At 42.9% G+C, this 441,576-nt stretch overlaps 2 protein-coding genes, 1 long non-coding RNA gene and 1 pseudogene across 8 annotated transcripts; 2 read left to right on the top strand and 2 right to left on the bottom strand.

The window, feature by feature from the left end:
* Positions 1 to 63,671: 63,671 nt before the first annotated feature.
* Positions 63,672 to 77,825, top strand: LOC132596846 (uncharacterized). Its single transcript, XR_009562984.1, has 2 exons — positions 63,672 to 63,821; positions 71,072 to 77,825. It is a non-coding gene; the product is annotated as an uncharacterized lncRNA (long non-coding RNA).
* A 23,413-nt stretch (positions 77,826 to 101,238) lies between these two features.
* On the bottom strand, positions 101,239 to 225,535 carry FAM81A (family with sequence similarity 81 member A). 6 transcript variants are annotated; one of them, XM_060294183.2, is made up of 9 exons: positions 225,106 to 225,535; positions 154,431 to 154,498; positions 152,633 to 152,906; positions 133,101 to 133,219; positions 116,895 to 117,024; positions 114,924 to 115,030; positions 108,759 to 108,894; positions 107,008 to 107,203; positions 101,239 to 103,537 (listed from the first exon to the last, which is right to left on the bottom strand). In XM_060294183.2, exons 2-9 carry the CDS (start codon positions 154,475 to 154,477, stop codon positions 103,413 to 103,415), a joined length of 1,134 nt encoding a protein of 377 aa, XP_060150166.1. In that variant the 5' UTR covers positions 154,478 to 154,498; positions 225,106 to 225,535; the 3' UTR covers positions 101,239 to 103,412. The 6 variants fall into 6 exon arrangements, with proteins under 6 accessions (XP_060150166.1, XP_060150168.1, XP_060150165.1 ...); XM_060294185.2 differs by having other exon boundaries at positions 154,402 to 154,498; positions 225,106 to 225,161; XM_060294182.1 differs by lacking the exon at positions 225,106 to 225,535 and adding an exon at positions 180,050 to 180,148.
* LOC115864862 (vasculin-like protein 1 pseudogene) lies at positions 183,554 to 184,506 on the bottom strand (annotated as a pseudogene).
* On the top strand, positions 225,153 to 429,905 carry MYO1E (myosin IE). Its single transcript, XM_030878851.3, has 28 exons — positions 225,153 to 225,718; positions 312,243 to 312,386; positions 321,092 to 321,181; positions 324,226 to 324,320; positions 345,847 to 345,934; positions 349,889 to 349,978; positions 353,965 to 354,096; positions 357,005 to 357,139; positions 358,526 to 358,658; positions 363,971 to 364,167; positions 367,668 to 367,748; positions 368,037 to 368,123; positions 370,400 to 370,486; positions 371,497 to 371,664; positions 373,042 to 373,127; positions 375,288 to 375,369; positions 380,810 to 380,916; positions 386,126 to 386,224; positions 391,931 to 392,075; positions 396,285 to 396,399; positions 396,609 to 396,778; positions 398,379 to 398,524; positions 404,870 to 405,016; positions 406,541 to 406,698; positions 409,401 to 409,493; positions 412,127 to 412,328; positions 424,186 to 424,355; positions 428,817 to 429,905. The coding sequence occupies exons 1-28, from the start codon at positions 225,716 to 225,718 to the stop codon at positions 428,891 to 428,893; spliced, it is 3,327 nt and encodes a 1,108-aa protein (XP_030734711.1). The 5' UTR covers positions 225,153 to 225,715; the 3' UTR covers positions 428,894 to 429,905.
* The last annotated feature ends 11,671 nt before the right edge of the window (positions 429,906 to 441,576 follow it).

Raw genomic sequence — 441,576 nt, forward strand, 5'->3', positions numbered from 1 at the left:
CAAGGAACCGTGGAAACACACAGGTATGCCCCTATCTTCTTTTGGCCTGGAGTTCAAATATCTCTCCTCTTATGTTCCCTGAATACTCCCTGAATTTCACTGAAGAGTGAAGCAATAAAAATGACCTTCAAGGATTATTTTTTTTGTTCTTTTACTTTAAAGGAAAAGTCAGTGAAAAACAGACTTTGCTCTTCCATGGCAACCACTCAAAAAAAAATTAATTTGTCTGTCTTTCCATGACTGTTAATAATTTGTAAGTTGGAGAAATATCCTCGGGGCTCCAGACTGTAGATCTCCATCACTAATGTCTGTGAGTCTAGGGTTCCTGACAGTCTGAACAAGGCTAACACTAAGGGTGGTTGGACTTCAGTGAGCACCCCATGGGTGGTTTTGGCAATACAGTGTGAAAACTTACTTCTTCAAAACTGCTGCCATTGTTTGCCTCTCCCCATCAACCCCAAAGCACCCCTCCAAATATGCAGCATTCCTGGCCAAATATTTGAAATAACAAATTTAATAATTTTACATAAAGAACTTAACCAGGTATCAAGTTAAGTAGATAACGGAAAGCAGGGGGAGGGGTAGATGATGCTAAATTATTAAGGAAGTAACAACTGCTGTAAGTAGCTACCACCCCTAGGCTGGAAGAAGGAGGAAAATATTGGGGGATTATTGAGAATTTGGTAAGGGGATGCCAACAAGCGGAAACTCAGACCTCTGGTTGGTGCTGGGGTCTCTGAGCTCAGAGGAGGGCCTCCTAGGCTGAGATCCAGACCTCTCCTGAGGAGCCTGGTGTCTCTGTGCTCCGTTACTGTAAACTAGATTCAGTGCAGCTACATAGAGGGACCACAACTGCGAAGGAAAAGGGCGTTGACATAGTGACGCTCACAGAAGCAGGAAATATGTACGAAGCCAACAGGAAGTCCCGCCTCCAGTCTGTCTTCCTCCACCGCCCCCTATTGGCAGAGCCTAATAAGGGGCAGCTGGCAAAGCACAAACGTGATTTGCAGACTTCCCTCATCCAGCATCACAAAGCTGAGTCCAGGAGGGCAGGCTTCATCTGAAGACAACAGCTTAATAACGAAGATGAGTTAGCGTTGCCTTCCTCCTGCAAGAATTGTTTATGCAGCCCGCAATAAAGCACCAGGAATTTAAGTCTTTTCTTTTTTTGGACCTCCTCTGCCTGTTTCTGACTGTAGATGAAGACAGACCAATGGCACAGAGCCATATGGAGTCATGTGCGCCCGCTCTTTTATTGACCCCGCTCCACCGGCTCTGTCTTCTGTCAGCTTTGGTCACTCCGGGGCAAAAACGATTAAAGGATAAACACTTGCTCCAGTATCGGAATCTAGCAAAATCTTTCCAATTTGTTTATATCTTACTTCTCTTTGCTGGCCACCTCAAAGTCCCACCTTCTTTCTCATAAAAAAAATCAAAGAATCTCTCAATAGAGAGAAAATAATTTAAATATTTGATTTTTAAGGTAACCAAAACAGGTATCCACTTTTATTTGCTAAATATATGCTAATGTAACATTAACAAATTGTGGATATATTTTGTTAAGATAATCTACGTATGAGTAACACCAAATGCCTAGTAGTTATGGGCACACCTAGGCTTTGGCAGGAGAGAGCTAGGTCTGAATCCTAGCCCTGCTACTTTCTAGCTGTGTGACCATGGGAAAATTCTGTAATCCCTCTGTGCTTCAGTGATTTCCTTGGTATAACTGGGGCCAATACTAAATAGCTATTTTATAGGATTGCTGTGAAGATTAAACAAGATAACACATATTGGGGCTTCCCTCGTGGCGAAGTGGTTGAGAGTCCGCCTGCCGATGCAGGGGACACAGGTTCATGACCCGGTCCGGGAAGATCCCACATCCCGCGGAGCAGCTGGTCCCGTGAGCCGTGGCCGCTGAGCCTGCGCGTCCGGAGCCTGTGCTCCGCAACGGGAGAGGCCCGCATACCGCAAAAAAAAAAAAAAAGGTAACACATATGGGAGACTTAAAACCTGGCATATGCAGGCCCTGGCCCTTAACTACTGTTAAGTAGTCTCCAGTACCAGCCCACAGAGGCCATTTTGCTCACAGAATAGCTCAAGGAGGGTACAAATAGTGTTAATTCTGGATCAAGGAAAAGTATTGATGCTGGTGATGTGGGTAGATAAGGGAAGAGACCTGGAATTGTCCCCTTCTCTGTGCTCTGGAAAGAGGCTCAGTTTAAGTGGTCAGTGTTAGCAGTGCAGAGGGGAGAGGTGAGCTGCATCTGACCCCAGGGAAGTGCAAGAGAGGAAACAGAATAGCTGGAGAGAGGCACAGGAAGATCAGGAGCCAGGTAAGCCGCAGAGATCACAAAGCAGCAGATTCCACACCTTAACTCCATGCTGGCCATAAAGACAAGGTGGGGACCAGGCAAGTTTCAAGGTCTAGGAGCCCAGACCTAAGGAATGAATCCCTTCATGAGGGTTTCTTTTAGCCCTGCTGAGGCCCAACAGCGCCAGGTGAGCCTGGGGGCAAATGTGTCCAAGGGTCCAGGATTACATGAAGATACTTACAACTCCCAAGCACTGAAAATGATGAGGGCACTCAGCTCCCTCAAGTACTGAGAATAAAAGCAACATTAAACCCGATAATAAGTATAAGCCTAACACAGTCCAGAGTTCCCACAATGAGTACTGCTATGGTGTCGTTCCTGAAATAGCAGACTTTTCCCGCTCAGACCCCTCAATCCTTTTCTCCTAATCATGAGTTTAGTCTGATTATTGGGCAGATAGTTTTGCCTCCTTCTGCTATTTTGAACTGTAAATTCCTGTATGTCTGTGAAATGGTCTAAGCGTTCCAATAATGGGGAGACTAAGCCAGGCTCATCAGGGTGGATCTGAAAGAATCCAGTGGAGTTTGGTGTTAACATCGATGGAGGTACAGGGGACCCTGCAATCCCAACAAGAGGGTCAGAGGAAGGCCCAGGCAGCAGGGATCCGACCTTTTTTTTTTTTTTTTTTTGCGGTACGCGGGCCTCTCACTGTTGCGGCCTCTCCCGTTGCAGAGCACAGGCTCTGGACGCGCAGGCTCAGCAGCCATGGCTCACGGGCCCAGCCGCTCCACGGCATGTGGGATCTTCGGGGCATGGCCGCTGAGCCTGCGCGTCCGGAGCCTGTGCTACGCAGCGGGAGAGGCCACAGCAGTGAGAGGCCCGCGTACCACAAAAAAAAAACAAATCTCACTCATCCTCATTGTGGTGTCCTGATCCCAAGGGCAAAGGCCATTTCTAACTCAGCTCTGCCTCCTTAGAGCAGCTAGCATGAGAACTTCCAAGTGACAGATGCACCAGGAATGTTTCCTGAATGAACAGCTTCCCCAGGGTCCCTGAGAGGTCCTCTAAGTACTGGAGTCTTGAAACCCTGGCTTACTAATAGTTACTGGAATTGATGTATGGAGGTGCCCTCCAATTGTCCATAAAAGTACAATGCCACGGAGCTGAAACCAATTGAAATCCAAACAGCGTTAATGGGATTAATTTTGTTGAGGAAACTTCCTCAGAAGTAACCTCCCAAAAACGAGATTTAACTAAGAGATTAAGGTACCTCCTACTGAGTCATTAGAAAGTAACCTTTTAAAGGGAACTAGTAACAAATGGCATGTAACATGACACTCTTTCATTCGTTCAGTCAGTTTAACATTGATTGAGGAAGCTGCTAAATTTTCAATGTTAGAGATACCAAGTGGATTAAGACAGTCCCTACTCTCAAGGTGCTCACAGTCCTGTGTGGGAGAAATGTTTGCATATGGATTATAATGCCATGTATGAGTGCAAGAAAAGACACGTGTTGGATACAATGGAGGTCCAGAGGTTAAAACTAAAAAGGGAATGGTTTAGCAATACAAGTGCGAACAAATGAGTGTAGGTCTGAATGAAACCTAGGAGAAAAAGATTAAGAATTTGTCTGGGTGCCTCTTGTACTGTCTAGGGAAGGATCTTGGCTAATGGCTACAAGAGGAACAGATATTGTGGGTTAAAGAAAATGTCCCTTTATGGCAGCCATTTGGAAAAAGAATGTTAGATCTCTACCCCACGCTATAAACATAAATAAATTTCAGATTAAAAGTAAAAAGAAAAAACAGTTCTAAAATTCCAGAAAATGTACAGAATACTTTAATGATACTAGGTTGGGAAGATATTTTTACTATTACACCAAAACCTGAAAATTATAAACAAAAAAGAAATAGATTTGACTATGAAGAAACCATAAATAAAATTACAATTAAAAGTATAAAAAGGGGACTTCTGGGAAAGCTCCTTAAAAGGGAGAGGCTAAGCCCTTCTTCCCTTCCTTCTTTTACTATCATGAATGCAGATGTAATGGTTGGAGCTCCAGCAGCTATCTAGGACCTGGAGGCAACAATGAGAAAGGAAGTCATGAGCTGAAAGACAGTCATACCATACAGCCACTTCACCAGTTCTAGACTGCCTACTTCTGGGTTTCATTTATATAAGAAAGAAACAAATTTCTGCCTTATACAGCCACTACTTTTTCAGGTCTCTTACATGAGTCACAAATTCTTAACCCATGCAGAAGCTGTGTCCTAATTCAGGGACATTTAGACACATAGGTATGAAAAAGGCATAGGTTTCAGGGAAGTAAAAAGAAGTTAGTCTGACGCCTGCAGAGTACAGAAGAGGAGATCTAATTCCCATTCTCTCTACCACCACTTCTCCCATCCCCATACCACCACCACCACTGTTTGTGTCTTATTTAAAAACACATTTCAGGAAAAAGTCTGGAAAGGGATGCACTAAAATATTAAGCACGGTATTCTGGGTTGTGTGATTGCTACTGGTTTTCCGTTTCCTTTTTTTTGTCTCATCAGTTTCTAGAATGCACAGGTATTATATATTTTTTAATTTTTTTAAAAAAAGCTATTTTAGAATCATCTTAGGAAGCAAAACAAAATAATGCCTTCCACTATTTACAATAGCCAAGACATGGAAGCAACCTAAATGTCCATTGACAGAGGAATGGATAAAAAAGATGTGGTATATATTTATACAATGGAATACTACTCAGCCATAAAGAAAGGATGAAATAATGCCATTTGCAGCAACATGGATGGACCTAGAGATTATCATACCAAGTGAAGTCAGTCAGAAAGAGAAAGATAAATACTATATGATATCACTTATATGTGGAATCTACAATATGGTACAAGTGAACTTATTTACAAAACAGAAACAGACTCACAGACATAGAAAACAAACTTATGGTTACCAAAGGGCAAACGGGGTGGGGGAGAGATAAATTAGGAGTTTGGGATTAGCAGATACAAACAACTATATATAAAATAGATAAACAACAAGGTCCTACTGTATAGCAAAGGGAACTATATTCTGTATCCTATAATAAACCATAATTTAAAAATGAAAAAAATATATATATATACATATATGAATCATATTATATATATATGTGATATATCACATATATATATATACTGAATCACTGCTGTATACCAGAAACTAACGTAACATTGTAAATCAACTATTCTTCAATAAAAAAAAAATCATGCTGTCTTTGATTGCAGAAGTCAACCATGATTTTACCTCTTTTCAGGTCTATGTGAACAGATCTAGTCTTTATTTTGGGGGGGAAAGTAGGATCGTGTGCATGTGTATATGTATGTATGTGCATGTATTTATGTCTAGCTGGATACTAATAGAAGTACCTTTTTAATGAATGTAAAACTGGAAGTTTTTAAAATGAGAGCAACTTAAATAAGATAATTGAAATACTTGCACCACCTCACACTCACAGAATGCCACTTCACTTACTCATATGATCTTTTAAAGGAAAATGACCGCCATGCCAACTAATATGAAAATATAAAAATGTATTAAATGACAAAACAACACACGGTACATTTAGTTCTATTTTCTTGGTCTTAAAAAACAAAATAGGAATAAGGAAATTACCGGCTCTTCATGCCATCCTTTTGGATAGCACGTGAAGAAAGTATTTCTAGGGTAGGGCCCTCTCTAGGCTGTCTTAGCCCATAAGGTCCCATCATCTGTGTACACTCTGGACGCCTAGAAGGTTTCACGTGTGTGGTTATGGTCATTGCCATCTTTCAGGCATAGACCATGAGACAACATGCTGGGCCCCAGGCAGAGAGAATCTCCCTTCTTGGGTGGGGAGCAGATGGAAGGGTGAGGTGGGGAGTGCAGGCCTGTAGGAACCAGTGGCGTCTAGGACTTCTCTCCAACCCACACCTACCAGTCAGGAAGGCAGAATGGATTCCTGAGCAACTGACAGGCCAAAGAGACTGAACTTGGTCCTCGGTACCTCTCAAGCCCTCAAATACTGTAGTTCCAGCTCATCAGAGATGAGCTTTGTCTTTTTTTCTTTTTACCTTTTTTTTTTAATTGAAGTCTAGTTGATTTACAATATTGTGTTAATTTCAGGTGCACAGCACAGTGATTCGGTTTTATACATAGATGCATGTATGTGTACATATATGTCTATTCCTTTTCAGATTCTTTTCCCTTATAGGTTATTACAAAATATTGCATAACGAGCTTTGTCTTTGCCCTGACCAGCAAAGCTCGGCTGCAGCCCACATCTGGCCTGGGTATGTACCTGCTTCCCGTAGTTGGTAGTGGACGTGAGTCCATGGCGTAACGGTTGTGGAATTTAAGAACTCGAGCGAAAATTCTATCTCCTTTTATCCTTGGGAAGCTCCTGGACCCTCTCCTGGCCTCTGTTAGCTCATCCATACTAACAGGTATGCATTGGTAAACAAGTGCCATGCAAATATCACCATGGAGGAGCTCCCAGTTTGGTAGGAAGAGCAATCAACAAGCAAGGACAATAAAGTTTGCAAAGTACCAAGGGTACTCGTACCAAGTAGACATAAAGCTCTGTGGGAAAGTGGGATCCCTGGAAGACAACCTGGAGGAGGTGGCATTTAGGCTAATACTTGATGGGTAAAGAGCTCAGTCAGGCAAATAGTAGGGGTAGAGGAAACAGCCAGGCTGAAGGTCCACCTTAGTCGCCTTATCCTCAAAATCATGATACCTGTGCTCGGGGATTTCTCCTGCTTTACTTTCAATTCCTGGAAATAACAAGGCTCAATCTCAGCTCTGGACTTTGACCCCGGCTGTTCTGTCCACCCAGAGGGAATGACCACCTCTGCCTCCTCTAGGTCTCAGCTGGCTGTGGCTTCCCCTGGGCAGCCTCCCCTGACCCTCCAAGCCTGGGTTGGAGGGCCCCCTTCCTTGCTCTCTTAACATCCTGAAACATTACCTCATCATAGTATTTCCCACACTCTATTCTCCACTGTGTCATAAATGCCTTCAGTTACAAGGACTGTGCTTTCTGGTCCACCTTTTAATCCCTAGTACCTTGCAAATAATAATCATCAGCATAGACTGAGACATATTGTGTGCCGGGCACCGTCTTAAGCACTTTACATTTAACTCTCACAACAAATCCTGTAAGGCACAGAGACACTGAATAACTTACCCGAGACTACACAACTAGTAGGTGGCAGGGCCAGAATTTGTACCCTGATGTCTGGCCCGGCTCCCACCCCCTTATCACCTCTGCACGCCAGCTGCCCACACTAGGAATACAATTCCTAGCCAGGCTGCCTCTCCTGGGACAGTTCTAGCTCAGCCTCTGCCTCTCCCTAACTGGGAAGCCACCTAGGATGCAGCCTGTACCTTCACTGGGCCTCAGTTTCGCCACCCATGATGGAAGGTAGAGTGGATCATGTGTAAGGGAAGAAATTAACCTGCCCGAGAAGAGCGCCATGTGATGGGTTCACACTTAGGCAATCCCATTTCAGAGTCACTTTACTTAACCTCACTCACTGCCTCAGGTGCACAACGAAAATTTGTGCAATTAGTGAGTGAGCAGGTGATTGAGTGGCTGAACCCTGACCCTCTCTGAAGGGACGGAGGATCACTGAACCTATTAAGAGCTATTAATCCAGCAACCTAATTATTGACTCATGGTATCTTTGTAGGAATCTTCTAGAAGAATGCATATCAACAGCAGTCAAAATATATTATTCTAATGATGATGCAAAAAACTGGATTGTTTTACCTGCCCTTTTGAATCTTGCTTTTTCTCTTTACAATACACATTGAAAGTCATTCAATGTCAGTACATTTTTATCTATGTAAATGAAGTTATTTCCAACACATTTTCAATTATAAAAATTGCTGCATTAAAAATTATAGTTTTGTACATTTGTTATTTTTATAGAATAATTTATTCTATAAAAATAACTTCTAATAATGTATTAGAAGAATAATTTCTAGGTCAAAGATGCAGATTTAAAATTGTTTAATTGGCACTACCCAAAAGGTTTCACCCACTTTAACCATAAAAGTACCTGTTCCCCTCATCATCACCTGGTATTATCTTTCATTTTTTGGTCTTTTCCACAATCAATAGATGACAACTGATAGCCTACTATGATTTTCGTCTACTTTTCTTTGATTATTAGTAAGCTTGGGCTTCTTTTCATGTTTTTGGCCATTTGCATTTCTTTTTTTTTTTTTTTTGGCCATGCCTTGTGGCTTGCAGGGTCTTAGTTCCCCAACCAGGGATTGAACCCAGGTCCCAGCAGTGAAACCATCAAGTCCTAACCACTGGACCACCAAGGAATTCCCTACATTTCTTTTTAAATTTCTTTCCTGTTGATTTTTTCTAACCATTTTTCTATTGGATTGTTAGTTTTTCTTATTCATTTGTGAGAGCTCTTTGAATTTATCAGTTAATTATCCTTTGTTCTGGTTTTGGAGGTGTTTCACCCCAGTGTGTTGTTTGACTTTGATTATGTTTTATGGGGTTCTTTCCAAGGCAGAACATTTGATACGTAGAAGTTTTGCGGTTACTTTATGTAGTTAAATTTATCTATCTTTTCCCTTTGGCTTCCAAAATTCATATAATCCTTGGAAAGCCCAATTCCACTCCAGGGTCATACAAATGTTCACCCACACTTTCTTTTAAAAAATGTTCTGCGATTGGCTACAGTTAAACTTTGGATCCATCTGGAATATATTTTGATGTATGGAATGAAATAGTCAAGGCAATGATTATGCTAGGACCGAACAGCTATGCTTTGAAAACAAGCTATGAACCTTTTGGCTTGGCACTTCAGGAAAAAGCCAAACACCAATGAATGGAGGGAGGAGCGGGCATGGGGACCTAAGGACACAGTGCTGGCTTGAAGGGGAGGCGTCACTAAGTTCCAAAAATGCATTCTATTTTGATTATGTAAACACCAGTCAGTGATTTTGAAAAACCCACACAATGCTGGCGATTTTGGAGGGGAAATCAGAACCTGGCTAAAGAAAGAGAGAGCAAACAAACTAAATCGTAGCTGGTATTACACATGGGACTGTATTACCTCTATTAGGGACCATCTAATCTTGGCTACATCCTGAGTGGCAGAGCCCAGATAACTCAGGTGTTATTTAAATATTCTTGTGGGCTCTAATCATGACCCCGATTGCAAGAAAGTGGATATGATGTGTACTGCGATCTAGGCAATCGCGCAAAGATAAACAGCATGTAACACAAAGCTGACTCAATTATAGTTGTAGGGGAAAAGTTTAAGGGACTAACTCACTTACTGGTTCCCTGTGGGAGAACCACAAAAAGGAGAGGTTAGAAGGTGGTATTCGTGGAGGAAGAGAGAAGTAGCACTGGGAGGCCAGAGGGCTGGAAGAAAGCAGAAACAGACCGTGGGAGGCAAAAAAAACCAATTAATTATGGGAGTATCAAGATAAACCAGCCACATGATCCAATGAGTGGCGGAAGAAGGAAGCCAGCCCTTTCTGTTGTAAAAGTGGGCAAGATACTAAAGCCAAAGGAAACGGGTCAGGACGGCTCTGGGAGGTGCTGATTGAAGCCAGAAAAGCTTGGATTAATTGGCACTCCCTTCTCCATGCCCATTAATGGAAATACTTTCTGCCCTGTACTTTGCAATGGAAGTGACGGGGGAACAGGGAATAGCTGGGATTTATGCACAAAGCCAGTTTCCAGAGACTGTCCCAGCACGTTCAACCTGATTACTAACCTCTTCAAAATGATTCCCCTCCCTCCCTGTGTGACTTTAACTGGGTCTCTGTTTCCTCACTGTGTGGGAACCCTAACTCTAAACCTTAACCCTAACCCCTAACCCTGAATCTGAAAGACCAGCTTTTTCACAGCAGCACTATCTACAATATCCAAGACATGGAAACACAACCTAAATGTCCATGGACAGGTGAATTGATAAAGAAGATGTAGTACATATACATAATGGAATATCACTCAGCAATCAAAAAGAATGAAATAATCCTGTTTGCAGCAACATGGATGGACTTGGAGATTATCATACTAAGTGAAATCAGTCAGAAAGAGAAAGACAAATACCATATGACGTCACATATATGTGAAATCTAAAATACAATACAAATCAACATATCTGTGAAAAAAACAGACTCACGGACATAAAGAACAGACTGTGGTTGCCAAGGGGGAAGGGGAAGGGGGTGGGGGAGGGAAGGAGTGGGAGTTTGGGATTAGCAGATGCAAACTATTGTATACAGGATGGATAAACAAGGTCCACTGCATAGCACAGGGACCTATATTCAACATCCTATGACAAACCATAATGGAAAAGAATATGAAAAAAAATATATATGTATAAATGAGTCACTTTTCTGTACACCAGAAATTGACACAATATTGTAAATCAAGTATACTTCAATAAAATTTAAAAAAAGAAAAAGAAAAAAAGAAATTCTGTGTTCCTGCTGCCTGTTTGTCTTTGTCCTACAGACATCATGTCAGAGCCACAGTTCAAAAATCCTTATTTGGAGGTGGATCTTACCAGGGATGGAAGGAAGGGGCAAAAGACTGGCAGTGAGGAAGCCTGTGGGGGGCAGATATTACAGTGGTCAAGTGGATATGATGAGGGTCCAACCAGGTGGGTGGCTGGTCGATGTGGATAGCAAGAGGAGAGGGCTGTGAGGGACAGGAAGAACGTAAAAGCACCAGAGAGAGACATTTGAGAAGGCTTGGGAACCAAATCTGAAAGCTAGGAGCCTTCTGACCCAAAGTTCACAGTGGCAACCCCAGATCATAGGACTGCCAGGAAAAGTAACCATGCTAAAGCATAACTTTCCCTAAAGTTAAAAAACCACGCTCCCCAAATATACACTGAACGTGCCTCACATGCTCAGCTCACTACTTAATGGACGCAGTAAGATGGTAAATCTGGTTCCAAGAGCATTTTGCGAAACTGACTATTTGTACGCACTTATACAGGAAGGTTAGAGTCAAGTTTCTAGTGTAGATGTACTACTGGTTAACGCCCTACAAGATAATACAAAACCATACCATTTGGAATCTCCCTTCTACTGGGGAAAAATTATTTGCTTCTCAACAGAGTAAGATCTGCAAATTGAGAAGTAACTTGACTGAGTGTGAGCCCTTAACAGCAAACAGCAAATGTTCAATAGCAAATAACAAATGTTCATTCTTCTACATCTGTGGTTCTCAAACAGGGGCAATTTTGCCTCCCAGGGGACATTTGGCATTATCTGGAGACACTTTTGGCCACAACTCAGCCAGGAATAGGGAGTGGGGAGAGGGATGGCATCTAGTAAGAAGAGGCCAGTGATGCTGCTGGACACGCCACAGCACACAGGCCAAGCCCCACGCAAAGAAGTATCCTGCCCAAAAGGTCAGTAGAGTGAAGGTAAGAAGTCCTGCCCCAGATAATGAACGAGCCTGCAGGTAAGCTTCTCAAAGAATGCCCTTGTGTGGGACTTCCCTGGTGGTCCAGTGGTTAGGACTCTGTGCTTCCACCGCAGGGGGCACGGGTTCGATCCCTGGTCAGGAAACTAAGATCCCGCATGCCGTGCAGCATGGCCAAAAAAAAAAAAGAATACCTTTGTGCAAAGATATGCTGCCCCCCTCTTTTTCTTATTTCCAAGTTCTAAATAATCTTTCTTAATAGTAATCGTCAACCATCTGCCTTTAAAGGAAAGTAGACTTCTTTTTACGAATGTTTCACCTGAGTATGTTAAAAAGGTTTCTAATTTACCTGAATGACATCAGAAAAATTCAGTTAAACAGCACACCCCTTCCCAGTTACTGAGCCTTTTGTCTTATTAAGATCTTACTACAGTTGCTGTCCAAAGACCATGGGATTTTTCCAGGGAGCATGCAAACGCCTGGAAGTTTCTTCAAAACAAGAATATCCAACCCCCCAGAAAAGCAACAACCAAAAAGATGTGCTGATATCACCGGGAGAAGTTGGCAGCAGGGCAGAAGCATAGTCACAGGAAGTACAGCTGGGAAAAGACAGAGGCTGATGACCCCTCCGCTGTCCCAGCTGGGACACATCTCCTTCCTCCCTGTTCCTGCTCCAGCCTCATTGTTTCAAATCTTGGCCAACTCTACCGTCTACCCAGGTACCCAGGCCAGACTGTGCGATGACGCCTCAGCTTCCTCTTCTTTCCCTCCCATCTACAGGAATTCGCTCATTCAGTAAGACATTTATGGATGGAGCAATGACTCCCAGGCACCAAGTATATACAGAGCAGTAGGCACAACGGTCTTGCAGCAGATCGCCAAGGCCCTCGGATTCTTCCTTGATTAACTCTCCATTCTCACCACCTTCCTTTCTTGCCTTTAAGCTCTGTAGCTGCAGCCTCTTAAATTATTCCCCTGCCCGAGCCTAGCCTCTCCTGTTTTCAGATTATCACCTTGAAACACAGCTCTGCCCGTACAGCTCCCCTGCCAAAAACAACTTTGAACTTCCCTTTGCTCAGGGAATGGGCTCAAAGAATAAAATCCAGACACCTTTGCACAGCAACCAGGTTCCTTCATACTTAACCCACCTTGCTCAGACACTACTGCCAAAAGCAGCATTCATGGCTCCCAGGACAGATGGCAGGCTTTCCCACACCCATGCCTTTCTTTCTGCATCCTCATTTTTGTCAATTCCCTCATCCGCAGGTTATCAAAATGTACCAATTAACATATCTGTCATGCTAGATAAATACTTGCCGGCCCCCAAATAAATATTCCTAGTGTGAGAAGACAATTTATGATCATCTACAGCATGTCTGTAGGTTAACAACACATTTTAAAAGATTTTTCATTAAAAAAAATAAATGTTGCTACTTTAAAAGATTCAAAGGTAGAGTTTTAAAAACCTAAACATGAGGAGTAAATTCTCTGGAGAAAAGATTCATCAAGGGAAGCAAGTTGCTAAAATTCTCGTTAGGAAATTTTCACAAAGAACATTTATCATTTCAATATTGCATACAAGGGTGTTCTTGGTGGACCAAATGTGGGCTTATCTCAAGACATAACAGACTTCTAGAGAATACAGGCAGATATTAGACCATGAGTTAGGTGATCAGATAATGCGCTTTGGAAACAAGTATGTGGGTCAGAGAGGACTCGTGAAAGAGGTCACTTCTAGGCTGAGACCTAATGTTTGTTTCTTTTAATTTTTTTCATTTTGTTTTATAAGCAGAAAGCTAATTAAGACTGGATTGTCCAGTTCAAAACCTGAACCTCTTTTAGCACTTGTCACAATGCAGCACAGAGAGTCATTTAATCTCTGGCCTTGCACCCCACTACCTCACTCCTTTGGCCTGTCACCTTGTTGCAGATAAAGATTGCATCTTACTCATTTTGTATCCCCAGGACCTAGGATTGTGGCTAGTATTTGTGCCAAACAAATGTTGTTGGAACAGACTGGAATGGAAAATGAAATCATGTGGTTATATTGGTGAACAAATTCAATTAATAAGTGATTGATTCACCTATAATGGAAAAGAATCTGAAAAGGAACGCATGTGTGTGTATATATATGTGTGTGTGTGTGTGTATATATATATATATATATATAACTGAATCGCTTTGCTGTACACCGGAAACATCATAAATCTGCTATACTTCAATTAAAAAGAATGAGATCCATTCAGTCCAATCATTGCATTGACTTCCCTTTTCTCCACTGAAGTGAACTTACCAAGCCAACCCTTCCACAGGCAATTGCCACTTAAAACACTCTATAGCACAGCTGGCCCAGAATGGAGACTGGTTAAATAAACCTACATATCTACCTTCTCTTTCTCAAGTGCTACGTATGAATCCCAGAAATGAACAAGGAGGCAGTAAATATTTATTGGTGTGTGAGAGGCTGAACTCACACAGCAGTTGAAAGGTATGCAGGGCTGGGCATTTAACCATACCTCTCTCATTTCAGGGAAAACTAGCTGAGTTTGAAGTTATCCGGCTGACCTTTGAACAACACAGGTTTGAACTGCACAGGTCCGCTTCTCCGTGACTTTTTTTTTTCAGTAAATACAAACTACAGTACTCCACGATCTGTGGTTGGCTGAATCCATGGACGTGGAAGTGCAGATACGGAGGGCTGACTGTAAAGTTATATGTACTTGGATTTTTGACTGCATGGGGGTCAGCGCCTCTAACCCTTGTGTTGTCCAAGGGTCAACTGTAGTTTGAATGCATGTGAAATGTTTCAGATTGGACTAGTAATAATACATAAAAAGGACTGTCTAGGTGTGGTTGACCAGGTGAATCGTCAGACGAGGTGGGATCCCATCCTGTGCTGCTTGTACCCAAGCTGCCCCTAAGACCTAGGGTGGAGGACACAAAGGCATCTCAAGAAGGAAGTGACAAGCAGAAACGTCTCACGTGGAAGCTTGAAACTCCCTTTCATCTTTTCCTAAGCACCGCCTTTCTTCATATAAGATTCCGTTGATTAAAAGATACATCGTTTTTTTATGAGCCACTGAGGAAGAACAAATGCCACAACAAATAAAGCTGGACACGAAGCTTTTTGGTCATTTATTTATTTATTTTCATATCACATTTTAGTGATGTGAAAATAAAGGTAATTTTTAAATTTTAATTCATAACACAATCACAGAGCACTTAGCTCTCTTAATGAACATACTTCTCATACTCCAGGGAATTTTAAAAATCTCTCAGTTCAATTACAAAATGCTCAGTGAGATTCAGTCATACTGAGTGCTTGTTCTATATTCCAAGGGTAAATAATACATTAGTGCTAACATATATATATGGAATCTAAAGAAAAAAAATGGTTCTGAAGAACCTAGGGGCAAGACAGGAATAAAGACGCAGATGTGGAGAATGGACTTGAGGACACAAGGAGGGGGAAGGGTAAGCTGGGGCAAAGTGAGAGAGTGGCATAGACATATATACACTACCAAATGTAAAATAGATAGCTAGTGGGAAGCAGCTGCATAGTACGGGGAGATCAGCTCGGTGCTCTGTGATCACCTAGAGGGGTGGGATAGGGAGGGTGGGAGGGAGGGAGACGCAAGAGGGAAGAGATATGGGAACATATGTATATGTATAACTGATTCACTTTGTTATAAAGCAGAAACTAACACACCATTGTAAAGCAATTATACTCCAACAAAGATGTTAAAAAATAAAATAATCAGGATAAAGAATAATAGAAAAAATAATAATAGGACAAGCAACAGGTACAAGATGGGGAGTAGTTAATTAACATCCAATTCAAAATGCTTATATGTACATCAAAACAATGAACTGTTTTTTGTTTTGTTGTTTGTTTTCATAAATAATGCAAATATTCCAAGAATCAAGCAAATTTGTACAAAATACAATAAATGTGACTCGAAAAGACTGAGTAGTTGTACAGCCAACTAAATGAATAAATTATTTCAGGCAAGCTCTCCTTTTGTAATCAAAAAGGCTGTGCCTTGGTCAGTGATAGTTAAGAATCAAAATTCTCTCCATAATTTCACATAAATGTTTGAATTTCATATCAGGAAAACAAGACAACATTATTTCTGTAGGGAGACACTGGTGAGTAATGCTTACCATATATCATTAAAAAATAATTTAACTGTTGGAATTTGAGTATAAACTGAAAAATAAAAAGTGAGTTTGTTGTGTTTCTAGACTATTACTAGTTCAAAAAACTTAGAATCTTTTCAGCTATAGCCAGGTATTTTAACAAGTAACATATTTTAATTCAGCAGAAAACAATTCTTTTGAGTTACGCTAATAATAAACACAACACATTTTATTCAATGGGATAAGAAACAAAGAAGCAGCAATGTTGTACAAATTCACATTATTAATCTAACTCTTACATGACAAGGATTGTTATATTAAATAGAAACAGATAGCTTTGCCTTAGCTGGAATGCCCATCCTGGATGGACTACTTTACATGGTAAAGTAAATTTGGTCAATAGAAGGTTTGTTTGAATTTTAGAACCTGGAAGACTTTAGAGACAATCTACATATACCCTCTATTATGTTTTCTGTTTTGCTGTTCTCTCAATTTCTCTTTTCCTATCCAAACCCATTCTTTGATTGCTGTACACCTGAAACTGACACAACATTGTAAATCAACTATACTCCAATAAAAATTAAAACAAACAGAACAACAACACAAAACCCCATTGTTTGAATAGAGAAATAGCCTTTGGTAAGTCCACCTAGCACAGCAACACCAAAGTATCTTCCTCAATAATCTTCTTGATTCATTTCAACCTCTTTGAGGTCATATTGTTATTATTATTACCTATAAAGGTTTGGTAGAAATTCCTTGAATTAATTTTCCTCCTCTTTCCCTGCTTGTGATTTCTTGACAATCAGTGTGACCCTTAGACAAGCTTGTTTTCCACTCAGATTTGTTCATGCTGTTGAAAGAAATGTCTTGTAAACATGACTAGGGCTGTTGCTAGTAGAACCTTCCTATAAACACCTTACTTATTTTTATTTTTTTAATAAATTTATTTTTATTTATTTTTGGCTGCATTGGGTCTTCATTGCTGCACACGGGCTTTCTCTAGTTGCGGCAAGCAGGGGCTACTCTTCGTTGCAGTGTGCGGGCTTCTCATTGCGGTGGCTTCTTTTGTTGCGGAGCACGGGCTCTAAGCACACGGGCTTCAGTAGTTGTGGCACACAGGCTCAGTGGTTGTGGCTCGTGGGCTCTAGAGCGCAGGCTCAGTAGTTGTGGTGCTTTCTGGTCATTTAGAATGTTTACCTTATGCTTACAGAAAGAGCTCCTTCCTGTTTGAACATATTTGAACACAAATGACCTGTAACCTGTGCTCTAACTTTGAGCATTTACATTGTAATTTTGAGGATGAAGAGCCCTGGGGTTTAGTCAGCATTTTATATTTGGCTACATTTGTAGTTTGGGTTTTGGCTCCACTGAATCATCTGTCTCTGGATTTTGAGCAGTTTCTGTTCAAACTCAGCAGGAAGCTCCCAACGATTAACGATCAACTCCTTAATCATAGTTCACTGTGATGCACATCACGTTGACGTGTCATGGCTTTGAAATTTGTTTCAAGGAATGTGTCAATTCTTCCTAACTTCAGGTACAGTGCTTGGCCTAGTATCAGTAATAAAATACAAGTTTTTATGACCTTAGAGCTAAACTTCTTTGTTATCTCTCATAACATACTTTGCTGATGTTGGCAAGAAAATATTGGATTGTGATTATTCCTCCAACAATGAACATGTGCTTCTCTAATATATAATCTATGCCTCTTTTTTACTTTGACTTTTTGTTTTAATGCTGTAGCATAAAGTAATCTTTTTTTTATTGAGATGATGACTTTATGGAGATATATATATATATATATATATCCCTACAGATGTGCCTTGGAGATATTGCAGGTTTGGTTCCAGACTACCACAATAAACCAAATATCACAGTAAAGCAAGTCATGCAAAATTTTTGGTTTCCCAGTTCATGTAAAAGTTATGTTTACACTATACCGTGGTCTACTAAGTGTGCAATAGCATTGTGTCTGAAAAAAATGTATATACCATCATTATTACTTTATCACTAAAAAATGCTAACTATCATCTGAGCCTTCAGCATGTTGTCTTTTGGCTGGTGGAGGGTTTGAAATATCACGAGAATTAACAAAATGTGCCATAGAGACATGAAGTGAGCAAATACTGTTGGAAAAATGACGCCAACAGACTTACTTGATGTAGAGTTGCCACAAACCTTCAATTTTTTTTTTAAACATCTTTACTGGAGTATAATTGCTTTACAATGGTGTGTTAGTTTCTGCTTTATAACAAAGTGAATCAGTTATACATATACATATGTCACCATATCTCTTCCCTCTTGCGTCTCCCTCCCTCCCACCCTCCCTATCCCACCCCTCTAGGTGGTCACAAAGCACCGAGCTGATCTCCCTGTGCTATGCGGCTGCTTCCCACTAGCTATCTATTTTACGTTTGGTAGTGTATATATGTCCATGCCACTCTCTCACTTTGTCCCAGCTTACCCTTCCCCGTCCCCGTATCCTCAAGTCCATTCTCTAGTAGGTCTGTGTCTTTATTCCTGTCTTGCCCCTAAGTTCTTCATGACCTTGTTTTTTTTTTTTTTTTATTATTCCATATATGTGTTAGCATACGGTATTTGTTTTTCTCTTTCTGACTTACTTCACTCTGTATGACAGACTCTAGGTCCATCCACCTCATTACAAATAACTCAATTTCATTTCTTTTTATGGCTGAGTAATATTCCATTGTATATATGTGCCACATCTTCTTTATCCATTCATCTGTTGATGGACACTTAGGTTCAAACCTTCAATTCGTTAAAAAAAAAAAAGAAAAAAAATGCAGTATCTGCTGAGCACAATAAAGCAAAGCACAGTAAAATGAGGTCTGCCTGTATGAGAGAGAGAGAGTAGACTTGAAATATGTGCAGTTTACTGTATGTTGATTATACCTCAGTCAAGCTGTTTTTAAAAAGCATTGTAGGGCTTCCCTGGTGGCACAGTGGTTGAGAGTCTGCCTGCCGATGCAGGGGACACGGGTTCGTGCCCCGGTCCGGGAAGATCCCACGTGCCGCAGAGCGGCTGGGCCCGTGAGCCATGGCCGCTGAGCCTGCGCGTCCGGAGCCTGTGCTCCGCAACGGGAGAGGCCACAACAGTGAGAGGCCCACGTACCACAAAAAAAAAAAAAAAAAAAAAAGCATTGTAAATCATCAATAGGTGAATGGATAAAACAATACCTGATATATATATATATATAATATAATTTTATATATATATATAATATAATTTTATATATATATATATATATATATATAATTCAGCCTAAAAAAGGAAGGAAATTCTGATACATCTACAGCACGTAGTCAGCTCTTATACTCATCTGGCGCCGGGGTTTTACGTCTGCTGCCCAGGGGATGATTCTGGATCCCCTGGCTCTGGTGGCCAGGGAGGCTTGCATTCCTAGGTCCCTGGAAACTAACAATTCTGGGGACAGTCCTTGACAATTAACACCCCTAGGGCATGGCACAGAGCAGACTGAAACACACCCTTGTTTTTCTGTGAAAGAGGCCTATTTACTTGTCCTGGAGCTTTGGCCTAAGGGGCAGTTTCAGGTTTGACTCACAACTAGAGGCTGGTGGAAGTGCACTCAGAGAACACAGACTGGTGGACACCATCTCTGCATACTCCCTTTGCCTCACTACAGCATTTTGGTATCTCCCAGAAAGTAACTTATACACTTGTCTAGAGCCCTGATTTTTCAACTGCTTCCCACAGGACACCTCCAAATTGCCGGGCTCTGGTGGACAGGGAGGCTTACCCTTACAGTCCCACAGGACTCCATTTATTTGCCTACTTTAAAAACTGCTGCCTGAGGGTCTGGCTTCTAATCATCCTGAATCTAGGTGCTGACTGAGATCCTCCCCTTTGAGACACTGACAGGTCTGGGCATAGCCTCAACTACTGGCAGCGATTAAAAAAATAAAATAAGGGCTTCCCTGGTGACGCAGTGGTTGAGGGTCCACCTGACGGTGCAGGGGACACGGGTTTGTGCCCCGGTCAGGGAGGATCCCACGTGCCGCAGAGTGGCTGGGCCCATGAGCCATGGCCGCTGGGCCTGCGCGTCCAGAGCCTGTGCTCCGCGGCGGGAGAGGCCGTGGCAGTGAGAGGCCCACGTACCGCAATAAAAAATAAAATAAAATAAATAAAATAAGCTGCTTGGACAATCACAAAGGTTTGAGAGACAACCAAGAGCTAGGGCAGGGTTAAATAATAAGGCTTAATCTGCTACATGAGGCCCCTTATTTAAGAATGGGACAGATGGCTGCTTTATCTACTGCATAGAAACCAACACAGAGAGTCAAGCAAAATGAAGAAACAGAGGACTATGTTCCAAATGAAAGAAAAAGATAAACCTCAGGGGAAAAAACCCTTAATGTAACAGAGAAAAGTAATTTACCTGATAAAGGGTCCAAAGTAATGGTCATAAATATGCTCCCCGAACTTGGGAGAAAAATGGATGACACAGCGAGAACTTCAACAAAGAGACAGGAAATATAATAAAGTACCAAATAGAAGTCAGAGAGCTGAAGAATACAATAATTGTATCAAAAAATACACTAGAGGGATTCAACAGCAGACTAAATGAAACAGAACGATAAGTGAACTCAAAACAGGGCACTGGAACTCATCCAATGAGAGCAGCAAAAAGAGAAAAGAATGAAAATAAAAATGAAGATAGCTTAAGTGACTTATGTGAGAACATCAAGTGGACTGACATTTGCATTACAGGGCTCCCAGGAGGAAGAGAGGGGAAAAAAATAGCAGAGAACTTATTTGAAGAAATAATGGCTGAAAACTTCTCTAACCTGAAGAAGGAAACAGGCATTCAGATCCAGGAAGCCAGAAAATTCCAAATATTAGGAACCCAAAGAAACCCACACTGAGGCACATTATAATCAAAATGTCTAAAGTTAAAGACAAGGAATGAATCTTAAATGTGGCAAGAAAAAAAACAACAACTCATTACATACAAAGGATTCCCTGTGAGAATATTATCAGGAATTTTCCAACCGGAAAGGAATGGCACTATATATTTAAAGTGCTGAAAAGACAAAAAACAAGAATACACTACCTGGCAAAGTTATCATTCAGAATTGAAGGAGAAATAAAGAGCTTTCCAAACAAGCAAAAGCTAAAGATGTTCATAACCACTAAATTGGCTTTCCAAGAAATAGTAAAGGAAGTTGTTTAAGCAGAAAAGCAAAGGTGCTAATTAAGAACAAGGAAACATCTGAAAGCGTAAAGACAAATAAATAGTAAAGGTAGGGGATTAATCACTTTTAAAGTTAGCATGAAGATTAAAAACAACTAGCTACAATAATTAGTTAAGGAATAAACAAGATAAAAATATGTAAAACTGTGACATCAAAAATATAAAACATTGTGGGGGGAATAAAGATGTGGGTTTTTAAATGCGTTCAAACTTAAGTTGCTATCAACCTAAAATAGACTGTTATAAGTTGTTTTATATAAGCCTTATGGTAATCATAAAGCAAAATCCCATACTAGATAATCAAAAGGTAAAGAAAAAGGAATCTAAGCATATTACTACAGAAGGTCATCAAAACACAAAGGAAAAAAAAAAAACACAAAGGAAGAGGGCAAGAGAAGAAAGGAACAGAGAGAAACTAAAACAGCAAGAAAATAATTAACAAGATGGAATAAGTAAATACCTAAAAATAATTACTTTAAATGTAATTAAAGAGGCTTCGTCCTCTGCAATACAAGGCCCCCTCAGGCCATGTGGGTACTAGGGGTGTGGGAGGGAGAGAGGCGGGGGGGAAGAGGAGGAGAGGCAGACAGTGGTGGGGGGACTCTCAGGAACTGTCAGGGATTGGAGGATCAGGGGAGATGTGGCTAGTTTCCCCTGACCACTCAGGCCCCAGGAAGCCTGTTGGGTTTCCAGGCTTGGTCCCCAGCAAGCCTGTTGGGCTTCCAAGCCTGTTCCCCAGCCTTCCAGGGCCCCCTCTGACCAAGTGGGTCCTAGGGGCATAGGAGGGAGGGAGCAGGGAAGAAGAGGAGAGGTGAATGGGGAGGGACCCTCTAGGATCAGAGGATTGCAGGAACGCATGTAGCATTTCCCCCACCCACTTGGGCCCAGGGAGCCTGCTGGGCTCCCAGACCTGGTCCTCTGGCCTGAGGCCAAAGGCACTGCTGGGTCCCTCCAGTCTGCTCTGGGCCTAAGCCCCGCCCCCCAGAGCCTTTTTGACCCCACCCACTGTCTAAATCTCACCCCTGCCTAAGCCCAGCTCCCCATAGCCAAGGCCTTTTTCTGGGTTTTTTTTCCCTCTTTTTTGCTATTGTGGTTCTGTCTTAACTTTCAGTTGTTGTTTCATCTATGTTTTTATTTTTTCTAACATATCCATTAGTTTTCTAATCTTGTTTTATTTTTCACTCTTTGTTGTTGTTCTGCTCCTTTCTCTTTTTTTTTTTTGCGCCACCCCTGCATGGCTTGTGGGATCTTGGGTCACAAGCCAGTGGTCAGGCCTGAGCTCCTGTGGTGGGAGCTCTGAATTCGAACCACTGGACTAACAGAGAAACTGAGACCCGAGGGAGTATTCATCGGAGTGAGCTCTCCCGAAGGTCCTCATCTCAGCACCAAGACCCAGCTCTACCCAACAGCCTACAAACTCTAGTGCTGGAAGCCTCAGGCCAAACAACCAGTAAGACAGGAACACAATTCCATCAAAAAAAAATAATGAGATGACAAAAATATATGTTACAGATAGAGAAGCAAGGTAAAAACCTACAAGACCAAATAAATGAAGAGGAACTAGGCAACCTACCTGAAGAAGAATTCAGAGTAATGATAGTAAAGATGATCCAGAATCTCAGAAATAGAATGCAGGCGTGGATTGAGAAAATACAAGAAATCTTTAATGAAGATCTAGAAGAACTAAAGAACAGACAAACAGAGATGAACAACACAATAACTGAAATGAAAAATACACTACAAGGATTCAATAACAGAATAATGGAGGCAGAAGAACAAACAAGTGAGCTGGAAGACAGAATGGTGGAAATAACTGCCAAGGTACAGAATAAAGAAAAAAGAATGAAAAGAATTGAAAACAATCTCAGAGACCTCTGGGACAACACTAAATGCACCAACATTCGAATTATAGGGGTCCCAGAAGAAGAAGAGAAAAAGAAAGAGTCTGAGAAAATATTTGAAGAGATTATAGTCAAACATTTCCCTAACATGGGAAAGGAAATACCCACCCAAGACCAGGAAGCACAGAGAGTCCCATACAGGATAAACCCTAGGAGAAACACACCAAGACACATATCAATCAAACTAACAAAAATTAAATTCAAACAAAAAATATTAAAACCAGCAAGAGAAAAGAAAAAAATAACATATAAGGGAATCCCCATAAAGTTATCAGCTGATTTTTTCAGCAGAAACTCTGCAGGCAGGAAGGGAGCGGCAGGATATAGTTAAAGTGATGAAAGAGAAAAATGTACAATCAAGATTGCCCAGCAAGGATCTCATTCGGATTAGATGGAGAAATCAAAAGCCTTACAGACAAGCAAAAGCTAAGAGAATACAGCACCATGAAACCAACTCTACAACAAACGCTAAAGGAACTTCTCTAAGCGGGAAACACAAGAGAAGAAAATGACTCACAAAAACAAACCCAAAACAATTAAGAAAATGGTAATAGGAACATACATAAAGATAATTACCTTGAATGTAAATGGATTAAATGCTCCAACCAAAAGACAAAGTCTGGCTGAATGGATACAAAAACAAGACCCATATATATGCTGTCTACAAGAGACTCACTTCAGACCTAGGGACACATACAGACTGAAAGTGAAGGGTTGGAAAAAGATATTCCATGCAAATGGAAATCAGAAGAAAGCTGGAGTAGCAGTACTGGTATCAGATAAAATAGACTTTACAATAAAGACTGTTACAAGAGATAAGGAAGGACACTACATAATGATCAAGAGATCAATCCAAGAAGAAAACATGACAAGTATAAATATTTATGCACCCAACATAGGAGCACCTCAATACATAAGGCAAATGCTAACAACCATAAAAGGGGAAATTGACAGTAACACAATAACAGTAGGGGATCTTAACACCCCACTTACACCAATGGACAGATCATCCAAACAGAAAATAAATAAGGAAACACAAGCTTTAAGTGACACAATAGACCAGATAGATATAATTGATATTTATAGGACATTCCACCTGAAGGTGGCAGAACACACTTTCTTCTCAAGTGCACACGGAACATTCTCCAGGATAGATCACATCTTGGGTCACAAATCAAGACTCAGAAAACTAAAGAAAACTGAAATCATATCAAGCATGTTTTCTGACCACAATGCTATGAGGTTAGAGATCAATTACAGGAAAAAAACTGTAAAAAACACAAAAACATGGAGGCTAGATAGTGTACTACTAAATAACCAAAAGATCACTGAAGAAATCACAGAGGAAATAAAAAAAATACATAAAGACAACTGAAAATGAAAGCATGATGATCCAAAACCTATGGCATGCAGCAAAAGCAGTTCTAAGAGGGAAGTTTACAGCAATAAAATCTTACCTCAGGAAACAAGAAAAATCTCAAATAAACAACCTAACCTTACACCTAAAGCAACTAGAGAAAGAAGAACAAACAAAGCTCAAAGTCAGTAGAAGGAAAGAAATCATAAAGATCAGAGCATAAGTAAATGAAATAGAGAGGAAAAAACGACAGAAAAGATCAATGAAATTAAAGCTGGTTCTTTGAAAAGATACAGCTGATAAACCTTTAGCGAGATTCATCAAGAAAAAAAGGGAGAGGGCTCAAATCAATAAAATTAGAAATGAAAAACAAGAAGTTACAATGGACACCACAGAAAAACAAAGGATCATAGGAGACTACTATAAGCAACTATATGTCAAAAAATGGACAACCTAGAAGAAATGGACAAATTCTTAGAGAGGTAAAATCTCCCAAGACTGAACCAGGAAGAAACAGAAAATATGAACAGACCAATCACAAGTATTGAAATTGACACTGTGATTAAAAAAACTCCGAACAAACAAAAGTTCAGGACCAGATGACTTCACAGGTAAATTCTCAAACATTTAGAGAAGAGTTAACACCTATCCTTCTGAAACTACTCCAAAAAACTGCACAGGAATGAACACTCCCAAACTCATTCTATGAGGCCACCATCATGCGGATACCAAAACCAGATAAAGATAACACAAAATAAAATTACAGGCCAATATCACTGACGAATATAGATGCAAAAATCCTCAAGAAAATACTGGCAAAGAGAATCCAACAATAAAGTAAAAAGATCATACACCACGATCGAGTGGGATTTATCCCAGGAATGCAAGGATTTTTCAGTATCCACAAATAAATCAGTGTGATACATCACATCAACAAATTAAACAATAAAAACCATATGATCATCTCAATAGATGCAGAAAAAGCTTTTGACAAAATTCAACACCCATTTATGATAAAAACTCTCCAGATAGTGGGCATAGAAGGAACCTAGCTCGACAAAGGCCAGACGTGACAAACCCACAGCTAACATCATACTCAATGGTGAAAAGCTGAAAGCATTTCCTCTAAAATCAGGAACAAGAAAAGGATGTCCACTCTCACCATTTTTATTCAACATAGTTTTGGGAGTCCTAGCCACAGCAATGAGAGAAGAAAAACAAATAAAAGGAATCCAAATTGGAAAAGAAAAAGTAAAACTGTCACTGTTTGTAGATGACATGATACTACATATAGAAAGTACTAAAGATACTACCAGGAAACTATTAGAGCTCATCAATGAATTCGGTAAGGTTGCAGGATACAAAATTAATACACAGAACTCTGTTTACATTTCTATACACTAACAATGAAAGATCAGAAAGCAAAATTAAGGAAAAAACTCCATTTACCCTCAAATCAAAAAGAATAAAATACCTAGGAATAAACCTACCTAAGGAGGCAAAAGACCTGTACTCTGAAAACTATAAGACGCTGATGAAAGAATTCGAAAATGACACAAACAAGGGCTTCCCTGGTGGCACAGTGGTTAAGAATCCACCTGCAAATGGAAGGGACACGGGTTCGAACCCTGGACCACAAAGATCCCACATGCCACGGAGCAGCGAATCCCATGTGCCACAACTACTGAGCCTGTGCGCCACAGCTACTGAACCCACATACCTAGAGCCCATGCTCTGCAACAAGAGAAGCCACCACAATGAGAAGCCCTCTCACTGCAATGACAAGTAGCCCCCACTCTCCACAACTAGAGAAAGCCTGCACACAGCAATGAAGACCCAATGCAACCAAAAATAAAATAAATTTATATATATATATATATATATATATATATATGAAAATGATACAAACAGATGGAAAGATATACCATGTTCCTGGACTGGAAGAATCAATATCATCAAAATGACTATACTATCCAAAGAAATCAACAGATTCAATGCAATACCTATCAAATTACCAACGGCATTTTTCACAGAACTAGAACAAAAAATCTTAACATTTGTATGGAAACACAAAAGACTCCAAATAGCCAAAGCAATCCTGATAAAGAAAAATGAAGCTGAAGGAATAAGGCTACTTGACTTCAAACCATTGTACAAAGGTACAGTAATCAAAACAGTATGGTACTGGCACAGAAACAGAAATATAGATCAATGGCACAGGACAGAAAGCCCAGAAATAAACCCATGCACCTAAGGTCAATTAATCTATGACAAAGGAAGCAAGAATATACAATGGAGAAAAGACAGTCTCTTCAATAAGTGGTGCTGGGAAAACTGGACAGCTACATGTAAAATAATGAAATTAGAACATTCTCTAACACCACACACAAAAATAAACTCAAAATGGATTAAAGACCTAAATGTAAGACCAGATACTATAAAACTCTTAGAGGAAAACATAGGCAGGACACTCTTTGACATAAATCACAGCAATATCTTTTTGGATCCACCTCCTAGAGTAATGAAAAGGAAAACAAAACTAAATAAATGGAACTAATTAAACTCAAAACTTTTGCACAGCAAAGGAAACCATAAACAAAATGAAAAGACAACCCTCAGAATAGGAGAAAACATTTGCAAACCATGCGACTGATAAGGGATTAATCTCCAAAATATACAAAGAGGTCATGCAGCTCAATATCAAAAAACCAAACAACCAGGACTTCCCTGGTGGTGCAGTGATTAAGAATCTGCCTGCCAATGCATGGGACATGGGTTCAATCCCTGATCCAGGAAGATCTCACATGCCGCAGGGCAACTAAGCCCATGTGCCACAACTACTAAGCCTGTGCTCTAGAGCCTGCACAACTACTGAAGCCCACACACCTAGAGCCCATGCTTTGCAACAAGAGAAACCACCGCAATGAGAAGCCTGTGCAATGCAACGAAGAGTAGCCCCTGCTCGCCGCAACTAGAGAAAGTCCACGTGCAGCAACGAAGACCCAATGCAGCCAGAAATAAATAAATAATATATACATATATTTAAAAAAACAACCTAATCAAATAATGGGCAGAAGACCTAAATAGACATTTCTCCAAAGAAGACATACAGATGGCCAAGAGGCACATGAAAAGATGTTCAACACGGCTAATTATTAGAGAAACGCAAATCAAACCTACAATGAGAAATCACCTCATACCAGTCAGAACAACCATCAGCAAAAAGTCTACAAACAATAAATACTGGAGAGGGTGTGGAGAAAAGGGAACCCTCCTACACTGTTGGTGGGAATGTAAATTGGTACAGACACTATGGAGAACAGTATGGAGGTTCCTTAAAAAGCTAAAAATAGAACTACCATTTTATCCAGCAATCCCATTCCTGGGCATATATCCAGAGAAAACCATGGTTCGAAAGGATACAAGCATCACAATGTTCATTGCAGTGCTATTTACAGTAGCCAAGACGTGGAAGCAACCTAAATGTCCATTGACAGATGAATGGATAAAGAAGATGTGCTACATATATACAATGGAATATTACTCAGTCATAAAAAAAGAATGAAATAATGCTATTTGCAGCAACATGGATGGATCCAGAGATTATCATACTGAGTGAAGTAAGTCAGACAAAGAAAGACAAATATCATATGGTATCACTTATATTTCGAATCTAAAAGGATGATACAAATGAACTTATATACAAAACAGAATCAGACTCACAGACTTCGAAAACAAACTTATGGTTACCAAAGGGGAAAGGTTGGGGGGAGGGATAAATTAGGAGTTTGGGATTAACACCCACTACTATATAGAAAATAGATAATCAACAAGGACTTACTGTATAGCACAGGCAACTCTACTCAATATTCTGTAATAACCTATATGGAAAAAGAATCTGAAAAAGAATGGATATATGTATATGTATAAATGAACCCACTCTGCTATATACCTGAAACTAACACAACATGGTAAATCAACTATACCCCAATATAAAATAAAAAATAAATTAAAATAAAATAAAACAATCATACACCATGATCAAGCGGGATTAATTCCAGGGATGCAAGGATTGTTCAACATTCACAGGGTAATCAGGGTGATAAATCACATTAACAAATGAAAGATAAAAATCATACGATCATCTCAACAGACACAGAAAAGGCATTTGACAAAATTCAACATCCATTTATGACAAAAACTCTGAGAAGATGGCAGAGTAGAAGGACATGCTCTCACTCCCTCTTGTGGGAACACCAGAATCACAACTAGCTGCTGGACAATCATCAACAGGAAGACACTGGAACTCACCGAAAAAGATAAACCACATCCAAAGACAAAGGAGAAGCCACAATAAGACAGTAGGAGGGGCGCAATCACAGTAAAATCAAATCTCATAACTGTTGGGTGGGTGACTCACAGACTGGAGACCACTTATACCACAGAAGTCCACGCACTGGAGTGAAGATGCTGAGCCCATCAGGCTTCCCAACCTGGGGGTCCAGCAATGGGAGGAGGAATTCCTACAGAATCAGACTTTGAAGGCTAGTGGGATTTGATTGCAGGACTCTGACAGGACTGGGGGAAACCCAGACTCCACTCTTGGAAGGCACACACAAAGTAGTGTGTGCACTGGGACCCAGGGGAAGGAGCAGTGACCCCAGGGGAGACTGAACAAGACTTACCTGCTAGTGTTGGTGAGTCTCCTGCAGAGGCAGGGGGTGGCACTGGCTCACTGTGGGGACAAGGACACTGGCAGAAGTTCTGGGAAGTACTCCTTGGCTTGAGCCCTCCCAGAGTCTGCCACTAGCCCCACCAAAGAGCCCCAGTAGGCTCCAGTGTTGGGTTGCCTCAGGCCTAATAACCAACAGGGAGGGAACCCAGCTCCACCCATCAGCAGTCAAGCGGATTAAAGTTTTACTGAGCTCTGCCCACCAGAGCAACGGTCAGCTCTACCCACCACCAGTCCCTCCCATTAGGCAACTTGCACAAGCCTCTTAGATAGCCTCATCCACCAGAGGGCAGACAGCAGAAGCAAGAAGAACTACAATCCTGCAGCCTGTGGAACAAAAAACACATTCACAGAAAGATAGACAAGATAAAAAGGCAGAGGGCTATGTACCAGATGCGGGAACAAGGTAAAATCCCAGAAAAACAACTAAATGAAGTGGAGATAGGCAACCTTCCACAAAAAGAATTCAGAATAATGATAGTGAAGATGATCCAGGACCTCGGGAAAAGAATGGAGGCAAAGATCAAGAAGATGCAAGAAATGTTTAACAAAGACCTAGAAGAATTAAAGAACAAACAAACAGAGATGAACAATACAATAACTGAAATGAAAACTACACTAGAAGAAATCAATAGCAGAATAACTGAGGCAGAAGAACGGATAAATGACCTGGAAGACAGTATGGTGGAATTCACTGCTGTGGAATAGAATAAAGAAAAAAAGAATGAAAAGAAATGAAGACAGCCTAAGAGACCTCTGGGACAACATTAAATGCAACAACATTCGCATTAGAGGGGTCCCAGAAGGAGAAGAGAGAGAGAAGAGACCTGAGAAAATATTTGAAGAGAATATAGTCGAAAACTTCCCTAACATGGGAAAGGAAATAGCCACCCAAGTCCAGGAATTGCAGCAAATCCCATGCAAGATAAATTCAAGCAGAAACATGCCAAGACACATAATAATCAAATTGGCAAAAATTAAAAACAAAGAAAAATTATTGAAAGCAGCAGGGGAAAAACAACAAATAACATACAAGGGAACTCCCATAAGGTTAAAAGCTGATTTCTCAGCAGAAACTCTACAAGCCAGAAGGGAGTGGCATGATATACTTAAAGTGATAAAAGGGAAGAACCTACAACCAAGATTACTCTACCTGTCAAGGATCTCATTCAGATTCGATGGAGAAATCAAAAGCTTTACAGACAAGCAAAGGCTAAGAGAATTCAGCACCACCAAACCAGCTCTACAACAAATGCTAAAGGAACTTCTCTAAGTGGGAAAGACAAGAGAAGAAAAGAACCTACAAAAACAAACCCAAAACAATTAAGAAAATGGTCAGGGCTTCCCTGGTGGCGCAGTGGTTGAGAGTCCGCCTACCTATGCAGGGGACACGGGTTCGTGCCCTGGTCTAGGAAGATCCCACGTGCCACGGAGCGGCTAGGCCCGTGAGCCATGGCCACTGAGCCTGCACGTCCAGAGCCTGTGCTCCGCAACGGGAGAGGCCTGCGTACCACAAAAAAAAGAAAGAAAGAAATTGGTCATAGGAACATACATATTGATAATTACCTTAAAAGTGAATGGATTAAATGCTCCAACCAAAGGACACAGGCTTGCTCAATCGATACAAAAACAAGACCCATATATATGCTGTATACAAGAGACCCACTTCAGCCCCAGGGACACATACAGACTGAAAGTGAGGGGATGGAAAAAGATACTCCATGCAAATGGAAATCAAAAGAAAGCTGGAGTAGCAATACTCGTATCAGGTAAAATAGACTTTAAAATAAAGAATGTTACAGGAGACAAGGACACTACATAGTGATCAAGGGATCAATCCAAGAAGAAAATATAACAATTATAAATATATATGCACCCAACACAGGAGCACCTCAATATATATAAGGCAACTGCTAACAGCTATAAAACAGGAAATCAACAGTAACACAATTATAGTAGAGGACTTTAACACCTCACTTACACCAATGGACAGATCATCCAAAATGAAAATAAATAGGGAAACAGGAGCTTTAAATGACACAACAGACCAGATAAATTTAATTGATATTCATAGGACATTCCATCCAAAAACAGCAGATTACACTTTCTACTCAAGTGCGCACAGAACATTCTCCAGGATAGATCACATCTTAGGTCACAAATCAAGCCTCAGTAAATTTAAGAAAATTGAAATCATATCAAGCATCTTTTCGGACCACAATGCTATGAGAGTAGAAATGAATTACAGGGAAAAAAACGTTAGAAACACAAACACATGGAGGCTAAACAATACGTTACTAAATAACCAAGAAATCACTGAAGAAATCAAAGAGGAAATCAAAAAATACCTAGAGACACATGACAATGAAAACACAACAATCCAAAACCTATGGGATACAGCAAAAGCAGTTCTAAGAGGGAAGTTTACAGCTACACAAGCCTACCTCAAGAAACAAGAAAAATCTCAAACAATTTAACCTTTAACCTAAAGGAACTAGAGAAAGAAGAGCAAACAAAACCCAAAGTTAGCAAAAGGAAAGAAATCATAACGATCAGAGCAGAAATAAATGAAATAGAAACAAAGAAAACAATAACAAAGATCAATAAAACTAAAAGCTGGTTCTTTGACAAGATAAACAAAATTGATAAACCATTAACCAGACTCATCAAGAAAAAGAGGGAGAGGGCTCAAATCAATAAAATTAGAAATGAAAAAGGAGAAGTTACAACAGACGCTGCGGAAATACAAAACATCCTAAGAGACTACTACAAGCAACTCTATGCCAATAAAATGGACAACCTGGAAGAAATGGACAAATTTTTAGAAAGTTATAACCTTTCAAGACTGAACCAGGAAGAAATAGAAAATATGAACAGATCAATCACAAGTAGTGAAATTGAAACTGTGATTATATCTTCTAACAACCAAAAGTCCAGGATTAGATGGCTTCACAGATGAATTCTATCAAACATTTAGAGAAGAGCTAACACCCATCATTCTCAAACTCCCAAAAAATTGCAGAGAAAGGAACACTCCCAAACTCATTCTATGAGGCCACCATCACCCTGATACCAAAACCAGACAAAGATACTGCAAAAATAAAAAGAAAATTACAGACCAATATCACTGATGAATATAGATGCCAAAATCCTCAACAAAATTCTAGCAAACAGAATCCAACAACACATTAAAATGATCATACACCATGATCAAGTGGGATTTATGCCAGGGATGCAAGGATTCTTCAATACATGTGAATCAATCAATGTGATATACCATATTAACATATTGAAGAATAAAAACCATATGATCATCTCAATAGATGCAGAAAAAGCTTTTGACAAAATTCAACACCCATTTATGATAAAAACTCTCCAGATAGTGGGCACAGAGGGAACCGACCTCAACATAATAAAGGCCATATATGACAAACCCACAGCAAACATCATTCTCAATGATGAAAAACTGAAAGCATTTCCTCTAAGATCAGGAACGAGACAAGGATGTCTACTCCACCACTATTATTCAACATAGTTTTGGAAGTCCTAGCCCTGGCAATCAGAGAAGAAAAAGAAATAAAAGGAACACAAATTGGAAAAGAAGAAGTGAAACTGTCACTGTCTGCAGATGACCTGATACTATACATAGAGAATCCTAAAGATGCCACCAGAAAACTAATAGAGCTAATCAATAAATTTGGTAAAGTTGCAGGATACAAAATTAATGCACAGAAATCTCTTGAATTCCTATATACTAATGATGAAAAATCTGAGAGAGAAATTAAGGAAACACTCCCATTTACCACTGCAACAAAAAGAATAATATACCTAGGAATAAACCTACCTAGAGAGACAAAAGACCTGTATGCAGAAAACTATAAGACACTGATGAAAGAAATTAAAGATTATACCAACAGATGGAGAGATATACCATGTTCTTGGAGTGGAAGAATCAATATTGTGAAAATGACTATACTACCCAAAGCAATCTACAGATTCAATGCAACCCCTATCAAATTACCAATGGCATTTTTTACAAAACTAGAATAAAAAATCTTAAAATTTGTATGGAGACACAAAAGACTCCGAATAGCCAAAGCGGTCTTGAGGGAACAAAACGGAGCTGGAGGAATAAGACCCTGTGACTTCAGACTATACTACAATGCTACAGTAATCAAGACAATATGGTACTGGCACAGAAACAGAAACATAGAACAATGGAACAAGATAGAAAGCCCAGAGATAAACCCCACACACCTATGGCCAAGTAATCTATGACAAAGGAGGCAAGGATATACAATGGAGAAAAGACAGTCTCTTCAATAAGTGGTGCTGGGAAAACTGGACAGCTACCTGTAAAAGAATGAAATTAGAACACTCCCTAACACCATACACAAAAATAAACTCACAATGGATTAGAGACCTAAATGTAAGACCAGACACTATAAAACTGTTAAAGGAAAACATAGGCAGAACACTCTTTGACATAAACCACAGCAAGATCTTTTTTGATCCACCTCCTAGAGTAATAGAAATAAAAACAAAAATAAACAAATGGGACCTAAAGAAATGTCAAAGCTTTTGCACAGCAAAGGAAACCATCAACAAGATGAAAAGACAACCCTCAGAATGGGAAAAAATATTTGCAAATGAATCAATGTACAAAGGATTAATCTCCAAAATATATAAACAGCTCATGCTGCTCAATATTAAAAAAACAAACAACCTAATCCCCAAATGGGCAGAACCCCTAAATAGACATTTCTCCAAAGAAGACATACAGATGGCCAAGAAGCACATGAAAAGCTGCTCAACATCACTAATTATTAGAGAAATGAAAATCAAAAGTACAATGAGGTATCACCTCACATCAGTTAGAATGGGCATCCTCAGAAAATGTACCAACAACAAATGCTGGAGAGGGTGTGGAGAAAAGGGAACCCTCTTGCACTGTTGGTGGGAATGTAAATTGATACATCCACTATGGTGAACAGTATGGAGGTTCCTTAAAAAACTAAAAACAGAATTACCATATGATCCAGCAATCCCACTAGTGGGCATATACCCAGAGAAAACCATAATTCAAAAAGACACATGCACCCCAATGTTCATTGCAGCACTATTTACAGGAAGCAACCTAAATGCCCATCAACAGACAAATGGATAAAGAAGATGTGGTACATATATACAATGGAATATTACTCAGCCATAAAAGGATCGAAATTGGGTCATTTGTTGAGACGTGGATGGATCTAGAGACTGTCGTACAGAGTGAAGTAAGTCAGAAAGAGAAAAACAAATATCGTATGTTAACGCATATATGTGGAACCTAGAAAAATGGTACAGATGAACTGGTTTGCAGGGCAGAAATTGAGACACAGATACAGAGAACAAACATATGGACACCAAGGGGGGAAAGCTGCACGGGGGTGGTGGTGGTGGTGTTGTGCTGAATTGGGTGATTGGGATTGATGTGTATACACTGATGTGTATAAAATTGATGACTAATAAGAACCTGCTGTATAAAAATAAAATAAAATTCAAAAAAAAAAAGATTACTGAAACACAAAACCACCAAAAACAAAAAAAAACTCTCAACAAAGTGGGTATAGAGGGAACATAACTCGTATCAACTCATGATAAAAGCCATATATGACAAGCCCACAGCTGTCATCATACCTAAGGGTGAAAAGCTGAAAGCGTTTCCTCTAAGATCAGGAACAAGGCAAGTATGCCCACTTTGACTACCTATATTCAACACAGCATTGGATTTTCTAGACAGAGCAATTAGGCAAGAAAAAGAAATAAAATGCATTCCAATTGAAAAGGAAAATGTAAAATGATCAATATTTGCAGATGACACATTATAGCTGATTCACTTTGCTGTACAGCAGAAACTAACACAACATTGTAAAGCAACTATACTCCAATTAAAAAAAAAAGCAGAGGATCTGAACAGAAATTTTTCCATACATATGAAAAGACATACAGATGGCCAACAGGTACATGAAGAGATGTTCAACATCACTTATCATCAGGGAAGTGCAAATCAGAACCACACCTGTTAGAATAGCTATATCAAGAGGACAAGAAATAACAACTGTTGGCAACAATGTGGAAAAAAAGGGAACATTTGTGCACTGTTGGTGGGAATGTAAACTGCTACAGCCACTATGGAAAAAGAGTTTTTGAGGTTACTCAGAAAACTTAAAAATAGAACTGCCATATGATCTAGCAATTTCACTTCTGGGTATTTATCCAAAGGAAACAAAAACACTCAAAAAATACCTACACCGTCATGTTTTTTGCAGCATTATTTTAAAATAGTGAAGACATGGAAACCACCTCAGTGTTCATCGATGGACAAATGGATAAAGAAAATCTGGAATATTATTCAGCCATAAAAAGGAATGAAATCTTGCCATTTACAACAACATGGAGAGATCTTGAAAGCGTTATGCTAAATGAAATGTCAGACAAAGAAAAACAAATACCATATGAAAATATAATATGATCTCACTTTTATGTAGAATCTAAAAAACACCCCCCAAAAAACAAAAAACTGACCTCATAGATACAGAGAAGAGATTGGTGTTTGCCAGAGGCTGGAGATGGAGAGTGGGCAAAATGGATAAAGGAGGTTAAAAGGTACAAACTTCCAGATATGAACTAAATAAGTCATGTAATGTACAGCATGATGACTACAGTTAATAACATTGTATTGCATATTTGAAAGTTGCTGAAAGAGTAAACCTTGCAAGTTTTCATCACACATAAAATTTTTTTAAACTATGTATGGTGACAGATGTTAACTAGACTTATCATGGTGATTGCATATACAAATATGGAATCATTATGTTGTATACCTGAAAGTAACAATGTGTCAATTATACTTCAATAAAAATAAAAACAAAATGTGGTGTACTTATAATGTAATATTATTCAACCTTAAAAAGAAGAAAATGATGACACATGCTACAAGGATGAACCTTAAAGAACTAGGGTAGGGCTTCCCTGGTGGCACAGTGGTTGAGAGTCTGCCTGCCGATGCAAGGGACACGGGTTCGTGCCCCGGTCCGGGAGGATCCCACATGCCGCGGAGCGGCTGGGCCCGTGATCCATGGCCGCTGAGCCTGCGCGTCCGGAGCCTGTGCTCCGCAACGGGAGAGGCCACAACAGTGAGAGGCCCGCGTACCACAAAAAAAAAAAAAAAAAAAAAAAAAAAAAGAACTATGGTAAGTGAAATAAGTTAGTCAAAAAAGAGCAAATATTATATGATTCTATTTACATGAAGTCCCTAGAATACTCAAATTCACAGAGATGGACAGAACAGTGGCTACCAGAGGCTGGAAGGAGTAGAGAACGGGAGTATATTGTTTAATGGATAAAGTTTCAGTTTGGGATGATGAAAAGTTCTGAGATAGATGGTGATCATTTTTACACAATTTGAATGTACCTAATGCCACTGAACTGTACACTTAAAAATGGTTAAAATGGCCAATTTTTTCAACTCATTTCACTCTAACAATGTACCTAACTCAGTTGAAGGGATCGTTGGAATAGAGATGCCCATATTTGCAGGCATATGTAAGCAATGACAACTACATCAGGACTGCAGCCAGGCCAACGAGGATCAACAGACACTGCTGACGGTAAGAGATCTCAAACTGGGAATGAATGTGCATCTTAGAATGAATGAAATATGATTTTTTAAAGTTCACTGGTTAATATGTCTTGTGTGAAAGACCTATTAACCTCCAACTATTTCACATATTCCTGCAAGACCTGGCTCAGCCTCTTTCGTCCAGTGTGCATTTAATTCACATCAGTCAAATGAAAAAACTGACACTTTGTGAACATTGCAAGGACAAAATCTTATACTAACAGCTTCACTTTACCTAAAATTTTGATTAGTTTTTCAATTCAGTACCACAAAGAGTTACTGACAGCTTCAGGATATGTGTTTCTGCCTTTAATTTCTGATGCTTAATACTAGATAAATACAGTATACATTCTGTTATTTTTTTTTATTTATTTATTTATTTATTTTGCGGTACGCGGGCCTCTCACTGTTGCGGCCTCTGCCGTTGCGGAGCACAGGCTCCGGACGCGCAGGCCCAGCGGCCATGGCTCACGGGCCCAGCCGCTCCGCGGCATGTGGGATCTTCCCGGACGGGGGCACGAGCCCGTGTCCCCTGCATCGGCAGGCGGACTCTCAACCACTGCGCCACCAGGGAAGCCCCATTCTGTTATTTTTTGAAGAAATCAGCCTCTCTACAATAACACAGAGTGGTAAGTGGCTAGAGAAAGCAAGATAAACATTTAAAAACGTAATTGATTCTTAATGACGTATTTGGCTAACACTGGAATCTTTTTCAAATACACGTTAACTGCTTTTTCAAAGAGCCCTTATGAAGTTTCCGAAGTTAGACTTACAGGATCCACTTTTCCCTTCCTTAACGTGTATCACAAAGTCCCTTTGTCTTGCCTTGATGTCATGTGATCTTCTCTGCAGACACAAGACAACACTCAGAAGGGATCTTAGGTCATAATCGTCAATAAAATAAGTTCTGTCACTTTGATGTGGTAAGAAACCAGTCTGTGGTGGTTGCCCAAGTATATGATCACTCCTCTCCATTCTTCCCACCATGCAGTTCTTAGAAGCAATCTCAGAGTATTGTGACATTCTGAGTCTGTAGTTTTTCTGTCCCACAGCAAACCATGGAACAGGCTGACCTACTTTTTGTCACCCAAAGTCGTGCAGAGTACTACGGTCAAGAGTGCCGTTCTTGGGCTTCCCTGGTGGCGCAGTGGTTGAGAGCCTGCCTGCCGATGCAGGGGACGCGGGTTTGTGCCCCGGTCCGGGAGGATACTGCGTGTCGCGGAGCGGCTGGGCCCGTGAGCCATGGCCGCTGGGCCTGCGCGTCCGGAGCCTGTGCTCCGCAACGGGAGAGGCCACAACAGAGGCCCGCGTACCGCAAAAAAAAAAAAGAAAAGAGTGCCCTTCTTTTGCTCACACAGGCTCATGTGACTCATATGAGTGTTTCTGACCCTGTGGAGACCATTAATGTTGGCCTCCAGATTGGGTTCTCTTGTTTCCTGGTAAATATCAGAGTCAGAGTTTCCACCTGGTGTCTCTCATGAGCAGCGCCCCAACTGTGAGTGGTTCTTCAGCCCTGCTCCTGGCTCTGCTGTGGACAGTCCCCACAGCCACTGCCTAGAGCTTTACTTTCCATGAGAAGATGGCACTCCCCGTCCTCAGGCACCAGGAAGGAGGCTGACTTCACTGTCCCCCAAGAAACAACCACCACAGAATACTGTCCGAGTGTATCCAGCTTTCCTGAAAGATTTGGAAGAAGCTCAAAGGAATTCAATCTATAAGTGGTGTCATTCTAACTTTGCATCCGGGAAGTTAAAATTCTCTCAAAGCACTCCCCAAGTCCTAATTTGGATCTCTTGCACCTCATATTGCCTCTGCCTTTTGTCCAAAATAACCAGGCCCCCATCGGTACGGATTGGTTTTTACTCCAGTATCCCCTGCCCTCCACTTGCATTTTCCAGAGTCTCAATCTGGAATCACAAGTCAGTGTGTGTGATTCACGGGGTTCGTGGCTCAGCAGGACTTCAGTGAAGGCAATTATCACCCCCAACCCTTCAGAATAGACTCTCCAGTCTGCTCTCCTCTCTCAGCAGTCCAGCACAGAACAACATGGAGAAATAATAGTTCTGAGACAATATAGTATAAATCCCAAAGGAGGAAGAGAATCCATCTCCCAGCTGACTCATTCTTTGCAAGGTAACTTCCTCTCAAGATATAGCCAATAGCTCACGATTACACAAAGCAGCTTTAGTTCTTTTCCTTTGATCCTTGCTTTCCAAAATGGGCATAATTCATTTAGGATAATGTCCTCCACCTGAAAACCTCAAAGTCCAAACTTTCAGATTTTGACCATAAAAATGTGATTACATTTTTAGTGCAATATCTTTATGCTTTCTGAAGATGTGTTTGTGGGCAGAGATAAAGGAAGATTATTTTATTATTCTAGTTATACATGATTTGAACAGACCATATTACTGTACTTTGAAGTTTTTGATACTGTCCTGTTAGGATACAAAGAGAAAAAAGAGAAAAGGGATGTTTGTGAAACTTCTATAAAGATGTAATTGTATACTGTATACAGGGTGTATATTTTCTATGCAATTATGTAAATTATACATAAGTTACATATATAACCATTATATATATTTGTGTGTAAGTATTTATTTGTGTGTATATATATATATAATATTGCAGAGCTGTTCAAGAATGTAGGCCCTTTGTAAATCAAAGTATACAGACCTGGGGTAGATAGACCCTGAAGTCTGTATAATTCAATGATTCCTGAAAGAATAATGTAGGAACCCTAATTTCTAGGGAACACCAGCTTTCCTGAGCTTATGTTTCAAACTGTGTATGAGTGTGAGCCTTCCACTCAGTAGCCGAGCCCTCCGAGGTGGTTTCCGTGACTGGTATAAGATGACTGCTTTGTGTGTGGTCTCTGTGTGAGCTCTGGGCTGCTGCCCTGTTTGGGCTTGTCTAGAGGACAGGTGAGAAGGATGGGCCAGGATTCTGTCTGAATCATAGAAGAGACCACAGAAGGAAGATAATTACCCTCTTGGAGATTGGAGAGAGGGACAACTATGCTTTGGAAAGAAAGTACATGAAAAATGATATCGCCTCCAAGCCCTAGGGAGGGGAATTTTTTTTTTAAACATCTTTATTGGAGTATAATTGCTTTACAATGTTGTGTTAGTTTCTGCTTTATAACAGAGTGAATCAGCTATACGTATACATATATCCCCACATCCACTTAGGGAGGGGAAATTTTAAATACAGAAGAGAATCAACTGCTCAGTTTCAGGAACCTCAAAGTGTTGGTTCAGGTCCTTTGAGCTGCTGACACTAAAATGGAATTGTACATGCAAGACAATCATTATTGGGGAAGTTGCCTGTGAAGAATAAAGGGGACGGGGGTGCTTTCAAACAGCAATCTAGGTCCTATTGTCAAAGGGAGAGAGAAGGAAGGATTATGTAGGAAGAGCGTCAGCCCACAGTACGGTTCTGAGAAACTTTTGGCAAGGATGATGGGGAGTCAGAGTTGCCTGATGGAGGAGTCCCGTACTTGGAAGGAATTTGTGGGCACACACACCCCCACTGTGTGCAGCCCACAGGTTGGAGCAGCCTTGGAGAAGTGCAGCTTCGACATTCACGAGGCAGCATCTGGGGCTGCCGGCAACCATGCTTCCCGGCAGCTTCTCTTAACAGGTGATCTGAGTGGGGTGCTCCTTGGCCAATACATAGCCACTTCTCAAACTTGTTCAGGAAGCGAGCTTCCAAGGTTCCTATGGGCCTCTCTTCCTGAGAGGAAACTTAAAGGAGAAGATTGGCGGGATGAATTAGACCCCCTTTGGTCCATCTCAGCAATGGACCTTGTACTCACTCAGTCCTTTATCTACAGTCTACTCTAAATTTCCTTCACCTTCATCTATCTACCAAGGACCTCAGAGTCCTTGGTGTCTTATTGGTGATGTGACACAAACCTTCACTTTCTAGGGTCTGCACTTCTGGTAATCAGACCCTTCTTATGTTGGTTCATGTTACAATGAAGGAAGGGAAGCACCCAGAGTCTCTATACGTATTTCTACCTGCCCCTATGGTGTAAAAGCAGCCTTGACTCTTTCTAATGATCAGGGTCAATACTCCTGCTAAGATGATGACTCCTCTTCTCACCTAGTGTCCTTGAACTCGAGTAGTTCAGAGGGTCTTCAGAGGGTCTTGGTGACTGGTATAGATTATAGGCTTTTTCTCCCAAAAAGAGTCCATCCCTAATAGGAACCAGAACCTCCAGCCCCGCAGGACCCAGAGCTGTGAGGATGCAAGCACAAAGTCCCCCTTTGGGACTGGTCATTTCTGTCAGTGCAACTCCTCCAAGAAACAGAAACAATTCAAGATTAGATATCTATAAGCTTTGTTGGGGGAAATGCCTGTGATGGATAAAGGGGAAGGAAGCAGACTGGGTAGGGAGAGCCTTTGGACCACAAAGCAGGTCTGACATCTTTGAAGAGAGAGAGGGCAACGGAAGTGTTCTGTGCCTTGATATCCATTCATCAAACCTGACAGAATGATACATGTAAGAATGAGCAGTTTACTATATATCAATTATACCTCAATAAAAATATTTTAAAATATGAGATCTAATCGTAAAGAAACTTTTCAGATGGTAGAAGATAAATAAATTCCTATATAATCTGGGTATAGGGAAAGACTTTCTATGAATGACTCAAAACCCATGCGCCATAAAAGACTGATACATTTAACTACATAAATATAAAAAGCTTTGCATAGAAAAAGTAGACGAAAAGCAAGGTAAAAAGATAAATAAATTGGCAGGAAATAGTTGCAACAGATATCACAATTAAAGGACTAATATCCATAATATATAAGTTTTTAAATAGAAGGAAAAGAGACCAAACATTTTATAGAAAGATAAAAGACACAAACAGAAAAATCAAATGCTATAAAAATGGCCCTTAAATATGTGAAAAGATATTTGACTTCACTCATAAGAAGTATACTAGTTAACAACTCCAGACCTTGATAACACATATGTTGATGAGTCTATGGGGAAACAGACCCTCTCAAATATTTCTGGTGGGAATGTAAAATGGTGTAATCTGTTTGAGAGAGGAATTTGACAGTATCTAACAAAATTACATATACATTTATCTTTTGATGTAACAATTTTCACTATTAGGAATTTGCCCTGAAGTTATATACCCAATAATTTGAAAATACAAATGTACAAAGTTATTTAGTACAGTATTATTTATAATTGCAAATTACTATGTAAGTGGCCAAATATAGGAGATGTTTGTACTGTGGTACATCAACACAAGGAATATTCTGCAGCTGTAAAAAGGAATGAGGAAGACCTCCCTAAACTAATATAGAATGATTTCCAGGATATACAGTCAAGTGAAAAAAGCTATGTACAAAAAGCATATATTGAATACTACCTTTTCTTTGTAAGAAAAAAAGGGAAAGGGAAAAATATATGTATCTAATTTTTTTTTTAATATAGAAGAAGTAATGAATTGGCTAGCCTGAAAGGAAAGGCAGAAGAGGAAAAAGACGGAAAGTATATGGGAGAAAGGGACACTTCTCTGAGTGTCTATTTTTGAACAGTTTTGACTGTTGGAAGTATGATAATGTTCCATATGTTCAAAAAATAAAATTAAATAGATGAGGGTGGGGGGAATAAAATAAAGACAAATAGAAATAAATAAACCCCATTGTATTTCAAATGAGTAACATAACCAATGAAGATGGTGAGGAGAACTGATCCAAATGACTTTGAATGCAGTACTTTGACTATGTACCTTTAGGCTAAAGACAAAGGAACTACAAACAGATCTTGAATTATTTCTGGGAAGCTTGTTTTACACAGTGGTTGAGCGTGAAAATCTAAAATTATTTTATGCACACTGTAGGACTGAGCAAATAAGCAACATGAAAAATATGTTGACACTGTTGACAGCCAGCGTTCCCACTGTGGAAGAAGGGAAATATAAATGTGGAATGAAAAAAGGAAAAGAAGAACCCTCGTGGGGTAAAATTCAAAGTACCAAAGTGAACTCACGGTTTCTAGAATCTGTGTAATTTTAGAAATCATGAATCAAACATTATGTATATACATATTTTCCTTAGCTCAATCCACTGACAGAGTCTGGGAATAATGATACCCCCCAAACCATGAACACACCTAGTGCCCAGATCTTGGCTTCTAAACGTTACTCTCCCCTAAAAGGAATCAGGGCTCCTTGGAGAAGTGGATGAGTCTAGGGCTGGGTTAAGGAAGGCACAACATAAGACTGGAATATCTTATTGTGCCAGAAAGTAAGAGAGTGCGCAAAGCATAATGGAAGTGTGTTAAAAGGATACGGGAATCAACTTGAAGGGAGTTATCTCAAACAATTGAGCATTAAAATATATTAGAACAGGGATTTCCCTGGTGATCCAGTGGTTAAGAATTCGCCTTCCAATGCAGGGGATGCAGGTTCGATTCCGGGTCAGGGAACTAAGATCCCACATGCCACAGGGCAAGTAAGCCTACACGCCACAACTACTGAGCCTGCGTGCTGCAACTAGAGCGCCTCCACGCTCTAGAGCCCATGCCCCACAACAAGAGAGAAGCCCGCACGCCGCAACGAAAGATCCCACATGCTGCAACTAAAACCCATTGTAGCCAAATAATATTTTATATATATATATATATATATAAACGGTAAGAGTATAACAAATTGAATAAAATAGGAATCCATAGGTTCATATTCACAAAACAGATCAACAGATGATGGGTAGATGGATGGGTGGATGGACAGACACACAGGCAAGCAGGCAAATGAGAGAGGAGGGAGTACCCTTCCCTACAGTAGAATACCAGCTGATAAATGTGCAGGGAGTGGGAGAGTGGGAAAATCATCATTTTGCAACTATTATGTTAAAGGTTCGTCTATGCAGGGGTCATCAATGGATTCTAAATATAGGGCAGATTCTAAATACAGGGTAGAAAGTTTGAAGAGGAACTGGATATCTGCAGGATCTTAAAGTGCCCACACAGATTATTTATCGATTGCAAGGGGTAACATATTAACACGGCGGAGAAACCGGACAACACCTTGACACCCGGACCTGGTGATAATTATCACCACCAGTGAGGGGCAAATAGACATAACTTGCTTCCAGATGCAACATCCTGGGAAGGACACACACTCTCTTACATAATGTTCCAGTCAGACTTGACTATAGTGAGGAGGAAACATCAGGCATTCCCAAATTGAGAAACATTCTGTAATATAAATAGCCTGCATTTAAAAAAAAAAAAAGTCAATGTTTTGAAAGCTAAAGAAAGGCTGAGCAAGCATTCCAGACTAAAGGAGCCTAAAGAGATTGGATAGCAAAATGTAACACATGATCCTGCACTGGGACAGGAAAAATACTGCATAGAAAAATGCACTATAAATAAAAATGTGCTGTAAAGAACACTAATGGAAAAACTGACAAAATTAGAGTATGGACTATAGATTAGATAAAACTACAGTATGGAGGTCAGATTTCCTGAACTTGCTATCTGTGCTGTGGTCATGGAAGAGGATATTCTTATTACAAAATACACAGTGGGGCTTCCCTGGTGGCACAGTGGTTGAGAGTCCACCTGCTGATGCAGGGGACACGGGTTCGTGTCCCGGTCCGGGAGGATCCCACATACCGCGGAGCGGCTGGGCCCGTGAGCCATGGCCGCTGAGCCTGCGTGTCCGGAGCCTGTGCTCCGCAACGGGAGAGGCCACAGCAGTGAGAAGCCCACGTACAGCAAAAAAAAAAAAAAAAAAGAAAATCATAAGGAAGAGAAAATTCAGTATCAAAAATTACAGTACCATAATGTAAGTTTACATTGTCTGTTTACAAGATGAATCATCTGTTTGTCAGTACCTACGTCAATATTGCCTCATATGATACAAAATATGGTAGATGTTATACGTATTACTAACATGAGACCTCGAGAGTGAAAAGCTAATGTGAAAAAGAAATGCATATTTACTTACAGGTGCACTGATAACACAGCAGCAGCGGTATGGTTGCTTAATGGTAGCCTAGTAGAATCAGTACACTTGTTTCACGATAGCCTAGCCTACACCCTAATAAACAAATCATTATACAATTTTTATGGCACACTGCATTACCGTGATATTCATAAAACAGTATTGGAAAGAGTGTTACTTTTTTTTAAAAAACCATTTACCTTTGATGACAGGCTGACATACTGTTTCTCCAAGGGAAAGAGAAAGCTACACTATTCACCTGCTAGCTTTCTCAAATTGTTGCTCATCTCCAAAAAATTTTCCAATATACTTAGTGAAAAAATATAAGTGCAACCCCGCAGTTCAAACCCATGTTTTTCAAAGGTCAACTGTATTACTAGAGTAGTTCCCTTATACTACTCTAGTCTATCTCGTAAGTTAAGAAACTACAGATAAGTTCCTCTTTTTGTTTTGTTTTTTTCCTATTACCCTTATTATTACCTAAAAATTTAAAACAAAAATATTTAAATCAACATGACCACGTTTGATCATGTTACATACATATATAATGTGTATAGTTTCAAAATCAGATCCGTCTATTAGTAAATTTTTCCTAGGCAATGTTTTCTAATGACAGTGAGAGAAATATTTTCATGTTATGTCAACTGAAAGACATTTAGCTTTATCTGAGCCAACCTAGTATGTGATTATTTGAGATTTGATCTATTGACAAGCAATTTCAATAGAGGTAGCCCAAAACAACGACTCAAATAAGTAAACTGTGTCTTGCTTTTATGTCCTAATTTAAGAATATATTTACAGATAAGATGGTGTCATATCTGGGAATGCTTCAAATTAATAGTGAATGGAGGTACGAATAGGACAAGACTGGACAATGGGTTAACAAATACTGAAGTTGTATGATGGGTTCATGGAGGTTCATTTCACTATTCTGTCCACATTTTGTGTCCTCAAAATCCTTCATAATGAAGGTTTTTTAGAGTACATTTACTATCAAAAAATGATGAAATCCAATGTTATTGATGCAATGCTGATGTGATTACAATTCTCAACAACTATTTCTTGGAATTTATAATTATATGTACCAAAGAATAGAATAGTAATGGACAAGTCTGATACTTTTTTTTTTTTTTTTTTTTTTTTTTTGCTGTACACGGGCCTCTCACTGTTGTGGCCTCTCCCGTTGCGGAGCACAGGCTCCGGACGCGCAGGCTCAGCGGCCACGGCTCACGGGCCCAGCCGCTCCGCGGCATGTGGGATCCTCCTGGACCGGGGCACGAACCCGTGTCCCCCGCATCGGCAGGCAGACTCTCAACCACCGCGCCACCAGGGAAGCCCAAATCTGATACTTTTAAGGTAGTTGCATTTTAAAAAATCCAAAATATAAAAAAAATTCAAAATGTAAGTTAGTCCAAGTGAAATTTTAGTAATATGGGTTTGAACTATCAAAGTATAAATTTCAAGAAGTTTAGCCATGACATAAATTAATAGTGAGTACAGGTCAAAGACATACTTAACTCATTAATAAGGGAATCAGCAGGATATTACAGCTGGTTCCAAGGAGGACAGGATTGGTAAATATATAATTAAGGGAAAAAAGAACGCCAAAATAAACCTTCTGGTTATAACGTCGTACAAGATATATCAACTGGAAGCTTTCAGGTTATCTTTTCTAACAGACAAAATCATTTGCATCTAATCAAGACAAAACTCCACAAGTTAACGTTAATTTCATGGACTCTGGGCCCTCATCAGTCACAAATAACAGGTTAAACTCTCATCTCTTAGAATCAGATGACTTAGCAAGTGTGTTAGACAGTGCTTTAGTGACTCATATGATTTTGAAAGGGCGTGCAGCACTCTTTGCCTCATTTCTCAGTTTCACATAGTTTTTCTTAATAAGACCTCACTCCCCAACAACCAGGAAGCACTACAGTTCTTTGTATCAAGTCTCAACCAGAAAATTAGGGACTAGATTCCACACGTTATCATTTCACTTCAAGTTCAGTGAAATTGGCAAGGATTTACTCAATGTCTTCTTTGTACCCCAGTTTCTATTCCACGTTCCAGGTTGCCTGAATAAAGAAAGCACTTCCCTAGCCAGTCTGGAGAGGCGACAACACAGACTCACCCACATTCTACCTGCAGGGTCAGAGTGTGCACATCAGGTGTTTTCAGCCTCGGTGGGCATCACCTCTACCTGACGTGCCTCATAGGCTTGTTCTCTTGCTCATTTATGCCAAAGTTTATGAAAACACTTTGAAACAATAATGGCACGTGAGCATAAACTGATATTACTGTCATTACTCCTTCGTTTTGGCCTAGAGTCTGGAACTATGTTTATCCCCACTACAAATAGAGCAATGGGTCGGAGGTTTCCCCTTTTCTAGGGTCTGGTAAGGATCAGTTGCAGAATTTGGTGAACAGATCTATATTGGAATCTACACTTTTCATGTATCACACCAGTTTCCCCAGGCTGCACCAGTCTTGAGGTAAAAATGAAATTTTTAGACGTCTGTCTCTGGCTCCAAATCCCACAAGCTTTGGGGACCAGGACCACCACCCTTTGCCCTTTAAAGTCATCCCTGACAGTGTGTCCTGTGCTCACTGGGATGCCATATTCTCCTTTCTTCAACCGCTCTTTTGAACCGTACCCTGGCTGAAGAGCTACCTGCAAGAACCTCATGGCTTCCATTGTAGCTGGTGTCCCCTGTTAATGGCACTGTTGCCCATGCCAAGTTCCTGTCACTCACCGCCCCTAAAGCTACTTGCGCCTTGAAAGTCGCGGATGTCTTTAAGATAGTGCTGAGCTGACAATATGCTGAGCCAGGACTGCCAGGGGACCCTGTGGTGATGTCTGAGGCCAGGGCCTCCAACGTTCCACCAAGGCAGCTCATTTTAGCTACAGCTGGCAAATGGAGTGTAACGGTGCCGGCACCATCTCTCATCTTACTGACACCCAGGACTGGCTACATAATTTGCATGGCCTAGATAAGACAGAGCCCCTTGCCAAGAAAAAAAAAAGTATTAAGAATTTCAAAATAGTGACAGAGAGCATTAAACCAAAAGCACAGGGCCCTTCTCAGTGCAGGGCCCTGGGCGATGGCACAGGTCACAGAGCTGATCCTGTTGACACTCTGAGACGGTCTTGAAGATACAGCCCGAAGAATTCATTGCTTCCTTCACCCATGTGCCCCGCCGCATTAAACTGGGCTTAATACAAGCTCAGCCTCTTCGAGACTGTGTGCCTAACCAAAAGAATAAGCTCTTCTGGTTTGGTTGTTACCGTTGCTGTTGTTGTTTCTTTCCCTCATCCTCTGCACTGGACCCGGGCACAGCGTACCGCTGCTGTACTCTCAACTGCCACACTCCTCCTCTTACCCCATGCCCAGCCACAGCCCTGTACTTGAACTTCTCTCTCCTTGGGTGAACTCCCGTCAGCCCATCTCCTCAGCCTCATGCAAGTGAACTTACGGTGACCCCCTGCACCCTCCGCCAGAGGAATCCAGCTCCCGAGGCATCCACACGGTGACGGATGCACCCAACGATTCTGGCAGTCTGATAGGTAGAAGCCAGGGAGACCACTGTGCCGAAACTGCCGGGAGTCTTACGTTTAAAGGAGAGGCAGCATTCAAACTTTGGGGCTAAAGTTAATCGTTTATTCTGCAATACTTCGTGGCTATTTCGGAGCTGCAAAGGAAACAGCCAGACCCTGCCCAAGAATAGGAGGCTTGAATCTGAAGGGGTGTCATCCTTGAAGATAGAGCCACAAATCCAAAGGGGTGCTGAGGACAGAAGGGGAGGATTTCCTCCTTCCTGGGTGTGAGATTGTGATTTATAATAAGAAATATATACTTGGGTCTTTATCGCCTTTTCTGGCACTGGGCTCCTAAAACCCTTAGCATTTTCTAAGTTTTGAGAGCAGCAAAGGTGTCTTTTGTTATGTTAATGGAGTGACTTTTGGAAGGTTGGGGGCTGGGTGCCAGAAACACCAACCATAAGATTAGAGAGTTGGAACTTTCAGTCCCACAGCCATGACCTCTGGGGGAGGGGAGAGGAGGTGGAGGCTGAATTGGTTGTCAGTGGCCAGTGAGTTAATCAAATCATGCCCATGTAGTAAAGCCTCCATAAAATCCCAGCAGGACAGGGTTCGGAGAGCTTCTGGGTTGGTGAACACATGGAGACTTGGGGAAAATGGCACACCTGAAGAGGGCATGGAAGCTCGGAACCCTTTCCCCGTATCTTGCCCTATGCATCTCTTCCATCTCGCTCTTTCTGAGTTCCATCCTTATATAATAAACCAGTAATCTAGTAAGTAAGATGTTTGAGTTCTGTGAGCTACTCTAGAAAATTAATTAAACTCAAGAAGTGGGTCATTGGAATCTCCCATCTAAAGCCAGTTGGTCAGAAGCACAGGTGATAACCTAGACTTGCAATTGGTGTCTGAAGTGGAGGGGCGATGTAGGGGAGAAAATCTTGTAAGACTGAGTCCTTAACCTGTGGGATATGACTGTATCTCCGGGCAGATAGTGTCAAATTGAGTTAAATTGTAGGACACCCAGCTGGTGTTTGAAAACTTCTTGGTGGTGTGAGGGAAAACACACACATTGGAAATTGGTATCAGAACCATTACCGGGCAAAGGAAAGATAAGGGGCTGGATCAAAGAAAGCAAGTAGGCTCCTGCAGCCAGACAGCCAGTAGGAGTCAAGGGAGAGCATGAGCCTTCAAATGACCCTTCCTGTTATCCCCAAGGCTTTGTTTATCAGGGGAAAAGCCTATGTCCTTGCTTGGGGGCAGGGATGGCAACTGCTTGGAAAGGCTATTCAGTGATGGCTAGAGTATCCCAGGGAGTGTCTGAAGCAAGAATCATGGCTGACATAAGCACGACCTCAGGACAGAGAGGGAGAGAAGCTCGTAGCATCTGGGCAGTCTCTGCAATACTCATGGAGGAGAACCCAGGGGAAATTCTATCTCCGTTATGGAGGTGAGAAGTGTGTTATTTGGGTAAAAAGGGAAGGCGACCCCTACCAGCTGGAGAAGTTTGAGACATCTGGGTTACTTGTGTTTTACCCAACTCAGATATGCTGCTTTCGAGGCTGGCGCCTGTAATCTGTCTTGGGATTTCTGGCCCTACTGCCCTTGTTTTTCCCATGACATAAAATCTGCCAAACAAATTGAGGAGTGACCTCCAGAGCAATGGCAAGTAAGTCAAAGTTTCACAAGATTCTTTTTCTAGATATTCTGTTAAATTTTTCATGTCCATTTCCACCAAGATGAAATACTTCTGCCCACAGCATTGAAAGTAATAAAAGGATTACTGTGAGAGGAGACATTACAACTGACACCAGAGAAGTACAAAGGATCATAAAAGACTACTATATTATACACCAACAAATTGGACAACCTAGAACAAATGGATAAATTTCTAAAAACATACAAACTACCAAGACTAAATCATGAAGAAATAGAAAATCTGAACAGACCAATTACCAGTAAGGAGAGTGAATCAGTAATCCAAAACCTCCCAACAGTCATGTGATCCAGGACCACATGACTTCACTGGTGAACTCTACCAAACAGTCAAAGAAGAACTAACACCAGTTCTTCCCAAACTCTTCGAAAAATACATGAGGAAGGAACACTCCCAAACTCATTTTACGAGGCCAGCATTACCCGTATACCAAAATCTGATAAGGTCACTAGAAGAAAAGAAAATTACAGGCCAATATCCCTGATTAACACAGATGCAAAATCATCAACAAAATATTAATGAACCAAATTTCACAATACTTTAAAAGGATCATACACTGTAATCAAGTGGGATTTATTCCAGGGATGCAAGTATGGTTCAACATCCACAAAACAATCAATGTGATACACCACACTAACAAAAGGAAGGATAAAAATCACATGATCATCTCAACAGATGCAGGAAAGGCATTTGACAACATTCAGCATTCATTTATGATTTTAAAAAACTCTCAATAAATTGGGTATAGAAGGAATGTACTGCAACATAATAAAGGCCACATATGACAAGCCAATGGCTAACGTCACACTCAACAGGGAAAAGCTCAAAGCTTTTCCTCTAAGATCAGGAACAAGACAAGACAAGACAAGACAAGACAACAAGATGCCAACTCTCACCACTTATTTGATACGGTATTAGTAGTCCTAGCAAGAGCAATTAGACAAGAAAAAGAAATAAAAGGTACCAAATCAAAAAGAAAGTAAAACTTTCTCTCTTTGCAGGTGACATTATAATATATGAGAAAACTCTAAAGACACCACCAAAAAACTGTTAGAATAAACAAATTCAGTAAAGTTGCAGGATACAAAATCACTATACAACAAATCAGCTGCATTTCTATATACTAATAACGAACTATCGGAAAAAGAAATTTTTTTAAATCCCATTTACAATTGCATCAAAAGGAATGAAATACCTAAGAATAAATTTAACCAAGGAGGTGAAAAACTTGCACACTGAAAATTATAAGGTTGATGAAAGAAACTGAAGAAGAAGACATGACAACCAGCAGTAGGGTCAGCAGGACGCGAAGAAAAAGTGTGTAACTGTGTGTGGTAAGAGATGTCAACGAGATGACTGTGATGATCATTTTTCAGTATTACATATATTGAGATCAGGGTTGATGGGGACCTGTTGCCGGACCCCCAGGCACACAGCCTTGCTCCTGATCCTCCTGCGGTGCATCCCTCTCCTGGGGCCATGACTGAGACTGGGGACTGGAGATCGGGGACCAAGGACTGGGGACCAGGCAACTTTTTTCCCAAATGTCTCTGGGTGAGGTACAACTGCCAGGAAAGGGACAAGTTCCTCCCTCCCTAACACACCTCCTGGCCCATGGTGGGCCCATTCTGGGCACCAGAATTCAGGAATTCACTTCCAGGTTTCACCACAGACCACCCTCACCCAGAGTGAGCACATAGAGAAATTTCACCGTCACCTTTGGTTAATATCACACCCTTTGTACATGCATGAAGAAAGTTTCCATGTTTTCCCCCTGCTGCCGCTGGACCACTGTCTTACACCATACACAAAAATCAACTCAAAATGGATTAAAGACTTGACCATAAGACCTGAAACAATAAAACTTCTAGAAGAAAACATAGGGAGTAAGGTCCTTGACATTGATCTTGGCAGTGATGTTTTGGATTTAACACCAAAAGCAAAGGCAACAAGAGCAATCATTTAAAAGTAGGACTACATCAGACTAAAAAGCTTCTGCACATCAAGGGAAACCAAGAAAATGAAAAAGCAGCCTACAGAATGGGAGAAAATATTTACAAATCATATATCTGAAAAGTGTTAATATCCATTATTATAAAGAACTCATGCAACTTAATAGCAAAAAGTAAGTCTGATTAAAATCAGGCAGTAGTTCCAAATAGACATTTTTCTGAAGAAGAAATAAAGATGGCTAACAAGTACACAAAAAGATGCTCAACACTGCTAATTATTAGAGAAATGCAAATCAAAGCAACAGTGAGATATCAGCTCAAACCTGTGAGAATGACTATTATCAAAATATCCAGGGACTTCGCTGGTGGCGCAGTGGTTAAGAATCCGCCTGCCAGTGCAGGGGACACGGGTTCAAGCCCTGGTCCAGGAAGATCCCACATGCCGTGGAGCAACTAAGCCCATGCACCACAACTACTGAGCCTGCGCTCTAGAGCCCGCGAGCCACAACTACTGAGCCCGAGTGCCACAACTACTGAAGCCCATGCGCCTAGAGCCCTGCTCTGCAACAAGAGAAGCCACCACAATGAAAAGCCTGGGAACCGCAACGAAGAATAGCCCGTGTGCAGCAACGAACACCCAAGGCAGCCAAAAATATAAATAAAAATAAAAATTAAAAACAACATCTACAAATAACAAATACTGGGGAGGATGTAGAGAAAAGAGAACCCTTGTGCATTTGTTGGTGGGAATATAAATTGGTGCAGCCACTATGGAAAACAGTATGGAAGTTCCTCAAAAATTTAAAAATAGATCCACTATAGGATCCAGCAATTCCACTTCTGGGTATTCATCCAAAGGAAACACTAACTTTAAAAGACAACTTCAATCCCATGTTACTGCAGTATTTACAATAGACAAGACAGGCAAACAACCTAAACGTCCACTGATGGATGAACGGATATATACACACAATGGAATATTATTTAGCCATAAAAAGAAAATCTTGCATTTATGACAACACGGATGGACCTTGAAGGCATTTATGCTAACTGAAACTGGCAAACTGAGAAAGACAAATACTGTATGATCTCACTTACATGTGGAATCTAAAAACAAACAAAAACCAAACCCAAAGACACAGAGAACAGATTGGTGGTTATCAGAAACATGGAGTGGGGGGTGTGCAAAAAATGGATGAAGGGGCGCCAACTACGAAATAAATAAGGCCTGGGGATGCCATGTACAGCATAGTGACTATAGTTAATAATACTGAATTGTGTATTTGAAAGTCGCTAAGAGAATAAATCTTGTAAGTTCTCATCACAAGAAGAAAAATTGTATAACTATGTGTGGTAAGAGATGCCAACTAGATGACTGTGATGATCATTTTTCAATATTACATATATTGAATCCATGTTGTACACCTGAAACTAATATAATGTTATATGTCAATGATCTCTTGATTAAAAGAAAATTTCTACATGTCACTGGATCTGACAAGAACTTATGTTAAGTGTTCAGCTCCATAAAGCAGGATTAAGTAGCACCAATAGCTTTTCTAAGATTGGGGGGTGGGAAAAAGCAACAATAAAGCTGTTTGCTCTCTCTCTTCCTATTAAAAGAAGGGCATACCCATCAACATTACCAATAACTGAAGAGTTAATCTTTTGATAAACCAAATAGTTTGTAGCCACACCTTGAAAGTTAAACTCTTAAGCACTACGTGGCAATAGAGTAAATGGGGACACCTTTCTGCAAAGCAGTTAAGTTTTAAATTTTTACCTAATTTAGCTACTGGATTGAGGAGGGGCGTGGCAGTGAGATGGGCAGAGAGCATGGCTGGGCCCTGACTCTGGCTGCTCCTCCTTCCTTGGAAACATCTCTGAGACCTGTCCATAGTGCTTGCAGCTGCCAGCCCGAACCCCAGTGGGTACTGGCCCAACCCTCAGAAGGAATGGACCAGGCCAGGAGACGCCTACTTGCCCACTCTCTCTCTTTTTTTTATACATTTATTTATTTATTTTTGGCTGCATTGGGTCTTTGTTGCTGCGCACAGGCTTTCTCTAGTTGCAGCGAGCAGGGGCTACTCTTCGTTGCGGTGCGCAGGCTTCTCATTGCGGTGGCTTCTCTTGTTGCGGAGCATAGGCTCTAGGCACGTGGGCTTCAGTAGTTGTGGTGCGTGGGCTCAGTAGTTGTGGCTTGTGGGCTCTAGAGCTCAGGTTCAGTAGTTGTGGCGCACGGGTTTAGTTGCTCCACGGCATGTGGGATCTTCCCAGACCAGGGCTTGAACCCGTGTCCCCTGCATTGGTAGACGGATTCTTAACCACTGTGCCACCAGGGAAGTCCCAGCCCACTCTCTTTTTGCATCAGCAGATCCATGCTCTTGTCCTGTTTTCCACAGTGACTATCATAAACGTGCCTGCTCTGAGCTGGGAGTGCTGCCCTCAGAGCAAGCAGAGACTCAGGGACATTGCCAATGCTGCTTCCAGTGCCCAACGTTGCCTCCTAACCACGTCAGAGGCTGAGCACCTGCTTCAGGCCCTGTGGTTCTAGGGTACTCTGAAATAGAGTGGCATGGACCCCATTACAGCTCTTGGACTTGAAATCTACATTTGGCTGCCCTGAGTTTCCCCCTGCCTGGCCTCCATCAACTGAGCCAATGCACACAAACTCTAACTCAGGGATGGAAAAGGGAATCCACCTCAGCTGAGTAGATCTGCCCCAATACCTGGAAGGGCTAGACTAGGACGACCCCGAGGGCAAGCTGAGATTTGGGCTGAAGAAACTGACCGAAGAAAGAGACAACCCCAGGCTGTCTGAGCTTCAGCCCCGGACTTGACCACCAAGCCAGCTGGTGAATGGACCCTCTGCAGCAGCACAAGACCAAGAAATGGGCTGGGCTGCTGCATGTCTGCCTGGGAGGGAATCCCAAACAGCCTCTCCTAAAAGAGTGGGTCCCCAAGGAGTACCCAGTTAATTGCAAAGAAATAATCTGGCCCTGTTGAGAAGTTGTACAAAAAATGAAAAGACAACAAAAACAGAGCTAGAAGGTCAAAATCACCCCTAAAGTAGCTGTCCAGGACACATCTGTTCTATCCTCATCCTTTCAGGTGTAACATGGACCAGGGGTGAGATGGTGGCATTCCCTGGAGGGACAAGGAACCTGGTTCCCCATACGAGCTGTATAGGCCAGCTGACTTTCGCCTGGAAGAATGGGGAGGTCTGGGAAGCTTTCCCAGGGGAAATGACGTAGGTGAGACATTGGAAACCAAGCGTTGACCATGGAAAGGAGGAAAAGGTCTGCTAGACAGAGGGACAGCACATAGAAATCTCTGAAGGTGAGAAGACAGAGGGGAGCTTCGAAGAGGACAGATGGTAGGAGGCTGCGGATCTCAATTTGGGACAACAGCAGCAGATGAGGCTGACAATGTGAGTAAGTGGCTTGCTCGTGAAAAATCATTTAAGCTAAGGTAAGAATTTTACCTCCCCCCCCTCCGGCCCCCTCCCCCACTGTGGGGTGCAGCTAGGGGAGAGGGACACAGTACAAGCTGTAGAAACATCTACCTGTTGGTGCGGTGGGTATAAACCGGGGTAAGGCTAGAAGCAGGAGGACCAGGGAGGAGCATGTTAGCCCAGCTGGCAGTGAAATAAAACCGCCTGGGAAAGCAACACTATGAGAACTTGCCTAACACACTCGCAGAGCTGGGCATGGCGCCAAGCACGTTACACATTAAATCTATCACTTACCTCCGCAGCAAGCCCATGAGGAAAGCGCTATTACTAGTATTTCCATTTTCCATTTGAAACGAGGCAGAGAGCAGCTGAGCCATTTCCCCTGGGCTGCAGAGCAGCGAGGACAGAGCCAGAGTCCACCAATGCTCTCAACCATGACCTGTCCTCACCTGAAGGTGGGAAAAAATGGACAACAGATTCTAGAGATGCTTGTTAGGAGGCAGAATTGACAGGACTTTGTGGTCGATGAGGTATGAGAGGGGGAAGAGTCAAGAATGACTCCCAAGTTTCTAGCTTGGGTATCTGGATGGAAGGTAATGCCTCTTACTGAGCAAAGGTGCACAGAAGATGGTCCACATCTGTGGATATTTCAAGGAGGGCATTCCAAATGCTGCTGGAAAGTCACAAAAGTCTGAAAGGTTTATGGGCTATCTCAAGAAGAGCAGAAGCAGTGGATTAACTGGGAGTGGGTTAAGGGGTCCAAGCAAGGTAGAAAAATAGAGAGAGTGTGTGTAGACAACTCCGCAAAAAAGCTTGGCTAGGAAGTGGAGAGGGGAGCGAAATGTCCCTTGAGGAGGGATTTTGCTTTTGCTGTTTTTTTGACTCTGATGACCCGAGCAGCTCCTACCTCGTGACAGGAGGGAGTATGGAGGGGGTGACTCAGGTGGGTTCAGTACAGAGTGAAGGAATTTGCCATGTGGTGGTTCCTATTTTATCTGGAGGAGGGGGGTGGTAATAGAGCACTTCACAAATCTCTTTGATGTTCTGCCCAAGATTATGCAGGCTTCTCATGCTGTGTTGGTTTCTGTTCCACAACTTAAAAGGTTTCTTTTGCTTTTTTCTCAAGCAAGTAGCTTTGAAATGTTACCTTCCGTATAAAGTGGAATTATAATATTTAGCATGTAAGTTAATCTTGTTTCATAGATAGCTTTCTCTTTCAAGAGAGAACTTCAAACGGGTTTGTGGAGAAAGCGTCCTTCACATTATTCAAGATAAATGTTCTGCTCTGGAGATCGGGAGGCTGAGGGGTACGAGGAATCACTTATGAGTTTTAGGTTGCAACGCAGCCTTTAGAAATTCACTTACAAGTTGCACACCAAAACACTCCAGGAAAAATGAGCAGTTTCTCCAATTTGGATGGTATTAAATAAAAAGAGAAAAAAGACTAAACAGTCAAATTAAAGATCATGGAGGCTAGACTGGTTTGGATGACGTTCTTAAACTTTTACAGTGAGGGTTGGGGATAGACTCAATGTCCAAGAACTCCAGACTGTGTGGTAATATATCTAAATATAGATAGATGGGTTGTGGCAGGGGGAAAGGGGGAGGGAGAGAGCTACTCATTGTAACAACTTGGAAAGGTCAATTAAGGACAAAAATTTCCTCCTTCATCTCCCAACACAGAATCATACTGCTCTACCTCCAGTCTTCTTTTTAATGCAAAAAAGTCACTGTACGCATACAGTCATGGAGTCTGCTCTTTTCACTTAGTTTTTTATGCTAGGCAGTTACTCACGCCATGAAGACCTTTTTGTAAACATTATTTGAATGGTGGCATGAGTCCCAGCCCAAGGACATCCTGTAGCCCATTTCCTCAATCAAAGGGTCCCTATTGGGCAGAGAGTATTTGCCATCTGCTTGTCTGTATAGTCAGGTGGAGACCAGGGGCTTGTAGCTGAGAGGAATGGGGGCGTTGTCCTCTGAAATACAATTTTTCTTTGGCTGTTCTTGAATTTTATTGTGTTAAAGCAATAAAAAAAAAATCAACCAGCAGGGAAACGCTAAGTTTGATCATTCACAGATTACAATGTCTCTATTTTTTTCTATTTTCTAGGTTTCTGAGGCAATAATTATTTGTTTAAGCTCCCAAGGGCTTAGGCCTGGCTGAGAGTTTTGGACAAACTAAGGTGCTGCACTTCACAGCCTTGAGCAAATAGAGTAATAGGTCTAACATCCTTCTGTTGTCCAAGAGGAAAGAGTAAGACGTACAAGCATCTCCTGGCCAAATAATAAATTATAGAACACCCACCCAGATGCTACCCAAACACAACGCTGCAGGAATTCTTCCCCATCCCCGCCCTCCCACCCCCCAAAATAGACTAGACCATGCTAAGTCATTCAGCCTAACGACCCCAATACTCGGCCTTGGACCTGCTGGGCTACCCTTCCTGTCCACGTTGTAACCTTCCTCCAAAGTCCAAGTTCAAGCCCTGCCAATGCAATTTTTCCCCTGGCTAAAATGTCATAGGATTTAATCAATTGTTGGGGAGCAATTTATCTGAGCTTCAGCTTCTTAATCTATAAAACGGGAAGCATGTTACTTACTTGTATCGTTTCAGGTATCTGAAATTCCGTTTACTTCTGCCAAAAGAGTAAAGATGGTGATAAGGAAGTGTTCCCACATGGAAGTGATCTTGATATCCCCAAGTGAAGGAGATTGACATTTCTCGCCACATGTTAGTTTCAGTACGTGGCCTTACAAAGCTGAGATAAAGGCACTGGACCACTAAGAAGCCACTCCACACCATCTGAAGGTCTGGTATTAGGAGTAACTAAATCCAGTGAGGAAAGAGCCACTGCTTCTGATGCAGCAACTGTGGGAGTTTCAGAGACCTCGCCACACAGGGGCCACTGCAGTGCACGCCCTGCTTGCCCAATGCTGAATGACAGGCACCGATGCAGGAGCAGAATGCCTGGGTTCAAATCCCAATTTTGCTACTTCTTAGCACTATGACTTACTTGGAAGTGTCATATAACTTCTCTGTGCCTTGGTTTCCTCATCAAAAATGAGGTCTACTTCACAGAGTTACAATAAAAAATGAATATATGTAAAACCGTAAGAGCAGTACAACCAGTACCTGGACACAAAGAAATGCTCTATAGATGTTGGTTACTATTAATCAGATTCTTTTTTTGAGATCTAAGTCAACTCTTTCCTTCCCTTTGAAGAAAGGTCTGAGGCTAGAGAAGCAGCAGTGGGTAAAACGCGGTTCCAGAGGAACCACGGTTCATTTGGTCATTCCACAAATTATTGAGTGCCGAGCGCTCTCAGAATGTGAAAATATGGAGGGGTATTGCGGGGACTACTATCTTGCTAATAAAACCCGCTCTAAATGTTACCTACCTAACGCTTGTTTAGTGCTTTTTATGGCTTAGACATAGCTAAATGTTTTACTCATTTATTTCCATAGCAATCCTATGAACGTGCTTTTGTTGTTACTCCCATTTTACAGATGAGAAAATAGAGGCTTGGAGTTCTCAAGTAAATTGCCCCCATCAGCCAAGAAGGTGAGGAGGAAGGGGCACTTCAGTGTGTGTATCCCATCTTCAGCAGAGGGAAGCATGCCTTATCCCTGTTTGTACCATTCAGGGCCTTGCATTTAGCAAGCTCTCCAAAGTATCTCTGGAGTAATTAATTTATTAGTGTGCAGCGAGCTTGACCTTTAAGAAAACCTAGACTTCACTACTTTTCACTTATGAATAATACATGTCAATATATCCAGCAAGACACTTATTTAATAAATAGCTCTGGAGTAATTAGCCATCCATCTGGAAGACAAAGTTAGATCCATCCCTCATTCCATATACAAAATAAATCCAAATCGACTAAAACTTAGTTTCAATAGAAATATGTTAGAAAAACAAAGGATAATATTGGTATTGCTTAAAGGGAAAGGTGATTTTCTTTTTTAAAAGAAAAGACAGGTAACAGAAGCTGTAAATAAAATTTTAAATTCCTGAGTTTAACAGCCTAGAAGTTAAACATCTCAGTATGGCAAAAGACACCAAAGTCAAGCGACCAACAGTAGCTCAGGGAGAATATGTTCAATTAACATCCATAATAAATGACTTCTTCTACATGACAATTAGAGGTTGCCACGTCCTGCTGAAATTTGCCGGGGTGTGTCTTGTGACCAGCCCACAGTGGGTACACAGGGTGTGGGGCAATGGTCTTACTTCAGGGGATATGGAACATAAACAGAATAAATCAATTCTATTTTAATTAATTTATTAAACACTTCAGTAAGTTAATTCTACTTAAATCTTTTTAGCAGCAACCGGGACTTTTAAAGTGCTTTAACACACATGTTGTCCTTAGCCAGGTCGATAGGCACAGCTGGCCCATCTCTGGCTGTATCTGCAACATTTCTCCTCTTCCTCATTCTATTCCTCACTCACTAGCCTCCTTGCTATTCCGCAAACGTTCTAGCACCTCCTGTCTCAGGACCTTTGCACATACAATTCCTTCCTTTGGATACCCTTGTCCCACATACTCTCTTGCTACATCTGTCGTTCCATTTACGTCTCTCCTCAAATGCCCCCTCCTCACTCAGGCCTTCTCTGACCACAAGGGCAGGGACCCTGTTTTGCTTCTGCTGTGTCCCCAGTGCCTAAAGCAGTGCACTGCCTGTAACAGGAACTCAAATAAACATCTGTTGAACCAGGATTTTTTCATTTGATTTTCACAATAAAAAGATCTGTTTATCCAGGACATTTACATTTCCTGATTTGAATGTAATACATGCCCAGTTTTTCTTTTTTTTTCTTTTATATCCTTCCAGCTCAACACACCTGCCTCCCTGAAGCACGTAAAGGCCAAATATGCCAACGTGAATTATTCCCACTACAGAGATTCTGCTGTCTAAACAACTCTCGTGACGCCAACATTGTAACGAATACTACTACAATATGACTCATTCTTCTTTCCTCCAGTTGATGATAGAAAGCAGTCAGTATAGAAATTCCAACAGTTTGCCACCTGTTAGCAGGTCACCTCACAGCATTCCTGCCCTGTGATGATTCCAGGTTAAAGTGGCACTTGATTGCCATTTCCGGCAATAATTCCCACCAACACATGAAGCTATCCTGCCCCTATCCCTGTGCTTACCTGCTGTCACACCATGACCAGGTCTCACAACAAGCCCTAGCAGGTCCCAGCAGGGCACAGTGACCTGAGTGTTTTACATCAGGACCACACTTCATGGGCCAGTGATTCTTGGAGAAAGATAAATGCTACTTCCATCATCTAGTCCAGGGCAGGGGGTAAATATACAAAGTTGTTTAAAATACTTGTTCTTGAGAAATTAAAATAGGAGATTCAAGTTATGAAACCAGGAAGCAGCTTATTACAATGAAAGTCGGCATGAAATACATGCTAAAGAGAAGTCCAAGCGCCGTGCTGGGAAAAGGTACCCTGAGGGGGAAAGGAGAGAAAGAGAGGTTTTGTGTTTAAGGATGGGGGCGCTTGAGTTAAAGTTAGACTCAAGGGTGTGGGAGCACTTCCCTGGCGGTCCAGTGGTTAGGACTCCACGCTTCCACTGTTGGGGGAAGGGGGCTTAGACCCCTGGTCGGGGAACTAGGATTTAAGATACAATAAAGAAGGGATGATTATTGGTGAAGCAGATGATGATCATGAGTGCTCAGGTGGACAGGACGGTCTCGGGCAAGAGGAAGGATGATTTCCTCCTCTGAGACATGAAGGCATGAGTTGAAAAGAATGCATGGGGATGTGGGGACCTCTTACTGAAGGTCAGGAAGGTTCATGACACAGTCTTTTCAGAGAAGTAGAAGGCTAGGTCACTCAGTGAGTGACGGCACCAGGAAGAATGAGGCTGCAAGTGAGAATATTCCAAGCACCAGGGGAGAATGAGAGAGAGTAACTAAGGGTAAAGAAAAGAACCAAACAGCATTCGGGGGCCAGCTAAAGAGTGATCACCTGACTCTGTAGTGAAGTCAGGCAACATGGTTCTCTGTTTTTGGTTTTTTGTTTCGCCAGCACTCTCTCATCAGCTTGTGTGCACACATACAGGAAATTTGCAACTAGGCTTACCTGTGGTGAGAAATTGACTAGGTTCCCAAAAAGAAAGTTAAAGGGTGAGAAGAGGGACTTCCCTGGTGGCACAGTGGTTAAGAATCCACCTGCCAATGCAGGGGACACGGGTTCGAGCCCTGGTCCGGGAAGATCCCGCATGCTGCCGAGCAGCTAAGCCCGTGCACCACAACTACTGAGCCTGCGTGCCACAACTACTGAAGCCCGCACGCCTAGAGCCCGTGCTCTGCAACAAGAGAAGCCACTGCAATGAGAAGCACGTACACTGCAATGAAGAGTTGCCCCCGCTCGCCACAACTAGAGAAAGCCTGCACACAGCAACGAAGACCTAACGCAGCCAAAAATAAATAAAATAAAATAAATGTATTAAATAAAAAAGGTTAAGAAGAAAAGAGGAAGTTAATGAGAGCAGAAAAATGAACACTAGGTCCACCCTCGATAGGGAAATAAACTAAGCCAGCAGGGGCTCAGGCATTGGGAGAAAAAGGAAGCACTGAGGAGCCAGAAGTTGAAATGCTATTGCAGAGCAGGTCTAGGGGGAAGGAGGATGTAGAAAAGGTAAAAGGTCACCTTCAGAGAAAGCAGCTTCAGGGTTTGTGATTTGAGATTCTGCAAAGGGACCTGTCCGAGCAGGCTGCTAACATGGAGAGGAAGAAACACGTTGGGCCACACTCTGGATGAGTCACTCATCTGGACACTGGGGACACCCCGGATGGCCATCAGGGACTGAGTACCGGGCATGCCCGAGATCCAGGGGCCAAGATGCTCAAGGCATCTGGAGGCGACCTGGAAGTATGAGCAGCAGGCAATAACGGCTGACTGGTGGTGTCTTAAGAGGGGTGCTCAAATCACTGTCTGAAAGCAGAAATGGAGAGCACAGAGGTGGTGCTGTCCTCCTGGTTCCAGCAATGCAGGGACTATGAGGTTGTGGCGAAATTGATCTTTTTAAAATTAATTTATTTTTGGCTGCGTTGGGTCTTCATTGCTGCACGTGGGCTTTCTCTACTTGCGGTGAGCAGGGGCTACTCTTCATTGTGGTGCATGGGCTTCTCACTGCAGTGGCTTCTCTTGTTGAGGAGCACGAGCTCTAGGCGTGCGGGCTTCAGTAGTTGTGGCACGTGGGCTCAGTAGTTGTGGCTCGCAGGTTCTAGAGCACAGGCTCCGTAGTTGTGGTGCACGGGCTTAGTTGCTCCGCGGCATCTGGGATCTTCCCAGACCAGGGATCAAACCCATCTCCCCTGCATTGGCAGGCAGATTCTTAACCACTGCGCCACCAGGGAAGTTCCCTATTATTGACTTCTAGGTCAATTTCACTGTGCCCAGAAAACACACTTTGTAATACTTGAATTTTTATATTGAGAGCTGTTTTATGTGTGGTCCAGAATATGGTCTGTCTTACTAAATAATCCATGTGTACTTAAACAGTGTAGTATGCTGTCATTGGGAAGAGTATTCTATAATCACCTGTTAGATCAAGTTGATATTTCTGTGGCAGAGAAGGGAGAGCTGTAGGGTCCCACACCAGTTCATAAATGCTTCAACCACTACTTTATTAGTTCATTGGTCACAACCAGTTACATGGCACTACCTACCAAGATGGGGCTGGGAAATGTTGGGGAACACATCATGTAATATGGCCTTGCATGTTTCTTAGAATGGAAACAGGAACGACCTTTCTTAATAATGCACCCCCAGGAGATGAGATCTGGAATTACAATGCAAATGCATGATCTCCTGAAACCTCCAGGGGGGGGAAGTAAAACTTGGTTTGCTCTAAAGGATGACACCTGGGAGTGAGGAATACGTCAGCTCTTTTTCACTTTAGTTTTTGCTCTACTCATTTTTAGTTGTTTGATATTTAATCCAAATTAAGTAAAATATTTTTGATATTTCCTGTCTTCCATTGGGGGTGTGTGTATGCATCACAGTCCCATCTTCCCCTGGGAAATTCCAGGCTTAATTACCAAGTGTATTGACTGATTTATTAGAGGCACCAAGAATAAGAGATGAGAGCAGAGATCATTGCTGTTTATTGGTCTTAAGAGTCATAATCGTTTTGAGGATTTTAATCCTTTCCGATAAATCTTTCAGCAGTTCTTTACTATGGGACAATATTCAGTGACCTCTGTTTCTGATATAGACCAAGATCCTGCCGTGTATGACTCATAACTCCAGCATTCAAGGTCCAGAAAAATGGCAACGCTGGGAACTTGCTGAGCAGTAAGTCTTGCTCCTGGGGTCTCCCTTCAAGTCCCCCAAAGGTATTATACACCTCAGTACAGAGCCAAGGATGCAAGGTAAGCACACACAGCCACTCCAGAACCTCAGTCCTCGTGCCGAATCCCTGAAAACCCACATCATGTGGAACTGAAATTTACCAGGGTTTCTCATTCTTGTTTCATGACACACACCTATATCCAACCCAAAAGTTCTGTGACTGGGTGAGGGGCAAATTTCTTCAACTCCCAGCCCTCTCCTTTGGAATTCCAATCTGTGCATTCCTCTCCCCTCAGGTGTCTCACTGTACTCTAAAAATGTCTCAAATTAGCATCTTGATTTCCCCTCCATTTACAAGCTCCTCTCTCAACCAAAGCAGCCTCTCTTCCAGGTCTCCCATCAGTAAAGGGTACCGATGGCTTTTAAGAGAAACCCAAGAGTCATTCTTGGCATCCACTTTTTCCTCATACCAGTGTATCACCAGGTCCTCTCAATGCTACCCATGAGGAACACTGAGATAGTCCTAGAAGGAAGAACACTGAGATATTCCTAGAAGCAGAAGTGTCGTGAAGATTAAATGGAGTAACAGAGAAATTGCTTAACAAAAGTGTTCAGTATTTACTGTTTTCTCACAACCTACATCAAATAGGCATTAGGCAGGGGGGTGGGTTGTGTCACTGAGGTTGTGTCACTGATAACTGTCACTGCTCTGCACGTGTAGACTTGGCTGTGCAGCACAGCTGTTGCGACATGTCTCACCACATTTGTGGGACATCTCACAATAGAATTAATTGGATTCTTCATTCTGTCCTAAAATAACTTCCAAAGGCATTATACTGATATTATGCAGGTTTTCTTTTAACTTTTGACACAATTCACTTACAGAAAAACTGAAAAAATTTAGTACAAAGAACTCCCTTATACCCTTCATGAGATTCCCCAAATTTAATATTTTGTTTGCTTCCTGAACCATTTCAAAGTCAGTTATGTGACTGGTGAGATGGTGCCTTTTACCGCTAAAAAATAAGAACATTCTCTTAAAGTACCCCAATGCAATGACCAAAATCTGAGGATTAACACTGATCCAATGCTGTTACCTAATCTATAGGCCTGACTCACATTTTGCCAATAGTCCTAAGTCCTTAGCAAAAGAAAATCTGGATCATGCACCGACTTTTATTGTCACAGCTCTTTCATCTCCTTTCATCTTGAACATTTCCTCAGTCTTCGTATTTAACGACACTGATATGTTGGAAGAATGTGAGTCAGTTATTTTGCAGAATATCCCTCACCTTGTGTTTGTCTGATGTTTCTCATGGCTGGATTCACATTACCCGCTTGTGTTAGGAAAGCCACAAAGTGAGGCGTTCTTTATGGTCATGATAGTTTTAAAATAAAATTCTATTAAGTACACAGACGACTGCTTAGCAATGCAGACATTAAAAATTGCTTTTTTTTTTTTTTTTTTTTTTTGCGGTACGCGGGCCTCTCACTGTTGTGGCCTCTCCCATTGTGGAGCACAGGCTCCGGATGCGCAGGCTCAGCGGCCATGGCTCACGGGCCCAGCCGCTCCGCGGCATGTGGGATCTTCCTGGACCAGGGCACGAACCCGTGTCCCCTGCATTGGCAGGCAGACTCTCAACCACTGCGCCACCAGGGAAGCCCTAAAAATTGCCTGTTCTTTTCAGACTAGCTGAGTTGGAAAGATTTTGAAAGATGGTCAGTCAGGACTGAACATCCATGTAAAGGATCCAGGTGAGTTTCAAAAGAAGCCATTTAATTTCTAGCATTATATATAATTCAATTAATAAAACCGAAATCTATGAGTTTTTAAATAGAAAATGCGGGTAACCCCTCTCTCCATGCTTTTCACTATCCTTGAAAGTATACACATTTCAAGGAATATACCCTTAAAAGTATATTTTCAATTCACAAAGGTGCTAAAGAAATTGAGATTACAAACACGGGTGAGGGCTGGGCGTGACAACCTGAGTTCTTATCTTAGTAGCTGAAAGTGATTCAGAACTATCTTAAGGCTCCACCAGTTTCAACATCTTAGACTTTTTGATACTTAAAATAATTGTCATTAGGTGAATAATCATATGTGACTGTCAATTAATTTAGAATTAGTACGTTTGACATGCAAACACTTTTACCCACAAAAGAATACCAATGTACTTGTGTACACACGTCTAAAGAGTTAAAAAAAACAACAAAAAAACCCAGAACCATATAATGGCACAATGGCATGTGACATTAGAATGATTTTTATACATTAACAAATAGTATTAGATAAGGTTGGCACTTTTTCCTAAGTCAACTGACAACTGACAGAATCCTTAGAGGGAAAAAAAGTGGTAGAAAAAATCCCATGTCTGTCTTCATTGAATCAGGAAAAGTTACCACCCTAAGATATTCATTTAAAATGTTTCCAATACAGAAAACAATGGTTATTTTCCAAGTTACAGGAAATTGCTGAGTTCAAGGTTTATTATTATGAAATCTGGAGTTCATCTGGTATCAATGATGTGGGTATCATGGTGTATTTTCATTTATTGAAAATAAAAGGTGACATTCCTTCTCACACACCCCCCACCCAGCCAAACTATGTCCTCTGTTCTTGTAAGATACAACAAATGAGAAGGTGAAATAGGGACTTTTCTATAGTTTTTTTTTTTAATTCAGGCATCTCATTAGGTCAGAACTCATTCAGCCCAATCTCCCACACCATTTTCAGCTATAGGTTGTACAATAGCTGCTGTTAATCAGCATTATGAGGCAAAATCAAGCTCAAAGCAAAATAAATTATGTGCCATTAATTTTAGTATAATGTCATTCTGTAGTTCTGGGTTCACTGTTTAAAAACAGATTACCCATGTGTAGTAAGCATAGAAAGTCTCCATTACATAGAATTTTCAGGGCTTCCCTGGTGGCACAGTGGTTGAGTCTGCCTGCTGATGCAGGGGACACAGGTTCGAGCCCTGGTCTGGGAGGATCCCACATGCCACGGAGCAACTAGGCCCATGAGCCACAACTACTGAGCCTGCGCGTCTGGAGCCTGTGCTCTGCAACAAGAGGCCGCGATAGTGAGAGACCCGCATACTGCGATGAAGACTGGCCCCCGCTTGCCACAACTAGAGAAAGCCCTCGCACAGAAATGATGACCCAACACAGCAAAAATAAATAAACTCCTATCCCCAACATCTTCTAAAAAAAATTAAAAAATAAAAATAAATAGAATTTTCAGTAAACCAGGCCACATCTGATTTCCTGACCTTTTTGATAAACAGATTTGTGTACTAACAATGCTATGAAATCAAGTAGAACTTAATAAGGGAATACCTAATTTACAGTTTTTGCCAATTTCCATGGTATCAGTACACCTATCATGTCCCATTTCAAGTTATCAATAGTTTACCAACCAGTTCACAAAGTTCGTTCATACAAAATTTAACAATAGGTTCTTGTAAGCTGGTATATGCAGGTTCCAGACCACCACCCACATTCTGAAGAAAGTATCTAAATTGAAGCACAGAGTCAAAGGATAGAAAATGCAGGTGAGAGGTAAGAGAGATAAAGGATACAGTGTAAAGTTCTCAGGTTTAATTGTAGTTGCAGAAGGAGAGGGATAGAAATGATCTTCAACAAGGTATTACCTGAGAGTCCTCCAAACCTGATAGAAGACATTAATCCACAGACGTAAGAAGCCTTATTAACCATTAGAAGAGTAAAATTTAAAAACCCTTTTCTAGACGTGTGGTAGGAATACTGCTGAGAACCAAAGGCAAAGAGAAAATCCTAATATCTAGAAGCAGCCACAGACAAAAAGCTTATTGTTTTCCAAACCATTAGACTAAGAGCTAACACAATAGAACCTAAGTGATAGAAACCAGGAAATAATGGAAAGATATCACCAAGGTTCTGAAAGAAAATATTTGCCAACCTAAAATTCTATAACCAGTAAAATTATACTTCAAGAATGAAAGGAAGGGCTTCCCTGGTGATGCAGTGGTTAAGAATCTGCCTGCCAATGCAGGGGACACGAGTTCGAGCCCTGGCCCGGGAGGCTCCCACATGCCACAGAGCAACTAAGCCCATGCGCCACAACTACTGAGCCTGAGCTCTAGAGCCCGCAAGCCACAACTACTGAGGCCACGTGCCTAGAGCCCATGCTCCACAACAAGAGAAGCTGCCGCAATGAGAAGCCCACACACCGCACTGAAGAATAACCCCCACTCGCTGCAAATAGAGAAAGCCATGCACAGCAATAAAGAACCAAGCAGCCAAAAATAAATAAATTTATTTTTTTAAAAAAAAGAATGAAAGGAAAAAAGTTTTTAGACCAACACTAAGAATGTTACTGGCTCACTGCTCTAAAGGAAACATTAAAGAATCATCTTTTTTTGTTTTTGTTTTTGCGGTATGTGGGCCTCTCACTGTTGCAGCCTCTCCCGTTGCGGAGCACAGGCTGTGGACGCGCAGGCTCAGCGGCCATGGCTCACGGGCCCAGCCGCTCCGCGGCATGTGGGATCTTCCCGGACCGGGGCACGAACCCGCGTCCCCTGCATTGGCAGGTGGACTCTCAACCACTGCGCCACCAGGGAAGCCCTAAAGAATCATCTTGAGGCTGGAGAATTCAGCCCCAGGTAGAAGCAAAGAAATGAAGACTGGAGCAAGGAAAAACAAAAACAATAAACAAAATGAATATAAAATCTAAATGAATATAATCTATATATAAATGAATATAAAATGGTAACAGCTATGTCTTGTGGGGTCTTAAATGAATTAGAACTTAAATATTTGACAAAAATAGTATATAAGGGCTTCCCTGGTGGCGCAGTGGTTAAGAACCCGCCTGCCAATGCAGGGGACACGGCTTCGAGCCCTGGCCCAGGAAGAGCCCACATGCCGCAGAGCAACTAAGCCTGTGCACCACACCTACTGAGCCTGTGCTCTAGAGCTCACGAGCCACAACTCCTGAAGCCTGTGCACCTAGAGCGCATGCTCCGCAACAAGAGAAGCCACCACAGTGAGAGGCCCGTGCACCGCAACAAAGAGTAGCCCCCACTCGCCGCAACTAGAGAAAGCCCGCACGCAGCAATGAAGACCCAATGCAGTCATAAATAAATAAATAAATTTATTTTAAAAAGTAGCATATAAGTCAGATGGGATGTAAATGGACTCAAAGTATCTTAAAGGTCCTAAGATTATCAGCAATAAGGTAAAAGCACAATTAACACTAGCGTTCCAAATTGATATATAGATTTACTGCAATCAATCCCAATCTAAATCTCAGCCTTTTTGGTAGAAAGTATCAAGTTGATTCTAAAATTCATGCAAAGGACTCAAATTAGCCAAAACAACTTTGAAAAAGAACAAAATTGAAGAGCTTAACACTCTGATTTCAAGACTTATCATGAAGCTACAGTATTGAAAACAGCTTAATATTAGTATAAAGATAGAAAAATAGATCAATGGAACAGAATAGAAAAACCCATGTACATATGAACTGCTTTAAGACAACAACATATGCAAAGTCAGTGCATTGGGGAAGGATAGTCTTTCCAACAATTGAATATCCATATACAAAAAAAAAAAGAGGAAGGAGGGGGAGGAGGGGGGAGGAGGGGGGAGGAGGGGGGAGGAGGGGGGAGGAGGGGGGAGGAGGGGGGAGGAGGGGGGAGGAGGGGGAGGAGGGGGGAGGAGGGGGGAGGAGGGGGGAGGAGGGGGGAGGAGGGGGAGGAGTTTGGACACATACCTCTAACTCAAAATCATATAAAGTCTAGAACTATCCTGTCTAGAGGAAATCATAGGAAATCTTTGTGACCTTGGGTTAGGCAAAAATTTCTTCAGTAGGACACTGAAAGCACAATATATAAAAGAAAAATGATAAATTGGACTTCAAAATTAAATACTCCTGCTCCCTGCAAGACACTGTTAAGAGAATGAAAAGGCAAGCCATAGGCTGGAGAGAAATATTTACGAAGATATTTTGAAAGGACTTGTATTCAGAAAACATTAGAAAAAAATAATTCTCAGCTCAGCAATAAGAAAACCACCTACTTTAAAAATAGGCTAAAGATTCAGACACTTCACCAAAAAAGCACATTAAGATGCTTAATCATTAGGAAAATGTAGATTAAAACCACAAGATACCACTACATTCCTATTAAAGTGGCCAAAATTAAAAAGATTTGTCCTATCAAGTGTTGTTAAGAACGTGGAAAAACTGGAAGTCCCAACAGGAATGAAAAACAGTACAACTGGTGATAATGAAAAAATATTTAGTACAAGTACTTCAGAAAACAATTGGCAGCTTCTTTAAAGAGTTATACGCCTATGATGTAATCCACCTATTTCACTCCTATGTATTTACCCAGAAGAAAGGGAAATACATGTCCATACAATGACTTGTACACAAGTGCTTATGATATCGGGTTGGCCAAAAAGTTCCTTCGGGGTTTTCCGTACGATGTTTCGGAAAACCCTGAACAAACTTTTTGGCCAACCCAATAGTTTTTGTAATAATAAAAAAATAAACTGCAAACAACTCCTATGTCCAACAGGTAAATGGACAAATTAGAAAATGCCAGCCCATCTACAGCGACAGAAAACAGCTCTTTGATTGCTTAGGGAGGGGAGGAGTGGGGAGGGAAAGGGAAGGGTATACAAAAGGGACAGGAGACAAGTTTAGGGCATGATGGACATATTCATTCACTTGATTGTTGTGATGGTTTCACAAATGTTGGCAAAACTTAAATTGTACACTTTAAATATTTGCACCGTATTTTATGTCAGTCATAGCACAATAAAGTTTTTTTTAAAAACTACATTAAGGCACCATTTGTTCCCTATTAGATTTGAAAAACTTAAAATATGACAGAACCACACAGATAAGACTGTGCAGAAGCTAAGGAGTTCTCTCTACAGAGAGCCATGTGACACTAATTATCAACATAAAAAATGCAACGACTCTGACCTGCAGTGCTACTTCTAGGAACTTATCCTACAGAAGTACTTCAGCATGCATAAAGATATATTAGGATAAGACCTATTGAAGCATTTTTTGCAATAAATTGTTGCCAAGTAGTAGAAACACTTCTGTGTCCATCAATAGGGTCTAATTAAAGTTAACTGAAATCAACTATGGTAAATTACTGTAAGAACACACTATAGCTATAAAAAGCAGGGGGGAGTTTTTTATGTCCTGAGAATGGAAAGAGCCTCAGGGTACACAGTGACCCTTGGACAACATGAGTTTGAACTGCACAGGTCCACTGACAGGTGAATTTTTTTCAATAAATATAATACCTGTATTTTCTTTTTACAGATGAACACACAAGTCAACTGAGTGTGGGGCAAAGTTTGTTTGATTAGAGATCGCAGCATGTGGAATCACAAGAACTAGAGTTTGAATCCCGATTCTAACCAAACTGTTTCAGCTTCCTGCCCTTGAGTGAATCATTTATCAATTCCTTCGTTTTTGAGGCAGATAGCAGCACGGAGATTTTTGATTGGGGAGGGGGGAATCCCTAATCCCTGTGATGTTCAAGGGTCAACCGTATTTTTCAAGGGCAAGGTGTGGAACGATATGCATATGTTACCAAGTGAAAAAAGCAGGCTTGAGAGTGTAAAGACTTAGCCACAAAGGTGAAGATAACATTTGCAATGTAACAAAACATTTCTTTGCACCATGAGAAAAGACAAGAAACTAAGAGGAAGAAAATGGTAAGAGACCAGGTATTTACAAGCGAGGACATCCAAATGGCCAATAAGCAGGAAAACATGCTGAGCTTCACGAGTGATAGGAAAATACCAATTAAAACCACCATTAAATATAGCATTACAGACCTGCTGATTGGCTTTAAGTTTTAAAGACTCACAATACCCAGTGTCAGTGAGGATGTGAAGTAACAAACTTTCCTACACTGCTGGTTGGAGTATAAGCTGGTACAGCCACTATGAAGACAATTTGGTAGTATCTACTGAAGTTGAAGATATTCACACTCTGACTCAGCAATTCTACTCCTAAGTATATAACCATCAGAAATGTGTGTACCTGTTCACCAGATACAGATACAAAAATATTCTCAGGAGCCTTACCTTCAATAGCCCCTGTAAGTTCTGCACACTCAATTTCAATGCTTGGGGAGGGTTTTCCTCACACCAGCAAGCAATTCCCTGACCCCAGCTGGGTGTCCTACCATTCAACTCAATTCTGACACAGTCTACCCAGGGAGAGCAACTGATTCCACAGGTTAAGGACTGAGTGCCACAAGACAGCCCGCTACTGCAATTGACACTCACAAACCCAGGTTAGCTTCCGACCAACTGGCTATACATCAGAAGTTCCCACAACCCCTTCCTTGGGTTCAATTTATATACGGGCTCACTGAACTCAGGAAACCTGTTTACTCGCTAGATTACTGGTTTATTACCAAGGATATTAAAGGATACAAATCAACAGCCACATGAAGAGGTACATAGAGTGAAGTCCTGAACAAAGGAGTTTCTGTCCTCATGAAATTTTAAACCCTGCACGGTGGCACGTGGAAACTCTCTGGTTTCCTAACCTGGAAGCTCCAAACCCCCTCACTTTGTGTTTTTATGAAGGCTTCACTACGTTGTCACTGTTGACTAAGTCATTGGCCTTTAGTGACTGATTCAACCTTCAGCCTCTCACCCCTCCTTGGAGGTCATGGGACAGGGGAAGTGGAAGGGGGACTGAAGATTCCAACCCTCTCAATATATGATTAGTTGCCTGGCAACCAGCCCCTATTCTTAAGGTGCTTTCCAAAAGTCACCTCATTTACATAAAACCAGTTGTGGTAGAAAGGGGCTTGTTATGAATAACAAGACACCCATTCTGCCTTTGGGGAAGGTACTAAGGACAAGAGACCAATCATTAGAACAAAACATCGTTCCCATTGCTCTTATCGCTCAGGAAATTTCAAGGATTTGGGGAACAATGAGCCAGGAACCACAGACAAACACCAAAAATGTATTTCTTATATACCACAATATCACAGCCCTAAACAGGAAACAACCCAAATGTTCACCAAGAGTAGAATATATAAACTGTAGCATATTTACATAGTGGAATAGTGCACCCAGCAGTAAAAGTGAACGAACTATAGCTACGTACAACATGAACCTAACAAAACGGGCAAAGCAGCTCATTACAAAAAGATATGTAGGACTTCCCTGGTGGCGCAGTGGTTAAGAATCCGCCTGCCAGTGCAGGAGACATGGGTTTGAGCCCTGGTCCGGGAAGATCCCACATGCTGCAGAGCAACGAAGCCCATGCGCCACAACTACTGAGCCTGCGCTCCAGAACCCACAGGCCACAACTACTGAAGTCTACACGCTTAGAGCCCATGCTCCACAACAGGAGAAGACGCCACAATAAGAAGTCCGCACACCGCAATGAAGAGTAGCCCTTGCTCACCGCAACTAGAGAAAGCCTGTACGCAGCAACGAAGACCCAACGCCGCCAAAAATAAATAAATAAATAAATAATGTAAAAAGAGTTAAATAAGGTAATATGTACAAAAGGGCTTTTCAAAACACAGAATTATGATTTAGACTGTGTGGGTGGAGAAGAACAAGCTTTATGCCCTAATCCAATGATTCAATTTAACTATATATAAACTGCCGATCTAGGAGGGTCTACACAGCCAGGGCAGAGCTGGAACTGGAACCCTGAACTCCAGATGCCAAGCGCAGTGCTTTTTTCCAAGCCGTTATGTTACAAGCCTTTAGCAGGTTGACAGTGAGGCTGGAGCATCACTCAGTCACACAGCCCAGGTTTGTGTCCACACCTGCACCTGTCACTCACAGTGTACCCTGGAGCAAGACCCTCACACCCTCTGGGTCTTTGTTATCTTTTCACACCAAAGAGTTGGGCTACATGCCAATCTAGGAATTACATTCTAAGGTGTGATCCCAGGGCCAACACACACACACACACACACACACACACTCCTTTTACTTGGCCACAAAATGGGCTTTGCAATTGTATGAATTCCCAACACCGCCCCCCCTCACCTTCTAGGACTGCTCATTGCTTTAGATCAAGTCAAGTCCAAATACCTCTTCTTAACATCCAAAGCCCTACCATCACCAAACTGCCCTTCTAGTTCATCACTAAACCACCTGAAGTTCTCAGCCTACTGTGCTCCCCACTGTCCCCACATGTTCCTGCCACTTCCCCACCTCCGTGGTTTGGTTTATGCTATTCCTGAATCGCCACCCCTTCCCCATTGTTAGCAAGATCCTGCCTTTCTTTAATGTAGGAGGATGGTGGGAAGGATCCCGATTCACCTGACCCACCACATGCATGTGCCGTGTCACCAGGGTGTAATGCTGTGGGGGACTAGGTCCACGTTCTGTTCTTCTCAGTTTCCCCAGAGCGCTCAGTGATACGCCTCCACACACGTAGCAAGGGCTCCACAACAAACACTTTCTGCTTTTGAGTTTGAAATTTTTTGTGGAGTGGGGGGAGAAAAAAGGATCCAGAGAAGGGACGGGATTGGCCTAACATTACACAGCAGATCAAGGATACTTCCAAGATAGCGGAGCCAGAAAGGAAGCCTGGCTCACCTCACTTCTAGCCAACAAGCCTGATCTGTTTTTTCCCCTATTGATGAGGTGAATAACTGAGCATTTAAAATGTGTGTGTGTATGTGTATTGGGATTCTATTTGTAAGAGTAAAAAATTGAAAGCCACCAAACTAAGAATACTTTATGGTACTTCTTGACTATAAAAGCTTATGAAGTCATTAAACCATTTTAATAGAGTCATTTGGAATCTTTAAAAAATGGTTTAGAGCATAGAAGGAATGAGATACATGGGAAAAGAGCCAGGACAGGTTGTCAATGAAAACCAGTGTAGGGGAATATGAGTAACAATTCATCTGCATAAAAAGGAAGCATACACACTCACTTACACACATGTATGCAGGCACACACCAAACACCTGCATTAGAAACTGACCTAAATTATTAACGGTGTTTTGCTGCACTGGGAGAATTACATGGAAATTTTTCCTATTTTATGTTCATATGTAGTATGTGTGTGTTTTATAATGAACATTCACTAACTTTATAATCAGAAGAAATAAAGATCCATCCATTTTGAAAATATAAAATGTAAAAATCTTAAAATTTGTATGGAGACACAAATGACCCAAATAGGCAAAGCAATTTTGAGGGAAAAACAAACAAAGAAACAACAACAACAAAAACCAGCTGGAGGAATCAGGCTCCCTGACTTCAGACTATAGTCATCAAGACAGTATGGTACCGGCACAAAAACAGAAATATAGATCAATGAAACAGGATAGAAAGTCCAGAAATAAACCCACACACCTACAGTCACTTAATCTACGACAAAGGAGGCAACACTATACAATGGAGGAAAGACAGTCTCTTCAATAAATGCTGCTGGGAAAACTGGACAGCTACATGTAAAAAATGAAATTAGAGGACTTCCCTGGTGTTGCAGTGGTTAAGAATCCACCTGCCAATGCAGGGGACATGGGTTTGAGCCCTGGTCCAGGAAGATCCCACATGCCACAAAGCAACCAAGCCTGTGTGCCACAACTACTAGAGCCTGTGCTCTAGAGCCTGTGGGCCACAACTATTGAAGCCCACGTGCCTAGAGCCCATGCTCCACAACAAGACAAGCCACCCCAATAAGAAGCCTCTGCACCACAACGAAGAGTAGCCCCCGCTCATCGCAACTAGAGAAAGCCCGCACGCAGCAACAATTACCCAATGCAGCCAAAAATTAAAATAAATTTATTTAAAAAAGAATTAGAACATTCTCTAATACCATTAAACTCAAAATGGATTAAAGACCTAAATGCAAGACTGGGTACTATAAAATTCTTAGAGGAAAACACAGGCAGAACACTATTTGACATAAATCACAGCAATATCTTTCAATTTGTCTCTGAGAGGAATGGAAATAAAAACAAAATAAACAAATGGGACCCAGTTAAACTCAAAAACTTTTGCACAGCAAAGGAAACCACAAACCAAACAAACAAAAAGAACCCACAGAATCAGAGAAAATATTTGCAAACAATGCAACCGACAGGGATTAACCTTCAAAATATACAAACAACTCATGCAGCTCAATATCAAAAAAACAACCCAATCAAAAAATGGGCAGAAGACCTAAATAGACATTTCTCCAAAGAAGGCATACAGATGGCCAAGATGCACATGGAAACATGCTCAACATCGCTAATTATTAGAGAAATGCAAATCAAAACTACAATGAGGTATCACCTCACACCAGTCAGAATGGCCATCAGCAAAAAGTCTACAAACAATAAATGCTGGAGACGGTGTGAAGAGAAGGGAACTCTCCTACACTATTGGTGAGAATGTAAATTGGTACAACCACTATGGAGAACAGTATTGAGGTTCCTTAAAAGACTAAAAACAGAGCTATCATGTGATCCAGCAACCCCACCCCTGCGCATATATCTGGAGAAAACCATGGTTTGAAAGGATACACACACCCCAATGTTCACTGCAGCACTGTTTACAATAGCCAAGACATGGAAGCAGTGGAATATTACTCAGCCTTTAAAAAGAATGAAATGCCATTTGCAGCAACATGGATGGGCCTAGAGATTATCATACTAAGTGAAGTAAGTTAGACAAAGAAAGACAAATATCATGTAATATCACTTACATGCAGAATCTTTAAAAATGATACAAATGAACTTATTTACAGAAGAGAAACAGACTCACAGACTTAGAACAAACTTAGAATTACTGGGTGGGGAAGGGGGGCAGGGATAGATTGGAAGTTTGGGATTGACATGTACGCACTGCTACATTTAAAACAGATAACCAACAAGGACCAACTGTATAGCAAAGGGAGCTCTGCTCAATATTCTGTAATAAGCTAAATGGGAGAAGAATTTGAAGACTAAATACTTGTATATGTATATCTGAATCACTTCGGGTATACACCTGAAACTAACACAACACTGTGAATCAATGATACTCCAATATAAAATAAATTTAAGAAAATATAAAATGTATAAAAACAGGAGAGAACTTCTTTGACAGGCATACGTCCCACCCAGCAGAGGAAATGACACAGAGAGAAATGCAAACAGGCAAGCGGCTCAGCACTGAGACTGGCAATTACTCTACTAGGTGATCTCCCACCTGACAGCTTAATTGCTTCCCTGATTTAAGAGCTTCCCCATTAAGCCCTTTGCAGCTGCATCAAAGGATCAAAGCCATTCTTTACTGACAGGAACCTGAGGACAGGAGGAGGAGAGGGCTGCAGGAGATTGTCCTGTGTGGCTCCTGAACAGTCCAAGAGCTGTTGGACTGGTATGGGAGTCCAACACTCCCACACCATTTCTAACAGGCCAATTTGCTTTCTATTCCTCTCACTCCTGAGGACGCTTTCTCGGTGCCGGTGGGAATCACAAGGAACTGACCCAACACCTGAGGCTTAGTTCTGTCACTCATTGCAAAACAAGAGGCCAGTCATCTTCTCTCCCTGAACCAGAGTTTCCTGTTTTACGAAAAAACTCTGCTCATCTCTCAAGATTTTCCTGTCACGTTATTTAAAATAGAACTCCAAGGTCTGAACCTAACCTACGCAGACATTAAGACAGGGGATAGATCCCCTGTGTGAATGTGCAAAGGGCATGAAGATGGATTATTAAGTGAAAAAACTCAAGGCACAGAAAACTGTGCTGGGTTGATCTGGTTTGGGTGGGAGATATAAATTCCCTGCTTTTATGTGCTAGATGATTTCTCTCTAGGCTCTTGAAAAGCTGAGATGGTCTGAGGGAGACAGGGCTGACATGAGCAAGGAAGCCTTTATTTTTCATTTTCAAACCATCGGGCTCTGTCTGAATTTTATTTTATCTTGTACTAATTTTCTTATGATTTAAATTAAAATAGACAATGGTATCTAGTTTAAAAGGCGCATGAGCTAGTTAAAAAGACTAAATGAAGCTGTGTGTATAAAACTTTTCTGTAAAGTTTAAACAACTCACCACTATCTTTTTTTTTTTAATAAATTAATTTTATTTATTTTTATTTTTGGCTGCGTTGGGTCTTCAATGCAGTGCATGGGCTTCTCTTATTGCGGAGCACGGTGCACGGGTTTCAGTAGCTGTGGTTCACGGGCTCTAAAGCGCAGGCTCAGTAGTTGTGGCTCACGGGCTTAGCTGCTCCGCGGCATGTGGGATCTGCCCGGGCCAGGGCTCGAACCCGTGTCCCCTGCATTGGCAGGCAGATTCTTAACCACTGCACCACCAGGGAAGCCCTCCAATACCACTTTTATCCTTCTTAATAGAACCAAATATCCATTTATTGAACACTGGTCTATGATTAAATAGGAATCACCTGATTTAGAACTTTCATCTTTACTATTTTTGATGGTTTTAGACAGGAGATCAGTCACCATCTTAGGGTGCTATGTGAGCCGCTGAGGGTTTATCCACCCCCCCCCCCCGCCGGGTCACCATCCTGAGGCCATGACGCCATCTAACCAGGCTCCCTGCTTCCTTGACCCTTGCCCTTCTCCGCATAGCAGTTACAAGGAACAGCTAAAACTCAAGCCAGATTATGTCACGCTCTGCTCACGACCTTTTAATGGCTCTCACATCAGCCAAAGCCAGATTCCTCACTACGCCCTTCGTTATCGGCTGCACCCCTTCAGGTTTTCAGACCAGTCCTCCCACACCTCTGGCCACAGTTCCAGCCGTGGGTCTCTTCGCTGCTCCTGGCCTGCCAATACCTCCCTTCCTCAGGGGCTCCATTCTTCCTTGTATTCTAGTACCTGTACTCTTGTCCCTGGTTACCAGGACGGCTCACTCCTGCAAGTCATGACTCAAATGCCACCTTCCAAGGACAAGCTTCGCTGAACTCTCACTTCCAAGTTACGTCCCTCCACGTGGGCACACACATGCCCTGACCCCCTTTCCTGGTTTATTTACCTCCCTAACGCTTACCGTCACGTCTTTTACCTATTTCATTTACTGCCTCTCTCCCCTCACCGCGATGTTCGCTCCAGGAAGGAAGGAGAGTTTGTTTTGTTCACTGCTACCTCCCCGCTCCCTAGAACAGTATGTGACACGTAGAAGGTGCTTGATAAATCATGTTTTACTTAATTCTGGCCATGGGGAGATCAAATAATGAGTTGAGCTTCCTGCCAGAAGAAAAGAGGAACTTGAGTAGATAGGTGGGACACCCACCTTTGGGGAGTCTTTTAAAATTGGAAGGGGGTGTGTGTGTGTGTGTGATGAAAGCAGGAAGAAAACTGGCTAGAGGAGATAATAGAACCATTCTCTTAAACTGACAACAGCTGATGGGCAGCCATGAGTCATGCAGTTGCTAAGCATCATAAAGGGCTTCCAGATATCAGGCAATATTCAGAGCACAGTCCTCCTGGAGGAAAATGAGGAAACATTCTTGCAACATATGAACAGAATCAACACAATTATTAGAATAATGATACTAATGAGAAAACAGGCAGTTAAACACTTACTCTGCACTCACAGTAAACGCATTAGCGCATCAGAGGTTGGGAGATACTGGGGCATTTCCTGGATAAAGTCAGATAAAAAGCAATCATGACCTCTCCTCTGACCACGTCACGGGGGTAGTATCCCTAGTGTCAGGATTGCTGTCAGTTTCACAGCTGTGCTCACCCAGCTAGAGGCTCAGGCATGGGAGTTTTATTTGTCCTGATCACAAATATGAAGTTTCTGAGAAATGAACAAAGGGAGGACCTCTAAAAGTCAATGAGTGACAGTCTTCTTGGGATGGTATAGTCAGTCACAGCCGGGTGGGACCCCCACTCTTGTGAGTCATGAGGAAACCAGAGGGGTCCAGAACCTGAATGTGAGACAAGACCATTAGATATTCCCAAACCTCCCAATAGAAGAAGCTGCACTTCCTTCAATATACCTGTGCGAAGCACCTATGGCTGGCCAGGCCACTGTGGGAATGTTCTTTGTGTTTCACGAGGTCTGATCTTGTATAGTAAGAGGGACGATCTAATTCTTGGAGAAGAGCCATTTCATTCTGCTCCTCTCACCACTTATTTCCAACCTTCTCTGAAGCCTCTTCCATCTCCTGTCCTTCCCTCCCTCAGTTGTATTTCTCTCCCACTTTCCAGTGACTATCATAGCACATGACACCTTTGAGTTAGAGGGTATTAGTAAGAAAACAAAGGGAAACTGTTCTATTTATTCTGGATGTTGTTTATTCCTAGAAGCCTGAGCAAGTATTCAGTTCACTTCTTCTCTTATTGGATTAGGTTTGAGTAAGAAAGATGAGGCTGGGCTTCCCTGGTGGCGCAGTGGTTGAGAGTCCACCTGCCGACGCAGGGGACACGGGTTCGTGCCCCGGTCCGGGAAGATCCCACATGCTGCGGAGCGGCTGGGCCCGTGAGCCATGGCCGCTGAGCCTGCGCGTCCGGAGCCTGTGCTCCGCAACGGGAGAGGCCACAACAGTGAGAGGCCCGCGTACTGCAAAAAAAAAAAAAAAGAAAGAAAAAGATGAGGCAAAGGCACAAAAGGGACAGGACATAATATGGAATCAGGAACGTGGCTGATACAAAATGTATGCCAGGACGTCTCACACCTTTAAGAGGGTTACAGTTTCAATTCTAAATTTTCTACCTGGAAAAACAACTATCAGTAACATGAGTCCTAGGGTCTATCCGATTCAAAAATAAAATGGTTTGAGAAACACATACCTGACCTGATACCAATAGGAGAAAAAAAGTTCCTTCTACAGATACAATGTAATGAACAATGCATCATTATCTTTAGAATGTTCAAAATGACAGTTTCACAAAACTACTTCTTAGAAGATCCCTCAAGGAAAACCATGGGCACCTCTCCTCAGGGCTATTCACTGACAGCAATTCTAGGGAAGTCCAGCCCATCTGACATACTCAGTCACAAACTAGCAGCACACACATGGGCTTGGTGTAACTGGGACTGTTCTTTTGTTTTTTGTGGTTTTTTTTTTTTTTGCGGTCCGCAGGCCTCTCACTGTTGTGGCCTCTCCCATTGCAGAGCACAGGCTCCGGAAGCGCAGGCTCAGCGGCCACGGCTCACGGGCCCAGCCGCTCCGTGGCATGTGGGATCTTCCCGGACCAGGGCACGAACCTGTGTCCCCTGCATCGGCAGGCGGACTCTCAACCACTGCGCCACCAGGGAAGCCCGCTGGAGCTGTTTTGTGATTGTTACTGCTGTTGTTTAAGTTAATGCTGTTAGCAGGGATGTGCATGTCTCAACTCTCCACCCACCTTTGTTTTTATTCCAGTCGTTTCATACTTTTGTTACATAACTGGCCTCTAAAGGCATTGTGTTGGAGATGGTCATTCATCTACTCACTCAGGTATTTGAGCACCTTACTGCCTGATACTGTTCTCTGCAAGCAAGCAAGCACAAATAACATCCTGCCTCAGAAAGCTTAAATCCTAGAGTAAAGGAATGGGCAATACACAATAAAGTAAAAGTATACGGTATATCAGATGGGTATATCAAAGGGAGTGCTGGAGGGAGGAAGAGTCTAGGGAGTAGCCAGGAAAGGTCTCAGTGAGAAGGTCACATTTGAGTAATGACCTGCAAGAAGTGAGAAAGCTATGTGGATACCTAGGGGAACAGCAAGTGCAAAGGCCCTGAGGTAGGGAGGAAATAGTAGGATGAACAGCACACAAGGTAATGTGACCAGAGCAAAAAGTCAGGGTGAGTCAAGAAGCCCTCAAGGGAGGGAAGAAATGGTTGGTAGGCAGGCAAGACGAGTAACACAGGGCTTGGTAGATCACAGTAGGTACTTCAGAAAAAGCCACTGGAGGGTTGAGTGGAAAAATGACATTACCTAACTTAAGTATGAGAAGGACTGCTTTGTATGCTGGACGCAGTAGAAGATCAGACCATTGCAACCATCCCCTGAATTCGAAAAACTGAATAACTGTCTATTCAAGAAGTTTCTCATAAGTACAGTTTCTTGCAGACTTTATGGTGGTATCTCTGGCAAAGAGCCGACATGTTGCTAGCTCAGGACAAACCACGGGATTTAATAGTCAGCAGGGCTGAGAGCATGAACTTCAGAGCCCGACCAATATGGGTGCCTAAGGAGACAGCCACTCCTCCCCTCACAGAGGTGAGCTGACAAAGCCCACAGAAAATCTGATTCAGCTCAAGACAGGGTGACTAATACCCCCCTGGAGTGGGGCTCCAACTGTGGGGTGGAAACTATTCAAGCAGCAGATGCAACAAAACTTTCATCAACTTCCTCCTAAGACAGGGTGCCCAAGGAACACTCAGCTCTGAGCAAAGGTTACTTCCTGGTGGGCCCAAACAGGAAGGTAAATGAAATCTAACTCTGGCTTCCTGGAATCATAATAATCAGTTCAAATGTGATTAAAAGCGAGAGCTCCTGAAGGTAGGATAAGGGCCTGGAGAACAATAGCCCTTTCTTCTGGTCTGAAAGGGTTTCCACGTGTCCTAGCAGTTAAGACACCTGAGCAGGGAGAGCCCCTCCCCCGCTTGAGGTGGCCCAAGCCTCTGTGAGCACCTGTGTGCAATGGACAAGCACCCCAGGCGTCCCAGGGCTGCACCTCGTAGTGGGGAACCTCGGGCAAGGCACGTCTCTGAGAGGCAGTGTGTCATCTCCAGATGGAGAGTTTTAGGAGGATTCCACGAGATTCTAACTGGGAGGAACGGCACAGATCAGAATAGGGATTCACTCAGTTTGTAGGTTCCCTTTGCCTCCCCCTGATCCAGGATGACCAAGGCGGGGTCCCAAGCAGGGCCCCCAGCACCTGACTGCTTTTCCGTCTGACCTGCCTTTCCCAAGTGCTGGCTACAGAAGTCTGAAGCTCCCCCGTCTGAGAGGAAGGCCCGAGAAACCCACCAGAGGCTTGATGGGTTTGCTCCTAAGGAAGACCAAGCAGGTCCTTGGCACGTTCCTGCTGCGACCCTGGCCTTCACCACCCCCATCACCACACAGGATGTCCCCCAACCTGGCGCCCCACGCACTGCCCTTGCCCAGCATACCTGCAACCAAGGAGAAAGCCCTGAGGAAGGGCAGGAAAGCGCCACACACAGAACGCCCCGGGGCCTGCACACTTAGCCTAAGTGTTTCTCTGAATCTCACTCTCTACCAAATACAGACAAAATGCAAGCTTGCCTAAGAGGGCTCCGGGTTTCGAGAAAGATAAAGGAAGTTCCTCTGTGGGAGAGGAGAGTCTTCCTGGGTGTTTCACACGCAAGCAAAGTGCCCTCAAGTCTCGTCCAGGTGAGCGAAGAGCGAGGGCTCAGGCCACAAGCGCCTGGACACAGGATCCCCACCCTCTGTAGCCTCTGTCCTTTGGGGCTCTTGGCCTCTCTCCCAGCCACCTCCCGAGGTTGTGGAAACCACAGAGCGGCTGCGGATCCCACCGGCAGACACGAGGCACACACTGGGGCAGAGAGGGGAACCGAACCATTGGAAAGACAGAGCCCGAGAAATAAGATCCAGAAAGCCAAGTTGCCAACACCTGTGAAGCCGCCCGGGGCCCCAGACCTCTCCTTCCCAGGTCTCCCTGCGTGGCCCCCGCTCGGCTTCTCGTCCTCAATTCACAGGCACAGTGAACCCACACTGCTTGAAACCACGGGAGTCCGGTCCTTCCACCCGAGGACGTCATGGTTCCCCCTCTCCCTTCTAGAGCTGTTTCTACCTTAAGCACCAGGCCACCCCAATCTGAGATCCTCTTCTCTGGCTGGTGCAAGATAAACACCCCTCCAACGTGACCCCAACCCCTGGTCCCACCTCCCAGCCCATGTCTTCTGGTCACACGTCATGACCTCAGAGACCAGAGCACAGCAAGACGGGGCCTCAGGACTTTGGGGTCACCCCTGCTGGATTTGGAGGTGTCCAGAGTCTCCCCCCACATGCTCTTGTATAAAATACGTCTCCCCTGTAGGGGAGCAGAATTTGCCACCCTAAAATATGTCTCTTTGGCATATTGTTTTAAGCTGGTCATTTTCTGAAAAACAGCAGATATGGGAAGGGCTCTGAAAACCAAATAGGAGTTGCCCTCTTGCAAGAAACAGAGTCGTAAGGGAAATCCCCATTTTTACAGGCGACTCCCTCTCTGTACCAGGAAGATAAAGGATGACCTAATCTCTAGAAACTTATCAGTGGAGAGGCACTGACTTCAATCCACATAGTAACCTTACCCTGGTTTACTGTGCTTTTCCTGGTCACCGCCCATAACTGAGTCTCCCCAGCTTTAACATCCTCTTGTGTCTTTAGCTGAAGATAGTATTTAAGGTGAGGGTTTCAGCCATTTTGGCGAGCTACTCAATTTTCCTGAGTCTCTCCCACATACACACATTACTAAGCTTTTGTTTGATTTTTCTCCCGTTAATCTCTCCGATGTCAATTTAATTCTTAGACCAGCCTGAAGCACCCTGGGGGTAAAGGAAAATGTCTTCCTCCCTGACACCGTTTTGTAGGCATCTCCTCACAGTAGGTTGGTTTTTATCAGTTTCACCCCGAAATACTGCATTCACCCGGACCCCAAACTCAAGTTCTGACACATCTCACCTCACCTCCACAGGCACTAGGTCCCCAGGTGACCCGACAAATCCAACCACTTCAACTCCAGAGACACAATTTCAGAGTAGCAAGACAGCTTGGAAATCACCAAATCTTTACAACGCTTGAATTCCTTCTGCCATCATTAATCGAGTGCGACCTCCTTGACAAGAAGCGTAACCCCCAGAGCCCCAGGGGCAGCCAACCAACGAACCAACCAACCCCGCTGGACAGCATGAGTCCCCCTGACCTCCTAGGTCTTCCCCGGGATGACACATCCCTCAGTCCCCTCCTCCATCCTGAAACAGCCTCTACGAGGGTCAAAACACTTACCTGCCTCCTTCTCTTCTTTCTTCTCTCCTCCTGGCTACACATCCTCAATTCCGTTCACGCCTGCCCAGACGCCTCAGCTCTGAATCTCATCATTAGCCTCCTCGCTCTTCTTTAAATATACCCCGGGCCCAGCGTGCTTCTCACACCTTAATGTGCATGAAAATCACCTGGGCTCTCCCTGGCATTCCTGCTTGGGTTCCATAGGTCTGGGCGGGGCCCAGGAGTCTAAATTACTAAAAAGCTCCAGGTGGTGCTGTTGTTGCTGGTCACCACTTTGAGTATGAAGGCTTCCACCTGGGATGGCATTTCTACTGGGCATCACCTGGCCTTGTTACAGACATGACTCCTGGGTCCCATCCAGAATCAGAATCTGCATTTTAACAAGATCCACAGGTGTATAGTATGCCTTTCAAGTTTTGAAAAAATAGAAGCTGGCAACCATGGCTGCATATGAGAATCATCTGAGAAACTGGAAAACAATCCCATGGCCCAGCAGCCCCGCAGACCAATTACATCAAGAGAGTGGGATCCAGGCATCAGCGGTTTTAAACCTCCCTGGGTGGTTGTAATGTGCAGCGAGGGTTGATAACTCTGCCATCAAGTGTCTTAAAGCACAGGCCCTACCTTTGAGACCACTGACAGGGAAAGGCAGGATGTACTCTGTCACCTTGGACTTCTCAGGTCACAGCTGGAGGTTCCATTTGCTCAGGGCAACCCTCCACAGTGAAACAGAGCAGGACCCCTACGGTCCTCCCCACCGCCATATCCTCTGCCTGTCTTTTGTCTATACAAAAACTTCAGTGAAAAAATAAATTTAAGGGCTGCCCTGGTGGTGCAGTGGTTGAGGGTCCGCCTGCCGATGCAGGGGACACGGTTTCGTGCCCCGGTCCGGGAAGATCCCACATGCCGTGGAGCGGCTGGGCCCGTGAGCCATGGCCGCTGAGCCTGCGCATCCGGAGCCTGTGCTTCGCAACGGGAGAGGCCACAACAGTGAGAGGCCCGCGAACCGCAAAAAATAAATAAATAAATAAATTTAATCAGAGAAGTGAGAAAATGCAGAAGCAAAGGAAAACAGCCAAACAAGACCAAATAATAATAGTTTAATCATTCAGAAAAGTCAAGCGCCTTTAGTTCTGCTTCAAGCGCTATAGATAATATTCTGAGCCATATACTTTGAGCTGTTTTGTAGATACTGAAACCCACACCAGGTGGAAGAAGTTAACTACATGATAGCCAAATTGTAGCCATGACTTAAGCTGCCACAATTCCAAGAACTGGCTTCAAGGAAATGGGAACAAACTGACCCTGGAACTAAAGAGTAGCTGTACTTAAAACAATCAAGATGACGCTGATCAGACCACTGCATGACTAATTTCAAGATGGCTGTCAGAGCTGACTGTGCTGTTTCTGCATGGACCCCCTCCCTCCACCTATACACCCCTGAGACTCCCCTTTAAAAGCCCTTGCCCAATGATTGTCAGGGGGCAGTTGGCATTTGGACATGAGTCTGCCTTCCCCCCCATTTGCTGGCCTCTGAAATAAAGCAAACTTTTCTTTCCAGCAACCTTGCCTCTCGGGTATTGGCTTCTGAGCGGCGAGCAGCCGGACCCCACTTCCGGTAACAACAATGCCGATGCCTTTTGAGGCAGTACAGAGCAGCGGTTACGAGCACTATTCTGGAGTCAGGTAGAGCTGGATTCGAATCCAGAGTCCAACATTAATCAGCTGCGTGATCTCAGAAACTGTACCTAATTTCTCTGTGCCTCGTTCCCCCGTGGGTAAAATGGAGCCAAGACAGTACCTACCAAGTGAAGTCATTGAGAGGGTTGAAGTAAATGAAAAGCAGGCACAGTTCTTAGCACGGTGCCAGCTCCACCAAGTGACCGACCATGGTTAATTGCAGTTATTCACATTGAAGCTAAAACTCCTGATACTTCGCATGTGCAGCTGCTATGCCACATTGATTCAACGTATCTGCTGAGGTTTCCCTTCACAGGCAACTCCAGTTTAACCAATTCTGGCTAAGCTAGGCAGAAAAGAAGTGTCTCAGGAGACGTGCCCAAAACTAAGCACAGGAATGGAACCAGCCCCAGGGATCTCAGCGGGAAACTTTCAGGTGGCGTCCTGGGAAGGATTCAGTCCCAATAGCTTCCATGAGCCACTCGGCTCAGGGTTCAGACTTACAAGCCAGAGTCTCATCTGGTTCAGCCAGGGTTACTTGCTCCCTGCGTGGCAGGTCAGGGGCCCTGTAACTTATGCTCCCAACAGGACCATCAGGAGGAAGCTAATTCTCCAGAGAAATCAGAGACTGTCACCTAAAGAAGGTAGAGGCTGGCCAGACAAAAGGAGACGTCCACTTCAGCCCCTTTAATTCTTGGACCCAAAGGCAGGACCATGCGTTTATTCTTATTACTTTTTCAGATGGAAGTTTTTATTTCTTCTTTGAGTGTTTTTTTAATGACAGCTTTATTGAGATCTACTCTACCACTCTTTTATTTTTTAATTTTATTTTATTTTAACATTTTTATTGGAGTATAATTGCTTTACAATGGTGTGTTAGTTTCTGCTTTATAACAAAGTGAATCAGTTATACATATACATATATCCCCATATCTCTTCCCTCTTGTGTCTCCCTCCCTCCCGCCCTCCTTATCCCACCCCTCTAGGTGGTCACAAAGCACCGAGCTGATCTCCCTGTGCTATGCGGCTGCTTCCCACTAGCTATCTATTTTACATTTGGTAAAATATGTGTATATGTGTATATGTCCATATATATACTACCACTCTCTCACTTTGTTCCAGCTTACTCCACTCTTTTAAAGTGTACAATTCAGTTAAGTTTTTAAATATATTTACCGAGTATCACCAGCATCAAATTCCAGAACATTTCACCACCCCAAAAAGAAACCCCATTCCCATTGGCCGTCACACCTCATTCCTTCTCCCCACACCCAAGCCCCTGACAACCACCAATCTACTCGCTAGCTCTACAAATTTGCCTACTCTGGCCATTTCATATAAGTGGAATCATATTATTTGTCCTTTTGTGTGTCAAAATTCCATTCTTTTTTATGGCCAAACAATATTCCATTGTATGGATATCCATTCATCAGTGGATGGACATTTGGGCGGTTTCCACCTTTTGGCTATTATGAATAATCCTGCTATAAATATTCTTGTACACATTTTTGCGTGAACATGCGTTTTCAATATTTTTGGATCTATACCTAGAAGTAGAACTGCTGGGTCACGTGGTAACTCTACATTTAACCGTTTGAGGAACTGCCAGACTGTTTTCCACAGCAGCTGCACCATTTTACATTCCCACCAGCAGTGTAAAAGAGTTCCAAATTTCTTCACATCCTCACCAGCACTTGTTATTGTCTGTCATTTTTATTCTAGCCATATTAGTAGGATTGAAGTATTTCATTGTGGATTTTATAAACATTTTGATGACTAATGACGTTAACCATCTTTTTATGTGCTTCTTTTCTATTGCATATTATTCTGTTAAATTCAGCCCATCATCTCAACTGATCGCATATTTGGACCCTACTCCTATACTGCAATTCTTTCAGTGCCTGGTCAATTGCAAATGTCATGGGATAGCCTGTTCTCAAAAAAAAAAAAAAAAAATTATTGGCCATCTTGGGACAGATGGCAGGACCCTGTAGAATGACACAGGGAATTTCTTAGGTTGGCACTGAACCTCCTTTAGCCATCTCTGAGTGACAGTGAATTCTCTCCATAGCTCTAACCCTAACCAGCTCTCTGCTCAGGCTGTAGGGCTCTCTCATAGCCCTCTGCCCTGGGGCTGCTTCTCTGCCCCTCTGCACTTTCAGCAGATACTCCTTCGGACACCTGGGCCCCTTTTCCCCCACATTTGCCAGCTAAGCCCCCAAACTATAAAGTCTCCACACCACATCCATGGAGAGAAAACCATGTCTGGTTTCTGGAGAAATACCCAACTCCTTTCCTGTTTGGTTGGCTTATTCCTTCCTAGGTTCGTTCTCTCCCACCTAGACGCAATGCTCAGGAAGGCGAGAAGACCCTTCCCGATCTCAGTCTGGCGTTTGTGCCTTAAGTGACGGGGCTCTTAAATACACAGACGCTCCAGCACCCAGGCAGTGCGGCCACGGTCGACTGAGCAGCCAGAAGGAGGCTCACTGACTGAGATGGACTTGTCTCCTGCTTTTAGTTCCTTCATCCAGAGCAGGGCTTTTCAAGTTGTGGTCTGTGGACTGAGTCAGACACACCTGAGGGATGGGGGATAAGGCTCCACAACTACTAAAGCAGATTTTCTATGGGGTGGATTCTGAAAAAAACACATTTAGAATAAGCGCCTCGAGGATTCCTACCTACACTGAATGATGAAACCCAGACGTCTAGAGGTGTTGTTATTAATGTATTGTTCATCGACAGACCTGTATTCACAGGGCTCTTTAAAAATGTATATTTTTTATCCAAGGGCACACATCCTGTAATCAGTAGTGAGGATACAAACACAGACCTTCCAACTCCTTGCCTTTTGCTCCTTCCCCAGTGTATCAGCTGCCTCGCTTTTGTCTGCGGAAGCCTCGGGGCCAAAGCCTGAAGCACAGTCACCTGCTTGACATCAGAGAGCCTTGTCACTTTCCTAGAAGACGAGGGGCCTCTGTATCGCACTCCATCTCTGTAAGTGTCTCTCCCTGTCCCTTCCAAGATATAGAATGTACACTAAGCAGCTGTAGGATGAATATCCACATAACCCAGATATTAGCTAATTTATGTCAACCTTCCTTCACCACCTCATCCCCTAGCAAGCAGAAGGGATTGCATGCAAGTTTAAATAACTATAGACCCAACTCAGCCTTTTGCGCCAAACCATATTAGAAGTCAACAGCTCACCTCTGATTGGCTGTCTTTGATAGGGTGTCTACCTTGGTCCAATCAGCTGTGACCAGGGGCGTAAGCCATCTGGGCAAAAGATTGTGTGCAGAACCATTTCATTTAAAGAGTTGTGGGCAGTCACCCAAACCGACATTTCTAGAATAATTTAGAAGGTGGCCGAGTCACAGAAGGACTCCTGAATGTAAAGTCTATGATAATGAGTGTTCCATACATTCAGTGTTATTTGGTGACGCTTCAAACAGAAACAACACCATCCACTCTTACATTTCAATACGTGTTCAGTAATAATCATTCATTCAACCATACTTATTAACTACCTATTAGCTACTGGTCTATTTTCTAGGCATTAGAATACATTTATATTTCAAGAGGGATTCAGGGCTGTAGTGGGGAGGGGGATCACCATGTAAAGAAAGGACTTCTTACCACCACCAAGTATTTTCAATCTGAGACTAATGAACACCCACAAGGCTTTATTCAAAGGCCCAAGGCCAAGCTACCTACAACTACCTACAACTGGCAGTAGAAAACGACTAAAAGGATGTGTTATGAAAACACCTGAGAAAGGCAGAAGGAGGAGTGAGAAAGCGGAAGAGGGATTTTTTTTTTTCAGGCTGAAACGAATGAGTTTTACACACTGATGCTATAATGGTAACTCTTTCTCATGTTCCTTTCTCCCCCTCTGCAGCTTTACAGGTCTGTGAGATGCAGGCCTAAGTGGATCTGTGCAAAGGAAGGCTCTGACATAGGAATTCCTTTCCAGAAGCTTGAGGGATCTAATAGGTGGTAGTAGGAAATGCATTCGACTTGGTATCAAAGAATGGGGGTGCTCAGCCTTGCTTCGCTGGTTATATGACCTTGACCAAACTCCTCTGAGATTCAGTTTCCCTATTCGTAAGATTTAAAAGGTAATTTCTTACTCATTGTGTTGTTGTCTAAATTAAATGAGATATGCAATTTTGAAGTGTCTGGCACATAGGAGGTGTTCAATTAAAATTAGTAACTTTGGTTTCTTTATCTAAGAATGAGAATAATAATAGTAACTCAGGGGTGTTATGAGGGCTAAGTATTTTAGGCAAAAGTGTTTTGTAAATTACAAAGTCCTATACGTGTATCAGGTCATCATTATTTAAGAAATTTGAAAGTTGGGGTGGTGGTGGTGGGGTGTCGGGGGTTTTTTTGTTGCTTCTTAAAAATATACCTTATTGCTCCATCTAATGATAGACTTCATAGCTCTCTAGTTTCTATAGTTGAAAAAGAGCCAAAATGAGGCTAAGCTGAAATGATTTCTTCTTCCTGAGTCTTATAAAGCCAGAGAAATTTACCGTCTGGCTTTCGGAATGCCTGTTTAAGACAGGTCTGCCATAAAACTTATTTTTCACAGTGTCCAGAAATAACAGGTAAACGAGATAATGTGCAAAATGTCACTTTCCACAGAGCATGTGCTCAGTGAATGACTAATGCAATGGTCCCCAGTGTTTTTACCTTCCTTTTGGAATTTTACCCCAAGCACACACCCTTTAGAAAGATTAGTTTTTTAAACATGCATTAATTAAACAGTTCATTCATTTTACTTTTCATTCATCAAAGACCTTAGCCCATCTGGAACTATTTATTGGAGTTTCTAACTAGTCTGGGGCAGGAAGCTGCCCTACGAGGAGCTGTGATAATGGAAGACAACATAAGGAAACCTGAAACAGTAGTTAATGCATACATCTTTTCATGGTTAGCACCTGCCTTCTCTTAGACATTTTGAGATATTTGGGGAAACGTGACCATGCCTTTAAGTAGATCACAGTCTAGGAGGTGGATATTCAGGTATATGTAATGGGATAATATTTTGAAATAAACTAATTGACTAATTGTTTCATTTGCATACCTTGCCTTCCACCTGTCCCCTATTCTATGGAAGTATCTGTTTGCTGAAGAGGGAACTGGGATGGTGACAGCAGGAATGCCAAGAGAAAGTAGTCCACATTCAGTTTTGAAACCCAGAATAGCTATACGTGTCAACACCTAGACAAATCTCAAAAGCCAGGCTTTGTCACAAGGGAAAGAACCTTCTAAATTTCTTTTCCTAGTAGGAGCAACAGCTATGGACTTGGTCATAATCCAAACCTGCCTCCATGGTGCAGAAAGAACCCCCTTCTACCATCAGGGGCTTGGAATGAGGACAAGGCAGGGTGGGAGGCCAGTCCAGACAGGAAGTACAAATAGGACACCCAGCCTGCTCTTTCATCCAGTGGGGTATGAGGAGGAGAGAGGACAGCTGACAAACATGCCCTCCCTTTTCTCCCTCTTGGGGTGAAACCCAGAGGTGGAAAACTGGTCCAAATGTCCAGATGGGTTTGAGGATGCTGAGAACATTGTGCAGAGAGTGGACAAGCTGAGGTCTTACTTCAGAAACTCAGTGTGTGGCCCTGTCCATCCTGGTTTGGGCAGCAGCACAGCAGCTGTTGGACATATGAGTTCCTGGCCAGATTCTAGAGTGCGCGCCTGAGGGTCTGGGAGCTGCTAATAGACCAGCAGGGGCCTGGGGCAGGGGTAAAGGGGCTGCTCTGTCCAGACTTCTTGGCAGATACAGAGATCAGTGCCTAGCACAACGTGGGGCACACTCACAAAACCTTAGCTAATAGAGGTGCCGTTGGCTTATCAGCAAGCACAAACCTGGGAATTCCAAATGTCGGTGCAAATAATCAACAATCTATAACAGGAACAGAAGACAGCTGCGTCCAGCCAGACGGAGGATTACAGCCCGGGAGCGCAGCTTGCTTTCCAAGAAAGCAAGCCCTCTGGAGAAGCGTGGTTTTCAGTACAGTTTTGTATCTTGTCAGAATCAAAGAACGTCAAATATGACAGAGGTACATTCCATCAAGCTTTCAAATGAGGCAGATTAGCACATACATAGCGAGTCAGCAGGACCTCGGTATCTGGGAAGGGAAGCTTATCTTCGAAGGAGTACTAGCTGGGGGCTATGAAGGGGTGGGGAGAGGCATTTATCCCTATCTTCACAATGGACATACTTTACTTTGGGATAATGCATTCTTCTCTTAATGGCTAAAGCAGATGTACAATGCATGATAAACAGGCCATAAAGACAGGCCCCTCTCATGAACATGAATTCAAGCCAGATCACGTATAAGCCAGGATGACTTACCCATACCTCAATATGTGAACATTCCTTCCATCACAAAGATCTACATGGCACTGGAGGAAAAGCATGTGTGTGATGGGGCAGAGCAAGTGATAATCCCAGGTGCAATTTACTCATTGTGTCAGCCGCGGTCCATTCAGAAAGACAGAAACCTCCCTAGGTATTTCACACAGGGAATTTACTACAGAGAATTGGTCATCCAGGGTATGGAAACTGAGAAGCCAAATAGGGGACAATGAGGCATCCGGAGGTCATAAAAGCAGGGGGAGAAAAGCTGCTAACTGTTTAGCCAGAAGGACAACATATTAGCAGCTCCATGGATATGGAATGTCTGAATTATAAATAGGGTTATTTTATAAAAATAAGAAGATGTAGGTAAATTCTTCCCCCAGGTAGCTGCCTGGTTCCTCCCTTATCTCCATCAGGCCTTAACATCTCAGCAAGGCCTTCCCTGGCCATCCTCCTGCGACTGGCACCTCCCTTCCCCCAGCCCCTGCTTTATTTTCTTCCAAAGCACTTACCATCAACTGACAGGCTTGAGATTTACTTGTCTGTTGATCTTCTCTCCCTACCCCCACCTCACACTAGACTTGAAACTCTATAAAGGCAGCCAGGGGCTTCCCTGGTGGCGCAGTGGATAAGAATCCGCCTGCCAATGCAGGGGACACGGGTTCGAGCCCTGGTCCAGGAAGATCCCACATGCCGCGAAGCAACTAAGCCCGTGTGCCACAACTACTGAACCTCACACGTCTAGAGCCCGTGCTCCGCAACAAGAGAAGCCACCGCAATGAGATACCCGCGCACGCAACGAAGAGTAGCCCCCGCTGGCCACTACTAGAGAGAAGCCCGCGCTCAGCAACAAAGACCCAACGTAGCCAAAAATTATAAAGGCAGACATTTTGGTCTGTTTTGTTCATTGCCACGTCCCAGCCAGTGCAGAGCTGGTGCCGAGTCACTATTATGGGTACAGCTTGTCTATCATACTGTCACGCGTCATCACCTGCAAAGCCCACTTTTAATTTCTCTGGCTTCCTGTTCTAGAAAATGAGAGTGGAGTTCAAGGATCTCCAAGGGCTCTTCCACAGAGGCATTCCTTCGTTCTGGGTTCTTCCTATTGAAACATATTCCCTATATGTGGAATCTAAAAAATAAAACAAATTAGTGAATATAACAAAGCAGAAACAGACTCACAGATTTAGAGAACAAACTAGTGGTTATGGGGCAGGGGAGAAGGGCAGGATTCGGGTGGGGGATTAAGAAGTACAAACTATTATGTATAAAATAAATAAACTACAAGGATATATTGTACAGCATGGGGAATATAGCCAATATGTTATAACTATAAATGGAGTATAATCTTTAAAAATTGTGAATTACTATATTGTACACCTGAAACTACTATAATATTGTAAATCAACTGTACCACAATTTTTTTAAAAAGATTCCCTAGAAGTTTCTATTCCCTCCACATAGGGGCAGCAAAGGACAGTGAATCCCAAGGGCTGGCCAAGTGGCGCGGCAGAGCTCTCTCTATGATGACAGCAGCGAGTGACGAGACCATGCAAGCATTTTCACTCCTCTCCATCCCGCTCCCCTGCCATCCTCCTCTGAGTCTCAGAAAGGTCAGAGCTTTGTTTTCTTTGTGTCCCAACCTACCACCAAGAAACACTGGGTCACAAGTTTGAAGATTAAACAAAGCATGACAATTAGGGATAAAAACAGACCAGAAACCACCTAAAGCAATCAGACATGCCTGAGATAAGCTAATAACAATAATTGAGAACTGGATTTAGCTCCAAATTTCTAGATCTCTGGGCAGGGCCGAGATTAGAATGAGGTGAGTGAGCTCTCATCTCAAATGCTAAGTATAAAGAGAAGAGCAGCCAAAACCCTCAGCCGTCAAAATAAATAGTTTTTTTTTTTTTTTTTTTTGCGGTACGCGAGCCTCTCACTGTTGTGGCCTCTCCCGTTGCGGAGCACAGGCTCTGGACGCGCAGGCTCAGCGGCCATGGCTCATGGGCCCAGCCGCTCCGCGGCATGTGGGATCTTCCCGGACCGGGGCACGAACCCATGTCCCCTGCATCGGCAGGCAGACTCTCAACCACTGCGCCACCAGGGAAGCCCAATAAATAGTATTTTTGTGCAATATTTCTAAAAATCTAAATTAACAACCCAAAAAATCTCATGATGCACAAATGTCAAAAATTTAAATAAAATTACATAAAACATGTATATAGGGCACACATTTTTCTTTTTGCCTCAGGTCCAAAATAGCTCCACACAGCATGGTTTGTGGAGGTTTGGTATTTTGTTCATTGTGCATTTTGTGGCATTAATTTTGACTTTTAAAAAGTACTGCATTGACATACTATTTATCTTAATTACAGAGTATTTGGTGTCCCTTTATATTTTCCACTTGGGCTCACTCTAATCCAGGCCTGCTGGACCCGTCTCCCTAGGCGGCATCAGAATCACTCAAGTCATATATACGCTACCAAATGTGAAATAGACAGCTAGTGGGAAGCAGCCGCACAGCACAGGGAGATCAGCTCAGTGCTTTGTGACCACCTAGAGGGGTGGGATAAGGAGGGTGGGAGGGAGGGAGACGCGAGAGGGAGGAGATATGGGAACATACGTATATGTATAACTGATTCACTTTGTTATAAAGCAGAAACTAACACACCATTGTAAAGCAATTATACTCCAATAAAGATGTTAAAAAAAAAAAAGGATCTCTCAAGTCCCCTGGCTGGCAACCCCTTGCTGGGCATCCTCCACGCCTGGGATGTCCTGGTGAGAATCTGCAGCTGGCCCTTGGTTCACACACCTTGGCCCCTCCCCTTGGGCCTGGCACCAGCCTTCAGATCCTTCTCAACTCAGTCCAGGCAGCAATATCTACTGATCAGGACTGGCAGATGAGACAAAACCTTATAAGGACCTGGGAAATCATCTCTATTTGGGACAACTGACATAACATTGTAGGGGTGAGGCTGGAGGAAAGTTCCGGGTCCAAATCTCGTTCTAGGCTGACCGACGAAGGTACAGAGTTGTGGACAGAGCTGTCAGTTGAAAAGGTGAGGAAATTATTGCTGTAGATCAGGGCTGTCTAACAGAACTTTCTGTGACAACAGAAATGTTTTACATCTGCACAGGACAATACTGTAGCCACTAACCACATGTGGCTATTGGGCATGTGAAATATGGCTAGTGCAACTGAGCAACTGAATTTTTAAATTTATTTAATTTGGATTAATTTAAATTTAAATGGTCGACGTGACCAATGGCTATTGTATTATAGTGCAGCTCTAGCTCAGTGATTCTCAAATTCTACTTGCATTGGAATCATCTGCAGGACTTGTTAAAGTAGGTTGCTGAGCCCATCTCAGAGTTTCTGATCCAGTGGGTCTGGGGTGGGGCCCAAGAGTTTATAGTTCTAACAGCTTCCCAGGTGATGCCAATGTTGCTGGTCTGGGAACACGCCGAGACCACTGATCCAGAGAGGATTCTGATTCCAATCAGCTTTGGGATTATTAAACCAATCACGTTATGTCTTGGTGTTGGCTTATCTTGGAGCAAAACGTCAGCCTGGGCTTTAGAGAAGGATAGATATGGATTCACATCCCTGCTCCTCCACTAATTAGCTGTATGACCTTCCATAATCTGCTCCCTCACAAAATGGAAATAATAGTACATAACAAATAGGGTAATTACAAAGATTAAATGTGATAAGGTATATATGTCATTCGATATGTTTTTAAGGTCATTTCCTGCTCAGAAAGTGTATTAACTAGGATTATATATGTGGACAATGTAATTTGTAACATAACATCAGGCATTTCCACAAAAAAATTCTGTCAAGATTCCCCAGTGCTGGTGTGTTAATTACTGTATATAACAAATTACCCCCCAATGTAGTGATTTCAAACAACATGTATTTTATTACCTCACAGTTTCTGTGGGTCAAAAATGTGCATGTGGCTTAGCTGGGTATTTCTGGCTCACTATCTCTCATGAGATTGTAGTAAAACTGCCAGGGCTGCCGTCTCAACTGAAGTCTTGACTCGGGTGGGTGCAACTCCAAATAAAAGTAATAAACTTATTCTCCTCTTTCATGTTAGTCACACTCTTCATATTAACAATACCAATGATAATAACAAACACCAACATTTACAAAAGCCACAAATACCCACCATATGTAAAAACCCCTATCTCATATGCTTTTGTTACTAGCTTAATTCTAACAATAATATTCATTCATACAGGCCCAGAAATAATTATCTCAAACGGACGATGAATTACCATCCAAACCCTTAAATTATCACTTAGCTTCAAAACAGACTATTTCTCAATAATATTTGTACCAGTAGCATTATTTAGAAGATGGTTTATTATAGAATTTTCAATATGATATATACACTCTGATTCTAATGGTAACCGATTCTTTAAATATTTACTCCTCTTTCTTATCACAATATTCATTCTTGTCACTGTGAACAACTTTTTTTCAACGTTTTATTGGATGAGAGGGGTCGGAATTATATCTTTTCTTCTTATCGGATGATGGTATGGGTGAGCAGATGCAAATACAGCTGCTCTCCAAGCAATTCTGTGTAACCTTATCGGAGACATTGGATTTATGAGAGTAATAGCATGATTTCTATTTAACTCAAACGCATGAGATCTGCAACAAATCTTCATACTCGACCTAGGCCACTCAAACCTACCTCTAATAGGACTCGTGTTAGCCGAAACTGGAAAATCCGCCCAATTTGGTCTTCACCCACGACTTCCCTCAGCAGCAGAGGGGAGGGCCCTACCCCCGTTTCAGCCTTACTCCACTCAAGTGCAATGGTTGTAGCAGGTATTTTCCTACTTATCCGCTTTTACCCTTTAACAGAAAATAATAAATTCATCCAAACAATAGCATTATGCTTAGGGGCTGTTACTACACTATTTGCAGCAACATGCGCCCTTACCCAAGGTGATATTAAAAAAAACTGTCGGGGCTTCCCTGGTGGCACAGTGGTTGAGAGTCCGCCTGCCGAGGCAGGGGACACGGGTTCGTGCCCCGGTCCGGGAGGATCCCACATGCCGCAGAGCGGCTGGGCCCGTGAGCCATGGCTGCTGAGCCTGCGCGTCCGGAGCCTGTGCTCCACAACGGGAGAGGCCACAGCAGTGGGAGGCCCTGCGTACCACAAAAAAACCCCAAAAACAAACAAACAAAAACTGTCGCTTTTTCTCCTTCAAGCCAGTTAGCCCTTATAATGGCAACAATCGGTATTAATCAGCCTTATCTAGCATTCCTCCACATCTGCACACACGCCTTTTTTAAGGCCATATTGTTTTAGGTGCTCTATTATTCACAGCCTAAATGATGAACAAGACACTTGAAAAATAGAAGGCCTATTTAAAGCAGTACCTTCTACTGTAACAGCCCTCATTATTGGAAGCCTAGCACTGACAGGAATACCATTCCTCACTGGATTTTATTCTAAAGACCTAATTCTCAAAACCACTAACTTATACCAACGCCTGAGGCCCGCAAATAACTCTTAATTGCCACGTCCCTCCCAGCTGATAATAGGACTTGCATTATTTTCTTCGCACTGCTAGGACAACCCCGCTTTTCCACCTTAACTTTAATCAGTGAAAATAATCCACTCCTAATTAATTCCACTTCTTTGGTTCTTTTTTTCTACATTATTATTGCGGTAAGCTATATGTAAAATCTGCTATTTTAACCACTTTTAAATGTACAGTTCTGTGGCATTCAGTACATGCACATTGTTGTGCAACCGTCACCACCATCCATCTCCAGAACTTTTGCACCTTCCCCACTTGAAACTCCCTGTGGATTAGATATTAACTCCCTCTTCCCCACAGCACCCCTCAGCCCCTGGCAACTATCATGCTACTCTCTGTCCCTATGAATCTGACTTCTCTACCTACCTCATACAAGTGGGATCATAGAATATTTGTCCTTTTGTGACTGGTTTATTGCACTTAGCATAATGTCCATGTAGCAGCATGTGTCAGAAGTGCCTTCCTTTTCATGGCTGAATAGTATTCCACTGTATGCATACACAATGTTTTGCATATCTATTCAACCATCAGTGGACACTTGGGCTGCTTCCACCTTTTGACTGTTGTAAACAATGCTGCTATGAACACAGGTATACAACTGTCCAAGTTCCTGCTTTCGTTTCTTTGGGGTGAGGGGATTCACTGCAGTTACTCACATGATGGCTGGAAAGTGTCGGTTCATTTCAGGCTATCGGACTGAAGGCCTCAGTTCTTGACTATACCACACGGCCCTGTCCACGAGGCTACTTACAACAGGACAGCTTGCCTCCACAGCACAAGGGGTAAGACGGGGGTCGGGGGGAATCCTTTTTAACCTAATCTCAGGAGTGACAAGCCACCACGTCTGCCACATTCTATTCATGAGAAGTGCGTTAACAAGTCCAGGCCATACTCCAGGGGAGGGGATCGCACAAGGGGTGAATGCCAGCAGGTAGGGATCATTGGGAGACATGTTCCATACTGCCTACCACAGCCAGAATTTTGACTCTAATAGCTGGATCTGCAGTGCAAGTACCTATATAAAAGGATACCTAGAGAAGTCCTTTAACTCTGGATTTCTACGGATGACAAAAAATGTTTTTGACATTAACTGGACCCAAAATTCAGCATGAGAAACACAACCTTCTGCACATTATCCTACGTGTAATTCTACGGTACTGCCGCTATTCGAAGGGATACTGAATTCACCTGGCAGTTTTTCCTTAGCGCAGCGCCGACGATTGTCTGCTTCTGATGCACACCTTTTGTCATCCAGCCCAGCCACACACTGAGTCTTCCAGTCTCTATATAAAAAAGCCTCAAATGCCAGCCAGCCATTTGGGTTCAGCCCCCACAGTTCTGCATCTCAATTCCCAACTTGAGCTCCGGGCTCTGCATCCTCAACCTCCGTATCTATCTTTACCCTTCCTGATGTGGAGTCTGTCCTTCCCCAGCTCTGATCCCACCCATCACAACCCTCTCAATGCTCCTGGGGAAGCCACACCTGCTCCACAGATGAGACCAACTAGCTTGAGGACCTACCCAGCCCTTCCCCTCATTCAGGGATTATCTCCATGATGGTCCCATCTGCTTATTTTTCATACGGGCTCTACTGCTCTTCTCTGTCTCAGGCTGGGCTATCACTTTCTTCGGAGGTTAATCACTGCCCATACACAGTCCCCACAGATACTGGGACACTTTGGACCGAAACATGGACCCCCATATATTTTCTGCCCTCCCCAGGCCCCATTTTTCACCATCTGATACCTAATACGTATTGCATAAATTACTTCAGTATTTTGAAAACGATGAACCAGCTCCCTCTTTTAAATTATTTGAATCTCTATTCTGCAGATAAGAAAAATGAGACTCAGAGAGGTTAAGAACTACCCAAGGTCACACAGCAGTGACAGAAAAACTCCACAGAGTTACCATTGAGTTTCCAGGATGCCCTGAGTGGTTTGTGATTTTGTTTTTTTTCAGGCTGAAAGCCTAGTGGGATGACCACAATTCAGAGGGCGCTGTCTTTCTATTCTGCTCTGTACTCACCCAACACAACCCATCTCCCAATGCACAGAGCCACAGTCCACTACCTCAGACAGCCAAGGACAGGGGATGAAATGCCTATGATCCTACAGTCCTGTGGCATCAACTACCTCACCTTCACTGATCCAACCAGAGGAAGACATCTGACCCAAGCAAAGCTAATAAGATTGCCTCTCTTTGATATTTGGAATTGGGGCATTAAAATGCACAGGGACTCAGATGGCAGAACCGTAAGGTCATGCAGAGATGGGGCTGGACTCAGTGGCCTGGCAAGTCCGAGTTATGTGGGAAGCAAGGCTGGGGACTTCCCTGGTGGTCCAGTGGTTAGGACTCTGTGCTCCCAATGCAGGGGACTCGGGTTTGATCCCTGGTTGGGGAACTAAGATCCCGCATGCAGCATGGCGTGGCCAAAAAAAAAAAAAAAGTTAGGCAAGGCTGTTATCTTTAGAGGTAGGGTAGGGTAGGGTAGGTGCCCAGACTGTGGAAGTAAGCTGCCAGGTTTGATCATGCCTCCCACTTACCCGCTGCAGGATTTGGGGCAAGCTGCTTCACCTTTACATGACTCAGTTTTCTCATCTGTAAAATGGGGAAACAAACAGTATTTAACTCAACTCGTTGTTGTTATAATGAAATGAGTGAACATCCACCAAGGTCGTAGCATGGGCACACAGCACACGCTAGGAACTGCTAGCTGTGGTTATTCCAGAGCCGAGAAGACACCCGTAGCTGGAGACCCAAGGATGGAGCAGCTCCCCATGACTTTCCACTTACCAGCAGGTCTGCCAGGACTCAGAGCACTTTATTTCAACCACCAAAAGGTTTCCCCAGAAAAGTAAGAGGAGATTTCCTATGGTATTTTACCTAATTAAATTTCACCTCACACTAAAAGTCTAAAAGTTTAAAAATCATACGCCACACTGATTTGGAAGTTTTATTCTTTTTATTGCAAATTTCTGATAAAGGAAACTACAGGGAAGCTGATTCTCATTTAAACTTTGGTGATAAGAGGACGTTGGAGCTCGGGGCTCACAACACGTGAGGCACCCAGGGGCCTCTGACGTGTGCGGCCGCCTGCATTCCCTCCCAGAGGTTCTGACTTAGTTGGTCTGGGGGCGCAGTCTGGGCGCTGGTAGCTTTTTGAACTGCCCAGGTGATTCCAACTTGCAGCCAGGGTGGAGAACCCCCGCCAGAACTCGTGACGTGGTGGTGGCAGCATTAGAAGCATCACCCACTCACGTCACCCCTTGACCTGAGTCCAGCTGGTGTCCTCTGTCCCCCTCTTCCCAGGTGTGACACGTGCTGACTCTTCCTCCTCGGGGCCCGCAGAGGAGAGAGACGCTGGAGGGGCCGTGGCTCTCGGTGCTGTGGTTTGTGCTGAAGCCAGGAGAACTGTACTAAACACGGCTACTCTATCACAAAAAGAAACTCACTTTCTGATTGCGGAAGAGCATTAACCTTTTTGTTTTTTCACTAAGTGGACATAGTCTTCCTATATAGAGATGCAAAGATTGGTGACAAAATAAGGAAATATATGTTGGATGACATATTCCTTACGTGACTTCTCAGGTCCAAGTTAAAAAAAAAATTTGTCAAGCCATTGAGGGTAAACTATTATGTACTTCAGCAGCATAATTTCTATGGGTGAACAGTAATAGCCAGTTAGAGATTTCAGTTACGATTTCTTCTAAAATAGAAAATGCTTTAATTTTCCTGAGTCCTAGGCAAACAAAAAAAAAGTTTTTCAATTTTTCAAAGTATCCCTGTTTTCTTTTTCCTGGCCACCCTCGTAGTTTAGAATGGCGTGTGTCTCACTATTAGCTTTTACAGACACAGGTGAACGAATAGCACTGGTGCCCATTTTCAATGACTAATCAAATATAGCGATTGAAAATAAAACACCCATCATCTACGAAGTTGCTCAAAATGAACGTTTCTTAACATTGTTATAAATGCAATATCAATTTGATTCTCTGGCCATACAAAAGTATGAATATCTGTTCCGTTACTGATAGTGAATGATTAACATCTTAACAGTGATAAAATTCTTAAGAGCATTTAAAAAATACACAGGATCCCATTTTTACATCATTATTCTGATGTTTTATCGTGCCTTCTATTTTGTCCGCAAAACTGTTATAGGGTAGAGTGCACTGACGTGATAAAACCAAGGCACAAGAATATAGTTACAATAAGTGTATATAAACCCTAGCACTTTGTGTCAATTTTGGAAAAATTTAGAGAGGAGATCAAAGAGCCTGAAAAATTTTCACATCCCATTACGATTAATGAACAACTAATTGTGTAATAAACAGGCTATTAACCGCCATTCCGTTATTGAATATATGGCTATCATTATACAGGCGGTGGATAACTGAAAAAGGTTTTCAATATTAAAACCTGGTATAACTAGGCGGTCGATGTAGATAATTGTGCCTTGCATTATCTAGATAATTGTCTTAAGTTTCCATTTTAATTTGTAATCTATATGGCAGTTATCAATTTTTAAACTATTTTCACTGCATAAATGGTAGGGTTTTTTCCAAATGTTAAATCCCCTCCCCCTACAAAAGACAGATTTACAAGAAAATACCAATATAAGAAATGCACAGACAACAATAATAAAATCCAAATATGGACTCAAGGGTTGAATTCTAATCTATCAGGACATTCTCTTAATTTAGGGTGAGGAACAACACATTCCTGTGATAATTCATTATCTTCTTAATTTAAAAAAATCACCACGACATTTTTCAAGAGTAAAGTCTTGGCTAGAGCATCAAGCATCGAAGGAAAATTGTTAAGTCTTTTCTCATTCATAAAACGAAAGGGATAAAAGCCTTTCAAAATCCAGGGAGGGCAGGATATTCCATTGAATTTAGAGAAGTGGAATAAAGTGGTAAAAACTGTACGTAATACTTTTAAAGAGAGTGTTCTCAAGACTCCAGGTAAACATTTAGAACCATGAAAACACATTTCTCGGCACATGCACGCCATGAATAGAACAATCCTGAATGCAGGTACAGCCTGGCTACAGAGGTATCCAGTTCCCGGCCCCACTGGCAAAACCACCTTTGAGGTCCATGTCCCAAGTCCCTTCACATTGGAGCTTCCGGCTTCTGCATCTGTTGGATTTGCTTCTGTAGCTGGTCCTTGTCCAGCTTCATCTTGGCTTCGAGAACTTGCCTGAGGGATCCTATGCTTTCATAGATGGCTGTAAACCCTTCAAGAAGAGGTAAATTTCATAGGAGTCAATATTAAAAAACAAGCCTGTATCAAACCTACAGCAGATAGTAATAACTGATCTGGGCAAAAGATATCAATAGATACTAAAACTACTGGAATAATAGTTTGATGGGAAACAGGATAGTCACCTAGTTTCAGAGTATCTCCCTACAGATAGATACAAAGGGAAAAAGGAAATATTACAGCGGAGAAATCTGACAGACACCACTTTAACCAAGAGATCAAAGCTAACTTCACCAACACTGGGAGGAACCAACATCATGTATCCTCGATAAGAAAACCCTGGGAAGGACACATCACTTCTGTGGCATTTCTGTTCAAAATGCACACCCTGAATCTCATTAAAAGGAAGGAAACAGATCCAGACTGTGGGACACACAAAGTGCTGGCTTGTGCTCTTTAATGATGACAACACTACTGTGGAACTGACCTAGATTAAAGGAGACTAAATAAAGAAACATGGTAACTAAATATGATACGTGATTCTGGATTAGAACCTGGATTGGGGAAGGTCTGCTGTAAAGGAAACAATGGTGAAACTTGACAATTGAGTATTGAAAAATGTTTCATCAGGGCTTCCCTGGTGGCGTAGTGGTTGAGAATCTGCCTGCCGATGCAGGGGACACCGGTTCGAGCCCTGATCTGGGAAGATCCCACATGCCGCGGAGCAACTGGGCCCGTGAGCCACAATTACTGAGCCTGCGCGTCTGGAGCCTGTGCTCCGCAACAAGAGAGGCCGCGATAGTGAGAGGCCCGCGCACCGCAATGAGGAGTGGCCCCTGCTTGCCGCAACTAGAGAAAGCCCTTGCACAGAAACAAAGACCCAACGCAGCAAAAATAAATAAATAATTAAAATTTTTTTTAAAAAGGCAAAATTCCTTAAAAAAAAAAAAGAAAAATGTTTCATCAATATTGCACTGTACCATAGTTACTTAAGAGAATGTCCTTGTTCTTAGGGTATATACATTGAAATAATATAGGGGTAAAAAGATATTCTGGCTTCTGCAACTTACTCCCAAAAGATTTAGGGAAAAAACCTTATATTCATACACACACTCACACATTAAGCAAATTTCAAAAGTGTTAACAATTGGTGACTCTAAGTGAAAGATGTATAGTTTTTGGACTAGTCTTAATGGTTTTACTAAATTTGAAATTATTTCAAAATAAAAAGCTAAAAATAGAAAAAATTCCCAATCAAAAGGTCATTTTGTATTATTCTATATTCGTATTGGTTTTTTAAAAATTTATTTATTTATTTATTTTTGGCTTCTTTGGGTCTTCGTTGCTGCGCATGGGCTTTCTCTAGTTGCGGTGAGCAGGAGCTACTGTTCGTTGCGGTGCGCGGCTTCTCATTGCAATGGCTTCTCTTGTTGCAGAGCATGGGCTCTAGGTGCACGGGCTTCAGTTGTTGTGGTTAACGGGCTCAGTAGTTGTGGCTCACGGGCTCTAGAGTGCAGGCTCAGTAGTTGTGGCGCACGGGCTTAGCTGCTCCGCGGCATGTGGGATCTTCCTGGACCAGGGATCGAACCCATCCATGTCCCCTGCATTGGCAGGTGGATTCTTAACCACTGCTCCACCAGGGAAGTTCCCTATTGGTTTTTAAAATAAGTGTCAAAAACATCTTGTCTTCATTAGCATATTTAGAGTTTTCTCTCAGAAAATTTTCTTTATGTAACAATTCATGAAAAAGAAGTATAAAAACTCCTTATTAAAAATAATTTTGTTGGGAATTCCCTGGTGGTCCAGTGGTTAGGATTCAATACTTTTGCTGCCGAGGGCCTGGGCTGAATCCTGGTCAGGGAACTAAAGATCCCGCAAGCCACGTGGTGCAGCCAAAATAATAATAATAATAATATTAATAATAAAAAATGAGTGAGTTTTTAAAAAAATAATGTCCTTAACTGAATGAAAAGATACAACATATTACTAAATAAAAGAGTAGGTTACAATTCAGCATGTATTGCATGAGTCTGTATTTGGAAAAGCATATATATATATATATCCTGTATGTATAGAAAGATAATACACATAAAAAAGAACTCTGGGTAATAGGAGGGTTTATTTTTTTTGTGTGCTTTATGATTTTCCACTAAGAAGTTTGTTTTCGTAACAAGAAAAAGTCAATATTTTTAATTTTTAAAAGGCTCCTATGCATTTCTTATTAGGTACTAACTATTCACAACCTCAGTGATATGCTGGATAGCTGACAATAAATCCACTCAGCAAATGATGCAAAGTTAACCATCAATAAAATATTCATCTACCATATTCTACCCAAAAGACCAAGAAAGAAAATTCATTTTTATCTTCACAAGTTCTAAAATTCATAAATTTAATGGCAGCTTCTCCTTAAATAAAATAGTAACCTTGTGGTGGTTACAACAAAATTATTCTTGGGATAACTAACTACTTTTATTTCCATGTGGCCCAAATAGAACAATTCCATGAAGAAAATTCACAGAACCAGAAAACTGGAAGGAATCAGGAGATAATATAGTTCCCCTTCCCACACTACCCGTCTGTCTTCTCTTCCCTGACCATGGTCAACAAGTCTTCACTTAAATACTTTCAGTAAAGAGCTCTGAGACTCACAAAGCACCCGCGTCTTCCTAGGACCGTTAACTGTAGATACTTCTGCTTCATACTGAGTTAAAGTCTGTCTTCAGGTAACTTCCAGTTATTGGTCCCAGTTCTGTATTCCTGAGTTCAGAGGATAAATCGAATCCCTCCTTTACCTGGCAGCACTTCAGAACTTAAAATCATCTCTAACACTGTCTTCTAAACAAGTGTGGAGGCATGGGCCCTGTGGACTTTTGAGCAGAGGAAAATCATTCATTGCCACAGTGGGATATTGCCAGCAGTATAAAATAAGCCTTCAAAGGCCCCTCAAAGATATATGCTTTATATAGATACATATAAAATGCTTTTAACAGAGAAGAAAACAATGCATTTTAGTTTTAATAGTATTTAATCTTAAAGAATAAAAATATCCTCTTTAATTTTGTTAAGATTTCATTTTGTCTTACTCCTTATATATTGTCTAGTTCTTTGATGCTAGATTATATAATGGATCAAATAAGCATGGGAGACACATTTAGTAAATACAGAATAAAGTATTTAAGCCTAAAAAAAAAAGATATATGCTTATTTCTGAGGCATATTGACCTCGGCTTTGATCAGAAAAGAATCTGCAGGTGGCACTAAAGAAAATGTACATCAGTTCCAAGCTAAGCGATTTTAGGTTTGTTTGCCTGTCTCTCGAGGTCTGTCTTCACGTCCTTGGCTACGAAGCAACATTTTCGTTCAATATACCACAGCTACTTTAGAAAATCACCTAAGGACACTTCATCAGCCAGGTTGGTGGTAGTTGTAGGGTAATATTAATTCACTGGCTTTTAGATCAAACAGAAAATGACCCAGAGAACCGTTTTCTTTTTGGCCTACCCGCATCAACTTCTGCTTTCATTTCCTTCATGTCCTCGGTCATCTGTAACTCAAGCTTGCTGATTCGCCCGTGCACCTTCTCCTCTTCTTGTTTTGTCCTCTGCACCTCCAGATTCTTCTTTTGACTCTCTTCTATTCTGTCCAGTCTGGCTGACATCTGGCTGAGCTTCTTCTCCATGTCCCTTTCACTGGCTCCCTGAGATCCACGATAAGAATGGCACTCGATTACTCCAAAGAGTCCGATGCATTCGCATCAGTCATAATACCATTTAAGAACAATCTGCAGGGAACAGAATTGCAAAGGTTGCTTGGTGCTCACCCCAGTATCCATTCTCCCCCTCTTCCATAACAGAGCCCTGATTTTCAGCTGGCTATAAGGTCACCCAGAGTAAAGACTACCTTTTCTATTGTCTCCTGAGTTTGCTGTGGCCCTATGATTGAGTTCTGGCTAATGAGATATAAGTACAAACGTATGTGGCAACTTCCAGGAAAAGTTAAAAAATAGCTGAGGCATATCCTTGCCTCTTCATTCTTTCTTCTGTTCTTGGAACTAAGAGGTGATGGCTGGAGCTCTAGCGGCCATCTTGAACTATGAGTACAAGGGTCAATCTCTAGGACTGGCAGAGAGTTAAACCAGAAAGATCATGGGTCACTGAGGACTGACAAGCTACCACATTAGCCCTGTGATTCCTACACCCAGACTTCTTTTATGTGAAAGATAGATAAGCTTCTATCATATTAAAGTCACCATTATCCTGGAGTTTATTGTTAGTTATTAAGCCTATCTAGATGTAAAAATAGTGCTCCAAAGACCTAGAAGCCTACAGATGTATTATTATGAATCTAGGTAAATCAGGAGATCTGATAAAAATATGGAGACATGTAAAGAACTATTTGAAACAGAATATTTTCTTTCCTTTCCTCTCCACTATGCTTGGTTCTTATGAGAATCTGGGTCTGCAGGCAAGCTTTAGAGGCCAAGACTACAAACATCAAGCTGTAAGGGGGCTACAGCATAACAAAACTCTCTTGACGTGTTCAGTGCACAGTCTGCAATTCAACAGCTCAGCATCGAGAGAGAGCAGAGCCAGAGATGCAATCTACACCAGTCACTTATGCTCCGTCAAAGTCCAAGGGGAGGAAGCAGTGAAAGAAAAGAGAAGGGAGAGGGAGATGGTCAGGCTAGATAACCAAACCAAAAAACAACTGCTTGCCAAGTACTGATATTGAATACTATATATGCAAGGCTTCCTTGATATGATTTTTGAGTAGTTCTGCAAACCTTAGTTCTGCAGGAGAGTGGGGTAAAATGAGAAGGAACATGGAAAAGAAAACTGGATTGTTTAGATCTTGCACTGTGACACCTCATACTGGGTTTACAGTTTGATGGAGGGGCCTGGAGGGAGAAATCCAGTCAACACTGTTTCTACCAGATCGCAGAATTAAAACAAACTAAATGAAGTATGTAACTGTAAATGCAGCTGGACAATTTGGTTCATGAAGGTCTGGATTTGGCTTCGTCTTAGCTGAAAGCACTGAAAATTTCTACTTAGTCTTTGTTAACCAAAACAAGTCAAAGTGCTCTGTCTCTCTATAACAAACACAAAGAGTCAATATGAACCATGGAAGGAGATTCTAAGGCAAGAGACAACTGTAACAGCTTAATGTGGATAAGTTACGAGGTATTATTCAAACATTGCAGGTCCCACCGAATAACTTTACTATGTTTATGGCTGAACATCAACACCTACACTGTTTTCCTTAACAATAAAGGAAAGCTGATCGATTTTCTGTAAAAGTTCTTTTTCCATCCGTTCTTGTTCCTGTTGCAACCAATTCCGTGCAGATAAAATCTGGTTACTGAGTTCCTCAATTGTACCTTTAAATCTAAAATAAGGAAGTGAGCAAGTTAGTCATAAAACCATTTTAATATGACATCAAACAGTCTCAGTCTCTGACTATCAAATCTCTCAGAAATATATCAGCTTTAAATTCAGCTCACTCAGAATTACATGCTTACCTTTTTCTTAGAATTGCACTTAGCGCTACATTGGGAAGGGAGGAGAGAAGGAGGATATAACAGAAAAGCACCTACTAATACTCCCACCTGTGCAGAGCTGACAGTGTGGACACCAAGGTGTCACACAGTGACAGAGAGCCACGCTACGTACTAATCTGTGCAGTTCAGAGGGTCCAGGGTGCTCTTGGCTCAAAGGACACAGTAGCCTGGCTCCCCTCCAGGCTCCCCTCTTGCCCTGGACTCTTCCTGCTTCTCCCTCTTACCTTCCAGGACTGGAGCCTGGCTCCCTATCTCTCTAATGTTCTCCAAATTGCTCTTGTCCCATACAGATATATTTCTTAATTTAAACCAAACAGAAGATTAAAAAAAAAACAACCCCCAACTTCTATTCCTATATAACTCTCCCTTTCCACATACCTTAAAATAACACCACACACTTGCTGCCTCCCCTTTTATTTTTATTATGAAAGTAATAAAAGTACACAAGGATACATGTGACTTAATAATAATAATAAAATGAACACCCACTGTGGTAGAAGCCCCCAATTCTCTGCAGTATCTGTTCTCCTCTTCTTCCCTATTAAGAAACCCTCAAATGTGAACTGGATCCACGGCTACCTAGTCAAAACTACACTTCTCAGCCTCCCTGGCAGCTACGTGTGGCCCTATTGCTAAGCCAGGCAATGGGACACATGAGGAAGTGATAAGTAAACTTCCTGGTCATATCATCAAAAACAAAGCTTATCAGCCTTACCTGGGCAGGAAGCCAAGCCAGCAGTCCTGCCCAACTACGGAGCCCCACCTAACCTAGGAGACTGACCATGGAGCACAGCAGCTTTACTGAATTCATTTATTCTAATAGTTCTTTGATGGAGTCCTTAGAGTTCTCTCTATAAGATCATATCATCTGCAAGCAGGGATAATTTTGCTTCTTCTTTTCTGATTTGAATGCCTTTCATTTCTTTTTCTTGCCTAATTGCTCTGGCCAAGAGTTCCAGCACTATGTTGAACAGAACTGGTGAGAGTGGGCATCCTTGTCTTGTTTCTGATCTTAGAGAAAAAGCTTTCAAAATGTCATCGTTGAGTATTAGATTAGCTGTGGGCTTGTCACGTGTGGACTTTATTATGTTGAGATACATTCTATCTATACCCAAATTGTTGAGAGTCTTTATTATGATGTTGAATTTTGTCAAATGCTTTTTCCACATCTATTGAGATGATCGAATGATTTTTATCCTTCATTCTGTTAATGTGATGTATCACACTGATTGATTTGTGTACACTGAAACATCCTTGCATCCCAGGGATAAATCCCAGTTGATCATGGTGTATGATTCTTTTAATGTGCTGTTGAATTGGTTTCTTAGCATTCTGAGATTTTTGCATCTATGTTCATCAGGGATATTGGCCAGTAATTTTCTTTTCTTGTAATGTCTATCTGGTTTTGGTATCAGAGTAATGCTGGTCTCATACAATGAGTTTGGAAGGGTTCTCTCCAACTTTTTGGAAGAGTTTGAGGATGACTGGCATTAATTCTTCTTTAAATGTTTGTTAGAATTCACTCACAAAGCTATCTGGTCCTGGACTTTTCTTTGTTGAGAGGTTTTTGATTACTGATTTAATCTTCTTTCTCATCATTGGTCTGTTCAGATTTTCTATTTCTTCATGATTCAGTCTTAGTAGGTTGTTTCAGGAATTTATTCATGTCTTCTAAGTTATCCAATTTGTTGGCATATGACTGTGCATAGTAGTCTCTTATGATCCTCTGTATTTCTGTGTTATCAGTTAGAGCATCTCCTCTTTCACTTATAATTTTATTTATTTGAGTCCTCTTTCTTTTTGTCTGGGTTAGTCTAGCTAAAGTTGTGTCTATTTGGCTTAACAACTAGTTTTACTGATTTTCCCCCCAGTTGTTTTTCTGTTATTTCCTATTCTCTATTTCATTTATTTCTGGCCTAATCTTTATCATTTCCTTCCTTCTGCTATCTTTGGGCTTAGTTTATTCTTCTTTTTCTAATTCCTTGAGGTATAAAGGTAGGTTGTTTACTCAAGGTCTTTCTTTTTTCTTCATAGAACTGCCTTTGTGGCATCCCATAAGTTTTGGTATGTTGTGTTTCCATTTTCATTTGTTTCAAGATTTTTCGAATTTCCCTTTTGATCTTCTTTGACCCACTGGTTGTTCAGGGGTGTGTTAATTTTCACATATGTGTGAATTTTCCAAATTTACTCTTGTCATTAATTTTTAGTTTCATACCATTGTGGTTTGAAAAGGTACTTAACATGATTTCACTCTTCTTTAATTTGTTAAGACTTGTTTTGTCACCTAACGTATGATCTATCCTGAGAATGTTCTGTGTGCACCTAAGAAGAATGTATATTCTGCAGCTGTTGGATGGAGTGCTCTATATATGTCTGTTAGGTCTCTAGTTGGGAAGGGCTGAGGTGTGAGTGGTGGGGGACTGCTGGCTGGGCTCTATGGTCAGGTGATCCTACTGGCTGGGCTCCCAGGGAGCCCAGCGCTGCTAGCTGGGTCACACAGTCAAATGGAGCCACCAGCTGGACTCTGCAGTTCCCTCTGGTCCGGTGGGGTCACTGTGTTCCCTAGCATAGTGCTGGTGCTGGTTGATGACTCCATGATGGGGCCTGAGGCTCCACAACCGGGCAGGCTGCTGGTTGTGCACCCCTGATGAGTCAGGTCACTAGCCGGGATCCCTGGTCAGGCAGGGCCACCCGCTGTACCCTGCAGTCAGGTGGAGCTGCAGGCTGTGCTCTGTGGTTGAGTGGGGTTGCTCTCTGGTCTCCCTAGTCAGGTAAGGTCACTGGGTATGTTCTGCTTTTAGGAGGGGTCGTTGGTTGGGTTCCTTGCTTGGGCAAAGCCCAAGGCTCTGCCCGGCAGTCAAGTGGGGCCATGGGCTGGGCTCCACTTCTGGGGTTATAAGCTGGACTCCAAGGCCATCTGGGTCACTGTTCAGGCTCCCTGGTCAGGGGAGGCGAGAAGTTACATTTTATTTTCAATGATTATATTTTCTAGAAGCTCAATTTGGCTGTTGGGTTTTTTTCTGGCCACACCATGTCACTGGTGGGATTTTAGTTCCCCGACCAGGGCTTGAACCCAGGCCCTCAGCAGTGAGAGCACAGAGCCCTAACTACTGGACAGCCAGGGAATTCCCCTGACTGTTCATTTTTGGTAAGCTTTTATTCCTTAGTTGTACCTTCAAAATGTGTATGTGTGTGAATACCCACACGTACACATACATACGTATATACACACACATCACTTTATCCAAGAATTCCTATATATGCAGTATTTAGAAGTCTGATTCTGCTTATTGTTGTTTCTTCTCACTCTATTACTTATGTGATTTTTTTCCCTTGTGTTGGCCTACAATTTCTGATGTGGACCATTTTTAAAGTCTTCACTGAATTTGGCAATATTTTGGCTTCTGTTTTATGTTTTGGTTTTCTGGCCGCGAGACATGTGGGATCTTAGCTCCCCTGGCCTACAATTTCTGACTGTACATTCATGTTCCTTAGAGTTTCATGTCTGTGGGAAGACTTGAAGACTGAGTATTTGTATTTGTTTCTGCCAGGCATCTCGGGCCACTACCAAATCAAGATCATTCTAAGATAAATTACTTATTCTGGTTTCTTCAAGGTGCTTGGGTAACGTGAATTCTAACTCTAAATCTGAGTAAAAGTTGTACTGTGGTTCTGAATTTTCAAGGAATGCCTTTTACCCTTCTACCCAGAATCAAGATTTCGACAGGAAAGTTTCCTTGTGATGTCTCTGTGGAATTTTTTTTTTTTTTTCTCCTAGTTCATCCAACCAGGGTTTTACCTTTTGGGACTCTAATCTGTCCTTCTACCTTACACAGGCCCCAGGCTTGGTCCCCTTACCTCTGTGAACAGCCTTTGTGTCTAGACTTCTGGACTTTAAATTGTAGGAAGAAAAAGAAAGATGTTCATGACTGCTAATAATATCTACTAAGGAAGAAAAAATACTAAGATGTTTATTTTCTTCCTGTGCGATGGAAGGAAGGGGATGGGAGATCTTTCTGTACTTGGCAAGACTGCAGAATGTATGAGAAAGAGTGACATAACTCAGTAATGATATAAATACAGATAATTAGAGGAAAGGAAACATGGTTTTCACAAGAGAATTCCTGTTAAATCAGCCATAACCCTAAAATGGCATTAAGCATGGAGAGAATGAGATACAAGAACCAGGAGAATAATAAATTTAAAACTTCCACAAGCCTCTAACAAGTTCCATACTGAAGTCATCTTTAAAAAAATATAATAAGTCAAATACACAAACACACACACACATACACATCTATGGTCACTACTGGCTCTGCTTTGGCAGGAAAATGCCAAGCTCATGAATATTCATGACAGGGAAAAGTGTATGGTTCTGTGATTGAGCAGAAGAGCAGCAGATGAGTTTCAGTGGGGGCAAGTCCAGTTTAAAGTGTCACTAAAACACAATGCAAAGTATAACACATCAGACGGTCCTTAACTAGACAGCTCAGCAGCCCCTAGGTGCAGACCTCTCTCACCTAGACGCCTGCAACAATGCCCCCCCACAGCCGACATCCCCATCTCTGCTTCAGCCCCTGTGATCCATCTTCCAACTGCGATCAAGGCCATTTTAAAAAACTAACATATACATCTGACTATATCACCCTATCTGCTTAAAATCCTCCAACAGCTCCTTATTGCTCCAGGGAAAGAAACAAGATGTCCTGAACACGGTCTACAGGGCCCTGCATGCTGGCCCACCTCCTCTCCAGCCTCATTCCCCACCAGCACGCTCTGTTCAGCCCCCTCTGCACCCTGCAGTTTGCCTCATGTCACATTCCTCCTGCGACGGGCTATTCCATCTCCTGTGTCTTCACCTCACTCTTTTCCTCGTGAATGCCATTCGTGCTTCAGCTCTCACTCCCAACATCGCCTCCTCCGGAAGGTCCCACAACCAGGCTTCTGTTACTCATTCTCACAGCACCACCCTATTAGCTTCCCACGGCTACTGTGACACGTCACCACACACATGGTGGCTTAAAACAACACAGTCATTCCTTTTTGGTTCTGAAGGCCAGAAGTCTGAAATCAGTTTTCACTGCAGCAGAGGTGGTCCCTTCTGGAGGCTCTGAGGGGAGAACAGTTTCCTTCCCTTTTTAAGCCCCTAGTGGCCGCCTGTCTTCCATGGCTGATGGCCCCCTCCCCCACCTTCATAGCACATCACACTCCAATCTCCTCTTCTGTTGTCACATGGCCTTCTCTCCTGATTCCGACCCTCCTGCCTCCCTCTTATAGGGACTTTAGGGACTATTACATCGGGTTTACATAGATAACATTGTATCATCTACTCATCTTAAGATCTTTAATCTAATCACATTTGCAAAGTCCCTGTTTGCCATATAATATTCACAGGGATTAGAACGTGGCGATATTTGGAGGAACCATTATTCAGCGTACCACAAGCACGTATCTTTCCTTCAAAGCACTTATCACCATTAGTGATAATATAGCATGCACCATATTTAGTGTGCTATATTTAGGTCATTATTCGATTAATACTCATCAGCTCGCTAGACTATCAACTCCGCAAGGATAAGAACAGAGCCTGTTTTTCTTCATTACTGGATCCTCAGCACCTAGGCCATATTCAAGAAATATATGTTGGATGAACAGATGGGTTATTATCCAATCACTAAAAACAATAATTAGGAAGGTAAAGTGGCAACAGGCTACAAGGAAATTTTCCCGTGAACTTCCATTATGGTTTTCACTTTGCTTGTGCAATAAATAAAAACCAAAAGGGAAAAAATTACAGTATTGAGTAAGCTCATGAAGAGCTTCAACCAAAACAGATGTTTCTAAGTTGATTACTCACTTATTGTCCAAAAGCTGAAGCTGGTGGTTACTGTCTCTGTGGGACATCTTCAGTTTGGTGCTTTGCTCGGATATCGACAAGTCCACTCTGTTCAAAAGCTGAGAAATCTGGAAAAGAAACTTCGCTTGTAAATGTCATATCAAACCTTTTCAGAAGTAATTTCAGAAAACATTAGTGAGCTGTATTCTCGTCAATGGCATTAAATTCAATCTAATTTCATAAATTCATTTAGGAGATCACCTCATCTCTCCACTTCCATTTTCTTTTATACACACCCATCAAAAGTCAAGACCAGGGGCTTCCCTGGTGGCGCAGTGGTTGAGAGTCCGCCTGCCGATGCCGGGGACACGGGTTCGTGCCCCGGTCTGGGAAGATCCCGCATGCCGCGGAGTGGCTGGGCCCGTGAGCCATGGCCGCTGAGCCTGCGCATCCGGAGCCTGTGCTCCGCAATGGGAGAGGCCACAACAGTGAGAGGCCCGCATACCGAAAATAAATAAATAAATACATCAAGACCAGAGGAGTTCCCTGGTGGTCTAGTGGTTAGGATTCTGGGCTTTCACTGCCGTGGCCCAGTTTCATTCTCTGGTCAGGGAACTGAAATCCCACAAGCTGCGTGGCACAGCCAAAAAAAAAAAAAAAATCAGACCAGTAGCACTGCCAAAATATTCATCATGCACTGAGCACTTAACTACAGGTCTCTGATGAGCAAGCCCAGCTTCTGCCCAGGAGCACTACTTCGCCCTGCTGGCATAAAATGTAAGTCATTTTTACCTTGGAATTTCTACCATTAGTGTGGTTGCTAATCACAGAATGGAATTCTTATCACTTACAGATTCCATCAAGGTCCCAGATTTACCTCTGTATCAAGTTAAGTTACCAGAATATATAATTTTTAAACTATAACCCCTCTCACTCCTTTGTCCCACTACCTATCCATTTCCCTTGTCTTTTTACTAAAATGTATTGAATGATATAAAACTAGCCCTTTATGAAATGCCTTTATTTTCTGCAAAAATTCTGATGTTCAATGTTCCTTAATTCGAGATTCACAGAATAGGTATTCATCAGATCCGAAACAAAGAAAAATTATGTCTCTTCTTATGGATTTCTATATGTTTCTTACTCGGTTTGGCTACTAGAAAGCTTAGTATTTCCTTAGCATCTATTTTTTGATCTAATAATTCTGTCCTCACATTTCTTTAAGAAAATTATTGGACTCATTTCATTTTATTCTTTTTTTCAAGGTTTTATAATAACCATTTTTTACATAAGTAGCTTTAGATCCTTATCAGAGGTAGCTAGCACACAAGTATGTTTAACCCAGTAAATTGACTAGATACCCCATTTTACTGAACAGTCTCTCTTTAAATGAAGAATAGCAAGTAAGGCCGACACTGTAGGGAAAGTCCTAGAAGATAGGCCCCATTATGGCAAAGGGGAACTTCTAAGAAGCCAAAAAACAAACTGAAATGCCAAGAGTTTTGCTTTGAGAAATTAATCTGTGAATTGCAAGGTGGAATACTCTGAAATTTATTAGCCAGCCTACTCTCTAGCTTTGCTTTAATCTTTTCCCACATACAAACTATGTGATGAGGCAGTCCATAAGTCTCATGAATAAAGTATCTATTTCCTGAGCCCCAACTGGGATGAGTGCCCTGTAAAACAATGCTTTGATCACTTACCTGTGTAAGAGGTAGTTTTGGAGATATAATTTAGAAGTTTTGGAACATGTTAATTGTTTGAAGAAGGAGGGGAAAGAATCTTTAAAATTAGGACTGTACTGAAAAATCTTGGCATTTTGGTCGCATACTCACAAGGGGCCACTCCAGTGAAACAGAAGGAGGAAGAAGAAAAGGGATGCTTATGCTGGGTGCCCTACCTAGTTTCTCAGGCAGGAAATAATCAACACCACGTCATTCTTCGAGAAGAACAAATACTCACTTTCACAAAGGTACCTGAAACAGGTCATACCTGTCCCTCCGCATCTTTGATTTTCGTTTCCAAGATCAGCTTGGCAGCCTGCTGCTCTTTGTTCAAGTGCTGAAGCCCCTCGTAGGTCGTTTTGTGCTCAGCAGAGAGTCTGGCTATGCTGGCGTCACATCTATCCGGGCAAACGACAAAGATAATTCTTATCAAAGTCTTCAAACACGCGCTAAAGCATCCTTACACACTATAAAGTGCACGACCGCACTCGAAGAAACTGCACCATGAATCATGCCTTTTAACAGAGTTCTGAATGAATGCGGAGAGCTGCTCTCATTACGGTTTTTAAGTTAAACCACAGGGATGTTGCTTAATAAGACTAGAGATGTAACCATCAAAGCAGCAAAGCCTCTACAAGGCTCACGAGTACAAAACTGAATATGCAGTGAGAGCCCAATTACAAAAAGCTTACACAGTGAGCCAGATGTGGTCCGTCGCTCTGTAGTACCACTTCCGCCCTCTCAGGTTCGGGGCCTCTTTGGATTTTGGAGGCAACTTCTACCACATTTGAAAGTACTATTCCTAACCTTTTACCAAACCACCTGTAAGGCTGTATGCTTTAAGTGTGGTCCAGAGCAGAAGGCTCTACGGCTGGTCCCAGCTGCTCTGCCCTTGAGCCTTACAACTTGGCAGTTCCAAAGGTGCCCAAAGTATTTGCGGCAGATAAGCTGGGTTATGAAGCCTCTGTCAAACGCCAACAGCAGAGTCACAGAATGACCCCCTAGGAATTGAGAGCAAAGTCATGCCCTGTTCCAACACAATCATTCCTGCTTTGAGAAGGAGCAGCCAGCTTGCTACTGGGCTCCAGTAGAGACTGCATGCCTAAGCAGGGGTCACTGAGTGACCATGCAATCTGGGCAGCCCATCATGAACACCAAGCCATAGAAGTGGGCATATGGGCAGCACTCCGTCCTGGAGGGAAAGGGATATACAGACGTCAGGCTTAACCGTCCTAAAGGCATAAGTAAATTACAGGAGCCCAGACTCCTGTGGCCTCTACTCTTCCTACTGCCAGTTTCCTTCAACTCACATGTATGGCCTGGGATCAGATGAGCTTAAAATACAAATGTTTAAAGTACTCAACAATCAAAGATAGATTCACATCCATCAAGAGAACTCTAAACTATTTTTAAAAAGCAAAGATGAAAAAAGAATAAGGGGTTAAGAGAAAAAAATGAGAAATCCTAGAAATAAGCTAAACAGTTTTCTTAATAGAGCTGACAAACATGACTGGACATGACTGAAGATAAAATCAGTGAATTAGAAGATAGTAGCAAGGAGCTCACTCAGAATGCAGCAAAGACAGACAGAGATTCAAACATGAAAAAATAGTTAAGAAAGATGGAGGACAAATAAAGAGATGCTAACATAAGTCAAAGGGAGGTTGAGAAGTCCCCCAAAAAAAAATGGAGAGAATGGCAAAAAAGCAATATTTGAGGTGTGAGTGCTGACAACTTTCTAAAACTGAAAAAAGACATGTGTTTTAAAGTATTCAATGAATACAAAGTGGCATAAGTAAAAATAGAGCATGGTGAAATTCAGATAACCCATGATAAAGATAAAGATTTTAAAAGCTACCAGAGACTAAAGACAAAATGACTTTTTTGACTGACTGTAAGATTGACAGCACACAAGTGATATCAGAAGACAGAAGATATCAGAAGACAAAAAATATCATAAGATGTTGGAGAAACAGCTTCTAAGGATTGAGCGGAAACAACCTATCATGCAAGGATAAGTACAAAATAAAGACAGTTTTAGACATACAAAGATTAAGAAATGTATCACCCACACAGCCATACTGAAAAAGTCATTAAATAATAGACTTCAGTACGAAGAAAAGAACACCCAGAGAGAAGGAGTAGGATGTAAGAAACAACAGTGAGCAAACTGAGAAAATTTTTGGAAAATTTATTGTTTTGTAGACTCTGAAGAAAGTAAGCTACCAGTTCAATTATTCCAAACTTCTTGAGTCCTTACTTGGTATTGAATCACATTTTCTCTTGTTTAGCTTAATCATTTGGCTAAAATGCTATAGTCCTTTTTGGAAGTAACAGAAAAAAAAAGTATTAGGAAAAAAAATGTTTAATATTGACTAAAATATTTTTTAATATTTTAAAACACAATCTGACAAACTGCATATATGCACTTTCTAAATTTCAATGTTCATAATAAAACAGACACAAAGCAACAATTATGTCACTATCCTTCTATACTGGAAATCTTTTTTAATGTTTAATGTTCAATGCTGGCATTTGTACAATCATGCTATATCGCACACTGTAGGTGGAAAAGTATATTTTATAAGCTTTCTTGAGGGCGACTTGGCAGTATATACCCCAAATCTTGAAACATGAATATATTTCTATGTACCTTTCAATCTAGGAATAAACCCCAAAGAAACAAAAGTGTGAGCAAAGAAAAATCAAACTAATTAAATTCTGTATAAATTCCTTGAACAATTTCCTGTTTTAGGATAAAACAAAAATCCTTTAAAACGCTCAGAAAGAGTTGGTCCCAACCCACTTACCTCCCTGCTTCATCTCCTATATTCTGTCCCCGTTTTTCCTCTGCCCTCAGCCACACTGATTACACTTCAGGGCTTTGAACTTATGTCACTCCTTCCCACTTCAAGGCCTTGATGCAGGCTGTTCTCTCCGTCTGCAGTGTTCTTCCCTGACCTTTTCACCTGCTTAGTTACTATTCATCCCTCAAGCTAAGCACACAAGTCACTTCCTTATGGAAGCCTTCCTGGAGCCCCCAGAGTAGACCGGGTACAGCAAGTACACACTTTCAGGATGCCCCATATTTCTCTTTTACTGAACTTCTTATAATAAACATTTATTATTATTACTATTTATTATCATTAATCTCTTAATCCTTGTTTCATGACACGTTCTCATCATTAGTCCATGCATGGCTCACTTCATTCAGTTAATTATTATTATTATTATTATTTGCTGTATGCGGGCCTCTCACCGTTGTGGCCTCTCCCATCGCGGAGCACAGGCTCCGGACGCGCAGGCCCAGTGGCCATGGCTCACGGCCCAGCCGCTCCGCGGCATGTGGGATCTTCCCGGACCGGGGCACGAACCCGTGTCCCCTGCATCGGCAGGCGGACTCTCAACCACTGCGCCACCAGGGAAGCCCCAGTTAATTACTTTTTAATAACTGCTCCTATTCTGAATCCTGTCATCATTCCCTTGTTCTCCTTTTAAGACTATATTGCACACATACACACACATATGCATGTGTGTGTATATATACATATATACATACATATATATATATTTCTTGAAAGTATGTTATGTGTGCATTAGTTGAATTCAACTTTTAAAAAGCCATTACGTCATATGTAATATTTTGATACTTATTGTTTTCACTTATTGCTAAGATTCAACTATATTGTTACACGCCACTGTAGTTCTTCATTTTAACTACAGAATAACATTCTACTGTTTGTTACAATTTATTTGTCCATACTCCCCACTGCTGGGCACTTTGGGTTATTTTGGGATTTTGCTATTGTGAACAATGCTGCTATGAACATGCTCTCCTGTGGTACAAGTACAACCATGTATCTCAGGCAGAAATTGATGGATCACAGACTATGTGTATGTTCAACACTGGGAGGGAATATCAGACCCCACAAATTTATACTCCTACTAGCAATGGGTAAGAGATCCTAGGCACCTACACCCTCTCTAATGCTTGGCATTGTCAGATATTTCAGATGCCAATCAACTGGGTGTAAAAAAGCATATATTGTTATGTTTTTAAATTTTCATTTCAACATTAACCAGTGGGGCTTCCCTGGTGGCGCAGTGGTTGAGAGTCCGCCTGCCGATGCAGGGGACGTGGGTTCGTGCCCCGGTCCGGGAAGATCCCACATGCCGTGGAGCAGCTGGGCCCGTGAGCCATGGCCGCTGAGCCTGCGCGTCCGGAGCCTGTGCTCCGCAGCGGGAGAGGCCACAACAGTGAGAGGCCCGCGTACAGCAAAAAAAAAAAAAAAAAAAAAAAACATTAACCAGTGATGTTGAATCTCTTCACAGGTTTATTGGCCATATGTGTTTCTTCTTTGGTAAGGTATCAGTTCATGTCTCTTACCCACTGTTATATTGGGTTGTTGGCATTATTCTTATTAACTTGTATGAGGTCTTTATATATTCTTGACACTAACCTTTTACCATCCAATATCTTCCTCAATTTGTAACTTCTTATTTTCTTCTTTAAGAATGATGAGCAACGTTTTAAATTTTAAAATAATCAAATCCATCAATGCCTTTTATATCAAGAAGAAATCCTCTGCTACCTAAAGGTCTAAAACAGGGGTCCCCCAACCGCCGGGCCACAGACCAGTACTGGTCCATGGCCTGTTAGGAACAGGGCTGCACAGCAGAAGGTGAGCGGCAGGCGAGCTAGCGAAGCTTCATCTGTATTTACAGCCGCTCCCCATCGCTCACATTACCGCCTGAGCTCCGCCTCCTGTCAGATCAGCAGCGGCATTAGATTCTCACAGGAGCGCGAACCCTACTGTGAACTGCGCATGTGAGGGATCTAGGCTGCGCACTCCTTATGAGAATCTAATGCCTGATGATCTGAGATGGAGCTGAGGCGGTGATGCTAGCACTGGGGAGTGGCTGCAAATACAGATTATCATTAGCAGAGAGGTTTGACTGCACAGAGATCAGAATAAATCAAGTGCTTACAGACTCATATCAAAACCCTATTACTTGAGGTGGATAGACCTAGAGTCTGTCATACAGAGTGAAGTAAGACAGAGACAAATACCGTATGCTAACACATATATATGGAATTTAAGAAAAAAAAATGTCACGAAGAACCTAGGGGTAAGACAGGAATAAAGACACAGACCTACTAGAGAATGGACTTGAGGATATGGGGAGGGGAAAGGGTGAGCTGTGACAAAGTGAGAGAGAGGCGTGGACATATATACACTACCAAACATAAGGTAGATAGCTAGTGGGAAGCAGCCGCATAGCACAGGGAGATCAGCTCGGTGCTTTGTGACCACCTAGAGGGGTGGGATAGGGAGGGTGGGAGGGAGGGAGACGCAAGAGGGAAGAGATATGGGAACATATGTATATATATAACTGATTCATTTTGTTGTAAAGCAGAAACTAACACATCATTGTAAAGCAATTATACTCCAATAAAGATGTTAAAAAAAAAACCCTATTACTGGCTTCCCTGGTGGCGCAGCAGTTAGGAGTCCACCTGCTAATGCAGGTGACACGGGTTCGAGCCGTGGTCCGGGAAGATCCTACATGCCCCAGAGTAACTAAGCCCGTGCAGAGCAACTAAGCCCGTGGGCCACAACTACTGAGCCCGCGGGCCTAGAGCCTGTGCTCCGCAACAAGAAAAGCCACAGCAATGAGAAGCCCACGCACCCCAAATAAAGAGTAGCCCCCACTCGCCGCCAACTAGAGAAAGCCTGTGCGCATCAACCAAGACCCAACCCAGCCAAAAATAAATAAATAAATTTATGAAAAAAAAAACCCTATTACTGAATGGTAAGTGACGATTAAGCTGCATCTGGTGGCAGGCTTTACAGTGGCAAGTGAGTTGATGTACTTCAATTGTAGAGCTGCATCTGGTGGCAGGCTTTAAGTCAGAATCCAACACTTATTTTAGTCCACGCGTGGCCCGCCCATTATTTTATTTACCACTTCCATCCACGCCTCTTTCCCACACTGTGCACTTATCTCAGTCACAGTTTGGGTAAGCCCACAAGCTAACCCTAGCCAAAACGAGTAATAAACAAACGCTGCTGGAGAGCTTCTCTGAAAAGACCCAATGATGAGACAGCAGAAGCCTCTAAGACTGCCAACAAAAAGAAAGCTGCATTTAAAAGAAAATACCAAGAGTCCTACTTAAATTTTGGGTTCATCGCAACAGGTGATTCACATTCTCCAAGCCCACTTTGTATAATATGTGGCAACCGGCTACCCAACAAAGGCACGAAACCTTCAAAACTGCTTCTCCACGTGGAGACCAAGCACCCTGCATTAAAAGACAAGGCTTTGGAGTTTTTCAAAAGAAAAAAACATGAACACGAAGAACAGAAGCAAGTATTGAAGGCCACCACTTCATCAAATGTGTCTGCACTGAGAGCATGAAATGTGTCTGCATTGCTAAAGCTAAGAAGCCCTTTACTGTTGGTGAAGAGTTGATCCTGTCTGCTGCTACGGACATTTGTCGTGAAATTTTAGGAGAGGCTGCAGTTCAAAAGGTGGCACGTGTTCCTCTCTCGGCTAGCACCATAACTAGATGAATTGATGAAACAGCAGAGGATACTACGGCACAACTGTTAGAGAGGATTAATGAGTCACCATGGTATGCAATCCAGGTTGACGAGTCTACCAAAGTTGACAACAAGGCAACAGTGCTTGTTTTTGTGTGATACATCTTTCAGGAGGATGTGCACGAGGATATGTTATGTGCACTTTTGTTGCCAACCAACACCACAGCTGCAGAACTATTAGGGTCTTTGAATGACTACATATCAGGAAAACTGAATTGGTCATTTTGTGTCAGTATATGCACAGACAGAGCGGCTGCCATGACTGGACAGCTTTCTGGTTTCACTACTCAGGTCAAAGAGGTCGCTTCTGAATGTGAGTCTATGCACTGTGTCACCCATAGAGAAATGATGGCTACCCGAAAAATGTCGCCTGAACTTAACAACGTTTTGCAGGATGTGATTAAAATTATCAACCACGTTACAATACATGCCCTTAACTCACGTCTGTTCGCGCAGCTCCATGAGGAGATGGACGTAGAGCACAGACGTCTTCTCTTATACACAGAAGTGAGATGGCTTTCTAAAGGTAGGTCACTGGCCAGAGTTTTTGAGTTACAAGAGCCGCTCCAGAGATTTTAGAAAAACAGTCACCAGTGGCAGCACATTTCAGTGACACAGAATGGGTCACAAAACTTGCTTACTTGTGGGCTTCCCTGGTGGCACAGTGGTTGAGAGTCCGCCTCCCGATGCAGGGGACACGGGTTCGTGCCCCGGTCCGGGAAGATCCCACATGCCGCAGAGCGGCTGTGCCCGTGAGCCATGGCCGCTGAGCCTGCGCGTCCGGAGCCTGTGCTCCGCAACGGGAGAGGCCACAACAGTGAGAGGCCCACGTACCGCAAAAAAAACCCCCACAGAAAACAAAAAAAAAAAACTTGCTTACTTGTGAGAAATATTCAACCTGCTCAGCGAACTCAATCTGTCACTTCAGGGGAGAACCACAACTGTGTTCAAGTCGGCAGATAAGGTGGCTGCATTCAAAGCCAAACTGGAATTATGGGGGCGATGAGTGAATGTTAGGATTTTTGACATGTTTCAAACATTAGCAGAGATTTTGAAAGAGACTGAGCCAGGGCCTTCTTTCTCCCAGCTGGTGCATGATCACCTATCTCAGCTTTCAGAAGAGTGTGAGCATCACCTCTCAAGCACAAAAGACCCCCAAACTGGGAAGGAATGGATCCGCGACCCATTTGTGAATAAGCCAGGTGAAGCGACTTTGTCCATGCTAGAAGAGGATCAACTTCTTGAGACTGCAAATGACGGTGGCCTTAAAAGTATGTCTGAGACAACTTCATATGATCTGGATTAAGGTGAAAGTGGAATAGCCTGAGATTGCCACAAAAGCACTGAAAAGCCTGCTTCCATTTCCAACATCCTGCAGTTTACTGCAGTGACAGCAACCAAAACAAGATTACGGAGTAGACTAGACATAAGCAATACACTTCGGGTGTCACTTTCTCCCATCATCCCCAGATGGGACCATCTAGTTGCCGGAAAACAAACTCAGGCCTCCCACTGATTCCGCATTATGGTTGAGTTGTATAATTATTTCATTATACATTACAATGTAATAATAATAGAAATAAAGTGCACAATAAATGTAATGTGCTTGAATCATCCCCAAACTGCATCCCCTCTGCCCCGGTCCGTGGAAAAACTGTCTTCCACAAAACTGGTCCCTGGTGCCAAAAAGGTTGGGGACTGCTGGCCTAAAATATATCCATCTATATACTTCTATTAAAAGTTTTAAGTCTTATGTTTAGCATTTACTCATCTGGAGTGGATTTTGTATCTGGTGTGAGGCAGGAAACAAAGGATCTTTTTTGATAAGGATAATAAATTTTCTATCTCCATTTACAGAACAATCCCTCCTTTCTCCACTGATCTGCTGTGCCATCTGTCACATATACCAAAGTCCCAGACATGTGTGGTTCGATTTCTGGACTTTCTATCCTATTCCATTGTTCAGTTTCTCTATCCCTAAGCCAACAACATACCATCTTAATTACTGTAGTTTCATAACAAGTCTTGCTATCATCTGGTAGGGCAATTCTCCCCTCCTTGGTCATCTTCAGAAGTGTCCTGGATATTTTTTACTCTTAACCCTGACATATAAACATTAGGATCATCTTATCAAGTTTCTCTGTAAAACTCTGAATTCTAATTGGAATTCCATTGATTCTAAAGATTAATTGGTGAAAACTGATACTTTTAAAGATATTAAGATTTCCTACCCTTGAATATAATACCCATTTCTATTTACTAATGTTTTCTTATTTTTTTTTTCTTTAATAAATTTATTTATTTATTTTTGGCTGCGTTGGGTCTTTGTTGCTGCACACAGGCTTTCTCTAGTTGCGGCGTGCAGGGGCTACTCTTCATTGCGGTGTGCGGGCTTCTCACTGTGGTGGCTTCTCTTGTTGCGGAGCACGGGCTCTAGGCGCGTGGGCTTCAGTAGTTGTGCCACGCAGGTTCAGTAGCTGTGGCGCACGGGCTTAGTTGCTCCACAGCATGTGGGATCTTCCCAGACCAGGGATCGAACCTGTGTCCCCTGCATTGTCAGGCAGATTCTCAACCACTGTGCCACCAGGGAAGCCCCTCTTATTATTTCTTAATCAAATTTTAAAAATTTTTCAAGAAGTCTTGAATAATTTTTGTTAGACCTATGCCTAGTTATTACACATTCTCTGATTTTATTTTAAATGGTATCTTCATTTTAATTATGTTTTCTAGTTGTTTGCTATTGGTTTACAGTAAAGAAACTGACCTTTGTACATTAATATATATAGCCACCTTGCTAAATTTACATTAACAGATTAAGAGAGAAAAATTATCTGATGACTTGAACAGATGCAAAAAACATTTGAGAAAACTCAATGCAAATTATAAAGATTCTTAGTAAATTTGGAATGTAAGAAAACATCCTGAATCTGATAAATCCATGTTTGATTATCATCCAAAAATGGAAAACCTCTGGAGGTATTCTCATTAAATCTGAAAACCAGAGAAAGATGCCCACTACCACAATTTCTACTTAACTGTATTGAACATTTGAGCCTGTACAAGATGACAAGAAAAAGAGACTAAGGATATGAGGATCAGAAAAGAAGAAATTAAATTGTCATTATTTGTAGATGATATCATTTCTACAGAACCCCCCCCAAATCTACAAATCAGAATCATAAGTGAAATAAAATAATTATTTTGCAATAATTCATTTAATGTCTCTCTCTCCTGCTAGAAAGAATATAAGCTGCATTTAAGGAAGAAGGACAACCGCTTTTTTCATCACTAAAACCCTAGTGCCTAGCACAGTGCCTTGCTTGTAGTAGGGGCTCAATAAATATTTGCAGATGAATGACTCTAAGGAATAGTACTACATACCATGCACTGTACAAGATACATGACCTATATTAGTTCATTTACTCCTCACAAATCATCCCCACTCCACAAATGCTGGTTAAAAACACCACCAAATACCCTTCTTTTAAATTTTGAGTTCACAAGTTTTAAGCAAAACATTATTTAAATCGTATTTGGGGAAATCTGAGGTTTTAACACATTATAGAAAGGCATTATTTTCCAATCCAAATAGAAGACTATTGGCTAGAAACTGTCAGGTATCACTACATCAGACCAGTTCACCATCTTTACAAAGCTGTTCGAGGGACAGACTGTGTTTGAAGAAGTTACTTGAAAAGGTCTCAGAAGGATCCCGAAGCTCATGGCTCACACATGTGCACTAGCTATAGCTTGGCTTTCATATTTTGTCTCACTTGGAAACACAAATACTACTACATAAATTTCCATTAACACAGGAGTGGCTAAATACGTTCAAATATGGTACATACATATAGCAGAATACTCTCTATCCAATTAAAAAGTACGCCAGATTTGTGTGCACACTCGAAGGAAGCCCACAGTATATTGTTATGTACTAACAAGTGGCAGAATAGCATGTAGAATACTTCGTAAAATTAAAATCCCACTGTTAGGTGATTATTACACCGCAAATCATTACATTACTGTAGTGATAAATTATCTTATAATTATGTATGAGAAAAGTCTAAAAGGACAGATACCAAACTGTTAACATTAATTACCTCTAAGAAGTAAAACAGAGCTAGGAGCTGGTGAGCCTCCATTCTTCTACTTCATGTATTTCATAGTATTTCTGACTGTTTATCACAAGCATATACCATTTCTGTTCCTTTATAAGTACAAGGGCAGGGTAGGCAGCGAATGCAGGGAGGGACACAGGGTGTGATACCAAAGCCTCCCGTCAGGAAATATACACAGTGAAATCAACTGTAGTTTTCTTAGGTTAATAACAACGTATTCTCAAATGTTTCAGGAAAAAATTTCTTTTAAAAAGAATAATAGAGTAAGTTACTTGTAATAATGATAGAGTAAGTAAAATGCTAACAATTGGTAAATCTTGCAAGTTTTCTATAAGTTTAAAATTATTTCAAATATATATATATATATCTAAGAAAAAAGGATAAGCAATATTACTCTCTCAGCTAGTAGTGAATCAAAGACATCATTCTTCTCTTTTCTAGAAACACACTCATAAAAGGCAGCCTTGGGGCTCGAATATAGCTGCGTGTGTGACTCAGGTGCTTTAGTTAAACAAGAATTTGCAATGAATCTGACCAGTTGTCCTGTTTCATCCTGAAGTTATATTATAGATGAACCAATAATGCACTCATTGCAAATTTTCCCTTTTCGGGTCTTTGGGCAGCTGTTATCTCCCAGGTACAGTTCTTGGTTGTGGCCATCAGGTGGCAGAATGACTCTATCACTTGGCTATCTGATCAATAATGGCAGGGAGGTGGTCAGAAGTCCAGAACAGAGACCCGAAGGTCTAGCAATAGACATGACTTGGGCACCATGCTTAGGCAGATCTTCTCTTACAGCTTATGAGATGGTGGCGTATGGCACTGAAAAGGCAATGACACTTACATAATGCCTACGTCATTCACCTTACTTTATCTCTTCACATCGGCATTTTATAATCTTGCAACCTTACATAGGTGAATACAGTACAATAAGATATTTTGAGAGAGAGACCACATTCACATAACATTCGTTATAGTAAATTGTTATAATTTTCTATTTTATTATTAATTATTGTTAATCTCTTACTTTATAAATTAAACTTTATCATAGGGATGTATGTATAGGAAAAAACATAGTATATATAGGGTTCAGTGCTATCCTTGGTTTCAGGCATCCACTGGGAGTCTTGGAATGTATTCCCTTGGGACTACCGTATCATAAGCTAAGCCTCCAACATGGGTGTTATCCATGGCCTAACAAAATATTGGCATTATCAAGAAGTTCCATGATATAGAAACACATCTTACAACTATATCAACTTAAATTCCTAGGTGCCCATCCCTGCATAACCACTGATAGAGTGCTTTGGGTTTTGGGGGTTTCTTTGTTTTGCTTTCTGCTAGTTATTAAACTGTAGTGAATGACATTCGTAGGAAATATCTCTAGTTCCAGCTTGATCTCTTTCAAGCAACAGCAATAAAGCTAATGTAAATTGAAAAAAAAAATGGCAATGACACTTAAAACATTAAGTTGCTCATCTTCCATATAATAATAATTATTATATATATAATTATTGTATGTATACATCATGAAGCCCTTAAGTGCTGGCAATAATTTAATTGAATCAGACTACATAGAAATTTACATCCCAGGACATTGTCAAAAACAGCAGAACATGACATATACACACTACTATATATAAAAGAGATAACCAACAAGGACCTACTATATAGCACAGGGAATTATACTGAATATTTTGTAATAACCTATAAGGAAAAAGAATCTGAAAAAGAATATATATATATATATATATATATATCACTGTACTGTACACCTAAAAGTAGCATGATATTGTAAATCAGCTATTCGTCAATTTTTAAAAAAAGAATTATATTGGGGATACACAGACCTACTAGAGAACTCCATTCTCTAGTAGGTCTGTGTCTTTATTCCCATCTTGCCCCTAGGTTCTTCATGACCTTTTTTTTTTTCCTTAGATTCCATATATATGTGTTAGCATACGGTATTTGTTTTTCTCTTTCTGACTTACTTCACTCTGTATGACAGACTCTAGGTCCATCCACCTCACTACAAATAACTCAATTTCATTTATTTTTATGGCTGAGTAATATTCCATTGTATATATGTGCCACATCTTCTTTAACCATTCATCTGTTGATGGACACTTAGGTTGCTTCCATGTCCTGGCTATTGTAAATAGAGCTGGAATGAACATTTTGGTACATGACTCTTTTTGAATTACAGTTTTCTCAGGGTATATACCCAGTAGTGGGATTGCTGGGTCGTATGGTAGTTCTATTTTTAGTTTTTTAAGGAACCTCCATACTGTTCTCCATAGTGGCTGTATCAATTTACATTCCCACCAACAGTGCAAGAGGGTTCCCTTTTCTCCACACCCTCTCCAGCATTTATTGTTTGTAGATTTTTCAAACATCCAGTTTTCAACAAAAGTTGTAAGACATACAAAGATACAGGAAAATGTGAAATAAACATAGGGGAAAAGGCAGGCAAAAGAAACTGCCTGTGAGAGAGCACAGAGGTCAAATTTAAAAGACAAAAACTTCAAGGCAGCCATCATAAATATAGATGATTAAAGAAATGAAGGAAACTTGCTTTAAGAAGTAAAGGAAGAGGGGCTTCCCTGGTGGCGCAGTGGTTGAGAGTCCGCCTGCCGATGCAGGGAACACAGGTTCGTGCCCTGGTCCAGGAGGATCCCACATGCCGCGGAGCGGCTGGGCCCATGAGCCATGGCCGCTGAGCCTGCGCGTCCGGAGTCTGTGCTCCGCGACGGGAAAGGCCACAGCAGTGAGAGGCCCGCGTACCACAAAAAAAAAAAAAAAAAAAAGTAAAGGAAGAGATACTGACAATGTCTCATCAAGCAGAGAATACCAATAAAGAGACAGAATTTTTGTTTTTAAGGAACCAAGCAGACCCAATCACGAACATAAAAAGAAAACCCTTAGAATGGGGGAAATTTTTTTCAAATCAGCTATCTGACAAGAGAATTGTATCTAGACTATATAAAGAACTACTACAACTCAATAATTAAGGAAAAAAAACCCTCAATTTGAGAAGGGGCAAAGGATCTGAATAAACAGTTCTCCAAAGAAAATATACAGATGACCAATAAGTACATTAAATGATGTTCACCACCTTTAGTTATTAGGGAAATGCAAATCAAAACCACAGTAAGATGCCACTTCACACTCACTAGCTTGGCTATAATCAAAAAGACATATAACACGTGTGGAAGAGGATGTGTAGAAACCAGAGCCTCGTACGCTGCTGCTGGCAACATAAAATGGTGCAGCCACTTTGGAAAACAGTCTGGCTGTTCTGTTCCTCAAAGGGTAAAATACAGGGTTACCATATTACTCAACAACTATACTCCTAGGAATACACATCCAAGAGAAATGAAAACATATGACCATACAAACTCGTACGTGAATGTTCAAAACAGCATTATTTATCATGGCCAAAAACTTTTAACTTGACGATATCCAATGTACCTATTTTTTTCTTTACACCGGGACTTGCTTACCCTGAGGGAACTTGCACACCTGCCTCAGTACACAGGTATTTCTCCTCTAAGGCTCTGACACCATCCAAACAGACCTCATAGAGGAAAGTGGATGAAGCCACTGAGTCTTGGACAAATGAAGATGATAAGCCAAATAATGGACCAAATGTCTCGTTAGGCACAGGAAAGCTAAACTCTGAGCTCTGCGTTAGGGAGGCGTAGGAAACTCTCTGAGACAGTCCTGTTTAGGGTGTGTTCTGCTTAGAGGGGGAGGGGTGTCTGTCACCTCCATAGATAATTTGCCTTTGCCCTTTCCAGCTGGATCTCCACGGAGGAATCAGGACCTGTTTCCTATCAATTACTTCACCAATGGATCCATGAACACTATAAGATAAAACCTGAAATAACATTGCAGCCTACTCATTTCAGACTATCACTGTAAAAGTTCATACCCTTTCAACACCATGATATAATCAATGCAAGAAAACCGAAACTTTGCCAAGGAATTTTTATTTCACATGAGTTTGTTTCAACAAAGTCTCATTAGCGTTCCAGGAAAAAGATGAATATAGCCACAAAACAAAGCAAAAATATGTGGAGCTTCCAACATGTTTTTTTTAATTGTTTCGGAGTAAAAGCATTTGTTTACAGAGAAAGAACAAGCTGGGTAGAGAAGTTAGTAAGAAACTGCAGAAGAAAAATGTAAAATTCCTGAAAGTATTTCAAAATTTTGTAATTAGAACCAGTATTATGAGGATAATTTCACTGCAGCTGCTCCTGAGACAATAATAGGTCCCATTTGCTCTATATTCACTCCATCCCATGCACACACTAAGCCTCTTACATATATCGCCTCGCTTAATCTTCATCTGCAACTCAAGTGACTACGAAAATTTCCAAAGTTCTCCTGAAGTTCTTACTCTGCCTTGAAGCTCTGAAGCTCCTCAACTCCTCACAGTTCTGAGAGGTGTAACAGAGCTGGGGTTTCGTTTCAGCTGATCTCCACAGAAAAGATTCAAGTTTTCTCAGTCCAATTACAGTGATTTTCCAAATCATTAATTCATCCAAACAAACATTTATTGAGTACCTACTGTTTTCCAGAGACTGTTCTATGCACTGAAGGTACAAAAATAAAACATGCGGTACTCCACCCCAAGACAACAGAGAGACTCAATAGAACAGAGAGTGGGGTACCTGGGAAGACTTCCTGGAGGAGGCTGAATTTTAAAGGCTGACTAGAAGTTAGAAAAGAAAGGGAAAAGGCATGCTAGGTACAAGAACAGCATGTGCAAAGGCACAGATATAGGAGAGCATGGCCCATTCAGGGAACAGCAAGCAGTGGATTACTGCTGAAAGGTACAGTGCGAGGGTAGAGAGAGGTAAGGGGGTCAGTGGGGTATCTCTCACCAAGGGCCATACTGAGACTGGAGTTCACCCAGCTGAGGACAGAAAATCACACAAGCGTAGAACCAGGAGCCCTCTGCTGTGAGACAGATGTTCATCCAGTGGACCCAAATACACAGGCCAAATATTCAGGGCTCTTCATGTGTTGTCTGCACAAATACCCCCTAACATCCCAAAGAGGCCTTGGATACTGTGGGTCCCCTTTTCCCCCTCCCACCCTTTGCAGGCCACTTTCATTCTCGCCTCAGGATGATTTGAACCCCGTATTATCTCCACAGCTCCTGTGTACACTCCTGCTTGACCCTTGACGGCAAGAGAGGGCAGAAGAGGCCTGCAAACGCTTTGGAGATTGTGCACCTCCAGCAAGCTCCCAGGTGACAGGGACGCTACTGGTCCATGGGGCACCCTTTCAGTAGTGAGTGCCTAGAACAGCACTCTTCCTCCTACCTGAGGGGAAAGATCTGTTTTTCGAATGTACAATCTACCATGGACCAATACTTTCAGAAAATAAAATAAAAATGAATGACAAGAAAAGTGAAATTTTAAAAAGACACACAAACTATACGTCCCAACTGTGTATTATTGGGTTCAGTAAACATAACATTAACCTAGCAAATTACTCAGGTCAACTGAGCCCTCCCCTCATCGACTCCTGCACACACAGCTCCACCTACAGAAGCATAAGAAATCAGGGCTGCTCAAAACAAGGTCTAACTGCCACTGCTACATTTTATGGGCAAAGGAGAGGATGTACCAGAAGAAGCAAAGGATTTGCTTTGGGGCTCCATGAATATATTCCCCACTAAAATGGAGTTGATGAAAACTCGCTCCTGATACATAGAGGTGCAAACATCTGACCACCTACCTGGCCACTCGTCCCCGGAGATCTCCCAGGCCGGAGAGTTGCCGCATCTCCAGAGTCTTTAAGGCAGAATTTGTTCCATAGCTAATGTTGTCCCGGGCGCGGATCTGCTCCTGGAGTACCTGAGCAACACACAAAAACACTGACGGAGTCATCCGGGAATTCATATGCTGCCACAGAAGCATTTTACACTTTTGGTAAAAACAAGAATGTTCAACTCCTTTCAGAAGAGGCTCCTTTGTAAGAGTCACCTGATATACATGGAGAACCAGGGGCTTAGAAGAGAGACCTCAGAGATGACACTTGGACCAAGGCCCTGCATTTACCAGTAAAAACACTGAGACGCAGATGTCAGGTGACTTGACGGAGGTCCCGCTGCAGGAAGAGGCAAAGCTGAGACTAGAAGCCTGGACTTGTGGAGCACAGTTCAGAGGTCTTACCTCGTGCCAGGGTGCTTTTTAATAGTCATTGTTTTAGGCAAACGATCCCTAAATCTGGGAAATAATAAATCAAGAAAAAGGCGGGGAAGAGGGGCATCAGGCAAAGAGGTCCAAATTCCAGTCGCTCCAGCTGTGTGATCCTGGGAAAGTGTCTCAAGTTTTCTGAGCTTCCTTTTCCTCATCTGTTGATAGTAATGGTGATTATACTCCTAAGGCCACTTTATGGGAACATTACATAAGATAATGCATACAAAGCACTTAGCACAATGCCTAGTACATGGTAAATACAGCAAATGCTAATGATTCTTCCTAGTACCTATTCGTAACAACATTTATACAGCACTGGAATGGTAGAATGTGTCTCAGAGAAAAGACATTAAATGAAAGCAGAACTACTGGAAGATGGAATGACCCAACACAAAAGCATGAACTTGTGGAGCATCCATCCTGGGAAGTCTGCAAAGGAATGATGGAGATGAAGAGGGCATCCGTGGCGTTTATTGAGCATGTCCTGGGAGGAGCCCAGGGCTGCGATACACGCTGACATGCACAAATCCACACAGCGCCCTGTGAGGGAGGTACTCTCAGGAGACCTGTGCTATAGACCAGGAAGTGAGGCACCAACAGCTGAACTGATAAACCAACATCACCTGGGGAGCAAGTGGCTAGCTGGGACTGACCCAGGCAGCCTGGCTCGAGAATCCAAGCTCATAACCACGCTGCAATGCTGCCTGCCAAACCAGCAAAGAATCTGAGACAGAAGCACTAAGGACAGACAGACAGATATGAAAACCCAAGTCCTAGGTTACAGGAGACCCCTCAAAAGCAAAAGTTCGCATCAGACGTTTCTTTGAACATTTCCTTATCCTTTTGCTCAGCGTCTCCTTTCCCCCCTCCCTCCTCCTCTCCCTGTATTCTGTCCTCCACACTCCTGCCACCCCATTACCACACTCTCTCCTTCTTTTTTTTTTTTAATAAATGTATTTATTTATTTATCTGGCCGCATTGGGTCTTCGTTGCTGCTCACAGGCTTTCTCTAGTTGCAGCGAGCAGGGGCTACTCTTCGTTGTAGTACGCAGGCCACTGTGTGGTTGCTTCTCACCAACAGTGTGGTGGTTTCTCTTGTTGTGGAGCACGGGCTCTAGGTGTGCGGGCTTCAGTAGTTGTGGCACACAGGCTCAGCAGTTGTGGTGCACAGGCTTAGTTGCTCCACGGCATGTGGGATCTTCCCATACCAGGGCTTGAACCCATGTCCCCTGCACTGGCAGGTGGGTTCTTAACCACTGCGCCACCAGGGAAGTTCCTCCTTTTCAAAGAGAAAGCTTTTGATTTCTCGTATGGTTTCCCTTTCAGCCATTTTTTAAAAAATTTCCGATTTGCCTGATGTCAACTTGAGTATCTATTCTCTTTTGCTTTCTTTGTTTTGTTTTTTGTTGTTGTTATTTTAAAAGATGAGTACCAAGTTCCTTTACTTTAACTATTTCTTCCTTAATAATGAAGACATTTTCTCTTTTTTTTTTTTTTTTTTGCGGTACGCGGGCCTCTCACTGTTGGGGCCTCTCCCGTTGTGGAGCACAGGCTCCGGACGCGCAGGCTCAGCGGCCATGGCTCACGGGCCCAGCCGCTCCGCGGCATGTGGGATCTTCCCGGACCAGGGCACGAACCTTTGTCTCCTGCATCGGCAGGCGGACTCTCAACCACTGCGCCACCAGGGAAGCCCCGACATTTTCATTTTAGTACAGTATTTTCTGTGTCCACGGGTTGTGTGTGAAGTGTTTTCTTTTTTATTGTTTTAATTTCAGTTTTGAATTCCTCTTTGGTCTAAGGATATCTAGGTATCTAAAGATTACTTAGAATTGTATTTCTTCATTTTCAAGGAGATTTTTTTCTATCATTTTTACTATTTATTTCTAACTGTACTGGCTTATGATCGAAAATATGATCTGTAATATATTTAATTTTTTGAATGTATTGTGGTTTGCTCTGTGGCACATGACTGATTTTTCAAAAGTTTCAGGCAAAAAACTATTCAAGGAACAAAAGGTTCAATATTGCATATTAGATTGAGTTTGCTGACTTATTTATTTATTTTTGTCTACTGGATCACTCCAACGATGAAGAGGCGTTATGAATTCTTACACTGTCAGATACTTTCATCAAGGTCTGCTTACATTTTTAATGCTGTTTACTTTACATATTTACCTGCCATTTTATTTGGACATACAGATTTATGATCAAAGTGGCCATAGCCATTACATAATAACTTTTTAATCTGATTTAGTGCTTGTAATATTAAGTTTCATCTTACCTACTATTAACATTGCTACTATACTTTATAAATAATAAAGCAAATATCTGCTTGGTCTAACTATACACCAGACACTGTTCTAAGTGCTATAGGTATGATAACTGGTTTAAATCTCACAAAACGCTATGAAGGAGGGACTATTATTATCCCCATTTCACAGGTGGTGAAATCTCTATGTGATCAAGTAACTTGCCCAAAGCCACAGGCAATGCCTGAGGGAGCTGGGATTTGCACCAGGAGCTTGGCCCCACAGACTGTGCTCTCAATCATGACATTATGCTGCCTTATATTTTCATTCGTCCTTCCATCTCACTTTTTTTTTTTAATTTTATTGAAGTATTGTTGATTCACAATGTTGTGTTAATTTCTTCTGTGCAGCAAAGTGACTCAGCTATGCATTATATATATCTATATATGTATCTATAGATATATATATTCTTTATATATAGAAATATATATTCTTTTTCATATTCTTTCCCATTATGGTTTGTCACAGAATATTGAATATAGTTCCCTGTGCTACACAGTAGGACGCTGTTGTTACATCTCACTTTAGAGTTACAATTTACGGTGCTTTTTGTTGTTGTTTCCCTTCTCCTTTTCCCTATTTTGACTGGTTTAATCAGGTTACCGTTCATTGCCTTTTCTCCCCTTGTTAACTGGGGAATGTTCTGGCCATTGCTAGTCCATGAATGGCTACCTCCCCTTTCCCAACATTTATAACCATGTACGCACCTACTCCAGGCTCTATCCCTGCACAGCACCCCTCTCCTCCACAAGAGACACTTACTTAGCACGTTCACACCCACCCTCCTTCATCCTTCAACCCCAGATGATTTATGTGGAAGGATTTTTACTTTTCTCCCCGTCTTGCTTTTCCCCACACCAACTAGGCGTTGCTAAAATAACTCAATACTACTAGTTGGGATACAATTAGAATTTTGCTTGTAGAAGGGCCCTTCTTTTTCAATTATCTTTTTCTTCTTCTTCTTCTTTTTTAGCACTCTGTTTCCCAGTCCCAGGCATTTATCTCTATCCATTTACATGAAATGACAGGTCTTTTTCTAAGGATCACCAATTACCTTTGTGCTTCTCCTTTTCATTTTCCCCTATCTTAGGGTCTCTGTGTGTTGGTTAGAGTCCTTCCTCTAGCATTTTCCTCAGACTAGGCACTTGGATGAAAGACTCTCTGGATCCCTGCCGTGTCTAATATCGTCCTCCCTCGCTCTGAAGGGTGGGTTATAAACTGAAAGGGTATGAAATTCTTGACCTAAAGGCCTTCTCTCCCAGTGAACTTTGAAGCTGACAGGAAGTCTGATGCTTTTTCCTCTGAAAGCACCTTGGCTCCTTATGCCTAGATGCTTGTTTTCCATCTTTAGAGTTCAGGATTTTTATCAGAATGTACCTAATTGTGGATTTTTAAAAAAAAATTCGATTCTACCTAGAATTCATTGAACACTTCAAACTGTAGTCTCAGATTTATTTTCAACTTGGGTAAATTTTCTTCTTCTATGTAATCATTGGTTTTTCTTTTCCCTCTGTTTCTTTGTCTCCTTCTGGAATTCCTATTATTCACACGCTGGGTGTCCTGGATCTGTCCTCTAAGTCTTGTATCTTTTCCCCCATGGTTTCCCTCTCTTTGTATCTGGCACTGATGTTTCAGCACTTCTTCTACTTTGTCTTGTGGGTAACTAATTCAATTCATAAAAGTAACCATCCTTGCCTCTAGATCATCTACTGACTTTTAAAAATTTAAGTTCAAGGAAGAAATTTTACATTGTACCTGGATCTCCTTAAGCACTCTGTCTTATTACTCAGTTGGAGATACTGTAACAAAACACCACAGACTGAGTGACTCATAAACAAAAAACGTTTCTTTCTTGCAGTTCTGAAGGCTAGGAACTCTAAGATCCAGGTGCCAGCATCGTCGTGTCCTACGAGGGCTCTCTTCCTAGCTTGCAGACTGTTGCCTTCTCACCATGTCCTCACGTGCCAGAAAGAGGAAGTTCTGGTCTCTCTTTCTCTTCTTATAAGAGCCCTAATCCCATCATAAGGGCCCACCCCCATGACCTCATCCTAAACCTAGTCACCACCCAAAGGCCCCACCTCTAAATACTATCACATTGTGGGTTAGAGCTTCAAACATGAATTTGGGAGAGGGGACACAAACATTCAGGCCATAACATACCCTGATTATTTTTCATGCAAGGGCCACCTGTTTCCTATTTCATTTGGGTCTGTTCTAAGGGCTGTGCTTATTCTTCCTCCCTCTGGCTGCTGGGCCCACTTAAGTGTGATGTTTCTTTTTGTTCTCCGCTCATTGGAGTGAGATTAAGTAGGTAGTCCTAGGTGTAATGGAAGGAGCTTATGAGCTGGAGGTGCAGCCGATGAGAGCACAGAGCCAGGGTCCAGGTGAGGTGCCGGGAGGAAGCATCTCTGTGTCCTTCTCTCTGCAGCCCTCCCAGCCTGGAGCCAGCGGGGACACAGCCCATCTCTACAGCCCCTCCTCGCCTGCCTCCACCTCAGTAAGGACAGGAGACCAGCTCAGACACGTGGTGCACAAGGCCAGTGAGACCGGCCTTCCCTCTCTTACTCCTAAACCATGGCGTCAAGGACCTGTCTCCCAGGCTCTCCCCAGCCAGGTCTCTGCTGGCTCCTCCAGGCCTTCCTGCCTGCCCATCCCAGCTGTTCAGGAAGCTGGCACTGGAACTGGGAATAGGGAAGAAGGCACACCAAGCCACTACCTTCCTATCACCTCCTGCACCAATCTAGAGGTTTAAAGATACATTCACGTGTAGCTACTTGTTACCATTTCTAGAAGTTTGATGATTTCCGGTATACTGTCAATTTGCAGTCCAATTTGCAATTGAATGGGAAGCCCTATTAGACGATAGATTTATGCTTGCATAAATCGTTTTTGTGCTCCCTTCTATCAACTATATTTTTAAATTTTATTTATTTATTTATCGGCCACGCTGTGCAGCATGCAGGACCTTAGTTCCCCAACCAGGGATCGAACCCATGCCCCCTGCAGTGGAAGCGTGGAGTCTTAACCACTGGATGGCCAGGGAAGTTCCACTATCAACTATTTTTTTTAAGTATAACATATATGCAGAATAGTACACTTATATACAGTTTTTTAGGATTTTCAAACTTCCTTGTAAAAAGCAGAAATGAGGAATGTGAGGATTCTGTGTTTTCCTTATTGGAAACCTGGCTGGAGTCACCATTGACGGAGTGATACTGACAGTGACAGTAAAAAAATTTCACTGGAAGGAATTTGGAACTGCTAGACCTATCTGTTATTTGCTGTAGTTTCCAGCTTTTTCTGAATGAACCTGCTCAACAGAATAGAAGAATGCAAACCAGTTACAATCACCTGTGAATGATAAAACGTTAGTCATTGGAACACACTCTTGCAAGAAAACTTGAGATCTGACTAATCTGGTTCTGACACTCCCACTGATGAGAAGGCAAAGGGGAGCTCTTTCTCTTTTAATAGGAAATAACGCTTATTTGTCACAGTTAATAGAAAGTAATACTTATTTTTTTGTACATAATGCTTCAAATCTTTGTTTATAATAAGGCTTAAGACCGTGGGTTCTCATCCACCTTTGGGGTGTGTAAGGATCCCCAAGTGGCTTGTTAAACACACAGGTTCCTGGGCCCTACTCCCAGGGAATCAAAGTGAGGGAACGGGCCCAGAAATGCAGATGGTCATGGTCCACAGACCACTCCTGGAGAAACACTGCATTAGACACTGGAGAAATGACAAAGGCTCCAACCAATCATTTCATCTGAGTTGTTTCTCAGTCAAAAAAATCACTAAGCAAAGACCATGAAGAGCAATTCACCAAACAGGTGCTAAAAATAATTAAACAACACATTTTTTTGAAGGTTCAACCTTTCTGGGACTTCCCTGGTGGTTCAGTGGTTAAGACTTCGCCTTCTAATGCAGAGGTTGTGGGTTCGATCACCTGGTCAGGTTTGGCTAATATCCCACATGCCTCATGGCCAAAAAACCAAAACATAAAACAGAAGCAATAGGACTTCCCTGGTGGCGCAGTGGTTAAGAACCCGCCTGCCAATGCAGGGGACACAGGTTCGAGCCCTGGCCTGGGAAGATCCCACATGCCATGGAGCAACTAAGCCCGTGCGCCACAACTACTGAGCCTGCGCTCTAGAACCCTCGAGCCACAACTATTGAAGGCCGTGCGCCTAGAGCCTGTGCTCCGCAACAAAAGAAGCCACCACAATGAGAAGCCTGTGTACTGCAACAAAGAGTAGCCCCGCTCACCGCAACTAGAGAAAGCCTGCACGCAGCAACAAAGACCCAGTGCAGCCAAAAAAAAAAAAAAAAAGACATTAAAAACAGAAGCAATATTGTAACAAATTCAATAAAGACTTTAAAAATGGTCCACATCAGGGGCTTCCCTGGTGGCGCAGTGGTTGAGAGTCCGCCTGCCGATGCAGGAGACACGGGTTCGTGCCCCGGTCCGGGAGGATCCCACATGCCGCGGAGTGGCTAGGCCCGTGAGCCATGGCCGCTGAGCCTGTGCATCTGGAGCCTGTGCTCCGCAATGGGAAAGGCCACAACAGTGAGAGGCCCGTGTACCGCAAAAAAAAAAAAAAAAAAAAAAAGGTCCATATCAAAAAATACATAAATTAAAAAAATAAAACGATAAGTGGAAAATAACCATTGAAAAAAGATAAAATTTTAAAAAAAGTTCAACCTTTCTACAAGCAAAGAAACAGGAAATAAAAACCATACCATTATAATGCACCACTGTGCTGCAGATAAGGATAGTGGGAAAGGCTGTACCTTTGTGGGGACTGGGAGTATGTATATGGGAACCCTGCTCTTTCTGCTCAGTTTTGCTGTGAACCTTAAGAGGTTCTAAACAAATAAAGTCTATTATTAAAACTTTTAGTCCTTGCTGGCGGCGCAGTGGTTAAGAATCCACCTGCCAACGCAGGAGACACGGGTTCGAGCCCTGGTCCGGGAAGATCCCACATGCCGCAGAGCAACTAAGCCCGTGTGCCACAACTAATGAGTCTGCACTCTAGAGCCCGCAAGCCACAACTACTGAGCCCGTGTGCCACAACTACTGAAGCCCACACGCCTAGAGCCTGTGCTCCGCAACGAGAAGCCACCGCAATGAGAAGCCTGCGCATCACAATGAACAGTAGCCCCCACTCGCCGCAACTAGAGAAAGCCTGCACGCAGTAATGAAGACCCAACACAGCCAAAAATAAATAAAATAATTTTTAAAAAATTTAGACAAAAAAACTTTTAAAATCACACCATTTCCATGTATTAAAGAAGGAAATACTTTAAATTTATAATATTAAAATGCATATCAAAAATTGAAAATGCACAGCTGGCCCTTCACAATACAACTTTTCCAGAGTATGATCCTTCAAAATATATTCATAATGTTCATAACCTTTGACCCTGTAACTCTAGTTCTTGAAATTAATCATAAAGCAAATAATAAGATGAATGACAAAAATGAATGCACAAAGATGCCTTCATAGTATGATGCATATACCAAGTATTTTACAAGGTATCTGCATGGTACATTATTATGCACCAGTAAGAGGTTCATGGCGAGCTTTTAAAAACAAGAGAAAATATGTACAATTTAATAGTAAGCAAAAAGAAAGGGTACAAAATAAATACACAGCGTGATTCCAGTTCTGTATAAGGTACATAAAAAATAATACTAGAATATAATGACTTGCTTATCTCTAGGGTTAGATTATGGTTGATTCCTCTTTTTTGTATTTTCCACAATGGGCTTACACTATTTTTAAAGCCAGAAAAAAAAGTATGCATATGTATGTGTGTTTTACTGCTTAGAAACAAGAAAAGCCCATTTATCTTTCAGAATTCTTATGGAGATGAATAAGATATAAAATTAGAAGTGCTTTCTTTGAGTAATACAGAAAAGAATTGTGTCTGAACTTAACACAATATTCACATTACTGAAAAGTTATGTGAAAAGAGAAGGCATTAGAGAGGTTACTTATTTTTTTTTAATCTGAAGGATGTCACTTTATTTTATTTACTTATTTTTTAACATCTTTATTGGAGTACAACTGCTTTACAATGGTGTGTTAATTTCTACTTTATAACAAAGTGAATCAGCTATATATATACATATAGCACAGAGAGATCAGAGAGGTTACTAGTAAAGGAATTCTATGATGAAGCCTTAGAAAAACAATCCCTCTGTAAAGCCAGAAACATTTCCTAATTTGTCATTTTGGGACGATATATCATCATGATATGTTTACTTTAAAAAGGTTACAACCCAAAGTATATTATCAACTCCCCATTACTGCCAATTCAATTCAAGAAACTCTTTTCTGTAGGCCTACTATGTGCTGTGCACCAGGCCTGCCTTCAGGAAGCTCAGCTGCAGCAGTTGAGACTACAGGGTGGAAAGTGCGTGGCCTAAACCCACATGAGCAGAGAGAAGAGGCCGGCCCCCTTGAAAAAGTGATGTCCCGGGTCTTCATTTATTTTTTCTAATATAGGGCCTATCTTTAAGGAAGATTCCTTCCCAGAGGCAGCAGGAAATGGCACCATTGTGTGAGCCTCATAGCATTCTATCATGCCGTTTATGCAAAGGTGATGAGGACCCACACCCGGGGACCTCACCACCCAGACAGGCTAGGGGTGCCTAGGGATGACCAAGAAGAAACAGCCCTCCATGCTTCTCCTTCTTCAACTCTTCCTGGATTTGTGAGGATTTGAAAATGAAAGTGTGACTCCAATATCACATGGAGAAGGGCCCAATTACAGTAGGACAGGGGGCCTTATAAGACAGCATCTCCTTACATAGATTTTTAATCTTCACACTAGCACTTCAAACGCCCCAGAGTTCCAGCCTCATATATCAACTGCCTTCTTGGCATTTCCACCTGGATATTCAATGGGTCCCTAACACTTGCCAAGTCCTACACAGAAGTCTCTCTAACGCCAACATGCAGGAAGTCCTATCAGCTTGACCTCCAAGACAGATCCTGAATCCATCCACCTCTCCCCATCTCCACCCTGACGCCCTAATCCAAGCCGCTCTGGACACCCCCAGCCTGTCTCCCTGCCTCTGTTCTTGCTTCCCTACATTCCCTTCTCCAGGCAGCAGCCAGAGTGATCTTTCTGACACACAAATCAGTCCATAAGCAACACGAGGGCAAGGGTTTTTAATCTGTTGTATTCGCTAGTGTATCCTCAGCACCAAGCATATGAATGAATTCTCTAAATTCTTTTGCTTAAAATTAAATAATGGCTTCCCATCACCCCCCACCACCACCACCAATGACACTACAGTTCCATTGGTCCTCTTTCTGCTCCTCCAACATGCCGAGCTTCTTCCATCTTACGGCCTTGGAAGCTGCCAAGCCTTTTCTCTGGTATGTTCTCTTCTCCGTGTGTCTCCTGCCCCGACACCACCACCTCGGCTTGGCTGGTCCTTCTGTCACCCCAGTCTCAGTTCACATGTCACCTTAGACCCCCATCACCCTTCCTAAAATAGCCCCACAATCACTCTCCATCATATTATCTCATCAGAGCCCTGGACTTAGGCTGAGATTACCTCGGCTACTTAGGGTTTACTCCTATAAGTCCCACCAGCATGTACAGCAGGCCTGAAAGCAGGGGCCTTGCATGCCTGGGTCGCTACTTTAGCCCCAGTGCCTCTAACTAAGGCCTGGCTCCCAGCAGGTAGCTGAGTAATTTGTCAATTATTTTAGCTCCATGTTCCAGGATTTGATCATCTACACTGAAGGCTCAGAGACTCTTATCTAGCTGGTGGCTGGAGCTGCTCAGGCCCTCAAAGATGGAGTCAGACAAGCTAAAATGTATTAGAGACAGGGCAGACACCTAAACACCAACTTGTTAATTTACTTTGGAAAAACTTCTATCAAATATTCAGAAAACTCCATTCACTACCTTCTCCCCCTAGAGTCAAGCCACATGACAAGCCAAGTCTAGCAGGTAGAGTTAAAAGAAAAAAAAAAAAAAATTGGATCATTAATCGTAGTTAATGATATGTCAGCTTAACTGGGCCGTGGGATCCCCAGACAGCTGGATAAACATTATTCCTGGGTGTGTCTGTGAGGGTGTTTCCAGAAGAGATTAGCATTTGAATCGGTGAACTTAGTAAAAGCAGAAGGCCCTCCCCAATGTGGGGAGGCATCATCCAATACACTGAGTGTCATAATAGAAAAAAAATAAAAGGGGAAGCAAGGTGGAATTCACTTTCTGCCTGACTAAGCTGGGACACTGATCTTCTCCAGCCCTCAGCGCTCCTGGGTCTCGGGTCTTCAGACCTGGAGTGGAATCTACACTATTGGTTCTCTGGCTCTCAGGCCTTGGAATTACACCACCGGCTTTCCTGTTCTCCAGATGGCAGATGGCAGATGGTGGAACTCCTCAGTCTCCATAATCATGTGAGCCAATACCTTATAGTAAATATATCCTATTTATTGGTTCTATTTCTTTGGCGGTCTCAGACTAATACACACGATAATCATCGAAGTCCCTCTGCTAATATACCTGTTCCAATGGGACAAGATCATGCAGCTGCAGGCTGAAATTCCCTTTTTAGGTAACTATATGAGGTCCAATAGCTAAGATTCTCTCCTCGCTGACAGGGCTAGATTCACACTGAACCAAGGTCCCATCTGTCCGTCCAACTATACATTAACATTATGGTCCACACCTCTGCTGTGACTTGCCAATAAGGCCCAACTCTGCACATATCACTTGAGTTCAGCAAACTCTTCAGTAGCCCATTTGCAAATTATTAAGCTAGAAAATTATGTGTAATCTAGTCAATTAGATGAGGGTTTGATGCATTTTTCCCATTTCCCACCTAAGTCAAAGCCAACACCCCAAGCCGGCCGGACATCATGAAGCCTGAGCACATGGAAGCCAAGGGTAGGTCTGCAGATTCTAATCAGCTGGGTGGCAGACCCTGGCCAAAGACATGCTGAAAGCCCCAAGGGGACATGGGGGTCCCAACCACTTCCCTAAGCCATCAAACTGGCATGAAAGGGAAAGCTTACCCCACAAAAGAGCCATGGACTGCTTACCAGGATTCGGCTCCCAAGGGCTGATATGAGCTTAAATCAAAGGCAGTATGGATAATCCAGACGTGTATAATTCATAGTTGACTACATTACCTCTTTTGAACTTATGATGATAATTTGTGGCAAGTTTCTGAGGAATAAATAATTGATAACATACTCCACATAGCAAGGCAAACTGCCAATGGAGACAATGAGTCGGGATGTATTAAAACAATAGATTCTTTCATTCAACATTTATCAAGCACCTACTAGACACTAGCCCACAGAGTCATCTGTTTTGACACTGGAATCTGCTGACAGAATATGGGCAATAACTACAGGATTCTCGAAGAAGCAAGGACCCCAGAGCCTTTGATGATGAAAAACGTCTTGAGCTCCTACAAGGTGCTAGACACTGTACTGTGTAGGTGCTAAAAATGGAAAAATTAAGACTCAGCTCTAGTTCTTGAGGATCACATAGGCTAGTGGTTTGACAATGTATTTTACTTTTCTTCCTGTATATAACCGTGTACAGAGCCACGTGATAACCATAAAGACTTAATTGAGGCAAATCTACCAAGATATAGTATTAACATATCTCAATTCGACTAGCTCTATCAGGAGCCTCGACTGAGCTGTACCTGTCAAGAATGGTTTCAGCTTTAGTTTTCTAATACAAAATCACCTGCAGGGACAGATTTTTACAAAACAAATACCCAGTAAAATTTTACTGAGTGAACTGAAAAACCAGTGTAAACCAGTCATGAAAATGACCTAAAAACCAGGCAATTTACAGAAGAAATTCATTAAGAATCTATAGACAAAAAATACACCTTTCATATCATTTAAATACAATTTGAGTATCTTCACATCTCTTTGCTTTAAATATGCATATTGCCTTTGCATAACATCCACCCTCCTAATTTTATATTGCTTATATATAAAGACTTCCGTTTAGTACTTTTAATCTACACCATGATTTCATTTTAACAGTTTGGCTACAATGTGACAATTCTGATGTCTCATTAAGCATCCTAATTTTGGTTATGTTTGGGTAAACATGCTTAGGCTCACAATACATATAAAACTATGTAATTAGTGTTTCATAAAAAAGTCTATTAAATTTCCAAACTTTCTTCTGTTACTTTATAATGATATATAATTATTACCAGCTACAAAAAAGTAAATGCTCATATATGCAAAGTAAATTTTTTTCCAGAATTAGATTTTACTCAGACTTCCCTCTCTACAACGGAAATCATCTATTCATTTGCAAACTGCACACTCCAAAAATATATGTAAATGGAAGAGTGCTGTCTGGTTAAGGGAAGAATAATCATTACATAAAATGTGTTTCAGATGGAAAAACTCACTGCATTTTAAATTATTTAAAAATCGTCTTAAATACACATTACTGAAAAATCGTGTTAAAAACACATCTTAAAGAAAAATAATTAGCAAAAGCCTCAATGACTAATGACTTTGGATTCCTAGGTATGTTTGCTATTAACTGTAATTATCTAAGCAGTTCAATGAACTCACACCAAAGGAATGAGAGGGCAGGGGAGAACTCAGTGAGAACTAAAGCTTTAATTACCTAGTTTCATGAAGAAATTCTTCCTGAGGGAGTAGAAATACTCAGAAAGCAAAGAATGACTGAAAAGCACTGCCTGTCACATTTGAGAGTTGGTTACCTAAGATCGGGGTTCTAGAGGAGCTTCCAAGAGGCAAAGCAGAAAAGTGAAAGGAGCTTATCTCTGGAGTTTAACAGTCTGGGTTTCGTCTCAGCACTGCCACTTACTGGCCTTGAGATCTCAGAGAAGTCTCTTCACTTCCCTGGGCCTAGGATGCCTCATCTGAAAAGGATGCAGTTTGCACAAATGACCTCAGAGTCTCTTCTAGTTCTTTTTGCTACCATAAGATCTGCAATGGGCTTCAGTCTGAAATAGGCATTTATTCACTTAACAAGCATTCATGGCATTTTGCTCTAAACATTGTGCTGGACAATGTGAAGATGAGTAAGACAAAGCTCCTTTCTTTTTTTTTTAAACATCTTTATTAGAGTATAATTGCTTTACAATGTTGTGTTAGTTTCTGCTGTATAACAAAGTGTATCAGCTTATACGTATACCTATATCCCCATATCCCCTCCCTCTTGCGTCTCCCTCCCACCCTCCCTATCCCACCCTTTTCTTTTTTGAAGGGCTCCCATTCTATCAGGGGATACAGACTTGCAAAGAAACAATGTCAGTCCTATTCAGTAAATACTACGGTAACAGCATCAAGTGCTGGGTGCCCAGGATACATTAAGGGAAAAAGAACTGGGGCCAGGGAGGGAACTTGGTAGCGAGGGCTTCCTAGAATGAAGGAACTTTTCAACAGCTCTGAGGGCTCAGCTGAGGTTGTAAATTATATATTTGAAATGGTTCTGATGGTTGGATTAGTACAAAGGGAAAGTTATTCCCCAGGTCCCACAGCTGCAGCTAAAGCGCTATCCCCTCTTACGGGGACAGAAAAAATTCAGTCCAGAGCTTTCTAAGGGTAGAGTTACACTGTCTGCTTTGACCTGAGGACAGTAATGTGGAATAGACTGTCTCCAGTCTCTGGTCTGTCCGCCACCCACATAAACAAAGAGAACCCAGCAGAGTACCCATAGAGAAATGGGGAGGTCACACTACCTTCTAACATGGAACATAGGGGTGTTTGCATTTTTTTGTGACACATTTCTTGCCACTGGTGGAGGGAACAGGAATCTGAGAATCATTATTTATCCCCAATCACTTTGATTTTATCTATCGCCCTCTCTAGATTTGAGTGCAGCAGGGCTATCAGCCCCCTAATATATCTCTCTTTTCAAAACTGAAATGTTTAAGTTGGGTTTTTTTAATTTTGTGAAGGTGTCGACTTGGGGTTGCCAAGTTATTCAGCCTCTGGGATAAAATTGCTTTAGCACTCAAATATAAAACTGGAAAGATCATTCTAAATATAGACACCACCTTCCAAAAACAAGTAAATTATCTACAGCAATCTCTTAAGCGTTCTATGCCCCCTGGATACCATTAGAGTTCTTTGGCTGCCGGCAATTGAACCAGACTCTGGCTAACTTAGTTGGAAAATCTGGAATTTATTGGAAGGATATAGGGGAGAAGTGCACACAATCAACAGGGTAGCTGGGGATCCAGACTGAGAAAAAGACACGAAAGGTATTTCTGGGACTTCCCTGGCGGTCCAGTGGTTAAGACTTTGCCTTCCAATGCAGCGGGTATGGGTTTGATCCCTGGTTGGGGAGCTAAGATCCCACACGCCTCATGGCCAAAAAAAACAAAACATAAAATATTGTAACAAATTCAATAAAGACTTTGAAATTGGTCCACATCAAAAAAAAAAAAAACAGAGAAAAGAAAAGGTACTTCCTAGGGTCCAGGCAGCAGGAACCACTGCCCAGCATCCTACAGGTACAGCTGCAGGGATGGCACTCCTGTCATTGGAACACTCTGCACAGATTTCAAGCTCCAAAGGGAAATAAAATTGCTATGACCCAAAGAAATTGGAATGGATGCCATCAGTCACCAAAGCAACAAAGATCCATGACATCCCCTTATAACAAACATATGGTCCTTTTCTTTAAACATCAAAAGAAGGGTAGACCAGAAATTTTAGAACCCTGAAGACAAATGTACTTCAATTAGAGTACAACTCTAAGTAAATCTCTGTCCTTAGTAAAGTGTATGCGGTAATCTGAAAGGACAGTGAAAACTGTTAATCATGTGGTACACTAGGACCTCACTTAGGTATAAGGTGAGTGAGAAGCATCAAAAAAGGAAATCAACTATGCAAACAGCAGCCATAAAAGAGCCAGGATAGCTGTATTAATATTAGGCAAAATAGACTTTAAGACAAGAAATATTACTAGAGATAAAGAGAGACATCTTATAATGACAGGAGAATCACTACCTCAGGAAAATATACACATTATAAATGTATACACACGTAACAGCAAAGCCCCAAAATACATGAAGTGAAACTGACAGAACTGAAAGGAGCAATAGACAATTCAACAATAAAAACTGGATATTTCAATAACTGAAAAAGAGTCTCAATAAATTTAAAGAGATTAAAAATATACAAAGTATGTGCTCTGCCCACGTGAAATTAAATTAGAGATTCACAACAGAAATAAGTTTGGGGAAACCCCAAACATCTGGAAATTAAATAACACACTTCTAAGTAACACATGCACCAAAAAAGGAAACCACAAGGGAAACTTTAATATTTTGAACTGGATGAAAACAAAAACACAACATACCAAAACTCATGGAAGCAGCCAAAGCAGTGCTTAGAGGACACATTATGGCTTTAAACACCACTATCAGAAAAGAAGAAAGATCTCAAACCAATTCCCTAAGTTTCCACGTTAAGAAACTAGAAAAAGAAAAACAAACTAAAGCAAGCAGAGAAAAAGGAAACAATATAGAATTGAAAGCAATGAAATATAAAACAAAAAAGCAAATAGGAAAAGATAATAAAACCAAGAATTGATTCTTTGAAACAATCAAAGACTTAAAATTAAGATAGAAATTCTCCCCAAATTGATCTCATTCAAAGCAGTCTCTGTCAAAATCTCAGCAGGCTTTTTATAGAAACTGACGAGCTAATCCTAAAATCTATATGAAAATGCAAAGGACCTAGAATAGCTGAAACAATTTTGAAAAAAAGAGCAAAGTTGGAGGACTTACACTACATGATTTCAAAATGATTTGAAATCATGATTTCTCTAAAGCTAGAAATTAAGGCAATGTGGTATTACCATAGGAAAGCCATAAAGATCAAAGGAATTTAAAAATTAACCCTTAAATTTTATGATCCATTCTTTTTTAACAAAGGGACAAATGGGAAAATGATAATTTTTTCATATGATATTCAAGGAAAATCTAACTTAGATCTTTAATCTCACTTCATACATGAAAATTAACTCAAAATGGATCATAAACCTAAAGGTAAAAACTAAAATTAACTTTTGAAGTAAACAGAGCAGAAAAGCCTTGTGACCTTGGGTTAAGCAAACAGTTCTTAAGTCACAACACCAAAAATATAAACCATAAAAGAACCTGATAAGCTGGACTTCATTAAAATTTGTAAAATTTGTGCTTCAAAAGACACCATTGGAAGAATGAAAATACAAGCCAAAGAATGGGAGAAAATATTTTGCAAATCACATATCTGATAAGGGACCTGTATTTAGACTATATAAAGAAAATTTACAACTCAATAACAAGACAAATAACCTAATTTAAAAATGGATTCTGGGACTTCCCTGGTGGCACAGTGGTTAAGAATCCGCCTGCTAATGCAGGGAACACGGGTTCGAGTCCTGGTTTGGGAAGATCCCACATGCCGCGGAGCAACTAAGCTCGTGCGCCACAACTACTGAGCCTGCGCTCTAGAGCCCGTGAGCCACAACTACTGAGCCCATGTGCCACAACTACTGAAGCTCGTGCACCTAGAGCCCGTGCTCCGCAACAAGAGAAGCCACTACAATGAGAAGCCCGCGCACCGCAACGAAGAGTAGCCCCCGCTCACCACAACTAGAGAAAACCCGCGTGTAGCAATGAAGATCCAACGCAGCCAAAACTAAACAAATAAATTTGTAAAAAATAAATTACTAAAAAATGACCCGGACACAAAAGGGCAAATATTGTGTAATTGCACTTATGTGATAAACCTAGAATAGGGAAATTCATAGAGACAGAAAGTAGAACAGAGGTCACCTGGGGCTTGAGGTGAGAGTGGAATGGGGAATTATTGTTTAGTGGGAACAGAGTTTCTGTTTGGGACAATCGAAAAGTTTTGAAAACCGATAGTGGTGATGGTTGTATACAACACTGTGAATGTAATTAATGTCAATGAACTGCACACTTTAAAATGGTTAAAGTGATAAATATCTTACACACAATAAAGAAATAATTTTTAAAAATGGGCAGAAGACTCGAGTAGACACTTCACCAAAGAAGACACACAAATGACTGATAAGGACATGAAAAAGTGCTCAACATCATTAGTCATTAAGGAAATGCAAATTAATAGTGCAATGAAATACCACTACACATCCACTATAATGACTATAATCAAAAAGACAGATAACAGCAAGTGTTGGTGAGGATGTGGAGAAACTGGAACCCTCACACATTGCTGGTAGGATGGTAAAATGGTATAGCCACTTTGGAAAATTGTTTGGCTATGTTTTAAAAAGTTAAACACAAGCTTACTGCAAGACTCAGCAAGTCCATGCCTAGCAATTTACCCAAGAGAAATGAAAATATATCTCCACACAAAGACGTGTACACATGTTCACAGCAGCTTTATTCACAATAGCTAAAAACTGGAAACAACCCAAATGTCCATCAACTAATAAATGGATAAAAGGAATGCTGCATATCCACACAACAGGATACTACTGGGACATAGATATAAATGAAATGTTGATACATGCCAGAACATGGCTGAACCTCAAAAATATCATGCTAAGTGCAAGAAGCCGGATGCAAAGGACTTCAGATTGTAAGATTCCATTTATACAAAATGTTCGGAAAAGACAAATTACTTATAGAGACAGAAGGCGGATTAGTGGTTGCCTGGGTCTGGGGTGGAAGGAGGGATTATCGGCAAACAGGCTTATATAAATTTGCAGAGTGATTGAAAGGTTTTACAACTGAACTGTGTTGATGGTTGCACAAATTGTACGCTTACAATGGGTGGATTTTTGTGGCTTTTAAGTTATACCTCAATAAAGCTATTAAAATAAATAAATACAAATCTGACATTGGAAAAAAATGAGTCTTGATTTCAGGAAGCATAACTAAAATACAATATCCAGGGAATTCTCTGGTGGTCCAGTGGTTAGGACTCCACGCTTTCACTGCTGAGGGAGCAGGTTCAATCCCTGGATGGGGAACTAACATCCCACAAGCTGCGTGGCACAGTCAAAAAAAAAAAAAAAAAACACAATCTCCATGATGTGAAATAAAGATTTCCCTTAATCTAGTCATATATCTTTTATTCATACATTTTCAAACTACACATGTAGGATACTGACATTATTCAGTGATGTTAGCCCAGGCCCTAAATGATCTTAAGCTTTCTGAATTAAATTCTGTGGTCCCTGCGACTGCTCAATAAAAAGCAGTTTATTTACAAACTCTAAAAATAGACAATATTGGCTTTTTATTGGGTTCACTTTAGGGAAAAATAAAGCAATAAAAGGGAGTCCGAGAAGCGATTCACATCCCTAGATTGTCTGAGTAATAAACTGTATTATTTATAATCATTATGACCTAGAAACATTTACTCTGAAGCAGCAAAGGCTGACCTAGTAATTGATTTAATAGCTGTCTTCAGCTACATGAAGGGTATTACAGGGAAACTATTTGACTGGTTCTCTCTCTTTCCCTTGAGAGCCGAACAAAACAAAAGTGATTTAGTAATCAGCAAGGTACATTGAGATTAAACACAAATAACACTGACAGTAACCGCTATCCAATACTGGAATACATTTAATATATTTGTTCAAGCTGTTTCCTTGGCAATCCTTAAGACTAGACAAGACAGACAGCTTTGGTCTGAACACAGTACTGCTTGGGAGGGAGGCATCAGACATGGAACAGGTCTGTGGAAAGGAACGCAGCCCACCTGACTTCCACACGCCTTACCTCGATATCCCGATTCAGTTGCTTCACTATGGCAGTTATGTTTCTGATGTGCTCCTCCAAGAAAAGCCTGGCCAAGCGGTCGCCTCCCCCTTTGTTTTGCATTTTCTGCAAGCTGTTGACGATGTCGTCTTTGATCCGGAAGGCATGCTCCACGAGGGCGGCCGTGGTTTTCTCGTGGCAGAGGATCCTGTCTTCCAGTTGCTCCACTAGGCTTACGGATGAGTAGGGTGCCATGGTCAGGGACTGGCTGTGTCGGGGCATCGTTCTAACTCGCCTACGGAAGGGAGCCCCACATTATTAGGGTTGACAATTGGGAAACAGTCACTTTTCAAGCCAGATTCAAGACTTCCCAGAAAAGGAAAGGCAAATTATCTATCCCTACAAGCTAAAGGGGATTCGAGGCAGGGTTTCTACTCGCAACGAGTTTTCTTGGTGAGCCAGGCAGCAACTTTAAACAATGGTCCCCAGAGAGTTAAGTGCGCTGGTAGCGGGCTCCATGACCTCCCAAAGCAAGAGGCTGAAAGATCAAAGCTTATTAACAAAATTGCTGGACCTGCCCTTCTCCTCCCTCCCTCTAAAGCAATGGCTACCAACCCAAATGCTTACAAGGGTCAGGCAGGGGACATAAATGAGGGAAGCATACCACAGAGAATACACTAGGGAGTGGTGGGGACTTTGCAGAACTGACAGGGCGTTCCTCAACTAAACGGAGCCACGATTCTGCTCCACCCATGAGTGACCATCTGGGAATGCAGATCCATTTTTCCAGGTCATGTGATATTTCAACAAGAGGCAGGAAATGTAGGCTTGTATGTGAAGTCATCTGATTTCTTAAAATGTTAACAATTCATTAAAAAAGTATTTAAGATGATCCAGGCCAAACAATGTACTTCTATGAGCCAATTCTGGCCTATGGACACGCCACTTCTGATTTAAAAGGGTTAGCAGGGACTTCCCTGGTGGCACAGTGGTTAAGATTCCACCTGCCAATGCAGGGGACACAGGTGTGAGCCATGGTCCAGGAAGATCCCACCTGCCACGGAGCAACTAAGCCTGTGTCACACAACTACTGAGCCTGTGCTCTAGAGCCCACGAGCCACAACTACTGAGCCTGCGTGCCAGAGCTACTGAAGCTCGCGCGCCTGGAGCCTGTGCTCCACAACAAGAGAAGCCACCACAATGAGAAGCCCACGCGCTGCAACGAAGAGTAGCCCCTGCTCGCCGCAACTAGAGAAAGCCCATTAGCAGAACAAAGACTCAACACAGCCATAAATAAATAAATAAATAAATTTATTTTTAAAAATAAAAATAAATAAAAGGGTTAGCAGGGGGACTTCCCTAGTGGCGCAGTGGTTAAGACTCTGCGCTCCCAATGCAGGGGGCCCAAGTTCAATCCCTGGTCAGGGAACTCAATCCCACATGCATGCTGCAACTGAGTTCGTGTGCCTCAACTAACGAGCCCACCGGCCGCAACTGAGACCCAGTGTAACCAAACAAATAAAATTTTTTTTAATAAATAAATAAAAGGGTGAGCAGGGGTATCAGCCCCCAAACCTCCAGAGGTACGTTTCACTGTTGACCAGAAGTGCAACTGTACTGAAGGGCTACTGTGAAATCTCCACCTGTCAGGGTCACTGAATAGTCCACAGTATCCTACTCTTGCCCTCGAAAAAAGTCATTGTTGGATAATGTAACAGCCACAAGGCTTCTTTTATAATGATCACACCCACTAACAGCCCTCATGGAATTGGTGGAAAGAAAAAGTATACCTTAGATGCATATTTTCCATATATTATACCTTTCCTCGGTGACAAGAGAAGGAAATACAGTACTCCGTTGGGCCATTTTCTTTTTAATAGTTCACATCTGTTGAAAAAATAAGCATTAAATTATTTAACGGTTTATATCTACAACTTAAATGACCTCTAAAGCTTATTATTAATTTACTAAGGGGATCAAAAATTATGCTGCCATGCTGATCAATTATATTATTAAATACCTTATATCTTATATACAATAGAAACAGAAGATGTCTCTAGATAAGGAGAAAAGAGTCAAACATCAAAATGCTTCTGCTAGATAGATCAACAAGGACTGTCAAATGGAGTTTCCTTAAGTTTTCTCACCCCGTATCTGCATCTCAAGCTTGAGAAACCACTTTTAAAGAAACAACATAGTTTCTTCAATAGGCTTAGTCAGTCCTGTACTTCTCCACAGGAATGTACAGGAAACTACGTTAGGAAATTTGATCTCAGCAAATTTAGCAAATTCCGTAGCAAATGAAGAGCATTATTTAAACATTAATCTTAACAAAACAATGCATGATCAACGGGATCTGATTTGGGGGAACTTAGCTATCCACTAAGAGAATGAGAATGATACTCTTCATTAAAACCTTCAAAGTGAAAGCAATTATACTCCAATAAAGACATTAAAAAAAATAAATAAATAAAACCTTGAAACTGTATTATAAGATATAATCATTCATATTACATCAGGCATATATAAGGAAGAGTTGATCATCACAATGCATTAGAAATCTGAACAAAATCGGATGGTTTTAAAAATTTCTCATTACTGGAGATTGGTTCAAGATGGCGGAGTAGAAGGACGTGCGCTCACTCCCTCTTGCAAGAGCACCAGAATCACAACTAACTGCTGAACAGTCATCGACAGGAAGACACTGGAACTCACCAAAAAAGATATCCCACATCCAAAGACAAAGGAGAAGCCGCAGTGAGACAGTAGGAGAGGCGCAATCACAGTAAAATCAAATCCCATAACCGCTGGGTGGGTGACTCACAAACTGGAGAACACTTATACCACAGAAGTCCACCAACTGGAGTGAAGGTTCTGAGCCCCACGACAGGCTTCTCAAACTGGGAGTCCAGCAACAGGAGGAGGAATTACCAGAAAATCAGACTTTGAAGGCGACTGGGATTTGATTGCAGGGCTTTGACAGGACAGGGGGAAACAGACTCCACTCTTGAAGGTCACACACAAAGTAGTGTGCGCAACAGGACCCAGGGGGAAGGAGCAGTGACCCCACAGGAGACTGAACCAGACCTACCTGCTAGTGTTGGAGGGTCTCCTGCAGAGGCGGGGGGCGGCTGTGGCTCACCGCGGGGACAAGGACACTGGCAGCAGAAGTTCTGGGAAGTACTCCTTGGCGTGAGCCCTCCTGGAGTCCGCCATTAGCCCCAGCAAAGAGCCTGCAGGCTCCAGTGCTGGGTCGCCTCAGGCCAAACAACCAACAGGGAGGGAACTCAGCCCCACCCATCAGCAGACAAGTGGATTAAAGTTTTACTGAGCTCTGCCCATCAGAGCAACACCCAGCTCTACCCACCACCAGTCCCTCCCATCAGGAAGCTTGCACAGGCCTCTTAGATAGCCTCATCCACCAGAGGGCAGACAGCAGAAGCAAGAAGAACTACAGTCCTGCAGCCTGTGGAAAGAAAACCACATTCACAGAACAATAGACAAAATGAAAAGGCAGAGGACTATGTACCAGATGAAGGAGCAAGATAAAACCCCAGAAAAACAGCTAAATGAAGTGGAGATAGGAGACCTCCCAGAAAAAGAATTCAGAATAATGACAGTGAAGATGATCCAGGACCTCGGAAAAAGAATGGAGGCAAAGATCAAGAAGATGCAAGAAATGTTTAACAAACACCAAGAAAAATTAAAGAACAAACAAACAGAGATGAACAATACAATAACTGAAATGAAAAACACAGTAGAAGGAATCAACAGCAGAATAACTGAGGCAGAATAACAGATAAGTGACCTGGAAGACAGAATGACAGAATTCACTGCCGCAGAACAGAATAAGAAAAAAGAATGAAAAGAAATGCAGACACCAACATTCACATTATAGGGGTGCCAGAAGGAGAAGAGAGAGAGAAAGGACACGAAAAAATATCTGAAGAGATTATAGTTGAAAACTTGCCTAACATGGGAAAGGAAACAGCCACCCAAGTCCAGGAAGCACAGAGTCCCAGGCAGGATAAACCCAAGGAGAAACATGCCAAGACACATAGTAATCAAATTGACAAAAACTAAAGACAAAGAAAAATTATTAAAAGCAACAAAGGAAAAATGACAAATAACATACAAGGGAACTCCAATAAGGTTAACAGCTGATTTCTCAGCAGAAACTCTATAAGCCAGAAGGGAGTGGCACGATATACTTAAAGTGATAAAAGGGAAGAACCTACAACCAAGATTACTCTACCCGGCAAGGATCTCATTCAGATTCGACGGAGAAATCAAAAGCTTTACAGACAAGCAAAAGCTAAGAGAATTCAGCACCACCAAACCAGCTCTACAACAAATGCTAAAGGAACTTCTCTAAGTGGGAAACACAAGAGAAGAAAAGAACCTATAAAAACAAACCCAAAACAATTAAGAAAATGGTCATAGGAACATACATATCGATAATTACCTTAAACGTGAATGGATTAAAGGCTCCAACCAAAAGACACAGGCTTGCTCAATCAATACAAAAACAAGACCCATATATATGCTGTCTACAAGCGACCCACTTCAGACCTAGGGACACATACAGACTGAAAGTGAGGGGACAGAAAAAGATATTCCATGCAAATGGAAATCAAAAGAAAGCTGGAGTAGCAATACTCATACCAGATAAAATAGACTTTAAAATAAAGCATGTTACAAGAAACAAGGAAGGACACTACATAATGATCAAGGGATCAATCCAAGAAGAAAATATAACAATTATAAATATATATGCACCCAACACAGGAGCACCTCAACACATAAGGCAAATGCTAACAGCTATAAAAGAAGAAATTGACAGCAACACAATAACAGTGGGGGACATTAACACCACACTGGCACCAATGGACAGATCATCCAAACAGAAAATTAATAAGGAAACACAAGCTTTAAATGACACAATAGACCAGATACATTTAATTGACATTTATAGGACATTCCACCCAAAAACAGCAGATTACACTTTCTTCTCAAGTGCACACAGAACATTCTCCAGAACAGATCACATCTTGGGTCACAAATCAAGCCTTGGTAAATTTAAGAAAACTGAAATCATATCAATGACTTCCTTGATTTGATTGAAATCATATCAATCATATCTTTTCCAACCACAATGCAATGAGATTAGAAATAAATTACAGGGAAAAAATGTAAAAAACACAAACACATGGAGGCTAAACAATACGTTACTAAATAACCAAGAGATCACTGAAGAAATCAAAGAGGAAATCAAAAAATACCTAGAGGCAAATGACAATGAAAACACAACGATCTAAAACTGATGGGATTCAGCGAAAGCAGTTCTAAGAGGGGAGTGTGTAGCAATACAATCCTATCTCAAGAAACAAGAAAAATCTCAAATAAAAAATCTAACCTTACACCTAAAGGAACCAGAGAAAGAAGAACAAACAAAACCCAAAGTTAGCAGAAGAAAAGAAATCATAAAGATCAGAGCAGAAATAAATGAAATAGAAACAAAGAAAACAATAGCAAATATCAATAAGACTAAAAGCTGGTTCTTTGAGAAGATAAACAAAATTGATAAACCTTTAGTCAGACTCATCAAGAAAAAGAGGGAGAGGACTCAAATCAATAAAATTAGAAATGAAAAAGGAGAAGTTACAACAGACACCGCAGAAATACAAAGCATCAAAAGAGACTACTACAAGCAATTCTATGCCAATAAAATGGACAACCTGGAAGAAATGGACAAATTCGTAGAAAGGTATAACCTTCCAAGACTGAACCAGGAAGAAACAGAAAATATAAACAGACCAATCACAAACAAAGAAATTGAAATTGTGATTAAAAATCGTCCAACAGGGCTTCCCTCGTGGTGCAGTGGTTGACAGTCCGCCTGCTGATGCAGGGGACATGGGTTCGTGCCCCGGTCCGGGAAGATCCCACATGCCACGGAGCGGCTAGGCCCATGAGCCATGGCCGCTGAGCCTGCGCGTCTGGAGCCTATACTCCGCAACTGTAGAGGCCACAACAGTGACAGGCCCGCATACTACAAAAAAAAAAAAACAAAAACACACACACAAAAAAATCTTCCAACAAACAGAAGTCCAGGACCAGATAGCTTCAAAGGTGAATTGTATCAAACATTTAGAGAAGCGCTAACACCCATCCTTCTCAAACTCTTCCCAAAAACTGCACAGGAAGGAACACTCCCAAACTCATTCTACAGGGCCACCATCACCCTGATACCAAAACCAGACAAAGGTACTACAAAAAAAGAAAATTACAGACCAATATCACTGATGAATATAGATGCAAAAATCCTCAACAAAATACTAGCAAACAGAATCCAACAACACATTAAAAGGATCATACACCATGATCAAGTGGGATTTATCCCAGGGATGCAAGGATCCTTCAATATATGCAAATCAATCAATGTGATACACCATTTAACAAACTGAAGGATAAAAACCATATGGTCATCTCAATAGATGCAGAAAAAAACTTTTGACAAAATTCAACACCCATTTATGATAAAAACTCTCCAGAAAGTGGGCATAGAGGGAACCTACCTCAACATAACAAAGGCCACAGATGATAAACCCACAGGAAACATCATTCTCAATGGTGAAAAACTGAAACTATTTCCTCTAAGATCAGGAACAAGACAAGGATGTCCACTCTCACCACTGTTACTCAACATAGTTTTGGAAGTCCTAGCCACAGCAATCAGAGAAGAAAAAGAAATAAAAAGAATACAAATTGGAAAAGAAGAAGTAAAACTGTCACTGTTTGCAGACGACATGATACTATACATAGAGAATCCTAAAGATGCCACCAGAAAACTGCTAGAGTTAATCAATGAATTTGGTAAAGTTGTGGGACACAAAATTAATGCACAGAAATCTCTTGCATCCCTATACACTAACGATGAAAGATCAGAAAGAGAAATTAAGGAAACAATCCCATTCACCACTGCAACAAAAAGAATAAAATACCTAGGAATAAACATAATTAAGGAGGTAAAAGAGCTGTACTCAGAAAACCATAAGACACTGATGAAAGAAATCAAAGATGACACAAAACAGATGGAGAGAAATACCATGTTCTTGGATTGCAAGAATCAATATTGTGAAAATGACTATACTACCCAAAGCAATCTACAGATTCAATGCAATCCCTATCAAATTACCAATGGCATATTTTACAGAACTAGAACAAAAAATCATAAAATTTGTATGGAGACACAAAAGACCCCAAATAGCCAAAGCAATCTTGAGAGAAAACAACAGAGCTGGAGGAACCAGACTCCCTGACTTCAGACTATACTACAAAGCTACAGTAATCAAGACAATATGGTACTGGCACAAAAACAGAAATACAGATCAATGGAACAGTATAGAAAGCCCAGAGATAAACCCACGCACCTATGGTGAACTAATCTATGACAAAGAAGGCAAGGATATACAATAGAGAAAAGACAGTCTCTTCAACAAGTGGTGCTGGGAAAACTGGACAGCTACATGTAAAAGAATGAAATTAGAACACTCCCTAACACCATATACAAAAATAAACTCAAAATGGGTTAGAAATCTAAATGTAAGATGGGACACTATAAAACTCTCAGAGGAAAACATAGGAAGGACAATCTTTGACATAAATCACAGCAAGATCTTTTTTGACATACCTGCTAGAGTAATGGAAATAAAAACAAAAATAAACAAATGGGACCTAATGAAACTTAAAATCATTTGCACAGCAATGGAAACCATAAACAAAACGAAAAGACAACCCTCAAAATGGGAGAAAATATTTGCAAACAAATCAACGGACAAAGGATTAATCTCCAAAATATATAAATAACTCATGCAGCTCAATATTAAAAAAACAAACAACCCAATCCAAAAATGGGCAGAAGACCTAAGTAGACAATTCTCCAAAGAAGACATACAGATGGCCAAGAGGTACATGAAAAGACGCTGAACATCACTAATTATTAGAGAAGTGCAAATCAAAACTACAATGAGGTATCACCTCACACCGGTTAGAATGGGCATCATCAGAAAATTTACAGACAACAAACAAATGCTGGAGAGGGTGTGGAGAAAAGGGAACCCTCTTGCACTGTTAGTGGGAATGTAAATTGATACAGCCATTATGGAGAGCAGTATGGAGGTTCCTTAAAAAACTAAAAATAGAATTACCATATGACCCAGCAATCCCACTCCTGGGCATATACCCAGAAAAAACCATAATTCAAAAAGACACATGCACCCCAATGTTCACTGCAGCACTGTTTACAATAGCCAAGTCATGGAAGCAACCTAAATGCCCATCAACAGACGAATGGATAAAGAAGATATGGTACATATATACAATGAAATATTATTCAGCCATAAAAAGGAATGAAATTGGGTCATTTGTAGAGACGTGGATGGACCCAGAGACTGTCACACAGAGTGAAGTAAGTCAGAAAGAGAAAAACAAATACCGTATATTTAACACATCTATGTGGAATCTAGAAAAATGGTACAGATGAACCAGTTTGTAAGGCAGAAATAGAGACACAGATGTAGAGAACAAATGTATGGACACCAAGGGGGGAAAGCGGGGGCGATGGGGGGGTAGGATGAACTGGGAGATTCAGATTGACATGTATACACTGATGTGTATAAAATGGATAACTAATAAGAACCTGCTGTATAAAAATAAATAAAATAAAATTCAAAAAAATTTCATTACTTAGGTTTCTCAATACTGTTGTTAATTGCCTTAAAACAATGCCTAGTAACTGTGATCTGATTCAGTAATTAGTTCTCATTTAGATGTTGGATTCAAAAAGCATTTCTGATTGAAACCATTGTTTTGGCATCATCTAACCAGTATGTTATTTTTAGAGTTTCAAAATGTGAACATTTACTTTTCTAGACAAAGAAGTTTGAATTTAAACAAAATGCATTTAAGAAAAAAAGTGATTCAGGCCAAACAATCTACAATGCCAAAGGAGTTCTTCAGTATTAAAGATAATAATTTTTGCCATTTAGACTACAAAAATTAAGCCAGTGTGAAAGATGTTAATATTTAGAATCACAGAATCTTTACAATTCTGAAGTTGTAAAATAACTTAGCTGGAGTGTTAATCTATAGAATAACCCAACCTAAGAGACATTTTGCATCTATTATGTAGACAACCTAAACAGGTAAGATAAAAACCCCCTCCCTCAAGGGCTTCACAGCCTACAGAGAAAGGTAGACATCCCCACCAACCAGGAAACACTGGGATAACTGGCTAACTAATCATATGAACAGAAACGCATGGGGAGAAAACACTAACTCAAAAAGTTGTATTCACCCTTATGTCCACTGCAGCATTATTTAAAATAGCCAAGATATGGACACTACCTAAGTGTGATGAATAGATAATGTGAGATGTACACACAGATACACACCCACGCACACGCAAATACATACACACATGCACAGTGGAATACTATTCAGCCAGAAAAAAGAATAAAATCTTGTCATTTGCAACTGTATGATCTTACTTTAAATCTTAAAAAACAAAACAAACACACAAAAACCCCACCAAACTTATAGATACAGAAAATGGAATGATCGTTGCCAGAGCCAGGCACTGGGAAGTAGGCAAAATAGGTGAAGGGGGTCAAAGGAACAGACTTGCAGCTATAAAATAAATAAGCCATAGGAACGTAATGTCAGCATGATGTCTATAGTTAATAATACTGTATTGCATATTTCAAAGATCCTAAGAAAGTAAATATTAAAAGTTCTCATCATACACACAAAAAATTTTGTAACCATTGTGCTGACCGACGTCAACCAGACTTATGGTGGTGATCATTTTGTAATATATACAAATACAGAGTCGTTATGTTGTATACCTGAGACTAATATAATGCTATATGTCAATTATACCTCAATGTAGAAAAAAAAATTTTAACATTAAAAAAAAAAAATGGGGAGGAAAAAGGGAGAGGGCTTTGTTTTTTTCCTGGGTAGCAACTAGCTCAGGGAAGCACTGATGAGAATGAGTAGGAGTTCCCAAAGTAGAGAACAGAGAGGTTGTGCCATACTTTCTCTGTGCCACACTCCGGGATTCTCTCTACTTCCTTTACTCTCAACACACCCCAGCCTAACCCCTTCTTCAGCCTCATCCCTGGCCACTCCATACCAGAGCCCAGTTAACTCTAACCTTCCCCAAAGCCGCCCCACCTACCACCGTCCTGCAGCACGTTGCTGCCATCATACCTTTGCCTGTGTGCTCTAGCAGAAATGCTCTTCCCACCTCTGCCTGCCGAGAAAACTCGTACTAATCCTGTAAGGCCCCACCAGCCCTTCAATTCAATAAAATGGCTCCCTCGTGTGTATCCTTTAGCTCTTTATTCTGTGTGTTTTATACTACTTACTATGTCCTATTATTCTTAGGTGTTTAATAGTCTGTCTCCCCTACTAACTTATATGCTCCTTCAGGGCACGTTTCAAATCTTAACGGACACAGAGCTGACCTACGCGAATCCACACGATGGACTTCCCTGGTGGCGCAGTGGTTGAGAATCTGCCTGCTAATGCAGGGGACACGGGTTTGAGTCCTGGTCTGGGAAGATCCCACATGCCGCGGAGCAACTGGGCCCGTGAGCCACAACTACTGAGCCTCCGCGTCTGGAGCCTGTGCTCCGCAACAAGAGAGGCCGCGACAGTGAAAGGCCCGCGCACCGCGATGAAGAGTGGTCCCCGCTCACTGCAACTAGAGAAAGCCCTCACACAGAAACGAAGACCCAACACAGCCAAAAATAAATAAATAAATATTTTTTTTAGAAAAAGAATCCACACAATGAGAGCATGATTAGCGTTCCAGTATCAGAAATTGCAGCAATAAAGGCATCAGAGAATACGGTTTAGTTAAAAGTATAGTTCTCTACGGAGACCGAATCCCAAACATTAGTCACTCAATATAATACCTGGGAATGAATGGAGACCTTTGCAATGCCTTCTTCTGAAAGTCATTTCATCCACCTGGAATTATCCTGCCTGAGCTACAGAAGCCCAGCTACATCCCCTTTCTGAAAAAGGAGTCTACCCACCACTCATTGTCTGAGATTGCTTTTCAATAACACACCTCCCTGTAACAAACCAAGCACTATCCACTCTGCGAGAGAAAATGTCACATGGCATGAGTCCACAACACACACTGACGTCTGTCCAGAATTGGTGCCCTTTTCATGAGTGTGGTGGGTGGGCAAGTGTTTATCTGTTAGGTCTCTTGGTTGGTTAGTATCATGATTCTTTGCCAGAACAAAGGGATCTATATTCCTAATGAATAAGGATGAAAAATAAATGTCACTGGATTAAGTGACTTATCAAAAATTGTTTCCAGATCTTCCTATTAATTCTGGCTCCCTTGCCTGAGGGCATCAGCTCTTGCATGTTTATAAATCTCATCTCTAGCACCACAAGTGGGTCTGCAACACTATCAGGCAGGTCTGGGTCGTACACTGTTTTGATCGTGCCATATTTTGCTGTTATAATATCAATCTCCAGTTTGAGTTTAAAAACTTGGGGAAATCAGGGGAAGGGACAGGTAGGCAGAGCAAAGACAGAAGAATTGAAAGAAATAAGAGAAAGTAAAATTACAATGCCCAAAATATGCAATACATCAACAGAATTTGGAGGTTAAAAGAAGAGTAAAGGGAAATGCTATTATCTAAACCAAAACATTTATTTCTGATTATAAGGATTCTGAGATATTCTCAGATACGTATATAGTATTTAATGACAAAAGGAAACATTAATCCCAATAAATTGTTCTATTTTTGTAAGTAAGATGACACTGGATAGAAATACCTGTATATCATTTTAATGTAAAATGATACATGAACTTAACAAATTAAAATGACAATTTTTACGGAAACATTAAAATTTAGTTTTTCAGTTTACTATTACAATACAGCACTGATGTGTTCTGCTGAGTGTCAGAATTTAAAAAATAGGCAAAGCATTTATGAATTAAGTCGTTGTAATGTGGTGGTGGGGAAAAAAAAAAGCTGATTTCCTTATAGTTAAAAATAGAGTGAAAGGAGAGAGGGCGGAGAACAGTGGAAGGCGTGTCTAGGAAGACAGGTGGGAGTGTTCCTTAACTGATCTCTGAGGCCAGGCTCACGCTTGGACTCTGTCCTGGGGCAGCAAGGACTGATCAGGGTTGGGAAACTCAAGGGCAGTGAACAGCCAGCGGCGAGAGCATGTCAGAATAGGGGAAAGGTTGCAGTGGCAGATGCTGGACCAGGAATCCCTCCTGGGAGGGACAGGATGGGGCCCAGGAGGGAAGAGGGGCTGAGGGTTCCCTCAGAGCCTCTTTACTCCTTTCTCTCCATTGCTATTCAGCTCTTCTCCCTCCCCTCTCACTGCCTCCTCTCGCTTGATTTTCTCTTTTCCTCCCACTCACCCCTCTCCATTCATCTTCTTTTGCTCTTTCCCTCTTCTTAACTTTCTCTTTCCACAGTCCATTTTCCTTCCCCCTACCATCTCTCCTTTCCCTCCTTTGCGCTCTCCCTTCCCACAGCTACAGTCCAACATACTTTTCCATCGTGGGAGACATGGGTGGTGGGGTCAGGAAGGTCCTTATTTGAAGCCCGGCTTCCCCAATAACTAAGATCCTAGTGGGCTTGTCGGGTTGGGGACCACAGAACTAACAGCCGCTCCCTCTTTGGAGTGCTGACCCCATGACCCCATTCATGCAGCATGGTTGTGGGCATTAACGGAATTCATCCTCACGATCATTCGTGAAGGGTCTGATCTTATCACCTCCATTTAACCAGAGGAAACAGAGACCTAGAAATGTTCAGCAACTGGCCCGATGTCACAGGAAGGAAGAGATCAGGGATCTGAGCCTAGGGCCCCGGCCTTTTCATCAGCAGGCATCACCCACAGAGAGGTGGTGGGGTGTCCAGAACAGAGTCTGGCCTCGGGGCGCTGGATATGCTTCCAAAAAGGGCTGTTCCTTTCTCTTCCCTGCTTAATGTCCTTTCATCACATCTGACAGAAAATAGATCTGTTTTCTAAAGTAAAACTTTATGTAAAAGGTTCAGCAAATATAGTATTCATTTGTTTAAAGCCCTATTATATTGTTTACTGTGGTGGGTTAGTGGGGAAATCATTAGGTACTTGCTATTACCTTTTCATTTGGCCAAAGCTGTCCCTCCGGCACCGATGTGTGCTGAGGTTACAGCTGGACTGAAGCCATGTTACTGTAACTTGTGTTTTTGAAACCAGAGCCCATACATGAAAAAAACAATTTGTGGGAATACCCTGGCGGTCCACTGGTTAGGACTCTGCACTCTCACTGCCGAGGGCCCGAGTTTGATCCCTGGTCATGGAACTAAGACCTCACAAGCCTCGCAGCACAAGCCACACACACACACACACACACACACACACACACACACACACACACACACACACACACACACACACACACACACACACACACACACACATTGCAACACACATACTTTGTATGAAGAAATCTGGAACATTTTAAAAAACACCTTTCCTTAAACTGAAAAATGCTTTTTGTGATTAATAAAGTAATATAATTTAAAAATTTAGGCTCTACATAAAGGTATGAAGAATAAATTGAAAATCACCACTCAGAGAGTGTTGATATGTACATCAATTTACCTTGTTTTAAGATCTCTCTTCAGGATACATACAATTTTCCTTTATGAAAAAAAATGAAATCCTACTCTATATTACGTGTACCCTGCATTTCCTAAATAACACTATATCCTGAACATCTTTCTGTCAATGTGTAAAGATACATATCACAATTTTTAATGCCTGCATAATATTCCCTTAAATGGACCTATCATACTCGTTAGGCAGCCCCTGACTGATGGATATCTACACTGAAATACTATTTATAGTCCAGGTTTAGTTCAACTTTTTGGTCTCGTTTTCCTTTTCTTTCCTTTGTTCTACAAAATGACACAGGTGGTATAAAAAGTCAGTGGGGCAGATTGCAAGCTACTTTCAAAACTGAAGTTAAGGTGAGACACTGACAATGAAACCTAAAGAATCAAGGAGGGATGAAATCAGCAGATCTGTAAGAACAACCCAAGATACCGCCAATACTCCCAGCAGAAACAAGGCAGTCATCACGCCTGTGCTCACTGGCTCACTGTCAGTCTTCGGCTCTATACTGTGAGCTCCATGAGGAGTTGTACTGTCCACAGCACAGTCGCAAGCACCTGGCACATAGCTGATCAATAAGTGTTTGCTGGATGAATGAATCTCAAGGAGAGATGACTACAATGAAGTCATTTCAAAATGCTGAATTTAATCAACTGAATTATATTCCAACTAGAGACTTAATGGGCAACCAGAAAGGGAGATGGGACACACAGCATGTCTAGTAAAAGCAGAGTATGGAGAGGCAAAGTTGATCAGTGTTTCCAAGAACCTAAGAAACTGGGGTAGCAGGAAGAACCCTATTATGGACAGGGATGCATGAAGCTGTCAGGGCTCAATGACACTGGCCACTCAGATGATCCTGTCACTCCTCTTGCCTGAGCCCGCACTCACCAAGCACATCATTTAGCTTCCCATGTGGATGTGCACAAAAGGAGAAAACACAGGAATCAGCAAACTCGAGCCCCAGGCTACCTGCCAGCTTCCCTTCTCATCATGAATTAGTACTCTGACGTGACACCTCTGATGAGAACTGCACTTGGGTAAGTCAGTCTTCTGAAATCTGAATGTCTCTGACTGTCCTAACAGTGCTGAGTATTTAAACCATGACACTGAAACATGGGACCTATTGTGAAGGCCAGATTCCTGCAGAGGTGGCCCCCATGCTCCTAACCTCCGGGAATTCATACCTGGGTAAACCCCTCCCCTGAGTGTGGTGGGACCTGGGACTTGCTCCTAACCGACAGAATACAGCAGAGACCAGCCAAGGGGCAGTCACCTGGACCCCGTCGGTAGGTGCAGTCAGCTGGGACTCTGACACCAAATTATATAGGGTATACTTCTGATTACTGGGAAGAGAATATTTATTTCATAATCTAACTTTTAAGTCATTTAATAGATATCTAAATGGTTGTGTTAGAAAAATCTCAAAAGGATATTGTAGAAGGACTTCCCTGGTGGCACAGGGGTTAAGAATCTGCCTGCTAATGCAGGGGACACAGGTTGGAGCCCTGGTCCGGGAAGATCCCACATGCCGCAGAGCAACGAAGCCTGTGCACCACAACTACTGAGCCTGCTCTCTACAGCCCGCAAGCCACAACTACTGAGCCTGCATGCGACAATTACTGAAGCCCGCACGCCTAGAGCCCGTGCTCCACAACAAGAGAAGCCACCACAATGAGAAGCCCGCACAATGCAATGAAGAGTAACCCCTGCTCACCGCAACTAGAGAAAGCCCGCACGCAGCAACAAAGACCCAACGCAGCCAAAAATAAAATTTAAAAATAAAAAATTTTTAAAAAAGGATATTATAGAAAGAATAAGAACTTTAACAGTTTCTTTCCTAACACTGGCTCTGTTCTGGCCCGTGGAAGAAAATTATAAAATTAATCTAACTTGCTGCAAGAGATAAAAACACAAGAGATACCAATTTATCCCATCAGATTGGCAGACTGAGTATAGACGGGAGCACATGTGGGACAATGGGAACACCAGGTGGGAATGGGAAGTACCACCACTTTGGAAAGTAATCCTCAATATCTAGTAAAGCTGAAGATGAACAAACCTCATGACCCAATAATTCCACTGCTAAGAAATACCCAGAAAGCTTCTCACACATGTCCACAGCAGACCTTTAGAAGAGTACTTAAGGTAGCACTGTTTTCTAAGAGCAAAAAAGTGGGCAGAGAGGGGGTACTGAACACCCATCATTAGGCAAATGGATGGATAAACTGTGATATATTCATGCAGTGAAAGAACAAACAGTTGTGGAAATAACTGGATTAGAATGACAAGTCCCAACACGAACCACTCTCACAAATACATTAAGTAAAAAAGCAAGCTGAAGAAGGGTATGGACACTATGATGACATTTTCATAAAAGTTTAAAATATGCCAAATAATATGCCAAATCTATAACATCTAAAGACGAATGTAGAAATGACAAACACCAAATCAACGTCATATTCATCTCTGAGTGGGAGACAGAGGACTACAGGGGGCTTCAACTAAATGCATACTGTTTAACTTCTTCCATTTATTTTTCATTATATCATCAAAAAAGAAAGAAAATTACTTCTTCCTGCCCTCACTTAAAAAAACCCAAATCTGGCCTTTCCTGGTGGCCCAGTGGTTGAGAGTCCGCCTGCGGATGCAGGAGACAAAGGTTCGTGCCCTGGTCCGGGAAGATCCCACATGCCGCGGAGCGGCTGGGCCCGTGAGCCATGGCCGCTGAGCCTGCACGTCCGGAGCCTGTGCTCCGCAATGGGAGAGGCCACAGCAGTGAGAGGCCCGCGTACCGCAAAAAAAAAAAAAAACCCAAATCTGCAAAGACCATGAGCTTGAAGGGAGTCCAACTGTTAGTCCCTCAGGACATGCACAGAACTCAATCTTGCCCTGTACATTCTGAGGACCACCAAATTAGAATTACAGGGCAACAGTAACTAATGTCCATCAAATCTCTACCCTTCACGCCTTTTTCCATACTGAATATGTGACCTTATCTAGATGTCAACATTTTCTACAAATGGTTATTGGTTAAATGTCCAACAACAAAAGAGTAGTTAAAACATGGAACATCCACTCAAAAGGATACCAATAGCTCTTTAAAATAATGGTTACAAAGAGTATGAAGTAACATAGAAAATATTTACTAGCTATAATGTTATCTTTTTTTTTTTTTTTTTTTTAAGAACAAGATTTGAAACTGGATTTTCCGTACTATATAGAACCATAACCAGGGCCTGGGAACAGAGCTTTGCCCTGGGGCACAATTTAGGTGGTGCAAACATTTTATGAGCTTAGAGGACCCTTCAAATTTTTAAGTTCTACCCCTGCCATCTTCCTCTCCAAGGTGGGGAGCTTGCCCGACCCTGGGCCAGCAGAGATGGATGAGTTATCAAGGACAAGCCCCTCTGTGCGCATAGGCCACCCTCACCTGCCTTCACCCTTCTCCCATCTGACCACCAGGGGCCCCTCTCTGCAGGAACGCATGCTCCCTTGACTTGTGGCTACCTTCTATGCTACTTCCCTACCCCACCCTTGCGTCAAATCGCTAAGATTGTTTTATAGTGTGAAGAGCCGGTATCTGCGTAAATGATGTGTTTTCAGTACTAAGAGGAGGCAGAGGGCTGTGCAACTGAGGCCAGGGATGACGAATTCAAAAGCCAAAGCACTGATAAGAAGGTCAAAGAAGGACCACTGGTAATAGCAGGAACTTTCCATAAATTAATAACGGGGCTCAGACTGGGGGAGTGCCTCCTAACTATGTACAAAGAAAATGAAACAGCATAAATAAGCACACCCTGTCTCCTTCTTAAGAGGCAGTTCACCTCTCCCTATATCTGGCCGGAATTTTGGAGAAGGGATGAGCCATCTTTAGGAGGCAGGAGATAGATGGGCCCCTGGGCCAGACAGCTGGTGTCTGTCAAGTGGAGTAAAACTGAAGCTTTGTTCTCACCCAGACACTCCAAGGACAAAGCTTGTGGCAGAAGCTGAGTTCTGCTAAAGTAAAGAGATAAGGTGCCCACTCCTGAGGTCAAGGAAAACTTCCCTGTCTGCACATGCGCAGGAAGGCGCCTTGGGGGTCAAAAAGTGAGGGGGTGTCACTCCTTCGTAAGTGTGGAATGCACCCACAGGCGTCTGCGGAGGGATCCATCTTAGCAAAAAGTTGCACACACATCTTGGGGGGGGGGGTCCTAGGCCCAGTCAGGTGTGAAAAAAGAAACGAGATAATTGGCCAAATGTAAACAAAGACCGGAAGGGCTGTCCCCTGTAAGTGATTTAAATCCCCTCTTCACTGCACTCCTCATCCGGGACTCCCACACTCCCCTCCAGGTGTGTACTTCTGCCTTGCTTCTGTCTTAAATAAACAAACTGCTTCTCTGTGTGCTCTCCCATACGTTGTACTGTGTCTTTAATAATACACTTTGTACCTGTTTTTAGTTTTTTTGGTTTTTTTGGTTTTTTTTTTTTTTGCGGTACGCGGGCCTCTCACTGTTGTGGTCTCTCCCGCTGCGGAGCACAGGCTCCGGACGCGCAGGCTCAGCGGCCGTGGCTCACGGGCCCAGCCGCTCCGCGGCATGTGGGATCCTCCCGGACCGGGGCACAAACCCGTGTCCCCTGCATCGGCAGGCGAACCCCCAACCACTGCGCCACCAGGGAAACCCTGTTTTTACAGTTTTTGCCTCCTTGAAACATTCTTGCTTTCAAACGGGGTAAAGAGCTAGGGCCAATTTGCTTCTAGCCTCTAGCCCCTGGTGGACTCGCACCTAGGATTCCTGGTTTTCATCCAGGCTACCCAGGTTCAATTGCTGGGCAGGGAACTAAGATCTCTCCTCAGGACCGCTCACTGCTGTCCCTTCGAGATCACTTACTAGAAATATATTGGGCTAGCATACTTTGGGATGTAGATGGCATTATGGTTATGAGGTGGATCTGAGGGAAATCTTGGGTAAGTCTCCAAAGGAAGGAATGTTGTAAGGCCTTACACGGCCTCTACGACGTTGGGCATCTTCACAACAAAACGTCCCTCTCTGGACGCATTAGGTCAACGGCAAATGAAGCTTACCTGACACAGTCTGATATATATGTTTTTTCAATAGCACATTATCCCAGCAACCCAGAAATCCCTCAGCCATCCTGGAGACAGTGTGGCAGGGGTTCCTGTGCTAGAAGTACTATTATAATAATATTTTTTTAAACAGTGCAAAGAAATAAAACAATGGCCCTGGGTACATTTCTATTCTACTTTTCCTTCTTTTCAAAATACTTCAATGAGTATGCTATTTTCAAGACAAAAATTTAAGTGAAAACTTCTTGCATAAAAGAATGAACCAATGAGAAAAGACACACTAACAAACAGAAAATGCAGAAATTGCCCATTTCTAGCTCTCAAAACCAAAGAGACACGACTGATTCTGGGTGTAAAAGAGTCAATGGCTCAGTTAAAGTAAGTTTGCTGTTAAGTTTTGTTTTACCGTGGTTAAAAACATATAACATAAAATGGACCACCTTAAACATTTTTAAGTTTAGAGTATAGTATTAACTACATGCACACTGTGGTACAACAGATCTCCAGAACTTTTTCACCTTCCAAAACTGAAACTCTGTATCGACTGAACAACTCCCAGTTTGCTAATTTGTACCCATTCCCTGTGGGTACATAAGGAGGCTTGAGCCCAGGACCCGCGTGAAAGCCCCCGTGGAGCCCTGGATTGCCCTTCTATCAGGCTCGGGGCTGCCATCAGTGGGAACCACCAGCACAGCATTCCAAACAGCTTCGGCTCCAGGGAGAGTGAGTCCTTCCCCCACCCCGCCACCAACAGGGTCCCAAGGCAGTTATTTCCAATCATTTTTGTGGAAATGGCCTTCAATCCACCTTGCAAGACCTGTGTCCTTTCCGCTCCGCATGAGTGCATTCACCAGGGGAACTCTGTCGATGGTAGAAAGGGGAAGGGTGGCTGTATTTCTGACCCATACGAAAACGAACTTCAAAATGTTCAAATCATTTACGGTGGCCTTGCAGTCAGGGCAGGGACTGCTGCATCACTGATGGGATCCTGTAAATCTGCAACATACACGTGGCCTCCGACAGGTCCAGATGGATTCACGAGTGGACTGAAATCATCGGGACCCCTGGAACTCAAGGAGTGGCCACCGATGTTGCTCTAATCCACTCTGCACAGCTTGGAACGATGCTAACATTTTTAGGAGAATCCCTGCAAAAACAGATTGGTTTCTGTTCCCAGCTATTAATAACAGCTATTTTGAAATGCTATTTAAATCTTCTATTGTTAATTTGAACTTTTCGTGGGTTCTGTCTCCCCAGCTGAGCTGCGGTCGGGCAGCAGGGACTACACACCACGTGGATCTGGAACCCCCCTGAGACGGGTGCAGTGCCCCTTCACAGATGCTCGTAAACATTGGTTCATTTGCTTGTTCTACTTTGGTAAGGCCCATCATTTTAATTACTGACTGGCTCTGCCCAAATGACGTATCAATTGCTGACTCAAGGTGCCTTCCAGCCGTGAGCTCTGCTCCAGGCTGCCCTGCAGTGAGCACGGGCGCTCACCCATGCCCGCACCCATACCAGAAGTGTGTTCGTATTACCTTTAGGGTGTTTTATTATGATCCACAGCTATATTTGGCAACTTTTCTTTCTAGCATTAGAGAAGACACATTACCACATGTTAAAAAAGGAATCTGCCGAATGCACCAGCTAGAACAGAAAAAGTATTATGAAAAGCCTGCGTAAACTCTCTCCCTCCCAAACTACCTACACCCCCGATGCATCCAGGATAGTACAGAGGAGGGGAAGGCATGACTCTGTATACTCACGCGGACACAATGCTAGTCGTGACTTTTGGGTTCATACCCGACACCAGTCTTTGGCTGAAAAGCTAAGCATTTGGGCTGGAAAGAAAGATCCAGCCTCCTGTCTCTGCCCTTTTCCTCATACATGGCGGGAGGGGCCTGGACTTCCCCGTCGAACACAGGAGTCTGTGAGAGACTCTTTTATCTGGAGTAACGACTTGAGTTCAGCACATTAATATTATAACTATTTTAGAGAGGGCAGGGGAGGCCTCCTGAGCTCTTCTAGAGATAATTAAAAACGGGGGGAAAAAAAAGAAATCTGAAATAAACAAAAAACAAGCTGAAGGCACCAGGGGTTTCTGAATAACATCTTCCCGGTTAAACAATTTTAAGAATTCCATAATGCAAAAGCAACCCCCCTCATTCTCTCCCACGTAAACACGCTTGTTATTTCAGCCCCACTCAGCTGAGCAGCAGAATCTCCTGCCTTCACTTCTGCAGCTACTTTGTCCAGAGATGTTATTGGCACAAAAGCGTTCTCAGGAGAGAAAAAAGGCTGACCGTAGCCAGCAAGTGCAGGCACACCTCAAGGAGGAATACTCCTGTTCCAGTAACCTCAACAACTCACCACCCTGCGGTCGGATTGCTGACCTCGAGCACCAATTTTGCCTTAACAGACTGAAAACTTCAGCCCTTTTGATGTTTATCAGCACGTTCCCAGTAACTCTCTTGCTGTAGCAGAAAGGTAATCACATAAAGCATTTTATTATCACTGATGACTACGTTTCTACAATACCAAGATCTACTGACCCTCGGTGGCAGGGAGAGGCGGGGAATCAAAAAAAGCCCACCGAGTAGTACAAAGCCATTGTTTTATCCTTTTTTCACCTGCTTTTAGGTTAAAAACCTGTGGGACATGAAACCACATCCAAGAAGTCAAGAAAGAAAAGAATCAATCTAGGGAGAAGGAGGAAAATAGAAGAATTATTAAGAGAAAGGAACAGGCAGAAAGAGTGAAACAAGGAAGAGGAGAAACAGTGAAGGGAGCATGGAGGAAGGGCGGCAGCGCTGACGGGAGCAGAGAGAGAGTCGGGGTGACAATGGAGAGGAGAGAACAGGTGGCTCGAGGGCTCGAAGGGAGGATGTGAGCCTGAGAAACTGCTCCTCACACATTCAGCTGTTCACTTGGAGTGTGAAGAAATAGATGGGCCACTTTTTAATATGCTGTTAGGTTTCTCTCTCTTCTTTTTTTTAAAAAATCCAACCTGCCCTTTCTTTGTCTTGACACATATACACAAAGTTAAGATGTCATGGGGGGGAATCATTGATTCCACTTACAACATGGAAATACCTTTCTGAATTACGTATCGTTTTGCTAACAGGCCCTATTGTGAACCAACACCTACCTGACCCTCAGAGTAAAGCACGGGCCTCACGCCTACCACCACGTACGGCACGCTAGCCGACAACTCTAAGGTCAGCCTGCGCGTTCGCTTAATGATTCTAATCAAGTCATTTTGTCCAGTCGACAAATATACACTGAGCCTCTGCAGTGCTGAATAAGACACAGCTCCCGCACTCAGGAGCTTCGATTCAATAGGGAACTAGAACAGACGAGCCACCATGCAAGAGTGAAGAGGCTGGTAGGTGCCAAGTGGTGGCACAAGCCACGCAGGGCCTCCAGACAGGGGCAGGATCAGTCTGAACTGGGCCAGCAGGAAATGCATTTGAGAAGCAGCCATTCGAGTGGGCTATTCAAAGGGGTGGGTCAAGGAAATGCAGGATGGCTCAAGAAAGGGCGGAGGGGAGGACAGAGCAGAGGAAGTACTGACCAGTGAAAATTACCGCACACACGGATTCCTGCTGGTAAGCCATGATCAACAGTTGCCAGGACCATGCTCGGAGGCCTTGAATCCACAACAGGAGAGACAGGAGGAATGGAAAGGAAGGGACAAATTGAAGGAGGCTGCGCAGGGAGCGCCGCAACACTCAACAGCCAACTGGATGTAGGAGTGTGAAGAGGAGACAAGTCAGAATAACCCAAGAGAGCAAAAGCAGGTCACAGAGAGGATGATGACAGCACGAAAATCATGACAGATGCACCGACAGGGACGTGATGTCTCTCTCCCCGTGGGATGCTTTTCTGATGATGGATAACCTGGACCTACTCCGAGAAAACTCCAGACAAACCCAAGTTAAAGGGTATTCTACAAAATAAACAGCCTCGCCCTGCCAACGTGGCAAGGTTATGAAAGACAAAGAATGACTGAGGAACTGCCCAGAATAAAGGAAGTTAATGAGGCAAGACAACTAGCAGAGTACAAGACCCTGGACCTGGATCCTGGACCAGGAAGAGGCTTTTTTTTTAAGATTTTTTTTCCTTCTTTCGCTCTAAAGAACATTATTAGGACTCTTGGTGACACCTGAATAAGGTCTGTAGATTGGACAATAGTACAGAATCAATGTCAATGTTTTGATTTTGATGTTCGTTATGCAAGAAAATGCCCTTGTATTTTTTAGGAAATATACACTAAAGTATCTGAGGGTGGAGGTAAAGGGGCATCATGTCCATAACTTACTCTGAAGGTTCAAAAAAAATCACAACACATGTATGTGTGTGTGCGTGCTTGTGTATGTGTGTAGAAAAAGACAGCGAATGTGTGAGAGAGAAAAAGCAAGTGTGGTGAATAGTTATTATTTATAGAATTTGGATGAAAAGTATATAGAAATTATTTAAATGATTCTTGCAATTTTTCTGTAAATCTGAATTATTTCAAAATAAAAAGTTAACAGGGGAAAAAAGATTAAGGAAGCTAGGATGAAGAGCTGTTTAGAGACAAAAGAGCTGGGCTTCTGGGTATTAAATTCTGAATGGGATTCAGAAAGCTGGAAATGGAGGTTTGAAGGCGTCTGGGGGGGCTGAGTAAAACCTGGTTAAAAGCAGAGCTCGAAGGCAGATTGCCAGGGCTGCTCTCTCAGTTCGCTCCTTAACAACCAGCAGTAGTAACAATTGCTTAAGTTATTCTCATTTCTCTCTGCTTCAATTTCTTCACTCCATAACAGCAACGATAAGGCTATCTGCCTCACAGACGTGGAGCGAGGATTGAAGGACATGATAACAAGAGAACCACGGTGCCCCGTGAGGCACAAGGTAACTGTCCATTAGCGACTAATGTTGGCCCTGAGATGGGGTTGATGCTGGGAGAAGGGAGGAGGCCAGGTAAGAAAAAGGCCCAGGACAGGATCCCACTGAACCTCCCATTCAGAAGTCAGGAAGAGAAAGGAGATAAGTGAGGTCTGAGTTGCCCCTGAAGAGCCAGTGACAAGGAGACGCGGAAAGAGAGAGGCTGGGAAAAAGGGTACCCGCTGGCACCAGATGCGGGGCAGAGACCAAGGAGCAGGGAGACAGGGTACAGGCCTCAGCTCTGCAACCTGGACACCTCTGCTGGAGCCCTACGCAACAGCAGTTTCAACAGAAAGGTGGGGCTGAGGCCAGAAGGAGTAAGTGGGCAGTCCAAGGCGGGGAAACCTGAGGACAGTTCAACAGAGGAGCAGGGTGCAGCACTGCGCTGCCCAGTCCAGCAGCCATCAGCCCCAGGTGACTATTTCAACTGAATTTAATTGAAATGTTACAAAAATCAGAAATTTAGTTGCTCAGTCACACTTGCCACATTTCACGTGCTCAGCAGTCACATCTGACTACTGGTGACTATATGGCTACTAGTGACAATACGGCTAGTGACCACCACGTTGGACAGCACAGATACAAAACATTTCCATCACTGCAGACAGTTCTCTTGGATGGAGCTGGGACTCTAGCACAATTTCTTTTATTATGAGAAGATGATTTGAATATAGGGTGGAGTGAGGGCTGGGGCAGAGTAAGGAGGGACCAAAGAAATTAGAGAAAGGGAATAACAAATGGAGCAAGTTCCCAAAAGAGGCAAGGAGGAAGGGGAAAAGTCCAGACAAAGTGTGCAACACATGTGAGTTAATCTTGGGTAAGGGACTGATAGACATTTCTTTCCTCAGAGGGAGGAAATAAAGAAGGACAAAGATGGGTAAAAAAGAATGCTTGGGGTGGTGAGGAGGGTACAGTGGGAACTAACATTAAAGCAGAAGGCAGTAAACTCCAATATAAACATCCTTAATCTTGTGAATGAAAAAAGGCTGTCTCCAGAAAGGAAACTGACTGGAAGTTGAAGGAATGGAAAAGTCTGGCATAACCTCTAATGGAATGCAGCTGGGAGTTCATAAAAGATGGATTTCTTTTTTCACAGAAAAGTAAGACCTAGGTGAAATTAGAGCTAGCATAAGTTTACAGTGGAACCAGTGCAAAGGTCTTTGCGATAACTTGGCAGACTGGGAGAAGGAAAAGCAGATGATGAGGGTGATTTTGGATTGAGGACTGGAATATGAGAAGTCCAACATGTTAAGACAAAGGATTCTCGGATTCTGGACAAAACCGAAATGGCTGGAACGTATACACTCCAAATAGATTAACAGAGACATAAAGGGATTGGAACAGTAAGTGATTACGGGACCAGAGTCTTCAGTGACGGTTAGTCTGGTTCAGTTAAGTGGAAAGAATCGGCGAAGCAAACTGACATCCAAGTTCCAGATCTTGAAGGTGGAAAAACTTCCCATGACTAAACAAGTTCAAGAAGTGAGTGGCTGAAGTAAAGTAGAAACCAAGGCCATAAAAGTTGATGTTGAGGACCTTGATGAACTTCAAGATCAGTGAATTAATAGAGCCTCAACAGTGATGCCAAAGTCACCAGCAAGAGACAAGGTAGAGAACAGAACCAAGTTAGTTGTTCATGTTTGTTTCTTTGTTTGTTAATTTTTTTGTAGCATCAAGTGAAGTGATTCCCAAACCTGGGCGTACATCAGAATTACCTGGTGAACTCTCTTTTCCCTCCCCATCTTCCCTCCCCTTCTGTTTCCTTCTTTTTGGGTTTGTTTTTAAAATAAAAATGTTTAGGTCTTGCCCACCTGATGATTCTAATGTGGTATGTTTAGGAGAGTCTAAAGAGCTGCGTTTTTCAAAGTGCTCCAGGTGATTCTGAGGAGCCACCAGGTTTGGCAAGCGCTGATTCAGAAGATAAGGAGGGTATAGGGCACAAGCAGACAGCATGACGTGTTGCGCGAAGACTCTGTTAGGGATGGGTTAATGGTCTGGAGGCAGCACTGAGAAGCAAGGGGAAGCCCAGTCCCTGCACCGGTTGAGATGGGAGAGGGCTGTTCTGAGGGAAGTTGTTCACTCAGGCTCTGGAGCTAGGGGACGGACAGGTGATGGACTCAGCTACAGCAAAATGAAAACAAAGGCATGTGGCTGCAGGATGTAAGAAACAAGAGACTGCAAGGCAGGTTGGAGACACACAGGTTAGCAGCCTGCAGGACAGGAGGCTGAACAGTTTGTTATTAAGGGATCCAAGTGTAATGAGGTGTGATTCATTAAAGGGTCTGTAGGGCTTAGTGGCTGGATTCTTGGGCAGTAAGGATTTTTCTATCTGAACGCTATCAGATTTCTAATATGTAAACCATTACAGATTATTAAACCTTTGGGTAAACAAGCTTGCAGAAGCTTATTCATTAACACTGAAAAATCTGTCTTCCCAACCCACATTTTTATACAGATGAAATCAGACTGGAAGGAATATCAAGGTTTGCTTTGGAGCAGAAAGACAGATGGGGCAACCCCAAACCTGTGAGAGGGACAGGACATTCCCTCCCTTCGCTCTCCCAGGAAGAGGGGAATTTATGAACTGAGAATACAGAAAGGGGCCCCAGCCAATGTTAAGAACAGAAGAGGTGACACAGATGACTGAGTCTCAGGAGCACTGCTACCCTCACCCGCCCCCCACATCCCCCAATGGGTAAACGCTAGGGATGTTTCTCAGTAAAGAACATATTTACTTTCACAAACCCAACTCATTTAAAGAGCAAGCTGCAAGTGTTCGCCCCTGCTTCTGAGAGAGCTGCACTTCTGTAGGTTCAAATCTGCTTACTCCGATGAAATAATTTCTAACACTGACATACACAGACTTTAAGATGAGGGCGTGAGCGCAGCCAGGCACACACGCACGCGCGCGCACACACACAACCTCGTGCATATTGAAGAAATGACTCACTTCATTTGCTGCTGCCTCTGCCACTATTGGGTTTGGATTCTACCTGTTCAAATACAAAGTTTCCTATTAGATTAACTACAGGGAAGAACTCAGGAGTCTTAACCCTGATTTTGGGCATGACTTTAGAGCACTCAAGAGGCTTTAACCTGGGCATCAGGAGAAGCCACTCTCTCATCAGCCACTGCTTTCTCTCCATAATCTTTCACAAAACGGTAACATATCTTACCACTTTGAGAGCCAATTAATGGAAACCCCTGGTAGAAGAAACTAGGCTAAGCCTCGTATGTCCTGTACCTGCAGTACTTGGGGGCCCCTCCTCAGCTCACCGTAAGACGGCACAACAGCACCCTGGAACTTCAAAGAACCCGAGCCCCTCCTTTTAAAGATGAGAAAGGGGTGGGGAGGGGGCAGAGAGGTGAACCCGCCCAAGGTCACTCTGCTCTGAGTAACGGGACGGCTGACTTGGCACTGCCCCCTGGCAATCCGTGCTCCACCCCAGCTCCCCCAAACAGTCCCTCGGGGCTTCTGCTGGCTTGCTAGCATGCAACCTCCCCCGGCCCCCGCAAAAATGCAACGCCAGTCGCGCTCGGTGCCCAACTTCATCCCTTCGCGTCAGCATGCAGTTAAACCCTCCGGCCGGCAGCAGGTCACATGAGCGTCAGCTCTCTCTCCCCCGAGCCCGGCCCCCCGGCGGCCGCCCCAAGGTCACCGGCTGGCCCGGGGAGCTCCCGCCTCGGGCGACGGGAGACGGCAGGGCGGGGTCCCGGGGCGCGGCACTCACCGGCGCGGGGGGCGGGCGCGCCGCGGCTGCCCATGTCCTCGCCGGCGCGGCTGGGTGCGGCGGCCGCTGGCGCTGGCTGTGCTAGGCGCCCGGCTGCGGGCCCGCGCCGCGGGGAGCGCCGTCCAATCAGCGCGCGCCTGCCGCCTGGCCCGGCGCGCGGCCCGGCCGGGTTCGCGGCTCCCGGGGGGCGCGAGCAGCCGCGCGCCGCCCGAGCGGCTTCCGGGCGCGTTGCCTGGACGCGGTTGCCGTGGCAGCCCGAGCTGGAGGCTTTCCCCGCGCCCGCGCCCAGCCCCGCGGCGCCGCCCCTCCTCCCTCCGCTTTCCCACACCCAAAATAGCCTCTCCTCCCGCTGCTGTTTCCCACCCAGCTCGCAGCCCAGCCGCTCGGAGTCGGCGGGCGGGGATTTCGCTTATTGGGAAATAAGTCCTCTTGTAGGGCTGGTTGACTTGAAGAGAGGGGTGTTGAAATGGTGCCTGATTAAGATAATAGCCATGGTGCCTGCCCTGTAATTCTCTTCAGAGCCCTAACATCCGTTTTTTACCAAACCTCTTTCCCACAGAAAGCGTTATTATCTACCCCCATCCCCTTCCAAATCGAGGAGAAGTTATTTTATGAGGCCACCGTCTGGGAAACAGCTTGCGCGTTGACGCCCCACCTGTGCAGCGGAACTAACTAACCCTCGAGGCGGCCAAGTGTCATCTAATGAATCCCCTTGACACCGGCCACTGGGACCAAGGATCCGGTCTCATGGCAGCAGGCACGACGCAAGAAAGAAGTGCTACCACCCCTCTTCTTCACATCCCTTCCTCCTCCCTTCTGCCTCGCCCGCCTCCTAGGGCGTCCTAACTCTTCGCACCTTCCTCTCAATGTGCATTCTGAGCAGGATGCACACGCCGATCCACTCAGAAATTTGCTTCCTTTCTGTGGGCGGGATTTAAGCAGAGTTGGGGACCCCCACCTACGCCCACCTCCGATTCATACCTCTTTCGTGTCGCTAGTATTTACCCAGGAAGGGTGTTCCTATCCGTCTCCTCCACCAGCCACAGCCTCTCCGACCCAGGGAAAGGGGGAATTTGGTAGAAAGACCCTGGGCTGTGGAGTCAGGCTGAGTTGTTCTGGAGTCCTCTCTCCAGCAGTTACTTCTATGTGGTCTTGGATATTCTGTTTCCATACCTATAAAACGGGATACTATCCCCACAAAGGGCTAATGCATCCATAACATTCAGTGAACAATGCTTATTGGATGCTTGTCAAACTCTAGGAACTGCGCATACACAATGGTGAAAAAGAAAAAGAGACAGGAATCTCTGCTCTCATAGAGCTTACAGCCGGAAACACATCAATCAAATAACCACAGACAGCATGAAACTGACATTGTGATAAGGAGAGTGCATGACCTGGAGAACTATGGTGTGGAAATCTGACCTAGGAGCATCCCTTTAGCTCAGTGATTATTCTTTCCTTTTTTCCCTTTGATTCCCACTGCCTGGCACATGGTACGCACTCAGTAAACGTATATGGAATTGAATCCTACGTCATCCTGATAACAGTATCACTCAGTTTCCCACTGACTTTCTCCCACTGAAAATATATTTGAAACATACATAAGTCTCTGCTATGTCTGGAAAGACGTGCAGGTCTTACGGGAAAGTACTCATTCAAACCCAGAGCCCACCATCAAGAGTCCCAAGAAAGGTTCAGAATGCTTCTTGCCTGTCCCCATTGGGTTGCCTTCCAGAGTATAAGGTGTACATCTCAGATGGGCACATGAAAGTCCCCTCTGCCTCATTTCTTCCACCCCCCGCCCTTACTATCCCACTCTCTTCCCTGGTCCCAGCTCCATTCTGCCACTCCCCCTTGATTCAGAGCTGCAGGGCACCCATTCCTGGCTTCCTAGGAGAATGGCAGCAATCCTTATAATCCTCAGAGTGGAGCATCTGCAAAACAGAGGAAACTCCCTCCTGTACTTCTGCTGGCCTTCAAAGCATAACTTTATGCTGTAATTGCCACAAGACTCCATCACTCTCAAGGGTAGAGAAGAAGAGGACCTGGTAAATGAGGGCCCTTGCTACGTATACACACACCATTTTATTCTGGCTGACTTTAATTTCCTTTTAAAAAATCATATCAATTAGCATAAACAGAATCCAAAATTTTAAAAGATTCATTAGTAAGAAGACAAAGAATTGTAGCTCTTGCAAACTCTGAATTCCTCAGTAGGAATCCTGAAGTTTCACAGTATAGTAGAGCCACGGCTTCCCACTTCTGACCTTGTCTTCCCCCTGTTCAGGTGACATGTTTTGAATCCTGAGGAGACACAGTGCACAATGATTTAAGCCTACCTTAATTTTTTTCCAACTCAAACTATTTCTGTAGGATAAATTTCAAAGAACTATCTGTTTTTCCAGAATTGTTTGATTGTGACTCATTACAGGAAATGGATTTTTTTTTTTTTTTTTTTTTTTTTGCTGTACGTGGGCCTCTCACTGTTGTGGACTCTCCCATTGCGCAGCACAGGCTCTGGACACGCAGGCTCAGCGGCCATGGCTCACGGGCCCAGACGTTCCGCGGCATGTGGGATCTTCCCAGACCGGGGCACGAACCCGCGTCCCCTGCATCGGCAGGCGGACTCTCAACCACTGCGCCACCAGGGAAGTCCTTTCATGCGTATTTTTGAGTTATTGGACTGCTGGGGGTTAAGAAAAGACTGGCTGCCAGAGAAATGCAGGAGGAGGTGTGGGTCACTCTTTAGAGAAGTTTGGTAGTGCAGGGAAGGTGAGAAATAAGGTCAACAGAGAGGTTTTTAGTGCTAAGCAAACATTTTCAAGATAGGAGAAAATATGCTTTGCATTTATATGTGCTGTTGGAGTCATGAAGAACCAGAGAGCACAATACATCATTTTGCACTGACTAACTCAATCTAAATTCTGCCCCTAATTTCATCATCACCATATCCATTTCCTTTTAAAAAATCTTTCATCAAATAAGAGAAATCTTACATTGAACAAAGGTGGGGTTCAGACTGTGGGACATTATTCTCTTAATAATCAGTTCATAAAATATGTGTTATTCTTTATGACTTTTCTTTGGTGGTTTTCTTTGTTGATAATAGTAACATCTTAGAATTAAGGAAATCCCTTGTTTTCCTCTTTTATATGTAAAAATAGTGGATTTTTCACATGTTTTGAGTAAACTGTAATTGACTTATCTGTTTTTGCTAATAACTTCCCTTCATGTGTTAGCTAATTCAAATATTATGTTTTGCTTATGGATTTGTTGGTATCTATCCATCTCACAAGGTTTTTTTAAAGTAATTATAATTAGGGCACAACCAGCAGGGAAGCATAAAATATTGGAAGACTCTTCCTAGTAGTGTAGTAGTGCTAACTTAGGAGGTGTTATCTATGTCTTAACTTAGGTAATTGCTGGTGTACATAGCAGGGCGAAGGCAGCCTGAGTTGTGTTGAAACAGCAAACAACTGAGCCTTAACATAATACTACCCACTAGAGAGTGAAATCTGGAATAAAGGAGGATTTATCCAAAGAGTTTATGGCCAGAAGTTCTAGAATAACCTTATAATTAAGAACCAGGTTCTTATAGACACTTGGAACCACGGTTGACAATTTGTTTCCATTTGCATGGTGAGATCCTGGTGAGGTGAATGCAGCAGAGAAGGCAGCAGCAGGATCTTGTTTGGAAACTTTTTTGATGCCTAGCATTTTGGAGGGCTTCTTGGCACTAGGTGGGTTTTCCCACAGTCCAGAAGGGGTTCCCATAGGTCTACATGGCTGACTCTGTTTGTCAGGTTCTGGATTCAAAGAAGGAAAGTCGTCTTCTTCAAACTGCAACCCTTCCACCTTATCATCTTTCTTCTCTGCCCTAATCTCTGTAGCTGGCTTTTCCTGAAAGGCACAGCCTTTCCGGGAGTGGAAGCTGCCATTCCAGTGGTGATGGTTCCCTGTGCCACCCCACTATGCTGGCTCATGCCGTCGTGACCTCGGGAAGAGCCGTGCCAACCAGATAGGTTCCCTGTGATTCCAGCATATGCTCCCTTAGAGACACCAGAGTCCACGGAATCATGGCGGAATAGGGAGGGCTGGTGCCAGGAATCTCCTGTCGTTCGTAGAGGTCCATTGTTAAAAAAAGCCATCAGAGGAATTAGGTCGACGACGGCTTACTCCAAGTCTACCACCTCCTCAGGGTAGGTGCTCTCCGTGTTTTTCAAAGGTGGCTGTAGGTGACTTAGCTGACTGTGGTGCTGAGAAATTTAGTCAAGCAGGAACAAAGTCATGCTGCACCATTTAGGTCCAGTGTCTCTTTTCAACAAGGTGAGGCATCCAACCTCATGGCCAGGATCCCAGAGTGTAACCTCTGTGGTCCTGTTTCCTGAACTCCTTGAGTCTGCCAGCTGGATTTCCACGAGGTTCTCTTGTTAAAAGGGTACTTAAAATTAGGCTGGCCGGCAGCACACCTTATGATTGATGAAACACAAAGAAGCCAGGCTCTGTGTGGATCAATTTCTCAGTCCCCTCAGTTGCTCATCTTAAACTATCTAGATCCTGACATGTTTCCAAAAGGGGAAAGAGGAAAAGGGAAGGGGGAGGGGAACGTAAAAAGTATTTGTTACACTTAAAAAATAGGGGAAAGGGGAAAGAGCTATATTAATGTTCACCTCATTCAACTTCCTTGAGTGATGGCCCTATGATGTTGCTTAAATAGATAATACATGGACATTTGCACATTGAATGCAAACACTGTTCATAAAAAGTCGTAGCTTAGAAAGACAGATGGACTTTTGTTTGGACAAATAATGTCATTGAAGTGATAGATCAAAAATAAAACACTGAAGAGCTATAAAAGATCTTCTGAGCAGTCAACTCTAGTAGCAAAACATCCACATTACAAAGCCCTTAGTTTATAAATCTCATTATTCTTACATAGCTGCTAAAACTAGTGTGCAGGTATGTATTTATATATGACTTATCCTTCAAAATCTAAGGACATAAGAAATCTTGTTTAAAAAAAAAAATCAGACAGGAACTTGATATGCTTTTTCCCTCAAAAGAGTAGCAGCTCTCAAGGCAAATTTCTTGGTATAAAGCTCTCAAATGTTTCTTCTATTTCTTTGGTCTTCACTATTTATAAATTCACAGCAAAATCAAAACAAGTAGAAAGACAGGGCTTAAGGAACAGTCATGGAGAAAGTTCCAAAGTGAGGTTTTCTTCTCTTCAGTTTTCTGTATTTCACTCGCTCTGCCCCTTCCTGAAGACTAAACGGAGTTAATGGAAGGTAATAAGAATCTTCTGCTTCAGTAGAGAAGTCACTTTGCATCCATTTCCATCGTTATTCAATCATTTTAAAGGCCACAGCAATCTATCACTTTAGCTCCCTCCTTCCTTCACGTGCGTGCGCCGTTAAGACTCCTGCACACTGACTTTGGAAAAAATTTTCCTTACAGCAATTTTCAGAAAATAGGCCAAAAAAAATGTATATATATATACTGTATAGTCTTTAAGCTCTTCTGAAGTTTCATGCCACAATAGCTCAGTTCAGTATAGCTGAGAAAACAATCATGTTTATTTACCATGTATTAACCAGTCAGGACACCACAGTTTAGACAATGGAGCCCCACGTAAGCTGACACTCTTGTTTTAGCTTCTCTGCCAAGTAGTACATTATTGGACAGTGATCCTCACAGGTACGAGAATTAAGAGACAACTTTCACTTCTGTCAACAACAAAAAAGAAATGACAATACCCACTAAATAACGATACACACAACATACATGATACATTATACTGTGCCATTCCAAGCCACATTGACGTGAAGCAAAGGAAAAATCAGGACTATCAGTACTGTCCTTATTGAAATTTTTGATATTTTGTTCTTCATGGATTTTTGACACTAATTTCAATTTTTAAAGTATTGCATTAAAATATTATTTATCTTCATTACTGAGATTTTTGGGCACCCCCTTAAATTTTGCACTTACGTGCCTTACCTCACCTGGGCCCTGGCCGTGATGCTATAATAGCCAGTGTTTACGTGTCAGGCCCTGGGCTAAATGCTTTACCTATAGTATTTAATGCATTCCTTGCAAAAATCCTTGAGTAAAACTGAGGCTTAGAGACATTGCTATGGCTTGTCCAGGTCCTGAAGCTTTACGGCACTAGAAAGAATGAATACACAGATAAAGAATACGGAGGCTTTGTTTGCATGTAAGTTTCAGATAATTTATCTGTAGCTCACACCTTGACAGATATGCGTCACAGATGAAGAGGCAGTTACTGTGTCTGATGTATAGTGTATAGCTAGAAAGCCTCCTGTTGGGATTTGCAATATTAAGCAGATTTCTAAGAGGGAGTAGAAATTTCATCATGAGAAGATATTTGATAGGGCTGGTAGATCAATAAATGAATGGTTGATAATCTTGATTAGTGGGTGGGATTTTCAGATGTTGGTATTTGATATTCTTATATTTGAAATACAACATCGATCTTTCATGTTATTGGCCATAGTTAGATTTCATGTAAGAATAATAGTGACATGTAGTGTATAAATTTTAAGTGCTATTTTTGTGGTGTGGTGGACTTTGAACCTGGGCACTTCTGATGCCACTGCCTGTGTTTTAACCAGATGCTGGATGGCCTCCCAATGATCACATCAGACCAGGAAGGAAAAATGCATCATAGGGGCTTCCCTGGTGGCGCAGTGGTTGAGAGTCCGCCTGCCGATGCAGGGGACACGGGGTCCTGCCCCGGTCCGGTAAGATCCCACATGCCGCGGAGTGGCTGGGCCCGTGAGCCATGGCTGCTGAGCCTGCGCGTCCGGAGCCTGTGCTCCACAACGGGAGAGGCCACAACAGTGAGAGGCCCGCATACCGCAAAAAAAAAAAAAAAAAAATGCATCGTAAACTTCAGTACATAATATGCGTGGCATAGTGAGATGTGAATAAACGTTGCTTCAGTTCCCCTTTTGTTCCCCCAAGTATTGTACATATCAAAGAATATGAAGAGAGCTTCCTTGGTGGCGCAGTGGTTGGGCGTCCGCCTGCCGATGCAGGGGACACGGGTTCGTGCCCTGGTCTGGGAAGATCCCACATGCCGTGGAGCGGCTGGGCCCGTGAGCCATGGATGCTGGGCCTGCGCGTCTGGAGCCTGTTGCTCCGCAGCGGGAGAGGCCGCAGCGGTGAGAGGCCCGCATACCGCAAAAAAAAAAAAAAAAAGAATATGAAGAGTAACATACAAACAATTTTATTTTGGGGAGTACAAATTAATTTTAACACTCTATCTGATTTCTTACACCTTCACCCAAGTCTACATTGGCAAAGAGTGAAGATTTAGTATAATTTTCTAAACGAACCTGATAAAAGAATCTTTAGTTTGAAATACACAGAGCCAAAAATATTTTGGGATTTGAGCATCTTCTTAAATAATGAAACAGAAGCAAGTGCTTTATGAGTGCATGCTTGCTAGCAAAAGGTATACGGAGTGCTACTTTTTAAAGTCCTGATTAATAGACAATACATATTCTGCACTTAAAATTAATATCATGCAGTTGTTCTTACAGGAGAAATAGCAAGTGTAACCCTCTTTGTTTCCTCTCCAGCATTTGGATACACTTTAATTGTTTTCATGTACATATAGCAGATTTCCCAAGGTCATGTGAATGAGCTGTAGGACTTTCTACCAGGAGCTGTAGCCGCCTCCCACCCCCCCATAGTCATGTAATAGGTTTTCATCACGATAGACTCAGGAGGTAACTTTCTCTTCCCCTTAGAATCATAAATTGTAAATGTGACACATTCTTTTTTTCTTTTTAAGGAGGATTCACGCTGTGAAGTTCCTAAACACTACTGGTATGTGTTTAGGCTAGTTACTTAACGTCTCTTTGACTCAGTTGCATCACCTGTAAGATGGCAGTAATGTAGTGCCTACTTCACTGGATTCTAATGGAGATCAAAGGCACTAACTCATGTAAAAAAAAACTTTAGGGCACTTTAGTTACTATTTTAATATTATTTATTATATCTCATATCATATAAATTTTATTATTACTATTTTCTCCCAGGACCCAATCAGAAGAGTGAAGGTCTAATTAATATTGGCTCGACTATTTTATCTTACATATGCAGACAGAAGTTGGTAATTAATCTGGTTGACTTGCTCCTCACACAATTACTGATGTTGCTTGTCTTGGAACAATTCTGAGTATCCTTTTGGTGTCAGCCACACCCCAAACCATTTCTTTCCATTGCATGAAGTTATCAATGTCCTAGTCAAACGGATGTACAGCGCCTAATATCCCGATCATTTTTGGCTGCATCTAACACAAATTCCAAGTTCTCCTCTAAGAACAACGAGTGAGATTGTCACACTACTGCTTCTGCCTTATTTATCTGCATCCTTCCTGCTCCACCTATATGATTCAGCCAAATTAAGCACCCACCCAGGCCCTCGAAAAGCGAAAGAGGCCTGTGCATAATACTTGGTGCTGTGGCAAAGGTGCAGATGGCATCACTAGCCCATCGTCCTTCCTCCCACTGCCAGTTGAAGTCATTCTGCTCCCCATGGACATCTCTGAGGAGGAATATAGCCAGCGATGGCTGAGGAGTCAATGATTACCACTGCCACCACCAACACCAGACAGTCATCTGGCCCCTGCTTTCAGCTGTTTGGTTTATTCTTCTGAACCATAGGGTGGGATTTCAAAGCATCACCAGAACAAGGAAGACTTTTACTTCCCTACTCCTGCCACCACCTGACCTGGGTTCTGCCCTCTAAGATTCTTTCCTCCACCTGCCTACCCTGTTCTTAGCACCAGGAGTAGATGTGGCCCATTCCTGACTAGTATCTCTGCCCAAGTCTCTTACATCAGAAGTCAGGGCTGAGCTTTTCCCGGCTTATTTTCTCCCAAATCCAGTCAGAAGAGTGAGCAAATAATGAATATTGGTTTGACTATTTTGTTTTATTTCGGTAATTTCAGTACTCAAAAGTTGGATAGGTCTTTTTTGGATAGGTCTTAGTGACAAATACAAAAGTCTTGCTAATTCATTATAAATTTAAAACACAAGGGGCTTCCCTGGTGGCGCAATGGTTAAGAATCCGCCTGCCAATGCAGGGGACAGGGGATCGAGCCCTGGTCCGGGAAGATCCCACGTGCCGCGGAGCAACTAAGCCCGTGCGCCACAACTACTGAAGCCCGTGCGCCCAGAGCCTGTGCTCTGCAACAAGAGAAGCCACCACAGTGAGAAGCCTGCGCACCACAACGAAGAGTAGCCCCCATTTGCCGCAACTAGAGAAAGCCCTCTCACGGCAACGAAGACCCAATGCAGCCAAAAGTAAATAAATAAATAAACAAACAATAAATTTATTAAAAAAAATAAAACACAAGCATACACAGTATCTAATCTTAACACAATAAGTTTGACATTTCTTTTTCCAAGGAAGAGTCTACTCTTTTTTCAAGGGGAGAAAATAATAATATCTGTAGAAAATTTTTCACAAGAGATATCAGCTTGCCTTTTGTTATACTGAAAGAGAGAAAATTATAAATCAAGCTTTAAAAAAACTTCAACACAAGCATTTTTATGAGCAGTATTGGATGACACGCCAACCAATAAGACTGCCCATAGTAAGCCCTCTAACGTTGCAGAAACTACACAAGAAAATTTCTTATAACTGTAGGACATGATGATCTAGATTGAATAGAACCACCAAGTACCTGGCACAGTGAATTAAAAAAAACTCATACCAAGGCAGTTCTTTTTGAAATTTCTGAACACTAAAGATAAAGAGAAGATCCTAAAATCTTCCAGACTGTAAGTATATCACAGACAAAGAATCAGGAGTCAGAATGACATCAGACTTCTCAATAGTAATACTGGAAACAAGATCAGTACCTGTAAAATTCTGAGAGATTATTTCTATTATAGAATTCTACATCCAGCTAAACTATCCATTGAGTCTGAGGGAAAAATAAAGACATTTTTATATATTCTACTTCCCAAAAATGTACACTTTCTCAGGATTTTACTGAGAAATGTAAACTGCATAAGAAAGTAAGCTAAAAAGAAAGAGACATGGACCCAGGAAGTGGAAGATCTACTCCAAGATAACAGTAAAGAGAATTCTTAGGAATATGATAAAAGTAATACCAGGACTGATGTCCAACAAGTCTTATGGAGAGCAACCAGTACAGACTAAAGCAAGAAGTAGAGCACCACAGGAAGGATACTTCCAAGAAATTAGAGAGAAAAAAAGAGAGAGAGAAACGGATTATCTAATATGTTTGTACCACAGTGAAAGGAGTTATACTTCTATCAAAAAGTCTGTAGATGGGACTTCCCTGGTGTCACAGTGGTTAAGAATCCGCCTGCCAATGCAGGGGACACGGGTTCGAGTCCTAGTCCGGGAAAATCCCACATCCTGCGGAGCAACTAAGCCCATGTGCCACAATTACTGAGCCTGTGCTCTAGAGCCCATAAGCCACAACTACTGAGCCCCCGCTCGCCACAGCTAGAGAAAGCCTGTGCACAGCAACGAACACCCAATGTAGCCAAAAATTAATTAATTTTAAAGTGTTTTTTTAAAAAAATGTCTGTAGATGAATTAGTGAGAGGTACAAAAAGAACTAAACCAATGGCCAAAAAAGGCAATCGTTAATACTAAGAAAAGAAAAAAGTTGTCTGCAATCATACATAGCTCAGCTGTGAACAATAGACATAATGTAAACATTGATTATCAGCTTAATCAAAAATTGTTACCTCACCATATTGGTGAGATTGGAGGAAAAGTGTATGTGGCAGAAGGTAGACTGAGGCATTTAAGAAAGCTAAATTCTCATCTTCCATGGTAGAAAGTCAATAGATAATAATTAACAGTGAAAGATCAAGAAACATCAGTATAAACATCTTTGACTTTATATACTAAGTATTGATACATGTATTTCTCTGATGCAAAAAAAAATTAAAAGAAAACTCGAGTTATGAGGAGAAAATCATAGAGTATTTAAAAAATATATGTACCTATTATTTTGAAAATCCTCAGTTTATTTACTTAAGAGTCTTATTACTGCCTTTCTTCCTAGGACATAATTTCTGTATTTCTATTTCAGGTACTTTCAAGATGTGTTGTTAGCAAACCACAATTCTTCCCTTTGAGAATGGCATTATGAAACCTTTTATAGAGGATGTAAGACTCTAATTTAAAAACAAATTTTGTTCAAAAGAGCATAAACCCATTGACTGCATAGTAAATTGTTCCAAATTTATGTTAATAATTTTCTGACAAAAAAATCAGTATATGGCTTTTCCTATCAGTTTTAGCCCATTAAAAATAGAACAGTCGGGCTTCCCTGGTGGCGCAGTGGTTGAGAGTCCGCCTGCCGATGCAGGGGACACGGGTTCGTGCCCCAATCCGGTAGATCCCACATGCCGCAGAGCGGCTGGGCCCGTGAGCCATGGCCGCTGAGCCTGCGTGTCCGGAGCCTGTGCTCCGCAATGGGAGAGGCCACAACAGTGAGAGGGCCGCATACCACAAAAAAAAAAAAAAAAAAAAAAAATAGAACCGTCAAGATAAGGCATATTTGATTAATACAAAATCATTTTCCAGATACATAGAATATTCATTTAAGGTATGGGTGTGTGTGTGTGTGTGTAAATATAATAATGTTTCAGAGCAAGGAAAAAGAAAAAAATTATTTTAGTTAGCTTTTTATAAGCTTTACGAATAACAAAAAGCCAGGGGACTATTTTCCATTACTCAGATAATGAAAATCATTGCCTGCTGAACATATATTACATGCATTATCATGTAACAGAAGGACTTCAAGATTCAGAGCGAAATTTTCAGATTTGGGTTCAAATTTTGGCTTCATCTCTTACTAACAGGATGATTTTGGACACATCATTTAATTTTTTTCAGCCTCCATTTCCTCATCTATTGGGAACCTAGACTGTGAAAGGCACTATTTTGGGCATAGGGGATACAGTAGTCATGCATAATCGATGCCCTCATGAAGCTTATATTTTTTTTAACTTTTTTTTTTTTTTTCTTTGGCCATGCCACACGGCATGCTGGATCTTAGTTCCAGACCAGGGATCGAACCTGCACCCCATGCAGTGGAAGCACGGAGTCCTAACCACTGGACTGCCAGGGAATTCCCGAAGCTTATATATATATTTTTTAATTTTTATTATTTTTTTTAATTTTATTTATTTTTGGCTGTGTTGGGTCTTCGTTTCTGTGCGAGGGCTTTCTCTAGCTGTGGCAAGCGGGGGCCACTCTTCATCGTGGTGTGCGGGCCTCTCACTGTCGCGGCCTCTCTGGTTGCAGAGCACAAGCTCCAGACGCGCAGGCTCAGTAGTTGTGGCTCACGCGTCCAGTTGCCCCACGGCATGTGGGATCTTCCCAGACCAGGGCTCGAACCTGTGTCCCCTGCATTGGCAGGCAGATTCTCAACCGCTGCGCCACCAGGGAAGCCCCGGAAGCTTAAATTTTAAGTGGAGAGATAATGAGCAAGCAAAGCAATTTTAGATAGTGATGATCCTCATGGAGAAAATAAAAAGAGCCATGGGACAGTGATCAATGTGGAGCATGTTGGCTAGTTTAGAAAGGATGGCTACCATGGACTTCTATAAGAAGGTGGTGTTTGACTGACACCTAGATGATCTAAAGTCAGCTATGTAAAGATCTAGGGGAAGAGAATTTCAGGCAGAAGAAACAGCCAGTCGAGAAGGGGCTTGGCATACTTGGGGCTAAGAGGAGGCTGGTGTGGCTTAAGCTCAGAAAGAGAGGAAGAGAGTGGGGTACTAGATGGACTCAGAGGGCAGTGTGCATAGGAGCTTGAAAACTGCAGTAAAGAGCTTGGGTTCTATTTGAGATGAGACTCAAAAGACAGTTTTAAGCAGGGGAATAACCTGATCTGATTTGGTCTGGTGGCTGTCCTGAAAATGAGTTACAGGAGGGCATAAGAGAAAGCAGAGAAACTAGTTTTAAGCTATTGGGTGTATTGTAATGATGACGTAATTGGTATGATTATGGCTTGGATTACAATGGTTGCAGGGGAGATAGGGATAGAACTGGACTGATTTTGGATATAATGTAAAGGTAGAGTTAAGCAAACTTGTCATGAATTAGTTAGGGATGGAGGAGAGAAAAATCAAGGTGGTTGCTGTTTTTTCAACCTGAGCAACTGGGTAAATTATGATGCCATTTATAAGGTGGAGAATTCTTCGGGAGGATCAAGTTTAGGGGCAGAAATGAAGAGTTCAGTTTTAGACATGTTAAGTATGAGATGTCTATTAGACCTCTAAGAGGAACTATCAAGCTGGCAGCTGGAACTATGAGTTTGAACTCTGGGGGAGAGTTTGAGCAGAAGATATTGTTTGATTAGCATTAGCATATAGGAGGTACTTAAAGTCAAGGGACTGGATGAGATCATCTAGGGAAGACGGGCAGATGGGGAATTGCGTGCGTCCTGGAACCAAGCCCTGGGGCAGAGAAAAAGGAACCAGATTCCGGAATCAAGAATCAAGAACCCAGAAAGGGGGCTTCCCTGGTAACGCAGTGGTTGAGAGTCCGCCTGCCGATGCAGGGGACACGGGTTCGTGCCCCGGTCCGGGAGGATCCCGCGTGCCGCGGAGCGGCTGGGCCCGTGAGCCATGGCCGCTGAGCCTGCGCGTCAGGAGCCTGTGCTCCGCAACGGGAGAGGCCACAACAGTGAGAGGCCCGCGTACCGCAAAAAAACAAAAACAAACAAACAAACAAAAAGAACCCCCAAAGGGAGCCTATGCAGATGAACAAGAGTCAGGAGAGTATGGTGCGGCAGCAGGCAAAGAAGACTTTCAAGGAGGTCAGTGGGGTCAAAGGCTGCTGAAGTTTCAGAAGTTAAGGCCCCAAAAGAGAGCGATGGATTTGGCAACATGGAGGCCACTGGTGACCTTGATGAGGGCTGTTTCAGTGGAGTGGGGGGGATGGAATCTGTTTGAGCAGGTTGACGAAAAGATGGGAAATGAATGAAGAAGTGACGCCCGTAGACAATGCTTTCAAGGAGTCCTGCCATAAAGAGGAGGAGAAAAATGGGAAGGTAACCAGAAAGGTTTTTCAGTTTGTTTTTTAAAATAGAAGACGTTGGAACAAGTTTCCTTTCTGATGCAGTGATCCAGTAAATAGAGAGAAACCAGTGATGCAAGAGAATCATGATTTTAAAATCCTGACAGTTGAATAATTAAATACAAGTCACTTAAACTATATGAAAAACTTCCAGCAAAAACTCCCTAATTTTGAACAGTTCTATGAGATTTCTGTTGTTTCGTTAGCTTTTTCTCAGTCCTCGTTTCCAAGCATTTAATCTTGAGTTTACATGTATCTAGTTTTTTGCTTGCTGACACTTTAACTTTCTTCATAATCCACACTTGTCATAGATAATAAGTCTGTGTCCATATGAGGTATCATTTCATTGTGATTAAGAGATCAAGTCCTTGAGTCGGACTGGCTTGGATTAAGCCTCAGCTCTGCCACTTGGTAGCTGTATGGCCTTGGGCAAGTTAATTAAAATCTCTGAGCTTTACTGTTCTTTTCAATCAATATTATTAATAATAATACCTATTTCATTAAGTTGTTCTGAGGCTTAAATAAGAAAATATACGTAAAGTATCTGGCATGGAGTAGGCATTCCATAAATAATAGCTGATATTATCATTACCACATAGACGAATAGAAACCAAAATGAAAAAATATTAATGTAGTTAAGATATTCACAATTTTAAGAGTCAATAAATTGCCTAATGAATTCAATAAATGACAAATTTCTTCTGAATCACCCAAATAATCTTTGTTTTCATATAGCTTTCAAAAGGTATGCATTAAATGTTATGGGCACTAGATAGAGTTGGTGTTTGCACAAAGCATGAATGTAGATGTATACTGTATACTTTAATACATGAATTGTATACTTGAAAATGCTTAATTGTATTTTCATGAATTTTACAGGCATAAAAAGTATGCATTGAACATCTGCTATGTGCAAGGCATATACTGTGTGCCTCTACCTTATTTTGTTTATGAAACTATGGCCACAATGCACTTTCTTTTCCTTTCTTGGTCAAGAACATCAAATTTAAGCAAAGATAGATGATAGATCGATGGATGGATGGATAGATAGATAGATAGACAGATAGATAGAAAGGAGATAGATAATCAGGGTTTGGTGGTTTAGAAAATATGTCTTCAAGGAAAGAGCTTAAAGACCTCAATACTTTTTCCTAGGCAGGCCCAAAGGCTCCAGGTATTGGCCAGAAATAAATACGAGGGATAGTCAAGCATCAAAGTCCAAGAAGGGCACGTTTTCAAACAAGGATTTAGATTGATATTTTAGACAAAAGAGCTAAAATTCAGGAGGAGATCCTGTGAGGAAAGGAGACTTGGGAGAAGTCTCAAGCAGCACCAGGGAGAGCTCCCAGCCAGTAGCCGTTTCCTACTACATCCTAAGAAGAAGCTACCCATTTTCTTTTTTTTTTTTTTAAAAGATCTTCTTTTGATCTGGACCATTTTTTAAAGTCTCTATTGAATTTGTTACAATATTGTTTCTGTTTTATGTTTTGGTTTTTTGGCCGCGAGGCATGTGGGACCTTAGTTCCCTGAGCAGGGATGGAACCTGCACCTCCTGCATTGGAAAGCAAAGGCTTAACCACTGGACCCCCAGGGAAGTCCCGAATTTAACCATTTTCCTTCAGAAACTCAGGTTTTCCTCACCTTGTTCTTCTTTCAAAGTAGGATCACCTAAAACTTAAGGACTTTTCTGACCTCCAGTGATAGGGACCACATCTGCTTCCACACAAGAACCTTTGATCAAGTTTTCAAGAGACCCAGTTCTACCTAGAACATTGCTACCCAAAGTGTGGTCTGTCCTTCAGATTGTCATACTGAGTGAAGTAAGGCAGACAAATGAATAGAAATATCATATGACATCATGTATATGTAGAATCTAAAAAAAATAATAATACAAATGAACTTATTTACAAAACAAAAACAGATTCACTGACTTAGAGAACAAACTTATAGTTACTGGGGGGTAGGTGGTGGGGGAGGAATAGGGAGTTTGGGATTGACATGTACATACTGCTATATTTAAAATGGATAATCAACAAGGAACTACTATATAGCACAGGGAAGCTCAATATTATGTAACAACCTAAATGGGAAAAGAATTTGAAAAAGAACAGATACATGTATAACTGAATCACTTTGTTGAACACCTGAAACCAACACAACATTGTTAATCAGCTATACTCCAATATAAAATAAAAAGTGGGGCTTCCCTGGTGGCGCAGTGGTTGAGAGTCCACCTGCCGATGCAGGGGACATGGGTTCGTGCCCTGGTCCGGGAGGATCCCACATGCCGCGGAGCGGCCCGTGAGCCATGGCCGCTGAGCCTGCGCGTCCGGAGCCTGTGCTCCGCAACGGGAGACGCCACAACAGTGAGAGGCCCGCGTAACGCAAAAAAAAAAAAAAAAAAAAAAAGTGAAAAACAAAAGCAAACAAAAAAACCAAAGTGTGGTCTGTGGACCAGGCGCACTAGCATCACTTCTGTGTTCGAATGCAGATTCACAGGTCTCACAGCAGATCTATGAAACTGAATCTGCATTTTAACAAGATTTCCAGTTGATTCATATGAACCTTAAGTACCGAGAAGCATTTGCCTGGTGAACATGACCCCACCAGAATCCGGTAGACTTCAAGAGCCTGGTTCAGGAGGTAGGAAGGCTGGTCATTAGAACCATTGGGAAAAATCTGGAATTTTGTCTTCTAAAAGAACCCTAGTCATGTCTTGCCATTTGGAATTTATAAGGAATATCTATTTGATTATAAAACAACTCATAAACAAACAGGAAGACGTGATAAAAAGGAACAAACAAATGGGAAAATTCTCTCTAGGCTGACATTTAGCATGCAACAATATGCAACAGATATTCAGTACGACACTTGTTTATTTTTCCATTAAACTCAGCTGTCCTAATTTGAGAGTCTCCAAAAATATCAGTTGCTATTTAGCTTCCCTCAGTTAAGAGTTGTTTAATTTTTTTACTAGACAATGAAGTTGATTATCATCACTGCAGAAGGGAGAACAGAGTGTCATAAAGTCACAGAAGGACGACCCCACCTACACATGGTCACAGTGCCATGACTGGGGGACACTGTGACTAAAGGCACGTTCTGGTCATATAAACTTAGAGGGATATGAAGGGGATTGCTAGAATCAGCGCTAGAAGCTGCAGAGAAGTGATGTGTGTCCTGCGTGTATTTGCTTTTTGCATTTCAATTTCCCAGCAGAAACATTTTTGTCCTGCTTCTTAGATGGCAGTCCCCAAGGAGTGATTCTCCATTTTTCTCTTGCAATGGATTTTCTAGATCATCATTTCAGGTAAACTCTCTGTGAATCAATCGAGGATACATCAGGCACTTGCTCTGAGTCCAGCTCTGGGCTGGGGAGTGTGAAGGGGAAAGGGAACTGGGGAGTGAGACCCAAAGTATATTTAAGTTGCATGATTCCTAGCCTTGAGAGGTTTCTTGTCTTGCTGGCCAGAGTTAAAATAAAAAAGACATACCAAAACAAACAAACAAACCTACACACACACAAACAAACAAAAAACCCAAGAAGCCATTGGGAAGAAATGAAAGAGTATTATAGTGCTAAATTATATAGTTCACACTCTGAGCGCTAGAGAAGGTCAGGAAAGAATGAGTTCTTTTCCTCTGAAAAGAGGAAAGGAAAGCTTAAAATGGGCTCTGATGAATGTGTGGCATTTTAGTATATAGAAGTAGGATTAGAGTAGTTCCTAGAGAGGAAAAAAGGACAGTAAAGGTGAGTTATTTAATATCTCTTAATCTGACTTTTTACTTCCCTAAATGGGAAAAAGAATAACAGTATTCGTTTTGGTTGGCTCATAGGTTTTTAGGCAAATTATATGAGATGGTGTTTGTAAATGTTTTACATCCAAATAGTAATCCAACGGATGAAATGATTTCAGTAACCAAATTATCAGTAGTGATTTAAAATCAGAATATAAATTCCTGATTTTATAACTGAAGAAAAAATAGCCAAAAGGGTTGTATCAGTCTTCTACGTAAGGTTTTTTCCTGCAGTCAGTCTATCCAGAAGTCAAATTACAAATCGAAAGGAGAGTGATGATCCCGATAATACTGGCCACCGTTTACTGTACACCAGTGTCTTGGGCTCCTTGCCCATATGGCCTTGCTGATTCCTTGCCCCAGCCCTGTGAGGAGGAAACATCACTGCCACTCTGCACTAGTCAAGCTTCACAACTAATAAGTGATGGAGCCCAAATGTAAACTCATGCTCATCTGGCTTCAAAGCCCAAGCTCTTACCCCTACGTTACCAGGTTTAAAAAAGGAATCAGAGTAAGAAGTTATTCATTCAAGTTTTTCCTACCATGCCTATTGTTAGCACGAACAAGACTGAGAGGAAAAATAGCTGAAAAAGTGAACTGAACTGGTTGTTATACCGATCTTGAGCAGCACTTTTGGGTTATTGATCAGACTAAATTCTAACAACCTTTCTAAGCTTTCTTAACTCACTCTTGGAGAGACTAGATTCCAGAGAGACCATAGAACTACCGTGCTTATCCCTGTGAATTAGAGAATATTGTTTTCTGAAAGGGGAAACATTGAGTTACAGCTAATGAATTTGATTGGTTGTGAAAATCAGTTTGGGTAAGTTACAAGGCATCTCTTTCCTACATCAGGTAGGTTTTCTGTTGCCACTGTTCATTGCCTCACCTCTGAAGCTAGTCCATAAGCCCAGTCTTAGAACTACCTCCCAGCTCGTGTTGTATCTTCAGTGTACCATGAAGTTTACACTCGAATATTCATTTGGTTCCTAGAATAGAAAGGCTTAATGCCTTCCTAGTGAAGCAGAATGAGTCTTTTTTTTTTTTTTTTTCCTATTGCTATGTTGATCATAGAGTAAGTTTAACACTTAGAACTTGAGGAGGTGACATTAAGAAAATCAAGTCAATATGAAAGGGGAGATGACAGGTTGGGATGGCATTGGAGCCACTGACTCAGCATCCACAGACTCTGGGAGGGGAGGGGTACTGAATCAGGATGCTGGAGAGCTCAGCATTCATCCTTTGGATCTGCAGCGAGCTGAACTCACTTTTTATCTATAGTCTCCAGTTTTGATTTTCCTTTATTTCCCAGGATTCTTTAAGGGTAATGACAGAAGCTCCTCTAACTGCTTCACCACACACCCCCCCCCGCCCCTATTAACCATTTTAGTGGTTCTGTGCACATCACCTGGGAAGACACACCTGCAGAAGTCTAGGACAGTGATTTACAAACTCTTCAGCTGCTAACCCACAGAAAGAATTTTGAAAAACTACGCACCCCCATATACAGTTTAAAGTTAACATCTAAAAATTTTCACCATAAATTCAAATCGTTGCAAAAGATGTAATTTCTGGCACAATAACATTTTAAAATTGAACTGTTCCAACACACTTTGGAATGATTCCAATATCCTCTAAGCACTACAGCTCTTTGAAATGTACCTGACAGGGTCATTATGAAGACGGAGGACTTAATAGATGACAGTGCCCTGCACACGATAAACAGTATGTATTTGCTGTTTGTGTGTACGTATAGAAAGGTGGAAAGGGGTGGCAAGATGTTAGCAGTTAATCTTAGGAGGGGTTGTAGCAGGTGATATTGATGTCCCACACCGCATCTCCTCAGCCCATGTTTGAGTTCACACACCCCTGTGGGTCATAGTTTCTGCTGTGCTGAAGACCTTACATCTCAAATGGTGTACCGCTCTGCTTCCCTGCTGGAGAGCTCTCTCCAGCTCAAAGGAGTTTACTAACACTGATGCCTAGACACAGTCTGGAACTTGAAACCATTGACTTCCTTAGGGTCAACGCTCAACAAATGGGAGACAGGAGGCAGTGGGAAAAGCCCCAGTCACGCCCTGTCCTCTGGTGAGACAACTGTGAAACGTGTTATACAATTTCCCAGACGGTCCCCAGCAGGACTGAGCCCGGGTGGCCCACTGTCTTATTAGAGCACACATTATTGCTGTTTTTCCTGTACCTGTCTTTTCAAAGTAAATAAATAGATTTTTTTTTATAGCTCATGTGTTGGTTTACTTTGTTTTTAAGAAAACGTATGCTATATTTTTAAAAAAATCCTTCAGTTTGTCTGATTAGCTTTTTTTTTTTTTTTTTTTGCGGTACGCTGGCCTCTCACTGCTGTGGCCTCTCCTGCCGCTGAGCACAGGCTCCGGACGCGCAGGCTCAGCGGCCAAGGCTCACGGGCCCAGCCGCTCCGCAGCACATGGGATCCTCCCGGACCAGGGCACGATCCCGCTTCCCCGTACCGGCAGGCGGACTCTCAACCACTGCGCCACCAGGGGAAGCCCCTGTCTGATTAGCTTTTTACCTTGACCTTATATCAGAAAATTACGTTTCAGATTTAATGTATGGAATTCCAAAAGGCCACATCCATGTGTTCAAATTAACTTTTTTTTTAGACCTCTTTATTAGAGTATAATTCCTTTACAGTGGTGTGTTAGTTTCTGCTTTATAACAAAGTGAATCAGCTATATGTATACATATATCCTCATATCTCCTCCCTCTTGTCTTAGAGGGAGGAGATATGGGGATATATGTATACATATAGTCTCCCTCCCACCCTCCCTATCCTACACATCTAGGTGGTCACAAAGCACCGATCTGATCTCCCTGTGCCATGCGGCTGCTTCCCACTAGCTATCTATTTTACATTTGGTAGTGTATATATGTCCATGCCACTCTCTCACTTCGTCCCAGCTTACCCTTCCCCCTCCCCATGTCCTCAAGTCCATTCTCTACGTCTGCGTCTTTATTCCTGTCCTGCCCCTAGGTTCTTCAGAACGATTTTTTTTTGTTTTAGAGTCCATATATATGTGTTAGCATATGGTATTTGTTTTTCTCTCTCTGACTCAAAGTAAATAAATAGATTTTTAAAATATGTTTTAGAAAAGCAGCCCCATGGTATGGTTGGGCATTGTTCCTGGCTGTGCGCTCCAGAGCCTGTTCTGTGGCCCTCCTAGAGATTCTGTAAGCTATGGAATATCCCTTTATAAGTCTATTTCTGCTTAAAAACAAGGCTTTGGTATTGAGTGTGTTTAGTAACAAGAAGTACAGGAGAGTGGTTCTGAAGGGGTAGTCACTCTGTCAGTTAAGGACACCTAAACCCCTCTCAGTCTCTCTACTTTTCCTGTTGCTACCATTAAAAAATTACCATGAATTGGGTGGCTTATCATGGCATCGATTATTATCTTACAGTCCTAGGTCAGAGGTCCAATATAGATTTCACAAATCGAGGTGTTGGCAGGGCTGCATTCCTTTTTGGAGTCTTTAGAAAAATGGTCCCTTCCCTGACTTTTCCAGCTTCTAGGGGCAGCCCGCATCCCTTGGCTTGTGGCCCCTTCCTCCATCTTCAAAGCCAGCAACAATGGGTTGAGTCTTTTTCACATGGCATCTCTCTGGTCTTCTTTCTGCCTCCCTCTTTCACTTTTCAGGACTCATGTGATTAGATTGGCCCCATCTCAAGATTAGCTACCTTAACTGCACCTGCAACCTTCATTGTCCTTTGCCATGTAAGGCAACACATCCGCAAGTTCTGGGATCAAGATGTAGACGTCTTTGGAAGAGCCACTGTTCTACCTATCAGAGCCTCGGGACAGCTTGACTCCCGTCAACTGACTCTAAGGATGACAGGATCACCTGGGAGGAAGCTGTGGCTTCCCAAGCCAGTACGTTTCCAGGCCCTTTCCTGAGAAATGAAGATGGCCGTCTATCAGTGGCTTAAACAAGAACTCTTGAATGCACATAAGGAAGAGCAGGTAGTGGCTTAGAACTCTTCCAATTTAGGCTTAAGTAGAGAGACTTTTATATGTTCCCAGCTTTATATGTCCCCTAAAATAAGGAAATGACGTTTGCATTCCTAGGTTCACAGGATGTAATACAGTTTATTCACATGCTGACTTAACCCAGTTTTGAGGGCCTGCCTAGAGCCCAGTCACTTCCCCTTCCCGAGCTGTCAATTAAGCCCACACCCCAACCACATGCCCTATCAGGTTCTCATGCTCCAGGCTGCTGTATATCACACTGGTCACTACAGGACCGGGTACCTTACAACCAGGGACCACAGCCCCCATGGCCCAGAGCTTGCTGAAGTTACTCAAGTCAGCCAGTGCTAAGCCTTCCTACCCCATTTTGCCTGTTCCTTCGCACAGAATCCACACTAAGGTGCTTGCCCATGGTTCCACTTTCTCCTTTGCCTGTGACTGGCCCCAGTGTTTCCCCCAAGTGGCCCTGCACGGCTCACTGTTTCTCCCCAGGGAGCTGCGAGTATGACAAAACTCTAACACTCTTTCCGGTTGCTTTCACGATCCGCGTCTGGCCTCACTCAAGGTAACAGGGTTAAAACACAGGGTAAGTGTGTTCAATTGATTTTTCTCACTTTAAAATTTTTGATTGATTTTTCTCTCCACCAAAGGTTCAGGAAAGACCTTTCTCAAAGGGTTCAAGACTAATTTTAATGCAAGAAAGGGAAGTCCAGCAAGGCCTGAGGCAACTCTGCTGAGGATATCCCTCTATTCTCTCACCCCTAATGCCAAGAGACCTGCTCGGGCCGCTCCATAGCAGACGGCAGCAGAGAAAGTGCAGGGAAGGGTACTGACTGCAAAGCTGTTCCTTGGGAACTGTCTTTTGACTGGTCCGGAAACCAGCCTCCAGGGTAGGAACAGGAATTCTGACTGCAAGAGACAGCTTCCCCTTCACAAATAACCCATAACTTTCCCCTTGATTGATGAGAAGGAGGCCAGGCTCACTTCTATCTCAGGCAGGTCATGTTGAAGAAATGTTAATGATGTCATCAGGTGATGGATTTTCTCATACCTTCACTCACTGAACCGTGCCCGATCTATCAAGCCCCATGCAAGGTGGAGAGCAGAACACAGAGCTTGACTGCAGGAACCATCCCCTTATAATCAACTTGCAGAGTAAGTGTAATGTGGTGATGGGGACGCATGATGGGACAGAGCAAAAGTCTTGAAAGTGGTGCCCATGAGCCTGATCTAGCCTACAGGGGTATGTGTGTGTTAAGCTCACACATAGCTTCTTACTGGTTTTTTTTTTTGCTAATTTTTCCCAACATTTTATTATGAAAATTTTCAAATGCACAGCAACACTGATTCATTAACACTTTACTAAACTTGATGTATCACATATCTATCTTTCCATCCATCCCTCCATCCATCCATTAATCCATCTTATTCTTAATTCATCTCAAAGTAAGTTGCAGACATCCGTAAACTTCCTCCGAAACACTTCAGGATGATTGTCATTAACTAGAGTCCAATATTTGTTAATAGATTTCTGTATATAATTTACATACATTGAAATATATACTTTTTCAAGTGTACGTTCACTAGGTTTTGACAAATGCATGTATCAGTATAATTCAAACCCTATGAAGATATAGAATATTACTACCATGGCTGAAAGGGTACTCACTTCCTTCCCAGTCAATCCCTGCCCTCATCGTGGGTTAATTTTGCTTGTTCTAGAATTTCAAATAAATGGGCGTATGGCAATGTGAAAAAAAACAAAAAACAAAAACAAATGACCTCAAACTGCTTCTCAGACCCATGATGCGCCAGCAAGTCTTTCCGTTCCCAACAAAACTCCTGAATTTCCTTCACCATCGCAAATGCTACACCATCTGTCCCAAACTTCCAACCTTTCCTCTGCAGCTTACAAATCACAGTCCCCTTTCCACTCATGTGCCCTGACTCTCTCCAGCATCGTCTCCACACTCGGGGGGAGCAGAAAGCTGGATCCGTGTACACATCTGGGCAACCAGCCCATGAATGGGAAGCCCTTCCCCTCACCATTCCCCTCCTATCTCACTCTGTCCCATTCTCCCCCTTTCTCTTTCCCAGGATAGTCTCTTCTCCCTCATTTTTCTCCTACCCACTCAAGCAAGGGCAGCAGTAGATTCCACCCAGAGACATGGACCTAGGAGAAATACAGACAAAGCACTTTATTCTTCTGGTGGAGGGAAGTAGAGGGATGTAAACTTTGTCTACACCTGTGTCTCTGCCTGGCTCTGAAGGAGAAGTGGTGCAGCTGTGTTGAATCTGTTGTTTGAGGACTGCTATAGAAATTCTCATTAATACTCAGAGTGATTTCCTTCCCCTAGCCTTGCTTCCAGCTGAATTCTTAGTGGGAACGCCTGTGGTCTCTATGGGAAGATTCATACATAACACTTTGTTTCTGATGAGGTTCATCCTGCTTCTCCTTCCAGGTCTCCGAGTCCAGCTCTGGGATCCCCACAACTTCACATAGAAAGAACCACTCCCTCCCCATGTGTCCCCTGCCCCAGTGACTCTTCCCAAAGCAAATACCAGCCAGTGTTCTGTGCTCTGTCCACACCCTTCTCTGACCTGTGGGGCTGAGATCTGGGCTCACACATGCAGCAGAGCCCTAGAAGCCCCTATAATTCAACATAACCCAAAAGCAAAATGAAGAGCCCAGTGTAAGATCTACACTCAAGAGACACCTGTTGCTTCAGCTTAGTTTAAATGCAACGTTGTTCCAACTCATTTCTAACTTTCAAAATGGTTTCTTTCTTCCCAACACAAGATGTGGGAACATTTCTCAGGTTAATTAGTTACCCATTTCACAGCCGCTTCTGGGTTACCAGAAAGTACGTGGAGTTCTTTCTCCTTCAGTCACTGTGATTGTTTCTTGAAGTCCCAGCTCAGATCCTCCCCGCCCTCCCCACACTCACCCCCTTCCCTGGGCGGGGAGCTGGAAATGGGGGAGAGCATTGCTACGGTTAAGAGCTGAGTGCATTCAGGTAGCTCCACTGCCAACTCTGTAACCTTAGGTCAGTTTGCTTAACCTCTCCAAGCCTCAGTTACCTAAAACAATGGGGCTGATGATAATAGTACCTGATACTATTTTCTGCACTAATGATTTCTATACTAATAATAGTATGATATTATTTTTGCACTAATTTATGTCCACAGTAATAATTTTTTTTTTTTTTTTTTTTGCCGCACTGTGTGTCTTGTGGGATCTTAGTTCCCTGACCAGGGATTGAACCTGGGGCCACAGCAGTGAAAGCGCCGAGTCCTAACCACTGGACTGCCAGGGAATCCCCCACCTACAGTAACAATTAATGATTTCAGCACTATAATAATAGTACTGATACTATTTTCTGTACTAAGAATTTCTACACTTTAATGATTTCTGTACTAATAATACACATATAATAAGTCTGTGCTACTAATAATTTAATAATAATAATTCTGTATAATTTCTATGCTAATAATATCTACTAATCATACTAATAGTTTTCCATAAAATGGGGCAAATAATACTACTGATCTAAGAGACTTATTCTAAGCATTATATGAGAAAAAACAGGTGAGATATACAGAGCATGACACAGAGTGGTGCTTAATAAATGCTAGCTATTATTATTGTTATTGTTGTTGTTGTTAGGCTTCTAGCCAGTCTCCCCAGAGCTCCTGCACCAGGGAAGCCTATGAATAAAACTTAAAACTGTCTTGCTTATTTGCTGCACCATGGATGGACCTAGAGATTATCATACTAAGTGAGGTGAGTCAGACAGAGAAAGACGAACACCATCTATCACTTATATGTGGAATCTAAAAAAATGATACAACTGAACTTATTTACAAAACAGAAATCGACTCACAGACATAGAAGACAAACTTATGGTTACTGAAGGGGACAGGTGCGGGGGAGAGGGATAAATTAGGAGTTCAGGATTAACAGATACACCCTACTATATATAAAATAGATAAACAACAAGGACCTACTGTCTAGTGCAGGAAACTATATTCAATATCTTATAACATGTATATATACATATTCTTTTTCAGATTCTTTCCCATTATAGGTTATTATAAGATGTTGAATACCATATATATATGTGTCAGTATATATATACATATATATATATATGTATATATATATAGCCTTACCCCAGGGGCTTCATGAGCCCATGTGCTGCCTTTCCACCTGTGGAGAGAATTTGTTCCTAGTGAGAAGAGAAATGGGTATGAGAGGGGTTGGAACAGACCGCATGGTCGCGAAGCAGGGGCTTTGTTCTCTCTCTGGGTGGAATGGGAATTTCATTCAGAGGAACAGGAGGAAAGAAGGGGTTCAGCTCCCTCGTCTGTCTCTCCACCTTGGAGAGGAACTTAGGCCTTTGCCCCAGAGAAAGACATCTCAGGAGTGACGGAGGGTCCAGAAGCAGTAGAGCAAGATACCTAGAGAGACCCAGGGTCTGGAGCAAGAAGAAATATTGCAAGTTTTTATGGCCATAGTGGGTGGATTTGGGGTGGGAATGAAAGGGGTTAACTCTGCTATTGTCTTCCTCGCTTCCACTTTCAGGGAGGAGCTTCCTCACTGGGTAGGAGCCGGGCTGGTGCGCCGTCTGGATTACGTTTTTTCAATGAGATTTGTAGGGCTTCATTTCACTCTCTGTATTTTATTTAAAATAGAACCATTCCTGAAACTATTTTGAGTAGAAGTTCGTGAATGAATATCGATTCCCCATGTTTCTAGAAATAAAAGAACAGAAAAATCAACATGTGTGATTCCCCCACTTTGGTTTTCTGCTTCCAGCAGGTCTGTTTCCTCAGAAGCCAGGAACAGTTAACAAACACACTTTCCCTCCAGGCCTCCTGCAGAACTGGAGGTACAATACCTTCCTTCTTGTGTTCATCCACAACACACCTCTGAACTGAATGTTGAGAACTAATAAACAGTCTTCACAAAACAAATGCAGTTTTCCATAAAAGATAACGCAGGATGATTTCATTTATACAAAGTATCTAGAAAAGCAAGTTTGTAGAGACTGAAAATAGATCAGAAGCTGCCTAGGGCTGAGGGTAGGAGGGGTATTACCTGAAAATGGTCATGAGGAAATATCTGGGGCAGTGGAAATGTTCTGAAACTGGAGTGTGGTGACGGTTGCATTGAATCTCAAACTTACAACGGCAGAATTTTATGATATATAAATTATGCCTCAATAAAGCTGTTTAAAAAAAACGGTAGTGTAGGTAACTAACTGGTGTAAATTGGAGTGCCAAATAACACAGTGGTTAGTTAGTAACTACATTATAGTCCTGGCTATTTGCAAACCATGTGAGTTGGAGAAAATTACTTCCCATCCCTCAGCCACAATCTCCCCACGTGTAAAATGGGAGATGACAATGCATATCTCTAAAGCAGAACACCAATTAAATGGGATAACTCGCAGAAAGCATTCCGCTCCGCAGCTGGCACAAAGCCACTGCTTCTTGAATATTGTATTTTATTCCAGAACTAGGAATGTGGGGATAGCCTACAGGGAGGTGTGAGTGTTAATCGCTTCTTACTTTGGAGGGAAGTTCACCCTGGATATTTTAATGAGAGTGATCTGGAAAGATCTGCTGTAACACTGTTTCCAGCCTCTTAGGCACACCAATGCCTCTGTGTCCAATGGTTCCACAGTTCCACACTCCCTTTCCAGGCATCCCTGGACATTCTTTCACCTCGTCCTGGGTCAAGTTGTGAAAGGAAGAGGAATGAGATTTGTTACCAGGCACATAGATCAGATGCTCTGGGATCCTTGGTGACTGTCCCAAGCTGACTGCCCTGAGATGCTCTAAGGGAGACGTGATCTGGGCAACAAGATGTGCACAAGGGTCGTTATCTCCTGAGAGATGCCTAGATGACCCCAGAAAAGTCAAATCTGATTTGACTGCTGGGATCAAAATAGGATAACTGGGATTTGCTTCTAGAAAGAGGCAGTGTGGGAGGAAGGTGCGTGGTTCCAAGACCAGCTGGGAGGGCTTGTTCTTTCCTTGCATGTGGAGGACACTTTATTCTAAAAGTGTCCAGGGACAAGGATGACCAGAATGAAGTAGTCGTCATTCTTGCGTGAGAGGCATATAGTTGCACAACGCACACCTTCACATTTCCCATTCTCAGTCTGTTCTTGACAAGCTGACCTGCTCATTTGTTTATTCAACATACGTCTACCAAACTCCTGCTATATGCTCGGGGCTATGCTAGACAAGGTTCTTGCCCTCAGAGACCTTATCTTCTAGTGGGAGACACAGACGGTGAGCAGGAAATGAAATGATCTATACATGAGTGCTAACAAGGGTAGGGTAGGCAGGAGGCAAGGTGGCTGGTTTAGATCAGGTGATCAGGAAGACCTCTCTGAGGAAGTGACAATTTAGCAAAAGCTTGAGAGACCAAAAGAAGCAAAGATCTGGATGAAGGGCATTCCTGGCTGAAGAAAGAGAATGTGCAAAGGCCCTGGGGCAGGTGTGAGTTCTATGTGTTCAAGAAGCAGAAAGAAAGCAGTGTAGCTAGAGTGGAGTGAGAGGAAGTCACGGTGGTAGGAGATGAGTTCAGGGTGGTGGTCAGGGCCCACACCTGTTGGCCTCACTGGCCACAGGAAACATGGATTTTATTCTAGATGTGACGGGAAGCCGTTTGGAGTGTTTGGGGACAGGGGAGACAGGTGATGTGATGTGTAGAAGATTATTCTGGCTGTGTAGAGAACAGACTTCCAGGTGCAGGAAATTTCTCACTAAACTACTAGTACAAAATTCCACACCAGAGTGAACAGCCCCTTCTACCTGAGACACCAAGGCAAAAAGCACACACACAATGTCTTATAACTGGCATCTCCTACTCTCCATGTTCTGATGTTGTGGTACTTGGCAAATCAAAAGTAATTTAAAAAACTCTGACGGTTTGACATTTGGAATATTGAAAGCAATCTGGAAAATCCTGACAGCCAGCGTTTGTGTCTCCGTCACTAGCTGCAGAAACAGATTGTCAGGACGGATTTCAGTAAGATCAGCGGAGTGAGTGTATCTGCGTAGATCAGCTCATCTGTAGCACCATTAATAAGCATTTGGTGATATACTCTTTAGCAGACTCTAGCAGTGAGGCTATACTGATTAGCTCACCTTTTTCCCCCAGAGCATTACAGAGGTCAAATACAATGTGATGGTGTTTCATACCGTTACACCAAGGGTTTCTGCTTTAACTGGCTCACCTCTTACTGATAAAGGCTTTAAAGTATAAGCAAAAGTAACAATGGCCAAGAGCTAGGTAGAAGTACAAAACCTGGACACTATCTTAGAAATCTGAAATAAAAATAATCGCAGATTATCAGTAGAATAATGTCCAAATGTCTGGACCAATGTGATAATCTTATAGGTTGAGGTCCTAATTATGCTGTATTTTTGGACCTTCTTAAGCCAGCAGAAGCTTCAACAATAACTCTTATCAGAAGGCAAATGTTCATTAATTTAAATGACTAATTAATTTGCCATGTAACAGTCCATCTGATTCTCCTTTTCCAGCTCCAAAAGCACAGTCACATGCTCCAGCCTGGATCAAGAATCTCTTGTTCAGGGCTCCAGCCAAAGGACTCCACAAAGTAGCCTCACTCCCCAGAGTATGGCCACGAGGATTTATGCAAGTTTAGCCTCTAGCACAGGGGTCAGAGAGTCCAACTTGGCAATATCTATTTATGAACAGTCATCAGAAAATTCATGTAAAAAAAAAGAAAATCAAAATAATAATGCCGCAGGAACTCAAATAAAATGACTTCTCTCCCTTCCATTACATGAAACCTTCTTTCCCCCTGCAACTGATTGTGCTTGTATTACTCTGTTTAACAACCTTCCGCCTACCTGGCTCCAGGGATCACACTATAACCAATGTAGCAGGGTTCTCCTTTTCCCATAGCTGATAAGGAGAAAGGGAAAGGGTAGAAGTTTTGCACTCAACCTTGAGCTTGCACGGAGGCAATGTGGCTGGCACATCTGCCCAAGAGGATCTGTGGCACCAGCACCACTGGACAGAAACCAGATTTGCCATATTGGTGTGAGGCCAGACTTGCCTATTTGACTGGCTGGAAGTTTCTCTAAAACTATGCTCAGCAAAAAACAAGTGTTTCCTGGAGGTAAGATTGAGATAGTTTTTGCTGAAGCTGTTTTTCTGGTTATGTGTCAGCTCCTGGGAGTAATTTGGATGAAACTTGTAAGAAATATATTTTCAAGGGCTGAAAACACAAAATTTGCCAGATTTAAGGTAGGCTTCCTAATGATGGTATTATGAGAACCCGGTGCAAACCTGGCCTCCTGGGCTCCATTTTGGTCAACCCATAATATTCAGGAGTTATATCATTTCTCTTTCCAAACTCCCAATGGCATTTCCCAGTAACTGTACTTTTGAAATGAAAATGCAGGTGGCAGAGTAAGTGTCAAGTTAATGATATTTCGCTCAAAATCAGGATAGTGTACTGACTTCCAAGTATGGTTTTTGGTGGGGATGACCGGAATAAACTTCAGAGAAAGGTAAGATGTTATGGACTTTCCATCTCACCAACTGCCCTACCCTAAAATACTGTCTCCTGCAGAGTAGGTCTTGATATAATGCCTTATGTGTTTATGAACCCCTCTCTAGAATTTTTGTGTCCAGTCCTTACACCATTCCTGGATAAGATCACATGGAACTAGCCTTCATGGCAGAGTCTTTCAGAGCCTAGTAGCTAAACTGGGGGAAGAGAAGTTTAATACCTTCTGCAGTTTCATAGCACACCTGCCTCCCTCCAGCCTGCGTCAGGGGGATAGAAGGGACTACACAGCACATCCGGCTCCAGGGTATCAGCTCAGCTTCTAAGGCCCTCCCACATCCCTTCCAGATCCGAAGTTCTGAATTCCTGGCCTGCAGAGCTGCCCTGTCTCACAGTTGGGTCCACACCACTTGAGGAGGGTCAGAAGACTGCAGGGTGATACAGTTCATCCCCACGCCCCCAACAGGACTGACTGCACCTGAACCACAGGTGCAGCGCTAGAAGGCATGGTGGCCCTTCTCCAGTCCTTGGTCATCTTTAATTACCCTCCTCATATTCCCCCTCTGCCTCCCAGCCTAGGTATCAGGAAAGGTTATCTGTGACCAAACAGGGAAACTAACAATTCCTGCCGATAATGCTCTACCTTTAAAGGTCCTCCCCTTGGTGCTCATCCCAACAGTGCAGAAAGCTGCAGGGAACAGAGGGGCACTTTGCTTCATGTCAGAAGCTGGCCAAAGGGCACCAAGGGGTCAGGGTGGACCATGGTCCACTGAGCTCTCCCAATACCCTGTTCAGCAGAGGGGACTGCGGTGGCATAAATAACATTTAGAAGTCATGAAACCCACTCCCTACCCCCTAGCAGCACTAGCAGTTAATAGTGGCCCTGACCTTGAATTTCCCCAAACCATCTAGGGGAGGTCGTAAAAAGAGTATCAGTTACGAGTGGACTGTTCGGCAACCCCGTTTTCTGAAAAACACATGGAACCCCAGAATTCCGGCAAGGAACTCTAAGGAGTCCAAGAATTCTAAATTCAAACCTGGACTTCCAGGTTGCCTGAGGTATTTTTGTCAAGGTAGGAGGACAGAACATATTTTATTTAATGATTTGTTCGCTTGATTTATAATATTTAGACATATGGTTTGTGGGCCTCCATTTGTGCTCTTGTCTTGGGGCCTACCACACCCCACGCCCCAGCCGGCTACCTTCTGGGAGAGAAGCCTTCACAGCCCACACAGCTCAGTGGTCCAGCTGAACCCACATGCTAAACAGCCTCGCATCTGTCTTACTCTTCAAACTGCCCTATTTTAGCTCCTAAGAGCGGTTAGTGGTTAGATCATACAGGCCATTGAGTTAAGGATTCATCCTTATGGCCACATGTTTTGGACAAACCCTGTATTAGTTTCCATGTTTGTGTTGCTTAGGGCATTAAGAGTATATGTTTTATCTAGTTCTAGGGACCATTACATCAATCTAACTGAACCAGGAGCCTTGGAGACATGCCTGAAAAAGATGAGGTGTCCATATTTGGACGACAATCCTATTTTCTTTTTACCAGGCAGCGTGTGCCGGCTGAGAACAACGTCAGGCACAGCAGGCCCCAGGAGGCAACTTGGGGGGAAAAGGGGATGAAGCGACTGACTGCTGGAGAGAGACTTTTTTTTGTTTTTTGTTTTGGCCGTGCCACAAGGCATGAGGGATCTTAGTTCCCCGACCGGGGATCAAACCCGTGCCCCCTGCAGTGGAAGCTTGGAGTCTTAACCACTGTCCCCAGGAGAGAGATTCTGAAGAAAGATTAGAGGTATATATACAGGTATTTTTAGGGAAATTTTCTATATGTTCTGAGGAACGTGCCTAACTTTCCATAAGAAAAGTCAGTGAACTCTCCACTATTCGAGACTGTTTAGGGATTTGGATTTGTTTCTTTGTTTTGGAGAAGGGTGACCGAGGGAGGGGACCCAGTGCCGAGTCTGGCCTGAAGATGATCTTGGAGGGACAACAGGAGCTACAGAGGGCCCATTCGGGTTAACTAAGTAAAAGTTTCTCTTTCCCCAGAGCTGACTGTGTGAAGGCTTTAAAGGACCTATGTGACAACCATATAGCTGAGACTGAACCCGGGGCGGTGGCCACAGGCTCAGTCAGGGCTTCCTGGAAGATGAACTAAGAGAGGGCTGAGCAGTGTGCTTGGCCCTGGTCCACCACACTCTCTGCTTTTAAGGATGTGCTTTGGTTGTTTTCTTTTCTGTTTTCACTATACAAGTGAAAGTGAAAATGCTCCTGAAATAAAATTTGGGAAATATATAAAAAGTTAAAGGAAAAGAAAAATCATCCATGGTACTGCCATCTGAATCCCATCAATGTAAACGTTTGTTCTATTTCCTTCAAGGCTTTATTTTTTGTTCCTTGTATAGGTGGTGTGTGTGTGTGTGACAGAGAGAGAGAGGGAGGAAGGGGGGGGAGAGGGGGAGGGAGAGAGAGGGAGAGAGAAAGGGAGAGAGAAAGAGAGAGATAGAGAGAGATTGATTTTAACATAATTGGATCCAGTTCCCTAAAGCACTGTACTCAAGGCAACTGGATTAATGTGATTTTAAAGTACTAAAATGAGTCATTTTAGGATTACTGAGCAACTTTATGAGGTTTGGTGTAAACAAAGTTGATTTTCCTTTATCCTGTCATCAGGAATCATCTACTCTAATCTTCAGCTGCTCTTCCATGGTCCATGTTCAGTGGAAAGGATAGCAAGATACAAACAAAGAGATGTAAAGGTAAGAAACACAACTAAGGCACATGTTATTATGACTTCAACACTTAAATTATTACACAAACCTGAGTCCCTTAATCACAAGAGACCTATTTATGATTAAGGTTAAAGAGGTTAAAAATCACGTTTAATCATTTGAATTTTCTGTTAAGTCTCGCCATAAAATGGATTGGGATTCAATTTTTGCGGCATAAGTAACTTCATATTTACTTGGTGACTTTTCTCAAAGATGAGCAGTGGATGAGATCTGACAGATCTGAGGATGGGATATCAACGGTATATAAGAAGCATTGTAAGTTGCATTTTCCATTGAGCAAAGACTGGGAATCCAAATTCATTTTGCCCCAGTTCCAAAGAGACAAAAATGGACTCTCAGCTCATTATTTTCTCAATGAGTTTGAGACAATGTCCTGGGGAGAAACATTTCCAGTCAACTCTATAAACTTTCATACCCCTAGGCTTTTGCTTATGCAGATCCTAAAACCAAGAAGATCCTACGCTAATTCGCCATCTTTTGAAATCAATATTTAAGGGCAGCCAGCTGAAATGTCACCACTCCAGGAAGCCCTTCTATATTTTCAAAATATTTGTTTGCATGATCCCTATTTAGCCTTTGTATTATTCTGCCATATGGAACAATGTATTTTGCTTGATAATATTTTAAAACGTTTCCGAGTAACATGTTTACAGCGGTTCAAAAATCAAGCAATATAGGCCAGCATTAAAAGGTCCAGAAATAATAAATGTTAGCAAGGGTGTGAAGGAAAGGGAACCCTCTCACACTGTCAGTGGGAATGTAAATTGGTGCAGCCATTATGGAAAACAGTACGGAGATTCCTCAAAAAACTAAAAATAGAGTTGCCATACGATCCAGCAATCCCACTCCTGGGCATATATCCAGGCAAAACTATAATTCAAAAAGACACATGCACCCCTATGTTCATAGCAGCACTATTTACAACAGCCAAGATATGGAAAAAACCTAAATGTCCATTGACAGATGAATGAATAAAGAAGATGTGAGATATATATATATATATCTCCACACCCATGCATACACACACAATGGAATATTACTCAGCCATAAAAATGAATGAAATAATGCCGTTTGCAGCAACATGGATGGACCTAGAGATTATCATGCTAAGTGAAGTAAGTCAGATTGAGAAACACAAATACCATATGATATCACTGACGTGTGGAATCTAAAATATGACACAAATGAACATATCTATGAAAAAGAAAGAGACTCACAGACATAGAGAACACACTTGTGGTTACCAAGGGCAGGGGTGGAGGAAGGAAGCATTGGGAGTTTGGGATTAGCAGATGCAAACTAGTATATATAGGATGGATAAACAGCAAGGTTGTACTGTATAGCACAGGGAACTATATTCAATATCCTGTGATAAACTATCATGAAAAAGAAGATGAAAAAGATTGTATATATGAATAACTGAGTCATTTTGCTGTACAGCAGAAATAAACACAACTTTGTAATTCAACTATACTTCAATAAAATGTTTTAAAAATAAAAATAAAATAAAAACCAAAATGTACCCCTCCCCAAAAGAAACGAACAAATCAAGCAATATAAATCGTATCCAGCAGTCTTTTCCCTGCCCCTGCTCCCACATCTTACAAACACTTCTGTCAGTTTCTCATGCTTTTTCCACAGTTTCTTCATGCAGACATAAACACAAACCTATTATTTCCCCATCCCTGTTTTCTTACACAAAAGGTAGCTTGATATACATATGATTCTTGATATACATACTATTCTGTACTTTGCTCTTTTCATTGTAACTTATCAGTGCGTCTTGGAAATCATTCCATATCAGTTCAGAGAGAAATTCCTCATCCCGTTTTAAAAGCCTTTTAAAATTTTAAAAAATCTATTACATGTTGTCTCCTAATATATTTCACCAGCTCCACAAATGATGGCCATTTGGGTTGTTTCCAATCTTTTGCTACACCAAGGATGCTTTGTAGACATATGTTAATTTGCATTGGGTATGTACATCTTTGTATAAATTCCCAAAAGCAGAATGGCTGGGTCGGAGACTGGACAATTTTGTAATGTTCCTAGATAGTGCCAAGTTGCTCTCCATAGGGTTTCTAACTGTTTATACTCTCATCAAAAATATAGAAGAAACTTGTTTCCCCACAGCTGTGCCAACAGAGAGAGAAGGTTTAGGAAAGAATGGTTCGGTATGAAAAGCAACAAGAGGACAATTAGATGAAGACCGCAAAGGCACAGAAAATGTCAGACCCGACATCTCCCCTGAGGTTCAACCAGTCTCTCTCAGAGATACCTAGAGATCTCTCCCAGAGATCTCTGTTAGCTCCAACTGAACACGTCTAACTTGGAATTCACTGACACTGGAGCCTCCTCTCCACTACCAGTGGAATCACCATTTTCTGCAGCCTCATTTTCTACCAATGGAATCACCATTTTCTCACATTTAAAATCGTGTAGGAGAGAGTGTGGGTGAGTAGACTTTCACTTTTTATTTTACAAACTCTGAATTCACATGTTTTATTTTATAATATGAAGTGTATATTTCTTTTGTAATTTAAAACCAATGATCATGTACTGCAAAAAAAATTGGGAGTCTGGTTATTTTTCTTTTGGTTTTTATTTATCTATTCAACCACTTTTTATTCTGTTAGCTGCTCCCCCCCCGCTTTTTTTCTGCCGGGTGCTTACAGTTTAAATAACTTAGCTTTATAAGGAAATTAACCAAGAAAAAACCATTACTTTATAAATTATTCCTAAGCATCCCCTTCCCTGGCACCACTCTCATACCCACTCCCAGTTTTTAAACTGGAAAGAAATTAAGAAAGTACTCCTAATGAAATGTTTAAGTAATAGTTATTAGAGCTGGCATGCTATTTTAGGGCAAATTTATATAGCTAGAATTTATGATAGCTGCATGGTATTTTTATGTGCTATACTATGCTTTTCAATCCACTGAGGTCCTTTCTATAACAAAAGCGCACGTTTATATCCATTTTATACCATTTGGAGCAAAACTGTGCTAAAATTACACAGGCTTTATAATGGTCATAGCTGCTTTTAGAATCACATTCTCGGTCAAATATGTAATTCATTTGTTACCAATACCTTACTGAAGCATCCTTTTATGGGAAGCTATCATCAACTTTATCACATTTGGCTTTATTCTGGGATTTCCAGGAATTTAATAGAGTAAAAGGGAAAGGCCATCTCCTGGTGCCCTTGACCTCTGTCCATTCACTTCTGCACAAATAAGGACACTGTACATTAATGTACCTGACCCATCTTTCCTATATGGCACCAGGCAATAAGCCAGGCAACAAAGGAATATTTTGATGGCTCTCATGTGGTTGCTTCCTTCAGGCTCAGCTCCCAGTTCAGTTCCTTCCGTGCCAACATCTTTCTCAGTCTCACAGCATTTATTCAACTGTGTTCCTACTAAGTTGCATTTAGCCTTGTTGCTTTATCAAAATTAGTGAAATGCGGGGAAAATATCAATGCAAACACCAGTCAACAGAAGTATAGTTCTCATCAACTTAGAACAATTGAGACACAGAAGGAAATAATTAGCTGGTGAATCTTAAGCCTCAATAATGACGACTCATACTGAGAACTCTCTACAGGCCTTAGTCACCATTCTCATCACTTCACATGACTTAGTTGAAATAAATGGTGGAGGTGTCATTACTTCTGTTTTTACAGATAAAGAAAACTATTCCCGATCCATAGGGAGGTAAACAGCCTGACCCATATTGGAAAGCTGCCTTTAGACTTTAACTGGTCAACTCTGCTCAGCTGGGATGGAGAGCTCAAATTTAAAGAACATCTACCAAATTTTGGAATTGTAGCTTAAGAGTATATCTAAGAGAAAAGGCACAATTAGGAATTTTAGACTGTTTTAGCTCTCCGGAAATAGAACTCTCTCCTTAAAAAACACAAATCTGTTTTTGAATTTGAGACATCTAACGTGGTGTGTATTTTGGGGAGTATGTTGTGTGTTGAAGTAGGAAGCCCTTGTGTTGTTGTGTATGGCTTTTTTTGTTTGTTTTTTTTTTGGCCGTGCCATGCGACTTGCAGGATCTTAGTTCCTTGCCCAGGGATCGAACCTGTGCCCCCCGAGGTGGAAGCACAGAGTCCTAACCACTGGACCAGCAGGGAATTCCCATTGTTGTGTATGTTTTTGATGTACATGGAAAGATGTGAATCCCAGGGGGACAGGGGACTTGTCTTACAGTTCTCCAGCGCCTACAACAATGCTCAGCAAATGTTTGCTGTGGTGGTGAGTGAAAAGAATAGTGGTTTGGAAACCATGCTGCAACATGCAGACACCCACACCAAGAAGCACTCTATTCAAAGTAAACCCCCCTGTTGATAATGGGGGAGGCTATGCATGGTGGGGGCAGGTGTATGGGAAGTCTGTACTTTCCCCTCAATTTTGCTGTGACCCTAAAACCACTCTAAAAGATAAAGTCTATTAAGAAAAACAAATACCCCCAAGTTGTAACAATATCTTGAAAAATGTCATCTTAAATACACACTCATCTATGTGTATATACAAATAGTTATAAGCATGCATAAACACACATTTCTTTTTTTTTTTGCTGTACGCGGGCCTCTCACTGCTGTGGCCTCTCCCGTTGTGGAGCACAGGCTCCGGACGCACAGGCTCAGCGGCCATGGCTCACGGGCCCAGCTGCTCCGCGGCATGTGGGATCTTCCCGGACCGGGGCACGAACCCGCGTCCCCTGCATCGGCAGGCAGACCCTCAACCACTGCGCCACCAGGGAAGCCCATAAACACACATTTCTAAGGGCATGATAATAAATGCAAAACATATGTCACATCTTAAGTATATAAATACATTTATAGGTGTATGACAATAAAGTTGAAATGATGATGATTGTTGCAAAACCTATGCAATTTTTTCTGTTGAAGAGGTGAATGAAACCTCCCTCCTGGCCTCACCAAGACAACTGTGTATAAAATTAAAGTAGCAGACAGTCGCCATTGGCAAATGGCTGCGTACCCCTAAGTTGGAGTATCCCCTCCTCAGAGACTGTCCCCATTTACCATCTTCTGTTAATAGTGCAGTAGCTCTAGAACACTACCCTTGTGACAACATTTGCTTGGAATGTGACTATACAGATACCTTGTTCAAGCAGAGCCTTACATAGGCTTTCCACTGACCTATGACCTGGTGGCATAGTTTGAAAGGTTGAGCTGGTTGAGTCAGACTCTCTCTCTCTTCGTTTCCCTCCCTTTCTTTCTCTGGGACTTGAATCCAGAGACTAAGGGGGAAGTTTCCAGTAAGTTGTGGGCAGTACAGCTAAAAGGTGGTTTGGGGGCCTGAGTCAGGATCACGACAAACTAAAGACAATTTGCAAGCTGAAATTATGGAAGGAGGAGCAACTATGAGTAAGTGAGAGAAGCTTGAAGAGACAGAGAAGAACATCCATCCTTGCAGAGAAGCCAGGAAGCCAGAAAAGGACAGAGAGCGTATATAGCCCTATCTTCCTTTGTGTTGTTTTTTTCGCTGGGCTCTGGGGCATACATACCTTTAAAATATTTTTCTCACAAAACAACCCATGTGCGTTCTTTCTTTTTTCTTTTTTTTTTTCTCCTTGTTACTAAAGGAGTCTAGACTGGAATAGCAGGAGAAAAAAAGTCTCTAACAATGGAGGATATAAAATCTAAAGAAAAAAATAGTATAACTGTACAAGTACAGCAGTCCAGGGCCATAAAGTATAGTGGCAAATGGTGGTTCCATTCAATAGTCCCCAAGGACCTCAGTTCAGTATAACCCTGTGCGATAATTGATATTTATAGTGATGACTTTGAGTCTTCAAGCACAGGCTGCTTGATGTTCAGCATATTTTCAAAAGGCAATGAAGCATGGAGAAAAATTTTCCTCCAAGTTAAAAAAAAAGTTTCAGTGCTTAAACAAGGGAAGGCTCACACAGTTATGTGTTATTTTTTTAGTTTGTTAAATGTATATATTTATTCATACATGCCTTGCCTTGTTCCAGCAAAGATTAAAGATGACTTAAAGGAATACACAAAATCCAATAAGACAGCATAAGTTGACAGTAAGGGGGAAGAAGAAAGAAAACCAGGCTGTGGTCACATTATTGATCCAGGAGATTCAGTTATCAGCAAAGCTCCCTTCTGTAGATTGCCTCACTCCTCGATAGATCATGGGACACCATAACTAGTATTACTCATTATTTAATCATTTTTAAATCTGGAGAAAGGTCAGGGCTTATCTTCTGAATGTAAAAATCAAATTGACACTGGAAGAAAGAAAGAAACGATTGGTTGGGGCTTCCTGGGTGACGCAGTGGTTGAGAATCTGCCTGCTAATGCAGGGGCCACAGGTTCGAGCCCTGGTCTGGGAGGATCCCACATGCCGCGGAGCAACTAGGCCCGTGAGCCACAACTACTGAGCCTGCGTGTCTGGAGCGTGTGCTCCGCAACAAGAGAGGCCGCGATAGTGAGAGGCCCGCGCACCGCGATGAAGAGTGGCCCCCGCTTGCCACAACTAGAGAAAGCCCTCGCACAGAAACGAAGACCCAACACAGCAAAAATAAATAAATAAATTTTAAAAGAAAAAAAAAAAGATTGGCTTGTATCAGAGAAAATATAATCATAAGTTTATATAAACGTGCACTTAGTAAGCTGTCAATCTAAACATATGTTTAAGTGATTCCTATTCTTTTATTTTGGTAAAATAATTGTTATAGCAAAAACGTTATATTAATCAGAAGTAGCATCAGGGACTTCTCTGGTGGCGCAGTGGTTAAGAATCCACCTGCCAATGCAGGGGACACGGGTTCGAGCCCTGGTCTGGGAAGATCCCACATGCCGTGGAGCAACTGGGCCCGTGCGCCACAGCTACTAAGCCTGTGCTCTAGACCCTGCGAGCTACAACTACTGAGTCCACATTCCACAGCTAAGGAAGCCCGCGTGCCTAGAGCCCACGTTCCGCAACGTGAAGCTGCCGTAACTAGAGAAAGCCCGTGCGCAGCGACGAAGACCCAACGCAGCCAAAAAGAAAAAGATAAATAAATAAATTAATTTATATTAAAAAAGTAGCATCATATCACATTTTCCCACTGTTGAAATTCTCAGCAATATCCTTTTCACAAACGAATATTAACATATTAGAAGAACAAAGAATGTTTGAAGTTGACTTAAACTCTCTATACAAATTCATAATTTATCATCATAGTAATTCTTAAAAAGGCAAGAATTTTTTTAGAAAACAAACTCATAGTTACGAGAGGGGAAAGGAAGGGAGGGATGAATTAGGAGTTTGGGATGAACAGATACACACTACTATACATAAAATAGATAAACCACAAGGACATACTGTATAGCACAGGGAATTATATTCAGTATCTTATCATACCTATAATGGAAAAGGATCTGAAAAAGAATATATATATATATAACTGAATCACTTTGCCGTACACCAGAAACTAACACAACATTGTAAATCAACTATACACCAATTTTTTATAAAATTAAATAAATAGCAAGAATTTTTCCAGGATCCTGGTTTGGACAGGCTCCTAAGGTGTGCTCCCATTCATACTGGGCCTGCATAAGGGGAAATTTTTTCTAATGGGCATTCCTACTACAGAGTCACTGCTTAGAGGGTAAAAGCTTGGGCTTCAAGAGTCAGACAAATATATAGATTTGATGCATGGTAGCTGAGTGTTATCTTGGGCAAGTTACTTCAAACTCTCTCAACTTAGTTTCTTAACTGCAAACAAAGTTAATAGGGTTGTATGGAAGATGGAATAAGATATTGCACAGTAAGCACTTAGCTCAGTATCTGTTACCTACTGAACCTAATAAATGATGCCTGTTATGGTAGAAACAGCGATTACCCAGGACATCTCACATTGATGTGACGCCAGCCTCTCTTTCATTAGTGTCTCGTTAAAGATTTCTGCCCTCATTTTTCCATTAACAAATTTTTCTTTAATTGTACTGTGGTGAACGCATTCTGATGTTCTTTCATGGTACTGACGTGGAAACTCGTTTCATTGCCCTATATTATCTTCTTACTAATTATTTTCCAAAATACATGAGCAGTGATTTTTTTTTCACTGATGGATTCATATGGGGATTTGAGCTTTGTATTTATCTTGAGTTTTTCTTTCATTCCTTTTCATTCCGCCCCAGATAAAATGCAGTTAATCATGCCAACTTCTGTATAAAGTCTCATCTGACTAGCTCCATCATGTGTCTAGAATGAGTTTTACAATTTTGAAAGTTGCTTTCCCTTCATTGCTACTCTGATCTTGAGATCATAAGAATAAAGTTCTGGTAAGATATTGAGTCCTCTGCAAAACAGGTGAAGTCAAGAAAAGTGGAAAAACTTTCATTTTAAAAAGTGAGGATTTTTTTAGGGGGTGCAACTTGGCCAAAAATCTATGGTGACCATGGTTTATCATTCAAACTAGGCCTGTTGGGAATGCAAGAGGGGTGCACTTTATCGTTTCATTGAGATAAAGGCATAAACTGGGCTCCCCCAAGTAAACCAGGATGTATGGTCACCCCAGCGAAAACTGACAAGGTACCTTCCTAAGATGGGGATGGAGCAGGGGAGGGCTTGAAGGGATTCTTCATGAAATTGTAGGCTCTTCCACGTCATCACACACTGTATTCTATGCTCAAACTGTGAATTAGTGGGTTTTGCTTTGAGAATCCAAGAACTTCTGTGCTTTTAGTATCAGACTCAGTTCTAATCCCTATGACTCAAGAAAAACACAATAATAGACAAATATCCAGAGAGGCATAACTAATATGATCAAGAGCTGTGGGTCCGGGCTTCCCTGGTGGCGCAGTGGTTGAGGGTTCGCCTGCCAATGCAGGGGACACGGGTTTGTGCCCCGGTCCGGGAAGATCCCACATGCCGCGGAGCGGCTGGGCCTGTGAGCCATGGCCGCTGAGCCTGCGTGTCCGGAGCCTGTGCTCCGCAACAGGAGAGGCCACAGCAGTGAGAGGCCCGCATACTGCAAAAAAAAAAAAAAAAAAAAAAGAGCTGTGGGTCCTAATGTTCTGGCAGTTACCGAATCTTTGAGGATTTGATGAAAGCCATTAACTCTCCCTGAAGAAAAGGGCACACACAAACAGCCTCCAGGAGTTGGCATGCAATTCAGAGGGCCAAGGACCATCTGATCTCACCCAGGGATCTAGGTCTGAATCCCTAATCAGAAGGGAAAGGAAAAAGGAACCAAAATTTGTTGACCATCTTTGCACACATTTCATTTCAGACTTACATCAACCTATTTTATAGACAAGGGCACTGAAACTCAGAGAAATTAAGATCTTACAGCCAGTTAAGTGGAAAAGCCAGGCTACAAATTCAGGTTTATGTGCATGAAATCTCATATTTTAAGTACTGCCTAGACGTAGGCATTAATCTATATATTTATAGTTAATCTGGAAAGGAATATTACAAAATCATGAAAAATGAACACAAGCAGACATCTTCATCAAAGTCCCACCTACTAGAGCTGGGAATACTTCTGGAAACTGGAAAGAGATTATTAGGGCAAATAAAAGTAAGCACTTAAAAAAAAATCTCAAATGCTAATACAACTGACAGAGAGTGTCAAGGTAGTTTTAGATAAATCCAAGACTGATAGGTTGGTGATGGATTATTAAGAGATTTTCAGTGTTGCATATCCTTAGGTTAACCTTGGGGAAAACAGCTACATCTTTGCTTGTATCCCTCAAAGCCCATCTCAGTCTGATTACTAATCAGGGTTGCATGGACAGGATGGTGGTTGAAGCAACGTGTCAATTCCAACCTAAGCAGTGTTTTTCGTGTAACTGGTAAGCTCAGATTTCCCTTTTGGTAACATCTGTTCATTAGTTGTTTTTCTTTCACTGTGACCCTAGTTCCTCCACCAGGGCTTGAACCTGGTGCAGGCAGTGAAAGCACTAAGTCCTAACCATTGGACCGCCAGGGAATTCCCTGTTCCACTAGTTCTTAAAATGCCTGACTGAATTTTGAAGCTGACATACCTCTGAGACATGGAATCAGACTCACCTGAGAATAATGTATCACAGCTGAATGTATTTAGCCAATGATCACGCCTGTGTGGACGTAGTTCATAATGAGTGTTCAACAGATGTCTTATGGTTTCCTGTCCAGTCTGTGCTACAGAATGCTACCAGATGAATTACCTAACCTATAGCTCCAAATATGGCAGTTCCCTGCACAAAACTACTGTTACTTTTTATTGTATTTGTATCTTTCCTGTAATTATTTGTTTTAAAATCTATCTTTTGTTTCCCTCCTTCTAAAATTGTAAGCTTGGTGAAGGCAGAGACCACTGTATTCACAGTGGCCATGATGACCTATGGTAGGCAATCAATTACATTTATTTGCCTAACTGTGTGGATGATTACTACGAGAATTTGGTCAACATGTTTTTTTTAAAAAAAAGTTGGTCAACATGATTTTCTTTCAGTTTTTAAGTTGGAGATATAATTCACATACTGTAAGATTCACCCTTTTAAAATGTACAGTTCAGTGGTTTTTAGTATATTCACAAAGTTGTGCGACAATCACCACCATCTAATTCCAGACTATTTTCACCAATAAGAAAACACACACCTATTAGCAACTACTCCCATTCTCCCCTCCCCCAGCCCTTGGCAATCAATAATTTACCAATTTCTGTCTCTATGGATGTCCCCATTCTCTATTTTCATATAAATGGAATCATATAATATGGGATCTTTATTTCTGGATTCTTTCACTTAATATTTTCAAGGTTCATGTTGTAGCATGTGTTAGTACTTCCTTCCTTTTTAAAGGCCGAATAATATTCCATTCTATGAATACACTACATTTTGTTTACCCATTTTAGACAAGAACTTTTTTTTTTTTTCGGTAAGCGGACCGACCTCTCACTGTTGTGGCCTCTCGAGTTGCGGAGCACAGGCTCCGGACGCGCAGGCTCAGCGGCCATGGCTCACGGGCCCAGCCGCTCCGCGGCATGTTGGATCTTCCCGGACCGGGGCACAGAACCCGTGTCCCCTGCATCGGCAGGCAGATTCTCAACCACTGCGCCACTAGGGAAGCCCTAGACAAGAGCATTTTTAACATCCATTCCAACTCCAGGATCCTTTATTCAAGTGAAGGGCTACCACCAAAGTTCATAAAGCAAATCACAGTAAATCATTATGCTTCATAGTTTTTCTGTGCCCTGAAGTTTTCAAGTCTTACCTACCACAGATCCAGAGAGGACCATCCTGTTATAACCAACCAAGTTTACTTCCTGAACTCTGAAAACAATAATATCAGACCCTCTACCTTTATTTCAGGATTCTGCTTCCCCGCCCCCACTCCAATCTTCTCCTCACAGCCCACCTGATTTCTTGATTGTAATGCTAATTGCTCTCGACAGATTTGTGTTGACTGAGATTGGATGGCGCATTCTTCCCATGCCTCTCTCCCCCGTCCTTGGCCTCGCTGCACGTGCAACTTCTTCACCATCAAAATTCCCCCTTCCCGCCTCCCCCTCAAAAAGCCTTCCTTTGTTTTCCAAGGAAATTCAGGTAAAAGAAAGGGTGGGGGAAACGATATTTTTGACTTTCCTCACAATCCAGACGTTGGAAAGAAAAAGGATTTCCTTTGGGCTGCTGCCACGACTCTGATCTTTTATGCTGATAAAATATTTCCTTCTTTAAAAAAAAAAGTTATGGGAAAAATCATACCACTTCAGCTACACTTACTCTAACTTTCGCGTTTAAAAGAAAAAAGATTTAGAAGTTTACCTCTCTTTCACAGAGTGGTTCGTTCAAGTCATGCCACCGGGAGCTAGCTGGGTCAGCAGCGCTCTTTGGAGGCTGGCGTGGAGGAGGACTACAGGATCCAGAGGGCTTTGGAAACTCCAGCAGCTCCAAGCTTGTTGGCTACTACGGTTTCCCTGAGGAGTGACGCTATGAAAACAAACCCTGATTGGTCAGGCCTGAGCTGAATTCTCCATTTATGGACAGATTGCCCTACCCGAGCCGAGGCTCAGCCAGAGGAGAACGGAGAAGGTGCCCGAAGGAAGAGGAGCGAGGCAGGGCAGCTAGTCGGACGCGCGGAGAGCATTGCTCTCACCTAGGCGGGCGGCGAGCGCCCGGTCCGGGTGGACCCCTGCCCTCCGCAATATGCGCCCCGCCTGCTAAGCCGCCTCCTGCTCGCCCTCACCTACCGCCGCCGATCCCGCCTGGATGGAGTCCCCCCAGGGTTCCCATTGGTTCCTGTGAGTGCTTGGGTGTCCAGAGCCTGTTTTTGGCGAAGGGAACCAACTTTTGAAGTTCGCCCAGGAGACTGCGTTCCAGCCCCAGCTCCCCGGCAGCCGGACCCGGCAGAGGCGCGACCGCGGCGCGAGTCACCATGGTGAGTTGGCCGCGCGGCGTCCCGGGACGCCTGACCCAGGGATGGGGCGGGAAGCCCGGGCGCGGGGCACCCACCTTGGGCGCGCTGCCGAGGCCAGGGGTGGAGAAGCTGGACGCGGGAGTCGGCACGTCGCGAGCCCTTATTTCCTGCAGCTTTCGCTCAACCGGGGCTGGGGGAGACGGAGTGAGGGGCCAAGGAAAACTTTCTTTCAAGTCACTTTCGGCGTCGCCAAACTTTTCGTGGCCGGGGTGGCTATGGCTGCCAGCTGTCGGAAGCCGGAGTGCGGGGAGATCCGCGTTCAGGGGCACGGCCCGCCGGGGGGTATCAATTCCCTCCCGCTGGGAAGGTGGGAGCGGCCGCCTGCGCCCCTCAGTGCGCGCGCTCCCCGCCCGCTGCACCGGCGCCGCGGACCACTGCTCCTCCCCCGGCCGCCCGGCAGCGCCGCAGCTGTCCCGCTGGCATCCGCGCGCCGGCGGGGGCGGCGCGGCCGCACAAAGGCAGTGGGGCGCCAGGTAGGGCGAGCACCTGGCGGTGGACTGGCGGCTGCGGGCGAGGGTGTCGCAGGGCTGCCGGGAGCCGGGGCTGCCGGGAGCCAGGCCGGCCTGGGCTCCGCTGGGCGCCGGCCCGGAGGGTCTTTGCACCAAAAAGGCCGAGTAAACATCACCCTCCTCCACTTCCCCCAAGTGCGAGGTGGCTGGCACTTTTCGGGTGTACAGCGAACGGTACGCATGGGAGGAAGTCGAGTTTTTTGTTCTTTTTCCTTTGGCACTTTGGGTATTGATGGAAGTGTCTGGCTCTCTCTCTGACTCGTTTCTGACTTTTCCTCCACCCCGACCTCCCGGCCTCGGCTACCCCGCCCCCAATAACCTTAGCCGCATCCCTTGGGCTTTGGGGTGGTGTACTTTTCTTTCCTAAGCACAAAAGCAAGGGCTCTATTTTGAAGAGATTGGCAGTCCATCAGAGGGGGGAAAAAGTTCTACTACAAGGCTTCATAGTTTCCACACTTGCTTCTTTTCAAATAATCCGGCTTAGGTGGATGAACTGGTCCTCTTCTGATTGGTTTTTGTTGTTTTTTAGTGACTGTGAAAGGGGTGCTAAGTCACAGTGATAACCGGTACAGCACTAATTTAAAAATCTCTATCCTGCAGGAGTCTGAGGGAAATTAGGAAAGGCCCATAGGAACCTACACACAAAACTCAAAAGCAGCCCTTGATCCAGTGCTGTGTTTATTCAAAAGAATGATTAAAAACAAACAAGCCAAAATCTTTAAAAGGGCATCCTTGACCAAAGCTTTTTCTTTTCACCTAGTCCAAAGTTATGTCACCCTTGTGTCTACCGAAGAGGACACTTTATCTGTAAATAAAATTTCCCTTTCAGTTTTAGGGTTTAAGAAGTCAGTCCACCCCATATTATTTTTGGAACCCCTAAAGAAAACCATTCACTTACACTGTGTGTTTGGGTGGAGCTACCTAAATGGGGCCACTGCCTAACTGGCTACCTGGACTTAAGCAATGTGAATCTTAATACTTTATAATTGCTAGAATTATTTCCCATGGTTCAGTATTTCTAAAAAAAAAAAAAATGTGTTGTATGTCAAGAGTTTAAAAAATCTTGCTGAATTTAAATAGTTGAGTGGTACCTTGAGAAAATTAACTTTCCCTTAGTTCACTCATTTTTCATGCTGGAGAGACTAAAAAGTAGTGTAGCATGACTTTTCTGGGGACCTCAGAAACTGGACGCTCAATTCGGTCCATTGCTGTTGAAGTAGATGGTTTATGAAGTGGGTGCAGAAGAGGCATGTTCTAAGGAAGAGCTGTTTCCAGAGTGTGTAGGGTGTCTATTGAAGGACAGGGGTATGACTTACCTATCGATGTTCCCTGCCAACAGCACAGATGGCCGTATTGTGGGCCTCCAGGAGACTATCAGTGCATCAGATACAGTTGCTGAGGCCCCGATTCCCTGACAGAAAAGTTGAAACAGCTGGTTGTCCTGAAATAGGAGCTGCGCCATCACTCCATCTACTGGATCTAGAGTAATTTGGCAAAAATTAAATGAATCATTTCTTCGCTGGCTTGAAAAATTAAGTCTGTGCATTAGATGTGTGAAGTTGCCTTAGAACAGAGCATCAGCAGCTTAAATAGTCAGAAATCTCAGTTATTATAGTATTTACTATTTATGTAAGATCCCCTTCCAGCCAAATGAGGCTTCATTTTGTGTTTCACATCTGTCTGCGTCTGCCCAGCTGCATCCCTCAGCTGCTTAAAACAGGAAGAGAAGGGGCAATGCCTCCAGTGGGTGTGGCTCAGGGTTAGCCTGGAGAATATAATTCATCAGGCCCTTGGCACCTGTACTGTGGATTTCTCTGTCTCTCGCTCTCTGAGATATCTTAGGAAATCTGGTAGCAGGTTAGGAAGGCTCTCCACCTGTACTAAAGGCCCTACCAAGGCTCACTCATTTGTGATTCATAAGGAAGATTGCCATCTTCTGACTCATGAACAAAGTGTACAGCTTACAGTTTACCTTCTATTTCCTCCTGAAAACTCACTTTGGGACATTTTTCTCCGTCTTTGGAGAACCAAGAATACTACCAGGCAATAGCAATTTCTTTCTTTTTTTTCTTAGACTTGAAGGACCAAAAAAGAAAAAGAAAGGAAAACACCAAAAAAATCTCTGCCTGTCTCTATAATTTAGTATACATTGGTCAGGAGGGTACAACAATCTCCTTTGACTTTAATCAATAATAATACACATCTGAGGTTTCCTTTGTAGAACGTGGCTTTATCATCAGCCACAAAGGAAGTTCTACTTCTGTGGCCATGACCAGTTTGGACTGTCTAACGGACTGGAACCCATGTGTATAGCTCTGCTGTATACTTTGGAGCTAGAAACTGTGATTCATAAGGCTTTTGTGACTGATATATACTGACATATTTGAGTACATGTGACTTGACCATCACGTCAGAATATGTTCAAGATGTGTCCCCGTCTCCTTACTTGCATATTACTTGTGAGTAAATTGCAGATAGTACACAGGAATAGGCTTACGAACTTAGAAATCTGATGCAGCTGGCTACAAGGTAGGTAAGTTCCTTTGGGTGAAGGCATGGCATGTATTTAGAAAGTCTGGAATCCATTTCAAACATGTTTTCTGCGAAGGTAACCTAGTCCATTCCCGCTGATTAGTTTATCAGATTTCTAGTGAGTAGTCTCCTGGCCAAAACAACACAACACAGAACCAAAACAGAAAGGAATGGGATGAAGTCCAGAAAAGTTTTGATAGAGGTAGAGGGTTAGGGCAAGAGTGGAATCCAGGGCATTGTCTTGGGACCACTGTGGGTGGGCCTGCCTAGTAGGAAATGTTTGGCAGCCCAGGGCAAGGAGGGAAGCCCAGTGGGGCCATGGATGGAGGGGATGGAGAAGCAGAGGAAGCAGTTGCAGAAGCTGAAAGCCACTTCCTCCTCAGTTTTGCTGGGGATTTCAGCTTTGTTAGTGGTTGCAAACTCAAATGTCTACAGACACCAGGATACAATTTTTGATGGGGTGAGACTGGCCTCTGGAGAGTAAATATAGAACATGTGCCCATCAAAAGAGCCATCATTACTTGACCTTAGGCTGTGATGACATTGACCACATTACCAAATTGTCTGCTTTTTCAGGAGAAGCTGAAAATCTAGATTTTTAGGCCAGAGCTGCCAATTTTTAAAAGGGTGCTGATCACCGCTGAGAGGCCAAACAGGTCAGCTGTTTGCAGCGACCCTGTTGTAAATCTCAAAGTGGTGTCCTGCGAACCACTGTGCTTCCTTGCATTCGCTCGCCAGCAGGAAGTCTAAACTTTAGCCACATACCCAGTAAGGGCATTCGATTTTTACTGACACATGCACACCTTCCCACTGCGTTTCCCTTAAGAGAGGGAGTTGCCTGGTGTTTCCAGCCCATGGACTCGCTAAGCTATTAAACAGGGGCGGTATGCATCCAGCTGCCACCGTTTGGAGCTAGCTCAACACCTGTGCAGGTAGTGCTGTGAGTGGTGAGCCTGTAAATTGAACTTCTCTTTTTTTTTTTTTAACATCTTTATTGGAGTATAATTGCTTTACAATGGTGTGTTAGTTTCAGCTTGAACGTCTCTTTTTCTTAACCCTTTAACTCCCTCCAGTGGGAAGGTACTCCCCCTCTCCCCCAACCTCCATATTGTATGGTGGACCTCTTTGATTACTCCTTTCCCTGTTGCATCTCATGAATTTGAGGTCTGTTTCAGGGGTTCTCCTTGGGGCTAGATAATGAGCTTTTTTGTAAACATGACTTGGAATACAACCTTTCGCCCTTCAGTGTTAATGTTATGAGCTCATGTGAGACCTCTCTCCCATGAGGAGAGGACTGAGTCTCATTACTTGGTAAGAACTTGTGAAAGCTCTTTTCATCAGCTTCAAAAAAGCAGAAATATTTTGAAACCTCTATACACATGTAAAGCTTCATTATGGATCCTAGAGAAATTACGTACATTCGTAATTTTCCAAGTTTGAGTCATCTACTATTTTTTAAACAAAGATGCAGCAACTTGTGTTTTTATCAGTATGTGATTAAAATGGGTTTCTCCGTGGTGAGATTTTAATTTTTTTTTACCGTGCTGGGACTTAATATTTACAGAACAAATAAGGGGTTAAAGGTTAAATGCCAAAGGTATTAAAAATAAACAGCTTGGCCTTGTAAGCACATTCCGTAACAATGGTAAACAAATTGTGTTTTGAATTTCAACTTCAAAATTTATTTTGGCAGAGATGAAAGGTTTGGAGGCATATTAGTGAAGTCTTTTTTTTTTACATATCTTTACGACAGCTTTACTTCAGAGAAGTAAAACTATAAGAGTCGTCCCTAAAAATAGGGACAATGGCTTCGACACCGTATATGCAGGTGAAGTCAGCCCTCCTTTCTGAATTGCCACCATGGGAACACTGTCATTAATGTTGTTCAGGGCACTTACGAATGGCCATTTAAGAAAATTTTTTGACTTCCTTTATGACCTAAAATGCTAGTGTGCAGCTGATCACCCACCTTACTCACCAAACTTTGTATAAGGTCCCTCTCAGCTGTTTCCTGAAGTTACATTCTGCCTCAAAGGGGGAAGAAATTGGTCCTGAACATGGGCAGTATCGTGTAACCTAGGCCCTGGGGACCAAAAAGGAGGTGGTTCTTCCAGGAATCCGTCCTCTAAGAACTGCTCTGAAGGAGGCCACCCTGTCTTAGGTGTTTTGAGTTCTGATGTGTTTGTTAAAAATTCATTCATGGGACTTTGAAATCATACACTGCATTGTAGAAAGTAAAACATACACTACATTGTAGAAAGCCCAGAAGAGAATTTAAGAGTCTATCCTAAATCCTTTGGCTTGACTTCATAGAAAGATCTAGAGGGGTTAAATGGCTTCGAAAGTCTCAGAGCTAGGTTTTGACTGATCTGGTGCCAGAATCCAGGTTTTCTGATCCCAGTTTAATAAGGCTTTTCCCACCAGACCACAGTGGTGGGTTAGAGTCTAGGCACGACCCAGGTAGTTTTCTTTCTGGGGCCCTTCAGAAAAAGCCTGCTTGGAGATGGAAGGTTGTGAATTATTTTTGATGCGTTACTGTATCAACTTTAAAAGATTATAAACCATAAATTTAGGGGAATTCACCATAATACCATTACCGTAGTGCTAATTTTTTTCATGTCTTTGGGTTTCCTTCCAAACTATCGAAACGTACATCATTTTTATGTAGCTGTAATTATGGGGCTGTATTTCCCCATGTATTTTGTAAACTCTTTTCCTTGGTAAACATATTTATCGTATTTTGCTGGTGGTATGATCATCCCATGTAACCTGATTACCCAACTTGAGTCCTAACTGTATGGAGAACTGTCCTCCAGATGCACCAGTGACTGTTCCTTCCTGCCCCCGTTAGAACTGCCCTCAGCAGTGCTGGGCTGCTCAGCCTCCTGTCCTGCTGATACATGGAGCCCTGTCTTTGGTGTAAAGTCTGAAGCCAGGACCGGCTGGCTTGGTGTACACTCCACACTCCCCGGTCCTGACCTGAGGTGGGTACTGTTGGTGTTCTCCCAGGATCATGATACTGGAACTCAAATGTGTGACAACAGTGGGTGCTCAGGCCTCTGACTGCAGCTCGGCAACGATGAGTTCCCCTGTCAGAGGACCCAAGTGGTTGGAGACGAGGAGCTCTGAACCCCAAAGTGGAGAAGACACGGCAGTTGCCAAGGAGGTTAGCGTACATGCCTGATAGGTAGGAATTCTTACCAAATACAGTGGCAACCGCTAGAAAAGCAAAGATGAATTAAGCCCTGCCTCTGCTTATGAGGTGCTCACAGAAGAGGGAATAACAAAGGGCTTTCTTATAGGTGATTTCGTCTCATTCTTGTACAAATGATGGGTTTTGCTGCCATTTTATAGGTAAGAAAACCAAAGTGCAGTGAGGGCAAGAGAATTGTTCAGGGCCATACAACTTGTATGTAATGAACCAGGTCTGCTAACTTTATGCTCTTTCAAAAGCAATTGTGTACATTATTTCTGAATTTGAAATTTCTGGGTCCAGATAGCTGTATAACACTTCATTATTTTACATACCCCTGAGGGAAAACAAGGTTGATTTTTTTTTTAAATCTAGTTTAAAGTCTGGGCTTTTTAATTTCCTTGTTCGGGGATGTTTGCATGTCGCAACATTTGGGGACTAGATGATATCACACTGGGATCAAGCATAAAAGTAAAAGAAAGTCATGCTAGAAAGCTCTCTGATCTCAGTTAGTTTAAAAAGTAGAAAATAAGGGAAACAAGGTAACTACAAGAAATGTAGCCCTCGAGTCCTTATATACATGACAGAAAACAAACAAAAATTAGGATAGCGTATCATTAGTCTCTTAGTAATTTAATTGGTGTGACCAGCTTTTGATGTTGACGGCAAGTTAGCACAATATTACTTTGTAACAGAACGATTTGGACAGTATCGTTGTCTGATTCTAAAAAGTTTTCAATAACAAAAAAATTACGGTTGTTTTAGTGTCCCAGTTAGATATGGACCTTTGTTACAGGAAATTTTGGATTTAAATGTAGAAGCATCTATTAAGCTACTTCATAGTATGAGAAAGATGGCGCCTTCAAGATTTGGGAATGCTCAAATGCAGATATGTCTGCAAAATGATGGTAGTTCTCCTTTCTCCCATCAGATTGTCAGAGATTCCTAATATTTGGGGGTGCCCCAAGGCCCTCTGAAGCTATTGACCTGTTTCCTGACAGTGTTTGTAATAACAAGGAAAACAAGAAAACCAAACAGAAAGACAGGAACAATCTAAATGTCCATTAGGAAAGAAATGCATAAATGTCTGTGACTTATTGATAATAGGGAATCAATATGGATAGATCTCACAAAGGTAGTATGTGGTGAAGAAGTAAGTTGTAGAAAGATACATGTGAAGTCATTTAAGAAAAATGTCAAAACACAAAACAAGGCTATCTGTATTGTTCGGGGATATATATACTCATATATGTATATATTTATGTATATGTCCTTTTAAAAAAATGATGGACTAGAAAGATATCAAATTCAAGCTGCTGAAGGGGGAAGGAGGAAAGGAGAGGACTGAGGTCAGTGGACTAACTGTAACATTATTAAGAATGTTTTATTTGCTTTATTAAAATCTAAAGCAAATATAGAAAATAGTATCATTAATTCTGGGCAGTATGGGCATAAATATTTATATTATTCCCCCATAGTTTTAACATCTTTTTACAATTAAGAAGAAAAAAACCCCACATGAACACAATTCTTCATTTAATTTTAGGAGGTTCATAAACCTCCAAAGCCCACACAGTATCATTCGCAGAGTTGTAGCAAACCTTGTCTTGAGGTGAATATTAAGGAGTATGCAATTTTGGGTCTATGTCAGGTTTTTTTTTTTTTTTTTTAAGATTTAATTTTATTTCTGGTTGCGTTGCGTCTTTGTTGCTGCTCGTGGGCTTTCTCTAGTTGTGGCGAGCGGGGGCTACTCTTCATTGCGGTGCGCGGGCTTCTCCTTGAGGTGGCTTCTCTTGTTGCGGAGCACGGGCTCTAGGCACGTGGGCTTCAGGAGTTGTGGTGTGTGGGCTCAGTAGTTGTGGCTGGTGGGCTCTAGAGCACGGGCTCAGTAGTTGTGGTGCAAAGGCTTAGTTGCTCCGTGGTATGTGGGATCTTCCCAGTCCAGGGATCGAACCCGTGCCCCCTGCATTGGCAGGCGGATTCTTATCCACTGTGCCACAAGGGAAGTCCCTGTCAGGTTGTTTTAGTGACAGTTGACATACAATCAAATCCATAGTAAGTCCCACTGAGTTATGTAAAGTTCCGTTAGGGATTATGTCCCAGGATGTTCAGCATCTGTTAAGCATCTTTCTTACCTTTTCCTTTCTTACCTTTTCTTACCTTACTATTAAGTTTTGATATAATTAACCACCCCAAACTTGGTGGTTTAAATAGTAAAGATTTTATTATTTTTCATGATTTTGTGCATTGGCTGGGAAGTTCTGGGCTGGGCTGGCTCGTCAGGTCCTTGTGGTTGGCTGGTGGCTTGGCTGGGGATGGATGAGCTGAGACGGCCTCACTCACGTGCTGGTTAGTTGGCCCAGGTTCAGTTGGGGCAGTGGAGATGGCTTGGCCACCTATCGCTTTCACAATAGGCTAGTCCTGGTTTGTTAACACAGCAGTGGTCACAGGGTTCCCAAGAATAGCAAAAGAGAAAGCAAGCCATAGTGCACAAGCATTTTTTTAACCTCTGCTTGCATCCTGGTTGATACTGTCTCATTGGCCAAAGCAAGTCACATAGCTACCGTCAGGGTTAGTGTGGGCGAGGACTGCCCTGGGGCTCAGATACAGTTCCTACCCTCCACCTTTTCTTTCATCGTGTCTAGTTGGGTGAATACATTGAGGCAGGAATAGATTTAGTGCAAATCTACTTTTCCCGGATGACCCTCTGAACCCCTGTGTATGACGGAAGCCCCCATTGCTCCTGGTACATCTGCTGCTGTTTTCCCAAAGTACGAGGAATTAAAACTTGTAGTTCTTTTGTATTACGGAGCCTCAGTATGATTTTTAAATTGCTATTTTTGCTGGAAAAAAGTAAAAGCAGAAGCTAAAAACAAGAAGAAAAAACTCTTTTGTTTTCTGTTGAAGGGAGTTTGTAAAAATAAACATTTCACGATTAAGTCCAAGCTTCCAGAGCAGTGAATCATGCCAAACCAGACTGGACTGGATGGCCTGTTGGATATAACAGTGGAGCAATACTGTTTGGAACAGGTCAGGACAGTGCTGTTCACTGACTAATTCTGCCTTTCTGGCCAGCCCTGAGCTGTCCATGTGGAGAAGGACATTCTTCACACACACAAAAATACTTTTTTTGTCTTGAATGAAAGTCTTGTGTTGTGGATTGTATTATCGTTCCCAGAATAATCCATACTGGTGTCACTTCCGTATTCTGTGAGCCACAGGCTCCTCAACAATGATGTGAATAGAGTAGGATTAACCTAGATTTGGGCATAGGTCTCAAAAAAATTCATTCATCTGTGGATCTTTCCCTTTGATTTTCTCTTTCTCCTCTTTTTAAATGGAAAAATTTAAACTACACAAATGGGGAGAAAACTCATTGCTGGACTTCAGCAATTGATAACTCATGGCCAATCTTATTTTCTCCATTTTGTTAATGTGGTGTATCACATTGATTTACAGATGTTGAACCATCCTTGCATCCCTGGAATAAATCCCAGTTGATCGTGATGTATGATCTTTTCGTGCATTATTTATTTATTTGCTGTGCCGCACAGCTTGCAGAATCTTAGTTCCCAGAACGGTGAAAGTGTGGAGTCCTAACCACTGGACCGCCAGGGAATTCCCTTTTCATGTATTACTGAATTCAATTTGCTAGTATTTGTTGAGGATTCTTGTGTCTGTGTTCATCAGGGATATCGGCCTGTAATTTTCTTCTCATGTTGTGTCCTTGTCTGGTTTTGGTGCTAGGGTAATGCTAGCCTTATAAAATGAGTGTGGAAGTGTTCCTTCCTCTTCTATTTTTGGGAAGAATTTGAGAAAGTTTGGTATTAATTGTTCCTTAAATATTTGGTAGAATTCACCAGGAAAGCCATCTGGTCTTGGATTTTTCTTTGTTAGGAGGTTTTGGATTACAGATTTAATCTCTTTACTAGTAATTGGTCTGTTCAAATTTTGTTTCTTCATGATTCAATCTTGGTAGGTTGTATATTTATAGGAATTCATCTCTTTCTCCTAGGTTCTCCTAATTTTTTGGCATATAATTATTTCAATCTTGTTTCTTCTATTCTCACCTTCTCTTGGTTTATTTTGAAGCAAATCCTAGCTATCATTTCATTCTAACCATCTCTGTATTACATTGGTATTAATTTATTTTTATAAATTTTTTAAGATTTATTTATTTTATTTATTTTTGGCTACATTGGGTTTTCGTTTTGCTGCGCAGGCTTTCTCTAGTTGCGGCGAGCCGGGGCGACTCTTTACTGTGGTGCGCGGGCTTCTCCTTGCAGTGGCTTCTCCTTGCGGTGGCTTCCCTTGTTGCGGAGCATGGGCTCTAGGTGCACAGGCTTCAGTAGTTGTGGTGCAGCGGGCTCAGTAGTTGTGACTTGCGCGCTCTAGAGCGCAGGCTCAGTAGTTGTGGCTCACGGGCTTAGCTGCTCCGCGCATGTGGGATCTTCCCAGACCAGGGCTCGAACCTGTGTCCCCTGCCTTGGCAGGAGGATTCTTAACCACTGCACCACCAGGGAAGCCCTACACTGGCATTTAAATAAAGCAAAACTCAGCTCTCAGCTCTTGGTACTGTCTACTTCTTGGGTTGGAGGAAGGGGTGTATCTCAGAGAACCAAAGTAGGTAGCTTCCCTTTGATTTTTAATATTACAGGCTTTGTTTTTACAGAATAAGGTAGACATCTCCAGTAACTGGGGAGACTCCTTAAAGCTTGGCCTGATCTCATCCACAGGAGTATCTGGCAGTGATACCCAGGAGTATCTCGGCACCCATAGTTTTGGTGTGCAGGGCAGAGGTGGCTCCCCAGCCTACAGTCCTAGCTCTACTCAGGCACTCTCTTTAGGTATAATTGGCAGGGCCAGTTCATGCTTATTCATCTCTTCATTCCTTCTTCATACATACGTGTATCATGGTGATGGCTGTGCAAATAACACTTGTTTCTTTCAATGATCAGATACCTTTAAACGTAGAATGTCAAGATGAGAAATGTCTCAGAGACTACTTGGTGGGGGGGCGTGGCCTATGAAATTATATGCTGAAGTTTGTGTCTGTGTCCATGTGTGCATTTTTCCCTGGGGAGAAGAATCCTAACTCCCTGAAGTGGTCCATGGCCTCCCCAAATGACTCTAAGGCCCAGAGAATTTAAGTAGCCTGACCAAGGTCACCTGGCAAATTAGTAGGAGAAGTGGCCTTAGAGTACAAGTCTTTTGTCCAGGGATCCTAACCTGGTCCTAAACCTGATTTTACTGGAAATGTTTGAAAAGCAAATATAATAAAGCTTTAGAGAGAAGGGAAGTTGGAAGTACTGAGTTAAAATAATTCTTTGTAAGATTACCAGAGATACTAAACCAATACAAGTTACCATGAGGCAAGGGTCAGTATTAATTGTTGACAACTGACTTAATTTTTCAGAATGGTTATAAAGCATAAAACTAGAGTCACGAGCTTCCCTGGTGGCGCAGTGGTAGAGAGTCCGCCTGACGATGCAAGGGATACAGGTTCATGCCCCGGTCCGGGAGGATCCCACATGCCGCGGAGCGGCTGGGCCCGTGAGCCATGGCCGCTGAACCTGCGCGTCCGGAGCCTGTGCTCCGCAGCGGGAGAGGCCACAACAGTGAGAGGCCCGCGTACCGCCAAAAAAAAAAAAAAAAAAAACCTAGAGTCACAGCATTGGTCTCACATTTATTAGATTTTTATATTCTCCTGTGATCACGAAGAGAAATACGTCCAATGCAGACTTCAAATATAAGTCAAGGACATAATGGTTTGACGTTTATGTAAATAATTGAAAACTCATTTCTCTGATGAGGATTCATTATTATTCATTATAAAATTAATAACTAATTGAGGACACATAAGGAAATTGCTGGACTCTAATAACTGGACTCTGGATCACAGTTCTGTGCTCTGTTTCTATTCTGTAGGACTAGGGCTTGGAGTGTAGTGTAGTGGTAGCCTCTTCCTTCCAGCTCTTTTTCTCCCCTGCCCCCAAGCCCCAACCCCCAACCAGATTCTACATCTGTCCTGCCTCCTGCTCTCCCCTACAAGGCTCTTGCCCTTCTAGACTCGGGAGGGGTGAGGAGGAGGGTTGGAGAAGGCAGGAAATATATAGTTTGCACCTGCTTACAAGTGAGCACGCATAATTAAGGCTTCCTAAAAGAAGGGGAGCACTCTCCTCCCATCTTGGAACCCTCTTTCTCCTCCTCCAAGTAGCCCCGCTTGGCACCTCTGCAACCAGTGGGGAGTCGGGCAGTGTCCGCTCTACAGCAACAATAAGGCACTGTCATCTTTGTTTGGGGCTGTGAATCTGAGTCTTCAGTTTTTGCAGCAGTTGTATTTAAGCGTCCGTTGGCAAAGGTATATTTTATATACTCTAAATATAAGATGTAATGAATAGCAGGATCGCACCACCTGCTGAGTCCTGTGGATTCCACCTGTGCAGCGTGGCTTCAACCCGCTTCCTTTTGCCTTGTCTTTCGCCGAGGTCAGCTGGCCAAGTTCCACTACTTGCTGTGCCCCTTGCAGGCTTGGATAATCTCACCTTTCTTTGGCTGATGTCTGGCAGCCGTCAATTCCCTCCCCTTCCGCATCCGGATGATCCAATTCTCCTTTGAGGTCGGCCCCACTTCCACCCTCTTTTTTTTTTTTTTTTTTTTTTTTGCGCTACGCAGGCCTCTCACTGTTGTGGCCTCTCCCATTGTGGAGCACAGGCTCCAGACGCACAGGCTCAGCGGCCATGGCTCACAGGCCCAGCTGCTCCGTGGCATGTGGGATCTTGCCGGACCGGGGCACGAACCTGTGTCCCCTGCATCGGCAGGCGGACTCTCAACCACTGCGCCACCAGGGAAGCCCCACTTCCACCTTCTTGAGTCTCCTAGTTGGAAGTTAACTTCAAAACCTCGGAACTCTTGATCTGCAAAGATCTCTTGATTGTTTACGGGCCTTTTATCTTCCCTTCTGATCAGTTACTTTTCAGGTATAGTTGTTTCGTATTCATCTTTGTGTCCCACCCCCATTTTGGGACTTGCCATACTAGATGTATCCAGTACTATTTTTAAACGTAGTATGAGAGGAGAAATGCTTGCATTTCCTTCTGCTGTGAGTTATACATTCGTTAGTGCTCCCTAGGCCTTCATCTCGAGGGACAAAAGTAGAGTGCAGAGCTGCCAAGGCAGTGAAGCACTCTTAAAATGCATGCCAGTAAACAGGCTCTTAGTCGCTCAGCTAATGGAATGAAACAGGGGAAGAGCGAATCCGTGAAAGCGCCCTGTGATTCAGATGTCACTGGAGCTTTGATTTTAGTGGGAATACTGAAGTTGTCTGATGCAAGTGTCACTCCTCACTTCACTCAGCATGTCCTTTGGAAGATGGAACGGTGAAGAAAGAAAGGGGAAGAAGCATAGCGATGCTTCAAAGGGCACCTGAAAGCCGAGCCGCTCGTTCACAGAAGGCAGGGGAGTCATTTTGCCCATCATCATGCCTTTCTTCACTCGTCAACCAGCTATAACGTTGAAAACAGGGCAGACAGCCTTCCCCCGCAACTCTTTCAGAGTCTGTGAAAATAGTTCTCCCAGAAAATGGCATCTATTGTATAGGTTACCAGTGATTTTCCCAAGGGTGGATGTTTAAGGAATAGGCAGAGATAATAGATGGAAGAAAGAATTGAAATGGGATTTTGAAGCAGAGAGTATGCTTTTTTTAATTGCATGTGGTTTTGGAGGACAGGTTGAATTCATATGTTTTAAAACTCGCAGGGCAACCAAATACTGGTAAATTCAAACTGTCCTCATGAAATCTTTGTACTGGAACTCATCAGCTAACAAAATGGGCAGATTGGCATCTTTTGAGCTTTGTGGAGTGTATATGTTTTCTATGCTCAGCTCCAGGTGGATGGGTGAGGTATTGTAAGCTTTCCGGAGTATGGAAGAAGTGGCCTCTCAGGTGAGGCGGGAAAGAAGGGGAGAAGTCCAGGTAACTCATGGGGTCTGGGAAGATACGTAGTATGATCACCAGTTAGAGCATTTTGAGTGAGGAGATTTGAGTGGCTTGTAGACCAGGAACGCCAGAGATGAGACAGGCAAGGTAAGTCGGGGCCCTCATACCAACGGGATGTTTTAGAGTGATATTATTTCAATAAATATGTTTATTGTTCTGTCCTGCTGGGCCGTAAACTCCTTAAGGGGCCACTATGTCATGCTCATTTTTTGTATTTCCATCACCTGACATGACGTCTGGCACGTGGTAGAATCAGCAAATTTGTTGAATTGAACCAAACTTCCCACTAGACGGAAATTGTACAGAGGGCCGAATGGTTGTAGCAACGCAGCCGCCAATGAATTGATGAGAACCAGTGATTTAAAGTAGATGATTGATTAATTATAAACTGGAAACGTTTTCAAAGATAAAAATAGCCCCCCTCAGATAAAACCAGTAGGGCTTCCTTTTGTTAACTAGTTGGGCTCGGCTCCTGCAGAAGCCAGACTGAGCCGGAAGCTGGGTGGGCTGGGAGGGCTTCTATACCTGACTCTCTCTCCCTTTATTCCAGCCTTCCTTCCACTGAGATCGGAAGAGGCTAGGTGATTGCCTAAGGCCACACAACCAGTCCCAACTTGTCTCCTCAAGGGCTGGTGCAGCTCTTGGCAGGCAGAAATGGGAACAAGATGCACCAGGGTCCTTTCTGAGGAAAGATTCCCAACTCCAAATGGAACCGTCGCAAATGGGGTGTGACCTGTGACCTCTGTTTAGGACTTCTCTTCACTGTGGCAGGGGAGAGGTTGGGCAGGTTTTGGTGATGTAAAAAATCACTACTAGATCAGCAGATAGGATGAGAAGGTTTATCCTGTTCAGCTGTGTGGACCTTCAGAATGTAAAATTTCCTGACAAAGTTTTCATCTGTCCTGGTTGAAAGAGCCGTATATAATGCCTTCGTTTTTCCATAATCAAACTCACCACTCACCTGCCTAAGTGGGATCTGGTTTTGCTTTCCTCCAAAGGCCAGATTGTCTCCAAGGAGACATGCTAATGGCTTAATTGTTTTGTTTATTTTGCTCCTCACAAATTCCAGTAGCCTCATTTGCATCAGGAGTTAGAATGCCTTCATTCCAGGGCCTTGGCATTTCCTTGGGGTTAGAATGGCTCAATGTTTGCTCTCAATGTTTTTTTAAAAGGTTGGTCAGTCCCTAGCGATAGGTGTGGCTTTCTCTAAATAGGAGTTTCTCTGGGTGTGGGGTGGAGAAAGTGAGAAAAAGGGAGAGGATTAACAAAAAAAATTATACGCTATATATGTACAACAAACTGTAGATAATTTCGGAGCCTGGTATTTATGTAATTATGTTCCCTTGGCTCGCATACTTTAGTTTTGGGGTTAAAAGATTAATGCATGCAAGGGAATGTTGATATTTAGCTTGACAAAACTATGCATTTACAGAGCTGTGGTTTGCTTTCCAAAATGTAGAAATGTAGAGAAGGTTTGCCTCTTCACCTATGAAAAAAGAATTCCAAGTGTAAAACTATACTGGTTCATGTAGTAAATGCATTTTTCTAAGTTCGGTGTAAATGACATTTTGGATCAAACAGCTTTATAATGCGTTAGGGGAGTAATCGTCAATGCTGGGTGGAATCTGACTTTTGGAAAAGGGAAATTTGAATGTTGAAGAAGCTTAAATACACTGGTGTTGGTTAAATCTAGGTGTACTGGCCTCCATAGAAAAGAAATGCTTTCTTTCCCTGCAAACTGGAGTTTGGGAATTTCAGAGCTGGAAAATCGTGTAATAGATCTTAATGTTATAAATCACTCGGACAAATACAAAATAATGCTATTTGGAGACGTGTTTGTAATTATGCAGGATTATGTGATGATAAAGAATTTTCTAGGGACTTCCTTGGTGGTCCAGTGGCTAAGACTCTGCGCTCCCAATGCAGGGGACCCGGGTTCGATCCCTGGTCAGGGAACTAGATCCCACATGCCATAACTAAGAGTTCACATGCCACAACAAAAGATCCCACACGCGGCAATGAAGATCCTGCGTGCCACAACTAAGACCTGGTGCAGCCAAGTAAATAAATAAATAGATTTTTTTTTTTTTAAAGAATTTTCTATGGCTTCTCGAGTTTCTGAGGGTGTTTTGTGCTTTGCATTCTCAGTAATTCCCTCTGGAGACCTTAGCATTTGGGGGCGGGTAGGTATGCTTCTGTGAATTTAACAGTTATCCCCACCATTGAAGAGCAGGGAATCTGCTATTGGGATTAACAGTTGTTGAGGACCCCTTCTGGTCGTCCAGCATTTGTATCTCTTTTGAGGTAGGTATTATTTTTCTTGGTTTACAGAAGGGGAAACAATACATGAGTGAGGTAACCTGCTAAAGGTCATCCATCTGAAAAGTGTCAGAGGAGGGATTTAAATTCAAGATCACCTGAATCTAAGATCTGCTTTGGAGAGGAGCTGTCTATTCCTAGACACATACTCAAGTTGTGAGTCCATGAGCTGGCAGCATGGGCATCACCTGGGATATTATTAGCCCTGCAGAACTTCAGCACCTTCCGCCTCCCAACCTACTGATTCTGCATCTGTATTTTAGCAAGATTTCTAGGTGATTGCAAAGGACTAATGCACGGGAACACTGTAGCCCAAGCAAGGTAACATGACTCTAAACACGCCCCCCGGGAAATTCTGATGGTTTTCCTCCAGGATATCATTTTCCAAGGACAGGGATGCAGTTAAACGCCCTGAGCTTTCAGGAATGTAGTCAATCATCTCTAATTATCCTGCTGAAGCAAAAATGACAGGGCAATGCTCAGGGGTGGGATTGAGGGAAAGGTTTCTCCTAGACAGTTCCAGAGTCAGCTGTCCTTAAGTAGATGCATGGGGATGGTGGTTGTCTACTGCATGCCTGGAAAACTCTCCACCCAGAACGGTCTCCTCCGGAGCTGCTGTTGATGCTGAGGTTTCTACCCTTACTGATCCCTCTGACCTACTGCATTTGTCTGTGAATGACAAGTCACTGTGAACTAGACTACCCAGTCTTCTAAGGCTACGCTGATGTGCATAAAATTGATGACTAATAAGAACCTGCTGTATAAAAAAATAAATGAAATAAAATTCAAAAAAAATAAATAGAGCTGCTTGAGAGCAGATTTTATCAGGCTGGGGAAGAAAGAAAGAGATCCAGACTGGGGAGTATCAATAGCACGAAAAGAGAAACGTGTTGAAGAGAGCCCAGCCTCCAGAACATTCCAGTCCTGGGGCCGGAGAAAGTAACGCCTAACCTTTGCCTCCTAACTGGTTTTACTTTCAGAATTCCCCCAGACGTCTAGGCTGGAGGCATCAGGGTCCTTGTCTGTTGTCCTTCTGCCTCCCAGATTCCTGTTGGTTCCCAAGCCCCCAAGTACGTCTTCACACTGCTCTGCCTGCTTTTTCACAGCTGTCGCCCTAGTTTGAATCTGCATTGTCTTACTCTGGGCCCGTCACAAGAGTTTCTTAAGCGGTCTTCACCGTTCCCCCGTAATTCACATAAACAACATTGCCAGAATCACCCTCCTGGTAAACAGAGCTTTGCACCTGTCACTCTTACTCAAAAATTCTCAGCTCTTACTGAGAATAGGCTTTAGCCCAACATGCAGTGCTGTCCCAAATCTATTCCAGGCTGCCTCCGGCCAACTCGAATTTTCCAGTAGTCCTTCTGGAATATGTCAAGTCGATAAGGGCAGCCAGAATGCCTAGTCTGCACTATTAGCTCCTAGCAGAGTGCCTGCATACTATAGGTGCTCGTAAAGATTGATTGAATGAATGATGAGCTGATTCTCATGTCCATATTTTATAGCCTGGCTAGAATACACTCTTTGGTCAGGCCATCTGCCATGAATGGACTTCCCTTTCTTGTCATTTATCAAAATCCTTTGAGGCCCAAATAAAGTCTCATTTCCTGGAAAACCTTTGATTTAGCTCACTAAGATCATTCCTTCTTCACAACCTAGCCCATGTCTTGGAGTTATTTATTTGGTGCTTAATTATATGTAATCTTGCATTGCTATCTGTGTGTATGAGTCATACCGCCCAGAGAGATTATAAGCCCCTGGAGATCAGAAATGATTTCTATTGCTTTATACTCCTCAGAATTTACCATCTTTCCCTTTGGCCTCTCCATGTTCCTGTCTGCCCTCCTCATTCCCTGGTCATTCACAGCTTTTCCACAGCAGTTGTGTTGAGTATTATTGTTGCTTGTGGACCAGGCATTCCCTGCCCCCACCCAGAATGCCTATAGTCCCTGGGGGCAGGGACTGTATCTCACCTAGTTACAGATGCTATAAACTTTGTCCTTTTGAATTTTATCTCCCTTCTTTTCCTTCTGCTCAGTCCTTAGAACTCCAGTTTCCATTCTTCTACAAGTGTGATTCTACTTAATGCCACCTTGTCTCAGTGTGTCCTCCAGTGAGGGTGTGAAGGTGACCCAGGAGACACCTCGGGCAGCCAGCCGCAGTGGATTTGTTCCACCCTGAGAGGGAGGCAGGAGCCTGCCTGGCGATCAGGAAAGAGGTTTTTCTCCCCCCCACCCCCCGTTGTTTCCTGGCCCTGAGTAGAACAAATTATTTAACTCTTTGTACTTCAATTTAATTTTTTTAAAAAGGAAGTAAGAATAGTTTTCATTCTTCTTTTCTAGTGGTGATACATTGAGTATTAATAAGAACATTGCAGGGGGATAAACTGGGAGTATGGGATTAACAGATGCACACTACCATATATAAAATAAGGATGTTCTGTATAGTGCAGGGAACTATATTCAATATCTTGTAATAAACAATAATGAATTGGAAAAAAAGTGTAGATACACACGTATATATGTAACACCTGAAACTAACACAATATTGTAAATGAACTATACTTCAATTAAAAAAAAAACAAAAACCACCAACAACATTATAACATGCTTTGAGTCCAGTCACTGAGAGTAGGTAAAGTATCACAACCCTATCAAGGCTGCAGGTCTATACTAGATACCCCTCCTCCTGACTGTCCTGTCTCCCGCCAAAGTTGGAGACAACTGTCCCCAATACAGTTAGTACCTTAATATTTTTCTAACAAACTTGTTCAAGTCTTGGCTCACTAAAGTTTAGGGAAACCATACCATTTATCTCCAGTCTCTTAACAAATTGTCTTTGAGTTACACGTTGCCTTTAAGGAAATACATCCAAATTGGAATCAGTTAAGTAAGGTTAGAAATGTTTCAGGAAAACAGACACATCTCTACTTGCTCTGCCCAACTTCAAACTTTCACATCTACTGGTTTGGGGAGGGACGAATGGTAGAGAAGAGAGATCACAGAATGAAGTGAATTAATAACGTATTTGTTGAATTTGGACAGGGCAGCTTGCCTGTTTGAAAAATTCTTGGCAAAATGTCATCACCCTCCTCTGTAATTGGCTGGGTAATTTCAAGTAGGCTTACTGCATTTGAATTTCCTGAATAGAGTGAGTTCAGTTTACCCTTTTGTACATGGCGGTTTGTTGCATTACTGGGGTGGGGGAAAGACATCCTTTTCTGCCTTATCCCTGGGCTAGATGGAGGAAGCACAGCCTTGTCTAGAAGCATGGTGAACATACGATTATATCCATTTCGTACACATGACAAAATCTTCTTAGTTGGAAGATTATATCAATAATTGCAAGAAATAAGGGAGGCATATAGATGTATATACATGTGTGTATGTGTACATAAATGTATATATATATAGTATATATATTTAGATGTTCATATGAGAAGTTATGGGGGGAAAATGAAGTAATTAGTTACTAACCAAAATAAAGCTTCTAATGATCCTTTTTTTCCTCCTCTGCCTGGGTGCCCCCTCTCCATGCCCAGGTCTTAGATAACTTTCCAGGTCTAGTCTCAACAAAATCCCATCCCCTTAAACAAGCCTTCCCAGACAGACTCATCCCTCTGCCGTAAGTCCATGGCACCGTGTCTGGAATGCTCTTATCTCATACAGCGTGTTTTACCTTGTGTTAGAACAATCAGGATTCTGTGTCTCATTAAGGTGTGGAACTCCAGAGAGCAGGGGTTGTTTCTGGACTAGTGATCTCAGTTTAGTTTAGAAGCACCTGTGGAGCTTTTTAAAACATGTCAATCCTAGACCAGTTGAAATCGGGGTTCCTGGAGGTGGGACTCAAACACACTGTATTACTTTTCAAGGCTTCCTGGGTGACTCTAAAGCAGCCAGTGTTGAGAGCCACTGAGTGGATACTTAAGAATTGATGATTATGCCATAATTTGGTGCAACATCTAAAGCAAACTGACCAGGATGTATTTTTGCCATGCTGCAGCAAACGACTGAACTTACGAGATTTGGGTTTTTGTTTTTGTTTTTTTTTTTTTTTTGGTGGGGAAAGGGGGAGGGATGTATTTGTTTAATACAGCTGACTTCTGTAAAAAAAAAAAAAAAAAAAAAAAAGCTAGCCCCCAGGGGACTTTACAAAAGAGGAATGGCTGTGTGCACAGCACCTGGGGGCCTTCAGGGATGGCGAGGCTGTGGTAGCCTGGTGAATGCCTTGTAACCTGAGTCCTCCTCCCCCTCCCTGCTTTGGTGTTGTACCCTAGACCAGAGGTCTCAGACACATGATGGTGGGGGGTGGGTATCACATCCACCTGGGGAGATGATTCAGCAGGTTTGGGATGAGGGTTAGGAATCTAGTTTTCACAGGGGTTCCAGGTGATCACGCTTTCCCAGTGGCTGATCTACAGCTCTGTGAAAAATGCTGGGGGTCTGGTATCATAAGCACTGGGTCTTTTTTGTGGGGAGGGGGGAGTTCTTTACTAGATTGTCTTTCTTACCCCCAAATTATATAATCATGTGCATATTTTCTCTAGAATGTTTCTATATTTTCAAAGTTGAGCTCCTTTTATCGTCTGAAATTTATTTCTCTGGTGTGAGGGATGACACCAGTATAACTTTTTCCAAATGGGTATTTAATGGTTCTAAAAATTTGTTATGTAATGCTATCTTCACGCTCTGTTCCACAGTGCCACCTCTATCCTATGTTAAATTCACATGCGTGTTTTGTTTCTGGCATCTTCCGTTCCTTTGATGCTTTTCTCTATTCTTGAACCAGTTACCAATACTAGACTGTGTAATTACTCTAGTTTTAGAGTATGTTTTTATATTTGTTTGGGCAAGACTTCCCTAATTATATTCCTTCTTAAATGAGTTCTTGGCAATTCATCTTCAGTTACTCTTTCAGATAAAATTTAGGATCAACACGTCAAATTTCCAAAAGAGAATCTCTTTAGAACTTAGATAGCAGTTTTATAGGCTCTATGGAGCAATTTGGGAAGGTGAACATTTTTACAGCTATGTCTTTTTTTTTTTTTTGCGGTACGCGGGCCTGTCACTGTTGTGGCCTCTCCCGTTGCGGAGCACAGGCTCCGGACGCGCAGGCTCAGCGGCCATGGCTCACGGGCCCAGCTGCTCCGCGGCATGTGGGATCTTCCTGGACCGGGGCACGAACCTGCGCCCTCTGCATCAGCAGGTGGACTCTCAACCACTGCGCCACCAGGGAAGCCCACAGCCATGTCTTTTTATCTACAAACATAGTGACCATCTCCATCAGTTCTTCTTTTAGGACCTTCAATAAATCCTGCATTTTTTCATACATGGTTCTTTCACATTTTTTATTAAGCATATTACTGGTATTTTGTAACTTTTGCTCCTAATTTGAATGGTATCTTTTCTATAAACTTGTTTTTTGAAAATATTAATCATTTTTTTCATATTTTTTCTTATAATTTAATGGCTATCATGTCACAACCCACAGAATTAAAATAAGAATCTCATTTACTTGAGTATGTAGGGATTGTGGCATTTGGTTCATTCCATTTTTTAATAAATGTACATTTTCTTGGTTAAAAAAAAGTGAAAATACCCCCCACCAATGTCCTAGTATACTCTTTTCCTAGTTTCGTTTCTTCATGAATAGAGTGACTTGGACCCTGAGGTTATCATTCTGAAGACTCATGGCAGATGTGTGGCCCACGGGTGCAGAAGGGGCAGAAGAAGCTGGACCAGATGTATTGGTAGCAGGACACACCCTGCAGTGTACTTCTCAATAGATCCCTGAGAGTGGCCAGATGTTCAGTGATGCACCTTCTCTTCTTAAAGGTCTAGAAGGCACAGTTAAAAGTGAAAAGAGGAGAGAAGTGTTGTAACTCTGCTTAGCAGAATGAGGGATTCAGAGGTGGGAGCCAGGCTTTTGCTAAGAATCTCAGTAGGAAAAAAGAGTGACTCCAGGAATCAAATAATTCTAAGAACTAACTATATAAAAATGTTTTGCAGACTATAAAGTGATACTCAGATGTGTTAGGAGGTACTAACTCCATGTGTTTTAGCTACATTTGAGAGACTTCCAGAAAATAAACAGTGCCATTGTTGGAAAAAACCTGGTCCTTCTAACCCAAGATTGTTGTCTTGGCCTTAAAGGAAGTTTTATGTGAGAGCAGAGGAAGCTGTAAGATCAGTGTTTAATCCAGATATTTGTCTGAACCATGAATAACACATAGAAAGCCTTGGGATTTTGGTACTTGGTGAATGGCGCTATCTGTTCTTAGCATCCACAGGCAAAATACCCCTCCATTCCCCAAGTTAGGGCATGGGAAAATAGCGTCCCGTTATTAATAATTAATAATGTCCCATTCCTGGTACCTCTCTCTTTGCCGTTCCCTGTTTTTCCTTGATATCTTGTATCGCAGGGGATATAAAAAGTAGTTAACGACAATCCTGTTTTCTGATATTAAGAATAAAAGCTAAAGATTTATGCTTAAACAATTGCATTCTAACAACTGGTGGAATCAAGAGTTTCATGTACATGGAATAAGTATTCTGTGTACCTAAAATATTACTTTTTTAATCTTCGTATTTTTACGTTATATTCTGCTGCCATGAAATAAGTAGATGTGAGATTTTTTTGAACGTTGATTTTCTTTTTAAAGAAAAGTTTAGGAGAATATAATCTATAAAAATACTGAATCGCTATGTTGTGCACCTGAAGCTAATATAATATAATATTATAATATTGTAAGGGATAGAAAATATATTTTAAACATCATTGATTAAATGCTGGGATATATTTCAGGAATTTAAAAATAGAAAAGGAAAGGTTAGGAAATCATTACAAAAACTATGTATGTATTAAAAATAAAATTTGGTCCATGAAACACACAACCTGTTTGTTATTACTGGGAAAATTAACGGGAGGAGAAAATAACAGAGACTTCCTAAAATAGAAATGGCTAGGAATTGCTGGAACTTATATTTTATTTAGGATCTTTGGTTCTATCCTTGGGTATATTTCTATACTGTGGGTCTATACTGAAGTGAATTTAGATGTCAAGATGGTTTTACTGGTGAGTTCTGTAACACTTTTAAGGGATACACAGTTTTTCCAGGAAAGTTTCAGAGCAGAGAAAACGATTCTGAATTTTCTTCTGTGGGGTTAATACATCTCAATTAAAAACGCTGGACAAGGATGGCACTAAAGAAAACTAGAGACATTTTGCTCATGAATATAAATGCCATCCACTTTAGAATTTTTGAGGTGGAAGAGACTTTGGAGACATCTAGATCAGGCCTACCATCTTTTAGGTGAGAAAACAGGTAAGAGTGGCCTGATGCTTTACGTATTTAAGGGCACAGTTTGGTGCACCTGTAAGAAAGGTTGTTCTTGACTCTGCGAAGTCAGAATTGTGCCCCTCTCAGGAAGGGTGGGAATTAGCAGTAGGTGAGGGAGTGCCTGTGCCCACCAGGGGTTCTGTGTGGATTATCTTCTTTAACTTCACATTTTATGTGAGAAAAGAATCTGAAAAAGAATGAATATATGTATAATTGAATCACTTTGCTGTACGCCTGAAACTAACACAACATTGTTAATCAACTATAGTCCTGTAAAATTAAAAAAAAGCAAACCCTCACATCTGTCGTCTGAAGGAGATTCTATTGTTTCGGTTGTTCAGAAGAGAAAGCTGGGGCCCAGGGAGACTACATAGTGTGTGCTGAGGGTCAAATCTGGTTCTGTTTACTTTTGCTTTTTTATGTTACTTTTCTTTTGCAAAGTTCTATGCTTTGCTTAGGTTTTTTTTCAAGTCCAAATAAATACTGCACTTTTGATCAATGATTCCGTGCACCACTCCCTGACTGCTTTAGGGACAGCGCTTCCAATAGGCTAAAACACATTTAATAATACACTGTGGCTTCTAAACTCCCCTCTCTGTGGGGGAGAAGTGACTCTTCTGTCCACTTGATTAATTAAGCCTTTTAAAAAAAATTTATTTTTAATTTTTGAATTAAAAAAAATTAATTGAGGTATAGTTGATTTACAATATAATATTAGTTTCAGGTGTACAAAATTTTTATAAATCATACTCCATTTGAAGTTACTATAAAGTATTGGCTATAGTCCCTGTCTGTACAATGTATCCTGGTAGCTTGCTTATTTTATACATAGTTAATTTGTATCTCTTGGACCCCTACCCCTAACTTGCCCCTCCCCCTTCCCTCTCTCCACTGGTAACCACTAGTTTGTTCTCTGTGTCTGTTTTGTTATATTTATTCATTTCTTTTATTTTTTAGATTCTACATATAAGTGATAACACAGTATTTGTCTTTCTCTGATTTATCTGACTAAGGATGATACCCTCCAGGTCCATCTATGTTGTTGCAAATGAACACATTTTATTCTTTTTTTTTTTTTTTTACGGCTGAGCAGTATTCCATGTATATACCACATCTTCTTTGTCTTCTTTTTTTCTAAATTTATTTTATTTGTTTATTTTTGGCTGCGTTGGGTCTTCGTTGCTGCGCGCAGGCTTTCTCTAGTTGCGGCGAGTGGGGGCTACTCTTTGTTGCAGTGCGCCAGGCTTCTCATTGCAGTGTCTTCTCTTGTTGTGGAGCACGGGCTCCAGGTGCACAGGCTTCAGTACTTGTGGCATGTGGGCTCAGTAGTTGTGGTGCGTGGGCTCTAGAGTGCAGGCTCAGTAGTTGTGGCACACGGGCTTAGTTGCTCTGTGGCATGTGGGATCTTCCCGGACCAGGGCTCGAACCCGTGTCCCCTGCATTGGCAGGTGGATTCTTAACCACTGAGCCACCAGGGAAGTCCCTATTTATTTGTTGATGGACACTTAGGTTGCTTCCATATCTTGGCTATTGTAAATAATGCTGTCTGAACATCGGGGTGCATATATCTTTTTGAATTATGTGTTCATTTTCTTGGGATAAATACCCAGGAGTAGAATTACTGGATCATGTGGTAGTTCTGTTTTTTTGAGGACCCTCCATACTATTTTTTGTTTTTTGAGGACCCTCTATACTGTTTTCCATAGTGGCTGCACCAATTTACATTCCCACCAACAGTGTACTAGGGTTCCTTTTTCTCCACATCCTCTCTAACATTTGTTATTTGTGGTCTTTTTGGTGATAGCCATTCTGACAGGTGTGTGGTGATAGCTCATTGTGATTTTAATTTGCATTTCTCTGATAATTAGCAATGTTGAGCATCTTTTCATGTGCCTGTTGGACATCTGTATATCTTCTTTGGAAAAATGTCTATTCACGTCTTCCCATTTTTTAATCGGGTTGCTTGCTCTTTTGGTATTGAGTTGTATGAGCTGTTTATATTTTGGATATTAACCGCTTATTGATCATATCATTTGCAAATATTGGGTTGGCCAAAAAGTCCTTTTGGGTTTTTCTGTAAGATGTTACGGAAAAACCCGAAAGAACTTTTTGGACAACCCAATATTTTTTCCTCCTATTCAGTAGGATGTCTTTGCATTTTGTTGACAGTTTTTTTTTTTGCTGTGCAAAAGCTTTTAAGTTTAATTAGGTCCCATTTGTTTATTTTTTTAGTCTTTTTTTAACATCTTTATTGGAGTATAATTGCTTTAAAATGGTGTGTTAGTTTCTGCTGTATAACAAAGTGACTCAGCTATACATATACATATATCCCCATATCTCCTCCCTCTTGTGTCTCCCTCCCACCCTCCCTATCCCACCACTCTAGTTGGACACAAAGCACCAAGCTGATCTCCCTGTGCTATGCAGCTGCTTCCCACTAGCTGTCTATTTTACATTTGGTAGTGTATATATGTGCATGCTACTTACTCTCTCACTTCGTCCCAGCTTACCCTTCCCCTTTCCCATGTCCTCAAGTCCATTTGTTTATTTTTGCTTTTGTTTCCTTTGCCTTAGGAGACAGATCCAAAAAAAATTTTCTATGATTTATGTCAAAGAGTGTTCTGCCTGTAATTTCTTCTAGGAGTTTTATATTTTCTGTTCTTACATTTAAGCCTTTAATCAATTTTGAGTTTATGTTTGTATATGGTGTGAGAAAATGTTCTAATTTTATACTCTTACATGTCGCTGTCCAGTTTTCCCAGCACCACTTATTGAAGAGGCTGTCTTTTCTCCATTGTATATTCTTGCCTCCTTTATCAAAGATAAGGTGACCGTATGTGTGTGGGTTTATCTCTGGGCTTTCTATCCTGTTCCATTGATCTGTGTTTCTGTTTTTGTGCCAGTACTGTACTGTCTTGATTACTGTAGCTTTGTAATATAGTCTGAAGTCAGGGAGCATGATACCCCCAACTCTGCTCTTCTTTCTCAAGATTACTTTGGCTATTCAGAATCTTTTGGGTTTCCATACAAAGTTTAAGATTATTTGTTCTAGCTCTGTGAAAAATGCCAGTAGTATTTTGATAGGGATTGCATTGAATCTGTAGATTGCCTTGGTAGTACAGTCAGGCCTCTGTTTTCTTGATTTTCCTTCTTTTCGTCACAAAAAGTTAGGCACTTTAGAAATTTCTTTTTTCCCCCCAAATAAATTGCTTCAAATTATTTTGTAAGCTGTGGTCATAGCTCTTCAATATGAAAATAAATGAATTGATAGAAGTGACATTCTAGTTTGTGTTCTTGGTCCTTTAGTGTCCATTGATTCTTCTTGCCTATTAACTGGCTACTCTTAGGGCTGCTTGTATTTAGTGAATCTAAATATGTTCTTTTAAGACTTTTCTGAAATACCACCTTGATTTTTATCCCCAAATAAAAATTAAACATCATAAAGTTAGTTTTAATTTTAATTTAAAATATCGAAGTAAATTAGAAGAAGAAGTAGGAAAAGGACAGTTATTTGCAAAGATGATTTTAATATGATATTCACTCTGTCATTTGATGCAACACAGTAAAAAGGCATTGAGTTGAGGTCATAGAGACCCACCCCAAGCCTGACCTTTTCCCATCTTGGCAATTTTCCTCTTCCCTCCAAAGGTCCACAGAAATTAAACTATCTAGAGAAAATGTAATAAGAACATAGCATTTCAGGGAACACCTCACTGAAACAGGTTTCATATGAAAGGTTTGCTTTCCTTAATTTTAATGTTAGGCTAGATTTTTTAAAATTCTTAATAGAGAAAGCCTTTGATGAGTGAGGTGTGAAGGCAGGGAAAGCCTCCTTTTTCACCTTTCAGCTTTGCCCTGTCCATCTACCCCTGTACTTCCGCCTTGCACCTCAGGCTTTTGTGCTCACCTCTGTGTATCCTTGGGGCTGAGTTTGGAGCTCTCCTCATTCCGAAGAATACAGCAATGACCTCTTTTTCCTTTGAAGAAAGATACTTTGCAAGTCCAAGCATTTATTCCCACTCAACTAATGTAAGTTCCATACACTGAATTCCATTATGCATATTTTGATTTTGGTTGCTCTACATTCAAATTGCAGCTTTGTCCAGGTGAACATATTTAGGGGGGAAAAAAACCTCTGGACATTGACCAGGAAGTTGCCTGGAGAGCCGAAGAGAAAAATAGATGAATCAAAATAAGGAACGCCTGGGAAGGGAGCCTAAAGTCCCTAGACCCACCCTTCAGTGTCTGCTGGGAGAGGCGTTGGCCTGGAGGTCAAAGGAAGGCTGGACAACTTGAGAAATATCCACAGCACAGAATGGGTCTTGTCAAAGATTTTCCACCGCAAGCAACCAAGTTACTTTCTGTCTCTGGCTCCACTTGGGAACCAGAAAGTCAATTGAACATTTGGTTAGAGAATCAGTCACAGGGGAACAAATGTCTCTTATTACACATAAAATCTACTTTGGAGCACAGTTAATTCACAACCAATCATTAGGCCCACTGGAGAGGAAGACCTTGAAAGATTTCAGTCTAGCAAGAAGCGATAAAATGGAAGTTGAGTGTAATACTCATTATTGCTACTTCAAGATGTATATAATGTCATTGGCATTTTAAAAATAGGGTGCTGTCTTTATTATTTAAGTGTCTATTTTAAAATATGGTTGTTGACCTGAGGACCGCCGCCCCCCCCCCCCCCGGCCAATCATATCCCAGGGCTTTGCAGCCAGCTGGCCAGGGGCCAGCCCTGCCAACAGTGCACCCACAGTAGTTGCTCTGCTACAACAGAAGGACCCACACAGTCCAAGCAGGGAGCACTGCAAGTGCATATGGCTCTGGTGACCAGAGGAGAGTGTGCTGCTGGGCCCCAGAGAAGGTCTCCTACATAAGGCCACTTCTCCAAGATGAGGAAACACAGCTGACTGACCTACCACAGAGAAATAATACCGAGAACTGGGCAAAATGAGACAGCAATATGTTTCAGACAAGGAGACAAGATGACACCTCAGAAAAGGAACTGGACAGAAGTGGAGATAAGCAATCTATCTACCCAATTAAGAGTTCAAGGTGGGCTTCCCTGGTGGCGCAGTGGTTGGGAGTCTGCCTGCCGATGCAGGGGACACAGGTTCGTGCCCCAGTCTGGGAGGATCCCACATGCCGCGGAGCGGCTGGGCCCGTGAGCCATGGCCGCTGAGCCTGCGCTTCTGGAGCCTGTGCTCCGCAACGGGAGAGGCCACAGCAGTGAGAGGCCCGCGTACCGCAAAAAAAAAAAAAAAAAGAGTTCAAGGTACCGATCATAAAAGATGATCACCCCACAGAGGAGAACGGATGAACATAGTGACAGTTTCAACAGAGAGACAGTATAAAGGAGAACCGCACAGTGCTGAATAATAGGATAACTGGAAAAAAATGTTGATGAGATTTTCATAGCTTCACTCCTGGCTTTGGTCCTCTATGCATGGTTTTTCCCCTGGCATCCTAAATTTGTAGCCACAGGGTTTTGGGGGGGACCTTGCCCCTCCTACCAGTGGGAAGTGATTACAGGTTAGAGGGGGTTGAAACTCCCCTACTGTCTTTCCCCGGTCAGCAGGCCAGGTGGGAGCTGAGCACAACTTGGGGAGCAGAGTTGACTCAGCGTTTTATGGAATGAGCTTAGGGGGAGGGGTTGTGAAAACACAGAGGAAACAATTTTCTGTTTCCCAGTTCCCACTTCATAATTCAGCAGACAATGTGCCTTCATGGATTGATAATACAGTCCTCTCACTGATGGACAGGTTGGAAAAGTTTGCTTGGCCCAGATCTGGGAGTCAGGAATGTACTGTGTGCCGAGTACGTTTCAACTCCTCTTTGAAGAAAAAGGAAAGTTTCCACACTGACCTAGTTTACGTGGCTGCTGTTAAATATCCCTGTTAGTGAAAACAGAAATTCGGATGTAAATAGAAGGGGCTACCAAACTCCTAAATCATCTATTAATTTGTTTTTTCAAACTTCATTCCATTTGCTTTGTCTCACAATGCAATTGTTGCTATGAGGCTGCCTTAGCTACACCTAGTAGCTGAATCTGCAAGTACCGCAAAGCTGTACTTCTTTCAGAAGGATTTTGTTTGATTAATTTACACTCTTGGGTGACATTTCTCTGTTGAGTAGGAGGGAAAAAACTAGCGTAATCTAACCACATTACCCACATCACGGATGGGGAAATGGAAGGAGTGTGTTGTAAGTGATTTATTTGCCTCATTACTTAAGTGAAGATGTTTCTAAGCTTAGGTTTTACCTTGTTCTCTAAGAATTTTATGAGCAAGATATTTTAGATTATGGTAGTTTGATGTTCTTTTAAGTCTGGTACTGCAGGCTAAAGCTCTGTTTTCTGCCAAATGTGAAGTAGTAGAGCAGAATAAAACCATGTGCTTTATATTATAAAAATTGTATCTGATGGATGTTCATGTTTAGAAAAATCAAGCTTACCATTTGTAGGTATGGGTGACACAACCCTTTGCCGAATAAAGTTGGTTTCATCATAACTGCTTGCCTTCGTTTTATTTTTGTATCTCTAGTAAACTCGATTTGGTTACACTGAAAAACTATTCAGTGGAAATTTGTAGTATGGAGCCTGGCTCTTGTAATTTTAGAGGAATTTCCTCAGTTTTCACATCTGTAAAGTGGAAATGTTCATAATATTCATAATAATCATTTCCTAGAGTTATAACAATCAAATCAAAGTGTCTGGAAGTATATCATAAGCTGTAAAAAATTTAATAATTGTAAGGATTTTATAAGCATGGATTTGCTTTAAAACAATAGTGTTCTTAGGAATATGCTATATTAATTACTGGAGGTACCAGAGAATTTTCCAGAGGGTGCAAACTTGTGTCCAAAATTCAAGTCCTAGTAAAGACACATATTTTAATAATAAAAGGCACTTGTCATGACATTCCTACATCTAGATTTAAAAGGACATAAGTAGGGACTTCCCTGGTGCCTGCCAGTGCGGGGGACATGGGTTTGATCCCTGGTCTGGGAAGATCCCACATGCCGCGGAGCAACTAAGCCCATATGCCGCAACTACTGAGCCCATGCGCCACAACTACAGAAGCCTGCGAGCCACAACTACTGAAGCCCGTGTGCCTAGAGTCCGTGCTCCGCAACAAGAGAAGCCACTGCAATGAGAAGCCCGTGCACCGTAACGGAGAGTAGCCTCCACTCGCCACAACTAGAGAAAGTCCGCGTGCAGCAACGAAGACCCAACACAGCCAAAAATAAATAAAATTTTTAAAAAAGGACCTAAGTAAACATTGTTGTTTTTTTTTTTTAATCCAGGAAAAGCTTCAAGATTTTCTTTTGCTTTTGGTATTTGCTAGGTGTAGTTGGGAAGAGGAGTAGTAAATAGGAGTCACTGCAAGACTGATCCTTTTGTGTCCGCAGAGAGATTTACACACCACAGAACTAGGAGATTATCACCTGAGAAGACATTGGAAGCATGCGAGCAGACAGCACTGCATATATTCTGAATGGCCCTTGTAACATTCCTCCACATAAATTAAGGACACGCCCAGTTTCAAATGATGAAAGTTTTCTCCCACCATTCTCAAGGGGAGTTATTCAAATTTATTAGTTTTTTCCCCCATCGTACCTGCCAAAGTTTATGAGTAAATAAATACTCAGGTTGTTGAGCAGTGGTTGTTCCCTGGGGCATGGAGTGTAATACAGTTTTAAGTGCAAGTCCATCCTAGCCTCTAAGTAGCCAGGAAAAACAGGTGCTGGACTTCAAAGAGATTCGGAAGCAATCCTGGCCAGGTGTCGTCTACTTTTCCAGCCCTTATCATCATGTGGCATGTGCATGGGACTGCCGTAGAAAAGCAGCCCACTTGCAGAACCAAGTGGGTTTTTAATTATTCATATGCAATGCAGATCTGTTGATGCAAAAAACATGCTCTCCTGATGTGGCCATGGAATCATCACTTGCTTCTTTCACAATTCCTAAAATCTTGTATTCTGGTGGTATTTGGGCAGATCTCATCTCAACCTGCAGCAGCCTGTGCTGGCCAGTGAGGTGTCTGAAAATGGTTTCAAGTATCCATAATTTCAACAGACTCTTTGACAGTCTTCCCCCTTAGTACGTATCGAGAAGAGTACAAACAACCACCAAGTTGTGCCCCATCTTCTTCTTTCTTTTTTAATTTTAATATCAAATTTGTACTTTGTTTATTAACAGAAGTATAAAGCCATGAGCCATGCAAGGAATGAATAAAGATTATTCTGGGTAGGCTTGTGTCCCACGTGATTGCCTTTGTTTTTTTCCTTTCATATTTTGACCCGTTTGGGTGTGAATATTCTCTTTGACTGTATTACATTTTTCTTATAAGAGATATGAAAAATGGTTAAGTCTTTATACTAATAAATGTGTTAAGACATCCTCAGCAGCAATATTCACAGCAAGGAAGTGTTGGTGGATGTGTGTGTGTTTTGTGGTTTTTTTTTTTGTTTTTTTTTTTGCAAATAACCTTCCTTTGTCCACTTAGTAATTTCCTTCCAGGTTTCTGAAAGTGTCACCTGTAGATGATATGTATGGGTGGATGGAGCAAAGTGATGGAGATATTTGTGCCAACCTGATAAGTCAGTAATTCTAATAGTCAAAGAGTTGGCAAGTTTCTCTCAGATGCCCTACTGTTTTTGACCCTGCCAACTGGGCCGAAAGACCTGGCAGTGTGAGAAGGGCTGCTGCCTCTGCGAAGTGATTTCTGTGTAGTCAACTCACAGAGATGCGACGGGCTTTGGAGAATATTTGGATGAAGTTGGTGGCGGTTTTATTGCTACCATCTGATTCTGCTTTGGGCCTGAAGCAGCTTTGCCACTTTGTGACCAATGGAAAAAAAATGCCGTTACCGTAATGGAGAATGTTGACAGTTGGTAGCAGTTTCCTGTTGCATCTCAGAAATCATCTGAAACGTCATACTTTGAAGAACAAAGCATTCTATTGATGTTGGTTTGGCTCCGAGACATTGATTACTTATTCTAATTTGAAATGATATTGTCCATCAGGAGAATGGGCAAGAGGAACTAACAGAAGGGAGCAGTGTGAGGGTGTGTCGAGGTCCCCTTGCCCCCGGCGTCCATTTGGGTCTTACGGTCCTGCCACACTATGGGCCCGAGGGAGGCAGAGGGTCTGTCTTGTTTACTGCTTTTTTCTCCAGAACTTAGTGCAGCGCCTGGTGTAGAGTAGGAGCTGAGTTTGTTGACTGAATAAATGAATGAATGGCATAAATGGGGAAACCACATAGGAAAGACATTCTGGGAGCAGCTGCAAGAATAAGCAATTCACACAGTCAATTGCATTTCGTGTAGTTTTTTCTGATTCGTTGGTTTTCAAAGGCCGAAAAGTATAGGGAAAATCTCACCGGACTCCAGTTATTACATGGTTGTCATTTACTTACGATGTGGATGGACTGAGGGCATCCTTTCTCCATCCTAGCACCTCTTGTGTTGTGTCTTGGATGTCACCGTCAGCCACCACTTTGTCCCCTTGTTGATGCTGTTCTCTGCTCCTCAGAGATACCCAGTATTGGTGGACATTAGGATAATTTCCATTTTTGTTAAACACTTCTGCTAGTATTCCTGTCAAATAGATTCTATGAGGCAGGATTTGACACTTTTTGAGTCATGCCTATGACACTTTTTTTAGAAGCTCCATAATTGACTTCTAGAAAGGTTTTGCCAATTTACATGCTCACCATGGGCATAAACTAGTACAGAGTTATGAAAATAAGGTAACATTTTGGACTTATTGGAGGATAATTACAAGTAACTAAAAAGTAACTGCTCGTAAGCTCACAAAAATTTTGAGGACAAGAGAGTCCTTATATTTTGTATTTTCCACTATACAGAATTGATCTCTTGAGTCAGGAAGTCTCTTACCTTTTATACTTTTCCCCATTACCTTAGGCATATATCCAGGGGCTTTTGGAGGAAGAAAAAGTAACCCTTTCCTATGAGGATATACTGGTTCCAAAGTGTTTACTTAGATACACAGTGGAAGCTCAAAAGGTATTTACTGAACTCATTCTTGCGGTTCAGCTTTCAGCTACTAACATTATAGGAATAAAGAAAAAAAAAAGTAAGAAAACTAGAGGCTGACATTAAGGCAAGAAGAGAGTACCTCTAGAAGGAAGTGGGAGACCAGATTGCTCAGAGGAAGAAGGACACGCCACCAATGGGCAGTTGGTCTAATGTGTGTGGTGGGGTGGAGGTGGTAGCAGGAAGTCTTAGTGTAGAAAATTGGTACACGGATGCGCTATATTAGAAAGGAGATAGTGATGCAACTGGATCGTTAAAGCAGAAACTTGTAAGGCAAGGTGGAATAGGAAAAGAGGATTTCGGAATTTGAAAGAAATGTGACATTTCTTTGTAGATTTGTACTTAGGTTGTTGAGGTTAGTATGTATGGCCAGTCCAGATAAAGAAGACCACCAAGTCATCATGGAAAGGGAGGAAGAAATGGGGACTCATATCTCTGCCCAGCTTAGCTCCTTTTTAGGGTGTAACTGAGGTGGGTAGAGAGATATGGTTAGGTTTGTCTACATAATGGGAAATACCGGATTAAAAAATAATATGGAGCTATTCTTGACAATCAAATTGGCTGCATTCAGTAGAATGCCGACAAAGTCAATTCCTGAAATCTCTTCCATTCTGTGGTAAAACACAAGTGATGGGGAAGTTTAGTTTATGTGGCTTTATCATTAGACAGGATAATGACAGTTCTGCTGTGGATTTACAGGACAGGGACTACTACAACTAGAAATACCTGTAACTAGACTACTGGTGCCGTTCAGGTCCATCTGTATCCTAATGAGGATGAACATCACCTCCCCAGTGATGACCAAATAATGGCAGTCCTGGATCAATGTGCTCACTCACTCGGGTCTAACTGTGAGTCATAATGGGAAGATTGAGTTTACTTCCCCCCCCCCCAAATTTATTTATTTGGTTGTGCTGGATCTTAGTTGCAGCAGGGGGGCTCCTTAGTTGTGGCTTGCGGGCTCCTTAGTTGTGGCATGTGAACTCTTAGTTGCGGCATGAGTGTGGGATCTAGTTTCCTGACCGGGGATCGAACCCGGGCCCCCTGTATTGGGAGCGCGGAGTCTTAACCACTGCGCCACCAGGGAAACCCCTTGAGTTTACTTATAATTTTGAGAAGGTAAATGTGTTTGTAAGAGCTATAGAAAAGCCCAGAATTCCTTTCCACTAAATTAGCTGCATTCTTGGACATTGTAATCCTATCACACACTCTGTCTCACAGCAGAAGTAGAAGCAATTAGGAGACTTTGAATTCTTTACCCGTGACTTTGAGGCAGTTGATTTAACCTGTCTGAGAACACAGTTCCTCATCTGCAAAATGGAAATAATGTCTCCTTCCAGTCACAGGGTTGTTTGAGGGCTCAAAATGGTAAAGGAGGTAAAAGCTTAAGTACTGCAAAATTGCTGGGCACTTTTTAATTTTAAATTAATTTGTATTCATAAGTCAGTTTTTTATCAAGGGTTTAGATTCTAGGCTAAGAAAGAGAGCTTTTAGCTTCGTTCCATGTGAATTAGCCCTGTTTTATCCTTGCTTTAAAATTAGCCTTTGTGTTTCCTTCCACCTCTTTTGAGCATCACCCCTATCCTTCAGTAATAAAATGGAGCTGCAACTAGTGAAATCAGGCTGTAAAATTAGAGTTGTAAATCTGGAACTAGCTACATGTAAAGAGGAAAGCATTTGGATTAAAATAACTCATCAAGATGAAAATGACCACCAGGTATAGCTCTAACGGGATTATTTAAATTTTTTAGGGATGTGCTATTGACAATCTGAATTTCAAATTGTGAAAAATATGACGTGTTGATAATTCGGGACTCAAATTTCTTTTCAGTTCAGTGTTTAGGGGATAGGGGAATGATGTGTCTCTACAGTTTCCCATTAAGAAACAACTTGGTGCTGACATTGACAATCAAATTGATTGCGATCCAACGAAGAGGAAGTCTGTTCCATCTTTTTCTTGCCATTTGTGTATATTGTACCACCTCCTCCATCTCTTCCTAAAACATGGGGCGATTACTGGGTTCTAAAACGTTCTGACATGTTGCTGACCTCTAATTACGCATATCAGTGTTCTTCCTTTAGCTCAGGAATGTGCTTCTATTAGTTGTAGATTGGAGTATGAAAAGAAAGGTGGTTGTGATGTAAAAGGCTTGCCACTTCTCCAGATATTTCAGTCTCCTCACAGCGCTTCTCCAATATAGTGAACACAACGGTGGACTATGCAAGGATGCACTCATACCTTTTGGCATTTTCTTCAGTTTGTCCTTCTACATCAGTCAACAAACTTCTGTAAAGAGCCAGCTAGTAAATATCTTAGTGGACCATACGGCCTCTGTCACAGCTTCTCAGCTCTGCCATTGTAATGAAATCAGCCATAGGAATGTGTGTGGCTGTGTTCTAATAAAACTTTATTTACAAAAACAAGCAGTGGGCCATTTGACCCACAGGCTGTAGTTTGCTGACCCCTGTTCTACATCATTCCCATAAAGATAGGACAGATGCACTTATAGTATTAAATGAACGCATTTATTAATTTGGGGTATTAATTTGTAAATACCCTAAACTTGAAGATAGATTTTTTTTTTTGCGGTATGTGGGCCTCTCACCGTTGTGGCCTCTCCCCCCTGCGGAGCACAGGCTCCGGACGCGCAGGCTCAGCGGCCATGGCTCACGGGCCCAGCCGCTCCGTGGCATGTGGGATCTTCCCGGACCGGTACACGAACCCGTGTCCCCTGCATCGGCAGGCGGACTCTCAACCACTGTGCCACCAGGGAAGCCCAAAGATAGATTTTTCAAAGTTCGTTTAGGAATTTACCTACAAAAGACTGTGTTATCACAATATTTAGTTCTTTACACTGTATATTTGACCCTTGAACAACACAGGTTTGAACTGCATGGTTTCACTTATACGTGAAATACATATAGTTTCAATACATATACTGGCAAATTTTTTGGAGATTTTTGACATTTTGAAAAAATTTGCAGATTAGCCACACAGCCCACAAATATTGAAAAAATTAAGAAAAAGGTATGTCATGAAGGCATAAAATATATGTAAATACTAGTCTATTTTATCATTTATTTCAGTAAAATATACACAAATCTATTATAAAAAGTTAAAATTTATCAAAACTTATGCACACAGACACTTACAGACCATACATTGTGCCATTTGCACTTGAGAGAAAGGTAAAGACGCCTTATTCAATCATAACTGCACAAAATTAAATGTAGAACAAGCTGCACTACTGTAATAATTTTGTAGCCAATGTTAGTCCATTTATATTACAGGTAAGGCTTCCACTCAACCGTAGGCTATTCCCAGTTAAGTTTTGGGGGAGTCAGGAGTTATATGTGGATTCTCGACTGTGCAGGGGTCAGCACCCCTAACCCCTGAGTTGTTCAGGGGTCCACTGTAGATTGAAATGTCTAAGGCCTGGCCACAGACTTTAGGAATATTTACTTTTTTCAAGCATTTACTTTTTCTCAGATACTTTCTCAAGTATTTACTTTTCTACACGCTTAGTCTAGCAGATTTCACAGTGCATTGTCATTTTAAATTAATGCCATGGACCTAATGCCAACTATATGCTGTTCAGTGAGAAACTTGTAAAAGGGAGAGCAAGGAAGGGCTGCAAGAGGGAGGTTCACTTTAAATGATCCTTGGAGTCAACATCAGATACCTTGAGAAAGAAGCCACCGCTGCTTAATTTGTAAGATCTTCAATTACAGTACTTTGATTCTTAACCTTAAAAAAAAATTCTCCTTCAACCATTTCAAGCCATGTGGAATATCTATTACTGCTTAGGAATTTACTGTGGTTTTTCATTGATCGCAGCCCCAGACTCTGGCATATGTATTAATTTATTTGGGCAGAGAGTACAGGAATCCGCATGCAGAATAAAGTGAACTTTCTGCTGAAGCAGAACATTGAAGCTGGGAATGATTAATTCTTCAAAAACGAACCATCAGCATTAATAAATATTGAATTCTAAGACGGTTATTTTACAGTTTTCTTTTTAAAAGTACTGAGGTATTCTGACCAAGTTCCCGTTTAAATGGGAGGGTTTTTCCCCACCATGAACAATATTTGTTTAGAGTCATTAGTAAATTATTAATCTGCGTTCCAGTGTTACATGTTTGAAATGCCCGTCCTCCCTGTCTGTGCTGGATTTGATCTCGCGCTGTAATCAGTAGAGCGTTCTGGGAAGTAGGAATGGCCGTGGTTTGCTCTTTTAAAGACCTTAAGAGAGAATCAAAAAGCCTGGGTTATAAGGAAGGAGGCCTGCCTAGTGTTTGATAGCTGGCAGTTTCCATATTGAGTCATGTGAGGCCATGAACTTGGAAGGAACACGAAATTGTGGGAAAGTTTGGGTGGGCTTCCTCCTCCCTCTGATTTGCAGACATCCTAGAATGTCTTTCAAAGTGTTTCTGCAGCTCTTTTGAACAGATGTCAAAATCTCTTTTGGTTTGGAGTTACCCCAGATATTTATATTCTTTGGTCCATTTTCTTCCAATAGTGCACGTTTAGGTTTGCTGTTGGGACATCTAATAAACTGGGTTGGTCCTAAGATTCTAGGGAGTTCTGCCCCTGGCTCCACATCACTTTCTAGCTTTGGAACAGTGGGTAAGTCACTTAACCTCTCTGGTTCCCTCATTGTGAATGGAGGTTATGACAGTATGTACATCACAGTGTTGCTTGAGGATGAAAAGGAATAACTTGTGGGACCTGGCATGAGGTTTCCTCCACTAGAATGTGGAGGAAGCTCCTTGGGGAAGCTGTATTCCAGTGCCCATAGCAGTGCGTGGCACACAGTAGGAGCTCAATAAATATTTGATAAATAAATTAATACTGAGCACTCAGTAAATGTTAGTTATGACAGTCATTATTGATAGTATTCTCATACTTATTATTACTTACGTTAGCCTCAGACTCAGCATTTCATTTTGAGTCCCTCCTTACCATCTGCTGATGACAGGAACCTTTATGAAGCAGCTGTGGTGTCAGCAGAGTGCTGGGTTCAGATCCTGATCTGCCCTGGTTAATTATGTGCAAAGTTGCTTAATCTCTCTGAGGTAGTTTCTTCATCTGTAATAATAGTGCCCTCTTACAGAATTTAAGTGGGTACTATAGCTCTGCCTTTGTTTTGAGAATAGACAGTCATAAACAACCCCGGTATCTACTCCTTTCCCCATTTCTGGGATATTCACATACCCTAACTGCTTAACCCTGTAGGCGTTGTAAACTCCATACTGGAGTCCATTGTGGATTGCCCAATGTATGGAGGTCTAGCGAAGTCCTTTCGCCAGGGAACAGCCATGTTGAGAAGGTTTGTCAAGTGGTCAGATTTCCTCTCCACATGGTTCAAAACATCTGTGTTTTGATCAGGCTGATCTCTGGACAGCTGAAATGTGTGTGTGTCCTTTCAGTTCCCATGATCTGTCTTCATAAGATACTAACCATAATGCTACTTCATGTTCTGTGGATTGGAGAGATACCAAAAACAGCACCACATCTGGGGGTTCACAGAGGTTGTAAAATGAAGTTTCTGACACCCTTCCCGACACTCCTTTGGTTCAGTGTCTGGTCAGTCGCCAACCCAGTGCAGGTGCGTTCCAGAGCTTAAAGTCTTGACGGTTTGAGTCTGGGAATGGGATCAAGTTCTCTTGCCTCGCACAGAATCTCTCTTCCACGCCACACTCCGGGAAGTAGCCACGATCCAAGTTGAAGCCACTTCCCCAATGCAAGAAAATGCACCGCTCTGCTCCTACTTCTTATCTTTGGTTTGAGCAAAGGCCGAATTCCACAAGGCCTTTTAGTGTCTGGTTAACACCCATGGGTGAACTTTCTCTCACCCTGTCTGTTGCTACCTCTGTCACCTGGCCCTGTGCCCGCTGGGTGTAGTGCGTTAGAATTAGAACTGTCACCATCGCAGCTGCTCCTGCTGGTACCAGCCCACCAGCACCTGAGCCCCACCACCCCTCTCCATCTCCTTCAGAGGTAGGAACCTCCGGGAGGCTTTGCCTTCTCCTCTGTCTCCTTTCAGCAAGGGGTGAGCTCCCGCACTCCTACCCGTACTCTTGGGCCCCCCTCCTTCTCTGGCGAGACAGCTCCCATAGTGCTGGGGAGGGACGGGGAAGGGGCTGTCCCTGTGGCTAATATTCCTTTGCTCACTGGCCCAGGATGTATCTGGAAATGGCAGCCCAACCCAGCTTTTCCCTGACTTCACTCTTTCCCTCACCCCCGACATCCAGCCATCAACTCATCTTCTACTTATAAAGAGACAGCAAATCTGACAGCTCTGTATCACTCCATAGCTGCCACCCTAATTCATAGACCACCATTTCTCACCTAGAATGGTATAGAATATTCCTAATTGGTCTCTCTGCCTCCATACTTGCCCTCCTGAACTCTCCACAGAGTGTACTGTTCTTTGGGGGGTTTTAATAAATTTATTTATTTATTTTTGGCTGAGTTGGGTCTTTGTTGCTGCACGTGGGCTTTCTCTAGCTGCAGCGACGGGGGGCTACTCTTCATTGTGGTGCGCGGGCTTCTTCTCATTGCAGTGGCTTCTCTTGTTGTGGAGCACGGGCTCTAGGCGTGCGGGCTTCAGTAGTTGTGGCACACGGGCTGTGTAGTTGTGGCTCGCGGGCTCTAGAGCACAGGCTCAGTAGTTGTGGCGCACGGGCTTAGTTGCTCCGCGGCATGTGGGATCTTCCCGGACCAGGGCTCGAACCCATGTCCTCTGCATTGGCAGGCGGATTCTTAACCACTGCGCCACCAGGGAAGCCCTGTACTGTTTTTAAGGTAGATAAATGCAAGTATTTATATAATGCTTGCAATGTGCCAATATATAAAGTAGTATTTAGACTAGCTTTCCTTAAAAAAATGTACAAAATGGCATAGGTAAACAGGCATTGAGTTTAGCAGTGCCGAGTGGTGACCTGGGACTGCACTTGTATTGGGTGCCTGGGGACAAGTGGCAGAGCCTTGTCCCCTACAAGGTGGAGGACCAGAATGGGGATTCCTGCTTAGAGCGGTGTGCTCCATGATAAGAGTCAAGTGGGAAAATAGCTTCCCCCCAAAAGGGAGACGACACCATCATGGCCATGGTAGTTCCGGTTTTACAAACCGTTTTTACTTCTCTGGGTGGTGGATGGGATCTGGGCCACTCAACCAGTAAGAGTTGGACTCTGAACTGGATGCTTTTGAGTCATTTTCCAGTGTCCTTTCTACTTTATTGACAAAGGGAGGAGTTTATGTAGCGATCACATCTTTAATTAAAGCATAGCTATAAAGATTGCAAGTAGCAATGCATATTTTTCTTATTATTGATCAGTTTTTTTGTTTGTTTTTTTCTTGGCCACGCCATGTGGCTTGCAGGATCTTAGTTCCCTGACCAGGGATTGAACCCAAGTCCTCGGCAGTGAAAGAGCCGAGTCCTAACCACTGGACCACTAGGGAATTCCCAGCAGTGCATATTTTAACACAAAAGCAAGGTCCATAGACAAAAGCAGAAAGATAAAACCATAAAAATGTAAACCCATTGTGTAGGAGTCAGAGTATTATTTAAAAACCAACAGATATCACCAGTTGATGTGACATTGAAAAACATCTTGTGATTTTAAATTGGAAGGTGGGTTCAGGCTGACCACCCAACTAATCCTACTGTGCAATTTTCCAGAGGAAGTGAGAATTATTTGTGTATTGAGAGAAATACATAGCTGTCTGGGTTTTTCTTTTTTCCATATAAGCACTTGATAATGAAAAAAATGTACCCAGTAGAAGAGGAACCAAACCTTTGAGTTTGATTAGAGTTTGGTCTTTAAAGTATCCAAAACCATTTAGAATGTGTGATGACTCTTTTCTTCCCATTACTTTGAAAGTTCTGATTGTTGTGCTTTGAGAAGGTTCTTGATGCCTCCACATTCTGATTCGCTGGACAGCCCTGGTCACAGAGGTCAGAGCTGGAAAGGGCTGTGAGGGTCAATCCATGTCCCCCATTTGACAGACGAGAAGATCAAGGCCAGATACTCAGAGTCCAAAGACCTGCCTAAGCTAATATAGGGTCACGACAGATGCAGTGAAAACAGGCACCAAGCTTCCACACTCAGCAGCTTTTTCCCAGCCTTGATCTGTTTAAGAAGCAAATACTTGTTTAATTTTAACTAATTGAATTAATTTACCAAAAAATAAGGAGGAAATTCTAGATTACTTTTAAAAATGACTATTAATATGCTTTCATTTTAAAAAGCTTACAAAGTGATTGGACATGTACATTTTAGTGCTTTGTTTTGTTTTGGTTTTTTTGCCTGTGCCACATGGCATGTGGGATCTTAGTTCCCTGACCAGGGTTCGAACCCACGTCCCCTGCATTGGAAGTGCAGAGTCTTAACCACTGGACCGCCAGGGAGATCCCAGTTCTTACTTTCTAAAGGATGTATTATTAGATCGCACTATCATACTCTAGGAAATCCTGAGTTGAAATGGTAAATCATCTCCACTAACAATTTATCTCGGAGCTGTGTGCTGGTCAGCTGATCTCACACCCTGCTGACTGGGACTCACTACAGGAATTTAAGGCCTTCTGTCAAGCTTCGATCATTTCCACAAAATCCCTGGTTATGTAATTTGGAGATTTTTTTTCTCCCCTAATAGAAAAGAAAAATTGAATTAGTTTAGATTGTGAAACCCTGCTGAAGGGAAGATAGTTCCCCAGGTTAAAGTCATATCTTTGCAAAAAGCCTTAGAATGCTAAAACTAAAAACAAATTCAACTATTATTTTAAATTTGTAACTTGCAGTTGAGATTCTCCTCATGGCCTTCTTTACTCCCTGATAGAAGTAAGGCCCTTAGGAGTCTTTTAACATCTTTAGGACATAAGACTCCTTATTCCAAAAGTTTACTCAACAGTCTGACCAAAGTAGGTGTAGCACTTAGGCATTCATTCAACCAGTAATTCTGAGGCTCTGCTCTGTGTGAGGTACTCAGATAGGAATAAACAGGACACAGCTCTCTCCTACCTGGGATTCAGGGAGAAGAACATTCACCTTGAACTTGGGGAGCTCTGTGTATCAGCATCTCTGAGATGCTCCTTCCCCCACTTTTCTCACCTTGAACCAACCCAGATTCTCCAACTCTCCTGACCGCCCCCCCAAATCTGCCCAATTCCCCAAACAAGACAGCCTGATTTTCTAAAACAAACTATTCTGTCTTATACGACTCAGGATTTAACTGATTTGACCAACACTTGCCTTTTGTGTGTCCACAGACTAGGGACACTGCTTAGTAAAGACTGGGTTTTCTAGTAGTTCGATGTTAGATACTCTGCCTCGTTGTCCCCATAGATATATGTACTTGTCTGACTTTGTGCCATGTTCTTTGACCTCAGAAAATCTAGTTACCTCACCATCTCCCATCTAAGCCTTCTTCTATTTATAATTTGTGGCCAAAGTGGGTCCTGCCCTCTAGGACCGAGGCCACGTGGAAGGATGCCCCACTTCATGCAAATGTACAGGTGAGACAAGGGGAGATTCCCTCCCCCTCCCCTTTAGGTCTTGAACCTCAGATGTCTCTAGGATTCTGTTTTCATCCTGCTTTTGGAAGTTTCCTCTGTCTCCAGGCAGCAAGGAGGGGGTCCTGGGGTCAGAGAAGTCTCCGTGAGCACACAGAAGGCTCTTTGTAGCTCCGAACTCGGAACAGCAGAGTCCTGAAAGCTTTAGTAATAATAGAAGGTGACAACCCCCAGATGCTCTTGTGGGCCAGCCAGACCCCAAGTCTGCTACTTTCCCTTAACCTCAAGGCCCCCTCCCCACCTAGGGCCCACAGCCCACACCAGTGCTGCTGCAGTGCACACAGCCCTGCGTCATATCACCATTAATTCTTTTTTTTTTCTTTTTTCACCCTTAATTCTTCCGTAGGAATTTAAATTCTCAAATTGAAACTGTTTATGTATCGTGTTCAGAAATGAGCACATTTCATCAAAACTAAGTCTCCATCTGTTTATTTTTTTAAAAAACTGATGTTTCTTTTCTGTCAACCTTATTTCCATTTTCTGTTGCCGTTGATATTTTTTCTTTTTTTTAAACAACTATTTATTTTTTAGCCGTGTTGGGTCTTCGTTGTGGCGCGCGGGCTTCTCATTGCGGTGGCTTCTCTTGATGCGGAGCACGGGCTCTTGAAACGCGGGTTCAGTAGTTGTGGCTCACGGGCTCTAGAGCGCAGGCTCAGTAGTTGTGGCACACGGGCTTAGTTGCTTCGTGGCATGTGGGATCTTCCCGGACCAGGGCTCGAACCCGTGTCCCCTGCATTGGCAGGCGGATTCTTAACCACTGCGCCACCAGGGAAGCCCCTGTTGTCATTGATTTTTAAGACGCACCATTTAAAATGTATATCTAGGAAAGAAAAATGCTGTTAAGTAAAAAGAGACATGTCATCAGTTGTAAGATACAGTCTGATTTCAGCTGTGTTAAAATACAAAAACAAAACATTGTGCTTCCCCTGCTCCCCCCTCCCCACCAATGTGCTTCTTAGAATCAATAAAATCTGGGTCAGGACTTGATTAGATTTCACTTTTGTTCTGACAGAGCTACTTAGGTTGTTAAAATAGCCAGGTAAGCAGGACACTTTCCTTTCAGCCCATCACCGACTCTCTTGGCTTCCTTATAAACCATGCTAGGTAAGCACTTTGAACTTGAAAAACATTTGACTGTTCTCTCAAATGGTCGGGATTGTTTAACCACAAAAAGCTTGGGCTTTTATGTCTAAAAGTGCTGTGGGTTTCTTTTTTCTTTTAATTTCACTTTTCAAAACTAAAAAAGTAGCTCGTAAGGTCACAATTGTCAAAACCATTTGTAGGTATCGATATAGCTTCACTGGGACTTCCCTGGTGGTCCAGTGAGTAAGACACCACACTCCCAATGCAGGGGGCCTGGGTTCGATCCCTGATTGGGGAACTAGATCCCACATGCATGCCGCAACTGAAAGCCCACATGCTGCAACTGAGAGCCCACATGCCCCAACGAAGATCCAGTGTGCCGCAACTAAGACCCAGCACAGCCAGAATAAATAAATAAATATTTTTTAAGAAAAGATTTAAAGAAATACAGCTTCACTGTGACAGTTTCTTAAGCTATAAAGCTGGCATTAAGGCCACCTTTTCTCAGAGGAGTCCAGTAGCGTCATCCAGGGAGAAGGGTAACATTGAGAAGTGACCAGTGAAGGAAAAAAGGCAGGACGTTAAGAGAGATCTATCTTGGTGCTCTTATGTCCCAGCTTTCCCTTGTCCGGAAATCCTTCTGACAATTTCTGACTGTGTTCTTGAATATATGATGTCTCAGAAGGGAGCCTGCTTATTTCTGAACAGCTAAACTTATTAGAAATGTCAGGGCAATTGTGTTTCTTTTGTTTTTCTCTTTTAAAGGAATTTTACATAATCCATTTATTTTCTTTTGAAATGAGAATAAATACAGGTTACCACAGAAACTTGATGTTCAAGCTAAAATTTATTTTTTGTGTGTGACATTTATCCATTCATACTGGTTCTGCTTCTCTAGATTTACCCAGCCATGAAAGTCTTTCTAACCCATTATAATGTCTTCTAGCTCCTCTGAGGTTTATAGGAAGTATCCAGTTCCTGTCAGACATGAAGTTAATTTATGGGTTTATTTCAAGTTCAGTTGCAAGTTCAGCTCTACAGTTTACTGCGTGATCTTGGGTAGCTTACTAATTTTTCTCGTCTTTAAAATGGGGATAATAAACTAATTTACTTCTCACAGCACTTTATCTCAGAGTTTTGTGAGAAATTAGTTGGTGCGTGTAACTCCCGTTGTACAGTGCCTGGTAATTAGTAAGTGCTCAATAAGTGTTAGTATTCTCAGTCACTCTTCTGGTCAGCTCCTTCTTCTATCCCCTACCTCCCAAACTGGAGTAAAGCGGAAACATCTTACTACTTTGAATTCCTTCATTTCTGTGAATGGTACCACAAGTGTTCCAGTCTCAGAATCCTGAAATACTGATGTCATTTCCTTTTTTTTTTTCTTCAGTCTTTCCCTTGATTTCAGTGTCTAATTAGTTATTAAGTCTTCTACCCACCCCTTCCTGTAATTCTCACGACCACTCATTTTGACAATTATAAAAATCTACCACCTGGTTTCCTTGCCTCAGCTTTGTAGGACAGTGTGGTTGTAACCGCAGGGACTTTCATGGTAGCCTCACTTGAGTTCAAAATCTGATTCCACCACTATTGGAGTGAATGGGCATTTTGAGACTTAGGTCCAGTATCCGTGAAATGGGAATCTGTCTCTTCCAGAGTGATGGTTGGGTAATTCGATAATATTATAAGTCTGAGGAGGTCTGGGTACACCTGAGGCATTCATTAAATGCCAGCTACCCTCCCCCCCCCCAGTTCATTCCGTGTTCAGTGACTACATGAATTCCTGAATCAGTGCTTTAGTCACATAGTACCTTGCTTAAGAACCCTCTGTGACTTCCCAGTTCCTACTAAGGCATGTCTAAAGTCTTCAGCACACATGGAACATGGAACAGAGGTTCTCGGGCCAGGCTGGGTGTGCTTGAATGCTGGCTCCAGGACTTACTAACAACCTTGGGCAAATTTCGCGACCTCTGCCTCCGAGTTGCTTCATTTGTAGAATGGGAGTGATGATAACGTTACCTACCTCATAGGGTTATCATAAAGATTGCGTTAGTTACCCACGTACAGGACTTGGAAAGGTCCCTGACGCCAGTTGTCCCAGGCCTTCCCTGGTGTCCCGCCAGCTTTCTTTCCTGGTACTTCCTTAATGACTCTTCTTTTGCACTCCTGGACTCCTTACAAGCCAGACAATTTGTTTTCCCAAAGCTGTCCCTCACTTCCGTCTCCCCTTCTCTTGAAGGTCTGTGTGGCTGCTCTCTTCACAAATTATTTCCTCTGTTGGTTTACCTTGGAGATGGCGAGTTGAGAGTTCGCCCCAAGAACCTGGACTGTTTACATGATTCATATCAGATTAAATTCTCTCATCCCCCTCCTTCCAGGTTTCTTTAGGGAGGAAGATGAGAAGAATATGTCTTACCATACATGACTCTCATGAAACTATTAGAAGTGCTTGTTAGTCTGTCTTTATGCCTCATTGGACTGTAAGTCCCAAGAGGAAGAGAAAAGTACCTGTCGTGTCCATCTCCATCTCCCAACTCATAGCAAAGTGTCTGGCACATAATAGGAACTCAATAAATATTTATCGAATAGATGGATGGCGAGCAAGATTGGAAACTATAATGCCCCTTTTGACGTTTCCAAATTGCAAATATCAGATGCACTTTCTTCTCTGCCTGTGGAGGAAACCACTCCTAGCAAGAACGCAACTCAATGCTGTAGAATACTCTCGGGCTACTGAGGTTATCTGGGGGGTTTTGCTATTGACAAAGTCATGGAAGTTAGTTATTAGCATATATGAGTGATCTCTTAATATCAACTTTCACAAGTGCTTGAACTGAATCCAGATTTATTTCCCTAGTATAGTTTCAATTTTTTTTTTTTTTTCAGTACGCGGGCCTCTCAATGTTGTGGCCTCTCCCCCCTGCGGAGCACAGGCTGCGGACGCACAGGCTCAGCGGCTATGGCTCACGGGCCCAGCCGCTCCGCGGCATGTGGGATCCTCCCGGACCGGGGCACGAACCCGTGTCCCCTGCATCGGCAGGCGGACGCCCAACCGCTGCGCCACCAGGGAAGCCCATAGTTTCAATTTTTAATGTGCATTATTTGCTTTGTATGATACCTTACTTACATAGCACAGTGCTTTCATAGAAATAATGAACCCAGAAAAACTCATAAATCCTTTGTGAAATGTGCAATGGAAGGCAATAGAACCGGTATCCGATCTACACATGATGAAATGAACCTCGTCATTGAAAGACCAGTTTATTTGGTAGAAAGTGATCAGAAATAAAGTAGGACGGACAAGTGTGAAAAAGCATATGTAATCATTTGGTCTTAACATCAGAATTCTTTGTGGAGTTTATTCACTTCCATTCCATTTCTTTCTTTCTTTCTCTAATACTGCTGGAAAGAGAGAGTACTACCCACATTTTTTTTTTTTTTTTGGCAGACTCAGGTATAAGTTAATTAACATTTTGGCCACCAGTCTGGAGAGCAGACCCTGTTCTCTTTGTAATGGGTGCTGTCAAGGAAGTTTTTCACAGGCAGAGGGAAAAAATGGTACCCACTCCACTGTCAGGGATTTTTATGAGGGTCAAGTAGCCTTGGAAAGCATTCAGGCCGCAATGACTTGGCTGCTGCAAAGAATGCCACAGCCCTGTGACAGGTTAGATTTGCCATAAACCTGCATTCACTAAATTCTTCAGATAGTGAGAGATTGTTGCACTCTAGCCCAAGAATTTCTTGTATACTTTTGTTTTTCCTTTTTTTGCAAGTGCAGGTTAGATAGGTTGCTGCCCTCTCTTTACTCACTTTCCCTCTTGTGTTCTTGCCGCTTCTCAGAATCACCATGAGCCAAATCACCCTAGGACTTGTTGGCCCTCCATGCATCAACATAAAACATATTCTTTAGGGTCCACACAGTGTTCCAAGAATGTCTCAGTAACTGATGAGACATGGCTTATTTGTCCTGGGGAAGTCTGATTTCATGCTCAAGTTCCACCCTGTGTGAGTTTTTATGCTAAGCTTCAGACAAATGTAATCTTGACCTAAGGTGTGCTAGTTTTATTACTTTTATTAACAGCAGCAGTAGCATTGGAGCATTATTTCCACAGGCAAAGGATTCAAGGAGGCTGAGGCGATATATGAAGTCATTCAATCTTCCTAACAGCCAATGAAGTTTCATTATCATCTGCCTTTGACAGATGAGGAAACTGAGGCATGAAGAGGTTAAGTAACTGGCCAGATATTCTTCTTGGCAGGTCAGGACTAGATTTTTTCCTAAGGTTCCTTTCAACCCTGAGAGATGTAAATTCTTCTCTGGGTGGAAATGGCACATCAGGTCAAAAATGTAGCAGAAGTGAGGGAGGGAGAGAGAGGTGCAGGGGTGTGTACTAGTTAAAGCTTTGGGGGGATACGTGTAACATCCTGGGCTTCCTTACAACATCCAAGGAAGTAAGGGGAGGAGCTGTATAGCTTCAGGGAGTTGTGAGGGAGACTTTGGATCTTCCTTCAGATCAGAGGTTACAAACTGCTGACCCCCTAGCCTCCATGGGACCTGAAGATGTGTTTATTTGGCCCATACATTAAAAAAAAAAAAATTACACCAGAGTTTAAAAATCAGATTTCACATGGAAATCTGAATTTCCAGCTTCACTAGATACATCGGATCTGGCAACCTTGAGTCCTCATTTCCTGGGGTGACATTTGGCTGGAGTGGCATAGGGGCTGCCCTCTTCTTCAGACGCTCCAGTCAGCTCAGCTTCCCCACTGCCTGCATCAGCCCTTTATTATCTGCCTGGACCCTGTAGGCATTTGCCTTGCAGTCACCCCTCTGGTGCAGGGTTTCTCGTCCTTGATACTGCTGATATTTTGGACCAGATAATTCTTTGTTGTGAGGGGCTGTCCTGCATGTTGGGGAATGTTTAGCAGCATCCCCGGGCTCCATCCACTACATGGCAATAGTATCCCTTCCTCAGTGTGACAAGCAAAAACGAATCCAGAGGTTGCCCAGTGCCCGCTGGGGAGTGAAATGGCCTCATGAGAGCTACTGGGTTTGTGTAATGAGCCTGAGCCAATGGCAGCTCCACCCCTAAGCGTCTCTGTTATCAATTTCTGGGCATGGGAATCTGATTGGTCTCACTTGGCTCAGGGGTCTCTTCCTGTGGTCAGGTGGCAAGGTGGCATTGACCATCATGACTGCCACCTCCTGCAGAAAAGGGAGCAGGACAGGCAACCCAATAGGTGTCCATTGTAAGAAGAGGGTTGCAAAAGATGCTACGTGAAAACAAGAGAGTCCAGGCATATATACACTATCAAACGTAAGGTAGATAGCTAGTGAGAAGCAGCCGCATAGCACAGGGATATCAGCTCGGTGCTTTGTGACCACCTGGAGGGGTGGGATAGGGAGGGTGGGAGGGAGGGAGACAGACGCAAGAGGGAGGAGATATGGGAACATATGTATATGTGTAACTGATTCACTTTGTTATAGAGCAGAGACTGACACACCATTGTAAAGCAATTGTACCCCAATAAAGATTTTTAAAAAAAAAGTAAAAAAAAAAAAAAAGAGTCCAGGAGTAACTCTCAATAGCATAACAATCTTAACTTTCCAAAGGATGTTCTTTGTACCTATTCCCTCATTTTATTCTCTCCTCCAGCGTTCTATGAAAGAGCCAAGGCACATAGTTTGCCCTTCTAATTCAGCAAATGAGGAAACAGAGAGAAGTAAATGTAGTTGCCTCAGTGCACAAAGCCACTAGATAGAACCCAGGCTTTCTGGAGCCCGCTGCCCCTCCGGTTACCCCTGAAATAGCAGCCCTCTGTAACACAGCACCCTGTCTACTCCGGGGAGATTAAGGGAGAAGAGCAAAGCCAGCGGTCAGCAGACAGCTCAACCCTGAAAACATGAACGACTCAGTCACTCATGTCTGCAGAGCAGGTTTCGTTGGCAGGAGGCCACCCTGTCTAAGTCCTGTTCCAGTCCGTCTGGGTGTAACCCAGCCACTATGGTCTCTCTGGTTTCAAATGCACAGGAACAATTAAGTCATTCTCATAATTTCATGTGGTACAGAAAGTTCCAAGCCAAAAATACCATCCTTGCTTCCTACTTTTAGACTTCCAGGGAACTTCCCCCTCCTTCCCTCCCTACAATTCACTTTGATTCCTTCTATTTTTCTCTTCTTGAGTGCATTGCCCAGACACGGAGTCCTAGTTTACTTAACGAGGAGCTGTAGACCCAACACAAATCAAAACAAACCCAATCTCCATTTGGCAGGAGTGGTGAAAATAGGGAATTGACAGCGGCCCTCAAGTACAGAAGGTTAAAACACAAAAGAGTGTGCAGATCTCACCTCCAGTGTACGGAAATAAGAGAACTGATCACCAGACGATCACAGAAGGATGGTGGGATGACAAGGGAAGCAGTTGTATCTAGTATATTCCTATTATTATTTCTGGGTTCTAAGTAACCACGGTCAAATCACTTTCTTTATCTTCAGTATATAGAATTTCCTGTCCCATAGGACTGTCACGTCAGTCCTGTGTTGCTTCCTTAAATAATTAATTTTTTTAGATCTTTCTCAGATGTTATATTAACAGTAACTTCCCGACGGACAACTGATTTGGTCTGTGTGTACACACACACTCACGTGTGCACACACTGTCTCTGCCTTGGTGCTGGGTACGTGTTGCTGGACCATCATTGAGCTTATATCAAGAATGAAATGAATTCCAGTTAGAGATGATTTGAAAGTTTCTTCTGTAGGAACAGATATTATAAGCTTATTTGTAACATGTCTTCTCCTTACAGCAGTGGTTCTCAAAAACTTTACCCTGCATCAGCATCACTTGGAGAATTCATAAAAACACCAATTGCCGGTCCCACTCTCACCCCCAGAGCATCTCATTCAGTAGGTCTGGGGTGGCGCCAGGACTTTGATTTCTAATAAGTTTCCAGGTGTTGCCGATGTTGCTGTCTGGAGGCTCTTTCTGTGAACTAAACTAATCAAGAATGGTGCTTTGACTTTCTTTGGTCGTCCCGAATCCGGGTTCATCCGACACCAGCTGTCTCTACCGTGCCACCTAAGTTTGACCCCAATGAGATCAAAGTCGTGTAGCTGAGGTGCACTGGTGGGGAAGTTGGTGCCACGTCTACCCTGGCCCCCAAGATCGGCCCCCTGGGTCTGTCTCCAAACAACATTGGTGATGACATCGCCAAGGCAACTGGTGATTGGAAGGGTATGAGGATTACAGTGAAACTGACAATTCAGAACAGACAGGCCCAGATTGAGGTGGTATCTTCTGCCTCTGCCCTGATCATCAAAGCCCTCAAGGAACCGTCAGGAGACAAAAAGAAGCAGAAAAACATTAAACACAGTGGAAACATCACTTTTGATGAGATTATCAACATTGCCTGACAGATGCGGCATCGATCTTTAGCTAGAGAACTCTCACCATTAAAGAGATCCTGGGGACCACCCAGTCTGTGGGCTGCAGTGTCCATGGCCGCCACCCTCACGACATCATAGATGACATCAACAGTGGTGCAGTGGAATGCCCAGCTAGTTAAGAACTGCAAAGAAAAATAATAAAGGGTTACTTGACAGCCAGTGGGAGGAAAAATGGTGCTTTGGGGAATTCCTTGGTGGTCCAGTGGTTAGAACTTGGCCCTTTCACTGCCGAGGGCCTGGGTTCGATCCCTGGTTAGGGAACTAAGATCCCGCAAGCATCGCAGTACAGCCAAAAAAATACATAAATAAAAAAATTAAAAGCATCACAGTAGCATCCTACAGATCAATTAATAATTCCAAAGGTAAAATGTATCTTAAAAAAAAAAAAAAGAATGGTGCTTTGAGCACTAGCTGTCCCTAGCAGTAGTGATGACTTGCTTCTTCTGCTTCCGTACCTTATTTGTGTTGTCCCTGGAAAGCCCCCCTCCTCCGATTGGCCAACCAAGTCCTGTGCATCTGCCAGGCCCAGCCTAAGTTCCCATTCCTTCACCTACTCTTTCCTGACTACTCGCTTCACACTTGTCACTTCCCTTCTCTGAACTCTTCCAGTTTCTGGAATAAGCCATAGAATCGACTCTGCTGCCTGCATCACGAGCATGTTGCACGGTAGTCCTTTCCCCACCGAGACCGAACACATTTGATGAGTGAATGCGACTATGCCTCATATACTCTTCAGTGTGTCCTTGCACTTGCACAGGGCTAAGCACATTGTAGATGACTCAGTAACTTACTGATTGGTGAACGCTCAACGTGAATTCAGAGGAAATAGAATGCTGCATATACGGCCAACTGATACTGCCTGATAAACCCACCAAATTTTGCTTCTGATATGGTAACCCCTGTGATTTCTGTCCTCAAAGCCACAGATCCTTCCGCCTGATTCAGCACTGCGTGAACTTCGGTCTTCAGAGAAAGGATGTTATGGGCTGGTTCCGGCTGGTGGACACCCAGGACGGTTGTCATCACTGTGCCTGTTGTCAAGTGTGCATGAGAATCAGTCCCTGGACTCCAGGGCAGTGTGATGGCTGGAGGTCAGCGTGCTAGGAGGATTGTTGAGAGGAGGGGATGTTGGTGATGTGCTGGAGAAATGGGTTGGGACCAGATTCTGAAGCCTTTACGTGGCTATTAGGGGCTTGGAGTTTGTCATATAGAAAATAGAGGGGTGTTTTAACAAGAAAGGGAATGAGGTAATCAGGTTTGTTCTTTGTAACCATAATGTGGGGGCCCCTGGCTTCTTATGGAGAAGGTAAGAAACTAGCAGAGGCAAACTTGCGAAGTAGAGTTGTTCTGATTTGAAGGCTTCTTTCTTGATGGTCAACTCTTCCCACCTTTCTTTAGATACTGTTTTAGTTTCCTAGGGCTGCTGTAACAGATTATCAAAAACTGGGTGGCCTAAGACAACAGAAGCTTACTCTCCCACTTTCGGAGGCGAGAATCCAAATTTGGTCAGATCACGCTCTTCCTGAAGGCTCTAGGGGAGGATCTGTTCCATCACTCCAATCTCTGCCTCTGTCGTCACATGGCCTTCTCGCTGTGTCTCTGTCTCTTCTCCTCTTCTTATAAGGACATCAGTCATACTGGATTAAGTCCCCCCTAGTGACCTCCTTTTAACTTGATTACATCTACAAAACCCCTTTTTCCAAGTCAGGTCACATTACAAGTACTGGGGGTTTTAGGACTTGAACGTACCCTGTTTTCGGAGGAGGACGCAGTTCAACCCACAGCAGACACTTATTTGCTACACCTTATTGCTTTAGGGCTCAAGGAAGCAGTGGACTTGCTGCTGGAATGGGCCCACTAGTTAACTCACCTGTGTAATGTGCTCTCGGGGAGGGTTAGGAAACTGCTGTTATACCAACAGCTCACTTAAGTAATCATGCAGGGTGGGTGCACAGGACCAAGCAGCAGCAGGTGGGGAACTGACCGAAAAGAGCAGTTAGGGTGCTCTTGCAGGTGAGAAATAGTGAGACCTCGAGTAAGTTGTGGCTGTGAGAATAGACAGCAGTGGGCAGAGTGGAGGAACGGGTCTGAGGTAGAACCAGTAGGATTGGATGTCGGGGGAGGAGGGACTCAAGGCTTGTTACCAGCCTGTTGGAAGATGTGAGAGTCAGTGTGTGTGTACAGGGATGTAATATCTATCTGTGTATTATATATGTATGTGTTATTTTGGGGGGTAGGATAAACAAGGCCTTAGAGACAAGTTTTTCTTTCTTTGTCTCTCATCAGTTAACTCAAAAGATGCTTGATTGTGCTGGAAAGGAGAATAATAAACTGGAAATGATATGGAAGAAAGTGAAGAGCAACCTTGGAAATCCATGGGGATTAAAGATTTTTTAAGGAAAAATGGGGAAAAAAGAAAATTTTGGCCCACAGCCTTCTGAGAAGTTTCCTCTAAACGGTGTGTTGTTGTCTCAGGGCATGGCATCCACTCACCTAAGTGGACTTCTTTTTTTTTTTTTTTAATTCATTTATTTTTATTTTTGGCTGCATTGGGTCTTTGTTGCTGTGCGCGGGCTTTCTCCAGTTGTGCTGAGCAGGGGCTACTCTTTGTTGTGGTGTGCGGGCTTCTCATAGCAGTGGCTTCTCTTGTTGCTGAGCACGGGCTCTAGGTGTGTGGGCTTCAGTAGTTGTGGCACGCGGGCTCAATAGTTTTGGCTCGCGGGCTCTAGAGCGCAGGCTTGGTAGTTGTGGCACGCGGGCTTAGTCGCTCCGTGGCATGTGGGATCCTGCCAGACCAGGGCTCGAACCTGTGTCTCCTGCGTTGGCAGGCGGATTCTTAACCACTGCGCCATCAGGGAAGCCCTAAGTGGACTTCTGACACAGCCCTCCAGGCCCTTCATTCAGGTCCATTCCAGGCCCCGCCCCGCCCCCAGGCTGAGACTGGGCCACTGGCTGACCTCGAGGGAGACTCGCATGTTCTTTGTGAACATAAGCTGCCAGGTCCTGGCATCATCCTCATAATGTCCTCTTAACCCTTTAGTAGCTGGCTTTTGCATCTCTTACCTGATCTGGTTTTCACAACCTTGGAACAATGGAAAATCCCGTGACAGGGCAGAAGAACTGAATTTCAGTCCTTTTGGATTTTTTTCTGGGAGTGGGGGTTAGCGTTTGCACAAGACGCTCAATTTCTCAAAGCTCCGTTTTCTCATCAGCAGTGAACCAACAACCCCGTTCTTGTAGGATCATTGTGAGGATGAACATCAGACAATGTGTGTACAGTGCCTGGCTCAGCTGGTGCACAATACATATTCATTCCCTTTCCCCTCCTTTTCCATCTCCTTTCTTTTTCTTCTTCCAGGTTTTCTGACTCTTGGGGCCAGAGCTCTTTGCCATTCTATCCCACTGGAAATAAAACGTAAATAAATTAAAAAATAGAGAAATTATAAACAAATTCCTGTAGAGGGTTTGTTTAAACTCACTGGAATCAACGATAAATTGCATTGTCATCCGAAGGGCTAGATTAGGGGTTTGGGAGTAATCGAAGCAAACCCTGAGGGTGAAGGCGAGAAGGAAATGTCAGAATTATAATCGGGATGAACGTAGATCGAATTTGAGAGACAGAGTCTGCTGCTATCTCTGTCCCTTTCCCACTGTGGTCAGTCCCAGCTGCTGTTACCTGCTTGTTCTTCCAATAGAAAACAACTCCACAGAGCCTCATCCTTCTGGCACCCAAGGTATTAATGCAGTTGCTGGCGGATCTGGTTGGCTAACCAGGCTCAAGTGCTACCCAGGGTGCTGGAGCGCTGCCACCACCCAGGTCATCCCGGCAGCGCCCCTGGGCAACGTCCACTTGGACTTAGTTTCACTCTGCAGTTAGAAAGCAGTGGCCTACATTTCCAGCTACATAAAACTGGGAACGTTGATCTAGTCAGGGCTGCCCCTTCAGCCTTCTGTCTCTGTGCTCTCCTGTGTTTCCCTGACAGCATTGCTTCCCCAGTGCCCTTCTACTTGCTCACATCCCATCCCCAAATCCCTGATCAGAGGTTCCGTGTCAGAATCCCTCCCACAGAGGTGTTAGCTCAAGGTGCATAGATAACAGGTACCAGAAAGCTTACTGCCACCCAAAGGGCCATCCACAGGGATTTTTGGATGGATGGCTTCTTCAGCAAGTAACTCACCCTCTTAGAACTTCTAGCTCCTTGTTTGTTACATGTAAATTACTAATATCCAGCCTGCCTATGAGGACTGTGAGATGATGAGTATGAAATCACTTTCTAAATTGCAAATGGTCTTACAAATGTGAGGGATATGATGAATCAACAGTGAAAACAGTCCTTTGAGGCCTTTTACAAACAAAGGCATTTTTATATCTTTAAAATCTTGCCACTCACAAATTTAATATTTGAGGTTTTGCCAACCTGGGGAGAAGTTGCATAGCAGTTTGCAGTTTCACTGAGGTGTATGTATTTTCGTCCCTCCATAAATGTGAATATCTCCCAGGAGGATGAGAAGTGAATAGATGAAGTAGTAGAAGTTAAAATAAGATTACGTGACAGAGTCTTTAAAGATTCATTAAAACAGATATTTGGGGCTTCCCTGGTGGCGCAGTGGTTGAGAGTCCGCCTGCCGATGCAGGGGACACGGGTTCGTGCCCCGGTCCGGGAGGATCCCACATGCCGCGGAGCGGCTGGGCCCGTGAGCCATGGCCGCTGAGCCTGCGCGTCCGGAGCCTGTGCTCCGCAACGGGAGAGGCCACAACAGTGAGAGGCCCGCGTACCGCAAAACAAAACAAAACAAAAAACCCCAGATGTTTGTGCAGTATCTTTTATGCCCCTATCAAAGGGCTCTGGTTTATTGGGAGTGAGACAAAAAGGTAAAAATAAGAAATATACTGTGTAATTAGGTAAGCCATAAATACACTTATAAAATAATTAGTAAGCATAGCAACAACAAAAAACGCATACCAATATACACCATTATTATAAACAGATTCTGTAGCCTGGCGCTCTAGAAGAACTTCTGGAATTAAGTTTAATTTTATTACATTTAAATGGGGGAAAAACAGTCCCACCCGAGACTATGCAGATGCAGTTACAAGTGGGCTTTGTTGTTTGTTACAGGTGTGAGTGTTTATTGCTCTCCCATTTAACATTCTGGATGTAGACAGTGCAGGGTTGGTGTGGAGCCCTGCAGTTGTCTGGGTTGCAGGCTCCCTTCCATTTCTGCTCTGCCACCCCCAGGGTGTGGCACTGGTCCTTCTGGGCTATGGCTACCACCTGCCAATTTGGAGCAAGGCGGGTAAGGGGGTCACGCCCCCTCCCTTCTTTATGACGCATCCTAAGACTTGCACACACCCCTTCCACTTCCGTCACCCGGCCACACCTAGACGCACAAGAATCTGGGAATGAATTCTTTATTGTGAGTAGCTATGTGCCCAACTAAAAGCCAGAGACTGTGTCACTCAAGGAAGGGAAGCACAGACGCTGGGGAGCAATGCGCAGGTGCTCCCACCGTTCAGCTTCCTGTCTGCCCAGGAGCTGATGGTGAGGGAGGAAGAGAGACAAGTTAGTGCAAGAAGATTGTGACTCAAGGCTTATCCAATCTGTCAGGGAGTTCCTGGGGCAGTTTAGTGCTGATGATATTTTTGGTTTCACTAAGAAAAGGTTTCGTTTGAATTAAATTATTATTGAATGACCTTTTTGACTTTCTGTTCGATGTGAAGGCTGCTCAGAGGCAGCTGTTTGAGAATGAAGAAGCAAGTGCTGACCTCCTCTGTCCTGACACAACTAGACCTCGGTGCTGTTGGAGCCGGCCTGGTGCTCACACCCCTGGCCCCAAACAAGGCTCCTTCTGAAACCATGGTCAAGTGAGGCCAAGCAAGGCCGCAGCGGAATTTCATCTAAGCACAGACTAAAACAGTTCCCGTACAACCCACGATACCCACCAGACATCTTCTCCCATGCTAGTAGGAGTAGCCGCTGCTTCTTTACCATTTTATGGTCCTCTCTGTCCTCCAGTCAGCGCTCCCTGTAGATAACATTTATTGAGACACTCAATCATAGAATTGCCACGCTTTCTGACAGCGCCCAATCTAGAGCAAACCCTTGTTTCCTTAGACCTCCCTAAAAACCACCCAACCAAAGCGGATCCTGGAATAGGTTCTGTGGAAGGGGTGATACTGTCCTGTACATTTGGAAAATCTGTGTTCGTTTAAAGGAGACTTGACCGCAACCTGGGGCCAGTTTCTTAACCTCTGAAAACTTCAGTTTCCTGATCTATAAACTGAGGATAGTAATATCAACTTCACAAGGCTGTGAAGGTGCTTTGTAAAATTACAGAGCACATTACAAATCTAAGGAAGGCATTTAATGACGAATTCTATTTTTCTAAAATTCGATTTGACCCAAGGTCAGTGATTAGCTCAGTTTATAACTTAATTTACTTGAGTAAGTAATTTTGCATTCATAGTCGCCACTTATCTGTACTTACGGACTGGGAGCTGGATCCCTGGCCATTTCTACCCAAACCAGGGCAGTTTCAACAGAGCCCTCTTGAGAGGGCTTTTTCTGAAAAGAAGATAACAACTGTCATTTGAGTAGAGAAAAAGAAAAAGGCAAAAGTCACATTATGATTTATTTTGTGTCATACCTAAGTAGTTAGAAGAGAGCCCCTTTTTTAAAAAAATTTATTATTTATTTTTGGCTGCGTTGGGTCTTCGCTGCCGTGCGCGGGCTTTCTCTAGTTGCGGTGAGCGGGGGCTACTCTTCGTTGCAGTGTGCGGGCTTCTCATTGCGGTGGCTTCTCTTGTTGCGGAGCACGGGCTCTAAGGATGCAGGCTTCAGTAGTTGTGGCCTGTGGGCTCAGTAGTTGTGGCTCGCAGGCTCAGTAGTTGTGGCGCACAGCCTTAGTTGCTCCGTGGCATGTGGGATCTTCCCGGACCAGGGCTCAAATCCGCCTGCATTAGCAGGCGGATTCTTAACCACTGCGCCACCAGGGAAGTCCCAGCCCTTTCTCTTAACAGCCCTTGTAAAATTTTCACTGGGCTTCAGAAGTCTAAAGGAAAACTCTAGAACTAAGAAATATTTCAGCTCACTATTTCTCAGGGTCACTGTCACCCCAGTTTTGTGAAGAGATGAAAAGAGGCTACCTGAAGCAGTGGAGTAAGAATCCACTCTGCCTTTTGCTTTATATGTGACCTTGGACAAGTACCTGACCATTACTTTCCTCATTTAGAAAATGGAAATAGAGATGCTTGCCTTACAACTGCAGTTGTCTCTTGGGGGACTGGTTCCAGGACCTCTGCAGATACCAATATCCTCTGATGCTCAAGTTCCTTTATTTAAAATAGCATAGTATTTGCATATAACCTAGTACATCCTCCCTGTACTTTAAATCATCTTTAGATTACTTATAATACCTAGTACAGTGCAAATGCTATGTAAATAGAGGCCAGCATGTGGCAAATTCAGGTTTGCTTTTTGGGACTTTCTGGAATTTTTTTTCCCCAATATTTTTGGTCTGCAGCTGGTTGAATCTGTGGATGTGGAATCTGCGGATATGGAGGACTGACTGGACTTCAGCCATCACTCCAACAGGATAATGTATGTGAAAACTCTTAGCTGTGCAGTGCCATATATTCAGGAAGGGAACCATTATATTCCTGGTGGTCGTATTTTATTGGGAGAGAGCCTGCAGGGCTGCTTTCGTATAACAGGCTGCATTAGAGTGCTGACTTTGTGCCAGTTACGTGTATGATAAATTGGGCCACCACTCTTGCAAGGTCTGTAGAGGGCCAAATGAGAGGAGATGTTTGTGCCTCGGTGCCAGTACTTGGAGACATAACCCAGCTGTGGGTTACACTGCTTACTCCAAGGGGAAATCTAGAAGGCGCCATAGCCTCTCGCTTTTGTGTTTCGGACAATGGATTTCATCAAGGTGGCAGCTGATTCTACCAGTCAGATTTAGACTTGATTGGAATCTGAAATTGAAGGCTTTCTGTGCAGCACAGAGCTTACCTGTTAAGCTGGTTTCTAGAAAAACCAACCAGGGTGTCACATTTTCTTTTATGTGCGAATCAGTTAATATGGTAGGTAGCTTGGAGTGATGCTAAGGGCTAGTCTCACCAGACAACTGCTGAGAGCATTTCCTTTCTCCACCCTAGAGATGCTCTAGGGTAGCACACTAAAGTCATAGGTGCCCTGGCCACAGTGTCATTTTCTCTTGGGCAGAAGTGGAGATACCTTGACCGGTCCTTACCTTCCCACACCATTTTTATATTTGAATTGCCAAAAGTCTTATTTGCCTTCAATACCTTATCTTTACATATGTACAGACCTTGTATATGCAGTTTATAATGCACTTTACATCTCGTTGTTCTATTATAAATTTAATAAGATCAGTCAAGCCCAAGCCCTGAGGGGTGCCAAGCACTGTGCTAGGTGGACTCTGGGGATGCAGAGAAAAGGGGACATATTTCCCTGTCCACATGGCACTCACAGTCAAGTCAGAGAATCAGTTGTATTTACATCTAATTAATGTCAAGACAGCATGTCAAACCCAGCCCTCGAGATGGGTCCCAGGTTTAGCACATTTCTCTTAATGGTCCTTTGAGTTTGGTTGTGACGCTCTTTTCGTGGATGAGGAAAGTGAGACCAAGTGGCCTTAAGTGGCTTCTGTGGTCGCCCAGCTCAAGTGGTCCGACCTGTAAGCACTGGCCTTTTCTACCCCTACACACTACCCCGCTGCTCTTGCCTTGTCAGCGTGCTTTCGTAGCATGCTGCCATATCAAGGTGACAGATGCATGTCTCTGTTAATCATATAGAAGCTATATTTGGGGTTGACCGCTCTCTGCAGACATTTAGCAAAGCGCCTTAGCTATCTGGATACCTCCTAAATCTAACTTCACTAGCTAACTGATCTCCTCATTGGCCGATGGTTTCTGTTCACTTCAAGGTGTACTGTTTCTAACCTTTTTCTGCTTCACCTTTCCCCACATCGATGCTCATCCTGCCCGGGACCTGCCTGAGGTTTGAGCCAGATCCCATCCTCATTCCCTCCAGTGGAAGCATTACCCTTTTTTTTGGGTGTTCTTTGCACTATTTTAGAAACAGGTTTGAGGATGGGGGGAAGGTACATTTTGCAAAGTATTCATAATTAGTGTGAGGGTGTAAATTCGGGAGAAGTTAATCGATTAAATGGTACCCTTGATTCTCTCTTATCTCACTGATCCCTCACTAACAACCCTGAGAGGGTGGGAACAAGGATGTTTAAGTAAATCCCCCAGGCCACCCAGCCAGAAGTGGCCGAAGAGGAAATGTGAGTCCGTTCTTCCAGCTCCCAGTCCATATATATATGTGTGTGTATATATGCATATATATATATGTGTGTGTGTATATATATATATATTTGGCCGCGCTGCCCATGGCATGTAGAATCTCTTAGTTCCCCGACCAGGGATCAAACCTGCGCCCCCTGCATTGGAAGTGCAGAGTCTTAAGCACTGGACCTCCAGGGAAGTCCCAAGGAGACATTTTAAACAAATTCTGAGGATTTGTATGCTGTCACTGCTAAAATGTAAAGAGAAAAAAAAAGTATAAAATAAGACCTCTCAAAGAGTTTGTTATTTCTGTTACTCTTGTTATGATTGTGATTTTGTCATTTGAATTTCCCTTAGAGTTAGTCTATGAGCCCTTCAAAACAGCCTACCCACATTCTTCATAACCATACCTCCAACCCAAGGTGAGCATTTTTGGAATTTCTTTTTAAATTAGAACCTTGGAAGGCTTATAGCTAGTAAGCCATCATGGGTTTCTAGATCTGCCAGCTACCTTATTGTCTTCAACCAGCGTCAACTTCCTTTTACATCATGTGACCCACTTCCAGATTTTAAAAACTGTGACAGCATCAGAGATAGATTCACTTCCTCCTGTGATTAAGTCAGAGAGAGGGGTGGGTGGGAAGGATGGGTGAGTGAGAGTGGTGGTGGACACTGTTGAATGGTTTAAACTTTTGGTGGTGTCTTTTGCCCATAAAGAGTTAGGAAAGGGGATGGCCTTCGGTGTGGGCAGGGCGGACAGAGCCCTGAGAACAGGAAAGCCCAGTCCACCCTCAGCCTTCCTCCAAGGACTGGTCTTGTCAGACCTACTGGTTGGGAAGAGCTGCCCTAGATTATCTAGGAGAGATTCAAGGGGACCCAAAGCCCAGGCATTTAATGCCTGGGCTTTACTTGATGATAAATTATATTGTAGCTAATTGATCTGTAGGAAACAGTTGCTCAAATGCCTTTTCAGCTTCTCAGTGGCAACAAAGTATATGTGGCAAAGCTCTTACATTAAAGATTTAGAGATTCCAGTTAGGATATTTAAAACCTTATGCCAGGTGGGAGATAGTATCGTATACCTCACACCAAATTGCTGAGTCTTACCGCTGGGCATTAAGATTTTTTTATAAGCAGTGTTTGAGGTGGAAGAGAACAATTTTTAGAGCAAATGTAGTCAACTTCATTTAAATGGCATAAATGATGATTATAGCTGATTGTTGTCTGACAGAGTTTGGGCTGGTGTTTCTAAAACGAAATTAACTACAGAGTTCTGGAAATGGGGTCATCAGGTTAGAATTCAGTCGTCTGCGAAGATCAATGATTTCTGTCTTCTCAGCTTACCTGGCAGGCAGGGGTAATATATCACAACTAGGTGTGAAGTGCATTTGCATTCTTTTTTTTAGTAGTCACCAGCGCATTCAGTATTTTTACGTAATGAAAGAATTGAACATTATGGCAACAAAATTCATTCTTCACACTGGAACTACCACTGCATATTTAGGTAATTAATTGGTAAACCATTCTGTCTTAAAAAAATAATAAAATCAGTATATCCCCAGGGCCTGGCACAGTACCTAGCAGAGGTGTTTTTTGTTTGTTTTTTTTAATAGATCTTTATTGGAGTATAATTGCTTCACAATACTGTGTTAGTTTCTGTTGTACACCAAAGTGAATCAACCATATGCATACATATATCCCCATGTCCCCTCCCTCTTGAGCCTCCCTCCCACCCTCCCTATCCCACCCCTCTAGGTCGTCTTAGAGCATGAAGCTGATCTCCCTGTGCTATGCAGCTGCTTCCCACTAGCTAACTGTTTTACATTTGGTAGTGTATATATGTCAATGCTATTCTCACTTTGCCCCAGCACACGTGGGTTTTTTTTTTTTTTTTTTTTTTGCGGTACGCGGGCCTCTCACCGCTGTGGCCTCCCCCGTTGCAGAGCACAGGCTCCAGACGCGCAAGCTTAGAGGCCATGGCTCATGGGCCCAGCTGCTCCGCAGCACGCGGGATCCTCCCGGACCGGGGCACGAACCCACCCCTGAAATTACTATTATCGATGCCAATTCTCATTTATGTTTATGAATCTTTAGGAATTTTGGAGTATACTTTATAGCCCATTACTCTAGTTAAGAGAAGAAAATTCTTTTTTTAAAGATATTTATTTATGTATTTGGTTGCACTGGGTCTTAGTTGCAGCTCCAAGGCTCCTTAGTTGTGGCTCCAGGGCTCCTTAGTTGTGGCATGCAAACTCTTAGTTGCAGCATGCGTGTGGGATCTAGTTCCCTGACCAGGGATTGAACCTGGGCCCCCTGTGTTGGGAGCGTGGAGTCTTATTCACTGTGCCACCAGGGAAGTCCCAGAAAATTCTTAAATGTAAACTTTTTACCTAAAAACTTTAATTTTTCTAATGGTGTTTCAGCAGTCGTTATTAAAAATCACTAGCCTAGGGGCTTCCCTGGTGGCGCAGTGGTTGAGAGTCTGCCTGCCGATGCAGGGGACACGGGTTCGTGCACCGGTCCGGGAGGATCCCACGTGCCGCGGAGCGGGCTCACTGAGCCTGTGCGTCCGGAGCCTGTGCTCTGCAATGGGAGAAGCCACAACAGTGAGAGGCCCGCGTACCGCAAAAAAAAAAAAAAAAAAAAAATCACTAGCCTACAAATATATTTCAGGAAGGGGCTCCAGGCTTGTGTAATATTGACAGGGCAAGAGAATCTTCGGTTGCCGAATAAGCTCCCTGGTCTTCCTTTCTGTGCTAATTTGCTGTAGAGACAGTTCGGGCTTCTTTCTAAGGTTCTGTCCCAGCCACTCTGGTTGTGGAAGTGGCCATCTACTGGTAGCTCTTGTATAATAAAGTCCTATGAGGTAATATTTTTACACAATCATTTTTAGCCAAAAGAAAATGTTGGCGATCTCAGGTGGTGGCAGACTCCCTCGTGGGAACGAGAATGGCTGGAATGGAAGGTAGGGCATAAAGAAGGTCTTCCCTCTTTGTGGCTCAAGAACAATTGTGGGCAGCCTCTTTGAGCTGCTCAGTTGGATTTCATCCTCTTCACCACGTTGTTCTTTGCCCTTGATCCACTTGTCCCCACCTGGCTTTAAGCTCTCTGGTCCAAAAGGACCGACTTCATGTCCACCTTTTAAATAGATACTCATTCAGCAGCACTGCAGCTAAAGTAGAGAGGAGGGATGAGATTGGCGTGGGGAATGAGGCTCATAGGCACCTTGATGGAGGGAACCAGAGACAAACGTCCCACACATAACAGCTTTGCATACGGACAGACCTGATTTCCGTGTATGCATCTTTCTGCGGGGCTGTCTGGGCCATTAAGAATCACCCTGAAAAAAAAAAGAATCACCCTGACTCATACTTCTGGTTTTCAGTTCAACTTCTAGGAGTGCATTATTTCACACCCTGTGGAGGTGGAACTTGGTGTCACAGATGAGGAAGGCAGCCCCCTACCCGCTCAGCCTATCTGGAACCCAGCAGGTGTGAGGAAACCAGCTACCACATCTCTGAGAAGCCCACAGAGATGCTCCAAAGCCCTTGTCTGTCTGAAACACACAGCTCCTGAGAATAATGCATTCTCCCTGAGTGCCAAATAACTGGGCTTAAAATTTTAATTCTGTCACAGCTGGTTGTCAGAGTTTGATGAGGTGCAGAATAGGTACATAGTCTCAAATTTTTATCTCCCCACAAATTGCTTAGCAGTTACAATAGGAATAAAAAAACAGAAATTATGTAGTGGAGAAATGGGACAGTACTTAATGAAATGATAAAAATGAATACCACCCACAAACATGATGTACCTCCAGACGTGATACCCTGAGAAGGACACAAAATCACTTGACTCGAGTTCTAGCCCAACATGCAAAAGCTGAATCTATTATGAGGAAAACATCACACAAACCCAAAACTGAGAGAGATTCTATAAAATAACTGGCCCGAATTCTTTAAAATGCCAACATCGTAAAAGACAAAGGAAAGCTAAAAAGCTGTTAGAAATTAAAGGAAACTAAACAAATACAAAAACTAAATGCAATATGTGATCTTGCACCAGGAAAAAAAAAAATCTTGTCAAAGGACGTTATTGGGATAATTGATGAAATTGGAATATTTACTTGGATAAAAAGTATTAATGTGACATTTCCTGAAGTTGTTTACTCTGGTTATATAAGAAAATTCCCTTTTTAGGAAATACATACTGAAGTATTAAGGAATAAAAGGGCATGATGTATACAACCTATTTTTAAATGGTTTAGATTAAAAAAAACCTATATATACACACACACACACACACACAGAGAGGGACAGAGGGGAAGCGAATGTGACAAAATGTTACAAATTGGTAGAGTATAAGAATTTTTTAAAACTTTTCTGAAATGTTGAGATTATTTCAAACTAAAAGGTTTTTAAAAACCATCCTTTCATTATCCTACCATCAAAAACAAATTGAACAAAATGCCCAGTTGTTTCATCTACCCTGGGATGGGTCAGCAATCAGCTGAAAGGGCTGGAAAGAGACCTCTGGCCGCCTCCTGCCCCCTCACCCTTACTCCTAAGTCAAATGGCCGGATGTGGATGATTCCTGCAGAGACACCAACCAACAGGTCCAGACTCTTATTTCAAGGGCAGCAGGCCCAGGGAACTGCTAGGTGAGATTGTTCTTCTCCGCATCTCAGCCCCAGAGAGCCAAGAATTCTCTCAGCAGCAGTAATGGTGGCCGCAAATTGAGGTCAGTAGGAAAACAGATCTGTTTTGGGTTGTAAAGTCGCCCATAATGCGATGAGTGAACAGAAAAGAATGTACCCCAGTGAAGGGACGGCCTGTGAACTCCGCGTCTGGTTCTGAATATTCTTATGATGCCTAGCATAGAAAACAGGAAACATCAGTTAAAATGGGAAGTGGCTGTGGGCTGAATTACTGTAATTCCTCGTCTTACTTAGAAGTTGGCACGGAGTAGGCCTTCATCCGCAGCCTGACGTCTCCTGTTCTACTATGTCTTGATAATTTTGCCCTTTCTTAAGGGTGGTGCGTTACCAAGCAAAGAGGCTCTTAGGCTGGAATTTCTACCTTTAAGTATGCTTAGAAATTGTGTTTTTAAAGAGCTGTTTGTCCCTACCCCCGCTGTCTCCCAGTTAAAAGCAGCCTGGCTCTGCCTCTGCTTCTGGTTCCCTCCTCCTGCCCCCTCTTTCTTTCTAAGTAGGCGAGATCCAGCACACAGAGCGACTCACAGCCTGGCTTAATAATAACCCAGCAATAAATGACATAGCCATTATCATGCTAGACAGATAAACAGAGGGACATTCCCCAAAGCTGTGAGCGCAACCACAAATTAGCTTTTCAGTCCTCCCCGCATCTCCACCATTCCTTTGGGGTCCTCTAAAGTACCAGGGAAGTTCTGGCAGCCTGTCCACACTGTAAAATGGAGATAATTATTCCTGCTCACTGCCTGCCTTGCTGAGTCGCTTTAGGGCTCACATGGGATGATGAATGGCGAAGTAGCGAGACACTGGAAGCAATATACAAATAAGAGGTGGTGTTGGTTCTCTTACTGGATGAGGATCTGACTAAAGTAGTTTGGGCCCGTGCCCTTTGGAAGAAGGACAGTTTTTCTGTGTGACCTGGGCTGCGCCCTCTGATGGGCAGTCCATCTTGGCTGTCTGTTTCTTGTCCCAAGTGCTCAGCTTGCCCTTCTGGCTTTCCTGTGGCCGCCTCTCTTTTTCCTGTCTCTCTGTTCCATCTGTTGGTTTTCTGCCTCACCAATGAGAAAGTAAGCTTGATGAGAGCCAAAGTCTTGTCTGTATGGTCTGCAGGCATTATACCCCAGTGCTTAGAATAGCGCTTGACTCCTGGTAGGCACATAACTATTGGAATGAATGAATGAATGAACGAACAGATGAAATGCTTCCCATCCTCAGTTTTCTTACCTACCGTTGGCTCCCTGTTCTGCACAATCCTGCTCGTGCCCGTGATGAGAACTTGAAGTAGCCAATGGTGGACTCCTGGCCCATTTCTTGCTGCTAAGCTCCAGAACTCCAGATCCAAATGCCCAGTGCCTATGTGGAAAAAGCTCAATGAAGAAGGGATTACGGGGCTTCCCTGGTGGCGCAGTGGTTGAGAGTCCGCCTGCCGATGCAGGGGACACGGGTTTGTGCCCCGGTCCGGGAAGATCCCACATGCCACGGAGTGGCTGGGCCCCTGAGCCATGGCCGCTGAGCCTGCGCGTCCGGAGCCTGTGCTCCGCAACGGGAGAGGCCACAACAGTGAGAGGCCCGTGTACCACAAAAAACAAAAACAAACAACAACTACAAAAAAGAAGGGATTACGAGTGTAGATTCTGGAAGCAGAATATTTGTTCACTGGTGTTGATCTGGGGCAAAGGATGTAACTTCTTTCTGCCAGGGCTTCCTCGTCCTTAAAATGGGGATTAACAATAATGCTGGCCTTATAGGTTTGCTGACACCATTAAATGATTTAATACATGTAAAGACCTTAGAATGTTGCTTGGTACATAGTGAGCCCTCAGTAGAGCTCACTGGACAGGGATTTTCATTCTGGTTTAATGTTCCATCTAGGAAATTGGGGTGACTGCCTTTTCTTCATATAAAAGGGGCGCTCTTTATATGCCGAATCCTGAACTGTTTTCTCCCAACGGTGTGCGGGTTTATTCTTTGCTTGTGCTATTTGGACCATGGGTACCCGTGCAGCCCCTGCTCAGCTCTAGAAAAGTGCATTCTCAACTCAGCAAACATGGTGGCTGAAACAAGTCATGAACTGTGGGACCCCAAACTCCCCTTGGTCTGCAAACTCCCATTTTCCCACCCCCCCCCCCAGTCTAGGGGAAGATACTGTACAGGTTCACTCCTCAAGCTCTGGCTTCTAGAAATTCAGTCCCTTCTTTGGCTATGTGGATGATTTAAGCAGCAGGTAGTGGGTTATGTTCAGATAAAAAAAAGACCCCCTAAATGGGGAGGCCCCTGTTCATGTGCCGTCTTGTCTGTAACTGTAGTCCTGTCACAATTCAGTTGCGATTTTCATCACCCTGGTCAGGAAATTCATGGGGAAGGTTACTACAGCAACCTTCACTCTGCTCTGGAAAGCATATCACTTACAATGGGGCCTTTCAGTGGTGGGGCCCCGAAGCTGGGCAGTGATTTGGTCTGTTCAGAACACAATGGGGCAAAACAGAATAGAAGGGAACTATACATTGTTTCAGGCTCCCGCTGCCATCTGTAGCATTGCACATCGTTGTTCATCCTTGTGCCCAACTTAAGGTTTGTTTCTCCCGTAACACACTTTTAATTTCACGACGCACATGCCTGCCAGTTGAAGTGCATTTCATGGAAGTTTAAATAATAGTAACAATTCTATAGGGGTGTACAAACTCAGGCAGAAAGTGCTACAGAAATACCTTTGAGAAAAGGTGGTATGGGCTTTTGATTTAGAGACAAGGGAAACACAAACTGGGTTTGTTTAAAACTATTCAAACCACTCTTCGATCGATTTGCCTGTAAGACAGCCACAGTTTTTTTTTTTTTTTTTTTTAAGGGAGAAAATTTAAATGACAGGAAAAAAAAATAAAATCACCCTTGCCCTTATTCACAGCTACTCAAAACAAACCCACCCACTAAACAGAATTTATCCTCTGATAGTAAATGACTGGTTCACTTACATTTTTAAAAAAAAAAAACTAGAGAATGTTACAGAGGGTTTTCAAAGCTGAATTTAGCTGTTAAGCATGTGAGCAGTAGTTGTACCAAGCAAAAGAACTGTGGTTTCCTTAGAATGGAGGTTGGAAAGAAACTTTTTTCTTCTTTAATTTTTTTTTTCCTTTAGTGCATTTACGGTATTTTATTTATTCACACGGCTTACCCCATGATCAAACAACTTTTCTTTGTTGTATGTTTATATCTCTAGGGTTGTTTCATGCCCTTCCCTTCTTTAATGTTTCCCGTATGTTTAATTTAAATCATTTGCCTTTTATCTTTCTCAGGATCTCAAGCTCTTTGTCTCTTTTCTAACCTTGTACCCTTCTTGCTGCACCCAATTTAAAAAAAAAAGAAATTGAAATGAGCTTTTCTTCTAAGTGCAAAGCTAAGATACTTCTGTACCTTAAACCCAGCCAACCTCCATCAAGCAAATGGTGACTCCATTTTGCTTTTGATTCCAGTGAACCTTAATTGATGCGTGGTCACTCCCAGGTATCTTTGGGTGTTGGTTATTTGATCAGTAAGTAATACTGTGCTTTTGGCCCAACTCCCAGGAAGAGAAGGGGTCACAGCCAGGGAGAACATTAGAACTGCTGGCGCTACGTTTCCTCATATTTTGGGTCTCAGGGTTCGGGTAGAAAGGAACTTCTGTGCACTTGGGAGCAGACTGTAGCACGAATCCTTGCAGCATTTCTGCAACCAGAAGCCATGCAAATGTTTTTGCAAATCCACTTGTGGTCTTGCTGGCAGGTTTTGAGCACAGCCCTCTTTGTGAGGCGGTGATGTTGACATTGATTTTCTATTCACAGTCCTGCCCCAAAGTGAGCACGCTGTTTTCTATCTAACTGGGTGGGCACACTCTTCTCTACCTAACACTGAGAGCAGCCTCGGTTTGTCTCAGTTCTTGCATAAAGTGATTTCTGTTATTACTGCTTTGGGATCATTTGTGTGTCAATTCCAGCCCTCTTGACGCTCATTCCCGTCCCTAGTACAAGGAAGACCAGAGTTTGTTACCCGCTCTTTGCAGGGCTGGGAGCGGCTGTGGTTTGGCTTTGGAAGCTCTGTAACAGGTTCCTCCAGCGGATCCCTAGCTGGGATCTTTTTGGCTGAGCGAGAATTTCTGTGAGGTTATTATTTTTTATTTTGCAGTACGTGGGCCTCTCACTGTTGTGGCCTCTCCCATCGCAGAGCATAGGCTCAGCGAGCCCGCTCCGCGGCATGTGGGATCCTCCCTGACCGGGGTATGAACCCATGTCCCCTGCATCGGCAGGCAGACTCTCAACCACTGCGCCACCAGGGAAGCCCTGTGAGGTTATTTTTAACCTGAGTGTCTTTATTGTGTTGAGAGGCACCTTTGCCACAAAGGAAAACCATCATCTATTTGGTCCCAAAAGAATTTTGAATGAGAAGCCTGCCCTTACTGAAGACCAGGGTGTGGGGCTCTGGCCCTGAAATTGGCCGTTGAGTCCTTTGAAGGCAGAGGCCCAGTGTCACAGGGTGGCTCCAACCCTTTGGCCTCTCCACTTCACTGAGGCCTCTCACGACACCCATTATCTTTGCAGGAGTCAATCCTCCCTGTGCCTAAAACGCCCCTGTTGAGAGCAGCAATCTCTGTTGCCGAGCCGAGGTTAATACTTCATCCATCTTGCCACCTGGGACCTGAAAGGCAGTTCCAGGCACTGCATTTGGAACCTTGCTATCAGAGAACGGCTCCCTTGGCCCACTTTCACAGAGTGGGGAATCCATTTTGTTTGTCTTCCACCGCCTTCACGGAAGGTGCTGTGGGTTTCCAAACCCACCAGTACAGATCTGGACTCCATGACTCTCTTTGGCCAAGTTTTTCATCTGTTACACGGGGATCATGGTACCCCCCCCAATTCTACAACTCCTTTGAAAACAAATGAAACAAAGCACCTAACAGAGTGCTTGGCACATAGTAGGTGTCAGGAGAAGCAGTGCTCGTTCCTTGTTCCCTGACCACTGTGGACCACACCTCTAGATGACGTGGGTTGCCTTTCTGATGCTGTACTATATTTCACAGAACACAATGAGCAGTGGGTAACAATCACAGAAACTTTTCTTGGATTTTCTATGGAGTTGTGAACTTTAAGCTGGTGTGACCCACCCTGGCCTCATAATCACATCAGATATGGTTAACTTGTGTTTTGTTTTCAATTTTAGTGATTCTGGCAGACGAAAGTTACTACTGGAAGGAGCACATGGAATTCTACAGAGATCTCTAGTTAGATTACAGCTTTCCAATTTCTGTGGGCATTTCCCCACGTTTTCTGGAGATTGCCCTTCTCCTTTACCCACTTGTTTCCGATTTTTAAGCCAATGCTTTGACTTCTTTTTCCTCCTTAAACAGAGGCCTGTGTCTTGGGTAGAAGGCAAGGGGTATTAGGAAAGTGGTCCCCAAAGTGCCGACTCCATGCACCTTTGCATACAAGATAACCCACTAGAAAGCAGATATTAAAACTTCTATTTACATTTATCTTTTTTCTTTAAATGTAATTTATTTATTTATTTTTGGCTGTGTTGGATCTTAGTTTCTGTGCGAGGGCTTTCTCTAGTTGCGGCGAGCGGGGGCCACTCTTCATCGCGGTGCGCGAGCCTCTCACTGTCACGGCCTCCCTTGTTGCGGAGCACAGGCTCCAGACACGCAGGCTCAGTAGTTGTGGCTCACGGGCCTAGTTGCTCCGCGGCATGTGGGATCTTCCCAGACCAGGGCTCGAACCCGTGTCCCCTGCATTGGCAGGCAGATTCTCAACCACTGCGCCGCCAGGGAAGCCCTACATTTATCTTACTATTAAAACCTAGGAAGAAATTAAGCTCTTCAAATATTTACTATTTGGATGGACACCAGTGCCTTTATGCAGTCTGATTGCCAGAAGGTCGTGGTTCACAAATGATAATGTTTATTTGAATAATTTAAAATATTTAAATGCCTAGACTCATTTGATTGTTTTTCCCAGAACTTTTGTGGGTGATCAAAACCTTTGCTACATACAGGCTTGCTGGGGAGGGGCTGGCGGTAGAGAGCCACCCAGGGCTGGACTGGGAGCTGGAAAACTCGAGTTCTAGTCCTGGTTCTGCTGCCAAGTAGCTTGCACCATGGACACGTACAGCTTCTCTGGGCCTCAGACTCCGCATCTGTACAGTAAGAGCTTTGGACTGGTTGATGAATAGGCAAGGCCCCTTCCAGCTATAACATGTTCGGATTCAGAATGTAAACGTAGAAGTATTATGCCCCTTCCTTACCCCTCTTCCTTTGTAGTTTGTTTCAACCCCTTCCCTTTTTTGCCTGTAAGGCATCAGTCCGTGACTCAAGTGGCCCTTACTGTAGTTCATGACAGGCTTCCTTTTTATTTTATTTATTTATTTATTTACTTACTTACTTTACTTACTTACTTTACTTACTTACGGTACGCGGACCTCTCACTGCTGTGGGCTCTCCCGTTGCGGAGCACAGGCTCCAGAAGCACAGGCTCAGCGGCCATGGCTCACGGGCCCAGCCGCTCCACGGCACGTGGGATCTTCCCGGACCGGGGCATGAACACATGTCCCCTGCACCGGCAGGTGGACTCTCAACCACTGCGCCACCAGGGAAGCCTCAGGCTTCCTTTTTAGTTGGCACTGGCCTTCCGCAGTTCAGCTGTGGTTTCTGAGAGAGAAGCTGATAACAGGAGACATACTTGCTGAAGTGTGAAGGTTTGGGTCATGAGAAGAAATGGCTCGGTGGGTCCTGTGTCCTCCACCAGGTGATAAAAGGGGTGAGAGGTTGGACCCAGTGTTTATCTTCGCACGTGGAGCTGTCCTGAGCCTGCAGGACTCTTGGGGACACCGACCCGCAGTGCCATTTAGGGGTGCTCTGGTGGCTTCTCCCCCTGAGATGTGCCCACAGAACCCTCCTCTCTGCCTCCCTGACAGCCAGCCTCTCTGTGGCCCCAGATCTCTCTGGATCTGGTGAACATGTCTGGTTTGTACCCTAAAAGCTCCTGGACAAACGCCTTATGGCTGCATTTTGCCCCTAGAGGAATGTGGCGTCACTGTGCTGCAGCTCAGGCCAGATCAAGCAAGCAAAGGGTCTAGCTGTGCCCACGCCCAAACCAGGGGAAGGTGCTGAAGGCATTTCTCAGTTCTGTATTTCTTTGTTCGTTGTTGGCTAGTGACTGTGGTGCTTGGGGGACGCCCCTCGCCCCTGCGCTCGGCTTCTATCCTGGACTTAGTATCCCCCATGGCTAATCCACGACAAAGGCTGCCCGTTCCCCCAAGACACCCCTGATCAGACCCCTGATCACACTCCCTTCTCCCCACCTATCACATTCTGAAGCACACATCCTGAGTTTTCTCCTTCAGATATGCCCAAACAGTTCATTTTTCAGAAAAAGTAAATTAAACTTAAAAAAACATCAAATGAGTTGATTCTCTTGTGTTGTCATACCTCCAACATTTTGCGTGACATAAATAATACATGTTTTGTAATCAGTGCAGGAAGATGCTGTGAATGATAGTGAGTCCTGGAAGACTTTTTAATTAGGTTGATATCAATTCTGCTGCAGTCTGCTAAGTCTTTACATATTTTTCTTTTCCACAGAACGGTGTTTAAATTAGAATTTCTTCCATAGTACAGAGGAATAGTTCATTTTAAGTGACAAGGAATTGCTCTATTATCTCCCTGTTTCTCTTTCCATTTCAGTTAATAACATGAATAAGAACCGTCAGTCCCGGTGTTTCCAGCTGGTCTGCATCATTACTTTGGCTTCTTAATTCAATTAAAAAAATTTACTGAACAGCTACCATTGCTTCAGGGACTGTAATTTTCAAACCAAAAATTATGACACATAGTCTGATAGGATTTTGTTTTCTTGGTTTATGAATCTATTAATGAAAGTCCTGTCAGTAGAGGTGCAAAAACTAAATCACATTTACATATAAATTTAATAGACTACCTGAATTGTGAAGAATTAAATTCCATGAAACTGACCTTGCCAAGATCACAGAGCTTATACTTGAACCCAAGTCCGTTGATTGTAATAAACTGCTGGATTAGCAAGAAGAATGGTGTTCCCCAACCTTTGTACGTGAAAACAGGAGTGACGACAGGGAGGTCCCTGAAGGGACTGATAAATGCTTGACATGTTGTCAAACTAGCAGAGCTGCAGCTGAAAAGACAGAGGCTGACATCAGTGTGACTCTTCGTCATTTGTTTGATTAAAATATAAATAGAGGCAGAAGTAAAATGAGCATTTGTCATATAATGGGATTTCAACCATTTGATTCATTTTATCTTGTAGCTTGAAATGTCCTCACCCTGTGGTCAAAATTAGCCTGTTTTCCTTACCTGTCTGACAGTGGATCGTTAAGAGAAGGAGAGGTGTCTTTCAGGGCAGCATCTCTTCCGTTTGATCTTCTGGGCTGGGGGCATTAGGAAAGCTTTAGAAACTTCTTTCTTTCTTGGGGCAGACTCTGGGCCCAGGACCCCCGTTTACCCCACTGACAGCTGCCACAGTGACATACACCTGGTTCTGAGATGAGCCAAAGCCACTGGGAATTCATCGGCCCAACCAGTACTGATTGAGCCACGACCGTGTGGCAGACACGGCCCTGCAGGCTGGGGACTCGGCAGGGAGTAGATGTGCTCCCAAGGCCATGTAGGGCCAGACTGCTTGCTCTGTGGGCTCCTAGATGCTGGGCTTTGCACACGGTACCCTATGTACCAGTAATAAAAGTATCTGCTTCACGCTGTTGTGCGGATAAAAAAAGTTGATACGTGGCAATTACTAAACATGCAATAAAGCAATTACTATTATCTCTAGCATTATTGCTGTTTCCCACATCCACTTGCTTATCACAAGACGCAATGGGTATAATGATTAAGTGCAAAGATTTGAGAGCCAATCGGCCTCAATTTGAAGCCCAGCTTCTGGGGTTGGGCAAGTTAGTTAACTTCTCTGTGCTTCATTTTTCCTGCCTGGTAAGGTTGTGAGGACTAAATAAATTTTCATGTATAAAATGTTGCGAACAGGGCTTCCCTGGTGGCGCAGTGGTTGGGAGTCCGCCTGCCGATGCAGGGGACACGGGTTTGTGCCCCGGTCCGGGGAGATCCCACATGCTGCAGAGCGGCTGGACCCACGAGCCATGGCCGCTGAGCCTGCGCGTCCGGAGCCTGTGCTCCTCAAGGGGAGAGGCCACAGCAGTGAGAGGCCCGCGAACTGCAAAAAAAAAAAAAAAAAAAAAAAAACTGTTGCAAACAGTGCTGGTATGTAATGAGAATTAGCTGTTGTACAAGAAGAATATTCTCCCCTGGGGAGAGAGCCACTGCCCTAGATTTCCTAAAGATTGAGAGGAAGAACGATAGAACAGGGCTGATAATACTTGCAGAAAGTGCTTCCCTAGAGAGAAAGAATAAATTGCAGGTGCCCAAGAGAGAATTTCCTCGTCAGCCTCAGGACAAGCCCTCACCCAGGGGACCGATAAAATGTCCCACGTGTGGCTGTTTTCTGAGGCAAGAGGACTAGAGGGAGGGCCCTGGGAACCCCTGATGGAAAGTGCAGGGGATTTGGGACATGAATTCAGAGTAGTTTCTACTCGTGAAAACGAAACCTAGCCTCTCATCTGCTACCGAAAGGGGGATCTAGTCTTGCCAGGTGAGTTTTTTCCACGGCAGAGAAAAATACGTCTGGGAAATAGAAGCCATTTAAATTCTCTATGGCTAGACTTGAAATTGGCGGAAATGGGCCCAGTAGAGAGGGGTAGCGGGTCCCCACGTGTGGGATATGGCAGCAAGGTGCACGGTAAGGTCAGTGTGTCTGACCCCATGTCGTGTACTTAAAATCGTTTATCTTCATTATTATTATTTTTTTAAATAAATTTATTTATTTTATTTTTGGCTGCTTTGGGTCTTTGTTGCTGTGCTCGGGCTTTCTCTAGTTGCAGCGAGCCGGGGGCTACTCTTCGTTGCGGTGCACGGACCTGTCACTGCGGTGGCTTCTCTTGTTGCGGAGCACAGGCTCTAGGTGTATGGGCTTCAGTAGTTGTGGCTCGCGGGCTCTAGAGCTCAGGCTCAGTAGTTGTGGCGCATGGGCCTAGTTGCTCCGTGGCCTGTGGGATCTTCCCTGAACAGGGCTCAAACCCACGTCTCCTGCATTGGCAGGCAGATTCTTAACCACTGCGCCACCAGGGAAGCCCTATCTTCATTATTTAACACACTGAAGAAATAAAACTGGTGATTTTATGGAGATAGTTGTTTAGACTTTAGCCAAATTAAAAAGGACAGTTTATATAAAAATGTGACGCATAGGGGTGGTGCAACTTGGATATAGAAGAGTTGTAAAAGTTATTGAAAATGAGGTTTAGGAAACATGGGAGTATAGTATATGCAAGTGAAGGCCAGAGCTCAGTGTAATCCACTGGGGAGGACATATCACCTGTGGGGCAGCAGTGAGGGAAGGGGGTCTCCTGCTTCAATGGTCTTAATACTGAAGGAATTTTTAGATTGAAAGATGTCCAAATGGAACATGCCTTTACAGGTCGAAGAGGAGATTACCTTGCTTTGCAAACTTGTGGTCTGGTGTGGGCAGCTTGACGGGAGCTGCTTGTCAGCCAGGACACTCACCCTCATCCTGTTTGGGACGGGGGCGTGGAAGCAACAGCTACAAAAATGATCACAGCAAAGCCTCCAGAACTGGGCAATCATCAACCTCACCAGTAAAACCACTGTACAGTTCCTGAAGTGACATTAATACATGGTACAATGCTTCCAGAATAACTGAAGCTTTATAATATCTTGATGATATTCAGTGACTTCACATTTGTAAAGTGCGTGGAAGGGGGGCCTGGCTCTTTGGAAGTGTTTCATGCCACAATTTATCAAGCCTAAGATGCTACTGGTTATGAGTTGAGCTGTGACACAACATTGGTTGTAAGACATGTCCTAGTTTCACATTGTTAGAAGTATGAAAAAAATGCATCTTAGAATTGATGGAGTATGTTAACTGTTCATTTATAACATCTTAGCTTCGAACTGTTCATTGATATAAAAAATCCATCCTTTTGGGAGCCACATTTCAGTCAGAGTAAGTGAAAGAAAGGGAGTTTCTTTTCCTGCTAGGGGCCCATTGTTATTTAAAGAAGAGTTTACTATAGCTGCAAACTGGGGTGAACAAAGCTGACGTGGAATAACGAGAATATGGGGAAAATGTCATTTATACATATATTTCATTGTACAAAGTATTTGATCTAGTTTCTTTTTCACTGAAAAGAACTGTATATGTGCACATTTTATAAATATTTACTCAGCAGAGAAATAAAACCCTACAGAAAGTACACTTAGATAAATAACTGCATCATTTTAACAACTGTACTGTCACATAGAGATATCGTTTTATATAAATAATATCACATATGCAATTAAAACCAAATTTGGGCTCCTGACCATCTCTTGTTTTTTTTTTTTTTTCCCCCAAACCTTTTTTCCTTCCCCCAATCAATTAGTCCAGCCAGTGTTGCCAGCCTGGTGTGTACCATCCACACTTTGCCCCCAGATCATGTCATCATGTCATCATGTAAAACCAACTCTACCCCTAGAGGGATTGGGGGTTGGTATGATTGTCCCCTGGGGGCAATGTAATGTCAGGAACCTCCTCCTCCTGAGCAGGCTGCTGAGAAGCCCCGAGAGCCTCAGAGAAGCTGAGTGATTTGTGGGAGACCCTGAGGATCTTGCTGGGAGGGCTGGTCTTTGAGAGCTGCCCATAACTTTTCTGGGATCAAGCTGGTCACAGATACAACCATGTGGCCTGAGACAGTCCCAGTTGATGCCTCTTGTTCCAGCTTTATTATTCACAACATCCCCTTCTGCACACAGAGTGTCTCGGTTTAGATGATAAATTAGGTTTGCTCTAGTCACTTCCAGGAAGGGTGACTCTAGCCAACCCTGGCTTAGAAACCACTGGATCTAGTGATCCTGGAGCCAGTGTCTACACTTGGCCTTGATAATGGTATCGGAAGTGAGCTGTGCTGTAGCAGAAAGAGCAAAGAAAAGAAAGCCAGAAGTCCTGATGACAAGTCTCGGCGCTGGCCCTTTGTCCCAGGGATTAACTGAAGCCATGTATATGGAAATGCTACACAAATATTCAACTTTTGATCAGGTCACATGTACCTACGTGACTGAGACCAATAAACACATCCTCTACATTCACTGAGCCTCCTGTGCTCCTGCTTTGTGTGCCAGCCCCGCATGTACTTTTCCATCCCCAGCCCCTCCGAGCAGAGGCAACGTGGTACATTATAATCCCAGACCTCACTTTACCCATTTGTAAAATAGTGACAGTGCGATTGTAATATTCATGTCTTGCAGGTGTTGTGAGAATTCAATGAGCTGTAAAGCTTCGTTGTATATTTATGGTTTCAGTAAAAGTCAGTTCCATTTACCTTAAAGGTTGAGGGGAATAGGGGTGTTTGTGGGCTCCTGACTGCACACTCCCACTCCTACCCTCCACCTCTTCCAGAAACACCCCTTCCTTGCACTCTGTTCACTGCAGCTCAGCACCCACAAATGCTTGCTTCAGACATCCATCTTCATACCACCAAAATAGTGGGGGGTCTAAGTTCCATAAAGTTGAAACACATTGCAAGCCCAATGCTGGCTTACTATGCCCGGCACGTAGACAAACAAATATTTATGGTTGATTTTTTTTTTTTTTCCCCATCGTTTGCAATGGAAGTGTTTCATTCCAGGCAAACAGCAGAACTGCTAAAGGTAGAATACCCAGACTGTCGATTAAAAGATGAATGTCTAACAGATAGTTCCAAGCCTTTCCTGTTACGACTCACTGGGACAGAAAATCCCATTAAAAAACAAGCTCAGCTCGTCAGGCCAGAGCATTACCCATTGTCCATTGTTGACAATAAGAATATGGTCTATCTGCCTTTTGCGGTGATACGCTTACAACATTGGGGACATTTGAGTCCCCGGTTTTCCAGAAATCATCACCCCCAGAAAATGCTTGATAGTATTGGCATCATATTCAACATTTCTATTTATTTTTAAATTTTACTAACACATTCATATGGTTTAAAACAGCAATAAAAAAGTAAACTGTGCAGCAAAGTTTAAAATGGAGAGTAAAAGTCACCTTTCTCCCCAAACCCCAGGCCTTCTCCCCAATGGAACCTTGTGTATCTTTCAAGAAAACAATTATAACACGTCTTTTTTTTTTTAATTTTTTTAAAGATTTTTTTTTTTAAATAAAATTTATTTATTTATTTTTGGCTGCTTTGGGTCTTCGTTGCTGCACATGGCTTTCTCTAGTTGTGGCGAGCGGGGGCTACTCTCTGTTGCGGTGCTTGGGCTTCTCACGACGGTGGCTTCTCTTGCTGCGGAGCGTGAGCTCTAGGCGGGCGGGCTTCAGTAGTTGTGGCACGTGGGCTCAGTAGTTGCGGCTCGCGGGCTCTAGAGCACAGGCTCAGTAGTTGTGGTGCGCAGGCGTAGTTGCTCCATGGCATGTGGGATCTTCCTGGACCAGGGCTCAAACCCGTGTCCCCTGCATTGGCAGGCGGATTCTCAACCACTGTGCCACCAGGGAAGCCCTAAAGATTTTTTTTGATGTCCTTTATTTTTTTAAAGTCTTTTATTGAATTTGTTACAATATTGCTTCTGTTTTATGTTTTGTTTTTTTGGCCGCGAGGCATGTGGGATCTTAGCTCCCCAACCAGGGATCAAACCCGCACCCCCTGCATTGGAAGGCAAAGTCTTAACCACTGGACCGCCAGGGAAGTCCCAACACATATGTTTTAAAAAGTTTAGGCAAGAGCAGTCCTTGAATACTAAATCCACGTATTGACTGCTATTTTCATGAAACTGGGGATCTTGAAGATCTTCCAAGTCAGCACAGGCAGATTGCTTTCAATGGCCGTGTGGAACACCTGCAGGGAGTGCCATGTTCTAATCGGTCTCTAATCCATATGTCCAGTTTTCCTCATTACAGACTTTGTTACAGCGAGCAACCTTCTACTTACATCTTGGCATCCTTGGTAGATCTTGAGGTAAATTCCTAAAAATAAAATGGCTGGATCAAAGAGGGTATGCATTTTATTTTTATTTAGTTTAGTTAACAGTTTATATATTGGTCTGTGTGACTGAAGTTCTTTTTTTTTTTTAATATTTATTTATTTATTAATTTGGCTGTGCCGGTCTTAGTTGCAGCATGTGGGATCTAGTTCCCTGAGCAGGAATCAAACCTGGGCCCCCTGCCTTGGGAGCTCGGAGTCTTAACCACTGGACCACCAGGGAAGTCCCGTGACTGAAGTGTTTTTTTTTTTTTTTTTTTTTTTGCGGTACGCGGGCCTCTCACTTGTGGCCTCTCCTGTTGCGGAGCACAGGCTCCAGACGCGCAGGCTCAGTGGCCATGGCTCGTGGGTCCAGCCGCTCTGCAGCATGTGGGATCTTCCCGGACCGGGGCACGAACCCGTGTCCCCTGCATCGGCAGGCAGACTCTCAAGCACTGTGCCACCAGGGAAGCCCTGGTGACTGAAGTTTTGATCCCTATTTCCACATGACTGTCTAAAGATACTGTGCTGTGTATTCTTTCTACAAGAGGGTAAGGGCGTTTATGGCCACTCCTTCCCCAGGCCCTGCCCAACACTGAGCCTGTTGTGTTTACCCAGCACATTTGATGGCCTCCCTTTCCTGGGCGTCTGAAGGACGTATGAAGAAGTGTAGTTACCCAGTATATGGTCGTCTCCTCTCTCCGGGATGAACCAAGGAAGGAAAATGCTCAGAGACACTAGTGAGAGTATGTGCAGAGCCCTGGCTGTGGGCAGGACTGCCCTGGGGCCCTCTCCGTGGGAGTGGAGGTTGGCTTTCAGGAGACAGTGCCTGCTTTCGTGCGCTGACTCCCCTTTGCTCACCCTAGTCCCCACCCTGCTAAACACACACCAGTTCATGACACTTCTGCTTTTAAAATCAGTGACCGGGGGCTTCCCTGGTGGCGCAGTGGTTGAGAGTCTGCCTGCCGATGCAGGGGACACGGGTTTGTGCCCCGGTCCGGGAGGATCCCACATGCCGCGGAGCGGCTGGGCCCGTGAGCCATGGCCGCTGAGCCTGCGCGTCCGGAGCCTGTGCTCCGCAACGGGAGAGGCCACAACAGTGAGAGGCCCGCGAACCGCAAATAATAAATAAATAAATAAATAAAATCAGTGACCGGGTTCTTCCCCAGCGTGAGGTACCCCTGTGTCTTGGTGCCACCCCTTCATTGTGAGGGGTACACCGGGCCATTAAGTGGATGTGGGCATACCCGACGTTTTAGAACTTGCACGTGAATCCATGCTTTTTAATCAACTGTTTCATCATTAGGAAGTAACTGTGGACCAGAGAAAGTCTGCACTCAACGTTTACCTAGTGAGAAGTATCTCTTTCGTAATTTGTAATCATTGTCAGGGCTAAGAGTAACTTTTTTTTTTTTTTGGCAGTACACGGGCCTCTCACTGTTGTGGCCTCTCCCGTTGCGGAGCACAGGCTCCGGACGCGCAGGCTCAGTGGCCATGGCTCACGGGCCCAGCCGCTCCGCGGCATGTGGGATCCTCCCGGACCGGGGCACGAACCCGTGTCCCCTGCATCAGCAGGCGGACTCTCAACCACTGCGCCACCAAGGAAGCCCTAAGAGTAACTTTTTATCATCATCATCATTATCATTGTTATTATTATCATTTCTTAGCTGGCACATCAGCAGCCATTTTCCATCCTTTGTACGGCGTCGCTTCACTTACCAAGAACTGTTGGGAAATGAAATACCTCACTGAGTGCCCCTACTTGTTTAAAATGTTACCATTTTTTTGGTGGGGAAACTAAAAGGAGTTACCCCATCCAAAAAGCCCACAGAAGAGAAGGAAGTGGAGTCTCACTGAGGTGCTAGCCTGGTAAACTGGACTTCTGTCATCTGAGGAAAATGTACCTCCTCACACAGATGGGGAAGTCTCCGTCCCTCGGGTCGTCTTCCCAGCAGGCGTGGCAGCCCATCCTGCCCCTACCCTCCCAGTCAGGGGCAGGAGGAAGAAGCAAAGAAGTCCAGGTTATTTGCCCCAGGAACACCATTCTTGTCCACACAATTCTAGGACAGTAGTTTGTGGTCTGAAGGCAACTTTCAGCTTCTGAGGACATTGTCTAGGGCAGCGGTCCCCAACCTTTTTGGCACCAGGGACAGGTTTCCGTGCAAGACAATTTTTCCAACGGGGGAGGGGGAGGATGGGGGAAGGGTAGGGGTGGGGGGATGGGGGTGGGGATGGTGGGGAGGGGAGGAGGAGGGGACGGGGAGGGGAGGGGGATGGAGATGGGGGAGGGGATGGGGAGGGGTGGGGAATGCTGGGGGGGGATGCTGGGGGAGATGGGTCAGGTGGTAATGCAAGCATGGGGAGCGGCATATGAAGCTTTGCTCGCTCACCTGCTGCTCACCTCCTGCTGTGTGACCCCTTACTGGTCTGCCGCTCCCCGGGGGTTGGGGACCCTGGTCTAGGGTTGTAAGGTGATAACCGTTTCCCACTGTGTTCCCCACTTATTCTCTGTCAGTGGCTATGTTCCAAGGAAGGCTTCTGGGAAAGTCACACTATGATCAAACACTGTGGTCCCCTATAGAAAAACATTAAACAGTTGTTCTTTTTCACTGTGGGGAACTTTGAAGCTTCCGTGGGTTGGGATGAGAGCCTATGCATCCTTGTTTCATTTCCAGCTTCCCGGATCCGGTTCTCACCCTCCGCTAGAACTGCCCAGCCCAGCCCTGTCCCAGCTTTCATCTGCCTATGGGTGGGTTCTGTGGATTGCCAAGGACGGGTCAGCCTTCCCTGAAAGGCTCTAAGGTGCTCCCAGCATCCCTAGCTATTTTCCCTCCTTCCCTTTACTGCATTTGAATTTCGGGGGGCGGGGCGGGGGGGATGGAGAAGGGGGAGGAGAAAAGCATAGTAAGGGTGGGGGTCAATAAAGACAGGAACTGCAATTAGAAGACCTTGGGCGATTTACTTTTTTTTTTTTTTAAATCAGTAACATAGAGATAATACATAGTATAGGAGATGATTGTGAAGATTGAATGAGTTCACATATATAACTATAATAGCCTGGGAGGAAGTGGGGGACAGAGAGAGATTTGTGACCAAATTGGCTATAGGAAATATGTCAGGTGAAAAATAGCTCCAGTGTTTTAGTCTTTGATGCTAAGAGAAGGTGGCCATTAACAAAAATTGTATAGTCTTCCCTTTGTATCCACAGGGGATTGGTTCCAGGACCGCTGTGGATACCAAAATCCCTGGATGCTCAAGTCCCTTATATAAAATGGCATCGTACCGTCAGCCCTTCTTATCTGCGATCTACGGTTGGGAATCCGCGGATGCAGAACCCGTGGATACGGAGGACCCTCCAACTGTTTGTCTTTTTAGTGATGAATTCAGTTATGTCTTTTTAGTGATGAATTCAGATAAATGGCATTCTGTTGCCATTTAAACATAACATGTGGAAATATCGAGTAAGTCACTAGGGAGAAAGTGTGAAGAACCCGTGATGTCTGAATGAGTTCATAATCATAGAGACTTTGGTTCGCATCTTGCCTTTGCTACTTACTGCTTGGGGCGTCTGTTTCCTTGCATGTAGCATGGGAATGTTAACCCCTCTCTCATAGGGTTGTTTGGAAGAGCAAAAAAGCAATTGCCTCAAATCAAATGGCTCATTGCCTTGCTTATAGTAACTGTCAGGTATCCTATTGGTTCCTTACCCTCTTGTAGATAGAAGTCTGGAGACCCAGCCGGGGACTTTTTTGTGCGGAGGGATATTTGAGACGATGAGAATCAATGCACTCCACGAGGAGCCCTGTTGCACTGGGGAGTAACTGCTGTTAGGAAGAAGACACTACCTTTGAGATGGGGCAGACAGTAATGTATCACACTGCAGTGAGAGAGAGAAAAGACAGTTGGATTGGGCACCAAGATGGACTTGGGTTACCTTGAGAAGGCATTTCTGTGGATCAGTACAAACACATACACTATGACACGGAGCCCCTACATTTCTTGTCCTTTGCACATGTTAAATAACAGCTTATTAGTAGCCCTTCTGTTTTGTTCAACTGTTTACATTTTTAAAGAGAAAATAATATTTTTGCCTTCTTTTAAGTAGGTAGATATTTATTGGGGTAAAAAAGAAACAAACGCACACACCTACTGGCTAGTTACTCCAGGACCCTAGTTTTCTATGCAGAGTAATTTTTGCAGGTGCCCAGAAAGAGTATTCAAGCTGGGAAAGCAGGGAGGGTGGAGGAGGGGAGGAGCCTCCAGGAATCTTTATCTGGGTGGAAATAGAAGGTGGAGATGGAGATCTCTCAACTCTTCCATTGAGATCCAGTGAGTCATGCTGTGGCCAGTGCTTTCTGCTTTGCCTCAAGAATAAGGAGTGGTGAGGTTTGAGGTAATTTTGGAACTGATTGAGGAACTGATGCTGCGTGTGGTTCTGAGAAAGTCCAATTTATCATATAAACAGTTTCCCTCTGTAAGGCAGCCTGGGTGGCAAGCTTTCCAGAAAGGGTTTCCAGAACCCTTTCCAGAACCCATCGCACTATGCTTTTCCTATGGTGGCCCCTTCCTTGGCTGGTTTTTTAATAATTGCTTTCCCAGCGCTTCTTAGATTTTGCCATTTCAAAGGGCACGTGTCTCCTGCAGGGAAAGCATTAAACAGTTTTTTAAAGTGAAATTTAAAATGTTATTTATCTTGTTTCCTTCCACCTTCCCCTTCTCTCAAAGAGCCTATTGCCTTTTCTCATCCTAGTTTTGACGTTTGAGCAGGTGGCCTTTCTAGATACGCTAATTCAGAAATTTTTTCTCCTTTATCCAAACTCCTCTCAAAAGTAAACTCCTGGGCTTCCCTGGTGGCGCAGTGGTTGAGAGTCCTCCTGCCGATGCAGGGGACACGGGTTCGTGCCCCGGTCTGGGAAGATCCCACATGCCGCGGAGTGGCTGGGCCCGTGAGCCATGGCCGCTGAGCCTGCGCGTCCGGAGCCTGTGCTCCGCAACGGGAGAGGCCACAACAGTGAGAGGCCCGCGTACCGCAAAAAAAAAAAGTAAACTCCTGAGGAGGGAGAGGAGCCAGTCTTGCTTGATTCAATGCCCACCATGCTTGTCCAGTGTGTGACATGTCCAGTAGGATGCATGGAGAGCTTGAAGGGAAGGGAGAGTCTTCTAATATCTTGCCATGTATTATTTGTCATTATTTCATGTGTATTGGCTTTTTTTTTTTTTGCACCGTGAGTGTAAATTATAATGAATATCCTTCCTTGTCTAGTCTTGTCTGGCAAATTCAAAATATTTTACGTCCACTTCACATGGCACCTTCTCCAGGAAGTGATTTCTGTCTCTCCTGGGACAAAGGAGTCTCCACCCACTGCTGGAACACCCATTTTACCTGCGTTTACGTGGACTGTTGCTGACGCACAAATGATGAATCATTTGGTGGCTATCTCTCACGTCCTTCAGGAGACCATGAGCTCCCCAAATGCAGCCACAATGGGGCTCCCATCTGCCCTTAGCTCCAGGACTTGGCACGTAGTCCAACCCATGGGGGATCCCACTGCAGAAATGCCAAGTGATAGGAAGCCCTGCGGGCCACAGGATGCTCAGAGGCCACCCGTGGTGTTAAGTTGTAAATCCAGTAAGCAGACAAGGGCTCTACCTGTCCAAGGAAGCTGTGAGATCAGACGAGGTTCTTCTGTGCGTAGCGTGTTCTGTGAGCGTGTTGAGGCCGTCCTGTCCATTTCCTTGTTAATATAGCAGTGATCAGGGTAAAAAATGTAGCTTATCTTTTGAATGTGGAAGGCCAGTATTACATCGACAGTGGGAAGTTCATGGATGGAAAGCAGTTCAGATGGCTTGAGAAATAATGACAGTGGGACCTAGCCATTGTGGGATACATATTCTTTCCACTTCTGAGTTCCGTCATATAATTTGCAAGCCAAGTCCAGAACGTTTCTGTTTCATTGCTTATTTTACCAGTCAATTCTACAAAACAATAAGGTTGAAGGAATTATCCAAGCCCGTTGATCATTTACTGTGCTGTACTCTGGATACGGCTTGGTGCTTTACATGTCGTTTTATTTAATCCTTACCGCAACTCTCTGAACTGGGTCTTATTTCTCCCATTTTTACAGAGACAAAAGCCTAAGTGACACAAAAGCTTAGATCACTTTTCCCCACTTCGCTTAGGTGGCAAAGCGGAAATCTGAATCCAGATCTGTTGATAGCAAGATCTTTGTTTGCTTTGCTCATTCTCATTTGATATAAGGACTATTTGGGAACTCGGTGACACTTTTTTTTTCCTCCAGGAGAAAAGAAACCATCCTCATAATTGTGTGTTCTCTGTTTGCAGGGAAGCAAAGGTGCCTACCGGTACCACTGGCAGAGCCACAATGTCAAGCACAGTGGCGTGGATGACATGGTGTTGCTCTCCAAGATCACAGAGAATGCCATCGTGGAGAATCTAAAGAAGAGATACATGGACGACTACATTTTTGTATCCTTTATTGGTTTCTTTGGACATTTCTAAGTGAGATGACATGTCCATCCTAGTATAAGAGATCCATCTGAAATTCTGAACTGACACTATATGCTCAAGTCATTTTCACCATTGCAGAATGTGATTTTGTACTTTCTGTCCCTTGGTTCAGGCTGTAGGAAGGGCAGAGATGGTGCCAAAGTTTTCCCCTGGCATTTCACAAAAGCAAGATGGAGCCAGGGACTTCCCTGGCGGTTAAGACTCCGTGCTTCCACTGCAGGGGGCACGGGTTCCATTCCTGGTCAGGGAACGAAGATCCCACATGCCGCGCCGTGTGGCCAGAAAAAAAAAAGATGCAGCCAGTATTCCTCTATTTCAGTCAATGGCACTGTACCTTTGAAGTGCTCTAGCCACGCACGTGGTGTCTAAAACCTGTGCTCTTCCTAGAGAATGTCCTGGTCTGCAGAATTCTGTCGATAGCGCTCCCTAATTGCGAAGCAGAGACAGTTAAGTCCAGACTTAAAAGGTTTAAAAAAGATTGCCTCATGCAAAAAAATATGCCATTTTGCCAGTTTTTCTGCATTCTTATGTTCATGAAAAGAAACATGAGAGAGAAGTGAAGATGAACTGTTGAAAATGTCTGATATTCTTGAGTTCTTTATGTTTCAGTTTTAGCTTGCCAGATACCATTTTTTTTGGTAGGACTTTAAAAAATTCAGAATGGAAATTTGATTCAAATGTGTGTTGACTTCATTATAAACAGAGAACTGTGATAGTTGCTTAAGTTCCTACAGGATTCAGGAGTTCTGTTTGGTGCAACTATGTAAAGTTCTTTTAATAGAATTATTGTGGAGTTGGTTATAGATAAGCAAGGGTCTGTGAAAATCTATATAGTAGTACCAGAAAGTTTAACCGTGATGCTCTTGGTGGCTTCTGAAGGTATGGCGTTCTGGATGATCATTCAAAGCGGAGTCTTTGCAACTATCATAACATACATTTTAGATTTTAACCCCCAAACCTTGGGAAGGTAAAGTTTTCACATTCGTAGCTTCTGTTTATTATTTACACCACTCCTTTGACTCTTAGGTAAAAGCACCCATAGCAATGCAGCAGTACTTCTGCAGGGACTGCCTATTCTATCATTGGTGAGGAGGGAGTTCAACTCACCAGGGCTTAATACTAATAGACGTTATTCCAAGGCACTTGGAGGGTTCTAACCAATAGTGTGCTGTTTCTTGTTTACCACAGGAAGTTTTTCCAAATATCTGGGTAGTTAAATCCCTAAACCTCTGCTTTTAAGCAGTAATAGATAGATTTGGATTCATTAGCCACGTTATAATAGCATTTTGATCAGGTGTGGAAGCCCGCTGCCTAAACACAGAATCCCACCCACCACAGGATTTTATTGGAACGTAGCCATGCTTGTTGGTTTACTTACCGTCTGTGGCTGCTTTTATGCTACTGTGGCAGAGTGGAGTATATGCAACAGACCCTATGATGCGCAAAGCCTAGACTATTCTCTGATCCTTTGCAGAAAACATTTGTTGACTCCTAGATACCTGCACAGAGCTTCCTTTAATTGTATGAAAGCAGTTTTATTCGGTTGTAAGTTCTCATTTTATTTGGTCAAAAAATTGAAATATGCTCACTTTATCTGGGCTTATCATCTATTAAAAGATTTTAATCACTTTTATGTGCAAGACCTAAGGCACATGGAAACTGGCCGATGACGGATCAGGAAGAGTTGGGATGAATCTGGACAGACTGGCTTCAAGCTTTAATCTGCGTGAGCTTGGTGACCTTACACAAGTTTTGTGATCTGTGTTCCTTGATTTCCTCACCTGTAAAATGGAAGTGATGATAAAACCTCCCACATGAGGCTGTTGTAGGGTAAAATGAAATAATGAATGCAGTGAGTACAAAGTAAGCATTAGTTATTATTATCGTACACTAAGGCAAGTGTATAAGTTCCTCCCATATTTCTTTTTTTTTTGCGGTACACGGGCCTCTCACTCTTGTGGCCTCTCCCGTTGCGGAGCACAGGCTCTGGACGCGCAGGCTCAGCGGCCATGGCTCACGGGCCCAGCCGCTCCACGGCATGTGGGATCTTCCCGGACTAGGGCACAAACACGTGTCCCCTGCATCGGCAGGTGGACTCTCAACCACTGCGCCACCAGGGAAACCCCCTGCCGTATTTCTGAATTATGTTCCAAAACTTCAATGATAAAGTTGCTTATTGGACATTCAAATGCATTTTACCATAGAAGCTTTTGTTTATTTATTTTATTTTTTCTTAATTTTTAATTAATTTTATTTTATTTATTTTATTTTTGGATGCGTTGGGTCTTCGTTGCTGCACACAGGCTTTTCTCTAGTTGCCGCGAGTGGGGGCTACTCTTCGTTGCGGTGCGCAGGTTTCTCACAGCGGTGGCTTCTCTTGTTGTGGAGCACGGGCTCTAGGCGCACGGGCTTCAGTAGCTGTGGCACTCAGGCTCAGTAGTTGTGGCTCGAGAGCTCTAGAGTACAGGCTCATTAGTTGTGGTGCACGGGCTTAGCTGCTCTGTGGCATGTAGGAATTTCCCGGAGCAGGGCTCAAACCCGTGTCCACTGCATTGGCAGGCGGATTCTTAGCCACTGCGCCACCAGGGAAGCCCCATAGAAGCTTTTCAATGGAGGATTGGTTTATTGACAAGCCCATAGAAGACTCATTTCCGGTGGATGTAGTTGAACTCATTATTCATTGGAATGTTCTTAGAACGTGGACTCAGTTTATTACATTATTTACATAGGCATGGTTTGTTCTTTTAAAAAATTATATTTTATTTAATTTTGGCTGCGTTGAATCTTCGTTGCTACACGCGGGCTTTCTCTGGTTGCAGCGAGCGGGAGCTACTCTTCGTTGCGGTGTACGGGCTTCTCATCGCGGTGGCTTCTCTTGCTGCAGAGCACGGGCTCTAGGTGCACGGGCTTCAGTAGTTGTGGCACACGGGCTCAGTAGTTGTGGCTCGCAGGCTCTAGAGCGCAGGCTCAGTAGTTGTGGCGCACGGGCTTAGTTGCTCCACAGCATGTGGGATCTTCCCGGCCCAGGGCTTGAACTCGTGTCCCCTGCGTTGGCAGGCAGATTCTTAACTACTGCACCACTAGGGAAGCCCTATAGGCATGGTTTTTGATCAACTGGGTAAGAAAAGAAAAATATGTCAGTGGTTATCAGCAGCCAGCCCATCATCAACCTAGACAGACTCACTTTTCTCCGTACAGATCGCGTTTACCCCTAAAACACTAGAAACTCCTAAGAACAGGGACTATGTCTTCTATACCTTCTAAAAAGCAAAGTTTAAAAAGCACTTTAAAGCAATATGTGTTCATTTAACACGATTTACAAAATGCAGTTAACTAGAAAGGAGAACATTAAAATCCCCTGCTATCCCACCATATAAGGTTTGTTCCTATTAACCTGTTGTATATTTTTCAATTTACTCACATATAAACATACCTATACATACATGTGCTTTCTTGTTAATTTTAGCCAAAAAGTGGCATCATCCTGCCTTGTTTATTTCTTAGTTTCCTGCATAATTCTTGGCATGGTGCATTATAGTAGATGTTCATTGAAAGTTTGTTGACTATGATGACTCGCTTTTTATATTCAGACAGCAGAATTTTAAAGTGACTCACACAGAGGGGGCTGATTCCCAGCCTTTGAATTAATGTCTTTGAATCAATGACTGACTAATCGTGTGTTCTTCCAAGGAAATGAGTTAGTTGACCACTAATAGACTTCGTGTTGTAGAAACCTCTGCCCACTCAGTATATGAGAAACTCGGCATCAGCATGCTTTCCGGCAATAGCACAGAGCAGCTTTCAGCTTTGAGGAAGCTTGATGGCTCTGTTGGATGTTTACGAAATAATACCAAGGGTCTAACTGTGAATCTTTTCCTCTGATAAGTGATAGAAGCCTCCTTTATAAGTTCAATGCCAAGGGAATGTTATGATAGAGTAGCATTATTTTGAATGAGTTTTTCCCCCTCTCTCTCCTAAGCTTAATAGTTAAGACAAGAAGAGATTCGCCTTTAGGTTAAGTTATAAAAATGCTCATTTTACCTATTCTACATCTAATAGCAGCACATTGTTTCGTACTGAAGGTCAGCATTTGGAACAATCAATTGTTAATGCATTCAGGCTGACTGAACATTTCTTTGTTTCACATTAGAAAAAAAATCTACTTGGAATATGCGAACACTGTTAACCAACAAAACCCCATTTTTTTCAGCTATTTATCCTAAGACCAGGGAGGTTTCATTTACTATCTATTTTTCTTGAGTGTTTCCACACTTCTTACAATTACATTCTAAAATATAGGAGGGAAACCTTGCAGTTTTTTCCCTCTGCTTGGTGAGATATCATTTATAGCCACTTGGCTGACAAAAATAGTTCCTGTACAAAGCACTCCATGCTCATTTGGTCCAACTTTCTCCAAACTTGTTTTTCCTCGAAGACCACATGCTCAAGTGTGCTTGGCATTTTCAGCCCTTGAATTAGGAGTTAAGACACTTGCGCCAGAGCAACCGGAGCTCAGGGCAGCGCCATTGATTTGAATGAGGTTTGACCCTTGGCCATCAGTTCATGTTGGGGGGCAGCCACTGCAGTGAGATGAACGTGAGTCTGGTGTCCGGAGCCAGGGGCTCAAGTTCCAGCTCTGTCGTCTCCACATATGTGACTTCACGCAAATCACCTCACCTCCCTGCCCCACCTCAGTGATGAGTCCGGGCAGGTCGACTACATCAGTGTGGGCAGTTTGGGGGAATTCACTGGCTATTTAATTTTTTTTTTTTTTTAAAAAAAACATTAAACTCTTAACCTTGCCTTATAAGACCATTAAAAACAAATTTACAGGAGCTGCACTACCATCACATTTCATAAAAGAAAGACTATTTTAACACCCAAAAAGTAGAAAGGAAATAGTGTAAGAATAAAGGATGGTCCTTTATACTGAATACATTGGGCTTTATAAAAAATTCAGGGCACTGTTTCTCTTTTTGTCATTCTTGCTGCAGATTGATGGAAGTACAAGGATCCACAGAGTAGTAATTGGGAAACAATCAATGAAAGATCTATTAGCTGCCTTCTGTCTTGCATATGCTGTTAAATAAGATGGCATTTATCTTATTTCCGGTTTTTTTTTAATTTTTAATCATAACCTTGTGTATCTGCATACAATTTGAGAATTAACCTTGGGCCACACCTTTCCAGCTAAAGGTCGTGTGGGTAGAGACAATGACGGAACAGCTGTTTCCAAAGGCACACCTGAATTATGCAGCAGGGAGCAGGAGTGAGTATTAGAGTTACCTGGAGAAGTGGCCCAACCCAGTAGATGACCTGTGCTGTCAGGGAGGTAGCTGAGGTCTCTGCAGACCCAAGCAGGTGGGAAAAACATATTTGTTTCCTTTAACTTCCAAATCAAATTCTCTTGTCTCCATTCTGATTTAAGTAAATTTGTAGCTAGATAGGAACAGCGTTATTCATTTCAAACCAAACTTTATTTTTCAGGAGTCCTCCCAAATAATACCGCCCGCGAGAGCCTTACTGGATCCCTCTTCCAATCTGAGTCATGGATTCAGGATTGGCCTAGAATATTCCAAAAGAGGTTTTTTTCTTTGAATGTCTCCTTGCCAGAGTTTATGTAGACTACTTAGTGAAAATCAAGACTTTACAAGATGTCTTTTCACATAGCAGACTATTAACAGTAAAAAAATGTTGGTTCCTGACCGTCCCAGGTGGCAGAGTGGTTAAGAATCACCTGCCATTGCAGAGGACACGGGTTCGAGCCCTGGTCCAGGAAGATCCCACATGCCACGGAGCAACTAAGCCCGTGCGCCACAACTACTGAGCCTGTGCTCTAGAGCCCGTGAGCCACAACTACTGAAGCCTGTGCACCTAGAGCCCATGCTCTGCAACAAGAGAAGCCCCTGCTCGCTGCAACTAGAGAAAACCCACATGCAGCAACGAAGACACAACACAGCCAAAAATAAATAAAGAAATATTTTTAAATGTTGGTACCTATAGGAGCTCTTATGCAACCCAATCTAGATCTATTTATTGGGGAACAAGGTTGGGTTGGTGATTCCTTTGGCTTGGGTCCTCTGGCAGCTCTTTATTCTCTGAGTGCAGGGATTGGTTTATCTAGGACAGGTGACATCCACAGCAGTCCCTTTACAACTGAGGAAGGAGCACCATCCTCCATGGAAAGATCCTATTTGGGGATGGATGTAGGCATAGACATCTACTTCTGAAATGAATATGGTCGTAGCAGTGCTGTACTTCTTGAATGTTGAAGATTTCTCTATGCCTCAGTTTCCTCCTAGTAAAATAGGATTAAAATAGTAACAGGGGACTTCCCTGGTGGCACAGCGGTTGAGGGTCCGCCTGCTGATGCAGGGGACACGGGTTCGTGCCCCGGTCCAAGAAGATCCCACATGCCGCGGAGCGGCTGGGCCCATGAGCCATGGCCGCTGAGCCTGCGCGTCCGGAGCCTGTGCTCCGCAATGGGAGAGGCCACAATAGTGAGAGGCCCGCGTACCGCAAAAAAAAAAAAGAAAAAATAGTAACAGGATTGTCATTAGGAGCTTAGATTAGTGCCATGTATACATGTATGTGTTCGATCAGTGTTTTTATCATCAACACTTAGTCTTGGCTGTAACACTATGAAGACGTCTGACCTGCTTAATAATTCTAACAATAAATTTATCTGTTCTAAGTTTTACCTCAAAAAAAACAGCCCACTGACGTGTGGTTGGCCTCCTCTGACTTTGGCACTTGGAAATACGTTTGCTCTTGGCCCTTCGTCTGTGACTCTGTAGTGATTTTCAGTTATGATTCACTGTCTCATCTGCGTTTTCTCTTAGTGCCATGGCCTGACCCCAGAGCAGTGCTGGGTGTATCTGGATGTGCAGTGAAAATGGACCCCATCTTGTCTACTACTGTTTCATGTTCAGCCCTTTCAATTCTGAAGATCTTTCTGTTCAGTGAAAAAGCAAGCAAAATTGCAACCCAGTCATACCCTATTCTCACTTTCATGTATAAGTATTAATTTTTAAATATTATATGATCCATTCCACACTTGGCTCATTTGTGTTCAATAATAATACCAGCACTGCATCCCAGAGATGTTAACGTGACAGAATGAGCATCCTGAAGTGTATGAATTAAGGACATTGCCTCTACTACATAGCAAACATTGTGCTGACCATTTTATACTGTTTCATTTAATTCTCATAACAGGCCTATCAAGTAGGTCCTATTTACCCCATCGTCCAATAACCACCGCTTAGAGATGTGACTCAAGGTCAGCGTAGAATAGAACTGGGTGTGGGGAGCTAGGCAATCCGACCAGATTCCCTGTGCTGCTCTATTTGACACTCAGGTCCTAATATGTGAATATATAAATGTACCCTTGGAGGAGGAAATCTCATAGCTTTACATTCTTTTTTTAAAAATTTATTTATTTTGCACTGCATTGGGTCTTCATTGCTGCGCATGGGTTTTCTCTAGTTGCGGCGAGTGGGGTCCACCCTTTGTTGCAGTGCACGTGCTTCTCATTGCGGTGGCTTCTCTTGTTGCGGAGCACGGGCTCTAGGCAGGGAGTTTTATCTCTTCTGTCCATTTTGTTCACTGCTGTATCTCTGCATCTGTAACAATGCCTGGCGTGTTGTAGACATCCAGTTCAAACTAGTTGATTGTTGAATGATAAATGGAAATATTTTGTATGTTATAATAACACTTCATTTTGGGGGCATATGTAACACATTGTCTTCTGCAGGGCCTTCTGGGATTTCCCACACAGAAATAAAACCTTCTTCCCTAAACCTGATCTATGTGGGTTTGTAATTTTCTGCTCTGAATACCACTTATGGAAACAACTCAGTTCTCCAGAGATTTGAAAGAGCAGGACTGGGGCTTCCCTGGTGGCGCAGTGGTTAAGAATCCGCCTGCCAATGCAGGGGACATGAGTTCACTCCCTGGTCCGGGAAGATCCCACATGCCCCGGAGCAGTGAAGCCCGTGCACCACAACTACTGAGCCTGCGCTCTAGAGCCCGCGAGCCACAGCTACTGAGCCCACGTGCCACAACTACTGAAGCCCGCGTGCCTAGAGCCCATGCTCTGCAGCAAGAGAAGCCACCGCAATAAGCCCACGCACTGCAACGAACAGTAGCCCCCGTTCGCCGCAACTAGAGAAAGCCCATGTGTAGCAACAAAGACCCAACGCAGCCAAAAATAAATTTAAAAAAAACAAAAAAAGAGCAGGACTGTTCAGTTCATCTTATATCCCTGTACTTGTTAAACAGGTAAATGAATATGTTTTTAGTGTACCTAAGAGACGTGAAATTTCCAAGGAAAAAATATTTGCTCTTTTTACTCCTTGGTCACTTGTTTCGTTTTTTCCTAGCTGTGCATGTCATCAGTCTTGAAAGAATGTGCTTCAATTCACTTAAAATAACGATTTCTTTTAGTAACACTTCGGTAATTAAGTTAATTACTCTTCCTGGAGAACAAAACCTGAGCTAGTTGGTAATTGCTTTTGTCTTTATTTGTAATCTTTTAGAAGACAAACGTGAGCTTTTCCTTGGGACAATCATTATGAATTCTTGATAACATCTGGTTGCTTAATTCAAAAAATGTATAGCTATGAAGATTAATGATAGACCTTAACTGGATTTAAACTCAGACATATATAGGATCTGTATTAATCTCAGTCAACCCTTTCAAGCAGATGCCATATTTTGGGGAAAAGGAAATTGAAATGTACCAAGGAGCGGTAAGTTACATGCCACTTAAATTACTGTAGTGTTTGGGGGCTTTTATGATGCATGGGCAATTGAAGTTTGCAATACATTTGCATTTTCTTATTATGAATTATTTATTGGGGAAACGCAAGTAGGTGACATTGTTTGATTTTTAATAATGTGCTGCTCTTCAGAGTACAGCTCAAAAAAGCATAGGAGTATTATTATTGGAACATTATATACAAAATTAGTCAAACAGGATGTAAGACTTACAGCTTCAGGCATCTTCCTCCTTCCACATATGTCACAAAATTCTAAGGACTAAAAAAAAACACTACTCGGTAAAAAAAAAATAGGACAACGGGAACTTTTCTCTGCAAATCACTTAAGCTGTGGCTATGAGTGGAACATGAAAAATGAATCTTTTATGACTTCATTTATTAATGTGACCCTGATCTCTATTCAGACCCAGCTCCATAGCCATTTCAGTTGTGTGATCAAAATAGAATCCATAATCCTAATTAATATATTTCATCCCATGGCTCATCACTTCCCCAGGCCTCCCCATCTCTGCATCTTTTTCCTTCCCTCTTTCCTTTCCAGCAGAAGCACAAGAGCGTTCATTAATCCTGACCCCTGGAAAACAAACAAAAGGGAGCCCACACAAATTCATCAGTTGAAGTGGAAGGCAATTTACCCAGAGCAAGAGCCCACCCCGTGGTTGCCAGATGAATGGTGCTGGTAGCTGGAGCCGAAGGAGGCTGCCACGCGAAAGACCTTTGATAATGCTGCCTTTATGGAAGCCCAGCACAAGGGAAACACTGTCAGTAGAGGCTGGGCCCTGCCCTGGCGCCCTGATCAGCAGGGCCCCGGGGCAGCAGGCACGGAGCCGGCTTGGCGTCCTCAATGACAGCCAAAGTGGGGTGGGTGGAAGTGCTGTGTATTCGTGTTGTTTCTTCCCATTTCTCTGTGAAGCCTTGCTACGTGAGTCCCTTTCAGACCATTCATCTTTTTGAAGAGTTCTCTTTAAAGATATGCCCTAGAAGTTTTTAATATATATTTATTTTTAACTGCTAGTGGTAACAGAATGTTGTAAAATTGGTATTTACTTAGTGCCAGGTACTATGTTACACTTGCAACCATAATAAATCAGCCCTGTATGCTGGCTGCGGATTACTCTTCATCCCCATTTCACAGATGAGGAAACTGGAGCTCAGAGAGGTAAAGTACTTGAATATATTGAGTGTTGAAGCTGGGAGTTGAAGTCAGGTCTCAGTGACTTTCTTTCAAGCCTAAGGGAAGATCAGGTAGAGGAAATGCTTACCCTATAATTCTCATCAGTAGCTGAGAAGTACCAGGAGTCCATAGATGGGAAACCAATTTGAAAACTAAAAAGTGACGTGCAGAGGTCAAGTATAACTAGCTAAGTGACTTTGAAGCCTTATTGGGCAATGACTTGCCCACTCCTTTCCCTCCACTGCTCACAGCTTTCTCTCTACTCCATTTCCTTCTATTTTCCATCCTTTTTTTTTTTTTTTCTGGCCACGCAGCACAGCATGAAGGATCTTAGTTCCCCAACCAGGGATTGAACCCGTGCCCACTGCAGTGGAAGCTGGGAGTCTTAACCACTGGACCACCAGAGAAGTGCCTCATCCTCTTTTCTTTTCCTGTCTCCCTGTTTTCAAAGAGATATTAAAGATAATAATTTGAGCAGTCTGGGCTGGAAGAAGACAATTTAAGACTCTTATCCTGCAGTGCCATCTACGCATCCCTTCTCACTATGAGGTGAAGGCAGCAATGGCATTATTTTTGTCCCTGTATAGAATTATTCAGTCCCTCAGTCCCAGGAATAAGCTAGACCCTCATGAGCAGTTTCCTTTCTGAGCCCCCCGCTCACATGTGGGGAGCCGTGGGCACTGGAAACACCCGTGCTTACCATTTGTGCAGGCGTCGAGCAGTCTCTCACCCCTTGTCGCTCCACTCTGATCCACCAGGGCTTGCAGTGAGTGGCAATTTCTGGGCCAGGCCCCTTACACTGCAGTAACTTGTTGTGTAACAAGGCTCAAAGCTGGATTAAGTAGATTCTGCTTTACTGCTGCGTTTTACTTACCTTTTCTAATTACTTTCCCATCCTTCATCTCAGTTACCTTGTGAGATGTGTACCATGGACGTTATTATCCCCACTCTAGAGATGCGAACCAGAGAAGGGCAAGACAGAGCCTGAATGTCTTCTCCCTCTGGACTTGGCTTTCTTTTCACTCTTTTATGGTAGATAGTCTTAAATTGAAGGCGTGTTCTTCCTCCCGCTTTCCACCATATGAAGTATTATTCTTTTTAGTGATTTTTGAGGAAGTGGTGGAAGTGGTGCCAAGAAACTGAAGGAAGCAGGGCTGCAGTCGTCCTGACGCAGTGAATTTATTGGTGGATTTATATTTATGCATAGCTAAGATATCCCATGAGATAAAAGCACAAACCCGCTATCTTGGTGTGGTAGGATTTTTTGTTTTTCCATACTGAGATGGGACAAACTGGTCAAATCTGTTTATCTCTTTAAAGAACCACACCTCCTGCCTTCTTCTAATGGAAAGTTTTTAAGTTTTTTCCTTATTTTCATATAGTCTCACTTAATTTCCTGTGGGGTCCCAGGATCTTCAACTTACCTCTTAGAAAAAAAAAAAACTAGAATTTCTGAATTAATACCAGTCAGATCCAGGTTTTTAGTAAGGCCCTCTTAAGACCTGTTGCCCAAATGTCTTCAGAAACACTTAGAAATGGAATGTGGTCTACAGAGGCGTGCTGGGTGGAAGGGTGTGGTATCGGAGTCTCTGAAGACGATGGTTAGGTCTGAAGGTTGAATCACACATAGGCCTACAGAAGAGTCCTTCCAAATTCCATCTTCATTGCTTTAGGTGTACCTCCTCATGACCTTAGCAAGTTTATGATTCTTGTATTATGCAACCTTTAAGGCTGGAACTATACAGTGGTGTATTCATTGCCAAGGCCAAGAAAAGAAATGTAATGTGTTGCTCTAACTGACCATGGTTTTTTTGTTTTTTTTTTTTTTCTTCTTTTCCAGGCACAGTATGAAAACCCACCACATATCTATGCTCTTGCAGATAATATGTACAGAAACATGATCATTGACAGAGAGAACCAGTGTGTCATCATCAGGTATGGAAAAGAGCCTTCTTAGGTCCAGGGAACATGAGACCATGCTGTACTGAGGATTCTGTCACGGAGCAATGCTTTTGCAGTAGTTGCTCATTCCAGAGGCTGGTTAATGTATCCGAGTAGCAAGCAGCCTGTTAGCTTTGCCTTGGTTTGTTTTATAACTCCAGTTCATAAAAGATTTGAGCTTCTGTGAGGTTGCTTTTTATACCCCTGTCACTTAAGGTATTAAGGCCTTAGGGCACATGGTTCTAGCTGGATCTTTCTCTGATTGTCATCAGGCTTTGAAATAAAATCATGAGACACCTCCTCTGCCATTTGATTGTATTGTGGCTTTACTCTGAATTGGAGATCCTTTATGTTGCAAGTATAGTAAGCATGTGTCACTGTTTTGTCAGCTGGAGTATTTTTCTCTAGGTCCTTCTTTTTCCTTCATAATTTAATATTGGTTTGGTCAGGAAGTTCGTTTGGGTTTTTCCATAACACAGAAAATCCTGAACGCACTTTTTGGCCAGTCCAATAGTTCGAGTTTGAACATTTTTGGTTTTTTATCATTTGCTTTTAATTTTCTGAGGGCATTACTGGTCAACGCCAGCATTAGGTGTCTGTAACTACATTTCTCAATCCTTGTAACCTGACCTGGCGCTGAGTCTTTGCTGGATTGAAGTGCTTTTACGATTTTGTTTACCATTACGAACATTTTCAAACATACAGAAAACGTAAGCGTCTGTATTTCCATCACTTAGAACTTGACAGTTTTTGACATTTTGTCATATTTGCGTTCATCTTCTTTAGTTACTTAACTTTTTAGTCCTTCATTTTTCAAAAATGAAAAAAAAAAGGTTTTATGGATATTTACAAACACGAAATTAGAAAGAGAATTATAATAAGCACCTGTGTATCTGTCATCCCGCTTGTACAGCTATTAATAGTGTACAATATAATAATATAGTGGCCAATCCTGTTTCACCTAGTCCTCCCACCCTGGCCCACTTGATTATTTAAAGCAAATCCTAGGGAGAAAATCATTTCATTTGTCAATAATTTAGCGTGTACCTCGAAAATATCATTCTTATCACACCTGAAAAAAAAGAATAATTCTTTCAATGTCGTCTAATATTATCAGTGTTCCAGTTCCATGACTGTCTTATAAATTCTTTTCTACAGTTGATTCATTTTTATTTAGGTTCCAAACGCTCACACTTTGTCCTGGTTGTGTGTCTCTCAAGTCTGTCGTTAACACTTCTCTCTTGTTCTTTTTGTTTTCTTAGTATTTATTTGTTAGAGAAAAAGGTTCGTCCTGCAGAATTTTCTGTAGTCTGGTGTTAGCTAATTGTATACCGTGACTTTGCACTGTCCTCTCTATTCCTGTAAATTGACAGATCTAACAGCTTGATCAGGTTCAGGTTCAATTATTTGGCAAAAAAATGCTCCATTATTGATGCTGTGCACGTAATGCCTGTTGGTCTGTCTTTGTGTGATGTTTGGATTTCCAGTGGGTCAATCCATTATAAATTCTCATTTCACAATCATCATTTACTTGATGGTTGAAAAAGAATCATTTTCTAATTCTATGATCCCTTCTACATTAATTTATTAGTTGGAATTTTTATTTGTTTACCATAAAATACAATCTATACGGGAACATTAGATTAAAAAGCTTGATTTGTTGTCTTTATTTACTAATTTTTCAAGCAATGAGTTGATACCCTAGCAGCAAAGTAAAATGTTTTTGTTTTCAATATCATTCTACACTGGTAGATTTTAAATACCTGTTGAACAACACTGCAGTTTTCATTTAGGCTCAAATAGTCCTACCTTTGGCCAGTGAAGGCCCTTTGTATTGGCTTCTTTGTCCCTTTGACATGATTCCAGTAGTCTGTGATAGTTTCCTTATTTAAGATGTTCCAGGCTCCAGCCGAGGAGTGGGGCAGGGCAGCCAGGAGGGAGTAAGAGAGCCTGAATGGAGGCCGGGTCAAAGGTCAGGGCCTTTTCCTGGCTGCCGTGGCAAGGATCCCTACCTGAACACTGCAAGTGACTATTACCCTGGGATTCAGAAACGTCTACAGGACTGAGACTGGACCTGCTAAAGCTGTCTCAGGGCATTGATGAAGTGTGTTGTTCAAAGGACGTTTGCCATTGGGAAATGTGCCCAGAGAAGAGTAAATAAATGAAGCTTTAGATAAGGAATTGATGAAATAAATCTACAAAGAAGCCTTGTTAAACCCTTTCATATCTTATATATGGAATATACAAGATTTATAAAGAAATATGTTCCTATAAAGTAGGGATAAGGAAATCAGGCTAAAAAACACATAACTCCATTTATAGGTACAGATGGTACCTGTATGTGATTGTGATAGGAATAATGGGCAATGCAGATATGTTAATGACTTTTAAATTATCTAAAAATATCCAGTTCAAAATTTGTTCAAAAATCAAAAAACTAAATAAAAGGTGAATAATACAGTATAAAAAGTAGAGCAACAGGAGGACCTTAAAGATGGCACAGGAATAAGATGTGGAGATCACCTTCCTCCCCACAGATACATCAGAAGTACATCTACATGTGGAACAACTCCTATAGAATACCTACTGAACGCTGGCAGAAGACCTCAGACTTCCCAAAAGCCGTGTGGCTAACAGGGTCTTGGTGCTCCTGCTGGGTGTCAGGCCTGAGCCTCTGAGGTGGGAGAGCCGAGTTTAGGACATCACTCCTCCAGAGACCTCCTGGCCCCTCGTAATATCAGTTGGCGAGAGCTCTCCCAGAGATCTTCTTCTCAATGCTAAGACTCAGCTCCACCCAACAACCAGCAAGCTTCAGTGCTGGACACCCCATGCCAAACAACTAGCAAGACAGGAGTACAACCCCACCCATTAGCAGAGAGGCTGCCTAAAATCATAATAACTTCACAGACACCCCAAAATACACCACCGGTTGTGGTCCTGTCCACCAGAAGGACAAGATCCAGCCTCATCCACCAGAACACAGACACCAGTCCCCTCCACCAGGAAGCCTACACAACCCACTAAATCAACATTACGCACTGGGAGAAGACACCAAAAACAAAGGGAACTACGAACCTGCAGCCTGTGAAAAGGAGACCCCAAACACAGTAAGTTAAGCAAAATGAGAAGACCGAGAAACACACAGCAGATAAAGGAGCAAGGTAAAACCCCACCAGACCAAACAAATGAAGAGGAAATAGGCAGTGTACCTGAAAAAGAATTCAGAGTAATGATAGTAACAATGATCCAAAATCTCGGAAATAGAATGGAGAAAACACAAGAAACATTTAACAAGGACCTAGAAGAACTAAAGAGCAAACAAACAACGATGAACAACACAATAAATAAAATGAAAAATTCTCTAGAAGGAATTAATAGCAGAATAACTGAGGCAGAAGAACAGATAAGTGACCTGGAAGATAAAAAAGTGGAAATAACTACCACAGAGAAGAATAAAGAGAAAAGAATGAAAAGAATTAAGGACAGTCTCAGAGACCTCTGGGACAACATTAAATGCACCAACATTCTAATTATAGGGGTCCCAGAAGAAGACAAGTAAAAGAAAGGGACTGAGGGCTTCCTTGGTGGCACAGTGGTTGAGAGTCCACCTGCCGATGCAGGGGACATGGGTTCGTGCCCCGGTCTGGGAAGATCCCACATACCGCGGAGCGGTTGGACCTGTGAGCCTTGGCCACCGGGCCTGCGTGTCCAGAGCCTGTGCTCTGCAACAGGAGAGGCCACAACAGTGAGAAGCCTGCATACTGCCAAAAAAAAAAAAAAAAAAAAAAAGGGACTGAGAAAATATTTGAAGAGATTATAGTTGAAACTTCCCTAATATGGGAAAGGAAATAGTCAATCAAGTCCAGGAAGTGCAGAGAGTCCCATACAGGATAAATCGAAGGGGAAACAAGCCAAGACACATAATAATCAAACTATCAAAAATTAAATACAATGAAAAATATTAAAAGTAGCAAGGGAGAAGCAACAAATAACATAAAAGGGAATCCCCATATGGTTAACAGCTGATTTCTCAGCAGAAACTCTGCAAGCCAGAAGGGAGTGGCAGGACATATTTAAAGTTATGAAAGGGAAAAACCTCCAACCAAGATTACTCTACCCAGCAAGGATCTCATTCAGATTCGACGGAAAAATTAAACCCTTTACAGACAAGCAAAAGCTAAGAGAATTCAGCACCACTAAACCAGCTTTACAACAAATGCTAAAGGAACTTCTCTAGGCAGGAAACACAAGAGAAGGAAAAGACCTACAATAACAAACCCAAAACAGTTAAGAAAATGGTAATAGGAACATACATATTGATAACTACCTTAAATGTAAATGGATTAAATGCTCCAACCAAAAGACATAGACTGGCTGAATGGATACAAAAACAAGACCCGTATATATGCTGTCTACAAGAGACCCACTTCAGACCTAGGGACACGTACAGATTGAAAGTGAGGGGATGGAAAAAGATATTCCATGCAAATGGAAATCAAAGGAAAGCTGAAGTAGCAATTCTCATATCAGATAAAATAGACTTTTAAATAAAGACTATTACAAGAGACAAGGATACTACATAATGATCAAGGGATCAATCCAAGAAGAAGATATAACAGTTGTAAATATTTATGCACCCAACATAGGAGCACCTCAGTACATAAGGCAAATGCTAACAGCCATAAAAGGGGAAATTGACAGTAACACAATCATAGTAGGGGACTTGAACACCCCACTTTCACCAATGGACAGATCATCCGAAATAAAAATAGGGAAACACAAGCTTTAAATGAAATTAAACAAGAGGGACTTCATTAATATTTGTAGGTCATTCCATCCAAAAACAACAGAATACACTTTCATCTCAGGTGCTCATGGAACATTCACCAGGATAGATCATATCTTGGGTCACAAATCAAGCCTTCGTAAGTTTAAGAAAATTGAAATTGTGTCAAGTATCTTTTCCTACTACAATGCTATGAGACTAGATATCAATTACTGGAAAAAAACTGTAAAAAATACACATGGAAGCTAAACAATACACTACTAAATAACCAAGGGATCACTGAGGAAATCAAAAAATACCTAGAAATAAATGACAATGAAAACACGACAACCCAAAGCCTATGGGATGCAGCAAAAGCAGTTCTAAGAGGGAAGTTTATAGCAATAAATTCCTACCTCAAGAAACAAGAAGCATCTCAAATAAACAACCTGACCTTACACCTAAAGCAATTAGAGAAATAAGAGCAAAAGAACCCCAAAGTTAGCAGAAGGAAAGAAATCATAAAGATCAGATCAGAAATAAATGAAAAAGGAATGAAGGAATCAATAGCAAAGATCAATAAAACTAAAAGCTGGTTCTTTGAGAAGATAAACAAAATTGATAAACCATTAGCCAGACTCATCAAGGAAAAAAGGGAAAAGACTCAATAGAATTAAAAATGAAAAAGGAGAAGTAACAACTGACATTACAGAAATACAAAGGATCATGAGGGATTACTTACAAGCAACTATATGACAATAAAATGGACAACCTGGAAGAAATGGATAAGTTCTTAGAAAAGCACAACCTTCCGAGCCTGAACCAGGAAGAAATAGAAACTATAAACAGACCAATCACAAGTAATGAAATTGAAACTGTGATTAAAAATCTTCCAACAAACAAAAGCCCAGGACCAGATGGTTTCACAGGTGAATTCTAACATTTAGAGAGGGGCTAACACCTACCCTTCTCAAACTCTTCCAAAATATAGCAGAGGGAGGAACACTCCCAAACTCATTCTATGAGGCCACCATCACCCTGATGCCAAAACCAGACAAAGATGTCCCCCAAAAAGAAAACTACAGGCTGATATCACTGATAAACATAGATGCAAAAATCCTCAACAAAATACTGGCAAACAGAATCCAACAGCACATTAAAAGGATCACAAACCGTGATCAAGTGGGGTTTATCCCAGGAATGCAAGAATTCTTCAATATATGCAAATCAATCAATGTGATATACCATATTAAGAAATTGAAGGATAAAAACCATTTGATCATCTCAATAGATGCAGAAGAAGCTTTCAACAAAATTCAACACTCATTTATGATAACCCTTCAGAATGTAGGCATAGAGGGGACTTACCTCAACATAGTAAAGGACATATGTGACAGACCCACAGCAAACATCATTCTCAGTGGTGAAAAACGGAAAACATTTCCACAAAGATCAGGAGCAAGACAAGGTTGCCCACTCTCACCACTCTTATTCAACATGTTTTGGAAGTTTTAGCTACAGCAGTCAGAGAAGAAAAAGAAATAAAAGGAATCCATATCGGAAAAGAAGAAGTAAAGCTGTCACTGTTTGCAGATGACATGATACTATACATAGAGAATCCTAAAGATGCTACCAGAAAACTGCTAGAGCTAATTAGTGAATTTGGTAAAGTAGCAGGATACAAAATTAACGCACAGCAATTTCTTGCATTCCTATACACTAACGATGAAAAATCTGAAAGAGAAATTAAGGAAACACTTCCATTTACCATTGTAACAAAAAGAATAAAATACCTAGGAATAAACTTACCTAAGGAGACAAAAGACCTGTATGCAGAAAACTATAAGACACTGATGAAAGAAATTAATGACGATACAGACAGATGGAGAGATACACCGTGTTCTTGGATTGGAAGAATCAACATTGTGAAAATGACTCTACTACCCAAAGCAGTCTACAGATTCAATACAATCCCTATCAAACCACCAATGGTATTTTTCACAGAACTAGAACAAAAAATTTCACAATCTTTCACAAAAGACACCCAAATAGTCAAAGCAATGTTGAGAAAAAAAAAAAAACAGAGCTGGAGGAATCAGGCTCCCTGAGTTCAGACTATACTACAAAGCTACAGTAATCAAGACAGTATGGGGCTTTCCTGGTGGCACAGTGGTTGAGAGTCCGCCTGCCGATTCAGGGGACATGGGTTTGTGCCACGGAGCGACTGGGCCCATGAGCCATGGCCGTTGGGCCTGCGCATCTGGGGCCTGTGCTCCGCGGCAGGAGAGGCCACAAAAGTGAGAGGCCCACATACTGCAAAAAAAAAAAAAAAAAAGACAGTATGGTACTGGCACAAAAACAGAAATATAGATCAATAGAACAGGATAGAAAGCCCAGAGATAAATCTACGCACGTATGGTCACCTTATGTTTAATAAAGTAGGCAAGAATATACAGTGGAGGAAAGACAGCCTTTTCAATTATGTGGTGCTAGGAAAACTGGTCAGCTACATGTAAAATAATGAAATTAGAACACTCCCTAACACCACACACAAAAATAAACTCAAAATGGATTAAAGACCTAAATGTAAGGCCAGACACTATAAATCTCTTAGAGGAAAACATAGGAAGAACACTCTGACATAAATCAAAGCAAGGTGTTTTTTGACCCAACTCCTAGAGAAATAGAAGTAAAAACAAAAATAAACAAATGGGACCTAGTGAAACTTAAAAGCTTTACACAGCAAAAGAAACCATAAGCAAGACGAAAAGACAACTCTCAGAATTGGGGAAAATATTTGCAAACAAAGCAAGTGACAAAGGATGAATCTCCAAAATGTGCAGGCAGCTCATGCAGCTCAGTATGAATCAAACAACCCAATCCAAAGGAAGACCTAAATAGACATTTCTCCAAAGAAGATATACAGATTGCCAACAAACACATGAAAGAATGCTCAACATCACTAATCATTAGAGAAATGCAAATCAAAACTACAATGAGGTATCACCTCACAGCAGTCAGAATGGACATCTTCAAAAAATCTACAAACAATAAATACTGGAGAGGGTGTGGAGAAAAGGGAACCCTCTTGTACTGTTGGGGGGAATGTAATTTATACAGCCACTATGGAGAACAGTATGGAGGTTCCTTAAAAAACTAAAAGTAGAACTACCACATGACCCAGCAATCCCACTCCTGGGCATATACCCTGAGAAAACCATAATTCAAAAAGTATCATGTAGCACAATGTTCATTGCAGCTCTGTTTACAATAGCCAGGACATGGAAGCAACCTAAGTGTCCATCGACAGATGAGTGGATAAAGAAGATGTGGCACATGTATATAATGAAATATTACTCAGCCATAAAAAGAAACGAAATTGCGTTATTTGTAGTGAGGTGGATGGACCTAGAGACTGTCATACAGAGTGAAGTAAGTCAGAAAGGGAAAAACAAATACTGTATGTTAACATATATATATGGAATCTAAAAAAATAAAATGATTCTGAAGATCCTAGGGGCAGGACAGGAATAAAGGCACACGTAGAGAATGGACTTGAGGACACGGGGTGGGGGAAGGGTAAGCTGGGACGAAGTGAGAGAGTGGCTGGGACGAAGTGAGAGATTGGCATGGACATATATACACTACGAAATTGTAAAATAGATAGCTAGTGGGAAGCAGCCGCATAGCACAGCACGATCAGATCGGTGCATTGTGGCCACCTAGAGGGGTGGGAGGGAGACACGAGTCGAGGGCGTATGGGGATATATGTATACATATAGGTGACTCACTCTACATATACGTATATATGTATAGCTCACTCTGTTTATTATATAGCAGAAACTAACAGACCACTGTAAAGCAATTATACTGCAATAAAGATGATAAAAAAATTAAAAAAAAAGATGTTCCAGGCTCATCTTGTACCTTTTCTGCCAAGCCTTGGAACCAGCCATTTCATCAAAAAGCCCTGGTTCATTTTAATGGGAAATAGTATTTAGAGACCATCAGTCTAGTCACTAAGAGTGCTCACTGCTCTGTTAACAGTGCTTCTTATTCTTTTCAGAGAACAAAGGCAAGGAATATGAACTGTTTAAGAAAAAAATGAAACATGAGTTCGTACTGATAACGTCCAGTTCATTTTTTTTTTTTTTTTGTAATTTTTTCGCCCCGCAGCATGTGATATCTTGTTTCCCAGACCAGGGATCGAACCTGTTCCCCCCTGCAGTGGAATTGCAGAGTCTTAACCACTGGACTGCCAGGGAAATCCCCCAGTTCATTTTTAAGATGATAGGGTTTTTACTTCTTTGGTTTTTATATTTGTATCCGCATTTTTCTTACGTTGAAAACCTCGATTTCTGATGACATTATTACAGTTACTTGCTCTATAATGTGTAGGTGCATAAAACTATAAATAAATAAGTATATATATGTACACTTATACATAAATAATATATATTACATAGTAAATAATGGGATAAAGCAAATAAAGTAATTCTGTTAATGCTTAAAGATGACAATGCCAACATTATTCGTAACAATACTGAATTCACTTAAAATTCTTTTGTTCTTTCTGGTCCTTAGGATGTACAGTCAAAATATTGGGTTTTAAAAGTCCCTTAAATTAATTCTTTTCTGTGTCATTAACATGCCAACTTGAACTACAGTTAGATTCATTTATTTCATTTTGGGTTTTAGGAGTTTAAATTTTGTAAATTTTAATTTTGTTGTATAATTGTGTAAACCATTACAGGGCTCCAAAGTCAAAACTATAAAACAAAAACATTGAAGCATTTCAAGATACAGACTTCATGACATCTTACCTCTAAATGTTTCTCTATGCATGTCTAGAAAATAACGTTTTCTAACTTAGCCCCAATACCATTATCACAACTAAATAATGAATACTAACTTAATATCATCTAAAGATAAGCAGTCTCTGTGTAAATTTCTGTGATTGTGGCACACATGTCCTTTCTTGCCAGTTTATGTAAATCAAGGAACACTGGCTGCATTTGGTTATGAGTCATTTTTTTAATCCTACCACAGTTCCCCTCTCCCATTATTTTTTTTTTTTCCGTTGACTTGATTCAAGAGACCAACCCACTTTTCCTATAGACACCTTTTAGATTGGTCCAGTTGCTTCCTCATGGTCTCGTTACCCTAATGCCTTCAATCTTCTGTAAATTGGAAGTTAGATCTAAATATTTAATTAGCTGCAGGTGAAGCCCTCTGGAAGGAACATTGGGTGTTGAGTTTGGTTGCTGAATCGGAAATGCTTCTGTTTGACCCCAAGTAGAGGTCACTGGCCAGTAGAGAGGTGGGAGGTGTTTTCTTGACTTGAATTAAATGAGAGAGGATAGGATGAGTTTTCTAACCTATTCCCTTGCCCTTTTTCCTTCCTCCTGGGCCCCTAGTGAGATGAGCAGGAAGGGAATGGTCTTGTTGCATGAGCTTCTCCCGTTTGGAGCTACTTCTTTATTTCGTAGCCCAACCCTTTCCCTCTCTTGGATCCCCTCAGTCTGTCGTGCAGGGTACACTTGCCCTGAAGCAGTACACTTGCCCTGAAGCAGGACACATGCCCACTTGTAGGATCTTTTTTTCCAGTGTTCAGGCGGCAAAGACTTGAAGGCCCTGCTCCAGGGATTTCTATTGCAGTGTCTGTGCTTTAATATAGGAGATGGTGGAACAGGGAGCTGCTTTGACTTCTGACACTAACCACCCTAAGTCAAGCCAGACTTCACACGTGAAAGGCACAGTCCTCCACAAGACACCAGCTGCAAGTTCCGGGGTTCCCACCAACCCCTCAATTTCAGTAATTTACTAGAATGGCTCACAAACCTCATGAAAGCACTGTACCCTATGGTTACCATTTTATTAGAGCAAAAGGATACAAAGCAGACCAGAAAAGAGTAGAGACACAGGGCAAGGTCTGGGAGAGGTCCACGTGTGATGCTTCTGGGCATCCTCTCCCCGTGGAGTCATGGATGGTGTTTCCTCCTTCCATTCGTGGTGTGGGAGTTGACAGTATTGCCAACTAGGAAGTTCACCCAAGCCTTTGCTGTCCAGAGATTTTATTTGGGCTCAATCACAAACTTCCTGCATGACTGACCGGTAGTCTCTAGCCGTCCTGAAGATTTGGTCCAATATCTGTAGCCTCCATTTTCTCCCTGGGTCAGAACTTAGACACGGCTTTCCAAAGCTCTTAATCATAAATTACTGGCCAGTTCCCAAAGACCCCAGACAAATTTCTTTACTACCCAAGAGCTGTGCTTCATCTGCTTTGAGAAAGTAGATTTGCTATCTCTGCTGTGCTGTGGTTCACTCTCACCAGCTCTGTGATCCTGGGCAGCAAACCTAACACTCATCTGGGCCTCGTGTCTTCACTTAGGAGTGAACTGATTGACCAGATGACCTCTGAGGTCTTGCCTGCTTTGGGGGTTTTGGAACTCTTCCAAATAGTGCTTGAGGGAAGGGAAGGCAGGGAAATGCTGTTCTGGGTAGAGAAGCCCAAGTTTGCAGCTACTGACATGGGAGAGCTGGGTGCTCATTCAGCTAGGGCTGAGTCCAGTGCTGCCTACCTGAATGCACTTGTGAACAGAAAACAAACAATACCAATTTTCCTGGGGGCTGGAAGAAAAGTCTGCTCCTTGTGCAAAGGGCTTCTGCCATAGCTGGAGAGACTAGGAATTTTTAGTATCCTTTAATTAGGAAATTAAAAATTAATGATGATCTAATCCTCTGGTGTTCTTTTAGACTTTCACTTTCTGTTTTCCCTGGTATATGACCTCATCTACATGATGAAATGCATATGGTTTATCTTTTATTTATCTATTTTTAATTTTAAAATTAATTATTAAATTTTTGTATCTGGTTTGTTAAACATTTTATTAATAATATATGTATATAAATATTTTTTGTTTAAAGCATTTAGCTTTAGGGAGAAATATATTTGGGATTTCCAGGATAATACATATTTTATGCATTTTAAATCATGCTATAGAAGAAACTGAAATGAAGGTCAAATACATTTAAAGAAGTTTTTAAAAAGAAAATTATATTAATATAAGAAAAAAATTTTATGATTTTTTAAAATTGAAGTTTGGTTGACCTACAGGACTATGTTAGATCTAGATGTACAACATAGTGATTCGATATAGCTGTACGTTACGACGTGATGACCGTGAAATGTGTACGCTTAGATGGGATAATGCAGGACATAGAAGCAATCTTATCAGTTCCATCCCAATCTTATGTTTTCTGAAGAGGTGGATACAGTGACAGGATGGACTGGCAGCTGATTATTTCTGGATAGAAATCAGTGTAACAAATTGAATTTAAAAAGAAAGAAATCAAGGAAGAAGACAAGCTGCTTTCTCAAGTGCAGACCTCCATCCAAGCCTTGGCCCTGAGTTTGTTTTTTTAATTGAAGTATAGCTGATGTACGGTAATATGCACAGGTGTATAATATAGTGATTCACAATTTTTAAAGTATATACTCCCTGTATAGTTACTATAAAATATTGGCTATATTCCCTGTGTTGTCCCGTATATCCTTGTAGCTTACTTTATACATAGTAGTTTGTACTCCTTAATCTCCCACCACTATCTTGCCCCTCCCCACCTCCCACTGATAACCACTAGTTTGTTCTCTCTGTGAGTCTGTTTCTTTTATGTTACATTCACTAGTTTGTTGTATTTATTAGATTCCACATATAAGTAATGTCATTTGTATTTGTATTTCTCTGTCTGACTTGTGTCACTTAGCATAATGCCCTCCAAGTCCATCCATGCTGCTGCAAAGGCAAAATTTCTTTTTTATGACTGAAGAATATTGCATTGTGTATATATACTACATCTTCTTTATCCATTCATCTGTTGATGGACACTTAGGTTGCTTCCGTGTCTTGGCAATTGTAAGTAATGCTGCAGTGAACATTGGAGTACATGTGTCTTTTCCAATTGGTGTTTTTGTTTTTTTCAGATATATACCCAAGAGTGAAATTGCTGGATCATTCTATTAGAGTAGTTCTATTTTTAGTTTTTTGAAAAACTTCCATACTTTTTTCCACAGTGGTTGCACCAATCTGTATTCCCACCAGCAGTGTATGAGGGTTCCCTTTTCTCCACATCCTCGCCGACATTTGTTAGTTGTGTTCTTTTCGATGATGGCCATTCTGACATGTGTGAGGGGATATCTCATTGTGGTTTTGATTTGCATTTCTCTGGTAATTAGTGATGTTGAGCATCTTTTCATGTGCCTGTTGGCCATCTGCATTTCCTCTTTGGAAAAATGTTCAGTTCTTCTGCCCATTTTTTATCAGGTTGTTTATTTTTTTGATGTTGAATTCTATGAGCTGTTTATATATGTTGGATATTAACCCCTTATTGGTCATTTCATTTGCAAATATTTTCTCCCATTCAGTAGGTTGTCTTTTCATTTTGTCAGCGGTTTCCTTTGCTATGCAAAAGCTCTTAAGCTTAATTAGATCCCATTTGTTTATTTTTGCTTTTCTTTCCTTTGCTTTAGGAGACGGATCCAAAAAATATTGCTGCGATTTATGTCAGAGAGTGTTCTGCCTATGTTTTCCTCTGGGAGTTTTATAGTATCTGGTCTTACGTTTAGGTCTTTAATCCATTTTGAGTTTATTTTTGTGTGTGGTGTTAGGGAGTGTTCTAGTTTCATCCTTTTACACGTAGCTGTCCAGTTTTCCCAGCACCACTTATTGAAGAGGCTGTCCTTTCTCCATTGTATATTCTTGCCTCCTTTGTTGCTGATCAGTTGTTGGTCCTGAGTTTTGCAAACATGTACAGACTTGATTTGTCAAAATAGCTGGAGTTGAGCAGCCTCAGGTTGACTGACTGGCCAACCAGACTCACAAGTGAGTGTGAATTAGACCCCAGTTCATGATTTTATAAGGAGAATTCTGCTTGTGGTGGACTGCTCTGTTGATTATTTCCCTGGAACACAGTCCGTGAGGGTTGCTGGATTACCATTAGAGGGTTGGATTCCGAGCCGAGGGATGATCACAGTGGCTAATGTCGTCACGTCATGGCCCCCACTTTTATCTGGAGACAGTAGGCTGCCCCTCAGTAGTCTGTTTACTTGGGGAAAACCCATCGTGTCTGCTGTTGATTTTTCCTGTCCTGACTCCGTGTAGGCCAACCCCTTTGTATTAACCTACCCTTTGTCCTGTCAGCCCCTACCATGCAGTAAGTTAAGTTCTATCAGGAATAAAGAGCCAGGATTTGCCTTAATGTTTCCCAAGTCTTCCCCAAGAGCTCACTGGCAGACAGGTCAGGGAGAGTGGCTGCCGTTGATGCCGATTTCATCCACTGTGCCTTGCGTTCACTAATTTAACTTTCCAGGGATAAATATCTCCCATTCCTGAATTGCGCTGTTCGCTCAGAGCCTATAAAGACATCTAGGCTACCCTTCTCAAAATTCTCTTTCAACTGATTTATGGTGGACCCAGGGCATCCAATATCTTTTTTCAAGCCCCCCAATTTGTTCTAGTTGAGCACCAAGACTAAGCCTCCTGAAATCCTCATTCCCAGGCTGGGTGATCTGCAGATAAACCTTCAGGCCTTGGTGATGTCTTGCAGGTCTCTGAGCAGAGACACGATACCACAGAAGGCTGGTTCACAAAGACGAGTCTAGGGGTAGAAAAGTGATGGGATCTTGAGCAAATCAGATATGTAGTGAGGTTTTGAGGGCCTGACCGGAGTTGGAAAGGCAAAGAGGAAACTGATGTGTGACATTCCATAAGCCTCTGAAGGAATTAAAGGAATAGGAAGTGAATGTGGACTCCAGGCAGTGCCAAGAGAAAGACACAACAGTGGTAGCTACATTAGTATCATTGACAGTGATGAGCACCTGAAGACACAGGTATCCACCCATGAGCCCAGTAAATGAGCAACCCAGATCTGCTTAACTCAATAGTTTTCTGTGCTCCAGAATCCAGAATTTGGATTTGTGTTTTAGAATTGCATATGTGGTACCTTTGGACCTATCGGAGACATCTATGCAAATTTACTGAATAAAATAATCATGGTGTGGTAAGAGGGGAAGGAGAAACGGCAAGTTTTTCTCATATTCTCTACCATCTCTGTATCACCAGACCGGACCATGGCACTGTGGCCAGAGGCATTTCTGCAGCCCTTGCCAGCTGACCTCTGGAAAGACTTACAGGGTCTTAGAGAACATTTATGTGGCAGTTTTATTGCTGCCATCAAAAGTGAATTCCACTTTTGGCCTGCATCCGTTCTTGCTGTCCTAGCGCGTTTAAAAAAACGTGATGTTGATTTGAGAGCATCACATTTGATCCAGTTTCTGATTTCTTTTGCTTGAAATATTCTTAAGCAGTTGTTTTTCTGAAAAGTAGGGTGTTCTGTTCTTAGTGTATACAACATTTGCAAAGTCTTGGTAGGTTGTATCCTGAATACGTGCCAAATAAATATTTTTTTTAGAGATAAAGACGTGAGAGATCTTTTGAAGGCGCATCAAAAGATTTGGTGACTGATTGAATATGAGAATTTTCGTAGAGGAAAAGGAGATAGTTGTCACTATTGGATCTAAGATTTCTGAACTATCTTCTTCAAGAGACATTTTGGGTTTGGGATCCCTAAGATTTGCAGGAGTAAAGATGAAAGATTTAAATAATGTTAAAAATCAGATCACTTCTAATATTTGGCTTATGTCTTATCTCTGCTCTCTGCCTCAGCACTGTCAAGTGTCTCATGGATTCTCAAGCTGACTTCCTGTCTTTGATGTATTTCAGGAGCCTTTTATTATTAGCATTGGAACTCTTTTCTGTTTCTTTCGGTCCACCCAATTTCTTGTTTATCCCAGCACCGGCATCCTTTGAGGCTCCCTGTCCCTCTGGCCTGGCTTTGGGAGGCCCAGTTAGCTCACACCCCTGACGGTGGGGTCTGCATGAGGCCTGCCCTCTGGCTGTGGATTTGAAGAGCTGGGGGCTCAAATGTGCCCTTCTACCCCAAGTTCCCTGACCAGGCTTCGTCAAAGAGTGTTATTCAGGAAGCCTGACTCATTAGCTAATTAATATATTATCTATAATCATAATAATAACCCCTTTTTAAGTATTTGCTTTGTATCTCAGCATCTTTTACTTTTATCATTTACAACCTAGTAAACTAGGTATTACAGCCCCCCTTTTTGCAGATCAGAGAACCGAGTCTCAGAGAGGTAATGAAACATGTTAAACGTCTCACATTTGAAATGTGGCAAAGCCATGCCTCAAGCCAGGGCTGCCTGGCTCCCCTAGTACACTCTCTCCACTTTTCTCTGCTGCTTTGAGCCCGCAGGTGTCAGGTTGTCTGGTTAGTAACCTGTTACTGTCCACGGTCATGGGGTACAGTGGAAAGATCTCTGGGGTTGAGTCACGGGGTAGACTTGTTATTCTGTTCTGTCGAAAGTGTGCGACTTCTGCAAACCTCGGTCACTTCATCTGCAAAATGGGGATTAATACCTTAAAGGAAAGCTATTGAATGAGGAAATACATATAAAAAATTGTTTTTAACTGTTAAGGAGTGATGTAAAATACCTGGTAGTAACAGTAAAAGGAATTGCAGAGCTAATAAGTAGCTGAGCTGGGGCTGAAACTTGGTGTTCAGACTAAACATTGGGTTTTTCCTATTGCATCAGGCTGGGCCAACGTGAGCATTGCCCCGGGGCCACTTTCTTGGCAGACCATAGGTGATAATTTTGTCTGCCTGACAATACTAATTGATTTGGAAGAAATAACAGTTGTCTTATCTCACTTTCCTCATTATGTTAATGAATTTTTATCATTTACTCAGTGGTGCTGGCATGTCTGTCTGATTTTGTATTTTATACTTCCAGCCGTTGCATGTACTTGAGGCTCTACTTTTCAGTGTCATCACAAGCTCTGACAGATCACCCCTTTCTCTCCAGCCCTGGAACCCTTCAGATGGGCAACAGAGATGCTTCACTTCAGACTTATTTCTTTCCCAGATCCAGTAGGGCTGCCAGGAAGGGTGTGTGCGAATTGAGTCTTTGGAGAAGTCTGTCCAGAATCTTGTTTGATGTGTTTCTCCTTCCCGGTTGCATCTTGTCTTGTGAGCACAGTGATGCAGGCTATTATTACTTGTTAGCTCCGACTGTGTGTGAGATAATAAGTGTTTTGGCAGAAGCCTTGCTTCAAGGGGTGTGTATCAGTAAAAACTCAGTAACTAAAAGTTTGATTATACTATGAACTGTGCTATTCATGGAGTTCTTTAGGACACTTTGTTGATTTTAATTGACTATCTAAATATAGACCTTCATCTGAAGCAGTATAGCTCAGGCTTCTGATTTAAACTATCTCAGGTCCTTTCCTAGTGATGCCATTCACTAGCTCTGTGTCCCTGAGCAAGCTGCTTAGCCTTTTTCATCAAATAATGGGAATAAGAATAGTCCCTACCTCGCAGGGCTATTATCCAGATCACATGATTGAAGCCCTTAGAGCAGTCCTTGACTTGCCCACCCAGCGGACACATGCTACAGTCAATACATCTGCAAAATTTTAGTTTGCTTTCAAATCTCCTTTGGAATTGATGTTATTTCTCATCTGGACTCTTTTCAGTCACCAATATGTTTATCTTTTATAACTGTAGAATTAGAAAAAAGTTTTTAAACGATCTCTGTGTTTTTTACCCTTGGGTTATACCTTCTGAAATAAGAGTCAAGTTTAATACGAATATGTCCCTATATAAAAAAAGAAAAAAGTCAGGTCTAAGAGAGTAGGACCCAGTGGGAATTTTCATAACTTCATTGCCTTATCAATCATTCACTCTGGGCAGGAATGCCGCCCTCTGATGCTTGCCTGTGTGTGTGCATGTACACACGCACACACACATACACACGCACACCCCCTCATTCCCCTACCTGGCTAACTTTATCTGTCTCGTTGAAATGTAAGTAGTGTGACTTGACTTAGCTGGTGCATTTCTTTAGGAATCTTTTCCTAATACAAATTCAGGAATCCCTAAAACTGTACCCATATCTCCAAGGTGTTATCACAGTGTTGGTGCACATGCCCTCCAGGGCAGGAGACACATTTCATCCCAGCCTCGAGGAGGCACTTAGATAGTGCATGCTGGGTAAGCAAATGCACATACAATTTTTGTTTTAAATTTTTATCCTTTCTAAAGTGCAAATAAATGTAAAGTAGGCAGAGCAGCATTTCAATTACATTAACTTGAACAGTTACAAGGGAACAACAGCTAGTGTGGTAAGAACCAGCAGAGATTTTGAGACTAGCAAGGGGGAGATAGGAGGAATGGTCGACTCTACCTATTCTCTGGGATACCCACCCCCAAATACGACTAAGATATTTTTACATTTGCTAGAATCAGTTGAACTGAATTGAAAACACTATTGATTTTTAAGTGTGGAATAACCTTCAGACTAAGAAAAACAATTATAGTCTTTGAATCCAATTATTAATGTATCATTGTAAATAGCTCCACCCCCACCCCACCCCACCCCCCCAACATTCTTTCCATTTCTTTGAAATTGTAGCATATGTTTCCATTTGTATAGTGAATGCAGTCAGAAACATTACATTATTTCCTATTTGAATTGACGTTTCCTATGAAATCTGTCTTGACTGCGTTTTACATTCGTTTAGCTGGTTCCCAGCCAGCTATATGAGAACTAGGGAGTTTGTTAGAAATCCTTATTTCTAGGCCCTGTCCTTGGAGACCAGGATTCAGCAGGTCTGAAGACAGACCCAGACATGGGCATTTTTTAAGTACTTTGAGGATTCTGATAGGCTGCTGGACTTAGGGACCAGTGGGACATTTTTCTAATTTTAAGGCACATACATTTCTAGAGTATTTTTTGGTCCACTTTAGTAGTCAAGTGAAGGCACTTAAGAAAGGCCTTATAACCATAAACAAAGCAAATTGCTCTAATTGCTGTGAGATGCAAAGCAAACAATTTCACATATGCTGTATAATCTGTCTGATACCTTCACATTCTTTTAACATGGGTTTTAGTCCAGGGGAAGAAACAGTTTTTTCCCTGAAAGGGCCAATGTAATTATGGTTATGTATACTGTAAGCTTCAAGTAATTATGGAGCACTCCATTCTTGTACCATATTCTGAGCAAATTACCAGCCTCTGATCAATAAAATTTCTTTTTAAGCATCTGTAAATTGAATCCAAGAAATGAAAATTCCGATCAAAGTTCAGCCATAGCTAATTATTTTAAATCTTCTGAAAAATATCAGTGTTACTGAGAATGTAGATGTCCTATTAATGTACCTGGCATACTTATTTTAATATATGAAATGAGTTACTTTCCATTATTCTTCCTTTTTTTTTCTTTCCACAAAAGACACAAAATATTTTATGTCTAATCATACTACTAACCAAAGACACAGTGGGGACATTACTGTACTTTCATTTAGTAATTCTAATAGGACTTATTGTTTTTTTTCCTTTTCTCTTTTACACACTCACAGCTTTCTCTAAGGAATTCTAAATATGAAAGTTGTTTACTCATGACATAGTAATAATCTAAAGAAATTAATCCTGTTGATTATCATTATGATGTGCGATTCCACTTTTTCTGGAAATGCTGGGGTTTTTTTTGTTTTCTGTTCCTCTTTTTTTATTTTTTTCCTTGGCCACACTGCACAGCATGTGGAACTTCCCCAACCAGGGATTGAACACATGCCCCCTGCCATGGAAGCACAGAGTCTTAACTACTGGACCACCAGGGAAGTCCCATATTTTTTAAAAATATGAACTGTATGGGTAATTGTCTCTCTCAAAACTTTAAACCTTAAGAGAAATCACATCAAAAGAAACAAGAATCGTCCAGATATCAGCCCCCCAACAAGTCAGAACTGTTTCTTTTTCCTTGTTCCATTTCTGTTCTTGTCCATACATTATTTTTACATAGTTGTAATCACGTTATAGGTACAGTGTCTTCTGCTTATGTTGCCACTTAGCCTTTATTGCATTGTTTTTATGTTGCCACATAGTTTTCTAATTATTTTAAATGTCTGTGTAATATTATATAGGCTGGTTGTACCATTGTACTCTTGGACTTTCCGGTATTCTTGAATGTTCACGTGATTTACAACATTATAAAAGGGAGTTTCATTGTTAACAAACCTATGCTTCAAATGAGTGAGAGTGCATGTTTTGACCTTGGATCTAGGGTATAAATCTTCTGATTACGTGGACCATTTGAACAGATAACTTCCTCATGGAGCTGAAATATTTATTATACCTACTTGTGCCTGTGAGAAAGCATGGCTCTGTAATCAGTGTGACACGTCATCCCAGGCTCATTGGTTTTCTACTTTCCGCCATATCTTATGAAATACCAGTTTGGTTTCTGTATTCGTGTGACCTGGAAGTCAGGAGCTGAGTACTAGGATGCTGAATGAGTTGCACAGATGGAGTCAGACCTTTAGAAGTCCTCACAGAGGATGGTTCCCTCATTCTTCCCTATAATCTCTCTAATTAAGCATATAACATATTAGTTCAAAGAAATTCAACAGAGTTCTGAGTTTTGCTATGGTGGTGACTCTAATCCTCGTTTTGTTTTGTTTTGAAAGAGCAAATTATTTCCAAATTTATTTCAGTTTCCTTTTGGGGATAGGGGCCACCTGGCTTGGTTGGACCCTAAGCAAGTGTTTGCTCTTTTCTTGAGTACCTAAGCAATTGGTAACAGTTCATTAGGTTGGGTGTTCACAGAATATTTGCTCTGTACCCCAAAACTCTTGATCACCGATAGCAAACAAAAATAGTGTCTTAGGAACTCACAGCAGCCTGAATTTTTCATGTTAAATTTCACCATTATTTTCCATGATAATGGATTCCTTTCATCTAATTCTATCATGGAAGTACAAAGGCTACCAATAGAGAGATGAGAAGTCTGACTGACTTAAGCATGTTTTGAATTGAGGTCGCCATCAGTTCAAGGGGATTTTGGGGGAAGAAACGGGAATTTTGAAGATCTGACTATACGGTATTAACAAAAGGCTTTCCCTATGCAGTAAGGCCACCAAACGGAAGTAGTCTTTGTTATGCAGGATGTGATTAATATTACCTCATCATTTAATTTTAGAACTTCTAAAATAAAGTTGCTTGCATCAGTTCAACGCTGGTTTGAAACCAGAGAGTGCCTACTTTTTCTTTTTTTTAATTAGAGAAGAGATATGTGATTACTAAAAGTTTGGAAAATAATGAACTGAAAGAAGTCTCCCACAGTATCTTTTCCTTTACCAAAACCTCTGCTAATATTTTTCTTATGGGCTTTTTTTTCTTTACAGTTTTTTAACCCTGTTTTACATATAATCTGAATCTGATCTATTTCACATAACACTACTTCGTGTGCTTTTCTCCCGCAGTGTTTACAATCTTCCTGTCAGTTGTAATCTGTCTGGTCTGTCCTTCTGATGTTCCGTAATGTTCCTGTTCATGCTTCCTCCTATTATTGGGCATTTAGAATGCTGAATTGTCTGTCCTGTACACAGTGATGGTTATCAGAACACTGGCCCACACACCATGTTAATAGTGATCATACAAGTCAGGGAGGTAACCTGATCCTGCTGTGATTTAACTTTCTCAACCAGTAGTGTGCATTTTTTACTGAATTCCTTTCTGCCTGTTTCCTTTTGTTTTGGGTTTTGTTTTGAGGGGGTCTTTTCAGAGGAAAGGGAGCTGGTCATGAGCCACTTCACAGGTGGGTATTTTTGTCTTTCTTTCCTTAGTGGTGAAAGTGGTGCTGGAAAGACCGTGGCTGCCAAATACATCATGAGCTACATCTCCAGGGTGTCTGGAGGAGGCCCCAAAGTCCAGGTGAGCTGGTGCTATGGCCCATTGTGAGACTTTGCACTGTGTGAAAGTAAGAGGCTCCGTTTGCTGTTCAAAAAGAATTTTTCTTCCACAGGGAAGACGTTGGTTTTATAACCAAGAAACTTGAAATATGCAGAGAAACAGCATGTTATGGGCTGGAGATACCTAATATGTAATGAGTATTATATACAATCGATGAAAAGGTCACAAATCCAGAAGTAAAACAGACAAAGGGCACGAGAGCCATCTCATAGAAAAGGAAATATAAATGACTCTTAAAACATGAACATATGCGCACCCCCATGATAATAAGAGAAATGCAAATTAAAATTACATTGAAAAACTATCTCTTAACTGTCAAAATGGCAACAATTTTGTAGTATTTTAAACACTCTGCTGGTAAAAACATAGGGGCGTAGACTCTCTAACACATTACTGGTAGGAACATGAACTAGTACACTTGTGTGGAGGGCATTTCGGCAATATTTTTCAAATCTATAAGCATACACCCTTTGACTCATCAATTCTGCTTGGGAGAATTTAACCTTTAGGTGTCCTGAAATGTATACAAAATGATAACATGTGTAAAGATCTTTGATGTGACATTTTTTGATGATGGAGAAGACTGGAGACAGATGCTCTTCAGTTGGTGATATAATTTATGGGGAAATAATTTATGGTTCATAATAGACTAGAATATTAGACAGCCATAAAAAAATGAAGCTTCAGGTACTGATGGGGACTGATCTTCAAGCTATATCATGAATTGCAAAAAGCAAAGTTCAGAACATTGCCTATAATGTACTACCATTTGAGAAAAAGGAGAACATATATTTATAATATTTACATTTGTTTGCATATGTATAGCATAGCTCTAGAGCGATACATAAGAAATTGATAATAGTGATTTCTCCGGGGAGGAAACTGGGAGACTGGGGGAGGGGCATCTGTCCGTGTAGAACCTCGCAAACCTTTTATTTTTTATGTTACTTTATTTTTTTGATAGGTAAGAGATGGATTTATTTAGAGAGATAACACATTCCATAGGCAGAATGCGGTCTGTCTTAGAAAGTGAGAGTGGCTGCGAACCTTTCATTTTCTGAACGATGTGAATAAATCTCCAATTCAAAAAATTTACAAAGATTTTAAAATGGAGAAAGGAAAGGAAGGAGGAAGGATTAGCAGGAAACATTAGGAAAGGGGGGAAACCCAGAGAACGAGGACACAGGAGAGGGAGAAAGAAAAGGGGGGGATTATAGTATGGGCAGAGAAGGGGCAGGTTCAAGAGGACAGCATGAAGAAAGCAGTAGATGCAGCCTTTTCTGTCTTGAGTTTTACTCGTTGTGGTAGAGGAATCAGCATCAGCAGGACTGGTGAAGCCCCCCACCCCCACCCCCAGAGAGTAGTGGAGGATGGCTATGGGGGCTAAGGTCCACAGGGGGCTGCCCAAACTCACAGTGCTCATCACTGGCACAGACTGCTGGGAACTTTTATTATTATTATTATTATTAGAAATCATGATGCAAGGTAGATTTCACCCCAAAGATTAATTTTTTAGTTAGAATCATTTAATGTGATGTTATTGCCATAGTCAGCTGTAGACTTTAAAAAGACACATCGAGGGCTTCCCTGCTGGCGCAGTGGTTGGGAGTCCGCCTGCCGATGCGGGGGACATGGGTTCGTGCCCCGGTCCGGGGGGATCCCACGTGCCGCGGAGCGGCTGGGCCCGTGAGCCATGGCCGCTGAGCCTGCGCGTCTGGAGCCTGTGCTCCGCAGCGGGAGAGGCCGCGGCGGTGGGAGGCCCGCGTACCGCAAAAAAAAAAAAAAAAAAGACACATCGAAATTGTTTATCGTGGCTCTGTCTGCTAAATCAATAGTGCTCCATCCTGTCCTGGGGGATCAGAAAGCTTAAGGCGGAGGCCAGTATTCCTTACACAGAGTAAAAGGGCCTTAGAGTGGCCTCCTCTACCAAATGAAAGGAAGAGCTAGAGCAGCACCATCCAGTAGAAAGATGGTGCATGTCACATGCATAATTTAAAATTGAATAGTTACAGTAAAAAAAAAGTAAAAGCATATGAAATTAACTTTTAAAATATATTTTATTTAACCCAATATATCCCCATATTATTTCAGCATCTAATTACTAATCAATTAATGAGCTATCTTACATTCCTTTGTGTCCTAAATCCTTGGAATCCAGTGTGTGTTCTACACTTACAGCACATCTCGGTTGGGACTGGCCATGTTGCATGGGCTCAGCAGCTTCCATGTTGGACAGTGGGTACAGCCCTAGGACTTAGGTTGATATGGTACAGTCCACCTATCCGTAGAAGTCCATACCCTATCCGTAGAAGATGGACATGGAACCAGGAATCCAGGATGCTCTTTTGTGTACGGGCTGCTCCTTTAATTCACTCTTTCTCTTTTCCCCCTATATGCTTACCACATGCCACAGAATTCTGTTGGACATCTTGATAGTTGATGGAGGGATGGATGGATACATGCATAAAGATCCCCAGTTACAAAGACAATAATTAAAGAAGGAAAGAGATAAGGAAGGGTCTTTCTTTTGTTCTGTCCCTACAAGCAGTTGAGTGTTGATAAATGGTGTAGGCAGGCCTGGCCATCAGACAACAAGTATGAAAGATTAATGAAGACCCACAAAGTCAAAATTAATTTTTCAAAGAAAAGCAAATTTTGTATAAATCCATGAGTTTTTAAAGGAGAAGGATGCTTAGAAGTATCTTTCTAAGCTTTGAAACCAACTTCACGGTGGGACCATCCATGATTTACTCTTCCTTCCATTGCTAACGACGTGTGCCTGGTTGATGGAATTCCAGTTCTCAGTCCTCTTCTCAATGTCCAGGCGGTGGCAGAGGAGCACTTTGGCTGTTACATAGTTAGTAGTTAGTGCCTTCATCTAGTCCTGTTTGCTGCAGGCGACGACCTAGTGGCCAGACTGCAGACGTTTCATGTTGATTTTTCTCTTCCTGTTTTCCTATGAGGACAAGGATACAGAGCTCTTGGCTTGAAATTAGTCAGTAGCTAAAGAGCACAAGCCAGAGACTTGTTATTTCTGGAACATGTTTAACCATAGCATGTGAATAATTAGAAGTACAAGGAATGACTCACTTGTTCAAAATCCTCTCCAACATCAACTCCTATCTGTTGAGCTGTCTTTGCCCATGGGGTGTTCTGTACTTTTCAGTCTGACATCAAATTGGGGTGTATGAAAACCAAATTCTTCCCCTCCAGTAGGCCAGGAATTGTTCCACACAATCCAGTGTTGGCCCTTGTTGCTCCAGTGGGAAAGAACTGGCAAAACCCGCAGCACCGGGGAGCTGGTTCGAAATGCAGACTCTCGGGCCCCACCTCAGACCTACTGAATCGGCATCTGCATTGTAATGAGATTCCCAGGTGATTCACACACATGAAAGTTCGGGAAGCTTAAGACTGTGTCCGCAGCTTTGTTTGGGGAGGAGAAACTGTTTCATTTCCCTCAAGGTGCCTCTCACTTGCAGTGAAGAGAGGGAGTGCGGGATGCAGTAGGTGGGGAGAGAAGTTGAGTAGAACAGGAGTAGTGACAGTAAAGCCTCCAGTCAGAACCGAAGGAGATGCCCCGTCCTGCCTTGGTGCCCCGTACACAGGGAGCACGGGATGAAGGTGCAGCATCCGATCTGGAAACCCAGTCTGGGAACGTTTGCAGATCCTGATTTACGGTGGCACCCTGGCCCCACAGAATCCTGCGTCAAGACAAGGGAGCTGGAAGGCATGACCACAAAAACAGGGTTAGTTCTGTCAAGAGGAAAGAGTAAATCCTCCAGAAATCCCAGGGACCTGGATTTGAGGCCTCTCACCTTCACCACATTCAGAAACCAGGTCCTTCGGAAAGTCTGGCTTTACATCGTGGGGTAGGTGTTCGCATCTTCCTAACCTGTGGTCTTTTTGCTGTGACAGCACGTCAAGGACATCATCCTACAGTCCAACCCGCTGCTGGAGGCCTTCGGGAATGCCAAGACGGTCCGGAACAACAACTCCAGCCGATTTGTGAGTTTCTTTCCTGTGATAGAGAATGTCACCTGATTGATGATGTTGACATTCCTGATTTAAGTCCTGTGGTCCCGAGGAAATAGGGGGTTTTCACAGATCATCAGGAGGCCGCCTTTTCTATCTTTTCCTCATTTTCTCTAGCGGCGAGCTGCCAGGCTTCAATTTGCCCTTTGACTCAAGTTATTTTGGGGCCTTGGGGATGGATAATTTTTGAAACCAGTTCTCAATTTGAGGTGCCTTCCTAAGGAAAATGGAAGTGTCCGCTTTGGTCTTGGAGGAGATTGCTTTGGGCCCTGGAGAAAAAGCCTTCTTTGCCTGACAAAGAACTGAGGAGACTAGATCCCAGGTCTTGTCGCCTTGCTTTGCTTCATAGAACTTGGTCTGTGGACCCTGAAGGAAGCACTTTGATCCGGCACCCTGGAAAGAAACTTCCTCCTCCCTGTCAGCCAAAGGGAGCCGACCGCTTCCCCCACCCCTCTTGGCTTTGTGTGTGCGTTTTTTGCATGTTCATGGGACATAATGACATCTAAAAGTGACTGGACTTAGCCTACAGATTCCTCCTAACGGGCCCACTTACCCAAGGGAATGAAAATATCAGGCGAATGCCTGAATGCCTATTGAGACGTTTTTCTGAGTGTCTCCCGAGGGGGTAAATTAGAAGGCTGGCATGGACGAACGTGAATATACGCCCCTTGACAAAAAGCCACATTTACAAAGAAATGAATGTGTGCTCGGTAGCTCTGATTTATGTAGATTTTGTATCTTATCTCAACCATAGATTATGTCTGGCAGTAAAGCGTTTAGGGAGCCATCTGTGAGGTGGATTCTGGACCATTTTAAAATAAATAAGTGAGAATTTTGGAGAAAAACGGTTTCTTTTTTACCCTTCTGTTTTGGAAGGAAGCTTCCCTTTCCAAGAGAATTCTTGCTCAGTTCTCATGCAGTAATTGTTGAGCTCCCTGGTGAGTTTTATCTGTCAGAATTATCCTCGCTTTCCTCGCTGTTCAGTATTTTGCAAACTACTCATCTGTTCATCTCTCATGTTTCTGCTCAATGCCAGTTGTCCATCTCATTCTGCCTTGGAAAGATGGACTTGACCAAATTGAACTCTCTAGCTACCCATCCCCCTTCTTTTGCCTTCCTTAGAGAGCAGGGAGATAACCGTATCAATATTTTCCTTGATATTTCCAATATAAATTATTTTTTATCCTTGGACAAGGAGGCTACAGCAGTCAGTTTTTGTAAAGCAAAACAAAAATACCCAGCATTTATTATTTTTCTGATTACAGAATTCCGTACAACCCTGATGGAAAGATGGGAGAACTGTACAGAAAGGCAGTTCTCTCTCTCATACACACACGCACGTGCACACGTGCACACACGTAGTGGAGTCTGGTGGGGCATCAAAAGATGTTCTCATTAATCATAAGAGAAATGTAAATTAAAACCATATATCATTTTCTGTCTCTCAGATCATGAAACATTAAGGAGAAAAGACGCTATTGGTTGAAGACTGACACCTCCTAGGAGAGCGATTTGGCAATTCTTATCAAAGTTTAAAAGACTCATTGTCTTTGACCCAACAATACTTTTAGGGTATAATATCCACGTTTCCTGTTAATAATGATTTATTTTAAAAGATATCCATAATGTTAAATCTTTTTAAAAAGGTTACAAAACAATATCTATAATATGGTCCTATTTATTTTAAAATGCACATTTATATAAAGCATAATTAAGGTGTCTGCAAATCCACGTTTGAATATCCTATTACAGTGATTAGTAGGAGGAGGCAGAAGTGGCATCGGGGTGGGATTATGGGTAATTTCACTTAAAATGGATATGTAGTGTGAATTATAAAAATTCATCTATTTCCACTTATAAATCTTTCCAAGTGTTAAGAACTACATTATGAAATATTTCAAATACTATTTTAAAATAATACAATGAACATTGGGGTACCCAGTACCCAACTTAAGAAATAGAACATTACCAAGAGTTGAGGTTTCTTTTCATTTACTAATGGAAATATCATATCCTTCTTTATACAGTTTCCTCTTTCCCCCAGGCTGCTTTACAACAAAACTAAACTTTTTGCTCTCTCCTAAGGGATTTTGCCTTTTATATTACAATTTTGAGTTGTGTATAAGCATTTCTGTTACATTAGAACAGTGATTCTCAAACTTGGCCACATATAAAAAACACCCAGGCTTTTTACAGCTACTCCTGTCTGGGTGCCAGTCCCTAGCGACTGACTTACTTGTCTGGGGTGGCATCAGGAAGCACTTCTTTTTCTTTCTTTCTTTTTTAAAATTTAAGTTAATTTTAATATTTATTTATTTGGTTGCGCTGGGTCTTAGTTGCGGCAGGCAGGCTCCTTAGTCATGGCTTGCTGGCTCCTTAGTTGCAGTACGTGGGCTCCTTAGTTGTAGCATGCGAACTCGTAGTTGCAGCATGTGAACTCTTAGTTGGGGCATGCATGTGGGATCTAGTTCCCTGACCAAGGATCGGACCCGGGCCCCCTGCTTTGGGAGTGCAGAGTCTTATCCGCTGCGCCACCAGGGAAGTTCCCCTAGGGCAGCATTTCTTAAAGGCTCCGCAGGTCTTTCTAACATGTAGCCAAGGTTGTGAACCATTTCCAGAAGGACTTGAGAGTTTGCCGTTTACCACATCTGCCCTTCCTGGATTTGATGTCCTGTTTTGTTTCATTTCCATCCCCAGGTTGACAGGGAATGGCAGTGGGGTGGTAGGGTTGTACACAGATGGGCACTGAATTATTCCCTTCAGAACGTGGCCAAAGGGAAAGATGGCGAAGGACGGCCACGGTAGGAAGCAGAGGGGTCTTGTTAGCAGACTTTTCTCGTGAACCACCGTAATTCGGGATAGCTGCGGTTTGTGGTGCTTCTAGATGTTTATTTTGGGGTTTATTTCTGGGAGAGGAAGGAGTCAGCAGAGTAAAACAAATAGACAAATAGACAGTTAGATGGTGGCTTTCCTTTGTAGCCTTTTTGGAATTGGCGAATACCTTAGCAAGAACACAGCAGGTACTAGGTGCTGTCGGCAGCAGGAAAAACACGCAGCAGGCTTTTCTTCTCCTTAGTGAGTTTATGGTTCTAGCTGGAGACTTGCTGCTTGGCAGGCTTCAGCCCTGAGATGGGGGGGTTTCATCAGCATACACGTTTTAAAAATATTAAATGTGAATGCAGTTAGGCTGGGCATGCTCTCGAGTCTGACCCTAGGCCGCACCACTCCCTAAAACCCACATTTTCATCTTTTTCTTCATTTATTTTTGCCATCTTGGACCTTCCTGAGAACTGGAGAGAAACTAGATTGTAGTGGGGAAAAAAAAATCATTTGCTTAACAATCTGGACACCTTTTCCAGCTACTCTCCAGGGTTTTATTCTCTTTTGTTCCCTATTAGCAGTAATTTAAAAGGAAGTATTAACAACAGCAGCAAAAATCCCCACACCCATAACTAGCTGGAAAGGACTTATAACCAAGTGTTTTTATTTTACATAAGCATATTAGATGCTCCAGAGGTAAAAGGGGATTGCTTTTGCTCAAAGCCATTAAAGTAAGTCTGCCCAAGGGAAAATTTGCTTCCTCTGAAAGAGGCAGATAGAGTTCACTCTTGTTAGATCAAGGGGACCATGTGACTTTCTGTCCTATTCTTCACAGCTTCCGGTTTAGCAGGCAAGCACCTACTGGGGGAAAATGGGAAGGGATATAGTGAGCGTATCCTTATTTAGTCAGGTTAGAATGATAGATTCTCTCTCTCAATACAGAATTGTGTGATTGGACAAAGGCATGGGGTATTGTCTGATAGGAAATGGTGAGGAAGTCTAGACCAGAACTGGGAGTAATTCAGAAACATATCTTTCATTAATGAATTTCCTTGAATTATATGCTATATCCAAAGCCTGCTTGGAACATCATGTTTTTGTTCACCAACCATTGAAGGAAATCCCTAATTTTCTTGCAGGGAAAATACTTTGAAATCCAGTTCAGTCCCGGTGGGGAACCAGATGGTGGAAAGATCTCCAACTTCCTTCTGGAAAAATCTAGGGTGGTGATGAGGAACCCCGGAGAGCGGAATTTTCACATATTTTACCAGGTTTTCCTTTATATTATTTCTTGCCTACTTCCTTATTCCTTCTCCACATTTAAAATTTTCTTCTCTCAGTCCTCAGGTTTAGACAGTCTAGTCTGGCAAGCCCGGGAGTCTTTATTGCCGTAGGTTGTGTACGTCAGTGTGCAAAAGAATTGTGAGAATGCCCTTACCTGCAAGGACAATAAGTTCTAGTTGGGATGAGAAGACAAAAATTTCCCTAGAGTGAAATAATCAGGAAAGTGTTGGCACACTTCAGAACAAAAGTAGGAATGTTTTATTCTTTGCCAAATAGGAATTCACAAGGGGAGACTTGGCTGGGATGGTAAGGAGAGCCATTAAGGAGGCACAGGATAGCATCAAGGGGACATTGACTCAGGCAAGTCAGGTGGCCTGAACGAAGCAGGGGTGGGAGGGAGAGGGGGGACGGGGGAGGAGTAGGCTAATGTATGAATCAGGCCCCAGCTGGTCTGCAAGGGCAGAGGTCTCCAAAAGGTGAACTGTTGGACAAAAGGCTTGAAATAGACTTGGGCTCTTTCATGCCAGGTCAAAAAGTTTGGGCTTAGACTCTCAGAAGCCATGGAGAATTTGGTGCTAGAACAGTACGCCGGCTGCTTTGAACTTGTGTCCCAGGCTTCAGCAGTCATTTGCCTTGACTATTTTTAAAATGTTTTTAAGTATTTAAAAAATTTAATGATACCATACACAATTTTTTTTTTTTTTTTTTGCGGTACACGGGCCTCTCACTGCTGTGGCCTCTCCCGTTGCGGAGCACAGGCTCCAGACGCGCAGGCTCAGCGGCCACGGCTCACGGGCCCAGCCGCTCGGCGGCATGTGGGATCCTCCCGGACCGGGGCACGAACCCGTGTCCCCTGCATCGGCAGGTGGACTCTCAACCACTGCGCCACCAGGGAAGCCCCCCATACACAATTTTTTAATGTATGGATTTATGTATTAATACTTCATATATCGGGGATCCATGTTAGATTTTCTTTGAAGAGTTGGCCTGCAGTGGTTTTTTAATTTATTTTTTGTTATAATTCGAAGCTCATTGGATTGGAAGGCAGTTACGCTGTGTTGGTAGCTCACATTCAGTCTTTTCAATTACATAGACATGTTAGGTGATGGCAAATAATTCTTCTGGTTGGCATCTGTTGGTTGAAAGCCTACATAAATGACCAAAAGCTTCTGTTAATTCAGTAATGTTTTTAATTAAATCAGTCAAAGCAGCATGTACAGATGTTTGAAAAGTAACTTCATGCGTCACACACATACTGTATTATTTATTGAGCACCAGACAGAAGTTCATAATTATTTCCCAGACACCTTTTAATAAATGGCAGCCCCACGCCCCTCCAGATTCCTCTTCCTACAGGTTGGAAATCCCCAGGTTAGTGACTGGGGATGTGATGAGATCAGGGGAAGACAGAGTTCCAGATTCTGACATAGAAGTAAAAGTCGAAGCTGTGAAATAGGGGAGACTCCTGTGGGAGTGAGTGTGGAGAGAAAACCATGCCCATATAGGACTTGGGGACCTGGGGACCACCTAGAGGATGAGGAGGCATTGAGGAACCAGGGAAGTAGTCAGAGGATGAAAGCCAAGATCGTGCAGTGTCACCAAAGCCAGAGGGAGCTCGGTGGAGGGGAGTGTGGGCCCGGATCCCATGTTCAGAGCTTTGCGGGGAAGGATGGGGCAAGGGCCTGGGAATCAAGAAAGGCCTGGTGGCCTCAGCCACTGGAAAGTAGCCATGAGGGTTATTTCATCAGAATGGCGATGGCAAGAAGGAAGCCAGATGAGGAGGTAGGTTCTGTAGCTTGAAGGATCTCAGGGAGAGGGGCAAGGAAAAGCTTCTAGAGGAGGCAAAGCGCAGCATGTGTTTGTAGATGGCAGAGAATTAAAGAAAGGGGTGTTTGAAGATTCAGGGAGCTACATACTATGGGGAGGAGACTGAGAAAGAGGTGGGGGAAGTTCTTCCTTAGACACCCCGCCCACCCCCACCCCCACCCCCCAAAAAAGGAAAAATACAGCCAGAAGGAAGAAAGGAAGAGAGTGGTACAAAAAGATTTTGAGGATTTAGGGGAAAAAACTCAGGGAACCTGGTGTCGTCAAATGACCTAGAGCTTCTCGGTCATGGAGATGAGGTTCCCTATTTTAAGGGTGTGGAGCCGGGATGACATGAGGAACTTGACCAGGATGGAGGAGAGTGGATGGGGGCTAACTCCTGCCACCTGGGAGCCAGTGGTGGCTGGCACTGGCTTGCATGGGCTGTTCGCATCTCTCCCTTCAGGGACATTTGTTGGTAGTTTGGTCATGATAGGAGGATTCACACCATGAAAGTCAGCAAACTACAACTCTAGTCCCCACCCCCAGCTCAAGAATGGGTAGTTGAACATTTTCCAGCACACCTAAAAGGGTCTTGCTCACAGCTAAGGCAAATACCAGAGATAGAACAGAAAGCCAAGGGACAGGACACCAGCATGGGGGACCTGAGGCTGTTCTTGAATATGCGCCCTGCCGTGAGAAGCAGGGAGGGTCCAGCTGCACTTTAAAAAGCCATGTGCAAGTTGAGCAGGAACAAAGTCATTGTAATCTGGCTTGCTTTCCACTTTTCCAAGGGATCTCACCAGTGTGACCGTGCAGTTCCCGTTATCGGACAAGGGAAAATTCTCAGCTCTTGCAGGTCTAATCAGAGTTAAGAATTAGAATTTGCAAAGATGATTTGGGGCTACTACACAGAGAGCAGATATGCTGAAGCCCCTCCACATTTTTGCGACCGGACCACCCATCCGTTTGGGAAGCAGGGGTAGAAAGTCTCATCGCCTGGGCTCCGGGGCTGGTGGTGACAGGAACCGTGCGGTACCTTCGGTTGCTTTCTGGGCCACTCCACGCACACGCCACTTTCTCTTGCTCCAGCTCATCGAGGGCGCCTCCGCAGAGCAGAAGCACGGCCTGGGCATCACCACCATGGATTATTATTACTACCTGAGCCTCTCGGGGTCCTTCACGGTGGATGGCATTGACGACAGGAAGGAGTTTCAGGAAACTCTGGTAAGTGCTGGCGCGGGGCAGCTCTTCAGACGGGGCATTGCCTATGGCAGAAAGGGCAGGGGAGGTCAGCAAAGCAAAGAACAGCCCGATATTCCCACCTCATGCTGCTGGAAGCACTCTATTTTCTGAAACACACTTGTAAACACCCTTAAAGAGCCATGTGCCCAGTTGCTGGAGGACTACTTAATGATTTTAAATGGGTAAAAAAAAAAAAATTCATCATTACCTGCTGCAGGTGCTCTGATTAACAGATAAAAACTGTTGTGGGTAATGCATTTACCATACCTGTTTGCCAACAGCTTATACAGTTGTTGAACTGTTTCCTTACAAAGGCAAAGCAAAAACTGCTCTTATGATCTTAATCAGGTTTAGAAATCTTAGAACACCTTCAGTCTCTTCTCCACCCGCTTTCTCTTCCCCTCTGTATTTATAGGTCAGAAGGAGAGCCTCTACGCCATTCTCTTCACAATTTATGTGTTTTATGGTACAAGGTATAAATCCAGGTAGATTATTGAGGGTTCACATCCTTGGGGAAACGACTTACTAAGTCAATCTAGAACTTTCTGAAGGTGGGCTGTTGACCCATTTAGCCTCAAAGAACTGCATCACCACTGCCCTTTGAGTCGGGTACCAGCCTGCCTCATCCCTCAGCCCAGATCCAGAACCAAGTGGGAGAACTGGCAGTTGGAGGTACAGTTGAGGGGAAGCTGACCTTTGTGCTCGTGTGTCCTGGGTGCCAGGGAGGAAGATGGCATCAAGGGGCCACATGGTCTCAGAGGAGCTGGGAGAAAAAAATGCAGACAGGCCTGCGTTGGTCCTATAGTACAGTTCTCTTAGGATATTGGTATCTAAGACTCAGGCATCTCAGCTCCTTTTATTGAATTTAATGGACCTCAGAAACAAGGCTTTTCTAATGATGCTTTTATTTGATCTTCCTGGAGATTTTTTCATCACGATCCTTTTGCAAGTACAATTTATTCTCAGCCCTGCCAGTGAAGAGGAAGATCTATGAGTATTGAGAGTGGCTGGAAAAGGGGCACTGGTGCCCTTGGAGGGAGAGGAGTGGCAACAAGGAGAAAACTAAGGGACGAAAACAGACTTGTTGACCGTGCAGCTGCCGCTCCATCTGAGTGTGTTTCCTCCAGAGCTCTCTCGCCCTTATTCCTGGAGGATTACACGTTCTCTGTGTAAAGACGGAACTGCCTTTCCAGCACCATGTTGAGACTTGAATGTGTGAGGGGGCGTTGGTCAGTGAAAATGTCAGGGACTTCCTGCTGCCATCGCAGACTAAGCCAAGTGTAACTGCACACGCAGTTTGGCGTCTTTCTGATGTGCTTCTAGAGCTGGGGACCCACTTGTCTGGATCGCTTCTCTCTTCTTTTCCAGCACGCGATGAACGTGATTGGGATCTTCGCGGAGGAACAGACGCTGGTGCTGCAGATAGTGGCGGGAATTCTCCACCTGGGAAACATCAGCTTCAAGGAAGTTGGCAACTACGCGGCCGTGGAGAGTGAAGAGTGTGAGTGGTGTGGGCACCCAGTTGCCAAATGAGGGGACGCAGTTGTTTAGTTCCGATCAGAAGTTACACACCACTTTCCTTTGCTTTGGGGTTTTTGGTGAGAGAGGCTGAGAACCCTTAGGTGTCCTGCTGTGGCAGAGCTTAACGGCCTCACGGGAGTCTGTGCCTCTTCTGTACACTCACACTATGGACCATTAATGAGATTGTTTCAGTTTATGATTAACTTTGGGGAAGTCTGGCAGAACTTCACGTATAGGTTTAAAAATAAAGTGATACTTTAATGAAGATTAGTAAGATTTGTCTCCTACTATAAATCTTTTCTGTAGCTGATCTTTAGGGTTGATATTCACCTAAAGGTTCTAAAGAGCGTCACAGGCTATATATAAATAAGGAAAGCTCATGTTTATAAGTTGCCCCATGGGTTGCATTAGACCGGGCTTCTGAAAACAGGAAAAAAAAAAATGGACGCTGACTGTTGTGTTGGTATTGCTGGTGACGGCTTTTAATGTCCTCTCTGTAGCAGTCAGAGCCTGACGACCTGCATGATCACTTTTACTCTTTGAGAAGAAATGAGGTGCAAAAGAGGCACGTTACTCGTTCTGTGTGCTCCGCTGTGCCACAGCCGCCGTGGCATGTGACTTTAGCCTCGTAGGCATCAGTTGGCTTTCCAGGCTGCTCTCAGAACCCACACATCCTTTAACCACCCAGGGAGACGTTTCTTCCTTTCTCAGCATTCTTCAAAGATGGTAAATTTAGATGCCTGGTAATAAATAGTATCCTACTCATTGCTGACAGTGCAGTAAGGCTCTTTCCATTCCAAATAAGGTTCTTTTTTATATTTTTGTTTTCCTTGGTGAAAAAAGAGGGAAGTTCTGCCAACTTTTGATGTCTGTCTGATAAAGAGAAACGTGAATTATGTTTACCAGGGAAGGGAGTGGGGTGGAAAACAATAAATACACAGGGTGTCCATAGGATCTAGAAACACAACCTAATAATAATAATAACTGTGTTTCTAGACTTCATGTACTTTATCCTTCCCATTTAACAAATGCATGTATGTGTCCAGGAGGGTGATGAACACTTGCCTTTCAACATGGATCTCTCCAATTTCTTGGTAGTTTTCTGTGGACGTAGACTGGACTTCTCTTGCCTTCTTGCTTCGTGCAATCCTTTACTGCCTCTGTAGGCTGGAGAAAAATGTCATGACTCTGACACAGCAAGCATTTCCCTGGGTACTTGAGCCACGAAGTGGTTCGTTGCACATGAGTGTCCAGAGGAAGTAGCCTCCTCAGCCAACTGGGTAAAGCCCAGGATTGGCAACTGACTATGAAATCCCCTGATAGGAAGTGGTGCAGGGATGGAGATCAGAAAAGACTATGCTTGAAGCCAAAGAGGTCTAACAAAGAAAAGTGTCCTCCTCCCAATCATTTTGTTTTCTTTCAGTTGGTAATACCTTAACATGGTTCGGCGGGTACACGATCAGAGTTATCACATCTACCCCTTTGCTAGTCGACTTAGTTCCCTCCCCCGAGAGAAACACTGTTTCCAATCTCTTGTACCCCTTTCAAGGGAATATTGTGTTCCTGAGAAACTACTCGTGTCTGTTCTTTTTTCCCCACTCTTGTATGTTAATGGGAGCGTATAACACGTTCTACAGTTGCTTTTTCACTTCAAATTATATCTTGGAGCTTATTCTGTGTCAATTCATTAAGAAGCGTCATCCTTCTTATAGCTGCATTAGCATTCTGTTGCTGGGCTATACTGCAATGTATTGAACCAATCATCTGTCGATTGACATAAAGATGGTTTCACATCTTTTGCGCTTCTAATTACTTAAAATGAATAACCTGGTTTGTGTCGTCTTTCTCATTCGAGTTTATATACGGAATAGATTTATAGAGGGAAGGGCTAGCCTATGTTTTTATAAAGGAAGAAAGCAGACTTTCCTTAGCTCTTGTATGGTAGAAAAAATTGCTAAGACTCCCATCACAGCTGGCCTACTGAAGCAAGATATCAAATACAAATTAACCTAAGAACTTTGTTGAAGGAAATAAAAATACTACTTAAATAACCACGGGAATAAATTGACAGTGCTATAAATAAATTGACCCGTTATTAACGGGTTAGAAAGCACAGAACCTCAGCACCCAAGACTGATACACCACATTTACCTTGCTGTTTCTTTTTTTTTTTTTTCTTTGCTGTGCGCGGGCCTCTCACTGTTGTGGCCTCTCCCGTTGCGGAGCACAGGCTCTGGACGTGCAGGCTCAGCAGCCATGGCTCACGGGCCCAGCTGCTCTGCGGCATGTGGGATCTTCCCGGACCGGGGCACGAACCCGTGTCCCCTGCATCGGCAGGCGGACTCTCAACCACTGCGCCACCAGGGAAGCCCCTTGCCGTTTCTTTTATATTTGTAACAGGGACTTTTGCTTTGCTACATCTTTTCGGTTTCTCTATCTTCCCTATACGTCCCTATACTTAAATGGAAAAATTAAATCCAACTTTGCTTTACACTTGAGTGCAGTAATAGAAATCTATCCTCATTATCAAAATGTGCTAAAACATTACTTTCTAGCAGGTTCTTTTATGTTCTGCTTAACTCTTTAACTCTACCAGAGTTACATCAGCATTTTTAATTAATCAGTGCCTTCTCCTTGCCCTCCTCCTGACGCCACTCCCCCAGCCTCCGACCTTCCATACTGCCGCTCCTATCCAGCCACCCTAGCACACACCCTTGTGGAAATTCACAGCCCGAAGGAAGTCAATATGAGTAGCCCTATAATTTCAGCACCAGGGCAGTCACTGAAGAAGACAAGAGGACATAAAAGCTAGTACCTGAAAGACATGGCGTGGATTTTTTGGAAAGCAGGTACTAGATTTCCTCTCTAGACTTCTTAGCTGTTTCCCTAAGCCTGTGGCTCTGATTCTTGGCCAAACTCCATGCCTTGTTTTTCAAGTGCCTGTGATCCTTCACTTGTGCCGTCTTCTTTTCTACAGAAGAGGTAGGAGGCATGGAAGGAATATCATGTTTCCTTGTTAGCCCTGTCTGTTTTGTCTCAAGGACCCAAGAACTTAGTCTGTATTGCTTTATTTCTTTAGCTGTGGTCATAAAGGTAATAGCATAAACTTTTCTACCAACCGTTTTAACCATATGCCTACTTTAGCATGATTGGGGGCTTGGGAGAAGCCCGTATTTAATCTACATGCTATCTGCCTGGTGAGAGTGATAATAACCAACATTATAGTTTCCCCTTAATGAAGGCCTCCTCGATGTCAGACACTTTGATCAATGTCTCTTGAGTTTCGCTGCAGAGCTGCGTATGTCCAGTGTGATTTATGGGCGTCTTCTGTCCTCGTTCTGTGCAAGGTGATTTTCTTTCGTTAGAGGACACATCCAGATTCCTAAACATATGTGTCAACAGTAAAACTAAACTGAAAACAATGGCCATTGGCAAATGAGTACATTTAATTTTGTTCACAGGCCCTTTGAAAAAGGAAGCCCTCTACTTGTCATAGTGTTTCTGTGGAAGAGTCCTATAGTTAATAAATACCTTGTTCTGGCATTACACTTTTTCAGAATGCATTCACTGACTTAATCTCATTGGAAGGTATATACTGAGAAATGTCAGCCTGTTACATTCAAACACCACCTGTGAAATTCAAACAGATTATCCTTTATTGGGAGCCTTATGATTTTTGAGCATTATCCTAAGGTCTTTAATAAATAAAATCCCTTTATCAGAGAATTTTGGTACAGCTTTATGCAGAAAAAGAAAACTCATATCCAAGTTCAAAATTTTGATTTGTGTCCATGAACATCTTCCATTCATACTGGGAAAAAAATCTGAGCATTCTTTCATGTGCAGGAATGTCATTCTTGTCATTTATTCACATTAGAGTATTTTGACCAAAAGTCAAGAAAAATCTGTTTATATCACTAGCCCCCCTCTTGGTGAGTTTCTTGACCTGAAACAATTTGCTGACCCATGAGAACCTCACCTTTTCAATTCGAACTGACCGCAAACTATGCCAACTACATGTCCTTAGGATTGGATGGGTGTTCTGAGATATGAATACCACCGATCCCCTCCATCACTCTGTACACCACCCCAGGGAAATGAGGTAACACCCCTCTCTAGAAGTCATCCAGGCCTCCTTTGACTCCTACCCAAATATCCCCTACCATTCAGGCCCTCCACCATTGGAATTCATCCTAATCTTTTTTTTTTTTTTTTTTTGCGGTACGCGGGCCTCTCACTGTTGTGGCCTCTCCCGTTGCGGAGCACAGGCTCCAGACGTGCAGGCTCAGCGGCCATGGCTCACGGGCCCAGCCGCTCCGCGGCATGTGGGATCCTCCCGGACCGGGACACGAACCCGTGTTCCCTGCATCGGCAGGCGGACTCTCAACCATTGCGCCACCAGGGAAGCCCCATCCTAATCTTTTAATCACCTCCCTTGACTTTCATCTCCAGCTAGTGCTACACACCTCAGCTGTGTCTCCCACATTCTTGCCTCCTTGCCTTTGCACATTCCACTCCCCTGTCTCCCTCTTCTTTCTTCCTCTGCATCTGTACAAGTCCTGTTCATCCTTTGAGCCGCCACCCCCCAAATCCCACATCTTCCTTGACCACCCCGGCAAACAGTAATATCTTCCTGTTCTAAATTCCTCCAGGACTTTATTGTCTGTCTGTGCCACATACTCAGCTTTCTGTAGGCTTCTTTATTTGGTAAACTACCTTTGCCTCATCTAGATTGTCTTTAAGATTTCTTAAATACTTTATATCCTGTCTTCTCTCTTTAGTAACCCTGCACATGGTGAGCACTCAATAACCATGTGATTTGCTATCTTTCTGAGCTTGATGGTGTCAGGTGCTTCAAGCTGTTTGGGAATGATGATGCTATGAAAACACTGCACCAAAAAGGAAGCAAAACAATTTTACGGAGCCAAGGAAATGTTTCTTGATTTAGTTCCTTCCGGGCTGTCTTGCTGCAAGCTTGGAAAGATGTCCATTTTAGGCATGTGGCAGTGATCTCAATAGGGGGGATTGGTTTGCTACCCTTCTTGGATCCTGATTTGTATTATTGGAAGTCTCAGTCATCATAGGAATTGACTCATGTCATAGAACAATTGGGAAAAACAAAGTGGATGGATGTGTGTGGGAATGCTGATAAGCAGTCTTCATTAAGTGAAAGTTCTTGGGGGCCAACGACGATGTCTTCTCTATGTGCACACACACGCGTGTCTCCATGTATTTATGAGATGACTTGTTAAGATTCTGAAAGACAGTCATGTTTTGTTTTGTTTTGTATAGTTTTGGCTTTTCCTGCCTATCTCCTGGGGATCAACCAGGAGCGGTTGAAAGAAAAGCTAACGAGCCGGCAGATGGACAGCAAGTGGGGAGGCAAGTCGGAGTCAATCCACGTGACCCTCAACGTGGAGCAGGCGTGTTACACCAGGGACGCGCTCGCCAAGGCCCTGCACTCCAGGGTCTTTGATTTCTTGGTAGATGTAAGTAAACACAGCTCGGCATTGTTGATGCTTCACGTATTTTAGCATCACGTAAAGAGTGAAACTTTAGCAAGTATTTTAGCATCACGTAAAGAGTGAAACCTTAGCAAGTGTTTTAGCATCACGTAAAGAGTGAAACTTCTCAGAGCTTTGTTTCCGTGTTTTGTCTCATTCCTTATAACCGTTACTTTGCTCCTCCACTTTTTATCCTCACCCTGGGATCATTTTTTACTTTTCCACTTTTACTTCTAGCATTGTCCAGCAAGACTCTAATATGGTAACAGCCTCTTGTGGACAAAATATTTAGTAAAGCCAGGACTACAGGCCAGAAAAAGAGGAGACCCATGGTCATGAATCCTTGAGTCTAAAGGTTTAGAATGTTGTACTTGTCATCTACTGCTATGTTACAAATTCACCCCAAACTTAGTGGCTTAAAACAGTAAGCATGTATTCTTTCATAGTTTCTGTGGGTCAGGTATTTGGAAGTGACTTAGTTTGGTGGTTCTGATTCAAGGATGAGAGTGCAGTCAAGATGCTGATTAGAACTACAAGGCCTGGACTTCCCTGGTGGCGCAGTGGTTGAGAGTCCGCCTGCCAATACAGGGGACACGGGTTTGATTCCTGGTCCAGGAAGATCCCATATGCCACGGAGCCACTAAGCCCATGCGCCACAACTACTGAGCCTGCGCTCTAGAGCCCGCAAGCCACTACTGAAGCCCACTTGCCTAGAACCCGTGCTCTAGAGAAGAGAAGCCACCACAATGAGAAGCCCGCACACCGCGGTGAAGAGTAGCTTCTGCTCGCCGCAACTAGAGAAAGCCCGTACACAGCAACGCAGACCCAATGCAGCCAAAAAAAGAAAAAACTACAAGGCTTGACTAAGGGTGGAGAACCTGGTTGCAAGATGGTGCACTCATATGGCTGTGGGCAAGACGCCTCAGTTCCTTGCTACATGAGCCTCTTTTCTGGGCTGCTTGAGTATCCTCCCGACATGACAGTTGGTTCCCCCAGAGTGAATAGTCTAAGAGAGAGCAAGGAAGAAGCCACGAAGCTTTTAATGTCCTCAGATATTGCCACTGTGCCATCTTCTGTTCATTAGAAGCAAGTCACTAAGTACAGTCCACAGTTAAGGAGAGGGGAATTAGGTTCCACTTTTGGGGGGGAAGAGTATCAGAGACTTTTTGGATATATTTTTTAAACTGCCATATATTTTTTAAATGATGGCATGACCGTATAAATATTATCTATACATATTCATATAAATACATATTTATATATGTGTACCACTTATAGATTGTGAAAATTAGTCTCTCAGCAGTGTGGAACTGCCAGTGGCAGTCTGTTAATCACTGTAGCTTCTAAATGGTGGAATAATAATAGCAAGCACTTATATAGCACTTAGTATGTGGCAGATCCTGTTCTAAGTAGTTTAGAAAAAAATAACTTAATTTTTACAACAACCCTGTGACGTAGGTATTATTCTCTCTATCTTACGGATAAGCTAACAGGCACAGAGAGGTTAAGGAACTTCCCCAAGGGCACACCACTATTAAGTGATAAACTAGGAATTGAGCCCAGGTAATTCGGCAGTGCTCCAGCTATTTCATTCCTCTGCCTTTTACATATTCAAGCCAGAAAGGACCCCAGGGGGACCCTAGTCAAGGGACAGCAGCCTGGCCATTAGATCCAAAAAGTCTGTGTTTGAGTCCAGGCAGCAACATCTATAAGGCTTAAAGTATGGTGGGTGTGTTTAGGGTTGAGTAAGTCGGGGCAGGATAGGGTAGTTATTCTGTGTACTACTTGTGGTTATTTTAAGGGTAAGATTGCTTGGGAAGGTCAGGGTCATAACGAAACATTAGTCATTCTTTTACCTTGTCCAGGCCCCTCATTTTTACTGAGAAGGGAATCTTAGCCCTGAGTGTTGGTGGTTTCGCCCAAGGCCATTCAGCAAGAGGGTAGTGCCGAACTGGGGTTAGAACCCACATCTCTTGTCTCTGTTCAGTGCACCTTCCGGTGCTGGCCTTCCCACCTTATTTCCTTTCTGTCTTCCCTTGATTTTTTGTGTGGTATGATGAGGTAGATAAGCGATACTAATTGGAGCTGACATTTACTAAGCCCTGACTGTTTGCCAGGCACTGGGCTAAGTGCTGTGTATCATTACCCATTGACTCATAAAAGATGAGTGTCCTTTTCTTCACCTGGAAAACACCTCTGGTACTTAAAAATTCATCCGGTTGTTCACCACCCCCAGGAATTTTCCTCCCTCCCCTGCAGTCCTCACCAACCCCCTCTCACCTCCACCTACCCTCCTGTCATTGTCTGTTCCATTGATTACACGTCTCTCCTCACAGTGGTCAAGAACACAGATATAGTCCTCATACTACTTAAATTTAATTCCAGACCCTTCCTCTTGTCCAGTGTGATCTTATGCTTTATGATGTTGTCACTGTTGTCAAGAGAATTGTAGTGAGAATTAAATGAAACAGCACTTGAGAAGCCCTTAGCGAAGCCTGGCACAGGTGATTGTTGAATATGTGTAAGCTGCTTTTATTACCTTCCCTTTAATACTAATTTATGGTATTACTATCCATAGTTGCCTCTGAGAATAGAGACTGTCTTCTTGACATTCCTGCCGTATTATGTTAGGTGATCATTAATTGACTACAGGGCATCCCTCATTTTATTGCACTTTGCAGATACTGTGTTTTTTTTACCAATTGAAGGTTTGTGGCAACTCTGTTGAACAAGTCTGCCGGTACCGTTTTTCCTACAACATTTCGTGTCTCTGTGTCACGTTTTGGTAACTCTCGCGATATTTCAAATTTTTTCGTTATTATATTTGTGATGGTGTTCTGTGATCTTTGATGTTACTACTGTGACTTGCTAAAGGCTCAGAAGATAGCATTTTTTAGCAATAAAGTACTTTTTGATGAAAGTATGTACTTTTTTTTAGATGTAATGCTATTGCACACTTAATAGACTGCAGTATAGTGTAAACATAACTTTTATATGCACTGGGAAACCCAGAGATATGCTGTGACTCACTTTTTTGTGACATTTGCTTTATTGCAGTGGTCTGGAGGCAAACCTGCAGTATCTCTGAAGTATGTCTGTACTGAATGGGGTCAATGGAAATAATATTTACAAATCTTGCAATATTGGTTCTTTTTGTGAAATAGGTTTGACTTCAATCACCCAAGATGATATTTTCTTCTAAATCTTAAGACTTCTTGAGACAAAGTAGCTCTGCCAGAAATGAGTGCTTTTCATCATTAAGCAAACTTTTTTTTCCCTACCAGACTAGTTTTTATTGGATTCTGGTGGTTTCCCAAAGTACTTGACATTGCACTGAGACCTTTTTTTAAGGGGCAATTCACCTGTCTCTTTGTCATCCTCTATTTCTAGTAACCGGGAGTAGCTGCTTCCCTTCCCCCCATGCATGCCCATTTTTAATATGAATGTAAAAGGAATTACTTACCATGCTGGTTACTTTCTTCTAGTCCATCAACAAAGCGATGGAGAAGGACCACGAGGAATACAACATTGGTGTCCTAGACATCTATGGCTTTGAAATATTTCAGGTAAGACCAGTTTGAGTAGTTGGAGACTACGAAGGGAGATACTTTTTACCTGGCTTGAAAGAAATAATTCTAGGCCATGGAAGAAAAACCATCATGGCTCATTTTTGCCTCTGAGTTCTTCATGTACTTTTACCGAATTAGTTTCTCCTAAATATAAACTACGCTGCTTTCTACTGATGCCACCAACATTTCTGTTAAGCCTTTTCACTAAATCACTCAACAAACGACTTTAAAATGATTTTGCAGAAACAATTACATGAAAGTAACATTTTCCTTTTTTTTCCCCAGAAAAATGGCTTTGAACAGTTTTGTATCAATTTTGTTAATGAAAAATTACAGCAGATTTTTATTGAACTCACATTAAAGGCAGAACAGGTGAGCAGTCCCCCTTCCTTCATCTTGTTCTATTTCTAATTTGTTTTGTTTTAAAGGGTATAGATTTCTCTCTTTTGGTAATAGATTCAGATTTTAGTCTTGTATTAGGAAATGTACTTAATAGAGTCAGGCAGAAATACCATATGCCACTGTGACATTTTAGTCTGAAGTATAAACACCATCTGCTTCCTTTTCTTTCTTCTTTAAGTAAATGATGCTGTGAAGTTGGACTTAGGACTGGCTGTTTTTACTGCTCTCTGACTCATTGACCAAGTAGAAATGGAAGCCTATTCCAACCCCAGCTGTCTGTGGCATATACTGTGTTCCAAAGGAAAACTTGGTTTTCTCAGATTTGCTCTGCTCCCAACCTAACATAAAAATAAATGTGTCTTTAACAAAGCTGGTATTTAAATTTGGACTTGAGGTAACTTGTCTGGCTTATACTACCTTCTGAAAGTCCAGGGCAGGTTCCCTTTTATCCTGGTCCCTACCGTTGGTCGATTTCTTGGGTCGCTGTAATAAGGTACCACAAACTGGATTGCTTAAAACAATAAAATTGTTTTCTCTCCCAGGTCAGGAGGCCAGAATTCAAAATCAAACTGTCACTAGGGTAACACTCGTTCCAAGGGCTCTAGGAGAAAATCCTTCCTTGCCTTTTCTAGCTTGTGGTGGCTCCTGGCATTCCTGGTCTTGTGGCAGCCTAACTTCAATCTCTGCCTGTGTCTTCACATGACCTTCTGTCTGCATCCAAATCTCATTCTTTTCTCTTATAAAGGCGCCAGTCATTGGATTTAGGGATCACCCTAAATCCACGATCATTTTATTTACGAGATTCCTAGCTAATTATACCTACAGACATCCTATTTCCTCACATTTTGAGGTTCTAGGTGGACACAAAATCTTGGGGGATACATTCAACCCATTACACACATCAAGGGCTGTTTGAGGAATGTTTGTTCATGGACGTGTTCGTGCCTCTGCTTAGGAACCCCAGTGACCAATGGTTTTCACAGAAACCTCTGCCCTGGGATTCTTCCAGTCCATCAGTGTAGCTAGAGCAAAACCCTAAGGGAGGACATGGTAGGGACTGAGATGGGAGAAGAAGGCGGAGGCTAGATCACAGAGGAACTTTGTAGGGGGTGGTAGATTTTTGAGTAAGTACGATGGGAAGCCATTGGAGAATTTTGACTAGAGAGTGACGCGAGCTGATTTGTGTTTGTTTTTGACCAGGTGGCTCTGGCTCTGTAGACCTACAGGTAGGGTGGGGCAGGGGAGGGCAAACAGGAGTGGAAGTTTCAAAACCGGTTAGGAGCCTCCTGCCTGAGACTGGGCAAGAAAGGGGGTGAGTAGACAGTGATGGCAGCAGTTGAGGTGGTGCTGTGGTGACGTGGTCAGAGCTGGCATATGTTTTGGAGAGTGAGTCAGCCTGAGTTGCTCAGTATAATTACCAAAGGGAAAAGGAGTCAGGGATGATTCCTTCCTCTGTAGCTTGAATAACAGGGCCAATGGGGAGACTGTTTACTGAAGGGTAAGATGAGAGCAGTTGGTTGGAGACAGTGGAGGGATGGAGGGCCAGAACCTGGTAGGTTTGAGAGGCCTGTTATACCTCTGGGTGGAAATTCCAGTATATGAAATACATCAATATATGAATCTGGAACTCAGTGGGGAAGTCTAGACTAGAGAAATGAATTCAGGTGTCATTAGGCTATAGGTGTTATTTTAAGCCAGGGAGTTGACTGGAATTACCTAGAGAACAAGAGTGGAGGAAACAAGGCTGGGAGATGGAGCCCTGAAAGTCTCCATCAGTATAAGGATCTGGATAAAAAGAAAGAGCCAGCAAAGGAAGCTAACAAAGCCAGACTGATGAGGAAGGAGGAAAACCAGGAGAGTGTGATGGTGTTCATCAAGTGTAACGAGCAGTTGACCTGAATGAGGGGCCTTCCCTTTTACGCACCTAGATGCTAATCTGTACTTCTGTTCCATGTTGAGTTCAAAAAGATGGTTCTATAACTGGACCTACAGGTTAAGCCATTTTAAAGTCAAAAACAGTTGTATGGGATCAATTTCATATGGTTCCAACCAAACATAAAAATGACCAAGCAATGAAATGCTCCTTTCCTCTTCCTCTTAGAAGAAATTAAGATTGCAAGTTTTTATTGAAGGGCATTCAGGTTTTTCTTTCCTCATGATTCCTGTGCCTGTGGTATCCGTCACGTGCAGAGCTCCAGCTGGTCTCCACTGGGTAATACTGTGAATTCCCACTTTCTGTTCTACAGGAAGAATATGTTCAAGAAGGCATCAGATGGACACCCATCGATTACTTTAATAACAAAATCGTGTGTGACCTCATCGAGAACAAAGTTGTAAGTATCCGTCTGGTGTGTCTCTTCACGGCTCACAGGTTTACACTAAGTGAGTTTGTGTTCTCTCTGTCATTGTATTAGAATAAGCAAAGTGACAGCTCTGATTTGCAGAGAGTTGTAGCGATTACATTTATTTTGCTTATGGGTATATGTGTGAAAATAGAGTTTTACTCTTGTAGTTAATATACACGTGTGTATGAGTACATTGCCAATGTACGAACGGAGGTTGTTACTGAATCTTAAGGGAAGACGGTTATGACTTATGTTGATGGCATAGCATATGAAGAGATATAAACTTGGCCCTGCCTCCTAGACCATTTATACAACTTCTAGGACTTTAGCCCTAGAAATGATTCAAAAGGAAATAAAAGGGTATAGAGAGAGATCTGTACGGTACTGTTGTGTTCTGTTTTTTTATAAAAGTCCCAACTGGAAACAGTGAAAACATCCATAGAGAACTCAGTCCTTAAATAAACGATAGCATATAAGAGTAGGGAGATATAGCCATCAAAATAATAAGTATAAAGACTGTGTAAAACAGCAGGATTATTTATAAACTAGTGCTATGCAGAAAAAGTAATACATGATAGAATGTGTCCAGTGTGTAGCTGTATTAACCATGTCTATATGGGTAACAGGCTGAAAGCGAACATTAAGAAATGAATTAGGGTCCAAGGGAAATGTTTTTATCTTTCGGGTTTAAAAAATCACCCTAGTACAAATAGGAGTGAGCAGATAATGATCTTTCTGTTTATGGCTTTGAATAAAACTTCAGGGAGTTAAACTATTCTCTTTTTGTTTTTGAAAATGGACTTTCCCCCATCGTTAGATCTAAGTGGTGACTCCCATTTGGGAGTATTAATAGCATTCTCCCTCAAAGGGAAAGATTGACTTTCAAGATGGTATCTTAAATCTAGGGAGCGGTTTCCTTGCTTAAGGAAAGACCTGATAAACAGTATATGTTTTAAAACAGTCACTGAGTTGGGACTTTGCTCTCTTGGTCCCATCAGAACCCCCCTGGGATCATGAGCATCCTGGATGATGTATGTGCCACGATGCACGCGGTGGGTGAGGGAGCAGATCAGACGCTGCTCCAGAAACTTCAGATGCAGATTGGGAACCATGAGCACTTCAACAGCTGGAACCAAGGCTTCATTATTCACCATTACGCTGGGAAGGTATGGCCAGGGAGCAGGGCTTCAGCAGGAAAGGGGAAGCTATCCTTTTCAATGTCTATCTGTATTAATAAGCCTTTGGGTCTGTAATCTATTTTCTCACGAGGCAACTGAAAGCAGTGTCCATAGAGTTTTATGTGCCTCACTGTGTTTTATTCATCCATCATTCATTCATTCAACAACATGGGACCCATGAAATATTTGGAGAGACAAACAAAAGATAGTGTGTATACACCACTGTGTATTTTTTAGCATGAATCATCCTTAATATAACATAAGCATGAATCAACCTATATATATATATATATATATATATTTTTTTTTTAAAGGTGTTGGGGGTAGGAGTTTATTAATTTATTTATTTTTGCTGTGTTGGGTCTTCGTTTCTGTGCGAGGACTTTCTCTAGTTGTGGCAAGCGGGGGCCACTCTTCATCGCGGTGCGCGGGCCTCTCACTATTGCGGCCTGTCTTGTTGCGGAGCGCAGGCTCAGTAGTTATGACTCACGGGCTTAGTTGCTCCGCGGCATGCGGGATTCTCCCAGACCAGGGCTCGAACCCGTGTCCCCTGCATTAGCAGGCAGACTCTCAACCACTGCGCCACCAGGGAAGCCCCAACCTATATATTAACTGCTGAAGGAATGAGATTTTTTCTCGCCTCTTACGCAATCACAAGCTTGCATTTTTTACTTGCCCATCCTCCCTGGGAGTATACATAAGGACCAGAGGCTCCCTTTGGGGTTCTCATAAAATGCGTGATTACTGGGTGCTACTGGGTACCAAGCTTTGTGTGGGTACTGGTGATACACAGATAAGTAAATTGATGTCATGATATCTGGGGACTTCCTAGTACTGTGGAAATTCATTGGTCTCACCCTTCATCCCAATAAGTCTCTTATTAACTAAGGAGGGTCCTTGAGCATGAGACTTCAACTAAACTGATCTAACTCTGACACCATTTGTAGGAGAGATCGAAAAGCCTCAGATGACATGGCCCACTGCAGTGCGTTAGTGAGCACAGAGAGTTTTATTTTACTCCATCTTACCTAAAATTTAGAGGAAGAATTAAGTGTATTATTTACATACGCCTATAGATCCATCGAAGAAGGGCTGTGTAATCATGAGAGCTGGGGTCCTGGTCACGTACTATTTGGATCGTGTAAGCAGCCAGAGACCATCCGTCAGCATCTCCAGGCCATTGCCAGCTGAAGTCATCTAACAAGTTAAAACATGCACAGCCTTAATGTGACAGATCGGGATGAAAGCCCAATTGTTATATCTGGAAATACACACACTCTCTGGAGGACAGCCATGCCAGCTTGGATGTTTTGTTCAATGAAATACTTAAAGGGTAAAATTCGATATCTTTCCATTCTTGGCCAGGTATCCTATGACATGGATGGCTTTTGTGAGCGGAACCGTGATGTGCTGTTTATGGATCTGATCGAGCTTATGCAGAGCAGTGAGCTGTAAGTGTGTTTGCCTTATCCGACACGGGATAGAGGTTTGATCGGATTTTCAATATTAGAACAAACGTGTGACATTTGAATGGTCGGCGTTACGTTTCCTTGTGCTGTTGGGTCTGGGTTATCATTAGACAATTCAGCTTCTCAAAACAGCTTTTTCCCCCCCGGTCTTAGTCTCTCCCTTGTACCCCTGATACTTCCCACCCCACATGCTAAGTGCTATCTGCATGCCCTTCAGGGCCCCCAGTTTCATCATTTTCAATGGTTTTATCAGGGAGAAGTGCCCATTCTGGAGTTGGGTTGGGATGGCTGTGCCTGACAGTCTAAGAGTGAGACAGTCTGGCTCTGTGACACTTTGCCCTCGGGACATCATCCCAAGAATTCTCCCTCTGTTTTTGAAAATGCTAATAGCTTAGCTAAACCGAAGTTAACCTGAATTGCTGAAGCCCTTGGGAAATGGCTCAAGAACTCAGGGAGGGGCACTCAGAGATCCATTTTAACCCCCAAGACCCTGACTAAGCTAAAAGCATAGAGCAGTGGGGGCATCCGCCTTGCAAGCTGCTGGAGCTCCCAGGGCCAGCTTTGCCATGTCCTTTCCTTGCCTCTTCCGTGCAAAGGTCCCCCGTGGTCCTGGGTAGTGATGTGAGATGTCATTTACATGATCAGGCCTGTCCATGCCTGGCAAGTACAATATTGCACAGTCTTCCAGATTTTACAAGTTTTAGAGCTGGCTCCAAGTAATAGTTGCCATTTTAGTCTCTGTTACTTCAACTATCATAATATCAAGGTTACCTTCTTTGATCAACAGCTGCAAGCCTGCTAATTGTCTAGAAAAGGCCTGACTTCAATGAAAGCAAAACTGAGTTTCCTTTTTGGTCCGTGGTTCGAAGTTCTGCTCCGTTTAACCCTCTTCCCCTCCCTCCAGCCTCCCCTCCTCCCTGGCCCTCATCTCCCCAGGCCTGCACTTTCGTGGCACTCACACCCCTCACTTCGGAGATTCTTCTCTCAAAACGTAAAATCTATTTGCTCTTAAAAAGTCAGGTAAGCCACAAGTCCTGGCTTTTGGAGTTTATGAAAATCAGGTGCGGGCATGCTTTCAGAGATTTTTTTCTTTTTAATTATTAAAATTACTGCAAAATTCAAGAGCTATTGATACTTCCATGTAAAACTCCTGTCATTTCGACATGGTCTGTTGTTTGGTAAACACATGTGCTGTAAAAAATCTATAATTGTGTCTGGTGAGGTTATGAAAGTAGAATGCTGTGGAGACTTCCTAGAAAATCCGTGATGCCCAATAAGTCTTTTAGGGGGAATTTCCTTTGAGTGGCAGATTCCTAATTTACATGGATCACATCATTCATTCAATCCGCAAATATTTATTGAGCACCTACTGTGTACTAGGCTCTGTTCCAGACACCAGGGACACTAAGGTGACTAAGACATTGTCCCTGCCCTGTGCCTTTTGAGGCAGGCCTGTCGACAGATGTAGCTCAGTTACAACTACTAATGAAGTTGCATATTCAGCAGGCAAAGCATTAGTGGATTAGCTGCACTTAAAATTGCTCATACTCAAAACACGTTTTGTCTAGGTTTTTTGCTTGAGGGAAGGGAGGGTTGATACAGTGCCCTATTGACATCTTGTGGGCAGAGGCCACTGATCTGTGAAACATCCTAGAGTGTGTAAAGCAGCCCCAGGCCCCAGCACAGAATTATCCAATCCCAAATATCAGTAGCATCGAGACTGAGAAACCCTGCTTTGGAGCAAAGCAGAATCTGCATTGGATCTGGACAATTCATAGAAATCCCTGCATCCTGGTCTATCTTACTTAACTCAGAAAACCCACACTGACCCCCCTCTGTTGTGTCCTGTTGCCAAGGTGTATCTCAGTTCTAGTGGGTGGGGAAATTTGAAAGGCAGAGTTTAAAATTTTAGTTTTCAGGTCTCGACTCCAAGATGCTTCTGTCTTAGAATTCTCTCTCTACGTTTCTTGTGTCCATTGCTTTTTTTCTCCCGGGTCACAACTTGATGGCTTGAGTCAGATGGCCATTCTGTATCCAAGGTTCTGTGCTTCTGGACGACTCTCTCCATTCTCTATGGAAGCAGGCTTTCCAGCCCCCAGGGTACTTACTGATTGCTAATGCATTCTCTTTCTCCTTTCCCAGACCTTTTATAAAGTCTTTATTTCCGGAAAATCTGCAGGCTGACAAGAAAGGACGCCCAACTACTGCTGGAAGCAAAATAAAGGTTTGTTCTATTTTAATAGGGAAATTGATGGATGCCTATTAAGAGGTAGGGTTTTCTAGGCGTCAGGAACTACACCCCTGGGCCGGGATGCGGTCAGGGAGATGTAACAGATTCGTTACAGAAGATGGCCAGAAGTAACGTTGCTGCTTGAGAAAGGGTTCCAGGACGCAGGTGAATTGGACTTGGCTGTACTGAAACCCCAAATGGATATTAAGTACCTCATAGCTTAATAGTCAGCAGATGATAATCAGTTACTTTCTAAGAGGAAGTGGCTTTATACTGAATCTAGGAGAATTCACATTAAACTGTCAGAGAGATTTTATGATCAAGAGCCACATTTTGGATTTTGATGATGCTTTTCCAGACCAGACCCCAGAACTTGCCAATTATGGAACTTTACGAACCTGAAATTCTACTGGGTCTTATATGGGGAATTCATGCACCTTCCACCCTGGGTCTTGTGGGCCCTCCTTTCTGTGAATTACAGGCATCTGGGCTTCACAGTGTCTCAAAGTCAGAGGAATTCTTAGTGTTTCTTGAGAGCCTCTCATGGAGAGTGCATTGAATTATCGGAGGCACTGTGTGGTGAAATCGGTTGTCCCTGATTACTCTCTGAATTTAGAGGTTGTGTCAAACACACTCCATCATGTAATTTTTTGAAAAACAGTCACTAAACGTTTTCTTATTTAATTATACCAGTTAAAAACAGTTTCTTATTTTATATTTTTATTATATTTTTTTAATTTTTATTTTATATTATAGTTGATTTATAATGTTGAGTTCGTTTCAGGTGTACAGCAAAGTGATTCAGTTATACATATACACATATCCATTCTTTTTCAGTTTCTTTTCTTGTGTAGGTTATTACAGAGTACTGAGTAGAGTTCCCTGTGCTATACAGTAGGTCCTTGTTGATTATCTATTTTATATATAGTAGAGTGTATATTAAATACAGTTTTTTAAAGAATCATACCAATTAAATACCACCCTGTCTTTATAATCAATGGAATCATTGAGTGATTAAGAGTAGGTAGGGCTCTGGGGCTCGTCACCTGTGTTCAAATCCCTCACCATGTGATCGCCAGCAAGTTACCTAAACTCTCAGTGCCTCTTTTGCCTTAGAGATTTCAGTACCTATCTCAGGGGGGTACTGTGGTGATTAATTTCCATCGTCCCTCTAAGGCACACACTGCCTGAAACATAATAAGCCCAAACCGTGTATGCTTTCCTGTTCCATACTACTCCATCTGTCCCCTCCCTCTCTGCCACGCTTCTTCATCTCTGCCTAATTCTCAGTGGACACTTGATGTGCTTGTTCTGACTGTCCATCCCCCTGTGTGGCTCTGTGTGTCCAGATCCTACATGTCCTTCTCACAGTGCCCTCCGATAACCCCGGCCCCGTGAACACCACAGTTGCTGCTGCCTGTTTTGTTCACGAGCGTTTTCTTCTCCGAGTGCTGCACCTATGGAAGCCTGTCTTCCCAGCCTCTGAGGGCATAAGCCCTGCGTGAAATAAAGGGAACATCACAGCCACGAGACGCTTCCATCCGGAGGAGCTTCAGGTTTTGTGCAGGAAGTCAGGCGCACGCTAGAGGGTAGGAGGGTAGAGTCCTCTGGGGTTAAGGACAGTCATGTTCAAGGAACTTGAGACCTACAGTAGTCCTGGGACAGTGTCTGGATTGAGTTCACTGGGGCAGAGAGTTGACGGCAGGGAGGAGATGCGGTTCTCACGAGGCCCCAGATAATTGACATCTGCACGGAGCTCTGACTCAAGCTTTAACTTCTAGGTCCTGGATCAGGATTAGCTCCAGGCTGGAAAATCTAGTCACAAGACTGTCACATTCAGATCCAAGGGGCCCAGATCCTCAAGGCTGCAGTGACTCACGTTCAAGTGGTCTGGATTCTCAGTCCAACTTATTCCCTATAAAAAGCAGGGTGGTGTTAGGAGCATTTTTCTCCTCCTTGGAAGACTTGACCCCTTCATATTCTCGTCTAGTATTATGCTCAAAATAGCCACCTTCCGGGTGTACTCAAAATGTTCAGGACTGCTGTGGTCTGGGGAGGTCAGCCTGAAGTCAGCCAGCTCATCTAGGGAGACCGTACTGTGCATATTCTCACCAGTGGTATCCTCTTGGTGAGCTGTGTGACCTCTGCCTGTCTGACACTCTGCCTCCATGTAGGAATGAGATTCTCCCTGTTTTATGTCTCCCGAGTCACCTCTTAGAGATGTATAGCCGTGGCCCAATCTCTTACACCTTTCATGTCTACAATGTTTTGCAGATGCTAAGTATCATCTTTTTCTTTTTTAATTTTTATTGAAGTATGGTTGACTTACAATGTGTTTCAGGTGTCCAACAAAATGATTCAGTTATACATATATATGTATGTATTCTTTTTTAAGTTCTTTTCCATTATAGGTGATTACAAGATATTGAGTATAGTTTCCTGTGCTATACAGTAGGACCTTGTTGGTTATTTTATATATAGTAACTAAGTGTCATCTTAATGATATCCCTGAGGTTAAACGTTTAAAGGGATCCTGAGTTCCTTGGAAGAAAAATTAAATTTATGTTCAAGGTAGTTTTAGTGTTGGGAATCTTATTGTATTCTAATTCCTTAAAATTTAAAAGTGTTCTGTAGGATTTAATTAATAGAATATTTGCTTGGTGAGAACTCCCACTATCTTTGTTTTTAAATAAGAGTATTCTTTCCTTAATAACATGTCATTTTTGAGGCTTTTCTAAATTCTACATTGTTGTGGCTAAAAGGGACCGGTTTTGAAATTAGAGCCAACGATGGAGGGAATGGAGCTCAGAGCTGGCAGAGTGGACTGGGCTACAGCTGTATCTAAGTGAGACTGGGCCTCTAAGGGAGCAGATATGATGAGAGACGCGAGTGCCGTGAGGTAACTGGACTCGTAGACATTTAACATCTATTCCAGCCTTCAGATTAAATTAGACGTCTTCTAGTTCAACCTACTTAGTTTACAGATGGGGAAACTGGGGCCCAAAGAAATTTAGTGATTTGCAACATAGCTCGCAAAGAGCAGAGCCAGGATCCCAATTCAGGCTTGCTAACAATCTATGTGGAGGGTAGAATGGGGAGCTGTCACCCTAAGCCTTTCTCACTGTCCTGTCTGCACTTTTGTTTTGTTTTTTTGCGGTACACGGGCCTCTCACTGTTGTGGCCTCTCCCGTTGCGGAGCACAGGCTCCGGACGCACAGGCTGAGCGGCCATGGCTCACGGGCCCAGCCGCTCCGCGGCATGTGGGACCCTCCCAGACCGGGGCACGAGCCCGTGTCCCCTGCATCAGCAGGCGGACTCTCAACCACTGCGCCACCAGGGAAGCCCCTGTCTGCATATTTTAATGCCTGCTTCTGTAGGCAAGTAGACAAGCCTCTGTAGGCAAGCCTCTGCCCTTGCAGGGCAAGTGCCTTTGGTAGCTTTCTGTTCTAACTCATGGCCTCTTCTTGTCTGGAGCCAGAGTAAATCCAACCTGCTGCTTCCCAACCACTTCAGGGGGCATTTAAAGTTGACCCATAGCTAAATACAGGATAATTTTGAGATATATTCCTGTTTGCTCAAAATGATTATTCCAAAACCTAAAGGCTTCTCTCTAATCCTAACTCACCCAGTTAATTCCTTTTGTTATCACACTAAATTATCCCATATCTTCCTTAAGGAGGAGGATGGCATTGTGGTTAAGAAAAAAACTTGGTAGCTCACAGACTTGGGTTCTAGCCTTAACTTCTGCTTACTAGTTATATCATCTTGAGTAATACTTTGTTTAAGGCCCCGTTTTCTCATCTAAAAAATGGGAATGATAATTGTAAGAAGCTACTTCTTAAAATTCTGAGGCATAAATAAGAAAATCCATGTGTCTAGCCCATGAAGCATATTCAGTACTTGTTAGCCGTTACTATCTTGAGCTATTGAACAGCTCAATAGAAAGAAGTATGTCAAGTGTCATATAAACTTAAGTCGAACTTGCCCCCTGTGTTTTCTTATGCTAAGTTGAAAAGGTATGCTCCTAAATGCTTAGGACTAAAGAGTCTGCTAAGTTATACGTAAAAATTAAAAATAAAAATTAAGAGTTTGGGAACTTAAAAAATAAAGCTTTATTATAACCAGTCCCTCCCCAGCTTCATCTTACGTGTTGCAAAGATCATTAAATTTGTTCTCAAGTACAATCTCTCTCTCATCAACAAGGAAGACGAGAGTCAATTTACATTTTTATCGTAGAGCTTTGCTTTGATCATACAACCTCGGCAGCTTTGCCCTGACTTCCAAGCATTGCAAAGAATGCCATATTCTGCACATCTAAACAGAGAACTTTTGCTTTGAATATACCCAAGAGTTTTTCTCAAGGGTTTCAGATTTCCCAAACCCATTAAAACAGAAAAGTCCTAATTGAGAGAGGGTTGACTACTGCAGGCAGATCCCTTCTGCTGACTTTGTAATGGTTTTCTGGCTTTGGAGATCCCTTTCCTCTATTTTCTTTTAGAGGTTTTCTCTCTTTGTGCTGATTTGCTTAGAATGAGAGGTTGCATGTGTGCCCCATGATTGGATCCATAGGGTATGCTCAGCTGTGTGGTGCTGGGAGTGCTGATGTGGGCTCTGCTCCTGTTTCTTCAAACAACATTTGTGGCACTCATGATTTGAAATACCTCATAAGCAAGTTCAGCTTTATTTATGTGGCTTTTTCTTCTTGAACCCAGTTCCATCGTGGGTACCCGATGCACAGGTAGTAAGAGCTGATTTTACATTGAATATTTTAGTTCGTGAAAGAGTAAGTTTCCTGCCACACTGAAAGGGCTGTGAGTCAGCAGGTTTGGAAAAGGACATGCTGAGGAAGAAGGTGAATGAAATGGCCTATAAAAGATTTATGAATTCTGAGATTTTTATGTATCTCCCACTTTTTAATTGTGAATTTCCATCATGTTAATAAGATGATTCTTCATTGGTTAGATTGCCTGAAAAGAGTACAGGGGATTTTGATGATCTATCCTTGCAAATACGTTTGTGCACCTCCCTTCCCCTCAGAGTTTATGAGAAAAATGTATTTGCAAAGGCCGTCAGTCAATATAAAATTAACTAAATTTGTTAACAGTTGGCATGCTTCCCTGTTTCTCCTAAAAAGAATTATATAGGAGGATTTACTGGGTTTGGGGGTGGGGTTTTTTTGTCTTATTTTATTAACTATACTAAAAATACCTCATCGTTTTCAAAAATCTAATTTCAAACCCACTTGAGAGTGTTCAAATCACCATAACAGTGAGTAGAGCTTTAAGAAAGTGTAGTAGGCCCGAGTTAAGCCTAATGAACAAACTGTCATGAGGATGAATTTCTAGCTGTACATCTGCACACAGGTCTCCTTTGAAAGTTGGTCTGCTTTAGGGCAAGTTCCATGTTTCTAAATGGTGTCACTCTTCCTTTCTAGAAACAAGCCAATGACCTTGTGAGCACCCTGATGAAATGTACACCTCACTACATTCGCTGCATCAAACCCAATGAAACCAAGAAGCCCAAGGACTGGGAGGAAAGCAGGTATGGTGAAGACACAGACAGGAGGTCAAGGCCAACCTGCATGGTCCCACCCCGTTTTCCCCTCTGCTCAAGCTGGGCCCTCCTATGCCCGAGGCAGGAGCAGTTTGCCTTCCAATGTGTTCTGTGTCTTAACTTTTTCAGGAAGAAGCCTATGTAGATATATTTTTCCCCTCCTTGTTTTTTCCTGAAATGTTAGCAGTGCCCTTCAGTTCAGAATTAGCGATTTATGTTGATCTTGGCTAGTCTGGGGACAGATGGGAAAAAGAAAGCAAACCTTAACACAGCAGAGTCAGGATGGTTTTCAAATTAGTTTGAGGCTCTGTGTAGACATTTTTAATGCACTCAGCTCATCAGCACACGCAGGATGTGGCCTGGAATGCTTAGCTCAGGGTTGAAGTGAAGTTCCAAAGAGCTGGTTAAAAACAATCTGTCGGGGGCTTCCCTGGTGGCGCAGTGGTTGAGAGTCCACCTGCTGGTGCAGGGGACACGGGTTCGTGCCCCGGTCCGGGAAGATCCCACATGCCACAGAGTGGCTGGGCCCGTGAGCCATGGCCGCTGAGCCTGCACGTCTGGAGCCTGTGCTCCGCAACGGGAGAGGCCACAACAGTGAGAGGCCCGCGTACCCCCAAAAAAAACAAAAAACAAAAAACAATCTGTCGGGGCTTCCCTGGTGGCACAGTGGTTAAGAATCCACCTGCCAATGCAGGGGACATGGGTTCGAGCCCTGGCCCGGGAAGATCCCACATGTCGTGGAGCAAATAAGCATGTGTTCCACAGCTACTGAAGTCTGTGCTCTAGAGCCCATGCTCCACAACAAGAGAAGCCACCGCAGTGAGAAGCCCACGCACCGCAACGAAGAGTAGCCCCCGCTCGCCGCAGCTAGAGAGAGCCCTCGCTCAGCAGTGAAGACCCAACGCAGCCAAAAATAAATAAATAAATAAATAAAATTTATTTAAAAAAGCAATCTGTCATTTAGTTGCTCGTTTGGGCAGAGGGGCTATGGGCTCTGTACTCCCCCGAGGACAGTGTTGATGAGCAGCGTGAGTCTCTAGGAGGGAACCAGCCAAAGGGAGATGTGCAGCATGTAAGCATGCAGTGAGCCCTCTCCTCCCTGACTTCTGAGCAATCCCTGTTCCTCCTATACCTGGCATTTAGCACTGTGGCCTCTGCAGGATGCAGTGGGGCTGTTGAGGAGGAAAATGTTAAGATGATGACTGGAGAATATACTTTTTGTATCCAGCTGGGAAAATTCCTACTGTCCATAGGAATATGGGAAGCAGGGCTGGAGAGAGACCCTGTGGGTGACTTGGACTAGAGAGAGAAGTCCTGCCACTGTCACCAGATGACATGGATGCGAACATACTGGAATTACGATCTTTTTTCTTTTCTCTCTTGGAAAAAAAGATAGATAGACTCTTCTCGGTATCAGGTGACTCAGTCAGGGTTAAACTCCAACGGGAAGACCAAGATTAAAATTCCTAGCTCCTGTGGGCTTCCCTGGTGGCACAGTGGTTAAGAATCCACCTGCCAATGCAGGTGACACGGGTTCGAGCCCTGGTCCATGAAGATCCTGGTCCATGAAGTTGTGGAGCAGCTAAGCCCGTGCACCACAACTACTGAGCCTGTGCTCTAGAGCCCGCAAGACACAACTAATGAGCCCACGTGCCACAACTACTGAAGCCAGTGTGCCTAGAGCTGTGCTCAGCAACAAGAGAAGCCCGCGCACCGCAACAAAGAGTAGCCCCCACTCGCTGCAACTAGAGAAAACCCGCGTGCAGCAATGAAGACCCAACACATCCAAAAATAAATGACTAGATAAATAAATAAATTTATTTTAAAGAAAAATTCCTAACTGCCCATTACCTCTTCTGAGAGACATGGATGTGTCCACTTCCCATTCTACCAGCAAGATCCTTTCTAACCCACGGCAGGCAGACAATGCTTGATCCTTTACGGGGAGGAAAAGACAAGCAGGAAGGAAAATGCCCAAGCTCAAGCGTTTGCTGTCTGCACGTCCTTCTTTGCATCTTCACACCTTATGGTGCAGCCTGAGTCTTTTGTTCTCATGTTAAGGTGCTGTTGGGATGCAGCAGCCTTCCATTTGGTCATTCCACAATATTCTGACTAGTCTCATCAGTAGATGTGTGTTTCTAAGGCATCTTGTCTATTGAATTGCTCAAATGTTTCAATTTAAGGGAGTCTAAGATTCCTCTTACAATATTATCCGTTGATGATGTTCAGGCTCTGATAAGAAGCCCACTCCTAAGTCACCAGTTCACACTGGGATGCCTCTTGCCATTAGCAAGCTCTCCAGTCCTTCTCTAAATCGGTTTTACTGTCATCTCTAATCGGCCCTAAGAATCATTCTTGGGACTTTCCCGTGTGACCGCTTTTCTCCTAGTTCAAGGCAGTCACCATGTTTCCCTGGGATCTTCTCTTCGGCAGGCTCATCGCTCAGCTCCTCCAGCCATTCCCTCTGAAGGAGCTGGATGTGGAATCCGACACTTCCCCTTCGTGGTCATTCCCCTGGATGTGCTTAAATTGCCTTCTGCTTTTTTGAACTGTGTCACTCACTTTCTCTTTTGATATCAAGAGGATAACAGATAGAAAATGTCTGGGGCTTCTTACCTTACAACACTAGTTCTCAAACTTGAATGTCAGAGTATCCCCTGGAAGGCTTATCACTGGGTCCCATTCCCAGAGTTCCTGAGTCAGTTTCTGGGCCTCCAAGTGATGCTGGTGATGATGGTCTGGGCCCCATAGTTGGAGAACAGCTGATCTAGAGCAAAGGGCTAGACTAGGATTTGGAAGAACTGTATCCTGACGCTGGCCTATCACTAACTAGTTTGAGTGAAACGCATAATCTCCTGAGTCCTCAGTTCCTTCCTCTTTAAATTAGAGGGTCAATCCAGAGTGGGACTCCTTCAGTCTGACAGAATGAACTCTCCCACATCTGTTCCCCCCGTCTGTCATCCTGCCTCCGGCTGTCTCTACGTCACTCCTACACTCACCCCCTCACACGCCACACTCACATCTCGTGCATGGTGACTCTGGACTCTTTTTCGTTTTACACACGGAGTGGAAGGGTGGTGTCACAGGCAACGTCAGAAATAAATTACGAGGGCTTCCCTGGTGGCACAGTGGTTAAGAATCCGCCTGCTAATGGAGGGGACACGGGTTCGCGCCCTGGTCCGGGAAGATCCCACATGCCGCGGAGCAACTAAGCCCGTGCGCCACAACTACTGAGCCTGCACGCCTAGAGCCCATGCTCCACAACAAGAGAAGCCACCGCAATGAGAAGCCCATGCACCACAATGAAGAGTAGCCCCCGCTCGCTGCAACTAGAGAAAGCCCGCACGCACCAACGAAGACCCAGTGCAGCCAAAAATAAATAAATAAATTTATTTTAAAAAATAATAATAAATTACGAGAGTCTAGGAAGCAGAGGTATTGCTAAGGGGTGCTTTAGCCCACCCTTCCCCCTACTTCAAACTTTTTCCCGCTTCCCTTCCCCCTACTTCAAACTCTCTCCAGCTTCCCTTCCCAGCAAACATAATCGTGAATGAAAACATCTCGCTTGCCCTCCAAATGCAAAACCTCCCTGGCACACTCTCCCATGCTCCACGTGTCCAGCTCTGTTGATTGTCACTCTAATGTGGAAATCTTGCAGTAGCTACTGGTTGGAAGTTCCTCAGCCCTGATGCTACCTTCTCATAAAATCCGAACTGATTCACTGGAGTATCAGAAGCTGGAGAAATGAAGAAAGTGCTACATTTTATTCAGTAAATGTTCATAGAATTTCCCCCAGGGTGTTTTCCCTTTTTTTTTTTTTTAATTACACCCCTTATTTGAATTGCAGTAAAGAACTTCCTAATATACACTCATGTAAACTGGTTTTACAAAGTCTAAGGTATTCCTTGGTCAAGTGTTGATTTGTATTTCTAGTAGGATGGCTTCCTGGGATCTGCCCCCTCATCTCGGTTCAGGTTTACTGTGTGACAGATGGTCTCACTTCATCCGTGAGTGTGGAATGTTGGGGTCCATGAAAGGGCAGTGTGCTTCGTTGTCAGGGATCACAGGGTCAATTGAAGTTCTTGGTGGACAGGGTTACTCATTCCACAAGTTTATGGCGTGTAGTTTATTCTTCTTTTCCTGTTGAAAATGTGTCTTTGTTTGGCTTTGGCAAAGTTGCCTGCCCTGGATTCTAAATAACTGTCCTAGTAGAGTTCTCAGGCCATGACCTTCTGAGGACAGTCTTGAAAGAGGGCTCCTTCTGAGGGAAGGAGATGGTATACCCAGGGGAACAGCGGGCATTGCCAGCCTGGTTGATGTTTACTGAGGAGTAGACAGCACTCCAAGAATATGCAAAAAGCAGGACATTTATTTATTGTTTGTTTATTTTTGGCTGCGTTGGGTCTTCGTTGCTGCGCACAGGCTTTCTCTAGTTGCAGTGAGTGGGAGCTACTCTTCGTTGCGGTGTGTGGGCCTCTCACTGTGTTGGCTTCTCTTGTTGCGGAGCACGGTCTCTAGGCACAAGGGCTTCAGTAATTGTGGCACACGGGCTTAGTTGCTCCGCAGCATGTGGGATCCTCCCGGACCAGGGCTCGAACCCGTGTCCCCTGCACTGGCAGGCGGATTCTTAACCACTGCACCATGAGGGGGGTCCCAAGCATGACATTTTAAACATAACAGAATATGTTGAACTAGTTGTTTTGTTGACAAAAATTTGTATAAGAAGGTTTCCTAGTCATGGAAGTTATAATGAATGAAACAAGGTTTTCACATGAGGCACATTGTTTTCCATGTGATTCACGGGAAAGGAATCAATGGGTGATGCATTCCCTGCCTCAAAGCTTGGGGTGAAGCCAGTATTTGTGAAAAATACTTAAAATGAGCAGATATCTCTAACTGGCAACCTCATGTATATTTTCCTTAGTAGAGAAAAGGCTGGTGGTGAGTTTGGGATTTGCAGGATGGGAGAAAGGAAAATTATTTTCTTGAATCAGATTTCTACCCTTTCAGTTAACCAGATATGTATTAATATTACATACCCTGAGGGCCAGCTCAGACTCTGAACACTATAAATTATAATCTTTTTTTAATATGCTTCCCTGCAGTGTGGAATTGGGAGTTTGGGGGGAACGGTGGGTGGGAGAACAGAATGAAAAGATTATCCAGTAATGTCCTGGCTCCATTCTCTCCTTTACAGGGTAAAGCATCAAGTAGAGTATCTGGGCCTAAAAGAGAACATTCGAGTGAGGAGAGCTGGCTATGCCTATCGGCGCGTCTTCCAGAAATTCCTACAGAGGTAATGAACGGGTGACTCTGGACTCTTTTTTTGTTTTAAACAAGTTTATTGAGATGTAATTCACATGTCATACAATTCACCCATTTAAAGTATACAATTCATTGGCTTTTCATATATTTACAGGGTTGTGTATCCATCACCACAATTAATTTCAGAACATTTTCAAAAAGAAAAATCTCCCTTCCCGAGTCATCAGCCCCCTCTTCGGCCCTCACCCCTGGCCCTAAGCAGACACTTCCTTCTCTGCCTATTCTGAGCATGACTTATAAATGGAATCATGTAATATGTGTCTTTTGTTTCTGGCTTTTACTTCACGTAATGTTTTCAAGGATCATCCTGTAGCATGTACCTGCACTTCATTCCTCCTCATTGCCAAATAATTTTCCCTTGCGCCAATGTTCCAATATACCACATTCTTCTTAATTCATCCATCAGCTGATGGACATCACCTTTTGGCTGTCTTGAATGACGAATAATGCTGCTACCAGTGTTCACGTACATGTTTTTAGGTGGACATTTGTTTTTATTTCTCTTCGGGACATAACTGAAAATGGAATTGCTGGGTTAAATGGTAACTATGCTTAACCTTTTTGACGGACTGCTAGATTGTTTTACAGAGTGGCTGTACCATTTTACATCCCCTTTGGTCATTTTTAAATTATTTGTCTTTTTAGTGTTAAGTTGTAATACAGTTCTTTTTAGCATTATTTATTGTAAGTAAATCAGTAGCCACAAGTATTCTGTCTGTTTAGAGTGACAGATCAGTTCAGAAGTTCATGGTAATTGTGACATGGGGACGGACTGAGATTTAAGTTGACTGAGCAAATTAATAGTATGAAGACAATTTTAGGAAAATATTTACAAGCTTAAAGTATTTAACCTCAGATTTTTTGTACAGTCCAAATACAAAGTTAAACTGATTTTTATATTTCCATTAAAGTGCATTTGGCGGGATCTGTACTAAATTGTTCTTATTTTGCATGGCTTTTAAAAAGGATAAAATGTAATGTCCTTAAAATATTAGGATTCGAACTTCTCTAATGACGCTAAATTAGTGAAGTTCCACTGATTTTCTACATCTATTTAATTTCCTTTATGAAAGAAGGAAGCCATATTTAGTATTTTCATCAGAAAATAATTATGTCTTCCTGGTATATGGTACAGGAGCAGGATGTAAGAAATTTTTATTTAATTCAAATTGTATGTAACAAAGAGGCTGCACGATGGAGAAGAGCTTAATTGCTGTCTTTGAAATCCAGTACTTCTGATAAAGTAGCTTTCCCTTTGGGGATGTTGTTTCTCCGCCATGCGATTGGGATGGCTGACCTGCTGCTCATCAGTGTGGGTCATCACGTGTGGAAGGTCAGAAGAGGCGTAGCAAAAGCGTGGGTCCCTCCATACAATAAAGCTTCACTGATTCTGTCCCCACACATTCAAGATTGCTGATAATTTTGGAGGCTGATTAGACTAGGAATAAAATTCACTGACACAGCTCTCTGAATTAAAGGGCCCACTACACCTCGAGCGTAAGCAGAGCAATAGGAAAAGATGTCTTCAGGAAAGTGAGAAAGTAAATTTGGAACGCTCGCATCCATTTGCCGACAAACAACTGAAATGTTAATTATCGAAGACTCTGCTCTTCTTTAAGCAGATGGGTGACACGAGTTTAGAACAGGATTTCTCAACCTCAGCTATTGATATTTTGGGCCGGATGAGTCCTCATCGTGACAGCCGTCCTGTACCCTGCAGGATGTTTAGCAACCTCCTTGGCCTCTACCTGCTAGATGCCAGTAGTGCCAACCCCCTATCCCACCCCCATCCCCATCTTCCCCGAGTTGTGACACCCAAAACTGTATCCAGACATTGCCTAATGTCCCCCGGGGGGGCAAAGCTAGTTGAGAACCATGGCTTAGATAATCATTAAAATTTTTGTAAAACTACGTTTCTTTGAAAATACCCCTTTTTAATTAAGAGGAAAAAAAATTAAATTCAGAAAATAGTGAAAGAAAAGTATTTCCTCCATCTTGCCCTAATTTAGAAAGGCCTGCCCTCAACAAGTCCAAAATGTTTATAGTTTTATCCTCCTTCAGTATTTTTTCTGTACTTAAAAACTATGCGATATTTGCAGATTCTCTCTAATTGGCATTACTATTGAAAACTCATCAGATTTTTTTTTTGATCTGACCTTGTTTTGTTTGTTTTTGAGAAACCAGTTCTGAAAGACCTCCTTCCTTCCATATTATTTAAAAAGAAACCGACAAACCTGACTTCCTTAAGCATTACTGTGAGCTCTACTGCACTGGGGGGAGCGGGAAGTCCACGCTTTCCTCTCCCGGCAGGAATGTCAGGGTGCCCTGAGCGGGCTGTGTTACTTGTTTGCTGCAGCTCCTTAAATGAGCTGTGAAATGACCTGGTTATAATATATGGACCTCTCTCAAGTGCCAGGCTAGCTGCATGGCTCCACGGGTGGTACTTTCTTCTGTGCCTTACACAGAGTAAGCACTTATTGCATATCTGTTATGCCCTTTGTGTTGAGAGACTTTCACTGAAATGATTTTGTCCTTGGATGCCTCCCGTCTTAGCTCTCCTGCTGTGGGCTTTTCCTTTCAGAAGAGACAAACAGGCAGCCCTGTCTTATAAAAAGGAGGCTCTTTTGATGTTGTCTTATTTCTTTTGATTTGAGAGTACTGTGGGAGGATAATAAAAATGAAGTTTGGAAGGAAAATTTGTTTTTCGATAAAAAGTACACGTTTAGCCTCCCACTCAAAACTGGCTACAAGGCCATATATCTGTCAATGGGCAAGGAATATTTTTCCAGAGACAGTGCTGTTTTCCATAAGGTGTATGAGTCTGGGGATGTAACAGGATTTGTCCAGAATCTACCAGTCACTGTCTCATCCTGTGATCCCCTGTGAGTAATTAAAACATCTTATACCTTTATTATCTCAGGTATGGAGTGTAGCGAGTGTCCTGCTGGCTGCCAGGATTTTAGTGTCCTTGGGGGTCAGAAACATCCTTAAATCCAAGTGCCGGCAGCTAGAGGTCTGCTGGGCTGCGTTTTGTCTGAGAAGGAACCATTGTATTGATCATCTGTAAGAAGGCTTACAAGGAGCCTTCCAGGCTAGGGGCAGGAAAGGGAGTTCTAGGCAGAGAGAACAGCCAGTGCAAAGGTCTTGAGATGAAATTTTGGTCTTAAACTGAAAGTACTTGATGAAGGGAGTATAAGCTATTATCCTCATCTCTCCAGAATTATCACAGGCATCCTATTAGGCAGTGCACCATTGCCTCGTGCAACCCGTTCCCACCAGTATATCCTGGAGAAAGACGAGTGAACTGGGTGTACTTACATAGTGGGAGAACATTGTACTAGAATTATGCCCTGGTCTCTCCAGTGAAGTACAAAAGGAAGTAAGGAGGATACCATCAAGCTTCCTGAAAGCCAGGGGGACCACCAGAAGTGGTCCATTGTCAAAGGGCTCTGGAAATGCCAGGCAATTCCCATGTCTTACCCAGACCCAAATTCTCAGCGGCCTTGTCAGGAAAAGGAAGAAGAAAAAGTCTCTTCAAAACAAGTTCCTTACTATTAAAAAAAGAAAAAAACCCAAAAAAACAACTGAGGGATACAGCATTATTTTAATAGGGGGGAAAATGTGAATTGCAAAGAGCTACCTATTTGAGGTTGCACAATAAGCATACTTTTGGTTTATAATTTTGATTTGATTAGATCAAGCCAGGCAAACTCGTACTCTTAGAAACTTGTCACCTTGGGAGTCTGGTCTTTTCTTTCTCACCCATACCCTGCATGAACTTTCTCCCTCATCCATTTATATTGCCAGTACATTCCTACCTCTTCACCACATCCCCCCCAATGGCAACCCTGCTATCAGTCATTTTTATGTGACTCAATTTGTATAACTGACTTCATTATGCCACATGTGAAATGTATTCCTTCTAATGTGTGGCTTCAGCCAGGCATTTTCATTTTTAAGCTTTTTATCGCTAATTAGTGAATAAGAGGATTTGCCTCTCCAGGAAATTTGTGTTATCAGGCAAGATGTGGATATTTCGGAGGACCAGAGAGGGTCCCTAGAATCACCTTAGTCCCAGCCAGCTAGACCTAAGGGTGTGATGAGCACTGACTCTGTCCTCTTAGGGAGCCCTGGACCCTGAAGGCAGAGCCACTCTTCTTGTCACGCCTCCCTTCTCCCTTGGATGCCATAAATCAGTCTAGGAGCTCTTAGTAGCTTCTGGGAACAAAGGAGGATGCTGGCTTCTTCAGAGGCCTGGGGCCCATTCATTGCCTGTGTTCTAGATGTGCCTGCCCATAGGCCACGCCCTCCAATTTTTCACCCACACTCTCCTCTGATTTCCCCTTCTTCCTCCCTCCCTCCCTCCATCCTTCTTTCCCTTCCTTCCACCTCAAGTCTTTGGTACCTTCTGTATTTGACATTTTGTAATGTCCTTCTGTCTCCTCTATTAGATTAGCTTCTTACATAATTATGATGTTTCTAACATAGACATGGGTAGTAGACTGTATCATCTTTAAAGGGAATATTTCCCTGTATACCAATCCATGCCTTGTATGTAGTGCCGTCGTGAAAGAAACAGCTTGGGGTTCAAATCCCAGCTGTGACACCTACTAGCTAAGTAGCCTTGAGTGGGTCTCTATTTGCCTGTGTTTCCTGCTTTGCAAAATGGAAAGACCAACTGGATGAGGTTGCTGTAGGAATAAAATGAGATCAAGGATCTAACGCCCCAAGAAGAGCACCTGATGCAGAACGCACCCTATAGCATTGGAGCCCTTCATGTTAGTTCTTACTGCCGTGTTCCTGGCATGGTGTAAGGTGCCAGATGTGCAGGGTGAGCACCCATTTACGGAGCTCTTGTCCCCATGGGGGTGGCATGAATTAACCAAATAGGTGCAAACATGACTATCGTTATGAATTATGAGACCTGCTCTTAAGGAAAAATATTATTTTCTATGAGAGAGAACAGCAGGGGGACAGTTTTCGCCTGGGTCTACCCCAAAGGCCTCTCTTGAAGTGTCACTGAAGGGGAGCACCCCCTGAGTGGGAGCCGGCCACCTGAGGAGTTTGGAGAACAGCACACCTGGTAGAGGGAACCGCCTGGGTGAAGGCTCTGAGGAGGGAAAGTGTTGAATGTGCATGAAGAAGAGGCCATCCTCCCAGGAACGTGGTGAGCCAGAGGACGGTAGGGAGACGAGATTGGAGAATAGCCAAGGACCAGGTCATCAGGGCCTCCTGACTCGAGATGCGGAGAACTCCAAAGATGAAAGTTGATCCATCGTAATCATAACAGCTGCTTACGGGGACCTTTGTAAAACTCTTCACATTGACTGTTAAGTACTCCTGAGAAATCAGGGGAAATTGGTATCGAGAAAAGACCGTTTGATTTTGCTGGAAAAGTGTCATTGGTGACCTTCAGGAATGCTATTTTTAGACAGTGGTAGAAAGGAAAAGCAGATTTTCTCCAGGGCCTTAGCGTGGAAATGGTCAGATAAGGAAGGAGTTAGGAGGCAGCTCTGAAATGGGCAATCCGGACCCGGTGGATTTTTGCAGTTGTCGAGGTCCATCCCTGAGCCCTGGAAGGGAGGTGAGGGGATGGCCAGGACCCTAGCAGCACCGAGTGCCTTTGCGGGCTGGTCCAGACTGAGCCTGATCTTCCTCTCCCTCATTGTCCTTACAGGTACGCCATTCTGACCAAAGCCACCTGGCCTTCGTGGAGAGGGGACGAGAAACAAGGTGTCCTCCACTTGCTGCAGTCCGTCAACATGGACAGTGACCAGTTCCAGCTCGGGAAGAGCAAAGTGTTCGTCAAAGCCCCCGAGTCTGTGAGTTTCCTCAGGGCCACCCCTCTCCCCGCAGCCCCTGTCGGCCCCCTCCCCGTGGCGTGGCTGGCTTCTTTTCCTCATCCTGCTGTTCATGCCTTAAATGTGGGCTCTTCAGAGAAGGCTTTCCACTGCTCCCAGTCTAAGCATAGGCCATTCTCCACACCCCAGAGCCCTAAGCATGGATACAAAGCTGTTTTCTTTTCTTACTTAAAGTCTCTCTCCCACTCTAGACGTCATCGCCTTAAGGTCAGGGAGTGTTTTGTGTGCTTCTGTGCAGTCAGAGCCTCATGAGGAAAGCGGCTCATAGGAAGAGCCCAGTAGTTCTTTTTAGTGTCCAGTAGTGCCTAAGCTAATAGGTACTTCTTTGCCCACAAAGGAGGCTTGGGTGAACCTGCGTCCTCACCTGGGTGACACCAAGCAGGTTGTGTCACACAGGCCCAGGCTTCCTCCTTAAAGGGGGAAGAGCCTGGGAGGGACAATTCCCAGAACTGTATTTTGAAGACCATGAGGAAGCCCGGAAAGGACTTTCAGGGGACCAATAGGTAGAAGGAGAAATCTCTGGGCTTAAAGGACAGGGATATTTACCAGTAAGGAATTCAAACATACAAGTTTAACAATTTGCAAACTTACCAGACCTCCACAGATTAATTTAGTGGAACTTCTTAATCTTCCTGATGAGGGTGTGGTCACTCTGAGCCTGATGAATGTCCGGCAACAGGAAGTTCTCAGTTTGAACAGGAACCCAACCCAGCCCCTCAGTTCTTCTGCCCCATAGCTCTGGGGCTGTGGAATGAAGACACTTTTTTTTTTTTTGGCTGCATTGGGTGGCATGCGGGTTATTAGTTCCCCGACCAGGGGTGAAACCCGTGCCCCCTGCAGTGGAAGCATGGAGTCCTCACCAGTGGACCACAAGGGAAGTCCCAGAGATACTCCTTTTTTTTTTAAGAGTTTTATTAGCAACTAATCAAGATGCTTTTCGGTACGCGGGCCTCTCACTGCTGCGGCCTCTCCCGTTGCGGAGCACAGGCTCCGGTCGCGCAGGCTCAGCGGCCATGGCTCATGGGCCCAGCCGCTCCGCGGCATGTGGGATCCTCCCGGACCGGGGCGCGAACCTGTGTCCCCTGCATCGGCAGGCGGACTCTCAACCGCTGCGCCACCAGGGAAGCCCAGATACTCCTTTTTAAGTTGGATAAACTGCTGGAACTAACCGAGGCTGGGCATCACCATTTCTTGAGGTTCCTGTAATAATCACAAGACTCCATTTCAGGAGTCTTTGGTGAATTTGGCGAAATTAGTCACCATATCAAGGGGAAATACCATGAGAACTTGCAGCGTTGGTCATAATGGAAACACTTGACTCTAGGCAAATTCTGGTCTCGCAGCGAGTTTTCTCCTTTACAGCGGGCCCCATGGCTGATTGATGTTCTGCCTGCCTCACAGGATCAGCCCTAGATCAAAAATGCTAATGGTTGTGACTGAATGGCTTTATGAACCGGAAAGGGTGTTAAATAAATAAGTGGCACACATCGATAGAACCCATTTATGAAAAGTTTGTGGTAGCATTTTCCACTCTGAGTTATTTGTAGCTTCACAGTAATTTCATTTCCAATTATAAAATGAAAATGTTGTGTCATACACCATTAAGCAACCCACAGAACAGTTCCTGTTCTTTCTAAAACAGGATGGAGTGATTTACTGGTACAATGGAGAAATCTTCTGTTGTTTTATACCCACTTTTACTTTTTTGACTTGCTAAATTTTCACAAAAACAGCCTCAATATTTTTCACACTTTTTTTTCTGATTCAGTTGAGCTTTGAGATTTTACTTCAGAAATCAAGGTTTATTTTTGGTTTTTCTTCTCCGTGTCTTCCTCCCAATTGCTTTTTACCATCGCTTGCCTGTCCTCTCCCCCATCTTTTTACACACGCACACAAATCCCATCATCGCTACTCTCTCCCCACCGCCATCACTCATCCATCCACATCTAGCCCTGACATTGCAAATACTTTTACAAAAATTGGTTTTTAGGGACTTCCCTGGCGGTCCAATGGTGAAGACTCCACACTTCCACTGCAGGGGGCACGGGTTTGATCCCTAGTTGGGGAACTGAGATCCTGCCTGCCGCATGGTGAGGCCAAAAAAAGAAAAATGGTTTTTAAAAATCTACCCTGTGGGGCTTCCCTGGTGGCGCAGTGGTTGAGAGTCCGCCTGCCGATGCAGGGGGCACGGGTTCGTTCCCCTGTCCGGGAAGATCCCACATGCCGCGGAGCGGCTGGGCCCGTGAACCATGGCCGCTGAGCCTGCGCGTCCGGAGCCTGTGCTCCGCGATGGGGGAGGCCGCAACAGTGAGAGGCCCACGTACCGCAAAAAAAAAAAAAAAAAAAAAAAAAATCTGCCCTGTGATCTCGCCTTGATTTTTATAGTAAATGTGCTGAATTTACAAAGTAACCCATTTGCTTTTAAGAACCCACATTAGACATCGGGCACCAGAGGGTTTGGTTTGGTTTAGTTTATTTGTTACATGTGTCCATGATTTTTGCTTTTTTTTTTCCTCTCTGTCTCTCCCTCTCTCTCTTTTTCTTCTTGAACCTCCCTGATTTCTAACCCGTATGGCTTTCGGAAAGAACCTAAAAACCAGATAATCTTTGAACTAGTCTATAGGAAGCTGGGAACTGGTTGCGTCTTCGTCCTTTCTGAGTCACAAGTTTATTTTCTATGACACTCCCAAAATAGTTCTGGGAAAGAAGAAGAAAACAAGACTTACCCAGCAACCCAACACACAAGATAAGAAACACCAACAGATAATCTTCCAGGCGACCGACCGAGGGGCTCAGATTTTAAACGTTCTGTCCAGTTGTTAAAAGTCTTTTGTTTTGGAACTATGTTCCTTGTGCATATTGTATATGGCACTGATGGCTGTGGAATGAAGTGCCCCTCTCTTGGTATTTGGAGTTTGAGATGTGGTTTTGACACAGCTGGGGATGTGAGAAGGAGAAGCTGAGTGTCAGGGGGAGATCGATGTGGCTCCAGGGTACAGACCCAGACAAACAAGAGACAACAAATCAAGCCCAGCTGCCTTCAAACCAAGTTCACTTGTTTATTTCTGGAACATTTTAACAATGACATTCATCATCATTACTTTGGGTTTTTATTGGTCCGTTTTATTTTTGTTCCTGGAGAGTCATGTAAACCACTTTCTAGGTGAATGAGAGTTTCCCTCCATTTTACGAGTTGATTAGATGCAGATTTACAGAGAAAGACTTGTACGTCCAAAGACCTTGGTTCCCTTTCCAGCCCCACCCAATCTTAGTTCCAATGTTCTCATCTGTAAAATGGAGATAACACAAATATGTGTTTCATGTAGTTGTTGAGTGGTTGAATGAAAGAATGTGTGTAAAGCATCTAGAATGGTTCCTGACCTGTAGTGGGCACTCGGTTCATTACAGCTGCTTGCTGTCATCTTCATTATTCCAGAGCTTTGCTGAGTGGGGTGCAGAAATCAGTATTCATCGTCAAGGTGGCCTGAGTCTCAACACCTGCCAGTGTCTGATATGAGCCCTTAACTGAAACAGTCTCCAGCCCCTCTTGGTGAATCTGAGTCCTAGCTAACACATCTTATGTCCAGCTCCAGTCACTAGTTATTATCCCTGCCCCAGTGACTCCTTGGAGATTTCTATGAGGCAGGAAGTCTATACTTCCGTGGACCCAAGAGGAGGGCAGCCCTCTTTCCACTGCAGCACAGCCTCTGCTCTTGTGAAAGCTGGAAAATTCTAGTAAGAGGCTATAGGTAGCACTAGACAACTGCCTCCACGAGCTCATTTGATCAAGCCACTTAATATCCTCTTTGGATCGAGGTGGGAAATAAGTAGACAAGTGCTGAATCACTCATTTGATTCTCACAGAGGTTATGAACAAGGCAGGGCAGACACCGTCATTAAGGTGCAAGTGAATACACTCAGATCCAGCTATTTTCCACTATGTTTTTTGTTAAGAGAATATATTATAGTATTATAATATATATTATATTAAAACACTATGTATATATAAAAGCTATAGCGATCGTAAACACATTTTTTCACCTTTGTTTATGAGTCTGAGAAGTTGTTCCCCATTATGTCCTCGGCCAAACGGAGTGTCCCTGAAATACCCAAAAAAGTGATGTTCAGGTCCTGTGAATTGGCTCACATCGGTCTTCTCTATATTCACAGCTCTTTCTTCTAGAAGAAATGAGAGAGCGAAAGTACGATGGGTATGCTCGAGTGATACAGAAATCATGGAGGAAATTTGTGGCCCGGAAGAAATATGTCCAAATGAGAGAAGAGGGTACTGTAGTCATTTTGTTTCATGAATTTACCAAATCTAAGAATACTTTTGAACTTAGACGAATTACAAGTTCATTTTACTTTGCATGTAATGTCGTGTGTTAAAACCTTGCATTCATTTCGAGTTTCTCTGTGTCTTTCCACACTGAGCATTTTCCTCCTTCTCGGGGACTGATCCTTCCCCCTTCTCTGCCCTTTTGGGAATTGCAGCCTCTGACCTCCTGTTGAACAAGAAGGAGAGGAGGAGAAACAGTATTAACAGGAACTTCATCGGGGACTACATAGGGATGGAAGAGCACCCGGAACTCCAGCAGTTTGTGGGCAAGAGAGAGAAGATTGATTTTGCAGACACGGTGACCAAGTATGACAGGAGGTTCAAGGTACACGCTGACTGCCCACCTCTGAGAGTCACCAAACAGATTCCTTAGTTTTAAAAATAACTCGTAATTTTGCTTTTCTGATTACCAAAACAGAACATGCTCGTCGTAGACAAATTTAGAAAATGCAGATAAGCCAAAAGAAGAGTAGCCACCTGTACCCAGAAACAATCACTGTTAACATTTTGTGTGTATCCGTTAGAACTTTTTTTGCAGGCATACATTTGTATATTTAGTTTTACAAAAATGAGATCTACCTTACATGCTGGTTTATGTCCTAGGTTGTTTTGCTCTTAAAATATGCCACGGAGAACTTTCCGTATTAATAGACGTGTCAATATAAATTATTTTGTTAAGCTGCATAGTATCCCATTCAACAGTTGCTTCACTATTTTTTGTTGTTGTTGTTTTTTTGCGGTATGCGGGCCTCTCACTGTTGTGGCCTCTGCCGTTGCTGAGCACAGGCTCCAGACGCGCAGGCTCAGCAGCCGTGGCTCACGGGCCCAGCCGCTCCGCGGCATGTGGGATCTTCCCGGACCGGGGCACGAACCCATGTCCCCTGCATCGGCAGGCGGACTCTCAACCACTGCGCCACCAGGGAAGCCCACTTCACTATATTTTTAACCAGTTTCTCATTAATCTGTTCTCAGTGGGCTTTTTTTTTTTTAAACCATGGTAAATAAAAGGATGCAGTGAGCATCCTTTCACATGTCTTTGTGCATTTGTCTTCTGATGCTTTTAGAATAAATTGATAGGAGTAGACTCATTGGATCAAAAGATTCAGAATATAAAGTGAAGTGTTCTTACCCACGTTCCCTGAGCAAATGACTATGCAGGGCTTTCACAGAGCCACTGGGGGCCAGCTGATTTTTTTTTTTTTTTTAACCTCTTTCCATAGACATTTTCTTTTGCCTGATAAAATCTTGACCCTAATAGTGAAATATGAAGCCACAATAGCTTAGGGGCCCATTAAGAGCTTTTTATGTGTGTTGGTTCTTGTTTGTTTTTTTGGTCAGGAAAAAAAATGTATAACAATATTAATTTCACAAGAAGGATGATGTTGTTTTGCCAAAACCCAATCATTCCTTACAACCCGAGTATGGCACCAGCTGCTCTGGTGGCAGATGTGAATGCAAACATGAGTGCTTACGTCTCTAAGTAGTGTTTGAGTATAATACAGTATGTTTATATTAGATTTTTAAGGATTGTCATTGAAATGAAAATTTACCAATTTTAAAAAGTAAAAATTCCATGGGCTCACATAATTTATATATGCATGGATCCCTGAGAGAGAAACATTCTGTAGCAGATCATTGGTAGGGTGGTCCTATGTGTTTGTTAGCCCTGATACCTTAGGTGTTACCTGATGGTCTGTCATTTTTGTAAGTCAAAGAGAGTCAGGTATCAGCAGTTTTACATATGTCAACCTAAGAATCATGAACAGTGTCCCCTCTTGCTCTCGAGGGACTTAGATGATAAATGGAATGGCATCCGATGGTAGTGAAAGTTCACTACCTAAAGCAGCGTCCCTTCACCTGGTCACAAATGCCCTTTGTGTGGACTATTGTCACTCTGACACTTTTTCAAACACCTCTCCTTACAGAGCGTAAAGCGAGACTTGCTTCTTACTCCGAAATGCTTGTACTTAATTGGACGAGAAAAGGTCAAGCAGGGTCCAGACAAAGGCCTTGTGAAGGAGGTGCTGAAGCGGAGAATCGAGATGGAGAGGATCTTGTCTGTGTCCCTCAGGTGAGTGGCCAGCGCTGGGGGCAGGGGAGCCCTGTCTCTCCTCAACATCACCAACCGCTGTTCCAAACACAGCCTAGAGAAAGGCCCAGTCGGGCTCCCCAGTTGTAAAAATCATGATGAAGCGAACCCAGTTTCCTCTTCTTCCCAAAGAAGAGCTCATCTTCATGGCTCTCAGGGAGTCCCAAGGTGACGAGAAAATTTGCCTTCTGATCTGCTCCTCTGATCAAGGGATACCCAGATCCTTTGTTCCCATAAAATTTGAGAAATAAATGTAGTATGGGAAACAACCAGCACAATTGCTGTTATTGAAGTAGGGCCAGTGTTCCGAGCCCCGCCCCCAAGCCCGCCTCGCCCCTGTTGAAGACCTAACCCGTTTCACCAGGAGAGGCCCAAGCACAGGTGGACATTAGGTCATCAGTACTGCGTTTTAGTTTGCTGTGACCTCTGACTGTCCTAGGTGGGAAGTTTCTTTGGACTCCTTGGAGCCCTTTATGCCTATTAATACCCGGGGTGGGGGGTACAAATTGGTCTCCATAATCTATAGCCCTGGAGTCATTGCCAAATGCTCCCTTTAACTCCAGGGTCACAGGTAGGGGCCCTTGCTCTTCCTGTCAGCACTGTGGCTTTCTTTTGGCAGAGGGGCTTCTATGCATGCTGAGACGTCCCTAAGTCCCCTGCTAACTCCCAGACTAAGTTCCCTCTGATGAGAGGAAATCCTCTCCGTCCACAGAAGGCTAAGAAAAGAGGAAGAAAGGCCCCTTTGAGCCCAGTAGCTTCCTCCTTGAGTCACGTCCCTGGCCCTCCTGAGGATACCACTGCCTCTCTCAGGGCAAGCCCCGGGCTGCCATTGCATTCAAAGCAGAGGTGTTCTGGTTACTTGCGAACATGTCTTCCTGGAATTTGGAACTCTTATTCCACACAGAAGACAGAACTGCTGCTCTTAGGAAAAAGCAGGGGTTTTGTGTGTTCAGGCATCTGATTTACCAGGCTAGAAATCCTGGCCCCAGTGTGATAATCCAAAGCAGATTTTAAGTTGTGTCCGTTCTGGCCTGTGTCACTGTGGTTTCTGATTCTATCTGTTCCCAATTTTCCTGATAAAGAGCCAGGCAGTGCAGTGAGGTTAAGAGTTTAAAACCCTTCAGTTCAGGATGTGGTAGAACTAAGCAGGTGAGTCCATCAGCAGCCTTTTGCAGCCCCACCTCAGGTGGGTCTCAGTGCCATGGATTTCGCGGAAACGCCCTAGGCACTGTCGGGTTTTTCTGAGAATCTTGTCTGTGTCCCTCAGGTGAGGGTCCTTCTGAGGATTCAGCTCATGGGCCACGACCTGCTGGCCACAGTCTCCTGGCTAGCTGGGCCCTGAGGCTGCCTTTGCTGGTCCAAGGAACCCAACTGGAAGCTTCTCTTTTTTTCTTGCATGGGGACCACCTATACCTGGGCTAAGCTGGGTGAGCTGAAACGTGCTGTGCACACTTGGCCGTAGCCGTGGCTATAAGCCCAGGAGTCACAGCTTTGGGGCACATGTGCTGATGACTCTGAGAATGATCGTTGTTCTTTCTATTATTATTGCCCACGTCTGTCTGCAGCCTTCATACCATCAAGGAGTGCTTGATCATCATAGGCCTACATTTGTATCGAGCACTTTGACACTTAATATCTTATTGATCAAGTCTTTGAGGCTTATGGGATATTCACACTCAAGTTTGTTCCTTCTGTCTTTTTTTTTTTTTTTTCCCTCCTCTCTTAGCCTCTGGGGATACAGTGTCTCATAGTAAAATCAGATTTTTTTTCTGCTTCTTTAGTATTTCTAAAGAGAGATACTATTATTTCTTTAGTATTTCTGCATTTCTCTTTAGTATCCTGGACATTTGCTTCCTTGTGGCCTTTCCTTGTTAGAGGATGTAATAAAATGAGGTACTTAGCCTGAAATTTGTTCTGGATCTAGGGGAAAAAAAGAGCCTGTGTCATTTAAACTTGTTATATCTGCATGTTATAGTTACTAAGCCCCAACTTGCGAAGATTAATACCGTTCCCCCATTTCCTTCAGCCGTTGGGTTAGGCTAGTCATCTAAACCAAGTTAGGAATGCAACCACATGGGCTTGTGGAGTGTGAAATGGGTTGAGTAGTGAAATGGAATCCAGAGTAGAAATGGGTTGTGGTACCAGGAGAACGTGTGTGTGTGTGTGTGTGTGTGTGTGTGTTCTCAATGTATTTCAGTATTGGCATAGAGAAAAATTTTAACAGTTGTCTAGCTCTTCGGGAAGAAAGTTGTAACGTGTTTTGAACACTTTAGGAGGCTTACTTCTTGACTGTTGGCTGGAATGACCACCTAATGGATTCTTCTAGTTCAGACTATCAAAGTGTCCTACAAGCTTCATCTTTCAGCCCGTCCCTAACTCTTACAACTACTGGGAAAGCCAAATTGGCTCACAGCTCCCTATTCAAACAAACGAACCATACAAAAAAACTTATGGGACAATTTGGGGAACTGTGAACATAACTAACTATTTGATATGAAGGATTTATTGTTCATTTCTTTATCTGTGATAATGGTATTGTGGTTATTTTTATTTAAGGAAGCTTTATCTTTTAGAGATACAGACTGAAATATTTAAGGATAAAATAATATTTATACTCTGCTCTACAGTAACCTAGCTGGTGTGTGGAAGTGGGGGGAACGAGACTGTGGATAGATTTGATTGTCTGTGGCTTGATCATTGTTGAAACCTCCTGACATGTGGAAGTTCATTCTGCTTTTTTAGATATTTGAAATTTTTCATAATAAAAAGTTTTTCCTAATCCTTCAATAGACATCATAGTTTTAGAAGTCTTTACCTTTTTGATTTTTTGGTGTTTTATATATTTTTTTTTTGGCTGCATTGGGCCTTCATTGCTGCATGCAGACTTTCTGTAGTTGAGGAGAGCAGGGGCTACTCTTTGTTGCGGTACGTGGGCTTTTCATTGCAGTGGCTTCTCGTTGCGGAGCGTAGGCTCTAGGCGCACGGGCTCAGTAGTTGTGGCGCACGGGTTTGGTTGCTCCGCGGCATGTGGGATCTTCCTGGACCAGGGCTTGCACCCATGTCCCCTGCATTGGCAGGCGGACTCCCAACCAGTGTGCCACCAGGAAAGCCCAAGAAGTCTTTACCTTTTTATAAATGGTGATATATCTAGTTGAATTATAATTGAAATTTTAAGAAAAATGTTTTTTTAACTTACAAGAAAAAAAATAGATTAGACCCAATGGCTCAGAGAGCTACAAAGACTCCAGTTACTCAAAGGGCCAGGAAAATCCTTATCTAAACAAAAGTTAGACCAAAACACTGACACCTGCATTTCTGCCTTGGTTAAAGACGTGGTGAGACGATCAGGAGGTGACCCACTGATATGCAGGTGAGACATCGGATTTCCAAGGCTTTGGGGATTCTGCTGACAGAAGGCCCAGAACGCATTTTTGAAGGATCCTTCAAGAGCTGCTTCTTATCCAAGAATCGTATACTGACCTGGCCTTGCTCTTACTTGAAAAACTCAATTTGCTGGCAGGGTGGCCACAAACGTCAACAGCCCATGTTCTTTGCCTTCCTGTTGTACGTGATGAGATTGGAATTATAAAATCTCCTAGGTGGGGTTCTCTCTGAAGCCTCTAATCCGCCTCGTCCTGACAGCTGACCCCCAGAGACCTAAGACCGAGAGCTGTGGGGCTGCCTGTCTGGTTCGGTAGATTTTCCAGGACTTGTACATACTGGGGAAATCAGCCTGGGAGAGGCGGCTTTAGACAGAGGCTCCAGCTGCCCTGGGCACGGCATTCTTGCCTAGACTGTTTCATTGCCTGATTGCCCTAAACCTCTGGCGAGAAGAACAGGCTGCTTCACTTCTTGTTCAGCTGACCTGATGCATTCCTGAAATCTTGCCTTGCTGTGGCTTTTGAGCTTTTGGAAACCTGGAATTTCTCTCTGTTTTTGGACTGATCACCTAGCTTGTGTTCAGCTCTGGATCTGAAGGTGAACGAGACACAGTCCCTGCCTTAAGGAGCTCCATCCCGTCCTGGAAGGAGGAGCAGGGCCCTGAGTAAACACGGGGCACACAGCTTACAAGTGTTGAGAGACTGTTATCCGGGATACTCCTGGGTCACAAAAGATGGCAGTGAGCCTTTCCCCTGGGGTTGGGTGAAGCTTCTCCCAGGAGGCCTGACACCGCGTATATCTGCACTTCCTCAGAGAGATTAATGTAGGATCCCCGGCTGGTGCCACTGGTGTCTCTGGATGGTAGAATTCCGGATAAGGTTTATTTTCTTCTTTTTTTTTAACCTTTGTAGTTTTCAGTTTACTAAAAGGAGCATCTATTTCATAAGCAGGAAACATTTTTTTAAAAGGCTGAAATAAAGGCAGGGGCTGTCCTACCTGAAACTGCCTTTTCAGCTTTAAAAAAAAAAAGAGTTTACCCAGCGTTTTGTAACTAATATTTTTGTGAAGAAGATCTTGGTTAAGGGAGTGAAATAAGATTTTCTCGTGTTGTCAGCAGTACAACAGTGAGCCACAAAGGCGAGAGGAGAAAGAACCAGTAGTCAGCCAAACCAGGGACTAGGAAAGCATCTTTCAACAAGGCCTGCTATGCCAGTCGTCTGTAAGGAATTGCAGGTTGAGCCTATGAAGAAGACGGGGGTGAAGTCCAAACATAAGTCTGAGTTTTTAGGAAAAAAACAAATGTAAAAGCTTTGTTTTCAGATCTGGGAACCTGGGCTGAGGAGAGGGGAATGAGTTGAAACTCTGGCCTGGGCAAAGATGATTTCCTAACTCTCTGACTCGGGTCACCAAAGGGAGGGGTTTTTGAATCTGATGGTTGAAGTCAAAGTATCCAAACAGCCTCTTCTCATTTCCAGACTCACACTGATAATTGACCTTGATGTTTTGCCCTGCTTGCTTTATTTCTTTATGATCATGAAACTTCTAATACATCTGAGCACATTAAACTACTCAAGGTTTCCTGTGTTGGACTCATTTAATAACCCTGTTGAATAATCACTCTACTGCCTAAAGTACAGCCAGGCAAACAGACATGCCCAGACATGAGTCAGGCAGCTGAAATGGGAGTTTCACTCCACCGCACACACCAAAAAGTGGTGCTTCTTTTCTGCCTCTTCCCCGTTGTACACCCTCCTTCCTAAAGCAGAGGTCTTCTTAGACCTCTGCTTTAGATGGTCTAAACCTTCTTAGGTGCTTAGAAGGTCTAGACCTTCTTAGATGCTGGGACTTTATTTCTTTAATTTCAAATGACTTGGCAGAGCTGTTGTGAGCAACTTTTACAGAAGTGCCTTTTGGAGTTTTGAATTGCTGTCACTGAAGTGATTAAGACAATTCCAGACTTTTCACCTGCCTAGAAACAGGCAGATGATAGGAGCTTTGTGGCCACACCTTCTGAGGTATATTATTCTCACACTTTTAAGAAAAGATTCCAATTCCAAGTTTGGAAAAGTTTGTGAACAAGGAGGTATAGTGGAGATTGTGAGCTGTCCTGTAATGCCCATTCTCTCCTTTCCATGTGAATAGCTGGCAGCCCACCCAGAGACTACATTTCCCAGGCTCCCTTCACCTAGGTGTAACCAAGTGACACAGTGCTGGCCAATGGGGTGTGAGCAGAAATGACTTGTACAACTTCCTGGTCGTACCTGTAAAGAGGAGGAGTAGACGCCTGGCTCCCAGGCACTGTAGAACTGTCATGTTGGCCCTGAATTGCTTTTACACATGCTCTTGAGTGACAGAGATTAAACCACTGGTTGTCAGGGTCTTCATCACGACAAATCCTAGTGCAGGTAGCATGGTTGTGCTGTAGGGATGTTTGAAAACAAACTTTTTTTTTTACATATACAGACAAATTGTCCTTAAATTCCTGATTTTAAAAGTCATGTGAGAGAATATTTCACTTATGCTTTTGGTGGGCTCTAAACTTCTTTTAAAAGCAGATTTTAGTGACTTTATTTTTGTACGTCATTCTGTTTTAAAGATTTTCAGTTATTACAGAGAGAAAGACGTAGAAATTTAGTGCTATTTTACAGGATTAAAAAAGGAGTGGAGGGGCTTCCCTGGTGGCGCAGTGGTTGAGAGTCCGCCTGCCGATGCAGGGGACACGGGTTCCTGCCCCGGTCCGGGAAGATCCCATATGCCGTGGAGCGGCTGGGCCCATGAGCCATGGCCGCTGAGCCTGCGCGTCCGGAGCCTGTGCTCCGCACGGGAGAGGCCACAACAGTGAGAGACCCACGTACCGCAAAAAAAAAAAAAAAAAAAAAGGAGTGGAAAAATTCATGGAATAAACAAAACTACAACTTTCATTAAGTCTTTCCAATCTCTTTGCAGTACTATGCAGGATGACCTTTTTATTCTTCATGAGCAAGAATATGACAGTTTGCTTGAATCCGTCTTTAAAACTGAGTTCTTGAGCCTCTTAGCAAAGCGTTATGAGGAAAAAACCCAGAAGCAACTACCTCTGAAATTTAGCAACACGTAAGTTGGGATCTGGGGCCTTGATCTCACTGTTGAGGTCCAGGCTGAGAGGAGGGGAGGCCTACGGTGTGGGGGGATGGGGTCTGACTGGCTTGGGTGCCTCTGAGGAGCCCTGGGTGTCTTGGCTTCCCCCGTGGATGCTTAGGGCCTGCAGAAGACAGTCTGGATGGTTGCCACAGGCTTTGAAAACGTCACTTTTGCATTTCTGTGAGATAATGACTTCATTGGATGGTGTATCTTATCCTTTGAACAAAGGTCACCAACGTGAGGCCAGGAAAAGGCAGATTTTATATATCACCAATAGAAGAATATTTTATTTAGCAGAGCAGGCAGAAGTAGTGTCAGGCTGAAGCAGAAGAAAGTGATTGGAGTGGAACTTAAGTTCCCAAGATCAATGCGTAATACAGCGTGCTGCTGGGGCATTTGGAGACTCGGGGGCTGTGGATGGCTGGTGTCTTGTGTCTGGGCTCTCACCTTCATTTGCTTTAATAACATTGTCTCTTGGACCAGACACTGGCAGAGTGTTGAACTTCTAATCTCACATTTGCTGAGTGAGTTATTTGGCTTTTTTTTCCTTCATAATTTCCCCATCTATAAAATGGGGATATCCTCCACTCTTCCTACTCACAAGGAAGAGGCCAAAGTAAAGCCTTAATCCCATAAGGAGGGGACCTTTCCATAACTCATGCTGCTGTGGTTACAGTGAAACAGATACTGGAAACAGAATGAATTCATTACAGCTTTTCCAAAGAACAATTTGGCCATGAGTACGGGGGGCAATTATTTTTGTCTGGGAATTGGTGATAAGGGAATAACTCAAAAAAAGGAAGAATATAGCCAAGCCACTCAATAGAATAGTCGGCTACTTGCAATTATGATCTTTCTGTCTTACAACATGAAAAAATATAAGGTAAAAAAAAGCAAACTATGAAATTGCATTATGTAGGCATATAGGCAATGTGGAAAATGAAAACTGGCCGAGGAGTTCTGCAGTTGTGAGTCAATTTCCCTTTTATTTGGGAAGGGAAATGTTGTCGTTTTCCTCCCTGGGGTAGGGGTGAGGGTGGAGGAATAGAACTTAACTAGCAGCCACATTCTGTGCAAAGATGTGAGCTCTCTGTGTCTGGCATCTCTCGGTCCTCCACAAACACAGACCTGGGCAATCAGAGAGAAACACAGTGACATACCGCAGCGGGTGTGGCCTGGTGACTGGCCTTTCTTTCTGTTCCCGGGGCAGTCCCACCTGTATCCACTTGACAGAGTGACAAAGCGCCTGTACTGGGGTACCTCCCTCACTAACTGGTGTCTCCCAGGGGCTGGACCCCAAATGCTCTGCCTCTGTCGAGGAAACCCACGGACTGTCATGCCTGGCCGCCGGGCCCGGTGCCTGTTCCGATGATCCAGGCTTGCCTTGTTTCTATAGCACGTTTGCCCAGCAGCACAACGCCATGCTGGGGTCTATGAGCCGCACTTTCTCACTGCTCCATCCCGACTTGTTAATTCCAACAAATATGCTTGTCGCAGGCTTGAAATCAAGTTGAAAAAGGAGAACTGGGGTCCCTGGAGTGCAGGGGGCTCCCGGCAAGTGCAATTCCACCAAGGCTTCGGTGACCTGGCCATCCTCAAGCCCAGCAACAAAGTGCTGCAGGTCAGCATCGGACCCGGGCTGCCCAGGAACTCACGTAAGTGTTCATGGGCCCCACAGGCGGGACCACTGCTAGGCTTCTGGGCTTCCCGCCTGGCCCTCCCTCATCTTTCCCTGAGCCAAACTCTTTTCCTACCAAATGCTCATAACACTGCCCAGATCTGCAGGGCAAAGAACCAGTACTTTGACTGCTTCCTGTGGCTGGGGTTTGCTTCAGATTGAAACATTTCAGACTAAACCAACATCAAGGCAAATGGGCAGGTTAAACCTTTCTGAATGATTTTGTAGTTATATGTAGTATTCCTGGCATTACAGCATGAATTGCGTTTAAAACAAATCAGTTTGCTGGCTTTACATTTCCCAGCCATTTCCAGTCCGATCTTGTCGACAATACAAACCTCATCCTTTCTGTCAATTTTATTTATTTTTTAAATAAATTTATTTATTTATTTTTGGCTGCATTGGGTCTTCGTTGCTGCACGCAGGGTTTTTCTCTAATTGCGGCGAGTGGGGGCTACTCTTTGTTGCGGTGCGCGGGCTTCTCATTGTGGTGGCTTCTCTTGTTGCGGAGCACAGGGTCTAGGCGCGTGGGCTTCAGTAGTTGTGGCATGCGGGCTCAGTAGTTGTGGCGCACAGGCTTAGTTGCTCCGTGGCATGTGGGATCTTCCCAGACCAGGGCTCGAACCCGTGTCCCCTGCATTGGCAGGCAGATTCTTAACCTCTGCACCACCAGGGAAGCCCTTTTCTGTCAATTTGAAAGAAACTGACCATATTTACCAGCTCCCTACAAGGTTTTGCTCTGTTACTGTGCATCACATTTAATACCGCCCTCCTTCGCTGTCAATTGCTTCAGTAGAAGACATACATGCAGTAACTCACAGCACAGTCTGACTTCTTTACTGGCCTTTGATTCTTTTTCTATTTATGATATTTATAAAATTATATTTATAAGGCAGAGTAAAATATATTTATATTAAAATATAAATATAATTTATATTATATAAATTATATATAATTTATATTTATAATTTAGAGTAATTACATATGCTATGTACTCATATAATGTAGATATCTTTACAGAATGCAGCCCATGTGTACGGTCGATGAAGAGTATGCCAGGTCGGGAATTCCCTGGTGGTCCAGTGGTTAGGACTTGGTGCTTTCACTGCCGGGGCCTGGGTTTGATCCCTGGTTGGGGAAGTAAGATCCCGCAAGCCACACGGCCAAAAAAAAAAAAAAAAGAGTCTGACAGGTATAAAATAGGCCTTTATGACATCTGTCTACAAGGCGCACATTGGCACGTACTATGTAACTCACTAATACAGTACAGAGAAATAGCCACTCAGAAAAGGCTGGTATATATCTGTGTATCAGCTGGTATTTGCAGAAGACAGCACATTTAGGTGGGATTTTTTTAAGAGACTTTTACATAAAAGGACTCTTTGCAGGGGTGTTGGCAGGGCTAAGGGAACAAAGTTGGGACTCGGGCAGAGAACAGCAGGATCCCACTGTTACTCTAAGGATGTAGGTAGAGGAGACCCCAGAAAAGAATCTGAAAAAGAATGTATGTATATCAGAGTCACTTTGCTGTACACCAGAAACCATAAATCAACTATACTTCAATTTGGGGAAAAAAAGGAAGAGATACGCCAGCCGCTCTCTCCTCTGGCACCCCAGTCTCCTGCCGGTGCCTCCCACTGACCAAACCCAACTGGAATGCAGAGGCCTAGCACTCCATTGGGCTCAGAACCCAGGGCACAGAGCACGGCAAAGGAGAGCTGCAGATAACCAGCAAGATGTGTATGAGCAACGCTCTCAGCAGGCCTCAAAGTGAAACGTTGTCTAATACGGTGTTTTATTATATCTTCATGGGGAAAAGGGGGCAGGAAGGGGGACACCCTAACCTGGCCTCCTCCCCTTGTCCCAGGACCTGAGACCCAGCTCCTCTGCGTTATGCTGTCATGCCTTATCACTTGCTGCTCTTCTCTTTACTAGGAATTCCCTCTGCACCCCTCTTCCCGCTGGTTTAATCAGCTTCATGTCCTGAAGCTCCTTCATGTCCCACTCGAGACCTTGTTTACTGTGTTCCTTTCCAACACATAGTCTCTGCAGAGATCTCGTCTGGCCCCCCGTGGCCCGGCCGCCCCAGCCCTAATTCTGGCCCACAGGAAGCTCCATTTGGCCCTGCTTGTTTTCTAACACTTGCACGTCTGTGTCCAGGGTATCAGTCTGCTTCTACCCTTCAGGGTCTCTGTGTTTACTTAGAAGACTGTAGAACGCCAACTCTGGCGAGAAAGGCTCTGGACTAAAGCGGAGGTGCTGGAGCTGCGGTGTCCTTCACGTCAGTGACCACGATGTGCAGCAGACACAGCCTCGGCTTCTGCGGTGCTGTGGTCAGAACATGAGTGCAAACATTCAGATGTCTCCTCTGTCCCTTTGCAAAGTCTACAACAATAGAAACCCCTTTGTAAGCTTATTAATAACACCTCTTTGTCAAGCTACTGGCTCTGACATTTCAAATCCCTCCCTCCATCACGTCCTCCAGCCCCTCCCATCCAATAGCTGCGAGGACAATTCTTCCCTCAAACAGCCGTCTCCACTGCAACCAGCCTCCTGCAGATCCGACGGAGACCTGCGTTCCAAACTTCTCAAAAGTTCTCCATAAGCAGAAGACCATCGGGAGCCATAAAACCAGCCAGTAGCCGCCGATCTTAACTTTGTCTTGCTGGTTTATTTCAGGTCCTACCCGAAGGAACACCGTTCAAAGCAGAGGTTATTCCAGCGGGACTCACAATGCCAACTACCCAATGAGAGCTGCCCCTCCGCCACCAGGTAAGCCAAGCATGGGCCATAGACTAGACCCAGATGTGTAAAATACCTTGAGGAAGAAACGCATTAGCCAGTAAGTGCCCACATATTAGCCAGCCGTGAGCCATTTCAGTGCCAGAGGTACTCCTCCCAACACAATGGCCCTACCTGTGACCCCAAAATCCAGGGGAGGCATGGATGAGCTCCTGAGAGTGCACGGTGGCTGAGTCAGCGGTTTGCATTTCCTTACCTGGCAGTGTTACCTCCCTTAGGAAAGGCTTTGTACATCAGTGAGAGGAAATGGAGCTCCTTGTCGATGACGACCAGAATGTCGTCAGCTTTTAAGGTGTAGGACACTGCCTCTATGGAAATTGGAGTTTGCAAGGTCTAACCCCACCACTACTCACCTCCAGCCCAATACCATGACAATACTTTGCAACTAGTTAACAGCTGAGTGAATAAATAGAAAGTCTATTCTTAATCAGATAGAATCTACGAGAACTGCTCCAAGAAATAAAGTAATATCTGGGAGAATACAAAATGGATTCAGAAAAATGTTTAGATCTTATGTTTCATTTTTCTCATTTTTTTAAATGATAAAAATATAGCATGCAAGTCAAAATCCAAACCCAAATACAAGTAAGAGGTTTTGCCCTTAAAAGAATCTGTTTAGTATTGGAAGAGTACTCTCAAAACTCACAAAATGTTTTTCCATCACTCACGATTCAGTTCATAAGGAACTGTCCCCAGAGTGTTCGATGTTAATAAGTTTAGGATTGTAGGTCTGAAAAGGGTCATCTTGGGACCACACTTGACTCAGATCATCCCAGACAAGGGAACTAATTTGTAGCAGTGTCCAAAATAAGCAGTAAAAAGCATTTCTTTTGTCTCCTGCTCTGGAGTCTCACAGTTGGCGTGCTGAAGTATGGACAACCATGCCTATCAGTGAGAAACTAATTCTCATCTCTTTTGGAGTCCCCATCCTGCCTGGCCCAGCTGTCTTTCCTCCCCTCTGCCTTTATCCTTGAAGAAAATCCAAGCACAAAAGAACCTAAGAGAACCAGTGTAGTGTTTTGTTACTACTTATGCGCCAGCCGCCCGTGCAAAATCCTGGCCAGACCACCTGGAAAGCTCATTTGCCTCAGCTGTGTTGGCCACAGTCGGCTCAGACCAAATACCTGACCTTGAGCACAGCTCCCAACCTCTGTGTGTGACAGTTCCTTCACCAATAAAATGAGGCGATTGGACCCCAATCCCTTACATCAGTACTTCTCATACTATCTATGATGAAGGATCAAGGGCTCGGGGCTTTGTTTTGTTTTGTTTTGGGTTTTTGTGGGGTTTTTTACTTAATTTTTAATCCATCACAAACTATTCTTTTGTAAGATATAATAAAAGTTACTAGAAGAGTAGAATTTTAAAAGCATTCAAAAAAGCATTTTAAAAGCATTTAAATTTTAAAAGCATTAAATTTTAAAAGCATTCAAAAAAGCATTTCAAAAGCATTCAAAATGCCAAAATTTCTTACTAGAGTCAACAGACATGAGATATGTCTGTGAAACTGCTGTGAACGTTTCTAAATGCTTGCTCTTAATTTCTGAGCTTATTGATGGTGGGTGGGTCACGAGTGGCACGGAGCAGTCCATCTATGGGACCCCTTTTGAGTATCATGGCCCTGGAACACGTCCCACTCTGGATGCCCTTCTGCTGTCCTTGGCAACCTTGGCAGCATGTGGGGTCTCACCAAGCTCCTTGTCTCTTTCATGAAGAAATTGACACTCTGAAAGGTCAAGTATCTCGCTCAAGGTCAACACAGCTATCAGAGGCAGAGCCAAACCTGAACCCCGAGTCGCCTTATAAACTAAGGGTCATCCCACTGGTACCAAAGAGTTCTTCTCTTAATTCGCATGGAAGAGGTTTGCTTTACGGTGGCTTTACCAAAAGCGTGCCTTGGGGAGCCTTGTTCCCCTTCACTCTTCCCCAAATCTGTCAGTGGGAGAAGAGATAAGGGCTTCTTCATACATAGCTGGGAATGACAGTGCCGCTTTCAGCCAAGGCGCACGGTTTGGAGCCCAGCACCAGAGTCTGTGACTTACCAGATAACGCGATCTTGACCAGGAACAGTTTGGCTAAGACAGCTTGCTCTCTCCAGATTAATCCAACCAACGGCCACATCTCCCCTGCCTGTGTGGGGTGCTCCCTTCACCTCCCACAGCTCCTGCAGAGGACACCCCAGACTGACCCCTTGAAAATGGATGTCCAGCTGTTTAAACAGCTGGCTGCCAGCCCTCCTGAATCACAACGTCATCATTTTTCTTAGACCCAAGAATGTGCCTCCCAACTAGTTGCAGGCTTACCTTTCTTGACCATTGGCTTCGAAACCCCTGAACATTTTTGGTGGTTCTAAAGTCAGGACCAACAAGCATGCATGAGCGTCTGCTGTGTTGCAGGCACTGGCCGGGCAGTGTACAATGTCTTGGGCTCTATTCCTCGCAAAATATGAGAAGTTACGCCCTCCCTTATTTCAGAAGGGGAAACTGAGGCCTGGCAAAGCTAAGTAACTCACTCTTGGCTAACGGGTGGAAAAAAATTTGGAGAGCCTTTAGCATAGGATCAGAAATTTTCTGCTTTGTTTTCTCCTCTTTCCCACTTTCTAGGCTACCATCAGAATGGAGTCATTAAAAACCAGTTTGTGCTGCATCCCCACACTGCTGGAAACCAGAGGTCCACTCAGAGGAGCCTGTGCCCTTCTATGGCTCGCCCACCCTTACCGCGACAACAGTCCGTTGGCTCAGACCGAGTGTCACAGACGCCGGAGAGCTTGGATTTCCTCAAGGTCCCAGACCAGGGTGCTGCAGGGTAAGAGCCCCACCTCCCATGGGTGAAACTCACGACCTCCATCTCCACCAGCCGCACCAAGGTTCAAGGATTTGGGGGGCCATCCACGCATGATTCTCAAGGTTGGTTTTCCACCCACGTGTGTTGTCATCCAGCCCCAAGGCTGTGAAGCCCTCGGTTGCCATTTTCTAAAAGTACAGGCAAGTTGATCCCACACACTTCATTCCCCAGAGAGGCCTTATCTCGGAAACATCACAAGAGGGGTCCCCTTCCACCCTGAGATCTGATCGCTCTGTGACCTCTTTTGCTCTCTGGGATGGTTGAGGAATAATGGGGGTTTCGATTTATATCTGTGCCTGAAGTTGCATAAACACAACAGCTCAAAGAGTCATTAGATACATAAAGAATACCATCCCAGCATTCTATGAGATGCAGATGTTTGGTTATGAGGACAAATCTTCAGGGCTTTAAAATGAGACCCTCTCTGCCTTTCTATAACAGAAAATGAAGAGGGGAAGAAAAGAAACCAAGGCTTTTTAGTTGAAGGAAGTAAAGATTCCTGGAACTCTGTGTAGATATTCAGAGTTATCAGTGTAGGAAGTGGGTTTTCTGGGTCCTGTGGGGTCACCAGGCATATCACTAGGGCCAACTTCAAGACAAGTGAGTGAACTCTGCCGGGGGGTAGATTTTGGCACCAGTAAATAAAAGAACATTCCAGTAGCCCAAAGATGAACTACCCTAGGATGTAAGGAGCACCTTGTCCCTGAACGTATTCAGGGACAGGCTGGATGGAAATCACCAGGCTGGAGTATTAGAGAGCGATGGTGTCACATACCAGATAAGGATGAGAATCCTGTTTCAGCCCCTGTTACCTGTCTAATATTGGACCTGCTCCTAACCCTCTTTGAGTTTCATTTTGTTTATCTGTACACTGAGGTAATACCGCCAAGCTTGCAGGGTTGCTGGGGGTGGGGGGACGACTAGAGAAAATCTGCATAAGACACCTACCATGGTTCCAGGCATGTAGGAGGCTACTCAGTCAGCTGTAGCTCGATGACGATGGTGGTGGTGATGAAGCAATCATTATCTCATGGTGGATGAGCTTGTGACTTTTGAGGAATCTTCCGACTCTGCATGATTCTCAGTAGTTCTCTCTGCCTAACCCGATCGTGGGGTTACTGCAGCCCACTCTTCCCCTCCCTCCTGCCCACCTCCATTTTCTATTCTCACCATATCTATAGAATAAAGAACTTTCAAGTGTGATCAGGAGACTTGTGTACAAAATAGGTCAGTGCCGGGTGAGAGGCAACAGCTCCTTCCTCTGGGTGGGCAGCCACCCATTCACCTCCAGGCCTTCTCAAAGACCGCAGAGCTCTTAGGAACTTTTCTGGACGTCACCAGATTCTTTCCTGGTGTTCCTTTTCCCCTAGCAAGTCTTACCTCCTTTGGGCTACAGAGAGGAAAGCACCTTGGTTTTATACAAATGGCCATCAGTAGAGTGGCTGCCACTTTCTATTAGATCCCTCTCTGTGCTCCCCCAACTCTTGCATAAGTAGCTCTGTCCCACCAGTTGTAATGATCATGGTTTACCTGATTGGCCTGGTCTAAAGAGGAAGTTCTCCTACTTTAATGTACACCAGAATCACCTGGAGAACCTCCTGGCCCACTTCCAGTATTTCTGATTCGGTAGGACCAGGGTAGGGGCCAAGAATTTACATTTCTACCAAGTTCTGAAAGGATGGTGGTGCTGCTGACCCGGGGAGCACATTTTGAAAACCACTTGTCAAGTCATTTTGATGAAACCAGGGAAGTTTTTATGAAGGTGAATTGGAAGGGTGCTGTTGAGGCAACTGGAGCCTTCCTCCCTAACCCAGGCCTATACCATTCAAATGGACGGAAGAAACTAAAATAATCAGACAAGACTTCCTGGGCCCAGTCTGATTTCCCGAACTAGGCAGGGGATTAAAACCAGTCAGCAAAATGCACCAAATCTCTTAGCTCTGTCTGCTAGCTTCCTACTTGCTTTGGTTTTGGCAAGCAAAACCATCTTTCCAGCCTGCTTTGCAAGTTACAGACTTGCACACCAGCCAGCTGGGAGCATCTGTCAGCCAAAAAGCAGGCAATTTAGGAACATTGTGTCTTACCCGAGGCTGCTCCCTTCCAGCCCTCAGCTGCGCTGTTCCCTATTTAAGTCTTACCACACCCTTTGCCACCTTTAGGCCTAAAGATCAGGCATACGTGATGCTATTTTGGCAGTGGCTGTGAGGCTGGAAGGAGAGGGAACCTTCACAACCATCTACTAGGCAGTATGATCTTCCTGTATGTAAAACTTGTGTGTAAAACTCGTATGAGGCACACTGAGTCCTGTAGCTACAAGAATCCCAGCCAGCCTCCTCTTTGTACACTTAAATCTGCTGTGATGCAAATATTCCTTAAGAAATCATACTCTGATCAAAAGGCTGAGCTTTTTCTTTGTATTTATTTTCTAAAACACATAAAGTCAAAGTTAAAATAATTTCTAATGTGGCCAGAGACTTTAGACAAGCATTTCAGGGGCCTCGTGGTTACCTACCTTCAACAGTTCTTCTTTGCCAGGAAAACATGAATTGCATTTATTCCGTGGGACGTTGCTGGAGCAAACAGGGACCTTTGGGGTCCCGAGCTTGTACCTTTCCACGGAGACGGAAGTTCCTGTTTACATTACAGTCCCAAACAGTGCCCTTGAATTTACCAACCTATAAAAGGGAGATTACCACCAAGTCCCCTTGGACTTTCAACTCCTGGGTTCATCTTTCCCTCTCCCACCCTCAGTGCACTTTTCTTTATAGACATATTTAGCATAAGCAGTCATCTCTTTTGGATCGTGCAATGTGGATAAAATCAAATGGTGTAATTAGCACCTCAAGTTAATTCAGGAACGTCTTTGTCAGTTTATTTCGGGTTCAGTCGGTTTGGGTTTTATGCTTTTTGGGTTTTTTGTGTTTGCTTTTGGAGAGAACATGAAGCCTTCACTAAATTAATTACCACCCCAGCTGGATTCTTTACCCTTGCCATGCCATGTTTGTTGTCATCATCATGATTATCATTGACCAGGAAAACTAAGACGGAGAAGGAATCATAATCTTGTAGTCCCTTAACATACCTTTTGAACAGTCTGATTCAGGTTCAAGATCTTCCTGAGTCTCAGGGAAAGAGAACAGGTAAAGCAAGAATCCATATAAATAGTTCACTCATGAGCCTTTGCTCTGGCTTCACAGGAACACTTGATTTGCCAATCAAGTGTGCTTTATATTTTCCCTCCTATGACTGAGATGTACATAATCTACCTCCAGTTCATTACTGGAGGCATTAAAACCCAGACTGGAAATGTTTTTTTCTGTTGGCCTTTTTAATCCTGTGGTCCATTTCATGGGAGGACAACTTCAGGAAATTTCAAGGTACTCCAGAGATTAATCCAACTAGAAGTTGGAGAAACAGAAAAATATTGAAAGTGCTCAGCGGTAGGGCTTCTGGCCATGCCACAAAAGAAGGATCGATAGAAAAATTTAAATGCTGCCTGTGTGTCTCTTGACAGGATTCTCCTAATGGAGCCATATTTTTCAAGGAGCTTAAAATTTCCAACAAGTGTCCAACAGCAATATTTCTTAACCCGTAATCTGCAGGAGCAGCAGCCATACCCTGGCCCAGGCAGACACGAAGCTTAGGAATTCCTGGCATCCGTTCCCGAATTTCCAGTCATGTTTATAGATTCAACCTTTTGGAACACAGCACATTTTAAAGAGCCAGTGAAATAAAATGCCATTATTTTCCTTCTTGGAATTTCAAGACATAAATTTCACATCTGCAGAACAAAGACATGATATTTGAAAGCTTAATCTCAGCTCACCCTGTCATAGATGAGGCATACCCGGGTGTCCCAGAGGTGTGGAGACTGCAGAGAAGTTCACAGAAGGTGGAGAAGGTGGCCTGGCCATGTGCAGAGAGCACAGATTCACACTTGCAAGGACTGGGTATGAGTCCCGGGTCATTTGTTCCTTCCTTCCTTGATTCATGCATTGAATATTTACTGAACCATGTGCCTGCTGTGTGCCACGTGCCGGCCACATGGATTGTTTCACTAATTACCAGCTGACACCCTCGTGTAGGTCACTTAATCCTCCTACACCTTGGTTTCCTCACCTATACTGTATAATAGAGCTAATAACCAGAAATGCAAAACCCAATCGGGGTGTCAGGAAGATTAAATAAGGGCCTTATAAACTATAAAGCACAATGCAACTTGAAAGTTTATTTATATTTATTTTATGACTGTTATTCATGTGGTTTGGTCTTGCAGGGAAATATTAATATTCTACCAGGATTGAGAAGTGGGTGTCCCCTGGCCCAGTGGCTTTACCCTCAAGAGCTCAAACCTCTGGCCTGCATAGAGCTCTAGACGCCATGAGGGGCTAAGCTTCAGGCATTGCTGGCTTTAATGGCGGGGGGGGGGGGAATGGGCAGCCTAGCGAAGCCAAGACAAGGGGACGAGTCAGAGAGACACCCTCTCCCCGTCCCGCTTCCCTGACACACACACATCTAATAGCCATGCCTGCTCTCTGTGGGCTCAGAGCAACAGCAGAACAGAGAGCTGAGAGGTCATATTGCAACAGACACTAGCTGCATTTCAATAACTAAATAAAGTCCAAAACTCCTGCTTTACTATTCCACAGTCTTTTTCTAGTTAAACCTCGTTTGCTCCAATCACTATAACAACCTACATCCCAGGAACACAGCGAATGAACAATACCTGACTTTACAGCGCTTTGTTGTCATTGATGTCACTTGGCGTTTTGTGTTCTTGTGGGCTTCTGGCCTCTTGAGAGACTAGGCAGCTGTCCACGAGGGCTCAGAGGTCGGTCGGCATCCCGATGTCTCAGGGCGAAGGCACCACTTGGTCTTCCCAGGCACTAAAACAGGGCTTTTCTAGCAGTGCAGGTTTTCACAAAGCAAACTGGGTATAATGTGCTTGATTACTCAGGAAACTTTGTGGTGTGGGTTATAATGTGACTACATTAGATGTTTAATTCCCTACTCAGAAAAAGACCTGCTGTAAAAGCAAGGTGCTGTAGCCGAGCTTCTTCATGTGTTTCTCTTCTTAATGAAGAATAGACACAATAAAGTGGTAAATGTGTACAGTCCCTTGGTATCCACGGGGGATTGGTTCACACACACACACACACACGCCAGATAGAAAAATCCGTTCATGCTCAAGTCCCTTATATAATGTGGCATAGTATTTGGCATAGTATTTGCATATAACCTATGCACATCCTCCTGTGTACTATAAATCATCTCTAGGTTACTTATAATACTGAATACAATGTAAATGTTATGTAAACAGTTGCCCTGCCCAGCAAATTCTACTTTTGCTTTTTGGAGCTTTCTGGAATTCTTTTTCTGAGTATTTTCCAATCTCAGTTGGTTAAATCTGTATCTGGGATGCAGAACCCATGGATGTGAAGGGCCAACTGTACAGATTACCCTGAAATGACGGGTCACATAGTAACAGGAAAACTAAATTACACTGTGCCAGAGTTACATATAATGAAACAGCTGGATTTGCTCTGTGATGCAGAGTTTTATAACTGTATACCAGTGGCAGTAGGAAAGATAACTTTGTCGTTGTGAGTCTGAAATTCTTACTCCTGCCCCCATTATCCCAATGAAATAGTTGTTTTTATAACAGTTTTCAATCTTGTGAGGTTTATTTGGAATACAAATATCATAAAATGTAAGCACTACCAAAATTATCTAAATCCTGCATATCCATTACAAAATAAATCTAGGCAAAGCACTTTTAGATGAGTGAAAGTGAGTTATCGTGAGGGTGGTGGAGGGACAGCAAGTGGTGTGCTGTGAACGGCTAGCTCTCTGGGGATGAAAAGGCGAGAGCTGTAACATTTGTCAGTTTCTGCTCACTGTGGCTGATTTCAAGCTACCAGGGTGACTACCCCTGGTCCCAGAGCTGGGGGGAGATGTACAGTCTCCCACTGTCCTACTGTGTTCCCACCACAGGTAGGCAGCAGATGTTAATAACTTCAAGAGCATGGAGAGATGTAAAATGTGGTAAAATAATTAGGTAGGGTCAGATTATGAGTATTTGTTGCCTTTGCTTTTAATATAATTTATTCAGTTAAATGTGTTCAATTTCATCTTTAATAATGACTCTGTTTAACAACTGACCACAAAACTCCTGAAAGCGTAACAACCCTCTCTCACAGGCTGGGCTGAGCCAGTTCCTGCTCCCTGGGCACGGGGATCTTGTTTGCTGTGTAAGAAAATCTCAATCCCTTTTTCATGGCTATGAGTGGAGTCAACCAGCACCTAAACGACCTTGATAATTTCTGGCAGCTGGTAGAAAGCCAGCCTCTCTCCTCATTATTGACTGCACAGGATCGCCACCTAGTGGTGGAAGGGGATTGTCTGGGTTGAAGGAAGGCTGAGTCTGTCGAACAGAGCTGGGAAAATGGCTGTTCTCGCAGACCGATTCCTGTGGTGCTTTCCAGATCCACAGTATGGTGAATGGAGAGAGTGATCGCCCCATCGGGGCAGGCTTCCTGTGTCCCATGGTACACCTGACCGTAGGGATCTTGTTGAGAGCACTCTGTAAAGCCTTCTTAGAATTAGAAGAAGGGCCTGGGCTGTTGCTGGAATTCCCTCTTTTTACCCCATGAAGACACTGATCGCTAAACAGGTGAAGTGATGGCCCCAAGTCACATGCCAGCCGGTGTCAGAACTGGGCCTCAAACCCAGTGCACTGACTCTGACTCTTAAGCCACTGTCCCTTCTGCTACTCCCTCAGAACATGCAGATTGAGGCCACACAGTCTTCCTGGGCCTGGCGCCAGGTCCAGGGTCTACAGTGGTGAGAACAGCCACCCGCATGGAATCTACTGCCCTGCCAGGGAGTCAGCTGGTACAGGCCCCTGTCCCACTGCATTGACCCCCTGCTCTTAGCAGGTGCAGGCTACCAGAGGATGCTGCCCGGGGTGAAACAAGACCCAAAGGCTGAGCAGGAGTTAGCAGCGGTGGTCAGGGGGTGGGGAGCATGGCCAGACCGTGGGGCCAGAAAGGTCAGTGTGGCTGGAGCTCTGGGAGCCTGCTGCATATGCATCGTGCCATCCACTGATGAAGCCAGCAAGAAATTCCAGGAACCTAGGTCAGTCATTTCGCGGGAATTGTTGTGAGATTAAATGAGGCAACATCTGAAAATGCCCAGCACAGTACCTTGCCCAGAGCTCCAGGCAGGGGTTCCCAGACCACGCCCCATCTGTCAACACTCACAAGAAGAGAGGACATGCTTAGATGTGAGAATGAGGCAAGAGTGACCAGTGAGAAGGAGGGCTTTGCTGTAACTGGCTCACTTTGCGAAGGTGCTGCCCTACTGGAGCAGTTGTACCCTTTCCTGGTTACGGAGGACATTTAAAAAGGAAAAAGCCAGACAGTGGTTACCTCGGGATTGCCTAAGCAGCCCCTTTCCTGATGCAAAATGCAGAGCTGTTCTCCACCTCCACGTCCATTCCCCATCAAACACAGTCCCCCAGTCCACACTCTGCTCCCCAGCAAACAACGCCCCATCTCGAAGCTACCTGGAATCTCCCCTCTCCCAACTGTGGAGTGCTGTGAGCCCCATGCAGCCAAGGGATAAATGACCAGATGACTTTACACTGCATGGTAGCAGTTGTCCAGGGACAATCAAGCCAGCTGTTGCCAAGAGTTTACTGTACATGGGAACCCAAATCCCCCAGTAATCCCTGAGGTTTTACTTTGATTGGTTTTACTGAGGAAGTAGGCTCTGATGCCTTAGGATCAAAGACCGTGAAGCGGCTGTGTTCACACAGGTGTTTAAATGGTCTCCTCACCTCCATCCTCTCCTCCACTATGTCCCGGATCCTGGGTGGGACACTCAGCAGCTGCTTGCGTACAAGCTGGCTGAGCTCACTCTGGGTATCGGGAGTGCACTTCAGAGCCCAAAGAGGCCCATGCGATTTACTTTCTTTTTTTTAAAGCAGCTTTTTTGAGATATAATTTACATACCATAAAATCAACCCATTCAAATTACAATACGGTTCAACAGGGACTTCCCTCGCGGTCCAGTGGTTAAGGCCCTGCACTTCCACTGCAGGGGGCACGAGTTCGATCCCGTGTTGGGGAACTAAGATCCCACGTGCCTCGTGGCATGGCCAAAAAAAAGTACAATTTGACAGCTTTTAGTATAGTCACAGAGTTGTGCAACCATCATCATAATCTAACTTAGGAAGATTTTCGTCATCCCAAAAAGAACCCTTCTTCCCCTTAGCAGTCATTCCCCCATCCCCCAGCCCTAGGCAACCACTAATCTACTTTCTGTCAGTATAGATAAGCCTTTTCCAGACATTTCATATAAATAGGATCATCCTTCTTTTGTTAACTTTACTCCTAAGTATTATATTCTTTGTGTATCGTAAATGAAATTGTTTTCTCAATTGCATTTCTGAATTGTTCGTTGCTAGTGCATAGAAATAGAGCTGATTTTTTTTTTATTATTTATATTTTGGCTGTGTTGGGTCTTGCTGCACATGGGCTTTCTCTAGTTGCAGCAAGTGGAGGCTACTCTTGGTTGTGGTGCAAGGGCTTCTCATTGCACTGGCTTCTCTTTGTTGCGGAGGATGGGCTCTAGGCGCGCAGGCTTCAGTAGTTGCAGCACACAGGCTCAGTAGTTGTGGCATGCGGGCCCTAGAGCACGTGGACTTCAGTACTTGTGGCGTGTGGGCTCAGTAGTTGTGGCGCACAGGCTTAGTTTCTCCTCAGCATGTGGGATCTTCTCGGACCAGGAATCGAACCCGTGTACCCTGCATTGGCAGGAGGATTCTTAACCACCGTGCCACCAGGGAAGTCGCCAGATAATTTTTATATGTTGATCTTGTGTTCTGTAATCTTGCTGAATCTTTTTATTCTAATTTTTTTTAAAGTGTATTCCTTAGAATTGTCTATGTGCAAGATCATCTTATCTGCAAATAGAGGTATTTTCACTTCTAATCTGTATGACTTTTATTTTTCTTGACTAATGGCTCTGGCTAGAGCTTCCAGTGGGTATTGAACAGAAGTGGTGAGCTAACACCTGTGTTTTGTTCCTGATCTTAGGGGGAAAGTATATTTGTCACCAGCAAATATGATGTAGGCTAGGAGTGTGTGGACAGGGGTCCTAACCCCAACCAGGGGTCAGACTTCCATGAAGACAGGTAGGAAGATGCCAGTGTGGCCTGCAGCAGGATGGGAGGCTGGGAGCCAGCAGTGCCACACCTGACAGGGACTTTGTAGGCCAAGAGCAGAGAGAAGCTGTTAGAAGGATTTTCAGTGGAGGGTGAGGTAAACTAATAAATGCTGAGCTGGGGTGATGTTCAGGGAGCCTCGAAAGGAAGCAACTTTAGTTGCTTTCGTTGCTTCCTTTCGTTGCTTCCTTTCCTCGAAAGGAAGGCAGGAAAGACATGAAGGGGGAGGAACTGGGTGACCTCCATCAAAGATGGAGGCAGATGGGCAGAGGAGCGAGCGGGGAGACTCCCGGGAAGGCTGCAGGCAGGATGGCCCTTGTTTTCAGAGGGTCATCCAGCTTTGCCTCCATGCTAAGAGGCCCCCCTGCCCGAAGAATGCACCTAAATCCCAACACTCTTGGGCTCCAGACACCCCATCAACCTGTATTCTCCCCTGGACATAAGAGAGGCCAACTCTTCATCTATGAATATTTGGTGAGTGTATGTGTGTGCACACACGTAAGCCTGCACACACACGTGTGCATATGTGCACGTACCCTCCCAACCCTGTTCCCTGGAACTGCCAGAGTGGAGGCTTCCTCCCTCCCAGGGTGTTCTAATGCACACGCCACAGCCCCAGCCCCTCCTCCATTCCTTGTTACTGGGAAATAGATGACTTCTGGTATCCAGGCTAATGGCTCTTATTAACCAAATGCTGACACATCCCTAATATATAGGTTGCTTAATTAAAAACCTGCTTGTCCAGCCAGCTTTCAGAGAAGCAAGCACTTCCCAAGCAGGGAATGGGGATTTCCAATAGACTAGGAAGGAAATGATGTCATGCTAATGAACTATACAATGCCTTTCCTCTTCCATGAAAGAAAGCGTCTGGTGGGGGTGGGAAGGTGGGGACGGGGTTGATCTGAGAAGAGTGGAGCCTGAGTTACCTTGGGGTTTGCTCCCTCCTACTCGGGGAACCCCCCACCCCTGCTGGGGACAGCTAGCAGCCAGTAACCCCTCACCCCCAGCCAACCCCCTCGTGATCCAACTTGCTCATCGGCAGCCAGCAGCATCTACTGTCACAGGAGCTCAGCAAGGACAGTGAGGCTCTGGCCTCTTCAGAGCACAGCTCAAAACTGGGTGTTTTTTCCTTCCAGAGCTCAAGCCCCAGGAAATACCCTCCCTTTTCCTCCCTCCTCCCACAGGTGTTAACAGGCCCAGCCAGACCTAACAGCCAGCCCCACAACGTTGAGTTCAGCCCAGGCCCTCTTAGAAGAAATCTTAAGTTTCTTTCGTAAGCGAATGAATGTAGGCTTCACTCTGGTTAGTCCTTAAGCTAAGGGGGAGGGGGACTGTTTGCTATATTTCTGTTTCCTAAATGCATTCTCTAAATGCTTTTCATGAACATATTTAATAAATGGTTGTTCCAGATATGTTTAAAGATCTCAGTAACTAGGACCAACCTAGAGTTACACGCCTTTGAGACAATGTATGTATGAATGGTGAACAGGTTGTAGAAAGAATACATTTAAAGCTAGAAGACCTGGGTTAGGGTCTCAAGTTGGAGATATTTTTGATGATCGTGACCAGGGAGAGGAGGTGCTACTGGCATCCCAGGGGTAAAGGCGAGGGATGTTGCTTAACACCCTACAGTGCACAGGACAGCCTCCGCAGCAAAGGATTATCTATCCGCCCAAAGTGTCCATAGTGCTGATGTTGAGAAATTACTTTGGATAAACTTTTGCACAAGAACATTCATAGCAGCATTTTTTTGTAATGAAATTGGAATCATCCCAAATGATCATCAACAATGGAATGGATAAGTAAATTGTGACCTATTCATGCAATGGAATAGTAAGTATAAAGCAATGAGAATGAATGAATCAAACTACATGCATCAACAGTGTTCATCTCAAAAATGGAGCGAGTGAGGGGATTCCCTGGCAGTCCAGTGGTTAGGACTCAGTGCTTTCAGTGTCGTGGCCCGGGTTCAATCCCTAGTCAGGGAACTAAGATCCCAAGAGCCACGCAGTGCGGCTGGAAAAAAAAAAAATGGAACAAGTGGTAGTAGCATGTGATTCATTTCATATAGTTAAAAAACAGACAAACTACAAGTATCGTTTAGGGATACTTAGGTGCATGGTAAAACTACAAAGCAAAGCAGAATTATTAATACAAAATGCAAGCTAGGGGTTCATTCTGGGAGGGATTTCAGTTGAGGAGAGGCACCTGCAGGCTTCTATGGCAAAGTTCTGTTTCCACAGTTGAGGGAGGGGGATAGATACATGACTATTTGTTTTTTTATCATTTAGATGTATAAATGTGTTTTATAGACTTTGGTAGGAATGTGTCTTTTTCACATTTCCTTCTATGCTGGGGACACAGCAACAGGGGCTAATGTTTATGAAGAGCTAGCTACATGCTTTTGCAATGACCTTGTCAGGGAGGGTGCTTTACTCTCCGAGAAAGTTTAGGAAGTGACATGTCCATCTAAGGATAGGGCTGGACTTGAACTTGAGCTGGCCAGTGCTGGCCCCATGCTCCAAACTACCATGTGGTGCTGCTGCCTCCTGTTGGGTCCCTTCTCACCTGCCTCCACTCTTTCCACAGGGTCCGGAGACAAACAACCAGCCGGCCTCCCCCAGCAGGGGGCAGACCCAAGCCCCAGCCCAAGCCCAAGCCTCAGGTGCCACAGTGCAAGGCTCTGTATGCCTATGATGCTCAGGACACAGACGAACTCAGCTTCAATGCCAATGACATTATCGATATTATCAAAGAAGGTAAGTGCATGGCTGGCTGGGACAGCCTCCAAAAGCATATGGTTATATTTCTATAAAAACTAGTATAAATGTGAAAGGAATTTATGGGCTCCTCTCACTGAAACTTGCAGAGGTAGGTCAGGTTTCAGGCTGATCAAGACTCCAGCTTCATTTTTAAAAAATACTTCTTTCAGCTCTGCCCTCTTCTTTGTATCTGTTCCCTCCTCAGGCTGTTTTTCCTCATGGTAGCAAAAAGGCTGCATCAGTTCCAGGCCAACAGATCAAACCATCTCTGAAATCCGCTTTACCTCTGAAACTTCTCTTAGCCATTGGACAAAAGTCCCAGCTATCCCTCAGATTGGACCAAACTGGTCATGTGCCCATCCCTGAATCAATCTCTGTAGCAAGGCAAAGGCTGTACCCCAAGTGGGTTAGACCTGGCAGGGACTGCCCGAGGTAACGGGAGTTAGGCCTCTCCCACCCAGATTTCATGGCTTCCTCCTAATGAAGGTAGATGGAATGGAAGCCAGGGAGACAACTTGTAACATCTATTATAAAAGTGGTCTCTGGGCTTGGCTGAATACTTTATTAATTTGGTAAAGATAAGTTAGAATATAATATACATATAAGCAAACATTATTCCTAATGGAAGCATAAAAAACAAAGACAACTCTTAATTTAGGATGTTAGAAAAAGCCCCATGAATGACATGGCATTTGCGGTGAGGGATGGGAAGACTGACGGAGAGAGGAGCCATGGGGGCCAGAAAGAGTGGGTCCTTTTAGGAAAATGAGCCGACACTCAACCCAGGTGCAGAACCCCTGAGGAGATGTCATGGGGGATGAGATGAAGCCAGAGTGGCCTGGTCCGAGAGGCGCTGGGTGTCAGGCTCAAGACAAGTTGTCAGGAGAGAGTAGAGCCATCCAAGGTGTATGAGCAGAGCAAGGACAACCTGAGTGGACAGTGGTCCATGGCAGGACTAGCTTTCGGGAAGAGGTAGCCAAGGGCAGTTCTAGGAATCACCTGGGCTCACTCCTAGGAGAATTCCAGGTCCCCAGACCAACCTCCTTCTAAATGTTCTCTGGGTGCTCTTTTTATCTCCTTTAGCCATCTGGTTTTCTACAGGTGTTAATATTTTAAGTCATTTAGTATCCTTCTTCAAAAGTTGGAATAAAAAAAGTATTGAAATAAACTCTTAGTAATACAAACAGGATTTTTATCACCAGCTTTGTTCAGCAAAAATATGGGAAATGACCTAATATCCAGTGATGGGGATTAGTTTAATAAGCTTTGCTATATCCCTTCAGTGAACTTTGATGCAAAAATTTTTATGTTAAAGATAATGATGCAAAAGTATATACATTATTGAAATGGAAAAATGTTCATGGAGAAAAGGAAAAAGTTAGGTTAGCAACTGTGGACTAGTCTCATTTTTGTAAAAATATAAAACACATGAAATAGAAAAATGTTCTCTAAAAAGACATTTTTAAAAAAGAAAATGTTAAAGTGGTCTCCTTAAGTGTTGAACTTTAAGTATTACTTTCTTTTCACTTCTCAATATTTTCAAAATTTTCTAGAAATACCATGTACTGGATATAATTAAAACATATATTTGTGTAAAATGTAGAGTCCTAAAAGTTATCAAAACATGCTATAAATTATTGCTGTAATTTAAACAGTGTGGTGTGAGTGCAGGAATTGACATATAGATACAAAGGATAGAATAGCATTCAGAAGCAGACCCTTGTTTGCATAGGTATTTAATAGATGATAAATGTGGCATTTGAAATCAGGGGAAAGGATAGACAATTACTTTCCATTTTGAAAGGAAAATAAAGTTTGATCTCTGCCTCATACACAAAATAAATATCAGATAAATTAAAGATCTAAAACTATATAATTAAATTACAAAAGTCTTAGAAGGAAACCTAGAATATTAATCTTTGGGTGAGAAAAATCTTCCTATGGAAGATGTCAAACTCAAAAACCATACGGGATTTAACCCCATAAAAAGGCTAAATTGGGCTTCCCTGGTGGCGCAGTGGTTGAGAGTTCACCTGCCGATGCAGGGGACACAGGTTCATGCCCCGGTCCGGGAAGATCCCACGTGCCGTGGAGCGGCTGGGCCCGTGAGCCACGGCCGCTGAGCCTGCGCGTCCAGAGCCTGTGCTCCGCAATGGGAGAGACCACAACAGTGAGAGGCCCGTGTACCGCAAAAAAAAAAAAAAAAAAAAAGGCTAAATTAAAACCTATATGGTGAATAGCACTGGGAACAAAGTTAAATTATGGAAAACAGACTAGGCAAAAATGTTTTACATATATAAATAGCTCTTCTATGTAAATAATACAAATAATCCAGCCCAAAAGTGGACAAAGGCTATTGAGGCAATCAGTGCACAGCAGAGCCTCCTTAACCATCAGGGAAGTGCAAAGCAAAGCATTTCACCTGTGATATCAGCAACGATTAAAATATGAGAGGGACTTCCCTGGCGGTCCAGTGGTTAGGAGTCGGCGCTTTCACTGCCTGGGCCCCAGGTTCAATCCCTGGTCTGGGAACTAAGATCATGCAAGCTGCAAGATGAGGCCAAAAAAAAAAAAAAAAAAAAAAAAAGTGAGAGTTCACATTCCCTAATCCAAATCCTTCCAGCTAACTGAGTTTCAGAAATCAGAGATGGGAGCTTTTTTATAGTATGTAACACCCCTTGCAGGTCCCAGGGAAACAGCTTAGATCAGCCTCAGTATTTCTGCTGTGGAACCTAAGCATGCAGTGGAAAGAGACATCATAAACAAGCCCATGTCAGTTCAGGTCAAGTTTTCCCATGAAATGAGTTACAGAAAACTTAATTTTCAGAACTTTCTGGATTTTGTCATTGCAAATAAAGTGTAGAGTGTAATATCTTTGGTTAGTCAGGTAAATAGGTACCTCCTTTCACTATTTACTGCTGGAATAGACTTTTGGGAAGGAAATTTAACAGTATTTATCAAAATTGTAAAATCCCCATATCAAAATGATTACTTTGGATTTATATATTAACCCCTTCCCCCAAGATAAGTCCCAAATAAATTAATACTTACTACTTACATGTGTAAAAGAAACAGAAAAGTCCTAAAAGTAAGTATAGAAGAGTTTTCTTTTTTAATACTGTCGGTGTGGGAAAGGATTTCTAAAAGTGATAGAAAACTAAGAAGCTGTAAAATCATCATCTGATTCAACTGCTCAAATATTAAAATGTCATAAAAATTTAATTAAAATTGGAAGAGGGGTATTTGTAACTCATGTGACAGATTCACTAGTATATAAAGAACTCCTAATCAACAAGATAAGAGACCAGCAACCAATAGAAAAATAGGCAAATGATATGAACAGTGGCATATAAGCAGCTATAGAATACAGAAGCTCTTTATATACAGATATGAAATGATCTGTAGTATGTATTATTAAGGTTTAAAAAGTACAGAACATGTAGTATGCTATCACTTGTATACAAAAGAGGTTTTTTTGTTTGTTTGTTTGAATAAATGCCTTTATAGACATGAAATATCTCTGGAAGAAAGTGCAAGAAATAGGTAATACTGCTTGCCCTCAAAGAAGGGATCTGGGTAGCTGTTTTCACTGTTTATCGTTTTGTACTTTTGCAAGTACACATGAAAGTATTACCTATTACAAAAAATAAATTAGATTTTCTTACAAAGGATACTAGAAGGTGCATATTCTTTGATCCAAGAGTCTATCCTATAGAACTACTTGCACGTGGGCATAAAGACATTTTTTGCATTAACAATGAAAAATTGGGGAACAAATGTCCATCAATAAGGGAATGTTATATAAAATTTGGTATGCAGTGCAGCTGTTTAAAAAATGAGTCATGGAAAGATTATTGAGTATTGAAAAGCAAGATGCAGAATAGTAAGGTATAGAATGGCCTGTTTAAAATGAATGTGTGTGTTTATAATCACAGAAATATACATACCAAATTACTGCTGAAGGGACTGGGATTAAGCTGGGAAGTAATTATGGTGAAGTGTTGCAGATCACTTCTCCCAGAAAGGCTGTGAGGTGGCGTGAGGAGTGTGAAAGATGCAGTGGGGGAATAGCCACTGTGAAAGAAAAGGGGGGAAGCAGGGTTAGAGCCATCTTACCACAAGGCGACCTCACAGTCTGCCGGCCCAGCAGCTGCTCCAGAGCTGGGACTGCTCGCAGGGGAGGCTGGAAGGTTTAGGCCCCGAGAGAAGCAATGTCTCAAAGGCAGGGCAGATCCCACAGGGCCGAGAGCTGGAGACTGGCAGCAAAACCTCACATCTGGGCAGCGGGTTCTTCTGGAACGGGGCCTGAGTGGCACATCTGCATGTCTAATTTTCATTAAAATAAAGAAGGGAAAGAACATCCCCTTTGCCCGTGGGATGCACCCACACGAGCAGAGTGCATCTGGCCTGGGCAGAAAGCCTTGCTCACCGTCACCTCCACCATCTGTGTCCCTGCAGATCCTTCTGGCTGGTGGACCGGGCGGCTACGAGGCAAGCAGGGCCTGTTCCCCAACAACTACGTGACCAAGATCTGAGGCGCACAGACTCTGATGCACAGGACGAAGGAACTTCAGGCACAGACAGGGGAGGGGACATTTGGGGGCTCTCCTTCTGATCCATAGCGAGCAATTGCTTCTGCAAGGCCTGGAGCTATTCTGGCATCTTGCCCATGGAGGACTTCCAAAAGCTGGGCTGGGGACAGGGAGTGTCACTCCATAAATGATCCTAAAAGGTAGCCTATTCACAGGAACCCCAGAGGGCAAACCAAGCACCCACTCAGATTTATTTATTCTATTTAAACCTGGTGAGAGGACAGGTGAGGTCCACTCAGACCTTGCTGACTCTAACAAAATAGCACCTGCTCACTCACCAGGCCCAGGGAATGGCTGTACGCGGCCACTGACAAGTGCCTTTAGTTGAAGAGCACATTTCTTTCATCCCTCTTTTCATTACCTGATGTACACATTCCTCGGCCACCTTCCCTCAGGGAAGACCCACTCTCTGCAGGTGGGGCTTGGCGTGAGCAGGCACTTCCCGTGCAAGTGTCAAGGGCCCGCTGAGCCCGCAGGTGCAGTGGGTGCTGGTTTACACGTGGCTGGGCTGCAGGGGCTGAGGCTGGGCTGCCGGCCAGGCTTTCTCTGGGCCTTCAGTTGGAGTGTGGCTGGCCCATGTTGGTTTTTGTGTTTAATGCTGTACCTATTACAAGAAGGATCTCTTTTTTCGAGCTGTACATTTATAAAAGCAGATCATATACTGTATATATAAAAAATCTCAAGATGATAGAAACATGTATGAATGTACTAAGTAGTATTCCACTGTACTTATTCATAAGATAGGATTTATTACAAAACTCACACCAGGTACTTACGGTTGTGCACTACTCCTTTTCAACTATAGAATCAGTGTTACTGCTTTCTAGCTCAATCCCTGCAAACCCTTCCCAACCCTCTCCTGTAGGTAATTTTCCCCTGCTGGCCTCCAACCCTGTGTCTCCTCCCCCTACCTCCTAAATAAATAAAGGAATCAGTGAACCACCTTGTTCTTTCATGACGTCTGTCTGGCTTGGATTGTGTCCACTGCCACAAGAGAAGGTATGTTGAAGTCCTAACCCCTAGCACCTTACTTGGAAATAGGGTCTTTACAGAGGTAATCAAGTTAAAATGGGGTCATTAGTGAGGGCCCTAATCCAGTGCAACTGGTATCCTGATAAAAAGAGATTTGGACACAGATCAATCAATACAAAGAGAAGAAAACGAGGTGAAGAGTCAGCCACCTGCAAGCCAAGGGAGGGGGCTTGGAACAGATCCTCAAAGCCCTCAGAGGAAACCGTTCCTGCCAACACCTGCATGTTGGACTTCCACCCTCTGCAATGGTAAGGCAGTAAATTTCTGCTGGTAAGCCACCCAGTCTGCAGTACTTAATTAAGGCAGCCCTAGCACACCAAGGCAGTGTTTATTGCAGTAGTAGTGAAAAGTTGGAAACACTGTCATATCCATCAATAAGGAAATGGTCATAGGGGTACCACCACTTCTTAACCTCTCCTTCTCCCAGTTGCCCTCAGCCATTCTTAAGCTCCTGGGAAAGTAGGATTTGACCACACACACCTCTTGCCATTTCAGGATCCCCAAGTCCATAGGAAAAAAATTATCAGGGATTACATATTAGGGGGAAAATATATCTGAATTTGGGGCAAAGCAAATAATTCTGTTTTACTTCAACTACAGAGAGCAAACTTCACTTGCTAACAATAAACATAGTTTAAAGTACATTTCAGTTCCATTTTGTGACCACCTAAGAGAGAGGAAAATAAAGCCATAATGTGATGACATAAGGAAAGGTAATTCTATGGACACTAACAGTCTCTATATTTTACAAGGGACTTTCAATTTCACATTCCTGGGCTCACTGAGAGTTGGAGGAAGGAGACAGAACCAGAATTCAGCTGAGGAGCATCATGGACTCCCCTTGAGCAGACTCAAGGTGCAGGCTGCTTTCTCACGGGCAGGACCGCCCAAACCACATTCCTGCGTTACCATGAGCCCCTGTCCCAGCTCCCACGTGGCTCACCCAGGGCCGTGCTCAAGTAAGTGCTTAACAGATGTTGCGAATAGGTGACTGAATTGATGTTTATAGGTGAAGAAGACTTAAACATTGGTTTCCTCTCATTTCTGGATCCAGCCATGCCTGCCATTTTGTTCACTGATCAGTTAAACAGACAAGAAATTAGTTCAGGAATCACTTAACCAGGGGCAACATAAAGAGAATCAAGGGCCATCCCAGCCTTCTAGAACTTGCCATCCTGTTTAGGAGAAGGGGCATGTGTATGCACACAACACACATGTATAGCAGTAGAAACTGCATTGTAAAAATGTGACAGATTCCTTCAACTGATGGTTTAAAGAAGTAACCAAGAGTTGGTTGTTTGGCCTGAGGCAACCCAACACTGCAGCCTACCCAGGCTCTTTGGTGGGGCTAATGGCAGACTCTGGGAGGGCTCACGCCAAGGAGTACTTCCCAGAACTTCTGCTGCCAGTGTCCTTGTCCTCACGATGAGACACAGCCACCCCCCGCCTCTGCAGGAGACCCTACAACGCTAGCAGCCTGTGGAACAAAAACCACATTCACAGAAACACAGACAAGATGAAAAGGCAGAGGGCTATGTACCAGATGAAGGAACAAGATAAAACCCCAGAAAAACGACTAAATGAAATGGAGATAGGCAACCTATCAGAAAAAGAATTCAGAATAATGATAGTGAAAATGATCCAGGACCTCGGGAAAAGAATGGAGGCAAAGATCAAGAAGATGCAAGAAATGTTTAACAAAGACCTAGAAGAATTAAAGAACAAACAAACAGAGATGAACAATACAATAACTGAAATGAAAACTACACTAGAAGGAATCAATAGCGGAATAACTGAGGCAGAAGAACGGATAAGTGGGCTGGAAGACAGAATGGTGGAATTCACTGCCGTGGAACAGAATAAACAAAAAAAAATGAAATGAAGACAGCCTAAGAGACCTCTGGGACAACATTAAATGCAACAACATTCGCATTACAGGGGCCCCAAAGGAGAAGAGAGAGAGAAAGGACCAGAGAAAATATTTGAAGAGATTATCCTCAAAAACTTCCCTAACATGGGAAAGGAAATAGCCACCCAAGTCCAGGAAGCTCAGAGAGTCCCATACAGGATAAACGCAAGGAGAAACATGCTGAGACACATAGTAATCAAATTGGCAAAAATTAAAGACAAAGAAAAATTGTTGAAAGCAGCAAGGGAAAAATGACAAATAACACATAAGGGAACTTCCATAAGGTTAACAGCTGATTTCTCAGCAAAAACTCTACAAGCCAGAAGGGAGTGGCATGATGTACTTAAAGTGAAGAAAGGGAAGAACCTACAACCAAGGTTACTCTACCCAGCAAGGATCTCATTCAGATTCGATGCAGAAATCAAAAGCTTTACAGACAAGCAAAAGCTAAGAGAATTCAGCACCAGCAAACCAGCTCTACAACAAATGCTAAAGGAACTTCTCTAACTGGGAAACACAGAGAAAAAAGGACCTACAAAAACAAACCCAAAACAATTAAGAAAATGGTCATGGGAACATACCTATCAATAATTGCCTTAAACGTGGATGGATTAAATGCGCCAACCAAAAGACACAGGCTTGCTCAATCGATACAAAAACAAGACCCATATATATGCTGTCTACAAGAAACCCACTTCAGACCTAGGGACACATACAGACTGAAAGTGAGGGGATGGAAAAAGATATTCCACGCAAATGGAAATAAAAAGAAAGCTGGAGTAGCAATACTCATATCAGATAAAATAGACTTTAAAGAATGTTACAAGAGACAAGGAAGGACACTACAAAACGATCAAGGGATCAATCCAAGATAAAACAATTATTAATATATATGCACCCAACATAGGACCACCTCAATACATAAGGCAACTGCTAACAGCTATAAAAGAGGAAATCGACAGTAACACAGTAATAGTGGGGGACTTTTACAACTCACACCAATGGACAAATCATCCAAACAGAAAATAAGGAAACACAAGCTTTAAATGACACAATAGACCAGATAGATTTAATTGATATTTATAGGACATTCCATCAGAAAACAGCAGATTACATTTTCTTCTCAAGTGCGCACGGAACATTCTCCAGGATAGATCACATCTTGGGTCACAAATCAAGCCTCAGTAAATTTAAGAAAATTGAAATCATATCAAGCATCTTTTCTGACCACAACACTATGAAATTAGAAATGAAATACAGGGGGAAGAACGTAAAAAACACAAACACATGGAGGCTAAACAATATGTTACTAAATAAGCAAGAGATCACTGAAGAAAACAAAGAGGAAATTTAAAAATACCTAGAGACAGTTGACAATGAAAACACGACGATCCAAAACCTATATGAAGTTTATAGCAATACAAGCCTACCTCAAGAAACGAGAAATATCTCAAATAAACAATCTAACATTACACCTAAATGAACTAGAGAAAGAAGAACAAACCCCAAAGTTAAAAGAAGGAAAGAAATCATAAAGATTAGAGCAGAAATAAATGAAATACAAACAACACAATAGCAAAGATCAATAAAACTAACAGCTGGTTCTTTGAGAAGATAAACAAAATTGATAAACCATTAGCCAGACTCATCAAGAAAAAGAGGGAGAGGACTCAAATCAATAAAATTAGTAATGAAAAAGGGGAAGTTACAACACACTCCACAAACACAAAGCATCCTAAGAGACTGCTACAAGCAACTCTATGCCAATAAAATGGACAACCTGGAAGAAATGGACAATTTCTTAGAAAGGTATAACCTTCCAAGACTGAACCAGGAAGAAATAGAAAATATGAACAGACAAATCACAAGTAATGAGATTGAAACTGTGATTAAAAATCTTCCAACAAACAAAAGCCCAGGACAAGACGGCTTCACAGGTGAATTCTATCAAACATTTAGAGAAGAGCTAACACCCATCCTTCTCAAACTCTTCCAAAAAATTGCAGAGGAAGGAACACTCTCAAACTCATTCTATGAGGCCACCATCACCCTGATACCAAAACCAGAAAAAGATACTACAAAAAAAGAAAATTACAGGGGCTTCCCTGGTGGCACAGTCGTTGGGAGTCCGCCTGCCGATGCACGGTACACGGGTTCGTGCCCCGGTCCTGGAAGATCCCACGTGCCGCGGAGCAGCTGGGCCAGTGAGCCATGGCCGCTGAGCCTGCGCGTCCGGAGACTGTGCTCCGCAATGGGAGAGGGCACAACAGTGAGAGGCCCGCGTACCGAAAAAAAAAAAGAAAATTACAGACCGATATCACTGATGAATATAGATGCAAAAATCCTCAACAAAATACTAGCAAACAATCCAACAACACATTAAAAAGATTATAGACCATGATCAAGTGGGATTTATCCCAGGCATGCAATGATTCTTCAATATATGCAAATCAATCAATGTGATACACCATATTAGCAGATTGAAGGATAAAAACCATATGATCATCTCAATAGATGCAGAAAAAGCTTTTCACAAAATTCAATACCCATTTATGATAAAAATTCTGCAGACAGTAGGCATAGAGGGAACCTACCTCAACATAATAAAGGCCATATATGACAAACCCACAGCAAACATTCTCAATGGTGAAAAACTGAAAGCATTTCCTCTAAGATCAGGAACAAGACAAGGATGTCCACTCTCACCACTGTTATTCAACATAGTTTTGGAAGTCCTAGCCACGGCAATCAGAGAAGAAAAAGAAATAAAAGGAATCCAAATCGGAAAAGAAAAAGTAAAGCTGTCACTCTTTGCAGATGACATGATACTATACATAGAGAATCCTAAAGATGCCACCAGAAAACTACTAGAGCTAATCAATGAATCTGGTAAAGTTGTAGGATACAAAATTAATGCACAGAAATCTCTTGAATTCCTATACACTAATGATGAAAAATCTGAAAGTGAAATTAAGGAAACACTCCCATTTACCACTGCAACAAAAAGAATAAAATACCTAGGAATAAACCTACCTAGGGAGACAAAAGACCTGTATGCAGAAAACTATAAGATACTGATGAAAGAAACTAAAGATGATACAAACAGATGGAGAGATATATCATGTTCTTAGACTGGAAGACTCAATATTGTGAAAATGACTATACTACCCAAAGCAATCTACAGATTCAATGCAATCCCTATCAAATTAGCAATGGCCTTTTTTTTTTTTTTTTTTTTTTTAACAGAACTAGAACAAAAAATCTTAAAATTTGTGTGGAGACACAAAAGACTCCGAATAGCCAAAGCAGTTTTGAGGGAAAAAAACAGAGCTGGAGGAATCAGACTCCCTGACTTCAGACTATACTACAAAGCTACAGTAATCAAGACAATAAGGTGCAGGCACAAAAACAGAAATATAGATCAATGGAACAGCATAGAAAGCCCAGAGATAAACCCACACACCTATGGTCAACTAATCTATGACGAAGGAGGCAAGGATATACAATGGAGAAAAGACAGTCTCTTCAATAAGTGGTGCTGGGAAAACTGGACAGCTACTGTAAAAGAATAAAATTAGAACACTCCCTAACACCATACACAAAAATAAAATCAAAATGGATTAGAGACCTAAATGTAAGACCGGACACTATAAAACTCTTAGAGGAAAACACAGGAAGAACACTCTTTGACACAAACCACAGTAAGATCTTTTTTGATCTACCTCCTAGAGTAATGGAAATAAAAACAAAAATAAACAAATGGGACCTAATGAAACTTAAGAGCTAAGGAAACTACAAACAAGACAAAAAGACAACCCTCAGAATGGGAGAAAATATTTGCAAACGAATCAACGGACAAAGGATTAATCTCCAAAATGTATAAACAGTTCATGCAGCTCAATATTAAAAAAATAAACAACCCAATGCAAAAATGGGCAGAAGACCTAAATAGACATTTCTCCAAGGAAGACATACAGATGGCCAAGAAGCACATGAAAAGCTGCTCAACATCACTAATTATTAGAGAAATGCAAATCAAAAGTACAATGAGGTATCACCTCACACCAGTTAGAATGGGCATCATCAGAAAATCTACAAACAACAAATGCTGGAGAGGGTGTGGAGAAAAGGGAACCCTCTTGCACTGTTGGTGGGAATGTAAATTGATACAGCCACTATGGAGAACAGTATGGAGGTTCCTTAAAAAACTAAAAATAGAATTATCATATGACCCAGCAATCCCACTAGTGGGCATATACCCAGAGAAAACCATAATTCAAAAAAACACATGCACCCCAATGTTCATTGCAGCACTATTTACAATAGCCAGGTCATGGAAGCAACCTAAATGCCCACTGTCAGACGAATGGATAAAGAATATGTGGTACATATACACAATGGAATATTACTCAGCCATAAAAAGGAACGAAATTGGGTCATTTGTAGAGATGTGGATGGACCTAGAGACTGTCATACCAGTGAAGTAAGTCAGAAAGAGAAAAACAAATATCGTATATTAACGCATATATGTGGAATCTAGAAAAATGGTACAGATGAACCAGTTTGCAGGGCAGAAATAGAGACACAGATGTAGAGAACAAATGTATGGACACCAAGGGGGGAATGCAGGTGGGGGTGGTGGTGGTGGTCGGATGAATTAGGAGATTGGGATTGACATGTATACACTAACATGTATAAAATGGATAACTAATAAGAACCTGCTGTATAAAAAAATAAAATTTAAAAATTAAAAAAAAACCTAATTTGGAGCAATACATAAATAAATAATAAAGTAACCAAGAACCACATGAGCAGGCTTGAACTTGGACCCTAGGCCAGAGGTGTTCAAACTTGCTGGACCAGCAGTTCCCAAACCCTTTACACTCTTCCATATTATTGAAGACCTCCAAGAATTCTGCTTTTGTGGGTTATAGCTATCAGTATTTACCATATTAGAAATTCAACTGAGAAAATTTTAAAACACCAACGAACACACACATTCTTATCACATGTCATATAGCCTCGGGAAAATTCCACCATCAACTACTGACAATGAAGAATGAAAAAAGCAAATAACAGGGCTTCCCTGGTGGCGCAGTGGTTGAGAGTCCACCTGCCGATGCAGGGGACACGGGTTCGTGTCCCGGTCCGGGAAGATAACACATGCCACGGAGCGGCTGGGCCCGTGGGCCATGGGCGCTAAGCCTGCGCATCCAGAGCCTGTGCTCCACAGTGGGAGAGGCCACAACCATGAGAGGCCCGCGTACCGCAAAAAAAAAAAAAAAAAAAAAAGCAAATAACATGCTAGTATTATCATGAAAAGGGTTTTGACCTCATGGACTTCTTAAAACTGGCCACATTTTAAGGACCACAGAGTGGGTAAGTGCTAATAAATGGAGGATGCCGCATGCAGGGAGAGCACCTGGTTTTTGGGCGGTTTTTTATTTTTGGCTGCGTTGGGTCTTTGTTGCTGCATGCAGGCTTTCTCTAGTTGCAGCAAGTAGAGGCTACTCTTGGTTGCAATGTGCAGGCTTCTCATTGCAGTGGCTTCTCTTGTTGCAGAGCACAGGGTCTAGGCATGCGGGCTTCAGTAGTTGTGACACACAGGCTCAGTAGTTGTGGCTCACAGGCTTAGTTGCTCCACGGCATGTGGGATATTCCCCGACCAGGGCTCGAACCCGTGTTCTCTGCATTGGCAGGCGGATTCTTAACCACTGCGCCACCAGGGAAGCCCGAGCGCCTGGTTTTCTGAAAACGTTATGCGAAGGGACATCTCTCCACAGTGCTCAGGCAAGCGAGACTCACCCATGGAGAGGGCAAAGCTGAGCTTTCCCTATGAGCTTGCTCCCCCACGAGCGGGGGTGCAGACCACCCACACCCACCTGATCACACATGACCCGTCACCATTATTACCAAGTCCACCTTAGGAAGGCAGAAAAGGGTGAGGAGTGCAGTTTCCTTTTTAAAGGATGTTCCCTCCAAAGCGCACACACCATGTCCACTCATATTCTGCTGGCCAGAACCTAGTCACATGGCCTCAGATGCAAGGGGGGTTGGGAGCCTCTTGCTGGAGACAGTCACTGCACAGAGCAGCTTGCCCAGGGCTGAGAGCTCCCTCTCAGCCATGGCTCCTTCCAGGCAGAGATGCTCACAAGAACAAATGAGAGACAACATGGCTGTGCAGCCACAGAACTCAGAGTCTACAACAGCTCGCTGCAGAGCAGGGCATGTGCACAATCCAAATCCTCTCGCTTGTGACTCCTCAACTCCCCCAGACCTGAGTGGAGCTGGGCAGACCTGGGCTGGCCCTGCCTCTAGGACAGGTGGTTTTCTGGGCAGTTTCATTGGCAAGTGGGGATAGAGTCTGGGTTCAGGAGCAGAGCATGCATGGTGCATCTCTGGTGGAGAGCCTAACAATTTCACTGAACCCCTCACCCCTGTAGACAAAAGAATAGGAGCCACTCTGCGTTGTTGTCCCCTTTCCCTCGTTTTGTCTCCTGACGCCTGGCTGGTCTTCACAGTTCCTTCTGAATTTAGGAACTCACTTTTACTCCTCCCAGCTCATCTTGATCCCTTTCCTGTCTACTGTACGGGACCTACGCTGCTAAGCAGCCTGTTCTAGTCTAAAATCTCCACTTTGCAAATGAGAAGGTGCAGGACGGTTCACTACCTCACCCAAGGTCACACAGCTGTCAACCAGACCAGCCACCATTTGAACCCTGATTGACCCAAAGGCCCATGTTTTTAATCTTTTCTTCAACTCAACAAATATTAAGGAGTTTGACAGTCTAATTGTCAACCTTTAAACTTCCAATATCTTTCTCTCAAAGAGCAAAAACCTAAAAACAGAAGAAAAACCACACAAATATGACTCAATAGCTATAAATTGGTAAACTCTTTTGATGGGCCAGAGCTATGTCTAACACTTCAGAAAATACTACAAAGCTACAGTAATCAAAACAGCATGGATTGGCACAAAAACAGATATAAGGATCAATGGAACAGAATAGAGAGCCCAGAAATAAACCCACACGGTCAATTAATCTTCGACAAAGGAGGCAAGAATAGACAATGGGAAAAAGACAGTCTCTTCAGCAAGTGGTGTTGCGAAAGTTGGACAGCCACATGCAAATCAATGAAGTTATAACACACCCTCTCACCATATATAAAAATAAACTCAAAGTGGCTTAAAGACTTAAACATAAGACATGACACCGTAAAACTCCTAGAAGAGAACATAGGCAAAACATTCTCTGACATAAATCGTACCAGTGTTTTCTTAGGTCAGTCTCCCAAGGCAATAGAAATAAAAGCAAAAATAAACAAATGGGACCTAATCAAACTTACGAGCTTTTGCACAGCAAAAGAAACCATTAAAAAAAAAAAGACAACCTACAGAATATTTGTAAATGATGTGACCAACAGGGCTTAATTTCCAAAATATACAAACACCTCATACAACTCAACAAAATAACAGCCCAATCAAAAAATGGGCAGACCTTAATAGACATTCCTCCAAAGAAGATATACAGATGGCCAACAGGCACATGAAAAGATGCTCAACACTGCTAGTTATTAGAGAAATGCAAATCAAAACTATAATGAAGTACCACCTCACACCAGTCAGAATGGCCATCATTAAAAACTCTACAAATAACAAATGCTGGAGAGGGTGTGGAGAAAAGGGAACCCTTCTACATTGTTGGTGGGAATGTAAATTGGTGCAGCCACTATGGAAAACAGTATGGAGGTTCCTTAGAAAACTAGAGTTGCCATATGATCCAGCAATCCCACTCCTGGGCATATATCCAGAGAAAACCATAGTTCAAAAAGATACATGCACCCATATGTTCATAGCAGCACTGTGGAAACAACCTAATTGTTCACAGACAGATGATAAAGAAGATGTGGTACATATATACAATGGAATACTACTCAGCCATAAAAAAGAACGAAATACTGCCATTTGCAGCAACATGGATGCAACTAGAGATTATCATACTAAGTGAAGTCAGAAAGACAAATACCATATGATATCACTTATATGTGGAATCTAAAATATGACACAAATGAACCTATCTATGAAACAGAAACAGACTCACGGACATAGAGAACAGACTTGTGGTTGCCAAGGGGGAGGGGGTTGGGGGAGAGACAGAGGGAGGTTGGGATTAAGCAGATGTAAGCTATTATATATGGAATGGATAGATAAACAAGGTCCTACTGTATAGCACAAAGAACTATATTCAGTATCTTATGATAAACCATAATGGAAAAGAATATTAAAAAAAATGTATATATGTATAACTGAATCACTTTGCCGTACAGCAGAAATTAACACAACATTGTAAATCAACTATACTTCAATAAAATTTAAAAAGACAAAAAAGAATTCTGATGTATCTTTGAATGCCCAGAGTCCATCTCTTCCCAAGACCATCAACCTCCTTAAAATAATAGCCACTAGCATTCAAGCACCTCCAGATACTGTGCTTAACATACCTGAGTACAACACTCTGAGGCAGACGCTCTTAGCCCCATTTTACAGACACAGAAACAAGCACAGAGGTCACACAGCTGCTAAGTAGACTTAAACCCAAGCAACCCAGCTTTAGAGTTTGTGCTCTTCAAATACTGGGGTTACATCATCTCATTTTCTAATTTCAGTGTTTTAATGATACTATGATTTCTACTTTCACAACTTATTTCACATTTATAACACATTAGTTCAGGTGCCTGCTTGGCAGATAAGTATCTTAAAGGTCTTTTTGTTTTAATGACATCCTGGAAGTATGAATTTCCTGAGTCAGGGTATTTAATATTTAACTAAGCAAAACATGTAATAAAGAAGCTATAAAATGTCTTTGGAATATGCCTGCAAAACCCATCCTTTCTTGATGAGAAGTTGGAGCTCAAGCGTCCCTGGGAAATAACTGCTTTTCAGAGCCAGGCAAGCTCCCTCTCATGCTCTCACTTCGTTACCATTCACACTTGTGACTAAGTTGGTCTAAGGCTGCCATGGGAACAAGCTTCACTAACTCAACAAGGGATATTTATAAGACTTTATACTAGGATTTAACATATAAAGACACCCAGTTCCTCTCCATGCTCGAAACTTAAAAGTTTTACTAGTCAGGCAGCCCTGGCCTGCCCAGGCCTCACTGGAGCCAGGCTCTCCTCCCGGGATGGGGCAGTCACACGCCACAGCCGAGTCACAGAGCCAGGCACCTGGGGACCTCAGTCGCGTAGAAGGCAGCTTTTACCACACTCTAGGTTGGGGAAACACTGCATTAAATGAGTTTACTGCAAAGCTTCTCAGCCTTCATAAATCTTACATGAGTTTGCAGTGTTTCCCAAATGTATCTGACTAACACCTTTCCCTCAAAAAACCAGTTAACTTCTTGTTGAACTAGTAGTTTGGGCAGTCGTTGCTCTAAGAGACTCATTTATTTCATGGTTTTTTTGTGTAGTTTTTTTTTTTTTAGGTTAGTGGTTGGAGGCTGAGAATGCATTCCCTCTTTGATTACATTTAACAGTTTTCTAATGCCCACCAAAAAAATTAAACGATAATGTTGGTGTGATGAATTGGGATTGACGTATATACACTAATATGTATTAAATGGATAACTAATAAGAACCTGCTGTATAAAAAAATAAATAAAATTCAAAAAATAAAATAAACCAT

The sequence above is a fragment of the Globicephala melas genome, chromosome 2 (genome assembly GCF_963455315.2).
Source record: "Globicephala melas chromosome 2, mGloMel1.2, whole genome shotgun sequence".
Lineage (NCBI taxonomy): Eukaryota > Metazoa > Chordata > Mammalia > Artiodactyla > Delphinidae > Globicephala > Globicephala melas.

Coding starts and splice junctions, on each gene's coding strand:
- FAM81A (XM_060294183.2), bottom strand. CDS start 154,477: ATGGCCCAACGGAGTACTGTATTTCCTTCTCTTGTCACCGAGGAAAG. Junction 133,220..152,632: donor AACTGAATCGGGATATCGAG/GTAAGGCGTGTG, acceptor TGTGTTGCTCAG/GTACTCCAGGAGCAGATCCG. Junction 115,031..116,894: donor TCAAAGATGCGGAGGGACAG/GTATGACCTGTT, acceptor TTTCTTTTCCAG/ATTTCTCAGCTTTTGAACAG.
- MYO1E (XM_030878851.3), top strand. Junction 312,387..321,091: donor ACATGGACGACTACATTTTT/GTATCCTTTATT, acceptor ATTTAAACTCAG/ACATATATAGGATCTGTATT. Junction 368,124..370,399: donor TCACATTAAAGGCAGAACAG/GTGAGCAGTCCC, acceptor TCTGTTCTACAG/GAAGAATATGTTCAAGAAGG.